Source organism: Pseudophryne corroboree, chromosome 3 (genome assembly GCF_028390025.1).
Source record: "Pseudophryne corroboree isolate aPseCor3 chromosome 3, aPseCor3.hap2, whole genome shotgun sequence".
Lineage (NCBI taxonomy): Eukaryota > Metazoa > Chordata > Amphibia > Anura > Myobatrachidae > Pseudophryne > Pseudophryne corroboree.
In genome coordinates this window covers 264,098,624-264,675,339 of record NC_086446.1, presented here as the reverse complement: position 1 = coordinate 264,675,339, position 576,716 = coordinate 264,098,624, and the positions used below count along the sequence as shown (strand labels likewise).

Here is a 576,716-nt window from a genome sequence, read left to right as displayed (position 1 = left end):
TTAGCAACCTTCTGACATTTAAACTTATCAGGTTTCTTAGACGTAGCAGGGGGCTCAATGTCATCATCAGTTTGGAGAATCAGCTTGATAGCCTCCACAAGGTCAGGAACATCAACCTGGGTTGTAGATTCCTCATCAGAAGCAGCTGTATTAGTGTCTGACGGATCAGTATATTCCCCATCCTCATCGGATGAATTATACGAAATATTAGTGGATTGTGAGGAAGAAATGGTCTGCTTAGATGACCCCTTGGCCCCAGAGTGGTGTGGGGTGGACTTTTGTCTAACCAAAGAATGATTTAATTGCTGTAACTGGGTAGACAGAATATCCGCCCATGGCGGATTAACTACAGGGACAATATGTGGCTGTAATTGCACAGGAGGTCCCACAGGGGGCATAAGATGTGTTACAAGTGTAGTCAGCATATTTGAAAACGCTGCTTAAGGTGGGTCCTGATTGGCCACAGGTGCCACAGGCCGACTGGGAGATGTATGACACCCAGTGCCTGAACCAGCAGCTAACACTTCCCCCACTGGTGAATCCGTGGCGACAGCACTGCATGATGCAGGAGCATCGGCTGATGTCCCGCCCTGTGTAGCAGACATTGTATGCTCTGTGGATTCCCAAGTTATTAACCTCTGCAATCTCTAATTTGACTTTTGTGCTTTATTTGCTTTTGCCATGTTATGAAGGATCACTACTTGGAAATAGATTCTGCATTTAATAAAATCATCACAAACTTCATCATTCCTGTGGAAGGTCATTATGCACTGCGGTGTGAACGGGTCGGAAATGCGCATGTGTGGCGGATGCTTTGCGCACGAACGTTGTTGCCTGGTGATGATCATTGCCGGGCAACGCCGCCGCCAGCGACAAATGTGATCGCAGTGGCGATCGCAAGAAGATGTACAGGTGGGAGGCGTTCCGGATCAGATACTCACCGTTTCCAGCCATTTTCAGGGAGTGGTAAGAAAAACACAGGCATGTCCAGGCGAACGGAGGGCGGATGTCTGACGTCAAAGCCGGGACCTGCATCGCTGGATCCGTCGCACAGGGTAAGTAGGTCTAGGGCTAGTCTTGTTTTGTGTGAAACTTTTTTTTAGCATATCAGGGCTGCACAAGCGATCGCAGCCCTGCTATGCTAAAATACACTCCCCCATGCCCCATAGGCTGAGATTACTCGATCGCACCAGCAGCAAAAAGTTGCTTGGTGTGATCAACTCGGAATGAGGGCCATTATCTTTACTTTTGTGCTGCATTCATATAGATCTGGGCACTATTTCTCCAGCTACAGCCTCCTGTGTTTTTAGTTCTGTGCAGCATTATTGAACTCTCATTACGTCTTTGGTACAGCTACACATTCATAGCCTGTATATCACAATTCTGATTGTTCCCAGCTAGTCTCTGTTCCTGAACCAGGACACTCAGTATCCAGTGTCTGTTCGGGTGTGGTTTATTAGGTCAACATGAGTTAGGTCGATATACATTGGGTTGACCACGTTTGGTGGACATGCATTAGGTTGACATGTACTAGGTCGACATGGAAAAGGGTCGACGTGAGTTTTTTTTACTTTTTTTGGTGTCATTTTCTTCGTAAAGTGACTGGGAACCCCAAGCAGTGTACTGTGTCCCCTCGCTTCGCTCACCATGCTTCCGGCAAGGTGCCTCGCTTCACTGCACTCGGCACAGGTTACCGTTCCCAATTGTAGTCCACGTGGATTGTTAAGTATGAAAAAGGTCAAAAAATTGTGAAAAACTCATGTCGACCTAATGACCGCCATCCATTTGTTCTGTTAACTACTCCCTTTCTAGATTGCCTTACCTGCAGTAATTACTCCAGCATTTAACCCTGTCTTACAGTTCACCCGCCAACCATTATGGCAGGTGAATCCTAACACCTACCTGGAGGATTATTGCAAATAAATAAAATGTGACTAGTTAATTTTCAAACTCCATGCAAGTCATCCATGAATGGGGCATACACAAGCAATACTTAACACAGGGTGTGGGTAGAAGTGCAAATGGTTGCAAGAAAAATACAAAGTCATTGGGGTAAATTTACTAAGATTCGTATTTTCCCGTTTGAGGTCAAAGTTCAATCACGAATGACATCGAAAGTGTAAATATGCAACTTTTTGAATTGATTACGACTAATTTACTAAGCTGCCGTATTCTGCATTTCGGGTTTTCCGATGTCGATGTCATTCGTTTTTTTTGGCAGTGTTTTACGTGAGTGACTTGTAAAACACTGCCGACTTTCATAGGCGTGCACACGGGGGGTGCCTGGTGCGCACAGGCACCCCCTAATGTCCGGCACCCCCGCGCCTGCGATGATCGCGATAAGCCGCCGCAGTGCCAGCGCTGCTCATTGCAGTCTGACACTGACAAACCGTGTTGCTGCGCCTGCCGCTCGCCGCCGTGGACAATATAATTCTAGAGGCTCATGCTGGTGTCACGAACGGCTGCCCAGCGCAGCAGCCGCACAGGGGGTGACTGATGTCAAGCTCCGCCTCCCGCCCGCGCTCTCCAGTCTCCTCCAGCGTCTATGCACATGCAGGGGGATGAGTGAGAGCTGCTCCTCAGGCATTTTTCTTCTCATGGGGGTGGACTGGCCTAGTCAGATGCAGCGTCTCCTGTCTGTAGGTATGAGACCCATGTTAGGGGGTAACTGCGGTAGTGGCGGGTCCGGTGGGGGATGGCTACGCGGGCGTCTTTGATTAAAGATGTTGGCCGGGCGGGCTCTCGCTGACCCGGCAGGGGCTGGCAGCGTCTATATGCAATTATGGTGGCTGTGTTTTACTTTTTTGTGAAAAAGATATGTGTGTACACTACAGTATGTATACTATGGTGTCAGCTGAGCTGTGTCTGCTGTGTATATCTATGCTACTGTGTGTGTGTGTGTGTGTGTGTGTGTGTGTGTGTGTGTCTACTCTACTGTATATATGCATGTTGTATACTACTGCTATATGTGATGTATGTATGTATGTATGTATGTATGTTATCTATGTGTATGTTCACTATTAATTGAGTTTACTGTGTCAATGTATGCTGTGTGTTTATGTGTACTACGTGTTTGGTGACATGCTGTGATGTAGTTTAATTATTAACATCTCCTAGGAGTGCCGGCCATTGTTTTTGCTGAATATATATATATATATATATATATGGAACACCCCCCCCCCCATAAAAATCCTGCATTTGCCTCTGTGCCGTGTCCTCACTGTCCTGTAACTGCCACCGCCAGCCACGCCAACATCACAGGCCCAGCCCAGGTAGCGTTCCTCTCAGGATGAATCGGATCCGCCACCAGAGCGGAGGACACAGCTGAGCGAGCCTGAGACAGTTCAGCACTCAGCAGATAGTGTAAAGGTGCATACACACTGGGCAAAAATCACCCAGTGTGTATGGGCCTTAAGACACATGCTATCTGTCAGTGTGTCACTGAGACAGCTCTGTTTAATATGTTAAATTAGATTTTTTTTATTACTATGGATTATTTGTATCCCTCAAAATATTTATTATTAATAATGTGTTATACTATTGTAATAACGGTGAGCACTACGGGGGTATTATGTGTATCTGGCACTGCTGGTGGCATATTGTTTGCCATAATGTGAATTCCGGCTCATACTGTGTGACATAACGTGTGTTTTGGATCATACTGTGTGGCGTCACGTTAATTTCAGTTCATACTGTATGTCAAAGGGTGAAATTTCGACTCATACTGTGTGGCGTAATGTGGCTTTCGTCTCATACTGTGTGGCGTAATGTGAATTTCGGCTCATACAGTGTGGCGTATTGTGAAGTTTGGCTCATACTGTGTGGCGTAATGTGAATTTTGGCTCATACTGTGTGGCGTAATGTGAATTTCAGCTCATACAGTGTGGTATAATCTGAATTTTGGCTCATACTGTGTGGTGTAATGTGAATTTCAGCTCATACTGTGTGGGGTAATGTGAATTTCAGCTCATACTGTGGGGCGTAATGTTAATTTTGTCTCATACTGTGTGGCATAATGTGAATTCGGCTCATACTGTGTGGGGTCATGTGAATTTCAGCTCATACTGTGAGGCGTAATGTTAATTTTGTCTCATACTGTGTGGCGTAATGTGAATTCGGCTCATTCTGTGCGGGGTCATGTGAATTTCGGCTCATACTCTGTGGCATAATGTGAATTTTGTCTCATAATGTGAATAAGGGGCACTACTGTCAGTAGCTGGTGAGCATGGGGACATGTGTGACATATGCTGGTGTATTGCATAGGAGGGGTCTGTTGGCATAGAAAGAGGCAAATGAGGCTCTGATGGGACATGTGTAAATTATAACCTTACTTGTCTTATATTAAAATGGAAATGTGATTTTACTGAGAGAATGTAAAATAGTTCTAGACATGTCTATGGGTGGTGCTAGACACGCCCAAAAGGCGGTGCTTGTTACGCCCAAAAGGCGGTTCTAGACATGCCCCTCCGGGGGGTGCACCCCCTAATAAAATGAGCTGCGCACGCCTATGCCGACTTTAATACAATGAATCTCGGCCGGATCTGAGAGATCCGTGCTGGGCTTCATTGTGCACCTTGTAAAAAAATAAAATAAAGGTTTAAATGTAAAAAAAAAATTGCGTGGGGTCCCCCCTCCTAAGGCAAACCAGCCTCGGGCTCTTTGAGCCGATCCTGGTTGCAGAAATATGGGGAAAAAATAAACAGGGGTTCCCCCATATTTAAACAACCAGCATCGGGCTCTGCGCCTGGTCCTGGTTCCAAAAATAGGGGGGACAAAAAGCGTAGGGGTCCCCCGTATTTTTGAAACCAGCACCGGGCTCCACTAGCTGGACAGATAATGCCACAGCCGGGGGTCACTTTTGTACAGTGCCTTGCGGCCGTGGCATCAAATATCCAACTAGTCACCCCTGGCCGGGGTACCCTGGGGGAGTGGAGACCCCTTCAATCAAGGGGTCCCCCCCCCAGCCACCCAAGGGCCAGGGGTGAAGCCCGAGGCTGTCCCCCCATCCAATGGGCTGCGGATGGGGGGCTGATAGCCTTTGTTCAAAGTGATTGATATTGTTTTTAGTTGCAGTACTACAAGGCCCAGCAAGCCTCCCCCGCAAGCTGGTACTTGGAGAACCACAAGTACCAGCATGCGGCGGAAAAATGGGCCCGCTGGTACCTGTAGTACTACTACTAAAAAAATACCCCAAAAAAGACAACACACACACACCTTGAAAGTATAACTTTAATACATCCATCCACACCTCCATATACACATACTTACCTTATGTTCCCACGCAGGTCGGTCCTCTTCTCCAGTAGAATCCATGGTGTACCTGTTGAAAAAATTATACTCACATAATCCAGTGTTTTAGGCTCCTCGGTAAATCCTTTTGTAATCCACGTACTTGTAAAAATAAAAAAACGGATACCCGACCTCGCACTGAAAGGGGCCCCATGTTTTCACATGGGTCCCCTTTCCCCGAATGCCTGGAACCCCCTCTAACTTAAGTCCAAGAAGGTTCCATCAGCCAATCAGGGAGCGCCACGTTTGGCACCCTCCTGATTGGCTGTGTGCTCCTGTACTGTATGACAGGCGGCACACGGCAGTGTTACAATGTAGCGCCTATGCGCTCCATTGTAACCAATGGTGGGAACTTTCAGGTCAGCGGTGAGGTCACTTTCGGTCAACCGCTGACCTGAAAGTTCCCACCATTGGTTACAATGGAGCGCATAGGCGCTACATTGTAACACTGCCGTGTGCCGCCTGTCAGACAGTACAGGAGCACACAGCCGATCAGGAGGGTGCCACAACGTGGCGCTCCCTGATTGGCTGAAGAAACCCACTTAGACATCAGTCAGAGGGGGTTTCTGGCATTCGGGGAAAGGGGTCCCATGTGAAAACATAAGTCCCCTTTCAGTTCGTGGTCGGGTGTCCCGTTTTTTTATTTTTACAAGTACGTGGATTACAAATGGATTATCCGAGGAGCCCTCTACACTGGATTTGGTGAGTAGGATTTTTTCAACAGGTACACCATGGATTCTACTGGAGAAGAGGACCGACCCTCGTGTGAACATAAGGTAAGTATGTGTATATGGTGGTGTGTATGTATGTATTAAAGTTATACTTTCAAGGTGTGTGTGTATTGTCTTTCTTGGGGTATTTTTTTAGTAGTAGTACTACTACAGGTACCAGCGGGCCCGGTTTTCCGCCGCATGCTGGTACTTGTGGTTCTCCAAGTACCAGCTTGCGGGGGAGGCTTGCTGGGACTTGTAGTACTGCTACTAAAAACAATATTCATTACTTTGAACAAAGGCTATCAGCCCCCCATCCGCAGCCCATTGGATGGGGGGGACAGCCTCGGGCTTCACCCCTGGCCCTTGGGTGGCTGGGGGGGGGACCCCTTGATTGAAGGGGTCCCCACTCCCCCAGGGTACCCCGGCCAGGGGTGACTAGTTGGATATTTGATGCCACGGCCGCAAGGCACTGTATAAAAGTGACCCCCGGCTGTGGCATTATCTGTCCAGCTAGTGGAGCCCGGTGCTGGTTTCAAAAATACGGGAGACCCCTACGCTTTTTGTCCCCCGTATTTTTGGAACCAGGACCAGGCGCAGAGCCCGGTGCTGGTTGCTTAAATATGGGGGAACCCCTGTCAATTTTTTTCCCATATTTTTGCAACCAGGGCCGGCTCAAAGAGCCCGAGGCTGGTTTGGTTAAGGAGGGGGGACCCCACGCAATTTTTTTTTTTTAAATTATAACATTTCCCACCCCTTCCCACTGATAAACATGCACGGATCTCATGGATCCGTGCATGCCTATACAAACACGGGATAAAAAAGCAGGTCTGGTTTTTTTTAGCACTTTTTCACGATTTGTATTTTAGCACGGCAGTGTTTGGCTATTGTCGGCAGTGTTTGTGTTTTGCACTTTTTAGTAAATGACCGATTTCTACCAAATTGCAGGCGTATTTGACCGATGGTGTATTGATTCGTGATTTTTTCCAAGGACTTCCAAAATATTACGAATGCCCTCATCACTGCCGTGATTTTTGCTTAGTAAATTACCGAGATGACACTTTGAAGAAAAAACGGCATCTCGGTCAAAATCGGGACCTTAGTAAATATACCCCAAAGTTTAAAGCATATACCTTCGAAAGTGAGAATCTGCAGATCTCACATCCAGAAAATAATGGCTGAAAAAGACATTATGCCACAGAGAATATAATATTTATTTATTTTTAACTAAACACAGTCTCCTGGCCAACCATATAGATGGGGGTGGGCAGCGAGGAAAGGCCCCCAGGCGCATGCAACAAGACTTACTAGGGCCTGTCCTGGCCAGGGCCAGCAACAGAAATCTCGGGGCCCCGTACAGTGATATCTGTGGGGCCCCATCTAACTATCTATCCACACACAAAGGCTCCAGCAGGGGCTATGCTGCAGACAAGACCAGCACTCCATTCATAGCATAAAGTGATTTAATGTCATCCAAGACACGACTAGTGCAAAGTCAGCATATGGCATATTGGAATATTCTCACAAATAACGTCCATGCTGGGGACATGTGTCCAACCCAGCTGTGGCTCCCTCAGTCTGTCTGTCCCCAATGACTACATGCTGCATTCCTAGCTCCCCTACCCTATGCCAAAGCAATATATACCTTCACCAATCCACTCTTACCCAGGGGAGAGATTCACCTGCGCTGCACTTTCCACTATCCAGACCCGCACACCACACAGCAGATACCATGCGGCCCTCACACCCCACCAGAAGAGGCCAGCACAGGGCACAGGAATCCTGCCCAGCGGAGCTGCTGCCATGTCCCATAACTGCTTGCAACAGATAGGGACCCGGAATAGCAGGTGCACACTTGCGCCGCATAATGACTGTGTGTAAGAGGCTCCTGTCACTCTGAGGCTCCATTGTAGAGAGAGCACACCCCCTTTTTCATTTTGTACTTTTGTACTGAGCCCTTAGGGAGCCCTGGCACTCTCCACATGGCCAGCTGTCTCAGTCCTATACAGCGCAGACTTGCTACCCCCGCCCTCCTGATTACTCTGAGGCTGCGCCCACACCACCTATTTGGACAAGACGGCTCACATCCCTGACGGTCACTAAGTGGCATATCCTTGGGGCCCCTCTGACCCTTGGGGCCCGGTACAGTTGTCCCCTTTGACCCCCCCTGTCGCCGGCCCTGGTCCTGGCCAGGAACAATACCTTTAGTGTAAGCCATGAGGGGAACATTATATAGACATTCCAGGGACTCATAAGTTAGAGCTTCTGATACTAGGCTAAGGTCCAATCCTGTCTGATTCACTTTACTGCCTGAAAGTGTTGTATAATAATCTGCTACCAAACTGGAGTCCAGAAAAAAACACACTGTAGAGTCACCTAAACCTTCATAGTGAAAGCAAGACCTTGTCTAATCCAGCCCATTGAAAATCCAGATTTTGTCGAATGGCAGCAGAATCAGGATCAAACAATTTACTTTTACACCACAGAACAGAGGTTCCCAACCTTGGTCAAGGCACCCTAACTGTCCAGGCTTTAAAGATAACCATGGCTGCGCATAGGTGAATTAATTAGTACCTCAGTCAATTCGATTTAACCATTTGTGCTCAGCCATGGATATCCTTAAACCATGTTAGGGTGCCTTGAGGACCAAGTTTCACTTTTATAGTAAAAACCCCCCAAAAAACTGGAGTATGACAGATGAGGCTCTGCCTACCCTGACCACACATCACTGCTGCCATAAAATCTTCTATATCCTATGGTTAAAAGGGGAAGTATTTTGCTTCTAGCTTTGAGCAGCACAATTACATTATCAAAGACCGCTCAATCTCCATGTCCTCAAAGACCGAGTATATGGACAGGGATAATCAGTACCTGATGTAAAATTAGGGAGTTGATCGTTCCCCGAGACACTGCAAACCATGCGACGTGGCCAACACTGGGGACACTGCTGTGACTTCTGCTGCTTCTCTTTTGATCTTCTGCGGAGTATAGATGAGGAGAGGAAAAGTAGGGAACACATACTCCATGAGGAAGTTCCATGGAACTGTAAGAGCTTCTTGGCCCTTTGTTCTGGTTTCTCTGTGACAGGAATATAACTGAGATACTTTGGTGTTTGAAGATGTCTCCAAAAAATTTATTTGAGAAAGTCCAAACTTTTGTACTAGGGTGGTCATTCCGAGTTGATCGCAGCCAGCAACTTTTTGCTGCTGCTGCGATCAACTAGTACATGCCTATGGGGGAGGGTATTTTAGCTTAGCAGGGCTGCGATCGCTTGTGCAGCCCTGCTAAGCTAAAACAATTTAAAGCAAAAGAAGACTAGGCCTGGACATACTTACCCTGTGTGATGATCCCTGCGATGCTGGAGCCGGCTTTGACGTCAGAAATCCGCCCTCCATTCTCCTGGACACGCCTGTGTTTTACTCACCACTCCCCGAAAACGGTTCCAAATGGTCCGGATCCACCCTGGAATGCCTTCTTCCTGTCAATCTTCTTTGTGGTCTGCTCTGCGACCACTTCCACCGGTAGCCGCGCCGTAACCCGGCGACCCCTGTCACCGGAAAACGTTGCGCACTGTGGCCGCCGCCCCCTTTCGCACCGCAGCGATAAACCGCTGCATGCGAATGGGTCGGAATGACCCCCTAGGACTTAAAATTCTGTTTTACTTGTCAGGGTTTAAAAACTGATGGTACCTATCACAGGATCATAGTGAAACCCACTGAAGTTATGAAAGGTCATTTCAACTTTCTAACCTGAACCTGCCACCAATCCCCATACATTCTTAAATTCCACTTCTACCACAATCCCGTTGAAAAAAAACAATGCAGTTTAGTAGATCCCAGGATCTGTGCAGTGTTCTATACATTATGTTGCTAAAACAAAACAAACAAAACAATAGGTGAGGATTGCCTCTGCAAACTGATGACCAGTACTAGGCATTTCAGCTTAGATTACATAGTAACATGGTTTCTGAGGTTGAAAAAAGACAATTTGTCCATCGAGTTCAACCTATTTGTGGTCTCATATGCTGTATTATTATCAGGACTAATTCTAACTTGTGCTAAATTCGGCCGTTATGTTTATTACTCTTTTTTTTATAACTGTAGTGTGTGATCTATGCACCATAACCCTGTATATCCTTATCCATTAGGAATGTATCCAGCTCATTCTTAAAAATGTTGACAGAGTCCGCCATTACTACTCTCTCAGGCAGGGAATTCCAAACTCACATTTTCCTTACTGTGAAACATACGTTACGGTAAGAACTTACCGTTGATAACTGTATTTCTCCTAAGTCCACAGGATAACAATGGGATATGATGAACCGACAGCGTATTTGCACCAATCGGTCAAAGCTTTTCCGTCCTCCCAGCATGCAACGGGCCCGTCCATATATCCCCGCCTCCTTGCTTAGGCAAATCAGTTGTATTCCAAAGCTCAAGGCAGGAGCATCATAGATAGCCCTAATCAGGCGATAAGAACACACAGGCACATCCTTCCGTACAAGTAGGAAGAGGTTAGTGAGTAAAAGGATCCTCAAATCAGGTGCATCAGGGTGGAATCCCTGTGGATCCTGTGGACTTAGGAGAAATACCGTTATCAACGGTAAGTTCTTACCATAACGTATATTTCTCCGGCAGGTTCCACAGGTTACCCACAGGATAACAGTAGGATTTCCCAAAGCAATTTAGTGGTGGGGACGCTCCTGATTGGACAGGAGAATCCTTCGCCCGAATTCTGCGCCATGAGAGGCAAAGGTATCCAAGGCCGGGACTACAATTTCTTCATTAAGGTGGAATTTAGACACCACCTTCCGAAGATACCCAGATCTAGATCTGAGAACTGCTTTAACTGGATAAAAAATCAGAAATGGGGAATGACATGATAATGCACCTAAATCTGATACTCTTCTAGCTGACGCCATAGCCAGTAGAAAGAAAACTTTATCTGTCAACCATTTAAGATCCACTTCATTCAAACGGGGCAACTTGAGGGGCTTTCAGGACTAGATTTAAGTACCAAGGCACTGTAGGAGGAACAAAAGGATGTAGAATGCGCAGCATTCCCTGGAAAAAAAAGTATGCACATCCTGTAAATTGGCAATTTTTTTTGGGAACCATACAGTCAATGCTGATACTTGTACTCTCAAGGAAGCCACATTCAAACATTTATCCATTCCTGCCTGAAGGAATGCTAAGACCCTGGAAACTCTGAAAGACTTTTGGTCCATTTTCCGTTCACTGCGCCAATGAATATAGGTTTGCCATTTTCGGTGATAAATGCAAGCTGAGGAACGTTTCCTTGCTCTGAGCATCGTTTGAATTACCTGTTGTGAGAATCCTCTTGACTTCAGGATAGAGGTTTCAAGAGCCACGCCGTCAAAGACAGTCGATCCAGAGATCTGTGATAACAAGGAGCCTGCATCAGTATATCTGGACGTTGAGGGAGCAGAAGTGGAAGATCCAGCGCCATCCTCTGCAGATCTGTGTACCAATGTCTTCTGGACCAAGCCGGAGCTATTAGTATCACGGCACCTTTTCCTTGCTTTATGTTTCTCACCACCCTGGGTAATAGGGTGATTGGAGGAAACACATAAACCAGATGAAAATCCCATCTCACCAACAGGGCATCCACAAAGATCGCTCTGGGATGCTTTGTTATTGACCCGTATGCTAGCAATTTGTTGTTCAGATGGGACGCCATGAGATCTATCTCTGACAACCCCCATTTGTCTACTAGAGTCTGGAAGACCTCCGGGTGTAGAGCCCATTCGCTTGCCTGAATGGCGTGTCGACTGAGAAAGTCCACTTCCCAGTTTAGGACTCCCGGAATGAACACTGAGGACAAGGCTGGATGATGAAGTTCTGCCCACTTTAGTATGTGACTTACCTCCTTAATCACTTTTCAGCTGCGAGTTCCTCCTTGATGGTTGAGGTACGCTACTGCCGTTGCATTGTCTGAGTGGATCTGGACTGTTTTTTCCCAATGATTGTCCATTGCCTGAATCAGTGCCATGTATATGGCCCGAAGTTCCAATATGTTTATTGGCAGGCAACTTTCTTCCATGGTCCATTGCCCCTGAAAACACAACCTTCCTGACACTGCTCCCAAGCCCTGGAGACTGGCATCTGTCGTCAGAATTTCCCAATCTGATATCCAAAAGGGTCTTCCCTTGTCCAGATGGGATGTCTGTAGCCACCAGGCTAATGACCTTCTTACTTCTATCGTAAGAAACAGTCTGTGTTTTTATCGTCTGATGCAACCCATTCCATTTGGCAAGAATAAGACGCTGCAGAGGCCTCGAGTGGAATTGTGAATACTCCACCATGTCGAATGTTGACACCATCAAACCCATCACGTGCATTGCTGTGTGAATGGATGCCTTTTGACTGTACAACAAGTCCTGAATCCTTGACTGAACTTTGGATATCTTGTTCAGAGGTAAAATTACTCTCTGAAGACTTGAATCTAGTACAGCCCCCAAGTGAGTCATCCATTGTGACAGAACCAGAGACGATTTTGCCCAATTTATAGGTCATCCGTGGTTCTGAAGACACGTTATTGTCTGTTGCAGATGACATAAGAGCAATTCCTGCATATGTGCCAGGATTAAAAGATCGTCGAGGTATGGAAATATTCTTATCCCCTGCTGGCGGAGATAAGCTGCCATTACCACCATAATCTTGGTAAATACTCTGGGAGCTGTGGCTAACCCAAAAGGTAGGTCCTGGAACTGAAAATGCTGTTGGAGGATAGCGAACCTGAGATGGCACTGATGGGACAGTGCTATAGGAACATGTAGGTAAGCATCCTGTATATCCAGGGATACCATATAATCCCCTGGCTCCATGGGCAAAATGATGGAACGTCTCCATGTGAAACCGAGGTACCCAAATGTATTTGTTCAGAACTTTGAGATTGAGAATGGTCCGAAAAGACCCATTTGGCTTATGAACTAAAAACAGGTTGGAGTAAAACCCCTGTCCTCGTTGTGCAAGAGGAACTGGAATGACTACTGAAGCAATTTCTGAACTGCCTCTAACAAAGCCCTGAACTGCCTCTAACAAAGCCCTGGCCTTCGTCTCTACCCGAGATGGGCTGGTACAAAAAGACCGTCGAAGAGGGTGCTTCTTGAAGGCAAAAGCATAACCTAGAGATACCGCTTCCTGCACCCAGGCATCTGTTGTAGTCTGCTGCCAGGTCTGTGCAAACTGAAGAAGTCTGCCCCCCACCCTGGGGTCCCCCAGGTGGAGGCCCGCATCATTATTTATTTATTTATTTATTAACAGTTTCTTATATAGCGCAGCATATTCCGTTGCGCTTTACAATTAGAACAACAGTAATAGAACAAAACTGGGTAAAAACAGACAGACATAGAGGTAGGAAGGCCCTGCTCGCAAGCTTACAATCTATAGGGAAATAGGCATAGATACATAAGGATAGATGCTATCTATTGAATAATGGTCCACCAGATTGCTAGGTTCTTAATGGGTTGTATGATGATACCCTGCAAAGTTGGCCAAGTGTCAGGAGGGTGTGAGACTAAAGAAAGACAAGATATGTGACGTTATGAATACTGTACAGAGAGGATGTAATTAGAAGCACTAAAGGTTATGTGGATGGGTCTGGAATTTGATAGGCTTGTCTGAAGAGGTGAGTTTTCAGGGACCGTTTAAAGGTTTGGAGACTAGAGGCGAGTCTTACTGTGCATGGGAGGGCATTCCACAGAGTGGGTGAAGCCCGGATAAAGTCCTGTAATTTTGAATGTGAACAAGTAATGTGTGTGGATGAGATGGCTTATTATCTGTTTTCCCAACCGGTCCTCTGGTAGCCCAATGCTTTTTAGTCTTACCAGACTTGTTGTATTGGGACTGCTTGCCATAAGTTTTTTTTATAGCTTTTCCTTGAGACCGAAAGGGCCGAAAAGCCAGAACTTTAGGTTTGAAATTGTATGTAGAAGGAAACTTGACATTCTTTGAGTCTGCTTCTGACTCCAGAATATCTGTCAATTCTTTACCAAAAAGAATATCTCCTGAAAAGGGCAAGATTCCAAAACCATCTTAGATTCTGAATCAGCTTTCCACGTACATAGCCAAACTGCTCTGCGAGCAACTATTGTTGTAGCTGATGCCCTGGAGGCAATAGTACCCATATTCAATGCTGGTTCTTCCAAGAACATTGCAGCCTGTTTTATATAGCATATATAGCAGTATAGCATCGGACGCTAGGCCTATTAGGACGCTGCAGTGGCTAGTGTATGAAGTGGCTAGTTATTAAGTGGCAGCTAATATCAATAGCAGTGTTATACCTGTGTTTCATTGGTTGCATCTTCAACTGATATTTGGAATTGACTCCTGTCTCTCCTTTTTGCCAACAGGTAATTACAGCAGAGTGCTGACCACTGTTTCTTTCTTGCTAAAAGATATATTTGGTAAATTGTTTAAGTGGATTAATATCTGTAGTCAGCAAAAACTTTGTGATTGACTGGGGTTTAGTGATCTCACATTTGGTAGTTGATTAACACCTTTTGGTGGAGGGTTGCTGTGTGGGGGAGGGGGTTGTATTCACAAAGAACATGTGTTTGTAGACTTACTTAGTCAGTATAGCATAGGACGCTAGGCCTATTAGGACGCTGCAGTGGCTAGTGTATGAAGTAGCTAGTTATTAAGTGGCAGCTAATATCAATAGCAGTGTTATACCTGTGTTTCATTGGTTGCATCTTCAACTGATATTTGGAATTGACTCCTGTCTCTCCTTTTTGCCAACAGGTAATTACAGCAGAGTGCTGACCACTGTTTCTTTCTTGCTAAAAGATATATTTGGTAAATTGTTTAAGTGGATTAATATCTGTAGTCAGCAAAAACTTTGTGATTGACTGGGGTTTAGTGATCTCACATTTGGTAGTTGATTAACACCTTTTGGTGGAGGGTTGCTGTGTGGGGGAGGGGGTTGTATTCACAAAGAACATGTGTTTGTAGACTTACTTAGTCAGTATAGCATAGGACGCTAGGCCTATTAGGACGCTGCAGTGGCTAGTGTATGAAGTAGCTAGTTATTAAGTGGCAGCTAATATCAATAGCAGTGTTATACCTGTGTTTCATTGGTTGAATCTTCAGCTGATATTTGAATTGACTCCTGTCTCTCCTTTTTGCCAACAGGTAATTACAGCAGAGTGCTGACCACTGTTTCTTTCTTGCTAAAAGATATATTTGGTAATTACAGCGGAGTGCTGACCACTGTTTCTTTCTTACTAAAAGATATATTTGGTAATTACAGCAGAGTGCTGACCACTGTTTCTTTCTTGCTAAAAGATATATTTGGTAATTACAGCAGAGTGCTGACCACTGTTTCTTTCTTGCTAAAAGATATATTTGGTAATTACAGCAGAGTGCTGACCACTGTTTCTTTCTTGCTAAAAGATATATTTGGTAATTACAGCAGAGTGCTGACCACTGTTTCTTTCTTGCTAAAAGATATATTTGGTAAATTGTTTAAGTGGATTAATATCTGTAGTCAGCAAAAACTTTGTGATTGACTGGGGTTTAGTGATCTCACATTTGGTAGTTGATTAACACCTTTTGGTGGAGGGTTGCTGTGTGGGGGAGGGGGTTGTAATCACAAAGAACATGTGTTTGTAGACTTACTTAGTCAGTATAGCATAGGACGCTAGGCCTATTAGGACGCTGCAGTGGCTAGTGTATGAAGTGGCTAGTTATTAAGTGGCAGCTAATATCAATAGCAGTGTTATACCTGTGTTTCATTGGTTGAATCTTCAGCTGATATTTGGAATTGACTCCTGTCTCTCCTTTTTGCCAACGGGTAATTACAGCAGAGTGCTGACCACTGTTTCTTTCTTGCTAAAAGATATATTTGGTAATTACAGCAAAGTGCTGACCACTGTTTCTTTCTTGCTAAAAGATATATTTGGTAATTACAGCAGAGTGCTGACCACTGTTTCTTTCTTACTAAAAGATATATTTGGTAATTACAGCAGAGTGCCGACCACTGTTTCTTTCTTGCTAAAAGATATATTTGGTAATTACAGCAGAGTGCTGACCACTGTTTCTTTCTTGCTAAAAGATATATTTGGTAATTACAGCAGAGTGCTGACCACTGTTTCTTTCTTGCTAAAAGATATATTTGGTAATTACAGCAGAGTGCTGACCACTGTTTCTTTCTTGCTAAAAGATATATTTGGTAATTACAGCAGAGTGCTGACCACTGTTTCTTTCTTGCTAAAAGATATATTTGGTAATTACAGCAGAGTGCTGACCACTGTTTCTTTCTTGCTAAAAGATATATTTGGTAATTACAGCAGAGTGCTGACCACTGTTTCTTTCTTGCTAAAAGATATATTTGGTAAATTGTTTAAGTGGATTAATATCTGTAGTCAGCAAAAACTTTGTGATTGACTGGGGTTTAGTGATCTCACATTTGGTAGTTGATTAACACCTTTTGGTGGAGGGTTGCTGTGTGGGGGAGGGGGTTGTAATCACAAAGAACATGTGTTTGTAGACTTACTTAGTCAGTATAGCATAGGACGCTAGGCCTATTAGGACGCTGCAGTGGCTAGTGTATGAAGTGGCTAGTTATTAAGTGGCAGCTAATATCAATAGCAGTGCTATACCTGTGTTTAACCGAAGGAAAACAGAAGGTAAACAAACTAATAAGATAACAAACGGACTGCATTACAACCTAAAAACTCTGGAACTTTATGTGGCCTCTCCTCGCCTCAAACATGAGAACACCAAGACCAGGCTTACCACCTCTCTGGCTGAGAACATCAAGTCTGCCCCCGGGCCTAACCATCAAGATGAACAGGAAACTGTGGGGGAAGAGCACCAGGACCAGGATCAGCAGGGACATCCCCATTGCTTCTGAGTATGCCCCCCACATTCTCCTTCCCACCCGTACTAAGATCTGATCAAAATGTTATCCCAATCCTACTTCTGCCGCTAATTACCTGCTATTGTGTGTTTGTTTTTTTTCCTTCAATAGCTCGCTTCCACCCGACCATGTGTTTTTCCTGTAATGTTTACCTCCACTGATTGCACACCTTTCCATTATGCCCTACATGCAGGGTACATCATACTACTACATAAGCGTCAGTTTTTCCCATATATGAACTTGGCCCTTGTATGGCTCACCTCCCACAGTGTAACCTTCAAAGTGCGCCCAACATGGCTGCCCCATATGGTACACTTGTGGATGGGATGAAAAATACATAGGCCTGATGGTTTTGATGGAACCCTACTCTAAACTGTAGGACTCTGAAATCACCCCCATTTTGTGTCATCTCTTCGAGGGGTAGACTATTCCACCCTGGGTAATCCTACGCTGAGCGCCCAAGATGGCTGCCGCACTTGGTACCTGCGAGGGTGGAATACACAACCCTTGGAAGTTATTACCCAAAATGCCTACACCAATCCTGCATTATGCTTTCTGTGTGCTTAAGGTTTTCTTTTATGTCTGTGTGGCTTATCTATTGTTGTATTACTTAAATCCTCTGTATCATGTGAATTGTTTTTGATGTCTGTAAAGCGCCTTGAGTCCTATTGGAGAAAGAGCACTATATAAATAAAATTATTATTATTATTATTATTATTATTATAATATGTGCCATATGGGATTTTTGCTCTCTAGAAGCTATAGAAAAATCCCCCTCCAATGCATCAGCCCAGACAGCCACTGCCTTTGCCATCCAAGCTGAAGCTGTGGCTGGCATTATGACTGCCTCAGACAGGGATAAAATGTTTTTTTTGAAAACCATCCACTCTCCTATCCATTACATCATTTAATGATGTTGAAGGCAAAGGTCATGTAGATTTTCGCACTAATCAAATTACATGCGTATCTACTTTAGGAGCCACCTCCCTTTTTAAACAATCCCAAGCTGGTAGAGGATAATTGGAATTCCATTTCTTAGGAATTCTAAACTTCTTATTGGACGTAGCCCAAGCCTCTTCCATAATTTCCGTCAGCTGATCTGACCCTGGAAACTCAGTTTTAACTGTTTTGGGACGTTTAAACATGCATGCCTTGGTTTTTAACACAGGCTCTGCTGAATCCTCAAAGGATAGAATAGCTTTCATTGCTTTAATCAACTCCGCTATATCCACTGAACTGAGATCTTCCTCATCCTCTTCGTATGCCAAAGTAGAATTAATTGAGCTTTTATCTTCTGATGAATCCTCATCTGAATCATGTGTAGCCTGTGAGGGTGAAATTTACTTACCACTGGTTTATCAGCTTGTTTCTTTTGAGAAGTTGCTGCTGGAAGTGATACACCATAGCTGCATGTAAGGGTTAATAGTGTAACCCATACCTGGTACAGGAGTTGGAGGAATTATCCGTTCAGCTATACTGGATAAAGTCTGCGCAAACATAGCCCAAGGTGGATCCATCTGCACCTGAATCTGCCTTGTATTTTTCATTAACCCCTGGTGAAAGCTAAAACAATTTGCACACAAACCATCCTGAACCAGATCCTGAGAGGATAACACAGCTTTGCAAGACAAACATGATATGAGTGTTGGTGTTGCTGTGAGTGTCCCTTCCTTACTTTTGCCGCTCTTAGACATGATAAATTATCAACACTTCCACAGTGTACTACACAATTTGTGACTGTAATCACTTAAAACTTCTTAAAGTGAGATACAATCCGACCCTACCCATGCACCAGCATTGAGGATCGGAATAAAACTTACTGACAGAAATATAGTAAAGTCAGCAATCACATGTTATACATTAGTATAATAAGCAATATGAGCACATCATCAACTACAACTACATTTTAAGAATGTAGGAGAACATATTTACTGCATCATGTTTAAACAGATCTAACGTATTCAGATGCAATGCAAAATAAACAACAGTAATTGTATACAGACTCGTATGCAATAGGCACTTATCTAACTATTCATACTCAAAGGGTAGATGGAGACTTAGTGCTGTATAACCCGTACTCAGTAGAGTGGGATACAGGGAGACTTGCCTTGCTTCCAGGACCGATCAATACGTTAGCAAACGCTGAGTGTATCCAGATGCTACTAGTGTACATGGACCTATAGTGAACACAGACGCTCAGTGAACACTGATGCACCCATCACACAGCTGCCTATGCTGCGACTGGGTCTGTACAACGTCTGAGACTGAAGCGGGAAACAGTTCATGGTGGGAGATTAAGAGGAAACTGGTTATGAACCGGGGGGAGGGGCGACCAGGAGGGTGTCTGACTCCACACTGCTGACATCAACCCTAGGGATCGCGGCCTCTACTATTCCTGGAGCCTCTGATCCCTCAGGTCTAGTGCTGGTGCACCCGGGGTGACAGCCGCATCAGCGACTGTTTAGTAGTCTCCTCCCAAAACAGTGCGGCTGTGTCCGCATTCTCCTTCTAAGCAGAACCAATGCCTTACCTTCTCCCCGTGCTCTGGCCACAGCCTGGTAATATCTGCTGGACCTGCTAGTATATCCGACACAGACTCACGCCGAAACAGCACTGTACTCGTGGGTAAGCATTGTCGCGACCCGGTGGAAAGTTGTTGGAGCGACTCTTTCTAAGGTATGTATAAGACACTGTTAAGAAAGATCACGCAAAATGTAGTAAGATCACGCAAAAAAATAGTTAGACTATAAAAATAAAATAAGAAAGCTTTAGGGCTGCTAAAAACAGCAGCCCTCTGACCATGGTCCGGCTCCTGCCGAACCAAACAAAAAACTGATTTGCCTGAGCAAGGAGGCGGGGATATATGGACGCTGCATGCTGGGAGGCCGGAAAAGCTTTGACCCGATTGGTGCAAATCCGCTGTCACTTCATCATATTCCATTGTTATTCTATGGATAACCTGTGGACCCTGCCGGAGAAAAAACCTTTTCACCTTAGTGTGCGGAACCTCCTCTCCTCTAACCTAAGCGGGTGTCCACGTGTTCTCTGTGTCGATCTTACTAAAAACAGATCCCCCCGCTAGCTCTGTGTATTGACCCCTTATATATTGATAATTGTTGATCATGTCCCCTATTAATCTCTTCATTTCCAGTGTAGATATGCCTAGCCTTGCAAGTCTTTCCTGGTATTCCAGCGTCTCCAGTCCTTTGATTAGTTTAGTTGCCCACCTCTGAACCTTTTCTAGCTCCAGGATATCCTTCTTGTAGTACGGTGCCCGAAATTGTGCACAGTATTCAAGATGTGGCCTCACTAGGGATTTATATAATGGGAGTATAACACTCTCATCCCTTGCATCAATTCCCCGCTTAATGCATGCTAATACCTTGTTTGCCTTCCTTGCTGCAATCCTACTTTGGGTACTGCAGCTCAGTTTGCTATATATATATATATATATATATATATAATAAGATTTTACTCACCGGTAAATCTATTTGTCGTAGTCCGTAGTGGATGCTGGGACTCCATAAGGACCATGGGGAATAGCGGCTCTGCAGGAGACTGGGCACAACTAAAGAAAGCTTTAGGACTACCTGGTGTGCACTGGCTCCTCCCACTATGACCCTCCTCCAGACCTCAGTTAGGATACTGTGCCCGGAAGAGCTGACACAATAAGGAAGGATTTTGAATCCCGGGTAAGACTCATACCAGCCACACCAATCACACCGTATAACTCGTGATACTATACCCAGTTAACAGTATGAAATATAACTGAGCCTCTCAACAGATGGCTCAACAATAACCCTTTAGTTAGGCAATAACTATAAACAAGTATTGCAGACAATCCGCACTTGGGATGGGCGCCCAGCATCCACTACTGACTACGAGAAATAGATTTACCGGTGAGTAAAATCTTATTTTCTCTGACGTCCTAAGTGGATGCTAGGAACTCCGTAAGGACCATGGGGATTATACCAAAGCTCCCAAACGGGTGGGAGAGTGCGGATGACTCTGCAGCACCGAATGAGCAAACTCTAGGTCCTCCTCAGCCAGGGTATCAAACTTGTAGACTCTTACAAAAATGTTTTAACCCGACCAAGTAACAGCTCGGCAAAGTTGTAAAGCCGAGACCCCTCGGGCAGCCGCCCAAGAAGAGCCCCTTTCCTCGTGGAATGGGCTTTTACAGATTTAGGGTGCGGCAGTCCAGCCGCAGAATGTGCAAGTTGAATCGTGCTACAGATCCAGCGAGCAATAGTCTGCTTAGAAGCAGGAGCACCCAGCTTGTTGGGTGCATACAGGATAAATAGCGAGTCAGTTTTCCTGACTCCAGCCGTCCTGGAAACATATACTTTTCAGGGCCCTGACTACGTCCAGTAACTTGGAATCCTCCAAGTCCCAAGTAGCCGCAGGCACCACAATAGGTTGGTTCACATGAAAACTGATACCACCTTAGGAAGGAATTGGGAACGAGTCCTCAATTCCGCCTTATCCATATAAAATACAGATAAGGGCTTTTGTATGACAAAGCCGCCAATTCTGATACACGCCTGGCCGACGCCAAGGCCCACAGCATGACCACTTTCCACGTGAGGTATTATAGCTCCACGGATTTAAGTGGCTCAACCCAATGCGACTTCAGGAAATCCAACACCACGTTGAGATCCCACGGTGCCACTGGAGGCACAAACGGGGGCTGACTATGCAGCACTCCCTTAACAAAAGTCTGATTTTCAGGCAGTGAAGCCAGTTCTATTTTGGAAGAAAATCGATAGAGCCGAAATCTGGACCTTAATGGAACCCAATTTTAGGCCCATAGTCACCTCTGACTGTAGGAAGTGCAGAAATCGACCTAGCTGAAATTTCTCCTTTGGGGCCTTCCTGGCCTCACAGCACGCAACATATTTCCGCCATATGCGGTGATAATGGTTTGCGTTCACTTCTTTCCTAGCTTTAAATAGCGTAGGGATAACGTCCTCCGGAATGCCCTTTTCCTTCAGGATCCGGCGTTCAACCGCCATGCCGTCAAACGCAGCCGCGGTACGTCTTGGAACAGACAGGCCCCCTGCTGCAGCAGGTCCTGTCTGAGCGGCAGAGGCCATGGGTCCTCTGAGATCATTTCTTGGAGTTCTGGTTACCAAGCTCTTCTTGGCCAACCCGGAACAATGAGTATAGTCCTTACTCCTCTCCTTCTTATTATTCTCATTACCCTGGGTAAGAGAGGCAGAGAAGGGAACACATACACCGACTGGTACACCCACGGTGTTACCAGAGCGTCCACAGCTATCGCCTGAGGGTCCCTTGACCTGGCGCAATATCTTTGTAGCTTTTTGTTGAGGCGGGACGCCATCATGTCCACCTGTGGCCTTTCCCAACGGTGTACAACCATTTGGAAGACTTCTGGATGAAGTCCCCACTCTCCCGGGTGGAGGTCGTGTCTTCTGAGAAAATCTGCTTCTCAGTTGTCCACTCCGGGAATGAACACTGCTGACAGTGCTAACATATGATTTTCCGCCCATCGGAGAATCCTTGTGGCTTCTGCCATCGCCATCCTGCTTCTTGTGCCGCCCTGTCGGTTTACATGAGCGACCGCCGTGATGTTGTCTGACTGGATCAGCACCGGCCGGTGTTGAAGCAGGGGTCTAGCCTAACTTAGGGCATTGTAAATGGCCCTTAGTTCCAGAATATTTATGTGTAGGGAAGTCTCCTGACTTTTCCATAGCCTTGGAAGTTTCTTCCCTGTGTGACTGCCCCCCAGCCTCGAAGGCTGGCATCCGTGGTCACCAGGACCCAGTCCTGTATGCCGAATCTGCGGCCCCCTAGAAGATGAGCACTCTGCAGCCACCACAACAGCGACACCCTGGCCCTTGGAGACAGGGTTATCCGCCGATGCATCTGAAGATGCGACCCGGACCACTTGTCCAACAGATCCCACTGGAAAATCCTTGCATGGGACCTGGCGAATGGAATTTCTTCGTAAGAAGCTACCATCATTCCCAGGGCTCGCGTGCATTGATGCACCGACACCTGTATTTGTATTAGGAGGTCTCTGTCTAGAGACGACAACTCCTTGGACTTCTCCTCCGGGAGAAACCCTTTTTATCCTGTTCTGTGTCCAGAACCATACCCAGGAACAGCAGACGCGTCGTAGGAACCAGCTGCGACTTTGGAATATTCAGAATCCAGCCGTGCTGTTGTAGCACTTCCCGAGATAGTGCTACTCCGACGAACAACTGCTCCCTGGACCTCGCCTTTATAAGGAGATCGTCCAAGTACGGGATAATTATTTCGGCCATTACCTTGGTAAATACCTCGGTGCCGGGGACAGACCAACGGCAACGTCTGGAATTGGTAATGACAATCCTGTACCACAATTTTAAGGTACTCCTGGTGAAGAGGGTAAATAGGGACATGCAGGTAAGCATCCTTGATGTCCAGTGATACCATGAAATTCTCCAGGCTTGCAATAATCGCCCTGAGCGATTCCATTTTGAACTTGAACCTTCGTATATAAGTGTTCAAGGCTTTCAATTTTTGAATGGGTCTCACCGAACCGTCTGGTTTCGGTACCACAACATTTTGGAATAGTAACCCCGGCCTTGTTGAAGGAGGGGTACCTTGATTTCACCTGCTGGAAGTACAGCTTGTGAATTGCCGCCAGTACTACCTTTCTCCGAGGGCAGCAGGCAAGGCTGATGTGAGGTAACGGCGAGGGGGAGTCGCCTCGAACTCCAGCCTGTATCCCTGTGATACTATTTGCAGAACCTAGGGATCCACCTGTGAGCAAGCCCACTGATCCCAGAAATTCCCGAGACGCGCCCCTACCGCACCTGTCTCCACCTGTGGAGCCCCAGCGTCATGCGGTGGACTCAGAGGAAGCGGGGGAAGATTTTTGATCCTGGGAACTGGCTGCTGGTGCACCTTTTTCCTTCTTCCCTTGTCTCTGTGCAGAAAGGAAGCGCCTTTGACCCGCTTGCTTTTCTGAAGCCGAAAGGACTGTACCTGAAAATACTGTGCTTTCTTAGGCTGTGAGGAAACCTGAGGTAAAAATTTTTCTTCCCAGCTGTTGCTGTGGATACGAGGTCCCAGAGACCATCCCCAAAAAATTCCTCACCCTTATAAGGCAGAATCTCCATGTGCCTTTTACAGGCAGCATCACCTGTCCACTGCCGGGTTTCTAATACCCTCCTGGCAGAATGGACATTGCATTAATTCTGGATACCAGCCGGCAAATATCCCTCTGTGCATCCTTCATATATAAGACGACGTCTTTAATATGCTCTATGTTAGCAAAATATTATCCCTGTCTAGGGTATTAATATTATCTGACAGGGTATCAGACCACGCTGCAGCAGCACTATTTATGCTGAGGCAATTGCAGGTCTCAGTATAGAACCTGAGTGTGTATATACAGACTTCAGGATAGCCTCCTGCTTTTTATCAGCAGGCTCCTTCAAGGTGGCCGTATCCTAAGACGGCAGTGCCACCTTTTTTGACAAACGTGTGAGCGCCTTATCCACCCTAGGGGATATCTCCTAACGTGACCTATCCTCTGGCGGGAAAGGGTACGCCATCAGTAACTTTTTAGAAATTACCAGTTTTTTATCGGGGGAACCCACGCTTCTTCACACACTTCATTCACTCATCTGATGGGGGAACAAAACCCTGGCTGCTTTTTCTCCCCAAAAATAAAACCCCTTTATGTGGTACTTGGGTTCATGTCAGAAATGTGTAACACATTTTTCATTGCCGAGATCATGTAACGGATGTTCCTAGTGGATTGTGTATATATCTCAACCTCGTCGACACTGGAGTCAGACTCCGTGTCGACATCTGTGTCTGCCATCTGAGGTAACGGGCATTTTTTTGAGCCCCTGATGGCCTTTGAGACGCCTGGGCAGGCGCGGGCTGAGAAGCCGGCTGTCCCACAGCTGTTACGTCATTCAGTCTTTTATGTAAGGAGTTGACATTGTCGGTTAATACCTTCCACCTATCCATCCACTCTGGTGTCGGCCCCACAGGGGGCGACATCCCATTTATCGGCCTCTGCTCCGCCTCCACGTAACCTTCCTCATCCAACATGTCGACACAGCCGAACCGACACACCGCACACACACAGGGAATGCTCTGACTGAGGACAGGACCCCACAAAGTCCTTTGGGGAGACAGAGAGAGAGTATGCCAGCACACACCAGAGCGCTATATAATGCAGGGATTAACACTATAACTGAGTGATTTTTCCCCCAATAGCTGCTTGTATACATATATTGCGCCTAAATTTAGTGCCCCCCCCTCTCTTTTTAACCCTTTGAGCCTGAAAACTACAGGGGAGAACCTGGGGAGCTGTCTTCCAGCTGCACTGTGAAGGAAAAATGGCGCCAGTGTGCTGAGGGAGATAGCCCCGCCCCTTTTTCGGCTGACTTTTCTCCCGCTTTTTTATGGATTCTGGCAGTGGTAATTTATCACATATATAGCCCTGGGACTATATATTGTGATGATTTGCCAGCGAAGGTGTCTTATATTGCCCTCAGGGCGCCCCCCCCCCCCAGCGCCCTGCACCCATCAGTGACCGGAGTGTGAGGTGTGCATGAGGAGCAATGGCGCACAGCTGCAGTGCTGTGCGCTACCTTGTTGAAGACAGAAGTCTTCTGCCACCGATTTTCCGGAACACTTCTTGCTTCTGGCTCTGTAAGGGGGGCGGCGGCGCGGCTCCGGGAACGAACACCAAGGTCGGGTCCTGCGGTCGATCCCTCTGGAGCTAATGGTGTCCAGTAGCCTAAGAAGCCCAAACTACCACCAGTTAGGTAGGTTCGCTTCTTCTCCCCTTAGTCCCTCGCTGCAGTGAGTCTGTTGCCAGCAGATCTCACTGTAAAATAAAAAACCTAAATATACTTTCTTTCTAGGAGCTCAGGAGAGCCCCTAGTGTGCATCCAGCTCAGCCGGGCACAAGAATCTAACTGAGGTCTGGAGGAGGGTCATAGTGGGAGGAGCCAGTGCACACCAGGTAGTCCTAAAGCTTTCTTTAGTTGTGCCCAGTCTCCTGCGGAGCCGCTATTCCCCATGGTCCTTACGGAGTCCCAGCATCTACTTAGGACGTCAGAGAAATATATATATGAACACCTAAGTCTTTTTCCAGTACAGAATCCCCTAAATTCACCCCATTTAGTAAGTAGAGAAACTCAACATCACCCTCCGAATTTATAACTTTACACAGTTTGGTATCATCTGCAAAAATTGATACCATGCTCTCTAGACCTACTGCTAGATCGTTAATAAAATGTTGAACAATAGTGGTCCAAGTGCAGACCCTTGTGGCACACCACTTAGTACTTTTCTCCAATTTAAATAAAGTTCCATTTAGCACAACGCGCTGCTCCCTATTATCTAACCAATTTCTAACCCAAGTGCATATTGTGCTCCCTAGCTCCAGTCTTGTAATTTATAGATTAGGCTCATATGCGGTACTGTGTCAAACGCTTTAGCAAAGTCTAAAAAGATTACATCCACCTCCTTACCCCGATCAAGGTTTGCACTATTTCATAAAAGCTTAGTAAGTTTGTTTGACATGATCTATCCTTCACAAATCCATGTTGGTTCCTATTGATAACCTTATTGGTTTCAAGGAACTTCTGTATACTATCCCTTAGAATACTTTCCAGTAGTTTCCCCACTCTAGACGTAAGACTAACTGGTCTAAAGGTTATTCCGGTTCAGCTTTACTCCCCTTTTTGAATATCGGCACTACCTCTGCTATACGCCAGTCTTTGGGAACCATGCCTGATGTAAGTAAGTCATTTAAATAGTGGTCTTGCTAGTTCGGAGTGAAGCTCCATGAGAACCCTTGGGTGAATTCCGTCGGGACCAGGTGACTTATTAATCTTAGTTTTTTTTTTAATAGGTCACACACTTCCTCCTCGCTTAAATAAGCACTTAGCAGTGGGACATTATATTTATTGAGGTTGTTTGTTACTTCCTGCATCTGGTCCTCTCTTGAGAATACCGATGAGAAACTCATTTAATTTATCCACTATGTCATTATTGTTTTTGATTAAGACTCCCAGCCTGTCTTTTAATGGGCCTATAATCTCCTTCTTTAATCGTTTGCTGTTGATATATTTTAAAACAATTTGGGGGTTCGATTTACTTTCCCTGACTACTAGCTTTTCAGTTTCAACTTTAGCAGCTCTTATTTAATTTTTGCATATTTTGTTACAAGCCTTATAGTGCTAGAATGACTCTGCCTTCCCATCTAATTTGTATTTTTTTTAACGCTCGCTTTTGTTTTTCCTGCCTATTAGTTCTTTAGGGGTATATTCAATTGGTGGCGAATCCCGGCATGGATTTGTAATTTTTCTGATTCTTCACTATTCGACAGCCAAAACCCTCCACCCGGGACACTGAATTCGACATATTCAATTAAAAACGGATTCGACATGCCCCCCGGTTGAAAACGGACCAAACATCGAATAGTGGGCAGCCTGGATTAGACTTCCCACCGTTTGGAATCATATACAGGGGTTGTTTGCTGTGTGCTCAGCAGCCATTTTGGGAACCTGCAGAGCGGAGTGAGGAGCTGCAGAGTGATCCATTTGGTTTTGCTTGCTGTGGTACCGTTCACATACCCAGCAGATTTTCATCCAGGACGGACAGAAGACCTTCAGTCACCTCGGAGGAGAGTTGTTTTTGGAGCGAATTCGACATTTTTAGGTAAGTACCACATGTGGTTTGGCGTTGCATGTAGGTGTTTGTGTAGTGTATGGGTATTGTTCTGAGTGCTTGGCTACTGCTTTGTATGAGGTATGAGTGCAGCATGTAATGTTTGGGTGGTGGGGGCAGTAGCGGATCTTGCCACGGGCAAGCAGGACTTTTGCCCGGGGCGCCGCCTTCCGGAGGGCGCAGGGCGCCATCAGGAGGGCGCAGCACCAGGGCAAGATCCGCTGCTGCTGTGTGCCCCCTGCTGGCCCCCTGCTGCCGCTGGCCTCTGCCCCCCCGCTGCCGCTGTGAAGGGAAACTAGACACGTATGCGTCTAGTTTTCCTTCGTGGAGAGGTCCTTTACTGTGCAGTGCGCGATGATGTCATCGCGCACCGCACAGCATTTCAGTCTGTACAGGGGCGTAAATGACCACGCCCCCTGTACGAAGCCACACCCCCTATTGCCGCCCGAGGCGCACAAAGCGCCAGAACCAGCCCTGGGTGGGGGGTGACATGAGGTGTACATATGGTGCTTCTTGGGTGTGTGTATGTATATGTGTACAGGTGTGTATTTTTTATTATTATTTTTATTCTCTTTATTTTGAAATAAAAAGTGGTAAACAATACAACAGGACATAGAAATATACAGAGCAATATACATGCAGAAGTGCAAATTAGCAACTATGCCAAGATAAAATTATGTATATCTAAATAAAAGATGTTCATGATTACCACTCTGTTTTTGTATATTTTTTAAACAGATTACATATAAGATGATATTACAATAGTAAATAATTTTGAAGGGAGGGGAAAGGAGAGAAGAGAGAAGAAAAAGATAAAGAAAGAAAAAAAAAGGAGAGGGGAACAGAGGTGGAAGGAACCATGGATGGGGAGTAGTCGGTCGTTGGCGGAATCATGGAGAGGTAAAATTTATCAAGTAGTAAAGTAGAAACTCACCCCAACACAGGGTTGGAAGGAATTGTCTACGTCACACCAGGCGTTTGTCTCTGAAAATAAGAATACCAGGGGTTCCATGTAACTGAAAATTTCCCAACAGAGTCATAAAGTAAAGCTGTGATGTATTCCATTGAAGCTGCGAACCAAACTTTATTAATAACAGCCTGAATGGACGGAGCAGCTGGTTGTTTCCAATTTGCGGCAAGCAACAACTTAGCAGAGCCAAGTATATGATTGCTCAATTTGCCTTTAGGGATTGAAGGCCTGTCCACCGGTTTACAAAGTAAGGCTTGTAAAGGACATTTGGGAATGGTGGAGTTGTAAATTTTACCCAAAAGGGAGAAAATGGCATACCAATAGCAGCTGATCATGGGGCAATCATACCATATATGCATGAAGGAGCCCTGGTTACCGCAATTCCGCCAACATCTGAACTGGAACGGAAAATACGATGGATGACCGTGGGAACCCTGTACCACCTCGCATAAACCTTGAAAGCATTCTCCTTGAAGTTTGAGTTTATAGATGTTTTTGCTACTGATTCCTTTATGTCTGACCAATCCTCCTCAGTTAACGTTATGTTTAGGTCTCGTTCCCAAGCTAATTCAAATGATTCTTTGGCGGGTGGTGAGCCAGCTAAAAGAGAGTACAGGATCGATATAACCCCTCTACAGTCAGGATCATATATACACATTCGTTCAAAGGGGAGAGGTTTTCTAGATTTAACGGGCTTGTTGAGAGAGTGCACACAACTAAGTATCTGTAGGTAATCAAAGTGTTTAAGGTTCTGGGTATCGTATTTCTCACATAACGCCTTGAAAGTTGGCGGAGAAAAATCCCCAGAAACATGCAATAATCTAGTAATACCCAGCAAGGCCCATGGCTTTAGATAGAGTGTCATACACCCCAGAGGGAAATCAGGGTGGCGCCATAGAGGGGTCAGTGGAGATGGATAAGGAGCTAGAGGAAGTCTCTTATTCAGAAAGTCCCAGGTTTTAAGTACTGAAGAAACACAAGGGGTAACTGCTACCGAGGCTGGTCTCATTTTTGGTGGTAACCATGAGAGAAAACTAACCGATTGATAGTTGATCAATTCGCTTTCCAGAGACACCCATTTCCTAGCACCTTCTTTTGCCTGCCAGGCTACTATATGGCTCAATTGCGTAGCTTGGAGGTAACGTTCGAAAATAGGGAGGCCTAAACCGCCGTTATTAGAAGATTTGGCCAAACATGATCTACTGAGTCTAGGGGTCTTATTTGCCCATATAAATTTACCACATAATTATTGTACGGTGCGGAAAAATGAGGCTGTGACAATTATGGGAATAGCTTGAAACAAGTAAAGCAGCCGTGGTAGAATATTCATTTTAATCAAATTTATTTTTCCTGTCCAGGAGATGTACAGAGGGGCCCAATTGGTTAAATCTTTAGTAATAGTATGCAAGATCAGAGTGTAGTTGGCTTTAAACAATTGATCATAGTGATTTGTAATCTAGATGCCCAAATATGCAATAGACTTAGGCCTCCAGATGTAATCAAAATTTGATTCTAGGAGCCTTACAGAGGCACTGGGGAGGTGAAAAGCTAACGCTTCTGATTTAGTGTTATTCACTTTGTGACCTGATAGAGTGCCATACAATGAGAGTTCTGACTTTCAGTTCGGAAGTGAGGTCAAAGGAGAGGAAAGTGAAAGCAGGACGTCATCGGCAAAAAGTGATATTTTGTATTGAGATCCTTGGACCTTAATCCCTTTTATATTAGGGTTACCCCTAATATGAGTGGCCAGGGGTTCAATGCTAAGTGCATACAGTAAGGGAGATAAGGGACAACCCTGTCTAGTGCCATTGCCCAGGCTTTAAGAGGGGGAAGAAATGTCATTAGGGGAAACATTGCAAATGGGTTATGATACAGAGCTTGAACTGCAGACATAAGGTTCCCACAAAAGCCATAGGCTCTCAACGTCTGAAACGTAAAAGGCCAAGACAAGCAGTCAAAGGCCTTTTCTGCATCCAATGATAGCATAATCGCTTGGGTTTAGGTCCTGTTTGTTATGAGCCACGGCTGTGGCTCATTCCTGTTTTGCATTTTGGTTATGTATTTTATGTTATACTTCTGTTTATGTTCCCCGTGGGTGTCATGGGGTGTTCGGAGTTCACCCTTAAAGAGAGGGTACTGTTATGAACCACAGGTAGTGGTTCATTCCTATTTTATGTTTATAGTTGTCTAGCAGGCCAGGATTTCCCGTTGCTCTGGTTTAAGAATACTCTTGTTTGCTGCCGGTGGTGAGTCTGTGTAATTGCAGCTTGTTCCCATGTGTTCAGCCTCATCTGTCTGTTGATTGCACCTCTCAGTTGTGCAGCAGGGCAGCTGCACGACATAATTAATTAAGACTCTCTGTTATATTCTGGCTCAGTGCTATTCACAGACGCTGGTGATATTTCCAGATTTCCAAGGTTCCAGAGTTCTTGAGTTCTGAGCTAGTCTCTGCCAGTTCCTGAGCTCCTGTCTAGCAGTGTCTGTCTAGCTGCTTCCTGAGTGTCGGTTCCTGAGTGTCGGTTCCTGAGTGTCGGTTCCTGAGTGTTGGTTCCTGAGTGTCAGTTCCTGAGTGTCGGTTCCTGTGTCGATTCCAGTGTCTGGTCCCGTGTCCTGCCGTGAAGCGTTCCTGTCCAGAAGTCCTGTGGCTTTGTCTGTGCCTGGTCGAATATCTGGCTTCTTGGTGTCCACCAGTCTGTCGTTTGGGATTCTGCCTGTCCTCCAGTTCTGAGAGTCTGTGTCGGCTACATTGGGGGTTCCTGTCCGTTTGCCAGTATTTGTACCGGTTCCGTGAGTAGCGGCTTTGCCGCGTCCGTCGGCTCAGGCCGCAGTATTCTTTGGTTATAATTTGTTTCTGGTGTTTTGCAGAGGGTTCTGCTTGTGCTGTCACCGCCGGTACACAACGGTATTGTGTCGGCGAGTGGACAGCATTTCCTTTGTTCTTTTCCTTTGGCGGCGTGCCACACATATATTTAGGTTTAGGGTTGTTAGTAGCCCCTAGCCTTCTGTTTGTTTTAGCTAGAGGTCCCCTTGTGATTATCCTGTCTCGGTTCACTCCTTGTCTCAATCTAAGACCTGGGGGCATCGGAGTTGGGCAGACCTAATCCGCCCTTCAAACACGGCTGCCGTGGGCCCAAGAAACCATAGTCACTCAGGCATGAACGGACCACACGGGTGAAACAACGGAGGTAGGGTGCTAGGGGCTATTTCCACACCACACCTTATTTCAGTGTCACGTTCTGGTGCTCGGGGCTCACTACGCAACTTCTCCCTTGTTCTGAGCACCAGGAACATAACATTATCACCAGCCATACAACAAAAAAGAAATAAAGCTTTTTCTTTTTTGGCCCAGTCCAGTGTCTTGTCTAGAATCCAGTCCTGTCAAGAATCCAGTCCTGTCTAGAATTCAGTGTGCAGAATCCAGTCCTGTCAAGAATCCAGTCCTGTCTAGAACTCAATGTGCAGAATCCAGTCCGGTGTTTAGAATCCAGTCCTGTCTAGAATTCAGTGTGCAGAATCCAGTCCTGTCAAGAATCCAGTCCTGTCTAGAACTCAGTGTGCAGAATCCAGTCCGGTGTTTAAAAATCCAGTCCAGTCTTGTCTTGTCTAGTTTAAAAATCCAGTCCAGTCTTTTCTTGTCTAAGAATCTTGTCTAGAATCTTATCTTAGAATCTTGTCTTAGAATCATGTCTGGAATCATGTCTAGAATCTTGTCTAAGAATCTTGTCTAAGAATCTTGTCTAGAATCTTGTCTTAGAATCTTGTCTAGAATCGTGTCTAGTCTAGTCTTGTCTAGTTTGAAATCCTCCTATGCCTACTATGCAAGCCCTGCAAGCATCTCTCTCAGCCCTGAACTCTGCTTTCAGTGCTTTGAAACCTGAGCGGCTGGAAGTTTTGCAGCAATCCTTAAAGCAACTGCAAAATCTTCTGACCAAAATTTTGCTTATTTTGCCAGAAGTTGTTGAGAGTTCATCCTATAAAGAGACTCTTGCTCACAGTATGGTGACAAGTGAATCCTCAGGTTTAATAAAAGAGAAAAGGTTTAAAAGTTTTCCGCGGCCCAGGCTCTCAGAAGAGGAGCGTCTGCGTCGCAGAAACTCAAATTTATGCCTTTATTGTGGGGGTTTAGGCCACTATGTGCAGACCTGTGAGTTGCGCAAGCCAAAGTGTGGCGACAAGTCCTGCCCTCTGGCCAAGTTGAGTCAGGATACAAGTCCAACTCCTGTCTCTACTGTGGCAGAGGTACTTGTCACACAACCCACACTAAAAAGCACTCTGTCCTATAATTGGGGTCCTTGGGCTAGGGAGCCCCATTATAGATTCAGGAACCAAAGGAGAATGTTTCTCTCCTCTCTTGATTTTCCTGTTGAAGCAGAGTTGCAAACCCCTGGAGCGGTGCACGATGCCCGGGGTCCTGGAGTGGTTCCCGATGCCCACGGTCCTGGAGTGGTGCCCGATGCCCAGGGTCCTGGAGTGGTGCCCAATGCCCAGGGTCCTGGAGCGGTGCCCGATGCCCAGGGTCCTGGAGCGGTGCCCGATGCCCAGGGTCCTGGAGCGGTGCCCGATGCCCAGAGTCCTGGAGCGGTACCCGATGCCCAGAGTCCTTGAGCGGTACCCGATGCCCAGAGTCCTGGAGCGGTACCCGATGCCCAGAGTCCTGGAGCGGTACCCGATGCCCAGAGTCCTGGAGCGGTACCCGATGCCCAGAGTCCTGGAGCGGTACCCGATGCCCAGAGTCCTGGAGCGGTACCCGATGCCCAGAGTCTTGGAGCGGTACCCGATGCTCTAGGTTATAGAGGGACATCGAATATTATAGGTCAGGTGTCAATACCAGAAGGGGTCTCAGAAGCTGTTACCCAGGTAGAGACTTGAAAAGCGCAACTCCAGAGAAGGTGTTTAAAACCATAGTTCTAGAAGGGAACCCGAGAAGCAAAACCCCAGAAGGGATCTTTGAAGTAATATCCCCAAGTGGGGTCTCGAGAGACGCAGCCCCAAAGAAGGGTCTAGAGGTCGCTTCCCCAGGAAAGAACTTAAGAGGCATAGCGTTAGTGGAGGTTCTGAAGGTTAAAGCTTCAGCAAAAGTACCGGAAGTCATAGTCCCGGGAGAAGTTTCGATAATTATCGACTCGGAGAGGGAGGCCGACGGCCCGGCCCCAGAAAGGGAGGCCGACGGCCCGGTCCCAGTAAAAGAATCCGAGGTGCTGACCCCAGCGGGGTTCCCGAAGGCCACTGCCCCAGCGGGGTTCCCGAAGGCCACTGCCCCAGCGGGGTTCCCGAAGGCCACTGCCCCGGGTGGGGTTCAGAAAGTCACTGCCCCGGGTGGGGTTCAGAAAGTCACTGCCCCGGGTGGGGATCAGAAAGTCACTGCCCCGGGTGGGGTTCAGAAAGTCACTGCCCCAGGTGGGGTTCCGAGGGCCACTGCCCCTGGTGGGGTTCAGAAAGTCACTGCCTCAGGTGGGGTTCAGAAAGTCTCAGCCTCGAGTAAGGTCAATAGTGACCAGGTCCTAGCAAAGCACTCTAGTCAGTCAGATGGGAAGGAAGCAGATCCTGACTCTGTTGATATCTCAACATCTATAATCTTTGATGGGGACTTAGTCCAATTTCTGGCGCTTTACAAACACTATTACACCATTTTGTTGTCTAGACCATTTCTGGGCATCACTTCAGAGAACCTTGTGCTCTATCTGATATATTCCTTTAGAGGAGAGCCTTTTGAGTGGGCGACCAGTCTAATGAAAGCTGAAGATCCCATTCTTCAGGATCCCCCGGCATTCAGTGATGCAGTTTTTAAGAGATATGGTTCCAAAGAAATTGGTTCAGGTTCCTCTAGGTCACCCGTCTTATATGCTGGGAGTCCACCGTATACTGTAAACTCGGCACAAAGATCACAGCCTATTACCATTGCTACTGGATGTGCTTTCCTGTCTTCTCCCTACAGGAAATCTTCTAAAGTTTCGGTACCTAGGGGAATGGAACCAATCTATGGTCTGTTCTCAGATTCCGAAACTGATGAGGTTTCTTATATGCCGGGGCACTCTGGTAGGAGACGGAAGAAGCATCTGATTGCTCGACCTATATGTTTTGAAGAATTTTTTGAGCCAGAGGTTTCTTCCTTTCCTGGTGTCGCCAAGCAAGCACAGGGTAAAAAGAAGAAAAAGAAATATTATTGACTCTTGCCTTGATATAAAAAAAAAAGTTTTTTTTTCTTCCTTGTCTTGGGTCCTGTGGCCACTGTCAAGGGGGGGGGGCACTGTTACAAGCTGTTGCCACAGCTTGTTTCTGTTACTTGTCTTTGTCTGTTTATTCCAGTGTCAGGTTTATTAATGTATACCTTGTTTTGGATAACCTGAATTTTGGGGTCCTTTGACCCCTCCTCAAGGGGGGGGGTAATGTTATGAGCCACGGCTGTGGCTCATTCCTGTTTTGCATTTTGGTTATGTATTTTATGTTATACTTCTGTTTATGTTCCCCGTGGGTGTCATGGGGTGTTCGGAGCTCACCCTTAAAGAGAGGGTACTGTTATGAACCACAGGTAGTGGTTCATTCCTATTTTATGTTTATAGTTGTCTTGCAGGCCAGGATTTCCCATTGCTCTGGTTTAAGAATACTCTTGTTTGCTGCCGGGGGTGAGTCTGTGTAATTGCAGCTTGTTTACATGTGTTCAGCATCACCTGTCTGTTGATTGCACCTCTCAGTTGTGCAGCAGGGCAGCTGCACAACATAATTAATTAAGACTCTCTGTTATATTCTGGCTCAGTGCTATTCACAGACGCTGGGGATATTTCCAGATTTCCAAGGTTCCAGAGTTCTTGAGTTCTGAGCTAGTCTCTGCGAGTTCCTGAGCTCCTGTCTAGCAGTGTCTGTCTAGCTGCTTCCTGAGTGTCGGTTCCTGAGTGTCGGTTCCTGAGTGTCGGTTCCTCAGTGTCGGTTCCTCAGTGTCAGTTCCTGAGTGTCGGTTCCTGTGTCGATTCCTGTGTCTGGTCCCGTGTCCTGCCGTGAAGCGTTCCTGTCCAGAAGTCCTGTGGCTTTGTCTGTGCCTGGTCGAATATCTGGCTTCTTGGTGTCCACCGGTTGAGATTCTGCCTGTCCTCCAGTTCTGAGAGTCTGTGTCGGCAACATTGGGTGTTCCTGTCCGTTTGCCAGTATTTGTACCGGTTCCGTGAGTAGCGGCTTTGCCGCGTCCGTCGGCTTAGGCCGCAGTATTCTTTGGTTATAATTTGTTTCTGGTGTTTTGCAGGGGGTTCTGCTTGTGCTGTCACCGCCGGTACACAACGGTATTGTGTCGGCGAGTGGACAGCATTTCCTTTGTTCTTTTCCTTTGGCGGCGTGCCGCACATATATTTATGTTTAGGGTTGTTAGTAGCCCCTAGCCTTCTGTTTGTTTTAGCTAGAGGTCCCCTTGTTATTATCCTGACTCGGTTCACTCCTTGTCTCAATCTAAGACCTGGGGGCATCGGAGTTGGGCAGACCTAATCCGCCCTTTAAACGCGGCTGCCGTGGGCCCAAGAAACCATAGTCACTCAGGCGTGAACGGACCACACGGGTGAAACAACGGAGGTAGGGTGCTAGGGGCTATTTCCACACCACACCTTATTTCAGTGTCACGTTCTGGTGCTCGGGACTCACTACGCAACATCTCCTTTGTTCTGAGCACCAGGAACATAACACTGTTGATGTGTGAGGTCAGGTTGATTGTTCATCTCTTATTGTCAAGGCCTTGCCTTGTCGAGACAAAGCCCACCTGATCTGCGTCAATCAACTGTGTTAGATACAAATTCAGTCTCATTGCCAGAACCTTTGCGAATAGCTTTAAGTCCGCATTAATGAGTGAAATTGGCCTGTAACTTGTGTAATTTGTGGGATCCTTCCCCGGTTTTGGGAGTACAATTATTGTAGATTTCAACGACTCAGCGTGAAATCTATCCCCGAGCATGACTCTATTAAAGACTTCGACCAAGTGAGGAACCAAAATCACTGATGGATTTATAATAAGACATGGGAAACCCGTCGGGGCCCGGAGCTTTAGACGGTTTTTGCGATTTTATTGCCTTGGTTAGTTCCTAGGGGGTAATGGGGGAGTTTAGTGTAGTGATAGCTGAGGTTGAGAGTTTGGGAAGATGGCAAGTGTCTAAATATTCTTGTGCTAATGCTGATGGCATGGCGGGAACAGCTTCAGGTTCAGTAAGATTATAAAGGGATTTGCAATATTAGTAGAAAGATGTATTAATATGGCCTGGGTCATAAGTAAGGTCATTCCGACCATTGCAGATGGCAAAAATGGATTGGGAAGCTCTCTTCGCACTAAGTTTAGAGGCTAAAAGAGAGTCTGATTTGTTGCTTTTTTCATAAATTTTTTGGTTTAAATATCTAAGAGACTTTTCTGTGTGTTCAGCGAGGATGGATTGAAGTTCTCCCCTGACACTCTGTATCTGGGAGAGAACGTGTGAAGAACGAGAGTGTTTGTGTGTGCATTCCAGCTGTGCAAGTTGGGATGTGAGAGAAGTGATTCTCTCGTTTTGCAGTTTTTTTTATATGTGTGGCATATTTAATAGGGATGTGCACTTGAAATTTTTCGGGTTTTGTGTTTTGGTTTTGGGTTCGGTTCCGCGGCCGTGTTTTGGGTTCGACCGCGTTTTGGCAAAACCTCACCGAATTTTTTTTGTCGGATTCGGGTGTGTTTTGGATTCGGGTGTTTTTTTCAAAAAACCCTAAAAAACAGCTTAAATCATAGAATTTGGGGGTCATTTTGATCCCAAAGTATTATTAACCTCAAAAACCATAATTTCCACTAATTTTCAGTCTATTCTGAATACCTCACACCTCACAATATTATTTTTAGTCCTAAAATTTGCACCGAGGTCGCTGGATGACTAAGCTAAGCGACCCTAGTGGCCGACACAAACACCTGGCCCATCTAGGAGTGGCACTGCAGTGTCACGCAGGATGGCCCTTCCAAAAAACACTCCCCAAACAGCACATGACGCAAAGAAAAAAAGAGGCGCAATGAGGTAGCTGTGTGAGTAAGCTAAGCGACCCTAGTGGCCGACACAAACACCTGGCCCATCTAGGAGTGGCACTGCAGTGTCACGCAGGATGGCCCTTCCAAAAAACACTCCCCAAACAGCACATGACGCAAAGAAGAAAAAAAGAGGCGCAATGAGGTAGCTGTGTGAGTAAGATAAGCGACCCTAGTGGCCGACACAAACACCTGGCCCATCTAGGAGTGGCACTGCAGTGTCACGCAGGATGGCCCTTCCAAAAAACACTCCCCAAACAGCACATGACGCAAAGAAGAAAAAAAGAGGCGCAATGAGGTAGCTGTGTGAGTAAGATAAGCGACCCTAGTGGCCGACACAAACACCTGGCCCATCTAGGAGTGGCACTGCAGTGTCACGCAGGATGGCCCTTCCAAAAAACACTCCCCAAACAGCACATGACGCAAAGAAGAAAAAAAGAGGCGCAATGAGGTAGCTGTGTGAGTAAGCTAAGCGACCCTAGTGGCCGACACAAACACCTGGCCCATCTAGGAGTGGCACTGCAGTGTCACGCAGGATGGCCCTTCCAAAAAACACTCCCCAAACAACACATGACGCAAAGAAGAAAAAAAGAGGCGCAATGAGGTAGCTGTGTGAGTAAGATAAGCGACCCTAGTGGCCGACACAAACACCTGGCCCATCTAGGAGTGGCACTGCAGTGTCACGCAGGATGGCCCTTCCAAAAAACACTCCCCAAACAGCACATGACGCAAAGAAAAATGAAAGAAAAAAGAGGTGCAAGATGGAATTGTCCTTGGGCCCTCCCACCCACCCTTATGTTGTATAAACAGGACATGCACACTTTAACCAACCCATCATTTCAGTGACAGGGTCTGCCACACGACTGAGACTGAAATGACGGGTTGGTTTGGACCCCCACCGAAAAAGAAGCAATTAATCTCTCCTTGCACAAACTGGCTCTACAGAGGCAAGATGTCCACCTCATCATCATCCTCCGATATATCACCGTGTACATCCCGCTCCTCACAGATTATCAATTCGTCCCCACTGGAATCCACCATCTCAGCTCCCTGTGTACTTTGTGGAGGCAATTGCTGCTGGTCAATGTCTCCACGGAGGAATTGATTATAATTCATTTTAATGAACATCATCTTCTCCACATTTTCTGGAAGTAACCTCGTACGCCGATTGCTGACAAGGTGAGCGGCGGCACTAAACACTCTTTCGGAGTACACACTTGTGGGAGGGCAACTTAGGTAGAATAAAGCCAGTTTGTGCAAGGGCCTCCAAATTGCCTCTTTTTCCTGCCAGTATAAGTACGGACTGTCTGACGTGCCTACTTGGATGCGGTCACTCATATAATCCTCAACCATTCTTTCAATGGTGAGAGAATCATATGCAGTGACAGTAGACGACATGTCCGTAATCGTTGTCAGGTCCTTCAGTCCGGACCAGATGTCAGCATCAGCAGTCGCTCCAGACTGCCCTGCATCACCGCCAGCGGGTGGGCTCGGAATTCTGAGCCTTTTCCTCGCACCCCCAGTTGCGGGAGAATGTGAAGGAGGAGATGTTGACAGGTCGCGTTCCGCTTGACTTGACAATTTTGTCACCAGCAGGTCTTTGAACCCCAGCAGACTTGTGTCTGCCGGAAAGAGAGATCCAAGGTAGGTTTTAAATCTAGGATCGAGCACGGTGGCCAAAATGTAGTGCTCTGATTTCAACAGATTGACCACCCGTGAATCCTTGTTAAGCGAATTAAGGGCTCCATCCACAAGTCCCACATGCCTAGCGGAATCGCTCCCTTTTAGCTCCTCCTTTAATGCCTCCAGCTTCTTCTGCAAAAGCCTGATGAGGGGAATGACCTGACTCAGGCTGGCAGTGTCTGAACTGACTTCACGTGTGGCAAGTTCAAAAGGTTGCAGAACCTTGCACAACGTTGAAATCATTCTCCACTGCGCTTGAGACAGGTACATTCCACCTCCTAAATCGTGCTCAATTGTATAGGCTTGAATGGCCTTTTGCTGCTCCTCCAACCTCTGAAGCATATAGAGGGTTGAATTCCACCTCGTTACCACTTCTTGCTTCAGATGATGGCAGGGCAGGTTCAGGCGTTTTTGGTGGTGCTCCAGTCTTCTGTACGTGGTGCCTGTACGCCGAAAGTGTCCCGCAATTCTTCTGGCCACCGACAGCATCTCTTGCACGCCCCTGTCGTTTTTTTAAAAATTCTGCACCACCAAATTCAAGGTATGTGCAAAACATGGGACGTGCTGGAATTTGCCCATATTTAATGCACACACAATATTGCTGGCGTTGTCCGATGCCACAAATCCACAGGAGAGTCCAATTGGGGTAAGCCATTCCGCGATGATCTTCCTCAGTTGCCGTAAGAGGTTTTCAGCTGTGTGCGTATTCTGGAAACCGGTGATACAAAGCGTAGCCTGCCTAGGAAAGAGTTGGCGTTTGCGAGATGCTGCTACTGGTGCCGCCGCTGCTGTTCTTGCGGCGGGAGTCCATACATCTACCCAGTGGGCTGTCACAGTCATATAGTCCTGACCCTGCCCTGCTCCACTTGTCCACATGTCCGTGGTTAAGTGGACATTGGGTACAACTGCATTTTTTAGGACACTGGTGAGTCTTTTTCTGACGTCCGTGTACATTCTCGGTATCGCCTGCCTAGAGAAGTGGAACCTAGATGGTATTTGGTAACGGGGGCACACTACCTCAAGAAATTGTCTAGTTCCCTGTGAACTAACGGCGGATACCGGACGCACGTCTAACACCAACATAGTTGTCAAGGCCTCAGTTATCCGCTTTGCAACAGGATGACTGCTGTGATATTTCATCTTCCTCGCAAAGGACTGTTGGACAGTCAATTGCTTGGTGGAAGTAGTAAAAGTGGGCTTACGACTTCCCCTCTGGGATGACCATCGACTCCCAGCAGCAACAACAGCAGCGCCAGCAGCAGTAGGCGTTACACGCAAGGATGCATCGGAGGAATCCCAGGCAGGAGAGGACTCGTCAGAATTGCCAGTGACATGGCCTGCAGGACTATTGGCATTCCTGGGGAAGGAGGAAATTGACACTGAGGGAGTTGGTGGGGTGGTTTGCGTGAGCTTGGTTACAAGAGGAAGGGATTTACTGGTCAGTGGACTGCTTCCGCTGTCGCCCAAAGTTTTTGAACTTGTCACTGACTTATTATGAATGCGCTGCAGGTGACGTATAAGGGAGGATGTTCCGAGGTGGTTAACGTCCTTACCCCTACTTATTACAGCTTGACAAAGGCAACACACGGCTTGACAAATGTTGTCCGCATTTCTGGTGAAATACTTCCACACCGAAGAGCTGATTTTTTTGGTATTTTCACCAGGCATGTCAACGGCCCTATTCCTCCCACGGACAACAGGTGTCTCCCCGGGTGCCTGACTTAAACAAACCACCTCACCATCAGAATCCTCCTTGTCAATTTCCTCCCCAGCGCCAGCAACACCCATATCCTCCTCATCCTGGTGTACTTCAACACTGACATCTTCAATCTGACTATCAGGAACTGGACTGCGGGTGCTCCTTCCAGCACTTGCAGGGGGCGTGCAAATGGTGGAAGGCGCATGCTCTTCACGTCCAGTGTTGGGAAGGTCAGGCATCGCAACCGACACAATTGGACTCTCCTTGTGGATTTGGGATTTCGAAGAACGCACAGTTCTTTGCGGTGCTTTTGCCAGCTTGAGTCTTTTCAGTTTTCTAGCGAGAGGCTGAGTGCTTCCATCCTCATGTGAAGCTGAACCACTAGCCATGAACATAGGCCAGGGCCTCAGCCGTTCCTTGCCACTCCGTGTGGTAAATGGCATATTGGCAAGTTTACGCTTCTCCTCCGACAATTTTATTTTAGATTTTGGAGTCCTTTTTTTACTGATATTTGGTGTTTTGGATTTTACATGCTCTGTACTATGACATTGGGCATCGGCCTTGGCAGACGACGTTGCTGGCATTTCATCGTCTCGGCCATGACTAGTGGCAGCAGCTTCAGCACGAGGTGGAAGTGGATCTTGATCTTTCCCTAATTTTGGAACCTCAACATTTTTGATCTCCATATTTTAATAGGCACAACTAAAAGACACAGAGGTAGCTACAGCCGTGGACTACCGTACTGTGTCTGCTGCTAATATAGACTGGATGATAATGAGATGAAATCAATATATATTATATCACACTAGTACTGCAGCCGGACAGGTAGATATATTTATTATGTAATGACTGATGACGGACCTGCTGGACACTGTCAGCTCAGCAGCACCGCAGACTGCTACAGTAAGCTACTATAGTAGTATGTATAAAGAAGAAAGGAAAAAAAAAAAACCACGGGTAGGTGGTATACAATTATGGATGGACGAGCGACTGCCGACACAGAGGTAGCTACAGCCGTGGACTACCGTACTGTGTCTGCTGCTAATATAGACTGGATGATAATGAGATGAAATCAATATATATTATATCACACTAGTACTGCAGCCGGACAGGTAGATATATTTATTATGTAATGACTGATGACGGACCTGCTGGACACTGTCAGCTCAGCAGCACCGCAGACTGCTACAGTAAGCTACTATAGTAGTATGTATAAAGAAGAAAGAAAAAAAAAAAACCACGGGTAGGTGGTATACAATTATGGATGGACGAGCGACTGCCGACACAGAGGTAGCTACAGCCGTGGACTACCGTACTGTGTCTGCTGCTAATATAGACTGGATGATAATGAGATGAAATCAATATATATTATATCACACTAGTACTGCAGCCGGACAGGTAGATATATTTATTATGTAATGACTGATGACGGACCTGCTGGACACTGTCAGCTCAGCAGCACCGCAGACTGCTACAGTAAGCTACTATAGTAGTATGTATAAAGAAGAAAGAAAAAAAAAAAACACGGGTAGGTGGTATACAATTATGGATGGACGAGCGACTGCCGACACAGAGGTAGCTACAGCCGTGGACTACCGTACTGTGTCTGCTGCTAATATAGACTGGATGATAATGAGATGAAATCAATATATATTATATCACACTAGTACTGCAGCCGGACAGGTAGATATATTTATTATGTAATGACTGATGACGGACCTGCTGGACACTGTCAGCTCAGCAGCACCGCAGACTGCTACAGTAAGCTACTATAGTAGTATGTATAAAGAAGAAAGAAAAAAAAAAACACGGGTAGGTGGTATACAATTATGGATGGACGAGCGACTGCCGACACAGAGGTAGCTACAGCCGTGGACTACCGTACTGTGTCTGCTGCTAGAATAGACTGGATGATAATGAGATGAAATCAATATATATATATATATATATAATATCACTAGTACTGCAGCCGGACAGGTAGATATATTTATTATGTAATGACTGATGACGGACCTGCTGGACACTGTCAGCTCAGCAGCACCGCAGACTGCTACAGTAAGCTACTATAGTAGTATGTATAAAGAAGAAAGAAAAAAAAAAAACCAAGGGTAGGTGGTATACAATTATGGATGGACGAGCGACTGCCGACACAGAGGTAGCTACAGCCGTGGACTACCGTACTGTGTCTGCTGCTAATATAGACTGGATGATAATGAGATGAAATCAATATATATTATATCACACTAGTACTGCAGCCGGACAGGTAGATATATTTATTATGTAATGACTGATGACGGACCTGCTGGACACTGTCAGCTCAGCAGCACCGCAGACTGCTACAGTAAGCTACTATAGTAGTATGTATAAAGAAGAAAGAAAAAAAAAAACCACGGGTAGGTGGTATACAATTATGGATGGACGAGCGACTGCCGACACAGAGGTAGCTACAGCCGTGGACTACCGTACTGTGTCTGCTGCTAATATAGACTGGATGATAATGAGATGAAATCAATATATATATATATATAATATCACTAGTACTGCAGCCGGACAGGTAGATATATTTATTATGTAATGACTGATGACGGACCTGCTGGACACTGTCAGCTCAGCAGCACCGCAGACTGCTACAGTAAGCTACTATAGTAGTATGTATAAAGAAGAAAGAGAAAAAAAAACCACGGGTAGGTGGTATACAATATTATATATATATTATATACAATTATATATATATATATATATATATATATATATATATATATTAAACTCACTGGTGGTGATTATTAAACTGGTGGTCAGGTCACTGGTCACACTATCAGCAACTTGCAAGTAGTACTCCTAAGCAGACAATCACAATATATATTATACTGGTGGTCAGTGTGGTCACAATGGCAGTGTGGCACTCTGGCAGCAAAAGTGTGCACTGTACGTTATATGTACTCCTGAGTCCTGCTCTCAGACTCTAACTGCTCCCCACTGTCAGTGTCTCCCCCACAAGTCAGATAATACAGTCACACTATCTATCACTTCAGCAAGTAACTACTAGTACTCCTCCTAATGCTCCCCAAAATTACTACTGTGTCTCTCTCTACTGTCTCACTCTCTTCTCTATAAACGGAGAGGACGCCAGCCACGTCCTCTCCCTATGAATCTCAATGCACGTGTGAAAATGGCGGCGACGCGCGGCTCCTTATATAGAATCCGAGTCTCGCGATAGAATCCGAGCCTCGCGAGAATCCGACAGCGGGATGATGACGTTCGGGCGTGCTCGGGTTAACCGAGCAAGGCGGGAAGATCCGAGTCGCTCGGCCCCGTGTAAAAAAAACTGAAGTTCGGGCGGGTTCGGATTCCGAGGAACCGAACCCGCTCATCTCTAATATTTAATCACCGCACCCCTAATTACTGCCTTGTGTGCTTCCCACACAGTGGGCAAGGGGACGTCCTCTGTGATTTTGGAATCAAAATAATCTTGGATCTGGGTAGCAACACTTTCTTTGAATTGTGGGATATGGAGAAGTGTTTCATTCAATCTCCAGGAGTGGCAGCCAGTTTGATTACCTAATGGGTCAATAGTAGCCAGGATGCTTGAGTGATCCGACCAAGCGGTGATAATATCCACTTTTAACAGCAATCCCAATATACCGCTATAACCAAGAATCATGTCGATCGTGAATAGGTTCCGTGGGGATTTGAAAAGAAAGTGTAGTCTTTGGACGTCGGTTAGTGTGCTCTCCATGTATCAAGGAGACCAGCTTCGGTCATGTGCTTCTTAAGATTACCCGGAGGATGGCAATGTTGGTGTGGGCGCGTGTGACCACTTTTATCTAGATCCAGGGATATAACAGAATTAAAATCACCCTCCACCAACAGTGTACCTCTGCGAAGGGTTTGGATTTCCTTAAATAGTAACTGGGCACATGTATTTCTTTTTCATTTCATGTTTAACTATAAGCTGTATAAGAGGTGACAGGAACTCAAGGAGAAGCTAGAAATCAATATTTAAATCGACCTTATATTTAAATCAATTGTTAATTTTGAATACCCGTGCACTCTGTCCCCAAATCTTCTTACTACCAATAACATTCATGTGCATAGTGCTGGCATATTCCGTAGTGTCGTCCAGTAGGATGTGTTGTATAAAAAACAGAGATTCCGCCGTTTTTCTCACATGCATAGGACAGCAGAACAAAGCAAAGTCTCACTGGGTGGTCTCACAGAGACCCCAAATTGCACTGAGCGTGGCCAGGCAGCACAGACAGGTAGGGCCTGAAATATGGTCTATGGTTATATTTGGGATGGAGCAAAACTCGTGGGGTTCCTGGGGAGCCATTGGTCTTGCCAGGCATAGTACACATATTCAGGAACCATTTGGGTGGTGCAGCACAGAGGGGTATGGATGCCTGAGGCCCAGGTCTGAGTAAGCTTTGTCCCACTCTGTGACCAAGTTCCAGGGTCTGCTCCCACATGGGGAAATTCCCAGATGAGACAGGGGGTACCAGTACTCTCACAGCAGTTCCAAGGCCAACCCAACTCATGTTATTTACCAATCTGCGGGACTTGCAAGTTGCATTGATAAGTAGGGTGCAAGCTGTATTATTTCCCCACCAGACTTCCATCATGAAGCCTTTCTCCCACACCACCAGCACCTGCTAGGGCACAGAGACAGCCAGACAAAAACTTACAGGCTCCAAGGGAGGGGTAGTCACATCACAGGCATCCACATGATCCAGTCCTGTTCCTCCCAGCTTGCTGGAGACACTGAGTAATCTGCAATACAAACAGGATAGGTGTAAGAACAGCAGAAATGTGCAGGCAAACTGTGCCCCTTGTCCTGTCTTTCCTGCCCCCCACATCTTCTAGAGGACAGGGATAGGAGTGGGAGGGGGAAGGAAAGGGGAGGAGGAGTAAGAAGGAGGGTATATCCATCAATGAAAAAAGCTCCCATGGCCAGAGTCAGGAGCATAGATATTCACCAGAGTCCTTATTTGAGGACCCATTTGGCATACCAATATTATGTAACGCCCTTCTCTATCTGTTTTAGTGGAAATGAGTTGGAATGGTGTCCTGGAGCGTATCATGATGGCTACCCCATTTTTTTTCAAAGAATCAGGAGAATATAGTTGTCACAACTGAGGGTCTGGGCTGACAGAAGGAAGCCTCAGTTGTAGGGGCTGGGATAAACTTAAACTTAGAAGGTTTAATCAGACCCCTGGACATGTAAGTGTAGTGGAGAAGGATCACCCGAAGGTGTGACCATGACAACCAGGGTTTAAAAGTCAATAAAAGTTTTATTAACAAACTCCGTATTTTGCACAGCAGTAAATAAAGAACAAGCAGTGATAAAAATGGTACAGTTCCTGGATCACTAAGATCTTGGCTGGAGCCACAGAGCACTGGTAGGATATGGATCAGATGTTAAAGTCCCATAGATGGATTGTCCTTACCAGGCCTGTCTGTAGTAGTGAGGATAGCCGAGGAACACGTCAGCAGATGTAATTCTTGGAGCTGGATCACTGTAGCTGAAAGGACTGCTGTGAATGCTGGATGGAACCAGCCAGATGATGAAAACACGGAGTGGATGCTGGATGGAACCAGCCAGGTGATATGATGAAGCTAGGGAGCGTGGATACTGGTAAGATGAAAGGTGGTTACCGATGGTTTGTGGATACTGCTGGTATGGAGGTATCCGTTGGAACAACACCAGCACTTTAAGGAAGCTGGATACTGCTGGAAGCTGATCGCTGGAAGCAGATGGTTTGTAGCTGGAAGCTGTAGTAGTCACGGAGGACTGCAGAGTCAGGCTGCACCGCAAGATGGAAAGCAGGTGCGGGTCTCTTAGTAGCTGCTGGTAACAGGAGCTGGAAACCTGGAGAAACAATCACAGGAGAGAGAGAGACTGGAACAAGGTTTGACAACCAAAGCACTGACCACTTCCTGGCCCAGGCACAGGATATTTATACCTGCAGCAAGGCAGGCATTGGCTGGGCAATTATGCAGATTCCAGAAGCAGCGGATTGGTGGAAACTGAGGCATGTGATTGAAACCAACATGGCTGCGCCCATGTTAGCACTTGGAGGGAAAGTTAGTTTGAGAAACCATGTGGAGATTCGGCAGTAATGGCGGCGCAGACCGCGGAGGGCAGGAGACGTCACACTGGCAACCTGCACACTGGAACCACATGGATGACAGCGGGGATCGCGGCAGACATGAAACGCCACACTGACAATCAGTAATCCGGAAACACAGGAGCGGCGGCGGAGGCCGCAGAGGCTGGAAACGCCAAACGTGATGCCGCTGTGACAGCGTCTCAGAGTGACAGGAGAGAGATGTAGAGCATGGACATCAGTAACACAGGTGAGATCTGGCCCTGGAACGCTGAGCCAGCCTCAGGAGACATCTAAATGGCAAATAATGGCGTTCAGATACCCGGATCGTGACAGCACCCCCCCCTTTAGGAGTGGCCCCAGGACACTTCTTAGGCTTCTGAGGAAATTTAGAGTGGAAATTCCGGATCAAGGCAGGAGCATGGAGATCCGAAGCATTGGTCCAAGAGCGTTCTTCAGGACCATAGTCCTTCCAGTCGATAAGATATTGCAACTGACCATAACGGAAACGTGAATCCAGAATCTTGGCAACTTCATACTCAACTCCCCGTTGAGTCTGGACTTTAGGAGCCGGAGGTAGTGCAGAATGAAAGCGATTCAGAATCAGTGGTTTCAGAAGGGAAACATGGAATGTCCTAGGTATTTTCAGGAAGGGGGGTAACTGGAGTCTGTAAGCAACAGGATTGACGACTTGTTCATCTCGAAAAGGACCGATGTAACGAGGTGCAAACTTCATGCTGGGAACTCTTAACCTCAGATTCTTCGTAGACACCACACACGATCACCCACCTTGAGAGCAGGAACTGCCCTACGCTTCCTATCCGCAAACTTCTGTATCTAAATGATGCTTTGAGCAGAGCCGCTCGCACATTTTTCCAGTTATTTGAAAACTGGCGTAAGGTGATATCCACTGCTGGTACCGAAGTTGCTGGAAGCGGCTGGAATTCTGGAACTTTAGGGTGGAATCCATAGTTAATGAAGAATGGTGTTGAAGAAGATGAGGAATGATATTGGTTGTTATGGCTGAACTCGGCCCAGGGAAGGAGTTGAACCCAGTCGTCTTGAGAGGAAGATACATAGATGTGGAGGAAGGCCTCCAAGTCCTGATTCACCCTCTCAGTTTGACCATTGGTCTGAGGATGGTAAGCTGTAGAAAACTTTAATTTGACTTGGAGGGCTTGACACAAACTTCGCCAGAACTTGGCTACAAATTGTACTCCTCTATCAGAGATGTTCTCTTCAGGAAGACCGTGAAGTCGGAAGATTTCTTGAATAAATACTTGAGCCAACTTGGAAGCTGACGGAAGACCGGTGAGAGGAATGAAATGTGCCATCTTGGTGAATCGGTCAACTACCACCCAGATGGTATTAAACTTGTTGCACATAGGCAGGTCTGTAACAAAGTCCATCGACAAATGGGTCCATGGTCGACGGGGAACGGATAATGGAACCAGTTGCCCCGCAGGTGACTGGCGGGATACTTTGTGTTGGGCACATTTTGGGCAAGATGCAATAAACTCCATGACGTCCTTCTTCAGAGTTGGCCACCAATAAGACCTAGAGATAAACTCAAGGGTTTTCTGAATGCCTGTATGTCCGGCGAAACGGGAAGCATGGGCCCAATGCATGAGCTTCTTCCTTAATACCGGTTTCACAAAACTTTTCCCTGGTGGGGGCGTAGAGTCCATCCTTACCGTGGAGAATGCCAACGGATTAATAATAGGATGCTTGTCAGAAGACTCCGACTCATTTTCTTGCTCCCAAGAGCGGGAAAGGGCATCGGCCTTGCGATTCTGAGAGCCCGGACAGAACTGGAGTTTAAAGTCGAACCTGGAAAAGAAAAGTGCCCATCTGGCCTGACGAGGGTTAAGACATTGTGCGCCTTTCAGATATAAAAGATTCTTGTGGTCGGTGAGTATGGTAACTGAATGAGAAGCTCCCTCCAACAGATATCTCCACTCCTCTAGAGCGAGTTTGATTGCCAGCAACTCCTGATCGCCAATGGCATAGTTGCGCTCAGCTGGGGAGAACTTCCGGGAGAAGAAACTGCAAGGATGTAGATGACCATCTTTAGCTCTCTGGGATAACACCGCTCCTACTCCAACGGAGGAGGCATCCACCTCTAGGATGAAAGGAGAGTCGATGTAAGGCTGTTTCAAAACCGGAGCAGAGATGAATCGTTGCTTTAAAAGATGAAAAGCTTGCGTAGCTTCTTCAGACCACTGGGACGGATTAGCACCCTTCTTAGTCAACGCAGTGATAGGCGCCACAATGGTGGAAAAGTCTCGTATAAACTTTCTGTAGTAATTGGCGAATCCTAAAAACCTCTGGACCCCTTTGAGGGTTAAGGGTATCGGCCAATTCTGGATTGCTTGTAGTTTCTCAGGATCCATCTCTAGTCCGGAACCGGACACAATGTAGCCTAGAAACGGAATGGATTGGACTTCAAAAACACACTTCTCTAATTTGCAATAGAGATGATTGACTCGGAGACGGGACAGAACCTCCTTTACCCAGAAACAATGTTCCTCTAGATTATTGGCAAAGATGAGTATATCATCTAGATAAACCACGACATGGCGATATAAGATGTCTCTGAAGATCTCATTCACGAAATGCTGGAAGACAGCTGGAGCATTACTTAATCTGAAGGGCATGACAAGGTACTCATAATGTCCATCACGGGTGTTAAAGGCGGTCTTCCACTCGTCACCCTCTCGGATCCGGATGAGATTGTAGGCACCCCTCAAATCCAACTTTGTAAAGATGGTTGCTCCGCTAACTCTATCGAAGAGTTCTGTAATCAAGGGCAAAGGATATCGGTTCTTAACGGTAATGTCGTTCAAGCCTCTGTAGTCGATGCACGGCCGCAGGCCACCGTCTTTCTTCTTCACGAAGAAGAAACCTGCACCTGCTGGGGAAGAAGAAGGTCGGATGAAACCCTTCGCCAGATTCTCCTTAATGTATTCTTCCATAGAATGCGTCTCTGGTATGGACAACGGGTAAGTTCGGCCTCGAGGTGGAACCTTCCCTGGGATGAGATCAATTGGGCAGTCCCATTCCCTATGAGGAGAAAGGATGTCAGCAGAAGCTTTACTGAACACGTCCGTGTAGTCTTGATATGGAGGAGGTGGAACATCAGACGACCTAGAGGAGGAAGAACAAACAGGAAGCACTTTGGACAAACGGGTCTCAGCACAGGAGGGACCCCATGCTAGTATTTGCGTAGTCTTCCAGTCAATCGATGGATTGTGCAGACAAAGCCATGAAAGGCCCAAAACCACTGGATGTGTGGCTCTTGGAATCACTAAAAAAGAAACAAATTCTGAATGAAGAACTCCTACTTTCAGACGAACTGGTAGAGTCCTTAGAGAAATAACTGCATCAAAAATCTTACTGCCATCCACGGCAGTCAAGGAAATGGATGAGGAAAGTCTCTCGGTGGGTAGGGACCACCGTTTAACATATGCTTCAGTTATGAAATTCCCAGCTGCTCCGGAATCTAGGAGGTCAATGACGTTCCTATAACGTTGAGCAATTTGAAGCGAGACTGGGAGATTACAATCATGAGGAGATGGAGAGGAGAGCATTACTCCTAGCCGGCCCTCTCCTTGGCGAGTTAGGACTTGAAGTTTCCCGGACGTTTGGGACAAGCACTGATTGCATGAGACGGAGCTGCACAGTAAAGACAGAGGGACTGTTAGGGTCTCCTGCTCTGTGCTGCCACGTCGTCATGGCAACCGGGAGACAAGTGCTAGCGGAGTAACCTGAGCGTAGCTGATACTCCGGTTCGGGTCTTTTGCTGGGCAGTGGTTACAGGCTCTGTGCACGGCAGGGGATCCGGTGCTGGTTTTTGTGCTCACAGTCTGTGAGGTCTGAGTGGGGCGTGGACAGCACCTGCTATATAAACCCTCTTCTCAGGTTAGGCAGATGCTGCTGAATCTTTGTTGGTTAGTCAGTTCCTGAAAGCTAGCTAGTACTGTGTAAACTTTGTATTTGTTTGTTGCTTACTGCAAATAGGCCTTGGGATTTGGTATTACACTCTGCCAATCCAGACTTAGCAGTAAGACTGGAGTCAGTCGTTTAACCTGCTGGGGTTCTTTTGCTACTCTGTGAACCTAGCAAGTTTGCGGCTGTATTCTCAGACTTGCCTGCCAAAATCCTTTCTCACTGTGCAAGGTGTTCAGGTGTCAGTTTAGTGGCAGTAAGCTGAACCAGTGCACTGCAAGTGAGGACTAGGATTGTGGAGACTCTCCTTGTGTCTATTATTCCATCTCTGACCAAGGAGTTTACTGCCACACCCATTGGTAACCCTTTAGGGTTTTGCTGTTGCCCTTAGCAACAGCATTTCGGGTTCTCTACGTATTAAATCACAACATCTCGCTTCTTTCCATCTGATCATTCCTAATACTAGGGAGACACCCAGTTTCTTAGCCTTTGGGCTTCTCTGTTCACTTTGTGTTTATTTTGTTACCCTATCACCTTCTGTGTATGTAATGTCATATTCCCCAGTCTGTCTGTGAGTTCATTTGTTTTGCATCCCTCTCCGTTCAGACACCAGTACATTCCTGCTGGCACTGGTGTGCATAACATATTCAGCAGCCTAATACTCCTGTTGAAATTTTGTGGGAATATGGAGCATACCCCTCAAAATACTTTGCAACAGGTGGTCGATCAGGTGCAGGTCCTGACTCGACAATTTAATGATTTGTCCATTAAAATGCACACCTCGCAGGCCGCTGGCGGAGCTCCCGCAGCAGCAGTGCCTTCAGGGGTTAAGGAGCCGAAAGTAAATCTCCCGGATCGTTTTTCTGGAGATCGCTTGCAGTTCTTTTGTTTCAAGGAGAGCAGCAAGCTATATTTCCAGCTTAGGCCTCAGTCTTCTGGGTCGGAGATTCAGCGGGTGGGCATAGTGATTTCCTTGCTACAAGGAGACCCACAGGTCTGGGCATATGGGTTGCAGCCTGACTGTCCGTCGCTTAAAAGTGTTGATGCTTTTTTTACGGCACTGGGCATGTTGTATGATGACCCTGACAAGACGGCCTCAGCCGAGGCTCAGATTTCGATCCTTAAGCAAGGGCGAAGGCCAGTTGAGGTTTATTGTACGGAGTTTCGGAGGTTGGCCCATGATACCCAGTGGAATGACCCAGCCCTGAGACATCAGTACCGAAGAGGTCTTTCTAACCAGTTAAAAGACCAACTGGTACAATATCCCTTGCTTGATAGCTTGGATCAGCTCATGCAGTTATCCATTCGGGTGGATGGACGGCTGAGAGAGCGCATGCTTGAAAGGGAGACCGAGGTTTCCTTCTTTCCCAAGGGAACCTCAGACTCTGAGGAATTTTCCGAGGAGCCTATGCAAATTGGGGCTACCCGCCTCTCCTCGCGTGAGAAGACGCGGAGGAGACAGCAGGGGTTATGTTTGTACTGTGGGAATAAAGGTCATGTGGTAGTATCATACCCAGAAAAGCCGGAAAAATTCAGGGCCTGAGGGTGATGGGAAATATCCTGTCAGGCCAGAAGTCAGAATTTCCCAAGAAGACTTTTATCATTCCGGTGACCTTGAAGATCCTCGGTCAAACTGTCAAGACTGAGGCCTTTGTGGACAGTGGGGCCGACGGGGTTTTTATGGACCGCCAATTCGCCCTGAAACACTCTGTTCCCTTAGTACCCTTGGCATCGGAAATTGAGATTTGTGGGTTAAACGAGGAACCATTATCCCAGGGTAAAATTACCTCTTGCACTAGCCAGATTTCTTTGTTTATTGGAGCCACACACTCTGAAAAATTGTCCTTTTATGTGACTGTCTGTACTTTTGCCCCATTGGTGTTGGGGTTACCCTGGTTAAGGGCCCACAATCCTCAATTTGACTGGGTCTCTGGGGAGATTCTTAGTTGGGGTATTGATTGTTTCAGGAGTTGCTTGAGCCTTCCAGTAAGGCTTTCGCAGCTAAGTTTGCCAGGATTGCCAGGATGTTATGCAGATTTTGCGGACGTGTTCTCCAAAAGAGTTGCAGAGGTACTACCTCCCCATCGCCCCTATGACCGTGCCATTGATTTGTTGCCGAATGCTAAGCTACCCAAGAGCAGGTTGTACTCCCTGTCACGTCCTGAGACTCAGGCTATGGCAGAGTACATTCAGGAGAACTTGGCTAAGGGATTTATCAGACCTTCACAGTCTCCAGTTGGGTCGGGGTTCTTCTTTGTGGGTAAAAAGGACGGTTCGTTGCGACCCTGCATCGACTTCAGGGAATTGAACCGTATCACGATTAAAAACTCATACCCACTGCCTCTCATTTCGGTCTTGTTTGACCAGCTTCGTACTGCCACCATTTTTTCTAAGATTGACCTACGCGGTGCGTACAATCTAATCCGAATAAGAGAGGGGGATGAATGGAAGACTGCCTTTAATACCCACTCAGGGCATTATGAATATTTGGTGATGCCTTTTGGGCTCTGTAATGCCCCGGCAGTCTTCCAGGACTTCATGAACGATGTGCTCAGGGAATATTTGGATAGATTGTTAGTTGTATACTTAGATGACATCCTAATCTTCTCCCATTCCCTGGAGGAACATCGGAAGCATGTACGCTTAGTCCTCCAGAAACTCAGAGACCACCGGCTTGGGGCGAAGCTGGAGAAGTGCGAATTTGAAGTTCAGCAAATCGCATTTCTAGGATATATTATCTCCCCAGAAGGTTTCCAAATGGAGGGTTCCAAGGTACAGGCAGTCCTGGATTGGGTGCAGCCCACTAGTTTGAAGGCGCTTCAGCGTTTTCTGGGCTTTGCGAATTTTTATAGATGATTTATCGCTGGATTTTCGTCTATAGTGGCGCCCTTGGTGGCACTCACTAAGAAAGGGGCGGATGTTGCTCACTGGTCTTGTGAGGCCAAAGCGGCTTTTGCCCGTCTCAAAAGGGCATTTGTCTCGGCCAAGGTGCTGCGACACCCAGATCCAGAGCGTCCTTTTGTGGTGGAGGTGGATGCCTCTGAGATGGGTATTGGGGCAGTGCTCTCTCAGATGGGGGTGTCTGATAATCGCCTTCATCCCTGTGCTTACTTTTCCCGTAAATTTTCGCCTGCCGAGATGAATTATGACGTGGGTAACCGGAAATTGTTGGCTATTAAGGATGCACTCGAGGAGTGGAGACACTGGCTTGAGGGGGCTAAGTTTGTGGTCTCAATTCTCACCGACCATAAGAATTTGGCATATTTAGAGTCAGCGAAGCGCCTCAATGTCAGGCAGGCACGATGGGCTTTGTTTTTTGCTCGCTTTAATTTTTTGATAACATATCGCCCTGGGTCAAAAAACATCAAGGCTGATGCGCTCTCGCGGAGTTTTGCTCCAATCCAGGAGACCACCGAGGAGCCATTGCCCATTGTGTCCCCATCATGTATTAAAGTGGGCATTACCCAGGACCTCTTGTCATTAGTCCTTAGAGCACAGGAGCAGGCTCCTCCAGACCTTCCGGTAGGTCTTTTGTTTGTGCCTCCTAGGTTAAGACAGCGAGTGTTCCTGGAATTCCATGCCAAGAAGTCGGCAGGTCACCCGGGTATTGCCAGAACTCGGGAGTTGCTATCTAGGGCGGTGTGGTGGCCCTCGGTGGCTAGGGATGTGGATCAGTGGGTTCGGGCATGTGACATCTGTGCCCGAAATAAGACTCCTAGAGGGGTTCCTGTTGGCCCATTACATCCACTCTCTATTCCATCTAAGCCATGGACCCACATTTCAATGGATTTTGTGGTGGACTTGCCCAAATCCTCGGGGATGACAGCCATCTGGGTTGTCGTTGACAGGTTTTCGAAGATGGCGCACTTCGTTCCATTGGTTGGGCTGCCATCGGCCAGACGCCTGTCTGAATTATTTATGCTGCATGTTGTGCGCCTCCACGGGTTGCCACTTGATGTGGTCTCTGACCGCGGATCCCAGTTTGTGGCCAAATTCTGGAGGGCATTTTGTTCCGATCTCCAGATTTCTGTCAGCTTGTCGTCAGGCTACCATCCGCAGTCTAATGGGCAGACTGAAAGGGGGAACCAGTCCTTGGAGCAGTTCCTCAGGTGTTATGTCTCCAAGTGTCAGACTGACTGGGTTGCTCATCTGTCCATGGCGGAGTTTGCCTATAACAACGCGGCTCACTCTGCTACAGGGATCTCTCCCTTCCTTTGTGTGTATGGGCATCATCCTAAGGCCAATTCTTTTGACCCCCAGGACTCCACGCCTGGTGGTTCCTCTGTGGTTTCGGTCCTTAGAGGTATTTGGAGGAAAGTGAAGAAAGCCCTTGTGTCTGTGTCATTAGTGACCAAAAGGGTTTTTGATAAACGGAAAAGACCCTGCAGCTTCAAATTAGGAGACTTCGTCTGGTTGTCTACCAAGAATTTGAAGTTGAGACAGCCATCTCATAAGTTAGGCCCCCGGTTCATCGGTCCTTATAAGATCACTAGGGTTATCAATCCGGTGGCATTTCAGTTCGATCTACCCCGTTCTTTGGGTATCAATAAAACATTTCATTGTTCCCTTTTAAAACAGGCGATTAGTAATCCTTCTTCCAGTGGAAGACCTTCCCCTCTTCTGATACGTGGCCATAGGGAGTTTGTTGTTGAAAGGATTCTTGACTCCAAGATGGTTCGGGGTCGGCTGTCATTTTTGGTGCACTGGAAGGGGTATGGCCCGGAGGAGCGGTCGTGGGTGCGCAGTTGTGATCTTCATGCCCCAGACTGTTACGCTCTTTCTTCTCGCAGTTCCCCGATAAACCCGGTGGTAGGGGTTCTTTGACCCTTCGTCAGAGGGGGGGTACTGTTAGGGTCTCCTGCTCTGTGCTGCCACGTCGTCATGGCAACCGGGAGACAAGTGCTAGCGGAGTAACCTGAGCGTAGCTGATACTCCGGTTCGGGTCTTTTGCTGGGCAGTGGTTACAGGCTCTGTGCACGGCAGGGGATCCGGTGCTGGTTTTTGTGCTCACAGTCTGTGAGGTCTGAGTGGGGCGTGGACAGCACCTGCTATATAAACCCTCTTCTCAGGTTAGGCAGATGCTGCTGAATCTTTGTTGGTTAGTCAGTTCCTGAAAGCTAGCTAGTACTGTGTAAACTTTGTATTTGTTTGTTGCTTACTGCAAATAGGCCTTGGGATTTGGTATTACACTCTGCCAATCCAGACTTAGCCGTAAGACTGGAGTCAGTCGTTTAACCTGCTGGGGTTCTTTTGCTACTCTGTGAACCTAGCAAGTTTGCGGCTGTATTCTCAGACTTGCCTGCCAAAATTCTTTCTCACTGTGCAAGGTGTTCAGGTGTCAGTTTAGTGGCAGTAAGCTGAACCAGTGCACTGCAAGTGAGGACTAGGATTGTGGAGACTCTCCTTGTGTCTATTATTCCATCTCTGACCAAGGAGTTTACTGCCACACCCGTTGGTAACCCTTTAGGGTTTTGCTGTTGCCCTTAGCAACAGCATTTCGGGTTCTCTACGTATTAAATCACAACATCTCGCTTCTTTCCATCTGATCATTCCTAATACTAGGGAGACACCCAGTTTCTTAGCCTTTGGGCTTCTCTGTTCACTTTGTGTTTATTTTGTTACCCTATCACCTTCTATGTATGTAATGTCATATTCCCCAGTCTGTCTGTGAGTTCATTTGTTTTGCATCCCTCTCCGTTCAGACACCAGTACATTCCTGCTGGCACTGGTGTGCATAACAGGGACTCGGAAAGACGTCTTCGGCGCTCAGCAGGAGATAGACGGGAATGACCAATTTGCATGGGTTCATCTTTGGATGGAGACGGTTGACGAGGAGGAGCAGAAGATTTTGGAGTAGAAGACCTTCCCCGCTCAGTTGCTCTTTCTCTGAACCGTAGATCAACTTTTGTACATAAAGAGATTAGCTCATCCAACTTAGAGGGCAAGTCTCTGGTAGCTAACTCATCCTTGATGCGTTCTGATAAGCCATGCCAGAATGCAGCATACAGGGCTTCGTCGTTCCATGCCAGTTCAGATGCCAGGATCTTGAACTGTATAAGATACTGTCCCACAGTACGCGCTCCTTGGCGTAAGCGGAGAATCTCAGAAAAAGCTGAAGTTATTCGGCCTGGCTCGTCATAAAGGTGATGCCCAGTCAAGGGCTGAGCCACTAAGAAGGGAAATAATATAGGCAATTTTAGTACGGTCACTGGGAAAACTGCCGGGTTGTAGCTCAAAGTGAATTTCACATTGATTGAGAAATCCTCTGCAGAATCTTGGAGATCCATCAAATTTTGCTGGCGTTGGAAGATGAAGACGTGGAGCAGAAATGGGTAAGGTGGGTGGGGTTACAGCTAGTGTTACTGTGGTGGACGCACCGGATGCGCCAGATCCACGGAGGGTCGTTTGGATCCCATCCAGCCGAGTAGAGAGATCCTGGAGACAGCGGATAATGTGGCCTTGTGCAGCCTCCTGATGTTCGAGTCTGGCTGCCAGTTCTTGCATCGGCCTGGCCGCTTGATCCTGGTCTCCGGCTGGATTCATATGGTCAGTGCTTACTGTCACAACTGAGGGTCTGGGCTGACAGGAGGAAGCCTCAGTTGTAGGGGCTGGGATAAACTTAAACTTAGAAGGTTTAATCAGACCCGTGGACATGTAAGTGTAGTGGAGAAGGATCACCCGAAGGTGTGACCATGACAACCAGGGTTTAAAAGTCAATAAAAGTTTTATTAACAAACTCCGTATTTTGCACAGCAGTAAATAGAGAATAAGCAGTGATAAAAATGGTACAGTTCCTGGATCACTAAGATCTTGGCTGGAGCCACAGAGCACTGGTAGGATATGGATCAGATATTAAAGTCCCATAGATGGATTGTCCTTACCAGGCCTGTCTGTAGTAGTGAGGATAGCCGAGGAACACGTCAGCAGATGTAATTCTTGGAGCTGGATCACTGTAGCTGAAAGGACTGCTGTGAATGCTGGATGGAACCAGCTAGATGATGAAAACACGGAGTGGATGCTGGATGGAACCAGCCAGGTGATATGATGAAGCTAGGGAGCGTGGATACTGGTAAGATGAAAGGTGGTTACCGATGGTTTGTGGATACTGCTGGTATGGAGGTATCCGTTGGAACAACACCGGCACTTTAAGGAAGCTGGATACTGCTGGAAGCTGATCGCTGGAAGCAGATGGTTTGTAGCTGGAAGCTGGAGTAGTCACGGAGGACTGCAGAGTCAGGCTGCACCGCAAGATGGAAAGCAGGTGCGGGTCTCTTAGTGGCTGATGGTAACATGAGCTGGAAACCTGGAGAAACAATCACAGGAGAGAGAGAGACTGGAACAAGGTTTGACAACCAAAGCACTGACCACTTCCTGCCCCAGGCACAGGATATTTATACCTGCAGCAAGGCAGGCATTGGCTGGGCAATTATGCAGATTCCAGAAGAAGCGGATTGGTGGAAACTGAGGCATGTGATTGAAACCAACATGGCTGTGCCCATGTTAGCACTTGGAGGGAAAGTTAGTTTGAGAAACCATGTGGAGATTCGGCAGTAATGGCGGCGCAGACCGCGGAGGGCAGGAGACGTCACACTGGCAACCTGCACACTGGAACCACATGTATGACAGCGGGGATTGCGGCAGACATGAAACGCCACACTGACAATCAGTAATCCGGAAACACAGGAGCGGCGGCGAGGCCGCAGAGACTGGAAACGCCAAACGTGATGCCGCTGTGACAGCGTCTCAGAGTGACAGGAGAGAGATGTAGAGCATGGACATCAGTAACACAGGTGAGAGCCGGCCCTGGAATGCTGAGCCAGCCTCAGGAGACATCTAAATGGCAAATAATGGCGTCCAGATACCCGGATCGTGACAATAGTACTGTGGGGAATCGTCTAGACTCCAACATTGGGTGAGAACCTTTTTTAAAATGTGTTTCTTGTAGAAACACAATGTCACCATGAAGGGCGTCCAGTGTTCTATATAATATATATTCTATATAATAAAGACCGTTTATGAGGGATATTTAAACCCTTAACATTCTGGGAAACTACATTGAGAGGCATGTCTGTAAATTAAAGACAACTGTCAAACTACCCAATTAATTGGAACGGGGGGGGGAGAGGGAAGAGAAAAAAAAAAAAAAAAGGCGGAAGAGGTTAAGTGGGCCCCAGCGGGGGAGAAAGGTCCAGGAGGGTGTAGTACAAACAGCGGACCTTGGGGACCCAACTGTTGGGAGCACGTAATATAATAAACTACGAAAATGCTATGAGAGCAAGGAGAGATGTCCCTGCCCTCAGATTAATCCCTACTTATAACAGGGGCGGAGTAGCGTGGGGTGAGGAGTAAGCTGAGGGCTGTCCACCTGGAGCCAAGAAGTGCGATAACCTGTACATAACAAGAAACAAGTACCTGAAAAAGTAACACAATTAGCAATAGAGCAAATTCAAAACGATGCAGCATATGAAACAGTATAACAAAAGTGCAGAGCAACAAGAACATAGAGGATGTAGGAGGCACCGAGAGCACACTCCACCCCATTGACAATACAATGTGTTAATCTTGATTATAAACAATAGAAAGGGAATAGCCCCATGGAGAACAACTGGAGGCTATAGCATATAGGGACATTTTAAGTGAGAACAAGAAGAGGTATATGAGTGTGGCACGGCTCAACAGGACCCCCCACAAACCCCTGAAGATGCCACCTCAGGGCTGTGGTGGGCTGCAGGAAGTCAAATCGGGAGTGGTCAGAGATAGTTCCCTCTCCTCCACAGGATTTCACACCGACACTTGGCGACCATTCACCTCGACTATCAGGCAAAACGGGAACCCCCACTTATGTTTGTATCCATGGCCTCGGAGAACTGTGGTGATGTCCCGCATTTCCCTCCTCTTGAGAATTGTTGAATGGACCAGATCCTCAAAAATCTGCAACTGAGAGTCTTCAAACAAAATGCGCGGTAACGATCTACTGGAGACGGAAATCTGATCTTTAGTTTTGAAGGAAAGGAATTTCAGCACTATGTCTCTAGGGGGTTTCTCCTCCATGGATTTCGGACAGAGACCTCTATGAGCCCGTTCAATGTGTAGGGGTTGATCCTGGAGAGTGGGAACCAACTTGTAGAATAAACGAGTCAGGTATGGCTCTAGGTCTCGAGGTGCTGGAATGTTCCGTATTCAAAGGTTACATCTCCTTTCCCTGTTCTCCAGATCTTCGTTCTTATCATGTAGAAATTCCACCTCTTGAAACAGATAGTCAATGTCCTGAGAATTCTTGAAGACCTTTAGTATTGGATTCCATTTTGGATTCTAAGTTGGTAGTGCGGGCAGATAAAGTTGACAGATCCTGCTTTAAATCAGCAAATAGTTGTTGAAAGCTATTAGTGGGGGTCCTGCTGAGGTCCGTCATCATTGTCTGGATATCGTGTTCAGTAGCAAAGGAATCATCAGTGTGCCCTATAGAATCCGCCGGCAATGCCGGAGGAGAATCCGATGTTCAGTGTTGAGCGGGAATGGTGTTGCATGATACCTTGTTGCGAGTTTTTCTTTGCTTTGTTGTTGTATTTAGACATGGCTAGGAGTAGGTTATAAACAGTTGATGTACTGATAATTTTCCATAGAGGCTCAGGGTGAACATACAAAGAGGGTATTCGAAACATGTATTTCATTACGTCTCCGGGAGAAATTGTCATCATAAAAAATAGATTTGGGTAGTTATAGCATAAAAAGGACACTAGATGGCGTTGGAGGCACAGTAATGCTAAAGGAATACTCTCAGAAATTATGGAGATAATTCCCCAGTATGCGAAGAAGGAAAGAAAGCTTGATCCTATTTCTGTTCCCTTGTCGGATAGGGGAATCTATCTAATAGATAGGCCACTAGGTAATTTACAAAGAGGCAGGACCATAGGGACTGAGGAGTATACAGTAAATTAAATAAAACTGCCCCTGGGAGTCAGAACTTGGTCCGTCTGTAATAGACAGTTATAACATCTGCAGGGGAGTCCTTATATAGGGATGCTGGGTGCAGAAGAACCTGATATGGGGATCCAAGCGTGAGTGAGGGTCACTCCTGGTACCCCACTGTTCAGGAGGCTGTGTCTGAGCTCCCCAGCAATAAGTGCTGAGCCAGGGCTGGAGCCTAACCCCAAGGTAGGATGCAATGAAACAGGGGCCTTACCCGACCAAGGAGCGGATGCTGGGAAACTCCTGGAGGACAGCGCTCCCCCGCTATGTGCCGCAGGTTCCCATGGCTCCGTCCTCTGATTTCAAAGATGGCCTCCGCTCACCCGAGGCTCCGGAGCTGTCACTACGGGGCTGCTGTCTCCACAGATCTCCGCAGCCGTGTTCAATCTCTGCTGGCTGGACGGAGTCCCGCAGCGCAGATGGGGATGACAAATCTCCCCGGCGGCACCCGCGAGAGCGGTACTTCCGGTCGCGGGGAGGATGGGGAAACTGAGGTCCCGGCGTGATGCTGGGGAGTTGGCCGCAACCCGCAGGAGCCAGTAGACCGGCTCCCCGATTCCGCAGCCTAAACCCACCAGCTCCTGAAGTCTCCTACAACTGTGGGCCAAATAAGGAGGTACTCAGGACAGGGGCAGTAAGTGCTAAAAGATTAATTCTTAGCCCGGTCCACAGGAGCTCACTAACAAAGCTTCCTGCCCGCTCAGCCACCAGGCCACGCCCCCCACAGGTGTGTATTTTTAAGGTCCTGCTTGTATTGCTGCATGATTTTAGTGGAGTTGAGTGTTTGGGGATGGTTTTTCATGTTTTTTTTTATTTGCTAAAATATGTTTTTGGTCATGCTTCAACACTGGTGTACTACCAGCATGACATGTTGGGGTGCAGGGATGCATTTACTGGCCTTTTGGGTTGTTTGGGCGTGGTTTTTCATGTTATTTTTTATGTGCTAATGTGTGTTTGGTCATGCTTGAGCACTGGTGTACCAGCAGCATGACATGTTGGGTGGCTTTACTGGCTTTTTGGGTGTTTTTTCATGTTTTTTTTATGTGTTTGGTCATGCTTGAGCACTGGTGCACCCCAACGTGTCATGCTGCTGGCACATTTACTGGCTTTTTGGGTTGTTTGGGCGTGGTTTTTCATGGCTTTTTTAATGTGCTAATGTGTTTGGTCATGCTTGAGTAATGGTGTACCAGCAGCATGACATGTTGGGGTGGCTTTACTGGCTGTTTGGGTGGTTTTTCATGTTTTTTTATGTTTTTGGTCATGCTTGAGCACTGGTGCACCCCAACATGTCATGCTGCTGACACATTTACTGGTCTTTTGGGCTGTTTGGGCGTGTTTTTTTAAATGTGCTAATGTGTTTGGTCATGCTTGAGCACTAGTGCACCCCAACATGTCATGCTGCTGGCACATTTACTGGCTTGTTGGGTTGTTTGAGTGTGGTTTTTCATGTTTTTTTTAATGTGCTAATGTGTTAGCTCATGCTTGAGCACTGGTGCACCCCAACATGTCATGCTGCTGGCACATTTACTGACTTTTTGGGTTGTTTGGGCGTGGTTTTTTTAATGTGCTATTATGTTTGGTCATGCTTGAGCACTGGTGCACCCCAACATGTCATGCTGGTGTCACATTTACTGGCCTTTCAGGTTGTTTGGGCGTGGGTTTTCATGGTTTTTTTAATGTGCTAATGTGTTTGGTTATGCTTGAGCACTGGTGTACCAGCAGCATGACATGTTGTGGTGCAGGGGCGGCTTTCTTTTTTTAAATTTTTTTTTTATAGAATGAATTATGTAATGTGGGGTGCGCGTCTGTGTTTTATTTTTGATGTGTTTTGTTGTGTTTTTTGGGGTACATACGTAAAAATATTTTTCTTTTTCTTTTTACACCAGGGATGTCCAGGGACCAGCGCCCCCGACCCTCCTCCCCCTGCCCCCACTCAGAAGAATTGCTGGACAGCAACGAGGAGTGGGCGCTGACCCAGGTGGAGGAGATGGCCGAACAGGCATCCAGCGATCAGCGGCGGTCATCAAGGGACCAACAAGAAAGCAGAAAGAAAAAGAAAAGGCAAAGACAGGTAATTACTTTCAGCACCTGCAGCCACAATAGCCTCCAACTTGACACACCCATGGGCTAGTTTGCACACTGCCAGGCACACCGACACACCACAAGGCACACCTACAGGTATCTTTGCGCACTGCCAGGGACTCTGACACACTCCCAATAACACCTATAGATCATTGTGATAGTATTAATTGCATGTTTTATTTCCCTAAAAGGCAAGAAGCCAGTCAGAGGATCAGTCAGATGAGGAAGCCTCTGAAGAAGACACAGGACGGAAGATTCTGCGTGGACCCTGGTACACCGAGGCGGAAAACTGTGCCCTTGTGGATGGCGTCGACAGGTCCTACGATGTTCTGTATGGACCAAGGGCACAGACAACAGCAGCAAAGACACAGAGAAAGATCTGGGACACCATTGCGGGTCAAGTCACTGCAGTATCTGGAAACCGCCGGAGCACCAGAAACTGCATGAACTGGTACAGTGATTGCCGTAGACAGACAAAAAAAAAAGATGGGGATTCAGCGCCGACATGAGACAGGAACCGGAGGTGGTCCGCCTCTCAATTTCAAGTGGCTGCCCTGGGAGGAAGTTATAAAAAGGTGCACGAACCCTGTCATGGTCCAAGGAGTTCACGGAGGTGTAGACTCCACCCATTCTGCTGGCTTTCCCGAGGAGGAAGAACCGCTCAGAAGACGGAAGACGGCGGGAGCACAGCAGTCCAAAAGGAGGCGTGATGGTAAGAATACATTCAGATGAGCTGTACTAAACTAGTATTTTTTTTCTTTGCTAATGTGATTTAGTGTTTTACCCTAGACACGCCTGCCCAGAGAACATCACCTGCGCGCAGGACATCACCAGTGCGCAGAACATCACCTGCGTGATGGACATCACCAGCACGCAGAGCATCACCTGCGCACTGGACATCACCAGTGCACAGAACATCACCTGCGCACCAGACATCATCAGCGCGCAGACCATCACCTGCGTGCCGGACATCATCAGCACCCAGACCAGCACCTGGGCGCCAAACTTCAACAGTACGCAGTACATCACCTGTGCACAGGGCATCCCCAGCTCGTGGTCTACCCACCAGGAGCTCAGAGACTGTGACCCAAGAGCCTCAAGAAGACATTACCCTTGTGGACCCATCACCTGAGCTGTTTGAGTTGACAGGGTTAACCGATGAGACATTTCTAGGGTTTGATGACAGCCGTGCAGATGCATCCAGCCATACCCTAGAAAAGTCTCCAGATTTGAGGCCAGAGAAGCTCCTGGAGCAGCGGCACCACAGGATGCAGAAGGTTAATATATCAATCCATTGATTTTTTTTTAGTTCACCATTTTGTATAGTTTACTAACTTATTTTTTTTGGTGTACTTTTGCAAACAGAGGTGCCACGGACCAGCAGCGGATTCGCTTCAGGGATTGGTCCCTACTTCAGGCCGGATCTGTTACAGGAAGAGTCGGACAACGAGGTGGAATTGCAGCAGCCCGCAGTTTCTACATCCCTGTGTAATTAGATAAAACAAATTAAAAAAAAAAAATCTTTGTGAACTTTCAAATATATGTAGGAATGCGTCTTCTAATTTATTTCTAATTTTCTTTGCAGCTGCACAAATGCAATTGGTGCCTCTGGACTGGCTGAGCTGGATGGCCTTAGTGTGGCATACCTTTACATTCTATTAACACTTTTCACTTATTAATTTTTTAACACTATTTCTCTATTTTAATTGCATTTCATTTTTGTTTCACTTTCTCTATAGCTTCGGCTTCCTAAATACTAATTTATTTACACTATAGTTTTTTCACTGGTATGCTACGCTGGGCTTTCTGGCTTATGCTGGTGTTTTGGGGTGCCACACCCTGCACCTAGATATAGCGCTAGGGACCCCAAATATACAGAGACGCCTTGATGCGGCTTTGGGGCTTATTCACACATTTGCGCAAATATGTGTAACGAAGATCTCTGAATTCTATTATTATGTGGAATTTATATCTGGTTACGGTTATCATTCAGGGTGCTGGGGGAAACAAATGCCTTTTTTTCTTGCTTAGAAATACCCCTCCCTTTCGAGCACCTGAATGATATCACTAAGCTAATTGAGCATCTACCAATATATAGGGTGGCAGACATTCAGCAAGGGCAGGATCCCTCAAAGATTCAGAGGGTAAATACCCTGGCAACAGAGATGCAGGACCGCCAGGAGAGTTTTTGGGATGTCGTTGACACCAGACTGGACACCAATGAGAAGTCAATGGAGAAGATGGCAACCAGTATGGTTGAAATGCAAAAGGCCTTGCCGACAGCACGGCAGAAACGCGAAAGAGCAGGCAGGCAGATCACAGGGAAACTATGGACATCCTTCACATTCTGGTCCCATCCATCAACTGGCTGGTGGACAACACGGCATGCCAGTTACACAGCGTTCACAACATGTCGGAGAGCCAGCGTCATTCCGCAGCCACCCAACAGATCATCGCAACAACGTTACAGATGAACTATGACAAACTCCCAGAGCCAGCTCATCAACATGCTGGTCAACCACCACATCCGCCACTACAAGCCACACTGATGCCTCCTGCCCTTGCTCCACCACAATCCTGGTATGGTTAGTCACGCAGTACCAAGGATATACAGGGATGTACCCCACTTACCAGAGGCCTCCACCACCAACACCGGCCTCAACATCTACACCAACACGCCACCAAGGTCAATCCAATGCACTCAACAGCTGCCAAGGACACCGTCGCCACCACCGGAGGAAGAGGATCAGGACAGCCCCCACACACGATAGCGCGGTCGTATTATTTCATTATTTATAATGTTATTTTTTTCTGCTTCCCCTTTTCTCCTTCCCATTAGTTGGCTTTTTTCTTTGTATTGTTTCAATGTAATATGTGTTGTCCTCCCCCACCCCCGACCGGGTACTACCAAGGAGCTATGTCTAGACATACATGCGCGGGCATGTATGAGTGTGGTAACCGATGAAAACTCCTTGTGGTTACATATATGATGCGCCAAAGAGCTAATCTGATACCATTTTTTTTTTTTTTTTAATTAAAAAACCCCTTTGGTGAAAAAGTGTGTAAATTATTCATTCACTTTTGTGTTACTTCACCATTCACTATCTTCATAGGGATGGTTGATAAAGAGTCGTGTACAGCGTTGTTCGTGTTGTGCTTACAAACGTGAGTAAAGCCATGTTTCACTATACACACACTTACACAAACCTTGTCCCGCCTGCCCTTGGAACCGGGGCACACAGTGCAGCAAAACCCATTGCTGGACTGTGTGGTTCCACAAGTGCAGGCGTGGCAAAGTGCAGAATACTGACACCACAACTCTTCCACTTTGCCACGCCTGCCCTTGGGGAACCACACAGTCCAGCAAAACCCATTGCTGGACTCTGTGGTTACACAAATGTTCTTGGAAAAGGAATGTGAACACTTTTTTTTGTTTTATTACAATGTATTTTTTCACGATAGAAAATACAACTGTTTAATTTTTTTCAATAAAATTTCAATTTAGAAGTTTTGTGTTTTTTCTTTAAATTAATGGTAAATTAAATTTACAATAGGGCATTTCAGGAATGCGGTGGTATTGAAGGTCTTGTGGTAGGCCGTCCATGGTAGAGGGGGAGTACTGTAGTGTCACTTTACATCCGGAGAGGATACTTTTAACTTTGGGAGGGCTGTCTCCGTAAGACCTGTGTAAGGGAAATAGGATTAAGTTCAAGTATTTGGAATTGTGTCATCCCTCCTGGAAAAGAACAGGTGCCAGCAACAATGCACAAAAAAACAGGTTACAACCGTCATGGTCCAAACTGCAGCCCTCCAGCTGTTGAGAAACTACACAGCCCAGCAAGCCCGGACACAGCTTTAGCATTCTCTGACAGCAAAGCTGTGTCAGGGAATGATGTGATATGTAGTTTCACAACAGCTGGAGGGCCGCAGTTTGGACATGCCTGGGTTCCTCCGACAAGAGGGAGTTTTGGCCAATACATCTCACCTGAAGGGTGTCTTTGTAACATGGCAGAGGGGCAGGTCCACATCACAAGTAGGCCATCCATGGTATAGCTGGGGTACTGTAGTGTCACTTTACATCGGTTTAGGGTACTTTTCACTTTGGAAGGGCTACTCCGTAGGACCTGTGGAAGAGGAAAAGGATTAAGTACAAGGTAATTGGAAGCGTGTTATCCTTCCTGGAAAAGAACAAGAGGTACCAGCAACACTGTACATACACACTGTTACACCGACAAGAGAGAGTTTTGGCCAATACATCTCACCTGAAGGGTGTCTTTGTAACATGGCGGAGGGGCAGGTCCACATAACAAGTAGGCCATCCGTGGTATAGCTGGGATACTGTAGTGTCACTGTACATCCGGCAAGGTTACTTTTCACTTTGGGAGGGCTACTCCGTAGGACCTGTGGAAGAGGAAAAGGATTAAGTACAAGGTAATTGGAAGTGTGTCATCCTTCCTGGAAAAGAACAAGAGGTATCAGCAACACTGCACATACACACAGGTTACTCCGACAAGAGGGAGTTTTGGCCAATACATCTCACCTGAAGGGTGTCTTTGTAACATGGTGGTGGGGCAGGTCCACATCACAAGTAGGCCATCCATTGTAGAGGGGGGCAAACTGGCAGAACTGCGACAACCCATCAACAGGATGCAACTTGTGGAAAACAGGACGTCAACGGGACAACTCTGTGATAAATTTTTAAAAAATCCATTTAATTAAAAATATGACAGATTGATTTTACATGAAAATACAAATATTACAAGTATACTCACAGGCTGAGGAAAAATACGTCTCGATCAAAATTCTTTGAGCTTCATCTCCTTCGTCCATACCCACCGGTGGAGCAGAAGAATGGTTCCCGTTGCGGAAAGGCCTGCGACAAAGAGTCACCGGCAAACGGTTTGCGACACATATGTTGTGTAGAATACAACATGCATTTACTATGCCGCAAACCTTCGATGGTGAGTATAAAAGAGCACTACCGGAAGAGTCTAAACATTGAAACCGGCTTTTAAGTACACCGAAGGCATGCTCAATTACACCCTGCGATGCAATGTGTGTCTCTTGGTATCGTTCTTGGGCTTCACTGACAGGATTAGACCATGGGGTCAAAAGCCAAGGTTTGTTGGGATAACCCGCTTCACCTATGGGAAAAAGAAAAATGGTGGGAAATATAAAAAAAAAATACAACTTACCTAACAGCCAGCAACCCGGCATATTTGCTGTTTCAAAATCCTGAAACAGCGATGACTGGCTTAAGATTAAGGAGTCGTGAGATGACTCAGGAAATCCCATTAAAAGATTGGTAAATTTCATATCGGCATCACAGACCGCCTGAATATTCATGGAATGGAAGCGTTCTCAGTTCCGAAAACATTCTTCCGAATTTCATGGCGGCCTGATGTGCACGTGACTACAGTCAATCGCGCCCAGAACGTTGGGAAATTTAAATTCATTGTAAAAGCCTAATTTGATCTCACGCCATCCACTGTCCGTATCTGGAACTCTGATGAACTGGGTCGTTAATTTGCGGAATGCCTTAATGACCTGGGTTATACAGCACAACAGTGTCGGCTGTGAAAAACCGCACGTCTGAGACAACGTAGGCTGGAATGTGCCTGACGCCAATAAATGTAACATAGCCAGCAGTTTCTGGAAACCACTGACTGCGTGATTGGTTCGTGCCCGAGGATCCAGGTTGGCCTCCAACAAATCGTACAGCGAATATATTTTGCGAGCCTATAAGCGATAATTTTGTATCACCTCGAACTCGGAGAGATCCTCCAGTACACGCCTAGTGCAATACTGGCGTGGACGTGGAGATGAAGCATGCACCCAATGCAGACATTTGCTGACCACGATCCTGATGTTCCACAGCCTGTTCATCCTCCACACTTGCCACCAGCATGAACATCACAATCTGGTCAGAAAAAGGCTCCATTATTGTAGTCAGTGTAAAAAAATAGGATATATATGTTAAAAACGCAGGGATTGTCCTAAAAAACGATTCCACAAGAGAGCTAACTGTAATGGCTGCTCGTCTCCCTGAAGTCTCAAAAACGGTAGTGAGGAGAGAGGGGTGGCTTTGGAGAAGTATAACCTGGGTAAAACTGTGGAATCATGGGTACACTTCCCTCAGCCGAGTACAGGAAAAAATATTCTTTGAAAAAATCGAAATATAATAATATGGGTCATAAATACAAAAACCAAGTAGATAATTACTAGAGATGAGCGGGTTCGGTTCCTCGGAATCCGAACCCCCCCGAACTTCAGCCTTTTTACAAGGGTCCGAGGCAGACTCGGATCTTCCCGCCTTGCTCGGTTAACCCGAGCGCGCCCGAACGTCATCATCCCGCTGTCGGATTCTCGCGAGGCTCGGATTCTATTGCGAGACTCGGATTCTATATAAGGAGCCGCGCGTCGCCGCCATTTTCACACGTGCATTGAGATTGATAGGGAGAGGACGTGGCTGGCGTCCTCTCCGTTAGAATAGATAGAGACACTTGAGTTGATTTACTACTAACTTAGTAATTTTGGGGAGCATTAGGAGTACTCAGAGTGTAGAGTTTTGCTGATAGTTACTAGTGACCACCACCAGTTTTATTTATTATTTAATATAATCCGTTCTCTGCCTGAAAAAAAACGATACACAGTCACATACCATATCTGTGCTCAGCCTCAGTGTGCTGCATGATAATATCATCTATGTATATCTGACTGTGCTGAGTGCTCACTGCTCACACAGCTGAATTGTGGGGGAGACTGGGGTGCAGTTATAGCAGGAGTACAGTGCACACTTTTGCTGCCAGTGTGACTGACCAGTGACCACCAGTATATTGTCTGCCTGAAAAAGTTAAACACTCCTGTGGTGTTTTTTTATTTTATTCTATAAACGCATTCTGCTGACAGTGTCCAGCAGGTCCGTCATTCATTATATTATATAAATATTTACCTGCAGTAGTGTTATATTTTTTTGTTCATCTCTATCATCTCTATATTAGCAGTACGGTAGTCCACGGCTGTGGCTACCTCTGTGTCGTCAGTGCTCGTCCATAATTGTATACCTACCTGTGGTGGGGTTTTTTTTTCTATCTTCTTCATACTAGTAGTTTAGGAGTCTGCTGACAGTGTCCAGCAGGTCTGTCATTATATTATATATACCTGCAGTAGTGATATATATATATTTTTTATATCATTATCATCTCTATACTAGCAGACGCAGTACGGTAGTCCACGGCTGTAGCTACCTCTGTGTCGTCAGTGCTCGTCCATAATTGTATACCTACCTGTGGTGGGTTTTTTTTTTCTATCTTCTTCATACTAGTAGTTTAGGAGTCTGCTGACAGTGTCCAGCAGGTCCGTCATTATATTATATATACCTGCAGTAGTGATATATATATATTTTTTTCTATATCATTATCATCTCTATACTAGCAGACGCAGTACGGTAGTCCACGGTTGTAGCTACCTCTGTGTCGTCAGTGCTCGTCCATAATTGTATACCTACCTGTGGTGGGGGTTTTTTTCTATCTTCTTCATACTAGTAGTAGGAGTCTGCTGACAGTGTCCAGCAGGTCCGTCATTATATTATATATACCTGCAGTAGTGATATATATATATTTTTTATATCATTATCATCTCTATACTAGCAGACGCAGTACGGTAGTCCACGGCTGTAGCTACCTCTGTGTCGTCAGTCACTCGTCATCCATAAGTATACTAGTATCCATCCATCTCCATTGTTTACCTGAGGTGCCTTTTAGTTGTGCCTATTAAAATATGGAGAACAAAAATGTTGAGGTTCCAAAAATAGGGAAAGATCAAGATCCACTTCCACCTCGTGCTGAAGCTGCTGCCACTAGTCATGGCCGAGACGATGAAATTCCATCAACGTCGTCTGCCAAGGCCGATGCCCAATGTCATAGTACAGAGCATGTACAATCCAAAACACAAAATATCAGTAAAAAAAGGACTCAAAAATCTAAAATAAAATCGTCGGAGGAGAAGCGTAAACTTGCCAATATGCCATTTACCACACGGAGTGGCAAGGAACGGCTGAGGCCCTGGCCTATGTTCATGGCTAGTGGTTCAGCTTCACATGAGGATGGAAGCACTCAGCCTCTCGCTAGAAAAATGAAAAGACTTAAGCTGGCAAAAGCACAGCAAAGAACTGTGCGTTCTTCGAAATCACAAATCCACAAGGAGAGTCCAATTGTGTCGGTTGCGATGCCTGACCTTCCCAACACTGGACGTGAAGAGCATGCGCCTTCCACCATTTGCACGCCCCCTGCAAGTGCTGGAAGGAGCACCCGCAGTCCAGTTCCTGATAGTCAGATTGAAGATGTCAGTGTTGAAGTACACCAGGATGAGGAGGATATGGGTGTTGCTGGCGCTGGGGAGGAAATTGACAAGGAGGATTCTGATGGTGAGGTGGTTTGTTTAAGTCAGGCACCCGGGGAGACACCTGTTGTCCGTGGGAGGAATATGGCCATTGACATGCCTGGTGAAAATACCCAAAAAATCAGCTCTTCGGTGTGGAAGTATTTCAACAGAAATGCGGACAACAGGTGTCAAGCCGTGTGTTGCCTTTGTCAAGCTGTAATAAGTAGGGGTAAGGACGTTAACTACCTCGGAACATCCTCCCTTATACGTCACCTGCAGCGCATTCATCATAAGTCAGTGACAAGTTCAAAAACGTTGGGCGACAGCGGAAGCAGTCCACTGACCAGTAAATCCCTTCCTCTTGTAACCAAGCTCACGCAAACCACCCCACCAACTCCCTCAGTGCCAATTTCCTCCTTCCCCAGGAATGCCAATAGTCCTGCAGGCCATGTCACTGGCAATTCTGACGAGTCCTCTCCTGCCTGGGATTCCTCCGATGCATCCTTGCGTGTAACGCCTACTGCTGCTGGCACTGCTGTTGTTGCTGCTGGGAGTCGATGGTCATCCCAGAGGGGAAGTCGTAAGACGACTTTTACTACTTCCACCAAGCAATTGACTGTCCAACAGTCCTTTGCGAGGAAGATGAAATATCACAGCAGTCATCCTGCTGCAAAGCGGATAACTGAGGCCTTGGCATCCTGGGCGGTGAGAAACGTGGTTCCGGTATCCATCATTACTGCAGAGCCAACTATAGACTTGTTTGAGGTACTGTGTCCCCGGTACCAAATACCATCTAGGTTCCATTTCTCTAGGCAGGCGATACCGAAAATGTACACAGACCTCAGAAAAAGACTCACCAGTGTCCTAAAAAATGCAGTTGTACCCAATGTCCACTTAACCACGGACATGTGGACAAGTGGAGCAGGGCAGACTCAGGACTATATGACTGTGACAGCCCACTGGGTAGATGTATTGACTCCCGCCGCAAGAACAGCAGCGGCGGCACCAGTAGCAGCATCTCGCAAACGCCAACTCTTTCCTAGGCAGGCTACGCTTTGTATCACCGCTTTCCAGAATACGCACACAGCTGAAAACCTCTTACGGCAACTGAGGAAGATCATCGCGGAATGGCTTACCCCAATTGGACTCTCCTGTGGATTTGTGGCATCGGACAACGCCAGCAATATTGTGTGTGCATTAAATCTGGGCAAATTCCAGCACGTCCCATGTTTTGCACATACCTTGAATTTGGTGGTGCAGAATTATTTAAAAAACGACAGGGGCGTGCAAGAGATGCTGTCGGTGGCCAGAAGAATTGCGGGACACTTTCGGCGTACAGGCACCACGTACAGAAGACTGGAGCAACACCAAAAACGCCTGAACCTGCCCTGCCATCATCTGAAGCAAGAAGTGGTAACGAGGTGGAATTCAACCCTCTATATGCTTCAGAGGTTGGAGGAGCAGCAAAAGGCCATTTAAGCCCATACAACTGACCACGATATAGGAGGTGGAATGCACCTGTCTCAAGCGCAGTGGAGAATGATTTCAACGTTGTGCAAGGTTCTGCAACCTTTTGAACTTGCCACACGTGAAGTCAGTTCAGACACTGCCAGCCTGAGTCAGGTCATTCCCCTCATCAGGCTTTTGCAGAAGAAGCTGGAGACATTGAAGGAGGAGCTAACACAGAGCGATTCCGCTAGGCATGTGGGACTTGTGGATGGAGCCCTTAATTCGCTTAACAAGGATTCACGGGTGGTCAATCTGTTGAAATCAGAGCACTACATTTTGGCCACCGTGCTCGATCCTAGATTTAAAACCTACGTTGTATCTCTCTTTCCGGCAGGCACAAGTCTGCAGGGGTTCAAAGAACTGCTGGTGACAAAATTGTCAAGTCAAGCGGAACGCGACCTGTCAACATCTCCTCCTTCACATTCTCCCGCAACTGGGGGTGCGAGGAAAAGGCTCAGAATTCCGAGCCCACCCGCTGGCGGTGATGCAGGGCAGTCTGGAGCGACTGCTGATGCTGACATCTGGTCCGGACTGAAGGACCTGCCAACGATTACGGACATGTCGTCTACTGTCACTGCATATGATTCTCTCACCATTGAAAGAATGGTGGAGGATTATATGAGTGACCGCATCCAAGTAGGCACGTCAGACAGTCCGTACGTATACTGGCAGGAAAAAGAGGCAATTTGGAGGCCCTTGCACAAACTGGCTTTATTCTACCTAAGTTGCCCTCCCACAAGTGGCCCAAGGACAATTCCATCTTGCACCTCTTTTTTCTTTCATTTTTCTTTGCGTCATGTGCTGTTTGGGGAGTGTTTTTTGGAAGGGCCATCCTGCGTGACACTGCAGTGCCACTCCTAGATGGGCCAGGTGTTTGTGTCGGCCACTAGGGTCGCTTATCTTAGTCACACAGCTTCCTCATTGCGCCTCTTTTTTTTCTTCTTTGCGTCATGTGCTGTTTGGGGAGTATTTTTTGGAAGGGCCATCCGGCCTGACACTGCAGTGCCACTCCTAGATGGGCCAGGTGTTTGTGTCGGCCACTTGGGTCGCTTATCTTACTCACACAGCTACCTCATTGCGCCTCTTTTTTTCTTTGCGTCATGTGCTGTTTGGGGGGTGTTTTTTGGAAGGGCCATCCTGCGTGACACTGCAGTGCCACTCCTAGATGGGCCAGGTGTTTGTGTCGGCCACTTGGGTCGCTGAGCTTAGTCATCCAGCGACCTCGGTGCAAATTTTAGGACTAAAAATAATATTGTGAGGTGTGAGGTGGAAAATGAGTGGAAATTATGGTTATTGAGGTTAATAATACTTTGGGATCAAAATGACCCCCAAATTCTATGATTTAAGCTGTTTTTTAGGGTTTTTTGAAAAAAACACCCGAATCCAAAACACACCCGAATCCGACAAAAAAAATTCGGTGAGGTTTTGCCAAAACGCGTTCGAACCCAAAACACGGCCACGGAACCGAACCCAAAACCAAAACACAAAACCCGAAAAATTTCCGGTGCACATCTCTAATAATTACTTCAAATATAAATAGATATGCTATTAGAAATCAAAAAAGCACCAAAAAATAAAAGTATTTAAGATTTCTTGTCAGCTAACGCCAGAAAAACTTGGCGCAATGAAACTGACGAAGGTAATGTCGAAAAGCACTGATACCGATTCAACATTATTCAATTGAATATACTTTTGTCGAAATGCCGCCTTTTTAACATTACAGACATTCAGCTGTTGAATAGTTAAAAGTCGAAACTGAAACAACAGGTTTTTTGACGATAAGTGCCGTATTGAATTGTCGAATCTGATTAAACATGATTTTTTTTTTTACGAAAAAGCCCTGTTTTTTGACAAATTAAGTAATTCAACATCATTTAATCTTTTTATTAATACACATTGGTTTGGGATTTTTAGCCCTTTGTTTGCTGCCCAAGGTAATAAATTTATGAGTAATCTCATCCAGCAGCTTCCCTCATCATGTCAAAGTTGGCTTTGCTAAAGTTTGAAGTCCTAGTTGAGCCTATATAGGACTGCTTCTGAAAACTGATATTGAAGGTGACCATATTGTGGTCGTTGTTTCTTATGGGCTCCCCTACTATAACATTTGATATCAAATCTCCATTCTCCAGGTCTAAGATTGCATTGTTTGTAGTTGGTTCCTCGATTAGTTGTTGTAAGTAGTTATCATTTAACATGTTTAAAAACGTATTACCCCTAGCAGTCTCACATGAATCATTTGTCCAATTTATCTCCGGATAGTTAAAGTGTCCCATCACAATTACGTCTCCTGCTCCTGCCACTTTTTCAATTTGCTTCTGCAACAATTCCTCGTCAGACACAATAATACTAGGCGGCTTGTAGCATAACCCCAATACTATCTTCATTGTTCTCTTTCCCCGGCATGCAATTTCTACCCACAACGTCCCAACAGTATTTACAGTCCCCTCATGAATATCTTCACGTATAACAGGTTTTAAAAATGGCCTTACATGAAGACAAACCCTCCACCCCATTTATTTAATATGTCTCTCCTAAACAGCGTATACCCCTCTAGATTGCCCGACCAGTCATGAGATTCGTCCCACCAAGTTTCAGTAATGCCTATAATATCGTACAGTTTGCTTGCTGCAAGGATTTCTAGTTCCCCCTTTTTACCTGTAAGGCTTCTAGCATTTACATACATACAATTGAGATAAGTATTTCCCCTTGTGTTGGGTACTTCATTTTCTATATATAGTAACGATGACCCATAATCATCATTAGTTAATGTTTTAGCAATACTCTTGGTAATGCCCTTAATAGTACCCATGTTAGGGTCCTTGCCAGCTGCTCTTACCCTCCCTCCTTCTCCACCCCCATTTAGTTCATTACCTCCATCCGTACTATTCTCACTGCATGACCCGTAGTTTCTAGCTAAGCCCGCCCCCAAGGAACCTAGTTCAAAAACTCCTCCAACCCTCCTTCCCCTCCCCCCCCTGGCCCCTCCTCATTCAGGTGCAACCCATTGTGACAAAAAAGATGGCACCTGACTGAGAAGTCTGCCCAGTGTTCCATGAACACAAACCCTTCTTTCGAGGGAGGCTAGCACGTGGCACAGGTAATAATTCAAAGAATATTAACTTAGATGTCCTTGCCTTAAGTTTACTGGACTAAGTCCCTATAATCTTTCTTAAGGACATCCCACATATCACTAACTTTGTTGTTTGTGCCAACGTGCACCAAGACCGCCGGATCATTCCCAGCCCCTCCCAACAATCTATCTACCCAGTCCGCGATGTGCCATACCCTATCACCCGGGAGACAACAGACCGTTCGGTGATCACGATCCCGGTAGCAGATTGCCCTATCTGTCTTCATAGTTACATAGTTGTTGAGGTTGAAAAAAGACAAATGTCCATCGAGTTCAACCTGTCGTAATCATTTTTTGAATCTAACTAAATGCTATATCATTGGATATTTTTTTTTCCGCTAGGAATTTATCTAATCCATTTTTAAACTTATTGATTCCACCATTACTATAATCTCTGGCAAAGAATTCCAAATCTTTACTGTTCTTACTGTGAAGAACCCTTTTCTCCGTTGTGTATGGATTTTTTTTCCTTCTAACCTCAGGGGGTGTCCTCATGTCCTATGTAGTGCTTTTTTGATGAACAAATCGTTTGATAAATCCTTGTATTGTCCCTTAATGTATTTAAAAATATTAATAATGTCTCCTCTCAGTCGCCTCTTTTCCAGTGTAAACAAATCTAACCTTTTTTAAGTCTTTCCTCATAATCCAGTGACTCTAACCCCTTAACCAGTTTGGTGGCTCGCCTCTGAACCTTGTCGAATTCCAAGATATATTTTTTATAGTGAGGTGCCCAGAACTGTACACAATATTCTAGGTGTGGCCGCACCAATGATTTATACAGTGGCAGGATTACACTCTCATCCCTTGCCTCCATTCCCTGTTTTAATGCATGCTAACACCTTATTTGCTTTTGTTGCTGCATTTTGACATTGTGTACTGCTACTAAGTTTATTGTCGATGAGCACTCCCAAATTTTTTTCAATTACTGTTATCCCTACATTTTCCCCACTTGGTTTATAGGCTGCCTGGTTGTTCTTAGTACCAAAGTGCATAACTTTACATTTGTCTGTATTGAACCTCATTCTCCATTTATCCGCCCAGACCTCAAGTCTAGATAAGTCCTTCTGCAGAGACTCAACATCCTTGTCTGAATTAATTGCTCTACATAGCTTAGTATCATCTGCGAAAATTGACACTGTGCTTTCCAGTCCCTCTCCTAGGTCATTAATGAATATGGTAAACAACAATGGTCTGAGTACTGAACCCTGTTGAATTCCACTGAGCACTGAAGCCCATTCAGAGTACATCCCATTAATCCCCACTCACTGTTCCCTATTGAACAGCCAATTATTCAACCAAGTACAAATAGTGTCCCCTACCCCAAGCTTCCTTAATTTGAGAATTAGTCTCTTATGTGGAACTTTGTCAAAGGCCTCAGAGAAGTCCAAAAAGATCACATCCACTGCATGACCCTGATCAATATTATCGCTCACTTTCTCATAGAAGCTTATTAAGTTAGTTTGACAGGATCTGTCCTTCACAAAACCAAGCTGATTCTTAGTAATGACCTTGGAGGTATCCAAGTACTCAAGTATGCTGTCCCTTAATATACCTTCTAGTAATTTCTCCACTATAGATGTCAAACTTACCGGTCTATAGTTACCAGGGTGAGTTTTACTACCCTTTTTAAATATTGGGACAACCTCTGCTATATGCCAGTCCTTTGGTATCGTTCCTGATCTAATTGACTCTCTGAAAATCAAATATAGGGGTCTTGATATCTCTACATTAAGTTCCATAAGAACCCTGGGGTGGAGTCCATCCAGCCCAGGAGATTTATTTATCTTAATTTTACTTAGTCTCTCCCAGACTACTTTCTCGTACCTAGCATTGGGTCGTTATCATAGCTAATGTTATGCTCTACTCTCGACAACCTGTCCTCAATTGTTAATACAGGTTGAGTATCCCATATCCAAATATTCCGAAATACGGAATATTCCGAAATACAGACTTTTTTGAGTGAGAGTGAGATAGTGAAACCTTTGTTTTTTGATGGCTCAATGTACACAAACTTTGTTTAATACACAAAGTTATTAAAAATATTGTATTAAATGACTTTCAGGCTGGGTGTATAAGGTGTATATGAAACATAAATGAATTGTGTGAATGTAGACACACTTTGTTTAATGTACAAAGTTATAAAAAATATTGGCTTAAATGAGCTTCAGGCTGTGTGTATAAGGTGTATATGAAACATAAATGCATTCTGTGCTTAGATTTAGATCCTATCACCATATCATCTCATTACGGTATGCAATTATTCCAAAATACGGAAAAATCCGATATCCAAAATAACTCTGGTCCCAAGCATTTTGGATAAGGGATACTCAACCTGTACTGATGAAAATATTTTATTAACTAAATCCGCTTTATCCTTATCATCATTAATCAAGACATCATACTTGCCCTTTAAAGGCCCAATATTCTCCCTTTTTAACCTTTTTCTGTTTATATACTTAAAGAACTTTTGGGGGTTTATAATACTCTTTTTTGCAATTTGTTTTTCGTTTTCTATTTTTGCTGCTCTGATTTCTTTTTTGTATTTTTTTTGTTTCATTCCTTGTAGAACTGGAATGATACCACCATTCCGTCAGACTTAAATGCTTTGAAAGCACGCCTTTTTTTTATCCATTCATTCCTTGACCCTTTTATTAAGCCACATCGGTTTTAATTTCCTACTCCTGTTTTTGTTGACTTTGGCAATATACAAATGAGTGTACTTATTGAGCGTAGTTGTAAAAACATCCCACATTTCAGCAGTATTTTTACCATGTAATACAATTTCCCAATTGCTTTCTTAAAGTTAAAAGTTTTAGTTAAACCCTTATATTGTTGTTTTTGGAAGCTGAAATCGAATGTGATCATATTGTGATCGCTATTTCCTAGGGTCTCCCCTACTTTAGTATTTGATATTATTTCCTCATTATTAGTTAGTACTAGGTCCAGTATAGCCCTATGCCAAGTTGGTTCCCCGATTACCTTGGACAAGTAGTGATCTTTTAGCATGTTTAAGAACCTATTACCCCTAGTTGTGTTTACTATTTCGGTGTTCCAGTTTATGTTTGGGTAATTAAAGTCCACAACAATAATGACGTCTCCCATACCTGCCGATTTTTCGATTTGCTGCCAGAGTAGTAATTTGACAGACACACTGATATCTGGCGGTTTATAGCATGTCCCTATTAGAAGTTTTTTTTGTATCTTTACCCCCACTCGAAATCTCAACCCACAATGACTCCACGTTATCTCCAGTCCCCTCGTAAATGACTTCCTTTAAATACGGTTTTAAGAAAGGTTTAACATAGACAAACACCCCCCTCCATTTTTATTAGTCCTATTTCTCCTGAAGAGGGTGTACCCCTCCATGTTTGCCACCCAGTCATGTGAATCGTCCCACAATGTCTCTGTAATGCCTATTATATCATATTGGTCATTAAGTGCAATTGTTTCTAACTCCCCCATTTTTCTTGTTAGGCTTCTTGCATTTATAATCATACACTTAAGCTTGGTAATTCCCTGATCCGTACGTTTCCCTTAAATTACCATCGCTGACTATTTTTCTCCTCCCCCACCCCTCTCCACCCTCATACTTTATACATCCCATTTTTCTTCGCTCTCTAATTGTCCCACTTTTTATTTCTAATCCCTCCTCCCAGGCACCTAGTTTAAAATATCCTCCATTCTTCTAACCATTCTCTCCCCCCCAGCACCGCTGCACCCTCCTCATTAAGGTGCAATCCATCACGACAACAAAGATGGTGCCTGACTGAGAAGTCTGCCCAGTGTTCTAAGAACACAAACCCCTCTTTACTGCACCAGTCCCTGAGCCACACATTTACCTCCCTAATCTCCCTCTGTCTCCCTGGACTAGTGCATGGCACAGGTAATATTTGAGAGAATATTACCTTAGATGCCCTTGCCTTTAATTTTTGGCCTAGGTCCCTATAATCTTTCTTAAGGACATCCCACCTACCACTAACTTTGTCGTTGGTGCCAACGTGCACCAAGACCGATGGGTCGTTCCCAGCCCCTCCCAACAATCTTTTTACCCGGTCCGGTGAAATCCACTTGTCTAATTCCGGATCAAATGAAGCCTCCCCTACAAAAGGGATCACCTCCACTGCCTTCTTTGAATGTGAGTCCACTTGCCATTCTCTGAGCCACAGAATCCGTCTGGCCGATATATCCGAAGCCGAGATGCGTGACCCTATCCTGCTAGCATCTTTTGTAGGTTGGCAAATATACGTTGCCGACTCCCTGATATACTCCGCTAGTCTCTTGCTGGCTATTATCTTCCGCCACTGCTTAAACTATTTGACCGGCCCATGCGACAATAGCCTTGTTAACCCAAGCACTGATAATCGTAGGCCTCTGTGATGCTCCTGCAGCCACAAAGATGGATTTAAGCACCGTATCTAACTTACAATCTGACACATCCTTTAGTGTAGTCACGTTTGGTATTGGTAATATTGTCTTCTTTGACAGTCTAGCCAAGGAGGCGTTCACAATCTGTGGAACCCCCATTTGGATATGACTCCCTTGGGCAGTGGTTAATTAGCCGTGAGTGAACTTTTTGGGAATTTGGAAGCATCTATCCGGCTGCTACCAAGCTTCACCCATTTGATCTTGGAGAGTCTGAGGAATCTGACAAATTGCTGCTTGCGGTATCAGACTCAAATAGATCAAAGACTTCGGCCTCCTTAACCTCTTCTTCTTCTTCTTCTAAGTTAAGAACCTGTTTTACTGCTTCAATAAGGGATTCTAACCCCTTGACCTCAGCATCTTCTTCCTGGGGACTGACATCAATTATCGCCTCAACTGACTCCCCCTCATCTTCAAGGAGACCTTCCGACTTGTCCTGCAGGAGAGGGAGGGGTCTCTTAACCACTTTACGCACACTCTTTTCTACCTGTGCTGGCGGAATAATTCAAATTAGGAATTCCTCCATAGTTTTGGAAAAACCCACAGCCCACTCTAAATGTTGCTTGCGGGATTCCGCCATTTCCTTAGAAATATCTGCCAGGGCATTTTCCCATGACCTTGACTGACCACTGCTCCCAGGTTGAGCGTCCACTCCCAGACATGTCGCACACCCCGGAGCTGCCAACATTAATGCTCTTTTTCTCACATTTAGAACATACATAACAAGTCTTTGTGGTCTTGGTTGGTGCTTTAGACGCCATGTTAAAACACACACACACCAATCGGAAGAACTTTCACCCTATTAGAATAGGAGGAGAAAGACCATAGGGAAATGGGGAGCAATAATAAATTTGGAGTCACACAGTTAGAACTATATTAAAAAATAAAAAATAATTTATTTTTTTAACCAGTCTGACGTTTACAACCCCCACACCACCAACTGTTGATACAGCTTGAGTTGACCGAGTTGAGAATTCTGGTGCTCCCCCCTCCGCAGGACCTGTCGGCAGTGTCCTTTGGAAGACAAAAATAGGATTTTAATTACCTAACGGTAAATCCTTTCCTTGTAGTCCATAAGTGGGGAGACTTAGTACGATGGGTATAGATGGGGTCCAAAGGAGCTGGTGCACTTTAAATTTCTTTACTGGGTGTGCTGGCTCCTCCCCTCTATGCCCCCTCCCACAGGCAGTTATAGGTAAACAGTGCCCGAAGGAGAAAGGACATATATGAGAGAAGGAACATGACAACAAAGAGTGGTGAGATTTAACACCAGCACACAACGAACATATAACAACCAGCAACGGCTGGTAACAATAACAGCAACAGCTGAACAGGTAACCACATAACAGAGAACATGCAGAAAAGTCAATGCACTGAGACGGGCACCCAATATCCCTTATGGACTACGAGAAAAGGATTTACCAGTAGGTAATTAAAATCCTATTTTCTCTAGCATCCATAAGGGATATTGGGGAGACTTAGTACGATGGGGACATCCCAAAGCTTCCAGAACGGGCGGGACTGTTTCCAAACTGGGTATTCTCTTTGGCCAGGATATCAAACTTGTAGAACTTCACAAAGGTGTTCTTCCCCTACCAGTTAGTAGCTCGGCATAGTTGCAAGGCAGAGATTCCTCAGGCAGCCGCAGAGGAAGAGCCCACAGATCTTGTAGAGTGGGCTTTCAGAGACTTAGGAACAAGTAAGGCTGCCGACACATAGGCCTGTTGGATAGTAAGCCTATGCCAACGAGCAATGGACTGCTTCGAAGCAGGACAACACTTTTTCTGCGCATCATAGAGCGCGAACAAGGAATCGGTCTTTTTGATCCGAGCCGTCCGCTTCTCAGATCTTCAAGGCTCTCACTGCATGTAATGCCTCCGGAGGAGCAGAAGTGTCAGCACTGTGTCAGCGTCCAGAGTCTTACCGGTACGCTGGGGCCGCGGGGCTGGCTTCCTTGGCGATGTGTGGGCAGCGGCGGAGGTGGGCTGCTGCGCCGGATCCGTGGGCAGCAGTAGCGGCGGTGAGGGGGTCCGCTCGTGGCGGCGGGACGCCGCTACAGCAGGTCGCTCTTGCTGAGCCGTTTCTAGGAGACCAGGGGCAGTGAGCATTGTGGCTTTGCAAAAAGGTCTGCATTACTGGGTGCCGCCATGTTGGAGACCAAGTTTTAAGCATAGTTCCTGTTTCCTGTTTCTTCCAGACAATCCAGGGGAAGCTCTCCCTATAAAAGGGAGCTGGTTTAGGACAGGGATGCCAGTGCTTCAAGTTACAACCCTGTTGTAGGTGCTTTAGCCTGTGCTCCCAGGATTCCTGCTGTATTCTGGTTCCTCCTGATCCTGCTTGGTCGGTTCTCTGTTGCTGCTGCAGCCCTGCCGTTTCTAGCCTGTTACTGCCTGTGGAAGCGCTCCTGGAAAACCCGGTCCAGTAAGACTCTTTGGGCACAGTCGGCCCCGGGTCTTCTGCCTGGTCTTTCAAGCCACACTCCACAGATATCCTTCACCAGCCACGCCTTTGTACCACCGACCACAGCCTGCAGATTATTATCTTCAGCCTCGTTTAACAAACCACAGTCCACAGTCCTTGTCTCCAGCCACGTCTTCAACCACCATCCACAGCTCCACAGTTCACCATCTACAGTCTCGTCTTTCAAATCACAGTCCACAGTTCTTCGCCCCCTGCCACATCTTTAACCATCGTGCTCCAGCTTCGGTCATCTACCTCAGCCCTGTACATAATACTTTCTATTGACTCTCAAACCCCGCCTACGTTCTTCATTGCTCCATGTCCCATGCGAAGGAACTATATCCAGCACCCTGATCTGGTTCATTGACAGCCTGCTACCTCCTCGGGCAAATCTCAGCTGCCCGATCCTCAAACTTTGCTAGACGTGACAGTAAGCACTGGCCCAATGGATTCGACGGGTGATCAGGCCTCAGGAGCGGATTCAACTGCAGATATCTGGTCTTGCTTAAGTAAGCAGGAGGCCACACAATCTCAAATCGTGCAGTTCATGCAGAGTATGTCCGAACGTCTCGATTCTCTCTGTGTTGCCATGACGGCCCCTCAAGTATCTACAGCTGCTCCCACATTAGCACCTCCGGTCCCGCTTCCTCCTGTACCAGTACCACTTCCACAGTTGCATTTGCCACCTCTCAGTAAATTCGATGGGAATCCAAAACAATGCCGCGGGTTTCTTAACCAGTGCGAAATCCAGTTCGAACTACAGTCGGCCAACTTCCCATCAGCACGAACCAAAGTAGCCTATATAATTTCTTTACTTACCGGCAAGCGTTGGAATGGGCTTCACCATTGTGGGAGAGGATGGATCCCATCTTATCTAACTATCCAGAATTCGTGGCCACCTTTCGAAGAATCTTCGACAAACTGCGCAGGACTTCTGCTGCCTCATTGGAGATCCTGTGCCTGCATCAGGGCACGCGTACAGTCAGTCAGTACGTGATCCAGTTTCCTCAGAACTGAACTGGAACGATGAGGCTCTCATTGCAGCTTTCTGGAGCGGTCTCTCCGAAAAGATAAAAGATGACCTTGCAACTCAGGACGTACCTGATAAGTTGGATAAACTAATTTCTTTATGCAGTAAGTTAGGCCTAAGGAACAGAGAACGCTGTATGGAGAGGTTGCGGTCAGATCGCCGTAAGCCTAGAGTTGTTCTTCCACCAACACCATCATCACCAACTGCGGAAGAACCCATGCAGATTAATCGCTCCCGCCTCTCCAATGAAGAACGTCAGAAACGGCGACAAGGGAACCTCTGCCTGTATTGTGGTGCATCTGATCACTTTGTTAAAACTTGCAATCTACGTCCGGGAAACGCCCGCTCCTAGTTTGTGCTGGAGAGGTCAAGCTAGGAGAATTCTCAGAATTACATACCAAGAAAGAGTCTGTCCTGTTAACCCAATTGGAGCTCCCTTCTTCTTCTCTTCTCATCCCTGCACTACTCGACTCCGGAGCCGCCGAAAGCTTCATTACGTCAGCTCTGGTCAAACGATCTGGAATACAAACGGTTCCTTTGGATCGTACCTTTTCCGTTATCGCAGTGGATGGAAGTTATATCCCTGAGGGTATTATATCCTTTCGTATTATTCCTCTCAAGATGAAGGTCGGAGTTCTCCATTCAGAAAAAATCTCTTTCCTTGTAATTCCTAAAGCCTCTCATGAACTAATCCTAGGGTTTCCATGGTTAATCAGACACAATCCCCACATAGATTGGCAAACAATGGATGTTCTCTCTTGGGGACAAGACTGCTTTCAGAACTGTTTACCTTCAGTTAGACCTCTCTGTTCTTCCAGCCCTTCCAGCCTTCCTGTAGAGTACCAAGCTTTTCAAGATGTTTTCAGTAAGCATGGGGCGGACACCTTGCCTCCGCATCGTACTTGGGATTGTCCCATTGAGCTAGTACCCGGTAAGACTCCTCCCCGAGGTCAAATTTACCCTCTCTCACTTCCCGAGACACAGGCCATGTCGGAGTATATCCGGGAGAACTTGGAGAAAGGGTTCTTCAGGTCTTCTACATCTCCGGCTGGAGCAGGATTTTTCTTTGTCAAAAAGAAGGATGGTGGGTTGCGGCTCTGTATTGACTATAGAGGTCTCAATGACATAACAGTTAAGAACAGATATCCGTTACCTCTGATTCCAGAACTGTTCGACCGTGTTAAAGGAGCTACTGTATTTACTAAGTTGGACTTACGGGGGGCCTACAATCTTATACATATTCGCCCAGGGGACGAATGGAAGACGGCATTTAATAAATGCAACAAAGCAATGAAAAAGGCAAGTCAGATGCTTGGTTGCATAGGGAGAGGAATCAGTAGCAGGAAAAAAGAAGTGATAATGCCACTGTATAGGTCATTGGTGCGGCCCCATCTGGAATACTGTGTCCAGTTCTGGAGACCATATCTCCAGAAGGATATAAATACATTAGAGAGTGTACAAAGAAGGGCAACTAAAATGATGCATGGCCTACATCACAAAACGTACCCAGAAAGGCTAAAAGATCTTAACATGTATAGTTTGGAGGAGAGAAGGGAAAGGGGAGACATGATAGAAACTTTCAAATATATCAAGGGTCTTAACAAAGTTCAGGAGGGAAACATTCTTCAAAGGAAGAGAAGTATTAGAACTTGAGGACATACACTGAGACTGGAGGGGGGGAGGTTCAGGGGAAATTTTAGGAAAAATTACTTCACAGAAAGGGTAGTGGATAAGTGGAATAGTCTCCCATCAGAGGTGGTAGAGGCTAAGACTGTAGAGCAATTTAAACATGCTTGGGATAGGCATATGAATATCCTTACAAGAATTAAGGTTCAAAAAGGGTTGAGATTACCTAAAGGATAAAAAAAAGGGGCAGACTAGATGGGCCAAGTGGTTCTTATCTGCCGTCAAATTCTATGTTTCTATGTAATACCCGCGACGGCCATTACGAATACCTAGTAATGCCTTTTGGCCTATGTAACGCCCCAGCCGTCTTTCAAGAGTTCGTTAACGAAATCTTCAGAGATCTCCTCTACGACTGCTTGGTAGTGTATCTGGATGACATCCTCATTTTTTCTAGGGATCTGAAGACCCATCGGGAACAAGTCAAAGAAGTTTTAACTCGTTTACGAAGGAATCAGTTATTCTGTAAGTTAGAGAAGTGCACCTTTGAAGTACCCACGATTACATTCCTCGGATACATTCTTTCAGGGCAGAGGTTACAGATGGACCCCGCTAAAGTCCAGGCGATTCAGGATTGGGCGCTTCCAGCTACCCTTAAAGGAATTCAACGTTTCCTGGGGTTTGCTAACTTCTACCGAAGATTCATTCAAAATTATTCTTCTATCATAGCTCCTATAACCGCATTAACTAGCAAGGGAGCCGATCCTGCCAAGTGGTCTCCTGAGGCTTTGGAAGCTTTTTCATCTTTAAAGGAGGCCTTCACGACTGCTCCAGTTCTTCGACAACCCGATCTCAGCCGTCCATTCTTGGTGGAGGTTGATGCCTCTACTGTGGGAGTGGGAGCAGTATTATCCCAGCTTTTCGAGGACAAGAAGGTCCATCCTTGTGCGTTCTTCTCACGAAGATTCTCCCCCGCTGAACAGAATTATGCTATTGGGGAACAGGAATTACTGGCAATTAAGTTGGTCTTTGAGGAGTGGAGGTATTTGTTGGAGGGAGCTCAGCATCCAATTTCGGTGACCACGGATCACAAGAACCTCCTGTATCTACAGTCAGCCCGATGTCTGAACCCACGCCAAGCAAGATGGGCACTCTTCTTTACCCGTTTTAATTTTAAACTCAGTTACCGACCAGGTTCCCTCAACAAAAAGGCAGATGCATTATCTCGCTCCCTAAGTTCAGAAATACCCTCTGACCGTTCAAAAGAGCAATTTATCCTGGAATCCACTTCTTTTTCTGCAACTAATACCTCTCCACTTTCTCCTCCAGGGAAGATCTTCGTTGCACCAAATCTTCGCAAAAAACTTCTTACATGGGCTCACTCCTCCTCTTTCATGGGCCATGCGGGCGGTCATAAGACACTTAAATTCATTCAGCGCTCCTACTGGTAGCCTCATCTCAGGACTGACGTTCAGGAATTCGTAGCTGCCTGTCCAAAATGTGCTCAGCATAAAAGTCCCAAGGGTCCACCAGCTGGGTTACTCCATCCTTTGCCGGTACCACTAAGACCATGGACGCATATTTCTATGGACTTTATTACAGATTTACCTACGTCTGGTGGGCGGAACACTGTATGGGTCATAGTTGACCGATTCTCTAAAATGGCACACTTTGTTCCTCTGGCTAATCTTCCATCTGCATCCCAGTTGGCAAAATTATTTATAGCAGAGATCTTTCGACTCCATGCTCTACCACAGGAAATCGTGTCTGATAGAGGTCCTCAATTTGTGGCCAAGTTTTGGAGATCCCTATGTTCTGCTCTTGGCGTGAAATTAAACTTCTCAGGATATCATCCCCAAACGGATGGTCAAACTGAGAGAGTGAACCAGGATCTGGAGACTTTTCTGCATTTATTCATGTCCTCCTCACAGGACGACTGGCTGGACTTCCTCCCATTCGCAGAATTTGTCCATAACAATCTTTATCACTCTGCCACAAAATCTTCTCCATTCTTCATTAATTATGGTTACCATCCAAGAGTTCCTGACTTCCAACTTCTGCCTACGCTCGAGGTTCCTGCCGCAGAGTCAACACTTCGACAATTTACTGAAGCCTGGAAACAAGTTCACAAGACTTTGCTCAAGACATCCAAGAGATATAAGACCTATGCAGATCTGAAACGAAAAGCTGTACCAAGCCTTAAGGCAGGAGATCGGGTTTGGGTTTCCACACGTAACCTAAGATTAAAGGTTCCTACAAAAAAGTTTGCTCCCAGATTTATTGGGCCTTACCCAATCGAAAAAGTGTTGAATCCTGTGGCTTACAAAGTGAAATTACCTCCGCAGTTAAGAATTCCTAATGCATTTCATATTTCTTTCTTAAAACCATTGGTACTTAATCGGTTCAGAGCCGCTGTGCCTAAATCACCCAAGATCCAATCAGCACATGGAGACAAATTTGAGATTCACAAGATCCTCGATTCTCGCAGACGTTATGGTCGCATCCAGTACCTTGTTGATTGGAAGGGGTATGGGCCAGAGGAGAGATCTTGGGTAGATGCAGAGGATGTCCATGCTCCAAGACTTCTTCGGACATTTCATGCCAAGTTTCCAACTAAACCACATAGGTGTCCGGAGTCCACCCGCAAAGGGGGGGGGGGTACTGTCAGCGTCCGGAGTCTTATCGGTACGCTGGGCCGCGGGGCCGCGGGGCTGGCTTCCTTGGCGATGTGCGGGCAGCGGCAGAGGTGGGCTGCTGCGCCGGATCAGTGGGCAGCAGTAACGGCGGTGAGGGGGTCCGCTCGTGGCTGCGGGACGCCGCTACAGCAGGTCGCCCTTGCTGAGCCGTTTCTAGGAGACCAGGGGCAGTGAGCATTGTGGCTTTGCAAAAAGGTCTGCATTACTGGGCGCCGCCATGTTGGAGACCAAGTTTTAAGCATAGTTCCTGTTTCCTGTTTCTTCCAGACAATCCAGGGGAAGCTCTCCCTATAAAAGGGGGCTGGTTTAGGACAGGGATGCCAGTGCTTCAAGTTACAAACCTGTTGTAGGTGCTTTAGCCTGTGCTCCCAGGATTCCTGCTGTAATGTGGTTCCTCCTGATCCTGCTTGGTCGGTTCTCTGTTGCTGCTGCAGCCCTGCCGTTTCTAGCCTGTTACTGCCTGTGGAAGCGCTCCTGGAAAACCCGGTCCAGTAAGACTCATTGGGCACAGTCGGCCCCGGGTCTTCTGCCTGGTCTTTCAAGCCACACTCCACAGATCTCCTTCACCAGCCACGCCTTTGTACCACCGACCACAGCCTGCAGATTATTATCTTCAGCCTCGTTTAACAAACCACAGTCCACAGTCCTTGTCTCCACCCACGTCTTCAACCACCATCTACAGTTCCACAGTTCATCATCTACAGTCTCGTCTTTCAAATCACAGTCCACAGTTCTTCTCCCCTTGCCACGTCTTTAACCATCGTGCTCCAGCTTCGGTCATCTACCTCAGCCCTGTACATAATAAATACTTTCCATTGACTCTCAAACCCCGCCTACGTTCTTCATTGCTCCGTGTCCCATGCGAAGGAACTATATCCAGCCCCCTCATCTGGTTCATTCACAGCCTGCTACCTCCTCAGGCAAATCTCAGCTGCCGGATCCTCAAACTTTGCTAGACGTGACAAACTGGATGGAACCACAATAGGTTGATTCAGGTGAAACGCAGAGAAAACCTTCGGCAAGAACTGCTGCCTAGTCCTGTGCTCTGCTCTGTCCTTGTAAAAGACCAAGGGGTATATTTACTAAGCTCCCGATTTTGACCAATTTTGAGTTTTTTCTTTAAAGTGTCATCTCGGGAATTTACTAAACTAAAATCTCGTCAGTGATGAGGGCATTCGTATTTTATTTGAAGGCAAAGAAAAAAAATACAAATGAATACACCATCGGTCAAACATGCCTGTTATTTTATACAACTCGGTACTTTACTAAATATTCGTATTCACAATTACTGCCGGCAATAGCCAAACACTGCTGTGAAAAAGTACAAATCGTAAAAAAAGCCGTTTTTAAATAGACCTTCTTTTTTTAACCTTATTCTGATAGGCATGCACGGACCAGTGAGATCAGTCGGGAGGGGTGTGAAAGTAAAAAATCTGCAAAAAAATCTGTGTGGGGTCCCCCCTCCTAAGCATAAGCAGCCTCGGGCTCTTTGAGCCAGTCCTGGTTGTAAAAATACGGGGGGGAAATTTACTGGAGTCCCCCCATATTTAAACAACCAGCACCGTGCTCTGCGCCTGGTCCTGGTGCAAAAAAAAATATGGGGGACAAAAAAACGTAGGGGTCCCCCGTATTTTTAACACCAGCACCGGGCTCCACTAGTCAGAGAGATAATGCCACAGCCGGGGGACACTTTTATATTGGTCCCTGCGGCCCTGGCATTAAATCCCCAACTAGTCACCCCTGGCCGGGGTACCCTGGAGGAGTGGGGACCCCTTAAATCAAGGGGTCACCCCCCTCCAGCCACCCAAGGACCAGGGGTGAAGCCCGAGGCTGCCCCCCATATGTGAGCGGTGGATGGGAGGCTGATAGCCTTTTGTGTAAAAAAAATATTGTTTTTTGTAGCAGAACTACAAGTCCCAGCAAGCCTCCCCCTCAAGCTGGTACTTGGAGAACCACAAGTACCAGCATGTGGGGGGAAAGTCCGGGTAGATGAACAGTCCTTGTTGAAGAAGATCTCTTCTTAGTGGTAGAGGCCAAGGGTCTTCGACGGACATGTCCATGATTTCCGATTCGCTTGAGCATCCTTGGGAGCAACGGAATTGGAGGAAACAGGTAGACCAACCGTAAGGCCAAGGCGACGTCAGTGCATCCACTGCCCTCGCCTGAGGGTCCATGGTTTGTGAGCAATACCAGTGAAGCTTCTTGTTGAGACGAGAAGCCATCATGTCTATCTGTGGGCAGCCCCACCGGTGAATGATCTGTTGGAACACCTGTTGGTGGAGACCCCACTCTCCTGGGTGTAGATCGTGACGACTCAGGAATTCCACTTCCCAGTTGTCTACTCCCGGAATGAAGATTGTGGACATTGCTCTTGAATTTCTTTCTGCCTAGAGGAGTATCCTTTACACTTCTTGCATGCAGGCTCTGCTTTTCGTCCCCCCTTGCCGATTGATGTATGCCACTACTGTGGCGTTGTCCGACTGTACTTGGATCGCGCGATCCTTAAGCAGAGAAGAGGCCCGAAGCAGAGCATTGTAGATCGCCCAAAGTTCCAGAATGTTGATCGGAAAGAGGCTTTCGTGGGCTGACCACCTGCACTGGAGCTGCTCCCCTTGGGTGACAGCTCCCCATCCTCGTAAACTCGCATCCGTCATGAGGAGGGTCCAATCCTGGATCCCAAAACTCCGGCCCTCCAGAGGACTGCAGCCACCATAGGAGGGAAATCCTGGCCTGAGGTGACAGCCGAATCATCCGGTGCATCTGTGTATGTGATCCGGACCACTTACTCAGGAGATCCAATTGAAATGTTCTGGCATGGAACCTCCCATATTGGATCGCCTCGTATGAGGTGACCATCTTTCCCAACAATCTTATGCAAAGATGGATGGACACTCGAGTAGGTCGGATCACTATGCGGACCATCTCCTGAAGTGTTCTCACCTTGTCCTCTGGTAGAAACACTTTCTCAGCCACAGTATCCAGCAACATCCCTAGGAACAGGAGCTGCTGAGTTGGCTCCAGGTGGCACTTCTGTAAGTTGAGGATCCACCCATGGTGTGACAGAAGGTGAATAGTGCGGTTAATATGGAGCAATAAAAGCTCCCTAGATCTTGCTTTTATTAGAAGATCGTCCAGGTAAGGGACAACACTGACCCCCTGGACCCGCAGCTGGAACATCATCTCCGCCATCACCTTCGAGAATACCCTCGGAGCTGCGGACAGGCCGTAGGGCAGTGCCTGGAACTGGTAGTGATCATCCAGCAGGGCAAACCTCAGGTACGCCTGATGAGGCATCCAAATCGGAATATGAAGGTAGGTGTCCTTGATATCCAAGGAAACCATGAATTCCTGGTCTTCCAGGCCAGCAATCACTGCTCACAAGGATTCCATTTTGAACTTGAACACCTTCAAGTAAGGTTTCAAAGACTTCAGATTCAAAATGGGTCTTACTGAACCATCCGGCTTCGGTAACACAAACAGGTTTGAGTAGTAACCTTTGCCTCGTTATAGTATTGGTACTGGAACAATGACGTGGAACTGGACCAACTTTTGGATGGCCCGTCGCAACATAACCTGCGTATCCTCCAAAGCTGGTAAGCTTGATTTGAAAAATCGTTGGGGAGGAGCACCGTCGAACTCCAGCTTGTAGCCCTGAGAAATTAGATTCTTGACCCAGGTATCCAGGCAGGAAACCTGCGAGACGCGGCTGAAGTGACGCAGTTGAGCTCCCACCTCGAGATCTTGTCTTACCGCTGGTGCCTCTAGCCGCATTGGAGGCACCTCTGGCCCTAGATCGAAATCTGTTAGACCGAAAGAACTGAATAGACGGCCCCGGGTAGGAGCGGCTCTCCGGCGGGGTCCCAGAGGGGAAAAACGTGGATTTCCCAGCAGTTACCTTGGAAATCCAAGTATCCAACTCAACCCCAAAAAGCAATTCCGCAGAGAAGGGGAGGGATTCTACTACACTGCGCTTGGATTCTGCATCTGCTATCCACTGACGCAACATCAAGGCACTGCGCGCCGATACTGCCATGGCAGAAGTCCTAGCATCAATATTCCCCATCTCCTTGAGCAAATCACACAGGACGCGTGTAGTGTCCTGAATGTGCCTTAGGTGGATTACCATAGTGACCAGAGGCATAGCCCCGGAGAAGTCCTCCTGAATTCAAGAGGCCCATGAATGAATAGAATGGGTCACCCAGCAACCCGCTATGACCGGCCTTTGTGATACACTGGCTGCCATGTAAATAGATTTAAGTGTAGCCTCTATTTTTCTGTCCCCAGGATCCTTTATAGTAAAGGAGCCTGGGGCAGGCAGCACTGCCTTTTTGGACAGTCGAGAGACTGATACATCAACCCCCAGGCGTTCTTCCTAAAATTTCCTACCTTCAGGAGCAAATGGGAAAGTGCGCAAAAATTGTTTTGACACTTGGAATCTTTTGTCTGGATTTTTCCAGGCTAATTTGACTAAGTCATCTAACTCTGTAGAATCAGGAAAAGTGACATTAGGCTTGGTTTGTGTAAAGAAAAACGACTGCTGTGACGCAGCGTCCTCTAGAGGGAGCTTTAAAACATCCCGTATAGCCAGAATGAGGGGTTCAATACCCTGAGCAGAATCGGAATCCCCACTAATGGGATCAAAGTCCACCACATCCTCCTGTATATCCTCATCTGAATCAGAGAGTAGAGCAGACAAACCATGCTTCTGTGGTGCTGCATGAGAGAGAGGGGAGGTGCTGTGTAACATCTGCCCTAGCAGCTAAAGGAGGATACTCACGGAGCGATCCCAGCCTAAAATCTAAGCAATTGGACTAGATTGCTTAGATTTTAAGCATGATCTCTCCGTGTGTACCCCTCACAGCGATAGCAATGCACAGCCCCACGCATAGCTATTGCTGGTGCTAGATTGGCCTGCATGCAGGCTCAATCTAGCAGGTCACTCATTTCACCCGCTGGGTGAAATGAGTGGCCCACCAGTCCCACCAGCACGCTCAGCACACATCGCACTGTGCTGAGCAGGGGGAGAGATGTGTGCTGAGCGGTTCGCTCAGCATACATCTCTCCCCACATCTGCCCGTGAATACGGGCCTTTAGTCTGCAACAGCCTGTTGTAGTAGCTGAGTTTTCTGTACATTAGCAGTGAGCTGGGATGACATATCAGACATCATAGTTTTAAGAGACCCTAGCCAGGAGGGCTCTAGATCCTATCCCCCAGCCCCTTCACTGATTTGTGAAGATTGGCTGCATTGTTCACAAGAAACAGAATCAGATAATACTGGAGAGAATCTAATGTGACATACACTGCACAGCTTGTGTTTACCCATGTTTCACACTAAGCACGAGAACATACACACAGTGTTAGGCGCCGGGGTCCGCTTGATGGTCTGCGCGGCCCAGCGCCTAGCAACTAGAGACGCCGTGCACGTACAGCCGCCGGCTCCCTAGCAACGCTAGACGCCGGGCGTGCTGAGCCGCACGGACCCTAGCAACGGGGACGCCACTGGCGGACCGCGTTCCCCGTTGCTAGGCTTTAGGAAATTAAGATATTCACCTGCTCTCTGGCCGTGCAGCAAGGCAGCTGCACGGCATTTATTCTAATCAGCCTTTAGCAGCTGATTGGAGGACTCCTTGTTAAATACACTCCCAGGGCTTCTCACAGACGCCGGTAATAGCTTCCTGCATGCTGCCTTTGTTTGCTGAGAGTCTGTTTCCAGTCCTGCTGTATCCGGTCATTCCAGTCCTCAGAAGTCCGGTATTCGGGAGTTGTCATCTCATCCCAAGAGGTCGTTTGGTTCCCTGGAGTCCTGACTGATCACCGTTTTATATCCAGTGGTGTTCGTGAGTTGCGGCTCTGCCGTGTGTTGCGGCTCAGCCGCTTTACCTTTATATTTTGTGTTTGGAGCATTTGCGGAGGGTTCCGCTTCCACAAGTCCTCTCTGGTACTCGGCGGTGCCGGGTAGGAGAATTGGACAAGTGGATATTTTGGTTGTCCTTTTCCCTGGCGGTTTCTCCGCACATATTATAGTTTTGAGTTTGCTTAGCCCCTGGCCTGGTTGTTTAGTTAGAGGGCCTCTTGTTATCACCCTGTCTCGGGTTTCCCTTTGTCTCTCATTAAGACCGGGGGGCATCGAAGTTGGGCAGACATAATCCGCCCTTCAAACGCGGCTGCCAAGGGCTCAAGAAACCATAGTCTCACAGGGGATTTCAGACAACACGGGTGAGACAACAGAGTTAGGGCGCCAGGGGCTATTTTCCTGTCCTGCTCCCTTCCCCAGCATTCCGTTCCAGTGCTCCGGTCCTTGCCATAAGATCTCCTCTGACCAGAGTGCTGGAATCATAACACACAGATAGTAATACCTTTCAAGCCTGTCCTTACTTTATGTGAGAGGATACACAGAGAGAGAGAGAGAGAGAGAGAGAGAGAGAGAGACCAGCACACCCCTAGCTGCACAGTCCCAGTGAGGCTGACCGCTAATTAAATTACAGTAACACTAATAATTTCTGATCTGTAGAGGACCCAGATAGTGTATAATAGCGGCTCTCCCCCTTTGCTACACCCTGTACCAGTTTTCCAGCGTGTCTTGTGAGGCAGGAGGCGCTGTCTGTGGCTGCATTAAGCAGAGGATGGCACCAAAATGCCTCTGGTCCCGCTCTGAGGTAGCTCCACCCCTTCCAATGGCGCCGTAGCTACAGTGATTTTTTTTATACTGGCAAAGACTCCTCTTTGCTTAAAAACATCACACAAGTGCTACTTCAAGCTATCTGAAGCCAGTCTACACGGGGGGCTCTAGCAGGTGCCCCCCAGGAGGGTCCCGTATGCCAAGCCCATGTTCAGCCGCAACTTGAACTGGGGGACCCCCTTTGTGGGGCCTCCGGTTTGTACTCACCACAGTCGTACAGGCATATGTTAGGGGTGTGAGGCCTGCTGCGGTTGTGAAAGCCAAGGCGCAGTGCCCCGCTGAACAACAACCCCCCGGGAAAGCGACTCTGCACCTCGCAAGGCCGGTGACCGCCCCCCCCCCCCCCCCCAACTCCCACGGTGCAGATATGCTGTTGCCCAAACAGCATACCGAAAACAACAAACGTTTAAAAGAAATTGAAGAAAACTCTCTGGAACTGCAGAGATGTGCATCCTCTCCTAAACTGTCTGTGGGAGGGGGCATAGAGGGGAGGAGCCAGCACACCCAGTGAAGAAATTTAAAGTGCACCGGCTCCTTTGGACCCAGTCTATACCCATCGTACTAAGGGGTCATTCCGAGTTGATCGCTAGATGCCATTGTTCGCAGCGCAGCGATCAGGCAAAAAATCTGCATTTCTGCGCATGCGTTTGCACCGCAATGTGCAGGCGCGTTGTACGGGTACAGTGAGCAACGTGGGTTTGCACAGAGTGTAACGAACATTCCAGTCGCACGGCCGAACGCAGGAAGATTGACATGAAGTGGGCGTTTCTGGGTGGCAACTGACTGTTTTCAGGGAGTGGTTAGAAAAACGCAGACGTGGCAACAAAAACACAGTCGTGGCTGGTCAGGTGTGTGACGTCAAAAGCCATCCCTCCGTCATTAGAATCAACGCACATGAAGAGTAACTACAGGGCTGGTCTTGTTTTGCACAAAATGATTTTGCAGGCGCTCTGCTGCACAAGCGTTCGCACTTCTGCAAAGTGAAATTACACTCCCCAGTGGGCGGCGACAATGAGTTTGCAAGGCTGCTAAAAACTGCTAGCGAGCGATCAACTCGGAATGACCCCCTAAGTCTCCCCAATATCCCTTATGGATGCTAGAGAAACATATACTTTTAGATAAATTAATTTCAGAAAGATCTCAGCAGTAGAGCCTTTATCAATCTCTTTTCTCCAAACCAACGCCAGTAGGGGATAACCTGTCAGCAGACAATCGCAGCCCCTATCCACTGCACATGAGGTAAAATATTAATATACATTATAAGCCTCTATGTTCCCCCTCTGTGGCAGGACTCTTAACATGTCCGCTAATCTCAGAGAGGATTGCCCGCTCTTTCTGCGCGTCTGACAGGGAAAAACAAAATGGCCACAATTTGATTTTTTCCTAGTCCCCACAGGGAGCCCTCCAAAACAATTACCTCAGCGGCTCTCTGTACTACTCTCCTCCCGCTGGATGCGCCATGACCGCCACTCCAGAGCCTTCCATCCTGGCTGCCTGCACCGCTCTGCCGCCGGGGCTGCGGCTGCTACAGCGGTGACCTCAGTGGCTCTCTGCTAAAACACACGCTGTGCGGAGGGAGATCAACACCTGAGGCTGCTAGGGGGATATGGCCACCTTGCTGCCCGCTATGCCTGCCCAGTTACTCACTGCTCTGCTTGCCGATCTTCTGAGTGAGATGCTGATCCCTTCCACAGGGATCTTTGTCTCACTTATACTGATAAGTATAGTTGTGGGAGCCTTCACCCTCCTTTCAGACAGGTTGGATCGGACCACTTGTAATATTAGAAGAAAAAATCTCTCATAGAGCAAGAGCTACATTCCTGTGCTGCTACCTCCAAGCAGAATTTTTCAAACTGGAGGGGTGGGGGGACATGAAGGGGGAGGAGCCACCTCTGCATTGGGGGTAATTCCAAGTTGACCGCAGCAGGAATTTTGTTAGCAGTTGGGCAAAACCATATGCACTGCAGGGGAGGCAGATATAACATGTGCAGAAAGAGTTAGATTTGGGTGGGTTATTTTGTTTCTGTGCAGGGTAAATACTGGCTGCTTTATTTTTACACTGCAAATTAGATTGAACACACCACACCCAAATCTAACTCTCTCTGCACATGTTATATCTGCCCCCCTGCAGTGCACATGGTTTTGCCCAACTGCTAACAAAATTCCTGCTGCGATCAACTTGGAATTACTCCCAGAGTTTTTATTTTTATTATTACATTGTGCTACCTCCGGTCAGCATCCTTTACACCCCAGCTCTCTAGGGCCCTCATTCCGAGTTGTTCGCTCGCTAGCTGCTTTTAGCAGCATTGCAAACGCTAAGCCACCGCCCTCTGGGAGTGTATCTTAGCTTAGCAGAATAGCGAACGAAAGGTTAGCAGAACTGCTACTAAATAATTCCCTGCAGTTTCTGAGTAGCTCCAGACCTACTCCTAGATTGCGATCAGCTCGGTCCGTTTAGTTCCTGGTTTGACGTCACAATCACGCCCTGCGTTCGGCCAGCCACTCCCCCGTTTCTCCAACCACTCCTGCGTTTTTACCTGGCACGCCTGCGTTTTTTAGCACACTCCCTGAAAACGCCATGTTGCCGCCCAGAAACACCCACTTCCTGTCAATCACACTACGATCACTCGAGCGTTGAATAAACATTGCTCAAGCATGTGTAAATCTAAGTTTTGTGTTAAATAACTAAGCGCATGCGCGCTGCGTACCATGCGCATTTTCTACCTAATCGCTCCGTTGCGAAAAACTGCAACAAGCGAACAACTCGGAATGACCACCAAGATCTCCAGTGTCCCCTAGAGGATGATAGAGAAAATGGCTTGGGCATCTAGCAAATCCATTACAGCTCGAAAAAGAAAGGAAGTAGCCAATTTGCGTTGCCACATCACCTAAATCTCTTCTCAAGTTTCTTTTATGGCATAAAATAAGAATTTACTTACCGATAATTCTATTTCTCATAGTCCGTAGTGGATGCTGGGGACTCCGTAAGGACCATGGGGAATAGCGGCTCCGCAGGAGACTGGGCACATCTAAAGAAAGCTTTAGGACTATCTGGTGTGCACTGGCTCCTCCCCCTATGACCCTCCTCCAAGCCACAGTTAGGATACTGTGCCCGGACGAGCGTACACAATAAGGAAGGATTTTGAATCCCGGGTAAGACTCTTACCAGCCACACCAATCACACCGTATAACCTGTGATCTGAACCCAGTTAACAGCATGATAACAGAGGAGCCTCTGAAAGATGGCTCACAACAATAATAACCCGATTTTTGTAACAATAACTATGTACAAGTATTGCAGACAATCCGCACTTGGGATGGGCGCCCAGCATCCACTACGGACTATGAGAAATAGAGAAAATAAGAATTTACTTACCGATAATTCTAACGTCCTAAGTGGATGCTGGGGACTCCGTAAGGACCATGGGGATTATACCAAAGCTCCCAAACGGGCGGGAGAGTGCGGATGACTCTGCAGCACCAAATGAGAGAACTCCAGGTCCTCCTCAGCCAGGATATCAATTTTGTAGAATTTTACAAACGTATTTGCTCCTGACCAAGTAGCTGCTCGGCAAAGTTGTAAAGCCGAGACCCCTCGGGCAGCCGCCCAAGATGAGCCCACCTTCCTTGTGGAGTGGGCATTTACAGATTTTTGGCTGTGGCAGGCCTGCCACAGAATGTGCAAGCTGAATTGTACTACAAATCCAACGAGCAATAGTCTGCTTAGAAGCAGGAGCACCCAGCTTGTTGGGTGCACACAGGATAAACAGCGAGTCAGATTTCCTGACTCCAGCCGTCCTGGAAACATATATTTTCAGGGCACTGACAACGTCTAGCAACTTGGAGGCCTCCAAGTCCCTAGTAGCCGCAGGCACCACCAATAGGTTGGTTCAGGTGAGACGCTGAAACCACCTTGGGGAGAAACTGAGGACGAGTCCTCAATTCCGCCCTGTCCGAATGGAAAATCAGATAAGGGCTTTTTCAGGATAAAGCCGCCAATTCTGACACGCGCCTGGCCCAGGCCAGGGCCAACAGCATGACCACTTTCCATGTGAGATATTTTAACTCCACAGATTTAAGTGGTTCAAACCAATGTGACTTTTGGAACCCAAAACTACATTGAGATCCCAAAGTGCCACTGGAGGCACAAAAGGAGGCTGTATATGCAGTACCCCTTTTACAAACGTCTAAACTTCAGGGACTGAAACTAGTTCTTTTTGGAAGAAAATTGACAGGGCCGAAATTTTGAACCTTAATGGACCCCAATTTCAGGCCCATAGACACTCCTGTTTGCAGGAAATGTAGGAATCGACCCAGTTGAATTTCCTCCGTCGGGCCTTACTGGCCTCGCACCACGCAACATATTTTCGCCAAATGCGGTGATAATGTTTTTGCAGTTACATCCTTCCTGGCTTTGATCAGGATAGGGATGACTTCATCCGGAATGCCTTTTTTCCTTCAGGATCCGGCGTTCAACCGCCATGCCGTCAAACGCAGCCGCGGTAAGTCTTGGAACAGACAGGGTCCTTGCTGGAGCAGGTCCTTTCTTAGAGGTAGAGGCCACGGATCCTCCGTGAGCATCTCTTGAAGTTCCGGTTACCAAGTCCTTCTTGGCCAATCCGGAACCACGAATATAGTGCTTACTCCTCTCCATCTTATCAATCTCAGTACCTTGGGTATGAGAGGCAGAGGAGGGAACACATACCCTGACTGGTACACCCACGGTGTTACCAGAGCGTCTACAGCTTATTGCCTGAGGGTCCCTGGACCTGGCGCAATACCTGTCGAGTTTTTAATCATGTGGAAGACTTCTGGGTGAAGTCCCCACTCTCCCGGGTGGAGGTCGTGCTGAGGAAGTCTGCTTCCCAGTTGTCCACTCCCGGAATGAATACTGCTGACAGTGCTATCACATGATTTTCCGCCCAGCGAAGAATCCTTGCAGCTTCTGCCATTGCCCTCCTGCTTCTTGTGCCACCCTGTCTGTTTACGTGGGTGACTGCCGTGATGTTGTCCGACTGGATCAACACCGGCTGACCTTGAAGCAGAGGTCTTGCTAAGCTTACAGCATTGTAAATGTCCCTTAGCTTCAGGATATTTATGTGAAGTGATGTCTCCAGGCTTGACCATAAGCCCTGGATATTCCTTCCCTGTGTGACTGCTCCCCAGCCTCGCAGGCTGGCATCAGTGGTCACCAGGACCCAGTCCTGAATGCCTAATCTGCGGCCCTCTAGAAGATGAGCACTCTGCAACCACCACAGGAGGGACACCCTTGTCCTTGGTGACAGGGTTATCCGCTGATGCATCTGAAGATGCGATCCGGACCATTTGTCCAGCAGGTCCCACTGGAAAGTTCTTGCGTGGAATCTGCCGAATGGGATTGCTTCGTAGGAAGCCACCATTTTACCCAGAACCCTTGTGCATTGATGCACTGAGACGGCTCGGTTTTAGGAGGTTCCTGACTAGCTCGGATAACTCCCTGGCTTTCTCCTCCGGGAGAAACACCTTTTTCTGGACTGTGTCCAGGATCATCCCTAGGAACAGAAGACACGTCGTCGGAACCAGGTGCGATTTTGGAATATTGAGAATCCAATCGTGCTGCCGCAACACTACCTGAGATAGTGCTACACCGACCTCCAACTGTTCCCTGGATCTTACCCTTATCAGGGAATTGTCCAAGGAAGGGATAACTAAAATTCACTTCCTTCGAAGGAATATCATCATTTCGGCCATTACCTTGGTAAAGACCCGGGGTGCCGTGTACCATCCATAAGGCAGCGTCTGAACTGATAGTGACAGTTCTGTACCATAAACCTGAGGTACCCTTGGTGAGAAGGGTAAATTTTGACATGAAGGTAAGCATCCTTGATGTCCCGAGACATCATGTAGTCCCCTTCTTCCAGGTTCGCAATCACTGCTCTGAGTGACTCAATCTTGAATTTGAACCTCTGTACGTAAGTGTTCAAAGATTTTAGATTTAGAATCGGTCTCACCGAGCCGCCCGGCTTCGGTACCACAACAGTGTGGAATAATACCCCGTTCCCTGTTGCAGGAGGGGTATCTTGATTATCACCTGCTGGGAATACAGCTTGTGAATGGCTTCCAAAACTGTCTCCCTGTCAGAAGGAGACATCGGTAAAGCCGACTTTAGGAAACGGCTAGGGGGAGACGTCTCGAATTCTAATTTGTACCCCTGAGATATCACCTGAAGGATCCAGGGGTCTACTTGCGAGTGAGCCCACTGCGCGCTGAAATTCATTGAGACGGGCCCCCCACCGTGCCTGATTCTGCTTGTAAAGCCCCAGCGTATACTGAGGGCTTGGCAGAGGCGGGAGAGGGTTTCTGTTCCTGGGAACTGGCTGATTTCTGCAGCCTTTTTCCTCTCCCTCTGTCACGGGGCAGAAATGAGGAACCTTTTGTCCGCTTGTCCATGAAAAGACTGCGCCTAATAATACGGCGTCTTCTCATGTTGAGAGGCGACCTGGGGTACAAACGTGGAATTCCCAGCTGTTGCCGTGGCCACGAGGTCTGAAAGACCGACCCCAAATAACTCCTCCCTTAATAAAGCAATACTTCCAAATGCCGTTTGGAATGCGCATCACCTGACCACTGACGTGTCCATAACGCTCTACTGGTAGAAATGGACAACGCGCTTAGACTTGATGCCAGTCGGCAAATATTCCGCTGTGCATCACGCATATATAAAAATGCATCTTTTAAATGCTCTATAGGCAAAAATATACTGTCCCTATCTAGGGTATCAATATTTTCAGTCAGGGAATCCGACCACGCCAACCCAGCACTGCACATCCAGGCTGAGGCGATTGCTGGTCGCAGTATAACACCAGTATGTGTGTAAATACCTTTTAGGATACCCTCCTGCTTTCTATCAGCAGGATCCTTAAGGGCGGCCATCTCAGGCGAAGGTAGAGCCCTTACAAGCGTGTGAGCGCTTTATCCCCCCTAGGGGGTGTTTCCCAACGCACCCTAACCTCTGGCGGGAAAGGATATAATGCCAATAACATTTTAGAAATTATCCGTTGTTATCGGGGGAAACCCACGCATCATCACACACCTCATTTAATTTCTCAGATTCAGGAAAACTACAGGTAGTTTTTCCTCACCGAACATAATACCCCTTTTTTGGTGGTACTCGTATTATCAGAAATGTGTAAAACATTTTTCATTGCCTCAATCATGTAACGTGTGGCCCTACTGGAAGTCACATTCGTCTCTTCACCGTCGACACTGGAGTCAGTATCCGTGTCGGCGTCTATATCTGCCATCTGAGGTAACGGGCGCTTTAGAGCCCCTGACGGCCTATGAGACGTCTGGACAGGCACAAGCTGAGTAGCCGGCTGTCTCATGTCAACCACTGTCTTTTATACAGAGCTGACACTGTCACGTAATTCCTTCCAACAGTTCATCCACTCAGGTGTCGACCCCCTAGGGGGTGACATCACTATTACAGGCAATCTGCTCCGTCTCCACATCATTTTTCTCCTCATACATGTCGACACAAACGTACCGACATACAGCACACACACAGGGAATGCTCTGATAGAGGACAGGACCCCACTAGCCCTTTGGGGAGACAGAGGGAGAGTTTGCCAGCACACACCAGAGCGCCATATATATATATATACAGGGATAACCTTATATAAGTGTTTTTCCCCTTATAGCTGCTGTATAGTTAATACTGCGCCTAATTAGTGCCCCCCTCTCTTTTTTTAACCCTTTCTGTAGTGTAGTGACTGCAGGGGAGAGACAGGGAGCTTCCCTCCAACGGAGCTGTGAGGGAAAATGGCGCCAGTGTGCTGAGGAGATAGGCTCCGCCCCTTTTTCGCAGACTTTTCTCCTGCTTTTTTATGGATTCTGGCAGGGGTTAAATGCATCCATATAGCCCAGGAGCTATATGTGATGCATTTTTTTGCCATCCAAGGTGTTTTTATTGCGTCTCAGGGCGCCCCCCCCCAGCGCCCTGCACCCTCAGTGACCGAAGTGTGAAGTGTGCTGAGAGCAATGGCGCACAGCTGCAGTGCTGTGCGCTACCTTGTTGAAGACAGGACCTCTTCTGCCTTCTGGCTCTGTAAGGGGGCCGGCGGCGCGGCTCTGGGACCCATCCAAGCTGGGCCTGTGATCGTCCCTCTGGAGCTAATGTCCAGTAGCCTAAGAAGCCCAATCCACTCTGCACGCAGGTGAGTTCGCTTCTTCTCCCCTTAGTCCCTCGATGCAGTGAGCCTGTTGCCAGCAGGTCTCACTGAAAATAAAAAACCTAATCTAAAACTTTCACTAAGAAGCTCAGGAGAGCCCCTAGTGTGCACCCTTCTCGTTCGGGCACAGAGATCTAACTGAGGCTTGGAGGAGGGTCATAGGGGGAGGAGCCAGTGCACACCAGATAGTCCTAAAGCTTTCTTTAGATGTGCCCAGTCTCCTGCGGAGCCGCTATTCCCCATGGTCCTTACGGAGTCCCCAGCATCCACTTAGGACGTTAGAGAAAATCAGTTTTCTTGAAAGCAAAACTAAAACTGAAGTAGTAAAGCCAAACAATACAAACGTTTTTGAGCTCATTTTCCTCCCTTTTATCCACTGCTTCCTTAAGAGCAGTAATATCCTCAAAAGGCAATCTGAGAAGTAGACTTGTCCGCTGCTCGGGTGGCCCCTGATCAAGAGAGTGTAGTCATGAAGGGAAAGAGCCTTGCAAACCTGAATCTTTCTGAGTCTATATCAAATGAAAGCAGGAGCTTCTTAATTTGATCAAAAGAAAGAACTGCGCATCTGCGTCACTGGGTCCTTTTGAAGTTTCTTCGATTCAGAGAGCTTGTTGCTGATCCTATTAAATGAACAACCAGATCGGGGTCAATGACTGTTTGCTTCTCAACCTCTGGGAAGTCTAGACTCTCCGGATGACTTCTGTAAATATGAATCAGAGGACACAGCAGGAACATTTTCCAGACTAGTGTCTGACGGTTTTTTGCCCCAAGATGACCGCTTTCACATAAAATTGTAGTCACCTCTGCTTGTAGTTCAGCATTTACAGTTCTATTTAGAACATATTTTCAGTTTATTCCTTAACCCAGTGGTTCTCAAACTGGGTGCCTCAGGACCCTTACAGGGGTACCCTGGAATGGTGGTCCAGGATCAATTAAACATTTTTACGGTCAATGTAGTAGGCAAAGCCAGTGCTAGTGGCTGTCAATCATAAAATATGTGGACAAACAGAATCAAATCTTGTCCCTCATCACACAATTGAACCTAAGAATGACATCTAAAACACAATTTACTTAATTTAATATTTCTTTCTAAATATCTCAGTAAGAAACTTTTGGCCTATGGGTGCCATGTAAACAATTCTGATACTCCAGGCCACTGTGATTCAAAAATGTTTAGGACCAACTGCCTTAACCAATAAACAATCTAACACCATGGGAGGTATTGTTAGGGGGGGATCAGTACGTAATCCCGCTGGACGGGATCCCGGCGGTCGAAATACCGATTACGGAATCCCGACAGGGGTGGCGAGCGGAACGCAGCCCCTTGCGGGCTCGCTTCGCTCGCCACGCTGCGGGCACGGTGCCTCGCTACGCTCTGCACACTATTATATTCTCCCTCTATGGGTGTCGTGGACACCCACGGAGGGAGAATATGTCGGGATTGTGGCGGTCGGGATTCCGGCATCGGTATTTCGACTGCCGGGATCCCGTCCAGCGGGATGTTGACCGCATCCCTGTTAGGGGTTGTCTCACACATGTTAATCACGTTACTGGCTAATAAGTTTTTCCAAAAATGTCCGCAAAAGGTCCTACCCCACATAAGAGCTGATGTAGCACAAACTGCTTAAAAAGTGAATGCTGGTTATGACAGAAAAGTAGAACGAAGATGCGGTCTCCAAACATTACTAATCTGCAGTCTACCCCCTCCCCCCCTTCTATTTATTCTATATTGTGTACATGTATGTACATTTTAAAGGAGACACCTTCAGTCTGGATTGGCACCTCTTCCACCTGCCCCTTATTGTTTTTAATTAGGAACGGTTTCAATTTCTGACTACACATTGAATAATGGACTATTAAAGACCTGTATAAATGTATATAGCATGTTAGTAATGAGGAGAGTTTGGGGCGTGGGACCCCCTGAGTTGGTTTGGCTGGGCTGCTTCAGGGCACCACAATCTAAAACTTATTTTAGCACTTTACAGCACCCTATTTGATTGTTTATCAATGTAACACATTTATTATATCTCACCTGTGTAACACAACACATAGCAGCTGCTTTCACTTGCTGTCTCTCACTAGTGTGGTGCCTTGGGGTGGTTTTCTTGGACCAATCTCGGTGTGTCCCACCCCTTGGACTTGAACCTCTCAAATGTTATAGACCTACCCGATGAGGAGGTTACCTGGATGCAGTGGGTAGGCCCATACCTTTGGCCAAAATTATGCAAAGAACCTTTTACTTAATGTTAAATTACAGAATGTAGGACAATTCTGATTAGTAATATTTGGAGAGTGCATCTGCATTCTCTATTTTTCTGTGTACGGTACTACAAGTCTCAGTATAGTAGCACCTCCCATTACATTTAGTTACGGTGTACAGTTCTGGGAAACCCCCCTATATGTGATAGAAAGGTATCAGAATACAGCTTGAGGCATAAGAGGCAGATTGCCAGAGCCTATGGATCAGAGTGCATTCCCACAACATATGCCACAATGATACTGTTTCATTTCCACATCTTGTACAGTTCAAATTATTTCTGTTTTCCATTATAAATAATCTAAGTGAAGTGAGATACACCCTATGTAGGATGTATTTGCTGGCATTTCACACACTATGTAACATTCTCGGTGCATCCCTCCCAACATGACACCCCACTCTTCGCCTATTATTTCCCCTAGGTCTTTTCCCCATTCCTATTCTCGCATACAATATTGAAGTTAATTGTGGTAATTTATACAGTGCAGAATATTACTAAATGGTGTGTAAAAGAATAAAGGCACACTGCCATTGCTCCTAAAGCATAGTCTAGTCGTGGATATCTGTAAAACATCAAATATGGGACATCAAATTCTAATCTAAATTTCTCCAAATATATCAGGACCTAATAATTAGGTTATTACTGATATACAACTGAGATGATCCCTAACTTGTAGTCCTTCTCTTAATAACCTGTAGCAACACTCCTCAAAGTGACTGTAGAGAGAGTGAGACAGACGTAACAGTAGGTTCTTCTAAGAATGGGTCTCCGGATAGGAATAGAGATGCCTGTAACTGATCAGGACAAATATTGATCACTGATACCCCTTTCACACCAGAAATGCAGGGACAAAACCCGGGAATTCTGCCACGGGCTCATGCAGGGACATTCCCGGGTTGGCACCTTTCACACCAGCATTTTTTGCCGAGACATCCCAGGTCTGCACCTTTCATACTGAACCCGGGATGGCCCTGCATTTTCTGAAAATGGGCGTCTCAGAAAAACCACAAGACCAGGAAGTGCCCTGAATAGCCAATCAGCATCAGCAGAGGCAACCCGGGAAGGTGGGACATGTCCCTGCACCATTCACACTGTCCAGGGATCATCCCGGGACCAACCCTGGTCGATTGCAGGGTTGAAATGCAGGGACAGAAATCCCGGGACCAACCCTGGTCGATTGCAGGGTTGAAATGCAGGGACAGAAATCCCGGGTTTTTGTCCCTGTACCCTTTCACACCAAGAAATTTCCCGGGTTGATGCGCGTTCACGTGTTTTAACCCGGGAAATTTATGGCTGTGTGAAAGGGGTATGAGTGAATAGCCTCTACTGTGCTCTACACTCCTCAGTCAAGAATAATACCAACTGGATCCGGATTTACTCACTTGTAATAGAACATATTTATATAGAACACTGCCTGCGGAAAATAGGATTTTAATTACCTACCGGTAAATACTTTTCTCGCAGTCCGTAGAGGATACTGGGGTTCCATTTAGTACCATGGGGTATAGACATGTCCACTAGGTGCCATGGGCACTTTAAGAATATGATAGTGTGGGCTGACTCCTCCCTCTATACCCCTCCTACCAGACTCAGTCTAGGAAACTGTGCCAGAGGAGACGGACATACTTTGAGAGGAGGATAGATAAGGATAGTCGTGAGATTCCGAACCAGCACACACAAACAAGAGGAAAGCTACTCTAACGCAACAGGAAACAGGAACAGCAACAGCTGAACCAACCATACTTAACCAAGTAACAGTGCAGGAAGAACAAAGCAGGGTCCACAGGATAACAATGGGATATGATGAAGCGACAGCGGATTGGCACCAAACGATCACAAGCTTTCAGGCCTCCCAGGATGCCCGTCCATATATCCCCGCCCACTGGCTCAGGCAAATCAGTTTTTTGTTTGGTGCGGCAGGAGCAGGACCATGGTCAGAGGGCTGCTGTTCTAGGGCAGCCCTAAGCTTTATTTTATTTTTATAGCCTTACTATGTTTTTGAGCGATCTTTCTTAACAGCGTCTTATACACATATTGGAAAGAGTCGCTCCAACAACTCTCCACCGCGTCACAACACTTACCCATGTGTACAGTGCTGTCTCGGCGGGCGTCTGTATTGGATATACTAGCAGGTCCAGCAGACGTGACCAGGCTGTGGCCGAAGCACGGGGAGAAGGTAAGGCATCAGTTCCCCATAGTCGGGGAATACAGACACAGCCGTACTGTATTGGAAGGAGACTACCAAACAGTAGCTGACGCGCCGCCACCACGCGTGCTCCAGCGCTAGGTCTTAGGGATCATAAGGCACCAGGAATAGTATGAGGCTGCGATCCCTAGGATTGAGGTCAGCGGTGGGGAGTTAGACGCTCTCCTGGTTGCCCCTTCCCCCAGTTCATGACCAGTTTCCACGAGTCTCCAGCCATGAACTGTTGCCTCACTTCCGTCTCAGACGCTACCACAAGGGGTCTCGGTCGCAGCATAGGCCGGTGTCTGTGTTCACTAAGCGCTACCGCGAGGAGACCCGGTCACCATACAGGCGTCTGTATGGCCGGTGTGTCTCTATGCAGTGCGTCTGTGTTCACTTAAAGTTCCCAGAGCGGCGGTGTACACTAGTAGCGTCTGGATCCACTCAGCGTTCGCTAACGTATTGATCGATCTTGGAAGTGAGGGGAGTCTCCCTATATCCCACTCTACCGAGTACGGGTTATACAGCAGTAAATTTTTATCTACTTTTGTCAGTATGAATAGTTAAGTTTAAGTGCCTATTGCATATGAGTCTCTGTACATTACTGTGGTTTTCTTCACAATGCGTCTGAATACATTAAGATCTGTTTAAAACAGAATTCAGTAATATGTACTCCTACATACTTTAAAATGTGTTTGTAATTGATTATGTGCTCATATGACTAATATATAACATGTGACTGCTAGTGTGATTGCTGACTTTAATATATGTTTGTCAGTTGGTCTTCTGATCCTCAATGCTGGTGCATGGGTAGGGGTCAGATTGATATCACTTTAGAATAATAAAGTGGTTACAGTCACAAATTGTGTAGTACACTGCGAAAGTGCTGAATATTTATGATGTCTAAGAGCGGCAACGGTGACGAGAGTACACTTAAAGTAACACCAACACTAATATGTTGTCTTGCAATAACTGTATTATCCTCTCTGATCTGGTACAGGATGGTTCATGTGCAAAATGGTTTGCTTATCAGCATAATAGATAAATCCCCTTTGGGCGATGTTTGCACAGACCTTGTCCAGTATAGCTGAAAGGTTAATTCCTACAGCTTCAATACCACGAATAGGGTTCATTATTAACCCATACAGGCAGCTCTCTACCTACGGTATCCGCAACAGCTTTTCTAATAAAACAAGCTGAGAAACCGAGTGTAAATAAATCATCAACTGCACAGGCTACGCAGGATGATTCATCAGACGATGAAACCTCTATATACTCTACTTCGGCATACAAAGAACAGGTAAATGAGAGCAGTAAAGGCTTTTGTGTCCTTAGAGGATTCAGCAGAGCCTTAAAAATAAGGTGCCTATGTTTAAAAGTCCCCACAAAATAGGGCCTCCTCATGGGGGACCACAGCAGCTGATGAAATTCAGGGAAAAGGTTTGGGCTATACCCAATAAAGAATATAGGTTCCCAGTAAATGGGATTCCAAATATCCTTTTCCAGCTGAGGACTGTTTAAAAATGGGAAATGCCTCCTAAAGAGATACGCATATCATTTGATAGTACGAAAATATATATGGCCTTTGCCGTCCACGTCAAAAGACGGATGGTTTTCTGAAAAACCATATTGTCTCTGTCTGGGGCAGTCATAAGGCCAGCCATGACTTCACCTTGCAATCTACAGCACACCACACTGGATGGGCCCAATCTCACTAAATCTTGGAAGCTAAACAGTGTTGGGCCTGGTTAGTTCTTTCATGGCAGACCACCTTGGAATACCAGGTGCTGTAGGTACACTGGGCTGAGGTACTGGAAGACAGGTTTTTCAGCACCTGCAAGGGAGCAAGAATCCCATATAGCTCATATGGACACTAATGTTCTAGGGCATCAGCATTAACAATAGTTGCTCGCAGAGCAGTGTTGCTTACATACATGAAAAGCTGATTCAGAATCGAAGACAGTTCTGAGAAATTTGCCTTTGGCTGGAAGTTTCTGTTTGGTAAGGAGTTAACAGATATTCTAGAGTCAAAATCAGACTCCAAGAAGGTCACATTTCCTTCCACATATAACCCCAAACATAGGGGTCCGGTTTTCGGCCTCGTCAGTCATAAAGGAACATAACAGCCCCAATACAATAAGTTTGGTAAGGCAAAGACAACCAGAGGGCCAGCTTCCAAACCAGAGGATAAGCTATCAGCATGATGGTGTGGGCCTCTTTCTGGGGGACCCCAGGATAGGGGGCCAACTTATTCAGTTTGCACAGATCCGGTACCAGTTTACAAACAGATACCTGGGTGCAAGAAGCGGTATCTCGAGGTTATGTTTCTCTTCAAGAAGCATCCTCCTCGAAGTTTCTGTTCTAGTCCGTCTCGGGTAGAGGCGAAGGACAAGGGTTAGCCACAGCCTCCAGAGTATTTACCAAAATTATGATTATGGCAGCTTATCTCCGCAAGAAGGGGATAAGAAAATTGTCATACCTCGACCACCTTTTTTTTAATCTTGGCACAGGAAAGGCTTCGGTGCCATCTCCAACAGACAATGACTTGTCTGCAGAAGCACTGGTGGTTCATAAATTGGGCAGTCATCTCGGGTTCCATCACTGTGGGGCTGTACTGAATTCCAGTCTGCAGAAAATGAATTACCTCGAAACAAGATATCCAAGGTACAGTCAAGTACTCAGGAGTTGTTACACAGTCAAACGATATCAATCTAGGCAGCTATGCGACTGATGGGTTTGATGGTGTCAACATTCAACATGGTGGAGTATGCACAATTCCACTCAAGACCTCGGCAGCGTCTGATTCTAGCCAGATGGAATGGAATACATCAGACAGTAAAGAAACAGACTATGGTACTTCACACAAGGTAAGAAAGTCATCAGCCTGGTGGCTACAGACATCCCATCTAGACAAAGGGAGAATCTTTTGGATATCAGATGGGAGATCCTGACAACAAATGCCAGTCTCCAGGGCTGGGGAGCAGTGTCTAGAAGATTATGTTTCCAGGGACAATGGACCATAGAAGAGATTTGCCTGCCAATAAATCTGTTAGAACTTCGGGCCATATACATGGCAATGATTCAGGCAAAACACTCTTCAAGGAACACCAGTCCAGATCCGCTCGGACAGTTTAACGGCGGGGGCGTACCTCAACCATCAGGGAGGAATGCGCAGCCATATAGCAATGAAGGAGGTAAGTCACATACTACAGTGGGCAAAACTCCATCTTCCAGCATTGTCCGCAGTATTCGTTCCAGGAGTCCTAAACTGGGAAACGGATTTTCTCAGTCGACACGCCATTCAAGTAAGCGAATGGGCTCTACACCCGGAAGTCTTTCAGACTCAGGTAGGCAAGTGGGGTTTGCCAGAGATTGATCTCATGGCGTCCCGTCTGAACAACTAAATACCCACATACGGGGCAAGAACAAAGGATCCCGGAGCGATCTTTGTGGACGCCTTGTCAGTGAAATGGGAGTTTCATCTTGCGTATCTATTTCCTCAGATCATCCTGCTACCAGGGTGGTAAGGAAGATAAAAGAAGCAAAGGGTGCCGTGAGTCTAATAGCTCCGGCTTGGCCCAGAAGGCAATGGTGGTACACAGATCTACAGAGAATGTCGATTGATGCTCCACGTCTGCTCCCTCAACGTTCAGATCTACAAATGCAGGGTCCTTGTTATCACAGGTATCTGGATCGACTATCGTTGACGGCGTGGCTCTTGAAACCTCTATCCTGAAGTCAAGAGGATTCTCGCTAAAGGTAAATTCTAACATTGCACAGACCAAGAAAACCCTCCTCAGCTCGCATTTATCACCGAATATGGCAGGCCTATATTCATGGTGCAGTGAAAGAAATATGGACCCGAAATTTTTCCAAGTTTCCTGGGCCTTAGATTTCCTTCAGGCAGGAATGGATAAGGGTTTGAAGGTGGCTTCCTTGAGAGTACAAGTATCAGCGTTGACTGTAGGGTTCCAAAAGAAAAATTGCCAATGTACAGGATGTGCGTACTTTTTCCAGGGAATGCTGCGCATTCAACCTCCTTTTGTTCCTCCTACAGTGCCTTGGGACTTAGGTCTAGTCCTCAAAGCCCTTCAAGTTGCTCCGTTTAAACCACTTAATAAAGTGGATCTTAAATGGTTGACAGCTAAAGTTCTCTTTCTACTGGCTATGGCGTCAGCTAGAAGAGTATCAGATTTAGGAGCGCTGTAATGTTGTTCTCCTTTTCTGTTTTTTTATCCAGATAAAGCAGTTCTCAGAACTAGGTCTGGGTATCTTCCTAAGGTGGTGTCTAAATTCCACCTTAATGAAAAAAATGTAGTCCCTGTTTTTCAGGTATCGGGACTTTCTGCGGGAGATGCGTTGCGGGACGTAGTCCGAGCATTAAAGATCTACGTGGATCGCACAAGTGCCATCAGAAAGACAGATTCTCTCTTCATTTTCTACGAAATTCACAAGAGAGGATGGCCTGCTACTAAATAGACGCTGGCTAGAGGGCTTGGAATGACGAGTTCGGAAGCATACTCTCAAGCGGATCTCCCTGTTCCGGCTAATGTCTCTGTTCACTCTACTCGTAAGGTAGGTCCTTCATAGGCAGCACAACATGGTGCTTCAGCAGAACAGATATGTAAGGCAGCCACATGGTCTTCCATTAACACATTCATTAGACATTATGCCTTGGATTCTTTTGCCTCTCATGACGCTGAATTCGGGCAAAAGGTTCTCCTGTCCAATCAGGAGCGTCCCCACCACTAAAATTGCTTTGGAAAATCCCAGTTATCCTGTGGATAACCTGTAGACCCTGCCGGAGAAATATACGTTATGGTAAGAACTTACTGTTGATAACGGTATTTCTCCTAAGTCCACAGGTTCCACATGGATCCCACCCCGACGCACCTGATTTGAGGATCTTGCTACTCACTAACCTCTTCCTTCTTGTACGGAAGGGTGTGCATGTGTGTTGTTCTCGCCTGATTAAGGCTCTACATGATGCTCCTGCCTAGATGCTTTGGAATCTAACTGATTTGCCAGTGGGCAGGGATATATGTACAGGCCCGTTGCATCCTGGGAGGACTGAAAGCTTGTGATCGTTTGGTGCCAATCCGCTGTCGCTCCATCATATCCCACTGTTATCCTGTGGACTTAGGAGAAATACTGTTATCAACTGTAAGTTCTTACCATAAAAGTATATAGAACACTGCCTGCAGAAAATAGGATTTTCATTACCTACCGGTAAATCCTTTTCTCGTAGTCCGTAGAGGATACTGGGGTTCCATGGGGTATAGACTGGTCCACTATGTACCATGCGCACTAAGAATTTGATAGTGTGGGTGGACTCCTCCCTCTATGCCCCTCCTACCAGACTCAGTCTAGGAAACTGTGCCAGAGGAGACGGACATACTTTGAGAGAATAGATAAGGATAGTTGTGAGATTCCGAACCAGCACACACAAACAGAGGAAAGCTACGCTAACCCAACTGGAAACAGGAACAGCAACAGCTGAACAAACCATACTTAACCAAGTAACAGTGCAGGAAGAACAAAGCACCGGACTACGAGAAAAGGATTTACTGGTAGGTAATTAAAATCCTATTTTCTCTTACGTCCTAGAGGATACTGGGGTTCTATTTAGTACCGTGGGGAAGTACCAAAACTCCCAAACTGGGTGGGAGAGTGCTGAGGTTCCTGCAGAACTGATTGGCCTCTGAGGACTTTCAGTTTGGTCAAAGTATCGAACTTGTAGAACTTAGCAAACGTGTTCAAACCCGACCAAGTAGCTGCTCGGCAGGGCTGTAAAGCTGAGACATCGCGGGCAGCCGCCCAAAAAGAACCCACCGACCTAGTAGCCTGATGTGGAAAAAGCATGCTGGATAGCGAGACTGATCAAGCGTGCAAGTGACTGCTTAGAAGCAGGACACCCAATCTTATTGAGATCATAAAGAACAAACAGTGCGTCCGATTTTCTGTGACGAGCTGTACTCTTTACAGACACCTTCAAAGCCCTTTCAAAGACTTTGAAGTAGCAGAGGTGTCGGTAACCAATGGAACCACAATAGGTTGGTTGTTTTGAAACACCGACACCACTTTAGGAAGAAATGGCTGACGAGTTCTGAGTTCAGCTCTATCCTCATGGAAAATTGAATAGGGGCTCTTGCGAGACAACGACCCCTGCTCCGATACACACCTCGCAGAGGCCAAGGCCAACAGTGTGACGGTTTTCCACGTAAGATATTTTATGTCTACCTTCGGTAATGGTTCAAAGCAGTCCGATTGGAGGAATTGCAGCACTAAATTGAGATCCCAAAGTGCCGTGGGAGGCACCAAGGGAGGTTGGATGTGCAGAACACCTTTCAAGAACGTCTGGACCTCAGGGATAGAAGCCAATTGTTTCTGAAAGAAAATGGATAAGGCCGAAATCTGGACTTTTATGGAACCCAACGGAAGCCCACATCCACACCTGCCTGCAGAAAAGCAGGAAACGTCCCAGATGAAATTCCACCGCAGAATGTGTGTTCTCACACTAAGAGACATAAGTCTTCCAAATACGGTGATAATGTTTAGACGTTACCCCCTTCCTGGCTTGGATCATAGTCGGAATAACCTTGTCAGGGATCCCTCTGCGGGCTAGAATCAGCCGTTCAACTTCCATGCCGTCAAACGCAGCCGTGGTAAGTCTTGATAGACGAACGGGCCATGTTGCAGAAGATCCTCGCGAAGAGGTAGCGGCCACGGATCTTCAAGAAGCATCTCCAGAAAGTCCACGTACCAGGCCTTTCTTGGCAAAGTCCGGAGCAATGAGTATTGCTGGAACCTTTTCCTTTTTTATTCTTTTGAGAATTCTTGGGATCAGAGGAAGTGGAGGAAACACGTACACCATCTGATAGAGCCATGGAGTCGTCACGAGTCTACCGCCACTGCCTGTGGGTCTCTCGACCTGGAACAATACCACTTGAGCTTCTTGTTGAGACGAGAGGCCATCATGTCGATTTCTGGATATCCCCATCGACGTGTCAAGCACCTGAACACTTCCGGGTGGAGGCCCCACTACATCGGGTGCAGGACGTGTCTGCTGAGGAAGTCTGCTTCCTAGTTGTCTAGTCCCGGAATGAAGACCGCTGGCAACGCCACGGCACAGAGGAGAATTTTTGACACCTCTGACATTGCTGCTCTGCTTTTCGTTCCGCCCTGACGGTTTATGTACGGTACTGCCGTCACATTATCGGACTGAACCTGAATGGCCTGAACTTGAAGAAATGAGGCCTGCAGAAGGGTTGTATATGGCCCTGAGTTTCAGAATGTTAATTGGAAGGACGACTTGCTGACTTGACTCTCTTCCTTGAAACTGCACCTCCTGGGTGACTGCTCCCCAACCTCTGAGGCTTGCGTCTGTGGTTAACATTCTGAATACCGATCCTCCGACCCTCGACGAGGGGAGAAGTCTGTAGCCACCACAGAAGGGAGATCCTGGCTTTTGGCGACAGATGGATCCTCTGATGCATGCGAAGATATGATCCGGACCATTTGTCCAACAGATCGAGTTGGAAGGGTCTTGCGTGAAACCTTCCGTATTGAAGTGCCTCGAAATAGGCCACCATTTTCCCCAGAAGGCAATGCATAGATGCACAGATATCCGGGTGGGCATCAGGACATCCCGAACCACTGACTGGATTACTAATGCCTTTTCCAACGGAAGGAACACCTTCTGCGACTCCGTGTCCAGTATCATTCCCTGGAATGGAAGCCGCCGTGTCGGCTCTAGGTGAGATTTCGAAAGGTTCAGAATCCACCCGTGATCCTGGTCAGAAGATCGTCCAGGTACGGAATTATGTCCACTCCCTGTTTGCGGAGTAGAAACATCATCTCTGCCATCACCTTGGTAAACACCCTCGGTGCGGTGGAGAGACCAAATGGCAGGGCCTGGAACTGGTAGTGACAGTCCTGTAGTGCAAACCGTAGATAAGCCTGATGAGGTAGCCAGATTGGAATGTGAAGGTACACATCCTTGATAGCAAGAGACACAAGGAATTCCTCCTCCTCCAGACCTGAGATCACCGCTCTCAGAGACTCCATCTTGAATTTGAACAACCTTAAGTACGGGTTTAACGACTTGAGGTTCAGGATTGGCCTTACCGAACCGTCCAGTTTCGGTAATACAAACAAGTTGGAATAGTACCCCTTGATTTGCTGATGAGGTGGAACTGGGCAATGCCCTGAGTCAGTACCAGTTGTTGAATGGCGTCCTGTAAAGTTATACTTGCCTCTTGTGAAACTGGTAAGCCTGATTTGAAGAATCTGTGAGGTGGGAGCTCCTGGAACTCTAGTCTGTAGCCCTGTGAAATAAGATCTATGACCCAGGGATCCTGGCATGAACTTGTCCAGATGTGACCGAAGAATTTTACCCGGGCTCCAACCTGCCAGACTTCCAGGCATCGCGGTCCACAGTCATGCTGAAGGCTTTGAGGAAGCAGAGCCTGAGCTCTGTTTATGAGAACCGCCAGTTACTGGTTTGCGTGGTTTACCGCTTGGGCCTTAAAATTGGCCGTCCAAAAGGACTGAAATTTTAAAGCTAAGCTTTCCTGGCTGGGGGAGCTGCGGAAGGAAGATATGTAGATTTACCCGCAGTAGCTTTGGAGATCCATTTGTCTAGTTCAGGGGTAGCCAACCCTGGTCCTTGAGAACTACCAACAGTTCACGTTTTCCAGGTCTCCTCACATAATTACAAGTGAAGTAATTAGCTCCAACTGTGGAACTTTTAAAATGTGTCAGTAATGACTACACCTGTGCACCTGCTAGGTGATCTGGAAAACGTGAACTGTTGGTAGCTCTCGAGGACCAGGGTGGGCTACCACTGGTCTAGTTTGTCTCCAAATAAGGCCTCTCCTGTGAATAGTAGACCTTCCACACCCTTCCTGGAGTCCGCATAAGCAGTCCACTGGCGTAGCCTCAAGCCCCAGAGTGCTGACACTGCCATAGCAGCGGTGCGTGCATTAAGCAACCTAAATTCTTTATCGCTTCCACCATGAAGTTCAGAGTCCTGTATATATTGCAGGAGTAAAATAAATCTTCCCCCTAGGTAAGGAATCTAACCCCTCAATGGCTTTTGTAAACCACGCATATGTAATAGTGGGTCTCTGGGTCACCCCAGCAGCTGTGTACAAGGATTTGAGTGTAGTCTCAATGTTACGATCAGCCGTGACTTTTAGGGAGGCTGCACCAGGGACAGGCAATACTACTTTCCGTGACAGCCTAGACCCTGATGCATCCACGATCAGTGGATGGTCCCATTTTTTCCTATCCTCAGGAGGAAAAGATTAGAGTAACCTTTTAGGGATTTGAAATTTCCTATCAGGATTAACCCATGGTTTTTCAAACAGGGTATTCAATTCCTTTGACACAGGAAAAGTGACTGAGGACTTCTTTTTTACATTAAAATAAGGATTCCTCACACTCCGTCATCTTATCATGAATTTCTATAACAGCTGGTATTCCCTGTGATAGAGCAGCATCCCCCCCTTCTGTATCCAACTCCCCCTCCTCCATGCCTGACCCTTCAGCGTCCGAGTCAGACTGCAGGACATGGGCCAGAGTTTGCTTTTGTGGACAAATGGTAGGGGACTGAGATGCTGGCTTGGGGACTGAGTCTCTGTTCCTAATTCATCCACAGACGGTCTTAAGTATTGCGTCTATTTCTCATTGCGGGACAATTTATTAGAAATATTAGAAAGGATTCCTTTAAATGTAATCCAGCCACGCTGGTTCAGCCCCGCTAGCCTGGGAAGGTGCACTACACAGAGTACATAGAAGTGAGCTCCCTGGGGAAGAGGAACACTCCACCGTACATGAAAGCCACACTTTGCCTGCCATATTGTAAATGTGACCGCACACACACACACACACACAGGAAAGGTTAAAAGCACAATTAACCCACAAAGAGCCCTTCCAGGGACACAGAGTATTTTGGAGCCAGCGCACAGCGCCCTTATCGCTAATGCCAAGCTTAGCCGGGTCGCAGACTAAGTACCCAGATTGGGGACTTCGTACACTAATATCACCCCCCCCCCCCCCTGCTATGACGCCCTGGTACTGCCGATGTAATCTGGAGTCACACCGGAGGAGCTGTGCGTCCCTGTCCGTCAGCGTCTGTGTCCACTTCAGAAGAAAAATGGCGCTGGTGAGCTGCTGGATCCTCTCATAGTGAAGCCCGGCCCCTTCAGTGGCGTGCGGTCTACTGCTTTTTTATACTGGCTAAGGAAATTTGTGTGCTTAAAATGGAGAACCGTTTTAAGGATGTGTTTGCCATTTCGGGTACTGTGTACTGAGACGCAGTTGTGTACGGTGTCTGTAGACGCAATCCGCCCCGGTTAGAAGTCGTGCATCTCCATACCATCGTGCCGCGATAATAGCCGGCAACCCGCTAGCCGGGACGCCGGCTTAGTACTCACTACTCTTCTTTCTTCTGGCACTGTTAGGGGTGGCGGCGTGCTGCGGGAATGTAAGCTCGCCGTGGTGGGGCTTGCGAATAATTCCCTCAGGAGCTAGTGTCCTGTCAGCGGAGAACGGGACGTTTAACCCTTTAGGAGGTTGGGCCGTCCCCTTTCCTAAGTCCCATGAAGTAGGCAGGCTGGTGTCAACCAGTCCTGCCTGAAAAATGACAAACAGAAAAATAAATGCAGAAAACTCTTCAGGAGCTTCCATAAGCGTGACCGGCTCCTCAGGGCCCATTTTCTAAACGGAGTCTGGTAGGGAGGCAAACTATCAAATTCTTAAAGTTCCCATGGCTCCTAGTGGACCAGTCTATATCCCATGGTACTATATGGAACCCCAGTATCCTCTAGGACGTAAGAGAAATAACCTTATAGCCATTTTATACTATGATAAGTCTACAGAGAATGAAAAAAAAACGACAGTTTGTTGAGAATTTTTTTATTATATTAAACCAAAAGCACGTTAAATCAACTGGAGCCTGGTACACACAGGCAAGAATAATTAACAGACTGAAGCATGATGTAAAAAAACAAAAAAAAAAACAAAGCAAAAGACATCTTGAAGAGTTCAGGAAATTCTGTATATACAATGTATAAATGTAACATATTGCAAACAGTTATGACCTTCTGCAAAAATTACATTTTATTCAAATATGAAATAAAAACCAATGCCTTGTTAATTAGTTTTCATTCTGCATACGTGGATATGTTTAAGGCTGTTTATCTGCATGCTGAGTCCACATCATCGCACAACAGTCAATCACTGCTCGGGGGAATAGAGTCTAGAGACATGAGAACACTGTGCAGGCGATCACTGGTTTCCTTACTTACAAACTCGTCTGTACATGGGGTAAACAGATATTTCATGTTCACAGCCACCAACACTAAAAGGTTAGCTTTGAGGCATGTTTGCTTTCCAGTACCAAACTGCATATTGCAGCACTTGGTAGGTACAAGCCTTGGCTGTGCAGGCAACGTATGGACAGAGGTCTTCTCTTCCATTATCCACCTGGAAGAAAAAGAAAAAGCAGTTACGTCTAGGGTATGAATACAGTCCAATGCCGACCATACATTATAGTCAGATCGCGCCGATAATAATATACATAGTAACACAGTAACTAAGGTTGAAAAAAGACAATTGTCCATCGAGTTCAACCTATTTGTGGTCTCCTATGCAGTCTTATCATAGGACTAGTTATTTTTATGTTAAGACTAGTTATATTAAGTATAATGCGTGCCTACGCACCATAACCCTGAATCTTTATCCAATAGGAATTTATCTAACCCATTCTTAAAAGGTGTTGACAGAGTCCGCCATTACTACTCTCTCAGGCAGGGAATTCCAAACACGTATTGTCCTCACTGTGAAAAAACCTTTTTCGCCTCAATGTGCGGAAACTTCTCTCCTCTAATTAAGCGAGTGACCACGTGTCCTCTGTGCTGATCTTATAGAAAACAGGTCCTTCCCAAGCTGTGTATTGACCCCTCTTGTCCAATGTAAACATGCCTAGCCTTGCAAGCCTTTCCTCGTATTCCAGCGTCTCCATGCCCTTGATTAGTTTGGTCGCCCGCCTCTGAACCTTTTCTAGCTCCAGGATATCCTTTTGTAATATGGTGCCCAAAATTGCACACAGTATTCAAGATGTGGCCTCACTAGTGATTTATATAATGGGAGTATAATACTCTCGTCCCTTGCATCAATTCCCCGTTTTATGCATGCTAATATCTTATTAGCCTTCTTTGCTGCACTCCTACTTTGGGTACTGCTGCTTAATTTGTTATCTATGTGAACCCCTAAGTTTTTTTCCAGTACAGAATCCCCTAATATTACCCCATTTAGTATGTAGGTGTTATTTTTGGTCTTGCCCCCACAGTGCATTACCTTACACTTGTCTGTGTTGAATCTCATTCTCCATTTTGCTGCCCATGCTTCCAGTTTAGTTAAGTCGTTTTGAAGAGACTCAGCATCCGCCTCCGTATTTATAACCTTACACAATTTGGTATCGTCTGCGAAAATTTACACCATGCTCTCTAGACCTACTGTTAGGTCGTTGATGAAAATGTTGAACAAAAGTGGTCCAAGTACAGACCCTTGTGGCACACCACTTAGTACTTTAGTCCAATTTAAAAATGATCCATTGACCACAACGCGCTGCTCCCCATTATCTAACCAATTACTGACCCAAGTGCATATTGTGCTCCCTAGCCCTATTTCTTGTAGCTTATAGATAAGATGCATGTGTGGTACAGTGTCGAAAGCTTTGGCAAAGTCTACAAAGATTACAACCACATTCTTACCCTGATCAAGGTTTGCACTTTGTTTCATAAAAGCCAAGTAAGTTGGTCTGACATGATCTGTCCTTCACAAATCCATGTTGGTTCCTTTTAATGACCTTATTTGCTTCAAGGAACTTTTGAATACTGTCCCTTAAAATACCTTCCAATACTTTCCCCACTATAGATGTAAGACTAACTGGTCTATACTTACCTGGTTCAGCTTTGCTCCCCTTTTTGAATATCAGCACTACCTCCACTATACACCAATCTTTGGGAACCATACCCGATTTAACCGAATCCATGAAGATCAAAAATAGAGGTCTTGCTAGTTCAGCATGCAGCTCCATAAGAACCCTCGGGTGAATTCCATCGGGACCAGTGACTTATACCCCTTTCACACCAGAAATGCAGGGGCAAAACCCGGGAATTCTGCCACGGGATTATGCAGGGACATTCCCGGGTTGGGCCCGTTTATACCAGCATTTGGAGCCGGGACATCCCGGGTCGGCACCTTTCATACTGAACCCGGGATGGCCCTGCAATTTCTGAGAATGGGCGTCCCAGAAAAAACACAAGACCAGGAACTGCCTTGAATAGCCAATCAGCAGAGGCAACCCGGGAAGGTGGGACATGTCCCTGCACCATTCACACTGTCCAGGTTCCAGGGAAGATCCCAGGACCAACCCTGGTCGATTGCAGGGTAGAAATGCGGGGACAGAAATCCCGGGATTTTGTCCCTGTACCCTTTCACACTGAGAAATTTCCCTGGTTGATGCGCGTTCATGTGTTTTAACCCGGGAAATTTTGGTCTGTGTGAAAATAAGAATTTACTTACCGATAATTCTATTTCTCATAGTCCGTAGTGGATGCTGGGACTCCGTCAGGACCATGGGGAATAGCGGGCTCCGCAGGAGACAGGGCACATCTAAATAAAGCTTTTAGGATCACATGGTGCGTACTGGCTCCTCCCCCTATGACCCTCCTCCAAGCCTCAGCTAGGTACTGTGCCCGGACGAGCGTACACAATAAGGAAGGATCTTGAATCCCGGGTAAGACTCATACCAGCCACACCAATCACACCGTACAACTTGTGATCTGAACCCAGTTAACAGTATGATAACAAAAAACGAAGTAGCCTCTGAAAAGATGGCTCACAACAATAGTAATAACCCGATCTTTGTAACAATAACTATGTACAAGTATTGCAGACAATCCGCACTTGGGATGGGCGCCCAGCATCCACTACGGACTATGAGAAATAGAATTATCGGTAAGTAAATTCTTATTTTCTCTAACGTCCTAGTGGATGCTGGGACTCCGTCAGGACCATGGGGATTATACCAAAGCTCCCAAACGGGCGGGAGAGTGCGGATGACTCTGCAGCACCGAATGAGAGAACTCCAGGTCCTCCTTAGCCAGAGTATCAAATTTGTAAAATTTTACAAACGTGTTCTCCCCTGACCACGTAGCTGCTCGGCAAAGTTGTAATGCCGAGACCCCTCGGGCAGCCGCCCAAGATGAGCCCACTTTCCTTGTGGAGTGGGCCTTTACAGATTTAGGCTGTGGCAGGCCTGCCACAGAATGTGCAAGTTGGATTGTGCTACAGATCCAACGTGCAATCGTCTGTTTAGACGCAGGAGCACCCATCTTGTTGGGTGCATACAATATAAACAACGAGTCAGATTTTCTGACTCCAGCTGTCCTTGAAATATATATTTTTAATGCTCTGACAACGTCCAGTAACTTGGAGTCCTCCAAGTCGCTAGTAGCCGCAGGCACCACAATAGGCTGGTTCAAGTGAAAAGCCGAAACCACCTTAGGGAGAAAATGAGGACGTGTCCGCAGTTCTGCCCTGTCCGAATGGAAAATCAGATATGGGCTTTTGTATGATAAAGCCGCCAACTCTGAAACTCTCCTGGCTGAAGCCAGGGCCAATAGCATGGTTACCTTCCATGTAAGGTATTTTAAATCTACCGATTTTAGAGGCTCAAACCAATGAGATTTGAGAAAATTCAAAACTACGTTCAAATCCCACGGTGCCACTGGAGGCACTATTGGGGGTTGTATATGTAGTACACCTTTGACAAAAGTTTGTACTTCAGGCACTGATGCCAATTCCTTCTGGAAGAAGATTGATTAGGCCGAAATTTGAACTTTAATGGACCCCAATTTTAGGCCCATAGACAATCCTGCTTGCAGGAAATGTAAGAATCGACCCAATTGAAATTCTTCCGTTGGAGCCTTCTTGGCCTCACACCACGCAACATATTTTCGCCAAATGCGGTGATAATGTTGTACAGTCACTTCCTTTCTAGCCTTAATCAAGGTAGGAATAACTTCCTCTGGAATGCCCTTTTCTTTTAGAATCCGGCGTTCAACCGCCATGCCGTCAAACGCAGACGCGGTAAGTCTTGGAACATACAAGGTCCCTGCTGAAGCAGATCCCTTCTTAGAGGTAGAGGCCATGGATCCTCCGTGAGCATCTCTTGAAGTTCCGGATACCAAGTTCTTCTTGGCCAGTCCGGAGCCACCAGTATTGTTCTTACTCCTCTTTTCCGTATAATTCTCAGTACCTTTGGTATGAGAGGCAGAGGAGGGAACACATACACTGACTGGTACACCCACGGTGTTACCAGAGCGTCCACAGCTATTGCCTGAGGGTCTCTTGACCTGGCGCAATATCTGTCCAATTTTTTGTTGAGGCGAGACGCCATCATGTCCACCTTTGGTCTTTCCCAACGGTTCACAATCATGTGGAAGACTTCTGGATGAAGTCCCCACTCTCCCGGGTGAAGGTCGTGTCTGCTGAGGAAGTCTGCTTCCCAGTTGTCCACTCCCGGGATGAACACTGCTGACAGTGCTATGACATGATTCTCCGCCCAGCGCAGAATCCTTGCAGCTTCTGTCATTGCTCTTCTGCTTCTCGTGCCGCCTTGTCGGTTTACGTGGGCGACTGCCGTGATGTTGTCCGACTGGATCAACACCGGCTGACCCTGAAGCAGCGATTTTGCCAGGCTTAGAGCATTGTAGATCGCTCTTAGCTCCAGTATATTTATGTGAAGGGACGTCTCCAGGTTTGACCACACGCCCTGGAAGTTTCTTCCCTGTGTGACTGCTCCCCAGCCTCGTAGGCTGGCATCCGTAGTCACCAGGACCCAGCCCTGTATGCCGAATCTGCGGCCCTCTAACAGATGAGCACTCTGCAACCACCACAGGAGAGACAACCTTGTTCTTGGTGACAGTGTTATCCGCTGATGCATGTGCAGATGCGATCCGGACCATTTGTCCAGCAGATCCCACTGAAATGTCCGTGCATGGAATCTGCCGAATGGAATCGCTTCGTAAGAAGCCACCATCTTTCCCAGGACTCTTGTGCATTGATGTACTGACACAGTTCCTGGTTTTAGGAGGTTCCTGACAAGTTCGGATATCAGGATTTTGGTACTTACCGATAAATCCCTTTCTCCGATTCCACAGGGGCCACTGGAGTGTAGTTACAATGGGGAGATAGTAGGTGGTATTGGTAGCTGGCACTTTAAAAATTCTCACACTGTGGCTAGCTCCTCCCCTACTATCTCCCCTCCAAGCCAGTCTACGTTAAACTGTGCCCGAGGAGAGCTGTAATAAACAAACCGTAAGGTAGAGGAGGTTAACGACGCCCTGTAAACCAGGCGAACACAAACTAAACCTGGAACAGAACCTGACAAAAAACCAGGCTAGCCTGAACCCAACAAGCAGTCATATGGTGATCTGCAATCGTTAATCAAACAAAAATCAGGAGAAACAGCGCTGGGCGGGCGTCCAGTGGCCCCTGTGGAATCGGAGAAAGGGATTTATCGGTAAGTACCAAAATCCTGATTTCTCCTTCATCCACTAGGGGCCACTGGAGTGTAGTTACAATGGGGACGTCCCAGAGCTCCCAAAAACGGGTGGGAAAGCGCTGAGAGTCCTGTAAAAACTGCTCGGCCAAACAGTGATGCAGAGGCCGTAAAAGTGTCAAACTTGTAGAATTTGACAAAACGAATGTCGGTTTGACCAAGTAGCCGCCCGACAAAATATTCATGGAGACCCCGCGGGCGGCTGCCCACGAAGGTCTTACAATGCGCGTAAAACGCGCTGAAATGGAAAACGGAGGCTCCCTAGTAACCGCCAAGAAGACTGTCTGATGATCAGATGTATCCAACTGTCCAGCATATGCTGGGACCCCGGCTATTTAGTACGGGAGCATCGTCCAGAGCAAAGAAGAAAAAACACTTCATCGAATAGCCTGAGACCTCTGTAGAGAGAGTTGACGAGCCCTGACAACATTCAGAGAGGATTGAAAACCACTAGTGTCAGATTTATATGAAAAATGGACCTCCCCTCTGGAAGAAACGACCGCTGAGGCCGAAGCCGAGCCCGGGGAGTTGCCAATAGAGTACTCCCTGAACAAGAGGCCGAACTTACGGCCGCTAGGCTAATCTCATTTGGAAGAAAAGCGAAAAAGGCAGAGACCTAAAATTCCGGTCACTGTGGTTTGAAGCGCAGCGGAGCAAAAAACCTCCCAGAGAAACCAAAGATGAATGGTAACTGGAAGAAGGGGGAAAAACCCCTTTTATCTTCATTATGTTCCATAAAGTTTTCCCAAAGTGGCAAAAGCGAGAAGAGGTAATAGACTTCTGAAATCGGAGCCCAGTAGGCCTAACCGAACTAGGGAACTCCTCCCTTCTGAGGTCTCGTGAACAGTCACACGGGTAACCGAAACCAGTGTAAAATTGAACAAGGAGAAAAAAGGAGCCTGTTGAAGTAGACAGTCCAGTCGAGGTAGGAGCCAAGGCTCCTCTACTGACAACAGGCGTATCTGTATCTTCAAGTCATGCGTGGCCCAACCAGCGCCACCGAGAGGACTAGCACGCATAATCCCCTCCTGTGTTACTGAACCTGAAGTAGAAATAGAAAAGGAGGCAGGATAGAATAACCAGAAAACTCCCCGGAGCCCTGAGGGCCTCCACGGCTACTGCCGTCCGAGAGTAATAAAGGGTTAAAGAGTCAGTCAGAACGCCCTGAGGTCGATCCGAAATCTCCGCCCACAGCGGACCAGCTGACAAAACTCCGGGGCATGTTCCCTCACCCAGGAGTCTGACCTGGTGGCTTGATCTGGAAACAAGATTGTTGTCCCCCGCTCCGAGAGGAATGGAGGCGACCACTCATTACGTCGCAACTTGACTGAAGAAATAGAGTCTCTGGTGCCGAGGAATGAAAAAACCTCTGACGGACCCTGTTGAGAAACGTCTATGCGGAGCATAAATTGGATCTGTGTCGAATCAGAAGCTCGTGGATCCTCCGGATATTCAGAAGCCACCTAATGTACAGAGTGGGATAGTAGCAGTAAATTGTCCCATTAGGGAACCAACGTCACCCACTGCCCTTGAAAAAGAGTTATTCTGTTATCTTCCTAAACTCTGTGGGAGCGGAAGAGAGAGGAGTAAAGGACTTACAGTGAAAATGAGAATCCTGTTAAGGGGGAATCTGAGAAAAAGCCTGTCCAACGGAAATCAGTAAACAGGCATCTCTGAAGACAAGGGACACGTAAAACTCCCTTTCTTGTTTAAACTAGCAATCACAGACTAAAAGGATTGTAAGGCCAGAATAGGCCTGTCCGAGCCACTTGGCTTCGGAACGTGAAAAGAAAACAAAGGCCTGAGAACTGTCCTAATTCAAATGATATGTGAAAAACAGGGATCAACACCCTTTGCGGTTAGAAACCTATGGAGCGCAGCCTGCAGTATGACTCTCTTGTCATCGTAAATCAGCCGACCCATGCCGAGGGACTCCTGAGACGGTTGTAACCGCCCAAGCCTTCTCCCATCGACCTGCGCCTACCCTGGGACCCTGCAGGTGTAATGGGTGTATAGGATGACATAAAATCAGACTGGACTGAGGATGTTGAACCTCTGCTTCAGCCTTTTTACCCTGAGAACCCCTGGCGACGAAGATATCACCCGTGTGGAGTCAAAAACCTGAAAGGGCACGAAAAAATCTAAAGGGAAGACCAGTAAAGGTCTGTCTTGGAGCTGGGGCAGTAGTAGGAGAAATCAAAGTGGACCTACCTCCATTGGTTCAAGAAATCCTGCAGAAAGTTCCTTCCCCAGAACCATCTGCCCCGTAGGATTTCATGTTTACTTGTCACTGTCGCAGCCCCAGAGGTCGTCGGGTTAAGACAGCCCAAGCGAAGATGCAGGGTCCGAGTCTGTAGACATGGAGACCTCCAAGGAACATAAAGCAGAATCGTGATTCTGACCTGTATCAAAGTATCAATTGATCCTGATGCGAAGCATCCTGTAACCTAGAGGACAATTGTTCCCCAACCTACCTGCTCCGGACACGGTAGAACCATGCTGCCGCATATGTCGATGGATCCCTGAGCAAGGTTGCCTCAGGAAAACGGCGGCTTGATGGACCGGCGATACACCGAGGTGTATACCCTAGAGAGGTTCTGATACCATCTCCTGCCATCTGCGGGGAAAAGATAGGAAAACAAACCTTGTTTGATACCTGATATTGTGTATTCGGGTGTCTGTCGGCCGCCTACCGGAGCCTGCCCAGCTCATCCGAAACTGAACCAGTCGCTGTCATTTTCGTCAATGGCGTGGAACCCTGATGGACTTGACGTGTCCTCCTCCTTTACCTGCAGTATCAGATGAACTGCTGTATTATGTACCTGTATATTCTGAGACACTGGTTCAGATCCACAGAAAACAGACATCAGTAATGCATGGAATGTTAGCAAAGTTTCGTTTTGGAAAGGTGTGTTTGGTCCCGCTGTGATTTGATCCTGTGACCTTGGAAACCAAAGTCCAAGGGCTTACCTGATGAGCTATTGTCTGGTTAATAGTGACATTACCTGCATCATTGATCAAACAGGGGTGTGCAGGTGCGTGGAGGGCGAAGCAGATGGCTCTGCCGCATACTTCACACCTAAGAGGGAATTCTTCGACTATCCCAGGAGAGACAAACGAAAGGAGAAAAGGTGGGTTAAATAAACAGAGCCCTACGTAAGGTCTGCACTATAATGTGTAGTGACCGATACGATTAAAATAAACTTTCTGGAGCAGCGGAGACCTGAACCAGCAACGCTGCGCTGTGGGACAGGAGTCTTAGCCCTAGGCTATAGGAGTTCTCCTTAAAGTTTTGTTTGGATTCAAACCCCTGTTCAGATAGCCGCTACTAGCGTACTGAGCCGCAGCGCTATTTGTCTGATGCCTTACACGCATTCCACAATTACAAATAGCATTAGTAACTAGTGACACCAAGGAATAATAAAGGGAAGGCAACACCCCGCCCTGTATTTAGTGTACCGCTAATTAAGGTGCACCAGATGTTTCTCGGAGGTTCCGCTGGCTTTTCAAAATGGTGACCAGCCTGTGAGAAAGATGGGGGAAAATGTTATGTGCAAGATGTTATTAGAAAACATTGCAGAAGTTTTGTTTTATCCCCTATATCTGGTATTTTATGGATTTATCTATATACATACCTACACGCACTTAAATATATATATCTATATATATATATACACATGCACAAACATAACTATATATGTATATATACACACACACCGTAGGTAAATAAATACTGCACAGTAGATTCTTTTAATTATTATTGAGCTGAGTCCCAGCTACTGTAATAGAGCAGGTTCCCTGATTTGCAAGTAAGGAAATGCTGGGTAGAGGACTCTACTGCAGGAGGAATGTATCTATATTTCAGCAGCCTGAAGTATCGAAAAGTTACAAATCCCAGAGCTGTTGCCTAGCGATGGGGAGACCTGGGAGCCCACTGAGTAAAGCGGGTTAACTGTTAATATACCTGGGACTTTATTTGTATTTGTCTCTGAGTATGCAAGATTAGCCCACTGGGCTATAGGAGACACTGCAAATATGAAGCCAGGTCTGTGCAGGGAGGAAATGGCCGCCAGAGTGAAACTCCTCTGGGCTATGCGATAAAATCTATATAGTGGATAACTGGATTAGTGCTGAGCCACTCTGACTATATCACATTCTCCTCAGCACCATGTGCATTAAACTCACATAAATGCCTATTACACTATAACAGTGGCCGGGGAGCGGAGAATGCTGAGCCCGCTGTACAGAGCGGGAGTTAGCTCCGCCCCCCGGCTATGGCGCCTTATTGCAAAACTAAGCGGGAAGCGAGCTGTACCCTCCGCTGGGCCTGCGAGTCACCGCCGGGGAGCGCTGAGCCCGCTATACAGCGCTAGTAGAGCCCTGTATCTGCTAGCCGCCGCCGGGGAGTGTTGCGCTGAACAGAGCGCGAGTCACCGCCGGGGAGCGGGGAGCGCTGAGCCCGCTATACAGCGCTAGTAGAGCCCTGTATCTGCTAGCCGCCGCCGGGGAGTGTTGCGCTGAACAGAGCGCGAGTCGCCGCCGGGGAGCAGGGAGCGCTGAGCCCGCTCTACAGAGCGGGACTTAGCTCCGCCCCCTCCGTACAAGGCGCCAAATTTAAACATTGCTTTGCGCTCGAGCGGGATCCCTGTGCCGGCTCTGTGAGTCGCGCTGAGTGGGGATCTGTGCGGGGGGTGCGGGGAGCTGGGGGAGCGGAGGGTTATCAGAATGACACACACCCGTTTTTCAGTCAGGGTTGTATAAACACATACTCAGCCTCCCCCAATCATCCTGTCTGTTTCTCCATGAGGAGGACAGGTAAGGATACAATAAAGTACATTACAGCCCCAGAGAGCCCTTCTGGAGTGGGTTGTACAACAATAAACAGTGCATTGCTCTAAAAACATACATAGCCACCACAAATAAAGTATACTTCACTCACCACTGTGTTCTTGGTGGATCGGCCCCGACACACGCCGCACGCAGCGGCGTCCAGCCGGAATCTTCTGTGGTGGGGTGGTCCCGACACAAGCCGCACGCAGCGGTGTCCGACCATTTTTGATACTCACCGCTGCCATGCTGCCGGAATCTTCTGCTGGATGGAGTGGCCGCGACACGCGCCGCACGCAGCGGTGTCCGCCAACTCAGGAGAGCTCAGTGTCTCCCTCAGCCGGGGCTCATCCCTAGCCGCACGCAGCTGCGATGGGACCCCGCCGGCAGCTCCCACGGTGCAGACTGGCAGTGGCAGAGCTGCCAGTCTGTGAGTGTGTGTAAGAAAAATAAAATAATAAAGAAAAAAGAAGAAAATTCTTCAGCTAAACCCAAGTGAACCAGCTACCTCGGGCACTTAACTAAGACTGGCTTGGAGGGGAGATAGTAGGGGAGGAGCTAGCCACAGTGTGAGAATTTTTAAAGTGCCAGCTACCAATACCACCTACTATCTCCCCATTGTAACTACACTCCAGTGGCCCCTAGTGGATGAAGGAGAAAACTCCCTTGCTTTCTCCTCCGGGAGAAACACCTTTTTCTGAACCGTGTCCAGAATCATTCCCAGGAACAGCAGACGAGTTGTCGGGGTCAATTGAGATTTTGGAAGATTCAGAATCCACCCGTGTTGCTGAAGCACTACCTGGGATAGTGCTACACCGACTTCCAGCTGTTCTCTGGACTTTGCCCTTATCAGGAGATCGTCCAAGTAAGGGATAATTAATACGCCTTTTCTTCGTAGAAGAACCATCATTTCGGTCATTACCTTGGTAAAGACCCGAGGGGCCGTGGACAAACCAAACGGCAGCGTTTGAAACTGATAATGACAGTCTTGTATCACGAACCTGAGATACCCTTGGTGTGAGGGGTAAATTGGGACATGCAGATAAGCATCTTTTATGTCCAGGGACACCATGAAGTCCCCTTCTTCCAGATTCACTATCACTGCTCTGAGTGACTCCATCTTGAACTTGAATTTCTGTATGTACAGGTTCAAGGATTTCAGGTTTAGAATAGGTCTTACCGAACCGTCCGGCTTCGGTACCACAAATAGTGTGGAATAATACCCCTTTCCCTGTTGTAGGAGGGGTACCTTGACTATCACCTGCTGAGAATACAGCTTGTGAATGGCTTCCAAAACCGACGTCCTTTCTGAGGGAGACGTTGGTAAAGCAGACTTTAGGAACCGGCGAGGGGGAGACCTTTCGAACTCCAACATGTAACCCTGAGATATTATCTGCAGGATCCACGGGTCCACTTGTGAGCGAGCCCACTGATTGCTGAAAATCTTGAGTCGACCCCCCACCGCTCCTGAGTCCGCTTGTAAAGCCCCAGCGTCATGCTGATGGCTTTGTAGAACCCGGGGCGGGCTTCTGGTCCTGGGCAGGGGCTGCTTGCTGCCCTCTCTTACCCTTTCCTCTGCCTCGCGGCAGATAAGACTGTCCTTTTGGTCGCTTGTTTTTATAGGAGCGAAAGGACTGCGGCTGAAAAGACGGTGTCTTTTTCTGTTGGGAGGGGGTCTGAGGTAAAAAAGTGGATTTGCCGGCAGTTGCCGTGGCCACCAGGTCCGAAAGACCGACCCCAAATAATTCCTCTCCTTTATATGGCAATACTTCCATATGCCTTTTGGAATCCGCATCACCTGACCACTGTCGCGTCCATAAACTTCTTCTGGCAGATATGGACATCGCGCTTACTCTTGATGCTAGAGTACAAATATCCCTCTGAGCATCTCGCATATAAAGAAAAGCATCCTTTAATTGCTCTAGAGTCAATAAAATACTGTCCCTATCCAGGGTATCAATATTTTCAGTCAGAGAATCCAACCACACTACCCCAGCACTGCACATCCAGGCTGAGGCTACTGCCGGTCGCAGTATAACACCAGTATGTGTGTATATACTCTTCAGTGTAGTTTCCAGCCTCCTATCTGCTGGATCCTTGAGGGCGGCCGTATCAGGAGACGGCAACGCCACTTGCTTTGATAAACGTGTGAGCGCCTTATCCACCCTAGGGGGTGTTTCCCAGCGCGCCCTAACCTCTGGTGGGAAAGGGTATAATGCCAATAACTTCTTGGAAATTAGCAGTTTTCTATCTGGGTTAACCCACGCTTCGTCACACACGTCATTCAATTCCTCTGATTCTGGAAAAGCTACAGGTAGTTTTTTCACCCCCCACATAATACCCCTCTTTGAGGTACCAGCAGTATCAGAGATCTGCAAAGCCTCCTTCATTGCCGTGATCATATAACGTGTGGCCCTATTGGAAAATACGTTTGTTTCTTCACCGTCGACACTAGATTCATCTGTGTCGGTACCCGTGTCGACTGACTGAGGTAAGGGACGTTTTACAGCCCCTGACGGTGTCTGAGACGCCTGAGCCGGTACTAACTGGTTTTCCGGCCGTCTCATTTCGTCAACTGACTTTTGTAATGTGCTAACATTATCACGTAATTCCATAACTAAAGCCATCCATTCCGGTGTCGACTCCCTAGGGGGTGACATCACCATTACCGGCAATTGCTCTGCCTCCACACCAACATCGTCCTCATACATGTCGACACACACGTACCGACACACAGCAGCCACACAGGGAATGCTCTAATCGAAGACAGGACCCTCTTAGCCCTTTGGGGAGACAGAGGGAGAGTTTGCCAGCACACACCAAAAGCGCTATAAATGTATATAAACAACCCTAGAAGGTGTTGTTTTTGATATAAGCGCTTTTAATATATCAATATCGCCAAATTATGCCCCCCTTCTCTTTGTTACCCTGTTTCTGTAGTGCAGTGCAGGGGAGAGTCCTGGGAGCCTTCCTCACCAGCGGAGCTGAGCAGGAAAATGGCGCTGAGGAGAATAAGCTCCGCCCCTTTTTCGGCAGGCTTTTCTCCCGGGTTTTAAGAAAACTGGCCTGGGTTAAATACATACATATAGCCTTAATGGCTATATGTGATGTATTTATTTTGCCACTAAAGGTATTTAATATTGCTGCCCAGGGCGCCCCCAGCAGCGCCCTGCACCCTCCGTGACTGAATCAGTGAGACGTGTAGCAACAATGGCGCACAGCTGCAGTGCTGTGCGCTACCTTCATGAAGACTGAGGAGTCTTCTGCCGCCTGCTTTCCGGACCTCCGTCTTCAGCGTCTGTAAGGGGGATCGGCGGCGCGGCTCCGGGACGAACCCCAGGAGGACCTGTGTTCCGACTCCCTCTGGAGCTAAGTGTCCAGTAGCCTAAGACTCCAATCCATCCTGCACGCAGGTGAGTTGGAAATCTCTCCCCTAAGTCCCTCGATGCAGTGATCCTGTTGCCAGCAGGATTCACTGAGATTTAAACCTAAAAAAACTTTTTCTAAGCAGCTCTTTAGGAGAGCCACCTAGATTGCACCCTTCTCGGACGGGCACAAAAACCTAACTGAGGCTTGGAGGAGGGTCATAGGGGGAGGAGCCAGTACGCACCATGTGATCCTAAAAGCTTTATTTAGATGTGCCCTGTCTCCTGCGGAGCCCGCTATTCCCCATGGTCCTGACGGAGTCCCAGCATCCACTAGGACGTTAGAGAAAGGGGTATTATTAATCTTTAACTTTTTTAATCGGTCACAGACTACCTCCTCACATAAATAAGCATTTAGCAGTGGGCCATTATCTTTGTTGAGATTTTGTGTTAGACCCAGCATTTGGCCCTCTCTGGTAAATACTGTTGAAAAAAAACTTGTTTAGTTTGTTTGCTATGTCATTATCATTTTTGATTAAGACTCAAATAGTACTTGGCCGCAACAGACCATTAATGATTGGACGGATGAAATCTTCTAACACGTCTGACTGATCTGATCATCGGTGGGCTCCATCTGGGAGCGTATACACTGCAACAGCAGACAGCACAATATTTCCACTGTTCGGAAGGAAGGAAGGAAGGAAGGAAGGAAGGAAAAGTTTCCTCCCCAGGGAAGTGACACAGATGATATTGTCCTGCACTGTGACATATCTAAGGAAAATAGCCAAATGACTTGTCTGACCTAATTTGCTCAAGTTCAGCAAACTGCCTTCTGGTGGGTAGGCACAATAAATGGGAGTAAACGTGCACATGTTACTTATCACCTAGACACGGCGAACAGACCAATGCGGGCATCGTCAGATTTCCCACTTTGGCAGGTAAATCCTAATCCAATTTTGAGAGTATAAATACAATGATCTCACAGACCAGAAATGAGGCACCTGTATTCCATAGTGAGATGTACCAGACAAAGGGACAGTTGCCATTCACTGCTCAAAGTATACAAAATGCAATTACACGGGTTCTGCTGACATATTAGAATTCATCCTTTTTCAAATGCATGCAGCACCTATTGGTGCTTTTTCTGTATTAACAGAATGTCAGTCATATACTGTACCACAGTCAGCAATTTACAATAAAAAATACTACGTACTACTTTTTATTCCGTGGTTTTAATTCTTCTGCTGCATTACGTAGGAATATATAATTCTTCTTCTGTGGGTTGTAGAACTCATGGCCCTGGAAGGAGAGATTCTGTTGGTATGACACTTAGACCAAATATTGCTTTCTGAAGAAACACTGCATGGATGGAAACGCAATACTCACCTTGGACCAATCATAACTGGAGGAATAGGCAAAAATGTTTCCATTGTGGTTGAAGCTACAGGCGGAGATCGGCTGGTCTAGCTGTTCTGATGTTTTTAGTTTGGTTCGTGCATCCTTGTCCCAGAAGCTGAAGCGTCCATCAGAGCCAACAGTTGCCAGAGTGCCGTGTACCGGATGAAAAGCAATACCATTTACCTGGGCGGGCAGACATACATGTTCTATAAATCTATAAGCCTACATATAAAACTATACCTACTTTTATTTACGGTGCTGCTCTCAACAAATCATTTATTTTTTTGTGGAGATACCCATAAATAACATTTCATCAGCTGAAATAACTGAGGAATTACAATATCAGCTTAATCAAATCAAAATTGCTCTGCGATACTCACAGACTATTTTCCTCTACCTTAAAATCGGCATCTGTCGGGCACTGTAATCGGTCTCACCACAACAGAAGACTGAGGGTAATCTCAGATCATACCCAATAGCAGAGGGCAGCCAACTGCTCACTAACATTCCACCTGCCGCTGAGCCACAGCACGGTACAGATGGAACTTTACTACTGATGACACAGGCACCCATTTTGCGGACTAGAGAACAATTATCTCCAGAAAACACTTTCCAGAAATAGCCAAGCCCAGATACTAATACATGCCAATTATACTGCAGTCAACCACTTATTACTGAATCAATGGTCTAGAAAACCCAATAAAAATTTTATTAACAGGCCTTTTACCACTAGTTCACACCAGACAAATATTTGGCTGCACCATTTGCAAGTTATTTGGAGTCACAAACCATACTTTCAATAAGGCATAAGTGTCCTATAATGTCTGACATTTTGAGCGTACCGCATAGATGTCCTGTGGAGCCGCAGTATTTGTTCCGTTGGATCGGTGACATTTAAATGTGAAGTTGTCTTTGGCTCTGGAACAGAGAGACTCATTTTACAATTCCCTAGAGGGTTTGGGGAATAAAGAGAGATTGAGACCAGTAAAGCAGTACGCTTGCATGAATTACTCACGGATTTGAAGGGTTGATGTAGTGGATGGCAACTCTACCTTCAATGCTGCCCAATGCAAAACCGGTTGGCTTGTTTTGTTTATCTTTAAAAATAGCTACACACCGGTGCTGCAATGGAAACGAGAACACCTGATAAATATGAATTTGATGGTAATGCACACCATTACCTACACACAAATGGTCAACAAACTAAATAATGCTGCATTACAGGGGCAAACCTATACAATAAGCACTGATAGGAGTGTTCACTGCAATTAAGTCAGGGGATCTGCCTGATTTAGGGGGTTACACAGCTTTGTTAGCAAACCAAAAAAAAAATAAGATTTTACTTACCGATAAATCTATTTCTCGTAGTCCGTAGTGGATGCTGGGACTCCGTCAGGACCATGGGGATTAGCGGCTCCGCAGGAGACAGGGCACAAAAATAAAGCTTTAGGATCAGGTGGTGTGCACTGGCTCCTCCCCCTATGACCCTCCTCCAAGCCTCAGTTAGGATACTGTGCCCGGACGAGCGTACACAATAAGGAAGGATTTTGAATCCCGGGTAAGACTCATACCAGCCACACCAATCACACCGTACAACTTGTGATCTGAACCCAGTTAACAGTATGATAAACGTAGGAGCCTCTGAACAGACGGCTCACAACAATAACAACCCGATTTTTTTGTAACAATAACTATGTACAAGTATTGCAGACAATCCGCACTTGGGATGGGCGCCCAGCATCCACTACGGACTACGAGAAATAGATTTATCGGTAAGTAAAATCTTATTTTCTGACGTCCTAGTGGATGCTGGGACTCCGTCAGGACCATGGGGATTATACCAAAGCTCCCAAACGGGCGGGAGAGTGCGGATGACTCTGCAGCACCGAATGAGAGAACTCCAGGTCCTCTTTAGCCAGGGTATCAAATTTGTAAAATTTTACAAACGTGTTCTCCCCCGACCACGTAGCTGCTCGGCAGATTTGTAATGCCGAGACCCCTCGGGCAGCCGCCCAGGATGAGCCCACCTTCCTTGTGGAATGGGCCTTGACAGATTTAGGCTGTGGCAGGCCTGCCACAGAATGTGCAAGTTGAATTGTGCTACAAATCCAACGAGCAATCGTCTGCTTAGAAGCAGGAGCACCCAGCTTGTTGGGTGCATACAGTATAAACAGCGAGTCAGATTTTCTGACTCCAGCCGTCCTTGAAATATATATTCTCAATGCCCGGACAACGTCCAGCAACTTGGAATCCTCCAAATCGCTAGTAGCCGCAGGCACCACAATAGGCTGGTTCAGATGAAACGCTGACACCACCTTAGGCAGAAACTGAGGACGCGTCCGCAGTTCTGCCCTGTCCGAATGGAAAATCAGATATGGGCTTTTATACGATAAAGCCGCCAATTCTGATACTCTCCTGGCTGAAGCCAGGGCCAGTAGCATGGTTACTTTCCACGTAAGATATTTCAAATCCACCGATTTGAGTGGCTCAAACCAATGGGATTTGAGAAAATCCAAAACTACATTAAGGTCCCACGGAGCCACTGGGGGCACAACCGGGGGCTGTATATGTAGTACTCCTTTAACAAAAGTCTGGACTTCAGGAACTGAAGCCAATTCTTTCTGGAAGAAAATCGACAGGGCTGAAATTTGAACCTTAATGGACCCCAATTTGAGGCCCATAGACAATCCTGTTTGCAGGAAATGTAGGAATCGACCCAGTTGAAATTCCTCCGTGGGGGCCTTCCTGGCCTCACACCACGAAACATATTTTCTCCTAATGCGGTGATAATGTTGTGCAGTCACCTCCTTCCTGGCTTTAACCAGTGTAGGAATGACCTCTTCCGGAATGCCTTTTTCCCTTAGAATTCGGCGTTCAACCGCCACGCCGTCAAACGCAGCCGCGGTAAGTCTTGGAATAGACACGGTCCCTGCTGAATCAGGTCCCGTCTTAGAGGTAGAGGCCACGGATTTTCCGTGAGCATCTCCTGAAGTTCCGGGTACCAAGTTCTTCTTGGCCAATCCGGAGCCACGAGTATCGTTCTTACTCCCCTTTGCCGTATAATTCTCAGTACTTTTGGTATGAGAGGCAGAGGAGGGAACACATACACTGACTGGAACACCCACGGTGTTACCAGAGCGTCCACAGCTATTGCCTGAGGGTCTCTTGACCTGGCGCAATACCTGTCCAGTTTTTTGTTGAGGCGAGACGCCATCATATCCACCTTTGGTTTTTCCCAACGGTTCATTTACGTGGGCGACTGCCGTGATGTTGTCCGACTGGATCAACACCGGCTGACCCTGAAGCAGGGGTTTTGCCAGGCTTAGAGCATTGTAAATCGCTCTTAGCTCCAGTATATTTATGTGAAGAGACATCTCCAGGCTTGACCATACTCCCTGGAAGTTTCTTCCCTGTGTGACCGCTCCCCAGCCTCTCAGACTGGCATCCGTGGTCACCAGGACCCAGTCCTGTATGCCGAATCTGCGGCCCTCTAACAGATGAGCACTCTGCAACCACCACAGAAGAGACACCCTTGTCCGTGGCGATAAGGTTATCCGCTGATGCATCTGCAGATGCGATCCGGACCATTTGTCCAGCAGATCCCACTGAAAAGTTCGTGCGTGGAATCTGCCGAATGGGATTGCTTCGTAAGAAGCCACCATCTTTCCCAGGACTCTTGTGCATTGATGCACAGACACTTTTCCTGGTTTTAGGAGGTTCCTGACAGGTTCGGATAACTCCTTGGCTTTCTCCTCCGGAAGAAACACCTTTTTCTGAACCGTGTCCAGAATCATTCCCAGGAACAGCAGACGTGTTGTCGGGGTCAACTGAGATTTTGGAAAATTCAGAATCCACCCGTGTTGTTGCAGCACTACTTGGGTTAGTGCTACTCCGTTCTCCAGCTGTTCTCTGGACCTTGCCCTTATCAGGAGATCGTCCAAGTAAGGGATAATTAATACGCCTCTTCTTCGCAGAAGAATCATCATTTCGGGCATTACCTTGGTAAAGACCCGAGGTGCCGTGGACAATCCAAACGGCAGCGTCTGAAACTGATCATGACAGTTTTGCACCACGAACCTGAGGTACCCTTGATGTGAAGGGCAAATTGGGACATGCAGGTAAGCATCTTTTATGTCCAGGGACACCATAAAGTCCCCTTCTTCCAGATTCGCTATCACTGCTCTGAGTGATTCCATCTTGAACTTGAATTTTTGTATGTACAGGTTCAAAGATTTCAGATTTAGAATAGGTCTTACCGAGCAGTCCGGCTTCGGTACCACAAATAGCGTGGAGTAATACCCCTTTCCCTGTTGTAGGAGGGGTACCTTGACTATCACCTGCTGAGAAAACAGCTTGTGAATGGCTTCCAATACCGTCACCCTGTCTGAGGGAGACGTTGGCAAAGCAGACTTTAGGAACCGGCGAGGGGGAGACTTCTCGAATTCCAACCTGTAACCCTGAGATACTACCTGCAGGATCCAGGGGTCCACCTGTGAGCAAGCCCACTGCGCGCTGAAATTCTTGAGTCGACCCCCCACCGCTCCTGAGTCCGCTTGTAAAGTCCCAGCGTCATGCTGAGGGTTTTGCAGAACCCGGGGAGGGCTTCTGTTCCTGGGAAGGAGCTGCTTGCTGCCCTCTCTTACCCTTTCCTCTGCCTCGGGGCAGATATGACTGTCCTTTTGCCCGCTTGTTCTTATAGGACCGAAAGGACTGCGGCTGAAAAGACGGTGTCTTTTTCTGTTGGGAGGGGGTCTGAGGTAAAAAAAGGTGGATTTCCCGGCAGTTGCCGTGGCCACCAGATCCGATAGACCGACGCCAAATAATTCCTCCCCTTTATACGGCAATACTTCCATATGCCGTTTGGAATCCGCATCACCTGACCACTGTCGTGTCCATAAACTTCTTCTGGCAGATATGGACATCGCACTTACTCTCGATGCCAGAGTGCAAATATCCCTCTGAGCATCTCGCATATAAAGAAAAGCATCCTTTAATTGCTCTAAAGTCAGTAAAATACTGTCCCTATCCAGGGTATCAATATTTTCAGTCAGGGAATCCGACCAGACCACCCCAGCACTGCACATCCAGGCTGAGGCGATGGCTGGTCGCAGTATAACACCAGTATGTGTGTATATACTTTTTAGGGTAGTTTCCAGCCTCCTATCAGCTGGATCCTTGAGGGCGGCCGTATCAGGAGACGGTAACGCCACTTGTTTTGATAAGCGTGTGAGCGCCTTATCCACCCTAGGGGGTGTTTCCCAGCGCGCCCTAACCTCTGGCGGGAAAGGGTATAATGCCAATAACTTTTTTGAAATTAGCACTTTTCTATCTGGGTTAACCCACGCTTCATCACATACATCATTCAATTCCTCTGATTCAGGAAAAACTACAGGTAGTTTTTTCACCCCCCACATAATACCCCTTTTTGTGGTACTTGTAGTATCAGAGATATGCAAAGCCTCCTTCATTGCCGTGATCATATAACGTGTGGCCCTACTGGAAAATACGTTTGTTTCTTCACCGTCGACACTAGATTCAGTGTCCGTGTCTGGGTCTGTGTCGACCGACTGAGGTAAAGGGCGTTTTACAGCCCCTGACGGTGTCTGAGACGCCTGGGCAGGTACTAACTGGTTTGCCGGCCGTCTCATGTCGTCAACTGATTTTTGTAATGTGCTGACATTATCACGTAATTCCATAAACAAAGCCATCCATTCCGGTGTCGACTCCCTGGGGGGTGACAACACCATTACCGGCAATTGCTCTGCCTCCACACCAACATCGTCCTCATACATGTCGACACACACGTACCGACACACAGCAGACACACGGGGAATGCTCTATTGAAGACAGGACCCCACTAGCCCTTTGGGGAGACAGAAGGAGAGTTTGCCAGCACACACCCAAGCGCTATAATATATATGGGAACAACCCTATATAAGTGTTGTATCCTTATAGCAGCTTAAATATAGTAATATCGCCAAAAAAGGTGCCCCCCCTCTCTGTTTTACCCTGTTTCTGTAGTGCAGTGCAGGGGAGAGTCCTGGGAGCCTTCCTCACAGCGGAGCCGAGCAGGAAAATGGCGCTGTGTGCTGAGGAGAATAAGCCCCGCCCCCTATTTCGGCGGGCTCTTCTCCGGAGTTTGTGAGATCTGGCAGGGGTTAAATACATCCATATAGCCTCAAGGGCTATATGTGATGTATTTTTAGCCATAAAAATAAGATTTTACTTACCGATAAATCTATTTCTCGGAGTCCGTAGTGGATGCTGGGGTTCCTGAAAGGACCATGGGGAATAGCGGCTCCGCAGGAGACAGGGCACAAAAAGTAAAGCTTTTCCAGATCAGGTGGTGTGCACTGGCTCCTCCCCCTATGACCCTCCTCCAGACTCCAGTTAGGTACTGTGCCCGGACGAGCGTACACAATAAGGGAGGATTTTGAATCCCGGGTAAGACTCATACCAGCCACACCAATCACACCGTACAACTTGTGATCTAAACCCAGTTAACAGTATGATAACAGCGGAGCCTCTGAAAGATGGCTTCCTTCAACAATAACCCGAATTAGTTAATAATAACTATGTACAATTATTGCAGATAATCCGCACTTGGGATGGGCGCCCAGCATCCACTACGGACTCCGAGAAATAGATTTATCGGTAAGTAAAATCTTATTTTCTCTATCGTCCTAGTGGATGCTGGGGTTCCTGAAAGGACCATGGGGATTATACCAAAGCTCCCAAACGGGCGGGAGAGTGCGGATGACTCTGCAGCACCGAATGAGAGAACTCCAGGTCCTCCTTAGCCAGAGTATCAAATTTGTAAAATTTTACAAACGTGTTCTCCCCTGACCACGTAGCTGCTCGGCAAAGTTGTAATGCCGAGACCCCTCGGGCAGCCGCCCAAGATGAGCCCACCTTCCTTGTGGAGTGGGCCTTTACAGATTTAGGCTGTGGCAGGCCTGCCACAGAATGTGCAAGTTGGATTGTGCTACAGATCCAACGAGCAATCGTCTGCTTAGACGCAGGAGCACCCATCTTGTTGGGTGCATACAATATAAACAACGAGTCAGATTTTCTGACTCCAGCTGTCCTTGCAATATATATTTTTAATGCTCTGACAACGTCCAGTAACTTGGAGTCCTCCAAGTCACTTGTAGCCGCAGGCACTACAATAGGCTGGTTCAGATGAAATGCTGACACCACCTTAGGGAGAAAATGCGGACGAGTCCGCAGTTCTGCCCTGTCCGATTGGAAAATCAGATATGGGCTTTTGTAAGATAAAGCTGCCAGTTCTGACACTCTCCTGGCCGAAGCCAGGGCTAGAAGCATGGTCACTTTCCATGTGAGATATTTCAAATCCACCTTCTTTAGTGGTTCAAACCAATGAGATTTTAGAAAGTCCAAAACCACATTGAGATCCCACGGTGCCACTGGAGGCACCACAGGAGGCTGTATATGTAGCACTCCCTTAACAAAGGTCTGGACTTCAGGGACTGAAGCCAATTCTTTTTGAAAGAAAATCGACAGGGCCGAAATTTGAACCTTAATAGATCCCAATTTGAGACCCATAGACAATCCTGATTGCAGGAAATGTAGGAATCGACCCAGTTGAAATTCCTCCGTCGGAGCACTCCGATCTTCGCACCACGCAACATATTTTCGCCAAATTCGGTGATAATGTTGCACGGTTACTTCCTTCCTTGCTTTAATCAAAGTAGGAATGACTTCTTCCGGCATGCCTTTTTCCTTTAGGATCCGGCGTTCAACCGCCATGCCGTCAAACGCAGCCGCGGTAAGTCTTGAAACAGACAGGGACCCTGCTGAAGCAAGTCCCTCCTTAGAGGTAGAGGCCACGGATCTTCCGTGATCATCTCTTGAAGTTCCGGGTACCAAGTCCTTCTTGGCCAATCCGGAACCACTAGTATCGTTCTTACGCCTCTTTGCCGTATAATTCTCAATACTTTTGGTATGAGAGGCAGAGGAGGAAACACATACACCGACTGGTACACCCAAGGCGTTACCAGCGCGTCCACAGCTATTGCCTGCGGATCTCTTGACCTGGCGCAATACCTGTCCAGTTTTTTGTTGAGGCGAGACGCCATCATGTCCACCATTGGTCTTTCCCAACGGGTTACCAGCATGTGGAAGACTTCTGGATGAAGTCCCCACTCTCCCGGGTGAAGATCGTGTCTGCTGAGGAAGTCTGCTTCCCAGTTGTCCACTCCCGGGATGAACACTGCTGACAGTGCTATCACATGATTCTCTGCCCAGCGAAGAATCCTTGCAGCTTCTGCCATTGCACTCCTGCTTCTTGTGCCGCCCTGTCTGTTCACATGGGCGACTGCCGTGATGTTGTCCGACTGGATCAACACCGGTTTTCCCTGAAGCAGAGGTTCTGCCTGGCTTAGAGCATTGTATATTGCTCTTAGTTCCAGAATGTTTATGTGAAGAGACGTTTCCAGGCTCGTCCATACTCCCTGGAAGTTTCTTCCTTGTGTGACTGCTCCCCAGCCTCTCAGGCTGGCGTCCGTGGTCACCAGGATCCAATCCTGTATGCCGAATCTGCGGCCCTCCAATAGATGAGCACTCTGCAACCACCACAGAAGAGACACCCTTGTCCTTGGAGACAGGGTTATCCGCAGGTGCATCTGAAGATGCGACCCTGACCATTTGTCCAACAGATCCCTTTGGAAAATTCTTGCGTGGAATCTGCCGAATGGAATTGCTTCGTAAGAAGCCACCATTTTTCCCAGGACTCTTGTCGGCATTAACTGGGATTTTGGAATATTCAGAATCCACCCGTGCTGTTTTAGCACTTCTTGAGACAGTGCTAATCCCATCTCTAGCTGTTCTCTGGACCTTGCCCTTATTAGGAGATCGTCCAAGTATGGGATAATTAATATGCCTTTTCTTCGAAGAAGAATCATCATCTCGGCCATTACCTTTGTAAAGACCCGAGGTGCCGTGGACAATCCGAACGGCAGCGTCTGAAACTGATAGTGACAGTTTTGTACAACGAACCTGAGGTACCCCTGGTGTGAGGGGTAAATTGGAACGTGGAGATACGCATCCTTGATGTCCAAGGATACCATAAAGTCCCCCTCTTCCAGGTTCGCTATCACTGCTCTGAGTGACTCCATCTTGAACTTGAACTTCTTTATGTACAGGTTCAAGGACTTCAGATTTAGAATAGGCCTTACCGAGCCATCCGGCTTCGGTACCACAAAAAGAGTGGAATAATACCCCTTCCCTTGTTGTAGAAGAGGTACCTTGACTATCACCTGCTGAGAGTACAGCTTGTGAATGGCTTCCAAAACCGTCTCCCTTTCAGAGGGGGACGTTGGTAAAGCAGACTTCAGGAAACGGCGAGGTGGATCTGTCTCTAATTCCAACCTGTACCCCTGAGATATTATCTGCAGGATCCAGGGATCTACCTGCGAGTGAGCCCACTGCGCGCTGTAATTTTTGAGACGACCACCCACCGTCCCCGAGTCCGCTTGAGAAGCCCCAGCGTCATGCTGAGGCTTTTGTAGAAGCCGGGGAGGGCTTCTGTTCCTGGGAAGGAGCTGCCTGTTGCTGTCTCTTCCCTCGACCTCTGCCTCGTGGCAGATATGAATAGCCCTTTGCTCTCTTATTTTTAAAGGAACGAAAGGGCTGCGGTTGAAAAGTCGGTGCCTTTTTCTGTTGGGGAGTGACTTGAGGTAGAAAGGTGGATTTCCCGGCTGTAGCCGTGGCCACCAAATCTGATAGACCGATTCCAAATAACTCCTCCCCTTTATACGGCAAAACTTCCATATGCCGTTTTGAATCCGCATCGCCTGTCCACTGTCGCGTCCATAAAGCTCTTCTGGCCGAAATGGACATAGCACTTACCCGTGATGCCAGTGTGCAGATATCCCTCTGTGCATCACGCATATAAAGAAATGCATCCTTTATTTGTTCTAACGACAGTAAAATATTGTCCCTGTCCAGGGTATCAATATTTTCAATCAGGGACTCTGACCAAACTACCCCAGCACTGCACATCCAGGCAGTCGCTATAGCTGGTCGTAGTATAACACCTGCATGTGTGTATATACTTTTTTGGATATTTTCCATCCTCCTATCTGATGGATCTTTAAGTGCGGCCGTCTCAGGAGAGGGTAACGCCACTTGTTTAGATAAGCGTGTTAGCGCCTTGTCCACCCTAGGAGGTGTTTCCCAGCGCTCCCTAACCTCTGGCGGGAAAGGGCGCACAGCTGCAGTGCTGTGCGCTACCTTTAGAAGACTGCATGAGTCTTCAGCCGCCGATTCTGGACCTCTTCTGACTTCAGCATCTGCAAGGGGGCCGGCGGCGCGGCTCCGGTGACCATCCAGGCTGTACCTGTGATCGTCCCTCTGGAGCTGATGTCCAGTAGCCAAGAAGCCAATCCATCCTGCACGCAGGTGAGTTGACTTCTCTCCCCTAAGTCCCTCGATGCAGTGAGCCTGTTGCCAGCAGGACTCACTGAAAATAAGAATTTACTTACCGATAATTCTATTTCTCGGAGTCTGTAGTGGATGCTGGGGTTCCTGAAAGGACCATGGGGAATAGCGGCTCCGCAGGAGACAGGGCACAAAAAGTAAAGCTTTACGATCAGGTGGTGTGTACTGGCTCCTCCCCCCATGACCCTCCTCCAAGCCTCAGTTAGGATACTGTGCCGGACGAGCGTACACAATAAGGAAGGATTTATGAATCCCGGGTAAGACTCATACCAGCCACACCAATCACACCGTACAACCTGTGATCTAAACCCAGTTAACAGTATGATAACAGAGGAGCCTCTGAAAGATGGCTCCCTACAACAATAACCCGATTTAGGTAACAATAACTATGTACAATTATTGCAGATAATCCGCACTTGGGATGGGCGCCCAGCATCCACTACGGACTCCGAGAAATAGAATTATCGGTAAGTAAATTCTTATTTTCTCTATCGTCCTAGTGGATGCTGGGGTTCCTGAAAGGACCATGGGGATTATACCAAAGCTCCCAAACGGGCGGGAGAGTGCGGATGACTCTGCATCACCGAATGAGAGAACTCCAGGTCCTCCTTAGCCAGGGTATCAAATTTGTAGAATTTTACAAACGTGTTCTCCCCCGACCACGTAGCCGCTCGGCAGAGTTGTAATGCCGAGACCCCTCGGGCAGCCGCCCAAGAAGAACCCACCTTCCTTGTGGAGTGGGCTTTTACCGATTTTGGCTGTGGCAGGCCTGCCACAGAATGTGCAAGCTGAATCGTACTACAAATCCAGCGAGCAATAGTCTGCTTAGACGCAGGAGCGCCCAACTTGTTGGGAGCATATAGTATAAACAGTGAGTCAGATTTCCTGACTCCAGCTGTCCTTGAAATGTATATTTTTAAAGCTCTGACAACGTCCAACAACTTGGAGTCCTCCAAGTCGCTTGTAGCCGCAGGCACTACAATAGGCTGGTTCAGATGAAATGCTGACACCACCTTAGGGAGAAAATGTGGACGAGTCCGCAGTTCTGCCCTGTCCGAATGGAAAATCAGATATGGGCTTTTGTAAGATAAAGCTGCCAGTTCTGACACTCTCCTGGCCGAAGCCAGGGCTAGTAGCATGGTCACTTTCCATGTGAGATATTTCAAATCCACATTTTTTAGTGGTTCAAACCAATGAGATTTGAGAAAGTCCAAAACAACATTGAGATCCCACGGTGCCACTGGAGGCACCACAGGGGGCTGTATATGCAGTACTCCCTTAACAAAGGTCTGGACTTCAGGAACTGAAGCCAATTCTTTCTGGAAGAAAATCGACAGGGCCGAAATTTGAACCTTAATAGATCCCAATTTGAGACCCATAGACAATCCTGATTGCAGGAAATGTAGGAATCGACCCAGTTGAAATTCCTCCGTCGGAGCACTCCGATCCTCGCACCACGCAACATATTTTCGCCAAATGCGGTGATAATGTTGCGCGGTTACTTCCTTCCTTGCTTTAATCAAGGTAGGAATGACTTCTTCCGGCATGCCTTTTTCCTTTAGGATCCGGCGTTCAACCGCCATGCCGTCAAACGCAGCCGCGGTAAGTCTTGAAACAGACAGGGACCCTGCTGAAGCAAGTCCCTTCTCAGAGGTAGAGGCCACGGATCCTCCGTGATCATCTCTTGAAGTTCCGGGTACCAAGTCCTTCTTGGCCAATCCGGAACCACTAGTATCGTTCTTACGCCTCTTTGCCGTATAATTCTCAATACTTTTGGTATGAGAGGCAGAGGAGGAAACACATACACCGACTGGTACACCCAAGGCGTTACCAGCGCGTCCACAGCTATTGCCTGCGGGTCTCTTGACCTGGCGCAATACCTGTCCAGTTTTTTGTTGAGGCGAGACGCCATCATGTCCACCATTGGTCTTTCCCAACGGGTTACAAGCATGTGGAAAACTTCTGGATGAAGTCCCCACTCTCCCGGGTGAAGGTCGTGTCTGCTGAGGAAGTCTGCTTCCCAGTTGTCCACTCCCGGGATGAACACTGCTGACAGTGCTATCACATGATTCTCTGCCCAGCGAAGAATCCTTGCAGCTTCTGCCATTGCACTCCTGCTTCTTGTGCCGCCCTGTCTGTTTACATGGGCGACTGCCGTGATGTTGTCCGACTGGATCAACACCGGTTTTCCTTGAATCAGAGGTTCTGCCTGGCTTAGAGCATTGTAGATTGCTCTTAGTTCCAGAATGTTTATGTGAAGAGACGTTTCCAGGCTCGACCACACGCCCTGGAAGTTTCTTCCTTGTGTGACTGCTCCCCAGCCTCTCAGGCTGGCGTCCGTGGTCACCAGGATCCAATCCTGTATGCCGAATCTGCGGCCCTCCAATAGATGAGCACTCTGCAACCACCACAGAAGAGATACCCTTGTCCTTGGAGACAGGGTTATCCGCTGGTGCATCTGAAGATGCGACCCTGACCATTTGTCCAGCAGATCCCTCTGGAAAATTCTTGCGTGGAATCTGCCGAATGGAATTGCTTCGTAAGAAGCCACCATTTTTCCCAGGACTCTTGTGCATTGATGTACAGACACCTTTCCTGGTTTTAGGAGGTTCCTGACAAGTTCGGATAACTCCTTGGCTTTTTCCTCCGGGAGAAAAACCTTTTTCTGAACCGTGTCCAGAATCATCCCTAGGAACAGCAGACGTGTTGTCGGAATTAACTGGGATTTTGGAATATTCAGAATCCACCCGTGCTGCTTTAGCACTTCTTGAGACAGTGCTAATCCCATCTCTAGCTGTTCTCTGGACCTTGCCCTTATTAGGAGATCGTCCAAGTATGGGATAATTAATACGCCTTTTCTTCGAAGAAGAATCATCATCTCGGCCATTACCTTGGTAAAGACCCGAGGTGCCGTGGACAATCCAAACGGCAGCGTCTGAAACTGATAGTGACAGTTCTGTACGACGAACCTGAGGTACCCCTGGTGTGAGGGGTAAATTGGAACGTGGAGATACGCATCCTTGATGTCCAAGGATACCATAAAGTCCCCTTCTTCCAGGTTCGCTATCACTGCTCTGAGTGACTCCATCTTGAACTTGAACTTTTTTATGTACAGGTTCAAGGATTTCAGATTTAGAATAGGTCTTACCGAGCCATCCGGCTTCGGTACCACAAATAGAGTGGAATAATACCCCTTTCCTTGTTGTAAAAGAGGTACCTTGACAATCACCTGCTGAGAGTACAGCTTGTGAATGGCTTCCAAGACCGTCACCCTGTCGGAGCGGGACGTTGGTAAAGCAGACTTCAGGAAACGGCGAGGTGGATCCGTCTCTAGTTCCAACCTGTACCCCTGAGATATTATCTGCAGGATCCAGGGATCTACCTGCGAGTGAGCCCACTGCGCGCTGAAATTCTTGAGACGACCGCCCACCGCCCCCGAGTCCGCTTGAGAAGCCCCAGCGTCATGCTGAGGCTTTTGTAGAAGCGGGGGAGGGCTTCTGTTCCTGGGAAGGAGCTGCCTGTTGCAGTCTCTTCCCCCTTCCTCTGCCTCGTGGCAGATATGAATATCCCTTTGCTCTCTTGTTTTTAAAGGAACGAAAGGGCTGCGGTTGAAAAGTCGGTGTCTTTTTCTGTTGGGGAGTGACTTGAGGTAAAAAGGTGGATTTCCCGGCTGTAGCCGTGGCCACCAAATCCGATAGACCAACACCAAATAACTCCTCCCCTTTATACGGCAAAACTTCCATATGCCGTTTTGAGTCCGCATCACCTGACCACTGTCGCGTCCATAAACTTCTTCTGACCGAAATGGACATAGCACTTACCCGTGATGCCAGTGTGCAAATATCCCTCTGTGCATCACGCATATAAAGAAATGCATCCTTTATTTGCTCTAAAGACAGTAAAACATTGTCCCTATCCAGGGTATCAATATTTTCAATCAGGGACTCTGACCAAGCTACCCCAGCACTGCACATCCAGGCTGTCGCTATAGCTGGTCGTAGTATAACACCTGTATGTGTGTATATACTTTTTTGGATATTTTCCATCCTCCTATCTGCTGGATCTTTAAGTGCGGCCGTCTCAGGAGAGGGTAACGCCACTTGTTTTGATAAGCGTGTGAGCGCCTTGTCCACCCTAGGAGGTGTTTCCCAGCGCGCCCTAACCTCTGGCGGGAAAGGGTATAAAGCCAATAACTTCTTTGAAATTAGCAGTTTATCGGGGGCAACCCACGCTTCATCACACACCTCATTTAATTCATCTGATTCAGGAAAAACTATAGGTAGTTTTTTCACACCCCACATAATACCCTGTTTTGTGGTACCTGTAGTATCAGCAATATGTAACGCCTCCTTCATTGCCAAAATCATATAACGTGTGGCCCTACTGGAAAATACGGTTGATTCGTCACCGTCGCCACTGGAATCAGTGCCTGTGTCCGTGTCGACCGACTGAGGTAACGGGCGTTTTACAGCCCCTGACGGTGTTTGAGGCGCCTGGACAGGTGCTAATTGATTGTCCGGCCGTCTCATGTCGTCAAACGACTGCTTTAGCGTGTTGACACTATCCCGTAATTCCATAAATAAAGCCATCCATTCTGGTGTCGACTCCCTAGGGGGTGACACCCCCATATTTGGCAATTGCTCCGCCTCCACACCAATATCGTCCTCATACATGTCGACACACACGTACCGACACACAGCAGACACACAGGGAATGCTCTTAAAGAAGACAGGACCCCACTAGCCCTTTGGGGAGACAGAGGGAGAGTTTGCCAGCACACACCAAAAGCGCTATATATGACAGGGATAGCCTTATAATAAGTGCTCCCTGTATAGCTGCTTTAATATATATATTTTTGCCACAATTTTGCCCCCCCTCTCTTGTTTTACCCTGTTTCTGTAGTGCAGTGCAGGGGAGAGCCTGGGAGCCTTCCTGACCAGCGGAGCTGTGTGAGGAAAATGTCGCTGTGTGCTGAGGAGATAGGCCCCGCCCCTTTTTCGGCGGGCTCGTCTCCCGCTCTTTAACGGATTCTGGCAGGGGTTAAATATCTCCATATAGCCCCCGGAGGCTATATGTGAGGTATTTTTTGCCAAAAAATAGGTTTACATTGCCTCCCAGGGCGCCCCCCTCCCAGCGCCCTGCACCCTCAGTGACTGCCGTGTGAAGTGTGCTGAGAGGAAATGGCGCACAGCTGCAGTGCTGTGCGCTACCTTAAGAAGACTGAGGAGTCTTCTGCCGCCGATTCTGGACCTTCTTCTCGTTTCAGCATCTGCAAGGGGGCCGGCGGCGAGGCTCCGGTGACCATCCAGGCTGTACCTGTGATCGTCCCTCTGGAGCTAATGTCCAGTAGCCAAAGAAGCCAATCCATCCTGCACGCAGGTGAGTTCACTTCTTCTCCCCTAAGTCCCTCGTTGCAGTGATCCTGTTGCCAGCAGGACTCACTGTAAAAATAGGATTTTGGTACTTACCAGGTAAATCCTTTTCTTTGAATCCATAGGGGGCACTGGAGTACTCTTGGGATATGGACGGCTTAGCAGAAACAAAGGCACTGAATATTTAAATTTAGAACTCTCCACCCCTCCATATCCCAGAGTACCTCAGTGTACTACCTCAGTGTTTTTTACTGAGCCGAACAGGAACTATAGAGAGGTTGACAATGGAGAATTCTTATAACATAACGGACAACAACAAAGTTGACACATAACGTTACTGCCAACGAAACAGTTGACACCATAACCGATAGAACTTTATAATTTGAACCAGTCGGTGAAAATGTGTTACCATAAGATCCCCTGAGCTTAATACAACCCAGGTAAAACTGCTCTGGGTGGGCGTCCAGTGCCCCCTATGGATTCAAAGAAAAGGATTTACCTGGTAAGTACCAAAATCCTATTTTCTTTTTCATCCACTAGGGGTCACTGGAGTACTCTTGGGACGTACCAAAGCTTCCCTCGTGGGCGGGAGAGCTGTTTGACACCTGTAACACTAGGCGGCCAAAGCTAGATGCTGATGCCGCAAACGTATCAAACTTGTAAAAGCGCACAAACGTGTGCACTGAAGACCATGTAGCCGCACGGTCAAGCTGTGTTGTAGAAGCTCCACGACCAGCTGGCCATGACGTTCCCACAGAACCTGTGGGATGAGCTATTACTGATGTAGGCGACTGTAACTTAGCCTTAAGGTAAGCCTGACGTATAGTCAGTTTTATCCATCTGGATAAGGTCTGCTGAGAAGCTGGCCAACCCCACTTGGCAGCATCATAGAGTACAAACAACGTATCCGTATTACGAACTGTAGACGTTCGGGACATATAAACGCGGAATGCGCGTACCACATTCAGAATTCTAGAATGTACTGTCAACACAGGAACCACTATTGGTTGATGTGAAAAGATGACACTAGCTTTGGTAAGAAATCGGAAATCGTCCGAAGTTAAGCTCTGTCATCAGGAAACACCAAATACGGTGGCTTGCAAGACAAGGCACCCAAATTTGAAAAACGCCTTGCCGAAGCTAAGGCTAGAAGAAAAAACGTTTTCCAAGTCAGAAACTTAATATCCACTTGCTGTAAGGGTTCAAAATATGAAGACTGTAAGAAATCTGAACCCAAATTCAAGTCCCATGGCGCTGTAAGTGGGATAAATGGAGGCTGTACTCTGAGGACACCCTGCAGAAAAATGTGTACCGACGGCAATGGAGCCAATCGTCTTTGAAAATAAATTGACAACACAGATATCTGCACCTTCAGTGTAGATAAACGCAGTCCTCCATCCAACCCCGTCTGTAAAAATAACAGAATACGGGTACTTGAAAAATGATGTCGGAAACTTCCGAGCTTCACACCAACCTATATAGGCACGCCAAATTCTGTAATAATGAGCTGCCGTAACCGCTTCCTAGCTCGTAACATGGTTGGTATAACCGATACTGTAATGCCCTCTCTTTCTTCTGAAGAGAGCGGTCTCAACAACCACCTAGTCAACCGCAGCCGCGCTAAAAAGGGGTAAAAGAACGGCCCCTGTTGTAACGGGTTGGACGTAGTATGAGCGGCCAAGGATCGTCTGCGAGTAGTCCTCGGAGATTCAAGAACCAAGCTCTCCGAGACCCATGAGATATCACTAGTATGACTGTGATGGACTCTCTTATGATCCGTTTTAGCAACGGAGAAAACAGCGGAAAACGGTGGAAACAGATACACGAGGCTGTACGGCCATGCGATTGTGAGAGCATCCACCGCCACTGCCCTTGGGAACTGTCGTTCTGGACACATACTGGGCGTTTGTAATTGTGGCGAGATGCCATCATGTCCACCTGAGGGTAACCCCACCTGTGGACCAACCTGTGAAACACCTCTGGATTTAATGCCCAGTCTCCTGGATGAAAATCCCGACGGCTGAGATCATCTGTCTAACAGATGTCCACTCCCGGAATGAACCCAGTCTACAATATCACCTTGTGGTATTCTGGGCAATTGAGGATTCGAGCTACTTCCCGCAATGCCATGCGGCTTCTCGTTCCTCCCTGGTTGTTGTGTATGCGACTGCCGTCGCGTTGTGTGACTGGCCTTGGACAGTCTGAGAGCGAAGCATGTAGTGCATAGTAAATTGCACGGAGTTCCAGGACCTTTATAGACAGCAATCTGTCGTGATCCGTTTAGAACCCCTGTCGCTGACCATTTTAACTACAACTCCCCAACCTCTGAGATTCTCGCCCAGAGTAGAGACACCCTCGCCCCCCTGTGGGATACGCGAGTGAAAACCTCCGAACTGAAGCGCTTCGAAAGCCCATCATTGCCGATAGTGTGCGTGGCTTGAGCACTAATTGTACCAGATGGCATATAATCTGTTCTTTCTGGTGTAGTAGGTAAATTCTTTGATTTACCGTATCTGGAATCATACCTAGGAATTAAAGTCGTTGAGACGGAATTAGATGCGATTGTTTTTGAACTTGACACTGCAACCGTGGTGTACGTTAGCAGCGCAAGTCGGAGGAGCATCTGTTGAGACGGAGCTCTTATGAGCAGATCGTCTAAGTATGGAACGATTGTCACTGCCAGGGATCTGAGATGAGCTATCATCACAAACATCACTTTGGTGAATACCCGAGGCGCTGAGAAGAGGCCAAACGGTAGAACCTGAAACGGTTAATGGTTGTGGCGTATTGCAAAACGCAAGAACCTGTGATGAGGTGACCAAACCGGAATGTGTAAGTACGCATCCTGGAGATCAAACACAATCATGCAATCTTGTGGCTCCAAAAATGCAAATACTAACCGCAGAAAATCCATCTTCAATCTGTAGTAAGTGACTTGCTGATTGAGACTGCGACGGAGCCCTCCGGCTTCGGTACCACAAACAGACGGAAATAATAACCCTGACTTTGTTGGTGTACCAGGCTTGGAAATAAAAACTGCTGAAACCAGCAGAGACTGAATGGCAACCTGCCAAAACGCCTTATTTCGTCCGACAGAGGCAGTCCTGTCTTTTACCCTAAATAGCGGATACATCCATGAGTGGATGGCTGGAAACCCGGCAAATGTAACGTGTAAAGGCGCACTCCCACAATTGGAAATTCGAGATGGGCTGAGAGCCCGTCAAGCCACTGGCTTGTTGTGACTTTAGCGCCCTGGCGTTACAAGGCGTGACTGTTTTTGTACCACAGCCTTGAAAAGACTGAAGTCTAAAAGCTTTAAACGCCGGACCAGAGTATTTCCGGCTTGATACCGGAGGAGGCCATTTTGTCCAATTTAGGACCAAACAACTTCTGGCCTTGTCGTGCTGAAACTAGCGACGATGAAAAACGAGAAGCAAGATAACAGGCGGCAGCAGACGCTGTACCGAGATACTCAGCAGCTTCTCATTAACGATAAGTATAACGTGATCGTCATTGTTTCCATACACAGAGCGCCCTAGTGACCCAAATGTATCTTGGGTCTTTATAAGGTTTGACACAGACGAATTCACCAATGGCGGATTCTAGAATTTAGATGTCACTGTGTGGAAACGGGTAAATAGCCTTAAATCTTAGTAAGATATCCTAAATAAGAAACCCAGTGAAGATCTGTCGTTTAGTAAATACAACGGATTAGATGTTAGAGGCTTCTTATTCTCTGTAAATTTGGATGTTAGAGCCTCCTTATTCTCTGTAAATTTCAGAGACTGACTCACTGGTCATTAGCAATGTATGGTTGTCAAAACCAGCACTATCTGACTGTCTAATGTGCCCTCCTCACTCGTATTTTGCGCTGTGAGGTTTGACATAGAATTGTCAGGACTGCAACATAGAAGAAATGTTTAAATTATAAAACCAGTTAAATTAACACCCTGGTATCCAAAGTTAAATTGGACTGAGACTCCTCCGTTAAAGCTGGCGGAGTAACTTCTGAGACTCCGATGTTACCGTTGAGCGGAGTCAATTTGAATTGCCAATGCTTAACATAGGATCTGGGAATGAACCGGCTTCCGGAGTGGAAACCTACAAAACATACTGAACATGTGGTAGATTTATGTCCAGACTTTTGTTTAAAAGTATTTTTAGTCTGTGCTGGAGCCTTACTCCTTATGCCGACAGACAACACAATAGGCAAAGTACAGACACTTGCACGACTTAGTAAAATTATTACTTAAGGTGTGTAATATATATCTATGTATTTATGGCCGAAATGCAGTTCACATGGTCAGCCTATGTGAAACCTGAACCAAACTTCCCACTAACACCCCTGCGCCTCCGGTGGAGTAGTGATGTAGGGCAGGAATGTTCTGGAATTACAAACTGGAAGAAACAGGAAGCATGGTTAAAATGGCCCCCATGCCATGCTTACACTGATAATCACAGTTACAATTGCTACAGTGTTAACATAGGCTGAATAGCCTATTATACAGTGAAAATCACAAGCAGGTTACAATACATGCTGTAGTGTTAATATAGGCTCAATAGCCTATTATACAGTGATTTAATATAGGCTCAATAGCCTATTATACAGCGATAATCACAGGCAGACCACAATACATGCTGTAGTGTTAATATAGGCTCAATAGTCTATTACACAGTGAAAATCACATCTACAATACATGGATCCAGTATTAATATAGGCTCACTAGCCTATCACCCATTAACTCTGCCTGCTGTTTATAAAGATATGGCAGCCCTTTACATTCTCTTGCCGCTGTAATCAGCCAGATTCCCCCCCCCCCCTTCCCCCTGTACTCCCTGTAGCGCTGTGTCTCAGCGGGGAGCGCCGGGAAGTTGCAGGGAGGCGAGGGACACTTCTTGCCGAGCAGCGGAGGTCGGCTGGCCGGAGCGGCGCGTAGCGGCTTCCGGCGTCGCTAGCCGAGCTGCGGCGGTTCTCCCCCTCTCAGCGCTGGCACCATGACGGAGCGTCTGGGTGGGCGGACGGTGCTGGGGCGGCCGGACGGAGCGGCTGGGCGGCCGGACGGAGCGGAGCGGCTGGGGCGGGCGGCTGTATGAGCGGCGGCGGCATTACAACAGTGACCCCACACAGCGGGGCGGCAGCCTGCGCTGACCGCCCCGTCTTCCCAGCATACCTTGTAGGGAGGCCTGCGACGGGCTTCTAAGCTCCTCTTCCGGTCATGGCTGCGACGGGGCTTCTATTTGTAAGCTCCGTCCAGCCCTTCAGGTCATGGCTGCGACGGGGCTTCTATCTGTGAGCCCCGTCCAGCTGTTGCAGGAGACAGTAGGCTGCCTGTGGCTGTGAGGGTGCTCTTTCTTTGTGAGGACCGACACGCCATGCGCTGCCCGTGCAGCGGCACAATCCCGGACCCATGTTTTTCCAGAAACTGGGAAGGGATGTGCTAAGTGAAAAAAGTAAAAAGTAAAAGTAAAAATGAAAAATTAATAAAATCTTCCACCAAGTGTGGGATCTCCCCACAAGCCTTGTTAGTGCTGTGAGCACAGAAAAAACACTGAGGTAGTACACTGAGGTACTCTGGGATATGGAGGGGTGGAGAGTTCTAAATTTAAATATTCAGTGCCTTTGTTTCTGCTAAGCCGTCCATATCCCAAGAGTACTCCAGTGACCCCTAGTGGATGAAAAAGAAATAAAAAACCTAAGCTAAACTTTTCTAAGCAGCTCTTTAGGAGAGCCACCTAGATTGCACCCTTCTTGGCAGGGCACAAAAATCTAACTGAGGCTTGGAGGAGGGTCATGGGGGGAGGAGCCAGTACACACCACCTGATCGTAAAGCTTTACTTTTTGTGCCCTGTCTCCTGCGGAGCCGCTATTCCCCATGGTCCTTTCAGGAACCCCAGCATCCACTAGGACGATAGAGAAAATAAAAAACCTAAAAACTTTTTCTAAGCAGCTCTTTAGGAGAGCCACCTAGATTGCACCCTGCTCGGACGGGCACAAAAACCTAACTGAGGCTTGGAGGAGGGTCATAGGGGGAGGAGCCAGTGCACACCACCTGATCCTAAAGCTTTATTTTTGTGCCCTGTCTCCTGCGGAGCCGCTAATCCCCATGGTCCTGACGGAGTCCCAGCATCCACTAGGACGTCAGAGAAATTGCAATTGGGCAAAACCATGATGCACTGTTGGTGGGGCAGATGTAACATTTGCAGGGAGAGTGAGATTTGGGTGGGTTATATTGTTTCTGTGCAGGGTGAATACTGGCTGCTTTACTTTTACACTGCGACTTAGAGTTCAGTTTCAGCACACCCCACCCAAATCTAAAGGGGCATACACACGAGAAAATAAAAGTGGACGATATGCACGATAAAGATGTGCATATTGTCCAGTGTGTATGCATGATAAAATGCGCGCTCCCGTGGGTCTTTATCAACGAACATGCTGTCCAGTTTAGGCTACATCTTTCATTACTGCATGTTCAGGGATGGGAGGGGTGACATCACTAAACAATATCTTTCATGATATTGGTCACTGTGTATGCTCTATATTATTCTTTCTGCAGTTGGAGACATTTCAAGGGAAATCTATCTTTAATGAGGAAAAAAATATTGTTGCTCCTGTACACACTAGAGCAATCACTGGCTAATTTAAGTAATAGGAATATCATCAGGATGTCTGCTTGGCAGTACAAACTACAAACTGTATTTGGCAGTACACACTGCATGATAGGCTGCAAATCACTAGGTTTAATGTGCAGCACAATAAACTGGACATGGATGCGACCGTGGTAGTGCGCATTTTGAGCGTACACAGGGCGATGTAGGCGATACGTCAGTCCGAAACACCCGATAAGACGAAATATCATCCAGTGTGTACCCTGCTTTAAACAACGGTCCACATTATCTATGTGATGCACAAAAAAACTCTTAAGAGACTTCAACAATATCCGAGTACCAGAGCATTCTGGACTAGTAGAGGGAAAACTGGGCAGTACATAGACTACATTTTGAAAAATTGTTATAGTATAAAATATGTAGGGTTTGCTATAACTGGCTCCACCTAAACAGATTGTTAGCTGCAGCAAGAGGATCCCCTTTTTCACATGACTCTGAGCTGCATTCAGTACCACAGAATATTTGTATACACATTGTACTTATATGTATATAAAACATTACCTGGTGTTTTAATGGAGAATCAATCCTACGGAACTCAGAGGGCTGGTTTTCTAGCTGATAAACTATTAACCCTCTCTCTGCTGTAGCTACAACAGCCATTGGATAGACCTGAGCAGAAGAAATAAAAGTTAAAAGGACATAGACAATGTAAAATTACCTATATACTTTCGGGTAACACTGAATGAAAGGTAATGGAACACAATAGTCTCAAATTCTATCTGACACAAACACAAAAGCTTTAGCTGGCAGATAATGTTCAGAATAATTGTACTATACAGAGCACGCTCTACACTGATTTAGTCTGGAACATTATTTCCTCATAACCCACATACATACACACACACTAAAGTATATATGTATATACACACACACACACACACACACACACACACACAATAAAGTGGGAGCACTCACCAGTCTTCTTAATGCAGGCTTTAATTAGACCACCATACCAGAAAAATATAAAAACATACAAGTATAATTTTCTGGTATGGTGGTCTAATTAAAAGCCTGCATTAAGAAGACTGGTGAGTGCTCCCACTTTACTGTATTGTTTAGGGTGTGTGTGTGTGTGTGTGTGTGTGTGTGTGTGTGTGTGTGTGTGTGTGTGTGTGTGTGTGTGTGTGTGTGTGTGTGTATGTAATAAGATTTTACTCACCGGTAAATCTATTTCTCGTAGTCCGTAGTGGATGCTGGGAACTCCGTAAGGACCATGGGGAATAGACGGGCTCCGCAGGAGACTGGGCACTCTAAAAGAAAGATTAGGTACTATCTGGTGTGCACTGGCTCCTCCCACTATGACCCTCCTCCAGACCTCAGTTAGGATACTGTGCCCGGAAGAGCTGACACAATAAGGAAGGATTTTGAATCCCGGGTAAGACTCATACCAGCCACACCAATCACACCGTATAACTCGTGATACTATACCCAGTTAACAGTATGAAATATAACTGAGCCTCTCAACAGATGGCTCAACAATAACCCTTAGTTAGGCAATAACTACATACAAGTATTGCAGACAATCCGCACTTGGGATGGGCGCCCAGCATCCACTACGGACTACGAGAAATAGATTTACCGGTGAGTAAAATCTTATTTTCTCTGACGTCCTAGTGGATGCTGGGAACTCCGTAAGGACCATGGGGATTATACCAAAGCTCCCAAACGGGCGGGAGAGTGCGGATGACTCTGCAGCACCGAATGAGAGAACTCAAGGTCCTCCTCAGCCAGGGTATCAAACCTGTAGAATTCAGCAAACGTGCTTGCCCCTGACCAAGTTGCAGCTCGGCAAAGTTGTAAAGCCGAGACCCCTCGAGCAGCCGCCCAAGAATAGCCCACTTTCCTTGTGGAATGGGCTTTTACTGATTTAGGATGCGGCAATCCAGCCGCAGAATGCTCCAGCTGAATTGTGCTACAAATTCAGCGAGCAATAGTCTGCTTAGAAGCAGGAGCACCTATTTTGTTGGGTGCATACAGGATAAAAAGCGAGTCAGTTTTCCTGACTCCAGCCGTCCTGGAAATATAAATTTTTAAGGCCCTGACTACGTCCAGTAACTTGGAATCTTCCAAAAGTCCCTAGTAGCCGCAGGCACTACAATAGGTTGGTTCAAGTGAAAAGCTGATACCACCTTAGGAAGAAACTGGGGACGAGTCCTCAATTCTGCCCTATCCATATGGAAAATAAGATAAGGGCTTTTACATGACAAAGTCGCCAATTCTGACACACGCCTGGCCGAAGCCAAGGCCAATAACATGACCACTTTCCACGTGAGATATTTCAAATCCACAGTATTAAGTGGCTCAAACCAATGTGATTTTAAGAAACTCAACACCACGTTGAGATCCCAAGGTACCACAGGAGGCACAAAAGGGGGCTGAATATGTAGCACTCCCTTTACAAATGTCTGAACTCCAGGCAGTGAAGCCAGTTCTTTCTGGAAGAAAATCGACAGAGCCGAAATCTGGACCTTAATGGAACCCAAGTTTAGGCCCATAGTCACTCCTGACTGTAGGAAGTGCAGAAAACGACCCAGCTGAAATTCCTCTGTTGGGGCCTTCCTGGCCTCACACCACGCAACATATTTTCGCCAAATACGGTGATAATGGTTTGCGGTTACTTCTTTCCTGGCTTTGATCAGCGTAGGAATGACTTCCTCCGGAATGCCCTTTTCCTTTAGGATCCGGAATTCAACCGCCATGCCGTCAAACGCAGCCGCGGTAAGTCTTGGAACAGACAGGGCCCCTGCTGTAGCAGATCCTGTCTGAGCGGTAGAGGCCATGGGTCCTCTGATATCATTTCTTGAAGTTCTGGGTACCAAGCTCTTCTTAGCCCATCCGGAACCACGAGTATCGTTCTTACTCCTCGTTTTCTTATTATTCTCAGTACCTTTGGTATGAGAGGCAGAGGAGGGAATACATAAACCGACCGGTACACCCACGGTGTCACTAGAGCGTCCACAGCTATTGCCTGAGGGTCCCTTGACCTGGCGCAATATCTAATTTTTTGTTTAGGCGGGACGCCATCATGTCCACCTGTGGCCTTTCCCAACGGTTTACCAACAGTTGGAAGACTTCTGGATGAAGTCCCCACTCTCCCGGGTGTAGGTCGTGTCTGCTGAGGAAGTCTGCTTCCCAGTTGTCCACTCCCGGAATGAACACTGCTGACAGTGCTAAGACGTGATTTTCCGCCCATCGGAGAATCCTTGTGGCTTCTGCCATCGCCATCCTGCTTCTTGTGCCGCCCTGTCGGTTTACATGGGCGACTACCGTGATGTTGTCTGATTGGATCAGTACCGGCTGGTTTTGAAGCAGAGGCCTTGCCAGACTTGGGGCATTGTAAATGGCCCTCAGTTCCAGAATATTTATGTGTAGGGACGACTCCTGACTTGACCAAAGTCCTTGGAAATTTCTTCCCTGTGTGACTGCCCCCCAGCCTCGAAGGCTGGCATCCGTGGTTACCAGGACCCAGTCCTGTATGCCGAATCTGCGGCCCTCTTGAAGATGAGCACTCTGCAGCCACCACAGTAGAGATACCCTGGTCCTTGGAGACAGGGTTATCAGCCGATGCATCTGAAGATGCGATCCCGACCACTTGTCCAAGAGGTCCCACTGAAAGGTTCTTGCATGGAACCTGCCGAATGGAATTTTGCTTCGTAAGAAGCTACCATTTTTCCCAGGACTCGTGTGCAGTGGTGTACCGATACCTGTTTTGGTTTCAGGAGGTCTCTGACTAGAGATGACAGCTCCTTGGCTTTTTCCTGGGGGAGAAACACTTTTTTTTTTTTCTTTTTTTTTTTCTGTTCTGTGTCCAGAACCATCCCCAGGAACAGTAGGCGTGTGGTAGGAACCAGCTGTGACTTTGGAATGTATAGAATCCATCAGTGCTGTTGTAGCACTTCCCGAGATAGTGCTACTCCGACCAACAACTGCTCCTTGGACCTCGCCTTTATAAGGAGATCGTCCAAGTACGGGATAATTAAAAACTCCCTTTTTTCGAAGGAGTATCATCATTTCTGCCATTACCTTGGTAAAGACCCTCGGTGCCGTGGACAGTCCAAACGGCAGTGCCAGCAGGTCTCACTGTAAAATAAAAAACCTAAAATAAACTTTCTTTCTAGGAGCTCAGGAGAGCCCCTAGTGTGCATCCAGCTCGGCCGGGCACGAAATCTAACTGAGGTCTGGAGGAGGGTCATAGTGGGAGGAGCCAGTGCACACCAGATAGTACCTAATCTTTCTTTTAGAGTGCCCAGTCTCCTGCGGAGCCCGTCTATTCCCCATGGTCCTTACGGAGTTCCCAGCATCCACTAGGACGTCAGAGAAATATATATAAATATAATTTTACTTACCGGTAAATCTATATCTCGTAGTCCGTAGAGGATGCTGGGAGATAGGGCACTTTAAGAAAGCTTTGGACTCTGGTTGTGCACTGGCTCCTCCCTCTATGCCCCTCCTCCAGACCTCAGTTAGGGAAACTGTGCCCAGAGGAGATGGACAGTACGAGGAAGGATTTTTGTAAATCTAAGGGCGAGATCCATACCAGCCACACCAATCACACCGTATAACTTGTGATAAACTTACCCAGTTAACAGTATGAACAACATAGCCACGGTTCAACCGAAAAACTATAACATAACCCTTATGTAAGCAATAACTATATACAAGTCTTGCAGAAGAAGTCCGCACTTGGGACGGGCGCCCAGCATCCTCTACGGACTACGAGAAATAGATTTACCGGTAAGTAAAATCTTATGTTCTCTAACGTCCTTGAGGATGCTGGGACTCCGTAAGGACCATGAGGATTATACCAAAGCTCCCAAACGGGCGGGAGAGTGAGGATGACTCTGCAGCACCGATTGAGCAAACAGGAGGTCCTCCTCAGCCAGGGTATCAAACTTCTAGAACTTTGCAAAGGTGTTTGTTCCCGACCAAGTAGCTGCTCGGCACAACTGCAATGCCGAGACCCCTCGGGCAGCCGCCCAAGACTAGCCCACTTTCCTAGTGAAGTGGGCCTTAACCGATTTCAGTAACGGCAATCCAGCCGTAGAATGCGCCTGCTGAATCGTGTTACAGATCCAGCGAGCAATAGTCTGCTTTGAAGCAGGAGCGCCAACCTTGTTGGCCGCATACAGAACGAACAAAGCTTCAGTCTTCCTGATTCTAGCCACATAAATCTTCAAAGCCCTGACTACATCCAGGGACTCGGAATCCTCCAAGTCCCGTGTAGCCACAGGCACGACAATAGGTTGGTTCACATGAAAAGATGAGACCACTTTTGGCAGAAAGTGAGGGCGAGTCCTCAACTCTGTCCCTATCCACGTGAAAAACCAAGTATGGGCTTTTATGTGATAAAGCCGCCAATTCGGAAACACGTCTTGCCGAAGCTAACGCCAACAACATGACCACTTTCCACGTGAGGTATTTCAACTCCACAGTTTTGAGTGGTTCAAACCAAGGTGACTTGAGGAAACGTAACACCACGTTAAGATCCCAAGGCATCACCGGAGGCACAAAGGGAGGCTGAATATGCAGCACCCCCTTCACAAAGGTCTGTACTTCAGGAATAGAGGCCAATTCTCTTTGAAAGAAAATGGATAAGGCCGAAATCTGGACCTTTATGGACCCCAATTTTAGGCCCAAAGTCACTCCTGTTTGAAGGAAGTGAAGTAGACGGCCCAAATGGAACTCCTCCGTAGGAGCAGCTCTGGCCTCACACCAAGAAACATATTTCCGCCATATACGGTGATAATGTTTTAACGCCACGTCTTTCCTAGCCTTGATCAGGGTAGGAATGACTTCCTCCGGAATCCCTTTTTCCGCTAGGATCCGGCGTTCAACCGCCATGCCGTCAAACGCAGCCACGGTAAGTCTTGGAACAGAAAGGGCCCCTGCCGCAGCAGGTCCTGCCTTAGAGGAAGAGGCCACGGATCCCCTGCGAGCAACTCTTGCAGCTCCGGATACCAAGTCCTCCGTGGCCAATCCGGAACAATGAGTATTGTTCTGACCCCGCTGACCTTGGGTATGAGAGGAAGAGGAGGAAACACATAGACCGATCTGAACACCCAAGGTGTCATCAGAGCATCTACCGCTACCGCCTGAGGGTCCCTTGACCTGGCGCAATACCGCTTTAGCTTTTTGTTGAGACGGGATGCCATCATGTCGATTTGAGGCAGTCCCCAACGATCCGTGCGAAGACTTCTTGATGAAGTCCCCACTCTCCCGGATGCAGGTCGTGCCTGCTGAGGAAGTCCGCCTCCCAGTTGTCTACTCCCGGGATGAACACCGCTGATAGCGCGCTTACATGGCCTTCCGCCCACCGTAGAATCCTGGTCGCTTCTGCCATGGCCATTCTGCTCCTTGTTCCGCCTTGGCGGTTTATATGAGCCACTGCCGTGACATTGTCTGACTGAATCAGAACCGGTTTTCTCCGAAGCAATTCCTCCGCTTGACGCAGGGCGTTGTATATGGCCCTCAACTCCAGGACGTTGATGTGGAGACAAGACTCTAGGCTTGACCATAGACCTTGGAAATTTCTTCCCAGTGTCACTGCTCCCCAGCCTCGGAGGCTTGCGTCCGTGGTCACCAGGACCCAGTCCTGAATGCCGAACCTGCGACCTTCTAGTAGGTGAGCACTCTTCAGCCACCACAGGAGAGATACCCTGGTCCTGGGAGACAGGGTGATCCTTTGATGCATTTGTAAATGGGACCCGGACCACTTGTCCAAGAGGTCCCATTGAAACGTCCTCGCATGGAACCTGCCGAAAGGGATGGCCTCGTAGGAAGCCACCATCTTCCCCAGGACCCGCGTGCAATGATGCACTGAAACCTTTTTTGGTTTTAATAGGTTCCTGACCATGGCTATGAGTTCCTGAACCTTTTCGATCTGAAGAAAAATCTTTTTCTGGTCTGTGTCTAGAATCAGCCCCAAAAAGGTCAGACGCGTTGTAGGGACTAGCTGGGACTTCGGTATATTGAGAATCCAGCCGTGTATCTGCAACGTCTTCATGGACAGAGACACACTGTCCAGCAACCTCTCCCGAGATCTCGCCTTTATGAGGAGATCGTCCAAGTATGGGATAATTGTGACCCCCTGCCTGCGCAGGAGCACCATCATTTCCGCCATTACCTTGGTGAAAATTCTCGGGGCCGTGGAAAGCCCAAACGGCAACGGCTGAAATTGGTAGTGACAGTCCTGCACTGCAAATCTCAGGAACGCCTGATGCGGGGGAATATCGGAACATGAAGGTAAGCATCCTTTATGTCAAGGGACACCATCCAATCCCCCCCCTCCAGGCTGGCGATGACCGCCCTGAGTGATTCCATTTTGAACTTGAACCTCTTCAAGTACAGATTCAGAGATTTCAGGTTTAAAATGAGTCTGACCGAACCGTCCGTTTTCGGGACCACAAACAGGGTTGAGTAATATCCCTCTCCTTGCTGGAGATGAGGAACTGTGACAATCACCTGTTGAATATACAATTTTTGGATTGCTGCCAACACTAGCTCCCTCTCGGACGGGGAAGCCGGCAGAGCAGATTTGAAAAATCGGCTAGGAGGCAAGTCTTCGAATTCCAGCCTGTATCCCTGAGAAACAATCTCTAATGCCCAGGGATCCACCTGCGAGTGAACCCAGACGTGGCTGAAAAACCGAAGACGAGCCCCCACCAGATCTGCCTCCCCTCGGGAAGCCCCAGCGTCATGCGGTGGACTTTGCAGACGCAGGGGAGGACTTCTGCTCTTGGGAACTAGCTGTGTGCAGCTTTTTTCCCCTGCCTTTCCCTCTGGCAACAAAGGATGATCCACGTACCTTCTTGTTTTTATTGGAACGAAAGGACTGCATTTGATAATGAGGTGCCTTTTTTGTATGCTGCGGGGGGACTTAAGGTAAGAAATTTGACTTACCAGCCGTAGCGACAAGAGCCGAGAGGCCGTCTCCAAACAACTCCACCCCTTTGTAAGGCAAGGACTCCATATGCCCTTTGAATCGTCATCTCCCGTCCACTGTCGGGTCCACAAGAGCCGCCTAGCAGAGATAGACATAGCATTTATTCTGGAGCCTAATAAACAAATGTCTCTCTGAGCATCCCTCATATACAAGGCAGCATCTCTGATATGCTTTATGGTTATTTGAATGGCGTCCCTATCTAAATTTCCGTAGATAAGGAATCTGCCCATGCCACAACCGCACTACAAACCCAGGCCGACGCCATATCTGGTCGGGCAATAGTACCGGAATGATTGTAAATGTGCTTTAAGGTAATTTCCTGCCTGCGATCAGCAGGTTCCTTGAGGGAAGCCGTATCCTGAGAAGGCAGTGCCACCTTTTTGGACAAACGTGTCAGCGCCTTGTCAACTTTTGGCGAAGATTCCCAGCGTATCCTATCAGTTTGCGGAAAAGGATACGCCATGAGAATCCTTTTGGGAACTTGTGGTCTCCTATCCGGAGATTCCCAAGCCTTTTCGCACAAGTCACTTAATTCAAATGAGGATGGAAAAGTGACTTCAGGCTTTTTCCCTTTATACATGTGTACCCTCGTGTCAGGGACAGGGGGTTCCTCAGTAATATGCAAAACCTCTTTAATGGCAATAATCATGTACCGTATACCCTTAGCCACCTTCGGCTGTAATTTTGCATCTTCATAGTCGACACTAGAGTCAGTATCTGTGTCATCGATCTGGGATATGGTGCGCTTCTGAGACCCCGAAGGACCTGGCGCCCCAGGGACAGGCATGGACTGGCTACCTGAGTGATCCCTAGCTTCTGCCTTGTCTAACCTTTTATGCAATAGATTGACATTTGCATTCAAGACATTCAGCATATCCACCCATTCCGGTGTCGGCGTTGCCGACGGCGACCTGACATTCAAGCACTCCCCCTCCACATTAAGCGAGCCTTCCTCGTCAAACATGTCGACACACGCGTACCGACACTTCACACACACACAGGGAACCCCTTTCCTGAAGACAGTATCCCTGTCAAGGCCCTTTGGAGAGACAGAGAGAGAGAGTATGCCAGCACACACCCCAGCGCAATAACCCTGGAGACCAACACAAAATGTTTTTCCCCAGCAGCGCTGTATAATATGTAAACCGCCAATTATGTGCCCCCTCTTGTAAGCACCCTTTCACCGTGTGTAAGCAGGGGAGAGTCCGGGGAGCTTCCTCTCAGCAGTGCTGTGGAGAGAAAATGGTGCTGGTGAGTGCTGAGGGAGAAGCCCCGCCCCCTCGGCGGCGGGCTTCTGTCCCGCTCAAACTTAGTAAAATATGGCGGGGGCTCTTTTATATACATGTACAGAGCACACCTGTACATGTATATAGTCTTTTTGCCATGCAGAGATTTATATTGCTGCCCAGGGCGCCCCCCCCTGCGCCCTGCACCCTTACAGTGACCAGAGTATGTGAGGTGTATGGGAGCAATGACGCACAGCTGCAGTGCTGTGCGTTACCTCAGTGAAGCTGAAGGATTCTGCCGCCTGATGACTTCTGTCTTCTGTACTTCTAGCTCTGTGAGGAGAACAGCGGCGCGGCTCCGGGGGTGGACGCCCAGTAAGAACCTGCGTTCACCCCCTCTGGAGCTAATGGTGTCCAGTAGACGAGGAAGCAGAGCCTATCTTTGATAAGAAGGTCTGCTCCTCTCTCCTCAGTCCCTCGATGCAGGGAGCCTGTTGCCAGCAGTGCTCCCTGTGAAAAAGTAGTAAAAAGGTAGAAAAAAATCCAAACAAAAATGCTTCTAGGCAGAGAACTCTGGAGAGCTCTCTGCAGTGCATCCATCTTGCTCTGGGCACAGTGTAAAACTGAGGTCTGGAGGAGGGACATAGAGGGAGAAGCCAGTGCACACCCAGAGTCCAAAGCTTTCTTAAAGTGCCCTATCTCCTGCGGAGCCAGTCTATTCCCCATGGTCCTTACGGAGTCCCAGCATCCTCAAGGACGATATATCGAGATAGATAGATAGATAGAGATATAGATATATATATATATATATATATATATATATATATATATATATATATAGATAGGATACAGGTATTCAGAGGGCGCACAAATAGAACTATACAATTAAAATTCATTAAAATCCAACCAGCATAAAATAAATATATATATATATATATATACACATACATATACATATACATACACGTATATACGTACGTACGTACATACACATATATATATACACACACACACACACGTATACATATATACATACACACACTTTTTTTCTTATTATAACCAGGTAGCAGTTAAAAATACTGAGGGGTATATTTATTGCAGTGCAGGTTTATAGAAGTGGAGATGTTGCCCATAGCAACCAGATTCTATTTATTTAACTAGAAGATAATAGCTAGGATATGACTGGTTGCGATGTGCAACATCTCCACTTCTATAAACCCAGTTTAGTAAATATATCACCTAAATCTATAGAATTTCTTTACAATAAAATTAATACTTGCGTATTATAAAGGCGAAATGCATCAGAAATAAAAAGCTAAAATCACATTGGTGTCCATGACATTGCTAGCTCACAAAATGACTGACCCTCATATTTTACATCCTTTGCCTAGGGGAGAATCGGCAGCAGATTACTTACCACATCTGCACAATAACATCTCTCAGGAAGCTGTAGTGTCATCAAAGGATTAGGGGAACGCGTGTCCCAAAACTAGGGATTTAAAACATTCAGTAATGTCTCAGGCTTCAGAATTAAGCATGGTAATTCACAAGAACAAGGACTAATTCACGGTTAGAGTACGCATACTATGCTACCAGTATAACTAATGTGCACGTTTTCTTTACATTTAAAGAAGTGACAGCTGTAAATACTGTATTATTCCTCAAAAGGAAACAGCACAAAGGTCTCACTTTCAATTTCATGCAATGCAACAGGGTTGCAAGGAAGGAGCATCCCTAGCTGGATCCCTTGGCTGTCACTGACAATAGGGACTAGTGACATCAGCACACTCAGGGGCAGATTCAGTTAGCTGCGGGATTTACTCTGAGCTATTCAACTGAGTGGCAGATTCCTGCGAGTAAAGCACCCCGGGATGCACTTAACACTTTTTTTCACAGCCTCAGGAGCTGCAAGATAAAAACCTGCATTAAAAGCACCCTCTGGGTTTTACAGAGCGGGTAACCCATAGATTATGAGCACTTAACCTGGAATCTATGGATTCACTTGCGTTACCATGGTGAACACTGCAGCTAATCAAATCTGCCCCCACAGAATAGGGCAGACAGTGGCTTTACAACCTCCCGAAGGTTTCCCACCCCACGGTCTCCCCCACGCTTAAATTGTGGAACACGCTTAGGCTGAGGGGCCACATATCCTCCAAATGGTCACCCTTAACTTCCTTTCTCTTTAATCCTGAATTTATTCCTGGTCTCCATGGAACGGCCTTCACCTTGTGGGCTGGGGTTGGGTTGGGTTTTTCTGGGTCGGTCAGCTGGTGAGTTCGGGTAGGGTGCGATCATTTTCAGATATCCAATCTCTTTGGAATATATCAAATCCCAATTTTTGGAAATTTCTCCAAGTTCACCATTTCTTAACATCTTCCAAGAATCTCTCTGACATAACTAGAGCTCTTACCGCTTTTGAAAGAATGTGTCTCCCCTCGATCTCACACACACTATCTCCCAAATCTATGCGCTTATCATTGAAGACCTTTTCCCACAAACCCCTACTTTTATGAGTTCTTGGGAAAAGGACACGCCGAGATTAGCAGTACAATCTAATTGGGACTCTATATTCCGTAAAACCCAGGCGAGCTCTTTATGTTTATCAACGATGGAAACTCTTTATAAACTCATATATAGATGGTACAGGACCTCCCCTTGTCCTTAACAAGATGTTTCCTACTCTCTCGAATCTTTGCTGGCGGTGTAAGGGAGCTCCAGGGAGCTTTTTGCATATATGGTGGGAATGCCCTCTTATAATTCCCTTTTGGATGGAAGTTTTTAAATGCTCAGAACTAATAATGGGGGATGTGGTCCCCAAAGACCCGGAGTTTTGGCTTCTCAACCTCACCTCGGCAGGTGCATACTCCTACAAGTGCTCACTACTGAGACATCTTAGCAACGCAGCTAAGGCCGTTATACCGACTCTTTGGAGGTCTGCCTCACCTCCCTTGATCAAACAATGGTTTAACAGTATTGATTACTTTTTAGATATGGAGGACCTGATCTCCTTTACATTGGGAAGACCCATTAACTTTACAGCCACCTGGTTTCCCTGGTACGACTTGAAGGAGTCACCTGTATATCGGTCTTATGTAACTATCTAGATTTTCTCCCACTACTTATCCTGATAATTTCTCAGCATATTTCAGACCACCTAACAGATATATCCCACCTTTAGCCCTATTGTGAGGCCCATCCGCTCATCTAGGATAAGGTCACCTACCCCTAATTTTTGCGTCTCTACCTTCTCTCCCCCCTCTTTTCTTTCCTCCCCTTTTTCTTTCTCTTCTCTCGACTTTTTCTCAGCTGTTTTATCATAATGTTTCTCTATATATTTGCTTAAGATCAAAAAATAGACAACTCTTTTATATTTTAGGAGATCAAGTTATAATTCATTGCTATGTTTGACCTGCAACGATTTTGTCTCCTATTGTCAAAAATAAAAAAAAATAGGGCAGACCGCATTCTTAAAAATAATAGATTGTAAGCTCCACTGGGGCAGGGACTGATGTGAATGACCAACAGACTGTGAAATGCCACAGCCGGAATACCGGCAACACCCGTAGAGGGAGAACATAACCTGTGGCGAGCGCAGCGAGCCACTGCACCCGCAGTGAGCCTGCAGGAGGCCTTCTAGCACTCACCCTGCTGCCGGCATCCTGGTGGCCGGGATGCTACTGTCGGTATACTGATGGCCGCCGGCAATTCATACTGAACTCATGAGCGCTATATAAATAACTAGTAATAAATAATTAGGTCAGAATAAAGGCCTCTGCTCTGCCATTTTCAGTAGTAGCATGTAGGAAGACAGCAAATGGTGAACCCAATACAGAAGGAAAGGTCTACCTTCAGGCTCTTGTCCCAGCTTCCAGTCATAATGCAGCTGTAGTTTGGTGCCTTTATCCAGTGAACAGTTTTTATAGGTGCATCATGCTGATAGGATTTAAAGCATCAATATGTTATTTGTCAGTGTATACTGAGGTAATAATAGTAAGTTCTCGTCACACAAACATATACTAGTTATTTATAGCAGTGTACAAATGAATCTCAGTATCCGGACTCCAGATCGACAGCAAAAAGGTCGACAAACCTTAGGCCGACGCCAATTGGTCGACAAACCTTAGGTCGACATGGACAAAAGGTCGACATGAGTTTTTCACGATTTTTTTCTTTTTTGGAACCTTTTCATACTTAACGATCCACGAGGACTACGACTGGAACGGTAATCTGTGCCGAGCGAAGGCACCATGCCCGAAGCATGGCGAGCGAAGCGAGCCATGCGAGGGGACGCGGTGCACTAATTGGGTTTCCCGGTCACTCTATGAAGAAAACGACACAAAACCCCCCCAAAAAACAACAACCTCATGTCGACCCTTTTCCATGTCTACCTTGTTCCTGTCGACCTTTTGTCCATGTCGACATTTTGTCCATGTCGACCTAAGGAGTGTCGACCAATTGGCGTCGACCTAATGTTTGTCGACCTTTTTGCTGTCGATCCTGAGTCCCAGACCCATGAATCTCTTACCTGAGCAATCTGTATGGACTGGTTACTGTTCAGGTCCCACATTTTGGCAGTTTTATCACCAGATGCTGTGAACACTTTACTGCCATCCTGCGTATAGTGAAGACAGGTATGGAGAAATAATTGTATTGATGATCCAGATATCTAGGAATGGGGTCTGTTTTGCCTTGCCTGAGGTATGCATTTTATCATGGAACACAAAAGGATGGGAACTACTAATAAAGTATGCAGAAAAGGCACATAGATCTCGCAAGTGCAAAAATGCAGATTTTCCTTTGGTAAAGCATTGAAGAACAGTATTCTAACAGCACAACAATACAGAATAAACTAGCACTCTTCAGTTCCCATTTAGATCAGCAGTTTCTCATCTTTCTGCTCTCCCCAGAAACATCTAGGAACCTAGTGAAATACATACATCGCTCCAGCAAACATCCAGCACCGGTCCTGTGTGCATCTGCTGGGCTTTGGGAATGGTTTGGCCATTATCCTGTACTTCCCAACAGCGAACCTGCATAGAGGAAAAGAAGGTACGATCTGAAAAAGCAGTAATGTCCAGCAAAGGTTCAAAGTCTTCCTTCGTACAAACATATCTATAGGATTAAATATGTTGTTCATTTTGATTTACAGCCATTCATTTGATGACTAGAATTACAAACGCTCAGTATTTCCTAAAATCAGTTATTACTTGGGCCTCCAAAGTGCAGGACTTTCAGCGACATGAGGAAAAGAATTACATAAGAAAACAGAAAGTAATTAAGAACTAGATAACCAATGCAACGGTTTAATTGTACCCTTGCGTATACACAGTGGAAGCAGGCAAACTATGGGGTAGGGTATGCGTGACCAGCGGTCGAGAGACTGGTCTGGTCACATAACTACATCCCAAAATATGTATGCCTCAGGGATGCCACATGTTTCCTAGTTCCTGGAATAACTGCATTCACATTCATTGTGGAGCAGCCTAGAAATGGCCACATCAGTTACACTTTCATAGTAGTAGGGACTGCAACCTTCTTCAAGTAATTATATCTAGCCAGTGATCGCGAAAACGCGCTATAACGCGTATTTTACGCGTTATAGGCAGTGGGGGGACTCGGTTATGTAAAATGAGGGGGATCTGCGGGATGCGCTGCGACTCCCCTACCATTCACTGTGGGCAGCATCACCCGTCTCGCCAACCAATCATAGCTGGCAGTGACCCCAACCAATCACTACTGGCAGCATTTCCGGTCATCCAATCGCCGCCACAGCCTCCGTCCAAACTTCTCTTCCCGCTCTGCAGTTTGAATCCTCCTTGGGCTCCGGGTGACAGGAATCGGATCCTCGGGCGGAGGCTCAGGCATTTAGCAGCGCTCTGTACCGGCTGCAGGGCGGATTCCAGGGATTACAGGGTTGAATTTAAAGCGGAGGACAGGCTGCACTGCAATGGACTGAGCGCTCGAGACGTTCCCGGTGGGCGCAGTCAGTGTGTGACCCGTCGTCCTCCCCCGTCTGGGCGCTGCAGCGGAATCCAGTGCAGACGCTGCAAGTGAAGGAGGAGAGGCGCCGACTACACAGCCTGGGAGACGGGACAGTGAGTGAGGCAGCGGGAGGGTGATGCAGTGCCGGTAAGATGCGGCTGCTGGAGGCAATACTACAGGCTGTAATAAGTTAATATCGATATGGTGCTGTGAGAATTAGCCACAGGCAGGACCTAAGATGGCAGGACACCCCCTCCACTAACACCTGCGATGACTGTGGGCACCCCCTTCCGGCACAATCTCCCCCCTTCCCGCACAATCACTGGACACCACCCTCCCTCGCTGACACCGATGATCACTGTGGATACCCCCTCCACTGACACCCGAGATCGCTGTGTCTGGGGAGGGGGTCTGTGGTGGTGACTGCAAAGTGTAACGTGCTCTGCCTGGTGCAAAGTGTATAAGCAGCAATACTGTGTTGTGTAATGTGAATTGGCACTATTATGTGGCCATGCCCCTAAATGTTTGCTGCGCGCCGAAGGCCGTGCTTTACAATGTAGGAGGGGTAGCACCAATTCACTTTCTGCCACAAGGGCAAAAAAATGTCTAGTTACAGCTCTGGTGCAGAGTGTCCTGTATGCTACACAACCCAGCAGCATTGTCACTTCCCCCCTCCTGCTACACTTTTGTAGCGTCCAATTTAAGTCTGTGTTTTTATATTTGAATCGGTAATAAGATTAATAGGAACCTTGATTCCAGTGGGACCCAGAAAAGGAATGGTAGGACCCACTTTTTTTTTCCGGCTCAGTGCGATCACTGCTAGCACAGAGGAATGCAGTGATCGCAGAAACGCAACATAGCGCGTATTTTACCCAATATTGAGGCCCAGGGACTCACTTTTTCTGAATGGGTGGGTCCCCGGGGACGCACTCCACTGGGATTGGCTGGAGGTGTAATGATTGATGTCTCCCTTGTCCGGCTGCAGAGAGAGAGCCTCTTGATCAAGGTAGACATCAATCATTACACCTCCAGACAATCTGAGTGGAGCGCGTCCCCAGGGACACACCCATTCAGAAAAAGTGTATATGACGCTTCCCGGGAGCTCTGGCCGCGACAGTGACCGTCTGTGCATTCATAACACAGCAGCTACCAGCCTGTTCAGTGCTGGCGCTGCTGCAGTTCTGATCGGCTGACGCGCTCCTTTAGATTTAAACCACATGGGGAGGGGGAACAACGCACCTCTGATGTCCCGCATGCTTCACTAAGCGCAGCAGCAGCGGGGATGGGGAGTATGTTCCAGGCGCACACCGCACAGGAGGATCTGGCAGTGAAGGAGGGAAAGGGCCGCTACACTACCGCACGTCATTGCTAGTGTTCGCATCCCCTAGCAAAGTCCGTCCTTGATCCTCTCTATGCAGTCCATCACGAAGCAGGTTAAGTTCTCACTGTACACACCCCCTTACCACCCGTGATCTACGGAGATCAGCAGCAGCCTCTTTGCTTGATTTATTAGGCTGTGCTGTGAACGGAGCTCGGAGGTGGTGGGGGAGGGCTGCAGTGTCCATACAGTTATTACTGTGTGCAGCCAGCTCCCAGCATAGGACAGAGCTAGGCACAAGCCAGGGGCGAGGGCTGCTCTGAACGTTCAGCTCATGGAGCCGAAGAGGCTGAGCTGCAGTTTGCACTGCAGGGAGACATGTAATAGCAGCCACTAGCAACAGCAGGTTGGATCCTGTCCCCTCTCTCTCTCCCTGGCCATATTACACCATCTCTAGCCTGCACATCAAGTAGTATGTACTCCCTGCCATGCTTAACGCAGGTAAGTAGCTGCAGATTTGGGCACCCAACCATGGCAGGCACGTGGCTGTTTGCGCCTTCCTGTGGCTACTTTGAGCAGTGTCTGCTGTTTGTCCTGGGCATGGTGCATGGGGAACTTCCTGCATGTATCTGCACCCTGCATGGGTGTGTGTGTGTGTGTGTGGGGGGGGGGGGGGGGCGACACTATTGGGCCCTACACATCAGGCGATAACACTGAACGATATGAACCTTCTTGTTCCATTAATGAACGAGAACTCATTCATATCATTCAGTGTGTAGGCACCAACGATGAATGATGCGCAGCCCCGCGCACGTACATTGTTGAGATGCCAGCGGTAGGTGGCGGGACAGCAGGTGGCTGGGGGCACTGGCACACACAGGGGAAGTGGGGGTGTGCTGCTGCCGAGCCAATAGTTTTTCTTCAGATGCAGCCGCAGCGCTGCACTCAGGGCTTTAAACTCAGGGATTGTGGCAGGGGGTAACCACGGAGGTTCCGGGAAGCTGCTGCAGCGCACTCCTCAGCTCTGCTCCGGACACAAGGGAAGCGGGTGGTGGCTGGGCTTGCTGTGGTGGGTTCCCGTGGCATCAGGGGGAAGGGGGCGCTTGGGGAAGACGACAACTCGTGGTCTGATGTGGTGGCTGCAATGTGTAAGTGATCCTCTACCTGGCGCACTGTCTATAACGTGCTCTACCTGGCGCACTGTCTATAACGTGCTCTACCTGGCGCACTGTCTTCAAGCGGCACTACTGTGTGGTGTAATGTGAATTGGCACTTTAATGTGGTCACGCCCCTTCCCCATGAAGCCACACCCCTTAATTTTTGCGGCGCGCACTGCCTATAGTCTGCGGTCTTGAAGGTGGAGCAGCAATTCACTTTCTGCCAAAGGGCACCAAAATGTCTAGTTACAGCTCTGATGCAGGGTGTCCTGCATTCTACACAGCCCAGCAGCACTGTCACCCCATCCCCCCACCGTGCAATTTTTTTTAAGATTAATAACCTTTAATCCGATGAGACCCAGAAAAGGACCGGTAGGACCCCGATTTTTTAAAAGTGAGGGGTCCCTGGGACCCACTTTTTTTTGGGGCTTAGCGCGATCACTGGGAATGTATGTCAGTTATCATTCAAACTATAGAAAACTCAGCAGGTTGTCTCTATCAGCTTGCATGCTTACTACCTTATTTTATATCTTTGGAAACTAGCCATGCCCCAAGTGGTGTCATACCCCACTCCAATGATATCACACATATACACTGCTACTAGGCAATGCCCCAGAGCTATTGCACTGCAAGAGGAGTATTACACATATCATACTGAGTCGGAAGCCAAAGGGATTATGGGAAGGAGAAATGATGCATGTAAATAGTGATCTGAAGAACACTTACTAGGACTTCATAGCAACTAGGTAAAACGGTGTAATATGGATATTTTATTCATCACATATTACATGGTACAATTTAAATGACAAAATAAGAATTGACTCACTGGTAATTCTATTTCTCGTAGTCCGTAGTGGATGCTGGGTACTCCGTAAGGACCATGGGGTATAGACGGGCTCCGCAGGAGACTGGGCACTCTTAAAAGAAAGATTAGGTACTATATCTGGTGTGCACTGGCTCCTCCCTCTATGCCCCTCCTCCAGACCTCAGTTAGGGAAACTGTGCCCGGAAGAGCTGACATTACTAGGAAAGGATTTGGAATCCAGGGTAAGACTCATACCAGCCACACCAATCACACCGTACAACTCGTGATAACTATACCCAGTTAACAGTATGAACAATAACTGAGCCTCTCTCAACAGATGGCTCATACAATAACCCTTTAGTTAAGCAATAACTATATACATGTATTGCAGAGAGTCCGCACTTGGGACGGGCTCCCAGCATCCACTACGGACTACGAGAAATAGAATTACCGGTGAGTAAATTCTTATTTTCTCTGACGTCCTAGTGGATGCTGAGTACTCCGTAAGGACCATGGGGATTATACCAAAGCTCCCAAACGGGCGGGAGAGTGCGGATGACTCTGCAGCACCGAATGAGCAAACTCAACGTCCTCCTCAGCCAGGGTATCAAACTTATAGCATTTTGCAAAAGTGTTTGAACCCGACCAAGTAGCAGTTCGGCAAAGTTGTAAAGCAGAGACCCCTCGGGCAGCCGCCCAAGAAGAGCCCACCTTCCTCGTGGAATGGGCTTTTACCAATTTAGGATGCGGCAGTCCAGCCGCAGAATCTGCAAGCTGAATCGTGCTACAGATCCAGCGAGCAAAAGTCTGCTTTGAAGCAGGAGCACCCAGCTTGTTGGGTGCATGCAGGATAAATAGCGAGTCAGTTTCTCTGACTCTAGCCGTCCTGGAAACAAAGTTTCAGGGCCCGGACTACGTCCAGCAACTTGGAATCCTCCAAGTCCCTAGTAGCCGCAGGCACCACAATAGGTTGGTTCAAATGAAACGATGATACCACCTTAGGGAGAAATTGGGGACGAGTCCTCCATTCTGCCCTTTCCATATGGAAGATCAGATATGGGCTTTTACATGACAAAGCCGCCAATTCTGACACACGCCTAGTCCAAGCTAAGGCCAAAAGCATGACCACTTTCCACGTGAGATATTTTAGCTCCACGGTCTTAAGTGGCCCAAACCAGTGGGATTTTAGGAATCCAACACAACGTTAAGATCCCACGGTGCCACTGGAGGCACAAAAGGGGCTGAATATGCAGCACCCCTGTAACAACGTCCGAACTTCAGGCAGTGAAGCCAGTTCTTTTTGAGAGAAAAAAAAAAAGAGATAGGGCCGAAATATTGGCCTTTATGGATCCTAGTTTTAGGCCCATAGTCACTCCTGACTGTAGGAAGTGCAGGAATCGACCCCCCTGGAATTCCTCTGTAGGGCCTTCCCGGCCACACACCAAGCAACCTATTTTCGCCATATACAGTGAAAAAGTCTTGCTGTCACGTCTTTCCTAGCCTTTATCAGCGTAGGAATAACTGCATCCGGAATGCCCTTTTCCGCTAGGATCCGGCGTTCAACCACCATGCCGTCCAACGCAGCCGCGGTAAGTCTTGGATCAGACAGGGTCCCTGTTGCAACATGTCCTGACTGAGAGGCAGAGGCCATGGGTCCTCTGAGATCATTTCTTGCAGTTCCGGGTACCGAGTCCTTCTTGGCCAATCCGGAGCAAAGAATATTGTTCACACTCCTCCGTTTATTACAATTCTCAGCCCTTGGGTCTGAGAGGAAGAGGAGGGAATATATAGACCGACTGGAACACCCACGGTGTTACTAGTGCGACCACAGCTATCGCCTGAGAGTCCCTTGACCCAGCGTAAAACCTTTTTTATCTTTTTATTGAGGTGGGACGCCATGTAGTCCACCTGAGGCAGTTTCCATCAATTTGCAAAACTGCGTGAAGACTTCCTGATGAAGTCACCACTTTCCCGGGTGGAGGTCGTGTCCACTCCCGGAATGAACACTGCTGACAGTGCGCTTACTTGATTCTCCGCCCAGCGAAGAATTCTGGTGGCTTCTACCCTCGCCACCCTGCTCCTTGTGCCGCCCTGGCGGTTTACATGAGCACCTGCGGTCTGACTGGATCAGAACCGGTTGGTCGCGAAGCAGGAACTCCGCTTGACTTAGGGCGTTGTATATGGCCCATAGTTCCAGGATATTGATGTGAAGGCAAGTCTGTTGGCTTGACCACAAACCTTGGAATTTTCTTACCTGTGTAACTGCCCCCCACCCTCGGAGGCTTGCATCCGTGGTCACCAGGACCCAGTCCTGAATGCCGAATCTGCGGCCCTCGAGAAGGTGAGCACTCCGCAGCCACCACAGGAGAGACACCCTGGCCCTGGGGGATAGGGTGATTAACCGATGCATCTGAAGATGTGATCCGGACCACTTGTCCAGTAAGTTCCATTGTCCTTGCATGGAACCAGCCGAAGGGGATGGCCTCGTATGATGCCATCATCCTTCCCAGGACTCGAGTGCAGTGATGCACTGACACCTGTTTTGGTTTTCAATGGATTCCTGATCAGTGTCATGAGCTCCTGAGCTCTCTCTATCGGGAGATAAACCCTCTTCTGGTCTGTGTCTAGGATCATGCCTAGGCGAGGCAGATGAGCTGTAGGAACCAACTGCGACTTCGGAATATATAGAATCCAGTCGTGTTGCCGTTTCACTTCCAGAGAAGGTGATACGCTGTCCAGCAACTGCTCTCTTGATCTCGCTTTTATGAGGAGATCATCCAAGTATGTGATAATAGTGACACTTTGCTTCCGCAGGAGCACCATCATATCCGCCATTACCTTGGTGAAATTGGTAATGACAATCCCGTACCGCAATTCTGAGGTAAGCCTGATGAGGTGGATAAATGGGGACACGAAGGTATGCATCCCTTATGTCCCGATTCATTTCAGGCTTGCAATGACCGCTCTTAGCGATTCCATCTTGAACCTGAACCTTTTCAGGTATATGTTCAGGGATTTTAATACAATATGGGTCTAACCGAACAGTCTGGTTTCGGGATTATAACATGGTCGAATATAACACCCTCTTGTTGAAGGAGGGGACCCTTGACCACCACCTGTTGCAGATACAATTTACGAATTGCAGTTAACACTGGCTCCCTCTCTTGGGGGGAAGCCCGCCGGGTCCTCGGTGAGGGGGCATCTTCTCACAGTCCAGCCTGTATCCCTGCGATACAATTTCTATTGCCCAGGGATCTAACAGGGAGTGAACCCACTTGTGGCTGAACTTACGAAGGCGTGTCCCCACCGGGCCTAGCTCCGCCTGTGGAGCCCCAGCGACATGCAGTGGATTTTGTAGAGGCCGGGGAGGACTTCTGTTCCTGGGGACTAGCTGTGTTGTACAGCTTCTTTCCTCTGCCCCCGGCTCTGACAAGAAAGGAAGCACCTCAGACTTTGTTTCTTTATTCGAAAAGCTGCATTTAATAATGTCGTGCTTTCCTAGGCTGTGCAGGAATATAAGGCAAAATATCAGAATTACCAGCTATAGCTGTGGAGACCAGGCCCGAGAACCTTTCTCCACACAATCCTCAGCCTTCCATATGCCTCTTAAGTCGGCATCATCTGTCCAATGTATATTCTACAGGACACGTCAAGCAGAAATCGACATAGCTTTTGTCTCTAGGACCCAGTATACTCATGTCCCTTTGGGCATGCTTTATAATTATATATCTATCACTTAAGACATTATCTTAAAATATTTATATGCATACTAGGGTCTCAATCTCTGCTGATAAAAGGTACCTGTCCACGCTGCCAAAACGCTATAAACCCATGCCGACACAATCGCCGGTCTGGGTAGTATACTAGAATGTGCACACTATCTGCAGGATCCCTGAGAATAGCTAGTGCAAACAGGACACCCAAGGGGAAGATTCTCAACACATCCTGGCCCTAGTGGGGAAAGGATACAGCCTGAGAATTCTCTTGTGGGAAGCTGCCGTCTCTTGTCTGGAGATTCCCGCTCTTTTTCCTCATGAGAGGAGGGAAATTTACCTCAGCATTCTTCCCCTTAACATGTGTACTCTCGTGTCAGGGACAGATGAGTCATCAGTGATATGCAAATCATCTTTTATTCCAATAATCATATATTGAATATCTTTTAGCCCTCTTGGCTGTAACTTTGCATTATCGTAGTCGACAGTGGAGTTAAACTCCGTGTCGATACTTTGTTATTTTGGATAGTGAACATAGAGAGACTCTGAAGGACTCTGTGACATAGGGACAGACCAGGGTAGATTTCCTTTCTGTTCCCTAACCTTTTGTGCAATCATTTTACCTCAGCACTTACACATATCCAAACAGGTGTCGGCGTTGTCGACGGAGACACCCTCCCACACACATATCCGCTCTATCACCTCCTTAGAGGAGCCTTTTACCTCAGACATGTCGACACACGCGTACCGACACACCACACACACAGGGGATGCTCTATTTGAAGACAGTTCCCCCACCAGGCCCTTTGGAGAGACAGAGAGAGAGTATGCCAGCACACACCACAGCGCTATATAATACAGGGATGTACACTATACTGAGTGATTTTTCCCCTATAGCAGCTTATATACACAGTTTTGCGCCTAAATTTATGTGCCCCCCCTCTCTTTTTTACCCTTTGTGTACCAGGATACTGCAGGGGAGAGCCTGGGGAGCTTCCTTCCAGCTGAGCTGTGAAGAGAAAATGGCGCCGGTGTGCTGAGGAAGAAGGCCCGGCCCCCTCAGCGGCGGGCTTCTGCCCTTTTATGTACTTTAATGGCGGGGGCTAATGCACATATACAGGTTATCAGACTGTATTATGTGCTTTTCGCCAAGTAAGGTAATCTAATTGCTGCCCAGGGCGCCCCCCCCCCCAGCGCCCTGCACCCATCAGTGACCGGAGTGTGTGGTGTGCTAAGGGAGCAATGGCGCACAGCTGCAGTGCTGTGCGCTACCTTAATGAAGACCGGAGTCTTCAGCCGCTGATTTTCAACTTCTCTTCGTTCTTCTGGCTCTGCAAGGGGGACGGCGGCACGGCTCCGGGACCGGACGACCGAGGACTGGGCCTGTGTTCGATCCCTCTGGAGCTAATGGTGTCCAGTAGCCTTAGAAGCCCAAGCTAGCTGCAAGCAGGTAGGTTTGCTTCTCTCCCCTCAGTCCCACGTAGCAGTGAGTCTGTTGCCAGCAGATCTCACTGAAAATAAAAAACCTAACAAATACTTTCTTTTCTAGGAAGCTAAGGAGAGCCCCTAGGGTGCATCCAGCTCTGGCCGGGCACAGATACTAACTGAGGTCTGGAGGAGGGGCATAGAGGGAGGAGCCAGTGCACACCAGATATAGTACCTAATCTTTCTTTTAAGAGTGCCCAGTCTCCTGCGGAGCCCGTCTATACCCCATGGTCCTTACGGAGTACCCAGCATCCACTAGGACGTCAGAGAAAAATAACAAAACATATAGGGGAGATGTACCAAGCCTCCTAAATAGTGCAAGTGGACATAAAATGTACTTGATAAATGTATGTTACAAATGGATTGGTTGCTATGGGCAACTTCTACACCTGAACACGCCTTAGGAAGCTCGGTACCAGCTAAGTATCACTACACAATTAAGCTTACAAACATACTAAACAGATTATGATATAACGTCGACATTATGCAAGAGTGTCTAAAAAGAGATAGACATGTCTAACCAAGGATCCCTGCCAGTGGCAGCTAAACCTGTTCATCATGAAGCTGGCCACACACAGGCAGCTCCGACTTCCTGGCCCTAGTGCTCGGTCTGGCCTAACACTTGCAGAGCACACGGGTGCTGGATCTAGTGAGACCAATAAAACCGCAGTGTGCCAACCTGGAAACTCGCAGCCAGCAGCTTCAGAATCACCTAATAAATCATTCTGAACTGCAGTGCAGCTAGATCATAGTTAACATGAAAGATATGAAAATTCATGATGTTTATACAAACTACAATTATAGGAATATGTTGAATAATTATGCCGAACATAGCGGTCTCTAGGGATTAAGGAAGGATATTCCGTAACCCACAAACACTCGCTTTAAACCTTTCGAATGCAAGAATAAAGTTTGAATGAGTTTGTGTGCGTTTCCATGTGCACCACATCGTGCGCTAGAACTGGACAGTGCATCAGTTACCAGAGAGTTAGATGTACCATCTATTCATTTACTTCCCCAAAGCCAGAAGGATTCTAATTCCACCAGCCAATCGGTTCGTTTGTTTTTTACATATAACAATAATAAATGGGGATGAAACGGATACAGCCATGGCCAAAGTTTTGAGAATGACACAAGTATTGGTTTCTCACTAAGTTTGCTGCTTCAGTGTTTTTAGACCTTTTTGTCAGATGTTACTATGGTATACTAAAGTAAAATGACAAGCATTTCATAAGCGTCAAAGGCTTTTATTGACAACTAGGCGATTCATCGCGCCCTACGGGCGCTCTTCACACCGTCGTTAGGGGCTTCGCCCCGTTAACCTCTGCACGGCTTTGCCGCGGGTGGGGGAGGGGGCAGTTAGCCGGGGTGGTGCGGTTGGGGGTGGGTGGGTGTGAGGGTGCTATGGTTGCAGGGGCGGGTGGGGGAGGGTGTGGAGTGCCACGGGTGGTGGGTGGATGCGGTGGGTGTCGCGGGTGTTGGTGCTGCGGGTGGGGGAGAGGGTGGGAGTGCCACGGGTGGGGTGCGAATGCGGTGCCGCGGGTGTTGGTGCTACGGGCTGGGGGCAGGAGATCCGCGGGTGGATGGCGCGGGTGTTTGTGCTCTGGGTGGGGGAGGGGACGGGAGTGCCGCGGGTGGTGCGCGTGTTGGTGCAGTGGGTGGGGGAGGGGGGGGGGGGGGGGGGTTCCACGGGAGGTGGGTGGATGCGGTGGGTGCCGCGGGTGTTGGTGCTGCGGGTGGGGGAGAGGGTGGGAGTGCCGCGGGTGGGTGGCGAATGCAGTTAGTTACCGCAGGTGTTGGTGCTGTGGGTGGGGGAGGGGGCAGAGTGCCACGGGTGGTGCGGGTGTTGGTGCTGCGGGTGGGGGAGGGGGTGGAGTGCCACGGGTGGTGGGTGGATGCGGTGGGTGCCGCGGGTAGGTGGCGCGGGTGTTGGTGCTGCGGGTGGGGGAGAGGGTGGGTATGGCGGAGGGGCAGGGTTGCAGCGGGTGGGGGAGGGGCGGGGGGTGCTGCAGGTGTGGGAGCTACGGGTGGGAGTGCCGCGGGTGGGAGCGGATGTGGGGGATGCGTTGGGTGCCGCTGGGGGGGGGTGGGGGGGGGGCAGTGGGTGTTGGTGCTGTGGGTGGGGGAGGGGGCAGAGTGCCACGGGTGGTGCGGGTGTTGGTGCTGTGGGTGAGGGAGTGCCACGGGTGGTGGGTGGATGCGGTGGGTGCCGCGGGTGTTGGTGCTGCGGGTGGGGGAGAGGGTGGGAGTGCAGCGGGTGGGGGGCGAATGCGGTTGGTTGCCACGGGTGTTGGTGCTACGGGTTGGGGGAGGGGGCGGGAGTTCCGTGGGTGGGTGGCGCGGGTGTTTGTGCTCTGGGTGGGGGAGGGGACGGGAGTGCCGCGAGTGTTGGTGCTGCGGGTGGGGGAGGGGGGGGGGGGGGGGGGGGGAGTGCCACGGGTGGTGGGTGGATGCGGTGGGTGCCGCGGGTGTTGGTGCTGCGGGTGGGGGTGGAGTGCCACGGGTGGTGGGTGGATGCTGCGGGTAGGTGGTGCGGGTGTTGGTGCTGCGGGTTGGGGAGAGGGTGGGAGTGCAGCGGGTGGGGGGCGAATGCGGTTGGTTACCGTGGGTGTTGGTGCTACTGGTGGGGGAGGGGGCGGGAGTTCTGCGGGTGGGTGGCGCGGGTGTTTGTGCTCTGGGTGGGGGAGGGGACGGGAGTGCCGCGGGTGGTGCGCGTGTTGGTGCAGCGGGTGGGGGAGTGCCACGGGTGGTGGGTGGATGCCGCGGGTGTTGGTGCTACGGGTAGGGGAGGGGGTGGAGTGCCACGGGTGGTGGGTGGATGCTGCGGGTAGGTGGCGCGGGTGTTGGTGCTGCGGGTGGGGGAGAGTGTGGGAGTGCAGCGGGTGGGGGGCGAATGCGGTTGGTTAACGCGGGTGTTGGTGCTACGGGTGGGGGAGGGGGCGGGAGTTCCGCGGGTGGGTTGCATGGGTGTTTGTGCTCTGGGTGGGGGAGGGGACGGGAGTGCTGCGGGTGGTGGGTGGAGACGGTGGGTCTTTGTGCTACGGGTGGGGGAGGGGGCAGGAGCAGTGGCGCCACAACGTGGGTGCGGGGAGTGCGGCCCGCACCCGGGTGTTACCCTCTGAGGGGTGACACCAAAGTGCCGGCTCCTGTCACAGCGCAGAAGCCAGCACTGCAGATTCAGCAGTGTCCCCCGAACCACAACGTGCCGAAAACGGGGGTCGGGACGCGAAGCCACGCCCCTTCATTGAAGCCACGCCCCCTTTTCGTCCGCGCCCGCAGCGGGTGTTAGAAAAGTGAAGACTCTGGGCGGGAGTGCTGCGGATGTTGGTGCTGCGGGAGGGGACGGGAGTGCCGCGGGAGGGGGGCAGATGCGGGTGGTTGCCGCGGGAGGGGGGGGCGAGTCACTGTTCAGCATGTCTCCCTGACTCAGTGGCAGCCGCAAGACTGTGAGGCGGGTAATGTGAGTTCCGCTCACAGTCAGCGGCTGCGGTGTCACCACTCACCAGGGGCAGTACGGGGAGAAGGGAGACAGGGGACTGGGCGGAGAGAGGGAGGGGACTGGGCGGAGAGAGGGAGGGGACTGTTCCTGGCCAGATCTGTGCCTGTGACTCCGCCCAGCGTTACGGCCAGCACAGAGTTGGGCAAATATATAGGAGATTACATTACGTTTATACAAAGTCAATATTTGCAGTGTGGACCCCCCTTTTTTTTTTTTTTTTTTTTTTTTTAAGACCTCTGGAATTCGCCCTGGCATGCTGTCAGCCAACTTCTGGGCCACATACTGACTGACAGCCACCCATTCTTGCCTAATCAATGCTTAAGAGTTTATCGGAATGTGTGGGTTTTTGTTTGTCCACCTGCCTCTTGAGGATTGACCACAAGTTCTCAATTGGATTAAAGTCTGGGGAGTTTCCTAGCAATGGACCCAAAATTTTTATGTTTTGATCCCCGAGACACTTCGTCTTGGGGAACAAAAGGTGATCCATCATGCTGGAAAAGGCATTGTTCATCACCAAACTGTTCTTGGATGGTTGGGAGAAGTTGTTCTTGGAGGATGTTTTGGTACCATTCTTTATTCATGGGTGTGTTCTTAAGCAAAATTGTGAGTGAGGCCACTCCCCTGGCTGAGAAGCAACCCCACACATGAATGGTCTCAGGTTGCTTTACTGTTGGCATGACACAGGACTGATGGTAGCACTCACCTTTCCTTTTCCGGACAAGCATTTTTCCAGATGCCCCAAACAATATGAAAGGGGATTCATCAGCAGTCCAATCCCTGTACCTTTTGCAGAATATCAGTCTTTCCCTGATGTTTTTCCTGGAGAAAAGTGGCTTCTTTGCTGCCCTTCTTGGCACCAGGTCATACTCCAAAAGTCTTCGCCTCACTGTGTGTGCAGATGCACTCATAGCTGCCTGCTGCCATTCCTGAGCAATCTCTGCACTGGTGTTGCCATAATCCTGCAGCTGAATAAACTTTAGGAGACTGTCCTGGTGCATGCCGGACATTCTTGGGTGCCGTGAAGCATTCTTCACAACTATTCAACCTCTCTCCTTGTAGTTCTTGACAATCCGATAAATGGTTGATATAGGTACAATCTTACTAGCAGCAACATCCTTACCTGTGAAGTCCTTTTTGTGCAAAGCAATGATAACTGCACTAGTTTCCTTGCAGGTAACAATGGTCAACAGAGGAAGAACAATGAATTCAAGCACCATCCTCCTTTTAAAGCTACCAGTCTGTTACTCAAATCAATCAGCATGAAAGAGTGATCTCCAGCCTTGACCTCATTAACACACTCACCTGTGTTAACGAGACAATCACTGACGTGATGTCAGCTGTTTTTTTGTGGCAGGACTGAAATGCAGTGGAAATGTTTTTGGGATTAAGTTCATAGCAAAGAGGGACTTTGCAATTAATTGCAATCCATCTGATCACTTTTCATGACATTCTGGAGTATATACAAATTGCCATCATAAAAATTGAGGCAGCAGACTTTGTGAAATTAACCTTTGTGTCATTCTCAAAACTTTTGGCCATGGCTGTAGAAGCAAAGGAAGCTTACAGCACATAGACCAGTTTGCCCCTTTTACGTTTGCTTGAATCAGTCATATATTGCTCCCTCAGTATAAACTTCACAGCCATTTATCACATTTCCCTTCTATATCTTTATTTATTTGCTCCTTCAGTAAAAACAATGTTTACCAAAATATTACATGAAGTTGTCAAACAACCAGTTTACAATAAAATAAAAAAACAAATACATAGGGGGGAGATTCAAATGTTTGAAAAGTCAGTTGGGAGTCTGTTTTTTCCGATCTAATAGACAGGAAAACACAGACACCCAACTGACTTTTCAAACATTTGGATCTCCCCCATAATGTAATTACATAATTTATATCAAGGGAAAGAATGCAACTTACATCATTGGCCCAGGAACCAGCAACAAGGAAATTCCCTGGTAACGTCGGGGGGCTGAAGGAAAGGCATCCGATACTGTCGTCTGGGGACGAAGTGACCTCTATGTCCTGTACACAATGAAAGCAATGTATAGTATATAAGGAAGATCAAAAGGTATAGCCATAATCTAATAAATCAGCATATATTCCAATCCTACCTTCATTGGATTGTGGTTATCGGTGGCTGTGCTGCCAAACATACTTGCTCCTCCAGTACCAAATCCCCCAGTAGAACCGAACAAGCTCATTTTGGTCCTATGAGGGGAAAGAGCTGTCTAGAATATCACTTGGATAACCCTCACATCGGAGAAAGTGAAATACATAAATCACAGTTCCTTCAGGTGCTTAACATTCATTTACATCTATGGTAATGGTACTCGCACAACAATATTCATTTAAATTGAAGGATTTTGTCACAAATTGAACAATTTGTATACAAACAAAACAAACTAAAACTGATACAATGGGGGGGGAATTCAAATGTTTGAAAAGTCAGTTGGGCGTCTATTAGGTTGTTTTTTCCTATCTAATAGACACCCAACTGACTTTTCAAACATTTGAATTCCCCCCAATGTGTGTAAAAGATATTCATTCACATTGTTTAATCCAGTTGCAGACACTGGTAGAACAATTGTGACTTCTTAATTGTATCACTATGTCTGAAATATACTTAATAATACACCTGTCACAAGGCACCTGATTTCCCCCTATTCACTATTGGTTAGCAGGGTTCATAGTAACTACAGGAAAAAAACATGATCAAGTCTATGCATTTGGCTGAATTATGAGGCAGCACAAAATGAATACACACTGCTTGTTTCCAGTACATATTGTGACTGTTATTGTATCAAGTTCAGCGCTTCAATCAAGTTAGAAAAATAAAATAATGATTATGTACACTGATGGTGGTTGCAACCAAGGTAGGGTTGACTAGCCATCTGTTCCACCTAGGGTGGCCAATCCCGGGTAATTTTTTCAATTCCGGGTATCTCACCAAAACTGCAGGGGTGGGAGAGTGGGAAACTACATACAGATGCGCTGCGATGACTGCAGGGGGAGCCGGCGGGTGAAGGCCGCTTTACCATCGGCCTCAGTGACGGGTGACGGACTAAGGACGCTGCCCGGCATTAAAGGGCCGTCTGATGCCGCAATCCCGGGATTGAATCTCGGCCTATTTTTGGCCTAAATCCCAGGATCCCGCCGATCCCGGGATTGGCCACCCTAGTTCCACCCCTTGGTAACTTAAAATAAATAATAATAATAATAATAATAATAATATTTTTTTTTAGTGTGTAGCTCAGATACTGGTGCCTACAATTTCCCGAAAAATCATCTGATTGTCGGGCCGACCAAATAAAATCTGACTGTGCGTACTTAGCTTAAGTGGGGGCACTAGCTCGCTATTTTTGGATTCCTTTATGCTATCATTTAAAAACACGTTTTAACTTGGAAGTTAAGGGTACATAAACACTTTTTGCACTCCGTAACATAAAATCAGACCCAAACTCCTGCTACATGAACCAATTCCATTTTTCACTCACACTACATATCAGTAAAAATGCATAATACTGCCCTTTCTTTAAAGCGGCGTCTCAATCATATAGTAGGGTAAGCTTGTCGGCACTGTGACAGCCAAAGGCAGGGAATCTATAATCAAACACCACTGGGATCGTTTTCGGTGGCTTGCTTGGCATCATCAATAAGTAAAGATATATGTTAAAACATTGCGCATCAAGCTATGATATACTTAGATATAAATGTATTGGTGTGTGTGTATATATATATATATATATATATATATATATACACACACACACACACACACACACACACACACACACTTATTTTAGACTATGTACACATAACAGCAAAAGAATGCAATCTTAAAAGGCAATGGCTAAAATACCCGATTGGGCCTGGTCCCTAAATGTCCCATATATTTAATAAAGGATGGTTGGTACAATCCTTAATATTTCCACAAATTCGTGGATGACGAAACACTATGTGCAGCTGTTACTATTGTGTCCTTTTGAGACCAATTCGAAACAATTGTTGCTGATAGCTGGTTCACTGTATACGACTAAGAACAGTTGTGCTGGTATACCTTAGTGCCGGCGTCCCGGCTGTAGTCATGCACAGTTCATATAGTGAGGGAAAAATGCTGGAATAGTTACACTCAGATTGATGCAAGCTCTCTCGCCATCGTTTCCCTTCCGTTACTCTGTTCCAGGTGGTGAGGCCGTCACCGCCCCGGGTAGTTTTAACGTCAGTGCACGTAGTGCTCCGTAGGAATGGAGCAACGGGTCCCCGCAATGCTCTCACTCACCTTGGCCGTGGGAGTGCTTCCCGTATGGTCCAAGGCCAGGTGATCCACGCTGCCCAGATGTCTCAGCAGCAGGATTGCAGCACAGTGTCTCTGATGGCTGCAGCGGCGGAACCATGGTGGGTATTTTAGGCGGCCGGATCTCAGTGTCGGTGGTACAGTGAAGTTGTTCCCGTGAGTGTGCCATCAACGTGTTTCGTCCCACAATGCCTAGGGACTTCAATCAATATGTAAGTGCAATAGTTGAAGGTTTTGTGCAATCTGCTTTAGCCATGTTTTCTTTGCCACATCACAGTCTATTTTCCATCCAGGCGTGTGTTATTTAGGCACATTCTTTTAGGCTCCTTTCTGCAGACATGCCAGAACCACTAAACGCTGTCTTTTAATACAGGACTCAATTGTGGGCTGATCGTCATAGTTTTGTGGCAATGGAAATGCACTGTTGGTTCCAGAGGCCTTTTTTCAGAAATGCACTGACAGCTGTGGCACAACCTATACAACTTGTGATGTCGCTTGTAGAAGCTATCTGTTGACCATTGATAGTTGAACCCAGGTATTTAAAGGTATCCACTTGTTCAAAGATGTTTCTATCTAGGTTTAGTTTTTAGTTGGCGTAGTTCCAGTTAGAATGTACTTGTTTTTTTCTGCATTTAAATGTAAGCCAAGCTTTGCTGCATTTGTGCAGAGCTTATTTAGGATGTTTTGGGCATCCTGCATGTTTTCGGCTAGGAAGATGATATCATCGGCGTAGCCTAGATCTATGGGCTGTGTGTTTGCCAGTAACGGTGCCCATTTCATTTAGAAAAGCTTTGCTGAGAATCCAGTACATACCTTGTATGTTGAAGAGCATAGGCGATACTATACAACCTTGCTTGACACCAGTTGAGATTGTGAACAGTAGTGAGAGTTGGCCGGGATATTTGACTTTGATTGAGCTGTTGTTGTAGAGAGCTTGAGGGGTGCTTATATGGGCTGTTCTCCACCTTGAGGGCACACCAAACAGATGCTTGGAGCACAATATCAAAGGCACATTTAAAGTCAACAAAATTTTTATTTCTTTTATTGTAGGCGTGATTTGAGTTTTTGCCCGATAGCAAAAATATGGTCACTGCATATAAAACTGCCAAGTTATGCCCAACAGACTAGAATGCAGTCTACACGGAGTACCACGAACCTTCCAAACATATACTTATTTATAACTGAAAACTGTTCACAAGAATCTCAGTACTCTTTCCCTTACTCTCCCCTATCATTCTCAACCTGTCCTAAGCCTACAGTCCTCACAAGCTTCCTTTCCCTACCAGTCGCTGTCCCACCATCCACTGAGTTACTCCGGTCACCATCACTCAGTCTTCTCTTCTCCTGTTACCACATCTCTTCTCCATTACTGCTGTCCTCCACCAATCTCCCCCTTTCCCCCTATTTCACAATCCAACGCAGCCTCCTTTCCCCTCCTGTCACCTCTTTTTTCAACCACCCCCAGCCTCCATATCTCTGCTCCAGTCTCTCTCTCTTCCCCCCAATCTCCACCTCTCTCCTCCAGTCACCCTCTCCCCCGCCTCCACCTCTCTCCTCCAATTGCCCTCTCCCCCCAGCCTCCTCCTCTATCCTTCAGTTGCCCTCCCCCTAGCCTCCACCTCTCTTCCAGTCGCCCCAGCCTCCACCTCCTATTGCCCTCTCCCCCCAGCCTCCTCCTCTATCCTTCAGTTGCCCTCCCCCTAGCCTCCACCTCTCTCTTCCAGTCGCCCCAGCCTCCACCTCCTATTGCCCTCTCCCCCCAGCCTCCTCCTCTATCCTTCAGTTGCCCTCCCCCTAGCCTCCACCTCTCTCTTCCAGTCACCCCAGCCTCCACCTCTCTCCTCCGGTCGCCCTCTACCCCCCACCCATCTGCTCCTGTCAGCCTCCACCTCTCTCCTCCAATCACCCACTTCACCCCAGTACTATCTCCTTCTGTCACCCTCTTCCCCCCCAGTCCTCTCTCATTCAGTTGCCCACTCCCCCCAGTCTTCACGTCTTCCCTCCATCTACTGTCACCTGACAGGAAGGTAAAGAAGTGTTAGAGAACGGACAGGAGGGGAGACTCATGTAACAACCCCCATACACCTCCGCTCTGGTCACCCCCATCCTACACACACCTGTCCCATCCGACACCCGCCTTCAACTTCCACCTCCCTGACCGTACCCTTCAGCTCTCTCACCTCACTTCCTCCCCCTCCAGCCTCCTCTCTCTCCGTGTCAGCGTCAGATCGATAACCGTCACATAACACCAGCATCGTTGTTACTATAACCTCCTCTCCCTCCACACCCAGCTCCCTGGAGCTCAGTATCAACGGCTCTCACCAGCTATAGTCCGGGCGGTGTCTCCGGTACGGGCACTGATATAGGGCGGATCCAAAGCAACCGGCAGCGCCTCCCGCGCTCCACGCTTGCTGGGCAGTGTCGTCACACGGCAGCGCCGGTAAGCTCCGTACTCCTGAGTCTGCGCAGCACAGCGCGATGCCTGCTCTACGAACACGCAGTGCCCCACCTGCTGGGCACAGGCGGAATAGCACAGCTAGGATGACTTGTTTCGGTATAAAGAGCCGTTTGCATCCCAAATAAACAACTCCTTGTATTTCCCGTAATGAACTTAAGACACCTTTGGGGTAGATGTATAAAGCAGTGATTAGAGTGGAGAAGTTGCCCATGGCAACCAATCAGCATTAAAGTAAAATTTATAATTTGCATACTGTAAAATTATACAGAGCAGCTGATTGGTTGCCATAGACAACTTCTCCTCTGGCTCCCTTCTCCATTCTTATAACGCATCATACATAGTGGGCCTTTTAAATGATACTTTGGGCATGTTGCAAATGCAGTTTTTTATAAACTGCAGTCCTGCCCATTTAACAAGGAATTGGAAAGTGAATCAGATGTGCAGTGCCGTAACTAGACATTTTAGTGCTGTGTGCAAGAAACGGCATCGGCGCCCTCCCCACCTATGTAAAATAGGGGCAGTGCGCGCCGTAGGTGTGCGTCAAAAATATAGGGGCATGGGCATAGCCGGACCTAGGCATAGGTATACCTAGGGGCACAAGCAGGATCTGCTGATTAAAATGATATGCAGCATTCTGTGTGTAGCATTTCATGTGCAGATACAGCCACAGTCGCACAAAGTATATGCGGCATATCACAGTATATGCCGCATATCATTTTAATCAGCAGAAGCTGCTTGTGCATCATATCCACATAGCAATGTAAATAAGGTGCATTTTCATCAAAAACACTAGCGGAGCTGCCAGCTGACTCATGCCAGGCATCTTCTGCTGCATGGTGCATTGAGGCAACATTTATGAGGACACATCTATATCCTAACAGACAGAGCCGGCCCTAACCAATATGATGCCTTAGGCAAGATTTTGGCTGGTGCCCCCCAGGAACCCCGGTGGTTCCGCCTCTGACCTTGCACCTCTTTCCCAGCACCATCACCCCTCACCCATAGCAGTCCTTATTTTGGTGTTTGTACCCCCTATATTTACAATAGGAACAGTTCGCACATTTGGCGCACAGCCCAAAAAGGGGTGTGTTTTTGCTGGCAAGGGGCATGGCCACACAATAGTAACCCCAATTCCAATTACGCCACACAGTACTGCAACTTTATTCACATTTGATCATGCGATAGTGTCCATAATTTATATTACATCCCACAGTAGTATTACTTTACCTTATAAACATTACTCCTCACAGTAGAGCCCCTTATTCACATTACATCACACTGAATTGCTCCTTATTCACATTACACCACACCCTATTGCTTTTAATGCATATTAGATGACACCAGGTGCGGATCCAGAAAAAAATTACAGGGGGGGCACCATAAGGGGCGTGGCTTCGTTGAAATGGGCGTGGCTTCGTTGGAATGGGCGTGGTATTGCAGGAAAAGACTACCTTATACCCCAGTTTTGCAACCTGCACGCCCAGGTGTTGGCCACCACAGGAAAGAAAAATAATCCTGATTCATGCCCCTTACATTATTTGTCATTTTTCCTCCTTATAGTAATGCCCAGTATACATTATGCCACATACTGCAATGGCCCTTAGACATTATGCCACACACAATAATGCACATGACACAGTATGCACACACCGTAATGCCCCCGACACATTATGCCACACACCGTAATGCCCCCGACACATTATGCCACACACTATAATGCCTGTGACACATTATGACAGGAATTGCAATGCCCGTTATACATTATGCTACACACTTCACTGCCCCTGATACATTACAGCACATACAATGTCTGTGACACATTATGACACACACTGCAATGACAGTGATACATTATACCACACACTGCAATGCCCGATACATTATAGCACATACAATGCCTGTGACACATTATGCCACACACTGCAATGACCTTGAGACATTATACCACAATGCCCGTGATATAGTATACCATACACCGTAATGCCTGTGACACATACCGCAATGCCCGTTATACCCTATGCCACACACCGCAATGCCCGTTATATATTATGCCACACTGCAATGACCCTGAGACATTATACCACATACCACAATGCCCGTGATATAGTATACCACACACCGTAATGCCTGACACATTATGACACACACCGCAATGTCCGTGATACATTATGCCACACACTGCAATGACCCTGAGACATTATACCACATATCACAATGCCAGCGATATAGTATACCATACACCGTAATGCCTGTGACACATTATGACACACACCGCAATGTCCGTGATACATTATGCCACACACCGTAATGCCCATTACACATTAAGTCCTACAGTAAGGCTTCTAATTACTTTTCAAATACCTGCTCGTTGTCAGGGGTTTCATGCACTGGGTGTCATGCTCCTTGCCAGGGGTTTCATGCTCTTGGTTCCATGCACGGTGCCAGGGGTTTTCATGCTCAGGGTGTCATGCTCGTTGCCAGGGGTTTCATGCACTGGGTGTCATGCTCGTTGCCAGGGGTTTCATGCACTGGGTGTCATGCTCGTTGCTAGGAGGTAGTCCTTGTTGCTAAGGCTGTGCTCCCAGTGCCACATATGTCCCCAGTGCCAGATATTCCCCCACGGTGCCAGGTACTCACATGCCCCCAGTGCCAAATATAGCCCCCCCCCATGTGCCAGGTACACATATACCCCCCCAGTGCCACATATGCCCCCAGTGCCAGATATTCCCCGACAGTGCCACATATGCCCCCAGTGCCAGATATCCCCCCCAGTGCTATATATGCCCCCAGTGCCACATATGCCCCAGTGCCAGATATTCCCCCCCAGTGCCACATATGCCCCCAGTGCCAGATATCCCCCCCCAGTGCCACATATGCCCCCAGTGCCAGATACCCCCCCCCCCCAGTGCCATATATGCCCCCAGTGCCAGATATTCCCCCAGTGCCATATATGTCCTCAGTGCCAGATATTCTCCCCCCCCCTCCCTGCCAAATATGCCCCCAGTGCCAGATATTCCCCCCCAGTGCCAGATATGCCCCTCAGTGCGTCCCCCCCCCGCTTCCTCCGCCGCCGCCGCTCCCCCCGCTCCCCCCGCTCCCCTGCTGTTAGGAGGGACACGGAGGGCACAGTGCACGCCTCTCTGTGTCCCTCCTGTGTCTCCGGCGGCCGCGGGAGACCCAGGAGGGACACAGGGAGGCGTGCACTGTGCCCTCCGTGTCCCTCCTAACAGCAGAGGAGGAAACGAGACCGCAGACTGACATGCGGACGCTCGTCAACTAAAAATGACAGGGGGGGCACGTGCCTTGGTGCCCCCCCCCTAAATCCGCCACTGGATGACACAGTAGTGCCCTTTCTATACGCAACGCCACATAACATAGTAGAGCACCTTATACACATAATGCCACACATTAGTAATGCATTTATACACATAATTCCACACAGTAATGCCCCTTACACATTATTAATGTCCTTATAAACATAATGTGCCTTACACATTATGACAACCTTTATTAATGCCCTTTTACACATAATGTCCCTTACATATATGCCGTACATTATTAATGCCCTTATACACATAATGACACACACAGTGCCCCCTACACATTTGCTGCACATTATTAGTGCCCCTATACACATAATGACACACATACAGTAGTACCCTGTTACACATATGCCGCACGTTATTAATGCCCTTATACACATAATGACACACACAGTGCCCCTTACACATATGTTGCACATTATTAATGCATTTTTACATGACGCACATATTGCTCCTTACACATATTCCAAACACTACTGCACAACCAACCCACTCATATGCACACAGTACTCACACTGCCACTAACACTGTGACCTCTGCCTCTGCTTGGATACAGATGTGTCCTCATAAATCTTGCCTCGATGCTAACGTCGGGCACTTTTTTTAATGAAAATGCATCTTATTTGCATTGCTATGTGGCTAGGATGCACAAGCAGATTCTGTTGATTAAAATTATATGCAGCATGCCTATATATATATTGTGTGAGACTGTGGCTGTATCTGCATAAGAAATTCTACACACAGAATATAGGAAAGCCGCATATCATTTTAATCAGCAGAAGCTGCTGATGCCCCTAGGCATATCACATGCCCTAGGCAATTGCCTAGTTTGCCTATGCCTATGGCCTGCTCTGCTAACAGAGGCAGAGATCACAGTGTTAGCGGCCATGTGAGTGCTGTGTGAGTGGGTTGGTTGTGCAATAGTGCTCGGCATATGTGTAAGGGGCATTATGCGTGTCGTGTTTACATTTTTTAATTGTAGTGCAGCAAATGTGTAAGGGGCACTATGTGTGTCATTATGTGTATAAGGGTATGTGTGACATATGTGTAAGGGGCACTGTGTGTGTCAATGTGTGTATAAGGGCATTAATATTCCGCAGCATGGGGGCGTGGCCTGGCTGCTGTGGAGTGGGGAACGCATTCTCTCAGTGCTCCTGCTCCAACTTCACTAAAAACCCCTGCCCAGCTGCATACTGCCTTGTAGACCGGACCCTGGGCTCCCCTTGCCTCCCTGGAGACTCCCGGAGCTGGAGTCGGAGGACAGCGTGCTCGGTCCCTGCAGGTTGCAGCCTAGACGTGCCGGAGATCCGGGGACTCGGGTGCAGCGTTAACCCGCATCCTGAGCTCCGTGACGCTGAGGACTCGTGATCCCGCGAATCGGAGCCGCAGGCCTCCGTCCAGGCTTTCCCATCAGCCTTACCAACCCCTTGAGGCCTCCATCGATCTCCCCAAAGTCAGAGGGGGACCCCTGCGCAGCTCTGCACAATATCCACGGAAGGGGTGTACCTGGTGAGCCGCGGCGGCCATTTTGGACTCCCTGTCACACGCTGACACATACTGAGAGTGCCTGTTAGCTGCCCCCAGACGTCCCTCTTTCTATCTGGAGCCCCTGATGTGCAGCATATTAGCCTCTGACTGGGCATCCACAAAATCCTGAGGTAGGGGGAGCTTCCATCCTTCCATACACACTATTGGTTGCCCTCTAAACCTGTTACTGCATCCACATCACAGCTATTTTCACCTATCCCTTGGCTGGCCTGGGATTTGTGGAGGTCTGCTGGATAACACGCAGCTACGACATAAGCATACGAGGCTCTAAACTCCCCTGCTTCCGCTGCCACCTGATTTTAGTGGGCTGTCTCCAAGCTATTTTACGCCTCTTTAGATGCTCGGTGAGCCACATGATGTTTCTGTTTCCCTGATCACAGCGCCCGTTCGGTGACAGAGGGTCCTACCGCATACATTGCAAAACACTACTATATTTCTCAGAGAAACCGTAAAAATCTTCAGACGCCTAAACCTAGTATCTTACGCACCCGGGAGAAGGCCGGTTCCTCAGTCCGGAACTTTCCGTTAGCAGATCAGTCATCTGATCTTGAAGACACTACCTTAGCTGCCCCGCTCACTACCCAATATATAGTTGCCATTGTCACAAAAACGAGCCAGTCTGAAATGAGGGCGATGTTAACTGAATTTAGATCTGAACTGGCTGATTTGGGCTCCCGTACTGGCTCCTTGGAGCATAAAGTTGACAAGGTCTGCCACTTTCAAACTGTAGTTGAGCAAGAACTCTCGGACATTCGGGCTGATATGGAAGCGTACAGAGACCACTTGGAGGATATTGACAACCGCAGTCGCCGGAACAATGTCCGTATCCGCAACATCCCTGAGAGTGTGTTATCTGAGTCTCTCCCTGATTATCTTGAGAATCTTTTCTTACAACTGGTTCCCGGTGTCTCCAAGGCCCTCCTTCACCTAGACCGTGCCCATAGGGCCCTCCGACCTAAACCACCTCCAAGCCAACTGCCACGTGACGTTATTATACATTTTCATTATTTACACTACCAAAGAGCAAATTATGCTTGCGGTTAGAGGGGTACCGTTGGTTTCTTACTCTGGCTCCCAGCTACAGCTTTTTCAAGATCTCGCGCCCTCTACTCTTAATAAACGCAGAGACCTCATCAATATAACTAAGGCACTCCACAACTGCAAGTTACTAAGAATGGAACTATGTATGCTGTCAAAACCCCTGCTCAAGGATATGATCTGCTCAAGACCCTTGGCATAATTGATGACTTACCCGAGACGATCCGGAACCAATTGACACCCTCTGCCTGTGGCCCCAAGGCCCCAGCTCCAGACTGGTGTTTAGTGACATCGCCTCTGTAACTATAATTTATACTGTTTCAGTTTCTTATACTGTATTGTATGTTTCCTTTTAACTGATTCTTTCTGATTTCCAGTTCTATATCTCTGTGCTTATTTGTAACCTGGTTGGTGTCGCTTACCAGTCAGACCTCCGCACTCGGCGACACGCTATGGTCACTCTTTTGATCTTGTTGTGTCGACTGACTGTTGACGTTGATCAGATTTCTTGTGCTCTCCCTATTGTCTGTCTCTTCTGAATATAGCCAGCTACACTGTAAGGCACTATATAGACGCCGCACCAACCAGTCCTAATTAGTATATTTATCCTTCTGTGTGACTAGGGACTCCCCGCTACTGGGCTGGCCCCGCCTTTGCTGATACTCCGGTTTATTGCATAGATACTCGCAGATTAGCTCTATGGGGGTCATTCCGAGTTGATCGCTAGATAAAAATGTTTGCAGCGCAGCAATTAAGTGAAAATGTAGCACTTCTGCGCATGCGGCGCAATGCGCACGTGCGCCGTACTTTAACAACAGCCGATGTAGTTTTACACAAGATCTAGCGAGGCTTTTCATTTGCAAAGTCCACCGCAGAGTGATTGACATGTAGTGGGCGTTTCTGGGTGTCAACTGACCGTGTTGTTCTGGGTGTCAACTGTCCGGAGTGTTCGGAAAAACACAGGCATGCCAGGAAAATACAGGCGTGGCTGGGAGAACGCAGAGTGTGTTTGTGACGTCAAATCCGGAACTGAACAGTCTGAAGTGATAGCAAGCGCTGAGTAGGTCTGAAGCTACTCTGAAACTGCACAAAATAATTTTGTAGCCGCTCTGCGATCGTTTCGTTCGCACTTCTGCTAAGCTAAAATACACTCCCAGTGGGAGGCAGCATAGCGTTTGCACGGCTGCTAAAAACTGCTAGCGAGTGATCAACTCAGAATGATCCCCAATGTTTCCTCGATTTGTTCATGTAGTTACGGTAGTATTTACATATGTTTATTTACGATGTCACTAATTGTTTATCCTATTGTCTTACTGTGCCTAGGCTGCTTGACATTTCAAAACTTACTCCACTATTGCAATTCTGTCAGCCTCTTTTATCCCCTTACTACTTGTTCTTTTACTACAGACCCAAGCCCCCCACCGAAGGCGCTTGTCCTTTCCTTCTTAGACCCAGCCCTTATTTAGGAAAGGGTCGCTCCCTTCTGTATAACTATACAGATTCTCTCCCCTTTTTTCTTTCTCTTCCTTTTTCTCCTCCCCGTTTCCTCTTCCCTAGCCGGCCCGATCCCTTGCTGCCTTCCATTCTGCATTATCCACACTTTTTGCCGCCATGACCTTGAACATCTTATCAGTTAATGCTAACAGCCTTAATTCTCCCACCAAACGGGCCATGGCCATCCAACTATTTAATACACAGAAATCTGACATTGTCTCACTTCAGGAAACCCCCTCATCCCTCTCTGTCCTGTAAACAATATCCACACGTTTACTACTCCAATATGCCTGCCAAACGTAGAGGCACTGGTATCATGTTGCGGCATGGTCTTCCCATAGTTGTTCATGATACCATATCGGATGCCCATGGCCGTTTCATAATTCTCTCATGTTCATATAACCAGGTTCCTCCCATTTTGGCCTCCGTATATGCGCCTAATATGCAGCAGGGTTCCCTTTTCACTGCCTTTTTTGACAGCCTCTCTCGACTCCCTACTGGTATGACTATTATTGGTGGAGACTGTAATGTTACTATAGACCCCCTATTGGACAGGTCTCATCCTGGCACCGCTCCTGCTACCCACACCAAATTGTATAGACTTTTGCAATCACATATATCACTTTATAACCTATACGACGGCTGGAGAACTCTATACCCTTCGGCAAGAGGATTTACTCATTACTTCCCACCTTATGATCTCTATACTCATATTGACTATGTCTTTGTTGACCGTGACACGACCCGGAAGCTCCTTGGTGCTCAGACGCTCCCCATCTCCTGGTCAGACCCCTCCGCTGTGATATTTGAGTTGTCAGCTCCATTTTCACCCCCTCCCATCCGCTCCTGGTGCTTTAATGAATACCTTCTTTTCAAAAAATTTACTGTTGCTGATATCACTACTGCACTGACAAATTACTACAATGAAAATGCATCTCCAGGCATCGCTCCTTCCTTGCTATGGGAGGCACACACGGCCACCATTCGTGGCTTCCTCATAAGCCTTTCCTCTACCCAAAAAAAAAATCGAGACACGGCATATCAAACACTTGGAGATGGAACTTGCTGCCTTGACCCACCTACATCAGCGCCGCCCCAAGAAGAAAACATATTCCAAACTCTTAGCGGTTAAGGGCCAACTGACCCAAATTCTCACCAAAAAGGCAGTCAAGGCGCTCTTGTGGGTACGCCAGAGGTTCTATGAGAAGTCTGATAAGGCTGACACCTTGCTGGCTCGGAAGCTGCAAGCAAAGCGCACTGAAAACCGTATTGTCACTTTGCGGTGCGCTAACGGTACCACTACATTTGGCCCGACAGTCATGGCCTCTCAATTTCGGGACTATTATGCATCTTTGTATAACCTTCTGTCTACTGATGACTCTGACTCTCATCGCACCTTCAAACTACAACTTATCCTCCTGTTGTCTCACTAATCTTTCTGAGTCGGATGTGTCGACGCTTAATGCGCCCATCTCTATAGAGGAAATCTCAGCGGCCATTAAACAATTACGCTGTTCGGCGGCTCCTGGCCCTGATGGCTTTACCGCCTTATATTATAAAAAAAATCTCGGCCCCTCTGCTTCCCATGCTTCAATCTCTGTTTAACTCGACCCTAGAGGGCAGTTTGTTCGACGAGGCCACCACCAGGGCCAACATTATTATCATCCCCAAACCAGATAGAGACCCTCTAGAAATGAAAAACTACAGACCTATTTCGCTTTTAAATGTTGACCTAAAGCTTTTTGCAAAAATCCTAGCTAACAGACTTGCCCCCCTCCTACCCTCCCTCATCCATCCTGACCAAGTCGGCTTTGTCCCAAATAGATAGGCTGCAGACAATACTATACGACTCATTGATCTTATCCACCTTGCGCACAACAAATCCCTATCGACCCTGGTGGTGACTCTTGACGCAGAGAAGGCTTTCGATAGGGTGGCTTGGCCTTTTATACAGCAAACACTTGCTAATATGGGCTTACATGGAGCCTTTTATAGAGGTGTCACATTGTCTATCGTAATCCCTCAGCCTCTTAGTCAACAGCTTATCTTCTGATCCCCTTCTTATTAGAAATGGCACTCGCCAGGGTTGCCCCTTTTCCCCCCTGCTCTTTGCCCTAATTATGGAACCATTAGCGGCTAGAATTACATTGAATCACAATATATCGGGTATTGCTGTAGGTAACCAGAATCATAAAATCGCACTATACGCAGATGACATTATTCTAACTCTTACCGATCCCCATGTTTCCCTCCTGAACCTGTTAGAGTAAATCACTATTTACAGCCATCTCTCGAACTATAACATTAACTTTGACAAAATCGAAATATTGGCCCTACATGTCGCGGACCCGGACCTTCGACTTCTCCAGGCCTCCTTCCCATTTAATTGGCAAGCTGACAAGCTCAAATACCTTGGCCTCTACTTAACAAAAACTTATTCTGGTCACTACGCTGCCAACTTTCCCAGATTATTCTCTTCCATTAAAACAGACCTAGCCAGCTGGAATAAATACTTTCTGTCCTGGTTTGGGCGCATGACAGCAGTTAAGATGACCTTATTACCGTGCCTGTTGTACCTGTGGCAAACCCTCCCCATCCATATCCCCACTAAAATCCTCAAAAACCTCAAAATTAACATCACCAATTTTATCTGGGCAGGGAAAAAACCCAGGGTAAAAATGCAAATTTTACAAAAGCACCGCCTAGCGAGAGGTTTGGGAGTCCTTGATCTTCTTAGATATTATAGAGCTACTCACTTAACTGCATGTGTCCTTTGGCACGCCGATCCTGGCCACAGAGTCTGGACACATCTGGAAGCGGCTACACTTCAGAAGTAGTCTTCTTATAGCCTTTTATGGTGTCTACTGAAACACCGCCCACCTGTATCCTCTTTATTACCCACCATACGATTTACTCTGTCCATTTGGCACCTTTGTTCCCGGCTATACCAGCTTCGTTCCTTCCACCCCCTCCTCACTCCCTTATGGAATAACCCTAGCTTCCCAACGGGTGCAAACCATCTTGCGTTTGATTCATGGACCTACAAAAATATTCTATTCCTATTAGATATTGCGCCCCTCCATTCGTTCCCAATATTTGCTGATATACAATCCCGCTTCTCCCTCCCACACTCAGCTGTAAGAATTGATAAAATGCAATGTCACTTTTTTAATTCTCTTCCCAAACCTTCCTCTCTGAGAGGTAAATCTAACTTTGAATCCTTGTGCCAATCTCACCAGTCGACTAAGGGCCTGCTTTCTGCCATATATCAAATTTTACTTGCTCATAATTCACCCCAAAAAGAATCACATGAACTAGCCTGGGGAAGAGAGGTGGGTGAGACCCTGACTACTGAGGAGTGGTCTGATATCAGAATGGAAATCTCCAAAAGTTCCATATCAATTCGGATTAAAGAAAATTCTTACAAAATATACTATCGCTGGTACTTGGTACCTACACGCTTTCGCTCATTCTATCCCTCCTGCTCAGATAGATGCTGGAGGCTATGTGGTCAACGTGGAATGCTGCTGCACATTTGGTGCCGTTGCCCACGGATCAAAGGTTACTGGACTAAAATTCATAAATTAATTTTTGACATTCTTGGACTCTTAGTCCCGACCTCACCTTTCTACACTCTACTTTCTCGTCCAATACCTCACATCTCACGCCAACAACAGAAATTATTTAAGCATATTCTGAACACAGCTGAATGCCAAATTGCGGCTAACTGGAAGTCTATATTGCTTCCTATGGTCACTGCCACTATAAATGCTATTTGGCATACCTATAGACTAGAACGCATCACAGCAGTATTTGCATGACACTTCTGCCCATTTTATTGCAACATGGACTCCCTGGATGGCATATTTTGGAGCTTAACCCCCATTAGCCACTATGTAGTTATAGTTGTAGTTATAAATATAACTATATCAATCCATAATCGTATCCACCCTATGTTACCTTGTCACGTGACACTGGCAGTCGGGACCGGCCAGCTATTCCCCCTTCTCTCTCCTTCCCTCCCCATTCTGCTGTCTCGCATTTCTTCCCCACTTTTTATTGCATATCAATATTTGACTGAGTGTTATTCCTGTGCCCTGTTCTGGTTTCTTTACCCATTAGTACTTTGTCATTGCTGCATATGCTCAGGTATACATTCCTGGTTACTCTATCCAGATAACCCTTTATTCTATGTTACTTATTCACTATTACTGTTATATTTTGAAAGAGTGCAGTTTGTGCACTTATTTGACAATTGTGTTTTCTGTATTTCAAATTTACTGATATACTCTAAAAATGAATAAAACATTTTTCTCAAAAAATAAAATAAAATAATGTGCATTATATGTGTAAGGGACATTATGTGTATAAGGGCATTAATAAAGGTTGGCATAATGTGTAAGGTGCATAATGTTTATAAGGACATTAATAATGTGTGTTATATGTGTAAGGGGCATTACTGTGTGGTATTATGTGTATAAAGGCATTACTAATGTGTGGCATTATGTGTACTAGGTGCTCTACTGTGTGGCGTAACGTATAGAATGGGCACTACTGTGTAGTCTAATGTGAATAAAGAGCAATATAGTGTGGTGTAATGTGAATAAAGGGCAATGCAGTGTGATGTAATGTGAATAAGGGGCACTACTGTGTGGAGTAACGTATATAAGGTAAAGTGGTACTACTGTATGATGTAATGTGAATAAGGGACACTATCGCATGATAAAATGTGAATAAAGATACACTACTTTGTGGTGTAATTTGAATTGGGGGTACTATTGTGTGGCCATGCCCCTTCCCAGCAAGAACATGTCCCTTTTTGGGCTGTGCGCTGAATGTACGTAGTGTTCCTATTTAAAATATAGGGGGTAGGAACACCAAAATAAGGACTACTATGGGTGAGGGGTGATGGTGCTGTGAAAGGGGTGCAGGATCAGAGGCGGACGTAGCGGTGGTGCTAGGGGGCACCAACCAAAATCTTGCCTAGGGTATCATATTTGTTAGGGCCAGCTCTGGGTGTGGCCACAAAATACCAGTTCATATTACGGTGCACAGTAGTCTCCATTATTCAAATTACACCGCACAGTAGCGCCACTACACCAGACAGAGCCCCTTTTACACATTATGGCAGGTAGCGTCCCCTTTTTTACTCATTACGGCAGACAGTGTCCCCTTTTTTCACATTACAGCAGACAGTCCCCCTTTTTACACAGTATGGCAGACAGTGTCCCCTTTTTACACATTACGGCAGAGTCCCCCTTTTTTACACATTACGGCAGACAGTCCCCCTTTTTACACATTACGGCAGACAGAGTCCCCCTTCACATTACATCAGAGTCCCCCTTTTTTACACATTACAGCAGCAGAGTCCCCCTTTTACACATTACAGCAGACAGAGTCCCCGTTTTTTACACATTACAGCAGTAGAGTCCCCCTCTTACACAGTACGGCAGGCAGAGACCACTTTTTACAAATTACGGCAGACAGCGTCCCCTTTTTACACATTACGGCAGGTGAGGGGCGTACATACATAACAGATGCCCGGACATATATACACACAACCACATATATACATACATGCACAGTGCACACAGCCACATATATACACACACACCAGGCCACACACACTCACACACACACACACACACACACACACGCACACACACACACACACACACACACACACACAGCCTCATGTACTCATATACACACCCAGCCACATAACATATATATATATATATATATATATATCAGCCAATATATATATAGCTCTCTCCACTGTCAGTCCCCTCTCTGCACACCTCCTCATGCAGCCACTTCCAGACTTGCCTCTGTGTGTGGGTGCTCGATCCATGCGAGGGAGCCGGGCAGCCTGCCTTTGCGTGCGGGAGCCAGGCAGGGGGGTTAGGAGGCGTGAGCCGGGTAGCCTGCCTCTGCGTGTGGGAGCCGGGCAGCGGGGGTCAGGTGGGGGGAGCCGGGAAGGCTGCCTCTGCATGCGGGAGCCGGGCAGCAGGGGTCAGGAGGGGGGGAGCCGGGCAGCCTGCCTCTGCCCGGCTCCCTCGCATGGATCGAGCACCCACACGCAGTCTGCCTCTGCATGTGGGCACCGGGGGTCAGGAGGGGGGAGCCGGCAGCCTGCCTCTGCATGCGGGAGCCTGGCAGCGGGGGTTAGGAGGCGGGTAGCCTGCCTCTGCGTGTGGGAGGTGTGAGCCGGGCAGCGGGGGTCAAGAGGGGGAAGCTGGGCAGTCTGCCTCTGCATGCGCGAGCCAGGCAGCGGGGGTTAGGAGGCGGGAGCCGGGTAGCCTGCCTCTGCGTGTGGGAGGCGTCAGCTGGGCAGCGGGGGTCAGGAGGGGGGTGCTGGGCAGTCTGCCTCTGCATGCGGGAGCTGGGCAGCGGGGGTCAGGAGGGGGGAGCCGGCAGCCGGAGTGTGGAGGGCGGGAGCTGGGCAGCGGGGATCAGGATCCAAGCACACTCCCATCACACATTACCTCCCCTTTCAATGCTCGCTCCGACGGCAGCACAGAGGCAGCTTGTAATGAGTCAGTCTGACTCATTACAATGCCGCAGGCTTTGGGCCCCCTGAATGGGTATGTGGGCAGTTGCACCCTCAGGGCGACTGTGCTGTGTGCCAGGCACACACGTAGTTACGGCCCTGCAGATATGGTAGGGTGCTGAGCTTGCTTGATAAGCATATTTATGGGACAGGATAAGAAAGCACAACACATACGTTTATATATAACTTAAAAAGAACAAAAGAGTGTGCTAAAAGAATAAACTATTGCTATCAAAATATAGTAATAGCATACAAAGATGTAGTCTTTCTATATCAGAAATAAGTGAGTGTAGGGTGGGTATACCCAGTGTCGGACTGGGGCATGAAGGGCCCTCCGGGGGATGAAGTGGTAGGGGCCCATACTTAGGGGTGTGACCAGTCTCCAGAGGGGATGTGGCCAGTCAACGCAGAGGCTTGGCTAATCATTAGAGAGTGCATGGTCTGGGCCCCTTGATAAATATATACAGTAATTACAGCTAGTGCATGCACAATAATGTACCAGATTAATAGCAGCAATGCACTGTAGAAAATACATCCATAGTCCTGTGCAGTAACATATGCATAATGTATAATTAGTGCACAGTCTGGAACCTGATCTCTAAAGGAGGAGGGGGCACCAGGCAGTGGGGCCCACCTGGGGTTTCCCCTGTACCCCAGTGGGCCAATCCAACCCTTGGTATTCCTAATCAAGGGCATGATTCATGATTGTAAGTAAAGAAAACAAGCAAGCAACTGGGAAAAACTATGCTGCACTGCAGATGGGGCAGATTTAACATGTGCAGAGAGATTTGAGTGGGTTGTGTGAAATCTAATTAGTGGATAAAAGTACAGTTGCCTAACATTTGTGGGATACATTCCAAAGCTAAGTATATATGCTCTGCAATATAAATGTATTTGCTCCCCTCACAGTGCAACATGGTTAGTTCCAGATACAAAGTTACTTGCTTTTTTTGCTTTACTTACAAATCTGAATACAAGTTTCCAAGTGCGCAGAGTCTTTGGGACTCACAGTCGGTGTTGTCCTATTTAATTACAGGAGAAAATGAGACATAGTGATTTCTACAGAAATCACCATGTCTCTTTTCACGCACACTCCCAGAACAGGTTTGATTTTTCCTAAAATGCTTATTTTTAGGAAAAATCACAGAGACTTGATCTGACACACCGGCGGCACCCACCCCTGAGGTTTAATTAAGCAATTGGAAGTTTCCAATTAGCTTAATTAGTAATTACTCACCTTCTGAAGCAGTGCTGGTCATTCCGAGTTGATCGCAGCCAGCAACTTTTTGCTGCTGCTGCGATCAATAGTCCACGCCTATGGGGATGTGTATTTTAGCTTAGCAGGTCTGCGATCGCTTGTGCAGCCCTGCTAAGCTAAAAAAAATTCAAGCAAAACTAGACTAGGCCTATACCTACTTACCCTGTGCGATGGATCCAGCGATGATGGGCCCGGCTTTGACGTCACTCCTCCGCCCTCTTGGACACGCCTGTATTTTCCTTACCACTCCCCGAAAACGTCTCCAAACGGTCTGGATCCGCCCTGGAATGCCTTCTTCTTTGCGGCCCTTCCTGCGACCGCTTTCTTCTCTAGACGCGATGTAACCAGGTGACCCCTGTCGCCGGGCAACGTCGCACACGGGCACTGCGGCCGCCACGCATTTCGCACCCATTCGCACCGCAGTGATAAACCGCTGCGTGTGAACGGGTCGGAATGACCCCCAGTGTCTTGTTATCCAGCGTTAAGAGGCGGTCTCTTGCAGTAGTGGTGAGTATGTGAGTGTATTTAAGTATGTGTGTGTGTGTGTGTGTGTGTGTGTGTGTGTGTGTGTGTGTGTGTGACCTCAGGTGTGAGTATAACCCCCCATCCCCATCCTGTGGTGAGTATCATCCCCCCGGAGGCAGCAGCTGGAAGAACTACATTTCCCAGCAGCCTTCTCCCCAGTGGGAAGATGGGGAACCACTGATAAGTGAGTATCTTTTTTTTTTTTTTCAAGCGACAGAGTTTTAGAGCTGAAAACCCTGCAAACATTTTTAAAAAATTGGATACTGCGGGTATCGGGAGCATTCATACCCTTGGTAATCCAAAATTAGGTGCAAGGTTTTTAATGGTCAAAACACTGCGCCCAGTTGAATTCCCCCGACAGTATCAGAAGTCATAGAGTTTCAAACAACAAAGCGAAGGCCTGAAGGTGCCATTCAAGCCTACACCATTCGACATGATTCTGACATAATACTAAATATGAAAAATTACATAGGAGGATCACATTGGAAATACGCCATAAAATAAAAACAAATACATGGAAAAACCTATGGAAAGGACCAATCATCCCACACTTAAACAAGCATCCAACATCAGGCGATACTGTGAGTAAAAAATCAAAACCCAAAAGAAAAAATACAAGTGTTGTGCCATAAACAAAAGAATAAACAATATACACAATCTGTGGGCGTGCATTGCAGAGAGGACGCATCTTATGTGAGCTCCCAGGCCACGGTGTCTCCGAGTGAGCTTTTCGGGGCTTTCTTGCCATTTCCACGCCCCCGACATCTCCCTCCTGTGCTCGAGATAAGTGCCGGCAAGTGTCCTTACTAAGGACCGGCTCCTCTACCCACACCGGAATCCAGCTTTGAATTGTAGGAGCGAATACAACAGCTGCCATCTTGTCACACACGGCCCACTCTCCATCCTGACCTGCCGCATCAGGACACGCAGCACCACTCTCCATCTAGACATGCAGCATCAAGACCTGCGGCCATGCTCTCCATCCTGACTTGCTGCTTGTCGGGTGCTCTGATAAGACGCCAGCAGCAGCTGCTATAATCTGGCTGAGACGCACTCCGCAGGTGCACAGTGCTTTGAGATCCCTGCCAGCTGGGTGCCTTGTGGGCTCCTGTGCCTCTGTCCCTCTTCTGCCTGCTGTGCTACAAGGAGGTTGTTAACCCACATCCTGGCCCACGATCGTGGCTGCAGCGTGGATCGCGGAGCTACTCAACAAGTTAGTGGGAACTGGTTTCCCTGCAGCAACAGCACTATCTCCTGCTGTGGGGGACCCCTGTGCAATACCTTACACTACCAAAACACCCTTTTCTGCCACGGCATTCCAGGATTTTGGAGCTCCACCACTCCCTAAGCTGTTGATTTTTACTCTGAAATACAGTGCAGTCCTTTAGTTCATGTTTTTGCTTCTATACTGGACTGCTGATATTACTCTGTACTTGTCTACCAGTAGCTGAAATCCTGCCCTACTGCTGACCTTCATTTGTGACTTTGCCTCTCTGCTTATTGATATTCTGATATTTATCTTTTACGGTGACGTCAGCTTTGTGATTTTTGTGTTATGGAGAAATATGGCTAAAACCCCTCGCTACCCTAGGGGCTCCCAAACTGGCAAATCCAAAGATAAATCCTCAGTACCTGAAGCACCTTCTTTTCCTGCATCGTCAGCGGGAGGTGAAACAGCAGATGCCTTGTATTCTTCGCCTGCACAGAGGGCTAAGGAGATTTCTGACATTTTATTTCCCCTGCTGGATACTAAACTGGCTTCACTAACAGAGGCAATTAATAATGCGACCTCACAGCCATCCCAGCATACTAAGAGATTGATTGAAGCGGAAGATAGGATATCTACCTTGGAAGATGACCTTTACGAAGCAATATCTATATTACATTCTCGGGAGGCCACTATTGCGTCACTTCACAACAAGGTCAAGGACCTTAAAAATAGGAAAAGGAGAAATAATGTGCGCCTTATTGGATTACCGAAAAGTGTTAAACCTAAAGAGCTCCTATCGTTGGTTTCTTTCTGGCTTCTAAATACTTTGGGTATTGCGCACAGAGTTGGCCCCGACCGTCAGACCCCTAATCAACGTCCGAGACCGGTCGTCTTCAAATTACTAAATTACCTTGATAAGGTGGAATTGCTAGAGGCCTATTGAAAGTCTACTTCTCTTGGCTATGATTTTGTTGTTCCAAGAATTTTTCTTTGAAGTCTCTTTCAAACTATGGGAATTCTCACCAATATGTAAGGAACTCTTTGTGAAGAATATTAGTTTTGCCTTTCTTTACCCGGCCAAGCTGCGGGTGAATCATGGCGGAAAGCCTTTCTACTTTGATTCTCCGAGTTGTATCACCATTCATCATAGGGGGTGCTGCCATAGACAATAAATTACAGAACAACACAGGACAGAGAAAGATTGTCTCTTTGTTGGCGCACTTAGAAGAAAAAGAAGAAAATGTATTTACATTTGCTATGAGTAACTAGTTTTTTTTAAATAACTTTTATTTTTTTTATTTTTTTTATTCTTTATTTTTCATTTTGCAAATTTAAACAGTTTCCATATAGTGCAGTACATATGTCCAAAAATAAAACGTAGACATTAGTCTCATAGCATGGTGATTGTAGTTACAAGGATGACAACAAAGAGAAAGAAGAAAAAAGAGGTTAACAGACATATATATGTCATCCTACGCTATATATCATGCAACAGAAGACATAATATCTGGAATAAAGAGCGCTTCGTAACAGTATCACTCATTAACATGGTAGCCATATGATATTTGAGGTAGCAAACAGCTGGAAACAATGAACAATTAAAAGGGGGTGGACAAGGGGAAGAAAGGGAAAAAGGGGGAGGGGGGTGGAATAGGTCACATACGTAAATCATTCAGAAACCAGAGAGGAGGCATCAGCAAGTTCCATCCTCAGTGTGTATTCAGGGGTGCGTAATCAGCATAGGTCTTAGTGGTCTTGAACTCTATCCAGCGAAGCCAAGTGGCTAAATAATCGGAGTATTTATCTAAGGCGGCAGAGTAAACATCCTCCATATGCATATAGAAATCAGTGCGCTGGAACCATTCCCATATTGTCGGCGGGTTAACGGACCGCCAATGTACTGGGAGCACCGCTCTCGCCGCGTTATTTAAGTGTTTAAGGAGGGACTTCTTGTAGTGAGACAGGGGGACACTTGAGTGTGAGAGAAGCCAAAAGTCCGGGCCCGTTGGCACTGGGCCTCCCAGAATCTCCGCTGATAGTTTAATAATTGTGCTCCAGAAGGGGGCAATTGACGGGCAGTCCCACCAAATATGGATCAACGTACCAGTATCCCTACCACATCGCCAGCATCAGGGAGAGACTGAAGGGTAAAATTTATGAAGAAGAGAGGGGCACCTGTACCATCTCGTCAATAATTTGTATTGTGTTTCCACAACTTCCAGGCTAGTGGAGCATTGTGCCATAACCTTGCAATGTGTATCCCAATGGATCTTGATTCCCCGATGTAGTAAGTCTTTATCCCAGGCATCACAGAAAGAAGGGACAGCAGGGAAGCAGCCCTGCAGTAAGATTTTGTAAATACCCGACACTACATGTGATGGGGCCAACTCCTGATTGCACATGGATTCAAAGGGAGTAAGAACCTTATAAAGGTCTATTGCTCCTTTCTGCGAGGTAATGAAATGGCGCACCTGGAGGTAGAACCAGTAGTCCTTAGCGAGTATATTGCCCGTTGCCTGTATCTCGGAGAACGTTTTGAGTTTGCCATGTGCAAGTAGGTGAACCACCCTTGTCACACCTGCTCTCTCCCATCTAGAAGCAATCGTATTGGACTCTCCCGGGGGGAACAGCGGGTTATCGAAAATAGGTATTAGGGATGTCCGTCTAGACGAGACTCCCATCTTATAACGAAATGTCCGCCATAAAGCTAAAGTGGGCCCCACGGTAGGATGGAATGAGCCGCTAAATTTAGGAGACCAGGGCACTGCCTGTAAATTAAGATTAGTGGAAGAAGCCTCCAGATCAACCCACTGTTTCCTACATGGACTGGGGCGGGACCAATCGACAATCCTATGCAGTAGTGTGGCATGATAGTATGTAGAAATCATATGCAGTTGTTGTCCGCCCTGAGACTTCAGTCTAGATAAATGGCTATGCTTGAACCTAGGTTTCCGCCCACCCCAAATGAAGTGGCTTATCGCCTTGTGTGCTTCAGCTAAAAATTTAGGGGAGAGTTTCAGAGGGATGGTTTGAAAGAGATATAACAGCCTAGGAAGAATGTTCATCTTCACTATATTTATGCGGCCCAGCCATGAGAACCTCTGCGTGAGCCAGTACGCCATCTCCTGACGCAGTTTGCGGAGGAGAGGGGTGTGGTTAATAGCAACTATGGCATCGAGCGTCGAGGGGATTTGAATCCCTAGGTATGTAATATGGGATTTCTGCCATGTAAATTGAAATGATTGCGCCAAAAGGTAAGCCGTAGCAGGTGGGAGCGTAATATTCATTGCCGTGGACTTAGAATAATTAATTTTAAAATTTGATAGGTTTCCGAATCGCGTAAATTCTTTCATAAGGCTGGGTAGAGAAATCAAGGGGTTCGTTATGACCGCCAATAAGTCGTCTGCGAAGAGGGCCAAACGGTGGTCAATCTTGCCCACCTGCAGGCCCACAATGTTAGGGTTACATCTGATCGCACGGGCCAGGGCCTCCATACATAGGACAAAGATTAAAGGTGAGAGCGGGCAGCCCTGGCGCGTGCCATTGGATATCGGTATTGGTTCGGAAAGAACGCCATTCACCCTAACCCGAGCAGATGGAGCTCTATAAAGTGAGAGAATCCTCTGCAAGAAAACATCCCCCAGACCCAGGCGTCTGAGCACCGCCTCCATAAAGTCCCAGTCCACCCGATCAAAGGCCTTTTCTGCATCTGTGGAGAGGAGCATAAGAGGGACATCATTTGCCTGTGCGTGCGCTATCAGATCAATGACTCTGATAGTATTATCCCTTGCCTCTCTGCCCATAACAAAACCTACCTGGTCAGGGTGTACTATATCTGGTAATAATGGCTTAAGGCGATTAGCCATAAGTTTTGCAAATAATTTGATATCTACATTCAGCAGCGATATCGGCCTATAGCTGGAAGGGAGTGTCGGATCTTTGGATTCTTTCGGAATGACAGTAATATGGGCACTCAGGGACTGGCCCGACAGAGGGGTCGCTGATGATATGGCATTGCAGGCCTGCAGGAGAAGGGGGCGGAGCCTATCCTGAAAGGCCTTATAATATGTGATCGGGAAACCATCTGGTCCTGGGCTTTTACCATTGGGGAAAGACTTTAGGGCGGCCAGCAGTTCTTCCTCAGTGAAAGGATCATCTAGGGCCTGTGCAACGCCTATTGGGATAGTCGGAAAAATATTTTTGTCTAGAAATACCTGTATTTTGCGTTTATGAGCTATGCGTGCAGACGGTGTACGTGTAGAGGTCAGATTATATAGAGCCGAGTAGTAAGTATGAAAAATCCCTGCTATTTCCGCATCAGAGGCATGGGACCGCCCGTCAGCGTCTGTGAGTTTAGATATATACGTCAAGGATCTCTGGGCTCTAAGAGCACGTGCCAGAAGTTTACCAGGTCTGTTTCCCCATCTATGGTATTTGTGGCGACATTTACGAAATGCCCTGCGGGTACCATCGCTGAGCAAAGTATTAAGAGCTTGTCTCGCCGTTTGGAGTTCAGCAAAAGTGTCGGACGCTAATGTGGATTTATGTGCCAATTCCAATTTTTTAATTTACTCTAGAAGGGCGTTTCTACACTCAGCCTTTTGCTTTTTCAGGTGTGTGCCCAGTTGTATGCACTTACCCCTTATCACACATTTATGCGCCTCCCACAATATCACCGGAGAGACATCGCCAGTTGCATTTAAGGAAATGTAATCCTCGATTGCCTTCTCAATCTGGGCTCAGGATACGGGGTCCCGAAGGAGTTGTTCATTGAACCGCCAGCGCCAGTGCTTAGAAGGTGGATGCCGGAGAGAAAGTGTGAGCGTGACTGGGGCGTGGTCGGATAGTGCTATTTGGCCGATGGTTGCATCAGTCAGTAGGTCTAGATGTGCATGGCTCACGCAGAGGTAATCTATTCGGGAATAGGAGTTGTGTGGGGGTGAGTAAAAGGTGAAATCCCTATCTGATGGGTGTAGAAGACGCCAAGCGTCAACCAGTTGAAAGTCATGTAAGACAGCTCTAAACCGTCTGGATTCTCTAAGAGTAGTCCTCGGAGACCCAGAAGAGGAATCCAAGCGGGGTTCAAGGACCCAGTTAAGATCCCCTCCCACCACCAAAGTACCCACCAGCTTTTGTTCAACTAGTTCCAGGGAGTCCCTGAGAAACCGGGTTTGGCCCTGGTTAGGAAGGTATAGATTAACAAAAGTGAATGTCTGATGGGCTATGGTAGCTCTAACCAGAATCCCTCTCCCATCACCTATTTGCATTTCGGAAACATCCGTCAGTCTCAGATGCTTGGCAAAGAGAATGGCGACACCTCTAGCCTTCGCTCCGGAGTAATCGTTAAAGTAACCATTTAGAAAGTGGCGAGAGTGGAGACCCGGAGAGGCCCCCCTCTTGAAATGTGTTTCTTGTAAGAAAACAACCTCCGCTCCGTCAGTATGCAAGGTATGTAGTAGGCCTGACCTCTTTTCTGGGATATTTAATCCTTTCACATTGTAAGAGACGATTTTTAAGCTAGCCATAATGGGAGGGACGTAGAAACTGACTCACTGAACGATATACCATAGCTACAGCTCCAATATAATGTAGCACCAAGAATAACCTGACGTTGGCGGTAGTATGTGAGGGAAGGGGTGGATGGGGAAACACAGGAGGAAAAAAAAGGGGGACACGAATAACTCAACGTAGAGAAAGGAAGGGGAAAAAAAGAAACAAAAACATATAAAACAACATATTATAGCAATCTCTGCATTGAAAGCCATGGGTAAGAACTAGACATCCCATGGTCTAAAAAATATACAGCAGAGAAGGGGGTTCAAAGGGTGACAACGGGTGCAACAATCTTATAATAATTGATTAAATGGGTAATTTAGAGGGTTACGTCATGGCCAGGAAGGAGGCGAGCGAAGAAAACGGAAACAATCGCCACCTCCCTCCCCGTCGCTCAGTCTATGTAACACACACAGAACTCCCGAAGCAAAGTTCGAGTGCAACCTCAACCATTAAAATAGCAGTAAGCATTCCCAAAACAGGTTAAGCCCATACATTAAACAGACAGTAAGAGAATCAATGTGAGCTTTCAGTAAGAAAATGCGAGAGAGAGAAAAAAAAGGATATCACAAATCAAAGTGATGCATACATTCACGAGGCTTCTGAGGCATCATCAGTCTTGCCAACTCGATTGCGTCGTCTGGAGTTGCCCACCTTTCTCCAAGGCTCCCTGCGGGGGAGTGATGCAGTGGGAAGTTGCAAGGGGTCCGTCCAATTAGGTAGTGATATGACCGGTAGTCCCAGTGCAGAGCAGAACGACGGGACGTCTTCATAGTCCTCTAGAACATAACGTGTCCCGTCACGGGTCACTTGGACACTTAAAGGGAACCCCCAGCGGAACCTGATATCCTTCTTCCGAAGAGCTTCCGTAAGGGGGTGGAGAAGACGCCTCTGCTGTAGAGTTGTCCATGAAAGGTCCTGAAAGATCTGTATGTGATGTCCGTTAAAGTCTATATTCGGGGCCTGTCTGGACTTCTGTAGGATAGTCTCTTTCACCTGAAAATAGTGCAGACGGCAGATGACGTCTCTAGGCCTTTCTGTGGGTGCTCCTTTTGGACGGAGAGCCCGATGCGCTCTGTCAAACATTATTTGAGAGCTGGGGTCTGCACCAATAAGGCCGTTGAATATTGTAGATAACGCCGCAGCTAGGCCCTGAGGAGGAACATCTTCCGGTAGACCTTTGACCCTCAGGTTGTTCCGCTTACCCCTGTTATCCATATCATCCAATCTACGTCTCATTTCAGCGGTGGTACGTGAGTATCGGGATACAAGGTCATGTAAGTCAGCGAGCTTAGAGTCCGTCTCATCTCTGTGATCCTCCAGGTCAACCACTCTATTCGCTACTTGCGTGAGATCGGATTGGATGGTAGAGAGACTTGCCTGAAGAGAATCATGAATCCGCTTCTCCATGTCGGATAAATCCTGCTGAATGTCTTGACGAGTCGGAAGAGAGCGTAGCTGTATAAGGACTGCCGCCATGTCGGCGGAATCTTTGCTGGCAGATCCAGATTGGCGTTTTTTGGGAGAAGAGGTCGGGGCCCCAGTATCCTCCATGATATTTGATGACAGGGATTCAGGGAGGAGCGTAGAGGCAAGGGGGTCGGATACGGGAGTGCCAAATAAAGTACGGAAGGCTGCAGCTTGTGAAGTCGCGGATTTAGCTTTTGATGATTTGCCAGAGCGGCGCCGCCTTGTCATTTGTCTGAGTGGAGAGAACAGAATCCAGAACAGTGCCTCGTGAAAGGAAATATCAGGACATATCCCAGCAAGTGTTGCACCACGCTATCCCCTCTGCGCGACCCGGTCACATTATAGCAGATTACACATCAGGCAGGCATTGGTGGGCATTGGGGTCAGCAGCATGACAGCATACAGAGGAAGGTTGATTATGTCCTCCAGCTGGTCGTCATATAGCCCTGGTAAGCAGGCTGTGTTGGTGCCGGAGACCGCTAGAAAGACAACTGCCCTGGGGTAGCGCAGACTCGGCATAAGCCTCCCCCGATTCCGCGGCACCCCCCACTAACGCAGGGGAGCAGGGTGTGAGATCAGGGTATATATGCAGGGGGACGGAAGGCTGAAGTGAGGCTGATTACAGGGCTTGTGATATGTGTGCAGGCAGGAGCTCTGGGGAAATGCAGCCCTCCCAGTTGTCCGCTAAGCCACTGTCCAGATTATTAAGGGGTTTTTGAAGGGTTTATTATCCCTAAAACACCGGAGCCCTCTCGACTTGCTGCTTCCTCCCTCCGTAGCCAGGTCACGCCCCCCTAAATAACTTTTATTAATACCATCTTAAAATATTGCAATTGAGAAACATAAATGTGAAAAAAATGTGTGCAAATTCATGTAAATTCCGTGAATAAATTCACTAGTGCAAATAAATAAAAACTGATTCACAATGCCTAGTTTTTCTGCTCAGTTAATTGCATCAGAGTTTTGTGGATCATGGATATTGCACGGTAACTGTATGTAGGGTTAAATATTGTAAGCTTCCATCAATGTGGTTATCTGGACCTCGTACTGCTGACAGCTGACCCTGTTACACCCTCATATTATCATACATTTATAATAAGAGCACAAATGATTATCATAAACAGCATTCGTATTGGTCCCTGAATATTAGGACTCCAACTGTTGTGTATAAACTAGGTCCCGTCAATTATGCAGGATGGTCCATTTACCCCCTTCCCATATCAAGTGGATAATTATGAATGTAGATATTTAATTATAGGCAATTGCCACAATTCTCCACATCCAGATTCCCTGTAAATACTGTAGGGGTTATTATATCCAAAATGTAATCCAAAATCACAAAGGCTATATTGCCCACCACTAGATATGGTGGGGAACTATATCCCAAAATTATGGGATTTAGAAAGAATATCCCCTATTATGATCCTAAATACAGTAATTTCTAAACCGTGTATAGATGGAAGAAATTCAAATCATAAGCAGTGAACCTGTCTTATCGTCCTTTGTATATGCTTCAGATTTATTAGTAGCCACTTATATCAATTGATTGGTGGGATCCTAATGTATAGATTCAGACTGCAGGCTCTATATCTAACGGTGCTGCCAGCCTGGGACTTGGTAAGTAGGTCTACAGCAGGTATAATGGGATTTCACTGAGAACCCATCCGATTCAAACTAGAGGAGCACCCTACATAATCATAAACATATCTTTATTATAGCGGGTTGCACACTTCTAGCCGATTCATGTAATATTACTGCTGGTCTATGCGTGCCGTTAATTAGGAATCAACGTGTCCCACACCGTATGTGTGCTAGTAGATAGTTTAGGTACAATATTATCCGTGTCAAAAAAGCCGTACCCCAATGATATTAATGGGTAAAGGCTGTATTGAAAGGATTCCTATCTAGCACGTATCGCGGAGATCTCAAAATAGATGCAGAGCGGCCCGGTTGTGCAGGGTATTCTACCTGCAATATCAGTAATTAAATCTTAACAGTCCCTTTGGTATTATTCAATAGGTAAAATAAGATTGATTCGTGCCTCACGCCTGTGTTCTATTCTAAAGATTCCTAATGGTCCGCTATTGCCTAGTCAAATCTAGTCCCTAAAATTACTGGTCCTCATATTAGCTTTATTTCAGTTGATATAGTGATTAATCAGCTGGTCCCCGTATCTGACTCTCAGTGCTCTCTATGCCGTTAATATGGTGGCTACGCTAATCTGGCATTTGCATGGTCCCTACTTAACATTGCCTACATAACATTGCTACATCTCCCACTTCTCATCTATCCACACTATCTTAAAAGTTTATTCGAGCATATTATTTGCAATTGTGGTCAGTACGAGCGGGCTTATCAGCACCGCTCGGAAACACTGACGTGCACGTTTCGCAATTGCTTTGACAAGGCGAACCCGATTGTCCAATCCTGAGTCCATTTACCGGAGCATTCCACCTATCCCAAACCTCAAACGCCATCACATGATCTATTATACGTCATAGGCTCCAGTGAACCGCACTTCTCGTATAAGGGAAGTCCCGGTGGAACGCATGGTTGATAGTTACCGAGTCACATGATGGTTATAAACCAATCCCATGCCGATATGAACGTAGCGCTCACATTCCCATGAGAGCGCACCACCGCCTGCACAGAGACCGGTGGCAATCTACTTCCCCCAGTTAACTTCTATTGATGTTTGCAAAATGTAATAGTAATAATAAGTAAATTATCATTTATTTGTTAAAATATCATTCATATTTAAAGGAGAATAAGAAAATACCCCTTCTACCGTACCCTCCATTGCATGTGCATAAGCGTGTCACATAAAATTGATGAATATATGAAATAATGTGACACAAAATTGCTTGACTATAATCATAATATATATAGCACAAAATATATATGTGTATATGGTGGTGTGAGGTGAAATAATAAGATAATAATAAAGTAGAGGTGAAAAATTAAATGAAATAAAAATAGATTGACAGAAAATAAGTAAAGAATGAGTGAATGAAACTAAAATGAGTGATCAGTCTGTCATGTGATCGCTGTTGCGAATAGTGTGATTAAAGGTAAGTATACCGTTAGTGACAATCCCTAATTATTACAGGATAAGTCGTGGGTCTCGAAAAGGGAGACAGTTTGTTGAATTATTTACAATAATAAAGAAAATAAGTAAAATGGTAATAATAGAAGTGCTCAAAATAAAATGTGCACGGGGCAAATGTGTAAGTACCAATGTGAATAAAAACATGTGAAAATGCAAACTAAATGTGATGGTGAACAAAAATACTTACCTTTAATCACACTATTCGCAACAGCGATCACATGACAGACTGATCACTCATTTTAGTTTCATTCACTCATTCTTTACTTATTTTCTGTCAATCTATTTTTATTTCATTTAATTTTTCACCTCTACTTTATTATTATCTTATTATTTCACCTCACACCACCATATACACATATATATTTTGTGCAATATATTATGATTATAGTCAAGCAATTTTGTGTCACATTATTTCATATATTCATCAATTTTATGTGACACGCTTATGCACATGCAATGGAGGGTACGGTAGAAGGGGTATTCTCTTATTGTCCTTTAAATATGAATGATATTTTAACAAATAAATGATAATTTACTTATTATTACTATTAAATTTTGCAAAGATCAATAGAAGTTAACTGGGGGAAGTAGATTGCCACCGGTCTCTGTGCAGGCGGTGGTGCGCTCTCATGGGAATGTGAGTGCTACGTTCATATCGGCATGGGATTGGTTTATAACCATCACGTGACTCAGTGACTATCAACCATGCGTTCCACCGGGACTTCCCTTATACGAGAAGTGCGGTTCACTGGAGCCTATGACGTATAATAGATCATGTGATGGCGTTTGAGATTTGGGATAGGTGGAATGCTCCGGTAAATGGACTGAGGATTGGACAATCGGGTTCGCCTTGTCAAAGCAATTGCGAAACGTGCACGTCAGCGTTTCCGAGCAGTGCTGATAAGCCCGCTCGTACTGACCACAATTGCAAATAATATGCTCGAATAAACTTTTAAGATAGTGTGGATAGATGAAAAGTGGGAGATGTAGCAATGTTATGTAGGCAATGTTAAGTAGGGACCATGCAAATGCCAGATTAGCGTAGCCACCATATTAATGGCATAGAGAGCACTGAGAGTCAGATACGGGGACAAGCTGTTTAATCACTATATCAACTGAAATAAAGCCAATATGAGGACCAGTAATTTTAGGGACTAGATTTGACTAGGCAATAGCGGACCATTAGGAATCTTTAGAATAGAACACAGGCGTGAGGCACGAATCAATCTTATTTTACCTATTGAATAATACCAAAGGGACTGTTAAGATTTAATTACTGATATTGCAGGTAGAATACCCTGCACAACCGGGCCGCTCTGCCTCTATTATGAGATCTCCGCGATACGTGCTAGATAGGAATCCTTTCAATTCCGCCTTTACCCATTAATATCATTGGGGTACGGCTTTTTTGACACGGATAATATTGTACCTAAACTATCTACTAGCACACATACGGTGTGGGACACATTGATTCCTAATTAACGGCACGCATAGACCAGCAGTAATATTACATGAATCGGCTAGAAGTGTGCAACCCGCTATAATAAAGATATGTTTATGATTATGTAGGGTGCTCCTCTAGTATGAATCGGATGGGTTCTCAGTGAAATCCCATTATACCTGCTGTAGACCTGATTACCAAGTCCCAGGCCGGCAGCACCGTTAGATATAGAGCCCGCAGTCTGAATCTATACATTAGGGTCCCACCAATCAATTGATATAAGCATAAGTGGCTACTAATAAATCTGAAGCATATACATTAGACCAGTGGTTCTCAAACTCGGTCCTCAGGACCCCACACAGTGCATGTTTTGCAGGTAACCCAGCAGGTGCACAGGTGTATTAATTAATCACTGACTCATTTTAAAAGGTCCACAGGTGGAGTTAATTATGTCACTTGTGATTCTGTGAGGAGACCTGCAAAACATGCACCATGTGGGGTCCTGAGGACCCAGTTTGAGAACCTGTGCATTAGACAATAAGACAGGTTCACTGCTTATGATTTGAATTTCTTCCATCTATACACGGTTTAGAAATTACTGTATTTAGGATCATAATAGGGGATATTATTTCTAAATCCCATAATTTGGGGATATAGTTCCCCACTATATCTAGTGGTGGGCAATATAGCCTTTGTGATTTTGGATTACATTTTGGATATAATAACCCCTACAGTATTTACGGGGAATCTGGATGTGGAGAAATGTGGCAATTGCCTATAATTAAATATCTACATTCATAATTATCCACTTGATATGGGAAAGGGGGTAAACGGACCATCCTGCATAATTGACGGGACCTAGTTTACACGCAACAGTTGGAGTCCTAATATTCAGGGACCAATATGAATGCTGTTTATGATAATCATTTGTGCTCTTATTATATATGTATGATAATATGAGGGTGTAACAGGGTCAGCTGTCAGCAGTACGAGGTCCAGATAACCACATTGATGGAAGCTTACAATATTTAACCCTACATACAGTTACCGTGCAATATCCATGATCCACAAAACTCTGATGCAATTAACTAAGCAGAAAAACTAGGCATTATGAATCAGTTTTTATTTATTTGCAGTAGTGAATTTATTCACGGAATTTACACAAATTTGTACACATTTTTTTCACATTTATGTTTCTCAATTGCAATATTTTAAGATGGTATTAATAAAAGTTATTTAAAAAAAAACTAGTTACTCATAGCAAATGTAAATACATTTTCTTCTTTTTCTTTTATGTGCGCCAACAAATAGACAATCTTTCTCTGTCCTGTGTTGTTCTGTAATTTATTGTCTAGAGCAGCACCCCCTATGATGAATGGTGATACAACTTCTTTGTAATCATAAAATTTGGGTAAATTTTCACTTAAACTAAAAATGTCAATATTTTTCTAGTGCAGAAGACATCCTTACCCCCCATTTCCCTTATGCGTACTTTGATTCTCCCAAGGTGGCACAGAACTTCCTCTGCTCCTTAACTTCAGGTTCTCAACACTCTGCAACGGACAGCAACGGTTGATGTTTGTCAGCTGATAAGTATATTGTTGATGCCCTATGTTATTATGCCTTCTAATCTTTACAATTCAAGTCTTTTATTGTTAGATTGAAATTGTGGGGGTGGTTGAGCTCCATTAACATTCTTGTTCCTACTCTGTGGTCGCACACTGGATGTGCTGCCCTGTTTGTTTGCGGTTTTATTTTATTTTTTTCATTTTTACTTTGAGTGCTCTTATCTTTTCAGATACATATTCATATTGGAGCGTCCCGATGGGTTGTCAACTTGGGTTCAGATAAAGGGGGGAATTCAAATGTTTGAAAAGTCAGTTGGGTGTCTGTTTTTTCCTATCTAATAGACAGGAAAAAACAGACACCCAACCGACTTTTCAGACATTTGAATTCCCCCCAAAATGTTTAAACACTGGCAGGTTATTGTATATTGTTGTTTGGTATACTCTATCTGGGACGCATGAATTTATTGTGACAGACATATCATTGTTCTATGTTGTGCCTCCTTCTCTCTTGCCTGCTTACTGGGATGGGTGCGAGTTTCCTAGACTGGGATTTTCTATGATTGGGTATCCTAGTACGGGTATAGGATGACCCTTGACCCATTGTCGCTACTTGAGCAGTCCACTTCCACGAAAGCTACCCGTACTTTAATATCATGAAATGTGAAGGGATTTAACACGCCCATTAAACGGTAAAAAGTATAAAGTCACCTTAACAAATTTCGCTCAGATATTGCCTTCTTACAGGAGACACACTGGTAAGCTTCAGACCCCAACACGTTGAGGGATGTTTGGATACAGGAATTTCGTAGTGCTTCTAACACATCTAAAATGCTTGGGGTACTCATCCTTTTTAATAAATCCCTCAATTACAAGATAACTGCTGAATGGGCGGATCCTGAGGGGAGGTTTCTATTCTTAAAAGTGTTGATTGAAAATTAACCCATCACATTAGCTGGTTTGTATGCCCCGTCCGGACCTAACTCTATATCTTTTTCTGAGACTTTTGATAAATTACATACCTGGGTGGATGGCTCATTGATTTTAGGTGGTGATTTAAATGTTGTCCTTGATGCTTCATTGGAAGTGTCAGGTGGGCCCAGACAGAGAGGTGGTAACCGCAGTACACCAATGACCCTTTCCTTGCTTATTGATTTTCTCAGATCAGTAGATCCGTGGAGGTGTTTAAACCCGGTATCCAGAGAATATAACTTTTTCTCCCACCCTCATAATTCCTTTTTTAGATTGGATTATTGGCTAATGTCTGATTTTTTGCTTCATAGAGTTAAAAAGACAACTATTGCGAATATCTTGATATCCGATCACGCCCCTATTAAATTGCAGCTAAAATTAACTACCCCCAGGCTCAACTCCTTTAATTGCCATTTTCCTGATTACTTAGCTACGTCTGAAGACTTCCAAAAGTATTTGTCCCAATCCTTTCAGAATCATATTACTGATAATGGGGTTCACAGTGACAATATTAATTTGTTTTGACAGGCATCGAAAACAGTATTGCGGGGCCATATGATAGCTTACGCAACCTCTCAGAAGAACAAATTGCGTTCAAAACACCTTCAGGTGGCTAGAGTAGTTTCTGCCTCATACTCACAATTGTTGGCGAACCCGACAGATTTAAACAAGTCTTTATATAAAGATGCCAAAAGTGCTTATGACGCCAATGAAACTGAATGGGGCCCAATCGTCTCTGCCCCATTGGAAAAAAAATGTTTTTTTTTCAATTTGAAATCGCCCTGGCAAACTATTGGCCAACATAATGAAATCTTCCCTGGGGCATAGATATATTTCTTCAATCACTACTGATAGCACTGCCGTCACCACAGATCCTACCCGTATTGCAGATGCCTTTTTGTCTTACTTTGAAACTCTCTATCAGGCTCCTCCAGACTCTCCTTCTGAGAGTATGGCCTTTTTACTAGAGATGTGCACTTGAAATTTTTCGGGTTTTGTGTTTTGGTTTTGGGTTCGGTTCCGCGGCCGTGTTTTGGGTCTGACCGCGTTTTGGCAAAACCTCACCGAATTTTTTTTGTCGGATTCGGGTGTGTTTTGGATTCGGGTGTTTTTTTCCAAAAACACTAAAAAAACAGCATAAATAATAGAATTTGGGGGTCATTTTGATCCCAAAGTATTATTAACCTCAAAAACCATAATTTCCACTCATTTTCAGTATATTCTGAATACCTCACACCTCACAATATTATTTTTAGTCCTAAAATTTGCACCGAGGTCGCTGGATGACTAAGCTAAGCGACCCTAGTGGCCGACACAAACACCTGGCCCATCTAGGAGTGGCACTGCAGTGTCACGCAGGATGGCCCTTCCAAAAAACCCTCCCCAAACAGCACATGACGCAAAGAAAAAAAGAGGCGCAATGAGGTAGCTGTGTGAGTAAGATAAGCGACCCTAGTGGCCGACACAAACACCTGGCCCATCTAGGAGTGGCACTGCAGTGTCACACAGGATGGCCCTTCCAAAAAACCCTCCCCAAACAGCACATGACGCAAAGAAAAAAAGAGGCGCAATGAGGTAGCTGTGTGAGTAAGATAAGCGACCCTAGTGGCCGACACAAACACCTGGCCCATCTAGGAGTGGCACTGCAGTGTCACGCAGGATGTCCCTTCCAAAAAACCCTCCCCAAACAGCACATGACGCAAAGAAAAAAAGAGGCGCAATGAGGTAGCTGTGTGAGTAAGATAAGCGACCCTAGTGGCCGACACAAACACCGGGCCCATCTAGGAGTGGCACTGCAGTGTCACGCAGGATGTCCCTTCCAAAAAACCCTCCCCAAACAGCACATGACGCAAAGAAAAAAAGAGGCGCAATGAGGTAGCTGTGTGAGTAAGATAAGCGACCCTAGTGGCCGACACAAACACCGGGCCCATCTAGGAGTGGCACTGCAGTGTCACGCAGGATGTCCCTTCCAAAAAACCCTCCCCAAACAGCACATGACGCAAAGAAAAAAAGAGGCGCAATGAGGTAGCTGTGTGAGTAAGATAAGCGACCCTAGTGGCCGACACAAACACCGGGCCCATCTAGGAGTGGCACTGCAGTGTCACGCAGGATGTCCCTTCCAAAAAACCCTCCCCAAACAGCACATGACGCATAGAAAAAAAGAGGCGCAATGAGGTAGCTGTGTGAGTAAGATAAGCGACCCTAGTGGCCGACACAAACACCGGGCCTATCTAGGAGTGGCACTGCAGTGTCACGCAGGATGTCCCTTCCAAAAAACCCTCCCCAAACAGCACATGACGCAAAGAAAAAAAGAGGCGCAATGAGGTAGCTGTGTGAGTAAGATAAGCGACCCTAGTGGCCGACACAAACACCGGGCCCATCTAGGAGTGGCACTGCAGTGTCACGCAGGATGGCCCTTCCAAAAAATACTCCCCAAACAGCACATGACGCAAAGAAAAATTAAAGAAAAAAGAGGTGCAAGATGGAATTGTCCTTGGGCCCTCCCACCCACCCTTATGTTGTATAAACAGGACATGCACACTTTAACCAACCCATCATTTCAGTGACAGGGTCTGCCACACGACTGTGACTGAAATGACGGGTTGGTTTGGACCCCCACCAAAAAAGAAGCAATTAATCTCTCCTTGCACAAACTGGCTCTACAGAGGCAAGATGTCCACCTCATCATCATCCTCCGATATATCACCGTGTACATCCCCCTCCTCACAGATTATCAATTCGTCCCCACTGGAATCCACCATCTCAGCTCCCTGTGTACTTTGTGGAGGCAATTGCTGCTGGTCAATGTCTCCACGGAGGAATTGATTATAATTCATTTTAATGAACATCATCTTCTCCACATTTTCTGGATGTAACCTCGTACGCCGATTGCTGACAAGGTGAGCGGCGGCACTAAACACTCTTTCGGAGTACACACTTGTGGGAGGGCAACTTAGGTAGAATAAAGCCAGTTTGTGCAAGGGCCTCCAAATTGCCTTTTTTTCCTGCCAGTATAAGTACGGACTGTGTGACGTGCCTACTTGGATGCGGTCACTCATATAATCCTCCACCATTCTTTCAATGGTGAGAGAATCATATGCAGTGACAGTAGACGACATGTCCGTAATCGTTGTCAGGTCCTTCAGTCCGGACCAGATGTCAGCATCAGCAGTCGCTCCAGACTGCCCTGCATCACCGCCAGCGGGTGGGCTCGGAATTCTGAGCCTTTTCCTCGCACCCCCAGTTGCGGGAGAATGTGAAGGAGGAGATGTTGACAGGTCGCGTTCCGCTTGACTTGACAATTTTCTCACCAGCAGGTCTTTGAACCCCAGCAGACTTGTGTCTGCCGGAAAGAGAGATCCAAGGAAGGCTTTAAATCTAGGATCGAGCATGGTGGCCAAAATGTAGTGCTCTGATTTCAACAGATTGACCACCCGTGAATCCTTGTTAAGCGAATTAAGGGCTCCATCCACAAGTCCCACATGCCTAGCGGAATCGCTCTGTGTTAGCTCCTCCTTCAATGTCTCCAGCTTCTTCTGCAAAAGCCTGATGAGGGGAATGACCTGACTCAGGCTGGCAGTGTCTGAACTGACTTCACGTGTGGCAAGTTCAAAGGGCATCAGAACCTTGCACAATGTTGAAATCATTCTCCACTGCGCTTGAGACAGGTGCATCCCACCTCCTATATCGTGCTGAATTGTATAGGCTTGAATGGCCTTTTGCTGCTCCTCCAACCTCTGAAGCATATAGAGGGTTGATTTCCACCTCGTTACCACTTCTTGCTTCAGATGATGGCAGGGCAGGTTCAGTTGTTTTTGGTGGTGCTCCAGTCTTCTGTACGTGGTGCCTGTACGCCGAAAGTGTCCCGCAATTCTTCTGGCCACCGACAGCATCTCTTGCACACCCCTGTTGTTTTTTAAAAAATTCTGCACCACCAAATTCAAGGTATGTGCAAAACATGGGACGTGCTGGAATTTGCCCAGATTTAATGCACACACAATATTGCTGGCGTTGTCCGATGCCACAAATCCACAGGAGAGTCCAATTGGGGTAAGCCATTCCGCGATGATCTTCCTCAGTTGCCGTAAGAGGTTTTCAGCTGTGTGCGTATTCTGGAAAGCGGTGATACAAAGCGTAGCCTGCCTAGGAAAGAGTTGGCGTTTGCGAGATGCTGCTACTGGTGCCGCCGCTGCTGTTCTTGCGGCGGGAGTCCATACATCTACCCAGTGGGCTGTCACAGTCATATAGTCCTGACCCTGCCCTGCTCCACTTGTCCACATGTCCGTGGTTAAGTGGACATTGGGTACAACTGCATTTTTTAGGACACTGGTGAGTCTTTTTCTGACGTCCGTGTACATTCTCGGTATCGCCTGCCTAGAGAAGTGGAACCTAGATGGTATTTGGTAACGGGGGCACACTACCTCAAGAAATTGTCTAGTTCCCTGTGAACTAACGGCGGATACCGGACGCACGTCTAACACCAACATAGTTGTCAAGGCCTCAGTTATCCGCTTTGCAGCAGGATGACTGCTGTGATATTTCATCTTCCTCGCAAAGGACTGTTGGACAGTCAATTGCTTACTGGAAGTAGTACAAGTGGGCTTACGACTTCCCCTCTGGGATGACGATCGACTCCCAGCAGCAACAACAGCAGCGCCAGCAGCAGTAGGCATTACACTCAAGGATGCATCGGAGGAATCCCAGGCAGGAGAGGACTCGTCAGAATTGCCAGTGACATGGCCTGCAGGACTATTGGCATTCCTGGGTAAGGAGGAAATTGACACTGAGGGAGTTGGTGGGGTGGTTTGCGTGAGCTTGGTTACAAGAGGAAGGGATTTACTGGTCAGTGGACTGCTTCCGCTGTCACCCAAAGTTTTTGAACTTGTCACTGACTTATTATGAGTGCGCTGCAGGTGACGTATAAGGGAGGATGTTCCGAGGTGGTTAACGTCCTTACCCCTACTTATTACAGCTTGACAAAGGCAACACACGGCTTGACACCTGTTGTCTGCATTTCTGTTGAAATACTTCCACACCGAAGAGCTGATTTTTTTTGTATTTTCACCAGGCATGTCAATGGCCATATTCCTCCCACGGACAACAGGTGTCTCCCCGGGTGCCTGACTTAAACAAACCACCTCACCATCAGAATCCTCCTGGTCAATTTCCTCCCCAGCGCCAGCAACACCCATATCCTCCTCATCCTGGTGTACTTCAACACTGACATCTTCAATCTGACTATCAGGAACTGGACTGCGGGTGCTCCTTCCAGCACTTGCAGGGGGCGTGCAAATGGTGGAAGGCGCATGCTCTTCACGTCCAGTGTTGGGAAGGTCAGGCATCGCAACCGACACAATTGGACTCTCCTTGTGGATTTGGGATTTCGAAGAACGCACAGTTCTTTGCGGTGCTTTTGCCAGCTTGAGTCTTTTCATTTTTCTAGCGAGAGGCTGAGTGCTTCCATCCTCATGTGAAGCTGAACCACTAGCCATGAACATAGGCCAGGGCCTCAGCCGTTCCTTGCCACTCCGTGTCGTAAATGGCATATTGGCAAGTTTACGCTTCTCCTCCGACAATTTTATTTTAGGTTTTGGAGTCCTTTTTTTACTGATATTTGGTGTTTTGGATTTTACATGCTCTGTACTATGACATTGGGCATCGGCCTTGGCAGACGACGTTGCTGGCATTTCATCGTCTCGGCCATGACTAGTGGCAGCAGCTTCAGCACGAGGTGGAAGTGGATCTTGATCTTTCCCTAATTTTGGAACCTCAACATTTTTGTTCTCCATATTTTAATAGGCACAACTAAAAGGCACCTCAGGTAAACAATGGAGATGGATGGATACTAGTATACTTATGGATGGACTGCCGAGTGCCGACACAGAGGTAGCTACAGCCGTGGACTACCGTACTGTGTCTGCTGCTAATATAGACTGGATGATAATGAGATGAAATCAATATATATGTATATATAATATCACTAGTACTGCAGCCGGACAGGTATATATATTTATTATGTAATGACTGATGACGGACCTGCTGGACACTGTCAGCTCAGCAGCACCGCAGACTGCTACAGTAAGCTACTATAGTAGTATGTATAAAGAAGAAAGAAAAAAAAAACAACCACGGGTAGGTGGTATACAATTATGGATGGACTGCCGAGTGCCGACACAGAGGTAGCTACAGCCGTGGACTAACGTACTGTGTCTGCTGATAATATAGACTGGATGATAATGAGATGAAATCAATATATATGTATATATAATATCACTAGTACTGCAGCCGGACAGGTATATATATTTATTATGTAATGACTGATGACGGACCTGCTGGACACTGTCAGCTCAGCAGCACCGCAGACTGCTACAGTAAGCTACTATAGTAGTATGTATAAAGAAGAAAGAAAAAAAAAACAACCACGGGTAGGTGGTATACAATTATGGATGGACTGCCGAGTGCCGACACAGAGGTAGCTACAGCCGTGGACTAACGTACTGTGTCTGCTGATAATATAGACTGGATGATAATGAGATGAAATCAATATATATGTATATATAATATCACTAGTACTGCAGCCGGACAGGTATATATATTTATTATGTAATGACTGATGACGGACCTGCTGGACACTGTCAGCTCAGCAGCACCGCAGACTGCTACAGTAAGCTACTATAGTAGTATGTATAAAGAAGAAAGAAAAAAAAAAAAACACGGGTAGGTGCTAGGTGGTATACAATATTATATATATATTATATACAATTATATATATATATATATATATATATATATATATATTAAACTCATAAACTGGTGGTGATTATTAAACTGGTGGTCAGGTCACTGGTCACACTATCAGCAACTTGCAAGTAGTACTCCTGAGTCCTAAGCAGACAATCACAATATATATTATACTGGTGGTCAGTGTGGTCACAAACAATGGCAGTGTGGCTGGCACTCTGGCAGCAAAAGTGTGCACTGTACGTTATATGTACTCCTGAGTCCTGAGTCCTGCTCTCAGACTCTAACTGCTCCCCACTGTCAGTGTCTCCCCCACAAGTCAGATAATACAGTCACACTATCTCTATCACTTCAGCAAGTACTAGTAGTAGTAGTACTCCTCCTAATGCTCCCCAAAATTACTACTGTGTCTCTCTCTGTCTCACTCTCTTCTCGAATCTCTATAAACGGAGAGGACGCCAGCCACGTCCTCTCCCTATGAATCTCAATGCACGTGTGAAAATGGCGGCGACGCGCGGCTCCTTATATAGAATCCGAGTCTCGCGATAGAATCCGAGCCTCGCGAGAATCCGACAGCGTGATGATGACGTCCGGGCGCGCTCGGGTTAACCGAGCAAGGCGGGAAGATCCGAGTCGCTCGGACCCGTGTAAAAAAAACTGAAGTTCGGGCGGGTTCGGATTCCGAGGAACCGAACCCGCTCATCTCTACTTTTTACAACAGGCTGGCTTGCTGATGTTATCTCAATCTGAAAGGGACTCGTTAACTTCCCCGTTTACAGAATTGGAAATTTACATGGTTATTAAGACACTACACTCTGGTAAAACCTCTGGCCCTGATGGGTGTACGGCCTCTTATTATAAATTATTGTCACCTTTACTTACTCCCCACCTTGTTCGATTGTATAACTCTATACTTTCAGGTCATGTAGCTCCTTCAGACTTTAACACGGCAAGGGTAATAGTGTTACCTAAGCTGTTAGCGTCACACCTCCAACTGATTTTGCCCTCCTTATTACAACCAGAACAAACTGGTTTTCTTAAGAACCGACACTCGGTAATAATGTTAGAACAATCCTATCAGTAATGTTACGGACTCACCAAACTACTCATAAAAACACTATTGTGGTCAGTTGTGATGCTGACAAACCATGCGACGAGTCTCTTGGTCACATTTAACTATTTTGTTTCATTTGCAGGGTTTTGGGCCTAAATTCATCCACGTATTTAAGGCCTTATATCACTCACTCACGGCCTTCCTAACCATTAATAATAATAATACACGTTCCTTTGGCCTCTCTCGGGGCACGAGAAAAGGCTGCCCGCTTTCCCCACTGTTATTTAATATCGCCCTAGACCTTCTAGTTAGACATTTTGTAAGTGAGTCCCAATGGAAGGGTGTTCGCATGGCACACTCAGAAATTAAGTTCTCGGCATTTGCCGACGACTTATTTTTATATATGACAAATCCAAAATAGGCGGTCCCAGCCTTACTTTCGATTCTTGATACTTTTGAGAGGTTAGCAGGATTTAAGATAAATTATAACAAAACGGAGGCCGTAGCCTTTTCCCCAGAAGCAAAATTAGGGTGGCACACTCAATTTCCCTTCAAGTGGGCTCCTCCTGACGGGATTACGTATTTAGACATTAGAATACCTCCTCATCCCCGTCAGGTTGTCGAAGTCACAAATATTACATAGAGAGAACATACAGACTCCACACATGAGTCGCTATGCTTGCAAATACGCGAAGCGAGCACAGCAATATACGGTAACATACGCATTTACACAGACATGCCACAGAGATAGATTCGACACATATTTCATACAGCACATAATTATAACATATCAAGCGCCAGACATCATAATGTTTTAAATGTATTTAATGGAGTAACATCATGTATGTGTATTATTGGAACGAAGCAAGATAGACATGTCGTGTTTGGTATTACAGTAACCAGATTAATATGTAGATTCATTTGATGCTTGTTATTAAGTTGTAGCACATTGCTATGAGTAGTTATGATTAAATGTATGAAAGCTAAAGTCACTCTTATTAGAACAATGGATATTCCAAGCATGTGATGGACAGGAAACTCAGGCCAGCCCTTTTGATGTCTTCAAGGCTGAACCATGTTTGCATATGAACCGATCAGTGACTCATCATGAATGAGAAAGTTCCCTCCCCTAGACTAGTCTGTGCACTCCCCCAAACTACACAGTGTATTGCTGCAGAGACACACAGAAGTCTCTGCCCTTTTTCCCATGGGTCCTGAGCGGGATGGAGTGTTGGTAATATTTTGCTTCTGTTAGCTGGAGTTGAGAGCTAAAGATGGAGGAACTGGAGCGTAGAAAGCATTGAGCAAAATATGGTAATTGTATCGCTGTAACTGTATGTATTTGATTTAGTTTGTATTAACTGCTTACTGTATAAATTGTAACCATGTAACTATATATATACTGTACATTGTGATATATTGAATACATATCCTTTTAATAACAAATATATACATCAATGAGCTTTGGAACTCAGACAATGTATGTGTGTATTATTTTCTCTTAAGGGATGTAGTGTTTTTGTGACGTACAGCGCACTTTTATCGTATATGGTAATAAGATGCGCCTGGCATCCACAGTCTATATTAGAGCGGGCATTTTAAATATTTGTTAGAAAGCAATTTGGCATTTACAGATAGGGGCTGTGTCTGCGCTATCACGGTCTTAATGATTCACTGTACATTACAAACGCAACGCTGTGGTCGATCAGCTAACGATGGACGCATCGTGATGCTGACAAATCACATCCGTGTGTTCTGTTGTGTTACCAGTAAGCCACTGATATGAAATTCAAGGGACAGTGTGTTTCTCATAATATTTAAGATGCTAAAGCGTGTTTCAAATAAGTCATATTGTGTTTGATTCAGATTGGATTGTTTATCTGTTAAGTAGAATTTAAAAGTACATTTAAAAGTTGCTGCATATCCATGATATGAATGTGTTAGCATGCTGAGAAATTTTGTATACTTTTTTAAACTCAGGCCTAAAGTAACTTTGGTGCCTGCATAGGGTGTGATTTATTTGTGACAAAGGAAGCCGCATGGTCTGTCCTCCATTTTGGACTAACGACATGGCCTGTCCACCATCTTGTGTAAACCTCATGGATGTGGAGGGGGAGGAGCAGTGGCCATTTTAAGAAGGTCACTTTCTAAATAGCTGATTTTCAGTCTGCTCAGAACAATCAGTTTCCTTTGTCACATTCATAGCACCATTTATGAATTACCAATTAACTTATTTAACCCATGCCATAGTCAATTACAAATAGATTCAATTGGGCCTAGTGAGAGTAAATGGTGAGATAAGTGTTTTTTCCTTCTTGTCTGTGAAAAAAAAAAAAGTTTTGGTTTTTCTTTTCTTTCTTTTCTTCCAAGACTTGTGGAGTATAGCAATTGAAATGCAAATTAACCTGTGTAACTACTTTTTTTAGTAGTGAACAGCAAATATCTTTGATATGTAAATTAGAGGCAGTGAAGAGGTAACGTGTCTCATAGAGGCCAGTGAATGATACATGTATATAATATTATTATAATTATGTGTATATTTATATCAGTGTATGTTCTGCAAGATAGCTATCCAATCTGAATCATAGCATTTAAATGATAGGTTATTAGTCATTTTATATTTGTGTGAAATCAGATACATTTGTTTGCTATATATATAAATTTGAAGTAAATGTATTTAAGGGAGTAATTATAAAAACACAAAACGCAGTTCTGGCCCAGTTGTAAAGGGTTATACAGAACAAGTGTGGGTTACGTTAAGTGAGCGTTTATAGTTAGTATTGCTTACATTTATAGAGACTGTGTGGTTTGTTGAATTGCGGACGTACGTTGTACACGTGGTACAGACAAAGTACAGGGTCACACACGCGCCATAAAAGGCACGCACGGTCAAGTGTTTACGCAAGGTTGCGTAGGATTTCGGGCACAAAGTACAAATCACACGATAGTTTGTTCAATTAAAAGGTGGGATAGTATACCTTAAATACAATAGCACATACTGTAACTATCCGATTTCAAAAGCAGATTAGTGTAAGACTTTTGTCTAAACTGTAAGTGCCTCTGGGGTAAAGCTGCCAATCAGAAAGAGTGGAAATTTTCTGTACAGAAAAATGCTGTGTATTTGTGTGAGCTGAAAGTAAGAGTGAGTGTATTGAACCCCGTGAATTTGGGATCCCGTCGTTGGTACACTGGGTTAGTAGAGGCCCGGTGGCGTAGGGTTCGCTACCTTGCGTGATCAGAACTTGGTGGTCTAGGTGATCTAGGTGTCCCAAATCTAGGTGGACTATAGTGGTCTAGGTGTTCTAGGTGGTCTACAGCAATTGTAAGGCATATAGATAACTAGTATCTATAGGCTGTGTGATTGAATCGCACATCCGTGTGTTCTACACAGCACAATGTGATACCATTGTGTCATAGGCGCTGTGGAAAAGCATACGCAGACGTGATTGTATAAGGCAAAGGGGTTTTTCTTTGATAACGTCGGGAAATCTCCCTGGTGGACTTCCATTGGAAAGGGTGAACAATAGTTATCTAATTTCTCTGTTTTTCACCCTACAAAAAATTCCAGTGGAAAGATACCGAAAAGGAATTTTTCGCTGCCTCTCTCAGGAAAATATTCCAACAGAACCTCCACCAAAAGAAGGCACAGTGCTGTAAGGTCTTATAGGAGCCCTAAGTTGGGTACATTGCGATCCACTATCGACAGTGTATCATAGTACTGGCCAAGGTAGGTGAGAGCAGGTGAAGAGCGCTCAGAGAACTTTCACCGTCTGCTTGCATTGAGCATTTTGGTGTTTGTGGGAACGGCCGAGAGGGCAAGACCCACAAATATGGGACTCAGTTGCTCATGCGAGAGACATTTAGCCAGGGTTCAGGCAGGAGAATTGCGGCCCGAGAAGGTCAGCAAGGTTTATAAGAACTAGGTGTTCAAAGTGAACTAGGTGTTCAAAGTTCAATGAATGGGTACGTATGACTGCGGAAGATAGGGCATCATTCCCCTGGAAGGGCAGCTTTGAACCAGAAGTCCTGCAGAATGTAGGTAGTAGAACATGCCTGATCAAATCTAGAAAACAAAGGGTCAGACATACAAATTGTTTAAACCTGTGGCAGCAAGAGGGGTTGGTGAGTTTGATCCTAAGGTATTGCAGGTGGTATGTCTAACCAGAGTCATATAAGACAAGAATGGAAATATAAGAACTGTTTGAACTTGTAGCAACAATAAACAAGTAGTTAGAAAAAGAGAAAGCAAGTACACCGCCATATGTAGATGTGGAAGCAGTTACGGCCAGCATACAAACTATAGAAAAATAATAAAAATATGACTGTAACCTATATATGTACTAATGAATGTTGAAGTTTTATTTAGGAAAAGGCGACCTGATTGGTTTCAGCCATTTCTCATGCACTCAGAGGAGTATCCAACCGGTAAAAGAAGAGCAGTAGCCTGCGGTGGAAGTGGCTGAGACCAGTGGAACTGGTAAGTATAATATCATTCGTGTACATATATAGTAAAACCCAAAAATAAAATAAAAATCAAGAAAGTGACAAAGCTGAATATATTTGTCCTATTAAAAACACGTTAAAGGTTAAAGAACACAGTACGCAATTGGCGCAAAAAGTACCGCAAGGGTACGCCCTTAACTATACCTTAAGGAATGTACTTATACTGTAAACATTTGTGCAGTGATAATGTGTAGATGTAATGCAGTGTAACCTTGTTAGCTTAAAAGCTGTATGAGCGACTATGACGCTCTGAGAACCTTTATGCATTTATAATAATCAATCAAATACCGGTCTAAGGTTCTAACGCCTTTAGTGAGAGAATGAACGTTCAAAAAGAATAATACAATACAAGCTATACACTACCAAAATAACATAGAATATCTAACCAAGTAACTAATATATAATACAATAAAGACACAAGTACGTTTAAGGGGGAGGGGAGAGAGAGGGGGAGAGAGAGGGCTAACAATAACAATAAGACAATATGGTTATATGGCTGCAGAGAATCTTACACATGTGAGGAACAATCGCTGCGCAGTTAGTCAATGCTGAGAATCTTTGTGGAGAAAATACTTGAGCTTACCCAGGCTGCCTGTCCCTATATACACAACACCCAGCAACACAATTGTCCCTACAATGCCGCATGGGGCAGAAGCTAGACTCCATTTTGGGAAAAACCTCCCATGATTCCAAAGACTGCAACACATGGTTCAAAGGGGGAGGGGAAAACACCCAGCAGCAGCCATCTTCTACACCTGATCACAATGTAACCACACATATCATCCTGCCATTCCTACAAGCACATGACTACAGTAACAAAAGGAAGTATGTTTTGACTGCAAGCCTTCAGCAAGATGCATCATGTAAAACTACTATAATCTGTTATAAATCACCATCCATAAATTATACCAGAGATGCTATGCTACAGATTGTCTACTGTTCCAATTCATTACAGATTTCATAGAGTATTATCACCAACACATAACAATCACACAACTGCACAAGCCTCATTAACCTTAAGCCATTTGTATCTCCAAACCAACCACTCTATACCAATCACTTCACAACTACTCTACCTCAAACACATATTTAAACTATTCTATGCCAATCAGCCATGTGATATTGAGATTATGATACTTAGCCTTTGTAAGGTGCCTGGTGATGATCCAGCCATGCTTCTGAGAGCTTTGTTCTGAGTGTAGCTACAGTACATCTGTTCTCTGAGTTCACAAGCAACTGAACCCTGACCTCTACTCTAGCCAGGAACTACATTCCTGTGTGACTAGTTCCTGGGGGAGGGGTCTCTCTTCCTTTGTATATGCTGATCAGGTTCAGCCCTGAACTGTATCATTCATTGTTCTAACAAAGTGATTTTCAGCTTTTATACATATAATCATATCTATCGGCTGCAATGTCCCACAACTTCACAACAAGTATCAAATTAATCTACACACCAATGTGCTTGTTTCAATAGTAAACATGACAGGTTTATCTGGTTCGGTTCAAATAATACACATTCATGACATTAATTCATTAGCTAATTTTAAATCTCCATGATGTCTGGTGCTTGATATTATTATAATTATGTACTGTATGAAATAAGTGTCGAATCCATCTCTGTGCCATGTCCGTGTAAATGCGTGTGTTACCATATATTGCTGTGCTCGCTGCGCATATTTGCAAGTATAGCGACTTAAATGTGTGCAGTTTGTATGTTCTCTCTATGTAATATTTTTGACTTTGACAAAAGTAACGTCAGAAATGGAGAAAAACCCATCCGCACATTAGTATTTGCCAGTAGGACAGCGGACAGAGACAGGGTAACCCCCGGGTATTTCTTTTAGTTATCATATAAGAAGTTTTCATTCCTAGTAATGCCCCTAATCAAGATGAGCTTGGAAATCTTTGTTGGACCATGTACAGACCCTTAATACGGGATGAGAAGGATTGATTGAATACTTCGCATGACCTAGAAGCTTGTTAAATTTTTTATTTTTTTTGGTCTTTTGCAGTAATAGAAAACTCTCCGTCTGGATAAGATCACTGGTAAACACTAATTCGGCAAATGGGAGGTGGCTGTCTCTGTGCTAATGGACGGGCTCAATAAGGCATTGAGGGTCAGGGTGCAGACTTCTTTGCCAAATTGGAAAGGGGTCACAGTAGCTAATCTTAGAGAGTACGTTATTGAACATCACAAGAATATTGCTAGGCGCAGAGAACAACAGGAGGAGAGGTAGAGGACGGTAAGTATACAGGCACATACAGGAAAGACCCATCAGTCCAAACCCCAGATCCCTAATGGTAAGTCAAGGTCAATAATATGTTACACTTGTAGGAGGAAGGTCATTTTGCCAGAGATTGTAGGAGTAGTAGGACACATAGTCAATATAGACCCCCTAGACAGAAAACACAAGCCACATTATTAAACACATAGATGGGACCAAGGGACATATAGTAAGGAATCACGAGCCATATAGAAAACACAGATTCGGTTAATGGGAAGAACGGAATATATGCAACATTACCCTTTGACAAAACTTGCTGAGGTTAAGATGGGGCCTCTAAACTTTTGCTTCTTTTTCCTAGCAGAAATGGCCCCTGATTAACTTAACAGGAGCTTTGTTAGATGTGATATACATATAATGTGCTCCCGCTCAGGAAGTACAAAGTATGTTAGACACCCACGAAGACTAATGTTACATTTCACTGTTCTAGATGCATGTCTATCACAGGTAGAGGAAATTATCTCACAAATACCAGGTTCCCTATGAACTTAGGATGGACAGGACACTGGATTGATGGCTGGGATAGTCCCAATAGCGATACAACAAATACAGAATTATTTTTTTTACGGGGAGTAGACCAAGTAGAGAATCACTTCCCCGTAGTGCCCAATCCAGTTGTCAAATTTTATAAAATCTTCTCCACCTCTACAAACTCATCTCTCACGTAACCTCTATTCTGTTTCTCCAGTTTCCTCTTCATCTTTTGCGTTCACACAGGGTGGTACAATACATGGACCCGATTACAGTTCAAACACTACATGCCTAATTGGTCCTTCAGAGTTCTACCGGAACCCAGTATATCTCACCAGCACGATAACACCAGTATTACTGCAGTGTGCCTTGTCATGCACAAAGGGTGGAGGAAGGATGAGAATACTGGTGAAGGGAAATTTTGTATAGACACTGATATGCCTGTTGGTAAATGGTAAACCTGAAATTTTTCTTTTTCATTTTCTCCTTCTTTCTCTCCTCTAGAGATGTTTTTTTTTTTGAGTTATGCTCATGATACTCTACATTGCAAACACACAACAGTTTCGTACAGTTAACACCCTTTAGGAATTATTGTTATGTATTGGTGTGCACTGATGTTTTCTCAAACTGGGTAGAGGCATTTCCTGCCACCACGGATGCTGCTGTGTTTACCGCAAAGAAAAATTGCGCAGAAATTTGTGTGTAGATAATGGTACCCCTAGAAGTAGGAGCAAAGCTTGAAATTGTACTAATGTGATCATAGATACTGCCACTAGTATTATGTAGCATCAGAACCACTCCCAGATCTTCACTTAACGAATCACCCTCTTCGAAATTTTTGTTTTGGTTTTGGTATTTGTGTTTTTTTGGTTTTGGAAGCCAACCTCATGTCATGATTGATCCGCACAATGGTCAGAAATACACCAATGAGGTGACAGTACAGTACCTTATTGAGATAAGCCGGCATTTGAGAACTGTTTATTCCTGGTATGCCAAATACTAACTGTCTTGATTGTGAACCAAGAGACTGTGTGATTGTTCTTAAGCTCAGGTTGCCTAATAGACAGGTGGGAAGGACCATACCAAGTTTTGTTGGCAGCACTATCCCAGTGAAAGTAGCCGAGAGAGAGACTTGGGGCCACGATTCCCATTGCAGGAAAGTTGGTAGTCCGGAAGGAACTCGTAAATGGAGTGAGATCGCAAAAGTATCACCAGAGAGTCTGTTCCGTGAAGACTGAGAGGCGGCACTATTGAACACTACCTGAGTGTACTAAAGGATTGCAGAAAGACCAGTCGTTGTAATTGATTTGCTATGAACAAGAGTTGTTTTGTTCTATTTCTCTTTTCTCTCTTTCCCGCTGACAATTATTTTTTTCAGGACATTCTATTTTTGCGAGGTTTTTCATGAGGAGTCGAGTGTGGGACTGGAACTGGTTCTGGAGGAAGGAGTGATTTCCTTATAGGATCCCAGGATTAGCCGATCAGTTTATTAAAGCCAGAGAAAAATCAAAGGTCTAGTAGTTACGGAGTTCGGAGGTAACGTGATAGGCTATTGTCTGAGGAATACTGTATTTTGTAGTTATTGTGACCCCATATTTGAAGATGAGAGCATTTAGAGATGTCAGTCTAGCAATAAGGTTACAGACATCCCTTGAGTGATTACCACTCACTAGTGGGTAAAGGTCTTAAACCAAATGGAATGTTGGATGTGCTCACAGATACCTCTAAGACGAAAACATGCAGTATTAGTGCCATATTTTTTTAGAGTTAGCTGAGGTACTTGAATTACAGGGAAGGGGGAGGGGACCGGTGGACAAAGAATATAATATAACTAGACCCCCTAGCCTTAAGATCCACCAGTACCGTAGATAAATCCTTGGTATGTTTAAATCTCACCAATTTCAGGAAATTGGGAGGTAATCAGGAACAATCAGACAATAGCTATTCACACATAGCAGATAAAGAGCTCATTAATATGTGTGGAAGAAAGGTTTATGAGTGGCTTTCCCCGAACGCCGAAGGTTTATGTTATCTAGGAAGGACACTACTTATAACCCTTGTTCAATGATTAAACAGACCTAGAATACGTTCCAGAAATGGAAACAATGTTCAGAAAATGATAGGAATATGTAGATCATGAAAATGTTATATGTCACTTTCATGATTTGTTTGTGTCTTCTTCATCTACCCAGCAGAACCTCAATCGAATCCGAACATCTGTGTACAAAGATGTAGGTACATGTATGTGTACAATGTTCGTCCAAATCAGACATTATAGGCCAAAGCACTGTCCCAGCATACTCCATAGGTTGAATGTTGTCCCACACCCAACCAGTGGTCCCGTGACTGCCGAGTGCATATAGAGGATGTCTCGTCCTCCTCCCTGTCTTCCCCAAATATAGTCAAATGTCTGATTTGCAAAATGAAGACATACGTGTGTCTAGGTCACCGATTATTGTCTGAAATATTTTTTTCTTATGTTAATAATTGATGGCAGTTATTGTTTACTGCCAAAGGGTGGACTGTCGAAGTCAAAAATATTACATAGAGAGAACATGCAGACTCCACACATATGAGTCGCTATGCTTGCAAATACGCGCAGCGAGCACAGCAATATACGGTAACATATGCATTTACACAGACATGCCACAGAGATAGATTCAACACATATTTCATACAGCACATAATTATAACATATCAAGCACCAGACATCATAATGTTTTAAATGTATTTAATGGAGTAACGTCATGTATGTGTATTATTGGAACGAAGCAAGAGAGACATGTCGTGTTTGGTATTACAGTAACCAGATTAATGTGTAGATTCATTTGATGCTTGTTATTAAGTTGTAGCACATTGCTATGAGTAGTTATGATTAAATGTATGAAAGCTAAAGTCACTCTTATTAGAACAATGGATATTCCAAGCATGTGATGGACAGGAAACTTAGGCCAGCCCTTTTGATGTTTTCAAGGCTGAATCATGTTTGCATATGAACCGATCAGTGACTCATCATGAATGAGAAAGTTCCATCCCCTAGACTAGTCTGTGCACTCCCCCAAACTACACAGTGTATTGCTGAAGAGACACACAGAAGTCTCTGCCCTTTTTCCCATGGGTCCTGAGCGAGATGGAGTGTTGGTAATATTTTGCTTCTGTTAGCTGGAGTTGAGAGCTAAAGATGGAGGAACTGGAGCGTAGAAAGCATTGAGCAAAATATGGTAATTGTATCGCTGTAACTGTATGTATTTGATTTAGTTTGCATTAACTGCTTACTGTATAAATTGTAACCATGTAACTATATATATATACTGTACATTGTGATATATTGAATACATATCTTTTTAATAACAAATATATACATCAATGAGCTTTGGAACTCAGACAATGTGTGTGTGTATTGTTTTCTCTTAAGGGATGTAGTGTTTTGCGACGTACAGCGCACTTTTATTGTATATGGTAATAAGATGCGCCTGGCGTCCGCAGTATATAAAGGAGCGGGCATTTTAAATATTTGTTAGAAAGTAATTTGGCATTTACAAGGTGTATCGATTGAATTTTGATTCTCTGTTCTCCAGAACATTTTTAGAGTTCTCCAAATGGGCCCATTTACCACTGTCTTATTTCATCTGTTTTCTGAGGTTTTTTGTATGTTATACAAATGTTGCCCATAATCCCTCTGAAGTCGGATGTTTCCAAATTTAAAGAATTGAAGACATTTCTCTGGGCTGGTAAACGTCCTAGGGTATCTTTGTATAAGATGCAGCAAAAGAGGGAATTGGGAGGGGCTAATTTACCATGTCTTAAAACTTAAGCTATAGCGGCCAATTATCAGATTGCCATAGACTGGATCAATGGCACTGATGTACTTACTAAAGGACATGTAGAACAGGATTTTATACCTGACAGGAATTTATTGTCATTATTGCATACTGCCCCGCAATCATTACCAGATTCAGTAAAAAAAACTATTTTTTGTTGAACTCTATGTAGTCTGTGTATGGTCTGGAGAATGGTTCATCAAAATTTAAAGGTGTCCAAGTCAATATCTCTTTTCACACCTTTCTGGGGAAACCCAGATTTTCTGCCTGGTTACCCCTCCCCGATATTTTGGGTGGACTTCGCTGTGTAGCTCAATTTTTGCCTGCCTAGACAAACTCTTCCCCACACCCTTTAAAAAAGGGGTTATACAAAACAAGAGAAATACAGAAAGTCTAGGTCCCTGTGCATTAAAATACTGTAATAAATACGTACAAAGTGGGTTATTGAGGTCGCATCACTGCAATTTCCCCTACACTGATGCCAATGCGCACGCACAGGTTCCATCCTGCGCGTGCACCCGGCCAATGCAATTACTGTGAATGCCTCTGCCTGATTGACAGGCAGAAGTGTTCATGGGATGGCAACGTGGCATTGCGGGGGCTGGTTGATAGGAACGGGGACGTGGCGGCGACGTTTTCGGGGCCGCTGCATAAGCAGCCGCTCCAAAGGAAACCATGGCGGTAGTGCGCCTGCCTGTGCAGCCAGGCTGCGAAGGCAGGGGGTCGCCCACAGTTGCAGAAACCGCAACTAATTTGGGGTCACAACCGCTGGTCAGGACATTCAGCATGCTGGGTCGCCTTGTCCCCTGCATGCAAAAGAAAGGATTGCAGACTCTGCTTTTTTAGAAGAATCTGCAATCCAACCTGAATAACCCCCAATAATCGACCACAGAGTAATATATAGCAGAACAAACAGACAGAGCTGTACAGAGCTCTAGATATTATTATCTGTACTGCGGAGATTTTGTTTAAATCATACTTGCCTACCCTCCCGGAATGGCCGGGAGGCTCCCGAAAAACGGGTGACCCTCCCGGCCCCCCCGAAGAGCAGGCAAGTCTCCCGATATCCGCGGGTCACCCCCTGCCCGCCGCCCACTTAACGAGTAAAGTGGGCGGTCCGGGCAGGCGATGATGCGATTCTTGATGAATCGCGTCATCGTAACCACGCCCCCTGCTGTATAATGCCGGTAATCGCTGCATTACACAGCGGGGGGCGTGGCTTAAATGACGTGGTCCCGAAGCCACGCCCCGTTCTGCCTCTGTCCCGCCACCGTTCCGCCTCTAGCCCGCCCCCCTGTCACGTCACCTCACTGCCCGCCCCCCCCTGCTGAGCCGACGGGCTGCTCTCTCCCGGAGAGAGCAGCCCAGAAGTCGGCAACTATGGTTTAAATAGTATAAGGTACACATTGTGCAAACAAACTGCAGTGCTTAGAAAAAGCAATATATAGCCGTAACCAGCAATAAGCAGGGCTACACTAAAACTAATGGGCCCTACACACTTGTAGATTTGAAAGATTTAAAAGATGAAAGATATGATAGATGAAAGATTTCACATCAACGATTATGTGCATCCACACTGACCAATCCATATGAAAGATATGAAAGATCTGCAAGATTTGAAAGATTGAGGTTCATTTAAATACTGGGCATGGTAACCCGTAACTACGTGTGTGCCAGAGCGCAATTGCTCTGAACGCACAAAGGCCAGCGGCATGTAATAAGTCAAATTGACTCATTACATGCCGCTTCTGCTGTAGCAGCGCCGGAGGCAGCGGAGAAGGAGGGAGGGGGACTGGAGCCGCAGCAGCGCTATGTAATTGGTCAAGGTGCCGCTGCAGCAGTCCCTCTCCTTCCGTATTGACTGCCAGGCGCTGCTGTGAATGCTGGGATGCGGTTCCTTCATCCCAGCATTCACAGCGGCGGCGGTCAGCCAATACGGAAGGAGAGGGACTGCTGCAGCGGCGCCTCTACCAAGTACATAGCGCTGGAGACATGGTAAGTATCTTTCTCTCTCTCTCTCTATTTCTCTAACTATTCTGTCTGCCATAATGTGTAAAAACAAGCGCCGTATTGTGTAAAAAGGGGACGCTGTCTGCCGTAATGTGTAAAAAGGGGTACGCTGTCTGACGTAATGTGTAATGCTGCCTACTGACTGCCTGGGCACATCTTTATAAAACATTGGTGGTCAGCGGTAATTTTTAGATACATTGGTGGACAGTGTGTATATGTCCCCAGCCAGTTTACATGCAGTATGTGCTCTCAGTACATATGCTGTGTACTGAAAACACATACAAAATGCATACTGGCTGGGGACATATTTATTTCATTGGTGGCCAGTGGATTTTATAATATACATTGGTGGACAGTGATATATGTCCCCAGCCAGTATACATGCAGCATGTGCTCTCAGTACATATGCTGTGTACTAAAAACACATACAATATGCATACTGGCTGGGGACATATTTATGTCATTGGTGGCCAGTGGGAATATTAAAATACATTGGTGGACAGTGTGATTAATGAAATAATGCTGTGTCCTGTTTTTGTATTATTATTATTAACATTGGTGGACAGTGTGTGCCCCGTGTCATACATTGGTGGTCAGTGGGTAACCGTTTCTACTTACCTATTGGCTCAGCTCCTGGTGCTCCTCTGTGAGGCGCTCCTCTTTGCTACGGCGGCAGGTGTCCTGTGCGGCGGCGTCCGTCGGGGAGTGTCCTGTGCGGCGGTGGGGAGTGTCCTGTGCAGCGGTGGGCGGCAGTGAGGAGTGTCCTGAGCGGCGGGTCCCCGGCGTCTGGCGGATCGTCATCGGCTTTATATACAGACTGAGCGATAACGCATATCGTATAGTGCGTTATCGTTCAGATTGTCCTGCATGTATGGCCGATGATAGACCAACGATGAACGAGCGCGGGGACGCGCATCGTTCATCGTTGGTTCCTACACACTGAAAGACATGAACTATATCTCGTTCATTAATGAACGAGATTGTTCATATCTTTCAGTTTTATCTGCCAGTGTGTAGGGCCTATAAGTCAGTCAGGAGGACCAGTCTGCCTCAGAGACAAATATTCGCTGCGCTCGCCACAGGTTCTATTCTCACTCTATAGGTGTATCCTGACCACCGGGATCCCGACAGCCGCCAATTTGATTGTATCCAGTCTGTACCTCCAGGCAAAATCCCAAAACACATAAACATAAACATTATGATGGTCCAGGGAGCCCTTAATGTGAACCAGTCTAAGAACAGTGTCACAGTCTTGACAGTGGATTGGTCTGGCAAGGAGTGTTCAGAGAAGGACACAGGATCCCAGGGGGTACACGGTAAGCCTATGCAACCGCAAAGTGGGTGGTAAAAACAACACGGCATGATAAATGAACTCTGCAGGGTTGAAACAATCTTCATTTTCAGGCAAGCCAATTAATTTAAAGTATTGCTGCGTGTTGAGCTCACCTCCACATCTAATAACTTTTGCTGTATACTGGATGCCTGGGTCACCAAAGTCTCACTTGGTATGTTAAAATAAGATTTTACTTACCGGTAAATCTATTTCTCGTAGTCCGTAGTGGATGCTGGGGACTCCGTAAGGACCATGGGGATAGACGGGCTCCGCAGGAGACATGGGCACTTTAAGAAAGAATTTAGGTTCTGGTGTGCACTGGCTCCTCCCTCTATGCCCCTCCTCCAGACCTCAGTTAGAGAAACTGTGCCCAGAGGAGCTGACAGTACTAGGAAAGGTAATCTAGGGCAAGATTCATACCAGCCACACCAATCACACCCTACAACATGTGAAAACAACTAGTTAACAGTATGACAAATAACAGAGCATCAGGTCAAACCCTGATGCAACCATAACTTAACCCTTATTGAAGCAATAACTATATACAAGTCTTGCAGAAGAAGTCCGCACTTGGGACGGGCGCCCAGCATCCACTACGGACTACGAGAAATAGATTTACCGGTAAGTAAAATCTTATTTTCTCTAACGTCCTAGTGGATGCTGGGGACTCCGTAAGGACCATGGAGATTATACCAAAGTTCCCAAACGGGCGGGAGAGTGCGGATGACTCTGCAACACCGATTGAGCAAACAAGAGGTCCTCCTCAGCCAGGGTATCAAACTTGTAGAACTTTGCAAAAGTGTTTTAACCTGACCAAGTAGCCGAGACCCCTCGGGCAGCCGCCCAAGAAGAGCCCACCTTCCTAGTGGAATGGGCCTTAACTGATTTTGGCAGCGGCAATCCAGCCGCAGAATGAGCCTGCTGAATCTTGTTACAGATCCAGAGAGCAATAGTTTGCTTTGAAGCAGGAGCACCAAGCTTGTTGGATGCATACAGGATAAACAACGACTCTGTTTTCCTGACCCTAGCCGTTCTGGCTACATAAACCTTCAAAGCCCTGACCACATCAAGCAACTCGGAATCCACCAAGTCACGAGTAGCCACAGGCACCACAATAGGTTGGTTCATATGAAAAGATGAAACCACTTTCGGCAGAAATTGTGGACGGGTCCGCAATTCTGCTCTATCCATATGGAAAACCAGATAGGGGCTTTTACGTGACAAAGCCGCCAACTCTGACACACGCCTAGCCGAAGCCAAGGCTAATAGCATGACCACCTTCCACGTGAGATATTTCAACTCCACCGTTTTAAGTGGTTCAAACCGGTGGGATTTCAGGAAACTTAACACCACGTTAAGATCCCAAGGTGCCACTGGAGGCACAAAAGGAGGCTGAATATGCAGCACTCCCTTTACAAACGTCTGAATTTCTGGTAGAGAAGCCAACTCCTTTTGAAAGAAAATGGATAGGGCCGAAATCTGGACCTTAATGGAGCCCAATTTTAGGCCCAAATTCACTCCGGACTGTAGGAAGTGAATGAAACGGCTCAGCTGGAATTCCTCCGTAGGAGCATTCCTGGCCTCACACCAAGAAACATATTTTCGCCATATACGGTGATAATGTTTAGCTGTCACGTCCTTCCTAGCCTTTATCAGCGTAGGAATTACCTCATCCGGAATGCCATTCTCTGCTAGGATCCGGCGTTCAACCGCCATGCCGTCAAACGCAGCCGCGGTAAGTCTTGGAACAGACAGGGCCCCTGTTGCAACAGGTCCTGTCTTAGAGGAAGAGGCCACGGGTCCTCTGTGAGCATTTCTTGCAGATCTGGATACCAAGTCCTTCGTGGCCAATCTGGAACAATGAGGATTGTTCTCACTCCTCTTTTTCTTATTATCCTCAGCACCTTGGGAAGAGGAGGAAATACATAGACCGTCTGAAACACCCACGGTGTCACCAGGGCGTCCACAGCTACTGCCTGAGGGTCTCTTGACTTGGCGCAATACCTCTGTAGCTTTTTATTGAGGCGGGATGCCATCATGTCCACCTGTGGCAGTTCCCACCGACTTGTAATCTGTGCGAAGACTTCCTGATGAAGTCCCCACTCTCCCGGGTGGAGGTCGTGTCTGCTGAGGAAGTCTGCTTCCCAGTTGTCCACTCCTGGGATGAACACTGCTGACAGTGCGCTTACGTGATTCTCCGCCCAGTGAAGAATTCTGGTGGCTTCCGCCATCGCCACTCTGCTCCTTGTGCCGCCATGGCGGTTTACATGAGCCACTGCGGTGATGTTGTCTGACTGAATCAGAACCGGTTGGTCGCGAAGCAAGTTCTCCGCTTGACGCAGGGCGTTGTATATGGCCCTTAGTTCCAGGATGTTGATGTGAAGGCAAGTCTCTTGACTTGACCACAGACCTTGGAAATTTCTTCCCTGTGTGACTGCTCCCCAACCTCGGAGGCTTGCCTCCGTGGTCACCAGGACCCAGTCCTGAATGCCGAATCTGCGGCCCTCGAGAAGGTGAGCACTCTGCAGCCACCACAGGAGTGACACCCTGGCCCTGGGGGACAGGGTAATTAACCGATGCATCTGAAGATGTGATCCGGACCACTTGTCCAGTAAGTCCCATTGAAAGGTCCTCGCATGGAACCTGCCGAAGGGAATGGCCTCGTATGATGCCACCATCTTTCCCAGGACTCGAGTGCAGTGATGCACTGACACCTGTTTTGGTTTTTATAGGTTCCCGACCAGGGTCATGAGTTCCTGAGCTTTCTCTATCGGGAAATAAACCCTTTTCTGGTCTGTGTCCAGAATTATGCCCAGGAAAGGCAGACGAGTCGTAGGAACCAACTGTGACTTTGGAATATGTAGAATCCAGCCGTGTTGCCGTAACACTTCCAGAGAAAGTTATACGCTGTTCAGCAACTGCTCCCTTGATCTCGCTTTTATGAGGAGATCGTCCAAGTACGGGATAATTGTGACCCCTTGCTTCCGCAGGAGCACCATCATTTCCGCCATTACCTTGGTAAATATTCTCGGTGCCGTGGAGAGACCAAACGGCAACGTCTGAAATTGGTAATGACAATCCTGTACCACAAATCTGAGGTACGCCTGATGAGGTGGATAAATGGGGACATGAAGGTATGCATCCTTTATGTCCAGAGACACCATAAAATCCCCCCCTTCCAGGCTTGCGATGACCGCTCTCAGCGATTCCATCTTGAACTTGAACCTTTTCAGGTATATGTTCAGGGATTTTAAATTCAATATGGGTCTGACCGAACCGTCCGGTTTCGGGACTACAAACATGGTCGAATAATAACCCCTTCCCTGTTGAAGGAGGGGAACCTTGACCACCACCTGTTGAAGATACAATTTGTGAATTGCAGCTAACACTATTTCCCCTCGTGGGGGGAAGCTGGTAGGGCCGATTTGAGGTATCGGTGAGGGGGCATCTCTTCGAATTCCAGCTTGTATCCCTGAGACACAATTTCTATTGCCCAGGGATCCACCTGGGAGTGAACCCACTTGTGTCTGAAATTTCGAAGACGTGCCCCCACCGGGCCTAGCTCCGCCTGTGGAGCCCCAGCGTCATGTGGTGGATTTTGTAGAGGCAGGGGAGGATGTGCAGCTTCTTTCCTCTGCCCCTGCCTCTGGCAAGAAAGGACGCACCTCGGACTTTCTTGTTTCTTTGTGATCGAAAGGATTGCATTTGATAATACGGTGCTCTCTTAGGCTGTGAGGGAATATAAGGCAAAAAATTTGACTTTCCAGCTGTAGCTGTGGAGACCAGGTCCGAGAGACCCATCCCAAACAATTCCTCACCCTTGTAAGGTAACACCTCCATATGCCTTTTTGAGTCGGCATCACCTGTCCATTGCCGACTCTTCTGGCAGAAATCGACATAGCATTTATTCTAGAACCCAGTAGACTAATGTCTTTTTGAGCATCTCTCATATATAGGACAGCGTCTTTAATATTCCCCAGGGTCAACAACATAGTATCCTTGTCTAAGGTATCAATTTCCTCAGATAAGGTATCCGTCCATGCTGCTACAGCACTACACACCCAGGCCGACGCGATTGCCGGCCTTAGTAAGGTACCTGAAAGTGTATAAATGGACTTCAGGGTAACCTCCTGTTTGCGATCCGCAGCATCTTTGAGGGTAGCCGTATCCTGTGACGGCAGGGCTACCTTCTTGGATAAGCGTGTTAAAGCTTTGTCCACCCTAGGGGAGGATTCCCAGCGTAACCTGTCCGTTGGCGGGAAAGGATACGCCATAAGAATCCTTTTGGAAATCTGCAGTTTTTTATCTGGAGAGTCCCAAGCCTTTTAACATAACTCATTCAGCTCGTGTGAGGGGGGAAAGGTTACCTCCGGCTTCTTTCCCTTATACATATGCACCCTCTTGTCAGGGACTGGGGTTTCCTCTGTGATGTGCAACACATCCTTAATTGCTATAATCATATAACGGATGGATTTAGCCAATTTTGGCTGTAACTTTGCATCATCGTAATCGACACTGGAGCCAGAATCCATGTCGGTATCGGTGTCAACAATTTGGGATAGTGGACGCTTCTGAGACCCTGACGGCCTCTGCGACATAGGATCAGGCACGGGTTGAGACACTGACTGTCCCGAGGCTTCAGCTTTGTCTAACCTTGTATGCAAGGAATTAACATTATCATTTAAAACCTTCCACATATCCAATCAGGTGTCGGCGCCGTCGGCGGAGACACCACATTCATTTGCTCCCGCTCTGCTTCCACATAGCCTTCCTCATCAGACATGTCGACACAAGCATACCGACACACCACACACACAGGGAATGCCCTTTCTGAAAACAGTTTCCCCACAAGGCCCTTTGGAGAGACAGAGAGAGAGAGAGAATGCCAGCACACATCCCAGCGCTATAAACCCAGGAATAACACAGTAACTTAATGTTAACCCAGTAGCTGCTGTTTATATTGTTTTTTTGCGCCTAATTATGTGCCCCCCCTCTCTTTTTAACCCTCTTCTACCGTGTATCTGCAGGGGAGAGCCTGGGGAGCTTCCTCTCAGCAGAGCTGTGGAGAAAAAATGGCGCTGGTGAGTGCTGAGGAAGAAGCCCCGCCCCCTCGGCGGCGGGCTTCTGTCCCGCTTAAATATGCAATTCTTGGCGGGGGCTCATACATATATACAGTGTCCAGCTGTATATATGTTTAACTTTGCCAAAGAGGTCCCAAATGCTGCCCAGGGCGCCCCCCCCCCCTGCGCCCTGCACCCTTACAGTGACTGGAGTATGTGTAGGTGTGTGGAGCAATGGCGCACAGCTGCAGTGCTGTGCGTTACCTCAGTGAAGATCACGGAGTCTTCTGCCGCCTGTGAAGTCTTCTTTGCTTCTCATACTCACCCGGCTTCTGTCTTCCGGCTCTGCGAGGGGGACGGCGGCGCGGCTCTGGGACCGGACGGCGAGGGTGAGATCCTGCGTACCGATCCCTCTGGAGCTAATGGTGTCCAGTAGCCTAAGAAGCAGGACCTAGCTTCAGAGAGTAGGGCTGCTTCTCTCCCCTCTGTCCCACGATGCAGGGAGTCTGTTGCCAGCAGATCTCCCTGAAAATAAAAAACCTAAGAAAATACTTTCTCTCAGCAAACTCAGGAGAGCTCACTGAAAAGCACCCAGCTCGTCTGGGCACAGTATCAACTGGAGGAGGGGCATAGAGGGAGGAGCCAGTACACACTAGAACCTAAATTCTTTCTTAAAGTGCCCATGTCTCCTGCGGAGCCCGTCTATCCCCATGGTCCTTACGGAGTCCCCAGCATCCACTAGGACGTTAGAGAAAAGGAGAATAAGACTGCACCTCCCCAATTTTTGCTGTAACCTTTCTCTCACTGCCATTAACTGCACCAAGTACCTTCCAAGTGAATACAGGTGGAGGCTAAGGGTTCACATCATGTACTGCTTGTGTGGAAGAGGAGAGGACCCCTGGAGTCACCGTCCAAAGACGCCAAAGGAGCAAATGTACAAATATAGCATTTTCTAATAAAAGAAAATTGATCAAAGTCGATGTTGTACTTCCAGATCCAAAACACACTCTTATTAATATTTAAAAAATCGCCTGAAACCCAACATCGATTGAGATTAATTTCACTTTAAATCTATTAAAAATAGGATTTTGGTACTTGCCGATTAATCCTTTTTTCCTAGTCCGTAGAGGATGCTGGGGACTCCAAAAGGACCATGGGGTATAGACGGGATCCGCAGGAGCTTGGGCACACTAAAAAGACTTAATATGGGTGTGAACTGGCTCCTCCCTCTATGCCCCTCCTCCAGACCCCAGTTATAAGAACTGTGCCCAGGAGAGACGGACATTTCAAGGAAAGATTTTTGTTTAAACTAGGGGCTACAAAACTACCAGCCCACACCACAAACATACCGTACAACCGGAGTAACTTTAAACCAGATAACAGTATGCATTAACACCAGCAACAAGCTGCAATAAACAATACACAACCCGTGTATAAATCAATTTAACCAGCAAGAAAAACACTGCAAGTAATAGTCCGCACCGGGACGGGCGCCCAGCATCCTCTACGGACTAGGAGAAAAGGATTTATCGGTAAGTACCAAAATCCTATTTTCTCTTACGTCCTAGAGGATGCTGGGGACTCCAAAAGGACCATGGGGATTATACCAAAGCTCCAGAACGGGTGGGAGAGTGCGGACGACTCTGCAGCACCGACTGAGCAAACGCCAGGTCCTCATCAGCCAGGGTATCAAACTTATAGAACTTAGCAAATGTGTTAGACCCCGATCAAGTAGCCGCTCGGCAAAGTTGTAACGCCGAAACGCCTCGGGCAGCCGCCCAAGATGAGCCCACCTTCCTGGTAGAATGGGCTTTTATTGACTTCGGCACCGGTAGTCCGACCGAAGAGTGAGCCTGCTGGATCGTACTACAAATCCAGCGTGCAATAGTCTGTTTTGAAGCGGGATGACCAATCTTGTTGGCAGCATACAAGACAAACAACGCCTCAGTCTTCCTAGCAACAGCTGTCCTAGAAACGTAGATCTTCAACGCTCTTACAACATCCAGAGATTTTGGAATCGCCACCGCTTCCGTAGCCACCGGAACCACAATAGGTTGGTTAATGTGAAATAAAGAAACCACCTTCGGTAGAAATTGTTGACGAGTCCTCAATTCCGCCCTATCCGAATGAAAAATTAAGTACGGGCTCTTATGCGATAAAGCCGCCAACTCTGACACCCCCGCCTGGCAGATTCCAGTGCCAAAAGCATAACTACCTTTAAAGTGAGAAACTTCAACTCAACCTTAAGCAAAGGTTCAAACCAGGAAGACATGAGAAACCGTAAGAACACATCAAGGTCCCATGGAGCTACAGGAGGTACAAACGGAGGATTGATATGCATTACTCCTTTCACAAAGGTCTGAACCTCTGGGAGGGCAGCTAATTCTTTTTGAAAGAAAATATACAAAGCCAAAATCTGCACTTTGATGGAACCCAATTTCAGGCCTGCATCTACGCCCGCCTGTAAAAAGTGGAGAAAGCGACCCAAGTGAAAATCTTCTGCAGGAGCCATTTTAGACTCACACCAGGAAACATACTTCCTCCAAATACGGTGACAATGTTTCGCCATAACCTCCTTCCTAGCCTTAATGAGAGTTGGAATGACCTCCCTGGGAATACCCTTACGAGCTAAGATCTGGCGCTCAACCTACATGCCGTCAAACGCAGCCGCGGTAAGTCTGGAAACACGCATGGACCCTGCAACAACAGATCCTCTCTTAGAGGAAGCGGCCAAGGATCTTCCACCAGTAAGTCCTGAAGATCCGGGTTCCAGGCCCTTCTTGGCCAGTCTGGGACGACGAGAATCGCCTGAACCCTTGCACGGCGAATGATCCCCAGTACCTTTGGAATGAGAGGAAGTGGAGGGAACACATACACCGACTGGAACACCCACGGAGACACCAGGGTGTCCACTGCACTGGCTTGGGGGTCCCTTGACCTGGAACAATACCTCGGGAGCTTCTTGTTGAGACGAGACGCCATCATGTCGATCATCGGAATTCCCCAGCGTTCTGTCACCTCTGCAAATACCTCTTGGTGAAGAGCCCACTCTCCCGGATGGAGATCGTGTCTGCTGAGGAAATCTGCTTCCCAGTTGTCCACCCCCGGTAGGAAGACCGCTGACAGTGCGCTCACGTGTTGTTCCGCCCAGCGAAGGATTTTTGTGACCTCCGCCATTGCCGCTCTGCTCCTTGTTCCGCCTTGACGGTTTATATGTGCCACCGCTGTGATGTTGTCTGACTGTACCAGGACAGGACGACCCTGAAGAAGGCTTCTTGCTTGTAGCAGGCCGTTGTAAATGGCTCTTAACTCGAGAATATTTATGTGGAGACAGGCTTCCTGGAGCGACCATTTTCCCTGGAAGTTTCTTCCTTGGGTGACTGCGCCCCAGCCTCGGAGACTTGCATCTGTTGTCAGAAGTACCCAATCCTGGATACCGAATCAGCGTCCCCCTAGGAGGTGATGACCTTATAGCCACCACAGGAGAGAAATTCTGGCTCTGGGAGATAAACTTATCTTCCAGTGAATGTGCAGGTGAGACCCGGACCATTTGTTCAGCAAGTCCCACTGAAACACCCGGGCGTGAACCTGCCAAATGGTATGGCTTCCTACGCCGCAACCATCTTCCCCAGAACCCGAGTACAATGATGGATCGACACACTCGTCGGCCTCAGAAGTTCCCTGACCATCGTCTGCAGTTCCAGAGCCTTTTCTTCTGGAAGAAATACCTTCTGTAAATCCGTGTCCAGAATCATGCCCAGAAAAGGAAGCCGAGTGGTCGGAATCAACTGGGATTTTGGCAAATTGAGCACCCAATCGTGCTGTCGCAGAACCGACAGTGACAACTCTACACTTCTCAGCAACCGTTCCTTGGACCTCGCCTTTATCAGGAGATCGTCCAAGTACGGGATAATTGAAACCCCTTGTTTGCGAAGAAGAACCATAATTTCCGCCATGACTTTGGGCTTTCCACGGCTCCGAGGATTTTCACCAAACGGCAACGTCTGAAATTGGTAATGAGAATCCTGTATCGCAAACCTGAGAAAAGCCTGATGAGGAGGATATATTGGCACATGTAAGTAGGCATCCTTTATGTCGACTGAAGCCATAAAATCCCCCCCTCCAGGCTGGCAATCACCGCTTGAAGGGATTCCATCTTGAACTTGAACACTTTCAAGTATGGATTGAGGGATTTTAGATTTAGAATTGGTCTGACCGAACCGTCCGGTTTCGGCACCACAAAGAGGCTCGAGTAGAACCCCTCCCGCCGCTGGGACGAGGGAACGGGAATAATGACCCTCTGTAGACACAATTTTTGAATTGCTGCTTGCACCACCTCCCTGTCCGGAAGAACTACTGGTAATGCCGAAATGAAGAACCGGTGAGGGGGCATCTCCTGAAACTCCAGTTTGTATCCTTGAGACACGATCTCTAACACCCAAGGATCCAGGTCTGATTGAATCCAGACCTGACTGAATATCCGAAGACGGCCCCCCACCGGTCCGGACTCCACCAGGGAAGCCCCAGCGTCATGCGGTGGACTTGGTAGCAGCAGGGGAGGACTTTTGGTCCTGTGCGCCTGAGCCTGCAGGAGGTTTCCTTCCCCTTCCTCTACCCTTTGAAGCGAGGAAGGACAAACCTTTTCCACGCCTGTATTTATTGTGACGAAAGGACTGCATTTGCTGATGTGGTGCCTTTTTCTGTTGTGTGGGCACATAAGGAAGAAAAGAGGACTTACCCGCAGTCGCGGTCGAGACCAGGTCCGCCAAGCCGTCCCCAAACAAGACAGTACCTTTGAAGGGTAGTGCTTCCATAGACCTCTTGGAGTCGGCATCAGTGTTCCATTGATGGATCCACAGGGCCCTCCTGGCAGATATCGACATGGCATTGGTTCTTGAACCCAAGAGACAGACATCCCTCGTCGCGTCCTTTAGGTAATCTGCAGCGTCCTTAATATAACTGAGAGTTAAAAGGACATTATCTTTGTCAAGGGTATCCATATCACTAGCTAAATTCTCAGCCCATTTAGCAATAGCACTACTCACCCATACCGACGCCACAGCGGGTCTGAGCAAAGCCCCCGAATTAGCGAAAATGGACTTCAGACACGCCTCCAACTTGCGATCCGCCGGATCTTTGAGAGCTGCCGTGTCAGGAGACGGAAGTGCCACCTTCTTAGACAAACGGGATAGAGCTTTATCAACATTTGGAGATGTCTCCCATTTTTCCCTGTCATCAGAGGGGAACGGATACGCCAATGTAAATCCTCTTGGGAATCTGCCATTTCTTATCCGGCGACTCCTAAGCCTTTTCACAAAGAGTATTCATTTTATGAGAGGGGGGAAACTTCACCTCAGGTTTTTTCTCCTTGAACAAGCAAATCCTTGTTTCCTGTACCGCAGGTTCATCAGAAATGTGTAAAACATCTCTTATAGCCACAATCATGTACTGAATACTCTTAACTAACCGTGGATGTAAAACTGCCTCAGTGAAATCGACCTCGGAATCAGAGTCCGTGTCGGTATCAGTATCTACCACTTGAGTAAATGGCCTCTTATGGGACCCGGATGGGGTCTGTACCTGAGACAAAGCCTCTTCCATGGACTTTTTCCACACCTGCGTCTGTGACTCAGACTTATCTAACCTCTTTGATAAGGAAGCTACATTGGAATTTATCGTATTGAGCAGTGCTAGCAAATCAGGTGACGGCTGCGTCGACAGTCCCAATTCTAGCCCCGCATCCACACCCCCAATAACCTCCTCTGGTGAATAACATTCAGCCTCAGACATGCCGACACGTAGTACCGACACACCCCAACACACAGAAAGTCCCAGCTAGGTGACAGGCCCACAATGAAGCCCAGAGAGAGGACACAGAGGGAGTATGCCAGCCGAGGCACCTACAATCTCTTTATGCCGCCCTCAACTCCAGTAACATGCCGCCCAGGGCGCCCCCCCACCAGCGCCCTGCACCCAGTGAAAAAACATTGGTGATGTGTGTGGGAGCATGGAGCACAGCGTTGCCGCTGTGCTGTACCTTTACTGAAGTCTTCTGCCGTCCTGAAGTCTTCTGTTCTTCTCATACTCACCCGACTTCTGACTTCTGGCTTCTGTGAGGGGGCGACGGCGTGGCTCCGGGAACAAGCAGCTAGGCGCACCAAGTGATCGAACCCTCTGGAGCTAATGGTGTCCAGTAGCCGAGAAGCAGAACCCTTAAACTAAGAAGAAGTAGGTCTGCTTCTCTCCCCTCACTCCCACGCTGCAGAGAGCCTGTAGCCAGCAGGTCTCCCTGAAAATAAAAAACCTAACAAAAGTCAGTAGAGCTCCCCTAGTGTGCATCCAGTCACTCCTGGGCACAAAGTCTAACTGGGGTCTGGAGGAGGGGCATAGAGGGAGGAGCCAGTTCACACCCAGATTAAGTCTTTTTAGTGTGCCCAAGCTTCTGCGGATCCCGTCTATACCCCATGGTCCTTTTGGAGTCCCCAGCATCCTCTAGGACGTAAGAGAAATAGACCTTTAGTCCTGTTCAAAACTGGGTACATCAGTGGCAAGTAGGAGACGAAGACAGAATACAATGAGGTTCTCAGACCTCAGTTAAATGCTCCTAAAAAACGAGACTTATTGACCAGTTCCAAAAAAATATTGCCAGTGGAGTATATGAAAGAAGATCCTCTCCTAGTGTTTACCTGCTTTAGGTAGTTACAGTGGGTAGTATAGGTAATTTACCTATTGGATGGCTCCTTGCACCATTTTTCTCCTAGATTTCTGGTTGATGATATTACTACTTAACACAAAGTTTATTAAACTCTGCCATTACAGTCTAGGGCTTTAAAATATCTATGCTTGTGCACAAGTGACTTAATGAGTACTTAAATCAATTTGATTTAACTATCTGGACTCAAACATGGATATCCTAGACTGTAATGACGGAGTTTGGGAAACTCTGGCTTAGCAAATTCAGAAGTGTAAATGCATTATAGCACAGGTTCCCTGTGATATTGATGATGTTTGGATAACACTGGACATACCCTCAATGGATTTGATCACCTTGCTAAGTACTCTAGTGCCTAAAATTATGTAATGTTTCATGCGCTTGTAATTGATATAGCTGCTCAAATGAATAAATAGATAATGGCAAAAATAATGTGCGCTTGAAAAAGGCTAATGAAAAAACTATGTGGCACCTGTAAAGGAAAAGTTTAGTTAACATATGTTTACAGCCCTTTTTGGAGCTTTGTTTGCGGTATCAGCACAGTCCATAGGAGATCTACCTTTCCCTACCTCACTCTAAGTTCACAATATTCCTCAGCCTGGTGGTGTAAATGGCTGTCCGTGGCTGTATGTTCTTACTTACCACTGCTGCGTCCAGCGGGGGAGCGGAGTGTGGCGTGGTTTGGCGGGTGACATCACTCGGCGGCGTCCGGTCTCCTAGGCGGCAGGATGTCTTGTCTGTAGTACCGCTATCCACCAATGCGTTTCGTGCTGTTCCTAGCACTTTATCAACCTTGATAGACCGGACGCTGCCGAGTGACGTCACCCGCCAAACCCCGCCACACTGCGCTCCCCCGCTGGACGCAGCGGTGGTGAGTAAGAACATACAGCACGGACAGCAATTTACACCACCAGGCTGAGGAATCCCGTGAACTTAGAGTGAGGTAGGGAATGGTAGATCTCCTATGGACTGTGCTGATACCGCAAACAAAGCTCCAAAAAGGGCTGTAAACATATGTTAACGAAACGTTTCCTTTACAGGTGCCACATAGTTTTTTCATTAGCCTTTTTCAAGCTCTCACTATTTTTGCCAAGTACTCTAGTGCATAGCAATCTGACCACTTGTGCAAATATATCCAAATAGGAGAAAACAGACTTCTGAGCACCATGAGCCCTCACTAATCACGGGTATGAAGAGGCAGATTCAAGTTACCATAAGTCAGTGATGGCTAACCTTGACACTCCAGCTGTTGTTGAACTACACATCCCAGCATGCCCTGCATCAGTTTTAGCAAAGCCAAATAGCATAACTGTAGCAGGGCATGATGGTATGTGTAGTTCAACAACAGCTGGAGTGTCAAGGTTAGCCATCACTGCCATAAGTACTGCTCAAGTCATTTGGCCACCATTTATTAATATTTCCTATGGAATGTTGAGTTTTGGTCATAATTCATGTTTGTACGCACATGGCTTCGCAGCAGTGAACTTTTAGGCTACGGAATTGCTGATTATTGCTAGTGAAGCTGTCACTTAGAAAAGAAGAGAGACGCTCACTGGTACCATCGCAGTCTCATTCGCAGCTGTGTACACATACGCAGACTATACGCAATTACGAGGAACATCGACTGATAGGGTAGTCCTATTGCTACGCATACTGGACAAGGCAGTAGTGACGCAGGAGCTATGTTTTTCAATGTACATGATTGCAGTTGATGGCACATACACGCCCTGAAAATGGCCATGCCACAATGTGTTAAAAATCTCAGTGCAAGCGTGTGCTGTGCGATCACGGCACATGCGCAGTCTACCAATATCCGCTGAGTTGCGTGAACATCGGCATTGCGTACAAACATGAATTAGGCCCTTTATCTCTTCCAGGCAATGGCTGTCAGAGTATGCTGAGGAATGTAGCGCTATATTAGTTTGCAGAAGTTCTTGAATAGTGTAAGCGATAAGATTTGAGGAATCAGAGCTGCTCAAAGTTGCCCATAAAACTTTTAGCTTCATGTCCAACTTATCTTTTGTACAAGCCACTTTTGCACGAGGTTGGCAAGCAGGCAATTCCATCACACTGGTTGAAACTTTGGGCATGATAAATTCAGTTTACTGCACAAAAAGTGCTAATTTCATGTGAGCAAGCCTGACTTTCTAGCATCATAATAACCAGTAACAGTTCACTTTGGGGACAAGGTAGACTGTGTCTGAAAACATGCATACTGTCGACAAGTGGAAATGCGACTACGTTGCTTTAAATCTCCCCTGCCTGTAAATCATACCTCCCAACTGTTCAGTGGAACAGTCCCATTTTTCTGGGACTGTCCTGCTGGCCCACCTGCGGGCCACAGTGCCCTGTGGGTTTTGAGGGGCAATCTGACACCACTGCTCTGCATCCGTCATCCACACACACATTGTGTTGCCACGGGAGAGGTTGGAGGCTATCCAGCAGCTCCCGGAGTGCTGGGCAAATCCACAGCTTGATGAAAATGATGTGTGGCTCATGGGCACAGCATTCTCTGAGAGGCCATAACGTTGCCTAGCCACACACCCTAATTTCGGCCACACGCCTTTGTCCCGCCCTCCACTGCACACAAGTTGATTATGCTCAGCATCTGAGCAGGTGCTGGGCGAAATGATGCAAGATCCAGCTGCAAAATGGACTTGTGTTCAGTTCTGCATCAGGTCCTTTCTCTTTCTGTCAAGGTTACTGTATATTTACAATACTAAGCAAAAATGAGCGGGATCTGGGTCCATTTGCAGCCTGGGGCTACTGACCTAAATGCCCTTGTAATAATCTACTACTGCAATATCATACCTCCCAACATGACCCTCTCCAGAAGGGACAGAATGCTCTGCTCCTGGACTTCCCTCTTAATGTGTGATTGCCATCACCTGTGCTGAAACACCTTTCTAATCCATTAACCTATTCAACACAGGTGCAGACAATCATGCATTAAGATAAAAGTCCAGGAGCAGAGCATTGTGTCCCTTCTGGAGAAGGTCATGTTGGGAGGTATGCAATATGGCAGAGACAGCAGTTTTCCATGTGAAAGTAATGTGGAGGACCCAGACCAGGTTTTAGAAGCAGTAGCAGACTCCCAGGTGTTTGATCAGCAGCACCTGGGATTTCCTGATATAAGGGCTTCCAGGACAGAGTCACCTTGCTCTCGACGGTGGAATAGCTACCCGAGTGATAGGACGGGTTGTGTGGGTTAGATTAGGGACCACTGGAGCCTATCAAGAGTCTGCTTTGCTGTGAGTACCTGTATGCTACTACTTGTAATACCAACTGTGTGCAACCAACTTGCTATGTGGTGACCTGCTGTCCAAAATAAACACCGAAAGTGTTCACATAAGTCCCCGTGTGTGTGATCCTTGTCACAAGTGGTGGAGAATGCGAGCAAGGACACAGTGTACAGCAGAAACGGTTGGTAAGCCTACCTGTGTTTAAACTGCAAGTTTTACTTTTTTCCTCCCTGGTTATGCAGTGCATGCAGCAGTCTTAAAAGGGCCATAGCATTATAGGCAGACGGTTTGCTGTTATGTGTTAGATAGCCAGCAAAACAGGCGGGTGTCGGCTTGGACTGTTTGATAAGCCTGGCACTTTATATTAAACGTCCGAGATTTGTCCTTAAAGGGCAATATGGAGGAGTTACTAAACAATTTACTGATCTTGCAGCTGGGCAACAGACCCAGATTCAAATGTTACATGAGGGGCAGCAAGCTCAAATTCAAATGTTACATAAGGGGCAGCAAGCTCAAATTCAAATGTTGTGCGATGAGTTAAAAGCGCTTAAAAAATCTGAGCCAGAGCGGGAAAGGCTACCAAAGCTCACCCCAGTAGATGATATAGAGGCATTCCTTTACACATTTGAGCGCACGGCCACGCGGTTAGGATGGCCTGCGGAGGAATAATCTGACAAGCTGGCTCCCTGTTTAACAGGGAAGGCACATGTGGACATGACCGTGGCTGAGGCACGCTCCTATCCTGGGCTGAAAAAGGCTATACTGGATAGGATTTGAGTGACGGGCCCAGCAAAGCCCAAGAATTCCATGACTGGCGGCTGGAGTATTCTGAGCCTTCCAGGATTCAGCTGGCCAGACTAGCCCAACTGACAAGGGCCTGGTTGCAGCCGGATAAAAACTCTGCAGTACAGATTGTGGAAGTAGTCGTACTGGACCAGGCTATGCGAGTGTTAGACCGCTCGGTGCAGCAGTGGGCCCTTCAGGCTGACCCCCAGCCATTGGAGGAGTTGGCGGAGGTGATTGAGCGGCACCTGACGCTGGAAAAGCTGAATAAGGCCAGGTCAGTATACGGGCGAACACCTAAACCCAGAACTCAAGTCCCAGTAGTTAAACCAAAGGCTCCGCCTCCCTTGGTGTGCTTTGAGTGCGGCAAGCCTGGTCATGTACGGCGGGACTGCCTGAATCAGTGCGAGCCGATGGATTACAGTGCGGGGAAAACGGCTCGGCCGTTTGTCAGCATGGCAGCGGCGGGGGTATCCCAAGCAGAGTCCTCCCTGTTGTGGCTGCAGGTACAGGTGGGAAACTGGGAGATTTGGGCCCTGGTGGATACCGGCAGTGAGCTCACCATTGTCGCGGCCAACGTGCTTCCCCCGGGAGCTGACAAGGTCCAGCCTCCTGTCAGGGTGTTGTGCGGCCATGGTGATGTAGAAGGAGTGCCCACGTGTCTACTTACCCCTGGTCGTTCAAGGTCGGTCGTTAATGGTGGTGGAGGCGGTGACCTCCAGACCCCCGTATCTGCTGATCCTGGGCCGGGACTTTCCATTGCTGCAAGAGCTGGTTACCTGGCATGCTACCCACAAACCGTCAACCACCGAAACAACTCAGAAGCCAGAGACAAGAAACTACCAAAGTTTAGCATCTGGGAGAGAGGCTGCTGGTCCCAGACCACCCCAAGAGACTGAGTCCGAGGCCCATTGGAACCCAGTTGGTGAGAAGATATCACTGCAGGACTTTGGGTGACATCAACACGATGACAGCAATTTGGCACACGCCTTTGAGACTGTTAAAGTAGTTAACGGCAGGGTAGTTGATGCTTTACCATCAGAGGGTGTACCATTTTTTACAGTGGAAAATCTGCTCGGGGCACCAATACATATTGGTGGTAGTTGATTATGCCACCAGGTACCCAGAGGCTATACCCCTGCGCAATATGAAATCTAGCACTATTGCCATAGAACTAAAAACCATGTATACCCGGTTAGGAATAATAATAGAGGTCCTAACGGATTAAGGTACACCTTTCGTGTCTAAACTCATGTCGGTTGCTAAACGTAGATAGGATTACTACCTCGGTGTACCACCCGCAGACAGATGGCCTCATAGAAAGATTTAATAAAACCCTTAAGCAAATGATAAAGAGGGCAGTGTCACAAGAAAAACGAGATTGGGAAGTGCTCCTACCTTACTTGATGTTTGTGGTCAGAGAGGTACCTCAATCGTCTACAGGGTTTAGTCCCTTTGAGCTCCTCTATGGGAGACAGCCCAGAGGAATTCTAGATCTCTTAAAAGTAGGGTGGGAAGAACAACCATGCCAGGACCCTAACGTCGTTCATTTTGTGGCCCAGTTATACGGCCGTCTAAGGCCGATTGCACCACTACTGAACGAACATATGGAAAGGGCCCAACAACGTCAGAAACAGAGGTATGACGTCACCTCAATTAACCGGTCCTTTAATCCGGGAGATAAAGTGTTAGTGCTGGTACCCACCACAGAAAGCAAGATGTATGCACAATGGCGGGGCCCCTATGAGATCATCGAGGCAGTGGGACCGGTCAATTACAGGGTCCGACAGGAGGGTAGAAGCAGGGAGGTACAAGTCTACCATGTAAACCTGTTAAAACCCTGGAAGGAAACTGCCAATCGGCCCACTTTGGTAGCTAAGATTTCAGAATGCCAGGTACCCATGGAAGTCATGCTTACTCCTGAACAGAAACGGGAAGTGGTGAACTTGACGAAGCGCGACCAAGATGTGTTTTCTGCCATTCCGGGAAAGACATGGATCATCCAACATGATGTTGTGACTCCAGCCGGGGTGGTCATTAAACAGAGGCCATATCGCATACCCGAAGCGAAGCGGGCAGCGGTAAAACAGGAGGTGGAAGAGATGTTACGCCTAGGGGTTATCGAGGAATCCATCAGTTAGTAGAATAATCCAATTGTTTTAGTACCGAAGCCTTCAGGTGCCTTACGGTTCTGCAATGACTTCCGTAAATTAAATAAAGTGTCCCGGTTTGATTCCTACCCTATGCCCCGGGTGGATTAGTTAGTAGAAAATTTAGCCAATAGTCAGTATCTCACTACACTTGATTTGACATAAGATTATTGGCAGATTCCGTTAACAGAAACTGCTAAGGCAAAAACAGCCTTCTCTACCCCAGAAGGCTTATTCCAATATAAAATGCTCCCATTTGGTTTACATGGTGCCCCAGAAACCTTCCAGAGAGCTAAGAATAAGTTGTTGCGGCCCCACAGGGAATATGCGGCTGCATATTTAGATGACATCGTTATTTTCAGCTCTGATTGGGAGTCACACCTACCAAAGGTAGAAGCCGTTTTACAGTCTCTACGGGCACACGGGTTTACCGCCAACCCCGAGAAATGTGCCATTGGTATGATTGAGGCCAAGTATTTGGTGTACATTGTGGGCACAGGACAGGTTAAACCTCAGCCTAGTAAGGTAGAAGCAGTCCTCACCTGGTCCAGACCTAAATGTAAATCACAACTTAGAACATTTCTCGGTTTGGTCGGATATTATCGCAGGTTCATTCGAGATTTCGCCGCTAGTGCGGCTTCACCAACCAAATTTCTTAAAAAACAATGCCCAGACAAGATAACGTGATCTGGACCAGTGGAAACTGCTTGGCAAGATTTAAGTCGAGCTTTGTGTACTGAGCCTCTCTTACAAGCTCCTGACTTTAAAATGCAATTTGTGTTACAAACGGATGCCTCTGGGACAGGATTAGGAGCGGTCCTATCCCAAGAGGTAGATGGAGAGGAGAAGCCCATCCTCTATTTTAGCCGTAAATTATTGCCCAGGGAGCGCAGGTACTCAACTGTGGAGCAGGAGTGCTTGGCCATTAAATGGGCAGTTGAGTCATTAAGATATTATTTATTGGGATGAGAGTTTTTGTTGGTCACGGACCATGCACCCTTACAGTGGATGCATACAAACAAAGAGGTGAATGCTCATGTGATCTGTTTGTTTTTGGCTTTGCAGCCATTTAAGTTTGAGGTGAGGCATCATCCGGGGAAACAGCACCTCAATGCCGATTGCCCTTTCCAGGAGGTTTGTAGGTCCTGTTCCTCCAAGCAACCCTATGGTGAAGTTAGGGGAGGAGGAAGAAGGCGAGGTGGGTGACCTCTGGAAGGTGGTGGAAGGCTGTGTACCTGGGCGGATGATACAGATGGGGGTGGGCGAGGCAGAGAGCTCGCCTAAAAATAGTGCAGCTTCACCAGGGTGGTTGAAGCTAAGGGGGGAGGAGAGTAACAGAGACAGCAGTTTCCATGTGAAAGTAGTGTGGAGGATCCAGACCAGGTTTTAGAAGCAGACTCCCAGGTGTTTGATCAGCAGCACCTGAGATTTCCTGATATAAGAGTTTCCAGGACTGAGTCACCTTGCTCTCGACGGTGGAATAGCTACCCGAGTGATGGGCCGGGTTGTGTGGGTTAGACTAGGGACCACTGGAGCCTATCAAGAGTCTGCTATGCTGTGAGTACCTGTATGCTACTGCCTGTAATACCGACTGTATGGAACTAACTTGTTATGTGGTGACCTGCTGTGCAAAATAAACACCGAAAGTGTTCATCTAAGTCCCTGTGTGTGTAATCCTTGTCACAAGATTATATATATATATATATATATATATATATATGTGTGTGTGTGCAGGGGTGTATTTAGGGGTCTGAGCACCCCTGGCAAAGTAAGGAACTGGCGCCCCCCACCTCCCTCACCCAGAGACACATAGGGGGTAGTTACAGATAGGCTGAGGTCAGGGACACTGAGGGAGAATTACAGGGATGGTGCGGGTACAGTAGCAAACGCAGGATTTCTAGACGGGGGGGGGGGGGGGGTTTTCCAAATGCAGTACACAATCTCCCACTTTGCAGAACGTTGGAGCAATTGTGGGAGTCTGGGGGAGCGGTAGAAGAACCTAGTAAAGACCCTGGACATTAATGTACACTGTATGGAATACAGTATTAATATTTAACACTATAGATGGTCTATAGTATAGGCTGTATCACACATTTAAATAATATAAATAAGTGGTCAGGAAAAAGATTAAACATACTATAATAAATAGATATTACAAACATAATAGAACCAGTCCTGCACTTTTTAAGCACACATTCTCCCACCTCATGGTAAGGCTCCTGTCTGTTCTTCCTGGTAGCTATTCACTTGTCCAGTGTACTGATTGAGGATTCACACAGCAAACTTGGTAGAAGAAGATTCTACCACTGGGCATGTGCAGCAGCTCTGCTCTGTCCCTTAAACTGCATTATGTGGTGGTAGCTCTAGTTATCATATTATATACCATTGCTATTGTTTTAAAAATTTGAGCCACTTGCCAAGAGGAGGGGGGTTTCTGGGCAACCGGAAAACCCCCTGCATTTGCCTATATGGTAGGGACAATGAGGTGGAGGACTTACAGGGAGGCTGAGGTCAGGGACACTGAGGGGCAATTACAGGGAGGGTGTGGGCAGGGACACTGAGGGGGAATTACAGGAGTGTGCGGGAAGGGACACTGAGGGGGAATTACGGGAAGGGTATGGGCAGGGACACTGAGGTTGAATTACAGGAGGGTGTGGGCAAGGACACTGAGTGGGGAGTCACAGGGAGGCTGAGGTTAGGAACACTAAGGGAGAATTACAGGGAGGGTGCAGGAAGGGACACTGAGGAGGAATTACAGGAGTGTATGGGCAGGGTCACTGAGGCGGCATTTACAGGGATGGTGCAGGCAAGGACACTGAGGGGGAATTACAGATGTGTCCACATACATCTTTGCTATATCCCGCCATGTATGGCACAGTTTTGCATGCCATAGACTCAGAGATTTAGCCATGCCTTGTGATTTTTCTTAATTTGCTTCTTTAATACGTTACTTTATACATATTCTATTACGGCAAACAAGAATTGTAAAATCCATCCACTCGCTACTTGTGAAAAACAGCTTAGCCGTGTTTTGCATGTTGTGCCAAATTGAGTAAAAAAGCAAAGATATAAGTGGACACATCTCAAGGAGGGTGCGGACAGGTACATCGAGGGGATATATGCACACATACATACAGTTAAAAACTCCTCTCTGGGTGTGGTGGCACTACATGTCCCAGAAAATCCAGTTGACAAGGTGTGCTGGGACTTGTAGTCTCAACACAGCTGGACAGGCAGTCACTGGTCTAGATACCTCTCCATATACAGAGCTCTTTGTAACCTGTGATCTAGACTGCCAGGAAAGACCGCAGAAAATGTACAGGTATGCTCATGCTGCACTGCTGACTGGTGCTGATTGTAGTGGCTGGTGTTTGGTGACAGGCCCCGTGGGACCAATGAGAAGGGGAGTGGATGAGGAAGAGGAGGTGCCTCGCCCCTCCCCATACCTGGAAGTGCCCCGCTTCCCGACTATATTCACCATCATTGTGACTGTAGTGTCAGAGTGCAATACGCTTTTGAGAGTCCAGCAGTGCATGAGCACTGCTAAGGGATGTACTCAGTGAGAACTACTATGTCATTCTACCCCCTGGCGCGTGTGGCACTGCCGGGCGGCGCCCCCCCTTTGGAAGGCGCCCCTGGCAAGTGCCATCCTGGCCAATAGGAAGATACACCCGTGTGTGTGTGTGTGTGTGTGTATGTATATATATATATATATATATTTATTTGTAATTAACTCAACCAGTGTTCAGTGTACAGTTTCCGTAAAGAGTAGATTCCTATCCTGTCTGCTTTCAGTAACTTTATTTTAGTAACAATATATAACAGTGATTGGAATGAAAACTGCCAGGTACAAGTGATAAACTGTATATGACTAATGCAAAACTTTTACAACTACAGATTCTAGTTCCCTCTCAGATCCATCCACCATACTGCAGCTTGTTGGGCAAGTAAACCCTGGTAAGATAATTGGGAGAGAGTGAAGTCAGTGCTTGAATTTCAGCCTTCATGTTCCTTGATGTCATAATCTCCAGCTAAAATGAAAAACATATATATTAAATGTACGGGGAAAATAAAACTAGTTTTGTACCTTGTTTATACAGTGAGACAAATGTTACCATTTAATAAAAAAGACTATCTTTTATTGAAATCATGAAAAATGTTGATCTCAGCAGTAATTTAACAATGAAAGGTAAAAATGGAGAGCAGGTTACTGATCATGCTGTAGTAAGAGCCCTTCCACTCCATGCTTTCTAAAGCATAATAAGGCCCATTCAGGTGCGATTATATACTAATATAGGCAGAAGCTAACCTGAGCATAGGAACTCCCAATGCTGTTGCATCATTTCTGTCCGATGGCGGAACATTGCTGATACATCAGTGCCATCATTGCAAATCAGGTCATATTGCAGAGTCTTAGTGCCACTTAAGATGCGCAGGCTGAGCTGCTCTCCCGGGATGCAAAAGACACTCCAGTATCAAGTAAGATTGCAACTGCTAATTTATGCACGCCCAGAAAACGGCATCTGAACGGCTATGACACGCCTGCATTTTCCCGACCACTCCCCGTTCCCACCCCCAAATGCTGTCTTCCTGTCACTCACTTTGCTACTAATTCTTCAGTGCGACCGCAATAGCAATTCACTCCGTGCATGTGCACAGTGGGGCTTAGACACATTCGCAGTAAGAGAAATAGGATCTTAATTACCTACCGGTAAATCCTTTTATCGTAGTCCATAGAGGATACTGGGGTTCCATTTAGTACCATGGGGTATAGACAGGTCCACTAGGAGCCATGGGCACTTTAAGAATTTGATAGTGTGGACTGGCTCCTCCCTCTATGCCCCTCCTACCAGACTCTAGGAAACTGTGCCCGAGTAGACGGACATACTTTGAGAGAAGGATAGATAAAGACAGGGGTGTAGTGAGGGTGGCTCCGGTGGAGCGCGAGCTCCGGGTGACAAAAAAGTTAGAGGGCGCGTGATGCGTCACCACCTTCCCTTCTCACGCTGCACTGTGTACTGCTGTATAGACAGCTGCAGAGCGGGAGCAGAGAGGGCGCAGAAAATACAGTAGATAGGGAACAGGGCAGGCCAGGGGCAATACAGCAGAAGGCACTGACAGATGGCACATGCTGGAGCTCTGCCCACCCTCTTTATATGTCTCACTGTCTGCTTGTAGCTGTGCAGCAGGGCTACTTCTGTCCCGCAGCACCTGGAGTGCGTTTGTTGTCCAGTTGATACAGCACCTCTCTCTGTCCCAGCTTCTGCATCATCTCTTTCTTTTCTGGAAGCTGCAGCACATGTCTATTTCAGATGCTGCAGCACCTCTTTCTGCCCAGGCTTCTGCAGCACCACTCTATGTCCCATGTATAAGCAGATATACTGTGTTGTAATGTGTATAAGGGGCTCTACTGTGTGGTGCAACGTGTATAGGGGGCTCTACTGTGTGGTGTATTGTGAACAAGGGGCTGTTCTATGTAGCATAACATATATAAGGGGAATTACTGTATGATATAAGGTGAATAATGGACACTACTGTGCTGTTTAATGTGAATTGGTGCTATTTTGTGGCCACCCCATCACCATGTAGCCATACTCCTATATTTTTGATGCACCCTAAGTTCCACAAGGTCTAGAAATGGCCCTATCACCAATTTAGGATTTTTAAATAGGTTTTCTTTTCAAATGTAACATGCCACCACATGCTGGCTAGGCTCTTAATTCAGTACAGTGGAGGGGGGTGCTAAAACATACCCTCGCTCCGAGCACCATGGCACCTAGCTACACCTCTGGATAAAGATAGTGGTGAGATTCCAAACGAGCACACACAGAGGAAAGTTATCAACTATAAACAGGAACAGCAACAGCTGAACCAACAATACTTAACCAAGTAACAGTGCAGGAAGTACGAAGCACTGGGCGGGCGCCCAGTATCCTCTACGGACTACGAGAAAAGGATTTACCGGTAGGTAATTAAAATCCTATTTTCTCTTACGTCCTAGAGGATACTGGGGTTCCATTTAGTACCATGGGGATGTACCAAAGCTCCCAAACCGGGTGGGAGAGTGCTGAGGATCCGGCAGAACTGACTGACCAAACTGAAGGTCCTCAGAGGCCAAAGTATAGAACTTGTAGAACTTAGCAAACGTGTTCAAACCAAACCAAGTAGCCGCTCGGCCGAGACACCCCAGGCAGCCGCCCAGGAAGAACCCATCAACCTAGTAGAGTGGACCTGTACAGATTTTGGAACCGGTAAACCTGCCGTGGAATAAGCATGCTGGATAGTGAGCCTGATTGAACGTGCAATTGTTTGCTTTGAAGCAGGACACCCAATTTTAATGGGATCATAAAAAACGAACAGCGAGTCGGATTTTCTGTGACGAGCTGTCCTTTTTAAGTATATCTTCAAAGCCCTCACAACATCCAAAGACTTTAAAGTCTCTGAAGTGTCGGTGATAACCGGAACCACAAAAGGTTGGTTGATGTGAAATGCAGACACCACTTTCTAACGAGTTCCGAGTTCAGCTCTGTCAAATTGCTGACGAGTTCCGAGTTCAGCTCTGTCTTCATGGAAAATTAAATAGGGGCTCTTGTGAGACAAAGCTCCCAGCTCCGACACACGTCTTGCTGAATCCAAGGCCAACAATGTGACGGTCTTCCATGTAAGATATTTTATGTCCACCTCCTGTAAAGGTTCAAAGCAGTCCGATTGGAGGAACTGCAGCACCAAATTGAGATCCCAAGATGCCATGGGAGGCACAAAGGGAGGTTGGATGCACAGAACACCTTTAAAAAAACTCTGGACCTCAGGTAGAGAAGCCAATTGTTTCTGAAAGAGAATGGACAAGGCCAAAATCTGAACCTTTATAGATCCCAGACGTAGGCCCACATCCACACCGGCCTGCAGAAAAAGCAGGAAATGTTCCAGGTGAAATTCCACTGCAGAATAAGCTCTGCTTTTACCCCAAAAGAAGTATTTCTTCCAAATACAGTGGTAATGTTTAGACGTTACCCCCTTCCTGGCTTGGATCATAGTCGGGATAACTTTTTTAGGAATCCCTCTTCTGGCTAGAATCAGCCGTTCAACTTCCATGCCATCAAACGTAGCCGCGTAAGTCCTGATTGACAAACGGGCCCTGTTGCAGAAGATCCTGGCGAAGAGGTAGAGGCCACGGATCTTCGAGTAGCATCTCCTGAAGGTCCGCATACCAGGCCCTTCTTGGCCAGTCCGGAGCAATGAGTATTGCTTGAACCTTTTCCCTTTTTATTCTTTTGAGAATTCTTGGGATCAGAGGAAGTGGAGGAAACACGTACACCATCTGATTGACCCATGGAGTCGTCAGAGCGTCTACCGCCACTGCCTGTGGGTTTCTCGACCTGGATCAATACCGCTTGAGCTTCTTGTTGAGATGAGAAGCCATCATGTCGATTTGTGGATACCCCCACCGATGTGTCAAGCACCTGAACACTTCCGGGTGAAGTCCCCACTCCCCCAGGTGCAGGTCGTGTCTGCTGAGGAAGTCTGCTTCCCAGTTGTCTACTCCCGGAATGAAGACCGCTGACAACACCACAGCATTTTTTTCTGCCCAGAGGAGAATTCTTGACACCTCTGACATCGCTGCTCTGCTTTTTGTTCCGCCCTGTCGGTTTATGTATGTCTCTGCCGTTACATTGTCTGGCAGGACCTGAATGGCCCGATCCTGTAGAAGATAAAAGGCCTGCAGAAGGGTGTTGTATATGGCCCTAAGTTCCAGAATGTTGATTGGAAGGGTGACTTCCTGACTTGACGATCTTCCTTGAAACTGCACCCCCTGGGTTACTGCTCCCCAACCTCTGAAGCTTGCGTCCGTGGTTAACAGGATCCAGTCCTGAATTCCAAACCTCCTACCCTCGATGAGGTGAGAAATCTGTAGCCACCGCAGAAGGGAGATCCTGGCTTTTGGCAACAGACGGATCCTCTGGTGCATGTGAAGATGCGATCCAGACCATTTGTCCAACAGATCGAGCTGGAAGGATCTTGCGTGACACCTTCCGTATTGAAGCGTCTCGTAAGAGGCCACCATTTTCCCTAGAAGTCGAGTGCATAGATGCACCGATATCCGAGTTGGCTTCAGGACATCCCGAACCATCGACTGGATTACCAATGCCTTTTCCAACGGAAGGAACACTTTCTGCGACTCCGTGTCCAGTATCATTCCCAGGAATGGGAGCCGAGTTGGCTCTAGGTGAGATTTTGGAAGGTTCAGAATTCACCTGTGATTCTGGAGAAGTTTGGTTGAGAGGCCAATGCTGTCCAGCAAAATTTCCCTGGACGGCGCCTTCATCAGAAGATCGTCCAGGTACAGAATTATGTTCACTCCTTGCTTGCGAAGGAGAAACATCATCACTGCCATCACTTTGGTGAATACCCTCGGTGCTGTGGAGAGACCAAATGGCAGGGCCTGGAACTGGTAGTGACAGTCCTGTAGTGCAAACCGTAGATAAGCCTGATGAGGTGGCCAGATTGGAATGTGAAGGTACACATCCTTGATATCCAGAGAAACAAGGCATTTCCCTTCCTCCAGGCCTGAGATCACCACTCTCAGAAATTCCATCTTGAACTTGAACACTTTTAAGAACGGATTCAACGACTTAAGGTTCAGAATTGGTCATACCAAACCGTCTGGTTCCGGTACTAAAAAGAAGTTGGAATAGTATCCCTTGTTGTGCAGATGAGGTGGAACTGGAACAATGACTTGAGTCTGTACCAGTTTTTGGATGGCCTTCTGTAAAGTTATACTTGCCTCTTGTGAAGCTGGTAAGCCTGATTTGAAGAATCTGTGAGGTGGGAGGTCTTGGAACTCCAGTCTTTATCCCTGGGAAATAAGATCTATGACCCATGGATCCCGGCACGAACTTGACCAGATGTGACTGAAGAATTTTAGTCTGGCTCCCACCTGACAGTCCCCCAGGCCTCGCGGCCCACTGTCATGCTGAAGGTTTTGAGGAAGCAGAGCCTGAGCTCTGTTCCTGAGCACCTGCAGTTGCTGGTTTGCGTGGTTTACCACTTGCACCTCTGGAAGACGTAGAAGCGCCTCTGGATTTTCTCTTAAACTTGGCTGTCTGAAAGAACTGTAAATTTGAAGCTGAATAAGCTTTCCTGGCTGTGGGAGCTGCGGAAAGAAGATACGTAGACTTACTCGCAGTAGCTTTGGAGATCCATTTGTCTAGTTCGTCTCCAAACAAGGCCTCTCTTGTGAATGGCAGGCCTTCCACGCCTTTCCTGGAGTCCGCATCAGTCCACTGCCATAGCCACAAGCCCCTGCGTGCTGACACTGCAATATAGTGGTGGTGCGTGCATTAAGCAAAGCAATCTCTTTTATGGCTTCTACCATAAAGTTCGCAGAGTCCTGTATATGCTGCAGGAGTAAAACATCCCCCTTAGACAAGGAATCTAACCCCTCAATTAGGATACCTGACCATTTAGCAATGGCTTTTGTGATTCACGCACATGCAATAGTGGGTCTTTGGGCCACCCCAGCAGCTGTGTACAATGATTTGCGTGTAGTCTCAATTTTACAATCAACCGTATCTTTTAGGGAGGCTGTACCAGGGACAGGTAAGACAATTTTACGTGACAGCCTAGAGACTGATGCGTCCACTATTGGTGGATTTTCCCATTTTTTCCTATCCTCTAGGGGAAAAGGAAAAGAGGAGAGCAACCTTTTAGGTATTTTAAATTTCTTATCAGGATTAACCCACGGTTCTTCAAACAGGGTATTCAATTCCTTTGATGCAAGAAAAGTGACTGAGGACTTCTTTTTTACATTAAAATAAGATTCCTCACACTCCCCTGACATCTTATGGGAATTTGCAGAACATCTCTGATAGCCTCTATAAGAGCCTCTATTCCCTATGACAGAGTAGCATCCCCTCCCTCCAAATCCACCTCACTCTCCTCTATGTCTGACCCATGTCAGCGTCATAGTCAGACTGCAGGATATGGGCCATAGATCATTTTTGCTGACAAATGGGAGGGGATTTAGACGCTGGTTTGGGGACTAAGGGGGACATGTACTAAGCAGTGATAAAAGTGGAGAAGGGAGTAAGTATTGCGTCTCTTTCTCATTGCGGGATAGCTTTGTAGAAATATTTGAGATCATTCCCTTAATAAAAGTAACCCAATCCGATTCAGTCATGCTATTCTGGGAAGGTGCACTGCCCCGAGTACCCAGTAGTGAGCCCCCTGGTGAAGAGGAACACTCCACTGTACAAGAAACACACTCTTTGCCTGACATAATGTAAATGTGACAGAGCGCACACACACACACACACACACACACACACACACACACGCACACACGAAAAGGTTAAGCACAATTAACCCACAAAGAGCCCTTAAGGAAGACACAGAGTTATTTGGAGCCAGCCCCCACCGCGCCCTTATCGCTAATGCCAAGCTTAGCCGGGTCGCAGACTAAAGTACCGTGATAAGGGACTTAGTACACTAAGAATTGCTCCCCCTCTGATATGACCACCTGGTACCGCTGAAGTAATCTGGAGTCTATCCAGAGGAGCTGCGCGTCCCTGTCAGTCAGCGTCTGTGTCCACTGCAGAGGGAAAATGGCGCTGGTGAGCCGCTGGATCCTCTCATAGTGAAGGCCCCGCCCCTTCAATGGCGCGCGGTCTTCCCGCTTTTTTTATACTGGCTGAGGTAATCTGGTGCTTAAAATGGATGTAAAGAAAACCGTTTTAAGGCTATTTTTGCCAGTGTGGGTACTGTGTACAGTGTACTGAGACGCAGCTGTGTTCTGTGTCTGGAGATGCATTCCACCCCGGTTAGAAGCTGTGCGTCTCCCTCATGCCGCCATAATGTCCGGTAACCCGCTAGTCTGGACGCTGGCTTAGTACTCACCACTCTTCTTTCTTCTGGCTCTGTTATGGGTAGTGGCGTGCTGCAGGAATGTACGCTTGCCGTGGTGGGGCTTGAGAATAGTTCCCTCAGGAGCTCAGTGTCCTGTCAGCGGGGAACGGTACCATTAACCCTTCAAGAGGTTGGGCCGTCCCCACCTTCCCCCAAGTCCCACGAAGCAGGCAGACTCGTGCCAACCAGCCCTGCCTGAAAATAACAAACATATAAAATAAGTGCAGAAAACTCTTCAGGAGGTTCCATAAGTGTGACCGGCTCCTTCGGGCACATTTTCTAAACTGAGTCTGGTAGGAAGGGCATAGAGGGAGGAGCCAGCCCACACTTTCAAATTCTTAAAGTGCCCATGGCTCCTAGTGGACCTGTCTATACCCCATGGTACTAAATGGAACCCCAGTATCCTCTAGGACGTAAGAGAAACATTGACCGATGTACATATAATACCCAATTTGCGACAGCACCTGAATGAGCCTCAGTATGTTTGGGCTCATTTCTGAACCAGAAAAAAAGGACTGGTACAACACCTATTTTGTGATACTGCATCTATTTTCCATCATACACAACTACAGTATCAATGCGGCTACTTAGTTAGAAGTAAATGTCATATTTGTACATTACGGGGCTAATTCAGTAAGGATTGCAAATTTTGCTAATTTGCAATCCTTTGGATCGCATGATGGGGACCGCCCAACGCAGGGCAAGGCTGTCCAGCATATTAACCACCCCCCCCCCCCTTCAACAAGCAGAAATTGCAAACGCATCACAAATTCTGCTTGTTAGCAGAACATAAGGATGCCTCCTGCTAGCTCAGCTGCGCCCACAGGAGGCCCGCCGCCATGTTCCCAATTGCGACGGCTGGGTGTGATGTACATCTTTTTCTCAGTTTTTGCGGTTGTATTGCACACTGCGATACAACCTGAATCAGCCTCTTAATGTTTCTAGTATACTGATTTTTGCTATTCTCTGTTGTAACGGCTTGTGGCTGGTGCAAATTGCATCCCATTGGAAGTAATGGTCAATAAAATTACCAAACTGGGAATCTCCTACTCCCTAATTACTATGGGGAAAATGTACTAAAATAATTAATTAAAAAAATAATTATTCAACAGTTTGGAAGGTGATTGTCAAACTGCCGGCAATGTGCAGTGACTTTGTAATGGCGAAACCGCCGACAAGCAGCACATGAGAATGCTCAATATGTTTATATGAGCAATCATTGTGTGTTGAGTAAGGAGACAAAAATAATTGTAAAAAATATTTTATTTACACATTAAGGGGCAACAATAATGTTTAATTGAGTAATATTTATTATAATAAGGGGTCAATATTAATTGAGAACAATAACATTTTTAATTATGACAGGGGTAACAAATATTATTTTATGGCTCTATAAATGCTGCCCACATCATAAAAGAACAATTGAGAAGCCCAGGGCTGTGAAACTAACCATGGGGAAGGGACATGCTGTAATACTTCGCTCCACCTCTAGGGCATAATACAGTTTTAATAAACGTAATCTAGTCTCTTAGATCTCATTTTATTGTGTTACATAATGTTGAATTTTACCAGTGAAAGGAAAAGTGTATGCACAAATTAGATAAACATGATGCGCAGAGCAGTGTAAGCAAACCTCTTTCTTCCATAGTGGCTGGCAGGAGACATAGGGCCTCTTCTGTAAACTCAGTAGCTTCCTTTGGTCCAGAGCTGACAATGGAATTAAGGCTTGGCAAGGGATGTTCAGTCTGAAATAGTAATAGGAGGTATTACACTTACCTGTCCAATGAGACAAGTAACAACTCTACATCTAAGGTATCTCAAATGGCAGTATTTAAACATAACACCTAACATTAGCCAAAAGCTCTAATCTAAACCTAACTACAAATGAACTGTATCTCAAGATCTAGATCTGTCAAAATCCTATCATTACTCTTGTTTTCTTCCCCAAGTAGTATAAAATGCAGGAAACCCTCTGAGAACATAGTATGGACCACTGGAGACAGAATTTACACCTGTTTGTCTTGTACTGTTTTCTCTGGATACAGCTGCAAGGAGCTCCTTGTGAATTAGACAAGGGAGAGTGGCCCACTGGGACCTAATGGTGCACAGAGGCCCCAATCCCATCATAGACAGTTATAACATCTCTCACCTCTCTATGTCGGAAGGCAGCAGACCAAGCCAGGCAATAGATGGTACTGTTAAATTATGAGCCTCAAATGACATTGACTGAAAGAAAAGGCTATAGCTTACAGGTTGAAATGTACTTTTGTCCAACAATTTCAGCAGCTGAAAAATACTAGCTAGAGCCAGGTTACCTTTACAACACTGGTGTTCAAACAAGATACTGTATAATAAAGTTGTAAATAAGGTCTAAAACATGTACAGGGCACAACAAGTTATGCTGCAAATATCTATCTATCTATCTATCTATCTATCTATCTATCTATCTATCTATCTATCTATCTATCTATCTCACACACACACAGGGACGGACTGGGGACTCCGTCCGGCCCTGGCATTCGTGCGCGCGTGTGCCGAAGACACGCGTGCACAAGAAAGGGGGCGCACGCTCCATGTAAAGGGCGCGCGGACACTGCAAATGGGGGCGTGACGCGAGTCAGGGGGCGTGGACCCGCAGCACGCCCCCATATTGCTTAGCAACGGGACACGCCTTGCAGCGACGGCAGCAGCTGGGGACAAACCAGAGAGCCGGTAGCTGCGCTGAACTCAGCCTTCCCAGCTCTCTGTGGACCGGATCGGCCCACTAGACCATCAGCCCTTCTGGCATGTGCCAGAAGTGCCAGATGGCCAGTCCGGCCCTGCACAACCCTAAATCACCTTTCATTATTCTCAAAAAGGCTGTGAGTGCGGTGCTCTATGGATTAAGTTTGTATAAACACATAGATTAACACTGCCCTGCTAGGTTTCCACATGAGCACCCCTGCAGTTGGATATCAATAACTGTGAGTGCAAGTTCATCTCCTTATCCTAAGATCTTCACTGAACTCAATAGTGATTCAACGTTTCGGCAATGTTTTTGCGGTCATCAGTGCCTCCTGATTCTCTCTCTCTCTCTCTCTCTCTCTCTCTCTCTCTCTCTCTCTATATATATATATATATATACTAGCTTTTTGCACGCGGCTTCGCCCGCGTGGAAATCTTAATGCAATAAGACTATTTTCATTGCGCCCATCTTCAAGTTTCACTTCACTACCCAACCCCTAAAAGAATTAGCGTGAAGATACATAGCATATATGTTAACGGACAGTCTAGGGAACATATCAATTTTAAAAATGCATTCAGCAGTTCCCGAGTTTATCTCGTACAAACAAACAAACAAAGAAACAAACGCTCCTTACCCGGCGTTACTTGGGCTTAAATGTCATCGAGACTGTCACCAATCAGCTTAGTGACCCGAAAACTATGGATTTGACACTGATGTCGGTCATTTTGGACATTTTATTTTTCACCCCTTCTCACCCCCCATGCCGATGGGGCTAAACTTGGGTGTCACTATTCATCTCAGCGACCCCAAAAACTATAGTTTTTTACATGTCACACCCTTCCTACCCCCACCCCTAGGGTTGTAAGTCATGTGTACCAAGTTTGGTGTAAATATGCTGGAACATACACACACACACATACATACATTTTTATATATATATAGCTATACTGTATATATTGATCCAGTTTAGTAAAATGGCACAGGTTTCAGTACCACTGGAGACTATAATTAATTTTATTTCATACAGTCCCAATTGACAGGACATCTGCTGTTCACACACAGCAAATTCTGCCCTCAAAATAAGATGCTCATCTTGCACATTTCCGGTTCTGGTGCAGTTACATACTGTAGTTAGGAAGGTTAAAATAGCTAAAAGTATCTAAAAAAACAAACAAAACATTTGTCATTACAGCAAAGGGTAAATAAATATTCAGATTTATTTCTTAAATGAGTCATTCTAATAATGGGATGTAGTCAATATCCTGGCTCTCAGCATGCCAACAGTCAGAATTCCATCAGTGGAAACCCAACGCGCAAAATCTCAGCGGTAAGTATAAGGGTTATGGTTAGGCATTAGGGTTAGGCATTAGGGGAGGTTAGTGTTAGGCTTCCGAAGGGGACGGTTAGGGCTAGGTTGTGGAAGAGGTGGGTTTGGCATAGGGTTAGAATACTCACCGGGATAAATCGGGGTTTTGAAAGTCAGGATTCCGCTCTCAGGATTCTGACTTTTAACTTACTGAGCGCCAGAATATCATACCCAACCTCTAATAATGATATCTAGAAAACAATTTGTTTAAAGAAAGGCATCAATCCACTTTAAATCCAGTTAAAAGAATGTCCACGACCACCCCAACCGGCAGATATTTCCACAGTCTGACTTCCCATTTCGTGAACAACAAACATTCTTACTATTATTTTAACTGATACAGGTTGAGTATCCCTTATCCAAAATGCTTGGGACCAGAGGTATTTTGGATATCGGATTTTCCTGTATTTTGGAATAATTGCATACCATAATGAGATATCATGGTGATGGGACCTAAATCTAAGCACAGAATGCATTTATGTTTCATATACACCTTATACACACAGCCTGAAGGTTATTGTAGCCAATATTTTTTATTACTTTGTGCCTTAAACAAAGTGTGTGTACATTCACACAATTCATTTATGTTTCATATACACATTATACACACAGTCTGAAGGTCATTTAATACAATATTTTTAATAACTTTGTGTATTAAACAAAGTTTGTGTACATTGAGCCATCAGAAAACAAAGGTTTCACTATCTCACTCTCACTCAAAAAGGTCCGTATTTCGGAATATTCCGTATTTCGGAATATTTGGATATGGGATACTCAACCTGTACTATGAATTATTGTATATAATTCCAGCTTTTATTTTAGGTCAGTGTATACTCACCACAGAGCCGTACTTGTAGATGCACATTATCTCAATCCCTATTTACAACATAAAACAGATGTATCATTATATAGCGGGATGGAGCTTTGACATGTACAGAGTGTGCAGTCGTCAACATTTTTTTTAATTATTTTTAGTTACACTTTGCTGCCGAGCAAGTGCATCCAAACACTTCATGTATTGTGCTATTTATTACAGACTGAGCCCTTGACTTATGGGCCCACCCTGCACTCACAGCAGTGCTGGCTTGGAAAAGGGACAGAATGCACAGCCAGTCACAACAGGTTGATGATCCTCTGCAGTAATCCAGCCAGTTCCCTATCTGTTCTTCCCTTCATCTTTGTTCCAGCCCTCCTCTCCTGTTTCTCACTTGTCCCCCTTCGTTTTTCAGTTCCCTGCCGCTCGGCTCCATCAATCCTGCTCAACTCCCGCTTTCCCCTCAACATGGGCTAGTGCCCCTCTCCACCCCTCAGTACATCTGGCTGTGCAGAAGAAGACAGAGGAATCTGCGTCACAGCATTCAAGCTCTGCAGATAAGGTAATTGTTGGGATGAGATAATAATGTAATCTGTGTGGGACAGACTATGAATATTGTTGTGTTGATATAATTTGTGTGGAGTCTATTAATAAAATGCAAGATTTGGTGTGTTGTATTAATGTAAAGTTATAGAGCTATTAGTGTAATATTGGGGGTATTAATGTAATGTGACAGCAGGTAGTAGATATCAATTTAATCTGAGAATTATTCATGCAATGTAACAGTGGGTGTAAAGGAAAAAAATATTGGGCCTTTTTATTAAATGTGTGGCCTTTAATTTAATGAGTAGATTCAGGGTGCTGTTAATATATTATAAGGGCTAATAATAATTTCATGTAGGGTCTCTGGGAGTTATTTTTTTGGGATGTGGAAGGAGGACTATTTATTAAACATTGGTGAAGTGATTTAATGGTGGGGTTGATTGATGGGAGTGAGGCCTGGAGCAATGTCTCCCTACTTGTATTTATTAATGTACAGTCCATCAAAATAAAGATGTGGAAGCATAAGCATGGCGATGAATATTTATGGATACGCAAAGGGCAACCTTTATGTTCCATTATAAACTAATCCCTTTATCTTTGGCACCTTATTGGTGGTTTGGTTTCCAGACCCTGGAGCAATTATTGTTTTGTGTTTTCCTTCTACTTTGCATTTATTATTTTTCCTTATCCCTATATAGAGCATTATACATTTTGGATAAGGGATACTCAACCTGTATCACCATTGTGTTTTCTGAAGAAATGGTGGATGTCATAGGCAAATCACATTAGTAGTTCCCAATGTAGTAGTGTTTCTGTAGGTGGTTTCCAGCTTACATTGGGGAAAATACAGTATTTTACACTTCTTTAATATCTGAATATCATACCATGAGGGTCAGCATCAACCAAGGTGAAAATAGGGATATGGAAAGTGTCCCACAACTTTCGGGTAAAGAGTCTGGTGTTTAGATCAGGGACCCCTTTTCCCTGCCAATAAAAAAGGAGCTGAGGTTACAAACATCTCTGCATGTACTGTCTTGGGGTCAGAGGGTTAGTTCTCACCGTGATTAGGATGCAAGGACCAGACTTCCTGCAAAAGTCATCATCAAGAAGCCTCTGGAATGTTGCATCCTTTTCAATTATGAGTACAAACCGTGCACAGGTTCTCATGTCTTTAGTGTTAAAGAGCAAATGCATTCAATATATAATACATTACTACAGGATATTTGAGGTCTAGCTAGCCAGCAAATCCCCTGGTCTCAGTCTGACCCTGGTAACGAGCAGGTTGTTTCCATTCACAAATAACAAAATCACAGATTGATATGTGTACACGTGCAAGAACCAGGGCTTTTGATGTAAGTGTGAAGGGGTATAACTGAGCTAAATAACACACTTTAACAACTGAAGTTTTTCCGTTTAATGAAATCAGTCCGCCAAGCTGTCTGTTCCATACCTTTAAAAATAAGATTTTAAACCTACCGGTAAATCTTTTTCTCCTAGTCCGTAGAGGATGCTGGGGACTCCGTAAGGACCATGGGGATAGACGGGCTCCACAGGAGACATGGGCACTAAGAAAGAACTTTAGGTATGGGTGTGCACTGGCTCCTCCCTCTATTACCCCTCCTCCAGACCTCAGTTAGAGAAACTGTGCCCAGAGGAGACGGACAGTACGAGGAAAGGATTTTAGTTAATCTAAGGGCAAGATTCATACCAGCCCACACCATCCACACCGTATAACTTGGGATATACGAACCAGTTAACAGTATGAAACAACACAGCATCAGTCCGAGACTGAGGAAAACTGTAACATAACCCTTATGTAAGCAAAAACTATATACAAGTCTTGCAGAAGTAGTCCGCACTTGGGACGGGCGCCCAGCATCCTCTACGGACTAGGAGAAAAAGATTTACCTGTAGGTTTAAAATCTTATTTTCTCTTACGTCCTAGAGGATGCTGGGGACTCCGTAAGGACCATGGGGATTATACCAAAGCTCCCAAACGGGCGGGAGAGTGCGGATGACTCTGCAGCACCGATTGAGCAAACATGAGGTCCTCCTCAGCCAGGGTATCAAACTTGTAGAATTTTGCAAAAGTGTTTGAACCCGACCAAGTAGCAGCTCGGCACAGCTGTAATGCCGAGACCCCTCGGGCAGCCGCCCAAGTAGAGCCCACTTTCCTGGTGGAATGGGCCTTTATTGATCTTAGTAACGGCAATCCAGCCGTAGAATGAGCCTGCTGAATCGTGTTACAGATCCAGCGAGCAATAGTCTGCTTGGAAGCAGGAGCGCCAACCTTGTTGGCTGCATACAGGATAAACAGTGCTTCTGTTTTCCTGACCCTAGCCATTCTGGCCACGTAAATTTTCAAAGCCCTGACCACATCAAGGGACTCGGAATCCTCCAAGTCTCGCGTAGCCACAGGCACCACAATAGGTTGGTTCATATGAAAAGACGAAACCACCTTTGGCAAGAATTAAGGACGGGTCCGCAATTCCGCTCTATCCATATGGAAAACTAAATAGGGGCTTTTATGAGACAAAGCCGCCAACTCTGACACTCGCCTAGCCGAAGCCAAGGCTAACAACATGACCACTTTCCAAGTTAGATATTTTAACTCCACCGTTTTAAGTGGTTCAAACCAGTGCGACTTAAGGAAACTCAACACCACATTCAGGTCCCAAGGTGGACAAAAGGAGGCTGAATATGCAGCACTCCCTTGACAAAAGTCTATACTTCTGGGAAAGAAGCCAATTCCTTCTGAAAGAAAATGGATAGGGCTGAAATCTGAACCTTAATGGAGCCTAATTTTAGGCCCAAATTCACTCCAGTCTGTAGGAAGTGAAGGAAACGGCCCAGATGGAATTCTTCCGTAGGAGCATTCCTGGCCTCACACCAAGAAACATACTTCCTACATATACGGTGATAACGTTTAGCTGTCACGTCCTTCCTAGCCTTTATCAGAGTAGGAATGACCTAATCCGGAATGCCCTTTTCCGCTAGGATCCGGCGTTCAACCGCCATGCCGTCAAACGCAGCCGCGGTAAGTCTTGGAACAGACAGGGCCCCTGTTGTAACAGGTCCTGTCTTAGAGGAAGAGGCCACGGATCTTCTGTGAGCATTTCCTGCAGATCCGGATACCAGGTCCTTCGTGGCCAATCTGGAACAATGAGAATTGTCTGTACTCCTCTTTTTCTTATTATTCTCAACACCTTGGGTATGAGAGGAAGAGGAGGAAACACTGCCACCGCCTGAGGGTCTCTTGACCTGGCGCAATACCTCTGTAGTTTTTTGTTGAGGCGGGACGCCTTCATGTCTATCTGGGGCAGTCCCCACTGACTTGCAATCTGTGCGAAGACTTCCTGATGAAGTCCCCACTCTCCTGGATGTAGATCGTGTCTGCTGAGGAAGTCTGCTTCCCAGTTGTCCACTCCCGGAATGAACACTGCTGACAGTGCGCTTACATGATTTTCTGCCCAGCGAAGAATCCTGGTGGCTTCCTGCCATTGCCACTCTGCTCCTTGTGCCGCCTTGGCGGTTTACATGAGCCACTGCGGTGATGTTGTCTGACTGAATCAGAACCGGTAGGTCGCGAAGCAAAGTCTCCGCTTGACGAAGTGCGTTGTATATGGCCCTCAGCTCCAGCACGTTGATGTGAAGACAAGTCTCCTGGCTTGACCAAAGACCTTGGAAGTTTCTTCCCTGTGTGACTGCTCCCCAACCTCGGAGGCTTGCGTCCGTGGTCACCAGAATCCAGTCCTGAATGGCGAACCTGCAACCCTCTAGAAGGTGAGCACTCTGTAGCCACCACAGGAGAGACACCCTTGACCTGGGGGACAGGGTGATCAACTGATGAATCTGTAGATGTGACCCGGACCACTTGTCCATTAGGTCCCATTGGAAGGTCCTCGCATGGAACCTGCCGAAGGGAATGGCCTCGTAAGATGCCACCATCTTTCCCAGGACTCGAGTGCAGTGATGCACTGACACCTGTTTTGGCTTCAATAGGTCCCTGACCAGAGTCATGAGTTCTTGGGCCTTTTCCATCGGAAGATAAACCCTTTTCTGGTCCGTATCCAGAATCATGCCTAAGAAGGTCAAACGAGTCGTAGGAACTAACTGTGACTTCAGGATATTGAGAATCCAGCCGTGTTGTTGTAACACCTTCAGTGAAAGTGACACGCTGATCAACAACTGCTCTCGCGATCTCGCTTTTATGAGGAGATCGTCCAAGTACGGGATAATTGTGACACCCTGCTTGCGCAGCAGCACCATCATTTCCGTCATTACCTTGGTGAAAATCCTTGGGGCCGTGGAAAGCCCAAACGGCAACGTCTGAAATTGGTAATGACAATCCTGTACCGCAAATCTCAGGTACGCCTGGTGAGGTGGATATATGGGAACATGAAGGTATGCATCCTTTATGTCTAGGTATACCATAAAATCCCCCCCTTGTAGGCTGGCGATGACCGCTCTGAGCGATTCCATCTTGAACTTGAACCTTTTCAAGTATAGGTTCAAGGATTTTAAATTTAAAATGGGTCTGACCGAACCGTCCGGTTTCGGGACTACAAATAGGGTTGAGTAATACCCCCTCCCTTGTTGAAGCAGGGGAACTTTGACCACCACCTGTTGAAGACACAATTTTTGAATTGCATTTAAAACTATCTCCCTTTCTGGGGGAGAAGCTGGTAGGGCCGATTTGAAAAACCGGCGAGGAGGCACCTCTTCGAATTCCAGCTTGTAACCCTGGGAAACAATTTCTATTGCCCAGGGATCCACCTATGAGTGAACCCAGATGTGGCTGAAAAGTCGAAGACGTGCCCCCGCTGGGGCGGACTCCCTCAGCGGAGCCCCAGCGTCATGCGGTGGATTTTGTAGAGGCCGGGGAGGACTTCTGCTCCTGGGAACTAGCTGTGGTTAGCAGCTTTTTTCCTCTACCCTTACCTCTGGCAAGAAAGGATGATCCTCGTACTCTCTTGTTTTTATTTGACCGAAAGGACTGCATTTGATAATGTGGCGCTTTCTTCGGCTGTGAGGGAATATAAGGCAAAAAATTTGATTTACCTACCGTAGCTGTGGAGACCAGGTCCGAGAGACCTTCCCCAAACCAGAGCCGGCGCAAAGCGCTCAGCGAGGTCCGCAATGCAGGGAGGCGCCGAACTACCGAGGCGCTCTCCCCACTCAGCTGTTGTGCTACAGCATCCGCTTCTGCTGCGCCTGTCAAACTGACAGCCTGACATGCAGCAGCAGAGCAACAGCATCAAGGCACCTCAGCGCCGATCACCTACTGCTGTTGCTGCTGCTGTAGATAGGTGTTTTCCTGCTACAGCAGACTCAGACTAGCCGTCAAGTAGTCTAAGCTCTGCCCCTTCCCACAAGCCCCGCCCCCTCCACGGCCCGCGGCTCCCCGTGGATAGGGTAAGTTGAGGAAAGCTGCTTCTTTAATATCCCCTTTTCCGATCTCTGCGCTTTCTTCTCTTTGCTTAACCCCTTTATGATCCACTGCTTCCCACCAGTTTCCTCTGTGCACCAAATCTCCCACTCCTTTCTCCACTGTCAGCTCCACACTGCAGTTTTCTGTTCCTGTCTCCTTAATTCTCCTATTGTGGATACTATGTGTATGGTTATTATGTGTGTAAGGGGCACTACTATTGCACTATGGGGGGTCATTACAACCCGTTCGCACGCAGCGGTTTGTCGCTGCGGTGCAAACGGGTCTGGAATACCGCACTGCGCACGCGCGTCGTTGCGGGTTACGTCGCAGAGAACGAAGAAAGCGGTTGCAGAGGAGACGGCAAGAAGATTGACAGAAAGAAGGCGTTCCTGGGCGTCTCCAGGCCATTTTCGGGGAGTGGTGATGAAAATGCAGGCGTGTCACGGAGGGCGGATGTCTGACGTCAAAGCTGGCACCAGCATCGCAGGGATCGTCGCACTGGGTAAGTAAGTCTAGGGCTAGTCTTGTTTTGCTTTAAATTTTTTAAGCATAGCAGGGCTGCACAAGCGATCGCAGCCCTGCTATGCTAAAATACACTCCCCCATGGGCGTGGACTAGTTGATCGCAGCAGCAGCAAAAAGTTGCTGGCTGCGATCAACTCGGAATGACCACCTATGGGCCTTATTCAGAGTTGGACGCAGCTGTTGCGTTTTGCACGCACAGCCACGTCCAAAAGGTCTGCGCACACACCGCGGCTGTAGTGTGCGTGCGCAACCCTTCACTATGCGATTGCATCCCGGATGGATGCAATTGTGTAGTGATTGACAGGCGACAAGCATCCAGGGACAGCAACAGGGGAGGACAGCAGGAAATGCAGGCGTGTCGTGGCATTTTCGGGGCAGGCTGATGCATCGCGAAAACCTCAAATAGAGTTTGACCTCTGCCTATGCAGCATGGCTGCGTACGCAGGGGTACCGCCGTCATGTTTCCACTCATCAGCAGGCCCTGAAAATGGCAATGAGACGCCTGAGTTTCCTGCGAGTGGAAACATGGTGGCGGTACTCTATTTGAGGTTTTCATGAAGTGATCGCATCACAGGGTGGCGTCATACATGCTGGGTGGCCTTGCCCTGTTCTAGGCAGCCCCCAGCATGTGAGAAGTAATTTTGCTTAAACTGAGATCAACTCTGAATTAGCCCCTATGTGCATAAGAGGCACTACTACTGTGGGGATTGTGTGTGTGTGTGTGTGTGTGTGTGTGTGTGTGTGTACACTGCACTACTATTGTCGGCATTGTGCGTGTGTAAGCGGCACTAATACTGTGGGGATTGTGTGTGTGTGTGTACACCGCACTACTACTGTGGGCATTGTGTGTGTGTGTACACCGCACTACTACTGTGGGCATTGTGCGCCGCACTACTACTGTTGGCATTGTGCGCCGCACTACTACTGTGGGCATTATGTGTGACTGTTGTGTGTCATAACGTGAAAATGAGGCACTACTGTGTGGTGTAATGTGAATCAGGGACACTATGTGCAGTTTTATGTAAATAAGATTGTGCTATGTGATGTAATCTGAACTGGGGGTACTATTGTGTGGCCACTCCCCTTCCTTGAGATACCACACCCCTTTTGTGTGGCGGAGGGAGGGCGCAAATTTATAGTTTGCAGGGGGGCGCCGAACACCCTAGCACCGGCCCTGCCCCAAACAATTCCTCGCCCTTGTAAGGTAAAACCTCCATATGCCTCTTTGAGTCGGCATCACCTGTCCATTGCTGGGTCCATAGGACTCGTCTAGCAGAAATTGACATAGCGTTGACTCTAGAACCCAGTAGGCCAATGTCTCTTTGAGCATCCCTCATATATAAGACAGCATCTTTAATATGACCCAGAGTCAATAAAATGGTATCCTTATCCAGGGTATCCAATTCCGCCGATAAGGTATCTGTTCACGCTGCAACAGCGCTACAAACCCAAGCCGACGCTATCGCCGGTCTGAGTAAGGTACCAGAGTGTGTGTAAATGGACTTTAAGGTAGCCTCCTGCTTGCGATCAGCAGGATCCCTGAGGGTAGCCGTATCTTGTGATGGCAGTGCTACCTTTTTGGATAAGCGTGTCAACGCTTTGTCCACCCTTGGGGAGGATTCCCACCGTATCCTGTCCTTAGCCGGGAAAGGATACGCCATAAGAATCCTTTTGGGAATCTGCAGTTTCCTGTCTGGAGATTCCCACGCCTTTTCAAATAACTCGTTCAGCTCATGAGAAGGGGTAAAGGTTACCTCAGGTTTCTTTTGCTTATACGTATGTACCCTCGTGTCAGGGACAGGGGGTTCCTCTGTGATATGCAAAACATCCTTTATTGCAATAATCATATATTGAATACCTTTAGCCAATTTTGGCTGTAACTTTGCATCATCATAGTCGACACTGGAGTCAGAATCCGTGTCGGTATTAGTGTCTACTATCTGGGATAGTGGGCGCTTTTGAGACCCCGAGGGTCCCTGCGACATAGGGGCAGGCAGGGCCCGACTGTCTGCATAATTCCTGGACTCAGCTTTGTCCAACCTTTTGTGCAATAAATTCACATTAGCACTTTAAACATTTGCTCCACCTCCTCGCTAGGAAAGCCTTCTACCTCAGACATGCCGACACACGCGTACCGACACACCACACACTCAGGGAATCCTCTTATCTGAAGACCGTTCCCCCACAAGGCCCTTTGGAGAGACAGAGAGAGAGTATGCCAGCACACACCCAACGCTAATGACCCAGGAAAAAAAACACAATATGTTTACCCAGATAGCGCTGTTATAATGTATTTGCGCCAAATTATGTGCCCCCTCCCTTCATTTAAAACCCTCTTTCACCGTGGTAAGCAGGGGAGAGTCCGGGGAGCTTCCTCTCAGCGGTGTGCTGTGGAGAAAATGGCGCTGGTGAGTGCTGAGGAACAAGCTCCGCCCCCTCAGCGGCGGGCTTCGGTCCCGCTGAAAAATTAAAAAAACTGGCGTGGGATCTCTTTTATATACAGTGCCCAGCCTGTATATATACTTATTGCCAGATTTGGAGGTCCTTATTGCTGCCCAGGGCGCCCCCCCCTGCGCCCTGCACCCTTACAGGTACTGCCGTGTGTGTGCTGTGTGGGAGCAATGGCGCACAGCGTTACCGCTGTGCGTTACCTCTATGAAGATCTGAAGTCTTCTGCCGCCTCTGAAGTCTTCTTTCTTCACATACTCACCCGGCTTCTATCTTCCGGCTCTGCGAGGACGACGGCGGCGCGAATCTGGGACGAACGGCGAGGGTGAGACCCTCTGGAGCTAATGGTGTCCAGTAGCCTAAGAAACAGAGCCTAACATTAAAGTAGGTCTGTTTCTCTCCCCTCAGTCCCTCGATGCAGGGAGTCTGTTGCCAGCAGGCTCCGTGAAAATAAAAAACCTAACTAAAATACTTTCTTTCCAGGAAACTCAGGAGAGCTCCCTGTAATGCACCCAGTCTCCTCTGGGCACAGTAATCAACTGAGGTCTGGAGGAGGGGCATAGAGGGAGGAGCCAGTGCACACCCATACCTAAAGTTCTTTCTTAGTGCCCATGTCTCCTGCGGAGCCCGTCTATCCCCATGGTCCTTACGGAGTCCCCAGCATCCTCTAGGACGTAACAGAAAACTGGTTATAAGAAGGCTTACCATACTATCCCTTTAAACCGGGACACTAATGAATTACACAAGTTCTGTGGCCAACTTCAAGCCTGCATGTCACGTGGTTTTAATCAGCCAAAGAACCTGTGTAATTCATGAGTGTCCTGGTTTAAAGGGATAGTATACTAAGCCTATGTATCATGAAAATGATGATGGCTGTCAGGGGCAGACTTTCCACTAGGCATATGCCTAGGGACACCACTTGCTGGGCGGCACAGCAGCATCCTCCCCTCGCACATCAGAGCAGCTTCTGATCATTTTTTTTATGTAGCTGCACCAATGGGGAGATGATGGAGGGGTCGTGGGTGGCAAATTGTGTGCGCGGACAGGTTGGGGCTACCTGTTGGGTCCTAGAGGCTTCTCAGCCGTCATTAAGGGGGCAGAGCAACAGCAGCCTGTGTGATGCAGAGCCACCTGTCACAGCTGCTGGGCGGCTCTGTTTAAAGGGTTAGTATAGTAAGCCTAGTTATAAGAGTAGAGAATGTAAAATAGAGATTGGTTTGAAGTCTCTAAGGTGATTGATGGAATAAAATGAAGGGGCGTGACGAGCATAGAAAGAATAAAGTTAAATAACAGGCATGGAAAGAGACAGCCTTTACTAGTCACATTCTGAAACAGTTCTGGAAACCTAAATATCACAGTAGCAGTATGCCAATAGTAAAGAACACATTGGCTCCTAAAATATTAATATATTTTTAGTAAATACTTCAAACATAAGCTTACAATTTATAATAAAATGCAACAAGAAACAGTAGGAACCATATGTAAAGCCAGCGATTTGCGGAAGCTGACTAGATTCCAACGAGATAAATAAATATACAACTTAAAAAGTTAAATGATCATATAGTTTTGTGCTTGATCTCAGTGTACTGTATATGACACTGCCCACTTTCAGAGTGATCATCATGCAGACCCCAGTCGGGGCAGATAATGTAGACTTGAAATCAATATAAAATTCACATATACCATCACATCAATAAATAAATGTCTCTGTAAGACAGCATCCATCTTTTTGTCCACCATGTGTCTTATTGATGTTCGGTAGATATAGGGGTATATTCAATTGAAGTCGAAAGCTGCCGTCTGTCGAAAAGACGTCAGTTTTCGACTTTTTTAAGGTCGAAACGTGATTCGACCTATTCAATATAACCCCAAATTTTTCGACAAGTCGATGAATTCGACTTGTCGAAAAGCACGTGGATCGGCAGCTATGTGTAGAAAATGGTTTTGGCCCCCTTTTCGACCATCTCAATTCGACTTTAAAAAAAGTCGAGTGAGAGGGGGAGAGCAGCGCCGGAGCCGGGGAGAGACGGGGCAGGGACGGGGAGAGCCGAAGCGGGGACGGGGTGAGCAGCGCTGGAGGATGTCACAGCAGCATCCACCCGGCTCCAGCAAGCGAGACCTTGCTTGCTGGAGCCGGGTGGACGCAGCCGTGAGCGGCGGCTGTGAGAGAGGGGGAGACAGGGAGCGGCGGCTGTTAGAGGGGGGACGGGGAGCAGCGGCTGTGAGAGAGGAGGGACTGAGGGGGGGGGGGTGGGGGGGAGAGCAGCGCTACAGCAGTGGCAGCCGCTGCTGTAGCGCTGCTCTCCGCCGTCTGTCCGCGGCTCTCCCCTGTCTCCCCTCCCACATCTCAATTTTACTTTTTTAAAAGTCGAATTGAGATGTCCATTGATTAGCCCAGGTCGGATCCATTCCGACAAATGATTGTCGGAATGGATACGACTTCAATTGAATATACCCCATAATCTCTTATGTTCAGGTATGAGGAGCCGTCAGGAGGGGAAAAAGCACTTCAAAGTCAGTATACAGTACAACTTTGGCTTGGTTAATGGTTTGCAATTGGAAGTTTTACTTTCGTGCCTACTTTTAACAATGACTGTTAAAGGATACTTGTGATTCTTTCAACATTAGATGGCACAAGGACTCCCTAAAGTAAAAAGGAAGAGATTTACGCTTCTGATAAAACATGACTCTTCTCACAAATTATTTACTTACGATATATTGAAAACACTTGTTCCCATTGTAACATGTAACTGTTATTTTTATTGTGTTTTATTTTGTAAGTATATATGTTTTGTGTAAAGTAGAAAGTCATTACTACTCTCACTCTACCTCTTCCCTTCATACCGTGTTGATCGCTCACTAGCTAGTTTTAGCAGCCGTGCAAACGCTATGCCGCCGCCCACTGGGGAGTGTATTGTAGCTTAGCAGAAGTGCGAACGCATGTGCAGCCGAGCTCTGCAAAAAAAGTTTGTGCAGTTTCAGAGTAGCTCTGAACCTACTCAGCGCTTGCAATCACTTCACCCTATACGTGTCCGGATTTGATGTCATACACCCGCCCAGCCACGCCTGCGTTTTTTCAGACATGCCTGCGTTTTTGCAAACACTCCCTGAAAGCGGTCAGTTGACACCCAGAAACGCCCCCTTCCTGTCAATCTTCTTGCTGCCGTCAGTGCGACTGAAAACTTTGCTACAACGGCTTTATACCCGTACAACACGCGTGCGCATTGCGACCCATACGCATGCGCAGAAATGCCGATTTTTTTGCCTGATCGCTGCGCTGCGAACAACGGCAGCTAGCGATCAACTCAGAATGACCCCCCATGTCCCTTCACCTGCATCATCTACTGCAGTGGTTCTCAACCGCAGTCCTCAAGTACCCTCAACAGTTCATGTTTTCCAGGTCTACTCACAGGATTGCAAGTGAAATAATTTGCTCCACCTGTGGGTCTTTTAAAATGTGTCGGTGAGTAATGAATACACCTGTTCAACTGCTAGGTGACCTGGAAAACATGAACTGTTGGGGGTACTTGAGGACCGAGGTTGAGAACCACTGATCTACTGTGTCCTATCCTCCTCTCCCTCCTGTCCTACCCCTACTCTTCTGCCCCCTCTTCCATCTCATCTCCCTTTCACTCCTGCCATTTTAGCTGTATAGTCTCCTCCTCCTCGGGTCACACATAGGGGGTCATTCTGAGTTGTTCGCTCGCTAGCTGATTTTAGCAGCATTGCACACGCTAGGCCGCCGCCCTCTGGGAGTGTATCTTAGCATAGCAGAATTGCGAACGAAAGATTAGCAGAATAGCGAATAAATAATTCTTAGCAGTTTCTGAGTAGCTCGAGACTCACTCCTACACTGCGATCAGCTCAGGCCGTTTCGTTCCTGGTTTGACGTCACAAACACGCCCTGCATTCGGCCAGCCCCCCCCCCCCCCCCTTCCCGTTTCTCCAGACACTCCCGCGTTTTTCCCTGACACGCCTGCGTTTTTTAGCCAACGCCGGGAAAACGCTGAGTTACCACCCAGAAACGCCCCTTTCCTGTCAATCATTTACCAAACACCAGTGCGACTGAAAAGCGCCGCAGACACTACAGCAAAACAGCTACGTTTTTAGTAAAATAACTAAGTGCATGCGCTCTGCGTACCTTGCGCATGTGCAGTAAGCGACTAATCGCAGTATAGCGAAAATCTGCAACGAGCGAACAACTCGGAATGACCCCCATAGACTGCTATGTCCATTATCCCCCTCCCACTAATGTCACTTACCCCTTCTTCCAGAATGTAAGCTTTCATGGGCAGGGTCATCTACCCCATTGTTTCAGGTCTGTCAACTCTCCCTCCTCTTTGTACATCCTGTCTTTGTACATCCTCTCACATATATCGTAACTGTCATGTGCATGTGTGTCTTTCACCCATGCCTTTATCCAAATTCGCCTGTCTACCATTGTATTTGTTTGAAATAACACCCATTTTTTTTCTGTCTATAACTGTCATGTATGTCACTTTGTTGTCTTATATGCCTATTATACCCCTTTCAGGTTATGGAGAATCCCGGGTATCGCGTATGTCTGAAAGGCACCAACCCGGGAACACCTTCCCAGGTCGGTTCCCCTGCTGTTAACCAGGGTTATTCCCCGGGTAAATAGTGCAGGTTAAGTATGAACGGTAGTATTTTACTCCCAGGTCGCACTTACAAGCCTCTGATTGGCTGGTTAGGGTTGCATGGAGGGTGAAGGGGTTGCCTGGAGCAGGGCAGACGTCCAGCTGCAGTGTGAAAAGGTAGCCGGCGCACCCTAGCTACAGGGATGCTGCCTGTTGTGGTGAGGGCTGGAGAATGAGTGTGTATGAGTTTGACATGTGTGTGTATGACACATATACGTGTATATGAGTGTGACGTGTGTGTATGACATGTATGTGTGTGTCGTGTGTGTATGATGTGTGTGTATGACGTGTGTGTATGACGAGAGGCATTTGATATGACGGCTGTCGAGATCCCGGCACTCACCATACCGACGCCGGAATCCCAACAGCCGGCATATCGACAACTATTCTCCCTCTTGGGGTGTCCACGACACCCCTGGAGGGAGAATAAATAGCATGGCACCGTGCCTGCATGGCGTGGTGAGTGCAGAGAGCCCGCAAGGGGCTCTTTTGCGCTCACCACACTGCCTTTCCGGCAGTCGGGATCCTGGCCCCGGTATGCTGGGCACCGGGATTCTAAGCGCCGACATAACATAGTACACCCATGTATGACATTTATGTGTGTGTATAGGAGTGTGAAATGAGAGCAGCTGGCAGCGCTGGCTTTTAGAATGCCAGGGCAGACCGGCTTATGTCTAAAAGGGGACAACCCAGGAATTTCCCAAGTCTCAGGTGCAGTGTGAAAGGGGTCAGCCAGCAAAAATCGGGTCTGAGTAGGGAAATTCCCGGGTCGTATGTCTGAAAGTAAAATAAAATAATAATAAATTGATGTCACATTTTGCGTAACAAATCGAGAATATATTGTGTGTCTTTGGATTATATAACACGAATAAACAGACTACTGGGTATGCACATAAAAGTTTCTTTGGCTGTCTTAGCTGGAAAACACTCTACGTTCGATCGACCAGGTGATAAAGATGATCCAAAAACTTGACAAAGGTCCAAGGACCGAAACGCGTCAACAGACTGCTGTGTGAGTAGCCACCAAACCCTTTTTTAATTGGAATGTTTTATTTGGACTCTTTTTATCATTGTATGTACCAGCTTTTTATTTTTGTAAATAATTTTTTCCTGGTGGAGAACTTTTCTATGTATATGAAATTCTCTCATGGTGGACTTTTTTGTACAGTCCTTTTTGGATAAATAAAGTATTGTTTTTATCTTCTGAGATCAACTACTTATTACTGATTGACCAGTGGAAGTACAGTAAAGAAACTGTGATAGGATTCGCCTGACCCCCATATCTGTGAGTTGGAGTACGCTCATAAATCTTCTAACTATTTGAAAAGATACTGTTATAGGAGTTATCTATTTGATGACTGTGTGAGTCGGGGTACGCTATCATTGTTGGAAGTTATTGGGATACTGAAGTCCTTCTGGGGTGAGATCACCCTGTAAAAAAACCTTGATATACGTGTGATATTCCAATTTTGTGTGAGTGGGGTACGCATGTACTTGTTTAAAGAAATTAGTACTTTTGGTTTGACCTCTGAAAGCAATACCACACATTTGTTGTCCTTCTTTATTTCTGCTTGTTGCACGAGTTGACCAGATGTCTGAGAAGTATATCAAGATCCACATAGGAGACCTCTGAGACAGATAAAAGAAACCTTGATGAGAGTCAACATCACTGAGTGAGTGTGTGAGTTGGGGTACGATACCCAGTTTTTAAATCATCTTTAACACCTGGTCGATCGAACGTAGAGTGTTTTCCAGCTAAGACAGCCAAAGAAACCTTTATGTGCATATCCCACTCCCTGCCTACGTGAGTGGGGGTACGCAATACAGTAAAATCCCTGTCTGTTTAGATTTAATCAGTAAAGGGAAGTAATTAATTCACTTAGTATAAAATTCCTCCTTTCCCTAGCGCCATAGGTGGTTTATTTATTCCATTTTTTTTGTCTCTCTATTCGAACTTTGGATTTTGGCGAATCCAATTGAATAAATTACCCCACAGGCGGCTTTTCCTTGCGCCAAGTTGTGTTTCTTACATACCACAAAATCTTTCTTAGACTACGGGGTATATTTACTAAGGGTCAATTTTACTTGATGTTGGGATTCCCAGGGCTAAAACACACATTTACTAACATTTAAAAATAAATATTAAAAAAAATCACCTGTTAGCAAATGTGTGTTTTGACCCTGGAAACCCAACATTAAGATCGATTCCAATCAATGTGAAAACACTGAAAATCGACTTTTAGTAAATATACCCCTAAGGCTAGCATGTATAAAGTACTTAGGGCAGGGCTTCTCTGGGGGCCAGGAAGTGCAAAAGCGCAAGTGAATCAGCCACGTCCCCTTAAGGCTACGGCCACACATAGCAGCTGGCCGCAAGGAGACTGCACATGGGCGCCTATGCAGGCGCCCACACATGTGCGGCAGTCCCGATGACGACGACTCCAACCGCAGCATGCTGCGGTTGAGGCGGACGGCGGGATTACAATGAGAACACATACATTTCAATGTTTGTGTTCACACAGGGGGTCATTCCAACCCGATTGCACGCCGTTTTTTTTCGCAGCCGCGTGAACAGGTCTGAACTGCGCAGGCGCGAGGGAGGCAGTGCACAGGCGTATCGTTGCCCGCGATGGCCGTCGCCGGGCAGCGACAAGAACAACGAAGGAAGCGGTTGCAGCGGCGATCGCAAGAAGATTGACAGCAGGGAGGCGGATCAGGGTGGCAACTGACCATTTTCTAGGAGTGGTGAGTAAAACGCAGGCGTGTTCAGGCATTTGCAGGGCAGGTGTCTAACGTCAATTCCGGGACCTGACAGGCTGAAGAGATCGCAGCGGCTGAGTAAGTCCAGAGCTACTCAGAAACTGCACAAAACTTTTTAGCCCAGCTCCCCTGCACATGCCTTCGCACACTTGCTATGCTAAAAAACACTCCCCTATAGGGTGTGACTATCTGATCGCACGGGCTGCAAAAAGTTGCACTGAGACATCAACTCGGAATGATCCCTTCAGTGCGGCCGTGTGTCACTGGCCGGATACTGTTCTGCGGGATCCAGCAGAACAGGATCCGTGTGCACACAAACCCCCCCTCCCAGCCAAGCTGGTCCCGCTTGGCCGATATGTGTGGCCGTAGCACATGCTTTACAGGGCCCCTGATGAGCTGTAGCTGCATCCTTGCGAATGCCACACCCTTGTAAGTACCTGGTCCTGGGCAATCTCTTGAAGGGCCTGCATGGACCTTACTATGAAATACTATGAAATTCGTCCATTAATATGGTGCTGTTTACAGGCCGCAATAGTATAGCTTTTATCTATGCACAGCATATGTGTAATACTCAGCATGTTTTATTCATCAGCTTGAGGGAATACCAAACATATGTGTTTTTTACCATCCCAATACCATTATATTACATAAACACAGGTTTAAAGCAACATAAAATCCTCCAAGATGTTAAGATTTTTAAACAAAAAAAAAATCAACATTAAGGGGGAGATGTACTAAGTAGTGAAAAGAGTGGAGAAGTGAGCTAGAAGAGAAGTTGCCAATGACAACCAATTAGCTGCTCTGTATAATTTTTAGTGATGTGCACCGGACATTTTTCGGGTTTTGTGTTTTGGTTTTGGATTCGGTTCCGCGGCCGTGTTTTGGATTCGGACGCGTTTTGGCAAAACCTCACCGAAATTTTTTTGTCGGATTCGGGTGTGTTTTGGATTCGGGTGTTTTTTTCAAAAAACCCTAAAAAACAGCTTAAATCATAGAATTTGGGGGTCATTTTGATCCCATAGTATTATTAACCACAATAACCATAATTTCCACTCATTTCCAGTCTATTCTGAACACCTCACACCTCACAATATTATTTTTAGTCCTAAAATTTGCACCGAGGTCGCTGGATGGCTAAGCTAAGTGACACAAGTGGCCGACACAAACACCTGGCCCATCTAGGAGTGGCACTGCAGTGTCAGGCAGGATGGCACTTCAAAAAAATAGTCCCCAAACAGCACATGATGCAAAGAAAAAAGAGGCGCACCAAGGTCGCTGTGTGACTAAGCTAAGCGACACAAGTGGCCGACACGAACACCTGGCCCATCTAGGAGTGGCACTGCAGTGTCAGACAGGATGGCACTTCAAAAAAATTGTCCCCAAACAGCACATGATGCAAAGAAAAAAGAGGCGCACCAAGGTCGCTGTGTGACTAAGATAAGCGACACAAGTGGCCGACACAAACACCTGGCCCATCTAGGAGTGGCACTGCAGTGTCAGACAGGATGGCACTTCAAAAAAATTGTCCCCAAACAGCACATGATGCAAAGAAAAAAGAGGCGCACCAAGGTCGCTGTGTGACTAAGCTAAGCGACACAAGTGGCCGACACGAACACCTGGCCCATCAAGGAGTGGCACTGCAGTGTCATACAGGATGGCACTTCAAAAAAAATTGTCCCCAAACAGCACATGATGCAAAGAAAAAAAGAGGCGCACCAAGGTCGCTGTGTGACTAAGATAAGCGACACAAGTGGCCGACACGAACACCTGGCCCATCTAGGAGTGGCACTGCAGTGTCATACAGGATGGCACTTCAAAAAAAATTGTCCCCAAACAGCACATGATGCAAAGAAAAAAAGAGGCGCACCAAGGTCGCTGTGTGACTAAGATAAGCGACACAAGTGGCCGACACAAACACCTGGCCCATCTAGGAGTGGCACTGCAGTGTCAGGCAGGATGGCACTTCAAAAAAATTGTCCCCAAACAGCACATGATGCAAAGAAAAAAGAGGCGCACCAAGGTCGCTGTGTGACTAAGCTAAGCGACACAAGTGGCCGACACGAACACCTGGCCCATCTAGGAGTGGTACTGCAGTGTCAGACAGGATGGCACTTCAAAAAAATTGTCCCCAAACAGCACATGATGCAAAGAAAAAAGAGGCGCACCAAGGTCGCTGTGTGACTAAGATAAGCGACACAAGTGGCCGACACAAACACCTGGCCCATCTAGGAGTGGCACTGCAGTGTCAGGCAGGATGGCACTTCAAAAAAATTGTCCCCAAACCGCACATGATGCAAAGAAAAAAATAAGATTTTACTCTCCGGTAAATCTATTTCTCGTAGTCCGTAGTGGATGCTGGGAACTCCGAAAGGACCATGGGGAATAGCGGCTCCGCAGGAGACTGGGCACAACTAAAGAAAGCTTTTAGGTCACCTGGTGTGCACTGGCTCCTCCCACCATGACCCTCCTCCAAGCCTCAGTTAGGACACTGTGCCCGGACGAGCTGACATAATAAGGAAGGATTTTGAATCCCGGGTAAGACTCTTACCAGCCACACCAATCACACCGTATAACTCGTGATATCATACCCAGTTTAACAGTATGAAAACAACTGAGCCTCTCAACAGATGGCTCAACAATAACCCTTTAGTTAACAATAACTATGTACAAGTATTGCAGACAATCCGCACTTGGGACGGGCGCCCAGCATCCACTACGGACTACGAGAAATAGATTTACCGGTGAGTAAAATCTTATTTTCTCTGACGTCCTAGTGGATGCTGGGAACTCCGAAAGGACCATGGGGATTATACCAAAGCTCCCAAACGGGCGGGAGAGTGCGGATGACTCTGCAGCACCGAATGAGAGAACTCAAGGTCCTCCTCAGCCAGGGTATCAAATTTGTAGAATTTTGCAAATGTGTTTGCCCCTGACCAAGTAGCAGCTCGGCAAAGTTGTAAAGCCGAGACCCCTCGGGCAGCCGCCCAAGATGAGCCCACCTTCCTTGTGGAATGGGCTTTTACTGATTTAGGATGCGGCAGTTCAGCCGCAGAATGCGCCAGCTGAATTGTGCTACAAATCCAGCGAGCAATAGTCTGCTTAGAAGCAGGAGCACCCAGCTTGTTGGGTGCATACAGGATAAATAGCGAGTCAGTTTTTCTGACTCTAGCCGTCCTGGAAACATACATTTTCAAGGCCCTGACTACGTCCAGTAACTTGGAATCCTCCAAGTCGCTAGTAGCCGCAGGCACCACAATAGGTTGGTTCAAGTGAAAAGCTGATACCACCTTAGGGAGAAACTGGGGACGAGTCCTCAATTCCACCCTATCCATATGGAAAATCAGATAAGGGCTTTTACATGACAAAGCTGCCAATTCTGACACACGCCTGGCTGAAGCCAAGGCCAGTAACATGACCACTTTCCACGTGAGATATTTTAGATCCACGGTTTTAAGTGGCTCAAACCAATGTGATTTTAAGAAACTCAACACCACGTTGAGATCCCAAGGTGCCACTGGAGGCACAAACGGGGGCTGAATATGCAGCACTCCTTTCACAAACGTCTGAACTTCAGGTAGCGAAGCCAGTTCTGTCTGGAAGAAAATCGACAGAGCCGAGATCTGTACCTTAATGGAGCCTAATTTCAGGCCCATAGTCACTCCTGCTTGTAGGAAATGCAGAAATCGACCTAGTTGAAATTCCTCTGTTGGGGCCTTTTTGGCCTCACACCAAGCAACATATTTCCGCCATATGCGGTGATAATGCTGTACAGTCACATCTTTCCTGGCTTTAATCAGCGTAGGAATGACTTCCTCCGGAATGCCCTTTTCCTTCAGGATCCGGCGTTCAACCGCCATACCGTCAAACGCAGCCGCGGTAAGTCTTGGAACAGACAGGGCCCCTGCTGCAGCAGGTCCTGTCTGAGCGGCAGAGGCCATGGGTCCTCTGAGATCATCTCTTGAAGTTCCGGGTACCACGCTCGTCTTGGCCAATCCGGAACCACGAGTATTGTTCTTACTCCTCGTTTTCTTATTATTCTCAGTACCCTTGGTATGAGAGGCAGAGGAGGGAACACATAAACTGACTGGTACATCCACGGTGTCACTAGAGCGTCCACAGCTATCGCCTGAGGGTCCCTTGACCTGGCGCAATATCTCTCCAGTTTTTTGTTTAGGCGGGACGCCATCATGTCCACCTGTGGCCGTTCCCATCGATTTACAATCAGCGTGAAGACTTCTGGATGAAGTCCCCATTCTCCCGGGTGGAGGTCGTGCCTGCTGAGAAAGTCTGCTTCCCAGTTGTCCACTCCCGGAATGAACACTGCTGACAGTGCTAGTACGTGATTTTCCGCCCATCGGAGAATCCTTGTGGCTTCTGCCATTGCCATCCTGCTTCTTGTGCCGCCCTGTCGATTTACATGGGCGACTGCCGTGATGTTGTCTGACTGGATCAGTACCGGCTGCTGTAGAAGCAGGGATTTTGCCTGACTTAGGGCATTGTAAATGGCCCTTAGTTCCAGAATATTTATGTGTAGGGAAGTCTCCTGACTCGACCATAGTCCTTGGAAGTTTCTTCCCTGTGTGACTGCCCCCCAGCCTCGAAGGCTGGCATCCATGGTCACCAGGACCCAGTCCTGTATGCCGAATCTGCGGCCCTCTAGAAGATGAGCACTCTGCAGCCACCACAGCAGAGACACCCTGGTCCTTGCAGACAGGGTTATTAGGCGATGCATCTGAAGATGCGATCCGGACCATTGGTCCAACAGGTCCCACTGAAAGATTCTGGCATGGAACCTGCCGAAAGGAATTGCTTCGTAAGAAGCCACCATCTTTCCCAGGACCCGCGTGCAGTGATGCACCGATACCTGTTTCGGTTTCAGGAGGTCTCTGACTAGAGATGACAGCTCCTTGGCTTTCTCCTCCGGGAGAAACACTTTTTTCTGGACTGTATCCAGAATCATACCCAGGAACAGTAGACGTGTCGTCGGCAACCAGCTGCGATTTTGGAATATTCAGAATCCAACCGTGCTGATGTAGCACCTCCTGAGATAGTGCTACTCCCACCAACAACTGCTCCTTGGACCTCGCCTTTATTAGGAGATCGTCCAAGTACGGGATAATTAAAACTCCCTTTCTTCGAAGGAGTATCATCATTTCCGCCATTACCTTGGTAAAGACCCTCGGTGCCGTGGAGAGTCCAAACGGCAGCGTCTGGAATTGGTAATGGCAATCCTGTACCACAAATCTGAGGTACTCCTGGTGAGGATAGTAAATGGGGACATGCAGGTAAGCATCCTTGATGTCCAGGGATACCATGTAATCCCCCTCGTCCAGGCTTGCAATAACCGCCCTGAGCGATTCCATCTTGAACTTGAATTTTTTTATGTATGTGTTCAAGGATTTCAAATTTAAAATGGGTCTCACCGAACCGTCCGGTTTCGGTACCACAAACAGTGTGGAATAGTAACCCCGTCCTTGTTGAAGTAGGGGCACCTTGACTATCACCTGCTGGGAAATACAGCTTGTGAATTGCCTCTAGCACAGCCTCCCTGTCTGAGGGAGTTGTCGGCAAGGCAGATTTTAGGAACCGGTGGGGAGGAGACGCCTCGAATTCCAGTTTGTACCCTTGAGATACTATTTGCAGGATCCAGGGATCCACCTGTGAGCGAGCCCACTGATCGCTGAAATTTTTGAGGCGGCCCCCCACCGTACCTGGCTCCGCCTGTGGAGCCCCACCGTCATGCGGCGGACTTGGAAGAAGCGGGGGAGGACTTTTGCTCCTGGGAACCTGCTGTTTGTTGCAGCCTTTTTCCCCTACCTCTGCCTCTGGACAGAAAGGACCCGCCTTTTCCACGCCTGTTTTTCTGAGTCCGAAAGGACTGTACCTGATAAAACGGCGCCTTTTTAGGCTGTGAGGGAACATGGGGTAAAAATGCTGACTTCCCAGCAGTTGCTGTGGAAACTAGGTCCGAGAGACCATCCCCGAATAACTCCTCACCCTTATAAGGCAAAACTTCCATGTGCCTTTTTGAATCTGCATCCCTGTCCACTGGCGAGTCCATAAGCCTCTCCTAGCAGAAATGGACAATGCACTTATTTTAGATGCCAGCCGGCAGATCTCCCTCTGTGCATCTCTCATGTATAAGACTGAGTCTTTTATATGCTCTATGGTTAGCAGAATAGTGTCCCTGTCTAGGGTGTCAATATTTTCTGACAGGGAATCTGACCACGCAGCGGCAGCACTGCACATCCATGCTGACGCAATAGCTGGTCTAAGTATAATGCCTGAGTATGTATATACAGACTTCAGGATCGCCTCCTGCTTTCTATCAGCAGGTTCCTTGAGGGCGGCCGTATCCGGAGACGGTAGTGCCACCTTTTTAGACAAACGTGTGAGCGCTTTATCCACCCTAGGGGGTGTCTCCCAACGTGACCTATCCTCTGGCGGGAAAGGGAACGCCATTAGTAACTTCTTAGAGATTACCAATCTTTTATCAGGGAAAGCCCACGCTTCTTCACACACTTCATTTAATTCTTCTGACGGGGGAAAAACTACGGGTAGTTTTTTCTCCCCAAACATAATACCCTTTTTAGTGGTACCTGGGTTTATATCAGAAATTTGTAACACCTCTTTCATTGCTTCAATCATGCAACGAATGGCCTTAGTGGACATTAGACTAGACTCATCGTCGTCGACACTGGTGTCAGTATCCGTGTCGACATCTGCGTCTGCCATCTGAGGTAGCGGGCGTTTTAGAGCCCCTGATGGCCTTTGAGACGCCTGGACAGGCACGAGCTGAGAAGCTGGCTGTCCTGCATTTGGCATGTCGTCAAATTTTTTGTGTAAGGAGTCAACACGTGCACGCAATTCCTTCCATAAGTCCATCCACTCAGGTGTCTGCCCCGCAGGGGGTGACATCCCTTCTATAGGCATCTGCTCCGCCTCCACATCATTATCCTCATCAAACATGTCGACACAGCCGTACCGACACACCGCACACACACAGGGAATGCTCTAACAGAGGACAGGACCCACCAAAGCCCTTTGGGGAGACAGAGTGAGAGTATGCCAGCACACACCAGAGCGCTATATAATGCAGGGACTAACTGAATTATGTCCCCTATAGCTGCTGTTATATATACTGCGCCTAAATTTAGTGCCCCCCCTCTCTTTTTTACCCTTTTCTGTAGTGTAGACTGCAGGGGAGAGCCAGGGAGCTTCCTTCCAGCGGAGCTGTGAGGGAGAAATGGCGCCAGTGTGCTGAAGGAGATAGCTCCGCCCCTTTTTCGCGGACTATTCTCCTGCTTTTTTATGGATTCTGGCAGGGGTAATTATCACATATATAGCCTCTAGGGCTATATATTGTGGTATTTTTGCCAGCCAAGGTGTTTTTATTGCTGCTCAGGGCGCCCCCCCCTAGCGCCCTGCACCCTCAGTGACCGGAGTGTGAAGTGTGTATGAGGAGCAATGGCGCACAGCTGCAGTGCTGTGCGCTACCTTGGTGAAGACTGATGTCTTCTGCCGCCGATTTTCCGGACCTCTTCTTGCGTCTGGCTCTGTAAGGGGGACGGCGGCGCGGCTCCGGGACCGAACACCAAGGCCAGTTCCATGCGGTCGATCCCTCTGGAGCTAATGGTGTCCAGTAGCCTAAGAAGCCCAAGCTAGCTGCAAGCAGGTAGGTTCACTTCTTCTCCCCTTAGTCCCTCGCTGCAGTGAGCCTGTTGCCAGCAGGTCTCACTGTAAAATAAAAAACCTAATTATATACTTTCTTTCTAGAAGCTCAGGAGAGCCCCTAGTGTGCATCCAACCTCGGCCGGGCACAAAATCTAACTGAGGCTTGGAGGAGGGTCATAGTGGGAGGAGCCAGTGCACACCAGGTGACCTAAAAGCTTTCTTTAGTTGTGCCCAGTCTCCTGCGGAGCCGCTATTCCCCATGGTCCTTTCGGAGTTCCCAGCATCCACTAGGACGTCAGAGAAAAGAGGCGCACCAAGGTCGCTGTGTGACTAAGATAAGCGACACAAGTGGCCGACACAAACACCTGGCCCATCTAGGAGTGGCACAGCAGTGTCAGGCAGGATGGCACTTCAAAAAAATTGTCCCCAAACAGCACATGATGCAAAGAAAAAAAGAGGCGCACCAAGGTCGCTGTGTGACTAAGATAAGCGACACAAGTGGCCGACACAAACACCTGGCCCATCTAGGAATGGCACTGCAGTGTCAGACAGGATGGCACTTCAAAAAAATAGTCCCCAAACAGCACATGATGCAAGGGAAAAAAAGAGGCGCACCAAGGTCGCTGTGTGACTAAGCTAAGCGACACAAGTGGCCGACACGAACACCTGGCCCATCTAGGAGTGGCACTGCAGTGTCATACAGGATGGCACTTCAAAAAAAATTGTCCCCAAACAGCACATGATGCAAAGAAAAAAAGAGGCGCACCAAGGTCGCTGTGTGACTAAGATAAGCGACATAAGTGGCCGACACAAACACCTGGCCCATCTAGGAGTGGCACTGCAGTGTCAGGCAGGTTGGCACTTCAAAAAAATTGTCCCCAAACAGCACATAATGCAAAGAAAAAAAGAGGCGCACCAAGGTCGCTGTGTGACTAAGCTAGTATACTTGACGACACAGAGGTAGGTAGAGCAGTGGCCTACTGTACCGTAATGCTATATATTATATACTGGTGGTCAGCAAACTGTGCAAAACTGAAATGCACCACAGGTATGGATGGATAGTATACTTGACGACACAGAGGTAGGTACAGCAGTGGCCTTCCGTACCGTACTGCTATATATAGTATACTGGTGGTCACTGTGTCAGCAAACTGCAAAACTAAAATGCACCACAGGTATAGAATGTAGATGGATAGTATACTTAATGACGACACAGAGGTAGGTACAGCAGTGGCCTTCCGTACCGTACTGCTATATATAGTATACTGGTGGTCACTGTGTCAGCAAACTGCAAAACTAAAATGCACCACAGGTATAGAATGTAGATGGATAGTATACTTAATGACGACACAGAGGTAGGTACAGCAGTGGCCTTCCGTACCGTACTGCTATATATAGTATACTGGTGGTCACTGTGTCAGCAAACTGCAAAACTAAAATGCACCACAGGTATAGAATGTAGATGGATAGTATACTTAATGACGACACAGAGGTAGGTACAGCAGTGGCCTTCCGTACCGTACTGCTATATATACTGGTGGTCACTGTGTCAGCAAACTGCAAAACTAAAATGCACCACAGGTATAGAATGTAGATGGATAGTATACTTAATGACGACACAGAGGTAGGTACAGCAGTGGCCTTCCGTACCGTACTGCTATATATAGTATACTGGTGGTCACTGTGTCAGCAAACTGCAAAACTAAAATGCACCACAGGTATAGAATGTAGATGGATAGTATACTTAATGACGACACAGAGGTAGGTACAGCAGTGGCCTTCCGTACCGTACTGCTATACATAGTATACTGGTGGTCACTGTGTCAGCAAACTGCAAAACTAAAATGCACCACAGGTATAGAATGAAGATGGATAGTATACTTAATGACGACACAGAGGTAGGTACAGCAGTGGCCTTCCGTACCGTACTGCTATATATACTGGTGGTCACTGTGTCTGCAAACTGCAAAACTAAAATGCACCACAGGTATAGAATGTAGATGGATAGTATACTTAATGATGACACAGAGGTAGGTACAGCAGTGGCCTTCCGTACCGTACTGCTATATATAGTATACTGGTGGTCACTGTGTCCGCAAACTGCAAAACTAAAATGCACCACGGGTATAGAGTGTAGATGGATAGTATACTTAATGACGACACAGAGGTAGGTACAGCAGTGGCCTTCCGTACCGTACTGCTATATATAGTATACTGGTGGTCACTGTGTCAGCAAACTGCAAAACTAAAATGCACCACAGGTATAGAATGTAGATGGATAGTATACTTAATGACGACACAGAGGTAGGTACAGCAGTGGCCTTCCGTACCGTACTGCTATATATACTGGTGGTCACTTTGTCAGCAAACTGCAAAACTAAAATGCACCACAGGTATAGAATGTAGATGGATACTAGTATACTTAATGACGACACAGAGGTAGGTACAGTAGTGGCCTACTGTACCGTAATGCTATATATTATATACTGGTGGTCACTGGTCAGCAAAACTCTGCACTGTACTCCTCCTATATAATATTATACTGGTGGTCCCCAGTCCCCACAATAAAGCAGCACACTGAGCACAGATATGGAGTGTTTTTCAGGCAGACAACGTATACTGGTGGTCACTGTCAGCAAAACTCTGCACTGTACTCCTGCTATATAATACAGCTGCTCCCCAGTGCCCACAATTAAGCAGTGTGAGCACAGATATATGCAGCACACTTAGCACAGATATGGAGTGTTTTTCAGGCAGACAACGTATTACTGGTGGTCACTGATCAGCAAAACTCTGCACTGTACTCCTCCTATATACAGCTGCTCCCCAGTCCCCACAATTAAGTAATAAGCAAGCACAAAATATTTGCAATGCATCAACATAAATGGAGGGGACGCCAGCCACGTCCTCTCCCTAACATTTCCAATGCACGAGTGAAAATGGCGGCGACGCGCGGCTGCTTATATAGAATCCGAATCTCGCGAGAATCCGACAGCGGGATGATGACGTTCGGGCGCGCTCGGGTTACCCGAGCCATACGGGAGAATCAGAGTATGGCTCGGACCCGTGTAAAAAGGGTGAAGTTCGGGGGGTTCGGTTTCCGAGAAACCGAACCCGCTCATCACTAATAATTTTATAATAGGAAAATTATAAATGTTACTTCCATGCTGACTGGATGCCATGGGCAACTTCTCCACTCTTTTCACTGCTTAGTACATATACCCCTAAATCTATATAACTGACTGGGGATCTGCTATAATAAACTAGCTAAGCTACATGGCACACCCATGTAAAATGCTCCTGGTGTCAATATAGAGTGGGGGCAGATATTTTGAGGACTGAACAATGATTCTTAGTGATGCTAAAGGCTCCTAGTGAATTTATAAGCACCAATATTATTTATCATATAGGTTTAATAGTGTCATAACTAAGACAAATGGCACAAAGTGAAATCACTAATACCTAGTTAATTAGTAGGTGAACATTGACTGAAAATTAGAGATGAGCGGGTTCGGTTCCTCGGAATCCGAACCCGCTCGAACTTCAGCTTTTTTCTCACGGGTCCGAGCGACTCGGATCCTCCCGCCTTGCTCGGTTAACCCGAGCGCGCCCGAACGTCATCATCCCGCTGTCGGATTCTCGCGAGGCTCGTATTCTATCGCGAGACTCGGATTCTATATAAGGAGCCGCGCGTCGCCGCCATTTTCACACGTGCATTGAGATTGATAGGGAGAGGACGTGGCTGGCGTCCTCTCCGTTTAAAGAGAAGAGACTAGAGTAGAGAGAGACACAGTATTTAGTAATTTTGGGGAGCATTTTTAGGAGTACTACTACTTGCTGAAGTGTAGTGTGACTGTATATGTATATCTGACTTGTGGGGGAGACAGTGGGGAGCAGTTAGAGTCTGAGAGCAGGAGTACATATTTTAACGTACAGTGCACACTTTTGCTGCCAGAGTGCCAGCCACACTGCCATTGTGACCACACTGACCACCAGTATATTGTGATTGTCTGCTTAGGAGTACTACTTGCAAGTTGCTGATAGTGTGACCAGTGACCTGACCACCAGTTTAATTAATCACCACCAGTTTAATATATATATATAATTGTATATATATATATAATTGTATACCACCTACCCGTGTTTTTTTTTCTTTTCTTTCTTCTTGATACATACTATAGTAGCTTACTGTAGCAGTCTGCGGTGCTGAGCTGACAGTGTCCAGCAGGTCCGTCATCAGTCATTACATAATAAATATATATACCTGTCCGGCTGCAGTACTAGTGATATTATATATATATATATATTAATTTCATCTCATTATCATCCAGTCTATATTAGCAGCAGACACAGTACGGTAGTCCACGGCTGTAGCTACCTCTGTGTCGGCAGTCGCTCGTCCATCCATAATTGTATACCACCTACCAGTGGTTTTTTTTTTTCTTTCTTCTTGATACATACTACTATAGTAGCTTACTGTAGCAGTCTGCGGTGCTGAGCTGACAGTGTCCAGCAGGTCCGTCATCAGTCATTACATAATAAATATATATACCTGTCCGGCTGCAGTACAAGTGATATTATATATATATATATATTAATTTCATCTCATTATCATCCAGTCTATATTAGCAGCAGACACAGTACGGTAGTCCACGGCTGTAGCTACCTCTGTGTCGGCAGTCGCTCGTCCATCCATAATTGTATACCACCTACCCGTGGTTTTTTTTTTTTTCTTTCTTCTTGATACATACTACTATAGTAGCTTACTGTAGCAGTCTGCGGTGCTGAGCTGACAGTGTCCAGCAGGTCCGTCATTACATAATAAATATATATACCTGTCCGGCTGCAGTACTAGTGATATTATATATATATATATATATATTAATTTCATCTCATTATCATCCAGTCTATATTAGCAGCAGACACAGTACGGTAGTCCACGGCTGTAGCTACCTCTGTGTCGGCAGTCGCTCGTCCATCCATAATTGTATACTAGTATCCATCCATCTCCATTGTTTACCTGAGGTGCCTTTTAGTTGTGCCTATTAAAATATGGAGAACAAAAATGTTGAGGTTCCAAAAATAGGGAAAGATCAAGATCCACTTCCACCTCGTGCTGAAGCTGCTGCCACTAGTCATGGCCGAGACGATGAAATGCCATCAACGTCGTCTGCCAAGGCCGATGCCCAATGTCTTAGTACAGAGCATGTAAAATCCAAAACACCAAATATCAGTAAAAAAAGGACTCCAAAATCTAAAATAAAATTGTCGGAGGAGAAGCGTAAACTTGCCAATATGCCATTTACCACACGGAGTGGCAAGGAACGGCTGAGGCCCTGGCCTATGTTCATGGCTAGTGGTTCAGCTTCACGTGAGGATGGAAGCACTCAGCCTCTCGCTAGAAAAATGAAAAGACTCAAGCTGGCAAAAGCACCGCAAAGAACTGTGCGTTCTTCGAAATCCCAAATCCACAAGGAGAGTCCAATTGTGTCGGTTGCGATGCCTGACCTTCCCAACACTGGACGTGAAGAGCATGCGCCTTCCACCATTTGCACGCCCCCTGCAAGTGCTGGAAGGAGCACCCGCAGTCCAGTTCCTGATAGTCAGATTGAAGATGTCAGTGTTGAAGTACACCAGGATGAGGAGGATATGGGTGTTGCTGGCGCTGGGGAGGAAATTGACAAGGAGGATTCTGATGGTGAGGTGGTTTGTTTAAGTCAGGCACCCGGGGAGACACCTGTTGTCCGTGGGAGGAATATGGCCATTGACATGCCTGGTGAAAATACCAAAAAAATCAGCTCTTCGGTGTGGAAGTATTTCAACAGAAATGCGGACAACATTTGTCAAGCCGTGTGTTGCCTTTGTCAAGCTGTAATAAGTAGGGGTAAGGACGTTAACCACCTCGGAACATCCTCCCTTATACGTCACCTGCAGCGCATTCATAATAAGTCAGTGACAAGTTCAAAAACTTTGGGCGACAGCGGAAGCAGTCCACTGACCAGTAAATCCCTTCCTCTTGTAACCAAGCTCACGCAAACCACAACACCAACTCCCTCAGTGTCAATTTCCTCCTTCCCCAGGAATGCCAATAGTCCTGCAGGCCATGTCACTGGCAATTCTGACGAGTCCTCTCCTGCCTGGGATTCCTCCGATGCATCCTTGCGTGTAACGCCTACTGCTGCTGGCGCTGCTGTTGTTGCTGCTGGGAGTCGATGGTCATCCCAGAGGGGAAGTCGTAAGCTCACTTTTACTACTTCCACCAAGCAATTGACTGTCCAACAGTCCTTTGCGAGGAAGATGAAATATCACAGCAGTCATCCTGTTGCAAAGCGGATAACTGAGGCCTTGACAACTATGTTGGTGTTAGACGTGCGTCCGGTATCCGCCGGTAGTTCACAGGGAACTAGACAATTTCTTGAGGTAGTGTGCCCCCGTTACCAAATACCATCTAGGTTCCACTTCTCTAGGCAGGCGATACCGAGAATGTACACGGACGTCAGAAAAAGACTCACCAGTGTCCTAAAAAATGCAGTTGTACCCAATGTCCACTTAACCACGGACATGTGGACAAGTGGAGCAGGGCAGGGTCAGGACTATATGACTGTGACAGCCCACTGGGTAGATGTATGGACTCCCGCCGCAAGAACAGCAGCTGCGGCACCAGTAGCAGCATCTCGCAAACGCCAACTCTTTCCTAGGCAGGCTACGCTTTGTATCACCGGTTTCCAGAATACGCACACAGCTGAAAACCTCTTACGACAACTGAGGAAGATCATCGCGGAATGGCTTACCCCAATTGGACTCTCCTGTGGATTTGTGGCATCGGACAACGCCAGCAATATTGTGTGTGCATTAAATATGGGCAAATTCCAGCACGTCCCATGTTTTGCACATACCTTGAATTTGGTGGTGCAGAATTTTTTCAAAAACGACAGGGGCGTGCAAGAGATGCTGTCGGTGGCCAGAAGAATTGCGGGACACTTTCGGCGTACAGGCACCACGTACAGAAGACTGGAGCACCACCAAAAACGCCTGAACCTGCCCTGCCATCATCTGAAGCAAGAAGTGGTAACGAGGTGGAATTCAACCCTATATATGCTTCAGAGGTTGGAGGAGCAGCAAAAGGCCATTCAAGCCTATACAATTGAGCACGATATAGGAGGTGGAATGTACCTGTCTCAAGCGCAGTGGAGAATGATTTCAACGTTGTGCAAGGTTCTGCAACCTTTTGAACTTGCCACACGTGAAGTCAGTTCAGACACTGCCAGCCTGAGTCAGGTCATTCCCCTCATCAGGCTTTTGCAGAAGAAGCTGGAGGCATTGAAGGAGGAGCTAAAAGGGAGCGATTCCGCTAGGCATGTGGGACTTGTGGATGGAGCCCTTAATTCGCTTAACAAGGATTCACGGGTGGTCAATCTGTTGAAATCAGAGCACTACATTTTGGCCACCGTGCTCGATCCTAGATTTAAAACCTACCTTGGATCTCTCTTTCCGGCAGACACAAGTCTGCTGGGGTTCAAAGACCTGCTGGTGACAAAATTGTCAAGTCAAGCGGAACGCGACCTGTCAACATCTCCTCCTTCACATTCTCCCGCAACTGGGGGTGCGAGGAAAAGGCTCAGAATTCCGAGCCCACCCGCTGGCGGTGATGCAGGGCAGTCTGGAGCGACTGCTGATGCTGACATCTGGTCCGGACTGAAGGACCTGACAACGATTACGGACATGTCGTCTACTGTCACTGCATATGATTCTCTCACCATTGAAAGAATGGTGGAGGATTATATGAGTGACCGCATCCAAGTAGGCACGTCAGACAGTCCGTACTTATACTAGCAGGAAAAAGAGGCAATTTGGAGGCCCTTGCACAAACTGGCTTTATTCTACCTAAGTTGCCCTCCCACAAGTGTGTACTCCGAAAGAGTGTTTAGTGCCGCCGCTCACCTTGTCAGCAATCGGCGTACGAGGTTACTTCCAGAAAATGTGGAGACGATGATGTTCATTAAAATGAATTATAATCAATTCCTCTGTGGAGACATTGACCAGCAGCAATTGCCTCCACAAAGTACACAGGGAGCTGAGATGGTGGATTCCAGTGGGGACGAATTGATAATCTGTGAGGAGCGGGATGTACACGGTGATATATCGGAGGATGATGATGAGGTGGACATCTTGCCTCTGTAGAGCCAGTTTGTGCAAGGAGAGATTAATTGCTTCTTTTTCGGTGGGGGTCCAAACCAACCCGTCATTTCAGTCACAGTCGTGTGGCAGACCCTGTCACTGAAATGATGGGTTGGTTAAAGTGTGCATGTCCTGTTTATACAACATAAGGGTGGGTGGGAGGGCCCAAGGACAATTCCATCTTGCACCTCTTTTTTCTTTCATTTTTCTTTGCGTCATGTGCTGTTTGGGGAGTGTTTTATGGAAGGGCCATCCTGCGTGACACTGCAGTGCCACTCCTAGATGGGCCAGGTGTTTGTGTCGGCCACTAGGGTCGCTTAGCTTACTCACACAGCTACCTCATTGCGCCTCTTTTTTCTTCTTTGCGTCATGTGCTGTTTGGGGAGTGTTTTTTGGAAGGGCCATCCTGCGTGACACTGCAATGCCACTCCTAGATGGGCCAGGTGTTTGTGTCGGCCACTAGGGTCGCTTAGCTTACTCACACAGCTACCTCATTGCGCCTCTTTTTTTCTTTGCGTCATGTGCTGTTTGGGGAGTGTTTTTTGGAAGGGCCATCCTGCGTGACACTGCAGTGCCACTCCTAGATGGGCCAGGTGTTTGTGTCGGCCACTAGGGTCGCTTAGCTTACTCACACAGCTACCTCATTGCGCCTCTTTTTTTCTTTGCGTCATGTGCTGTTTGGGGAGTGTTTTTTGGAAGGGCCATCCTGCGTGACACTGCAGTGCCACTCCTAGATGGGCCAGGTGTTTGTGTCGGCCACTAGGGTCGCTTAGCTTACTCACACAGCTACCTCATTGCGCCTCTTTTTTTCTTTGCGTCATGTGCTGTTTGGGGAGTGTTTTTTGGAAGGGCCATCCTGCGTGACACTGCAGTGCCACTCCTAGATGGGCCAGGTGTTTGTGTCGGCCACTAGGGTCGCTTATCTTACTCACACAGCTACCTCATTGCGCCTCTTTTTTTCTTTGCGTCATGTGCTGTTTGGGGAGTGTTTTTTGGAAGAGCCATCCTGCATGACACTGCAGTGCCACTCCAAGATGGGCCAGGTGTTTGTGTCGGCCACTAGGATCGCTTAGCTTAGTCATCCAGCGACCTCGGTGCAAATTTTAGGACTAAAAATAATATTGTGAGGTGTGAGGTATTCAGAATAGACTGAAAATGAGTGGAAATTATGGTTTTTGAGGTTAATAATACTTTGGGATCAAAATGACCCCCAAATTCTATGATTTAAGCTGTTTTTTAGTGTTTTTTGAAAAAAACACCCGAATCCAAAACACACCCGAATCCGACAAAAAAAATTCGGTGAGGTTTTGCCAAAACGCGGTCGAACCCAAAACACGGCCGCGGAACCGAACCCAAAACCAAAGCACAAAACCCGAAAAATTTCAAGTGCACATCTCTACTGAAAATGTCTGTATATAAGAGATGGGCCTACTTTAATTACCGAACATCAATTTGCAGCATCTTACCGATGAGTTACCACTGCAGTCCACTCTAGTCCCATCTTCTTCCATAAATATCAAGTCACCGGCCAGACAACCCTTGGAAGTAGAGAGCTGAGAGGCAAGTTGAATACTGACATTTTATTGGTACAACAGACACCTGCTTGCACATACATTTGGTAATATATTGGTGGTCATTCCGAGTTGTTCGCTCGCTAGCTGCTTTTAGCTGCATTGCAAACGCTAGGCCGCCGCCCTCTGGGAGTGTATCTTAGCTTAGCAGAATAGCGAACAAAAGATTAGCAGAACTGCTACTAACTAATTCCTTGCAGTTTCTGAGTAGCTCCAGACCTACTCCTAGACTGCGATCACCTCAGTCCGTTTAGTTCCTGGTTTGACGTCACAAACACGCCCTGCGTTCGGCCAGCCACTCCCCCGTTTCTCCAGCCACTCCTGCGTTTTTACCTAGCACGCCTGCGGTTTTTAGCACACTCCCTGAAAACGGGCAGTTTCCGCCCAGAAACACCCACTTCCTGTCAATCACACTACGATCACTCGAGCGATGAAAAAAAGTTGCTTGAGCTTGTGCAAATCTCCAAAGTTTTGTGTTAAATTACTGAACGCATGCATGCTGCGTACCATGCGCATTTCCCCCCTAATCGCTCCGTTGCGAAAAACGGCAACGAGCGAACAACTCGGAATGATCACCCTTATCCTAATCTAATTTAACATACTGGCTTTTTTTTTACATATTTACTGACTATCCCAGAATTTTGGAAAATTCACAAAATAGCGGGTAATCTTCTGGCCTAATCAGATTTTCTGGCAATCAGAAGTGTTATGATTCTAATTGTATCATTAAGTTCCCTTTAGAAGGCCTAAAACAGATCCGGGGCTGCGATGACTGGCATGCTGATGGTGTGTGGGGACGGCAACTGGCAGCATTATAGAAAACAGGCGAAAATCGGCCCCATTTTCGGGGCGTGCTGAAGCCAGTGGTTGTACAGTATGTTTGGCTATCCCAGCCATCCTGAGTAAACTGAGGGATACACAGAGGACCGATGTTCATGCAGATGATCCGATGCGGTGTACTCAGATGTAGCAGCAGATTAAAGAGGCCGGTACACAATACGCCTTCTGCTGCATTAGCATCTTATGGCATAGCTGCTGTGTACAAAGGCGCAACGACTCTGATCTGTGTACGTTTCTGAATCAGGCCCAGTTTACAACTTAAAGCCTGTGGGTAACAGTTTGTGGCAAAGTGCCCCACAGATCAACATATGCACAAATTCACTGTTTTAATAAGGAAGAGCAGTGATATGAAAACAGCTGCTGAATGGATTAGTTTGTAAATTCTGATTTGAGGATCACGTCCACATCCAAAGATGAAATGTAATTTTGCATGATGAAATTATTTGAAAGAGATAAACTGTGAGGAAGGGCGCAGAGCACTTTACTTCACACAAAAGGACTTGATTTTTGCACATCGTGTGCGGTAGCGGAAAGTGAATCTCATGCTGTACTTTTAGGATTTATTTCTAAATTGGGAGCAAAACAATAAAAGCCAGTAAATTTCCACCAGGATGGTAAAACCATGCTGCACTGCAGGTGGGGCAGATTTAACATTTAGCCAATTATAATAAGTTACATATCTATTTGGCATAAATTATACTTTGGTTTCCTTATTGATGTGGAGCCCCTTGTTTTATTGGGATGCATTTAGCATTCCGGCGGACAGGAGGCCGGCAATCATGTGATCAACTCCAGAATCCCGACACCACTCAGGAGACCGGCGTTGGAACATTCCGAATGTAAGTATCAGGGTTCGAGTTTGGGCTCGGGGGGAAGGTCAGGGTTAATCACTAGGGGGGTTAGGGTTAAGCACTGGGGTGGGTGGTTAGCCTAGCCGCCACCACCCACGGGTTAACCATAGCCGCCACCCCCAAAGGGTTATCCCTAGCTGCCCCCCCCCCCCTTCTGGAGGGTTAGGGGAGGGTAGGGTAGACATTCTTACCCCCTCTGATGTCAGGAACTTCAATGTCAGAATGCCGCTGTCAGTCATGTGACCGCCAGCCAGTAATTCATACCGAACACCTTTTATTTGCAGGAACATTTCTGATTGGAATTCTTAGCTGGTGTAAAGAATAAGGTGGGCAGCCCCTGACAAGCTGTCTACTTAACGTGAGCCTCTATATGCGCTTTAAGGGTCTACATCATGGATTTGTAGTGGTAACTGACAGTATGGGGGCTGTGGATTATAAACAGTCAGAGACACAGGGGAATCAGCTGTGTGTTAAGGAATTAGTTAGTCATTGGGTGGAGGCATGTAAGTGTGTTTCATTGTAGGGGTGGGTGTGATTGATACCAGTTACTGTCTGATGACGAGTTTGCTGGACTATAGGCCCGATTCAGACCTGATCGCTGTTGTGCAAATTTGTACAGCGACTGATTATCGAATGACTGTGCATGAGTATGCACCGCAATGCGCAGGCGCAATGCTAAACAGCGACAGGATGGTGCAAAAATTTTGATCGTAAGGCGTTCGCAAGGTGATTCACAGGAAGAGGCATTTGTGGGTGGTAACTGGACGTTTTTAGGGAGTGTCAGGAAAAACACAGGCGTTCCTAAGCGTTTTCGGGGAGGGTGTGTTACGTCAGCTGCAGCCCCGATCAGCCTGTTTGTATCGCACTGTAGGAGTAAATCTTGGGCTACGCACAGATTGAAAAAAGCATTCGATAGTGAGTGAGTTGCGAACAGATTTGCAGCTGTCCGCTGTGTGGCGGAATTTTCACACGGCGTACACATGCATTCACACACTTCCACGGGGTGGGTTTTCACTCTCCCTGGGCAGCGATTATCTGACCGCAGACCTCTGCAAATTTTCATCACAGCGATCAGGTCTGAATTAGGCCCCAAAGTAAGAGACAGGGTCAGAGTTTTGGATATTTTGCAGTTTGGTGCTAGACAAACATGCTGTCTGTTTTGCCATCTTGACAAATATGTTCAGCATATCAGTGTGAGGCAGTGCCGTAACTAGGAATTTTAGCGCTGTGTGCAAGAAACGGCATTGGCGCCCACTCCCGCCCATGCAAGACAGGGGCAGTGCGCGCCGCAGGCGCGTGAAAAATAAATAGGGGTGTGGCTTCATGGGGAAGGGGCGTGGCCACAAAATAATACCAATTCATACTACGGTGCACAGTAGTCTCCATTATTCAAATTACACTGCACAGTAGTGCCACTACACCAGGTAGAGCCCCTTTTTACACATTACGGCAGACAGCGTCCCCCTTTATACACTTTACGGCAGACAGCGTCCCCCTTTTTACACATTACGGTAGACAGCGCCCCCCTTTTTACACATAACGGCAGACAGCGTCCCCCTTTTTACACATTGTGGCATACAGAAGAGAGAGAGAAAGAGAGAGAGAAAGAGAAAGAGAGAGAAAGAAAGAAAGAGAGAGAGACACTTACCATCTCTCCCCGCCAGCAGTCAGGCTCCTCGTGCTGGCAGATCCTGGGCAGCCACAGGGGAGAAGGAGGAGGAGGGAGGGGGACTGGAGCCGCAGCAGCACTATGTCATTGGTAGAGGCGCCGCTGCTGCAGTCCCCTCTCCTTGCGCATTGGCTGCCCGCCGCTGTGAATGCTGGGCATTCGCAGCAGTGTGGGGTGGCAAAAAAATCTGGAACTAAAGAAAACTAAAGCACATGATGTGTAGTGCAGATATCAGGACCCTCCAGTCACAGAAATATCAATACGTTTGTTGGTTCACCCAAACAAATTGCATAGTGTGTACCTAGCTTAAGTTTGCTTCAGAATGTAGTTAATGCAATTTTGCTTAGTATGCTGCATATCTTAGAAATAGTCATTATAAATGAGAGCTTACAATGTGTAACCTTCCCCTTGGGATCTTTAGCATGCAGGAAATATCAGTGACGATGTTGTCCACTACGCTCTGACTCCCATAAAGCTGAACATTTTCATAATAAATATCCCTGTGGCAAAAGATATGTAATTAATATCAATAAATGACTTCTTACTTTTGTCTCTTCCTCCCTGACTCTGTGTTATGCTGCTCACACATGTGCGAATATGGTCACCCAAATTGAGCTGGCCAAACTTCTCAGTTGACCAACAATACTGCAATAGATTTTCTCAGTCTTATCCAAGAAAGTTTGGCAACCGCATGTCCACAATAAATGGGCTGAATTAAATGCAATCGATGGTACTGACAACCAATAACCAAAGCCCTATACAGGTTGAGTATCCCTTATCCAAAATGCTTGGGACCAGAGGTATTTTGGATATGGGATTTTTCCGTATTTTGGAATAATTAAATACCATAAAGAGATATCATGGTGATGGGACCTAAGTCTAAGCACAGAATGCATTTATGTTTCATATACACCTTATACACACAGCCTGAAGGTCATTTTAGCCAATATTTTTTATAACTTTGTGCATTAAACAAAGTGTGTCTACATTCACACAATTAATTTATGTTTCATATACACCTTATACACACAGCCTGAAGGTCATTTAATACAATATTATTAATAACTTTGTGTATTAAACAAAGTTTGTGTACATTGAGCCATCAAAAAACAAAGGTTTTACTATCTCACTCTCACTCAAAAAAGTCCGTATTTCGGAATATTCCGTATTTCGGAATATTTGGATATGGGATACTCAACCTGTAATTGCTTGACCTATCACAGATCTGGTTGTTTGAGGTCCCTGCTGGACAAGGACAACTACATGTGGCTAGCATTAGGAGATTTAGCTAAACCTAGGCCTAGCATGGCATGTAGTGACAGACTTCAAAACAACTTGATTTATTTTTGGTCTGTCCTGCAAAAATAGACAAAAGAGCTGATTATTATAATCAATAGACTGAACGTAGTGTAGGACAGTGCACAGCGAATGGATGTATAATAGCATGGGAGCACAAGACTGCTTCACGTAAACTGCTCTATAATAACACTTACCTCTTGGTGGCATATGAATCAGTCTGCACCAGTTTGTAGATTACAGATAAGATTTTCATTGTCAGGGCTGAGGGTGGAAGTTGTATTTTAGAAATAATTAATTAATGCACTCCTTATAATAATGTTATGTCAGAAGGTCTATAAAGAGGATACATTGTCTGCATAACAAAAGTTATCTGGAAACACTACAAGAGCTGAACATGTTCAGATAAGAAAATAGGGGTCTATGTACTAAGCCTTGGTAAGTGATAAAGTGGACAGAGATAAAGTACCAGCCAATCAGCTCTTAACTGCTATGTTACAGGCTGTGTTTGAAAAATGACAGTCAGGAGCAGGTTGGTTAATTAGTAGTTAATTTTTGGCGGGTGCCAATTAACCTACCAGTATATTTTTGTATTGTTGAAGGAAACCAGAGCACCCTGAGGAAACCCATGAAAGCACGGGGAGAATATACAAACTCCACACAGTTAGGACCATGGTGGGAATAGAGCTGTGACCTCAGTGCCGTCAGGTAGAAACATTCATATAGCAATTTTATATTTTATAGATTTCAGGTACGCATCACATTTATGATTATTTTGAAATATGTAAGTCAAACTTACATATAAACTAAACATTTATGACTTATGTTATTTTCTGTGATTTCCTGCCTTGTAAAAGTAAGTGGTCTTTCATGTAAAGAACATATTTATTGAATCCCTTATATGAAAAACGAGATTAATGGTAAGAAATTACCGTTGTTAAATCTCTTTCTGCGAGGTACACTGGGTTCCACAGGGAATAACATCGGGATGTAGAGTAGGATCTTGATCCGAGGCACCAACAGGCTAAAAGCTTTGACTGTTCCCAGGATGCATAGCGCCGCCTCTATAACCCCGCCTCTGTGCACAGAAGCTCAGTTTTGTTAACCAGTCCAATGCAGTAGCAGGTAAAAGAGACGACAACCGTTATTAGCCACGGACAACCACATTCTCACGACAGGAGAAGGTATCAGCGGCTAATGCCATACAAACCCAAAGAAGCTAAGTGCATCAGGGTGGGCGCCCTGTGGAACCCAGTGTACCTCACAGAAAGAGATTTAACAACTGTAAGTTCTTATCATAAATCTTGTTTTCTGCAGTGGGGTACACTGGGTTCCACAGGGAATAACATCGGGGATGTCCTAAAGCAGTTCCTCAAGGGAGGGGATGCACTGTAGCGGCCACAAGAACCCGGTGTCCAAAGGAAGCATCCTGGGAGGCGGATGTATCGAAGGTATAGAACCTTATGAACGTGTTCACTGAGGACCACGTAGCCGCCTTGCACAATTGTTCAAGGGTCGCACCACGTCGGGCCGCCCAAGAAGGTCCAACAGACTGAGTAGAATGGGCCTTGATAGTAGCAGGAACTGGACGTCCAGCCTGTACATAAGCATGTGCAATCACCATTCTAATCCACCTGGCCAGGGTCTGCTTGTGAGCAGGCTAACCACATTTGTGAAAACCAAACAGTACAAAGAGAGAATCAGACTTCCTAATGGGAGCTGTCCTCTTTACATAGATACGGAGAGCCCATACCACATCCAAAGACCGCTCTCTGGAAGACAATTCAGGAGAGACAAAGGCCGGAACCACCATCTCCTGATTAAGGTGGAAAGAAGACACAACCTTAGGTAGGTACCCGGTACGTGTCCTAAGAACTGCCCGGTCACGGTGAAAAATCAGATAGGGGGACCTACAAGACAAGGCACCCAAATCCGACACCCATCTAGCAGAGGCAATAGCCAGTAGAAACAATACCTTAAGAGAAAGCCACTTAAGGTCTGCTGATTTAAGAGGCTCAAATGGAGACCCTTGTAATGCCTCCAGAACCACAGACAAATCCCAAGGAGCCACAGGCGGGACATAAGGAGGTTGAATCCGTAAAACACCCTGAGTGAATGTATGAACATCAGGTAGAGTCACAATTTTTCTCTGAAACCAAACCGACAAGGCAGAAATATGAACTTTGATGGAGGCCAGACGAAGGCCCAAGTCCAGGCCATGTTGCAGAAAGGCCAAAAGTTTGGCCGTACTAAACTTGTAAGCGTCATGATTGTTAGATGCGCACCAAGCAAAGTAAGAATTCCAGACCCTATGGTAAATCCGGGCAGAAGCCGGTTCCCGGGCCTTCAACATAGTTTGAATGACCGCCTCAGAAAAACCTTTGGCCCTTAGGACCGAAGCTTCAAGAGCCACACCTTCAAAGCCAACCGGGCCAAATCCTAATATACATAAGGGCCCTGAACGAGGAGATATGGGCTCTGCGGAAGTAGAAGGGGACACAGAAGGTCTGAGAACCAATGCCGTCTGGGCCACGCTGGGGCAATCAGAAGCAGGAGTCTTCCTTCTTGCTTGAACTTCCTTAATACCCTGGGCAGAAGTGACACCGGAGGGAACACGTAGGGCAGCCGCAAGTTCCATGGAATTGCCAGTGCGTCCATGAACGCTGCTTGAGGATCCCTTGTTCTTGCTCCGAAGACCGGAACCCTGTGATTGTGTCGAGACGCTATCAGGTCCACATCTGGGAGGCCCCACTTGTCCACTAGGAGTTAAAATACTTCTGGATGGAGGCTCCATTCTCCGGCGTGTATGTCCTGACGACTGAGGAAGTCCGCTTCCCAGTTTAGGACCCCCGGAATGAACACTGCCGGTATGGCCGGTAGATGGCATTCTGCCCACTGAAGAATCCTTGATACTTCCCTCATTGCCATGCGGCTTCGAGTGCCGTCTTGATGATTTATGTACGCCACTGTGGTGGCGTTGTCCGACTGTACTTGAACAGGTCTGTTCTGTACTAAATGCTGGGCCAAGTTCAGTGCATTGAACACTGCCCGCAGTTCCAGAATGTTTATCGGGAGGAGAGACTCCTCCCTGGTCCACTGACCCTGAAGGGAGAGTTGCTCCAACACCGACCCCCAACCTCTCAGACTGGCATCCGTAGTCAGAAGGACCCAGTTGGAGATCCAGAAGGGACAACCCCTGCTCAAACGTTGGTCCTGCAGCCACCAACTCAGTGACAGACGGACCTTCGGAGATCATGTGAGACCTGATCCGGTGAGGCAGGCTGTCCCACTTGGCAAGAATTAGTTTCTGCAGAGGGCGGAAATGGAATTGAGCGTACTCCACCATGTCGAAAGCAGACACCATGAGACTTAGCACTTGCATTGCGGAGTGTATCGACACTTGCGGACGAGATTGGAAGCATCGAATCCTGTCCTGAAGTTTCAGGACCTTCTCCTGAGACAAGAACAACCGCTGGTTGTGAGTGTCCAACAACGCCCCAGGTGCACCATGCTCTGAGCAGGGACCAGGGAAGATTTCTTCCAGTTGATGAGCCACCCGTGGGCTTGCAGAAACTGGAGCGTCAAATCCAGATGACGAAGGAGAATTTCTTGGGAATTTGCCTGGATCAACAAGTCGTCCAGATACGGGAGGATCCTGACCCCTTGACGGCGGAGTACAGCCGTCATTACCGCCATGACCTTCGTGAAGACTCGCGGAGCCGTGGTCAAACCAAAAGGTAAAGCCCGAAATTGATAATGGAGGTTGCCCACAGCAAACCTCAGGTACTGCTGATGCGACATTGCAATAGGAATATGCAGGTAAGCATCCTGTATGTCCAGGGAGACCATATAATTCCTGGGCTCCAAGGCCAGAACAATAGAGTGAAGAGTTTCCATACGAAACTTGGAGACTCTCACAGATTTGTTCAAGGACTTGAGATTGAGAATGGGCCAAGAGGAGCCATTCAGTAGAAGCCTTGGCCGCCAGAATACCGGCATCAGAAGCCGCCTCCTTAATGTAATGAGAGGCTGTAACAATATACGAGAGACATTGTCTAGCACTATCAGAAAAGTTGAAAGTCAGCTCCGCTTCCACCTCCTGAGCCCACACTTCAATAGCTTATGCAGCCCAAGTAACTGCAATAGTGGGCCGATGCACAGCTCCTGCTAGGGTGTAAATCGCCTTTAAGCAACCCTCCACATCCGTCGGCTCTTTCAGATAAGTGACGGTAGTTACAGGTAGAGCTGAGGAAACCACCAGCCGCGCCACTTGCGAATTCACAAGCGGGGTGTTTCCCAATTTTTACTTAGTTCCGCAGCGAGGGGATAGCGAGCCAGCATTTTCTTGTGAGGTGTGAATTTCTTTCCCGGATTTTCCCAGGATTCCTGACGTATGTCAACTAAATGGTCAGAGTGAGGTAAAACTTGTTTAACAACCTTCTGACTTTTAAATCTGTCCGGTTTCTTAGAAGCATCAGGCTCTGGGTCATCAGTAATTTGAAGAATTAGTCTGATAGCCTCCAAAAAGTCAGGAATATCCTCTTGTGAGACAGATTTCCCATCAGAAGTATCTGGATCAGTATCTGTGGGATCAGTATACACGACATCCTCATCAGATGAGGTGTCTGGGACGTGGGTGGATTGTGAGGAAGTAATGGCCTGCTTAGAGGACCCTTTGGTCTTAGGTGGGAGAGAGTTAGATTTCTATTTTGTCAGTGAGTGTTTCAATTGCTGTAACTGAGTTGACACTTGACAGGTGATCTGCCCATGGCGGATTAACCACCGGGACAATATGCGGTTGTACCAGCACGTGAGGTCTCATAGAGGGCGTAAGTCTAGTTACCAGCGTACTTAATAACGTGGAGAAAGTAGCCCAAGGTGGGTCATTATGAACCCCCGTTGCTACGGTCCCACTGGGGGGTAGGGAACCCCCAGAACCTGAACCCCCTGCTGCTATATTGTCCTCTAACGTGTCCACAGCATCTCCACCACGCAATGTGGGATCAGCCACAGCTCCGTCGCCCCTTGTAGCTGACATACCTGTAAGCTCAAATCACGCGCAATTCAGTACAATCTCAGCAGTCTAATAACTTGTCAAGAACCCCCTGTGCAGTGTATTAGCACAAACAGAGAATTCAAAAGGTATATAGTGACTGAAAATCACAGAGAAAAATACTCAACAAGTATATCCTGTGAAACACCTATATTAAATAATAGCCCTGACGCACTTAGCCCCCCAGCAATCTGAGTGAGATACACGGAATGGAAGTCACGCAGCAGCTGTATATGCACACACACACATTCACATGTATAATGCAAAAATTATGACATGAAATAAAACTGGACTGGACTAGCAATACAAAGTAATACTAAGTACAGCTATACAATCAATAGATATATCAATGCACAGTAAATACTGGATGTATATCACAGGGTACTTGTACTACATAACCCTGACTAAATGCACTGTTTCTTAACTAACACTGTCAACAGTGTCCTGTAAAATGCACAGCGCCTGCAGGCTTTGTTTTGCCCAAACAGTCCCAGGATCAGCTCAGCATGTGAAAATGGCGCCCAAACGCTGACAGGGAGTGAGGAAGAGAGAGAGAGATGCAGCTCCAGGGCGGGAACATTTACTCTAAATGGCGCCCAGGGGCTGGGGGAGGGGCTACAGGTCAGAGCCTTATCCCCTTGCTGAACTTCACCACCGGGTACTGTGGGCCATATAAAAACGTTTTTTAGTAAAACCGACCTGTGCCCCTGCCCTGGTGGTCTAGTGCGGTCCCTGTACTCCCACCGGCCGCACCGGATCGCAGTTTCCAGCGGGTCCCACCAGGGGGACCCTCTTACCTCCTCCCTAAGTGCGGCCACGCGATCCAGGAGAGCTGCGGTGGTGTGTGTGCCTGACTGAAGAAAACCGGAGCCTCCGCTGTAAGTACCAGGCAACTAGGACACGGGAGTATACAACGCCGCTGGGGGAGGTGATGGAGCTGCAGCAGGAGATGTCAGAGTGACATATAACACTCACAGTGTCTCTGCTGCAGCCCTAGAAGTCTTCAAAATTCACTTATAAAAGCTCTTCTGAGGTGCCTGTTGTATGCCTGCACTGCATGGCACCAACTACAAAACTGAGCTGCTGTGCACGGAGACGGGGTTATAGAGGAGGCGGCACTATGCATCCTGGGAACAGTCAAAGCTTTTAGCCTGTTGGTGCCTCGGATCAAGATCCTACTCTACACCCCAATGTTATTCCCTGTGGAACCCAGTGTACCCCGCTGCAGAAATGTACAGTAAATTGGATAGGAAGCCTGTCTCCTTTTCTTTGTTACTAGAATCTTGAAAACCGCATCCATCTAACTCATGCTTGTCTTCCCGGAAGAAAATAAAATCCTGCCAGCTGTCCATAACTCTCATTAGGACAGATTCCTCACAGCCCTACTGCAGTGCTATGGGCAGCCCGACAAGCTGCGGTGAAAGCTGTAATGGGAATAGGGAGCTTTCCCACAGTTAGTGAAGGTTCCAATAAAGGTGGAATTTTTATTTAATGAGTGTGTATATACTGTAAATATTCAGGACACTTTAAAAAACAAAATGTGAAGAAGCTGAGATGTTTTACATTGTACATCATACCTCACTGCAAGTATTTAGGATAGTCCTACAAAGTTGGTAAAAATTAAAAAGTCTCTGTTAATAAAAAAAAAAAAAAAAAACAAGGCGCCGAGTCAGACATTTTGGGCTAGATGCATCTTCGCTTGGAAAGTGATAAAATGAAGAGTAAAAAAGTAGCAGCCAATCAGGTCCTAACTACCATGTCACAGGCTGTGTTTGAAAAATGGCATTAGGAGCTGATTGGCTGGTGCTTTTTCACTTCCCATTTTATCACTTTCCAAGCGATGATGCATCTAGCCCTCTGGTTAGAACAAATCAGCTATTCTAAAATGTATCCTGTAAAGATAATAGGGATTATTTGCAAATGTATAAGAATGCATCCTATGGATATATATGTAGAAATGCATACACTGTCAGGACAGCACATACGCAGCAATTTCATGGTGCGCCTGTGCAGACATGTTTTATGCTGCCTTAAATAAGCATGATCAGTTTACACATGTCACAGACTACTATTACATGTGATCATTTATTCTTTTTTTTTTTTTTTTTTTTGGGGGGGGGGGGGGTGAAAACTATTTTTATTAAGAGGAATTAAAGTTAACATGGGGTGAGCAATACATTGCAATATACAGCAAAGTGAAAAATCATTGCTTGAATTATTTTTTATCTTTTTTTTTTTTTTTTCAAATGCTTCTAGTTTTACCCTTATAATTGTATTCAAAGCATGCGATCTATTATACAGACTGCTTGGGACATGGGTTTCCAGGAAACTGGAGCTCCATGTGTAAAGTATCCTAAATTATAAATTACATCTGTGATTTCCTGCGCTAGACCTGGCATCTCCCATAGCCATGTGTAGTATATCAATGCCACTCATGGTAACTGCAGATGTGTTTCTGGAAAGCCAGCATACCATGCAGCATTTTATCCATGCAAATAATACCCCTTTTACACCAAAATCCCTGGTCTGACCCAGGATTTGGAACATGGTTCCAAGCCGGGTCAGACCCGGGACTCCCCCCATTTACACTGCAGTGCCGATTCGGGATATTCCCGGATCGGCACCGTTTACACTACACCCGGGTGCAGTGTTTTGTGGGCCGGCGCTGAGAGATGATGTCATCTCCAAGCGCTGGGAAACACTGCAGAGCGGGACTCCGGAGCGTCTCGCCGGGGGCAAGCATAGCAATCTGGAAGCTGCTGTGCTGCCCCAAGCCTCCGGCGCTTCCAGGCTCCAGACATGGCGCTGCTGTCTGCATAGACGGCATGTGCCATGTCCCCAGCCGCTGCATGGCAGCCGTGAGCCCCAGCCTCCCGACCGCCGGACACCTCGGTACGAGAGGTTTGACCCGGCTTACCCATTTACACCGCCTCCTACCCGGGTCTTACCCGTGTGCAACCCTGCGTATGTGCCGTGTTGGATTCCCGGGAAGTGGACCCGGGGTTTAGGAGAAGGACCCTTTTATACCGCCTGCAGTCCCGGGATTTTGCGCGCTCCCTTGCAAAATCCCGGGATATTTCAGGTGATGTAAAAGGGGTATAAGCCAGACATTAGGCATCCTCAGAAGTCACGTATATCACTTTATGATGTTGTTTTGGCATCATCCCTGAGCAGCTACAGTATTATTATTACTTTTTGTTCTTTCTCGTTTTAAGACATTTCTGGATAACAGCTTTCTGGATAGGAAATCCTGGACCTGTGCATAACTTATGACGGTAAAGGAGACATTTGTAGTTTTGTAACTTTCTAATTTTGATATATTGACTTGCTTCTGAATATTAACATTCTAAAAAGTGTGTCCTCCATGATGTTCCATTTAAGGTCATTGAAAGCTGAAGATAAATAGTGATATTTGTGGCTTCTGAGATCACCTAAATGTCTGGTCTATTTGCACAGTTAAAATTCTGCATGGATTACTGAATCTATAGAAACACCAGGTACATTTTTTCGTAGGCGTGGCCTAATTGCGGTGCTCGTGGTCACAATCCTTATGCAAATGATTATAAAAAACAAATATATTTCAGCGCCTTGCACCACGATTTGGTGGGCGCTATTGTGCCCCTCAGCCAGGGGCAAATCCAGAGGGGCCGCGATCAGTATGATCGTCCCACCCTACACACCCACCCTGCATAGGAAGAAGAGACTTCTGCTAAGCAGCAACAGCCTCCCTGCACCACCACAGCCCAGCCAACACACAAGAGCGTGTGTAGGCTGGAGAAGAAGCTGCTGCTGACAGGTAAAGGGGGCGGGAGGACGGTAGCGGACCAAGGCCCCTCCATTAGGCCGGGGTAATTAGAACCCACTAACACCCCCCTCCCCGTCTCGGCGGCAGTGATCCTTATTCTAAGTCATACTTGCCTACATTGTAAAAATTCTTCCTGGAAGATGTCCAGGGAGGAGCTGCAGCTAGCCAGTGAGAAGGAGGGGGCAGGTGCACATCATTATGCAACATTATGAAAATTCCCATGTTTAGCCCCACCCTCATTTGGCTCTGGGATTTCCCTGTTAGCCTCCTTGTCCTGCCTGCTTCACTAGGAACCATGCAGGATGCGGGAGATGCGGCCACTCTTCCATGGGTGCCGGGGACTGGCAAAAAAAATTGTGAGTCTCCTTGCACTTGCTGCTTTCCATCCCATTTAGCTTCTTTTTATTACTGCCTTCATATTTATTAAATCATTTTTTTCATACATAAGAAAAAAGGGACAGGGCTACAGTAATAAAAAATGGAAGGAAAACACCATATGAAGTCCAAAATTTAGAAATAATCAGCCTGAAACATGTAAAATACAATCATAAATGCCTATATGCACCGAGTACAAGGCAAGATACATATCTGTACATGTACAAGAGGACTAAAAGGCTAAAAAAACAGGAAAAGGCAACCCGCTACTGCTACATCAAAATACTTAAAATAGTGTTATGGATCAATGACATGACAGTCAGAAGGTCAACAATGTTGACACTAAATGGTCGATATGCACAATATCGACATGGTTAAAACTTGTCAACAGGGTCTACAGGTGGACATGGAAATGGTTGACAAATGAAAAGGTCGACATGAGTCTTTTAATGTTTTTTTTTTTGTGTCAAATTGTTCCTTTCAGCATGTGGACCCTGTCAGCGTCCGGAGTCTTACCGGTACGCTGGGGCCGCGGGGCTGGCTTCTCTGGCGGTGTGCGGGCAGCGGCGGAGGTGGACTGCTGCGCCGGGTCTGTGGGCAGCAGTGGCGGCGGTGAGGGGGTCCGCTCGTGGCGGCGGGACGCCGCTACAGCAGATCGCTCTTGCTGAGCCGTTGCTAGGAGACCAGAGGCAGTGAGCAATGTGGCTTTGCAGAAAGGTCTGCATTACTGGGCACCGCCATGTTGGAGACCAAGTTTTAAGCATAGTTCCTGTTTCCTGTTTCTTCCAGCCAATCCAGGGGAAGCTCTCCCTATAAAAGGGGGCTGGTTTAGGACAGGGACGCCAGTGCTTCAAGTTACAACCCTGTTGTAGGTGCTTTAGCCTGTGCTCCCAGAATCCTTGTCGTATTCTGGTTACTCCTGATCCTGCTTGGTCGGTTCTCTATTGCTGCTGCAGTCATGCCCTTCCTAACCTGCTACTGCCTGTGGAAGCGCTCCTGGAAAACCCGGTCCAGTAAGACACTTTGGGCACAGTCAGCCCCGGGTCTTCTGCCTCGTCTTTCAAGCCACACTCCACAGATCTACTTCACCAGCCACGTCTTTGTACCACCGACCACAACCTGCAGATTGTTATCTTCAGCCTCATCCTCCAAACCACAGTCCACAGTCCTTGTCTCCAGCCACGTCTTCAACTACCATCCACAGTTCCACAGTTCATCATCTACAGTCTCGTCTTTCAAATCACAGTCCACAATTCTTTGCCTCCAGCCACGTCTTTTAACCACTATCCACAGTTCCGCAGTTCATTATTCACAACCTCGTCTTTCAAGCCACCGCCTGAAGTTCTTTATCCGCAACTACGTTCTTTAACCATCGTGCTCCAGCCACAGTTCTCTACCTCAGCACTGTACATAATAAATACTATTCATTGACTCTCAACCCCGCCTATGTTCTTCATTGCTCCGTGTCCCATGCGAAGGAACTATATCCAACCCCCTCATCTTGTTCACCCACAGCCAACTACCTCCTCGGGCAAGTCTCAGCTGCCGGATCCTCAAACTTTGCTAGACGTGACAGACCCCCAATTAGTGCACCGTGTCCAATCACATGGGCAAGGTGCCTTGCTTCACTGGGCACAGGTTACTATTTCCGATTGTAGTCCACGTGGATAGTAAAGCATGAAAAAGTCCTGAAAACAGGAAAAATTCCCAAAAACTCATGTCGACCTTTTCATGTGTCGAGTCGACCATCATCATGTCGACCTTTTGTCCATGTTGACCATTTGACTATGTCGACCATATGCATTTCGACCATTTGGTGTCAACCTATTGACTGTTGACCTTTTCACTGTCGACCTTTCATCTGGATATTCAAAATAGAAGCTGCGAAAGAGTAAGTCTGGTCTAGTATTTCAATTTTAGCTCCATCACCTTTAGTGATATATAGATACCAGGAAAGCCATTTCATTACTGAAGAGACTGGCTTCATAGAATATGGAGCTGTTAACGTTTTAATTTTAAAGTTATACTGAATTTTAGTAATAACTTTAGTTAGGGTGGGAGTAATGGGGTATTTCCATAATTGAGCTAATGTAGCTCTGGTGTCAGGGGCGTTTTAACAGAGGAGGGGGCCCCTGTGTAGACCCTGGGTGGGCCCCCTTCCTTACACGGCGCAGTAGTCTCCGGCATTTCCGAACACCAATTTGCAGTGCCCGACGCTGGACTACGGAAAAGTTAGTATTAAAATACGCACACATTGCACCCATTATAGAACCGCCAGTGCCTGGCGTTCAGAGTTAGGGATAGAGGAAGGCCACCAAAGCAGGAGAGCGAGTGCTGGATCAGGCGTAAAAACAGTCCCAAAAATATATATACTGTAGGAGTGCACCTTGCACACCCTGACACCAACAATATTTTGAGCATGATGACCACATTTTATGGAGTTTAACTGGTGTAAGGTAGTGCCAATTAGGTAATTTAAAATGCACAGGCTTGGACTGGGCCACAGGGGTACAGGGGAAACCACCGGTGGGACCTCCTGCCTGGGGGCCCACCTCCTGCTCTAAGGATCAGGTTCTAGACTGTGCACTGGAATTATACATTATACATGTGTTACCTTATACTTATACTTATAATTATACCTTATAATTTTCTACATTGCTGTTATTAATCTGTTATTAATCTGGCACATTATCATGCATGCAGCTGCTTAATTTACTGTATATGTTTATGAAGGGGCCCAATCCTTGCACTCTCTAATGGTTAGTCAAACCAATAAGGTGGCAGGCCACACCCCCTCTGCAGACTGGCCACACCCCTAACATGGGCCCCTACCACTGCATTCCCCCGGTGGGCCCTACATGCCCCAGTCCGACACTGAAAATGCATCTCAATATGGTTAGTACAGTATGAGACGAAGTGTATATGCTTTCCCACTGCAGAGTTGTAAAAGTACGATGTAGATGTGATTCGCTGGTGAGTCATAGATTTAGCAAAAGGTACAATCTTGACATGCTGGTACCAAAAGAAGATATCACCCTGAGTGGAATGGGTGGTCAATTTATTTAAAAGCCGAGGCAGTGGAGAGGAAAGGGCTTGGGCAATTTAGACATGGCACTCAACCAATGTGCAATTTGAGAATATTGAGTAATGGGGAGATAAGAGAAGGATAACAGTGCAATTCCCTGGAGTAGATCCTGCTGGCCACCCAGACCTTTTGAAATCCATATATCAAGGCGCAGAAGGGGTATTATTATTTATTACCAGTTATTTATATAGCGCACACATATTCCGCAGCGCTTTACAGAGAATATTTGCCCATACACATCATTCCCTTCCCCAATGAAGTTTACAATCTATTTTCCCTACCACATATACAAACATTCATGCTATGGTTAATTTTATTTGGAGCCAAATAATCTATCAGTAACTTTTTTGATTATCAGAGGAAACCGGAGTACCCAGAAGAAAAACAACCAAGCGAGGGAGAATATACAAACTCCACACAGTTAGGGCCATGGTCGGAATCGATCCCATGACCTCAGTGCTGTGAGGTAGTAATGCTAACCATTACACCGTCTGTGCTGCCTAATGCTTGGAGGGAAAAATTTCTAGAAAGTCACCCCTAATCAACTTGCAAAAAGGCATGGGAGTCCCATACTTTAAGATGATAGTAAAAAGACAGTGTTTAGGTAAGCAAGTCTACAGCTGGGAGTCCCGCCAGTGTAACCCTTTCAAGGTCAACCCAAGGTTTAATCCCAAGTAGCAAAAAAAATATTTAAATTGTGCCATAATACATACAAATTGGTAAAGAGGGAGATCTGGGAGTTTAAGCCCTCCATGCCTTTTAAGTAATGTCATCTTGTGGGCTGCCAAACTAGGTGGCTTAGGTTTCCAGACATAGCATAAGTTTTTTTAATTTGTGCTAAATAATGGTCCGGAAAAATCTAGGTAATAGTTCTAAACAAGTACATCAATTTGGGGAGAAGCGTCATTTTAAAGGAGGCTGCAGTATATGGCCCAACCATGAAATCACATGTGGGCCCCAAATATCAATAAGGGCAGAAAACTGTTGTTTTTTTTGTTTTTTTTTAAAGGGTTGTGCATTATCCATAAGAGTCATTACTAAAATATTGTAACTCTTAAATTCACCTGAACATCCTTTACCCATTATTCTAAGAAAATCCTGCAAAAAAACAAAATAAAAAAACCCACAAAAAACAAAACAAACAAGATGAAAAAACAATAAACAATCACCATCTTCCCACATACAGTATTTGGTAAGATCTAAAAGTGATTAGAACACTAGCAAATGCATACATGCACCTAATACAGTTGGTAGTTTGTAAGTGCCCATCATTCGCACTGTAGCACTGGTATGAGTGAATGGATATACTTTTTTAGCACTCTTACCAAACCGTTGTGTGGATTTGGGGCAACCACTCCTCACTTTCCGAGTAGGGCAATTTTTTACCATCTGCAGTCCAACCATACTGTTAAATCTGGAAGACAACAATACTCAACTAAATGCCCATCACAGATATAGTATACTGGTAATAGAACTGTAAAGCCACATACCACAATCAGGGAATTCAAGCCCTTTTTTTTTTTTTGCATCAAAGCATAGTTGAAATAAAAATAAGATTTTAAACCTACCGGTAAATCTTTTTCTCGTAGTCCGTAGAGGATGCTGGGGACTCCATAAGGACCATGGGGATAGACGGGCTCCGCAGGAGACCTGGGCACTTTAAGAAAGACTTTAGGTCTGGGTGTGCACTGGCTCCTCCCTCTATGCCCCTCCTCTAGACCTCAGTTAGAGAAACTGTGCCCAGAGGAGATGGACAATACGAGGAAAGGATTTTTGTTAATCCAAAGGCAAGATTCATACCAGCCACACCAATCACACCGTATAACTTGTGTATCTATTAAAGAGTTAACAGTATGAAAAAACAACGTAGCATCAGTCCAACCTGATGAAACTATAACATAACCCTTATGTAAGCAAAACTATATACAAGTCTCGCAGAAGTAGTCCGCACTTGGGACGGGCGCCCAGCATCCTCTACGGACTAAGAGAAAAAGATTTACCGGTAGGTTTAAAATCTTATTTTCTCTATCGTCCTTGAGGATGCTGGGGACTCCGTAAGGACCATGGGGATTATACCAAAGCTTCCAAACGGGCGGGAGAGTGCGGATGACTCTGCAGCACTGAATGAGCAAACCTTAGGTCCTCCTCAGCCAGGGTATCAAACTTATAGAACTTTGCAAAGGTGTTTGAACCCGACCAAGTAGCAGCTCGGCACAGTTGTAGTGCCGAGACCCCTCGGGCAGCCGCCCAAGACGAGCCCACCTTCCTAGTCGAATGGGCCTTGACCGATTTTGGTAACGGCAATCCAGCCGTAGAATGCGCCTGCTGAATCGTATTGCAGATCCAGCGAGCAATAGTCTGCTTCGAAGCACGGGTGCCAACCTTGTTGGCTGCATATAGGACAAACAGTGCTTCTGTTTTCCTGACTCTAGCCGTTCTGGCCACATAAATGATCAAAGCCCTGACTACATCAAGGGACTCGGAATCCTCCAAATCTCGTGTAGCCACAGGCACCACAATAGGTTGGTTCATATGAAAAGATGACACCACCTTAGGCAAGAATTGAGGACGGGTCCGCAATTCCGCCCTATCCATATGGAAAACCAGATAGGGGCTTTTATGAGACAAAGCCGCCAATTCCGACACTCGCCTAGCGGAAGCCAAGGCTAATAACATGACCACCTTCCAAGTGAGATATTTTAACTCCACCGTTTGAAGTGGTTCAAACCAGTGCGACTTAAGGAAACTCAACACCACGTTAAGGTCCCAAGGCGCCACCGGAGGTATAAAAGGAGGCTGAATATGCAGCACTCCCTTCACAAAAGTCTGTACTTCTGGGAGAGAAGCCAATTCTTTTTGAAATAAAATGGATAAGGCCGAAATCTGAACCTTAATGGATCCTAATTTTAGGCCCAAATTCACTCCAGCCTGTAGGAAGTGAAGGAAACGGCCCAGATGGAATTCTTCCGTTGGAGCATTCCTGGCCTCACACCAAGAAACATATTTTCGCCATATAATGTTTCGCTGTCACGTCTTTCCTAGCCTTTATCAGAGTAGGAATGACCTCATCCGGAATGTCCTTTTCCGCTACGATCCGGCGTTCAACCGCCATGCCATCAAACGCAGCCGCGGTAAGTCTTGGAACAGACAGGGCCCCTGTTGCAACAGGTCCTGTCGCAGAGGAAGAGGCCACGGCTCTCCCGTGAGCATTTCCAGCAGATCCGGATACCAGGCCCTTCGTGGCCAATCTGGAACAATGAGAATTGTTCTCTCTCCTCTTTTTCTTATTATTCTCAACACCTTGGGTATGAGAGGAAGAGGAGGAAACACATAGACCGACTGGAACACCCACGGTGTCACTAGGGCGTCTACTGCTACCGCATGAGGGTCTTTTGATCTGGCGCAATACCTCTGTGGCTTTTTGTTGAGGCGGGACGCCATCATATCTATCTGGGGCAGTCCCCACTGACTTGCCATCTGTGCGAAGACTTCCTGATGAAGTCCCCACTCTCCTGGATGCAGGTCGTGTCTGCTGAGGAAGGCTGCTTCCCAGTTGTCCACTCCCGGAATGAACACTGCTGACAGTGCGCTTACATGATTTTCCGCCCAGCGAAGAATCCTGGTGGCTTCCGCCATTGCCACTCTGCTCCTTGTGCCGCCTTGGCGGTTTACATGAGCCACTGCGGTGATGTTGTCTGACTGGATCAGAACTGGTTGGTCGCGAAGTAAGTTCTCCGCTTGACGTAGGGCGTTGTATATGGCTCTCAGTTCCAGGATGTTGATGTGAAGACAAGTCTCTTGACTTGTCCAAAGTCCTTGGAAGTTTCTTCCCTGTGTGACTGCTCCCCACCCTCTGAGGCTCGCGTCCGTGGTCACCAGGATCCAATCCTGAATGCCGAACCTGCGTCCTTCCAAAAGGTGAGCACTCTGCAGCCACCACAGGAGAGATACCCTGGCCCTGGGGGACAGGGTGATCCGCTGATGAATTTGTAGATGTGACCCGGACCACTTGTCCAATAGGTCCCATTGGAAAGTCCTTGCATGGAACCTGCCGAAGGGAATGGCTTCGTATGTTGCCACCATTTTTCCCAGGACTTGAGTGCAATGATGCACAGACACTTGTTTTGGCTTCAATGGGTTCTTGACTAGAGTCATGAGTTCCTGAGCTTTTTCTATCGGGAGAAAAACCCTTTTCTGGTCTGTATCCAGAATCATGCCCAGGAAGGTCAGACGAGTCGTAGGAACCAGCTGTGACTTCGGGATATTGAGAATCCAGCCGTGTTGCTGTAACACCTTCAATGAAAGTGACACGCTGTTCAGTAACTTCTCTCGTGATCTCGCTTTTATGAGGAGATCGTCCAAGTATGGGATAATTGTGACACCCTGCTTGCACAGGAGCACCATCATTTCCGCCATTACCTTGGTGAAAATCCTCGGGGCCGTGGAAAGCCCAAACGGCAACGTCTGAAATTGGTAATGACAATCCTGTACCGCAAATCTCAGGTACGCCTGGTGAGGTGGATAAATGGGGACATGAAGGTATGCATCCTTTATGTCCAGAGATACCATAAAATCCCCCCCTTCCAGGCTGGCGATGACAGCTCTGAGCGATTCCATCTCGAACTTGAACCATTTTAAGTATAGGTTCAGGGGTTTTAAATACAATATGGGTCTGACCGAACCGTCCGGTTTCGGAACTACAAACAGGGTTGAGTAGTATCCCTTCCCTCTCTGAAGCAGGGGAACTTCGACCACCACTTGTTGAAGACACAATTTTTGAATAGCATTTAACACTATCTACCTTTCTAGGGGAGAAGTCGGTAGAGCCGATTTGAAAAACCGGCGAGGGGGCACCTCTTCGAATTCCAGCTTGTATCCCTGAGAAACAATTTCTATTGCCCAGGGATCCATCTGTGAGTGAACCCAGATGTGGCTGAAAAGTCGAAGACGTGCCCCCACTAGGGCGGACTCCCTCAGCGGAGCCCCAGCGTCATGCGGTGGATTTTGCAGAGGTCGGGGAGGACTTCTATTCCTGGGAACTAGCTGTGCTGTGCAGTTTTTTACCTCTGCCCTTACCTCTGGCAAGAAAGGACGATCCACGTACTCTTTTGCTTTTATTTGAACGAAAGGACTGCATTTGATAATGTGGCGCTTTCTTAGGTTGTGAGTGAACAAAAGGCAAAAAATTCGATTTACCTGCCGTAGCTGTGGAGACCAGGTCCGAGAGACCTTCCCCAAACAATTCCTCACCCTTGTAAGGTAAAACCTCCATATGTCTTTTTGAGTCGGCATCACCTGTCCACTGCCGGGTCCAGAGGACTCGTCTAGCAGAGATTGACATAGCGTTTATTCTGGAACCCAGTAAACTAATGTCTCTTTGAGCATCTCTCATATATAAGACAGCATCCTTTATATGGCCTAGGGTCAATAAAATGGTATCCTTATCTAGGTCTCAATCTCCGCCAATAAGGAATCTGTCCATGCTGCTACCGCGCTACAAGCCCAGGCCGACGCAATTGTCGGCCTGAGTAATGTACCAGAATGTGTGTAAATGGATTTCAAGGTAACCTCCTGCTTGCGGTCAGCAGGATCCTTGAGGGTAGCCATATCTTGAGATGGCAGCGCTATCTTTTTTGACAATTGTGTCAATGCCTTGTCCACCTTAGGGGAGGATTCCCACCGTATCCTGTCCATTGGCGGGAAAGGATACGCCATAAGAATCCTTTTGGGAATCTGCTGTTTTTGTCTGGAGATTCCCACGCTTTTTCACATAATTCGTTCAACTCATGTGAGGAGGGAAAAGTTACCTCAGGCTTCTTTCCCTTATACATGTGTACCCTCGTGTCAGGGACAGGGGGTTCCTCTGTGATATGCAACACTTCTTTTATTGCAATAATCATATATCGAATACATTTAGCCACTTTTGGCTGTAACTTTGCATCATCGTAGTCGACACTGGAGTCCGAATCCGTGTCGGTCTCAGTGTCTGCTATTTGGGATAGTGGGCGCTTCTGAGACCCTGAAGGTCCCGGCGACATAGGGACAGACATGGGTTCACTCCCTGACTGTTCCTTAGCTTCAGCTTTGTCTAATCTTTTGTGCAATAAGTTCACACTAGCACTTAAAACATTCCACATATCCATCCAGTCAGGTGTCGGCACCGCCGACGGAGACCTCACATTCATACGCTCCCCCTCCTCCCTAGGTGAGCCTTCTACCTCAGACATGTCGACACACGCGTACCAACACACCACACACACAGGGAACCTCTTATTTGAAGATAGTTTCCCCACAAGGCCCTTTGGAGAGACAGAGAGAGAGTATGCCAGCACACACCCCAGCGCTATATGACCCTGGAAAAAAAACACTAAATGTTTATCCAGTAGCGCTGTTTATACTTTATATACACCAAATTTGTGCCCCCCCCCCTCTTAAAACCCCTCCATCACCGTGTATAAACGGGGGAGAGTCCGGGGAGCTTCCTCGCAGCGCTGTGCTGTGGAGAAAAATGGCGCTGGTGAGTGCTGAGGGAGAAGCCCCGCCCCCTCGGCGGCGGGCTTTTGTCCCGCTCAAAATTCCTGAAAACTGGCGGGGGCTCTGTTATATACATGTACAGTGCCCATCTGTACATGTATATACTTATTTTGCCAATGGAGAGGTTTTATTGCTGCCCAGGGCGCCCCCCCTGCGCCCTGCACCCTTACAGTGACTGCGGTGTGTGAGGTGTATGGGAGCAATGGCGCACAGCTTTACTGCTGTGTGTTACCTCAGTGAAGATCATGAAGTCTTCTGCCGCCTCTGAAGTCTTCTTTTCTTCTCATACTCACCCGGCTTCTATCTTCCGGCTCTGCAAGGAGGACGGCGGCGCGGCTCTGGGACGGACGGCGAGGGTGAGACCTGCGTACCAATCCCTCTGGAGCTAATGGTGTCCAGTAGCCTAAGAAACAGAGCCTTGAAACTCACAGAAGTAGGTCTGTTTCTCTCTCCTCAGTCCCTCGATGCAGGGAGTCTGTTGCCAGCAGGCTCCCTGAAAATAAAAAACCTAACAAATATACTTTCTGACAGGAAGCTCAGGAGAGCTCCCTGTAGTGCACCCATCTCCTCTGGGCACAGTATCAAACTGAGGTCTAGAGGAGGGCCATAGAGGGAGGAGCCAGTGCACACCCAGACCTAAAGTCTTTCTTAAAGTGCCCATGTCTCCTGCGGAGCCCGTCTATCCCCATGGTCCTTACGGAATCCCCAGCATCCTCTAGGACGTTAGAGAAAACATGAATTGTTCATTGGAACAAAGTTTACTTTAAAGGGGATCACCACAGCAGCCAGACAAACCTGTTTATCTATGTTGGAGACTACCATAGATTATACCCCTTTCACATCGCACAAATATCCCGGTATCGACCCGGCATATTGGCGGGTCGATACGGGTCGGCGTGCGGTGTGAAAGCGGCATGTCGGAAATCCCGGGTTGCCTGACCCGGCAATTCAACCCGAGAATAAAGCAGTGTTATACCCGGGTTGAATACCGGGTCAATGGCAGCGTAGACGGGCTCCCGGGTCGATACGACCCGGGACCCGTTTACTACAACAGGGAGAGGTGGCGCGGAGATGATCTCATCTCTCAGTGCCGCCTCCGCTGCAGGCTCCGCCCCCCGCTGCTATGGCAACCCGCCTGGCATATTGCCGGGTTGGGGAAGCCAGCAGCACCGTTCCATGCCGGATCCCACCTGGGAAGGACCCATTTCCAATTCCCGTGTGGGGTCCGGCATTGGCGGTGTGAAAGGGGTATCAGAGATGTGCGGTTTGATTTTCCTGAAATACAAACACATCTGAACTTAGGGGTTCAGAGTGTAATATTGTTCCAGTTTGGAATTTATTTATTATTTATTTATTAACAGTTTCTTATATAGCGCAGCAAATTCCGTTGCGCTTTACAATTTATTAACAGTTTCTTATATAGCGCAGCAAATTCCGTTGCGCTTTACAATTGGAAACAACAATGATATAACAAACTGGGTGATAACAAACAGTCACAGAGGTAGGAAGGCCCTGCTCGCAAGCTTACAATCTATAGGGAAATAGGCTTGTATACACAAGGAAAGATGCTGTCTATTGCATAGTTGTTCGCCAGATTGCAAAGGTTCTTGGTGGGCTGTATGATATGGTCATACAGCAATGATGAACTGGGTTCGAGAGGAAGGGAAAGTGAAGAATGAGAAGACATGTGAGGATATGTGTGGACTGTGCAGAGTGGATGCAATTTGATAGGAAGGTTTATGAAAGTTAAGTGGGCGGTTCTGGAATTTGATATGCTTGCCTAAAGAGGTGAGTTTTCAGGGAACGCTTGAAGGTTTGGAGACTAGAGGAGAGTCTTATTGTGCATGGTAGGGCATTCCACAGAGTGGGTGCAGCATGATGAAAGTCCTGCAATCGTGAGTGGGAGCGAGTAATGAGTGTGGATGAGAGACGCAGGTCTTGTGAAGAGCGAAGAGGTCGGGTTGGGAGATATTTTGAGATAAGTGAAGTGATGCACGTTGGTGTAGTTTGGTTAATGGCCTTGTGTGTGAGTAAACGTAATTTATATTGAATGCGGTAGAGTACAGGTAAGTAACCAATGGAGGGACTGACAGAGTGGATCTGCAGAGGATGAACGTCTAGCGAGGAAGATAAGCTTTGCCGCTGCATTCAGAATGGATTGTAGTGGTGAGAGTCTCGTTTTGGGAAGACCAGTTTGGAGACTCTTGCAATAATCAATGCGGGAGATAATAAGAGCGTGAATTAGAGTTTTAGCAGTGTCTTGTGTAAGGTATGGTCGTATTTTGGATATGTTTCTTAGATGCATGTAACATGATCTTGAGACAGATTGAATGTGGGGAACAAAGGACATATCAGAGTCAAGGATGACACCTAGGCAGCGAGCTTGTGGGGTAGGGTAGATAGTTGAGTTTTCAACAGTGATAGAGATATCAGGTTGGTACCTACTATTGGCTGGTGGAAATATAATTAACTCTGTCTTTGAAATATTCAATTTGAGGTGGCGAAATGTCATCCAGGATGAAATGGCAGAAAGGCATTCAGTGACACGGTCCAGTACAGATAGGGACAAGTCAGGGGAGGATAGGTAGATTTGAGTATCATCTGCGTACAGATGATACTGAAATCCAAAAGAGCTGAATAGTTTACCAAGAGATGAGGTATAGATAGAGAAAAGCAGAGGACCCAAGACTGAGCCTTGCGGTACTCCAACTGAAAGAGGTAGCGAAGAGGAGGTAGATTCAGAGAAGCGAACACTGAAGGAGCGATTAGATAGGTAGCATAGGAACCAAGAAAGGGCTGTGTCTTTAAGACTTAGGGATTGTAGTGTCTGTATGAGTAGAGAGTGGTCTACAGTGTCAAATGCAGCAGATAGATCTAGAAGAATAAGTAGTGAGTAATGGCCTTTAGACTTTGTAGTGACCAAATCATTAACCACTTTAGTCAGTGCTGTCTCTGTGGAATGTTGGGAACGGAAGCCTGACTAAAGTGGGTCCAATAAAGTGTATGAGTTAAGAAAGTGTGTGAGTCGAGTGTAGGCAAGTCTCTCAAGTAGCTTAGAGAGACAAGGGAGCTGAGAGATAGGGCGGTAGTTTGAGAGAGCATTAGGGTCAGAATTTTGTTTTTTTTAAATGGGAGCAATCACTGCATGCATGAAGAGTGAAGGAAAAATACCAGTAGAGAGAGAGATTACAGATGTTAGTTAAGGTAGGGATGAGCACCAGAGACAGAGCTTTACTTAATTGTGAGGGTAAAGGGTCAAGAGGAGAGGTAGTAGAGAAGCAGGATGAGAAGAGTGATGATACTTCCTCTTCATTTGTGGGATCAAATGAAGAGAGAGTGCCAGAGGGTTCAGGTAAAGAACAGAGCAGGTCACTGGGATTCCACTTTAGGATTCCAAGTGGAACCGAGTCCAGGCTCTGGTCTGTTGTCAGTTTGGAACTCGGATTTAAAAATTGAACTCGGTTTTGGATTGCATGAAAACAGGTACTTAAATGTTTTTGACAGGTGGAGTTACTACTTAAAAGAGAAATGATTAGTATGATGAGTAATGCCAATATTTTGAAATACCATTGACAGCTACACCCTAAAAGTGCTTTTTAGAGAAGCTTTTAAGCTGTAAATAAACCACACTTACTCAATGTTGGTCCACTTTGATCTGTTTTCCACAGTGAGAATTGGGGCTTCATTTCTAGACAGGCTCTCCAACACCCCTTGCACAATCTTCTCAATTGCAGCAAGAACCTGAGGACTTAGAGTGTATACAAAATGTTTAGGCAGCCTGTGTCTCTCGTGCTGTTGTGGAACTCCAAGTGCCATGTATACAGTATCAGCTGTAATTTGGGACTTGTAGTTCCACAGCAGTGGGAAAGCCACCCTTTTTTACAAAGTCTGCACATTATATATCTTTTCCTGTTCAAATATTTGGAAATGTCAGACAGCTTCTAGGAACACTAGCAACAGTGAACACTATGTACTAATGATCTGCTTTTCTAGGAAGCCTGTGATTGCTGCACATGAAACGTGTGGGATCAGCAATCCCAGATGACTATACTGACTGCTGTTCCAAACTGTTTATCAAAGCTGGTGCTTACAGTGTAATGAACGTCTTAAAACATCCGCTCAGGCTGAACACAGCAGTACTATAGGAGAAAAATTGAAACAGTGAAAGTAATAAATGTGAAGGTCATAGAGTGGTAGTAACTTTAAGCATGGCTTTGAAGAGACATTTATGCATTTTCCACCATGTGCATTTCCAGATAAATCCACAAGCCCGCCATAGTAAATGCAGAGTGATTTTCCCTGGGCAGGTCCCAAAATTAGAATGTGGGAATTGTACCCAGTAAAGGCATAGTTACCGACTTCCTGGCTGCTCAGCTGAGGGGCAGTGCGGGGGTGTGACGCATCATGAGGGTCATGGTGGTCATGGTGGCCGTCACACTCCACTGCAGCCATGCCCTCCGCTATACAATGCCGAGATTACCGCCATTATACAGCATGGCTTCAAACTGCTCCCGGACAGCCCACTGTACTCGCTAAGTAGGTGGCCAGGTCCGGGGTGCGGCTGGAATTGGGAGATTTGCCCATTCTAACAGGGCGCTAATAGGGACACCAGATTATCATGAGCCTCCTGGCTGTTCCGTGAGAGTAAGCAAGTATAATAAAAAGCCAACAAATTGGGTATTTGCACAAATGGAAAGGCTGTCCTCCTGCATATGCCCAATACCAGGGCCGAAACAAGGATTTCTGTCACCCGGGGCAAGGCAGTACTTAGGCGCCCATACCCCCCTCCTCTTAAATAACACCAACAAGTATCCAAATGATTTTATGAAAATCACATTATGGGGGGAATTCAAAAGTTTGAAAAGTCATTTGGGTGTCTGCTTTTTCCTATCTAATAGACAGGAAAAATAGACACCCAACCGACTTTTCAAACATTTGAATTCCCTCCTATATATAGTAGAGATGTGCACCGGAAATTATTCGGGCTTTGTGTTTTGGTTTTGGATTCGGTTCCGCGGACGTGTTTTGGATTCGGACGCGTTTTGGCAAAACCTCCCTGAAATTTTTTTGTCGGATTCGGGTGTGTTTTGGATTCGGGTGTTTTTTTTCAAAACCCCCTCAAAAACAGCTGAAATCATAGAATTTGGGGGTAATTTTGATCCTATAGTATTATTAACCTCAATAACCACAATTTCCACTCATTTCCAGTCTATTCTTGTTATGCACACCAGTGCCTGCAGGAATGTACTGGTGTCTGAACTGTTATGCACACCAGTGCCTGCAGGAATGTACTGGTGTCTGAACTGTTATGCACACCAGTGCCTGCAGGAATGTACTGGTGTCTGAACAGATAGGGATGCAAAACAAATGAACTCACAGACAGACTGGGGAATATGACATTACGTACACAGAAGGTGATAGGGTAACAAAATAAACACAAAGTGAACAGAGAAGCCCAGAGGATAAGAAACTGGGTGTCTCCCTAGTATTAAGAATGCTCAGATGGAAAAAGCAAGATGTTGTGTTTTAATACGTAGAGAACCCGAAATGCTGTTGCTAAGGGCAACAGCAAAACCCTAAAGGGTTACCAACGGGTGTGGCAGTAAACTCCTTGGTCAGAGATGGAATGATAGACACAAGGAGAGTCTCCACAATCCTAATCCTCACTTGCAGTGCACAGGTTCAGCTTACTGCCACTAAACTGACACCTGAACACCTTGCACATTGAGACAGGATTTAGGCAGGCAAGTCTGAGAATACAGCCGCAAACTTGCTAAGTTCACAGAGTAGCAAAAGAACCCCAGCAAGTTAAACGACTGACTCCAGTCTTACTGCTAGGTCTGGATTGGCAGAGTGTAGTACCAAATCCCAAGGCCTATATGCAGTAAGCAACAACAAATACAAAGCTACACAGTACTGGCTAACTTTCAGGAACTAACTAACCAACAAAGATTCAGCAGCATCTGCTTAACCTGAGAAGAGGCCTTATATAGCAGGTGCTGTCCACGCCCCACTCAGACCTCACAGACTGTGAGCACAAAAACCAGCACCGGATCCCCTGCCGTGCACAGAGCCTGTAACCACTGCACAGCAAAAGACCCGAACCGGAGTATCAGCTGCGCTCAGGTTACTCCGCTAGCACTTGTCTCCCGGTTGCGATGACGACGTTGCAGCACAGGGCAGGAGACCCTAACAATTCTGAACACCTCACACCTCACAATACTATTTTTAGTCCTAAAATTTGCACCGAGGTCGCTGGATGACTAAGCAAAGCGACCCAAGAGGGCGGCACAAACACCTGGCCCATCTAGGAGTGGTACTGCAGTGTCAGACAGGATGGCACTTAAAAAAATTGGCCCCAAACAGCACATGATGCAAAGAAAAGAGAAAAAGAGGTGCACTGTGGTCGCTGGACGGCTAAGCTAAGCGACACAAACACCTCAATATCACAGGAATTATTCGTTCTAATCAATGGTATTATTGGCCCAAATCACTGGAAGAAAAAGACAAAATCACAGGGATTATTCGTTCTAATCAATGGTATTATTGGTCCACATCACTGGAAGAAAATGACAAAATCACTGGAATTATTCATTCTACTCAATGGTATTGTTGGTCCAAATCACTGGAAGTAAATGACAAAATCACTGGAATTATTTGTAAACATCTGTAGAAAGTCGCTGCTTTCTGATTACAGAAATGCTCAGATATTCCTGCGAATCCACAATCCCTTCCCAGAGGTAAAAGAAATTGAGAAACCGTTGTTTGAGAATGTTTGTTCTCTTTCCCTTACAAAGGAACAAACCACTTTCCAAGAAGACTGACGTTTTTGGGATTATGGAGACATAATGTTTTTGAATATAAATCCTAAAGCAGGTGGTGTATTAGAGCAAAAGAGTGCAAGAGACAAGTCATGCAGTTTCTGAAATATTATGACAAAATGTTACTGTATTGCATAAGCACTCATTCCTAACTCTGCTAAGTACTGTTTGGTATACTGTATCGGCTTCCATGAGGTAGTTGTCCATTATTTCAGCTTCCATTGACCTTTTTGAAAGCGGTAGAAGTTATCGATTCTTTTTTTTTTTTTTTTTTTTCCCCTATTTTTAATTTTCTCCCGCATAGCCCAGTAAAATGTTGCAATGTTAAGTATTGACTTGTGCCTTCTGGGGGTCCACTTCTTCACCAAACCCAGCCAAATCTCATCCTAACCCTCTGTTCCACGTTCTCTATGTACCCCATCTGTGTCACCCATGTCTGTCTACCCCTCCCCTTTAGATTGTAAGCTATCACGAGCAGGGCCCTCTTCCCTCATGTGCTTATCTTTTGTCTTACTTTAATAATCTTCAACTGTACCACATCCAGCAGTCTTCTGCCACCTGATACTTATTCCAGTGTCATCTGCTGATGTAACTATGTGTATTTACCCTGTACTTGTCCTATACTGTCATCAACTGTAAGTTGCTGTTTTCCTTTTTGATTATTTATGTACTCTGTAATTGGGCGCTGCAGAACCCTTGTGGCGCCATATAAATAAAGGATAATAATAATATAGGGTGTATAATCCCCAGGTGTATCTCACACATCGCTCAGTACAGATTACAGGATGTATAATCACCAGGTGTATAACACACGTCGCACAGTACAGTATACATACTGGTCACAACAATGCAGCAGATATTGAGCACTGATCAGGATACTAGAAGTGACACAGAGCTGCAAGATACAGCAATGGCCTACTGTACTGAACTATATATGTATACTGCTGGTCACCAAAATGCTGCACTGTCCTACTATATACTGCTCACAAAAATGCTGCACAGATATGGAATGGATACTTGCAGTGACACAGAGCTGCAAGATACAGCAATGGCCTACTGTACACAACTATATACTGTTGGGTCACCAAAATGCTGCACTGTAATACTATATATACTGCTCACAAAAATGCAGCACAGATATGGAATGGATACTTGCAGTGACACAGAGCTGCAAGATACAGCAATGGCCTACTGTACACAACTATATACTGTTGGGTCACCAAAATGCTGCACTGTAATACTATATATACTGCTCACAAAAATGCTGCACAGATATGGAATGGATACTTGCAGTGACACAGAGCTGCAAGATACAGCAATGGCCTACTGTACTGTACTACTATAAGTATAATTATATACTAGTGGTCCCCAGTCCCCACAATAAAGCACACTGAGCACAGATATTTGCAGCACACTGTGCACAGATATGGAGCGTTTTCAGGCAGAGAACGTAGATATTTTCAGCACACTGAGCACAGATATTTGCAGCACACTGAGCACAGATATGGAGCGTTTTCAGGCAGAGAACGTAGATATTTTCAGCACACTGAGCACAGATATTTGCAGCACACTGAGCACAGATATTTGCAGCACACAGTACAGATTACGGAGCTTTTCAGGGAGAGAACGCAGCTACATCCTCTCCGTTCAATCTCCAATGCACGAGTGAAAATGGCGGCGACGTGCAGCTCTTTATATAGAATACGAATCTCGCGAGAATCCGACAGCGGGATGATGACGTTCGGGCGCGTTCGGGTTAACCGAGCAAGGCGGGAAGATCCGAGGCTGCCTCGGAACCGTGTAAAATGGGTGAAGTTCGGGGGGGTTCGGATCTCGACGAACCGAACCCGCTCATCTCTAATATATAGTGGTGATATAACAATTTTACAATCAGAGAGGGCCTCACTGATTGCAATGATTATAACACCACCGTTATACATATACATGGATGCGCATTCAAGCATTTTAGATGGGTTTAGCTGCACCCGAAGCTGACTGGCGCCTTAATCAGTAATGAGTGTCTGATCGGAGCAACAATTGTATAGCTCCAGTAGACGCCAAGCAGGGGGCGCAAACACAATTGAATCGGGCCCATTAACATACACTAAAAAAGTTTAAAAACAAGGAGCTAGTTGCTTAATGTTTATAGCTCTTTTTGTGGGATCAGTAGTATTTACCGACGTCCGGGATGCCTGATGTCAATATACCGACAACGGCATCACGATTGTCAGTATGCTGGCAGCGGGGTGAGCCCAAAGAGTCCCCTTGCGGGCTCGCTGCGCTCGCCACAGGTTCCATTCCCACTCTATGGGTGTCCGGCTGTCAGCATTGTCAGCGGTCGGGATCCTGGCATCTGTATCCTGAACGCCAGGATCCTGACTGCTGGCAACTCAACTGCATACCCTTTTTGCAGAGTGTATTTTGAGGTATCTGGATTGATCACTTTATGCTGGGTTCCTTCAGTGCTACTACTCAGTAGCGGATCTTGCCACGGGCAAGCAGGACTTTTGCCCGGGGCGCCGCCTTACCGGAGGGCGCCGGCGCCATCCGGAGGGTGCCGCAGCACAGCAAGATCTGCTGCTGCTGTGCCCCCCGCTGCTGCTGCCCGCTGTGAAGGGAAACTAGACGCTACGCGTCTAGTTTCCCTTCGTGGGCTGCCCGCTGTGAAGGGAAAGTAGACGCTACACGTCTAGTTTCCGTTCGTCAAGAGGACCTTTTCTGTAATGATGTGCGGTGCGCGCTGACGTCATCGCGCACCGCACATCATTTCAGCGGCGCTACTACTGTACAGGGGGCGTAACTGACCACGCCCCCTGTATGAAGCCACGTCCCCATGGCCGCAAAAAGACCCTGAGCCGGCCCTGCTACTACTGCCAGTAGTAGGGCAAGTTAGCTTAGTACCAGCCGGCCACCCAGCGGGATCCGCTGGAATCCTGACATGTAATGGAATGCCTGCACCGAAATCCTGACAGAGATCATAATCCCGGCGCCGGGAATCCCAACACCCGGGATTCTGATCACTACACTGCCGTCTGCCGGATAAGTAAGTTGCGGGGTGGGCAGAGGTCAGGTTTAGGCTGCGGGGGAAGGGTTAGCCTGCCTCCCAGAGCAGTTAGGGTTAGGCTGCGGGGATGGGGGGGGTTGGCACCCCCGGAGAGGGTTAGGCTGAAAACAGGGAGGGTTAGAGGGTTGTTAGTGTAAGGTAAGTATACTTACCTTCACCTGTTGGGATTTTGATCATCGGCATGCCGCGGTCGGTATTCTGACCTCCGGCATATCGTCAGCCGGGATATCCATCCCAACCTCACCCAGCACCTTCCCTGAAGCAGCACTGGAGGAACCCAGCATAAAGAAATCATTCCAGATACCTCAAAATAAACTGCAAAAAGAGGTATAAACATTAAGTAACTAGCTCACTGTTTTTACACTTTTTTAATTTATGTTATTGCATACCTCAAAACTGTCCCGATTTTGGTGGGGAGTGGGGACAGTCCCGTTTTTCACAGTCTGTCCTGCTGTCCCACCGGTGGGTCACAGTGTCATGCGGTGGGGGCATTTGGGAGATACCCCTGTCACTCGCTGCTCTGAGCAGAGCAGCGGTGAATAGATGTTGTGCGCATGCACACCGCATCTATTCCCTGGCAGAGAGGTACAGGGGGAATGGCCAGCAGCTCATGGAGTGCTGTTCATGCCTCTATAGCACAGGTTCTCAAACTCGGTCCTCAGAACCCCACACAGTGCATGTTTTGCAGGAACCCAGCAGGTGCACAGGTGTATTAATTACTTACTGACACATTTTAAAAAGTCCACAGGTGGAGCTAATTATTTCACTTGTGATTATGCAAGGTGATCTGCAAAACATGCACTGTGGGGTCCTGAGGACCGAGTTTGAGAACCTGTGCTCTATAGTGATGAAAATAGGGGCATGGCTTGCAACTGCGGTGCTTGCAGTGAGGACACACACCCTAACTGCGAGATCACGCCTCCTAATTTTGTGCGCGCCGAAGATATCCCTTCTCGGTGCACACAAAAGGTGGGAGGTATTGTGTGTTATTATTTAATTTATTTTGTATGTTATTTAATCTCTTACTTTAAATCTTAACAGCAGCCTCAGACTCTGGCCTGCATGCACCTCATTTTATTTTTTTGGGGTTTGCCCGCTGGCTGAAGTCGGAAGCTGCCTAATAGTTAACAGCACGCCGAGTGCCGGCACCAAAGACTCCCGACTCCTCTCTCTCTTCGTGTGACATCACACGCACGTCCGGCATCATGATGTCACACGCACAACGCGGCAGAACCCGGAAGCATGAGCCCATGGAGCCGGCTCCCGGCAGCCATTAGATAGTTGCTGCCTTCCAACAGCGTGCAACTGCATATGTTAATTTTGGAGTCCGGAGCTCGTGCTTCAGTGGAACTGGACACTCTGGCACCCCCTCATTTCAGCGCTTGGGGCATGTAACCCCTTAGCCCCATCCTAGTTGCGGCCCTACTAGTACTTTCATAAAACACTGGAGAATTATTTCGTTCATACTGGTTCTCAAACTCGGCCCTCAGGACCCCACACAGTGCATGTTTTCCATGTCTCCTCACAGAATTGCAAGTGAATAATTAGCTTCACCTGTGGACCTTTTCAAATGTGTCTGTGAGTAATGACTACACCTGTGCCCCTGCTGAGTGAGCTGGAAAATGTGAGCTGTTTAGGGTCCTGAGGACTGAGTTTCAGAACCATATGGCCCATACACACGGTGAGATTCGGGTTGTGCCCGATTCTCAATATGCGACAGGGGCTAGGTCGGCACATAGTCAGTAACGCAAGCACACTCATTATGTGCTTGCGATACCGACTATGTGCGATTTTGGCTAAGTGTCAATTTTGACTATCACTTCTATAGAGATAGTCAAAATTAACTTGCCTGCACAGTCTATCTATCCTTGCGATACCGACCGCGCGGGACCGCCCCCTCGGCATCAAATCGGGATCGCAAGGTGACTTTCACTTTGCGATCTGCACTAACTTTTCTTACGATTTTGACTATATAGTCAAAATCGTAAGAAAAAATCTCACCGTGTGTACACGGCATAATATTTAGTTATTATTCTCTATTGATATAGGGCCTACATATTAAGCAGAGCTTTATAAAGTATATTTTTTCACATTGAGCTTTACCTCAGAGGAGCTTGCAATCTACTTATAAGACAAGTCTAGTTAAAGACTGGTCACTGGGGATTCATCTGAAAATGCGCATGGTGGAAACAGTATAAACATTCCTACAAAGTGCCACCCACTAACACTTTTGTACACCCACCTGCTCAGGCACACTATCACATTTTTCTTTCAAAATAAATTTTCTTGGGAGTAACCTGATTAGCCTGTTGTGAATTCCAGATCCTTCTTTTCAAGGTAAATAGGGCATGGCCATTCCTTAGCAGGAAAAGACACTCAGGGGGTCATTCCGAGTTGTTCGCTCGCAAGCTGCTTTTAGCAGCTTTGCACACGCTAAGCCACCGCCTACTGGGAGTGAATCTTAGCTTATCAAAATTGCGAACGAAAGATTAGCAGAATTGCGAATAGACACTTCTTAGCAGTTTCTGAGTAGCTCCAGACTTACTCGGCATCTGCGATCAGTTCAGTCAGTTTCGTTCCTGGTTTGACGTCACAAACACACCCAGCGTTCGCCCAGACACTCCTCCGTTTCTCCAGCCACTCCCGCGTTTTTCCCAGAAACTGTAGCGTTTTTTCGCACACACCCATAAAACGGCCAGTTTCCGCCCAGAAACACCCACTTCCTGTCAATCACATTACGATCACCAGAACGAAGAAAAAACCTCGTAATGCCGTGAGTAAAATACCTAACTGCATAGCAAATTTACTTGGCGCAGTCGCACTGCGGACATTGCGCATGCACATTAGCGACTAATCGCTCCGTTGCGAGAAAAAAATAACGAGCGAACAACTCGGAATGACCCCCTCAGAACGGAGTGATAAAAGTTTTATTGCATTGGTAGAATTGAATTATTCCCAATGTGATGATAATAATGCTTTTGTTTCTCTTACCTGGTAACATTTTCCTGTATAATGCCTTGTGCTCCAGGACTCTGATCCTCCATTTTCCGCATGGTCTTCTGCAAGGTCATCTGGTGTTGTTCTATACAGTGGAAAAAGTTGGGACTCTGCATATATGCCATATGTAAACCTGTGATAGAAGTAAGACCACACGCAAGACACTGAATACAAGAAAATACAACTACTGTTACTATATTAATGCATTATCGGAGCATTACACTATGACATAACCGATTTAAAACATATATGTTTCTGAGAGCTTTCGTTAGTAAATGTGAGTAAGCCTATGTCTGGCCGATGTTTTCATTAAACGTTATTACTTGGGTGATAGTGATCCTCTCCTTATCTGGCCTTCAGACTGTGAAGTCTCTCTGCTTTCCTTCTGTGGCCCAGATACAGTATCTGACCTCTTTATTCAATTTGGTCATTAGGGGTACTGAGAATTAGCTTTCTCTGGAGATCATGCAGCTCCTGCCTTGCCTGTAATCGGTGCACAGCAGGAGGCGACTACCACTATTTTTACTAAGAATGGTCCAGCTGAAGAGAGGGAAAAGAAAGTCATCCTAAATAACAGCAGTGGCTGGAGACTGACACATTTCACACCCTGGCGGGTTTCAGCGAATGCACACACCTCACACCGTCCACCAATTACATTTGCTCCACAAGCCACGTACGTACGTACGTACGTACATAAACTCATACAATCCCTGCACTGTTGTACTAAAGTAAAGCTGCACTGTGGAGTGTGTGGACTCTCACCTCTGCTCTTGTGCAGCAGTGAGATTTTTTTTGTCAACACTTTATTGACAAGCGGTCAAAATGACAAAAGAGCCCTCTTCCAGCTTCTCCAATGATAGACAGATAACGGCAGCTAGAAGTGACACAGCCGATGCTGGAGAAGACAGATGACGGTGACATTACTTCTTAATAATGGCTTGGTCACTTAGCCATGGCAGCACAATATGCTATACTGCTGTTGCCGCTAGCAGGCTGGATGCAGAGAAAACCATATAGTGCACATCAAGATGTACAGGGATTTAACAAAAAAAAAAAAAAAAGAGATTTATGATCGCGCCACTCTTTGTAATGCAGCTCTAGTGATAAAATAGGATTTTAATTACCTACCGGTAAATCCTTTTCTCGTAGTACGTATAGGATACTAGGGATACATTTAGTACCATGGGGTATAGACGGGTCCACTAAGAGCCTTGGGCACTTTAAGAATTTGATAGTGTGGGCTGGCTTCTCCCTATATGCCCCTCCTACCAGACTCAGTCTAGGAAATTGTGCCCAAGGAGACGGACATACTTTGAGAGGATATAAAAGGATAGTGGTGAGATTCCGAACCAGCACACACAAACAAGAGGAAAGCCATGCTAACCAAACTTGGAACAGGAACAGCAACAGCTGAATCAAACAACAATACTTAACCAAGTAACATACCTCCCAACTGTCCCGATTTTCGCGGGACAGTCCCGTTTTTTGGGGACTGTCCCGCTGTCCCACCCGCGGGCAGCTGTGTCCCGCGGTGGGGGGGGCAGTTGGGAGTCTCTGCCCTGCTTTGCAGAGCAGCGGTGAATAGACGCTGTGCGCATGCGCACAGCGTCTATTCACTGGATTCAGAGGGAGAGGGGGCATGCCAGCGGCTCACAGAGCGCTGGGCATGCCCCCTCAGTGATGAAAACGGGGGCGTGGCTCGCGATCGCGGTCCTCCCGCGAAGCCACGCCCCCTTTCTTAGACCACGCCCCCTTTTTCGGGGGGGGGGGGGGGCTGGCTTTGCCGCGCATGTGTCCCTCTTTAGGAATCTATAAAGTTGGGAGGTATGAAGTAACAGTGCAGGACGAACGAAGCACCGGGCGGACGCCGAACTACTAGAAAAGGATTTACCGGTAGGTCATTAAAATCCTATTTTCTCTTACGTCCTAGAGGATACTGGGGATCCATTTAGTAGAACATAAAGGGGAAAAGGGAGATAGGATATGCTCTGCACCAGCTGATTAATTGATAATGGGGGTAATACTGAGTTGATCGCAGCAGGATTTTTGTTAGCAGTTGGGCAAAACCATGTGCACTGCAGGGGAGGCAGATATAACATGTGCAGAGAGAGTTAGATTTGGGTGGGTTATTTTGTTTCTGTGCAGGGTAAATACTGTCTGCTTTATTTTTACACTGCAATTTAGATTGCAGATTGAACACACCACACCCAAATCTAACTCTCTCTCAGAGCCGGATTAAGGGGGGGGGGGGGGGGGCCCAGGGGGTCAGTACCCCGGGCCCCCCGTCATAAGGGGCCCCCCTACCAAAGCTGCTCTGTCCCGCTCTGATACAGGCAGCAATCTCCAGCCTCCACCGCCAGCAGCAGCTCTCCTGGCAGCAGCGGAGGCTAGAGATTGCTGCCTGTATCAGTCCCTGACCCGTGCTGCCCGTGAGGAGGGAGCCGCACGCACAGTCGTGAGCGAGACATTGCACGCCCGCTGGCAGTGCGGAATCCTCCCTCCCCGGCAGCCGGGAGTCTTTCTCCTCCCCGCTGCTTTGTGTGCGTGCGGCGGGGGGTGGGTGGGGGGTCGGGGGGAATTTGGGTCGGGTCGGGGGTGGTCCAAAGTTTTTTTTTCAATGGCCATGGTCCTACGGCCGGAATTCGGAGCCCCGCCCCCTCGTGGCCGTGTGCCGCAATTCACGGGGCACAGCAGAGATAGCGGCGTTGATATGAGAATTTGTGTAGAATTACGTCAGAATGGTGAACTGTGCCCCTGGCTCCCTCCCCAGCAATATGTCCTGCGGCATCCTCACCCCTTTCCTCAGGGCAGGCTTCAGTGAGTGTAAGTGTGCACACAGTTTGTGTTCTTTATGTGTGTGTGTTTGTGTGTATATGTATTTGTGTATATGTATTTGTGTATATGTTCTATTCGTTTATATGTATGTGTGTATATTTTGCTAAATGTGCATATGTGTTTTATGTGTATGTATTTGTGTGTATGTGGGTGTCTGTGTGCATTTGTGTATATGCGTTCTATGTAACGTGTGTGTGTGTGTATATAATAATAATTTACTTACCGATAATTCTATTTCTCGTAGTCCGTAGTGGATGCTGGGAACTCCGTAAGGACCATGGGGAATAGCGGCTCCGCAGGAGACTGGGCACAAATAGAAAGCTTTAGTACTACCTGGTGTGCACTGGCTCCTCCCCCCATGACCCTCCTCCAAGCCTCAGTTAGGATACTGTGCCCGGACGAGCGTACACAATAAGGAAGGATTTTGAATCCCGGGTAAGACTCATACCAGCCACACCAATCACACCGTATAACTTGTGATCTGAACCCAGTTAACAGTATGATAACAGAGGAGCCTCTAGAAAAGATGGCTCACTACAACAATAACCCGATTTAGTTAACAATAACTACGTACAAGTATTGCAGACAATCCGCACTTGGGATGGGCGCCCAGCATCCACTACGGACTACGAGAAATAGAATTATCGGTAAGTAAATTCTTATTTTCTCTGACGTCCTAGTGGATGCTGGGAACTCCGTAAGGACCATGGGGATTATACCAAAGCTCCCAAACGGGCGGGAGAGTGCGGATGACTCTGCAGCACCGAATGAGAGAACTCCAGGTCCTCCTCAGCCAGGGTATCAAATTTGTACAATTTAGCAAACGTGTTTGCCCCTGACCAAGTAGCTGCTCGGCAAAGTTGTAAAGCCGAGACCCCTCGGGCAGCCGCCCAAGATGAGCCCACTTTCCTTGTGGAATGGGCTTTTACTGATTTAGGCTGTGGCAGGCCTGCCACAGAATGAGCAAGCTGAATTGTACTACAAATCCAACGAGCAATAGTCTGCTTAGAAGCAGGAGCACCCAGCTTGTTGGGTGCATACAGGATAAACAGCGAGTCAGATTTTCTGACTCCAGCCGTCCTGGAAACATATATTTTCAGGGCCCTGACTACGTCCAGCAACTTGGAGTCCTCCAAGTCCCTAGTAGCCGCAGGTACCACAATAGGCTGGTTCAGGTGAAACGCTGAAACCACCTTAGGGAGAAATTGAGGACGAGTCCTTAATTCTGCCCTATCCGTATGAAAAATTAGGTAAGGGCTTTTATAGGATAAAGCCGCCAATTCTGACACACGCCTGGCTGACGCCAGGGCCAACAGCATTACCACTTTCCATGTGAGATATTTTAAGTCCACAGTGGTGAGTGGTTCAAACCAATGTGATTTTAGGAACCCCAAAACCACATTGAGATCCCAAGGTGCCACTGGAGGCACAAAAGGAGGCTGTATATGCAGCACCCCTTTGACAAACGTCTGAACTTCAGGAACTGAAGCCAGTTCTTTTTGGAAGAAGATCGACAGGGCCGAAATTTGAACCTTAATGGACCCTAATTTTAGGCCCATAGACAGTCCTGTTTGCAGGAAATGCAGGAACCGACCCAGTTGAAATTCCTCTGTAGGGGCCTTCCTGGCCTCGCACCACGCAACATATTTACGCCAAATACGGTGATAATGCTGCACGGTTACATCCTTCCTGGCTTTGATCAGGGTAGGGATGACTTATTTATTTATTTATTTATTAACAGTTTCTTATATAGCGCAGCATATTCCGTTGCGCTTTACAATTAGAACAACAGTAATAGAACAAAACTGGGTAAAAACAGACAGACATAGAGGTAGGAAGGCCCTGCTCGCAAGCTTACAATCTATATGACTTCATCCGGAATGCCTTTTTCCTTCAGGATCCGGCGTTCAACCGCCATGCCGTCAAACGCAGCCGCGGTAAGTCTTGAAACAGACAGGGTCCCTGCTGGAGCAGGTCCCTTCGTAGAGGTAGAGGCCACGGGTCCTCCGTGAGCATCTCTTGAAGTTCCGGGTACCAAGTCCTTCTTGGCCAATCCGGAGCCACGAGTATAGTCCTTACTCCTCTCCTTCTTATGATTCTCAGTACCTTGGGTATGAGAGGCAGAGGAGGGAACACATACACTGACTGGTACACCCATGGTGTTACCAGAGCGTCCACAGCTATTGCCTGAGGGTCCCGTGACCTGGCGCAATACCTGTCTAGTTTTTTGTTGAGGCGGGACGCCATCATGTCGACCTTTGGTTCTTCCCAACGGTTCACAATCATGTGGAAGACTTCTGGGTGAAGTCCCCACTCTCCCGGGTGGAGGTCGTGCCTGCTGAGGAAGTCTGCTTCCCAGTTGTCCACTCCCGGAATGAACACTGCTGACAGTGCTATCACATGATTTTCCGCCCAGCGAAGAATCCTTGCAACTTCTGCCATTGCCCTCCTGCTTCTTGTGCCGCCCTGTCTGTTTACGTGGGCGACTGCCGTGATGTTGTCTGACTGAATCAGCACCGGCTGACCTTGAAGCAGAGGTCGTGCTAGGCTTAGAGCATTGTAGATGGCCCTTAGCTCCAGGATATTTATGTGAAGTGATGTCTCCAGGTTTGACCACAAGCCCTGGAAATTTCTTCCTTGTGTGACTGCTCCCCAGCCTCTCAGGCTGGCATCCATGGTCACCAGGACCCAGTCCTGAATGCCGAATCTGCGGCCCTCTAGAAGATGAGCACTCTGCAACCACCACAGAAGAGACACCCTTGTCCTTGGGGACAGGGTTATCCGCTGATGCATCTGAAGATGCGATCCGGACCATTTGTGCAGCAGATCCCACTGGAACGTTCTTGCGTGGAATCTGCCGAATGGAATCGCTTCGTAGGAAGCTACCATCTTTCCCAGGACTCTTGTGCATTGATGCACTGAGACTTGCCCTGGTTTCAGGAGGTTTCTGACTAGGTCGGATAACTCCCTGGCTTTTTCCTCCGGAAGGAACACCTTTTTCTGGACTGTGTCCAGAATCATCCCTAGGAACAGAAGATGTGTCGTCGGAATCAGCTGCGATTTTGGGATATTTAGAATCCAGCCGTGCTGCCGTAGCACTACCTGAGATAATGCTACTCCGACTACTAACTGTTCTCTGGATCTTGCCCTTATCAGGAGATCGTCCAAGTAAGGGATAATTAAAACGCCTTTTCTTCGAAGAAGAATCATCATTTCGGCCATTACCTTGGTAAAGACCCGGGGTGCCGTGGATAATCCAAACGGCAGCGTCTGAAACTGATAGTGACAGTTTTGTACCACAAACCTGAGGTACCCTTGATGAGAAGGGTAAATGGGGACATGGAGGTAGGCATCTTTGATGTCCAGAGACACCATAAAGTCCCCCTCTTCCAGGTTCGCGATCACTGCTCTGAGTGACTCCATCTTGAACTTGAACCTTTGTATGTAAGTGTTCAAGGATTTCAGATTTAAAATAGGTCTTACCGAGCCGTCCGGCTTCGGTACCACAAACAGCGTTGAATAATACCCCTTCCCTTGTTGCAGGAGGGGTACCTTGATTATCACCTGCTGGGAATACAGCTTGTGAACTGCCTCCAATACTGCCTCCCTGTCGGAGGGAGACGTTGGTAAAGCAGACTTCAGGAACCGGCGAGGGGGAGACGTCTCGAACTCCAATTTGTACCCCTGAGATACTACTTGAAGGATCCAGGGGTCCACTTGCGAGTGAGCCCACTGCGCGCTGAAATTCTTGAGACGGGCCCCCACCGTGCCTGAGTCCGCTTGTAAGGCCCCAGCGTCATGCTGAGGACTTGGCAGAAGCGGGGGAGGGCTTTTGTTCCTGGGAATTGGCTGTCTGTTGCAGTCTTTTTCCCCTTCCTCTGCCCCGGGGCAAAAAAGAGGAACCTTTTGCCCGCTTGCCCTTATGGGGACGAAAGGACTGAGCCGGATAAGACGGCGTCTTTTTATGTTGAGAGGCGACCTGGGGTAAAAATGTGGATTTCCCAGCAGTTGCCGTGGCCACCAGGTCCGATAGACCGACCCCAAATAACTCCTCCCCTTTATAAGGCAATATTTCCATATGCCGTTTAGAGTCCGCATCACCTGACCACTGTCGCGTCCATAATCCTCTTGGCAGAAATGGACAGCGCACTCACTCTTGATGCCAGAGTGGAAATATCCCTCTGTGCATCTCGCATATATAGAAATGCATCTTTTAAATGCTCTATAGTCAACAATATACTGTCCCTATCCAGGGTATCAATATTTTCAGTCAGGGAATCCGACCAAGCCACCCCAGCGCTGCACATCCAGGCTGAGGCGATTGCTGGTCGCAGTATAACACCAGTATGTGTGTATATACTTTTTAGGATATTTTCCAGTTTTCTGTCACCTGGTTCCTTGAGGGTGGCCGTATCAGGAGACGGTAACGCCACTTGTTTTGATAAGCGTGTGAGCGCTTTATCCACTCTAGGGGGTGTTTCCCAACGCGCCCTAACCTCTGGCGGGAAAGGGTATAATGCCAATAACTTTTTAGAAATTATCAGTTTTTTATCGGGGGAAACCCACGCTTCATCACACACCTCATTTAATTCGTCTGATTCAGGAAAAACTACAGGTAGTTTTTTCACACCCCACATAATACCCTTTTTAGTGGTACTTACAGTATCAGAAATGTTTAACACCTCTCTCATTGCCGTGATCATGTAACGTGTGGCCCTACTGGAAGTCACGTTTGTCTCCTCACCGTCGACACTGGAGTCAGTATCCGTGTCGACGTCTGTATCTACCATCTGAGGTAACGGCCGTTTTAGAGCCCCTGATGGTTTCTGAGACGCCTGGACAGGGACTAGCTGATTAGTCGGCTGTCTCATGTCATCAACTGTCTTTTGTAAGGAGCTGACACTGTCACGTAAATCCTTCCATAAAGCCATCCACTCAGGTGTCGACTCCCTAGGGGGTGACATCTCTATTATAGGCAATTGCTCCGCCTCCACATCATTTTCCTCCTCATACATGTCGACACAAACGTACCGACACACAGCACACGCACAGGGAATGCTCTGATAGAGGACAGGACCCCACTAGCCCTTTGGGGAGACAGAGGGAGAGTATGCCAGCACACACCAGAGCGCTATATATAGATATAGGGACAACCTTATATAAGTGTTTCTCCCTTATAGCTGCTGTATTGTTAATAACCCGCCAATTAGTGCCCCCCTCTCTTTTTTACCCTGTTTCTGTAGTGCAGGACTGCAGGGGAGAGTCAGGGAGACGTCCTTCCAGCGGAGCTGTGAGGGAAAATGGCGCCTGTGTGCTGAGGAGATAGGCTCCGCCCCCTTCTCGGCGGCCTTTCTCCCGCTTTTTGTGAAAATCTGGCAGGGGTTAAAATTCATCCATATAGCCCAGGGGCTATATGTGATGTATTTTTAGCCAGCCAAGGTGTTTCTATTGCTGCTCAGGGCGCCCCCCCCCTAGCGCCCTGCACCCTCAGTGACCGGAGTGTGAAGTGTGCTGAGAAGCAATGGCGCACAGCTGCAGTGCTGTGCGCTACCTTGTGGAAGACAGGATGTCTTCTGCCGCCGATTTGCCGGACCTCTTCTTGCTTCTGGCTCTGTAAGGGGGCCGGCGGCGCGGCTCTGGGACCGAGCTCCAAGGCTGGGCCTGTGATCGGTCCCTCTGGAGCTAATGGTGTCCAGTAGCCTAAGAAGCCCAATCCACTCTGCACGCAGGTGAGTTCGCTTCTTCTTCCCTTAGTCCCTCGATGCAGTGAGCCTGTTGCCAGCAGGTCTCACTGAAAATAAAAAACCTAAACTAAAACTTTCACTAAGAAGCTCAGGAGAGCCCCTAGTGTGCACTCTTCTCGTTCGGGCACAAAAATCTAACTGAGGCTTGGAGGAGGGTCATGGGGGGAGGAGCCAGTGCACACCAGGTAGTACTAAAGCTTTCTATTTGTGCCCAGTCTCCTGCGGAGCCGCTATTCCCCATGGTCCTTACGGAGTTCCCAGCATCCACTAGGACGTCAGAGAAATATATATATATATATATATATATACTGTGTGTGTGTGTGTGTGTGTATATATATATATATATATATATATATACACACACACACACATACGTGCGTGCATCAAAGGAAACCCCCCTTCCCAATCCTGCGTTTGCCCCTGCGGGGGGAGGTTGCTGGTGGGGGCCCCCCTGTCTTTGGTGCCCTGGTCCCCCCGAGGGCTTAATCCGGCCCTGCTCTCTCTGCACATGTTATATCTGCCTCCCCTGCAGTGCACATGGTTTTGCCCAACTGCTAACAAAAATCCTGCTGCGATCAACTCAGAATTACCCCAAATGTCTAGTTGAAAGAGAGGACCCCGATTAATATCCGTCAGTAAATCAATCCCTTGTGGCTGGATGTTCGGGGGTGCAGCCAGAGACAATTAGATTGTACAACAAAAGAGGGAAAGGAAAGAATGTCTCTTTGTTGGCGCACGTGAGAAAATATTAAAATTTAACTTTTAATAGATACATTAAAATTGTCCAAACACGAAATAGAGCACTGTTCTATTTCGTGTTTGGACAATTTTAATGTATCTATTAAAAGTTAAATTTTAATATTTTCTCACGTGCGCCAACAAAGAGACATTCTTTCATTTCCCTCTTTTGGATCCATTTAGTACAATAGGGAAGTACCAAAGCTCCCAAACTGGGTGGGAGAGTGCTGAGGTTCCTGCAGAACTGATCAACCAAACTGAAGGTCCTCAGAGGCCAAAGCGTCAAACTTACAGAACTTTGCAAACGTGTTCAAACCTGACCAAGTAGGTGTTCGGCAGAGCTGTAAGGCCGAGACACCACGGATAGCCGCCCAAAAAGAACCCACTGACCTAGTCGAGTGGGCCTGTACAGATTTAGGAACCAGTAATCCTGCTGTGGAATAAGCATGCTTGATAGTGAGCCTGATCCAGCGTGCATTTGACTGCTTTGAAGCAGGACACCCAATCTTATTGGGATCGTAAAGGACAAACAGCAAGTCCGATTTCCTGTGACGAGCTGTCCTCTTCAGATACACCGTCAAAGCCCACACAACATCCAAAGACTTTGAAGTAACAAAGGTGTCGGTAACACCCGGAACCACAATGGGTTGGTTGATGTGAAACGCAGACACCACCTTAGGAAGAAATTGCTGATGAGTCCTGAGTTCAGCTCTGTCCTCATGGAAAATTAAATAGGGGCTCTTGTGAGACAACGCCCCCAGCTACGACACACGTCTTGCTGAAGCCAAGGCTAACAGTGACGGTCTTCCACGTAAGATATTTTGGTATCCGTTCACATGGTCGACCATGATATGGTCGACAGTCATTAGGTCGACCACTATTGGTCGACATTGACATGGTCGACATTGGCATGGTCGACATGGACACATGGTCGACACGTGAAAATGGTCGACACATGAAAAGGTCGACATGAGTTTTTAAACTTTTTTTTCTTTTGGGGAACTTTTCCATACTTTACGATCCACGTGGACTACGATTGGAACGGTAATCTGTGCCGAGCGAAGCGGTAGCGGAGCGAAGGAACCATGCCCGAAGCATGGCGAGCCATGCGAGGGGATGCGGTGCACTAATTGGGTTTCCCAGTCACTTTACGCAAAAAACGACACCAAAAAATATATAAAAAATCTCATGTCGACCTTTCCATGTGTCGACCTTTCATGAGTCGACCATGTGTCCATGTCGACCATGTCAATGTCGACCAATAGTGGTCGACCTAATGACTGTAGACCATAACATGGTCGACCATTCATACCGGAACCAGATATTTTACGTCTACCTCCTGTAATGGTTCAAACCAGTCCGATTGGAGGAACTGCAGCACCAAATTGAGATCCCAAGGTGCCGTGGGAGGCACAAAGGGAGGCTGGATGTGCAGAACCCCTTTCAAGAACGTCTGGACCTCAGGGAGAGAAGCCAATTGTTTCTGAAAGAAAATGGACAAGGCTGAAATCTGGACTTTTATGGAGCCCAGACGTAGGCCCACATCCACACCCGACTGCAGAAAAAGCAGAACCGTCCCAGACGAAATTCCACCGCAAAATATTTTCTGCTATCACACCAAAAGATTTATTTCTTCCAAATACGGTGGTAAAGTTTAGACGTTACCCCCTTCCTGGCTTGGATCATAGTTGGGATGACCTTGTCAGGAATGCCTCTCCTGGCTAGAATCAGCTGTTCAACTTCCATGCCGTCAAACGTAGCCGTGTTGAGGCGTGATATATGAACGGGCCCTGTTGCAGAAGATCCTCGCGAAGCGGTAGAGGCCACGGATCTTCCAGGAGCATCTTCAGAAGGTCCGCGTACCAGGCCTTTCTTGGCCAGTCCGCAGCAATGAGGATTGCTTGAACTTTTTCCCTTTGTATTATTTTCAGAATTCTTGGGATTAGCGGAAGTGGAGGGAACATGTACACCATCTGTTAGACCCATGGAGTCGTCAGAGCGTCCACTGCCACTGCCTGTGGGTCTCTCGACCTGGAACAGTACTGCTTGAGCTTCTTGTTGAGACAAGATGCCATCATGTCGATTTGTGCACATCCCCATCGACGTGTCAAGCACCTGAACACCTCCGGGTGAAGGCCCCACTCCCTCGTGTGCAGGTCGTGTCTGCTGAGGAAGTCTGCGTCCCAGTTGTCTACTCCCAGAATGCCACAGCGTGTTTTTCTGCCCAGAGGAGATTTCTTAATACCTCTGACATTGCTGCTCTGCTTTTCGTTCCGCCCTGTCGTTTTATGTACGTTACTGCCATCACATTGTCCGACTGAACCTGGATGGCATGATCCTGAAGAAGATATGAGGCCTGCAGAAGGGCGTTGTATACAGCCCTGAGTTCCAGAATGTTGACTGGAAGGACGACTTCCTGACTTGACCATCTTCCTTGAAACTGCACCCCCTGGGTGACCGCTCCCTAACCTCTGAGGCTTGCGTCCGTGGTTAGCAGAATCTAAATCTGAATCCCGAACCGTCGGCCCTCGATTAGGTGAGAAGTCTGGAACCACCACAGATCCTGACCTTTGGCGACAGACGGATTCTCTGGTGCATGTGAAGATGCGATTCGGACCATTTGTCCAACAGATCCAGCTGGAAAGGGCTCGCATGAAACCTTCCATACTGAAGCGCCTCGTAAGAGGCCACCATTTCCCCCAGAAGGCGAATGCATAGATGTACCGATATCCAGGTTGGCTTCAGGACATCCCGAACCATCGACTGGATTACCAATGCCTTTTCCAACGGAAGAAAAACTTTCTGCGACTCTGTGTCCCATATCATTCGCAGAAATGGGAGCCTCCGAGTTGGCGCTAAGTGAGATTTTGGGAGATTTAGAATCCACCCATGATCCAGGAGTAGTTTGGTTGTGAGACCAATGCTGTCCAACAACCTTTCCCTGGACGGTGCCTTTATCAGAAGATCGTCCAGGTACGGAATTATGTTCACTCCCTGCTTGCGAAGGAGAAACATCATCTCTGCGCCATCACCTTGGGGAACACCCTCAGTGCTGTGGAGAGACCAAATGGCAGGGCCTGGAACTGGTAGTGACAGTCCTGTAGTGCAATGTGTAGATTAGCCTGGTGAGGTGGACAGGCTCCAGACCTGAGATCACCGCTCTCAGAGACTCCATCTTGATTTTGAATACAGGGTCAACGATTTTAGATTCAAAATCAGTACCGGTTCAACGATTTTAGATTCAAAATCGGCCTTACCGAACTGTCCGGTTTCGGTAGCACAAACAAGTTGGAATAATATCCCTTGTTTTGGAGATGAGGTGAAACTGGAACAAAAACCTGAGTCTGTACCAGTTTTTGAATTGCATCCTGTAAGGTTATACTTGCCTCTTGTGAAACTGGTGAGCCTGATTTGAAGAATCTGTGAGGTGGAAGCTCCTGAAACTCCAGTCTGTAGCCCTGGGCTATAAGATCTTTGACCCAGGGATCCTGGCATGATGTTGTCCAGATGTGACTGAAAGTTTTTAGTCAGACTCCCATCTGCCAGTCTTCCAGGCCTTGCGGTCCACCGTCATGCAGAAGGCTATGAGGAAGCAGAACTGGAGCTCTGTTCCTGAGAACCGGCAGTTGCTGGTTTGCGTGGTTTACCTCTAGCACCTATGTTGGCAGTAGAAGATCCTCTTACTTTGCCCTTAAACTTGGCAATCTAAAAGGACTGTAGAGTAGGTCCTGAGTAGGTCTTCCTGGTTGGGGGAGCTGCAGAAGGAATATATGTGGACTTACCCGCAGTAGCTTTGGAGTTCCATTTGTCTAGTTCATCTCCAAATAAGGCCTCTCCTGTGAAGGGTAGGCCTTCCACACCTTTCCTGGAGTCCGCCTCCGCAGTCCACTGGCGTAACCATAAACCACTGCGTGCTGACACTGCCATAGCAGTGGTGCGTGCAATAAGCAAACCTACTTCTTTTATGGCTTCTACCATAAAGTTTGCGGAGTCCTGTATATGTTGCAGGAATAACACAATCTCCCCCCTAGACATGGAATCCAACCCTTCAATAAGGTTACCCTTATTGAACGCTTTAGTAATCCATGCACAAGCTATAGTGGGTCTCTGAGCCACCCCAGCAGCTGTGTACAAGGATTTGAGTGTAGTCTCAATCTTACGATCAGCTGTGTCTTTCAAGGAGGCTGCACCGGGGACGGGTAACACAATCTTCCGTGATAACCTGGACACAGATGCATCCACTACTGGTGGGATTTCCCATTTTTTCCTATCCTCAGGAGGAAAAGGAAAAGATGAGATTAACCTTTTAGGGATTTCAAATTTCTTATCAGGATTAACCCACGGTTCTTCAAACAGGGTATTCAGTACCTTTGACACAGGACATTTTTTTTACATTAAAATAAGATTCCGCACACTCCTCTGTCACCTTATCAGGAATTTCTAGCACATCTCTGATAGCCTCTATAAGAGCCTGTATTCCCTGTGACAGAGCAGCATCCCCACCTTCTGAATCCACCTCCCCCTCCTCCATGTCTGGACCCCTCAGCTTCAGACTACAGGATATGGGCCAGAGTTTGTTTTTGTGGACAAATGGAAAGGGACTGAGACGCTTGTTTGGGGACTGAGTCTCTGTTCATAGTCTCATCCACAGACTGTATACTGTAAGTATTGAGTCTCTTTCTCATTGCGGGACAATTTATAAGAGATATTGGAAATCATTCCTTTGATGGAGTCCAGCCACGCTGGTTCAGCCCTGCTAGCCTGAGAAGGTGCACTACACTTGATTACATAGTATTGAGCTCCCTGGGGAAAAGCAACACTCTGCTGTACTTGAAACACACTCTTTGCCTGACATATTGTAATGTGACAGCACACACACATAGGAAAGGTTAAAAATACAATTAACCCACAAAAAGCCCTTCCAGGGAGACACAGAGGTATTTGGAGCCAGCACACTGCGCCCTTATTGCAAATGCCAAGCTTCGCCGGGTCGCAGACTAAATACCCAGATTGGGGACTTAGTACATTAATAATCTCTCCCCCCCTGCTATGACCCCCTGGTACCGCTGAGGTAATCTGGAGTCTCTCCGGAGGAGCTGCGCATCCCTTTCAGTCAGCGTCTGTGCCCACTGCAGAGGGAAAATGGTGCTGGTGAGCTGCTGGATCCGCTCATAGTGAAGCCCCGCCCCTTCAAAGGTGCACGGTCTTCACGCTTTTTTTATTCTGGCTGAGGTAATCTGGTGCTTAAAATGGATGCTTTGTTTGCCAGTGTGGGTACTGTGTACAGTGTACTTGCAGGGACGTGCGGTGAGCTAAAAGGCTAAGGAGGCACTAGCTAGCACCAGAGCCAGATTTACACACAAAATATGAGCCAATGGGTACATCTGGGCGTTATACACAGGTTCAGTAGTATAAACTCCTGGAAATTTGGTGAGTTTTGATCAAAGATGTGCGGAAAAGATACACAGGTGAGGCACTGCCTCACCTGCCATAGACTTTTTACTCCAGAGATTTGGCTATAAAAATTATTAGAATAATGCCAAAAAGATATTTCAAACATATTCTTTGTATTTTTCATATATTTTATACAATCAAAACTCTGGTACAAATGTAAGTATGACAGGAAAGGCTCTGCCTCACCTGCCTGAGACGCAGTTGTGTACCGAGTCTGGAGATGCAATCCGCCCCGGTTAGAAGCCGTGCGTCTCCGTACTCTCATGCCGCCATAATGGGCGGTGACCCGCTAACCCGGGACGCCGGCTCAGTACCCACCACCCTTCACTCTTCTGGCTCTGTTAGGGGTGGCGGCTTACTGCGGGAATGTATGCTCGCCGTGGTGGGGCTTGCGAATAGTTCCCTCAGGAGCTAGTGTCCTGTCAGCGGGGAACAGGACTATTAACCCTTCAAAAGATTGGGCCGTCCCCCCCCCCCCCCCAAGTCCCACGAAGCAGGCAGGCTGGTGCCAACCAGTCCTGCCTGAAAATAACAGAAAGATAAATGCGAAAACTCTTCAGGAGCTTCCATAAGCGTGAACGGCTCCTCCGGGCACATTTTCTAAACTGAGTCTGGTAGGAGGGGCATAGAGGGAGGAGCCAGCCCAAACTATCAAATTCTTAAAGTGCCTATGGCTCCTAGTGGACCCGTCTATACCCCATGGTACTAAATGGATCCCCATTATCCTCTAGGACGTAAGAGAAATAAGACCTTTCACTGGTCTAAGGCAAAGCATATATCATCATGAGATATGTACAGGGATTTGCTCTGCCATTATCGTTTGGTCCCCTTATCTTCCCTTAGTACATGGACTTCGCAGTTCTGCATGCATGGTACACGGCATAAGTTTGTCAAGTTTTCAGTCTTACCTAAATCTTCAGTTAGCACATTCAAGACCTCATAAAATACTGTTAATGCAACACATCTCTCAGATATCTCACAAAGGATACTACCAAATACACATCACTTGCCAGTCTTGACTATTGTAAACCCCCCTCCCCCTATTCATCGGACATTACTGATGAATATCTGATGAATGTCAGCGATCGCAGTCTGAAGCCCATTGGGGAGTGCGCCCGCGCACCTGGGAGACCCAGTGAGATGCTAAAAGTATCTCAGGTCTGCGATTGCCTCTGCCTGATTGACAGGCAGAGGCAGTCGTAGAGCGGGAGGGGGTAGTGGGGTGCGGTCCGGACAACGCTGTGCTGGCAGGGAGCTACTCGGCATGTGCAAAAGCCTCACCGCCGCGCGATGCTTTCGCACCTGGCCTGGGGGAGGGGGTGTTAGGTGGTCTCAACATGCAGGGCGGACTAGCCCTGTGCTGGGCATCCCCCCTCATGTCTGGCTTAGTAAATAAACCTAACCGTACACTAGGGGTCTAATTCATGTTTGTAGGCTATGGCTGATGTCAATGCAGACTGCACATGTGCTGTGATTGCATTGCGTATGCATCAAGGTGCCACTGCGATCTCGCTCACAATGAGTATTTCATGGGAAAGTTATTGACAGGAAGTGACTGTTTGGAGGTGTTAACGGGTAGTGGTTGCATAAACGCAGGCGTGTCATGGACGTTTTCAGGACGTGTATCTGCCTTCAGCTGCGGGCTTGTACTTACAAAAACATGGTGCCAATATATTTATTGAGAAAATTATTTTTTATTATCAATAAAATGAGTTTGGTTTCTATTTAGTAAATGACTGGCAGCTATTCACCAGATAAAGGTCATTCCGTGTTGATCGCTAGCAGAAAATGTTCGCTGCGCAGCGATGATGCAGAAAAAGGCACTTCTGCGCATGCGTATGCGGTGCAATGCGCATGCGCGACGTACTTTCACAACGGCCGATGTAGTTTCACACAAGGTCTAGTGAAGCTTTTCAGGCGCACTGCTGGCCGCAGAGTGATTGACATGAAGTGGGCGTTTCTGGGTGTCAACAAAATGCAGGCGTGCCAGGAAAAACGCAGGTGTGGCTGGGCGAACACAGGGCGTGTTTGTGACGTCAAAACAGGAACTGAACAGTCTGAAGTCATCGCAAGCGCTGAGTAGGTCTGAAGCTACTCTGAAACTGCACAAAAATATTTTGTAGCCGCTCTGCGATCCTTTCATTCGCACTTCTGCTAAGCCAAAATACACTACCAGTGGGAGGCGGCATAGCGTTTGCACGGCTGCTAAAAACAGATAGCGAGCGATCAACTCGGAATAACCCCCAAAGTCCTATAAACTAACAATTTTGGGGAATAGACAGCAGGGGGAGCTCTAAGGATTAAAACAAATTGTTCTGCATTCACAGGCAGAGCACATTCCTAAACCAGCATCAGGCATACCATAGTCACTAATCAGATAGAAAGCAAATTAAAACCGGTGCACTGGAGCTTGGAACACACAGCAACAAATCATAGGCTTTTGTTTTATTTGCAAATCTATTCTAAATAAAGGAAAGTTGGAATCTGATTAGTTTCTGTAGTAATGTCTTATTCCTGTACACCAGGTTTCATAAATATCCCCATAATATGATTTTAGTAGTTCATGTAAATGGTTTGTAACTAATGAATTTGTATTTCATGTCTTTATTAACACATTTTCATATTCCATACTACAACCAACGTCAGCAATAGCATCCTCTATAGCGTGGAAGTGGATTTAAGGAGAGATGATCAAGATAATGAAATTGCTCAAAGCAACCAATCGGTTGGGCAGCAACTCAACCCTATCACTCACCATTCACCAAGGCTTGATACATCGGGCCTGATTCAGACCTGATCGCTGTTGTGGGAATTCGCACATCGGACGATTATCGAATGACTTTGCATGCGTATATGCACCGCAATGCGCAGGTGCTTTGCCAAATAGCGACAGGATGGTGCGAAAATTTCGATCGCACGGGCATTTGCAAGGTGATTGACAGAAAGAACACGTTTGTGGGTGGCCGTTTTCAGGGAGTGGCAGGAAAAACGCAGGCGTTCCCAAGCGTTTTTGTTAGGGTCTCCTGCCCTGTGCTGCCACGTCGTCATGGCAACCGGGAGACAAGTGCTAGAGGAGTAACCTGAACGCAGCTGATACTCCGGTTCGGGTCTTTTGCTGTGCAGTGGTTATAGGCTCTGTGCATGGCAGGGGATCCGGTGCTGGTTTTTGTGCTCACAGTCTGTGAGGTCTGAGTGGGGCGTGGACAGCACCTGCTTTATAAGGCCTCTTTTCAGGGTAAGCAGATGCTGCTGAATCTTTGTTGGTTAGTCAGTTTCTGAAAGTTAGCCAGTACTGTGTAGCTTTGTATTTGTTTGTTGCTTACTGCAAATAGGCCTGGGGATTTGGTATTACACTCTGCCAATCCAGACCTAGCAGTAAGACTGGAGTCAGTCGTTTAGCTTGCTGGGGTTCTGTTACTACTCTGTGAACTTAGCAAGTTTGCGGCTGTATTCTAAGACTTGCCTGTCTAATCCTGTCTCACTGTGCTAGGTGTCAGGGGTCAGTTTAGTGGCAGTAAGCTGAACCTGTGCACTGCAAGTGAGAATTAGGATTGTGGAGACTCTCCTTGTGTCTATCATTCCATCTCTGACCAAGGAGTTTACTGCCACACCCGTTGGTAACCCTTTAGGGCATGGGTCTTCAACCTGTGGCCCTCCAGCTGCTGTGGAACTACACATCCCAGCATGCCCTGCCTCGGTTTTAGCATACCTTAATAGCAAAACTGTGGCAGGGCATGCTGGGACATGTAGTTTCACAGCAGCTGGAGGGCCACAGGTTGAAGACCCATGCTTTAGGGTTTTGCTGTTGCCCTTAGCAACAGCATTTCGGGTTCTCTACGTATTAAAACACAACATCTTGCTTTTCCCATCTGAGCAGTTCTAATACAAGGGAGATACCCAGTTCCTTAGCCTCTGGGCTTCTCTGTTCACTTTGTGTGTATTTTGTTACCCTACCACCTTCTGTGTACGTCATGTCATATTCCCTAGTCTGTCTGTGAGTCCATTTGTTTTGCATAACAGTTCAAACACCAGTACATTCCTGCAGGCACTGGAGTGCATAACAGTCCTGACACCAGTACTTTCCTGCAGGCACTGGTGTGCATAACATATTCAGCAGCCTAATACTCCTGTTGAAATTTTGTGGGAATATGGAGCATACCCCTCAAAATACGTTGCAACAGGTGGTCGATCAGGTGCAGGTCCTGACTCGACAATTTAATGATTTGTCCATTAAAATGCACACCTCCCAGGCTGCTGGCGGAGCTCCCGCAGCAGCAGCACCTGCAGGGGTTAAGGAGCCGAAAGTAAATCTCCCGGATCGTTTTTCTGGAGATCGTTTGCAGTTCTTTTGTTTCAAGGAGAGCTGCAAGCTATACTTCCGGCTTAGGCCTCAGTCTTCTGGGTCGGAGATTCAGCGGGTGGGCATAGTGATTTCCTTGCTACAAGGAGACCCACAGGTCTGGGCATATGGGTTGCAGCCTGACTGTCCGTCGCTTAAAAGTGTTGATGCTTTTTTTACGGCACTGGGCATGTTGTATGATGACCCTGACAAGACGGCCTCAGCCGAGGCTCAGATTTCGATCCTTAAGCAAGGGCGAAGGCCAGTTGAGGTTTACTGTACGGAGTTTCGGAGGTTGGCCCATGATACCCAGTGGAATGACCCAGCCCTGAGACACCAGTACCGAAGAGGTCTTTCTAACCAGATAAAGGACCAACTGGTACAATATCCCTTGCCTGATAACTTGGATCAGCTCATGCAGTTATCCATCCGGGTGGATAGACGGCTGAGAGAGCGTAGGCTTGAAAGGGAGACTGAGATTTCCTTCCTTCCCAAGGGAACCTCAGACTCTGAGGAATTTTCTGAGGAGCCTATGCAGATTGGGGCTACCCGCCTCTCCTCGCGTGAGAAGACGCGGAGGAGACAGCAGGGGTTGTGTTTGTACTGTGGGAGTAAAGGTCATGTGGTAGTATCATGCCCAGAAAAGCCGGAAAACTTCAGGGCCTGAGGGTGATGGGAAATATCCTGTCAGGCCAGAAGTCAGAATTTCCCAAGAAGACTTTTATCATTCCGGTGACCTTGAAGATCCTCGGTCAAACTGTCAAGACTGAGGCCTTTGTGGACAGTGGGGCCGACGGGGTTTTTATGGACCGCCAATTCGCCCTGAAACACTCTGTTCCCTTAGTACCCTTGGCATCGGAAATTGAGATTTGTGGGTTAAACGGGGAACCATTATCCCAAGGTAAAATTACCTCTTGCACTAGCCAGATTTCTTTGTTTATTGGAGCCACACACTCTGAAAAATTGTCCTTTTATGTGACTGTCTGTACTTTTGCCCCATTGGTGTTGGGGTTACCCTGGTTAAGGGCCCACAATCCTCAATTTGACTGGGTCTCTGGGGAGATTCTTAGTTGGGGTACTGATTGTTTCAGGAGTTGCTTGAGCCTTCCAGTCAGGTTCTCGCAGCTAAGTTTGCCAGGATTGCCAGGGTGTTATGCAGATTTTGCGGACGTGTTCTCCAAAAAAGTTGCAGAGGTACTACCTCCCCATCGCCCCTATGACTGTGCCATTGATTTGTTGCCAAATGCTAAGCTTCCCAAGAGCAGGTTGTACTCCCTGTCACGTCCTGAGACTCAGGCTATGGCAGAGTACATTCAGGAGAACTTGGCTAAGGTATTTATCAGACCTTCACAGTCTCCAGTTGGGTCGGGGTTCTTCTTCGTGGGTAAAAAGGACGGTTCGTTGCGACCCTGCATCGACTTCAGGGAATTGAACCGTATCACGATTAAAAACTCATACCCACTGCCTCTCATTTCGGTCTTGTTTGACCAGCTTCGTACTGCCACCATTTTTTCTAAGATTGACCTACGCGGTGCGTACAATCTAATCCGAATAAGAGAGGGGGATGAATGGAAGACTGCCTTTAATACCCACTCAGGGCATTATGAATATTTGGTGATGCCTTTTGGGCTCTGTAATGCCCCGGCAGTCTTCCAGGATTTCATGAATGATGTGCTCAGGGAATATTTGGATAGATTCTTAGTTGTATACTTAGATGACATCCTAATCTTCTCCCATTCCCTGGAGGAACATCGGAAGCATGTACGCTTAGTCCTCCAGAAACTCAGAGACCACCGGCTTGGGGCGAAGCTGGAGAAGTGCGAATTTGAAGTTCAGCAAATCGCATTTCTAGGATATATTATCTTATCTCCCCAGAAGGTTTCCAAATGGAGGGTTCCAAGGTACAGGCAGTCCTGGATTGGGTGCAGCCCACTAGTTTGAAGGCGCTTCAGCGTTTCCTGGGCTTTGCGAATTTTTATAGACGATTTATCGCTGGATTTTCGTCTATAGTGGCGCCCTTGGTGGCACTCAATAAGAAAGGGGCGGATGTTGCTCACTGGTCTTGTGAGGCTAAAGCGGCTTTTGCCCGTCTCAAAAGGGCATTTGTTTCGGCCAAGGTGCTGCGACACCCAGATCCAGAGCGTCCTTTTGTGGTGGAGGTGGATGCCTCTGAGATGGGTATTGGGGCAGTGCTTTCTCAGATGGGAGTGTCTGATAATCGCCTTCATCCCTGTGCTTACTTTTCCCGTAAATTTTCGCCTGCCGAGATGAATTATGACGTGGGTAACCGGGAATTGTTGGCTATTAAGGATGCACTCGAGGAGTGGAGACACTGGCTTGAGGGGGCTAAGTTTGTGGTCTCAATTCTCACTGACCATAAGAATCTGGCATATTTAGAGTCAGCGAAGCGTCTCAATGCCAGGCAGGCACGATGGGCTTTGTTTTTTGCTCGCTTTAATTTTTTGATAACATATCGCCCTGGGTCAAAAAACATCAAGGCTGATGCGCTCTCGCGGAGTTTTGCTCCAATCCAGGAGACCACCGAGGAGCCGTTGCCCATTGTTTCCCCATCATGTATTAAAGTGGGCATTACCCAGGACCTCTTATCATTAGTCCTTAGAGCACAGGAGCAGGCTCCTCCAGACCTTCCGGTAGGTCTTTTGTTTGTGCCTCCTAGGTTAAGACAGCGAGTGTTCCTGGAATTCCATGCCAAGAAGTCTGCAGGTCACCCGGGTATTGCCAGAACTCGGGAGTTGCTATCTAGGGCGGTGTGGTGGCCCTCGGTGGCTAAGGATGTGGATCAGTGGGTTCGAGCATGTGACATCTGTGCCCGAAATAAGACTCCTAGAGGGGTTCCTGTTGGCCCATTACATCCACTCTCTATCCCATCTAAGCCATGGACCCACATTTCAATGGATTTTGTGGTGGACTTGCCCAAATCCTCTGGGATGACAGCCATCTGGGTTGTCGTTGACAGGTTTTCGAAGATGGCGCACTTCGTTCCACTGGTTGGGCTGCCATCGGCCAGACGCCTGTCTGAATTATTTATGCTGCATGTTGTGCGTCTCCACGGGTTGCCACTTGATGTGGTCTCTGACCGCGGATCCCAGTTTGTGGCCAAATTCTGGAGGGCATTTTGTTCCGATCTCCAGATTTCTGTCAGCTTGTCGTCGGGCTACCATCCGCAGTCTAATGGGCAGACTGAAAGGGTGAACCAGCCCTTGGAGCAGTTCCTCAGGTGTTATGTCTCCAAGTGTCAGACTGACTGGGTTGCTCATCTGTCCATGGCGGAGTTTGCCTATAACAACGCGGCTCACTCTGCTACAGGGATCTCTCCCTTCCTTTGTGTGTATGGGCATCATCCTAAGGCCAATTCTTTTGACCCCCTGGACTCCACGCCTGGTGGTTCCTCTGTGGTTTCGGTCCTTAGAGGTATTTGGCGGAAAGTGAAGAAAGCCCTTGTGTCTGTGTCATTAGTGACCAAAAGGGTTTTTGATAAGCGGAAAAGACCCTGCAGCTTCAAATTAGGAGACTTCGTCTGGTTGTCTACCAAGAATTTGAAGTTGAGACAGCCATCTCATAAGTTAGGCCCCCGGTTCATCGGCCCTTATAAGATCACCAGGGTTATCAATCCGGTGGCATTTCAGTTAGATCTGCCCCGTTCTTTGGGTATCAATAAAACATTTCATTGTTCCCTTTTAAAACGGGCGATTAGTAATCCTTCTTCCAGTGGAAGACCTTCCCCTCTTCTGATACGTGGCCAGAGGGAGTTTGTTGTTGAAAGGATTCTTGACTCCAAGGTGGTTCGGGGTCGGCTGTCATTTTTGGTGCACTGGAAGGGGTATGGCCCGGAGGAGCGGTCGTGGGTGCGCAGTTGTGATCTTCATGCCCCCAGACTGATACGCTCTTTCTTCTCGCAGTTCCCCGATAAACCCGGTGGTAGGGGTTCTTTGACCCCTCGTCAGAGGGGGGGGTACTGTTAGGGTCTCCTGCCCTGTGCTGCCACGTCGTCATGGCAACCGGGAGACAAGTGCTAGAGGAGTAACCTGAGCGCAGCTGATACTCCGGTTCGGGTCTTTTGCTGTGCAGTGGTTATAGGCTCTGTGCATGGCAGGGGATCCGGTGCTGGTTTTTGTGCTCACAGTCTGTGAGGTCTGAGTGGGGCGTGGACAGCACCTGCTTTATAAGGCCTCTTTTCAGGGTAAGCAGATGCTGCTGAATCTTTGTTGGTTAGTCAGTTTCTGAAAGTTAGCCAGTACTGTGTAGCTTTGTATTTGTTTGTTGCTTACTGCAAATAGGCCTGGGGATTTGGTATTACACTCTGCCAATCCAGACCTAGCAGTAAGACTGGAGTCAGTCGTTTAGCTTGCTGGGGTTCTGTTACTACTCTGTGAACTTAGCAAGTTTGCGGCTGTATTCTAAGACTTGCCTGTCTAATCCTGTCTCACTGTGCTAGGTGTCAGGGGTCAGTTTAGTGGCAGTAAGCTGAACCTGTGCACTGCAAGTGAGAATTAGGATTGTGGAGACTCTCCTTGTGTCTATCATTCCATCTCTGACCAAGGAGTTTACTGCCACACCCGTTGGTAACCCTTTATGGTTTTGCTGTTGCCCTTAGCAACAGCATTTCGGGTTCTCTACGTATTAAAACACAACATCTTGCTTTTCCCTTCTGAGCAGTTCTAATACAAGGGAGATACCCAGTTCCTTAGCCTCTGGGCTTCTCTGTTCACTTTGTGTGTATTTTGTTACCCTACCACCTTCTGTGTACGTCATGTCATATTCCCTAGTCTGTCTGTGAGTCCATTTGTTTTGCATAACAGTTCAAACACCAGTACATTCCTGCAGGCACTGGAGTGCATAACAGTCCTGACACCAGTACTTTCCTGCAGGCACTGGTGTGCATAACAGTTTTAGAGCGGGTGTGTGACATTAGCTCCGGCCCCGATCATGCAAAACAGAAACAGCGCTTAATCCAGCTCCAATCAGCCTGTTTGTATCGCAGTGTAGCAGTAAGTCTTGGGCCACGCACACACTGCACAGTATGGAAAAATCATTCGATGGTGAGTGATCTGCAAACGGATTTGCAGCTGTCCGCTGTGTGGCGGAATTTTCGCACGGAGTATACAATGCATTCACACACTTGCACGGGGCGGGATTTCACTCTCCCTGGGCAGCAACTATCTGATCACAGACCTCTTGCAGCACAGCGATCAGGTCTGAATTAGGCATATCTTCCATTAGACTGAAATTGTAATGTTGCTTATTACCGCTCACACTGTGGATCTGGATTGGGGAATGGATGGATTTGGGGCCTCACATGCAGGTAAGGATGTCAAATTTGGAAATGCAATACACTTCCATTGCAGGCATGCCTACAAATATATTACAGCCCCTCCTAGGATCCACAATGTCCAAACAATTTCCAGATCCATTTATTTATTAACAGTTTCTTATATAGCGCAGCATATTCCATTGCACTTTCTGCCAACCACACTGACATTCTAACAAGGATCCATGCATTGGGACAGTTACTGTATAGCTAAACTGGGACTGTTGAGAGATGTGGATTATAGAAGGGAATCCGGTAAATTTACCTACAATCAAAATCCCAACGGTCAAAATCTCGACAACAATTGACCGACGTTCAAAATACTGACAAGGTCAAAATCCCGACATAGTCACAATACCGATATTTAAAATACCGACAAGGTCAAAATACTGACATTTAAAATGTCGACAGGTCAAAAAGTTAACATGAGTTTTTCATGATTTTTTCATTAAAACCGACTTGTTCAAACTTTACCATCCCAGTGGACCTGGACGGGGAATATAAAAGTGTGCCGAGCGCAGCGGTACACTTATACGGTGTCCATGTATGTCAATATACACACCCAAAAAAAATATGGAAAACTTGTGTTGACTTTTTGCCCTGTCGACATTTTAAATGTCGGTATTTTGACCTTGTCTGGATTTTGACCGTCGGTCAATTGTTGTCGGTATTTTGACCGTTGGGATTTTGATTGCAGGTATTTCATACTAAACCCTTATGGAAGCCAGCTTGATATGTTAGGTTGCTAGGCCAGGACTGTCTCTTAGTGGGTTCTACTGCACAGTGCTCCACACTTAGCAACTATAGTGATCCCATCAGCTCCAGGTCATTGCTGTTGTTACAGTAACAATATAGACTTAGTATGAGAGCTGCATCCAGTAACAGTGCCACAGAAGAGGAGCTGCTTCAGGTAATAGGGGAGAAGGAGTAAGTTTCCTTTGTGGATGACTGTCTAGATACTGTAGCTAAAATCATGCCCAGGGAGTATGGACTGCCAGTGGCAAACGCAGGATTTGCATGGGGGGGGGGGGGGGGGGGTTCCAGAACTGGGTGGAGCCAAGCACGGGGGTGGGGACTGAGGTGACCCAGTATATGCTGGGTCCATAAAACTACTGTGTGTGTGTATATATTTATATATATATATATATACATACATACATATATACACACATATACATATATATACCGTGTATATATATATATATACATACAGTACACGTATATATAATACACATGTATATATATCATATGTGCATACCTCCCAACTTTTCGTTTCTATAAGGAGGGACACACGCGCGGCGAAGCCGCACTCCCTCCCGGAAAAGGGGTGTGGCCTAAGAAAAGGGGCGTGGCTTCACGGGAGGACCCGCAATCGCGAATCACGCCCCTGATTTCGTCACTGAGGGGGCATGCCCAGCGCTCTGTGAGCCGCTGGCATGCCCCCTCTCCCTCTGACTCCAGTGAATAGACGGTGTGCGCATGCCCCCGCTGCCGGGTCACCCGTCGGCCGTATCCGCCGTCGGGCAGCTCGGCGGTGGATCACCAAATGTGTAGGGTCCTTAAAAATAAAGCAGCCAGTATTTACCCTGCACAGAAACAAAATAACCCACCCAAATCTAACTCTCTCTGCAAATGCGATTCGTGCTGCGACCGCTTTCTTCGTTCCCGGCGTCGTTGCCCAGCGACTGCCGTCACTGAGCAACAACGCGCCTGCGCATTGCGTCCACTGTGCATGCGCAGAACCGACCCATTCGCACCGCTGCGATGAACAGCAGCGGGCGAACGGGTCGGAATGACCCCCCGTGTGTGCACTACTAGGGGGAATAAACTCTATTGCGCCTGCTGAAAACTCTGGAAAGATGGCACGGCTGCCATTTTTCTGGAGTTTCGCGCATGCGCATTCGGAAACTCTTCGGGAAAATGTCCGCCACGCCGTTTTCCCTGAGGTTTGCACATGCACAATAGAGTCTGTGCTCAGACTCTATTTCCACTGCGGAGAAGGATGGCACTGCCAGGGGACTCCAGAGAAGTAAGTATTAAAACCTGTGCATCGGTCAGAGATACAACCAAACAATATTTAGCAGAAAAACGGAAACAGCCAAAAACAATGAAGGGGTGAACTAAGATGGATTTTGGTGATTCTGACGGCCATGGGCACAAGTAGTTAATAGTCGCTCTGTCACATGGTTTAAACAATAAATGAGGTTAATCCGAGACATTTACTTTGAAAGAAAAATGTGAAAGTGTAAATGAGCAGGTGGGAGTAATAAGTTGTAAGTTCGTTGCACTTTGCAGGAATGTTTTTACTCTTTCCACCAGAGCCGGCCATAGGCATAGGCAAACTAGGCAATTGCCTAGGGCATTTGATATGCCTGGGGGCATCAGCAGCTTCTGCTGATTAAAATGATATGCGGCATGCCTATATTCTGTGTGTAGCATTTCATATGCAGATACAGCCACAGTCTCACACAGAATATAGGCATGCTGCATATCATTTTAATCAGTAGAAGCTGCTTGTGCATCCTAGCCACAAAGCAATGCAAATAAGATGCATTTCAATAAAAAAAGGTGCCAGATGTTAGCATTGAGGCAGTATTTATGAGGACACATCTGTATCCAAGCAGAGGCAGAGGTCACAGTGTTAGTGGCAGTGTGATTGCTGTGTTCATGTGAGTGGGTTGGTTGTGCAGTAGTGTTCGGAATATGTGTAAGGAGCATTGTGTGTGTCATGTAAAAATGCATTAATAACGTGCAACATATGTGTAAGGGGCACTATGCGTGTCATGTGTATAAGGGCATTAATAATGTTCTGCATATGTGTAAAAGGGTACTACTGTATGTGTGTCATTATGTGTATAGGGGCACTAATGTGTAGCAAATGTGTAGGGGGCACTTTGTGTGTCATTATGTGTAAAAGGGTATTAATAATGTGCGGCTTATGTGTAAGGGACATTATGTGTAAAAGGGCATTAATAAAGGTTGTCATAATGTGTAAGGCGCATTATGTTTGTAAGGACATTAATAATGTGTCTCATATGTGTAAGGGGCATTACTGTGTGGAATTATGTGCATAAATGCATTACTAATGTGTGGCATTATGTGTATAAGGTGCTCTACTATGTGGCGTTGCATATAGAAAGGGCACTACTGTGTCGTCTAATGTGAATAAAGAGCAATAGGGTATGATGTAATGTGAATAAGGGACTCTACTGTGAGTAGTAACGTTTATAAGGTAAAGTGATACTACTGTGGGATGTAATATGAATTATGAACACTATCGCATGATCAAATGTGAATGAAGTTGCAGTACTGTGTGGCGTTATTGGAATTGGGGTTACTATTGTGTGGCCATGCCCCTTGCCAGCAAAAACACACCCCTTTTTGGGCTGTGCGCCAAATGTGCGAACTGTTCCTATTTAAACTATAGGGGGTACAAACACCAAAATAAGGACTGCTATGGGTGAAGGGTGATGGTGCTGGGAAAGAGGTGCAACGTCAGAGGCGGAACCAGCGGTGGTGCTAGGGGGCACCAGCCAAAATCTTGACTAGGGCATCATATTGGTTAGGGCCGGCTCTGCTTTCCACCATGCACATTTTCATTTGGACCCACAGACTGATTTATGGGAAATTTCCTAAATGTGCCATGTAGTATCATACTTGCCTACCTGACCCTCTCCCTGAGGGAGAAAATGCTCTGTTCCTGGACTTTCCTGGTAATGTATGATTGCCATCACCTGTGGTGAGCTAATTAATTGATAAGAAAGGTGTTTCACCACAGGTGATGGCAATCATACATTACCAGGAAAGTCCAGGAACAGAGCATTTTCTCCCTCAGGGAGAGGGTCAGGTAGGCAAGTATGGCTCAGAGCAGTCCCCAGTCCCTCCTTTTATTTCCTTTGAAACCTCATCAATGTGAGCCAGAAAAGTCCATTTTAAATCACATCACAGTGTTTAACATGGGTGACCCGCATTCAGTGTGAAAGGCACCAACCCGGGAATAAACCGGTCAAAAATGTTAAGGGTCTGAGCCTGGGTGGGACCTGCATACCCTCCAACATTTTAAACATAAAAATCGGTACAAATCAGAGAAGGGGGCGTGTCCACAGGTAAAGGGGGCGTGTCCACGTCCCTTTTCCTATACTTTCAATGGACGTGTGGAGAGCCAAAAATCGGTACAGACCATACAAAAAAGGTACCGTACCTGCCAAAAAGGTACAGTTGGAGGGTATGGACCTGGCCTCAAAAGCAGGGTCCGACCTGGGTTTGCGATCTGAAAGTGGCATAAGTGTCTACCCAGCATTAGTGTTAGTAGTAGCAAATATGTTGGATTTCGGGGGAGGGGTTGCTTTTTTATTTATTTTTACCAAAAGAACACTGCAGCAGGGATCTAAGGGATCCATCCATGCAGGGCCGGATTAACAATGGGGCGGATGGAGCTGCAGCTCCAGGCCCCCCCATCAAAATAGGCCCACAGGATCCCCTGCTGTTGGTAACAGGAAAAAATGTTTTTCCTATTACAGCACATCAGCAGCACTAGACAGCCTGAGAAGTCCTCCCTGCGCCGAAAGATTTCTCTGCTTCTCTCCTGCGCCATGATCTCACACAGGCGCCGCGCCGCACCGCGCCGCGCCTCCCCTCCACTGGGTACAACAGCAGCAGCCAGCGGTGTACTTGCCTGCCAGGTCGCAAGGTGACAGTCCTGTGACCCCTCTGCCGTCCCGGGCCGGCTAGTGGTGCTTGCTAAATGGTAGGGGTGCCAAGAGGGCGTGGTTACGGGTCCGTGATTAGGCCACACCCCCAACTTTTCCTGGTTGGTCTGTCTGCTCCTCATAGCTCAGTCACTGGGGAAAAAGGGGGGGAAAGTGAGAGGGCTGTGGGGAACAGGGTATATGTGTTGGCCCTTCCAGGCAGGTGTGTAGGGAATGGGGTGAACAGGGTGGCTGAGTGTGTGTGTATGGTGACACTGGAGGGGAAATGCTGTGTGGAAGGGTGGGGGGGGGGGGAGAGCTGGGAGAAACAGGCTTTTTGTGTGTATGTATTTGTATGTGTAGGGACTGGGGAACAGTCTGTGTGTGTGTGTACGGGGACTGGGGAACAGGCTTTGTGTGTGTGTGTGTGTGTGTGTGTGTGTGTGTGTGTGTGTGTGTAGGGACTGGGGAACAGGCTTTGTGTGTGTGTGTGTGTGTGTGTGTGTGTGTGTGTGTGTGTGTGTGTGTAGGGACTGGGGAACAGGCTTTGTGTCTAGGGACTGGGGAACAGGCTTTGTGTGTGTGTGTGTGTGTGTGTGTGTGTGTGTAGGGACTGGGGAACAGGCTTTGTGTGTGTGTGTGTGTGTGTGTGTGTGTGTGTGTGTGTGTGTGTGTAGGGACTGGGGAACAGGCTTTGTGTGTGTGTGTAGGGACTGGGGAACAGGCTTTGTGTGTGTGTGTGTGTGTGTGTGTGTGTGTGTGTGTGTGTGTGTAGGGACTGGGGAACAGGCTTTTTGTGTGTATGTATTTGTATGTGTAGGGACTGGGGAACAGTCTGTGTGTGTGTGTACGGGGACTGGGGAACAGGCTTTGTGTGTGTGTGTGTGTGTGTGTGCAGGGACTGGGGAACAGGCTTTGTGTGTGTGTGTGTGTGTGTGTGTGTGTGTGTGTGTGTGTGTGTGTGTGTAGGGACTGGGGAACAGGCTTTGTGTGTGTGTGTAGGGACCGGGGAACAGGCTTCGTGTGTGTGTGTGTAGGGACTGGGGAACAGGCTTTGTGTGTGTGTAGGGACTGGGGAACAGGCTTTGTGTGTGTGTGTGTGTGTGTGTGTGTGTAGGGACTGGGGAACAGGCTTTGTGTGTGTGTGTGTGTGTGTGTGTGTAGGGACTGGGGAACAGGCTTTGTGTGTGTGTGTGTGTGTGTGTGTGTGTGTGTGTAGGGACTGGGGAACAGGCTTTGTGTGTGTGTCTGTGTGTGTGTAGGGACTGGGGAACAGGCTTTGTGTGTGTGTGTGTGTGTGTGTGTGTAGGGACTGGGGAACAGGCTGTGTGTGTGTGTGTGTGTGTGTGTGTGTGTGTGTGTGTGTAGGGACTGGGGAACAGGCTTTGTGTGTGTGTGTGTGTGTGTGTAGGGACTGGGGAACAGGCTTTGTGTGTGTGTGTGTGTGTGTGTGTGTGTGTAGGGACTGGGGAGCAGGCTTTGTGTGTGTGTGTGTGTAGGGACTGGGGAACAGGCTTTGTGTGTGTGTGTGTGTGTGTGTGTGTGTGTGTGTGTGTGTGTAGGGACTGGGGAACAGGCTGTGTGTGTGTGTGTGTGTGTGTGTGTGTGTGTGTGTGTGTGTGTGTGTAGGGACTGGGGAACAGGCTTTGTGTGTGTGTGTGTGTGTGTGTGTGTGTGTGTGTGTGTAGGGACTGGGGAACAGGCTTTGTGTGTGTGTGTGTGTGTGTGTGTGTAGGGACTGGGGAACAGGCTTTGTGTGTGTGTGTGTGTGTGTGTGTGTGTGTGTAGGGACTGGGGAACAGGCTTTGTGTGTTTGTGTGTGTATGTGTGTGTGTGTGTGTGTGTGTGTGTGTGTGTAGGGACTGGGGAACAGGGTGTGTGTGTGTGTGTGTGTGTGTGTGTGTGTGTGTGTGTGTGTGTGTGTGTAGGGACTGGGTAAACAGATTGGGCGTGTGTAGGGAGTGTGGGGGGGGAACAGACTGTGTGTGTGGTGATATGGGCATGTTGGTGGGGTTGGTTGCATGCAGCGACTCTGGGTTGCTCACATTGACGTCCATAGACGTGATCTGCACGTCTATGGACGCTCAGTCCATGTGCATTCGGCTGCACTATGTGCACTGGGAGGGGCAGCGTTGGAGTGTTGGGAGGGTCGTTGCTCGTCCAGCTCAGGGGATCCTGCCAGTGGCGGTTTTAGGTGCGGGCTAGCAGGACGGGCACCCGGGTCACTGTGGCCTGAGGCCCCTGCCAGTGCCATCAGCACCCGTCTGCTGCCTGCACCACAGTGCCCCTCACCGCTTCCTGCTCCGGCCGCCCGCCCCCCATCCTGGCCACTTCACGCTGCCTGCACCCCACCGCGGGAGTATGACAAGAACATAGAGCCGGGGGACCACAGACGCCGAATGGTGAGTGACGGCTAGCTAGCGCAACTTGTATAATGGGCTACCTGTTGCTATGTGTATAAGGCGCTACCTGGTGCAGTTTGTAATGTATAACAGGCTCTACCTGGCGACACGTGTATAAAAGGGGCTCCACCTAGCATAACGTGAATAAAAGAAAGGGGTTCTACCTGGCATAATGTGAATAAAAGGGGCTCTACATGGCGTATTGTGTATAAGGGGCTCTACCCCTAGTCACAACCCCACTGTTGCTGGTCAACCCTCTGCTACGGTACACAGTAGGCCCTTCAGAAATTTCAGCTCCAGGCCCATGTGGTCCTTAATCTGGCACTGCATCCATGCAACCCTTTATGTGGATACAGACTCCAGCTCTTTGCAAATGTAATATGTCTCACCCCCCCCCCCCCCCCCCACCCCCCCCCCAATGCATTTTATATTCCATGGTTGCAACCAACACTGCATGTGTGGCAAAGAGATTTTTTTTTTTTCCTCGGGTACATTTTGGGACTGCTTCTGATTTTGGAGCACAGCAATCGTACACATCGGTACACATACATTGATTTATTTATATTTTCATGCAGGGTAAATGCTGGCTGTCTTACATGTAGCCCACAATAGATGGACAGCTTTATTTAAACACTGAAGTTGAGATTTGACTTTGGCCACACCCCTCTTAATCTAAATCACTCTACACATTTTACATCTGCCCCACCTGTAGTGCCACATAGCACCAGAGCAAAGTGCACAATTACTCTTTTTTGTTTTGCTCCCAACACAGAATCAGCACCATTATGTCTGCATAGGTTTAATAACCCTTTAATGAAGGACCCCTATTCTGTGGCTGATTAAAACCAGGTGAAATGCAGATTTGAATTTAGTCAGCCACAGAACCTGTGTAAATCATAGGTGTCCCGGATTAAAGGGTTATTATCATAAGAATTCATCTGCACATTCAAAGTGCATTTAACCATGTGCTCTACTCTGACCAGGACCCTATCTGTGTGGACTATGCATGTTAGCATCGCATTTGCCAGAGTTTCCACTCACAGTCCAAAAACAAATTGTAGGCATGATTGAGAATTAGGGGGGTATTTAATTAGTGCCGGTCTTTCGCCTAGGTAAAAAAAACGTAACTTTTTGCAATTTTTTTTTAGGGTGAATGGGGATTTACCCTATGCAATAGCAAGAGCGTTTTTTTGCCTAGGGAAAACATTCAGCAGGAGCGAAAAACACGTGGATCGGCAAATACACGTGTTTTCGCACCTGTGCCGGCGAAAATGCGGCATTTTTCGCGCTGATTTTCAGGCATTTTTCGCCAATGCCTTTTCACTAAAAAAAGAAGTGAAAAGCCATTGGCGAAAATGCTTTAAAAATGGGAGAAAACAGCCCACAATTGAATACGCAGGGGAGTACATTTGATAGATCCAAAAATGCCGGAGCTAATTGAATCCCCCCCTTTAGATTGTAATCTACACTGCGAAGGAAGTGATGTGAATCAATAAACATTTGTTGTAATGCTCTGAATAATATGTGATATATTGTTAATAAATATGCAATCATCTTAGATGCAGGGACAGCCTTGTTTAATTAATCCAGAAGTTAAAGGGTTACTCCACTAAAATTCTATCATTGTGATGGGTAGAGTGATGCACTGGAATAACTCCTTATCATAAACAGGATTACTGCATAAGGTTGTCTGTTAAAACCTCTGAAACACACTGTTCCTGCCATTTGACAGAAAATAAGCAGCTAAGAACTATTAAATGTAGAAGAAAAAAACATTTAGTGCTCACTGTGCAATAAATTGGGATAAACTGTGGCGTAATCAGCTGACATGCTATTCATATATCTGTCAAAAACCACTTTACTATTTGGAGCTAGTCAATGAAGGGTGGTCTTGGCCCAGAATGGTGTGAAATACTGTAGCTAAAGAAAGCACTTCTCTGTAAAGAGACTGGAAATCCTCCCTGGGACCATCAATGCAGAGGATAAATAAAAAGATTGCACACTATTGATAAATGCTCCTAAATCTCTTTAGGACAAATGTGGTTACATTCCATTAACATTACACGCCTGTTTCGATTTTATGCTAAATTTATGTGTTAACAGATTGCAAACCCAAGGGCATTAATAAATAATAAAGCTAATTTATAAGCAGGCCAAACAAATGACCACCAGGGCATCGTATATGCCATTTTGTGATGCATTACACCTATTTTTGCGCAAGTACGTGCATGTTCATATAGGAAGCTTACGAATCTGCGAGACAAGATGGTGGCATCTTCAGAAATAGCAACATTCTGTATTTTCTTATGAGGGAAGATGGTTGGATCAGACCATGTCAAGCTAAATGCGGGATATTTATCGCATCTACATACCTCCCAACATGACCCATTCCAGGAGGGACAAAATATTCTGTTCCTGGACTTCCCTATTAATTTATAATTGCCGTCACCTTTGGCATGGCGGCCATTTTCCCTGTGATTTGCACATGCACAATAGATACTGTATGTCTCCTGGAAACAAGACGTGCACGCCATGTTCCCGGAGACCTCCGAATACACAAAGCCAGAGTCTACAGCACTGAAGTCACTGCCAGAGAGGAGGGGGCTCGCACAGAGCCTGCACAGGGGCCCCCTCCTCTCGTAATCCACCCCCGGTGGGGTGCAAATATGTACATTTTTTTATGGGTGCTCAGTAAATGCCAGTAATCTGAAGACATACTATATTTTTAATAAGATGGTTTTTGTACAATTTGGCCACATTTTATGTGAGAGAAAATGCAAACATACAACCCCGATACATACAGTATACTAAAGACAGTCCCACTGTCCCTTCACTCTCATGAGTAATTTAAGTGAGGATCTATTGAGCAGTATTTTACACATGTTTGGGTCAATTTTTATTAGAGATGTGTGCAAATCCTCAAGTGTTTTTTTATTTCTTTTCAGATTGATAAAAACATGTAAAATCCTGTAATGTGGACTTGTCACATGGTGCCTTTACAGTATTATTACTACATCTGGCCTGATTCATTGACGCATGCTGTGGCGACTGCACCTGTGATTGTACACGCTGCGGATGTGTAAAATTATGCAAAAAAACCCAGCAGCCCTGAAAAGAGACGCCCAGCAGAGCAATCACAAAGGCACAGCAACTGTGTACACATTCCCAGCGCACACGCAGATCCATCAATAATCGTCAGCTTAATTAAACCAATGGCCATGCAGCATGGCAGCATGGCAGCCTATAACAGAGACACCAGAGGCATGCTGCTGAGTACGGATTTGCAAGCACACCCAGTGAAAAGTCCCAAAAATGCCAACATCTGCATTTTTGCAACCACTCCCCCCTCAAATGGTGCCTGACCAGTGGCGGGCTGGACTGTAGGGCAGAGTGCCATATTATCCCCTGAGTTAGTACAACAGAGCTGTTTGGTGCCACAGGCACGATGTATCAGTGCACAGATTGCGGCTGCTCTGATAACAGTGACACACACACAGCACAGCATTGTGGCCACAAGGGGGCGGAGGCGGAGCCTAATAGGCCACAGCTAGAAGGTCACTGTGATGAGGCGGCAGCTGTGGCTGGTAATAATAAGATTTTAAACCTACCGGTAAATCTTTTTCTCCTGGTCTGTAGAGGATGCTGGGGACTCCGTAAGGACCATGGGGTATAGACGGGCTCCACAGGAGACATGGGCACTATAAAGAACTTTTAGTATGGGTGTGCACTGGCTCCTCCCTCTATGCCCCTCCTCCAGACCTCAGTTAGAGAAACTGTGCCCAGAGGAGATGGACAATATGAGGAAAGTATTTTGTAATCTAAGGACAAGATGCATACCAGCCCACACCAACCACACCGTATAACCTGGAAAATATGCAACCAGTTAACAGTATGAACAAAAACAGCATCAGTCAACGACCGATCTCAACTGTAACATAACCCTTATGTAAGCAACAACTATATACAAGTCTTGCAGATTTAGTCTGCACTGGGACGGGCGCCCAGCATCCTCTACGGACTAGGAGAAAAAGATTTACCGGTAGGTTTAAAATCTTATTTTCTCTTACGTCCTAGAGGATGCTGGGGACTCCGTAAGGACCATGGAGTTTATACCAAAGCTCCAAACCGGGCGGGAGAGTGCGGATGACTCTGCAGCACCGATTGAGCAAACGCGAGGTCCTCATCAGCCAGGGTATCAAACCTGTAGAATTTTGCAAAAGTGTTTGAACCCGACCAAGTAGCTGCTCGGCACAACTGTAATGCCGAGACGCCTCGGGCAGCCGCCCAAGAAGAACCCACCTTCCTAGTGGAATGGGCCTTTACCGAATTTGGTAACGGCAATCCAGCCGTAGAATGAGCCTGCTGAATCGTGTGACAGATCCAGCGAGCAATAGTCTGCTTAGAAGCAGGCACGCCAACCTTGTTGGCTGCATGCAGGACAAACAGAGGCTCTGTCTTCCTAACCCTAGCCGTCCTGGCTACATAGATTTTTAAGGCCCTGACTACATCCAGGGACTTGGAGTCCTCCAAGTCACTCGTTGCCACAGGTACCACAATAGGTTGGTTCATATGAAATGAAGAAACCACCTTAGGCAAAAATTGAGGACGAGTCCTCAATTCCGCTCTATCTACATGAAAAATCAAGTAGGGGCTCTTGTGAGACAAGGCCGCCAACTCTTACATCCGCCTTGCAGATGCCAAGGCTAATAACATGACCACCTTCCAGGTGAGAAATTTTAATTCAACCGTTTGAAGGGGTTCAAACCAGTGTGATTTAAGGAACTGTAACACCACGTTAAGGTCCCATGGTGCCACTGGTGGCACAGAAGGAGGCTGGATGTGCAGCACTAACTTTACAAAAGTCTGGACTTCTGGGAGAGAAGCTAATTCCTTCTGAAAGAATATAGATAGGGTTGAAATCTGTACCTTAATGGAGCCTAACATTAGGCCCATATCCACTCCTGTCTGTAGGAAGTGGAGAAAACGGCCCAGATGGAAATCTTCCGTAGGAGCATTCTTGGTTTCACACCAAGATACATACTTCCTCCAGATACGGTGATAATAGAAACATAGAATTTGACGGCAGATAAGAACCACTTGGCCCATCTAGTCTGCCCCTTTTTTTTTATCCTTTAGGTAATCTCAACCCTTTTTGAACCTTAATTCTTTGTAAGGATATTCATATGCCTATCCCAAGCATGTTTAAATTGCTCTACAGTCTTAGCCTCTACCACCTCTGGTGGGAGACTATTCCACTTATCCAGTACCCTTTCTGTGAAGTAATTTTTCCTTAAATTTCCCCTGAACCTCTCCCCCTCCAGTTTCAGTGTATGTCCTCGAGTTCTAATATTTCTCTTCCTTTGAACAATGTTTCCCTCCTGAACTTTGTTAAGACCCTTGATATATTTGAAAGTTTCTATCATGTCCCCCCTTTCCCTTCTCTCCTCCAAACTATACATGTTAAGATCTTTTAGCCTTTCCGGGTACGTTTTGTGATGTAGGCCATGCACCATTTTAGTTGCCCTTCTTTGTACACTCTCTAATGTATTTATATCCTTCTGGAGATATGGTCTCCAGAACTGGACACAGTATTCCAGATGGGGCCGCACCAATGACCTATACAGTGGCATTATCACTTCTTTTTTCCTACTACTGATTCCTCTCCTATGCAACCAAGCATCTGACTTGCCTTTCTCATTGCTTTGTTGCATTGCTTTCCTGCCTCCAAGTCACTTGAAATAGTGACTCCTAAATCCCTTTCCTCCTCAGTAGTTCCCATTATAGTACCCTTGGTACTATATTTAGCCTTTGGGTTTTTGAGACCCAAGTGCATGATTTTGCATTTTTTAGCATTAAACTGTAGTTGCCACGTTCTTGACCATTTCTCAAGCCTACTTAGGTCATCAATCATTTGTTTTACCCCTCCCGGTGTGTCTACCCTGTTGCATATCTTTGTATCATCTGCAAAAAGGCATACCTTCCCTTCAATACCATCTGCAATGTCACCAACAAAGATATTAAAGAGAAGTGGACCAAGTACAGATCCCTGGGGTACTCCACTGGTAACATTTCCCTCCATAGATTGCACTCCATTAACTACAACTGTCTGTTTCCTATCCTGCAACCAGGTTCTTATCCATTTAACTGTTTTATAATCCACCCCCACGCTTTCAAGTTTATTTAGCAGTCTGCGATGTGGGACAGTGTCAAATGCCTTACTAAAGTCTAGATATGCTACATCTGCAGCTCCCCCTTGATCTATTATTTTTGTCACAGAGTCAAAAAAGTCAATAAGATTTGTTTGGCATGATCTACCACCAGTAAATCCATGCTGTTTTGGATCCTGTAAGTGGTTTGATTTAAGATATTCCACAACTTTCTTTTAATAGTTTTTCCATTACTTTCCCCACTACTGATGTAAGGCTTACTGGTCTGTAGTTACTTGCTTCTTCCTTGCTTCCACTTTTGTGCAGTGGAACTACATTTGCTCTTTTCCAGTCCTCTGGAATAGCACCTGTATTTAGTGACTAGTTAAATAATTCTGTTAACGGTGTAACCAGCACATCTTTTAGCTCTTTGAGTATCCTTCAGTGTATCCCATCCGGTCCCATTGATTTATCCACTTTTAGTTGTGAAAGTTCTGTTAGGACCTTCTCCTCTGTAAATGTACTTTCAACTACCTTATTTTGATGAATGTCCTTGCAACTTAACTGTGGCCCCATCCCTTCTTCTGTAGTAAATACTGAGCAAAAATAATTATTTAGGTGATCTGCTATTGCCTTGTCACCCTCCACCAAATGCTCACTCTCTGTCTTAAGTCTTATTATTCCTCCATTTGATTTTCTCCTTTCACTTATATACTTAAAAAAAGTTTTGCCCCCTTTATCTACTGACTGGGCCATTTTTTCCTCAGCTTCTGCCTTTGCACGTCTGATCACTTTCTTAGCATCCTTCCGTCTGTCAAGATACACCTCTTTGTCATTATTATTTTGAGTCTGTTTGTATTTCCTAAAAGCCATCTTTTTTGCTTTCACACTAGTTGATACTTCTTTTGTGAACCACACTGGCTTCCTTTTCCTGGTGCTTTTCCTAACCCTTTTGATACAAAGATCAGTTGCACTTAGTATTGCACTTTTCAGTTTTCCCCACCTCTCCTGCACTCCTTCCAAGTTCCACCAGTCCGCCAATGAATCACTTAAACATCTCCCCATTTTTGCAAAATCAGCATTTCTAAAATCCAACACCTTTGTTTTTGTGTGACAGGAGTTGGATCCTGTCTTTATACTAAACCATACTGCTTGATGATCACTGGATCCCAGGTGCTCACCCACATATATGTCGGATATCCTATCACCATTTGTAAGAATTAAATCTAATATTGAATCTTTGCGAGTGGGCTCCATCACCAATTGCTTGAGAGATGCTCCCTGTAAGGAATGTAGAAATTTGGCACTTGTAGCTGAACTTGCAAAAGACCCCTCCCAATTTACATGAGGTAAATTAAAGTCTCCCATGATTATGACTTCTCCCTTTAAAGCCATTTTAGTGATGTCCAACAATAGGTTCCTGTCCAAATCCTGCCCCTGGCCTGGTGGTCTATAGATCACCCCAATGCGAATAACATCCTTCTCCCCGGTTTCTATGGTGACCCAAAGGGCCTCAGTTTTGTCTTCAATATTTTGTATTAAAGTAGCATTTATGCTTTTTTTCACATACATTGCTACCCCTCCTCCTATTCTTCCTATTCTATCCTTCCTAAATAAATTGTATCCTGGTATAGCTATGTCTCAGTCATGATTTTCATTGCACCATGACTCTGTAATTGCCACAAAATCCAGGTTATCCCTTGTCATTATCGCAATTAGCTCTGGAATTTTGTCTCCTAAGCTCCTAGCATTTGCACACATAGCTTTAAGAATTTTGTCTGTGCATTTGTTATTAGTAGCCATGTCCAGACTGTACAAAATAAATGACAAGTTTAAAGTTGAAATTACCTGTTTGGGGATGTTGCTCAGTGTTTGATATATATATATTTTTTTTTACTAATCAGGAATCACACTGTGTCCTTTACACCATGAATACACCTCCCTAAATGTAAAGATATAGTACACCTGACCACAATGACCAAATGATCAAAGGAGGTAAACACCAGAGAGCATGCAATAATAAACTATGTTTCACTGTGCAACTTCCCCACACATGCAATGCCAATTACAAGCCAATCATTACATCAAAAAACATACATGAGTTTGCATAAGAGAGAGCTGTAGTGAGCAGATTGGGGATGTCTTTTCATAGTGTAAAAAGACAGATAACATTGGTACAGGTGAGAATTCAGATGGTTTTGGTAAGCTATAGCCATAAATTTGAGTAGTTGCGGATGAAGTGGAAAGGTCTAGCAGCGTTCCTAACACAGATTTAAGTTATAAGTATGGGTTACTCAGGCTGGAGTAGTTTGATGTGTAGAGGAACTGAACTCACATTTGTTTGAAAGCTGTCCTTCAGTGGTCCAGATTGTGGATTGATTTTTGTCCTTCTGTTTTCCTTCGGTTTAACGTCGGTGTTACGTCGAAATTATTTTTACATTTGTAGTTATCCTTTGAATAATGTCCTTTGAAGTAATGGCCCACAAGCCTACGGCCTAAGCCTTCCTCATGCTCTTTAAGTAATAGACCAAGCATGTGAATACACTGATTACACCCAAACTCCAATGAACCCTCCCCCAGCAATGACTAGTAATTAAAGTTTTAAGAAAACAAGCAAACAAACCATGCTTCGCCGTTACCTCCTTCCTATCCTTTATCAGAGTAGGGATAACTTCCTCCGGAATACCCTTCTCAGCTAGGATTCGGTGTTCAACCGCCATGTCGTCAAACGCAACCGCGGTAAGTCTTGGAACATGCAAGGCCCCTGCTGCAACAGGTCTTCCCTGAGAGGAAGAGGCCACGGATCTTCTGTGAGCATCTCCTGACGATCCGAATACCAGGCCCTTCGAGGCCAATCTGGAACAATGAGTATTGTCTGTATCTTTTTCGTCTTATGATTCTCAACACTTTTGAGATGAGAGGCAGAGGAGGGAACACATAGACCGAATGAAACACCCATGGTGTCACTAGGGCGTCTACCGCTACTGCCTGAGGGTCCCTTGACCTGGCACAATACCTCCGAAGCTTTTTGTTGAGGCGTGACGCCATCATGTCTATTTGAGGAAGTCCCCAAAGACTTGTTATCTCTGCAAAGACCTCTTGATGAAGTCCCCACTCTCCTGGATGGAGATCGTGTCTGCTGAGGAAGTCTGCTTCCCAGTTGTCCACTCCCGGTATGAAGACTGCTGACAGAACGCTTACGTGATTTTCCGCCCAGCGCAGAATCCTAGTGGCTTCCGCCATTGCCACTCTGCTCCTTGTCCCGCCTTGGTGGTTTACATGAGCCACGGCTGTGACGTTGTCTGATTGAATCAGAACCGGTAGGTCGCAAAGAAGATACTCCGCTTGTCGTAGACCCTTGTATATGGCCCTCAATTCCAGCACGTTGATGTGTAGACAAGCCTCCTGGCTTGACCATAGACCCTGAAAATTTCTTCCTTTTGTGACTGCTCCCCATCCTCGGAGGCTCGCGTCCGTGGTCACCAGAACCCAGTCTTGAATGCCGAACCTGCGACCCTCTAGAAGGTGAGCACTCTGCAGCCACCACAGGAGAGACACCCTGGCCCTGGGGGACAGGCTTATCTTTTGATGTAGTTGCAGATGGGACCCTGACCACTTGTCCAGAAGGTCCCACTGAAACGTCCTCGCATGGAACCTGCTGAAGGGTATGGCCTCGTAGGCTGCCACCATTTTTCCCAGAACTCGAGTGCATTGATAAATAGACACTCTTTTTGGTTTTAGCAGGTCCCTGACCATGTTCTGGAGATCCTGGGCTTTTTCCATTGGTAGAAAAACCCTCTTCTGTTCCGTGTCCAGAATCATGCCTAGGAATGATAGTCGTTGGAATCAACTGTGACTTTGGCAGATTGAGAATCCAACCGTGTTGTTGTAACACTCTCAGGGAGAGCGACACGCTTTTCAGCAATTGATCTCTCGATCTCGCCAAGTACGGGATAATTGTGACTCCCTGCCTGCGCAGGAGCACCATCATTTCTGCCATCACTTTGGTGAAAATCCTCGGGGCCGTGGAAAGCCCAACCGCCAACGTTTGAAACTGGTAATGACAGTCCTGTACCGCGAACCTCAGGTACTCCTGATGAGGAAATATGGGGACATGAAGGTAGGCATCATTCACGTCCAGCGACACCATAAAATCCCCTCCTTCCAGACTGGATATCACAGCCCGGAGTGATTCCATCTTGAATTTGAACCTTTTCAAGTACAGGTTTTAGGGATTTTAGATTTAAAATGGGTCTGACCAAACCATCCGGCTTCAGGACCACGAACAGGGTTGAATAGTACCCTTTTCCCTGTTGGACCAGGGGAACCTTGACAATCACTTGCTGTTGACACAGCTTTTGAATTGCATCTAATACTACTTCCCTCTCCGGGGAAGGGGCTGGCAAGGCCGACTTGAAAAATCGGCGAGGGGGCACCTCTTCGAACTCCAGTTTGTAACCTTGGGATACAATTTCCAACGCCCAAGGATCCACGTCTGACCGAGCCCAGACCTGGCTGAAGAGTCGAAGACGTGCCCCCACCGGTGCGGACTCCCTCACTGGAGCCCCAGCGTCATGCGGTGGATTTAACAGAAGCCGGGGAGGACTTCTGCTTCTGGGAACTAGCCGAAGCAGGTGTTCTCTTACCTCTACCCTTACTTCTGGCGAGGAAAGAGGAGCCCCGACCTCTTCTGGACTTATGCGACCGAAAGGACTGCATCTGATATTGTGGAGTTTTCTTTTGCTGTGGGGGAACAAAAGGCAAAAATGTAGATTTACCCGCGGTAGCTGTGAAAACCAGGTCTGCGAGACCATCCCCAAACAAAACTTCACACTTGTAAGGTAAAACCTCCATATGCTTCTTTGAGTCGGCATCACCCGACCATTGGCGGGTCCACAGAGCTCGTCTCGCCGAAACTGCCATGGTGTTGGCTCTGGAACCAAGCAGCCCCACGTCTCTTTGAGCGTCTCTCATATATAAGACTGCATCTTTAATGTGACCTAAAGTCAGTAAAATGGTATCCTTGTCCAGGGTATCAATGTCCGCTAATAAGGTATCTGTCCACGCTGCAACTGCGCTACAAACCCATGCCGATGCTATTGCCGGCCTGAGCAAAGCACCCGTATGTGTATAAATATATTTTAAGGTAGTTTCCTGTCTACGATCCGCAGGATCCTTGAGGGCTGCGGTGTCTGGAGACGGTAGCGCTACTTTCTTGGACAGACGCGTTAAAGCCTTGTCCACCCTGGGCGAGGATTCCCACCGTACCCTGTCCTTTGCAGGGAAAGGATACGCCATAAGGATCCTCTTGGGTATGTGCAGTTTTTTGTCTGGAGTTTCCCAAGCTTTTTCAAATAATTCATTCAGTTCATGAGATGGAGGAAAAGTTACCTCCGGTTTCTTTTCCTTATATATGCGCACCCTCGTGTCAGGGACAGAGGGTTCATCTGTGATATGCAAAACATCTTTTATTGCTATAATCATATAATGAATACTTTTGGCCACCTTTGGGTGTAACCTTGCCTCATCATAGTCGACACTGGAGTCAGAATCTGTGTCGGTATCAGTGTCTGCTATTTGGGATAGGGGACGCTTTTGAGACCCTGACGGGCCCTGTGACCCAGTCCAATCCGTGGATTGACTCCCTGCTGTTTCCCTGGACTCAGCTTTGTCCATTCTCTTATGTAATAAGGTCACATTTGCATTTAAAATATTCCACATATCATACCAATCATGAGTCGGCGTTGCCGACGGAGACACCACAATCATCTGCTCCACCTCCTCCTTGGATGAGCCTTCCGCTTCAGACATGCCGACACACGCGTACCGACACCCCCCCACACACACAGGGATATATCTATAAGGGGACAGTTCCCCAACAAGGCCCTTTGGAGAGACAAAGAGAGAGTATGCCAGCACACACCCAGCGCCAACTGACACTGGAACCAATTTCCAGATAAAGCACATTTATATATATTAACTGTGATATACACTCACTGCGCCTACATATGCCCCCCCCCCCCCCCCCCCCCCTCTTTTTCAGCCCTGTATCACCGTTCAGCAGGGGAGAGTCCGGGGAGCCAGCTTCTCTGCAGATCACTGTGGAGAAAATGGCACTGGTTAGTACTGTGAGACCAAGCTCCGCCCCCTCAGCGGCAGGCTTCGGTCCCCCTCAAATGTACAAATAATGGCGGGGAATGTATATATCTACTGCCTCCGCAGCCCATATATTAAAAATGCCAGTCCAGAGGTTTATATTGCTGCCCAGGGCGCCCCCCCTGCGCCCTGCACCCATCAGTGCCTGTCAGTGTGTGTAATGTGTGGGAGCAATGGCGCGCAGCGGTCTTCTGCCGCCTTTGAAGTCTTCTTTCTTCTTATACTCACCCGGCTTCTATCTTCCGGGTCTGCGAGGAGGACGGCGGCACGGCTCTGGGACGAACGGCGGGGGGAGACCTGCGTTCCGATCCCTCTGGAGCTAATGGTGTCTAGTAGCCTAAGAAGCAGAGCCTATCACTTAAGTAGGTCTGCTTCTCTCTCCTCAGTCCCACGATGCAGGGAGCCTGATGCCAGCAGTTCTCCCTGAAAATAAAAACCTAACCAAACAAAATTCTTTTATCAGAGAAACTCAGTAGAGCTCCCCTGTAGTGCACCCATTCTCCTCTGGGCACAGAATCTAACTGAGGTCTGGAGGAGGGGCATAGAGGGAGGAGCCAGTGCACACCCATACTAAAAGTTCTTTATAGTGCCCATGTCTCCTGTGGAGCCCGTCTATACCCCATGGTCCTTACGGAGTCCCTAGCATCCTCTAGGACGTAAGAGAAATATGGGTTGCAGTGTGCTGCAGCCTCTCACTGCCCAGTGCTGCTCACACTGCTGTACTGTCTATGTTTTTTATGGAGACAATCTAATAGACCCTATTAGCAATACTGTACAGTGGCTGGTCCCTCCTCTGGGACCAACTACCATTGAGCTGAACTGCTCTCTGTCTAGCCCCTCCTCTCCTGTCTCTCATTATCCTCCTTACTCTATCTCCTTCCAGTATTCATCCTGCCTCTGGCCAGGGGCGTTTCTACAGAGGAGGGGGCCCATGTGCACCTCCGGGTGGGCCCCCTCCTCTGCACGGTGCTGTAGACTCCGGCATTGTGCAAGGCGCCCGCCATAATGCGGAGACCAATTTGGCTACCGCGCATGTGAGGCGGCCATTTTGGCTGCGATTTCCGGAGCGATCACAGCTCCCGGCACTGGACTCCGGAAAGGTAAGTATTAAAATGGGTGCAATGGGTTGCGGTGTGGGCCCCGGGATCCGGTCTGAAGATCGACAGTGTCTAGGTCGACAATGTTTAGGTCGACCACTATAGGTCGACAGTCACTAGGTCGACATGGATGGAAGGTCGACAGGGTTTCTAGGTCGACATGTGCTAGGTCGACAGGTCTAAAGGTCGACATGAGTTTTTCACATTTTTTTTGGGGGGGGGATTTTTTCATACTTAACGATCCACGTGGACTACGATTGGAACGGTAAAGTGTGCCAAGCGAAGCGGTAGCGGAGCGAAGGCACCATGCCCGAAGCATGGCGAGCGAAGCGAGCCATGCGAGGGGACGCGGTGCACTAATTTGGGATCCCGGTCACTCTACGAAGAAAACGACACAAAAAAAAAAATTCCTCATGTCGACCTTTAGACCTGTCGACCTAGCACATGTCGACCTAGAAACCCTGTCGACCTTCCATCCATGTCGACCTAGTGACTGTCGACCTATAGTGGTCGACCTAAACATTGTCGACCTAGATACTGTCGATAAAACGAACCACACCCGTGGGCCCCCTCTGGCTTCCTTTTTACCAGTCCCCCTCTCTGCTGCTCTCATGGCTGCCTTTATTTGCTCCAGGTATGTGACATGTGGGGGGTGAGTAGAAAAAGGTTACATGAAAAAAAAGAAAATTAAAAATAGGATTTTAATACCTACCTGTAAATCCTTTTCTCTTAGTCTGTAGAGGATGCTGGGGATGCTTCTTGAACCATGGGGTATAGACGGGATCCGCAGGAGACATGGGCACTTTAAGACTTTAAATGGGCGTGAACTGGCTCCTCCCTCTATGCCCCTCCTCCAGACCTCAGTTATAGGAACTGTGCCCAGTGAGACGGACATTTCGAGGAAAAGGATTTATTGTTAAACTAAGGGTGAGATACATACCAGCTCACTCCACAACACACCGTACAACATGGCATTAAACGAAACTCCAGTTAACGGCATGAACAAGAAAAAATCAGCAACAGGCTGACCTTATCCGAAACACAACGTTTGTGTAACACAAGCAATAACTATTAACAAGTACTGCAAATAGAGTCCGCACTGGGACGGGCGCCCAGTATCCTCTACGGACTAAGAGAAAAGGATTTACAGGTAGGTATTAAAATCCTATTTTCTCATGCGTCCTAGAGGATGCTGGGGATGCTTCTTGAACCATGGGGTTTACGGGCGGGGAGATTGCGGATGACTCTGCAGCACCGATTGACCAAACATGAGGTCCTCATAAGCCAGGGTATCAAACTTGTAGAATTTTGCAAAAGTGTTTGAACCCGACCAAGTAGCTGATCGGCAAAGCTATAACGCCGAGACCCCTCGGGCAGCCGCCCAAGATGAGCCCACTTTTCTAGTAGAATGGGCCTTCACCGACTTTGGTAACGGCAATCCAGCCGTAGAATGAGCATGCTGAATCGTATCACAGATCCAGCGTGCAATAGTCTGCGTAGAAGCAGGAGCCCCAATCTTATTGGGAGCATACAGGACAATCAGAGCCTCCGTTTTCCTAATCTGAGACGTTCTGGCGACATAAATTTTCAAAGCCCTGACCATATCGAGATACTTTGAGTCAGCCAAGGCTTCAGTAGCCACAGGTACTACAATAGGTTGGTTTATGTGAAACGATGAACCCACCTTTGGTAGAAATTGTTGATGAGTTCTCAACTCCGCTCTATCCATATGGAAAACTAAATAGGGGCTCTTGTGAGACAAGGCCGCTAATTCAGACACCCGCCTCGCGGACGCCAAGGCCAATAGCATGACCACTTTCCAAGTGAGAAATTTCAACTCAACCTTCTGTAAAGGTTCAAACCAATGTGACTGAAGGAACTGCAACACCACGTTAAGATCCCATGGGGTCACTGGGGGCACAAAAGGAGGTTGGATGTGCAGTACTCCTTTCACGAAAGTCTGAACTTCTGGAAGGGAGGCCAATTCTTTTTGAAAGAAAATTGATAAGGCAGAAATTTGTACTTTTATTGAGCCTAATTTTAGGCCCGCATCCACACCTGCTTGCCAAAAAAATTGAAAAAACGTCCCAGATGAAATTCTTCCGTAGGAGCCTTCTTGGATTCACACAAAGACACATATTTTCTCCAAATACGGTGGTAATGCTTCGCCGTTACTTCCTTTCTAGCCTTAAGCAGTGTGGGAATGACTTCCCCGGGAATGCCCTTTCGGGCTAGGACTTAGCGTTCAACCACCATGCCATCAAATGCAGCCGCGGTAAGTCTTGAAATACGCACGGCCCTTGCTGCAACAGGTCCTCTCGTAGAGGAAGAGGCCAGGGATCTCCTATGAGTAATTCCTGAAGATCCGGATACCAGGCCCTTCGTGGCCAATCTGGAACAATGAGTATCGTCGGAACCCTTGTTCTTCTTATGATCTTTATCACCTTTGGAATGAGTGGAAGTGGAGGGAACACATAGACCGACTGAAACACCCACGGAGTCACTAGGGCGTCCACCGCTATTGCTTGAGGGTCCCTCGACCTGGAACAATATTTCTGAAGTATCTTGTTGATACGAGGCGCCATCATGTCTATTTGAGGAATTCCCCAATGACTTGTCAATTCGGCAAAAACCTCTTGATGAAGACCCCACTCTCCTGGATGGAGATCGTGTCTGCTGAGGAAGTCTGCTTCCCAGTTGTCCACGCCTGGAATGAAGACCGCTGACAGAGCGCTTACATGTTTTTCCGCCCAGCGGAGAACTTTTGTGGCCTCCGCCATTGCCGCTCTGCTCTTTGTTCCTCCCTGGCGGTTTATGTACGCCACTGCTGTTATGTTGTCCGACTGAATCAAGACGGGCAGAAGAAAATGTTCCGCTTGGAGAAGGCCATTGTAAATGGCCCTTAATTCCAGAATGTTTATGTGCAGACAAGCTTCCTGGCTTGACCATTTTCCCTGGAAATTTTCCCCCTGTGTGACTGCTCCCCAGCCTCGGAGACTTGCATCCGTGGTCACAAGGATCCAATCCTGGATCCCCTAACCTGCGTCCCTCTAGGAGGTGAGAACTGTGCAGCCACCACAGGAGAGAGATTCTGTTCCTGGAAGATATCATTATTTTCCGGTGCATGTGTAGGTGAGACCCGGACCACTTGTCCAACAGGAATGGCCTCGTAGGCCGCCACCATCTTCCCCAGCAACCGAGTGCATTGATGAATCAACACTCTTGCCGGTTTCAGAATCCCTTTGACCATGTTCTGGATTTCCAGCGCTTTTTCCACTGGAAGAAAAACTCTCTGTACTTCTGTGTCCAGAATCATGCCCAAGAATGACAGCCGTGTTGTCGGAACCAACTGTGACTTTGGCAAATTTAGGAGCCAACCATGTTGTTGCAGAATTGTCAGGGAGAGCGTGACGTTTTTTAGTAATTGCTCTCTGGATCTCGCCTTTATCAGGAGATAATCCAAGTATGGGATAATTGTGACCCCCTGCTTGCGCAGGAGAACCATCATTTCCGCCATTACCTTGGTGAAAATCCTCGGAGCCGTGGAGAGACCAAACGGCAACGTCTGAAATTGGTAATGACAATCCTGAACAGCAAACCTCAGGTAAGCCTGATGTGGAGGATATATGGGAACGTGTAAGTGGGCATCTTTTATGTCGACTGACACCATAAAATCCCCCCCTCCAGACTGGAAATCACTGCTCGGAGAGATTCTATCTTGAATTTGAATCTTTTTAGATAGAAATTGAGGGATTTTAGGTTCAGAATCGGTCTGACTGAGCCATCCGGCTTTGGGACCACGAACAGGCTCGAATAAAAGCCTTCCCCCTGTTGTGACGGGGGTACCGTGACAATGACTTGCTGTTGACACAGCTTTTGTATTGCAGCGCACACTACCTCCCTTTCCGGAAGAGAAGCTGGCAAGGCCGATTTGAAAAATCGGTGGGGGGGCACGTCTTGAAACTCCAGTTTGTACCCTTGGGACACTATTTCTAATATCCAAGGATCCAGGGCCGAGCGAGACCAGACCTGACTGAAGAGTTGGAGATGTGCCACCACCGGTGCGGACTCCTGGAAAGGAGCCCCAGCGTCATGCGGTGGATTTGGCAGAAGCCGGGGAGGACTTCTGCTCTTGGGAACCTGCCACAGCAGGTGACCTTTTCCCCTTTCCTCTACCTCTAGAAGCAAGGAAGGATGACCCTCATCCTTTTTTGTATTTATTGGGCCAAAAGTTTTGTTGTGCAGGGACATAAGGTAGAAATGATGACTTACCCGCAGTAGCCGTAGATACCAGGTCAGCGAGGCCGTCACCAAATAAGACACCCCCTTTATACGGCAGAGACTCCATAGCCTTCTTAGAGTCGGCATCAGTATTCCATTGATGAATCCACAATGCCCTCCTAGCCGAGACTGCCATGGCATTGGCCCTTGATCCCAAAAGGCCAATATCCCTCGCAGCTTCCTTTAGGTAGGCTGCAGCGTCCCTGATATAACCCAGTGTCATAAGAATGCTATCCCTATCCAGGGTATCCATCTCAGATGACAAGTTATCTGCCCACTTTTCAATAGCGCTACTCACCCATGCCGATGCAACGGCAGGTCTGAGCAGCGTGCCCGTAGTGACATAAATGGATTTCAAAGTAGTTTCCTGCTTACAATCCGCAGGGTCCTTTAGGGCTGCCGTGTCAGGAGACGGAAGCGCCACCTTTTTGGACAGTAGCGACAGAGCTTTGTCCACATTGGGGGTTGATTCCCACTTGTCCCTATCCCCAGAGGGGAACGGATATGCCACCGGAATTCTTTTGGGAATCTGTAACTTTTTGTCAGGATTTTCCCAAGTTTTTTCAAAAAGAGTATTCAGTTCATGAGAGGGAGGAAACGTTACCTCAGGGTTCTTTCCCTTAAACATGCAGACCCTAGTATCAGGAACAGCAGGGTCATGATTTATTGCCACAATCATGTACTGAATGCTCTTAGCCAATTTAGGATTCAATCTGGCATCACTATAGTCGACACTGGAGTCAGAGTCAGTATCTGTATCTGCTATCTTGGTAAATGAACGCTTCTGTGACCCCGAGGGGGTCTGGACTTGTGACAATACGTCCTCCATGGATTTTCTCCATGTCTGGTTCTGAGATTCAGATTATCCAGCCTTTTAGTTAATAAAGCCACATTTGCATTCAACATACTCAACATATTTACCCAATCAGCAGTCGACGGTGCCGACAGGGTCACTCCCACCTCCTTTTCTGTCCCCACTCCAGCTTCCTCCTGGGAAGAGCACTCAGCCTCAGACATGTCGACACACACGTACCGACACCTACAATCACACTGGGGCTATAGGGGACAGACCCACAGTAAAGCCTGTTAGAGAAACACAGAGGGAGTTTGCCAGCTCACAACCCAGCGCCTATCCCGGTACTGATACCTTATACACAACGCCTCAGACCTGTTAGCGCTTTTATAATACAGATAATAGCACCAAATTTACTGTGCCCCCCCCTCCCCCCGTTTTGCACCCTGGTACTTGTACAGCAGTGTGGAGGTCAGGGCCAGCGTCTCTGCAGCTTCTGTGAAGAGAAAATGGCGCTGGTTAGAGCTGTGAGGTCTAAGCCACGCCCCCTCACTGGCGCGCTTCAGTCCCGCTTAAATCTACATAATTATACCGGCGGGGGTCTATATTTAGTGCCTAGGCACTTTTAATATACTTGTTTGCCAGTCAAAACTTCAGTATTCATGCTGCCCAGGGCGCCCCCTCCCCCCCTGCTAGTGCCGCTGTGTGTGTGGGAGCATGGTGCGCAGCGTGACCACTCCATGGTACCTCAACACTGAAGTCTTCTGCCGTCACTGAAGTCTTCTTTTACTCACCCGGCTTCTTTCTTCTGGCTCTGCAAGGGGGGTGACGGCGCGGCTCCGGGAACGAGCAGCTAGGCGCACCAAGTGATCGGACCCTCTGGAGCTAATGGTGTCCAGTAGCCTAAGAAGCAGAGCCTTTGAACTCACAGAAGTAGGTCTGCTTCTCTCCTCTCAGTCCCACGATGCAGGGAGCCTGTTGCCAGCAGTGCTCCCTGAACATAAAAAACATAACATAAGTCTTTTTTCAGAGAAACTCAGTAGAGCTCCCCTGTGTGTGACCAGTCTCCTTGGGCACAGAATCTAACTGATGTCTGGAGGAGGGGCATAGAGGGAGGAGCTAGTTCACGCCCATTTATAGTCTTAAAGTGCCCATGTCTCCTGCGGATCCCGTCTATACCAAATGGTTCAAGAAGCATCCTCTAGGACGTATGAGAAAAATGTTTATGTACTGCAAAGCAGTGTGTACTAATTTGTGTGTGTGTATACTAGCATATTGATCACCTTAATCATCCCCTTCCCTGAGGGTAGGTGTAGGCATTTTTGTGTAGGGTCAGGGTGTAGTGTAGGGTTAGGGTTAGGCTTGCGGGAGCGTAGGATTAGTGATGACTATGGGATGGGAAGGTTGGGTTTAAGCACTAGGGGGAGGGTTAGGCTACATGTGGGGAGGGTTAGGCTAGTGTGGAGGGGTTTAGGGATACTTACTGCCAGAACTTCTCTGTGACCCCTGGAAGTTGTAATCACATGACTGCTGGACCCAGATGACACCGCGAAGATCCGCTACCAGGTAAGTGAAGCCACTGCACTGGGGACACACTGTTTTGTTGACATTCTAATGATGAATGTCGACATGGCCAATGTCAATACTATGACCATATCAACATTCTGAATGTCGACAAAATATACCAACCATATGCACAGTATTATGCTGCTTGTATGTCCAGTACTTTGCTTGTTAGTCATTTATGTCTCTGTTATATGTTCTACAGGTACATCCTAATTAATAATAATAATAATAATAATAATAATAATCCAATAGGACTCAAGGCGTTTAACAGATACATAGCATAATATAGTACAAAAAATAATGAAGTACATTTTCATAAAATACAAAAGCATGCAGATACTAAAAGGGACATTATGGAAATGCTTGAGTAAACCGGAAAGTCGGAGTCGGAGCCGCATGACTAAAAGCTCGACCCCAGATGAATTACGGGAGATTCTAGGTACTGCTAAAAGTCCTTCATCTACAGATCGCAGTAATCGAGTGGGGCAGTATGGGGTCAGAAGCTGCTTCAGGTACCTTGGGCCCTGGTCATGTAATGCTTTGAAACTCAGTAAGACCAATCTTGAAGATGATTCGCCATCTTACAGGCAGCCAGTGAAGGGAGTAGAGTATGGGTGTTATGTGGCTAGAACGGGGCTGGTCGGTTAACAGCCTGGCAGCTGTGTTTTGCACCAGCTGTAGGCGTTGCAATTCTTTTGCTGGTAGACCAAGGTAGAGGGCATTACAGTAGTCTAATCGAGATGATACAAATGCATGTATGACTTTTGGCATATCATCTGAGGGAATTAAGTGCTTGATTCTGGCTATTTTCCACAGGTGAAAGAATGAGGATTTGATTGTGGCTGATATCTGATGTTTAAGTGTCAAGCCACCATCCAGGACAACGCCAAGATTCCGCACACGATCAGTGGTCTGTAATTCTGAATCCCCGAGTGTAAGTCCAGTTGTTTGGCTATGCTGCAGTCTTGTCCTTTGATGTTGCGGTCGTATCATAAGGACCTCTGTTTTAATTGTATGTTGTTGCAGATTATTGTAGTGTCTTATAAATAATGGATCTTAATAATAATGATAATAATAATATGACAAAATACAATACTGTTTAGTGTTTATTAATATTTATTTATTGTTCAAATATATCACATTTTTATTAATTTGTGGGTTTGTTTTTTTACACATTAGTGTAACTGAAGACTTAGGGGGACATTTACTAAGCAGTGATAAGAGCGGAGAAGTGAGCCAGTGGAAAAGTTGCCCCATCAACCAATCAGCAGCTCTGTACATTTTTCTAGTATGTAAATTATAGATGTTACTTCAGTGCTGATTGGTTGCCATGGGCACTTCTCCACTGACTCACTTCTCCGCTATTATCACTGTTTAGTAAATCTGGATTTCTGGTCCATCTTTGCTTAGCTTTATGGACTCACCTGAAAATAACCACCCAGTGATTATTTCAACTTTTCTCCAAAAATGCTGCTTGTTTTACTCTCATATACAGTATGTCTCACCACAAGGACGGAAACAGTATTTGTGCAGCATATCTGCATTGCTGAACTTTCAGAACTGTGTCTTTGTGTCTGTGTAACCCGTTCCAGTCCCTCAGTATAGTCCCATCCACCTGTTTGGCAATACAACGTGCTTTCAAAGCGAATGCCCATTTCGTTGAGACTACTTGTTCTAAATTCATTCAGGCTTCTGTTTCTTAAACTGCCCCCGGCCTCTGACCTCTTTAATTTCTAATTGGCCTTTTGTTTTTTTTACAAACGAAAGCAGTCACTCTCAGGGATCCAGCTTAATCTTTCCCATCTGAAATGCAAACGCAGTAATTACCAATTCGACATGCATGTTACAAACAATGCAGACTTCCTTTATGGGTCTATACATTTCACTTTCCACTGGTCTTGTAATGTAACGATGCACTGATTCCCTTCCTACAACACAGGGGTGACTGTTTTCCTCCTAAATGTTCCATCAGTGAAAACAGCTCTCCTGTTTTGGAAGGAACTCTTCCTTGGTTGTCCAAATCCCTCCAAATTTTGTCTCTTTGTATATAAGGTCCATTAGCCCCGAAACGTTTATGCTTGAATAATACATTTAATATGATTCTGTATATTAACTTTTGTGCCTTTTTGGTGTTTGTAACTGTATTTTATTATAATTTTCATCCAAAAGTCTATGAACACAGCACAATGATAAAACACGCAATTGCTGGCAGCCAACAAAAATGTCAAAAAATAATCTGAAGCCTGGGAAACAGCAAACAAAATAGTTGAATAGCAATCCAATGTCAGCAAATGGCAACCAGTGTAGTCAAACTGGCAAGGGCCAAAACACTAGCACTGCAGAACAAGACAATATCAGGCTGACGGAACGTTATAACCAGCAGTGTGTGAGTGCTAATGGTCAATGTATCAAGCACATGATCTTCAATCACACAGTCTCACACAGCCCTGCAAATGACTATTGGCAGGAATGACATCATGCAATTAAGTCAGGAAGCAATGTAATTACAGACATTAGTAATTTTCTTGTCTGTGATTTTGACACTTCTCCTGACAGTAAAATGGCCATTGAGGCCATGCAGACAGCAATTTTGCCAAATGCTTGATATAACCAGTTGCCCTTGTGAACATAGAAACATAGAATTTGTCGGCAGATAAGAACCACTTGGCCCATCTAGTCTGCCCCCTTTTTTTTTTATATTATTTTTATCTCTAACCTTATTTGATCCTTATTTCTTTGTAAGGATATCCTTATGTCTATCCCATGCATGTTTAAATTGCTCTACTGTCTTAGCCTCTACCACCTCTGATGGGAGGCTATTCCACTTGTCCACTACCCTTTCTGTGAAATAATTTTTCCGCAAATTTCCCCTGAACCTCCCCCCCTCCAGTCTCAGTGCATGTCCTCATGTCCTATTGCTTCTCTTCATTTGGAGAATGTTTCCCTCCTGGACTTTGTTAAAACCCTTGATATATTTGAAAGTTTCTATCATGTCCCCCCTTTCCCTTCTCTGCTCCAAACTATACATATTGAGATTTCTTAGTCTTTCTGGGTATGTTTTGTGATGTAGGCCATGCACCATTTTAGTTGCCCTCCTTTGTACAGTTTCTAATGTATTAATATCCTTTTGAAGATATGGCCTCCAGAACTGAATACAGTATTCTAGATGAGGCCGTACCAATGACCTATACAGTGGCATTATTACTTATTTATTTCTGCTGCTGATTCCTCTCCCAATGCAGCCAAGCATCTGACTAGCCTTCCTCATTTCCTTGTTACATTGCTTACCTGCCTTTAAGTCATCTGAAATAGTGACTCCTAGATCCCTTTCCTCCTCAGTAGTTTCCAGTATAGTGCCATTAATACTGTATTTAGCTTTAGGATTTTTGAGACCCAAGTGCATGATTTTGCATTTTTTGGCATTAAACTGTAATTGCCAGACTCTTGACCATTCCTCTAGTCTACCTAGATCCTCAATCATTTGTTTTACCCCACCTGGTGTGTCTACCCTGTTGCATACCTTTGTGTCATCTGCAAAAAGGCATACTTTCCCTTTAATGCAATTTGCAATGTCACCAATAAAGATATTAAAAAGCACTGGTCCAAGTACAGATCCCTGGGGTACTCCACTGGTAACATTTCCCTCCTGTGAATGCACTCCATTTACCACAACTCTCTGTTTTCTATCCTTCAACCAAGATCTTATCCATTCAATAATCCTAATATCCAATCCCAAACTTTCAAGTTTATTTAGCAGTCTGCGATGTGGAACTGTGTCAACTACTGAACGAGCCTCTAGTATGCCCCTTTTTTTTACCTCAAACCTTATTAGATCCTTAGTTCTTTGTAAGGATTTCCTTATGTCTATCCCAAGCATGTTTAAATTGCTCTACTGTCTTATTCTACCACCTCTGAGCCTTTGTGAAACTAGTACCCCTTTCAGACTAGCAAAAATATTCCAGGTTATTGCACATGAAGGCGCAGCAACCCGGGATTCAGACAAATTGGTTAAATCAAGGATTTAACCAATTTGTATGAATGACAGTTTTTGTTTTCCTGTGTTCAGGAGCAAATGGGCAATTGTCATTTGCTCTCATCCATTACCAGATTTTCATTCCAACCATCAAGATCTGGCAGATGATGCAATATTGAAGGCAACAGACCTTTGTATCAAAACTGTTAGGAAAAACACAAGGAAAAGGAAGCCAGTGTGGTTTGCAAAAGAAGTAGCAAATATTGTGAGAGCAAAAAAGATGGCTTTTAGGAAATATAAGCAGACACAAAATAATGAAGACAAAAAGATATATCTTGTTAGACAGAAGGAGACAAAGAAGGTAATCAGATATGCAAAGGCACAAGCTGAGGAGAAAATGGCCCAGTCAGTGGGTAAAGGAGGCAAAACTTTTTTTAGGTATATAAGCGAAAAGAGAAAAACAAAAGGCGGAATTATAAAACTAAAGACGGACACTGGGAGTCTTGTTGAAGGAGACAATTTAATAGCAGATCATCTTAATGATTATTTTTGCTCAGTATTTACTACTGAAAGAGAGGGGAAGGGGCCACAGTTAAGTTGCAGGGATATTCAGGAAAATGAAACAAGTACATTTACAGAGGAGAAGGTCCTAACAGAACTCTCAAAGCTGAAAGTGGACAAATCTATGGGGCCAGATGGGATACATCCAAGGATACTAAAAGAACTTAAAGAGGTGCTGGTAGCACCATTGACAGAATTATTCAACCAGTCATTAGCTACAGGAGAAATTCCAGGGGACTGGAAAAGAGCAAACGTAGTCCCACTGCACAAAAGTGGAAGCAAGGAAGAGGCAAACAACTACAGACCAGTGAGTCTTACATCAGTAGTAGGGAAATTGATGGAAACACTCTTAAAAGAAAGAGTTGTAGATTATCTCAAATCCGGCAATTTACTGGATCCCAAACAGCATGGATTCACTGGGGGGAGATCATGTCAAACAAATCTTATTGACTTTTTTGATTGTGTGACTAAAGTGATGGATAAAGGTGGAGCCATGGATATAGCTTATCTAGACTTTAGTAAGGCTTTTGACACAGTTCCACATCGCAGACTGCTAAATAAACTTGAAAGTTTGGGATTGGATATTAGGATTATTGAATGGATAAGATCTTGGTTGAAGGATAGAAAACAGAGAGTTGTGGTAAATGGAGTGCATTCACAGGAGGGAAATGTTACCAGTGGAGTACCCCAGGGATCTGTACTTGGACCAGTGCTTTTTAATATCTTTATTGGTGACATTGCAAATGGCATTAAAGGGAAAGTATGCCTTTTTGCAGATGACACAAAGGTATGCAACAGGGTAGACACACCAGGTGGGGTAAAACAAATGATTGAGGATCTAGGTAGACTAGAGGAATGGTCAAGAGTCTGGCAATTACAGTTTAATGCCAAAAAATGCAAAATCATGCACTTGGGTCTCAAAAATCCTAAAGCTAAATACAGTATTAATGGCACTATACTGGAAACTACTGAGGAGGAAAGGGATCTAGGAGTCACTATTTCAGATGACTTAAAAGCAGGTAAGCAATGTAACAAGGCAATGAGGAAGGCTAGTCAGATGCTTGGCTGCATTGGGAGAGGAATCAGCAGCAGAAAGAAAGAAGTAATAATGCCACTGTATAGGTCATTGGTACGGCCTCATCTAGAATACTGTATTCAGTTCTGGAGGCCATATCTTCAAAAGGATATTAATACATTAGAAACTGTACAAAGGAGGGCAACTAAAATGGTGCATGGCCTACATCACAAAACATACCCAGAAAGACTAAGAAATCTCAATATGTATAGTTTGGAGCAGAGAAGGGAAAGGGGGGACATGATAGAAACTTTCAAATATATCAAGGGTTTTAACAAAGTCCAGGAGGGAAACATTCTCCAAATGAAGAGAAGCAATAGGACACGCACTGAGACTGGAGGGGGGGAGGTTCAGGGGAAATTTGCGGAAAAATTATTTCACAGAAAGGGTAGTGGACAAGTGGAATAGCCTCCCATCAGAGGTGGTAGAGGCTAAGACAGTAGAGCAATTTAAACATGCATGGGATAGACATAAGGATATCCTTACAAAGAAATAAGGATCAAATAAGGTTAGTGATAAAAAATAATATAAAAAAAAAAAAAGGGGCAGACTAGATGGGCCAAGTGGTTCTTATCTGCCGACAAATTCTATGTTTCTATGATCTGCCAGATAATTGTCTAGTGTATGCCCACCTAAAAGAAAACCCGGTTCAAGCGACCCAGCATTTATACCCAGGTGGAACACAGGTCGGTGCGACTTGGAACCCGTTCACAACATAGGAAGAGCCGATGCTTGGAGACGATCTCATCTCCAAGCGCTGACACTGCATCTGTGAGCAATGAAGTCATATTGCTGGGTCCTGCGCAAGTCTGAAAGGAGTCTCTACTGGGTCCCACCCAGGTCTGACCCATGTACAAAACCCTTGCTCTTATAATCTGAAAGGGGTATTAGTAATATCCCCTTTATATCGCATTTCTGGGTCCAGCACGGGTCACTGAATACGGGTTTCAAGCTGTGTCACAGCAGTTTGCAATCCGTTCACACTGACTGGACCCGGGATCTTGCAGGGTCTTTACTCTGCCTGCACTTGGAGATATCATCTCCAAGAGCTTGGACTGTCTCTCTCCGTATGCAGTGAACAGGACCTGGGTCAGACTACCCGAGTTACCCGTATACACTGCCCCAAAACCCGGGTCCTTCCTGGGACCAACCTTGCTAGCTAGCCAGGTTGGATTCCGGGGACACTAGACCCAGGTTAACCCTTTTACACCGAGCCACGACCCAGGTTGAACTTTAGCCTGTTTTATAAAGAGGCATCAGACTGTCAAGTATGCATAACCCCTCTGGAAATGATGCACTGACAGTGAAGACCTTCTATGAGATCTGTATCAACTATATTAATCAATTAATGAATTAATTAATTAAGTTGCATTTATGGAAAAGGACAATAGAGATAAGTTTAACAGAAACTTTTTAAACAGTATACCTTTCTTTGAATGGGGAGTAAAGTATATGAGTACCGTATAGAGATTTTTCCAGAATGATCCTTTAATCAGAGTAAACTGTGGTAACAGAGGGTACGAATTACCATAGACATTAAAGTGGTCACAATCAGGAGCTTTTGTTGAATCAATTCCACAGGCCATACCTTCCAACATCTGGGGGTTCATTAAGGACACTAGGCGTGCTGGAATTGCTTGCCTGAAAAGGAGGTGTAGTGATAAGTAACATGGCATCACAGCACGCCAACATTTTCATCATTTTGGGGGGGTGCCCAGTACTCCTGGCAATGCTGAGGCCAGGCTGCCTGCCCCCTGAGGCTCTCACTCGCACTTGGCTGGTGGCATTCTATGCTGCAGAGTCAAACCCCCTTCCCCCCATAAAATTTCACCCCTCCCCCCATGGGGCACTAAGGCCCACGGGTAGGACTACATGACAGACTAATAGAAGCTGCAGTACATCAGGATAGGCTTCTTCTGCTTCTGGCCTGAAGAGTTCTGCTCCATTAGCACCCTGCAGTACAGTATCTAGCTGTGATTTGAGGCTAGATTTTGGTAAATGAGAGGACACAGCTGGTTTGTGTTTGAGGCTGGATGGTAACATGTAATAAAGAGGTAATAGGAGCTAAAAATAAAATGCTGTCATCTGTTGTTTTTTTTTTTTTTTCTTTCTATCTGGAAAGTCAAGTGTTTGGCTGCCAGACAAAAATGATCAAAAGCTTGTTCTCTCTTAACTAAAAATGAGTGAAACTGACTTTTTCTCTGCACATTTCTGAGCAGGGAACAGAGATTCTCTGCAAGAAACCGTCACTCTGTTATGCACTGTGACTAATACAGCTGCAAGCATGTTATTATGAGACGAGCACAAGATTATTACACAAATATCGATAACTGTAGCAAATGATCATCTTTTTTACTTCCACCAGCAAAGGCTCTATACAGCCTGTCAAAGAGAAACAAGTTCAGATTCTAATATGGGTCATATCATACTTAGGGCTGAAACTAGGGAAGCCAATCCCAGGCCATTTTTTCAATCCCTGGTATCGGGATTGAAAAATGGGCAATCCCGGGATTCCCGGGATTGGCTTTTAGCTATGTTGCCGCCCCCTCGCCCCACCCACATAACTCACCATATACCAGGGGAGGGCGGGTGGGGAACAACCTCTGATCTCTCCTGGCGGCTCCCTGCAGCAGCTGACAGTGTAGCGTGACCTCTCGCTGGGGAGCCGGAAGGAGGAAGCCGGGCAGCGTCTGAGTGTCCTGTGGATGCTCAACGCTGATCCCTCAATCCCCGGGATTGGAGCTTCCAATCCCGGGATTGAATCCCGGCCATTTTTGGCCCTAAATCCCGGGATCCCGCCGATCCCGATCCCGGGATTGGCCACCATAGCTGAAACACACACGCCGGCTCCCGCCGCCCGGCTTTTTACCGCTGCCGTGCTGCAGGGACACATGCAGCGCAATGTGTCTTTTCACACGGCCCGGCTGCCGTGTTGCAGCTGGAAATATCCACTCAAAGGTCCGGCTGCCGGGCCGGGGCCGTGCCATCTTTGTAGGCAGGGAAGGGGAGCTTTCACACACACAACGGGTTTTTTTCAAGCCGTGTCTGCTGCTGCACATGCGCACAGAATTAAACATGGCTCAAAGCCGTTGTGTGAGAAAGACTCTGCCGGATGGCAAAAAGCCGGACAAAGTTTGTCCGGCTTTTTGCTGTCCGGGGAAAAACAGGTAGTGTGTTACAGCCCTAAAGAATTAGACTAGACAACATAAAAGTAATCACAATCAGCAAGCTCATGGTGAACCCATCCCAAGGCTAAGGGGGACATTTACTAAGCAGTGATAAGAGCGGAGAAGTGAGCCAGTGTAGAAGTTGCCCCATCAACCAATCAGCAGCTCTCAGTGGCGCATGGAGGGGGGGTTTCTGAGTACCCAGAAACACCCCCTGATGGACCAATTATTTTTTCCAGAGACGGAGACAGCTATGTCTCCGTCTCAGAATAAATCGCAATCGCGACCGCGGCACAGAGCTTTCTCCAGCAGAGCTCAAGAGAATGCAACGGACGGGAGAGCTGGGGAGTTGCTGCGCGTGCTCATCCCACAGCTGCTCCTTCGTCCGACGGTCTCACACTCTGAAATGCATGGGCCGCCTGCCGCCAGTCTCCTCCTCTCAGCACTAGGTACAGTATGTTTGTGTGTATATATGTACAGTGTGTGTGGTATGATATGTATGACTTTGCAATGGGTATGTGATTGCAGTGCTACTGTGTGTGGTATGATATGTATGTTTGTTTAGTGTACTATGTATGTGTGTGCAATGTTTGTGGTGAGCTATATATGTGTTTGTGGTATGCTGTGTATGGTCATTTTGTACTATGTATGTGTGTGCAATGTGTGAGGTGATCTATGTGTGTATTTGTGTGGGATACTGTGTATATATGTATATGTTTTTTGCACTCAAAAACACTTGAAAGTTCTTAAAGATACTTTTTGCAATTTCTTTCAGACCGCAGATCAGATGGAGATGGGACTGGTAACTCTGGAATAGACCTATTGCAGAATTACCAGTTCCATCTCCAACTGATCTTCGGTCTGAAAGAAATCTTTAAAAGTATCTTGAGGACCTGTCTGGGATTAGCCGCCAACTCCCCCAAGGACTATTGTATTTTAGGTGGCAATTTGGTTATTTTGTCTTGCTATGTTTTGTACTAGTATGTATATGTGCGTGTGGTGTGCTATGTATACTGTGTGTGTGTGTGTGTGTGTGTGTGTGCGCGCAATGTGTGTATTTGTGTGGTGTGCTATGTAATGTATAGGTGTGTGCTATGTATGTGTATGCAATGTGTGTTGTGAGCTACAGTATGTATGTATGTATGTATGTATGTATGTATGTATGTGTGGTGTGCTATGTATACAGTATGTGTGTGTGTGTGTGTGTGTGTGTTATACGATGTATGTGTATGCAATGTGAATGAATGTGTGTGTGTGTGTGTGATGTGCTACTGTATGTATATGTGTACAGTATGGAAACCCCCCTCAGAAAATCCTGCGTGTGCCCCTGGCTCTGTATAATTTTATAGTATGCAAATTATCGATGTTACTTCAGTGCTGATTGGTTGCCATGGGCAACACCTCCACTGGCTCACTTCTCTGCTCTTATCACTGCTTAGTACATCTCCCCCTAAATGTGGGTTGCACTCCCTGTCTTTATGTATACCAGGTTTATTTTTGGTGGGGTTTATTTGTTTGCATTAATGGTCCATTATTAGGTAACCTGTTTCTGAGCTTTTTTAGCAAAAGTCTTTAATATTAATACTATCTTTAAGGTGGTGTCATGAAGGGATCCTGTCATGTGACCGGCACTCGGGATCCTGGCGGTCACCATGCCGACGCCACAAAAAGGTCATTCATAGAGCCTCAGTCAGGGCAAAATCAGATTAAAAAGGAAAATGTATTTGTTGTTGGGAGTCAAGCCTGTGTGATTTCTAATGAATTGAATGGCTGCATACATTTCATCATTGGCACTGGTGAAAGTGGGTACAAACAAAGGAGTAGAGGTCACAATACATGAGAGAATGGTAGCGTCACATTAGGGAGTCCAGCGTCCCCTGAGTGCATGTCTAGCTCTTCTGAAGCGTTATACTGCCTCCTCTAAAAAATATGATTTTAATTACCTACCGGTAAATCCTGTTCTCGTAGTCCGTAGAGGGTGCTGGGGTCCACATTAGTACCATGGGGTATAGACGGGTCCACTAGGAGCCATTGGCACTTTAAGAGTTTGAGAGTGTGGGCTGGCTCCTCCCTCTATGCCCCTCCTACCAGACCCATTCTAGAAACTGTGCCCGAGGAGACGGACATCTTCGAGAGAAGGATTTAACACAGATAGTGGCGAGATTCATACCAGCTCACACACAAGGCAAACCAAGCTAACTAGCTTGAAACATCAGCAACGGCTGAACAATATTACTTACCAAGGCCTGAGCAGTACTGAACCAAGCAACCACTGCAGGATCACGAAGCGCTGGGCGGGCACCCAGCATCCTCTACGGCCAACGAGAAAAGGATTTACTGGTAGGTAATTAAAATCCTATTTTCTCTTACGTCCTAGAGGATGCTGGGGTCCACATTAGTACCATGGGGATGTACCAAAGCTCCCAGAACGGGAGGGAGAGCGCGGAGGCTCCTGCAGAACTGATTGACCAAACTTCAGGTCCTCAGAGGCCAAAGTATCGAACTTGTAGAACTTTGCAAAAGTCTTCGACCCAGACCAAGTAGCCGCTCGGCAAAGCTGTAAAGCCGAGACCCCCCGGGCAGCCGCCCAGGAAGAACCCATCTTACGAGTAGAGAGGGCCTTAACAGACGTAGGACACGGCAATCCTGTCGTAGAATATGCATGCTGGATAATGAACCTGATCCAGCGAGAGATTGTCTGCTTAGAAGCAGGACACCCAAGTTCTTTGGGATCATACAAGACAAACAGAGAGTCCGATTTCCTGTGACGAGCAGTCCTCTTCACATAGATTTTCAAAGCCCTCACAACATCCAAGGACTTTGACAAAATTGAGGAGTCAGTAGCCACTGGCACCACAATAGGTTGGTTGATATGAAATGCCGACACAACCTTTGGAATAAACTGCTGACGTGTCCGGAGCTCAGCTCTATCTTCGTGGAATATCAAGTAAGGGCTTTTACATGGCAAAGCCTCCAATTCTGACACACGTCTAGCAGAAGCTAAGGCCAACAACGTGACAGCCTTCCATGTAAGAAATTTTACCCCAGCCTCCTGTAGAGGCTCAAACCAGACCGACTGGAGAAACTGCAACACCACGTTAAGGTCCCAAGGCGCTGTAGGCAGTACAATGGGAGGTTGAATGTGCAGAACTCCCTTCAAAAAGGTCTGAACCTCAGGGAGGGCAGCCAATTGTTTCTAGAAGAAAATGGACAGGGCCGAAATTTGGACCTTCACAGATCCCAACCTCAGGCCCATGTCCACAACTGCTTGCAGGAAGAGGAGAAAACGTCCCAGTTGAAACTCCACCGCAGGAAACTTCTTGGACTCACACCAGGAGACATATTTCTTCCAAATACGATGGCAATGTTTAGATGTTACCCCTTTCCTAGCTTGTATCAGGGTAGGAATGACCTTCTTCGGAATGCCCTTCAGAGCTAGTATCAGGCGTTTAACCTCCATGCCGTCAAACGTAGCCGTGGTAAGTCTTGATAGGCGAACGGCCCCTGCTGCAGCAGGTCCTCCCGAAGAGGAAGAGGCCTCGGCTCTTCCTGCAAGAGATTCAGAAGGTCCGCATTCCAACCCCGCCTTGGCCAGTCTGGCGCTATGAGGATCGCTTGAACTCTTGTTCTCCTTACGAGCTTTAGAACTCTTGGAATGAGTGGGAGTGGTGGAAACACGTACACCGACTGGTACACCCATGGAGACACCAGGGCGTCCACTGCCACTGCTTGTGGGTCCCTCGATCTGGAACAATAGCATTGAAGCTTCTTGTTGAGATGAGAGGTCATCATGCCTATTTGGGGTAACCCCCAAAGGTCTGTTATTTCCTTGAACACCTCCGGATGGAGACCCCACTCCCCCGGATGGAGATCATGTCTGCTAAGGAAGTCTGCTTCGCAGTTGTCCACTCCCGGAATGAAGATTGCAGAAAGCGCCAACGCGTGATTTTCTGCCCAGAGGATGATTCTTGTCACCTCTGACATCGCAGCTCTGCTCTTCGTTCCGCCCTGTCGGTTTATGTAAGTCACCGTCGTTACATTGTCCGACTGTACTTGAATGGCCCGATTTTGTTGAAGATGAGCCGCCTGAAGACCGCTGTAGACGGCTCTTAGTTCCAGGATGTTGATCGGCAGGCCGGCTTCCAGACTTGACCACCTTCCTTGGAAGGTTTCCTGTTGAGTGACTGCGCCCCAGCCCCGGAGGCTCGCATCCGTGGTTAGAAGGACCAAGTCCTAAATCCCGAACCTGCGGCCCTCCAGAAGGTGAGGTAATTGGAGCCACCAGAGGAGTGAAATCCTGGCCTTTGGCGGCAGACGAATTCTCTGGTGCATGTGTAGATGAGATCCTGACCACTTGTCCAGGAGATCCAGTTGGAAGGCATGAGCATGGAACCTCCCGTACTGGAGAGCCTCGTAAGAGGCCACCATCTTTCCCAAAAGGCGAATGCATTGATGAACCGACACCCCGGCTGGCTTCAGGACATCCCGGACCATTGTTTGTATCACCAACGCCTTTTCCTGTGGAAGAAACACCCTCTGCACATCCATGTCGAGGATCATCCCCAGAAAAGACAACTTCTGGGTTGGTTCCAAATGAGATTTTGGAAGGTTCAGAATCCAACCGTGGACTCTGAGTAGGCGGGTTGTGAGTACAATGGACTGCAACAGCTCCTCCTTGGACGATGCCTTTATCAGTAGATCATCCAGATACGGAATGATGTTTACCCCCTGTTTTCGGAGTAGAACTATCATCTCCGCCATCACCTTGGTGAACACCCTTGGTACTGTAGAGAGGCCGAATCGCAGGGCCTGGAACTGGAAATGACAGTCCAGTAATGCAAAACGGAGATAAGACTGATGCGGTAGCCAAATCGGAATGTGCAGGTACGCATCCTTGATATCCAGGGATACTAGGAATTCCCCCTCTTCTAGACCTGATATCACCGCCCTGATAGACTCCATTTTGAACTTGAACTCCTTCAGAAAAGGGTTTAGTGATTTTAGGTTCAGAATGGGCCTGACCGAACCATCCGGTTTCAGTGCCACGAAAAGGTTCGAGTAGTAACCCGTGGCTTGCAAATGAAGAGGTACTGGTACAATGACCTGTGCCTCCACCAACTTCTGGACCGCTGCTTGTAGGACAGTCTTGTCCGCAAGCAGAACTGGCAAGCCTGATTTGAAAAATCGGTGAGGAGGGAGATTTTGAAATTCCAACCTGTATCCCTGGGACACAATATCTATCACCCAGGGATCCAGGCCAGACGATACCCAGATTGACTGAACTGTCCGAGCCTCACTCCCACTGGCCCCCGCGCGGTCCACCGCCATGCGGAGGACCGCCTCACTTTGCTGGCAGGATCTAATAAAAAAATTTATAAACATGTTTTTTTTGTGTTTTTTTATTGCTAATAGCATATCTATTTATATTAGAAGGGATTAGGTACTTGGTTTGTCTATTAGGAGACACAACTATTATTTATATATTTTTTAAAATAATATATATTTTTTTAACTGACTAAAATAGAGAGAGCATGTTTTTCAGTGGGAAGGGATGGGAATGGGTTAAAATCCAGAAAAAAAATGTGTGGGTCCCCCCTCGTAAGCATAACCAGCCTCGGGCTCTTTGAGCCGGTCCTGGTTGTAAAAATACGGAGGGAAAAATGACAGGGGATCCCCCGTATTTTTAGAACCAGCACCGGGCTCTGCGTCCGGTTCCTGGTGCAAAAAATACGGGGGACAAAAGACGTAGGGGTCTACCGTATTTTTAACACCAGCACCAGGCTCCACTAGTCAGAGAAATAATGCCACAGCCGGGGGACACTTTTATATCGGTCCCTGCGGCCCTGGCATTAAATCACTAACTAGTCACCCCTGGCCGGGGTACCCTGGAGGAGTGGGGACCCCTTAAATCAAGGTGTCCCCCCCCTTCAGCCACCCAAAGGCCAGGGGTGAAGCCCGAGGCTGTCCCCCCCATCCATGGGCTGCGGATGGGGGGCTGATAGCCTTGTGACAAATAAAAGAATATTGTTTTTTGCAGCAGAACTACAAGTCCCAGCAAGCCTCCCCCGCAAGCTGGTTCTTGGAGAACCACAAGTACCAGCATGCAGGAATAAAACGGGCCCGCTGGTACCTGTAGTTCTTCTGCAAAAAAAATACCCAAATAAAAACAGGACACGCACACCGTGAAAGTAAAACTTTATTACATACATGCCGACACACACATACTTACCTATGTTAACACGCCGACCTCTGTCCACTTCTCCAAGTAGAATCCGGGGTACCTGAAAATAAAATTATACTCACCTAAATCCAGTGTGTCCTGTTCTTTTTTTGTAATCCACATACTTGGCAAAAAAACAAACCGCATACCCGATCCACGCACTGAAAGGGGTCCCATGTTTACACATGGGACCCCTTTCCCAGAATGCTGAGACCCCCCGTGACTCCTGTCACAGAGGGTCCCTTCAGCCAATCAGGGAGCGCCACGTCGTGGCACTCTCCTGATTGGCTGTGCGCGTCTGAGCTGTCAGACAGCGCATCGCACAGCTGCTCCATTATCTTCAATGGTGGGAACTTTGCGGTCAGCGGTGAGGTTACAGCGGGACTGTCGAATACGTTTTTTATTGAATATGTCGAATTCCGGCACCCGCCGGCCGAGATTCGACGGTCAAATTGTGTCGAATTTAAAAACGGGCGAAAAAAAGACGCAATTTGTCCGGAATTGCATATACCCCTGAGTCTGGTAGGTGGGGCATAGAGGGCGGAGCCAGCCCATACTCTCAAACTCTTAAAGTGCCAATGGCTCCTGGTGGACCCCGTCTATACCCCATAGTACTAATGTGGACACCAGCATCCTCTAGGACGGAAGAGAAATGGCGATAATTCTAGCGTAAGGAACCAAGTAAATCTTAACCCGCTCATCTCTACTAAAAATACAGCCACTTTGCTATGAGCACTAACTTTATGAGTGGCACTGGCACGCAGTAATGAAAAACACCACTACAATGGTACAGTTAGGACAAAGATAAAAAGACATTTAATAAAGAGCAAAGGTGCATGGCAAAAACACAAGGCAGGAGGTGATCTATGTTAAATAAATGCACCTACTTTTGCCCTTAATCGCCCAAAAAAAGACAAAACCTTTTCTTTGTGATGGGATTATTTAAATAAATTGAAGTGTAAAACATGCTATTAGATCTTCCTGATTTATGGACAGGAAAACTGGCCTGCTAGGCTAGCATGGCTTGCATTCTATAGAAAGGAAAGTGGACATAAAACTGTTGCTGGATCAGAGTCTATAAAAGTGCTGTAACAAAGAAATATAGAATTTGGCGGCAGATAAGAACCACTTGGTCCATCTAGTCTGCCCATGTGCACACATGCATACATACCACGCAAGCATGGAGAGAATATACAAACTACACATAGGGGGTCATTCCGAGTTGTTCGCTCGCTAGTTGCTTTTAGCAGCATTGCACACGCTAGGCCGTCGCCTCTGGGAGTGTATCTTAGCTTAGCCGAATAGCGAACGAAAGATTAGCAGAACTGCTACTAAATATTTTCTTGCAGTTTCTGAGTAGCTCCAGACCTACTCCTAGATTGCGATCAGCTCAGTCCGTTTAGTTCCTGGTTTGACGTCACAAACACGCACTGCGTTCGGCCAGCCACTCCCCTGTTTCTCCAGACACTCCTGCGTTTTTCCCTGACACGCCTGCGTTTTTTAGCACACTCCCGGAAAACGCTCAGTTACCACCCAGAAATGCCCCTTTCCTGTCAATCATTCACCGATCAGCAGTGCGACTGAAAAGCGCCGCACGAACAACAGAAAATCTACTAAGTTTTGTGTTAAATAACTTAGCGCATGCGCTCTGCATACCATGCGCATGCACATTTAGCAACAAATCGCAGCATAGCGAAAATCGGCAACGAGCGAACAACTCGGAATGACCAGCATAGTTAGGGCCATGGTGGGAATCGAACCCAGAACCTCAGTGCTGTGAGGCAGTAATGCTAACCACTACACACAGCTCTTACATTCAGTACAGCCTCCTAGTATGGCCTCCTAGAAGATGTAGCCAGAAAATAAAATGGAAGAGATATTTAAAATGTTTTCAGGGTCTTTTGAATTGACCTCATTCAAATCCTATTTGTGAGTCCAAAGAAAGGAACACTTAATTCTGACAATATGCTTACTGCTCCAGGCAGTGCATCTCTTGGGGAAAGCTCTGAAGTGTTTATAAAACACAACTCCGCTCCATTACCTTCTTAGTGCTGCAACCATCAGCAGATTACAAGGTCCTCGGCTATCTCTCTATTACCGTAATACAAATATGAGCACTAGTAGACAGAGCTAATCTGTGTCAATTAATGTAAAAATTTAATTTTATACAATGGAAAGTGAAGTTATAAGTATATTTCTGCTGCGGGGTACACTGGGCTCCACAAGGAATGGACAATGGGGTGTAGAGTAGGATCTTGATCCGAGGCACCAACAGGCTAAAAGCTTTGACCTTCTTCCCAGAATGCATAGCGCCGCCTCCTATATCACCCCGCCTCCCTGCACAGGAACCCAGTTTTGTAGTTGGTGCTGCAGTAGCAGGCACTTAACAGAGGGGCTGCTCCAGGCAGCCCTAAGAAGAGCTTTTTTTCTGAGAAAAAAGTGAAGACTTCAAGGGCAGCAGCAGTGTTACATGTCAGTGGACATTCACGGCTGCAGCTCCAGGCTCTCCCCAGCGGTGCTGTACACTCCCGAGCCCTGGTTGCCGGGTAACTACAGCAGGAGGCTCCGGTTTTCTTCTTGTCAGGCACACACAATGGGGGCTCTCCGGGATCGCGTGGCCGCGCTTCGGGAGGTGGTAAGTGGGTCCCGCTTGCGGGACCCGGTCTTTATCGCGATCCGGCGCGGTCAGTGGGAGGCGGGCCGCGCGCGCTGGTGGTGGACACTGTGGCAGTACAGGCGATCCCACTAGATCACCAGGGCATGGGACAGGTCAGGTTTTCTCTATAAACCGTTTTATTAGAGCCCGCAGTACCCGGTGGTTTTGCCAGCAGGGGGATAGAGCTTGGACCTGAAGCCCCTCCCCCAGCCCCAGGGCGCCATTTTCTGCATATGTTCCCGCCCTGGAGCTGCATATCTGTCTCTCCCTCACTCCCTGGCAGTGTCTGCGGCGCCATTATCCCTCAGCTCACTGTTCCTGGGAATGCTTGGGCAAATCCTCCTATGTAAAGCCGCCTGGTTGTCAGCGCTGTGCCTTTACATGACACTTAAGTATTCTACCTGCCTTTTTAGACAGTGATAGTTAAGAAAGAGTGCACTTAGTCAGGGTTTCCTAGTACAATTACCCTGTGATATACATCCAGTTCTTACTGTGTTATATAGCTTACTGTGTTATATAGCTTACTATTGTTATATAGCTGTGTAAGCTAGTCCAGTGCAGTTTTATTGTTAGTAATAACCTCTGCATTGTACAGACTGTGACTATTTGTGTGTGCATTTGATAGCTGAGTGGTTTCCATTTTGTGTCTTTCACTCAACCTGCTATCCCTATATTCTATAACCTGAGGGGACTTGGTGCGTCAGGTTTTATCTAATATAGGATTTTCACAAAGATATACTGTATTACGTATTTTTCTCTGTGATTTAGTCACCATATCTCTCCTTTATCTCTGCTGGTGCTGACTACACTGCGCAGGGGTTTGGGCTAGAGGTATTGTGCTGCTGACAAATTGTACTGTGTTACCTGATACTGCAAGTTATATCATGTCTGCTTATGAGGGTAACGGTTCTGGGGCTGAACACACTGCCGCTGTTGTTGAAGCCGCAGATACCTATGAGGAGAATATAGCAGCTTTGGGCTCTGGTTCTGGGGGCTCCTTGCCCCCCAGTGGGACGGTGGCAACGGGGGCAAATAATGACCCGCCGTGGGCCGCTTTTTCCACGCTTCTGCATACGCTAGTTCATAAACTAACTCCCCCTATGGGACCCCCAATGCCGGTGCAACCGTTTGTGGTCCCTGCAGCTAACCCGCCGTGGGCGGACAATTTTTCTGCTCAAATAAAGAAGTTGAACCAGTCCCTGACTACTAAAAAGTCTGACCGTCGCTCGCCTACGTCCAAGGGGTCCTCTAAGCGAGCGCTTGTCTCCTCACAATCCACTGCTGTCACTGACACCTCGTCGGATGAAGACGGCACTTACACTGACCCCACAGGTTCTGACTCAGATACGGCTGATGGGGAGGGTGGTTCACATGTGGATGTTCCTGATCTTTTAGAGGCTATTAAGTTAATTTTACAGATTACGGATGATCCCGAGCCATCCGTTCCTCCTAAGAAACCAGATAGGTTCAAGCGTCAGAAGGTTATTAAACAAGTTTTACAGCACTCTGACCACCTAATTGATATACGTCAGGAACCCTGGGAAAACCCGGGTACGAAGTTTGTGCCTCAAAAGAAGATGCTGGCTCGCTATCCCCTCGCGCCGGAGCTGTCTAAGAATTGAGAAACGCCTCCTCCAGTGGACTCACGTGTGGCTAGGATGGTGGTTTCCTCAGCTCTACCAGTCACCACCGTCACGTCTCTAAAAGAGCCTACGGATAAACGTGTGGAGGGTTGTCTGAAAGCGATTTACACCCTTACGGGTGCTGCACAAAGGCCCACTATTGCAGCTACTTGGGCTGCAGAGGCCATTGAAGCATGGGCCTTGGAGTTAGATGCTGAAATCTCCTCTGACCATGCTAGACAATGCTTGTCTTATATTGTCACAGCTTCTCGTTATATTAAAGAGGCGGCTTCTGATGCCGGTATCCTGGCAGCCAAGGCCTCTACTACGTCAGTCCTGGCTCGCCGGATATTGTGGCTGAGATCCTGGTCTGTGGATCTGGACTCTAGAAATACCCTGGAGGTACTTCCTTTCAAGGGAAATATTCTGTTTTGCGGAGGATTTAAATAAGATTGTGGCTGACTTGGCTACTGCCAAAACTGCCTGTCTGCCAAGTACTGCTCCTTCTGTGTCGAAGGCTAAAGGTACTTCCTTTCGCCCCTTTCGTCCTTCAGGTAAAGCAAAAGGTCAGGCGTACAACAAGCAGGCCCGCACTTCCAAACCTGGTAATCCTAAGCCCAAAAGAGCCTGGGCGGCCCGTTAGCCAGCTTCCAAGACAGATAAGCCTGCCGCATGACGGGGCGGGCCTCCCTCTGGGGGATCCCAGGGTGGGGGGCCAGCTTCTAGAGTATACCCAGGAATGGTTGAAGACCACTTCAGATGCCTGGGTACGGGAAGTAGTCACTCGAGGTTACGCCATAGCCTTCAAAAACCGACCCCCTCATATCGATTTTGCCAGACAGATGTCCCGTTGGACAACACTCTACATTCGGTGGTACAGACCCTCATGGATACAGGAGTCATAGTACAGGTGCCTCTTGCACAGAGGGGCCGGGGGTACTATTCTCCGCTGTTCTAGTCCCGAAACCGAATGGGTCCTCCCGGCCCATTCTCAACCTCAAGGCATTGAACAGGTTTGTGAAGGTTTCCAAGTTCCGGATGGAAACCCTTCGCTCTATAGTTCTGGCCTTGGAACCTGGGGACTTCATGTTCTCCCTGGATATACAGGATGCTTACCTGCATATTCCTATAGCAGTGTCTCATCAGCAATACCTGAGATTTGCGATTGGCAATTGCCATTACCAGTTTCGGGCGTTACCTTTTAGTTTAACAACGGCTCCGCGAGTCTTTACAAAAGTCATGGCGGTGATGACGGTGGTACTCCGCCGTCAAGGGGTCAGGATACTGCCGTATATGGACGACTTGTTAATCCTGGCAAATTCCCCAGAACTTCTCCTGCGTCATCTAGATGTGACGGTCCAGTTTCTGCAAGTACACGGGTGGCTCATCAACTGGAAGAAGTCATCCCTGATCCGTGCTTAGAGCATGGTGCATGTGGGAGCACTATTGGACACTCACAACCAGCGGTTGTTCCTGTCTCGGGAGAAAGTCCTGAAACTTCAGGACAGGATTCGTTGCTTCCTATCTCGTCCGCAAGTGTCGATACATTCGGCGATGCAGGTGCTGGGCCTCATGGTGTTAGCATTCGACATGGTGGACTACGCTCAATTTCACTCCCACCCTCTCCAGAGGCTGATTCTAGCCAAATGGGACGGCCTGCCTCACCGGATCAGGTCTCAAATGATCTCATTGACTCCGGAGGTCCGTCTGTCGCTGCTCTGGTGGCTCCGGGACCAACAACTGTGCAGGGGCCGTCCGATCTGGATATCCGACTGGGTCCTGTTGACGACAGATGCCAGTCTAAGAGGTTGGGGTGCGGTGCTGGAGCAACACTCCCTTCAGGGGTGGTGGACCAAGGAGGAGTCCCTCCTCTCGATCAATATTCTGGAGTTGCGGGCGGTCTTCAATGCCTTGAACCTAGCCCAGCATTTAATTCAGAACCGTCCTGTTCAAGTACAGTCGGACAACGGCAACACAGTGGCTTACATAAATCATGAAGGCGGCACTCGAAGCCGCCTAGCAATGAAGGAAGTCTCACGGATTCTACAGTGGGCAGAACGCCATCTACCGGCCATATCGGCAATATTCATTTCCGGGAGTCCTGAATTGGGAAGCGGACTTTCTCAGTCGTCAGGACGTACATGCAGGCGAGTGGGGCCTCCATCCAGAAGTGTTTCAACTCCTAGTGGAAAGGTGGGGCCTTCCAGACGTAGATCTGATGGCGTCTCGACACAATCACAACGTTCCGGTCTTCGGAGCAAGGACAAGGGATCCTCAAGCAGCATTCGTGGATGCGCTGGCTGTAGCGTGGAGGTTTCGGCTGCCGTACGTGTTCCCTCCGGTGTCACTCCTGCCCAGGGTAATTCGGAAGTTCAAGCAAGAAAAAGGAATTCTGCTTCTACTAGCTCCAGCGTGGCCCAGACGGCACTGGTTCTCAGACCTGCAAGGCCTATCGTCAGAGCGTCCAATTCTACTTCCACAACGCCCAGACCTCCTCGTTCAGGGCCCCTGTGTCTACCAGGACCTAGCCCAGCTGTCTTTGACGGCGTGGCTCTTGAAGCTTCCGTCTTAAGGGCTAAAGGGTTTTCTGAGGCGGTCATTCAAACTATGTTGCGGGCCCGGAAACCAGCTTCGGCTCGGATTTACTATAGGGTCTGGCATTCTTACTTTGTTAGGTGCGCATCTAACGATTATGACGCTTCCAAGTTTAGTATAGCCAAGTTGTTGGCTTTTCTTCAGCAAGGGCCTGGACTTAGGCCTGCGTCTGGCCTCCCTCAAGGTTCAAATATCTGCCTTGTCGGTGTGGTTTCAGAGAAAAATTGCGACCTTACCTGATGTGCATACCTTTACTCAGGGCGTGTTGCGTATCCAACCTCCCTATGTCCCGCCTGTGGCTCCTTGGGACTTGTCGGTGGTTTTGGAGGCGTTACAAGAGTCTCCGTTTGAACCTCTTGGTTCAGCTGACCTTAAGTGGCTTTCCCTTAAGGTGGTGTTTCTGCTGGCTATTGCTTCAGCTAGAAGAGTGTCGGATTTGGGTGCCTTGTCCTGTAGTAGTTCCTCATATCTGATATTTCACCGTGACCGGGCGGTTCTTAGGACTCGTCCCGGATATCTACCTAAGGTGGTTTCTTCGTTCCACCTTAATCAGGAGATTGTAGTTCCGGCACTTGTTTCTCCTGATTTGTCTCCCAAAGAGCGGTCTTTGGATGTGGTACGGGCTCTCCGTGTCTATGTGAAGATAACTGCTCCTATTAGGAAATCTGATTCTCTTTTTGTTGTGTTTGGGATTCACAAACGGGGCTGGCCTGCTCACAAGCAAACTCTGGCCAGATGGATTAGAATGGTGATTGCACATGCTTATGTGAAGGCTGGTCTCTCTGCTCCTGATCACATTAAGGCCCATTCTACTCGGTCTGTTGGACCTTCTTGGGTGGCCCAACGTGGTGCGACCCTTGAATAATTGTGCAAGGCGGCTACGTGGTACTCTGTGAACACGTTCATAAGGTTCTATGCCTTCGATACTGCCGCTTCCCAGGATGCTTCCTTTGGACGCCGGGTTCTTGTGCCCGCTACAGTGCGTCCCCTCCCATAAGGAACTGCTTTAGGACATCCCCATTGTCCATTCCTTGTGGAGCCCAGTGTACCCCGCAGCAGAAAACGAGTTTTATGGTAAGAACTTACCTTTGTTAAAACTCTTTCTGCGAGGTACACTGGGCTCCACAAGGCGCCCACCCTAATGCACTTAGCTTCTTTGGGTTGGTATGGCATTAGCCGCTGACACGTCTCCTGTCGTGAGAATGCGGTGTTGTGGCTACGTTGTCGTCTCTTTTCCTGCTACTGCATTGGACTGGTTAACTAAAAACTGAGATCCTGTGCAGGAAGGCGGGGTGATATAAGAGGTGGCGCTATGCATTCTGGGAAGAAGGTCAAAGCTTTTAGCCTGTTGGTGCCTCGGATCAAGATCCTACTCTACACCCCATTGTCCATTCCTTGTGGAGCCCAGTGTACCTCGCAGAAAGAGTTTTAACAAAGGTAAGTTCTTACCATAAAACTCGTTGTCTGGTAGTACACAAGATAGTCAGTCATTTGCTTATGTGTAGCTTGTCCTTTGCACCCACTGTACGGTGTGCATGAATGTATATAAATCTGCTGCATGAAAGGGATCTATGAACGTGTTGAACACTCGTTTCTGCTTTGAATGTGTTTTAATTGTTTCAATTCTGTAAATATCAGTTGAACAAATGAGATAAGAGATATACAGTCAGTCAGTCTAGAGCAGGCCTGGCCAACCGGTAGCTCTATCTTTGTAGTAAAATTACACATCCCAGTATGCACTGCCACAGTTTTAGAATTCTATAAGAGCAAAATGGTGGCAAGGTATGCTGGGACTTGTAGTTTCATATCAGCAGAAAGCCACAGGTTGGCAAAGCCTGGTCTAGAGGTTTTGCCATTTTTTTTTTAATTTATTAACATGACAACCAATCACGACCCAATATCTGACTGAGAACATGTAGATATGGACTGGCCAAAATGTGACCTCCCAACTACTTGCACCGTGTGCTATTATTATTATCCTTTATTTATATGGGACCATAAGGGATCTGCGGCGCGCATTAGAGTCCATAAACAAATGAGCAAAACAGCACTTACAGTTCAAGACAATATAGGACAAGTACAGAAAACCAAGGGTTAGGTGCCATTAAAGGGACTATCATGTGGCCAACTGATGTAGTTGCGCACATAGTATCTGTTTGGGGCCACAAGTACATGCATGTTCAGGGAAACTTCTATGTAATTTGCTGATGCTACATAATATGCAATTTGTTGGTGTCCAGGGTCTGAGCCAATGCTATGGCACCAGCATTTATGAATGGAAATTTGGGCGTTAGAGGCAAAATAAATATTTTCCAGGAAACTGGAGGAGAAAGCATATGTCTTCCTCAAAGGGCTACAAAAACTAGTCATTATTTAGATCTGGAATTGCTGGGATAATAAGGATTGTACACCAGAAGTGGAAATCAATTTCATCCTCACTGAGTGATAATACAGTATAGCACTCAGATGAGTAGTGCAGAGGAAGAGAGACAATAGGAATAAGAAGAAAAAATAGAAACAAACAAGTATTCAAATGGTGTGTGTGTGTGTGTGTGTGTGTGTGTGTGTGTGTGTGTGTGTGTGACTGAAATGCAGGTATAAAACCTGAAAAAAAAAGTTAAAATGATTGAGGGGGATGACCTGGAGGTCAGAAGGGATAAACCCCCCTGAGAAAACAATTATAAGAAAAAATGCAACTGCTTAACATACCTAGGATAACAAAAGAAAGCCTTAAAACAGCTAGAAAAGATGTTACATGGATGAGCAGCTACACTTCACTGCAGCAAGTCTATTAAACGTTGGTATAAGTGGGGCTGGGGCAATGGAGAAACATCACGGGTCATTGCTTGGAGGTTGTAGACCTTGGATCTGCCATTAAAACATCAGGGCTGTTTTAACAAGGACAAGATTCCCAGGATTTGTAAACTTCTTCTGAGAACTTTAGTTAGACCATTTTATTACTTGTCAAAATACCTGACTCCACTCTGAGACATCTATTGATTTAGTAATAAAACAAGAATATATAGTTATTTGAAATACGAAAAAATCTAGAAAAGGATAAAAATCATTTTAAGAAATTTCAATTTTAGATAGCTATAATATATATATATATATATATATATATATATATATAATTTTTTAATAAAACATAGTATCTGAAGCAATAATTGGTAATTAGCCTGAAGCTTCTGTCGTTCCAAAATGATTGTAATGCTGATACACAACAATTGATCACAACATGATCTGACTTTGCAGCAAAAAGATAAGTGCTATGTAATATATAGAGTTGGACGCATTTTGCGCCAAAGTCGTAAAAAGTGCAATGTACCAAGAAAACAGAGACCCATCTTTCTCAGACTGTGAGGATAGCAAATGTGTCTTTTTTTCATATTGCCAGAAACACGGAGGAGAATGCACCTGGTTTACCCTGCTCTAGGAGATGTGTCTTGACAGTAAGTAGTAGTAAACACTAAAGTTGCAGTACACAAGTATTATTTACATAAGTACCTGGAAAATGCTATTAAAAAACTATATGTTGCATTTACTATGGAAAACAGGATTTTAATACCTACCGGTAAATCCTTTTCTCCTAGTCCATAGAGGATGCTGGGGTCCACTTCAGTACCATGGAGTATAGACGGTTCCGCAGGAGCCATGGGCACTTTAAGACTTTTCAGGGTGTGAACTGGCTCCTCCCTCTATGCCCCTCCTCCAGACCTCAGTATAGGAACTGTGCCCAGGGAGACGGACATTTCGAGGAAAGGATTTACTTTTAAACTAAAGGTGAGATTCATACCAGCTCACACCTCAACCATGCCGCACAACATGGCATTCAACTTAACACACGCCAACGGGCATGAACAATTGCAGCAACATGCTGAAAATAATCGTAACACAACACTCGTTTAACAACAAACTAACAACTGCAGGTAAAGTACGCACTAGGTCGGGTGCCCAGCATCCTCTACGGACTAGGAGAAAAGGATTTACTGGTAGGTATTAAAATCCTGTTTTCTCATACGTCCTAGAGGATGCTGGGGTCCACTTCAGTACCATGGGGTTATACCAAAGCTCCAGTACGGGCGGGAGAGTGCGGATGACCCTGCAGCACCGATTGACCAAACTTGAGGTCCTCATCGGCCAAGGTGTCAAACTTGTAAAACTTTGCAAATGTGTTTGCCCTGACCAAGTAGCTGCTCGGCAAAGTTGTAATGCCGAGACCCCCCCTTCCCGGGCAGCCACCAAGGATGAGCCCACCTTTCTAGTAGAATGGGCATTTACAGAATTCGGTTTCGGCAATCCTGCCGTGGAATGAGCGTGCTGAATCGTCCCTCTGATCCAGCGCGCAATGGTCTGCTTAGAAGCAGGACACCCAATCTTGTTGGGAGCATACAGGACAAACAGAGCCTCTGTTTTCCGTATCCGAGCTGTTCTAGCGACATAAATTTTCAAAGCTCTGACCACATCAAGAGACTGTGACGCAGTGAAGGTGTCAGTAGCCACTGGCACCACAATAGGTTGGTTTATATTGAAAGACGAAACCACCTTCGGAAGAAATTGTTGACGAGTTCATAACTCTGCCCTATGTTCATGGAAGATCAGGTAAGGGCTCTTGTGAGACAAGGCCTCCAACTCAGACACCTGCCTTGCGGATGCCAAGGCCAACAGCATGACCACTTTCCAAGTGAGAAACTTCAAGTCTATCTCCTGTAGAGGTTCAAACCAATCCGATTGAAGGAACTGCAACACCACATTAAGGTCCCATGGTGCCACCGGAGGCACAAATGGAGGTTGGATGTGCAGCACCCCTTTCACGAACGTCTGAACTTCTGGAAAGGAGGGCAATTGTTTTTGAAAGAAAACTGATAAGGCCGAAATCTGAACTTTGATTGAACCCAATCTTAGGCCCGCATCCACACCTGCAAAGAGAAAAGAAAGGAAGGCTGCGCTTGAGAGGAAATGAGCAATATCCACTAAATGTACTCAATTAATAACAATTTATTAAAAACATTATTTGCTTAAAAAACAGTGATATTATGTGCAATTACATTATACCATATGCATGCTATGGAGTTGTAAATTTTACCCAGGTGTTATTCCGGACATGTATCATAAGACTCTGGAGGATCTGTTCCAAATATTGCCCAAGGATGGTTTATAGCCAGTAATTTTCCACTATATAAGTCCCATTCAAATGGTACCAGAAGAGTCCTTTGTAATTTCCATGGACCGCTAGAGGATTTTAAAAGATGTAAATGTCCCAAAGTTTGTGGGTACCTCATGCGATGCGGTGTTTGGATGGTGCCTCTCTGGAGTTCCTCTGGGTAGCTGGAAATTGTTGTGGGCTGGTTCAGATCCGGTTGAAGATAGTCGTGCTCAAAGCATGCAGTATCCAGGTAACCTGACGCGTTTCGCTGCATATGCCTTGCAGCTTTTTCAAAGGTATACAGTAATGCCTGGGTTTGGGCTTTATATACCCTGGACAAAATGGTGGCTTAATTGCCACCTGGATGCACATTTCCTGTTAGTCATACATAACTCTGTTTACAAAAACAGAACCTGTTAAAATAGGTATAGGAGACAGACCTACTTGTAAATAGAAACTTCTGGTGATGTTATCCTTTTGTTTTTAATCCTACTAAAGTTTTATTATACATCTAGCTAGTGCTTAGAGATATATTTTACCCAATCAGTACTTTTGTTTACTAAAGTGTAGTCATGGAAACTGTCGGCTAAAAGGTTTCATAGGTGGAATGGAGGGTCATGTGATCAGTATAGGTCATGTGTTTAATGTCACATGATTCTGTTGGAGACGACCTATTGTTATCTATTCAATATTGTGAAGGTAGTCCGATCATGCTGATCTACTGTTTCAGGGTGGCCATTACTAATACCTTATTCTAAACCTACTATTTCTTATTCATATGTGCCGCTATATGTGTTTTTTTCTCTTTCCTTTACAGAGGTTTTTTATTTTAATCCCGGGCCGTTACTTAGGTAACGGAGACCGGAAATGACGTATCGTTACTAAGTGACCTATGAGGATTCCCTAGCCGTCGTCATAGGGACGAGGCTCGGGTGTAACACTCCCCTTATGGCGCCTCCCCCAGATATGTCAGACGGGAGAGGTGTGTACGGAAATGCCTCCGTCGTTATGGTTACAATCGGACTTCGGCAAGGAGCGTGATTACGTATGCGGAAGTGTACGTGTCGCTCACTGTCCGGTAACCATAACAACTGCATTTAAATAGATCGAGCTGGTTGTTAGCCCCATTTCCACGGGTATGATCTCAATAAGCATTCTTTACTTAGGCAATAGTCTACCAGCAGATTTTTATAATTATTAAAGGAAAAGAAAAGATAAATTTGCTATTGGATTGGTTCATATAAATTTAGGAACCTCATTTCTCTGGGTTTTATCTATTATTACTTTCTGGAAAAAAGCGGATAGAGCTAAATCATTAGAAATGAAGGGATATGGGAAACATATTAATAAGTGTATATATGCTATTTCTCAAATAGTGATTAGAGAAATGATTACAGAACCTATTATAAGTATATATTAGATTTTAATACGTGTGTATATGCTTTTTCTTGAATAGTAATTAGAGGAATGGTTATATATCCTAATATAGGTATATGTTAGATTACTGAAAGGGATCTAATCTATAATTAAATGGTATATCTCTTAAATGACCGCATTCAGCTCTACTGCTTCATTGAGGCCATCTGGATGGATAGACCCCATTCTAAACATCCAATAAACCTCTTGTTGGCATAATTTCTTGAAGCGGTCCCCTCCCCTGTTGGTCATTGGAATATGTTCAATTCCTATTATTCTGAGACTTTTTGGGTCCCCATTATGGAAGTCATTGAAGTGTTGAGAGACACTATGCGTAGATACTCTGTTAATAATGTTTCTACGGTGCTCGAGAAACCGAATTCGAAGTTTTCTAGTGGTGCGGCCCACATAATATAGGCCGCACCCACATTGAAGAATATATATAACGTATGTAGAATTACAATTGATATGGCTTCTGATTTTATATTGTTTTTCCCCCTTATCGGTATTTACATATTGTCTTTTCTCTATATATTTGCACGTGATGCACCTGATATTTCCACATTTATAGAACCCCATTATCGGTGAAAGCCAAGATTCTGAGGTTATGTTGGCTCTCTTCTCAGGTCTTAAATAGCTGGGTGCTAAAGTATTTTTTAGGGATTTCCCCTTCCGAAAGACAAAAACTGGTTTATTGGGGAGAGCATCTCTCAATAGGTGATCTTGTTTTAATATGTGATAATTTTTCTTTATAATCGATTTGATTTTAGAACAATTATCGTTATAAGTGGAGACAAAGGCTAATTGATATTCTTTATCTATCTCAAAATTAGCAATGGTTCTTTTCTTTTTGGACAGCAAAGTCTCTCTATTTATCCCCCTTACTTCCGTCAATGTTTTGTCTAGTAAGGGTGCGGGGTATCCACGTTGTTCTAACGAGTCTACCATAATCCTTGCTTGTACCTCAAAGGATTGGAGATCGGAACAATTTCGTCTGAGTCGTATAAGTGTTATGATTTCCGTACTCCAGACCAGAGGAGATCGTATGGCTGAGGTCAGAGTACTGGGAAGATATGCTGGTTGTGGGAGCAGGAAAGCCTAGTAACCCCTGGCGCCCTAACTCCGTTGTCTCGCCCGTGTTATCAGAAATCCCCTGCGAGACTATGGTTGCTTGAGCCCATGGCAGCCGCGTTCGAAGGGCGGATTATGTCTGCCCAACCCCGATGCCCCCTCAGGTCTTAATGGGAGACAAAGGGAAATCCGAGACAGGGTGATAACAAGGGGCCCTCTGACTAAGCAACCAGGCCAGGGGTTACAAGCTAACTTAACTAAATCAAAAGGTATGTGCGGACTAGCCGCCAGGGAAAAGGACAACCAAAGATCCACTGATCCGTTACTCCTATCCAGCACCGCTGGATACCAGAGTGGATCAGGGAGAGCGGAATCCTCCGCAAAAGCTCCAGGACACAAAAATACTAAATAATAAACAGTAAGCGGACAAGCCGCAACACACGGCTGCGCCGTGACTCACGAACACCACAGGATGTTAAAGGTGCTCAGTCAGACTCCAGGAAAAGATGACAAATCTCTGAGTACAGGACCACTGAGGACAGGAACAACCGGCTTGAGCAGGACTGGATACTTTCTGCAACTGACATAGGCAAACAGGAAGCTGCCGACACCGACTTTCAGAACTGGAGGACAGGCAGAATCCACTGGAACTCAGGGTAGGACACGGGATCAGACACAGGGACTGACACAGGAATCAACACAGGGACTGACACAGGAATCCACACAGGGACTGACACAGGAATCCACACAGGGACTGACAGGAACCAGCTCAAACTTAAAGCAGACTGCAAACCAAGGAATATCATCAGCATCTGCTAACTGCAGTGAGCCAGCATATATCAGAGAGGCCTAATTAATTATCTCTTGCAGCTGGCCTGCTGCACGACTAAGCTGACAAGATGCAATCAGCAGCCAGATGAGGCTGAACACATGGGAACAAGCTGCAATTGCACAGACTCACCAGCGGCAGCAGACAAGAGTAATCCAAAACAGAGCAATGGGAAATCCTGGCATGCAAGACAACTAAATAAACATAAAATAGGAATGAACCACTACCTGTGGTTCATAACAGTATCCCCTCCTTAAGGGTGAGCTCCGAGCACCCCATGACACCCACGGGGAACATAAACAGAAGTATAACATGAAATACAGAACAAAACTGCAAAACAGGAATGAGCCACAGCCGTGGCTCATAACAGTACCCCCCCCTTGAGGAGGGGTCAAAAGACCCCAAAATTCAGACTATCCAGAACAAGGGATACAAAAAAAAAAACCTGACACATTGGTCTAACAGACACGAAAACAGAAACAAGCTGCAACCACAGCTTGTAACAGTGCCCTCCCCTTGATGGTGGCCACTGGACACAAGACAAGGGAAAAAAAATCTTTTTTTTTTTTTTTTTTTTATATCAAGGCAAGAGTCAAAAAATTATTTCTTTTTCTTCTTCTTCTTCTTCTTCTTTTTACAAAGCTCTTTAGGTCTGACCAAGGTAATTCCCCAAACATTGTCTGAACTGATGGTACCACCCAGCAAGGCTGCGTTCAAATCAGAGACAGGTCTCTTACCCTTGGGAGCTGAACTTTCTGGTAAAGTACTATTATTAGAAGTAGTCAGAAAAGCACATCCTGCAGTCACAACAACGGGCTGAGACTCCTGTGCCGAGTTTACAGTATTTTGTGGACTCTCAGCAGACAAGACGGGTGACTTAGAGGAACCTGAACCAATTTCTTTGGAACCATATCTTTTAATAATTGCATCACTGAATGCTGGGGGATCCTGAAGAATGGGATCTTCAGCTTTCATTAGGCTGGTCGCCCACTCAAAAGGCTCTCCTCTAAAAGAATAAATAAGATAGAGCACAAGGTTCTCTGGAGTGATGCCCAGAAATGGTCTAGACAACATAATAATGTAATAGTGTTTGTAAAGCGCCAGAAATTGGGCTAAGTCCCCATCAAAGATTATGGATGTTGAGATATCAGAGTCAGGATCTGTTTCCTTCTCATCTGACTGACTGGAGTGCTTTGCTAGGACCTGGTCACTATTGACCTTACTCGAGGCTGAGACTCTCTGAACCCCACCCGGGGCTGAGACTCTCTGAACCCCACCCGGGGCTGAGACTTTCTGAACCCCACCCGGGGCAGTGACTTTCTGAACCCCACCCGGGGCAGTGACTTTCTGAACCCCACCCGGGGCAGTGACTTTCTGAACCCCACCCGGGGCAGTGACTTTCTGAACCCCACCCGGGGCAGTGACTTTCTGAACCCCACCCGGGGCAGTGGCCTCCGGGAACCCCGCTGGGGCAGTGGCCTCCGGGAACCCCGCTGGGGCAGTGGCCTCCGGGAACCCCGCTGGGGCAGTGGCCTCCGGGAACCCCGCTGGGGCCAGCATCTCGGATTCTTTTACTGGGACCGGGTCGTTGGCCTCCCTGACTGGGATCGGGCCATCGGCCTCCCTCTCTGAGTCGATAATAATCGAAAGTTCTCCCGGGACTATGACTTCCGGGACTTTTGCTGAAGCAATAACGTTCAGATCCTCCACTAATGCTATGCTTCTTAAGTTCTTTCCTGGGGAAGCGACTTCTAGACCCTTCTTTGGGGCTGCGTCTCTCGAGACCCCACTTGGGGATATTACTTCAAAGATCCCTTCTGGGGTTTTGCTTCTCGAGTTCCCTTCAAGAACTATGGTTTTAGATACCCTTTCTGAGGTTGCGCTCCTCAAGTCCCTACCTGGGGTAACAGCCTCTGAGACCCCTTCTGGTATGGAAACCTGAGCTACAATATTTGATGTCCCTCTATAAGCTTGGGCATCGGGTACCGCTCCAGCACTCTGGGCATCGGGTACCGCTCCAGCACTCTGGGCATCGGGCACCGCTCCAGCACTCTGGGCATCGGGCACCGCTCCAGCACTCTGGGCATCGGGCACCGCTCCAGCACTCTGGGCATCGGGCACCGCTCCAGCACTCTGGGCATCGGGCACCGCTCCAGCACTCTGGGCATCGGGCACCGCTCCAGGACCCTGGGCTACGGGCACCACTCCAGGACCCTGGGCTACGGGCACCACTCCAGGACCCTGGGCTACGGGCACCACTCCAGGACCCTGGGCTACGGGCACCACTCCAGGACCCTGGGCTACGGGCACCACTCCAGGACCCTGGGCTACGGGCACCACTCCAGGACCCTGGGCTACGGGCACCACTCCAGGGACTTGCAACTCCGCTTCCACAGGAACCTCAAGAGAGGAGAGAAACATTCTCCTTTGACTCCTGAATCTATAATGGGGCTCCCTTGCCCAAGGACCCCAATTATAGGACAGAGAGCTTTTTTGTGTGGGTTGTGTGACAAGTACCTCTGCCACAGTAGAGACAGGAGTAGGTCTTGTATCATGACTCAACTTGGCCAGAGGGCAAGACTCGTCACCACACTTTGGCTTGCGCAACTCACAGGTCTGCAGATAATGGCCTAAACCCCCACAATATAGGCATAAGTTTAAGTTTCTGCGACGCAGACGCTCCTCTTCTGAGAGCCTGGGCCGCAGAAAACTTTTTAACTTTTTCTCTTCAATTAAACCAGAGGATTCTCTTGTCACCATACTGTGAACAAGAGTCTCTTTAGAGATAGATGTACTCTCAACGACTTCTGGCAAAATAAGCAAGATTTTAGTCAGAAGGTTTTGCAGTTGCTTTAGGGATTGCTGCAAAACTTCTAGTCGCTCTGGTCTCAAAGCACTGAATACAGAGTTCAGGGCTGCGAGAGATGCCTGCAGGGCTTGCATAGTAGACATAGGAGGATTTAAAACTAGACAAGACAAGACAAGGCAAGACAAGGCAAGGCAAGGCAAGGCAAGACAAGGCAAGGCAAGGCAAGGCAAGACAAGGCAAGGCAAGGCAAGACTAAATTTTGCTAAACAAAACAAGACTTTTTTTTTTTTTTTTTAAACACCGGACTGGATTCTAAACACCGGACTGGATACTAAACACCGGACTGGATTCTAAACACTGGACTGGATTGGATTCTAAACACCGGACTGGATTGGATTCTAAACACCGGACTGGATTGGATTCTAAACACCGGACTGGATTCTAAACACCAAATTCTAGACAGGACTGGATTCTTGACACCGGATTGGATTCTGCACACTGAATTCTAGACAAGACTGGATTCTAGACTAGACACTGGACTGGGCCAAAAAAGAAAAAAAAAAGTTTTATTTCTTTTTTGTGGTATGGCTGATGATAATGTTATGATTTCCGTACTCCAGACCAGAGGAGATCGTATGGCTGAGGTCAGAGTACTGGGAAGATATGCTGGTTGTGGGAGCAGGAAAGCCTAGTAACCCCTGGCGCCCTAACTCCGTTGTCTCGCCCGTGTTATCAGAAATCCCCTGCGAGACTATGGTTGCTTGAGCCCATGGCAGCCGCGTTCGAAGGGCGGATTATGTCTGCCCAACCCCGATGCCCCCTCAGGTCTTAATGGGAGACAAAGGGAAATCCGAGACAGGGTGATAACAAGGGGCCCTCTGACTAAGCAACCAGGCCAGGGGTTACAAGCTAACTTAACTAAATCAAAAGGTATGTGCGGACTAGCCGCCAGGGAAAAGGACAACCAAAGATCCACTGATCCGTTACTCCTATCCAGCACCGCTGGATACCAGAGTGGATCAGGGAGAGCGGAATCCTCCGCAAAAGCTCCAGGACACAAAAATACTAAATAATAAACAGTAAGCGGACAAGCCGCAACACACGGCTGCGCCGTGACTCACGAACACCACAGGATGTTAAAGGTGCTCAGTCAGACTCCAGGAAAAGATGACAAATCTCTGAGTACAGGACCACTGAGGACAGGAACAACCGGCTTGAGCAGGACTGGATACTTTCTGCAACTGACATAGGCAAACAGGAAGCTGCCGACACCGACTTTCAGAACTGGAGGACAGGCAGAATCCACTGGAACTCAGGGTAGGACACGGGATCAGACACAGGGACTGACACAGGAATCAACACAGGGACTGACACAGGAATCCACACAGGGACTGACACAGGAATCCACACAGGGACTGACAGGAACCAGCTCAAACTTAAAGCAGACTGCAAACCAAGGAATATCATCAGCATCTGCTAACTGCAGTGAGCCAGCATATATCAGAGAGGCCTAATTAATTATCTCTTGCAGCTGGCCTGCTGCACGACTAAGCTGACAAGATGCAATCAGCAGCCAGATGAGGCTGAACACATGGGAACAAGCTGCAATTGCACAGACTCACCAGCGGCAGCAGACAAGAGTAATCCAAAACAGAGCAATGGGAAATCCTGGCATGCAAGACAACTAAATAAACATAAAATAGGAATGAACCACTACCTGTGGTTCATAACAGTATCCCCTCCTTAAGGGTGAGCTCCGAGCACCCCATGACACCCACGGGGAACATAAACAGAAGTATAACATGAAATACAGAACAAAACTGCAAAACAGGAATGAGCCACAGCCGTGGCTCATAACAATAAGTTGACTACGGGGTATGCTTTTTTTCCAAGGTGGGTAATGTGCACTGGAATAATGGAGGTAGGCATTTGATCCTACCTCCTTGATATGGTTAGTGGTATGGATTCGTCCATTGTGTGCCTCTAAGTTCAAATCCAAAAAGTTAATATGATGGGGGTGATATTGGTGAGTGAATTTTAAATTATACGTGTTGTGATTGAGGGAATCGACAAATGTCTGTGCTGAAAGTGCATCCCCATCCCAAATAATAAATAAATCATCTATATATCTGCCATAGAGGACCAGGGACGCGCCATGTCCGCCTCCCCATACATGTTGGTCCTCAAATTGACCCATGTATAGGTTGGCGTAACTAGGCGCGAACCTGGTCCCCATGGCAGTACCCAGTGTTTGTAGATAATGTGAATCTAGAAATAAAAAATAATTGTGATGTAATATGAATGAAATAGAGTCTATGATGAATTTTTGATGGTTAGCTGTAAGGTCTCCATCTTGCTTTAGACAGTTTGAAATGGCTGAAAGTCCCTTTTGATGGGGGATATTTGAGTATAGACTCTGTACATCCATAGTAAGAAACGCATATGTGTCTTTCCATTCTATAGCTGAAATTAGTGACATAAAGTGAGTAGTGTCCTTCACATGAGATTTTAAACAAGAAACTCGTGGCTGCAAATGTGAATCAACATAAAAGGACAAATTAGAAGTGAGGGAGTGAATACCTGAAATAATCGGACGTCCTGGGGGTGAAGTGAGGGATTTGTGTATTTTAGGGAGGTGATAATAGATGGGAGTGACTGGATACTCAATATAGAGAAACCTAAGTTCCTCTTTGGAGATGACCTCAGAGGCTACCGCACTTTCAAGTAGATCAAGTAGTTCTGATTGAAATCCTTTGGTGGGGTCTTTATGTAATTGGGTATATGTTAAAGGGTCATCTAACTGCCTCTTTGCCTCCATTATATAATCTGATCTATTCTGGATCACAAGACCCCCACCCTTATCCGCCTCCTTGATAATTATAGAAGTGTCTTTGGTTAATTTAGTTATGGCTTTTCTTTCTTGTTTACTGAGATTATGTTTGGGTTTCTGGAACTGAGAATCTGTACAGAGTTTTTTGAAGTCTTCCAGTGTGGTCTTGTAAAACATGTCCACACTGGAGCCCTTGGATTTGATTGGGTAAAATTCCGATTTCTGTTTAAATTGAGTTTTAGATATATCAAATATTTTTTTGGGGGATTTTGATGTACCGGTATTGGTGTCAAGTTCTTCTAAGATCTTAAGAGCTAGGTCATCTCCTTGATCTAGGACGATAGGCATAGCCACTTCTTCGTTCCTTTTTAAATGATTTTTGGCAAAATGTCTTTTGCGGCATAAAGTTCGTATAAATCGGTTTAATTCCACAAAGAGGTTGAATATATTGGGAGAGGATGAGGGGGAGAATTTTAAACCCTTATTCAATAATGTGATTTCCACGTCTGTTAATATTTTGGATGAAAGATTAAATATAGAGGATTTAAATTTATCTTTATTTTTGTTTTTATTGTATCTTAATTTCTTGAGTTTTTCTTTTTTCCCCCCTCTTCTTCCTCTGAGTCTATACTTCCTCTTCCTCGTTTTTGTTTTAGATGATAAGGGGTTCTGTTTTGAAATGATCTGTGGGGTAGTGGTTCTAAAAAAACTTCTGTTTCTCCCTCATGTGGTCTTTGTGTATGATTTATAGTTTTGGGTCTTGCTCCCATATCTTGACCAACAGGGGAGGGGACCGCTTCAAGAAATTATGCCAACAAGAGGTTTATTGGATGTTTAGAATGGGGTCTATCCATCCAGATGGCCTCAATGAAGCAGTAGAGCTGAATGCGGTCATTTAAGAGATATACCATTTAATTATAGATTAGATCCCTTTCAGTAATCTAACATATACCTATATTAGGATATATAACCATTCCTCTAATTACTATTCAAGAAAAAGCATATACACACGTATTAAAATCTAATATATACTTATAATAGGTTCTGTAATCATTTCTCTAATCACTATTTGAGAAATAGCATATATACACTTATTAATATGTTTCCCATATCCCTTCATTTCTAATGATTTAGCTCTATCCGCTTTTTTCCAGAAAGTAATAATAGATAAAACCCAGAGAAATGAGGTTCCTAAATTTATATGAACCAATCCAATAGCAAATTTATCTTTTCTTTTCCTTTAATAATTATAAAAATCTGCTGGTAGACTATTGCCTAAGTAAAGAATGCTTAGTGAGATCATACCCGTGGAAATGGGGCTAACAACCAGCTCGATCTATTTAAATGCAGTTGTTATGGTTACCGGACAGTGAGCGACACGTACACTTCCGCATACGTAATCACGCTCCTTGCCGAAGTCCGATTGTAACCATAACGACGGAGGCATTTCCGTACACACCTCTCCCGTCTGACATATCTGGGGGAGGCGCTATAAGGGGAGTGTTACACCCGAGCCTCGTCCCTATGACGACGGCTAGGGAATCCTCATAGGTCACTTAGTAACGATACGTCATTTCCGGTCTCCGTTACCTAAGTAACGGCCCGGGATTAAAATAAAAAACCTCTGTAAAGGAAAGAGAAAAAAACACATATAGCGGCACATATGAATAAGAAATAGTAGGTTTAGAATAAGGTATTAGTAATGGCCACCCTGAAACAGTAGATCAGCATGATCGGACTACCTTCACAATATTGAATAGATAACAATAGGTCGTCTCCAACAGAATCATGTGACATTAAACACATGACCTATACTGATCACATGACCCTCCATTCCACCTATGAAACCTTTTAGCCGACAGTTTCCATGACTACACTTTAGTAAACAAAAGTACTGATTGGGTAAAATATATCTCTAAGCACTAGCTAGATGTATAATAAAACTTTAGTAGGATTAAAAACAAAAGGATAACATCACCAGAAGTTTCTATTTACAAGTAGGTCTGTCTCCTATACCTATTTTAACAGGTTCTGTTTTTGTAAACAGAGTTATGTATGACTAACAGGAAATGTGCATCCAGGTGGCAATTAAGCCACCATTTTGTCTAGGGTATATAAAGCCCAAACCCAGGCATTACTGTATACCTTTGAAAAAGCTGCAAGGCATATGCAGCGAAACGCGTCAGGTTACCTGGATACTGCATGCTTTGAGCACGACTATCTTCAACCGGATCTGAACCAGCCCACAACAATTTCCAGCTACCCAGAGGAACTCCAGAGAGGCACCATCCAAACACCGCATCGCATGAGGTACCCACAAACTTTGGGACATTTACATCTTTTAAAATCCTCTAGCGGTCCATGGAAATTACAAAGGACTCTTCTGGTACCATTTGAATGGGACTTATATAGTGGAAAATTACTGGCTATAAACCATCCTTGGGCAATATTTGGAACAGATCCTCCAGAGTCTTATGATACATGTCCGGAATAACACCTGGGTAAAATTTACAACTCCATAGCATGCATATGGTATAATGTAATTGCACATAATATCACTGTTTTTTAAGCAAATAATGTTTTTAATAAATTGTTATTAATTGAGTACATTTAGTGGATATTGCTCATTTCCTCTCAAGCGCAGCCTTCCTTTCTTTTCTCTTTGCAATTGTATATAGTGGGAGTGACTTCCCTCTTAACATTGGCTGCCGCTTAGCTAAAGCTTCTCATCTCACAGCGCCCGAATACCCCAGGGTATTTTTACCTTTTTTCTGCCGCATCCACACCTGCCTGCAGAAAATGGAGAAAATGTCCCAATTCAAACACTTCCGTAGGAGCCTTCTTGGATTCACACCAAGATACATATTTTCCCCAACTACGGTGGTAATGTTTTGTCGTTACTCCTTTCCTGACTGCTGTTACATTGTCCGACTGGATCTGCACTGGCCGATCTTGTAGAAGATGCACCGCTTGTAGAAGGCCGTTGTAAATGGCTCTCAATTCCAGAACGTTTATGTGAAGACAGGATTCCTGACTTGACCATTTTCCTTGGAAGCTTCTTCCCTGTGTGACTGCTCCCCAGCCTCGGAGACTTGCATCCATGGTTACTAGGACCCAGTCCTGAATCACGAATCTGCGTCCCTCTAATAGGTGAGAACTGTGCATCCACCACAGGAGTGAAATCCTGGCTTGGGATGACAGGATTATCCTATGGTGCATGTGTAGGTGGGATCCGGACCACTTGTCCAACAGATCTGTCACGTCTGAGGATTCTTGTGGATCCGGATTTGGGGAAGATGATTCTGGTGCACTTGGATCTCTGAATAACAAACGAGCGGGACGGATAAAGGTCTTGCGCATTTATTACTTGGAGTAGTTTAACAGAGTTCGCCAAAGACAGTTGAATAGAGATACTACTGTAGGTTAGCGGGTGGCTGAGGATACCAGAACCATGACCCAGTACTTTAAAGGAGGAATTCCGAAGGCTGGTTTCTGCGGCGTCCAGAACAGGTAGCTGGGTAGGACACGGGAACAGAGTCGGCAGTCTGCGTAAGGCTATATCAGGAGGCTTGGGTAATTTGCTGTAACAAGAACCTGACACTGGAGACGCTGCGGGAGCACAGAGAACTAGCTTCACAGATACTGTGAAAGACGATGCACTGGCAAATTCCCTCCTCCAGGCCTTCCTGTATTATAGCAGCTGCTCAGAGCTAATTGGCCACAGGAAAGTGATAAATTGGTGAAGTGTGGGCAAGACAGGCTTTTTGCCCACATCAAAGATGGCCACCGGGAACACAGCCCAGCCTGTTCACAGAAGCCCTGGCTCCACAGCAGCACTGCTAACCCCTGCCGGAAGGACATGCTGCCAGTCTGCTGAGCTGCCAACCAGTGCCCCTGCCTGTCCTCCCAGCACACCCTGCCCGGCGCCAGCAGCCCGCACCTCTGCCAGCTGGACCTCTCCAAAGGGACCGGACAGGTAAGAGCCGGCTCCCCTGCACAGTCTCCCGCCGGACCGTGACAAGATCCCACTGGAAAACTCTGGCATGGAATCTGCCAAACTGTATGGCCTCGTAGGCCGCTACCATCTTTCCCAACAACCGAATGCATTGGTGTATTGACACTCTTGTCGGTTTCAAAACTTGTTTGACCATTTTCTGGATCTCCAGAGCTTTTTCCACTGGAAGAAATACCCTCTGAACTTCTGTGTCCAGTATCATCCCTAGAAAAGACAATCTTGTCGTTGGTTCCAACTGTGACTTTGGAAAATTCAAAGTCCAACCGTGTTGTTGGAGCATTGACAGGGAGAGTGCAATGTTCTGCACCAACCGTTCCTTGGATCTCGCTTTTATCAGGAGATTGTCCATGTAAGGAATTATATGGACTCCTTGTTGTCGAAGAAGGACCATCATCTCTGCCATCACCTTGGTGAATACCCTCGGTGCCATGGAGAGTCCGAACGGCAACATCTGGAACTGGTAATGGCAATCCTGTATCGCGAACCTCAGATAAGCCTGATGTGGAGGATAAATGGGAACATGTAAGTAGGCATCTTTTATGTCTACCGACACCATGACATCTCCTTCCTCCAGACTGGAAATCACTGCCTTCAGAGATTCCATCTTGAACTTTCACCTTTTCAGGTAGAGATTCAGAGATTTTAGGTTCAGAATTGGTCTGACCGAGCCGTCCGGCTTCGGAACTATGAAGAGGCTTGAATAAAAACCTCCTCCCTGCTGTGACAAGGGTACCAGGACAATGACTTGATCCTGACATAATTTTTGAATTGCAGCCTTTACTACTTCTCTGTCTGGAAGAGAAGCTGGCAAGGTCGATTAGAAAAAATAAGAATTTACTTACCGATAATTCTATTTCTCATAGTCCGTAGTGGATGCTGGGGACTCCGTAAGGACCATGGGGAATAGCGGCTCCGCAGGAGACTGGGCACATCTAAAGAAAGCTTTAGGACTAACTGGTGTGCACTGGCTCCTCCCCCTATGACCCTCCTCCAAGCCTCAGTTAGGATACTGTGCCCGGACGAGCGTACACAATAAGGAAGGATTTTGAATCCCGGGTAAGACTCATACCAGCCACACCAATCACACCGTATAACTTGTGATCTGAACCCAGTTAACAGTATGATAACAGAGGAGCCTCTGAAAAGATGGCTCCCAACAATAATAACCCGATTTTTGTAACAATAACTATGTACAAGTATTGCAGACAATCCGCACTTGGGATGGGCGCCCAGCATCCACTACGGACTATGAGAAATAGAATTATCGGTAAGTAAATTCTTATTTTCTCTAACGTCCTAAGTGGATGCTGGGGACTCCGTAAGGACCATGGGGATTATACCAAAGCTCCCAAACGGGCGGGAGAGTGTGGATGACTCTGCAGCACCGAATGAGAGAACTCCAGGTCCTCCTCAGCCAGGGTATCAAATTTGTAGAATTTAGCAAACGTGTTTGCCCCTGACCAAGTAGCTGCTCGGCAAAGTTGTAAAGCCGAGACCCCTCGGGCAGCCGCCCAAGATGAGCCCACTTTCCTTGTGGAACGGGCTTTTACAGATTTTAGCTGTGGCAGGCCTGCCACAGAATGTGCAAGCTGAATTGTACTACAACTCCAACGAGCAATAGTCTGCTTAGAAGCAGGAGCACCCAGCTTGTTGGGTGCATACAGGATAAACAGCGAGTCAGATTTCCTGACTCCAGCCGTCCTGGAAATATTTTCAGGGCCCTGACAACATCCAGCAACTTGGATTCCTCCAAGTCCCTAGTAGCCGCAGGCACCACAATAGGTTGGTTCAGGTGAAAACGCTGGAACCACCTTAGGGAGAAACTGAGGACGAGTCCTCAATTCCGCCCTGTCCGAATGGAAAATCAGATAAGGGCTTTTACAGGATAAAGCCGCCAATTCTGACACGCGCCTGGCCCAGGCCAGGGCCAACAGCATGACCACTTTCCATGTGAGATATTTTAACTCCACAGATTTAAGTGGTTCAAGCCAATGTGACTTTTGGAACCCAAACTACATTGAGATCCCAAATTGCCACTGGAGGCACAAAAGGAGGCTGTATATGCAGTACCCCTTTTACAAACGTCTAAACTTCAGGGACTGAAGCTAGTTCTTTTTTGGAAGAAAATTGACAGGGCCGAAATCTGAACCTTAATGGACCCCAATTTCAGGCCCATAGACACTCCTGTTTGCAGGAAATGTAGGAATCGACCCAGTTGAATTTCCTCCGTCGGGCCTTACTGGCCTCGCACTACGCAACATATTTTCGCCAATTGCGGTGATAATGTTTTTGCGGTTACATCCTTCCTGGCTTTAGATCAGGATATGGATGACTTCATCCGGAATGCCTTTTTTCCTTCAGGATCCGGTGTTCAACCGGCATGCCGTCAAACGCAGCCGCGGTAAGTCTTGGAACAGACAGGGTCCTTGCTGGAGCAGGTCCTTTCTTAGAGGTAGAGGCCACGGATCCTCCGTGAGCATCTCTTGAAGTTCCGGTTACCAAGTCCTTTTTGGCCAATCCGGAGCCACGAATATAGTGCTTTCTCCTCTCCATCTTATCAATCTCAGTACCTTGGGTATGAGAGGCAGAGGAGGGAACACATACACTGACTGGTACACCCACGGTGTTACCAGAGCGTCTACAACTATTGCCTGAGGGTCTCTTGACCTGGCGCAATGCCTGTCGAGTTTTTTAATCATGTGGACGACTTCTGGGTGAAGTCCCCACTCTCCCGGGTGGAGGTCGTGCTGAGGAAGTCTGCTTCCCAGTTGTCCACTCCCGGAATGAATACTGTTGACAGTGCTATCACATGATTTTCCGCCCAGTGAAGAATCCCTGCAGCTTCTGCCATTGCCCTCCTGCTTCTTGTGCCACCCTGTCTGTTTACGTGGGTGACTGCCATGATGTTGTCCGACTGTATCAACACCGGCTGACCATGAAGCATAGGTCTTGCTAAGCTTAGAGCATTGTAAATGGCCCTTAGCTTCAGGATATTTATGTGAAGTGATGTATCCAGGCTTGACCCTAAGCCCTGGATATTCCTTCCCTGTGTGACTGCTCCCCAGCCTCGCAGGCTGGCATCCGTGGTCACCAGGACCCAGTCCTGAATGCCGAATCTGCGGCCCTCTAGAAGATGAGCACTCTGCAACCACCACAGGATGGATACCCTTGTCCTTGGTGACAGGGTTATCCGCTGATGCATCTGAAAATGCGACCCGGACCATTTGTCCAGTAGGTTCCACTGGAAAGTTCTTGCGTGGAATCTAACGAATGGGATTGCTTCGTAGGAAGCCACCATTTTTACCCAGAACCCTTGTGCATTGATGCACTGAGACTTGGTTCGGTTTTAGGAGGTTCCTGACTAGCTCGGATAACTCCCTGGCTTTCTCTTCCGGGAGAAACACCTTTTTTCTGGACTGTGTCCAGGAACATCCCTAGGAAACAGAAGACAAGTCGTCGGAACCAGCTGCGATTTTGGAATATTGAGAATCCAATCGTGCTGCCGCAACACTACCTGAGATAGTGCTACACCGACTTCCAACTGTTCCCTGGATCTTACCCTTATCAGGGAATCGTCCAAGTAAGGGATAACTAAAATTTCCTTCCTTCGAAGGGATATCATTTCGGCCATTACCTTGGTAAAGACCCGGGGTGCCGTGGACCATCCCTACGGCAGCGTCTGAACTGATAGTGACAGTTCTGTACCATAACCTGAGGTACCCTTGGTGAGAAGGGTAAATTTTGACATGAAGGTAAGCATCCTTGATGTCCCAAGACATCATGTAGTCCCCTTCTTCCAGGTTCGCAATCACTGCTCTGAGTGACTCAATCTTGAATTTGAACCTCTGTATGTAAGTGTTCAAAGATTTTAGATTTTAGATTTAGAATCGGTCTCACCGAGCCGTCTGGCTTCGGTACCACAATAGTGTGGAATAATACCCCGTTCCCTGTTGCAGGAGGGGTACCTTGATTATCACCTGCTGGGAATACAGCTTGTGAATGGCTTCCAAAACTGCCTCCCTGTCAGAGGGAGACGTCGGTAAAGCCGACTTTTGGAAACGGCGAGGGGGAGACGTCTCGAATTCCAATATGTACCCTTGAGATATTACCTGAAGGATCCAGGGGTCTACTTGCGAGTGAGCCCACTGCGCACTGAAATTCATTGAGAACGGGCCCCCACCGTGCCTGAGCTTGTAAGGCCCTAGCGTCATACTGAGGGCTTGGCAGAGGCGGGAAAGGGTTTCTGTTCCTGGGAACTGGCTAATCTCTTCAGCCTTTTTCCTCTCCCTCTGTCACGAGCAGAAAAGAGGAACCTTTTGTCCGCTTGCCAACAAAGGACTGCGCCTGATAATACGGCGTCTTATTTTGAGAGGCGACCTGGGGTACAAACGTGGATTTCCCAGTTGTTGCCGTGGCCACCAGGTCTAAAAGACCGACCCCAAATGTCCCTTTTCAAAGGCAATACTTCCAAATGCCGTTTGGAATCCGCATCACCTGACCATTTTACCGGTAGAATTGGACAACGCACTTATACTTGATGCCAGTCGGCAAATATTCTGCTGTGCATCATGCATATATAGAAATGCATCTTTTAAATGCTCTATAGGCAATAATATACTATCCTTATCTAGGATATCAATATTTCCAGTCAGGGAATCCGACCATGCCAACCCAGCACTGCACCTCCAGGCTGAGGCGATTGCTGGTCGCAGTATAACACCAGTATGTGTGTGAATACATTTTTGGATACCCTCCTGCTTTCTATCAGCAGGATCCTTAAGGGCGGCCATCTCATGAGAGGGTAGAGCCCTTGTTCTTACAAGCGTGTGAGCGCCTTATCCCCCCTAGGGGGTGTTTCCCAACGCACCCTAACCTCTGGCGGGAAAGGGTATACAGCCAATACTTTTTAAGAAATTATCAATTGTTATCGGGGGGAAACCCACGCATCATCACACACCTCATTTTATTTCTCAGATTCAGGAAAACTACAGGTAGTTTTTTCCTCACCGAACATAATACCCCTTTTTGGTGGTACTCGTATTATCAGAAATGTATAAAACATTTTCCATTGTCTCAATCATGTAACGTGTGGCCCTACTGGAAATCACGGTTGTCTCTTCACCGTCGACACAGGAGTCAGTATCCGTGTCGGCGTCTGTATCTGCCATCTGAGGTAACGGGCGCTTTAGAGCCCCTGACGGCCTATGAGACGTCTGGACAGGCACAAGCTGAGTAGCCGGCTGTCTCATGTCAACCACTGTTTTTTTATACAGAGCTGACACTGTCACGTAATTTTCAACAGTTCATCCACTCAGGTGTCGACCCCCTAGGTGGTGACATCACTGTTACAGACACTCTGCTCCGTCTCCACATCATTTTTCTCCTCATACATGTCGACACAAACGTACCGACACACAGCACACACACAGGGAATGCTCTGATAGAGGACAGGACCCCACTAGCCCTTTGGGGAGACAGAGGGAGAGTATGCCAGCACACACCAGAGCGCTATATATATATACAGTATATACAGGGATAACCTTATATAAGTGTTTTTCCCCTTATAGCTGCTGTATGTTTTAATACTGCGCCTAATTAGTGCCCCCCTCTCTTTTTTTTTAACCCTTTCTGTAGTGTAGTGCAGGGAAGAGCCAGGGAGCTTCCCTCCAACTGAGCTGTGAGGGAAAATGGCGCCAGTGTGCTGAGGAGATAGGCTCCGCCCCCTTTTCGGCGGCCTTATCACCCGTTTTTCTGTATATTCTGGCAGGGGTTAAATGCATCCATATAGCCCAGGAGCTATATGTGATGTATTTTTTGCCATGTAAGGTATTTTTATCATGTTTTATTGCGTCTCAGGGCGCCCACCCCAGCGCCCTGCACCCTCAGTGACCGGAGTATGAAGTGTGCTGAGAGCAATGGCGCACAGCTGCAGTGCTGTGCGCTACCTTATTGAAGACAGGAACGTCTTCTGCCGCCGATTTTTCCGGACCTCTTCGCTCTTCTGGCTCTGTAAGGGGGCCGGCGGCGCGGCTCCGGGACCCATCCAGGCTGGGCCTGTGATCGTCCCTCTGGAGCTAATGTCCAGTAGCCAAGAAGCCCAATCCACTCTGCACTCAGGTGAGTTCGCTTCTTCTCCCCTTAGTCCCTCGATGCAGTGAGCCTGTTGCCAGCAGGTCTCACTGAAAATAACAAACCTAAACTAAAACTTTCACTAAGAAGCTCAGGAGAGCCCCTAGTGTGCACCCTTCTCGTCGGGCACAGAAATCTAACTGAGGCTTGGAGGAGGGTCATAGGGGGAGGAGCCAGTGCACACCAGTTAGTCCTAAAGCTTTCTGTAGATGTGCCCAGTCTCCTGCGGAGCCGCTATTCCCCATGGTCCTTACGGAGTCCCCAGCATCCACTTAGGACGTTAGAGAAATCGGCATGGGGGGACATCTTGAAACTACAGCTGGTATCCCTGGGACACTATTTGCAAAACCCAAGAATCCAGGCCAGATTGAGCCCAGATCTGACTGAAAAGTTTCAGACGTGCTCCCACCCGAGCGGACTCCCGCAAGGGAGCCCCAGCGTTATGCTGCAGATTTGGCAGAAGCAGGGGTGGACTTCTGCTCCTGCGATCCGGGAGACGCTGCAGACTTTTTTTCTCGTCCTCTCCCTCTACCTGCAAAGAAGGGGGAACCTTTGGCCTTTTTATATTTGTTGGGCCGAAAGGACTGCATCTGAGAGTGATGTGTCTTTTTTGTCAGTGCTGGAGCATAAGGCAAGAATGTCGACTTACCTGCGGTAGCTGCAGAGACCAACGCATCCAGCCCATCTCCAAACAAGGCCTCACCTTTATACGGGAGAGCTTCCATATTTCTCTTGGAATCTGCGTCAGCATTCCACTGGCGAATCCACAACGCCCTCCTAGCCGAGACTGCCATGGTAGCGGCTTTTGAACTTAAAAGCCCAATATCCTTCATGGTCTCTAGCATGTATGCAGCAGCGTCTTTGCTATGACCTAACTTTAGGAGTATCTCGTCTCTATCTATCGTGTCAATTTCAGATTACAAGTTATCTGACCATTTTTCGATAGCCCTACTCAACCACGCGCAAGCAATGGTGGGCCTGAGCAGCGTACCATTGGCCACATAAATAGATTTTAACGTAGTCTCCAACTTGCGGTCTGCCGGCTCCTTTAGTGAAGCCGTCCCAGGTGAAGGGAGAATCACCTTTTTTGTTAACCGTGACAGGGCACTGTCTAAAACTGGGGGTGACTCCCACCATTTCCTGTCCTCTGCCGGGAAAGGATAAGCAACCTGAATCCTTTTGGGAATCTGAAATTTCTTTTCAGGGTTTGCCCAAACTCCCTCAAAAAGAGTATTTAGCTCGTGAGAAGGAGGGAAAGTTACATTAATTTTCTTTTCTTTATAAAAATAAGCCTTCTCCTGAGGTACCGGAGGGGCTTCCGTAACTTCCAAAACCTCCCTTATAGCAACAATCATGTATTGAATGCTTTTTGCCAATTTAGGATCTATTTCCCTGGAATCACTAGTGTCAACACAGGAATCAGAGTCCGTGGGGTATATTTACAAAGATTCGTGTTTTTGCAGTTTTGAAGGGTGTTTGAACTCGAATGGTATTGGGTGCATTTTACTGCAACTTTTTGAATCCTGATACGATCATTCACTAAGCTGCCAACTTTTCCCAATTCGTATTTTCCGATGTCGATGTGATTCGTAATGTTAGGCAGTGTTTTACGGGAGTGATGAGTAAAACACTGCCTGACAAAACACAAGTAATCCCGGCCAGATCTGTGAGATCCGTGCAGGGCTTCATTGTGTACCTTAAAAAGGTGTTTAAAGTCGTTAAAAATCAGAAAAAAATTGTGTGGGGTCCCCCCTCCTAAGCACAACCAGCCTCGGGCTCTTTGAGCCGGTCCTGGTTGACAAAATATGGGGGGGGGAAATGACAGGGGTTCCCCCATATTTCATAAACCAGCACTAGGCGCTACATTGTATCTCTGCCGTGTGCTGCCTCACAGACACTACAGGAGCACACAGCCAATCAGGAGAGTGCCACGACGTGGCGCTCCCTGATTGGCTGAAGGGACCCTCTTTGACAGGAGTCAGGGGGGGTCCTGGCAGTCGGGGAAAGGGGTCCCATGTGTAAACATGGGACCCCTTTCAGTGCGTGGTCGGGTTTCCGTTTTTTTGTTTTGCCAAGTACGTGGATTATACTCTGGACACAATCTACACTGGATTATGTGAGTATAATTTTTTACACAGGTCCCCCAAGGATTCTACATGGAGAAGAGGACCGAGCCTCGTGGGAACATAGGTAAGTATGTATGTATGGAGGTGTGCATGTATGTAATAAACTTATACTTTCACGGTGTGTGTGTCCTGTTTTTTTGGGGGTATTTTTTTAGTAGTAGTACTACAGGTACCAGCGGGCCAGGTTTTCCACCGCATGCTGGTACTTGTGGTTCTCCAAGTACCAGCTTGCGGGGGAGGCTTGCTGGGACTTGTAGTACTGCTACTAAAAACAATATTCAAATTTTTTACACATGGCTATCAGCCCCCCATCCGCCGCCCTTGGATGGGGGGGACAGCCTCGGGCTTCACCCCTGGCCCTTGGGTGGCTGGAGGAGGGGGACCCCTTGATTTAAGGGGTTCCGACTCCTCCAGGGTACCCCGGCCAGGGGTGACTAGTTGGGTATGTAATGCCAGGGCCGCAGGGACCAGTATAAAAGTGTCCCCCGGCTGTAGCATTATGTACCTGGCTAGTGGAGCCCGGTGCTGGTTTCAAAAATATGGGGGACCCCTACGCTTTTTGTCCCCCGTATTTTTGGAACCAGGACCAGGCGCAGAGCCCGGTGCTGGTTGATGAAATATGGGGGAACCCCCTGTCATTCCCCCCCCCCATATTTTGTCAACCAGGACCGGCTCAAAGAGCCCGAGGCTGGTTATGCTTAGGAGGGGGGACCCCACGCAATTTTTTTTTCCTGTTTTTACACTAAACAGACCCTTTCCCATAGATAACCATGCACAGATCTCACTGATCCGTGCATGGTTATCTAAACTCGACTGGAAAAAGCAGGTCTATTTTTTTACTGCTTTTCTCTGACGTCCTAGTGGATGCTGGGGACTCCGTAAGGACCATGGGGAATAGATGGCTCCGCAGGAGACTGGGCACATCTAAAGAAAGATTTAGGTCTATCTGGTGTGCACTGGCTCCTCCCCCTATGACCCTCCTCCAAGCCTCAGTTAGATTTCTGTGCCCGGCCGAGCTGGATGCACACTAGGGGCTCTCCTGAGCTCCTAGAAAGAAAGTATAGTTTAGGTTTTTTATTTTACAGTGAGACCTGCTGGCAACAGGCTCACTGCAGCGAGGGACTAAGGGGAGAAGAAGCGAACCTACCTAAGTGGTGGTAGCTTGGACTTCTTAGGCTACTGGACACCATTAGCTCCAGAGGGATCGCACACAGGACCCGACCTCGTCGTCCGTTCCCGGAGCCACGCCGCCGTCCCCCTTACAGAGCCAGAAGCAAGAAGGTCCGGAAAATCGGCGGCTGAAGACTTCTGTCTTCTCCAAGGTAGCGCACAGCACTGCAGCTGTGCGCCATTGCTCCTCATGCACACCACACACTTCGGTCACTGATGGGTGCAGGGCGCTGGGGGGGGGGCGCCCTGAGCAGCAATATTAACACCTTGGCTGGCAAAACTGACACCATATATAGCCCCAGAGGCTATATAGGTGTAAATTACCCCTGCCAGAATAACACAAAAAGCGGGAGAAAGCCCGCCGAAAAAGGGGCGGAGCCATCTCCCTCAGCACACTGGCGCCATTTTCCCTCACAGCTCCGCTGGAAGGATCGCTCCCTGGCTCTCCCCTGCAGTCCTGCACTACAGAAAGGGTAAAAAAGAGAGGGGGGGCACAAATTTAGGCGCAGTATAATATATATATGCAGCTATAAGGGAAAACACTCTTTATAGGTGATATCCCTGTGGTATATAGCGCTCTGGTGTGTGCTGGCATACTCTCCCTCTGTCTCCCCAAAGGGCTTTGTGGGGTCCTGTCCTCTGTCAGAGCATTCCCTGTGTGTGTGCTGTGTGTCGGTACCGCTGTGTCGACATGTATGATGAGGAAAATGATGTGGAGGCAGAGCAAATGCCTGTAAATGTGTTGTCACCCCCTGAGGGGTCGACACCTGTGTGGATGGACTTATGGAAGGAATTATGTGACAGTGTCAGCTCCTTACATAAAAGGTTTGACGACATAGGACAGCCGGCTACTCAGCTTGTGACTGTTCCAGCGTCTCAAATGTCATCAGGGGCTTTAAAACGCCCGCTACCTCAGATGGCAGACACAGATGTCGACACGGATACCGACTCCAGTGTCGACGACGATGAGACTAGTGTACCATCCAATAGGTCCACCCGTTACATGATTGAGGCAATGAAAAATGTATTACACATTTCTGATAGTACCCCAGGTACCACAAAAAAGGGTATTATGTTCGGTGAGAAAAAACTACCAGTAGTTTTTCCTGCATCTGAGGAATTAAATGAGGTGTGTGAGGAAGCCTGGACTTCCCCCGATAAGAAATTGATAATTTCTAAACGGTTATTGGCAGCGTACCCTTTCCCGCCAGAGGATAGGTCACGTTGGGAAACGTCCCCTAGGGTAGATAAATCGCTTACACGTTTATCAAAACAGGTGGCACTACCGTCTCCGGATACGGCCGCCCTAAAGGATCCTGCTGATAGAAAGCAGGAGGCTACCCTAAAAGCTATATATACACACAAGGGCATTATATTGCGACCAGCGATTGCATCAGCATGGATGTGCAGTGCTGCTGCTGCGTGGTCAGATTCCCTGTCGGATAATATTGATACCCTGGATAGGGACACTATTTTGCTGACAGTAGAGCATATAAAGGACGCTGTCTTATACATGCGTGATGCACAGAGGGATATTTGCCGGCTGGCATAAAAAATAAGCGCAATGTCCATTGCCGCCAGAACGGGGTTATGGACTCGACAGTGGTCAGGTGATGCCGATTCAAAAAGGCACATGGAAGTTTTGCCTTATAAGGGGGTGGAACTGTTTGGGGATGGTCTTTCAGACCTCGTTTCCACAGCTACGGCTGGGAAATCGACATTTTTGCCACAGGCTACCCCACAGCAAAAGAAGGCACCGTATTATCAAGTACAGTCCTTTCGGCCCCATAAACACAAGAGGGCTCGAGGCGCATCCTTTCTGCCGAGAGGCAAAGGTAGAGGGAAAAAGCTGCAGCATACAGCCAGTTCCCAAGAGCAAAAGTCCTCCCCCGCGTCCGGTAAGTCCACAGCATTACGCTGGGGCTTCACAGGCAGATCCGGGTACGGTGGGGGCCCGTCTCAGAAATTTCAGCACACAGTGGGCTCTCTCACAGGTGGATCCCTGGGCCCTTCAAGTAGTATCTCAGGGGTACAGGCTGGAATTCGAGACGTCCCCCCCCCCCCCCCCCCCGCCGTTTTCTAAAATCTGCTTTACCAGCAACTCCCTCTGCCAGGGAGGCAGTGTTGGTGGCTATCCAAAAACTGTATTCACAGCAAGTGATTGTCAAGGTACCCCTCCTTCAGCAAGGGAAGGGTTACTATTCCACAATGTTTGTGGTACCGAAACCGGACGGTTCGGTGAGACCCATCTTAAATCTAAAATCCTTGAACACTTATATCAAAAGGTTCAAGTTCAAGATGGAATCGCTCAGGGCGGTTATTGCGAGCCTGGACGAGGGGGATTACATGGTCTCCCTGGACATCAAGGATGCGTACCTGCATGTCCCCATTTACCCTCCTCACCAGGAGTACCTCAGATTTGTGGTACAGGACTGTGATTATCAGTTCCAGACGCTGCCGTTTGGGTTATCCACGGCACCGAGGGTCTTTACCAAGGTAATGGCCGAAATGATGATACTCCTTCGCAAGAAGGGAGTTTTAATTATCCCGTACTTGGACGATCTCCTGATAAAGGCGAGGTCCAGGGAACAGTTGGTAGTGGGGGTAGCACTTTCTCGGGAAGTGCTACAACAGCACGGCTGGATTCTCAATATTCCAAAGTCACAGCTGGTCCCGACGACACGTCTTCTGTTCCTGGGAATGATTCTGGACACAGACCAGAAAAAAGTGTTTCTTCCAGTGGAAAAAGCCGAGGAGTTGTCATCTCTAGTCAGAGACCTCCTAAAACCGGGACAGGTGTCGGTACATCAATGCACACGAGTCCTGGGAAAAATGGTAGCTTCGTACGAAGCAATTCCATTCGGAAGGTTCCACGCAAGGACTTTCCAGTGGGACCTGTTGGACAAATGGTCCGGGTCCCATCTCCAGATGCAACAGCGGATAACCCTGTCGGCAAGGACCAGGGTATCGCTGCTGTGGTGGCTGCAGAGGGCTCATCTACTAGAGGGCCGCAGATTCGGAATACAGGACTGGGTCCTGGTGACCACGGATGCCAGCCTTCGGGGCTGGGGCGCAGTCACACAGGGAAGAAATTTCCAAGGACTGTGGTCAAATCAGGAGATTTCGCTTCACATAAATATTCTAGAGCTAAGGGCCATTTACAATGCCCTAAGCCAAGCAAGGCCCCTGCTTCAGAACCAGCCGGTACTGATCCAATCAGACAACATCACGGTGATCGCCCATGTAAACAGACAGGGCGGCAAAAGAAGCAGGAGGGCAATGGCAGAAGCCACAGGGATTCTCCGATGGGCGGAAAATCATGTGTTAGCACTGACAATGATGGCGTCCCGCCTCAACAAAAAGCTAAAAAGATATTGCGCCAGGTCAAGGGACCCTCAGGCGATCGCTGTGGATGCTCTAGTAACACCGTGGGTGTACCAGTCGGTTTATGTGTTTCCTCCTCTGCCTCTCATTCCCAAGGTACTGAGAATAATACGAAGGCGAGGAGTGAAAACTATACTCGTGGTTCCGGATTGGCCAAGAAGAGCTTGGTACCCGGAACTTCAAGAGATGCTTTCAGAGGACCCTTGGCCTCTGCCGCTCAGACAGGACCTGCTGCAGCAGGGGCCCTGTCTGTTCCAAGACTATTGCGGCTACGTTTGACGGCATGGCGGTTGAACACCGGATCCTGAAGGAAAAGGGCATTCCGGAGGAAGTCATCCCTACCCTGATCAAAGCCAGGAAGGATGTCACCGCAAAACATTATCACCGCATTTGGTGGAAATATGTTGCTTGGTGTGAGGCCAGGAAGGCCCCAACGGAGGAATTTCAACTGGGTCGATTCCTGCATTTCCTGCAAGCAGGGGTGACGTTGGGCCTCAAATTGGGGTCCATTAAAGTCCAGATTTCGGCCCTGTCGATTTTCTTCCAGAAAGAACTGGCTTCACTGCCTGAAGTTCAGACTTTTGTCAAAGGAGTTCTGCGTATTCAGCCTCCTTTTGTGCCCCCAGTGGCACCTTGGGATCTCAATGTGGTTTTGGAGTTCCTGAAATCACATTGGTTTGAACCACTTAAGACTGTGGATTTGAAATATCTCACGTGGAAAGTAGTCATGCTGTTGGCTCTGGCTTCGGCCAGGCGTGTGTCAGAATTGGCGCCTTTGTCCTATAAAAGCCCTTATCTGACTTTCCATATGGATAGGGCAGAGTTGAGGACTCGTCCTCAGTTTCTCCCGAAGGTGGTATCAGCGTTTCACTTGAACCAGCCTATTGTGGTGCCTGCGGCTACTAGGAACTTGGAGGATTCCAAGTTACTGGACGTAGTCAGGGCCCTGAAAATTTATGTTTCCAGGACGGCTGGAGTCAGGAAAACTGACTCGCTGTTTATCCTGTATGCACCCAACAAACTGGGTGCTCCTGCTTCTAAGCAGACTATCGCGCGCTGGATTTGTAGCACTATTCAGCTGGCGCATTCTGCGGTGGGACTACCGCAGCCTAAATCTGTAAAAGCCCATTCCACAAGGAAGGTGGGCTCATCTTGGGCGGCTGCCCGAGGGGTCTCGGCTTTACAACTTTGCAGAGCTGCTACTTGGTCAGGGGCAAACACGTTTGCAAAATTCTATAAATTTGATACCCTGGCTGAGGAGGACCTGGAGTTCTCTCATTCGGTGTTGCAGAGTCGTCCGCACTCTTCCGCCCGTTTGGGAGCTTTGGTATAATCCCCATGGTCCTTACGGAGTCCCCAGCATCCACTAGGACGTCAGAGAAAATAAGAATTTACTCACCGGTAATTCTATTTCTCGTAGTCCGTAGTGGATGCTGGGCGCCCATCCCAAGTGCGGATTGTCTGCAATACTTGTAAATAGTTATTGTTACACAAATCGGGTTGTTATTGCGAGCCATAAATTCAGAGGCTCCGTTGTTATCATACTGTTAACCGGGGTTCCTATCACGAGTTATACGGTGTGATTGATGTGGCTGGTATGAGTCTTACCCGGGATTCAAAATCCTTCCTTATTGTGTCAGCTCTTCCGGGCACAGTGTCCTAACTGAGGCTTGGAGGAGGGTCATAGGGGGAGGAGCCAGTGCACACCAGATAGACCTAAATCTTTCTTTAGATGTGCCCAGTCTCCTGCGGAGCCGTCTATTCCCCATGGTCCTTACGGAGTCCCCAGCATCCACTACGGACTACGAGAAATAGAATTACCGGTGAGTAAATTCTTATTTTTTTAACGAATCGAAAAAAAACAGACCCGCACTTGAGCACTCAGAGACTAACACCCAAATACGAATGAATAGTGAATGCCCGTATTGTATGAAATAACAGCCGCGTTTGACCGATGGTCTATTCATTCGTATTTCTGAACTTTGCCAATCAAACCATTACAAATAGACCAGACACTGCCGAGTTTTCTGCTTAGTGAATTCCCGTCAAAACTCGGATTTTTAGTAAATACTGGCCCGTGTCGGTATCAGTTTGTACTATTTGTGCAAATGGTCTTTTATGTGACCCAAAGGTGACGCCTGTGGACAGTGGCGGAACTAGCGGGCGGTGGGCCCAGGTGCGACAAAATGCTTTGGGCCCCCCCCCCCCCCCCCCTCCAAGTCCACCCCCTCACCCCTGGAGAGGATCTGGTGAGGGGGACCTGCTCAGGGCCAGAGAAATGGATACCTAGCAACAGTGCCGTAACTAGACATTTTTGCACTGTGTGCAAGAAACGGCATCGGAGCCCCACCCCTGCATGCAAAACAGGGGCAGTGCGAAATACATAGTGGCGTGGCTTCGTGGGGAAGGGGTGTGGCCACAAAATAATACCAGTTCAGAAAACGGTGCACAGTAGTCTCCATTATTCAAATTACGCCGCACAGTAGCACCACTACACCAGGTAGAGACCCTTTTACACCTTACAGCGGACAGATTCCTCTTTTTACACATTACGGCAGACAGCGTCCCCTTTTTACACATTACGGCAGACAGCGCCCCCCTTTTTACACATTACGGCAGACAGCGTGCAGTTTTTACACATAACGGCAGACAGCGTCCCCTTTTTACACATAACGGCAGACAGCGTGCCCTTGTTACACATAGCGGCAGACAGCGTACACTTTTTACACATAACGGCAGACAGCGTGCCCTTGTTAAACATAGCGGCAGACAGCGTACACTTTTTACACATAACGGCAGACAGTGCCCCCCTTTTTACACATTACGGCAGACAGCGTCCCCTTTTTACACATTACGGCAGACAGCGTACACTTTTTACACATAACGGCAGACAGCGTCCCCTTTTTACACATTACGGTAGACAGAGTACACTTTTTACACATAACGGCAGACAGCGTCCCCTTTTTACACATTATGGCAGACAGCGTGCCCTTGTTACACATTACGGAAGACAGCGTCCCCCTTTTTACACATTACAGCAGGCAGATTCCCCCTTTTTACACATTGCGGCAGGCAGATTCCCCCTTTTTACACATTGCGGCAGGCGGATTCCCCATTTTTACACATAGCGGCAGGCAGATTCCCCATTTTTACACATTGCGGCAGGCAGATTCCCCATTTTTACACATAGCGGCAGGCAGATTCCCCATTTTTACACATTGCGGCAGGCAGATTCCCCATTTTTACACATAGCGGCAGGCAGATTCCCCCTTTCTACACATTGCGGCAGGCAGTCCCAAGAAAGAAAGAAAGAAAGAAAGAAAGAAAGAAAGAAAGAAAGAAAGAAAGAAAGAAAGAAAGAAAGAAGAATTATACTTAACCTCTCCGCTGGCTCAGGCTCCTCAGTGCAGCTTGACGATTCCCGGGCAGTAGAGAAGGAGGAGGAGGGAGCCGCAGCAGCGCTGTGTTATTGGTGGAGGCGCTGCTGCTGCTGCCCCTCTGCTTCAAAATAGGCTGTTCTCGGAAGACAGCCTATAGTGAAACAGAGGGGCAGCAGCGCCTCCACCAGTAACAAAGCGCTGCTGCGGCTCCCTCCTCCACCTCGCTCCTTCCCCCGTACCGCTGCTCCTCTCCTCTCCGGGCGGCTGTGCGCTGCGGGCACCGGTTGCCCGCAGCACACAGCGGCATGTAATGAGTCAGTTTGACTCATTACATGCTTTGGGCCCCTGGACAGAGGCGGGCCCCAGTGCAACGCACTGGTTGCACTGGCGGTGGTTCCGCCTCTGCCTGTGGATGAGAAAGCAGAGCCACTAAAAATCACATCTTCCACTGATTTTCTCCAGCTTTCAGCATGAGACTCAGACTTATCTAATCTCTGATATGATTCACACTATCACGTAATTCTTTCACCCATTCAGGCTCATGGTGTGTCGGCAGTGCCACCACATTACAACTCTGTGTCCCTAAAATGGCTCCCTCAGGGGAAGAGCTCCCTGCCTCAGACATGTCACACACGTGCACAATCACACCACAGACACTCCGGGACTTATAGGGGACAGACCCACAGTAAAGTCTGTCAGAAGGACACAGATAGGATTTGCCAGTTCACAACCCAGCGCCAGTAATAAAATGTCTGTGTAACACAAAATGCCCACAGACCTGTAGCGCTTTTATAATCACACAATATTATATATGTATATATATATATATATATATATATATATATATATATATATATCACTAAATTTTACTGTGCCCCCCTGTTAAGCACCCTGATACTTAGTTCAGCAGTGGAGGAGGACCAGCGTTCTTCTCTGCAGCCTGGAGGGAGAGAAAATGGCGCTGAGCAGTGTGCTGGCTGACTGAGGAGGAAGCCCCGCCCCCCGTAATGGCACGTTTCCCCTCAGATCTTTTGAACTAATATTTATACTGGCGGGGGTAGGACTGTGCCTCAGCATCTTATGCCCCTTATTTTTGCCACTTTTAGTAGGTTTCATGCTGCCCAGGGCGCCGCGCCCTGCACCCTGCAGTGACTGTGTGTGATGGGTAGCATGGCGTGCAGCGTTCCCGCCCGCTGTGAGGTACCTTTCAGCCGTCATGATGTCTGAAGATCCTTTTCTTCTTACACTCACCTGTTTCTGGCTCTGTAAGAGGGGTGACGGCGGGCTGTGGGAGTGAGCACATAGCCGCAGCTAGCGTTCAGTACACTTCAGGAGCTAATGGTGTTCTGTCAGCCAGAAGCAGAGCCATGAAACTATTCAGTCTCCCTGCTAAGTCCCACGAAGCAGGGAGACTGTTGCCAGCAGTCCTCCCTGAAAATAAAAAACCTAACATAAAAGTCTTTCAGAGAAACTCAGTAGTTCTCCCCTGGAGTGCATCCAGTCTGCCTGGGCACATTTTCTAAACTGAGGTCTGGAGGAGGGGCATAGAGGGAGGAGCCAGTTCACACCCTTGAAAAGTCTTAAAGTGCCCATGGCTCCTGCGGAACCGTCTATACCCCATGGTACTGAAGTGGACCCCAGCATCCTCTAGGACGTATGAGAAAATACATTTACAGATACAGTACTGTTCAAATGATGCAGAGTTGGTTGTAACATTACCAAAATGAAAAATGACTTGAGATGCATTTCACGCACTAAATATGCATATGTTCTAAACCACTTGTCACACACTAATATGCTTATGTTCTAAACCACTTGTCACGCACTAATATGCTTATGTTCTAAACCACTGGTCACGCACTAATATGCATATGTTCTAACCACTTGTTTAATGTGCAAAAAAGCTATTAGGCATCAAGTAAACTACAAAATACTCTCTAAATATAACACAAACAATTCCCCATCTCACATGCAAAAACAAAAAAAAATAAGAATTTACTTACCGATAATTCTATTTCTCGTAGTCCGTAGTGGATGCTGGGGACTCCGTCAGGACCATGGGGGTTTAGCGGCTCCGCAGGAGACAGGGCACAATAATAAAAGCTTTAGGATCAGGTGGTGTGCACTGGCTCCTCCCCCTATGACCCTCCTCCAAGCCTCAGTTAGGATACTGTGCCCGGACGAGCGTGCATAATAAGGAAGGATATTGAATCCCGGGTAAGACTCATACCAGCCACACCAATCACACCGTACAACCTGTGATCTAAACCCAGTTAACAGTATGATAACAACGAAGGAGCCTCTGAAAAGATGGCTCACAACAAGAATAACCCGATTTTTGTAACAATAACTATGTACAAGTATTGCAGACAATCCGCACTTGGGATGGGCGCCCAGCATCCACTACGGACTACGAGAAATAGAATTATCGGTAAGTAAATTCTTATTTTCTCTAACGTCCTAAGTGGATGCTGGGGACTCCGTCAGGACCATGGGGATTATACCAAAGCTCCCAAACGGGCGGGAGAGTGCGGATGACTCTGCAGCACCGAATGAGAGAACTCCAGGTCCTCCTCAGTCAGGGTGTGCCCCTGACCAAGTAGCAGCTCGGCAAAGTTGTAAAGCCGAGACCCCTCGGGCAGCCGCCCAAGATGAGCCCACTTCCTTGTGGAATGGGCTTTTACTGATTTTGGCTGTGGCAAGCCTGCCACAGAATGTGCAAGCTGAATTGTACTACAAATCCAGCGAGCAATCGTCTGCTTAGAAGCAGGAACACCCATCTTGTAGGGTGCATACAGGCTAAACAGCGAGTCAGATTTTCTGACTCCAGTCGTCCTGGAAACATATATTTTCAGGGCCCTGACAACGTCAAGTAACTTGGAGTCCTCCAAGTCCCTAGTAGCCGCAGGTACCACAATAGGTTGGTTCATGTGAAAAACAGAAAACACCTTAAGGAGAAATTGAGGACGAGTCCTCAATACTGCCCTGTCAGAATGAAAAATTAAGTAAGGGCTTTTATATGATAAAGCCGCCCATTCTGACACACGCCTGGCTGAAGCCAGGGCTAATAGAATCTTCACCTTCCATGTGAAATATTTTAATTCCACAGTGGTGAGTGGATCACCAATGTGACTTTAGGAAACTCAAAACAACATTGAGATCCCAAGGTGCCACTGGGGGCACAAAAGGAGGCTGTATATGCAGTACCCCTTTTACAAACGTCTGAACTTCAGGCACTGAAGCCAGTTCTTTCTGGAAGAAATTTGACAGGGTCGAAATTTGAACCTTAATGGACCCTAATTTTAGGCCCATAGACAGTCCTGTTTTCAGGAACTGTAGGAAACGACCCAGTTGGAATTCCTCTGTAGGGACCTTCTTGGCCTCACACCACGCAACATATTTTCGCCAAATGCGGTGAAAATGTTTTGCGGTTACATCCTTCCTGGCTTCGACCAGGGTAGGGATGACTTCATCTGGAATGCCCTTTCAGGATCCGGCGTTCAACTGCCATGCCGTCAAACGCAGCCGCAGTAAGCCTTGGAACAGACAAGGCCCCTGCTGGAGCAGGTCCTTTCTTAAAGGTAGAGGCCACGGTTCTTCCGTGAGCATCTCTTGAAGTTCCGGGTACCAAGTCCTTCTTGACCCATCCGGAACCACGAGTATCGTTCTTACTCATCTCCTTCTTATGATTCTCAGTACTTTTGGTATGAGATGCATAGGAGGGAACACATACCCTGACTGGTACACCCACAGTGTTACCAGAGCGTCCACCGCTATTGCCTGAGGGTCCCTTGACCTGGCGCAATATTTGTCTAGTTTTTTGTTCAGGCGGGACGCCATCATGTCCACCTTTGGTTTTTCCCAACGGTTTACAATCATGTGGAAGACTTCCCGCTGAAGTCCCCACTCTCCCGGGTGGAGGTTATGCCTGCTGAGGAAGTTTGCTTCCCAGTTTTCCACTCCCGGAATTAACACTGCTGAGAGTGTTATCACATGATTTTTCGCCCAGCGAAGAATCCTTGCAGTTTCTGCCATTTCCCTCCTGCTTCATGTGCCGCCCTGTCTGTTTACGTGGGCGACTGCCGTGATGTTGTCCCACTGGATCAATACCGGCTGACCTTGAAGCAGAGGTCTTGCTAAGCTTAGAGCCTTGTAAATTGCCCTTAGCTCCAGTATATTTATGTGGAGAGAAGTCTCCAGACTTGATCACACTCCCTGGAAATTTTTTCCTTGTGTGACTGCTCCCCAGCCACTCAGGCTGGCATCCGTGGTCACCAGGACCCAGTCCTGAATGTCGAATCTGCGGCCCTTTCATAGATGAGCACTCTGCAGCCACCGCAGAAGAAAACACCCTTGTCCTTGGAGACAGGGTTGTCCGCTGATGCATCTGAAGATGCGATCCGGACCATTTTCCCAGCAGATTCCACTGAAAGGTTCTTGCGTGAAATCTACCGAATGGGATCGCTTTGTAAGAAACCACCATTTTTCACAGGACCCTTGTGCAATGATGCACTGATACTTTTCCTGGTTTTAGGAGGTTCCTGACTAGCTCGGATAACTCCCTGGTCTTCTTCTCCGGGAGAAAACATCCTTTTCTGGACTGTGTCCAGAATCATTCCTAGGAACATTAGACGTGTCGTCGGAAAAAGCTGCGATTTTGGAATATTTAGAATCCACTCGTGCTGTCGTAGAACTACTTGAGATAGTGCTACTCCGACCGCCAACTGTTCTCTGGACCTTGCCCTTATCAGGAAAGCGTCCATATTTCTTTTAGGAAGAATCATCATTTCGGCCATTACCATGGTAAAGACCCGGGGTGCCGTGGACAATCCAAACGGCAGCGTCTGAACTGATAGTGACAGTTCTGTACCACGAACCTGAGATACCCTTGGTGAGAAGGGCAAAATTTGGACATGTAGGTAAGCGTCCCTGATATCCAGTGACACCATATCGTCCTGGTTCGCTATCACTGCTCTGAGTGACTCCATCTTGATTTGAACCCTTGTATGTAATTGTTCAAATCTTTTAGATCTCACCGAGCCGTTTGGCTTCAGTACCACAATATAGTGTGGAATAATACCCCTTCCCTTGTTGTAGGAGGGGTACTTTGATTATCACCTGCTGGGAATACAGCCTGTGAATTTTTTTCCAATACTGCCTCCCTGTCGGAGGGAGACGTTGGTAAAGCAGACTTCAGGAACTTGTGAGGGGAAGACGTCTCGAATTTCCAATGTACACCTGGGATACTACGTGTAGGATCCAGGAGTCCACTTGCGAGTGAGCCCACTGCGTGCTGAAACTCTTGAGATGACCCCCCACCGCACCTGAGTCCGCTTGTATGGCCCCAGCGTCATGCTGCGGACTTGGCAGAAGCTGTGGAGGACTTCTGTTCCTGGGAATGGGCTGCCTGCTGCAGTCTTCTTCCCTTTCCTCTAACCCTGGGCAGATATGACTGGCCTTTTGCCCGCCTGCCTTTATGGGTACGAAAGGACTGAGACTGAAAAGACTGTGTCCTTTTCTGCTGAGATGTGACTTGGGGTAACAAAAGTGGATTTTCCAGCTGTTGCCATGGCCACCAGGTCCGATGGACCGCCCCTTTATACGGCAATACTTCCATGTGCCGTCTGGAATCTGCATCACCTGACCACTGTCGTGTCTATAAACATCGTCTGGCAGATATGGACATCACATCTACTCTTGATGCCAGAATGCAAATATCCCTCTGCGCATCTCGCATATATAGAAATGCATCCTTAAAATGCTCTATAGTCAATAAAATATTGTTCCTGTCAAGGGTATCAATATTTTCAGTCAGGAAATCCGACCAAGCCCCCCCAGCGCTGCACATCCAGGCTGAGGCGATTGCTGGTCGTAGTATAACACCAGTATGTGTGTATATACTTTTTAGGATATTTTTCAGCTTCCTATCAGCTGGCTCTTTGAGGGCGGCCGTATCTGGAGACGGTAACGCCACTTGTTTTTATAAGCGTGTGAGCGCCTTATCCACCCTAAGGTGTGTTTCCCAACTCGCCCTCACTTCTGGCGGGAAAGGGTATACCTCCAATAATTTTCTATCGGAGGAAACCCACGTATCATCACACACTTTAATTTATCTGATTCAGGAAAAACTACAAGTAGATTATTCCCACCCTACATAATACCCTTATTTGTGGTACTTGTAGTATCAGAAATATGTAACACCTCCTTCATTGCCCTTAACATGTAACGTGTGGCCCTAAAGGAAAATACGTTTGTTTCTTCACCGTCGACACTGAAGTCAGTGTCCGTGTCTGTGTCTGTGTCAACCAACTGAGGTAAATGGGCGTTTTTACAAGCCCCTGACGGTGTCTGAGACGCCTGGACAGGTACTAATTTGTTTGCCGGCCGTCTCATGTCGTCAACCGACCTTGCATCGTGTTGACATTATCACGTCATTCCTAAATAAGCCATCCATTCCGGTGTCGACTCCCTAGAGAGTGACATCACCAATACAGGCAATTTGCTCCGCCTCCTCACCAACATCGTCCTCCTACATGTCGACACACACGTACCGACACACAGCACACACACAGGGAATGCTCTGATAGAGGACAGGACCCCACTAGCCCTTTGGGGAGACAGAGGGAGAGTTTGCCAGCACACACCAAAAACGCTATAATTATACAGGGACAACCCCTTATACAAGTGTTTTCCCTTAAAGCATTTTCACATATGTAATCATATCGCCAAATAAGTGCCCCCCCTCTCTGTTTTAACCCTGTTTCTGTAGTGCAGTGCAGGGGAGAGCCTGGGAGCCTTCCTCACAGCAGAGCTGAGCAGGAAAATGGCGCCGTGTGCTGAGGAGAATAGGCCCCGCCCCCTAAAACGGCGGGCTCTTCTCCCGGAGTTTGTGAGATCTGGCAGGGGTTAAATACATCCATATAGCCTCAAGGGCTATATGTGATGTATTTTAGCCATAAAAAAGGTATAATACATTGCTGCCCAGGGCGCCCCCCCCAGCGCCCTGCACCCTCAGTGACCGCTGGTATGAAGTGTGCTGACAACAATGGCGCACAGCTGCAGTGCTGTGCGCTACCTTATGAAGACTGAAAGTCTTCTGCCGCCTGTTTCTGGACCTCTGCAACTTCGGCATCTGCAAGGGGGGTCGGCGGCACGGCTCCGGGACGAACCCCAGGGTGAGACCTGTGTTCCGACTCCCTCTGGAGCTAATGGTGTCCATTAGCCTAAGAAGCAAATCCATCCTGCACGCAGGTGAGTTTACTTCTCTCCCCTAAGTCCCTCGTAGCAGTGAGCCTGTTGCCAGCAGGACTCACTGAAAATAAAAAACCTAACTTAAACTTTTATTCTAAGCAGCTCAGGAGAGCCACCTAGATTGCACCCTTCTCGGCCGGGCACAAAGATCTAACTGAGGCTTGGAGGAGGGTCATAGGGGGAGGAGCCAGTGCACACCACCTGATCCTAAAGCTTTTATTATTGTGCCCTGTCTCCTGCGGAGCCGCTAAACCCCCATGGTCCTGACGGAGTCCCCAGCATCCACTTAGGACGTTAGAGAAAATTGCTTAAACACGGTCACAAAGGCCCGAGTGATGATCACACTGACTGTAAATGTCAGCTGAGTGTTTGCAAACAACCAATGACTAGTGGCTGCCAATCCTCCTCCGCTAATTGCACCTGACCAGACCACCCACAAATATTATGGCTTTCTCAGGCGTTTGTATCTGTCCTAGTCTGTATGTATTAGCAATAGCTTTACTGGACTTGCTCTATGTTAGAATGCATCCATCATGCCCTGTTCCAGGTGCAGTCAGGCATAATTGTCAGAATCACACTGCACATTGTTCTGCACAATGCAAATTCATACAAGATATGCTATGCCAGCTGGTATAACACGTAGTCTACATCATAGTTGCCTACCCTCCCTCATTCTGCAGGAGACTCCCTGAAATAGTAGTAATCTCCCTCACTCCCTGAACAGTCCCTCAATCTCCCTGAAAAAAAGAGAAATCAGAGATACATACATTCAAATGGGATCATCAGTGCCATTTCCCTGTATTGGTTATAAGACACAATGATCCCTATGGCTACATGCATTGTAAAGGTTTCGTGTGGCCACTTACAGTATATGAAACCTCTTGTAAAGCACAATACTCAAAAAAATCCTGCAAAATATCAGTCTTTTCTTCAACAGGTAGATCTTACTAACTTTGCGGATCATTTACATGTGGATGTAAGTTATTTTCATGACACGCCTCTCAGATGTAGCAGTACGCGCCCGCACTGATAAGTGTTACTTTCACATCTCCCTGAAATGCTTTTTCAAAAGTAGGTAAGTATGGTCTACAATCAGCCTCTATGTGTGTGCAGTCACGGTCCAGCCACATTAACAGACTCCAGTCCGGTGACAACAGAAGAATATAGCTGGTCAGCCGGCTCTTGATCAACTAAGCTACCAATGTATGCTTAAATTGGGCACTGATCATATCGCTTGGTACTTGGGACAAGTGCCAGGACTGGCCTGTAAGTAGCAGACACTGTTGTTATGGATTATGTTAACTCATCCATTGCTGGTCATTTATAGTGTACCAGAGCTTACCCAGTGCAGGCCGCCATTTTAATGAGAATGTAGCTCATCAATTCATTCTCCTATGCTTCAGCAATGGCATTAAAATTCATGATTTCACCAGCATTTAATAGCATCCATAAAAGAATACATACAGGTATGGGACCTATTGCTGCCGATGACCCCATACCCACTTCAACCTATTTCTGCAATCGAAAGCAGTGGCAGCATCAATTGGTAGCTGCATGTTCCTTCTGCACAAGTTCACTGAGCAGATGCATGTTGCTTCAATGCAGTATTCCACCCCCCCCCCCCCAACCCCACAGGTGAACACATAACTACATGCAATTGCATGGGCAGTACGGATGGTGAAATGGATAGCATTACTGCTTCACAGCACTGAGGTTATGGGTTCGATTCCCACCATGGCCCTAACTGTGTGGAGTTTGTATATTCTCCCCGTACTTGCGTGGGTTTCCTCCAGGTACTCCGGTTTCCTCCCACAATTCAAAAAATAAGATTTTAAACCTACTGGTAAATCTTGTTCTCCTAGTCCGTAGAGGATGCTGGGGACTCCGTAAGGACCATGGGGTATAGACGGGCTCCGCAGGAGATATGGGCACTATAAAGAACTTAAGAATCGGTGTGCACTGGCTCCTCCCTCTATGCCCCTCCTCCAGACCTCAGTTAGAGAAACTGTGCCCAGAGGAGATGGACAATATGAGGAAAGGATTTTGTTAATCTAAGGGCAAGATTCATACCAGCCCACACCATCCACACCGTATAACCTGGAATATACGCAACCAGTTAACAGTATGAACAAAAACCAGTATCAGCTAAAGACTGATCTCAACTGTAACATAACCCTTATGTAAGCAACAACTATATACAAGCCTTGCAGATTTCGTCCGCACTGGGACGGGCGCCCAGCATCCTCTACGAACTAGGAGAAAAAGATTTACCGGTAGGTTTAAAATCTTATTTTCTCTTACGTCCTAGAGGATGCTGGGGACTCCGTAAGGACCATGGGGTTTATACCAAAGCTCCAGACCGGGCGGGAGAGTGCGGACGCAAGGTCCTCATCAGCCAGGGTATCAAACTTATAGAACTTCGCAAAAGTGTTTGAACCTGACCAAGTAGCTGCTCGGCAAAGCTGTAAAGCGGAGACGCCTCGGGCAGCCGCCCAAGAAGAGGCCACCTTCCTAGTGGAATGGGCCTTTACTGAATTTGTTAACGGCAATCCCGCCGTAGAATGAGCCTGCTGAATCGTGTTACAGATCCAGCGAGCAATAGTCTGCTTCGAAGCTTTGTTGGCTGCATACAGGACAAACAGTGCTTCTGTTTTCCTAACTCGAGACGTCCTGGCTACATAGATTTTTAAGGCCCTGACTACATCCAGGGACTTGGAATCCTCCAAGTCACCCGTAGCCACAGGCACCACAATAGGTTGGTTCATATGAAATGAAGAAAGCACCTTAGGCAAAAATTTAGGACGAGTCCTCAACTCTGCTCTATCCACATGGAAGATCAAATAGGGGCTCTTGTGAAACAAGGCCACCAATTCGGACACCCACCTTGCAGATGCTAAGGCCAACAACATGACCACCTTCCAAGTGAGAAATTTCAATTCAACCGTTTGAAGAGGTTCAAACCAGTGAGACTTCAGGAACCGTAACACCACGTTAAGGTCCCAGGGTGCCACTGGGGGCACAAAAGGAGGCTGGATGTGCAGCACTCCCTTTACAAAAGTCTGGACTTCTGGGAGAGAAGCGAATTCCTTCTGAAAGAAAATAGATAGGGCCGAAATCTGTACCTTAATGGAGCCTAATTTTAGGCCCATATCCACTCCTGTCTGTAGAAAGTGGAGAAAACGGCCCAGATGGAAATCTTCCGTAGGAGCATTCTTGGCTTCACACCAAGAAACATATTTCCTCCAGATACGGTGATAATGTTTTGCCGTCACCTCCTTCCTAGCCTTTATCAGAGTAGGGATGACCTCCTCCGGAATACCTTTCCCAGCTAGGATTCGGTGTTCAACCACCATGCCGTCAAACGTAACCGCGGTAAGTCTTGGAACATGCAGGGCCCCTGTTGTAACAGGTCCTCCCTGAGAGGAAGAGGCCATGGATCTTCTGTGAGCATCTCCTGAAGATCTGAATACCAGGCCCTTCGAGGCCAATCTGAAAAAATGAGGATTGTTCTCGCTCTTTTTTGTCTTATGATTCTCAATATTTTTGAGATGAGAGGAAGAGGGGGGAACACATAGACCGACTGAAACACCCAAGGTGTCACCAGGGCGTCCACCGCTACTGCCTGAGGGTCCCGGGACCTGGCACAATACCTCCAAAGCTTCTTGTTGAGGCGTGACGCCATCATGTCTATGTGAGGAATTCCCCAAAGACTTATCTCTGTAAAAACGTCTTGATGAAGTCCCCACTCTCCTGGATGGAGATCGTGTCTGCTGAGGAAGTCTGCTTCCCAGTTGTCCACTCCCGAAATGAAGACCGCTGACAGAGCGCTTACGTGGTTTTCCGCCCAGCGCAGAATCCTGGTGGCTTCCGACATTGCCACTCTGCTCCTTGTCCCGCCTTGGCGGTTTACATGAGCCACGGCTGTGACGTTGTCTGATTGAATCAGAACCGGTAGGTCGCGAAGAAGATTCTCCGCTTGTCGTAGGCCGTTGTATATGGCCCTCAATTCCAGTACGTTGATGTGTAGACAAGCCTCCTGGCTTGACCATAGGCCCTGAAAACTTCTTCCTTGTGTGACTGCTCCCCATCCTCGGAGGCTCGCGTCCGTGGTCACCAGAACCCAGTCTTGAATGCCGAACCTGCGACCCTCTAGAAGGTGAGCACTTTGCAGCCACCACAGGAGAGACACCCTGGCCCGGGGGGACAGGCTTATCTTCTGATGTATTAGTAGATGGGACCCTGACCACTTGTCCAGGAGGTCCCACTGAAACGTCCTTGCATGAAACCTGCCGAAGGGGATGGCCTCGTAGGCTGCCACCATTTTCCCCAGAACTCGAGTGCATTGATGAACAGACACTCTTTTTGGTTTTAGCAAGTCTCTGACCATGTTCTGGAGTTCCTGGGCTTTTTCCATCTGGAGAAAAACCCTCTTCTGTTCCGTGTTCAGAATCATGCCTAGGAATGATAGTCGAGTCGTTGGAATCAATTGTGACTTTGGCAGCTTGAGAATCCAACCGTGTTGTTGTAGTACTCTCAGGGAGAGCGACACGCTCTTCTGCAATTGATCTCTCGATCTTGCTTTTATCAAGAGATCGTCCAAGTATGGGATAATTGTGACTCCCTGCCCTCGCATCCTCTCCGCTATCACCTTGGTGAAAATCCTCAGGGCCATGGAAAGCCCAAACGGCAACGTCTGAAACTGGTAATGACAGTCCCGTACAGCGAATCTCAGGTACGCCTGATGAGGAGGATATATGGGGACATGAAGGTATGCATCCTTTATGTCGAGTGACACCATAAAATCTCCCCCTTCCAGACTGGAGATCACAGCCCGGAGCGATTCCATCTTGAATTTGAACTTTTTCAAGTACAGGTTTAGGGATTTTAGATTTAAAATGGGTCTGACCGAACCATCCGGCTTCGGGACCACAAACAGGGTCGAATAGTACCCTTTCCCCTGTTGAACTAGGGGAACCTTGACTATCACTTGCTGTTGATACAGCTTTTGAATTGCAGCTAACACTACTTCCCTCTCTGGGGAAGAAGCTGACAAGGCCGACTTGAAAAATCGGCGAGGGGGCACCTCTTCGAATTCCAGTTTGTAGCCTTGGGATACAATATCCATCGCCCAAGGATCCACGTCTGACAGAACCCAGACCTGGCTGAAGAGTCGAAGACGTGCCCCCACCGGTGTGGACTCCCTCAGTGGAGCCCCAGCGTCATGCGGTGGATTTAGTAGAAGCCGGGGAGGATTTCTGCTCCTGGGAACTAGCTGGGGCAGAAGCTCTCTTTCCTCTACCCTTACCTCTGGCGAGGAAAGATGAGCCCCGACCTCTTCTGGACTTATGCGACCGAAAGGACTGCATCTGATATTGTGGAGTTTTCTTTTGCTGCAAATGAACAAAAGGCAAAAAGGTAGATTTACCCGCGGTAGCTGTGGCAACCAGGTCCGCGAGACCTTCCCCAAATAAAACTTCACCTTTGTATGGCAAAACCTCCATATGCTTCTTTGAGTCGGCATCACCTGTCCATTGGCGGGTCCACAGGGCTCGCCTAGCAGAAAATAAGATTTTACTCACCGGTAAATCTATTTCTCGTAGTCCGTAGTGGATGCTGGGGACTCCGTAAGGACCATGGGGAATAGACGGGCTCCGCAGGAGACTGGGCACTCTAAGAAAGATTTAGTACTACTGGTGTGCACTGGCTCCTCCCTCTATGCCCTTCCTCCAGACCTCAGTTAAGGAAACTGTGCCCGGAAGAGCTGACATTACAAGGAAAGGATTTTGGAATCCAGGGTAAGACTCATACCAGCCACACCAATCACACCGTATAACTTGTGATAAACTTACCCAGTTAACAGTATGAACAAACAACAGAGCATCAACCAATGGATGCCAACATAACATAACCCTTTATTAAGCAATAACAATATACACGTATTGCAGAAAGTCCGCACTTGGGACGGGCGCCCAGCATCCACTACGGACTACGAGAAATAGATTTACCGGTGAGTAAAATCTTATTTTCTCTAACGTCCTAGTGGATGCTGGGGATTCCGTAAGGACCATGGGGATTATACCAAAGCTCCCAAACGGGCGGGAGAGTGCGGATGACTCTGCAGCACCGAATGGGCAAACTCAAGGTCCTCCTCAGCCAGGGTATCAAACTTGTAGAACTTTGCAAATGTGTTTGAACCTGACCAAGTAGCAGCTCGGAAAAGCTGTAATGCCGAGACCCCTCGGGCAGCCGCCCAAGAAGAGCCCATCTTCCTTGTGGAATGGGCTTTCACTGATTTTGGATGCAGCAATCCAGCCGCAGAATGAGCCTGCTGAATCGTGTTACAGATCCAGCGAGCAATAGTTTGCTTTGAAGCAGGAGCACCCAGTTTGTTGGATGCATACAGGATAAACAGCGAGTCAGTCTTCCTGACTCCAGCCGTTCTGGTTACATAAATCTTCAAAGCCCGGACTACGTCAAGCAACTTGGAATCCTCCAAGTCACAAGTAGCCGCAGGCACCACAATAGGTTGGTTCAAATGAAAAGATGACACCACCTTTGGCAGAAATTGCGGACAAGTCCGCAATTTCTAGAGGATGCTGGGGATGCACCGACACCTGTTTTGGTTTTAATAGGTCTCTGACCAGTGTCATGAGCTCCTGAGCCTTCTCCATCGGGAGATAAACCCTCTTCTGGTCTGTGTCCAGAATCATGCCAAGGAAGGGCAGACGAGTCGAAGGAATCAACTGCGACTTTGGAATATTTAGAATCCAGCCGTGTTGTTGTAACACTTCCGAGAGCGTGCTACGCTGATCAGCAACTGCTCTCTGGACCTCGCCTTTATGAGGAGATCGTCCAAGTATGGGATAATTGTGACCCCTTGCTTTCGCAGGAGCACCATCATTTCCGCCATTACCTTGGTAAATATTCTCGGTGCCGTGGAGAGACCAAACGGCAACGTCTGGAATTGGTAATGACAATCTTGTACCACAAATCTGAGGTAGCCTGATGAGGTGGATAAATAGGGGCATGAAGGTATGCATCCTTTATGTCCAGAGACACCATAAAATCCCCCCCTTCCAGGCTTGCGATAACCGCTCTGAGCGATTCCATCTTGAACTTGAACCTTTTCAGGTATATGTTCAGGGATTTTAAATTCAATATGGGTCTGACCGAACCGTCCGGTTTCGGTACCACAAACATGGTCGAATAATAACCCTTTCCTTGTTGAAGGAGGGGAACCTTGACCACCATCTGCTGAAGATACAATTTGTGAATTGCAGCTAACACTATTTCCCTCTCTAAGGGGGAAGCTGGCAGGGCCGATTTGAGGTATCGGTGAGGGGGCATCTCTTCGAATTCCAGCTTGTATCCCTGAGACACAATCTCTAGTGCCCAGAGATCCACCTGGGAGTGAACCCACTTGTGGCTGAAATTTCGGAGACGTGCCCCCACCGGGCCTAGCTCCGCCTGTGGAGCCCCAGCGTCATGCGGTGGATTTAGTGGAAGCCGGGGAGGACTTCTGTTCCTGGGAACTAGCTGTGTTGTGCAGCTTCTTTCCTCTGCCCCTGCCTCTGGCAAGAAAGGACGCACCTCGGACTTCCTTGCCTTTTTGTGATCGAAAGGACTGCATTTGGTAATACGGTACTTTCTTAAGTTGTGAGGGAACATATGGCAAAAAAATTTACTTTCCAGCAGTAGCTGTGGAGACCAGGTCCGAGAGACCCTCCCCAAACAACTCCTCACCCTTGTAAGGTAAAACCTCCATGTGCCTTTTTGAGTCGGCATCGCCTGTCCATTGCCGAGTCCACAGGACCCTTCTGGCAGAAATCGACATTGCATTTATTCTAGAGCCCAGAAGGCTAATGTCTCTTTGAGCATCTCTCATATATAGGACAGCGTTTTTTATATGCCCCAGGGTCATTAATATAGTATCCTTGTCCAAGGTATCAAGTTCCTCAGATAAGGTATCCGTCCATGCTGCTACAGCACTACACACCCAGGCCGACGCAATTGCCGGCCTTAGTAAGGTACCTGAATGTATATAAATGGACTTCAGGGTACCCTCTTGCTTTCTATCCGCAGCATCTTTTAGGGTGGCCGTATCCTGTGACGGCGGGGCTACCCTCTTGGATAAGCGTGTGAGAGCTTTGTTCACCTTAGGGGAGAATTCCCAGCGTAACCTGTCCGTTGGCGGGAAAGGATACGCCATAAGCATCCCTTTGGAAATCTGCAGTTTTTTATCTGGAGATTCCCAAGCCTTTTCACATAACTCATTTAGCTCATGTGAAGGGGGAAAGGTCACCACCTGCCTTTTTTCCCCATACATATGAACCCTTTTGTCAGGGACTGGGGTTTCCTCTGTGATGTGCAACACATCCTTTATTGCTATAATCATATAACGGATGGCTTTAGCCAATTTAGGCTGTAACTTTGCATCATCGCCATCGACACTGGAGTCAGAATCCGTGTCGACATCTGTGTCAACAATTTGGGATAGTGGGCGCTTCTGAGACCCTGACGGCCTCTGCGACATAGGATCAGGCATGGGCTGAGACCCCGACTGTCCTAAGGTTTCAGCTTTATCCAACCTTTTATGCAAGGAATTAACATTATCATTTAAAACCTTCCACATATCCATCCAATCAGGTGTCGGCGCCGTCGGCGCCGACCCCACATTCATTTGCTCCCGCTCTATTTCCACATAGCCTTCCTCGTCAAACATGTCGACACAAGCGTACCGACACACCACACACACACAGGGGATGCTCTTTTTGAAGACAGTTCCCCCACAAGGCCTTTTGGAGAGACAGAGAGAGAGTATGCCAGCACACACCCCAGCGCTATATGTCCCAGGAATCACACAGTAACTTAGTGTTAACCCAGTAGCTGCTCTATATAATGTTTTTGCGCCTAATTTATGTGCCCCCCCTCTCTTTTTACACTCTTCTACCGTGAATCTGCAGGGGAGAGCCTGGGGAGCTTCCTCTCAGCGGAGCTGTGGAGAGAAAATGGCGCTGGTGAGTGCTGAGGAAGAAGCCCCGCCCCCACAGCGGCGGGCTTCTGTCCCGCGTTTCTGTGTAAAATTATGGCGGGGGCTCATGCATACATACAGTGCCAACTGTATATATGCCCAACTTTTGCCAAGAGGTCCTAATTGCTGCCCAGGGCGCCCCCCCTGCGCCCTGCACCCTACAGTGACCGGAGTATGTGGGTTTAATGTGGGAGCAATGGCGCACAGCTGCAGTGCTGTGCGCTACCTCAGTTTGAAGACTGGAGTCTTCTGCCGCCGATTTTGAAGTCTTCTTGCTTCTTTCACCGGCTTCTGTCTTCCGGCTTTGCGAGGGGGACGGCGGCGCGGCTCCGGGATCGGACGACAAAGGGTGAGATCCTGTGTACGATCCCTCTGGAGCTAATGGTGTCCAGTAGCCTAAGAAGCAGGACCTATCTTCAGTGAGTAGGGCTGCTTCTCTCCCCTCAGTCCCACGATGCAGAGTCTGTTGCCAGCAGATCTCTCTGAAAATAAAAAAAACCTAACAAAATACTTTCTTATAGCAAGCTCAGGAGAGCTCACTAAGTAGCACCCAGCTCGTCCGGGCACAGATTCAAACTGAGGTCTGGAGGAGGGACATAGAGGGAGGAGCCAGAGCACACCAGTATCCAAATTCTTTCTTAAAGTGCCCTGTCTCCTGCGGAGCCCGTCTATTCCCCATGGTCCTTACGGAGTCCCCAGCATCCACTAGGACGTTAGAGAAATATTATACATTTGAGATACAGAACAAAGGCTGCATAAGGTGTGCCACTCATAGCATAATTCAAAAATAAATATACATGCTAGGTGATAAAGTTCACTTATGTTGCTTTGTATAGCAAAAAAGTACACCCTATGCATACTGTATAAAACACAGCCAATGCATAAAGCCCAAAGCAGCCTCATGTGCACTACTTGCAGTCCTATTTACTCCATATGGGGTTCAGTTTACTGCACAACATCTTCATCCCCAGTCATACAGTATACCCAGTTTATACACCCTTAAGCCTAATTTAGCTGCCTCAGTTATATAGGGGACAGAGCTGCAATCTATTCTAAACTGCTACTGTTAAAGGGGCAGTGGGTTTTACAGTATCTTGTTTGATCACTTTTATAGGGAGCATGCATTTATATCTGGGAATAACATATATTGTACACACACACACACACACACACACACACACACACACACACACACGTGACCATCCAGGCGGTCAGGTCCGGTCCACCATGCGTTGCCCTCCATACTTATCCAAAACCTGCCAAATGGCCCCCGAGCTGAAATAATTGCCCACCCCTGCTCAAAGGCCATTCAAAGCACTTAATACCTTATATTAATATTTATTATTATTGATTCCTACTATTGTTTTAGATAATGCACTTGTAATACTGTAGCACAGACAGCATAATGGTTAGCAATATTGCCCCACAGAGCTGAGGTCATGGGTTTGATTTTCGCCATGGCCCTAACTGTGTGGAGTTTGTATATTCTCCCCGTACTTGCGTGGGTTTCCTCCGGGTACTCCGGTTTCCTCCAACAATCCAAAATATACTGGTAGGTTAGTTGGCTCCCAACAAAATGAACCCTGGTGTCAATGTGTCTGTGTGTACGTGTTTGGTAATATACATTGTAACTTAAGCTCCACTTATGCAGGTGTGTGTGGTAACAAGTGGTAGAGAATGTAGATTGTGAGCTCCGCTGTGGCAGGGACTGATGTGAATTGTCAAATACAGTATTTTCTCCTATGAATCTCGTATGCAATATTATGCGACAACTGTTCTTTTAATTTTTTATTTTACTTCTTTGTACTTATGACATAATATATGTGTTCCTTTATTAAATATTCATTTATTGCCTAAAGGTTTCTGGATTGTGCCCCTTTTAGATGCACACCTTTTGCCCCTCATACTCAGTGGATACCTGTTGCAGAACATCTAGAAAGATGGCTGAGTGACTGACACATGTCATTGAAATAGTCTGATGTCTATATACAGAGGAGCCGGCATCTAGTGGTTATGCAACTCTTGGTACCATTAAGAACCCCAATATGTATATGGTGACTGATCTGACTTTCTGGGACTTGTAGTTCTGCCGCAGTTAGCTGAAGCCTTGTCTTATTTCTAATATTTTTGAAAATAGTCTTTCTGCAATAAATTCCTAGTTGCCAATAGATACGCCCATAGGTGGAGCTAGACATGTGGAGCATGACACTCCCCCTCAGCTGCGCACTGCGCTTCACTCGGCGCATTCTAACTATAATCTCCCTGAAAGTAGTTTTCAAAAGTAGGCAAGTATGGTTGGGAGGTATGGTATCGGGACCATTAGTGATGATGGATAGGCCCCTTTGTTTCATACAAACACACTTCCACTACATTTCCAATAAAAAAGCCCACAAAAAAACATGTTAAAGGGACCAGGGCCATCACAATGGGCCTAATTCAGCATGGATCACAAAAGCAAAATCTTTCTCCAGTTGGCAAAACCATGTTTTGAGTTGGGTGGGGTGTGTTCAAACTGAAATCTAAATTGCAGTGTAAAAATAAAGCAGCCAGTATTTACCCTGCACCGCACGTCCCTGCCCTGCACAGAAACAAAATAACCCACCCAAATCTAACTCTCTCTGCACATGTTATATCTGCCTCACCTACAATGCAACATGGTTTTGCCCATTAGAGAAAGATTTTGCTTTTGCGATTCATGCTGAATTAGGCCCAATGACTTAATTTATTACTTATATTTGCAAGATCCCAGTCTATGTAAATACATGTCAATATATGTTTTACCTGTTAAAACTGTATCAACAGAAACAAATTGAAAAATTAATTATTCAAATAATAATAAAAAAAAAAATCTCATGGACCTAAAAATATTTGACACATTTTGTTATAGCTCAAACATGCGCTAAACTACAAATAAGGGGAACAAATCATTAGGGTCTCACAATAAAATATGGGATACAACTTGTGGGTTGAATTCTCTGTATGGAAGCAACAAAGCATGGCAATACTGCAATGTAGGCCGAGGTAAGCGGGTTGTGTGAACTGTGTAGAGTGGATGTGACTGGGAACTTGCTTTTAGAGGTTACGTGGGTGGTTCTGGAATTTGGCTGAGAAAAATGACATATAAAATCTCAAATTTGCTTTATTCAAATAGTTAATTCTGGTACAACAGGTACAACAAAAATATTAATACAGTGAAAGGAATTCCTGACATGCTATTTTGGCATAAAAATGTTATGACCTCTGTAAAGAACAAACATTAGACAACATGTCTAAGTTATTCTATCACCTCTTATTTTTCTCAGCATTCCATCTCTTCTTAATGTTTATTACCACTGCCTCTCATAATGATTATGCAATATAAAACTGTGACATAAAAAATAGATCTGGATATAACAATAAGCAAGGAGACATACACACAATAAGGGCTGGTTTATCAGAGGACAAAAATCTGTATTGTTGGCAGAGATGTCATTGGAGTCATCTGAGACTCTGGGGGGAATCCAATTACAGGTATTTAAGCGCCGCCAACGGCACCCTATCTCACACTGTTTGCCCACCCGGCCAAATCTGGAATTCACATAAAAGGGTTCACTACCTTATGGGGCAGCGAACACTTATGTGCGAGGTCCTGTTGCCGTAAAGTACGGCGGCTAGATCATTCGCCGGCAATTAAATTCCCCCTCCATCTCTACTACCTCTCCCTCTCTTCTAGATTTCATTCTTCAGTGTTTTCCCTTTTCAGAGCCGTCCTCAATGAAAGACTTGTTAGGGCTTAGTTGGTGCAACTGTTTACAGAGAGGATCATTAGGAACAGTTTAGCCAGAACAAAAGGCTCCTTGTTTGTATTGTTTGCAGTACTTTGACATATCAACGGGAAAGCTAAGAGTAGACAATGCATTCCTAGGGAATCTGTACCATTGTCACAAAAGCTTCCGGAACCTGGCCGCACCCTTTCATCTCCAATATAAAATAGTGTCTGCGCTATGAAAGAGATATTTGTTCTCATTAACCTCCACTGATGCCCCTAACCAGCTGCATTCCCCTCATTCTCTATGTGCGAGTCTTAGCTGAATTATATATAATCCCTTCAATGCCCTGGCCAACAATGGGCACCACATCTGATTGACCTGCTGAACTTATTATTTATTTAAAATGCAGCAAAGCAACATGCCTACTCTTGCACTGACGTGCGTATAAGACATTCTGAAGGATAGACTTATTCAAATGAGATAAAGGGGTGAAGAGGTACAGTAGCCAAAACATACAGCAGACTTGCCCTGCTTTGCAAAATAGCACACAGGGGCTGATTTTTAGGTCTCATCCCTAAACTTTTAATATAAAAAAAACTATAAACCACTCACTTTGCACCTTCCTGGTGTGTTTCTGCTGGAAGGTACAATGGTTCAAATAATTTAACCCATGTAATAAAATCTTAAATGTGTAAAGAAATTAAGGGGTAGTCCAAAAGTGATAGCAGGTTGAACTTCAATGAGACCATCTTTACAATATTTCTCCAATTTCATATATATTGACCAACTTACAAAACTAGTAGGTTATACTTTTCCACTAGTGTTTTTGTAGACCATGGCTTGGGTATGCGGGAATCAGTATGCAATCCTGGCGGACGGGATGCCGGCTGTTACAATACTGACGCCGGGATCCCACCTCGACCCTGTCTGAATCTTGACCATCGGATGGTCAAGATCCCGACACGGTCGATGTATTTAAACTACCCACCTTACCCTCCCTTACCACAGCTTAACCTTAACCTTCCCCCGTAGTGCCCAAACCTAACTCCCCTCTTTATGCAGCCTAACCTTAACATACACACACACCCTCCCCGCGCCCACAGCCAAACCGTAACCCTCACAGCTACAGTATACTTACCTACAGAATTCCAGCATTGGGATCCTGACCTGTTCTGGATTCCGGCATCGGTATTTCGGCTGCCGGGATCTGGAATGTATACCGGGTATTTATATTGAAATGCACTTTGTGGACAATAAGTGCATTTGCACACAAGGATATGTATCACAGATCCACAGATTTTAGTTCATATATGACTTATTTGGTTTTGTGTATTATATCAGCATTGTGAGTGGTTTATAGGTTTTTTATTGTAAATATGTATGTGTCCAAGCAAACGCAGGGATTAGTGCACCTATTTAATCAAAGTTTAAAAGAACATCTGAAATGATGAGCGGAATGATTTTGTGCATTTGAATCAAATTAGTTTCAGGGACTTCAAACATCTATATAAAAAATAATTTGAAAAAATAAAAAACTGAAACCAATTATTCTCTCAATGGGGTATATTTACTAAGCTCCCGATTTTGACCGATTTGGTGTTTTTTGTTCAAAGTGTCATCTCGGGAATTTACTAAACTCAAATCACAGCAGTGATGAGGGCATTCGTATTTTTTTGGAAGTAAAAAAAAAAAAATACGAATGAATACACCATCGGTCAAACGCGGCTGTTTAGGTATAGAACTCTGTAATTTACTAAAAATTCTATTTCACAAACACTGCTGGCAATAGCCAAGCACTGCCGTGAAAAAATACAATTCGTAAAAAAAGCAGTTTTAAAACAGACCTGCTTTTTTTTACCGTGTTCTGATAGGCATGCACGGATCCATGAGATCCGTGCATGTTTATCAGTGGGAAGGGGTGGGAAAGTGTTTAAAATCTGAAGAAAAAAAAATGCGTGGGGTCCCCTCTCCTAAGCATAACCAGCCTCGGGCTCATTGAGCCGGTCCTGGTTGAAAAAATATGGAGAAAAAATTGACAGGGGTTCCCCCACATTTAAACAACCAGCACCGGGCTCTGCGCCTGGTCCTGGTGCAAAAAATACGGGGGACAAAAAGCGTAGGGGTCCCCCGTATTTTTTGAACCAGCACCGGGCTCCACTAGTCAGAGAGATAATGCCACAGCCGGGGAACACTTTTATCTTGGTCCCTGCGGCCCTGGCTTTTAATCACTAACTAGTCACCCCTGGCATAGGCGCTCCATTGTATCCAATGGTGGGAACTTTGCGGTCAGCGGTTGAGGTTACTCGCGGTCAACCGCTGACCGCAAAGTTCCCACCATTGGATACAATGGAGCGCCTATGCGCTACATTGTATCTCAGTGCGCAGCCTGACTGTCAGACTGATTGGCTGAAGTGACCCTTTTTGATAGGAGTCACAGGGGGTCCCAGCAGTCAGGGAAAGGGGTCCCATGTGTAAACATGGGGCCCCTTTCAGTGCGTGGTTCGGGTTTTTCGGTTTGTTTTTTTGCCAAGTACGTGGATTACAAGTAGAAGAGGACCGATCTACACTGGATTGTTGTGAGTATAATTTTATTGACAGGTAACCCGTGGATTCTACTTGGAGAAGGGGATCGAATGCTTCGTGTCAACATAGGTAAGTATGTGTGTGTCGGTATGCATGTATGTAATAAAGTTTTACTATCACGGTGTGTGTGTACTGTTTTTATTTGGGTATTTTTTTTGCAGTAGAACTACAGGTACCAGCGGGCCCGTTTCTTCCCCCGCATGCTGGTACTTGTGGTTCTCCAAGTACCAGCTTGCGGGGGAGGCTTGCTGGGACTTGTAGTTCTACTACAAAAAAACATTCTTTATTTTTACACTTGGTAATCAGCCCCCCATCCGCCGCCCTTGGATGGGGGGACAGCCTCGGGCTTCACCCCTGGCCCTTGGGTGGCTGGAGGGGGGGGGGACCCCCTTGATTTAAGGGGTTCCCACTCCTCCAGGGTACCCCAGCCAGGGGTGACTAGTTAGTGATTTAATGCCAGGGCCGCAGGGATCAAGATAAAAGTGTCCCCCGGCTGTGGCATTATCTCTCTGACAAGTGGAGCCCGGTGCTGGTTCAAAAAATACGGGGGACCCTGCGCTTTTTGTCCCCCGTATTTTTTGCACCAGGACCAGGTGCAGAGCCCGGTGCTGGTTGTTTAAATATGGGGGAACCCCTGACAATTTTTCCCCCATATTTTTTCAACGAGGACCGGCTCAAAGAGCCAGAGGCTGGTTATGCTTAGGAGGGGGGACCCCACGCATTTATTTTTAAAATTTTTTAACTCTTTAAACACTTTTTTGAGGTACCCAATGAAGCCCTGCACGGATCTCACAGATCCGTCCGGGATTCATTGTGTTAAGTTCGGCAGTGTTTTACTAATCACTCCCGTAAAAACTGTCCGAAATTACGAATGACATCGACATCGGAAAAAACGAAAATGCAGAATACGACAGCATAGTAAATGTGGCGTAAAACATTCAAAAAGTTGCAAATTCACACATTCGATGTCATTCGTGTTTAATCTTCCTCCAAATCGACACAAATACGAATTTAAGTAAATATACCCCAATATGTCAGTCTTTTAAGCTATATACAGTGGAAGCAGCCATGTTGTGACGTGAACCAATTATGAATGAGCATGCATGTGATAGTGAAAACCAGCAGTATTAGGAGTACTATTGCAGCCCACAAAATTAGTACTTTCTGCAGAGGGGTACATTGGTTTCCACAGGGAAACATCGGGGTGTAGAGATGGATTGAACCAGGCACCAACAGGCTAAAGGTTTAGGCTGTCCTAGGATGCATTGGGGACTCCTCTATAACCCCGCCTCCAGGCACTGGAGATCAGTTTCGAGTTGGTGCCTGCAGAAGAAGGTCACTTAACAGGGGAGCTGCACTGGGCAGCCCTGAAAAAGCTTTTAGAAGACTTCAAGGGCCACAGCACTTACATATCATGGTGACATGCTGTGCTGCGGCACCGTCACCTACCCAGTGGCGTTGCATACTCCCGCTGGCTCTGTTCCTGGGTACTTGCGGCGGAAACGCTCCAGCTCTGGGCACACGGTCGCAGACGCTCTCCTGGTTTGCATGGCTGCTACAGACGGAAGGAAGTAGGAGGGTCCCCCAGGCGGGACCTGCCATTAAATCGCGTCCCGATCGCAGTCTAGGAGACAGACTGCGACGCTGGCATGGACACTGTAACAGAGCAGGGACCCCACTATATCCACCAGTGCATAGGAGTACAGGTCAGATATATAAATATCCTCTTTAATAAAACTCCATAGTACCAGGTGGTGAGGACCAGCACAGGGGAGAAGGCGATTGACCTGTAGCAGCTCCCCCGGCTCCGGGCGCCATCTACTGCTGGTGTTCCTGCCCTGGAGCTGCCTCACACTCTCCCTCACTCCCTGACTGAGACACTAGGCGCCATCTTCTCTGATTAGCTGCGACTGGTCTCCGGGACTGCAGGGTAAGGTCTCCTCTGTAAATCCGCCTGTACATCAGCGCCGTGATTTTACAGACACTTAAGTATTCTACATGTCATTAATAAGACAGCGTTAGTTAAGAACAAGTGTACCTGTGCCAGAATATATTGTACAAGTGTTCTATACATCCGGTCTTGGACCGCACATTGTTATATATATACATACTAGGTGTTTCATCGCGCCCTACGGGCGCTCTTCACACCGTCGCAAGGGGCTACGTCCCCTTAATCTTTGCACGCCTTTCTGGGGTTTAATATTTGTATTATATGGAGTATTACCTGCATTCCTTTGTTAGTGGTTAAATATTGCACGATGAAAGGGCGTGCAATGGTGAAGGAGGCGCAGCCCCTTGCGACGGCGTGAACAGCGCCTGCAGAGCACAATGTACAGAATGTAGTGGGTGCGGGGGGGACTGCGGATGGGGGAGGGTGTCTGTAGATGCTGTGGGTGGAGGGGGAGCGGATGCGGGGGGAGGGGGCCCAGATGGGGAACATCTGGGCCCCCATCTGGGCTGGTGCTGCGGGTGGGGTAGGGGCAGAGGAGTGGGGGCTGCAGATGGGGGAGGGGTCCGGAAGCACTGCAGGTGGGGGAGGGGCAGGAGTGCCACGAGTGGAGGAGGGGCAGGTGCGGGGATGTTGCGGATGGGTGAAGGGTTCCGGAGGTGCTGCGGGATGGGAAGGGGCGGGGGGTGCCGGGGGTGGGGTAAGGGGTCCGGAGGCACCGCAGGTGGGGGTGGGGCAGGTGCGGTTGGTGTGGCGGATGGGGAAGGGGGTCCGGAGGCGCTGCAGGTGGTGGAGGGGCGGGTGCGGGGGTGCCGTGAGTGGGGGAGGGGCGGGTGCGCGGGGGGGGACCGCAGATGGGGGAGGTTGCCTGCAGATGCTGCTGGTGGAGGAGGGGCAGGTGTGGGGGGAGACATATATGGGGGGGTGGATGGTGGAGGGGGTCTGGAGGTGCTGTGGGTGGTGGAGGGGCAGGGGAGTGGGAGCCGCGGGTGGTGTAGGGGGTCTGGAGGCACAGCGTGTGGGGGAGGGGTGGGGTGCCGCATGTGGTGGAGGAGAAGGTGCGGTGCATTGGAGAGGGGTCTGGAGGCGCTGCGGGTACTGTACCTGCCAAAAAGGTAGTTGGAGGGTATGCAGTAACAGGGCTAGGACAGGGGTGACAGGGTCAGAACAGGGGTGACGGGGCCAGGACAGGGGTGACGGTGCCAGGACAAGGGCGACGGGGCCAGGACAAGGGCGACGGAGCCAGAACAAAAATGACAGGGACAGGATAGAGGTGACAGGGTCCAGGGTAGGGGTGGCAGGACGAGGACAGGGGTGACAGGGCCAGGATAGGGTTGACAGGGCAAGCACAGGGGTGACAGGGCCAGGATAGGGGTGACAGGGCCAGGATAAGGGTGACTGGGCCAGGATAAGGGTGACAGGGCCAGGATAAGGGTGACAGGGCCAGGATAAGGGTGAAAGGGCAAGGCCAGGTGTGACAGGGCAAGGTCAGGGGTGACAGGGACATGACAGAACACAGGGCACGGGAGAGATTGGTATTAGGGACAAAACAGTGGTGACAGTGACAGACAGATGTGTCTTACCGGAGTCACCGCTGCTGGCTGCTGCTATTCCACTCCAACCTGTTGGGATCTGCTGCTGCTGGAGACTTGGCATGGCTGACTCTCTCAGGCTGGAGTCCTGCTTCCTCTGCCCACCCGCATACCTCCCCCCACTCCTCAGTCACACACCACGGACCTTGCACGGCTGCCAGGCACTGTGGTAAGTGGAGACTGGGAGTGACTGGTTAGCCCCCAGGAGATGCTGTGGCCGGAGGGAGTCATAGCATGCACGCGGCGCGGACCTCGCGGCTGCCGGGCACTGTGGTAAGGGGAGACTGGGAGTCACTGGTTAGCCCCCAGGAGACACTGCGGCTGGAGAGAGGAGGGGGTCGGAGCCTTCAAGCAGTGCGGACTTCTGCAGCGCTGCCTGCTGGCTAAACGTTGGCGACAGCGTCTCCCTGTGTGAGTGGTGACCCAGCAGGAGACAAACATTTCAGTGGCAGCTGCACTGGCTGCCAATCACAGCGCGACCTGCTTGCATCTGTCCAATGGCGGTGTGGAGGGGGCGGGGCCGCGTCAGAGCCTTAACCAATGGCTGGCGAGGGGGGGCGGTGCCGCGATGGTGCCGTAACCTGCAATTCAGCGGCCACTCTGCTATCTAACCTGCTATCTCACATATCTCCTATAGCTATCCATCTCCTTCTCCTATATATATTAGGAAATGCTATCTCACATATCTCCTATGGCTAGGCCAGATCTGTGACTTTGTGCCTCATTTGCTAACTCTGCCCAGCGATGTGACTCCACCCAGCGTTAGCAAATGAGGCACAAAGTCACAGATCTGGGCTAATATATAGAATATACTAGTCCAGTGCAGTTCTATTGTCTTACTAAAATAATTATCTGCAGTCACTGTGACTGTGTGTGCCTGTATCTGCTGTGTGGATCCCAGCTATATCTATCACTGTATTCCGTACCCTAAGGTACTAGGTGCGTCAGGGTCTCATGTAGTGCTGCACAGTATTTACCATCAAGTGTATTCTACTGTGTACTCAGTCAAATAATACCGGATTTATTCGCTGGTGTTGTGTACTGTGTACGCAGTCACATAGTACCGGATTTAGGGGGTAATTCAGAGTTGATCGCAGCAGCAAATTTGTTAGCAGTTGGGCAAAACCATGTGCACTGCAGGTGTGGCAGGTATAACATTTGCATAGAGAGTTAGATTTGGGTGGGTTATTTTGTTTCTGAGCAGGGTAAATACTGTCTGCTATCTCTTTACACTGCAATTTATATTTCAGTTTGAACACACCTCACCCAAATCTAACTCTCTCTGTACATGTTATATCTGCACCCCCCCCTTTCCCGCACATGGTTTTGCCCAACTGCTAACAAACTTGCTGCTGCGATCAACACTGAATTAGGCCCTTACACGCTGGTGTTGTGTACTGTGTACGCTGTCACATACTAGGGGATTTATTTGCAGGTATTGTACTCTGTCTGGCTGTATCGTACTCATACACTCTGCGGTTACATTCACTAAAATGTCTAACACAAAGGGCGGGAAATCCACAGACACTCCTGTATCATGCAGTGCATCCGCAGCTCCTGTAACCAATCAGGAGCCACCTTTGGCGGCGTTCTCATCTATGCTCAATACGCTTGTGACACGCCTTACGTCCCCTATGGGACCTCCTGTGCCATTGCAGCCACACATTGTCCCTATGGTAAATTCGCAAAAAAAGATAAGTATTTGCTAAAAAAGGCGCCACACCAGTTAGATCAAAATAATGTAAGATACATTCCTTTATATGTAGAATGTCCTCATAATCCTCCTGTTCTCTATCCTTAGGTCGTCAGCACATGTGGAGAGAACAAAAATGTACCATGTGTAGTAAAATCAAGATACCACTTTTTAATTACATACACATATACAGATAAGACATGACAATGTAAAAACTGGGACCCCCTTTTAGTCCTTAGATAGAATGGTTTAAAAGCTGTGCAATTACCAGAGTTTCTGAGAACTAATGCTATTAGCTCTCAAAAAAGCATGTGAATTTTTTCACCAAACGAACCACCCGGGTAAGCAGTCTGGGATGAATAATCTGGTCTCCGGACAGCAGTCCACCCTTCGTCCACAGGAATCTGGGGTCCAAAGAAGCCAACGCGTTTCGACCCACCTGCTTTGGGTCTTTCTCAAGGCAGTATGAATTCACTCCTATACCTGGCCGGTCTCCTCCTTGCTACGGCGCTCGACGTCACGGACCCGGAAGTGGAGGGCCGTATGTCCGGACATGACGCGGTCCCGTGGAGGATCCCGAAAGGGTGATGGCCATCCATTGGAACCAATCAAGAAGGGTACCATAAATGGATAGATTTTCGGACTTTGATGGACAAGGATTTTAGCCATAGAAACAAGAGACTAAATAGGTAGATTGGCCTGTGATTGGTTAATTAGTATTTTGGAGTACCTACGGGTGTGATTGGTCAGTAGGGGTTTATTAAGGACCCCAGGTATAGGAGTGAATTCATACTGCCTTGAGAAAGACCGAAAGCAGGTGGGTCGAAACGCGTTGGCTTCTTTGGACCCCAGATTCCTGTGGACGAAGGGTGGACTGCTGTCCGGAGACCAGATTATTCATCCCAGACTGCTTACCCGGGTGGTTCGTTTGGTGAAAAAATTCACATGCTTTTTTGAGAGCTAATAGCATTAGTTCTCAGAAACTCTGGTAATTGCACAGCTTTTAAACCATTCTATCTAAGGACTAAAAGGGGGTCCCAGTTTTTACATTGTCATGTCTTATCTGTATATGTGTATGTAATTAAAAAGTGGTATCTTGATTTTACTACACATGGTACATTTTTGTTCTCTCCACATGTGCTGACGACCTAAGGATAGAGAACAGGAGGATTATGAGGACATTCTACATATAAAGGAATGTATCTTACATTATTTTGATCTAACTGGTGTGGCGCCTTTTTTAGCAAATACTTATCTTTTTTTGCCTATTTATAATTCAAGTGTTTGGGAGGGACACTTTTTTGGTAATTGCAATAAAGGGCAGCCTTTAGAGCGCAGTCATCTACATCATTGAAATTCCTTTTTGCCTATGGTAAATTCACCTTGGGCAGATAATGTGTCTACCCAGTTGCAACAATTGAATAATTCTTTGGTTAGACATAAACCTGCCCCAAGTCACTCTGGTGTCAAGGGGTCATCTAAGCGGTTGGACATAGGTCAAGAACCTTCGCCAGGAAAGAAATTCTCGCCATCTAAAAAGATGGTAGCTCGCTATCCTCTCCTTACAGAGTTGTGTAACAAGTGGGAAAATTCACCACCGGTGGATTCCCATGTCACCTGTCTCGTGGTGTCATCTATTCTACCTGTCACCACTGTCACCTCACTGAAGGAACCGACAGATAAGCGTGTGGAGGGCTGCCTGAAGTCTATTCACTCCCTTACAAGTGCCCACTATAGCAGCCTCCTAGGCTGCAAAAGGAATTGAAGCATGGGTTCAGGCATTAGAGGAAGAGCTGCCTCAGGATATATCTGACACTGCCAGACAATACCTGTCTCATATTACCACCACCGCTTATTACATTCAGGAGGCGTCCTCTGAGGCAGGTGTGTTGGCGGCCAAGGCATCAACTACGTCCATCCTGGCTCGCTGTATTCTGTAGTTGAGGTCATGGAAGGTGGACCTGGACTCCAAAAAGACCTTGGAGGTGCTCCCTTTTAAGGGAGACATCCTATTTGGGGAAGATCTCAATAAGATTGACTTAGTGGCTGCTAAGACTGCATTTCTCCTGAATACTAGTCCCTCTGCACAGAAGGCAAAAGGTACCACTTTTCGCTCCTTTTCGGCCTCACGGGAAAGCAAAAGGTCAGGCATATCTCGTGCTCCCAAATCCACAAAGCCCAAGGCAAAACAATCCTGGGCTACCCGTCAGCCTGCTTCTAAACAAGATAAGCCTGCTGCATGACGGGGTGGGCCTCCCCCTGGGGGACCCCAGGGGGGAGGCCGATTTCTACAATTCACCCAGGTCTGATTAAAGACCACTTCAGACGCATGGGTGTGAGAAGTTGTCTCTCACGGGTACGCTGTCTCTTTCAGGAGACGTCCTCCTCGCCAGTTATGCACAATGGTTATTCCTTCGGATCCGTTGAAGGCACAAGCTCTACAACAAGATTATATGGTATCCCTGGATATACAGGATGCTTACCTGCATATACCTATTGCCATATCGCAACAGCAATTTCTGCGGTTTGCTATTGGAATCATTCACTATCAATTCCAGGCACTGCCGTTTGGACTGGCCACGCCCCCTCGAATCTTCACCAAGGTTATGGCCGTGATGACGGCTCATCTCTGTTGCCAGGTAGTCAGGATCCTGCCGTATCTGGACGACTTGCTGATTCTGGCAAACTCCCACGATGTCCTCCTCAGTCATCTACAACCGACGGTAAACTTCCTACAAGCCCACGGGAGGCTCATCAACTGGATGAAGTCCTCGCTGGTCCCTGCTCGAAGCATGGTTCACCTGGGGGGCACTGCCGGACACACACAGTCAACGGTTGTTTCTGTCTCCAGAGAAGGTCCTGAAACTTCAGGACAGGATAAGATACTTCCTCTCTCGCCCAAGAGTGTCGATACACTCGGCGATGCAAGTACTAGGCCTCATGGTGTCGGCTTTCAACATAGTAAAGTACGCTCAATTTCATTCCTGCCCTCTACAGAGGTTAATCCTTTCCAAGTGGGACGGCCTGCCTTACCGGATCAGGTCTCACATGATCTCCTTGACTCTGGAGGTTCGTCTGTCCCTGACCTACAGAACCAGCAGGGGCCGTCCCTTCTGGATCCCCAACTGGTTCCTACTGACTACGGACGCCAGCCTGAGGGGCTGGGGCACGGTGTTGGAGTAACACTCTTTCCAGAGTCGGTGGAACAAGGAGGAATCTCTCCTCCCGATAAACATTCTGGAATTGTGGGAGGTGTTCAATGCTTTGTATCTTGCCCTGCCTCTGATACAGAACAGGCCTGTTCAAGTACGGTCAGACAACGCCACCACGGTGGCGTACATAAACCATCAAGGCGGCACTCGAAGCCGCATGGCAATGATGGAAGTGTCAAAAATCCTTCGTTGGACGGAACGCCATCTGCCAACAATATCGGCAATGTTCATTCCGGGAATCCTCAACTGGAAAGCGGATGTCCTCAGTCGTCAGGACGTGCACGCCGGAGAGTGTAGTCTTCATCAGGAAGTCTTTTACTCCTAGTGGACAAGTGGGGTCTACCAGATGTAGACCTGATGGTGTCTCGACACAATCACAAAGTTCCGGTTTTCGGAACACGAACCAGGGATCCTCAAGCAGCGTTCATAGACGCACTGGCAATTCCATGAAAATTTTGGCTGCCCTATGTGTTCCCTTCAGTGTCACTCCTGCCCAGGGTATTACGGAAGTTCAAACAAGAAGGAGGAATACTACTTCTAGTCGCTCCAGCGTGGCCCAGACGGCATTGGTTCTCAGACCTGCAGGGTGTATCGATAGAGCGTCCTCTTCTACTTCCTCAACGCCCAGACCTCCTCGTTCAGGGCCCTTGTGTCTACCCGGACCTGGCCAGGTTGGCTTTGACGGCGTGGTTCTTGAAGCTTCACTCCTGAGGGCCAAAGGATTCTCCGAGGCGGTTATCCAAACTATGCTGAAGGCCCGCAAGCCGACTTCTGCGCGGATTTATTATAGGGTCTGGAATTCTTACTTCACCTGGTGTGCTGCTAGGAATTACGATGCTTCCAAATTCAGTACTTCCAGACGTCTGGCTTTTCTGCAACAAGGCCTAGACTTAGGCCTTCATCTGGCCTCCCTCAAGGTTCATGTATCTGCCTTGTTGGTATGGTTTCAGAGGAAAATTGCGTCTTTTCCTGAAGTTCATACCTTCACTCAGGGCGTTTTATGGATTCAGCCTCCCTATGTTCCTCCTGTGGCTCCATGGGATCTGTCTGTTGTCCTGAATGCCCTGCAAGAGTCTCCATTTGAACCTCTTGAGTCAGTGGACCTTAAATGGCTCACGGTCAAAGTCCTGTTCCCACTGGCTATTGTCTTTGCTAGGAGAGTGTCAGACTTAGGCACTCTGGTCTGTCGTCCACCCTTTCTGATATTTCACCGTGACCGGGCTGTTCTTAGAACTCGCCCTGGTTATTTGCCTAAGGTGGTGTCATCTTTTCATATTATCCAAGAGATTGTGGTTCCGGCTTTTATCTCTTTTGGTTTGTCCTCCAAAGAGCGATCTTTGGATGTGGTACGGGCTCTCAGTGTTTACGTAGAGAGGACTGCCTCTATTAGGTGGTCAGATACCCTTTTTTTGATTTTTTGTTTTCACAAATGTGGCTGGCCTACGAACAAGCAAACACTGGCCATATAGATTAGAATGGTGATTGCACAAGCGTATGCACAGGCTGGTCTTCCAGCTCCTGCTGCTGTTAAAGCCAATTCTACTCGGTCTGTTGGACCTTCTTGGGCGGCCCGCCGAGGCGCTTCCGCTGAACAATTGTGCAAGGCGGCTACGTGGTCTTCAGTGAACACGTTCATTAGGTTCTATGCTTTTGATACTTCCGCCTCCCAGGATGCTTCCTTTGGATGCTGGGTTCTCATACCCGCTACGGCGCGTCCCCTCCTAGGAGGAACTGCTTTAGGACATCCCTGATGTTTCCCTGTGCAAACCAATGTACCCCGCTGCAGAAAAATAGGATTTTAATTACCTACCGGTAAATCCTTTTCTTGTAGTCCGTAGAGGATGCTGGGGTTCCATTTAGCGGCATGGGGTATAGACGGGTCCTTTGGGAGCCACTGGCACTTTAAGAGTTTAACAGTGTGGACTGGCTCCTCACTCTATGCCCCTCCTACCAGACTCGGTCTAGAAACTGTGCCCAAGGAGACGGACATACTACGAGAGAAGTAAATACAGATAGTGGTGAGATACACACCAGCATGCAAAATGAAAAACCATGCAAAACCGCATGAAACATGAAGAAACCATGTCAATCAGCAGGTAACATGAAGAAACCATGCTAACCAGCAGGCAACATGAAGAAATCATGCCAACCAGGATGAAACATGAAGAAATCATACCAACCATCCTGCAACAGGAAGAAAACATGTTATCTAGCATGAAACAGGAAGCAACCATGCCAATCAGCAGGTAACCTGAAGAAACCATGCTAACCATGCATGAAAGAGGAAGCTGAACCAATACTTAACCAAGTAGCACCGCAGGAAAACGAAGCTCTGGGCGGGCGCCCAGCATCCTCTACGGACTACGAGAAAAGGATTTACCGGTAGGTAATTAAAATCCTATTTTCTCTTACGTGCTACAGGATGCTGGGGTTCCATTTAGTACCATGGGGATGTACCAAAGCTCCAAGTACGGGAGGGAGAGTGCTGAGGATCCTGCAGAACGGAGTGACCAAACTTTAGTTTTGCCAAAGTATCGAACTTGTAGAACTTCAGCAAACGTGTTCGACCCCGACCAAGCAGCTGGTCGGCAAAGCTGTAAAGCCGAGACACCCCGGGCAGCTGCCCACGAACAACCCACTGTACGAGTAGAGTGGGCCTTAACAGATCTTGGACACGGCAGGCCTGTCGTAGAATAAGCATGCTGGATAGTAAACCCGATCCAGCGAGCAAATGTCTGCTTAGAAGCAGGACACCCAACCATGGTGGGATCATAAAGGACAAACTGAGCGTCCAACTACCTGTGACGAGAAGCCCCCCTTCACAGAAACTTTCAAAGCCCTCACAACAACCATTGAGGAGTCAGTAGCCACCACAATAGGTTGGTGAAGTGAAAAACCGACACAACCTTTGGAAGAAATTGCTGACGAGTTCTGAGCTCAGCTCCATCTTCATGGAAAACCAAGTAGGGGCTCTTGCATGACAATGCCCCCAATTTCGACACCCATCGAGCAGATGCCAATGCCAACAGTGTGACCCCCTTCCAAGTTAGAAACTTGATGTCCACGTCCTGTAAAGGCTCGAACCAATCCGACTGCAGGAACTGCAGTAACAACTTAAGATCCCAAGGTGTCGTAGGAGGCACAAAGGGTGGCTGGATGTGCAGAACCCCTATCCAGAAAGTCTGAACCTCAGGAATTGTTTCTGGAAGAAAATGGACAAGGCCGAAATCTGGACCTTTATGGAGCCCAAGTATAGGCCCACAAATACACCAATACACCTGCTTGCAGAAAGAGAAACCGTCCTAGTTGGCACTCCCCCGAAGGAAACTTCTTGGATTCACACCAAGACATGTACTTTTTCCAAGTGCGATGGTAATGTTTAGACGTTACCCTCTTCCTAGCCTGTATCAGGGTATGAATGACTTTGTTCGGAAAACCCTTCCGAGCTAAGATCTGGCGTTCAACCTCCATGCTGTCAAACGTAGCCGTGGTAAGTCTTGATAAGCGAACGGCCCCTGTTGCAGAAGGTCCTCGCAAAGAGGAAGAGGCCTCGGATCTTCCAGCAGTAACGCCAGAAGATCCGCGTACAAAGCACTTCTTGGCCAGTCTGGAGCAATGAGGATCGCCTGAACTCTTGTTTTTTTTATTAGCTTGAGAATCCATGGGATGAGTGGAAGTGGAGGGAACACATACACTGACTGGAACACCCATGGAGGTACCAGGGCGTCCACCGCCACTGCTTGTGGGTCTCGAGACTTGGAACAGTACCTCTGAAGCTTCTCTTTGAGGCGAGAGGCCATCATGTATATCTGAGGTACACCCCATTGGCATGTTACCTCTGCGAATACCTCCGGATGGAGGCTCCATTCTCCTGGATGGAGATCGTGTCTGCTGAGGAAGCCTGCTTCCCAGTTGTCCACTCCCGGAATGAAGATTGCTGACAGCGCCCGCGCATGCTTCTCTGCCCAGAGGAGGATTATTGTCACCTCTGACATTGCAGCCCTGCTCTTTGTTCCGCCCTGCCTGTTTATGTAGGACACTTCTGTGCCTTTGTCCGACTGAACCTGAACGGCTTGAACTCGCAGAAGATGTGCCGCTTGTAGAAGGTCATTATATACGGCCTTCAGATCCAGAATGTTTATTGGAAAGAGAGAGTCCTGAACTGACCGCTTTCCTGGGAAGTTTTCCCCCTGAGGGACTGCTTTCCAACCCCTGAGACTTGCATCCGTGGTTAGATTAATCCAATTCTTAATCCCGAACCTGTGGCCCTCAAGTAGGTGAGAAGTTTGCAGCCACCAGAGGAGTGAAATTCTGTCTTTCAGCGACAGGCGTATCCGCTGATGCATGTGAAGATGAGATTCTGACCATAAGACCAGGAGATCCAGTGGGAAAGACCGTGCAAGGAAACTTCCGTAATGTCGAGCCTCTTAGGAGGCAATCATCCTCACCAGAAGGCGAATGCACCGATGAACCGATACCCGGGCTGGCATCAGGACATCCCGGACCATTGATTGGATCACCAACACGTTCTTCACCGGTAGAAACACCCTCTGCACTTCCGTGTTGAGAATCATCCCCAGGAAGGAGCGCCTCCTTATCGGCTTCAAATGCGAAATTGGAAGCTTCAGGATCCACTTCCGTGTTGAGAATCATCCCCAGGAAGGAACGCCTCCTTATCGGCTTCAAATGCGAAATTGGAAGCTTCAGGATCCACCCGAGATCCCGGGACAGTTGATTTGAGAGAGCAACACTCCGTAACAACATCTCCCTGGAGGATGTTAAGGTCGCCCAGATATGGAATTATGTCCACTCCTGGTTTGTGGAGCGGGAGAATAAAGGCTGCCAAGACCCTGATGAACACCCCCGGTGTAGCGTAAAAGCCAAGTTCAGTATTTGGAACTGGAAGTGACATAGTTGTAGTGCAACCTTAGATAGGCCTAGGGAGGCGGCCAGATTGGGATGTGGAGTACGCACCCCTGATATCCAGGGATACCAGGAATTCCTCTACATCTCGAGCAGAGATCACCACTCCCAGACACCATCCCGTATTGAACACCCACCAGTAGGGAATCAATGACCCCAGGTTTGAATAGTAACCCCTGTTACGTAAATGAGGTGGAACTGGAATAATGACATTAGTTTGACAAATGTTATGATAGCTTCCAGCAGTAGTGCACCTTCTGCCTGAGAAGCTAGTAAGCCTGATTTGAATAATCTGTGAGGCGGGAATACTAGAAATTCTAGTCTGCACCCCTGGGCAACCCAACTGTTTCCAGGGGTCTAGGCAGGTGTGTTACTGAATCTCTTTAGTCTCGCTCCCACCTGCCTGATCCCCAGGCAGTGAGGTCCACCGACAAACCGAAGGGTTTGAAAAAGGGCGAATTTGAAATCCGTCCCTGGGAACCTGGCGGCGCAGGTTTTCTGGATTTACCCAACGTCCTCTAAAGGAAGTGGAGGAATATGTGGAATCACGTTCGAAGGAATTGCAGTGTAGGTGTAGGATATAATTCCCTGGTCTGTGCAGCTGCGGAAGGAAGACATACCGACTTACCCGCAGTTGACATGGATAATCACGTATCCTGTGCGTCCCAACAGGGTCTTACCTGTGAAGGGCGGATCTGTCATACCATACTCGGATTCTGTATCCGCAGTCCATTGGTGTAGCCACCGTTCCCTGCGTGTTGAAACTGCCAGAGCAGTGGTCCCTGCGTTATGCAGGTCAATCTCCCTCATGGCATCCAGCCGTGAAGCCTGTAGAATCCTGTATGTGACATAGAAACAAGTACAAGTCACTTCTACACATAGGGGTATATTTACTAAGCTCCCGATTTTGACCGAGATGCCGTTTTTTCCTCAAAGTGTCATCTCGGTAATTTACTAAGCAAAAATCACGGCAGTGATGAGGGCATTCGTAATATTTTGGAAGTCCTAGGAAAAAATCACGAATCAATACACCATCGGTCAAATACGCCTGCAATTTGGTAGAAATCGGGAATTTACTAAAAAGTGCAAATCACAAACACTGCCGACAATAGCCAAACACTGCCGTGCTGAAATACAATTCGTGAAAAAGTGCTAAAAAAAAACAGACCTGCTTTTTTTTACCGTGATTGGATAGGCATGCACGGATCCATGAGATCCGTGCATGTTTTTCAGTGGGAAGGGGTGGGAAAAGTTTGAATTTGTTAAAAAAAAAATGCGTGGGGAAAAAATTGACAGGGGTTCCCCCATATTTAAGCAACCAGCACCGGGCTCTGCGCCTGGTCCTGGTTCCAAAAATACGGGGGACAAAAAGCGTAGGGGTCCCCCGTATTTTTGAAACCAGCACCGGGCTCCACTAGCTGGACAGATAATGCCCTGCGGCCGTGGCATTAAATACCCAACTAGTCACCCCTGGCCGGGGTACCCTGGAGGAGTGGGAACCCCTTAAATCAAGGGGTCCCCCCCTCCAGCCACCCAAGGGCCAGGGGTGAAGCCCGAGGCTGTCCCCCCCATCCAAGGGCTGCGGATGGGGGGCTGATAGCCTTTGTTGAAAGTGTTGAATATTGTTTTTAGTAGCAGTACTACAAGTCCCAGCAAGCCTCCCCTGCAAGCTGGTACTTGGAGAACCACAAGTACCAGCATGCGGCGGAAAACCGGGCCCGCTGGTACCTGTAGTACTACTACTAAAAAAATACCCCAATAAAGACATAAGACACACACCTTGAAAGTATAACTTTAATACATACATCCACACCACCATATAGCGGGTGACCGAAAGTAACCTCACCGCTGACCACAAAGTTCCCACCATTGGTTACAATAAAGCGCATAGGCGCTACATTGTAACACTGCCGTGTGCCGCCTGTCAGACAGTACAGGAGCACACAGCCGATCAGGAGGGTGCCACAACGTGGCGCTCCCTGATTGGCTGAAGAAACCCTCTTAGACATAAGTCAGAGGGGGTTTCTGGCATTCGGGGAAAGGGGTCCCATGTGAAAACATGGGGCCCCTTTCAGTTCGAGGTCGGGGTGTCCGTTTTGTTATTTTGACAAGTACGTGAATTACAAATGGATTACAAGCAGAAGAGCCTTCTACACTGGAGTATGTGAGTATAATTTTTTCAACAGGTACACCATGGATTCTACATGGAGAAGAGGACCGACCCTCGTGTGAACATAAGGTAAGTATGTGTATATGGTGGTGTGGATGTATGTATTAAAGTTATACTTTCAAGGTGTGTGTCTTATGTCTTTATTGGGGTATTTTTTTAGTAGTAGTACTACAGGTACCAGCGGGCCCGGTTTTCCTCCGCATGCTGGTACTTGTGGTTCTCCAAGTACCAGCTTGCGGGGGAGGCTTGCTGGGACTTGTAGTACTGCTACTAAAAACAATATTCATTTTTTTACACAATGGCTATCAGCTTCCCATCCGCAGCCCATGGATGGGGGGGACAGCCTCGGGCTTCACCCCTGGTCCTTGGGTGGCTGGAGGGGGGGGACCCCTTGATTTAAGGGGTTCCCACTCCTCCAGGGTAACCCGGCCAGGGGTGACTAGTTGGGTATTTAATGCCACGGCCGCAGGGCGCTGTATAAAAGTGACCCCCGGCTGTGGCATTATCTGTCCAGCTAGTGGAGCCCGGTGCTGGTTTAAAAAATACGGGGGACCCCTACGCTTTTTGTCCCCCGTATTTTTGGAACCAGGACCAGGCGCAGAGCCTGGTGCTGGTTGTTTAAATATGGGGGAACCCCTGTGAATTTTCCCCCCATATTTTTGCAACCAGGACTGGCTCAAAGAGCCCGAGGCTGGTTTGGCTTAGGAGGGGGGACCCCACGCAATTTTTTTTTTAAGTTTAAACATTTTTTATTTTTTTTTACAAGGTGCACAATGAAGCCCAGCACGGATCTCTCAGATCCGGCCGAGATTCATTGTATTAAAGTCGGCAGTGTTTTACAAGTCACTCACGTAAAACACTGCCTAAAAAAACGAATGACATCGACATCGGAAAAACCGAAAATGCAGAATACGGCAGCTTAGTAAATTAGTCGTAATAAATTCAAAAAGTTGCATATTTACACTTTCGATGTCATTCGTGATTGAACTTTGACCTCAAACGGAAAATTACGAATGTTAGTAAATTTACCCCATAGAATCTAAATCATCAAGTAAGGAGCCTGAGCACGTTATAATAGCCCCAGAGATGTACGCAAAAGTGGGTCTCCGAGTCACACCTGCAGCAGTGTACAGTATTAGAGATTAGTCTCAATAGGTGATCAGGCTTTATGGAGGTTGTACCAGGGACAGGTAAGACAACCATATTTGACAATTTAGACACTCTATAGCAGGCCTGGCCAACCTGTGGCTCTCCAGCTGTTGTAAAACTACAAGTCCCATCATGCTTTGCCACAGTTTTGCTATTAAGGAATGCTATAACTGTGTCAGGGCATGCTGGGATGTGTAGTTTCACAACATCTGGAGAGCCACAGGTTGGCCAGGCCTGCTCTATAGGGATGTGGATAATAACTCTGGGTGTACTCAGGTTTTCACAAATAAGGAGTTTAACGCCCTACACAGTGGGAAGGCATTCATTATATACATATAATATTCCTCATCCCTAATAGCTTCAAACATATGTTGGACCCCTCATATATATGCATTACAGGTTGAGTATCCCATATCCAAATATTCCGAAATACGGAATATTCCGAAATACAGAATTTTTTGAGTGAGAGTGAGATAGTGAAACCTTTGTTTTCTGATGGCTCAATTTACACAAACTTTGTTTAATTCATAAAGTTATTAAAAATATTGTATTAAATGACTTTCCGGCTGTGTGTATAAGCTGTATATGCAACATAAATGAATTGTGTGAATGTGCACACACTTTGTTTAATGCACAAAGTTATTAAAAATATTGGCTAAAATTACCTTCAGGCTGTGTGTGTAAGGTGTATATGAAAAATAAATGTATTCTGTGCTTAGACATAGGTCCCATCGCCATGATACTGTATCTCATTATGGTATGCAATTATTCCAAAATACGGAAAAATCCGATATCCAAAATACTTCTGGTCCCAAGCATTTTGGATAAGGATACTCAACCTGTATATGGACAAGTTTGCGCTTTCTAGGGTACGGAGTTGGGGTGAGAGGCACAGCAGTAGGATTTGAAACCCCACACTTCTCAAAACTGCATCTTCTACCCAGTATGGTATATATTTAAAGCTATATATTTTAAAGTACACCTTATGGAGGCCACCCCAGGGGGAACTGCCACTGAAGCCTGAGATGTGTACAGTTTTGAGCATGGTATAGACTCCCCAGAAGATATACATTCTGAAGTACAGGACAAAGGCCCTCATTCCGAGTTGATCGCTCGCTAGCTGCTTTTAGCAGCAGTGCAAGCGCTAAGCCGCCGCCCTCTGGGAGTGTATCTTAGCTTAGCAGAAGTGCGAACAAAAGGATCGCAGAACGGGGCCAACATTTTTTCAAGCAGTTTCAGAGTAACTGCAGACCTACTCCTACCTTGCGATCACTTCAGTCTATTTAGTTCCTGTTTTGACGTCACAAACACGCCCTGTGTTCGGCCAGCCACTCCCTCGTTTCCTCAGGCACGCCTGCGTTTTCATCTGACACGCCTGCGTTTTTCAGCACACTCCCGGAAAATGGTCAGTTACCTCCCAGAAATGCCCCTTTCCTGTCAATCACTCACCGATCAGCAGTGCGACTGAAAAGCGTCGCTAGACCTTGTGTGAAACTGCATCGGCTTTTGCGAAAGTACTTCGCGCGTGCGCACTGCGTACCATACGCATGCGCAGATGTGCCTTTTTTTGCCTGATCGCTACGCTGCGAACAACGGCAGCTAGCAATCAACTCGGAATGACCCTAAAAGTCCCTTAATCACGGTAAAGTGGATTACACATACACAGGAAAATGTCAACAGCCCCCCCACCCCCAGAATATCTTCAGAGTCACAGAGCACAAGAAAGCCAGCCACAGCGCGCCCTTATAGGCATTTATAAAGATAAAAACCCTGCTGACTAGCATAACCTTAACAGGGTAGCTAGTACATAATATTACTCCCCCCTTTCATAACACCTTTTACCTCAGTTTAGTTATGTGGAGGACAGCGTTCCCTGTCAGCGTGTGTCTGCAGGGAGAAAATGGCACTGGTTAGTGATGGATCCGCTCTGAGGAGAAGCTGCGCCCCCTGTAATGGCGCGTCTTCCCACACTTAGAGATTATACTAGCCTGAGGTAATTTTTACAGCAAACAGTGGGTTAGACCCTGAAACCTATGTTTGACCAGTGTAGGGTATCGCGCTGGCCCAGGACGCCCCTCATAGCGCCTTACACAATGTGCCGCTGAGTCTTCCGGAGCGCAGCCTGTCAGAGCTGTGCTCCAACCCTTGTGCCGCCATTCTCACCGGGGATCCGCTTACCGGGACTCCGGCGTCAGATTCACCACTCTTCTTTCTTATGGCTCTGTTAGGGGGTGGCGGCATGCCTCGAGAGTGAGCGGACGCCTCGGGCGGCTAACGATCATCACCCTCAGGAGCTCAGTGTCCTTTCAGCGGTGATAGGGGCCATTAACCTCTCTGGGTTGGACACTACTTCCCCCCAAGTCCCACGAAGCAGGGAGGCTGTTGCCAGCAGCCTGCCTGTAAAATAACAAACTCTAGAAATCAATAAAACTAAGAAAACTCCTAGGAGCTCCCCTAGCTGTGACTGGCTCCTCCGGGCACATTTTCTAAACTGAGTCTGGTAGGAGGGGCATAGAGGGAGGAGCCAGCCCACACTGTTAAGTGCCAGTGGCTCCAAAAGGACCCGTCTATACCCCTTGGTACTAAATGGAACCCCAGCATCCTCTTGGACATAAGAGAAAGGAGATTTATGGTAGACTTACCACTGTAAAATAAGATTTTAAACCTACCGGTAAATCTTTTTCTCGAAGTCCGTAGAGGATGCTGGGACTCCGTAAGGACCATGGGGATAGACGGGCTCCGCAGGAGACATGGGCACTTTAAGAAAGACTTTGACTCTGGGTGTGCACTGGCTCCTCCCTCTATGCCCCTCCTCCAGACCTCAGTTAGAGAAACTGTGCCCAGAGGAGACGGACAGTACAAGGAAAGGATTTTTGTAATCCAAGGGCAAGATTCATACCAGCCACACCAATCACACCGTATAACTTGTGATATACTATCTAGTTAACTGTATGAAGAACAACATATCATCGGCCCAAAACCGATGAAACTATAACATAACCCTTATGTAAGCAATAACTATATACAAGTCTTGCAGAAGTAGTCCGCACTTGGGACGGGCGCCCAGCATCCTCTACGGACTACGAGAAAAAGATTTACCGGCAGGTTTAAAATCTTACTTTCTCTAACGTCCTAGAGGATGCTGGGACTCCGTAAGGACCATGGGGATTATACCAAAGCTCCCAAACGGGCGGGAGAGTGCGGATGACTCTGCAGCACCGATTGAGCAAACAGGAGGTCCTCCTCAGCCAGGGTATCAAACTTATAGAACTTTGCAAAGGTGTTTGACCCCGACCAAGTAGCAGCTCGGCACAGCTGCAGTGCCGAGACCCCTCGGGCAGCCGCCCAAGACGAGCCCACCTTCCTAGTGGAATGGGCCTTAACCGATTTCGGTAACGGCAATCCTGCCGTAGAATGCGCCTGCTGAATCGTGTTACAGATCCAGCGAGCAATAGTCTGCTTTGAAGCAGGGCCGCCAACCTTGTTGGCTGCATACAGGATAAACAGTGCTTCTGTTTTTCTGATCCTAGCCTTTCTGGCCACGTAAATTTTCAAACCACATCAAGAGACTCGGAATCCTCCAAGTCACGTGTAGCCACAGGCACGACAATAGGTTAGTTCATATGAAAGGATGAGACCACCTTAGGTAGGAATTGAGGACGGGTCCGCAACTGCGCTCTATCCATATGAAAAACCAGATAGGGGCTTTTATGTGATAAAGCCGCCAATTCCGAAACTCGCCTAGCCGAAGCCAAGGCTAACAACATGACCACCCTCCAAGTGAGATATTTCAACTCCACTGTTTTAAGTGGTTCAAACCAATGTGACTTAAGGAAACTTAACACCACGTTAAGGTCCCAAGGCGCCACCGGAGGTACAAAAGGAGGCTGAATATGCATTACTCCCTTCACAAAAGTCTGTACTTCAGGTTAAGAGGCCAATTCCTTTTGAAAGAAAATGGATAAGGCCGAAATCTGAACTTTAATAGAGCCTAATTTTAGGCCCAAATTCACTCCAGTTTGTAGGAAGTGAAGAAAACGGCCTAGATGGAATTCTTCCGTAGGAGCATTCCTGGCCTCACACCAAGAAACATATTTTCGCCATATTCGGTGATAATGTTTAGACGTCACGTCCTTCCTAGCCTTTATTAGCGTAGGAATGACCTCAACTGGAATACCTTTTTCCACTAGGATCCGGCGTTTAACCGTCATGCCGTCAACGCAGCCGCGGTAAGTCTTGGAACAGACAGGGACCTTGTTGTAACAGGTCCTGCCTTAGAGGAAGAGGCCACGGATCTTCTGTGAGCATTTCTTGCAGATACGGATACCAGGTCCTTCGTGGCCAATCTGGAACAATGAGAATTGTTCTCACTCCTCTTTTTCTTATTATCCTCAACACCTTGGGTATGAGAGGAAGAGGAGGAAACACATATACCGACTGGAACACCCACGGTGTCACTAGGGCGTCCACAGCTACCGCCTGAGGGTCTCTTGACCTGGCGCAATACCTTTGTAGCTTTTTGTTGAGACGGGATGCCATCATGTCTATTTGGGGTAGTCCCCACTGACTTGCAATCTGCGCGAAGACCTCCTGATGAAGTCCTCACTCTCCCGGATGCAGATCGTGTCTGCTGAGGAAGTCTGCTTCCCAGTTGTCCACTTCCGGAATGAACACTGCTGACAGAGCACTTACATGATTCTCCGCCCAGCGAAGAATTCTGGTGGCTTCCGCCATTGCCACTCTGCTCCTTGTGCCGCCTTGGCGGTTTACATGAGCTACTGCGGTGATGTTGTCTGACTGGATCAGAACTGGTCAATTGCGAAGTAAGATCTCCGCTTGACGTAGGGCGTTGTATATGGCCCTTAATTCCAGGATGTTGATGTGAAGACAAGTCTCTTGACTTGACCAAAGTCCTTGGAAATTTATTCCCTGTGTGACTGCTCCCCAACCTCGGAGGCTCGCGTCCGTGGTCACCAGGATCCAGTCCTGAATGCCGAACCTGCGGCCCTCAAGCAGGTGAGCACTGTTTAGCCACCACAGGAGAGATACTGTGGTCCTGGGGGACAGGGTGATCCGCTGATGCAATTGCAGATGCGACCCGGACCATTTGTCCAATAGGTTTCATTGGAAGGTCCTTGCATGGAATCTGCCGTATGGAATGGCTTCGTATGTTGCCACCATTTTTCCCAGAACTTGAGTGCAATGATGTACTGACACTTGTTTTGGTTTCAACAGGTTCATGACTAGAGTCATGAGTTCCTGCGCTTTTTCCGTCGGAAGAAAAACCCTTTTGTGGTCTGTGTCCAGAATCATGCCCAAGAAGGGCAGACGAGTTGTAGGATTCAGCTGCGACTTTGGAATATTTAGAATCCAGCCGTGTCGCTGTAACACATTCAGTGAAAGTGATACGCTGTTCAGCAACTTCTCCCGTATTCTCGCTTTTATGAGGAGATCGTCCAAGTACGGGATAATTGTGACACCCTGCTTGCGCAGGAGCACCATAATTTCCGCCATTACCTTGGTGAAAATCCTCGAGGCCGTGGAAAGCCCAAACGGCAACGTCTGAAATTGGTAATGACATTACTGTACCGCAAATCTCAGGTACGCCTGATGAGGAGGATATATGGGGACATGCAGGTATGCATCCTTTATGTCCAGAGATACCAAAAAATCTCCCCCTTCTAGGCTGGCGATGACCGCCCTGAGCGATTCCATCTTGAACTTGAACCGTTTTAAGTAAAGGTTCAGGGATTTTAAATTTAAAATGGGTCTGACCGAACCGTCCGGTTTCGGAACCACAGAGTTGAGTAGTACCCCTGCCCTCTTTGAAGCAGGGGAACCTCTACCACCACTTGTTGAAGACACAATTTGTGAATCGCTTGTAACACTATCTCCCTTTCCAGGGGTTGTTTCGGTAGGGCCGATTTGAAAAACCGGCGAGGAGGCACTTCTTCGAATTCCAGCTTGTAACCCTGGGAAACTTTTTCTATTGCCCATGGATCCACCTGTGAGTGGACCCAGACGTGGCTGAACAGTCGAAGACGTGCCCCCACAGGAGCTGACTCCCTCAGGGGAGCCCCAGCGTCATGCGGTGGATTTTGCAGAGGCCGGGGAGGACTTCTGTTCCTGGGAACTAGATGTGTTATGCAGCTTTTTCCCTCTGCCCTTACCTATGGCAAGAAAGGACGATCCACGTGCTCTCTTGCTTTTATTGGAACGAAAGGACTGCATTTGATAATGAGGCGCTTTCTTAGATTGTGAGGGAATATATGGCAAAAAATTTGATTTACCTGCCGTAGCCGTGGAGACGAGGTCCGAGAGTCCCTCTCCAAACAATTCCTCACCCTTGTAAGGCAACAATTCCATATGTCTCTTGGAGTCGGCATCACCAGTCCACTGTCGGGTCCATAAGACACGCCTAGCAGAAATAGACATAGCGTTTATCCTGGAACCCAGTAAACTAATGTCTCTTTGAGCATCCCTCATATACAAGACCGCATCTTTTATATGCCCTAGGGTCAATAAAATGGTATCCTTATCAAGAGTCTCAATATCCGTTGATAAGGAATCTGTCCATGCTGCTACAGCACTACAAACCCAGGCCGACGCAATAGCCGGTCTGAGTAACGTACCAGAATGTGTGTAAATGGACTTCAGGGTAACCTCCTGCTTGCGGTCAGCAGGATCCTTGAGGGTAGCCTTATCTTGGGATGGAAGCGCTATCTTTTTTGATAAGCGCGTCAAGGCCTTGTCCACCCTAGGGGAGGATTCCCACCGTATCCTGTCCTGCGACGGGAAAGGATATGCTGTTAGGATCCTTTTGGGAATCTGCAGTTTTTTGTCTGGAGTTTCCCACGCTTTTTCACATACTTCGTTCAGCTCATGTGAGGAGGGAAAGGAGACCTCAGGTTTCTTTCCTTTATACATGTGTACCCTCGTGTCAGGGACAGGGGGTTCCTCAGTGATATGCAACACATTTTTTTTTTTTTTTTTTTTAAAGAATATTTTATTGGGTGATATGGAATTAGGTTACAGCTTGTGAGAAAAAATACAGCAGGCTTGTTATGAGATCTTAATCAGACATCGTTATACTGTACATAGCGCCTGCAGTCTAGTATACATCATTGGAGCTCGACAGCAGTGTAACGCGTTATAACATTGAAATAGAACTTAACATTTTGTGTATGTGGAGAAGAATATACTAGTCAAAGATCTAAGAGAAAAAGAAAAAAGTGTAGTAGATTGTGGGAGAGAAGGAGGAAGAAGATAGTATAGAACTTTAATGAATATGTATAGAGAGAGATAGGAAGGTAGAAAGGGTGCAGAGAAGGAGAACATGAGAAGAGGGGGAGAGAGAGGGTGATAGAGAGGGTGGGGGGAGGCATGATTAGGGATAGGAATTACAAGATCGGAGATGCAATCATAAGATAAAAGTAGTGGGGGGGGGGGGGGGGGTTGCCAGTCGGGGTGTATCATCATGCTAGGGGAATTCAGATGATTTTAGATGGTTGACAAGGGAGGTTCAGCGTTGTAATAATCGGTCCAAGGTGACCAAACGCGGATAAATTGAATCGGGGTATCATGTAGGACTGAGGAGATTCGTTCCAGTCTGTAAGTCGACCATATGGCGTTGATAGTAGCAGGGACGGGAGGGGGGGCTGTGGATTTCCAGTGCGATGCAATTTGACACTTCGCTGTGTTAAGTATGTGATTGATCAGTTTGAGTGTGGGGCGTGGGAGATTGGGGATCGGTCTAGCTAATAGAGAATAGAAAGGTGAAGAGGGCATATCAAAGTCAGTGATATTTTTAATTAGTTTGTGTATTTCCTTCCAGTATTGACTTATATTAGGACACGTCCACCATACGTGTAATAAGGATCCTCTCTGGCCACATTGTCGCCAGCAAAGGTTCGAGGCATCAGGGAAAATTGCGCGGAGTCGGGTCGGAACCAGATACCATCTAGTATAAAGTTTATAGGCATTTTCTTTAATGCTCACTGAAATTTAGCATTTTGATATGGCCATTTTAATTAGGGACCAGTCTTCGGGGGTGAGAACCTCCCCCGTGTCACTCTCCCATGCCAGTTCGTGGGATTCCTTAGCAGGTTGATTGTGTGATAGCAAAATCTGATAAATTGACGATATAAGACCTTTAGATAAGTGCCGTGAACGACATAGGGATTCAATAGCTGAAGTGGGTGTGAGGGGAGTGCCTGGGGAGGATCGGTGAAGCGAGTGGTAGAAGTGTCGGATTTGTAAAAATTGGTAAAAAACTCTGTGGGGGAGGTTAAAGCGCGATTGTATATTAACAAAGTCCGGGAAGGTGTGTAGGGGAGCTAGGTCCAAGAGAAACAAAATATTGTGGGCAGTCCAATGTGGAAAGTGATAGTGGTCCATACCGGGAGTGAAGATAGGATTGTTTCATAAGGGGACCAGGAGGGGGTGGAATGAGCGGAGTTTGTAGAATCGTGTACAATGATCCCATATGGATAACGTGAATCGTATTGTGGGGAGCATAATTGAGGTTGGTGGGCGTTGCGTGCGCGGGCACCATAAGAGGGTGGAAGGGGAGTATACTGATAATGTGTGGGCTTCTATATGTGTCCATACTTTCAGATTGGGCGGAGCATGCCAGTGAATGCAAGAGGCTAGGTGGCTGGCTCGGTAGTATTTGATTAGGTCAGGTATGCCTATACCTCCTGTGGATTGGTGTTTATGTAGTATTCGCATCTTAACTCTTGGTTTTTTGGTTGCCCATATAAAATTTGAAATGTCTCGCTGCAGGTTCTTAAGGATTGAAGTAGGGATATGGATTGGTAGTGTCTGCCATAAATATAATAAGCGGGGTAGAACGTTCATTTTGACCGCCGCAGTACGTCCGAACCATGAAATATATTGTTTATTCCACGCTAATAGGTCCGTTTTGATAGAGGCAAGCAATCTTGGGAAGTTGGCTGTATATAGCCGGGGGTATGATTTTGTTAGATAGACTCCCAGATATTTGAGCTTCTCAGATTGCCATCGGAAAGGGAAGTCCGTTTGAAGTAGTGTTAGATCTGAGTGTGGAAAGTTGATGTCTAAAAATTCAGTTTTTTCTGTGTTGGTGTTATAGTTTGAGTGTAGGCCATAGATGTGGGTCTCAGCAAATAAGGTTGGGAGGGAGATAGTGGGGTTGGTTAATGTCAATATTACATCGTCCGCATATAGTGCTATCTTATGGTCCGAGTGACCCACCCCTATACCCGTAATATTGTTATTAAGCCTTATTCTGGCTGCAAGAGGCTCCATGATAAGGGCAAACAACAAGGGGGAGAGGGGGCAGCCCTGACGGGTGCCGTTTTTTATTTGGAAGGGCTCGGAAGTGAGGCCATTTACTAGTACGGAAGCGGAAGGGTTATGATAGAGGGAGTTAATACCATTGAGAAAAGCGCCTCGAAATCCCATATGATGTAAGGTTTGAGTCAGAAACGGCCAAGCAACCCTGTCAAAGGCTTTCTCAGCATCGAGCGCCACCACCAGGGTCGACAGCGAACGAGTTGTTGCTATTTGAATAAGATTGATCAGGCGCCTCGTGTTATCGGAAGCCTGTCTATTAGGGATAAAGCCCACCTGGTCCGGATGGACCAAGGACGTCAATATAGGGGTTAGACGCATGGCAAGAATCTTAGCGAAAAGTTTTAAATCGACATTTAAAAGAGAAATAGGCCTATAGTTGCCCATCTCCAGTGGGTCTCTCTGTGGTTTAGGGATAATTATAATGTTGGCCCTGGTGGTGGCGTCATCGAGCGTACCACCCTCCAGTAGTGAATTAAAGAGGGGACGAAGCATAGGGAGCAGCGAGTCTGTAAATTTTTTGTAGTATAGGGCGGTGAAGCCATCAGGACCTGGTGCTGCGGAACGGCGTAACGATTTGATAGCTAATCTAATCTCTTCATCAGTGATCGCTGCATTGAGGCTTTGAAGCTGTGCCACGGATAAAGTGGGTAGAGAGCATGAGTTTAAGTATTGGGTGAGAGAGGTGATATCTGATGGCGAGGTAGAGGGGTTGTGTGAGAGATTGTAAAGTGATTCATAAAATTGGCGGAATTGTCTGGTCATAACTTGAGGGTCATGAGTAATGGTGCCGTCTGGGCATTTTAGCTTAAGAATACGGTTGCGGGTGCGTTTAGCGCGCAGCTTGCGAGCTAAGATGGTGTCTGCTTTATCAGATTTTTCATAAAAAGTTTGTCGAACCCATAAAAGAGTTTGTGCTGCCTTTTTAGATAAGATTTGCGAAAGTTGTCCCTTAACAGCGAGTATCTTTAGATAAGTGCGTCTTTTAGGGTGATTGTGGTGTAGATCTGTCAGGGAAATTAGTGTCTTTTCTAGCTCTAGTATACGTGACATTTCTGATTTCTTAGATGCAGCTGACAAACTGATGAGGGTGCCCCGGAGGGTAGCCTTATGAGCTTCCCACAGGATGGGTGAAGGGATATCAGGGGTAGTGTTGAGGGTAATAAAATCCGTAAGGGCTGTGGCTATAGTCTCAACATTTGATTGTTTCAAGAAGAGGGATTCATTCAGTCGCCATTGGCGAACAGGTCGGGGGCCTATATGAGAGGAAATTTCCAGTTCAATGGCTAGATGATCTGACCATGGTATAGGGAGGGTCTGAGCGCCCACAAGAGATTGGGATGTGGTACGGTCTACAAAGAAGTAGTCAATGCGAGTGTGTAGATCATGGGGGGGAGAATAGTGTGTGAAACCTCTCGCATTGGGGTATTGTACTCTCCATGCGTCGTATAGATCGTGAAGGGCCAATCGTGACATGAGCGCCTTAGTTATCTTGGCGTGCCTGGGGGGAGTGGTAGAGGAGCGAGATCTGTCTAGTTTGGGGTCCGTGATAGTGTTAAAGTCGCCTCCTATGATGGTAAGTCTTTGGGGCAACTGGGTAAGTTGATTAAAGAAGGTGGCATATAGGGAACCTTGTTGGTCATTAGGGGCATAGACTGAAGCCAATATAATTGGGGCATTATTATACGTACCCTTGAGGATAAGAAAACGTCCCAGTGGGTCGGAAATAGAGTCGTGTATAGTGATAGGTGTGTTCTGATGGATGAGAATCGCTGTGCCGCGGCGTTTAGCGTTCATGGAGGAGGGAAAGGCCGTGGGATATTGTTTGGTCATGAGGGAAGAGTGGGGAGTCTTCAGGTGGGTCTCTTGCAGCATGACAATGCTGGGTTTACGCCTGTGAAGGTATTGAATGGCCATAGCCCTTTTGGTTGGGGAATTAAGACCGTTTACATTGAGAGTAAAAACTGTCAACTTCATGGTGGGTCAAAAGAGAATGAGCTCAGCAGCAGATGGGGTTCACACCCCAACTGGCGGGGAGGGCAGGGGGGTAGAACATGGAGAAGATTAAAGATAGTGAGAGAGGGGTTAAGAGTTAAGGGGGAGAGAAGGCGACCTACTCCTTTAGTGGAGCTAGGTCCAATGTAGAAAGAGGGAGTGTCGTCCTGACACATCCATCTGAGTGTGAGGGTGTGTATAAACAACAGAATTCGTAGAACGTGAAACTTGGTGAACATATCAAGTAACAAATAAAAAATAAAAAGAACGGGGTGACCTAAGGGAGAACAAGGGCAAATATTAACGTGTTAACATATTGGCGCCTAAGGCAAGTGGATAAGAAAAGAAGGAAAAGGGCGTCAGGATCGTCTAAAGGACACTTATCAAACTTGTTATAAAAAGAGCATCAAGAAATGAATGAAGAACTAACATTGAGATAATGTGAAACATAGTTTTCCAAACTAGCATGAATAATGTAATTAAGCCGGGGTCCAGTCTTTCGTCGGTGCCATGGGTCTAGAGGGTGAAGCAGGTTGTCGGCATATTTCTGGAACATCCTCTAGGAGACCAAACGACTTCAGTAGGTCATAGCCTTGGTTTGGGGTCTTGACGGCGTGAGTCGTGCCATTTCTGTTGACCAAAAGTTGGAAGGGGAAGCCCCATTTGTATTTAATAGAGTGGGTTCTCAAAGTCTTGGTGACATTCAGCAGATCTCTCCTTTTCTTTAGGGTCGACGGTGCCAGGTCCTGGAAGAGTTGAAGTTGAGACCCAGAGTAGGAGACCGTTGAGAGCCCTCTAACAGCAGTCATAATTTGCTCTTTCGCTTTAAAATAATGAAAGCGGAGGATAACGTCCCGTGGCGGTTGGGTCGAGGGTGGTTTTGGGCGGAGGGCCCTATGGGCCCGGTCCAAATGAAGAAGATCTACTGAGATGTCAGGGTCTATATGGAGAAAAAGGTCCTTTAAGTAGGCTGGAAGTGTGTCGGTAGTTATTGTTTCCGGGATGTTGCGTACGCGGATGTTATTCCGCCTATTTCGATTTTCAATGTCCTCGAGATGGTCTTTGTATGTTTCCATTTCTGCCCGCAGATCCGTGAATTCTTGATCCATGACACTCTGGTATTGGCAGATTTCATCTACTTTCTGTTCGAGAGTGTTCGTTCTGGTACCTAGGTCTTTAAGTTCCGATTTAAAATCTGCTATGGCCGATCTCATCTCTGATTGTATCGTTTTAGTAACTATGGCGATCACATCTTGAGCCGATAAAGGGGGGTCGGTACGAGAGGCATCTGCCATGATCAGAGCGTTCTCTGCTCCAGGTGATTGTTTCGGTAGAGAACCAGCTTTTTCCCACGCCCTGATAATACTGGGTTTGGATGGAGCAGGGGCCTTTCGGCGCTTCTGTGGCATTCCGTGGGAAAAGATAAAAGTGAAAATGGAAAGTTCTGCAATGCGGAATGGGTGTTATGGGGCTTCCCGTGATAAAGTGAGTTACGTTCTCATAGAAGTAGATGCATTAGAGGCATACGGTGTTAATAACCGAAGCGTGCAGTTGAGCCCTTGTTCAGGTCAGGCCACCCCATGACTTAATAGTAAATCTTCATCAGGCGAATTAGAGAGAACACATGTAGTGAGGAACTAGGCACTGTGAATTAGGAATGGGATGGAGGGCACAAATGAGCAGCACCATCCAGGGGGGGGGGGGGGGGGGCGCTCGTAGGTTGTGCTTTTAGATAGTGGCGTATCGTCCGGCGTCTTGAGGGCCAATCAGGTACGTGGGGGTGGGTTGCTCGTGTGCGCTTCCAGTAAAGCAGAGGCACGGGGTCTTAGGGAGCGTCCAGTGGGGACCTCCAGCTAGAGCCTGCAGTGTATGATGAGGGCGGTGTTGGTGGTGTGGGGACTTGTTGCTGCCGTTCGCCACCTCTAAGATGGCCGCCGGACGGGTCCGTTTAATGTGCGGGTATGGGGTGCGGCAAAGGCCGGGCTGTTCGGGCAGGAGAGTCCAATGATGAGCCGGGGGCCGCCCTGTATAGAGCCGCACCGGGCCCGGCTGAGCAGTACAAGCGGCAGAATGGGGCTTGTTATAAGTGGCTGCCACTCTCAATATGGCCGCCGGACGGAGCACTCGTGGCAGGAGCGGCTTTCAGGGCCCGTGGACAGGGTGAGTAACAGTAGCGGCGGAGGGCTAATTACCTTCAGGGAGGTGTCCGACCGCAGACAGGCTCCCACAGCTGCAACACATCTTTTATTGCGATAATCATATATCGAATACCTTTAGCCACCTTTGGCTGTAATTTTGTATCATCGTAATCGACACTGGAGTCTGAATCCGTGTCGGTATCTGTGTCAACTATTTTGGATAGTGGGCGCTTCTGAGACCCCGAAGGTCCCGGCGACATAGGGACAGGCATGGGTTGACTCCCTGACTGTGCCCCAGCTTCGGCTTTGTCTAGCCTTTTGTGCAATAAATTAACATCTGCACTTAAAACATTCCACATATTGATAAAGCTAAATATTTATCTTACTTAAAACCCTTTAAGAGGTCTAAGAACACAGTACGCTATTTACGTATGGTATACCGTAAGGGCACGCACGTTGCGTAACAATCGCTTAACCGTAGTCGAGACGCTTGAGCGTCACGTTCGCTTACGGCCAAGGGATCACAGGCAGGCACGCTATAGGCTGCCGACTAGATAAAGCCAAATATTTATCCTATTTAACACACTATACAGAGGTTAAGAAACACTGTACGCAACCGGCGCACAAGGTACCGTAAGGGTACGCTCTTAGCGTAGCGGACGCTGTATCGGGAGCGAGCCGCTCGAGCGACACAAACGCTCGCGAGAATACGCTGTTGGTATCGGGCACACTATAGGTGAGCGACTACCGTAATGCTACGCTATCAGCGTAGCGGACGCTCGAGACCACGAGGAGATCACGAGCGGCGCAGACGCTCACAAGATAAACAATCAGTAGGCCTTGAATGTAACACACAGAAATGATATTCTTATACTGTAAACCCTTTTGTAGTGATAAGGTGAAAATCCAACACAGTGTAAGCTGGTTTACACTAAAGCTGTTTGAGCGATAGAGACGCTCCTATTACCCACTGCAATAAACACACAATACCGGTCTAAGGGTCTAACGCCTTTTAAGGAAATGAATGAACGTTCAAAAAGAATAATACAATACAAGTCATACACTACCAATATAACATAGACTACCTAACCAGATAACTACACAGGAAATACAATATCAGTACAATAACTATATAAGAGAAACGAGAGAGAAAGAGAAGAGAGAGAGAGAGAGATATGGCTCACAATAACAAGAAAGACAATATGATTGCGGAGAAAACTTACGCACAAGGGGAACGATCGCATGCGCCTCTGGATATCCAGCTCCCGATTATCAGCAATGAGAACCGTTGAAGAGTGAGAGCTGGATATGATCGGCTTGTCTATTTATGCCCCACACACAATACAATTCAATGGTCCCTACAATCTCATTGTTCATTGGACACAGGAATTCGTCTTCGCATTATAACAAAAGGTCATAGGTTGATTCATACAGGTGGGCTGTGTCTACTTCCAACTGCTCAGGTGGGTGGGAAACTAGGTTTCCCGCCGCATGGATAAGTAAGTGCAAATAATAGTAAATGGACATAAACTTCTTATGTCCATAACTATTCGCACGAGCGATTAATCCGCTTCAAACCAACACCGGAATATTGCTAATTAAATACTCTTCCGATGGATACTAAACACCACTGTATAATCCTTGTCTGACCCTTTGTATCAGACAAAGAGGGATCTCTCTGTCCATGAACATGCTACATTAACTAAACTTTCAGAATCTATCAAAGGGACCGTGATCTACAAAATACATTATATGGTTAAAATATATATCGATTGAGTCGCCCGCTAGACGCATACAAACTCTACCGTAAATCCGCATATCGTGCGCCTGCGGGTGCACGCGAAGGCGAGTATGCGCACGCACGGGAGAGCTCTTGCACGCGCAGCGGGAGCTCGCATGAGGTGCAAATATGGCAGTGTGCATAGTGATATTTTTCTGACTTTGACAATATCCATCCAGTCCGGCGTTGGCACCGCCGACGGAGACCTAACATTTATAAACTCCCCCTCCTCCTTAGGTGAGCCCTCAACCTCAGACATGTCGACACACACGTACCGACACACCACACATACACAGGGAAGCTCTTTTCTGAAGACAGGTTCCCCACCAGGCCCCTTTGGAGAGGCAGAGAGAGAGTATGCCAGCACACACCCCAGCGCTATATGACCCAGGAATAACACAGTAAATTAATGTTTACCCAGCAGCGCTGTTTTATATATCTGCGCCAATTATGTGCCCCCCCTCTACTTTAAAACCCTCTGTCACCGTGTGTCAAGCAGGGGAGAGTCCGGGGAGCTTCCTCTCAGCGGTGCTGTGGAGAAAAATGGCGCTGGTGAGTGCTGAGGGAGAAGCCCCGCCCCCTCGGCGGCGGGCTTCTGTCCCGCTAAATTTTTTCAATACATGGCGGGGGCTTTTTTTATACATGTACAGTGCCCAGCTATACATGTATATATACATCTGTGCCATAAGAGAGGCTTATATTGCTGCCCAGGGCGCCCCCCCCCCCCCCCCCTGCGCCCTGCACCCTTACAGTGACCGGAGTGTGTGAGGTGAAGGGGAGCAATGGCGCACAGCTGCAGTGCTGTGCATTACCTAATTGAAGATCCAAGTGTCTTCTGCCACCTCAGATGGTTCTTTTCCTCACATACTCACCCGGCTTCTTTCTTCCGGCTCTGCGAGGACGGCGGCGCGGCTCTGGGACGGACGGCGAGGGTGAGACCTGCATACCAATCCCTCTGGAGCTAATGGTGTCCAGTAGCCTAAGAAACAGAGCCCTGAACTCAGAGAAGTGGGTCTGTTTCTCTCTCCTCAGTCCCTCAATGCAGGGAGTCTGTTGCCAGCAGGCTCCCTGAAAATAAAAAAACTAACAAAAATGCTTTCTTACAGGAAACTCAGGAGAGCTCCTGAAATGCACCCAGTCTCCACTGGGCACAGTATCAAACTGAGGTCTGGAGGAGGGGCATAGAGGGAGGAGCCAGTACACACCCAGAGTCAAAGTCTTTCTTAAAGTGCCCATGTCTCCTGCGGAGCCCGTCTATCCCCATGGTCCTTACGTAGTCCCAGCATCCTCTAGGACGTTAGAGAAATCTCTTTCTGCGAGGTACATTGGTTCCACAGGGCGCCCGCCCTGACGCACCTAGCTTCTATGGGTTTGTATGGCATTAGCTGCTGGTCCTTTCTCCTGTCATGAGAACGTAGTTGTGTGTGACTAAAACCTGCCTTCTCTTTTACCTGCAACTGCATTGGACTAGTTAACGAAACTGAGCTCCAGTGCCTGGTAGCGGGGTTATAGAGGAGGCCCCAATGCATCCTGGGACAGTCTAAAGCTTTAGCCTGTTGGTGCCTGGATCAAGATCCATCTCTACACCCCGATGTTTCCCTGTGGAACCAATGTACCTCACAGAAAGAGATTTAACAATGGTAAGTCTACCATAAATCTCCTTTTTATCATGTGTTTTGCCCAGTCTAGCATGTGACAAATGAATACTGTTAAACTTAGGGGGAGATTTATCAAAGTTTGGAGAGAGATAAAGTGGAGATATAAAGTATCAACCAATCAGCTCCTAACTGCTATTTTACAGGCTGTTTGAAAAATGACAGGAACTGATTGGTTTGTACTTTATCTGTCTCCACTATATCTCACTCCAAACTTTGATAAATCCAGTAAGTTACTATTAACAGCAACTGTCACCATTATCTCCTATTTTCTAACCAATAGGTTCTCAGGGGTTGTTACAGATGTAGCAAGACTCATTGGTGCCGCAATGCATACGCACGGCTGCACCTATTTGAACTCACAAACCATCAATGCAATGCATCTGGATTGTGGGTGCGAATATCCACGCGTGCGCTGGTGTGCGCATGCATTGCAGCATCCTAGTTGCACCCACGATTAGGTGCAGCAACAATTAATGTAGCTACATCTGTATATCAAGCAGTGAAAAGAGAGAAGTGGACCGGTGGAGAAGTTAACCATAGCAGCCTACCAGGTTTGATAACACACTTATCAAGCACATTCTATAAAATTATAGGTAGATGGTGATTTGTTGCTAAGGGCAACATCTCCACTGGTCCTCTTCTCCACTCTTTTCACTGCTTAGTACATCAGCTCTTTAGTCTCCATGCATCAGGCGCTTACAGCTTCATGGCGTCATAATACGGGGCGCAGAACATGAAGGAGCTACTCTCAGCCATGTTGGAGCATCTATGTAGGTGGGTGTACCGTGTTGTGTCTGTTTATTGCACTAAAGCCAGTTTTACTATTCAAAACATCCAGTCTGTCTTTTATGACTTACCTCACCTAATACTTGCATACTTTTGAAAAAGCATTTCAGGAAAATTGTGAAATCAACACCTACAGATGTGTCCCGCTACAGCTTTGCTGCTTACAGCAGTGTACTGTAGTGGGATTGCGATGCATACACATCACAATGCTGCTCCCATTAGAAAGAATGGGTGGTGGGAGCGTGCATACGCAAGCGAGCACCAGCTCCCATTCAATAGATTGCATAGAGGGGAAGGGGGGGGCGACACACAGTTGGGAAACTCTCTCACTTGCTGCTCTGCGTACATGCAGTGCACTCTGTAAATTACCTTATTTGGCAATTGATTTATTTGATTGTGTTTAGACATTTAAATATCTGTGTTAAAATGTGTTTTTTATCATTTCAATGGGAAATGTTAGACCTGCAGGAGTCAATATGGAAATGAATTACAGTATTTGTATCCCTCTCTAAAATGTAGAGTTCCTTTGTGCACTGGAACAATAATCAAATAAAATAACTGTATTAACAATATTGCATTGCTCAGGAATATATCACATTTTAAACATGGGGTTAGGTTTCTGGGTTTTTGGGAACTCAGATCAGGAACCTGAGGGTTGGTTTAGGTATTATTAGAGTGTAGAAAGCTAGGAGGCCTGATGAGGCTTTTCCTTATGTGGAAGGTGACCGCGTACCAGTGGGTTGGCAGTGAATAGTTTCTTAATGAACTGATGGTTGCAAGCGATATGCCAATCTTGAGAGCACTGTGCTGGATAGAGTGCTCCACTCACTATAGTAATAGAGAATTGAGAAGTGGAATGCACCACACTCTGCTTACTACATGAGTGCACAGCATAGAATGGGAACTGGTACTTGCTGAATGGAGTACATAGCATAGAATGGGTACTGATAGTTGCAGACTGAAGTACACTGTGTAGAATGGGTACTGATACTTGCAGACTGTAGTGCACTGCGTATTATGGATACTAGTATTTGCAGACTGTAGTACACTGCGTAGAATGAATACTGCTACTAGCAGACAGGAACACAACTAGGAAGCAGAACACACCAAGAAATAGTAGGCAGGAGCCAGCAACAGATCACAGGAGTGAAGTTGTTCTGGCACTGATCTGCTCACCGGTACAGCCTTAAATGGGAAGCCCTATCCCCTGATAGGCTCCTTGTTTCAGCTGTTCTTACAGCAGCTTCTGGTTGGTGATCAAAAAGTCAGCTGACAGGAGTCAAGATGGTGGCAAACATGCACCACCAATATGAGAGATGATCCTTGAGATATGCCAACCACCCAACTAATTGGTAGATACAAGATTCAGGGATGACTTCAGCGGCCTGCAGGAGCCCCTAAGGCCAGGAAGCAGCAGCACCGTGTATAGTAACAAAATCTGGAAGCCCAATGTGTGACACATGATAATAAAGAATTGTGTGGAAGGCTCTCACGGTGAGAGTGATCAGTTTGATGACTCCTCTGTCTTAAAATTTGCATGATGAGGCTAATAAAAATACGTAGATATCTTGTTCCCAGCATGTTTTTTTTTAAAAGTGACGTATGAACAAGTGAGAGTGTGATCGTTGCTTTGAGAAATGAATGGAATGCTGGATCAGTGAATTGTAACAATCTTTTTATCCCAATCTGCTTTAATCTCTAAAACTTGTTGCATGGCTCTTGATGTAACTTCTCTACGTCAGCATTCCATATGGGCAAAGTAGCAAACGCCATTATGTTTTATAAAATACATCACAACAGATAAACAAGCACTGTGTTCTGTTTTTTAAGAAGACTGACATGGTGAAAAGTTCCAAATTTAAACAAGATGCAAAGCAAATAAAAAGTTGCAACATTTTTCTTAAGGACAATACCAAAGGAAACATACAGCATTATAAAACTAGGTCAGGATCCTTTTTTTTTTTTTTGTACTTATGTCATGGTAAACCGGATTGTTAGCATTGGACAATAAAAATACATTATTGCAGAGGTGGAACTACCATTGGTGCAGCAGGTGCATTGCACTGGGGCCCCTGAGGAATAAGGGGCCCACTGCTGCCCAGACCATAAATTAGTTATCCCCTGGCTTCCCCCGCAGACCATTTTCAGCAAAGTCGGATGAATGTTCCAGTACAGAGGGCAGGGTGGGCCCCACTGCCTCTCGCTGGCACCCTCTGCCTCCCCTTCCTTCCACTGTCACCCTCTGCCTCCTCCTGTCACCCATTGCCAACTTAGGTTGAGGTGGAGGAGGGGGACCCAAATAATTTTTTTGCACCTGGGCCCATCACTCGTGTTCCGCCACTGCATTATTGTGCATGTTTCATACTCTTTCCTTGCTACAGTAATTTAACAAATAAGTTTGTGAAACCAGCCAACCGTGTATATCCAGCCACATCATAGTGCCTCCACTTCATATTGTGCCACGGGTGTGGGTTATTAGATCTACACTAAAAAGGTCTACAGTCAATAGGTCTACCACTAATGGTAGACATACATTAGCTTGACAAGGTCAAAAGGTCGACAGGGTCAAAATGTGGTCACAATAGGTACACAGTGGGAATGGTCGACAGTCAAAAGGTCGACAGGGTAAAAAGTTTGCCATGGGAATGGTCAACACAAAAAAGGTAGAAACTATTTTTGGGGAGGGGTGTTTTTGAGTGTTTTGTCACTTTTCTGCCACAAATAAGCCCCATTAGTGTACTGTGGCCCCTCGCAGGTTACTATGCCCAATCGTAGTCCACGTGGCTGGTAAAGTATGAAAAAGTTGAAAAAAACAAAAAATAACTAAAAAAAACTTGTGTCTACCATATGTGAGTCGACTGTCATGTCGACCTTTTGACCCTGTCGAGCTTTTAACCCTGTCGACCTGTCTACTTTTTACATGTCGACCTTTTGACTATGTCGACACATCTACGTTCACAATATCTGACATGCGTGGGGACGCCCAGCACAGGGCTTTGCCGCCCCACATGCCAAGCCCCACCTCCTAACAGAGCTGCGAAAGCATCGCATGGCGGCGATGATTTCGCACCTGGCGAGTAGCTCCCTGCGGCTACCCGCCGTGTTTTAACATAGAAACATAGAATTTGACGGCAGATAAGAACCACTTGGCCCATCTAGTCTGCCCCCTTTTTTTTTATCCTTTAGGCAATCTCACCCCATGTTCATATACCTTTCCCAAGCATGTTTAAATTGATCTACAGTCTTAGCCTCTACCACCTGATAGGAGGCTATTCCACTTATCCACTACCCTTTCTGTGAAGTAATTTTTCCTTAAATTTCCCCTGAACCTCCCCCCCTCCAGTCTCAGTGTATGTCCTCGAGTTCTAATACTTCTCTTCCTTTGAAGAATGTTTCCCTCCTGAACTTTGTTAAGACCCTTGATGTATTTGAAAGTTTCTATCATGTCCCCCCTTTCCCTTCTCTCCTCCAAACTATTCATGTTAAGATCTTTTAGCCTTTCCGGGTAAGTTTTGTGATGTAGGCCATTTTAGTTGCCCTTCTTTGTACACTCTCTAATGTATTTATATCCTTCTGGAGATATGGTCTCCAGAACTGGACACAGTATTCCAGATGGGGCCGTACCAATGACCTATACAGTGGCATTATCACTTCTTTTTTCCTGCTACTGATTCCTCTCCCTATGCAACCAAGCATCTGACTTGCCTTTCTCATTGATTTGTTGCATTGCTTTCCTGCCTTCAAGTCACTTGAAATAGTGACTCCTAAATCCCTTTATTCCTCAGTAGTTTCCATTATAGTACCCTTGATACTATATTTAGTCTTTGGTTTTTTGAGACCCAAGTGCATGATTTTGCATTTTTTAGCATTAAACTGTAGTTGCCACGTTCTTCACCATTTCTCAAGCCTACCTAGATCATCAATCATTTGTTTTACCCCTCCCGGTGTGTCTACCCTGTTGCATATCTTTGTATCATCTGCAAAAAGGCATACCTTTCCTTCAATACCATTTGTAATGTCACCAACAAAGATATTAAAGAGAACTGGACCAAGTACAGATCCCTGGGGTACTCCACTGGTAACATTTTCCTCCATAGATTGCACTCCATTAACTACAACTGTCTGTTTCCTATCCTGCAACCAGTTTCTTATCCATTTAACTGTTTTATAATCCACCCCCACGCTTTCAAGTTTATTTAGCAGTCTGTATTTTGACTCAATAACTAGGCTGTAAGTGTAGTGTTCTTCAGACAGTTACTCTAGGTATATGTCTACATTAACCAGTACTCACACCAAGAGACTTTATCAGATAGTGTCAACTCAACTTCCGAGACATGTGAGAAGAATCCAGATGAGGGTTTATTTCAAGCTGATATTCTTGTAGTTATGCACAAAACAGCAGTAGGTGAAAAGATGATGATTTACCAGAGCTGGTTAGAATCTAAAATGGCAGACACACACAGGGCTGAGGACAGGATGAGGGCAGGACTAATGACATCAGAACCTGGCTACAGGAAATCAGGAGGGACAAATTTTAACAAAATGCAAAGCTCTGCAATAAAAACATGACAACACATGAAACACATATATCATGGGACATGACACTCCCCGTCTGAAATCTTTAGATTTCACGATAAATCAAACATTATAGTAATGTCCTTAGATGAAGTCCAAAACTAATCTTGCGATCTGTAAGACAAAAGAGAAAACCTGTAACAATAAACAACGATAACAAGAAATAAGTTCAGTCGAAGTCTTGTGGCTGAATTGTCTTGAAGCTTGTAATCCATAACAGTAAGAAAATGTTAAATCAAGTTCCAAGTGATAAACCCATCTTCGGATTGGGGAAGCCGCAACTTGCAAACACTTCCACCAACTCACAGTATGATCCAAATAATAAGGTGTCGATGGTATATCATAGCTGGAAGTTTGAGGTAGAATTCTTCCATCATGAGGTGAATCTAGTAACCATGTCCCTCTTTATGTGATATCTTCCTTTGGAAGAAGTACTAGTTCAGTTATTGGACGGAAGAAAACTTTGGCAGAGCCTCCTTTGGTCACTTTAACCTCTACCTTACGAGTCTTTCCATCGTCGCTGGGAACAACCTTGGTGATAAGTCCCATTGGCCATTCATTGCGATGGGCCTCTTTATCCTTTAAAAGAACAAGGTCACCGATCTGGAGGTTGGGTTTTGACATCTGCCATTTGTGACAACTTTGAAGCATATGTAAATACTCTGTCTTCCAGCGATGCCAAAACACATTGGACAGGTGTTGAACCTGTTTCCACTGACGTCTGTAAATGTTCTTGTGGTCTAAGATTTCAGGAGGAATTAAAGCAGCTCCAATCTTCTGGGTAAGAAGAGTGACTGCAGTAAGAATGGTTGGGGACTCCGGGTCTGAGGATACTGGGACAAGTGGTCTTGCATTGATTATGACAGATACTTCTGCAAGAAAGGTGAATAAAACTTCATGGGTAAGAGATGACTTGTAGTCCAGCAACATCTTGCCATGAATGGTGACTGGAGCTACAAATCCAAGAGGATCATAGATACTGTTTATGACAGATAAAACTCCTCGTTTGGTGAAAGGTTTGTCATAGTCTGATACTTGGAATGTAAATATGTCTTGTTTAATGTCCCAGAGCAAGCCTAGGCAATGCGAATTACTGCTGCCCAGCTTCTCTTTCACCCAGTAATGATGTGGGCATGGCTGAAAACAGGTGCTGCGACCCTTAAGCAAGATGTTTGTCTTGAATGAGGAAATCTTGGTAGGCGTCTTCATCTTGTCTATACAGACATTGCCTATGATAACCCAGCCTAGATCAAGACGTTGGGCAAATTGAGCATCATTTGGTCCATTGATGTGTTGACGTATTTTATGTACCAAGAGAGAATGTCTCTACCAAGCAGAAGATCTTTGCATTTTTGTCAAGGGTTGGTATTTCATTGGATATAGGCCTTAGGTGAGTGTGGTGAAGAGCAGACTCTGGCGTAGGAATCTCCTCTTTGTTGGATGGTATCTCATCACATTCAACAAGTGTGGGTAAGGGTATCTCAAGATTGTCCTTGAGAGAAGCTACAACCAGTCCACTGGCTCTTCTTCCAGATTCCTCTGTAATTCCACTACAGGTACCCAAGGTGTAAGGGTAAGCATCTCCCTTTAAGTTTAACAGATCAAAGAGTTCTGATCTTGCGAGTGATTGGTTGCTCTGGTCGTCCAAGATGGTGTACACCCTTAGAGTCTTTTCTGGCCGTCCCTTGGGGTATACTTTGACTAGACATATCTTTGCACAAGACTTGTCCCGGAGATCTTCCCCACAGACTTTAGTGCATGAAGAAGATACAGTAGTAGGACTTGCTGTTTGATCTACATTCTCCCCGCCATGCCTTGGTGCAGAGGGGAAATGTGCAGGGGGTGTAGTATTGGGTTGAGATGGGTGCAGTGCCTGCACGTGGTCCTCACAGCCGCACACTATGCACTTAATAGCAGTTTTACAGTCCTTAGCAAAATGTTCAGTAGAAGCACAACATCTGAAACATACCCCAAAATTCTTTAGAAGTTCCTTGCGTTCCTGGAGGGGTTTCTTTCTGAAACTGATGCATTTCTTGAGGGGATGTGGCTTCTTATGAATGGGACACATGCGGTTGGGGTTTTCGATCCTATCACCTTGGTTTCTCTTGACAAGAGCTGATGCTGGTGTGGGAAGGATTTCAGTCTTTTTCACTGATACTGGACCTCTGTGGTTCTTGTAGTTAGAGCGTGGGATGTCAAACTTGGGGGTAGGAGAACCAGGATGACTTGACTCACTGTAGGAGAAGCTTGGGTCATTCTTGGATTCCGCAATGTTCTTGACAAACTCACAGAAGTAAGAAAAGGGGGGAAAGGAGACTCGATTTTCTCTTTTATATCTTGACCTAAGTGTAGTCCACCTATCTTGAATACCGTATGGCAGCTTGGAAAATATTGGGTTTACCCCATGAGCTGTGTCCAGGTAACTGAGGCCAGGTAAGTGAGTGTCCATTTTGGCCAGCTGGAGTTCAAAGAGTAGGTCACTGTGCTCTTGGAATTTCTCATTGTCCTTGCCGGATATTTTTGGAAAATCCCGCAGCCGTTTGAACAGAGCATTCTCTATGGCTTCAGGACTTCCAAAGCTTCGTTCTCACCTTTCCCATGCAGCAATGAGGCCTGCCGCAGGATTATCAATGTGGACGGATCTGAGTCTCTTGACACGTTCTGTAGACTGTGGGCCCAGCCACGTGATCAGCAGATCTAGTTCTTCAGCAGCAGTAATACCAAGGTTATTAGTTGTGGATCTGAAGGCACATTTCCAACCTCTGTAGTTCTCAGGCTGGTCATCAAACCAAGTGAGGCTGGTCTTAATAAGTTCACGACGAACCATGAATCTTGCAAAGTCTGACATGTATGTTTTCTCTGACTTTGGGCAAACAATTGCTGGCTGTGTAGTGCTGTTCATATTATTTGTGGTGTTCTGGGTAAGAGACATAGGGAGATAGGGCGGTGCATAGGCATTCAATCTAAGAGCTGGGTTAAAGTCTGTAGGTCTCGCTGCATGTGGAACTGTGTGGTTGCCAGGGATTTGGTGACTTACTGGCATATTGGGTTGTGACCAGGCATTTGTATATTGGGTTTGTTGAGGTGTTGGGCCTTGGTGCACTGTGGTGTGTGAAAATGCGTCAGGATGACCAAGTGATTGTGCATTGTACTGACCTTGGATGTGGCGTGTTGCATAGGGATTGGAGTCTTATTGTTCTGGAAGGATGTCCCCTGGAAGGATGTCCGCACTGTCAGGAATGTTTGCAGCAATCAGGGGTTCACTGTTTAGACTTAGGACGTAGTCTCTTGTGCGCTTAAGAGGATCCTCAACATCCACTTCACTTGAACTGATGCTGTCCCTTTCACTTCCACTGCCAGCTTGTTCCAAAACCTTTAACCGTACCATTGCTGTGGCATACTCACATTGTTTCTCTAGAGCTTCCATTTCTGCTCTTTCACGTGCTGCTTTAGATTCCATTTCTGCTTTCACGTGCTGCTCTAGATTCCATTTCTGCTTTCCGTTGTGCAAAATCGGCTTGTATTTTAGCAGTTTCTGCTTCTGCACGTGCATTTATAAGTCGTTCGCTGAGCATGGAATATTTTGAGCTTCGTGACTTAGATGATCGTTTTGAACGCCTGGTGGACACAGAAATGCGTGATGATGTTTCCAATAATTGTGCAATTCTGGCTGCTGTCTTAGACTTAACTTCACACAATAGACTGTCTCGATCCAAATTAAGACTATTAAAGTTTTGCAGTTCTTCTAAAGAATCCTGGCTATTGAGTTTCTTCAAAATGCTTATATATTCCTTACTTGGCACTTTATAAAGTTCATATACTGAACAAAGCTGTCCTAGTGCGCCCTCTAGCGGTGACACATCACAAACAGGCTGAGAAATGGTGGACATATGACTTTGCAATTTTTGCCATAAGTCTAGGACAGTGGAAGAAAGCTCATGTTTCCTACCTTCAAGATTTTCTTTTACCTTCCATGTAGGCTTATCAGGGCGTTTAGACTGCAGGTTGAGATCCATAACTTCTCCTTGTTCTGATTGTAGACATTGCTCATCCTGAATAGCTGGAACTGTATTTCCTTCAGCCATGATAGTACACAGGAAAATGGATCTGAATAAAGCTAGAGTAAGTTTGTAGCTGGTTATGCTATAATGAGCTGTGCTATAGCTGCAAACACTGATTTCCCGTTACACTTCAGGCAAGCTTGTTATGTATTTGTATCTGCAGAAGCTGCAACTGGCTTACTGGTAGTTTTTATCAACCATCTTTTCACTATTCTGACTCAATAACTAGGCTGTAAGTGTAGTGTTCTTCAGACAGTTACTCTAGGTATATGTCTACATTAACCAGTACTCACACCAAGAGACTTTATCAGATAGTGTCAACTCAACTTCCGAGACATGTGAGAAGAATCCAGATGAGGGTTTATTTCAAGCTGATATTCTTGTAGTTATGCACAAAACAGCAGTAGGTGAAAAGATGATGATTTACCAGAGCTGGTTAGAATCTAAAATGGCAGACACACACAGGGCTGAGGACAGGATGAGGGCAGGACTAATGACATCAGAACCTGGCTACAGGAAATCAGGAGGGACAAATTTTAACAAAATGCAAAGCTCTGCAATAAAAAACATGACAACACATGAAACACATATATCGTGGGACATGACAGTCTGCGATGTGGGACAGTGTCAAATGCCTTACTAAAGTCTAGATATGCTACATCTACAGCTCCGCCTTGATCTATTATTTTTGTCACAGAGTCAAAAAAAGTCAATAAGATTTGTTTGGCATGATCACCCACCAGTAAATCCATGCTGTTTTGGATCCTGTAAGTTGTTTGATTTAATATATTCCACAACTCTTTCTTTTAATAGTTTTTCCATTACTTTCCCTACTACTGATGTAAGGCTTACTGGTCTGTAGTTACTTGCTTCTTCCTTGCTTCCACTTTTGTGCAGTGGAGCTACATTTGCTCTTTTCCAGTCCTCTGGAATGGCACCTATACTTAGAGACTGGTTAAATAATTCTGGGAAATGTGTATCCAGCACATCTATTAGCTCTTTGAGTATCCTTGGGTGTATCCCATCTGGTCCCATTGATTTATCCACTTTTAGTTTTGAAAGTTCTGCTAGGACCTTCTCCTCAGTAAATGTACTTTCGTCTACCATATTTTTATGAATGTCTTGCAACTTAACTGTGGCCCCATCCCTTCTTCTGTAGTAAATACGGAGCAAAAATAATTATTTAGGTGATCTGCTATTGCCTTGTCTACCTCCACCAAATGCTCACTCTCTGTCTTAAGTCTTATTATTCCTCCATTTGATTTTCTCCTTTCACTTATATACTTAAAAAAAAGTTTTGCCCCCTTTATCTACTGACTGGGCCATTTTCTCCTCAGCTTCTGCCTTTGCATGGTTTATCACTTTCTTAGCATCCTTCCGTCTGTCCAGATACACCTCTTTGTCATTATTTTGAGTCTGTTTGTATTTCCTAAAAGCCATCTTTTTTGGTTTCACACTAGTTGATACTTCTTTTGTGAACCACACTGGTTTCCTTTTCCTGGTGCTTTTCCTAACCCTTTTGATACAAACGTCTGCACAATCCTGCCCCTTGGCTGGTGGTCTATAGATCACCCCAATGCGAAGAATGTCCATCTCTGCGGTTTCTATGGTGACCCAAAGGGCCTCAGTTTTGTCTTCAATATTTTGTATTAAAGTAGCATTTATGCTTTTTTTCACATACATTGCTACCCCTCCTCCTATTCTTCCTATTCTATCCTTCCTAAATAAATTGTATCCTGGTATAGCTATGTTCCAGTCATGATTCTCATTGCACCATGACTCTGTAATTGCCACAAAATCCAGGTTATCCCTTGTCATTATTTCAATTAGCTCTGGAATTGTGTCTCCTAAGCTCCTAGCATTTGCACACATAGCTTTAAGAATTTTGTCTGTGCATTTGTTATTAGTAGCCATGTCCAGACAGTACAAAATAAATGACAAGTTTAAAGTTGAAATGACCTGTTTGGGGATGTTGCTCAGTGTTTGATTTTTTTGTGGTTTTTTGTACTAATCAGGAATCACACTCTGTCCTGTACACCACGACTACACCTCAGTAAACGTAAAGATATAGTACCCTGACCAACTACCCTGAAAGAAGTTCATTTGTAGTTGTTGTTGGTGCTTGATGTTTTCTTTTAGTTTAAGTACAGGCTAAGTACAGTAAAGGCTGAAAAAACACTTATATTTCTCCACTTTGATTTCTACACCCTATCTATGTCAGCCTGGCTTGTCAGCCATGTATCCCTTAATATGTAGACCAAATACCAAGTGTTTGCATTTCCCCTGATTAAGGCCACACCTCACTACCCATTATTGTGGGTCACAGCAGCTGTGTGTGACATCATGCAGCCACCGTGGCCCGCCCCAGCAGTGGCCTGGACATGCCTGTGTTGTCCGGACCACTCCCCCCAATGCTGCCGACACGCCCGCGTCCGCCTCGGCCTGTCAATCAGGCAGAAGTGATCGACCAGTGAGATGCTTTTGCAATGCGACTGATGCGTATGCGCAGTCTGCTGATCGACAAACTACGTTGCGAGCCGTATTGGCGGTAGGGTCTGAATGACCCTCTTAGTGGCATCCTGGGTGAGAATGGGTCTAATCCTGGAAAAAAATTTGAGATGAAAATGGCAGGTTTGTCAGGGGTGCAGGAGACAGGTAATGGTAATCCCAGCCCTCCCCCTAACCCTCCCTGCAGTCTAACCCTAACCTCCCTTCCCTGCAGCCTAACGCTAACACTAGCTCCCCACAGCCTAAATCTAAAGCCCCCCCCCCCCCCCCCTGCATCCTAACCCTTCCCCCGCAGTCTAATCTTAACCCTCCAGGTATACTTACATTCGGGATTCCGGCATCTGCATTCTGACAGCTGTTGGACACCGGGATCCCAACTACATCCCCCAGTCAGACTCCGTGTTTTAAGATATCATTATAAAGTCAGAGAACTGTACATTTTAAAGCACTTTTGTGAAGAGTAGATACCTGGCGGTACACAAGGCTGGTGTCCCAAAGATATATATTTTATAGGAGATGAGTTTGTTTTGTTGACAATCATCATGTTGACTTGTGAATGTTGACAAGGAATGTGTCAACGCTGACCATATCGACACATCATATCAGTGTTGATGAAATTACATGAAAAGAATGTTGAGAATACACTTGAAAAAGGATAATTCATCCGAAACGCGTTGTGCCTGGAGTGGGACCTCGATCTTCCTTGGACATCTGCTGGTGTTCTCGCTGTATCCATCTGCGATTGGGCTAAGTGTGTGGTGTGTTGCTGGGTTGCCCAGCTGGAAACCATTTTCTAACATCAAGGTGCACACCACATACCCAAAACGGTATGAGTCGGAAGTCCCACCATAAATAGCGAAATTTGCACATAAAATATCCCTGTGTGTTCACATTGTGTATGTTTACAAACCAAGGGTCTGTGCAATATATCTTTTTATTATATATGTCATTGTTTGTCTTGAGCTATGATTATGTGCACTGTGTCACTTTATAACCATGGATGTCTAAAAATTAAACATATGTCTTTTTTTGTTATAAATTAGACTTTGTTTTATTACTACCATTGCCACCTCCTTGAGGAAAATAGCGCTCAATATAGATATCATCCTTTCCTTTAAAAGGTTGTGACTCTGTCAGTGGGGTCTGTCTGTCATCTGATCTAATCCATCAGTGATTAGTATGCTATCCCTAACCATTATCATCCCCCTAGTGCCTAACTTTCCCCTCCTGTGTGTCAACATTGCGAACATATCAGTATTCTGCAGATGTTTCAAATGTCGACATTGTGGTTTTGAATGTTGGCGTGGTGACTGCATACCGTTATAGGAGAACACAGCATTATATTTCAGACATAAAAGAACAGGTTAATACTGCACTGAATGCCACACGAAGCTGCCTTTTACACAGGAAGAGATGGACACTTCCAGAGCTTTTTATGCACACAGGTGTCTGAGCCTCTGATAGAAGGAGCTTTGATCCAGGCAGATACAAGGGCTGTTTAGTCTGATGACTAATTGTATATTGTGAGATTGCTACTACAGTAAGTAATTAAAGTGCACCTGTCTCCTAGATAGGATGGAGGCAGACTTTTTTGTGAGGTGAACCAGTATTTGTAAGAAAGGAGTCTATTCATTTCCCAGGTACCAATGACTTCACTGAGGCACATAGTGGAGGAAGCCATTTTGTTGGCTGTGCTAACATTAAGTTCACTAGAAACCACCTCAGTGAGATACACTGTGGACATAGCTGTTTTGCGAGCTGACTGAATATTGCTAGTGAACTTGTGCCTCACTGATGCCACTCTTTCTTACTTATAATTTCAAACTATTGCCTACATTTGGAAATATTAAGAAAGAAGATGCAGCATATGTAGAAACAGACTATAAAAAAGGAGATTTATGGTAGACTTACGATTGTTAAATCTCTTTCTGCGAGGTACACTTGGTTCCACAGGAAATAGATTGGGGTGTAGAGATTGATCTTGATCCAGGCACCAACAGGTTAAAGCTTGAGCTGTTCCAAGATACATTGGGGCCTCCTCTATAACCCCGCCTCCAGGCACTGTGAGCTCAGTTTCGTTAACCAGTCCAATGCAGGAGCAGGTAAAAGAGAAGGCAGATGTCAGTCACATAGGACCACATTCTCACGATAGAAGAAGGGACTAGCGACTAATGCCATACAAACCCATAGAAGCTAGGTGCGTCAGGGCGGCCGCCCTGTGGAACCCAGTGTACCTTGCAGAAAGAGATTTAACAATGGTAAGTCTACCATAAATCTCCTTTTTTATAGTCTGTTTCTACATATGCTGCATAAATCTCCTTTTCTGCAGCGGGGTACACTGTGTTCCAAAGGGAATACATTTAGGATGTTCCAAAGCAGTTCCTCAAGGGAGGGGATGTGCCTTAGCGGGTATGATAACCTGGCGTCCAAAGGAAGCATCCTGGGAGGCGGAAGTATCAATGGCATAGAACCTAATAAACGTGTTCACTGAGGACCACATAGCCGCCTTGCACAAATGTTCCGCGGACATGCCACGGCGGGCCACCCAAGAGAGTCCAACAGATTGAGTAGAATGGGCTTTAATAGCAGCAGGAGCTGGAGGTCCAGCCTGTGCATAAGCTTGTGCAATCACCATTCTAATATATCTGCCCAGTGTTTCCTTAGTTGCAGGCCAGGTACGTTTGTGAAAACCAAAAAGTACAAAAACGGAATCTGACCTCCTGATAGAGGCAGTCCTCTCCACGTATATACGGAGAGCCCGTACTGCATCCAAAGACCGCTCTTTGGAGGACAAACCAGAAGAGATGAAGGTCGGAACCACATTCTCTTGGTTAAGGTGAAAAGATAACACCACCTTAGGCAAATAACCAGGGCGAGTTCTAAGAACTGCCCGGTCACGGTGAAATATCAGAAAGAGTGGATGACAGGACAAAGTGCCTAGGTCCGACACCCTCCTAGCAGAGGCAATAGCCAGTAGGAACAGGACCTTGACCGTGAACCATTTAAGGTCCACTGACTCAAGATGTTCAAATATAGACTCAGGCAGGGCATTCAGAACAACAGACAGATGCCATGGAGCCACAGGAGGGACATAGGTAGGCTGAATCCATAAAACACCCTGAGTGAAAGTATGAACGTGAGGAATAATAAGAATTTACTTACCGATAATTCTATTTCTCGGAGTCCGTAGTGGATGCTGGGGTTCCTGAAAGGACCATGGGGAATAGCGGCTCCGCAGGAGACAGGGCACAAAAGTAAAGCTTTACGATCAGGTGGTGTGCACTGGCTCCTCCCCCTATGACCCTCCTCCAAGCCTCAGTTAGGTACTGTGCCCGGACGAGCGTACACAATAAGGAAGGATTTATGAATCCCGGGTAAGACTCATACCAGCCACACCAATCACACCGTACAACCTGTGATATAAACCCAGTTAACAGTATGATAACAGAAGAGCCTCTAAAAGATGGCTCCCTACAACAATAACCCGAATTAGTTAACAATAACTATGTACAATTATTGCAGATAATCCGCACTTGGGATGGGCGCCCAGCATCCACTACGGACTCCGAGAAATAGAATTATCGGTAAGTAAATTCTTATTTTCTCTATCGTCCTAGTGGATGCTGGGGTTCCTGAAAGGACCATGGGGATTATACCAAAGCTCCCAAACGGGCGGGAGAGTGCGGATGACTCTGCAGCACCGAATGAGAGAACTCCAGGTCCTCCTTAGCCAGAGTATCAAATTTGTAAAATTTTACAAACGTGTTCTCCCCTGACCACGTAGCTGCTCGGCAAAGTTGTAATGCCGAGACCCCTCGGGCAGCCGCCCAAGATGAGCCCACCTTCCTTGTGGAGTGGGCCCTTACAGATTTAGGCTGTGGCAGGCCTGCCACAGAATGTGCAAGTTGGATTGTGCTACAGATCCAACGAGCAATCGTCTGCTTAGACGCAGGAGCACCCATCTTGTTGGGTGCATACAATATAAACAACGAGTCAGATTTTCTGACTCCAGCTGTCCTTGCAATATATATTTTCAATGCTCTGACAACATCCAGTAACTTGGAGTCCTCCAAGTCACTTGTAGCCGCAGGCACTACAATAGGCTGGTTCAGATGAAATGCTGACACCACCTTAGGGAGAAAATGCGGACGAGTCCGCAGTTCTGCCCTGTCCGAATGGAAAATCAGATATGGGCTTTTGTAAGATAAAGCTGCCAGTTCTGACACTCTCCTGGCCGAAGCCAGGGCTAGTAGCATGGTCACTTTCCATGTGAGATATTTCAAATCCACATTATTTAGTGGTTCAAACCAATGAGATTTGAGAAAGTCCAAAACAACATTGAGATCCCACGGTGCCACTGGGGGCACCACAGGAGGCTGTATATGCAGCACTCCCTTAACAAAAGTCTGGACTTCAGGAACTGAAGCCAATTCTTTCTGGAAGAAAATCGACAGGGCCGAAATTTGAACCTTAATAGATCCCAATTTGAGACCCATAGACAATCCTGATTGCAGGAAATGTAGGAATCGACCCAGTTGAAATTCCTCCGTCGGAGCACTCCGATCCTCGCACCACGCAACATATTTTCGCCAAATGCGGTGATAATGTTGCGCGGTTACTTCCTTCCGTGCTTTAATCAAAGTAGGAATGACTTCTTCCGGCATGTCTTTTTCCTTTAGGATCCGGCGTTCAACCGCCATGCCGTCAAACGCAGCCGCGGTAAGTCTTGAAACAGACAGGGACCCTGCTGAAGCAAGTCCCTTCTCAGAGGTAGAGGCCACGGATCTTCCGTGATCATCTCTTGAAGTTCCGGGTACCAAGTTCTTCTTGGCCAATCCGGAACCACTAGTATCGTTCTTACGCCTCTTTGCCGTATAATTCTCAATACTTTTGGTATGAGAGGCAGAGGAGGAAACACATATACCGACTGGTACACCCAAGGCGTTACCAGCGCGTCCACAGCTATTGCCTGCGGATCTCTTGACCTGGCGCAATACCTGTCCAGTTTTTTGTTGAGGCGAGACGCCATCATGTCCACCATTGGTCTTTCCCAACGGTTTACCAGCATGTGGAAAACTTCTGGATGAAGTCCCCACTCTCCCGGGTGAAGGTCGTGTCTGCTGAGGAAGTCTGCTTCCCAGTTGTCCACTCCCGGGATGAACACTGCTGACAGTGCTATCACATGATTTTCCGCCCAGCGAAGAATCCTTGCAGCTTCTGCCATTGCACTCCTGCTTCTTGTGCCGCCCTGTCTGTTCACATGGGCGACTGCCGTGATGTTGTCCGACTGGATCAACACCGGCTTTCCCTGAAGCAGAGGTTCTGCCTGGCTTAGAGCATTGTAGATTGCTCTTAGTTCCAGAATGTTTATGTGAAGAGACGTTTCCAGGCTCGTCCACACTCCCTGGAAGTTTCTTCCTTGTGTGACTGCTCCCCAGCCTCTCAGGCTGGCGTCCGTGGTCACCAGGATCCAATCCTGTATGCCGAATCTGCGGCCCTCCAATAGATGAGCACTCTGTAACCACCACAGAAGAGATACCCTTGTCCTTGGAGACAGGGTTATCCGCTGGTGCATCTGAAGATGCGACCCTGACCATTTGTCCAACAGATCCCTCTGGAAAATTCTTGCGTGGAATCTGCCGAATGGAATTTCTTCGTAAGAAGCCACCATTTTTCCCAGGACTCTTGTGCATTGATGTACAGACACCTTTCCTGGTTTTAGGAGGTTCCTGACAAGCTCGGATAACTCCTTGGCTTTTTCCTCCGGGAGAAAAACCTTTTTCTGAACCGTGTCCAGAATCATCCCTAGGAACAACAGACGTGTTGTCGGAATTAACTGGGATTTTGGAATATTCAGAATCCACCCGTGCTGTTTTAGCACTTCTTGAGACAGTGCTAATCCCATCTCTAGCTGTTCTCTGGACCTTGCCCTTATTAGGAGATCGTCCAAGTATGGGATAATTAATACGCCTTTTCTTCGAAGAAGAATCATCATCTCGGCCATTACCTTGGTAAAGACCCGAGGTGCCGTGGACAATCCGAATGGCAGCGTCTGAAACTGATAGTGACAGTTCTGTACGACGAACCTGAGGTACCCCCGGTGTGAGGGGTAAATTGGAACGTGGAGATACGCATCCTTGATGTCCAAGGATACCATAAAGTCCCCTTCTTCCAGGTTCGCTATCACTGCTCTGAGTGACTCCATCTTGAACTTGAACTTCTTTATGTACAGGTCCAAGGACTTCAGATTTAGAATAGGTCTTACCGAGCCATCCGGCTTCGGTACCACAAATAGAGTGGAATAATACCCCTTTCCTTGTTGTAAAAGAGGTACCTTGACTATCACCTGCTGAGAGTACAGCTTGTGAATGGCTTCCAAGACCGTCACCCTGTCGGAGGGGGACGTTGGTAAAGCAGACTTCAGGAAACGGCGAGGTGGATTCGTCTCTAGTTCTAACCTGTACCCCTGAGATATTATCTGCAGGATCCAGGGATCTACCTGCGAGTGAGCCCACTGCGCGCTGAAATTCTTGAGACGACCCCCCACCGCCCCCGAGTCCGCTTGAGAAGCCCCAGCGTCATGCTGAGGCTTTTGTAGAAGCGGGGGAGGGCTTCTGTTCCTGGGAAGGAGCTGCCTGTTGCTGTCTCTTCCCCCTTCCTCTGCCTCGTGGCAGATATGAATATCCCTTTGCTCTCTTGTTTTTAAAGGAACGAAAGGGCTGCGGTTGAAAAGTCGGTGTCTTTTTCTGTTGGGGAGTGACTTGAGGTAAAAAGGTGGATTTCCCGGCTGTAGCCGTGGCCACCAAATCCGATAGACCGACTCCAAATAACTCCTCCCCTTTATACGGCAAAACTTCCATATGCCGTTTTGAGTCCGCATCGCCTGACCACTGTCGCGTCCATAAACTTCTTCTGGCCGAAATGGACATAGCACTTACCCGTGATGCCAGTGTGCAGATATCCCTCTGTGCATCACGCATATAAAGAAATGCATCCTTTATTTGCTCTAAAGACAGTAAAACATTGTCCCTATCCAGGGTATCAATATTTTCAATCAGGGACTCTGACCAAGCTACCCCAGCACTGCACATCCAGGCTGTCGCTATAGCTGGTCGTAGTATAACACCTGTATGTGTGTATATACTTTTTTGGATATTTTCCATCCTCCTATCTGCTGGATCTTTAAGTGCGGCCGTCTCAGGAGAGGGTAACGCCACTTGTTTTGATAAGCGTGTGAGCGCCTTGTCCACCCTAGGAGGTGTTTCCCAGCGCGCCCTAACCTCTGGCGGGAAAGGGTATAAAGCCAATAACTTCTTTGAAATTAGCATTTTTTTTTATTTTTTTTTATCGGGGGCAACCCACGCTTCATCACACACCTCATTTAATTCTTCTGATTCAGGAAAAACTATAGGTAGTTTTTTCACACCCCACATAATACCCTGTTTAGTGGTACCTGTAGTATCAGCTATATGTAACGCCTCCTTCATTGCCAAAATCATATAACGTGTGGCCCTACTGGAAAATACGGTTGATTCGTCACCGTCACCACTAGAATCAGTGCCTGTGTCTGGGTCTGTGTCGACCGACTGAGGCAAAGGGCGTTTTACAGCCCCTGACGGTGTTTGAGGCGCCTGGACAGGCACTAATTGATTGTCCGGCCGTCTCATGTCGTCAAACGACTGCTTTAGCGTGTTGACACTATCCCGTAATTCCATAAATAAAGGCATCCATTCTGGTGTCGACCCCCTAGGAGGTGACATCCCCATATTTGGCAATTGCTCCGCCTCCACACCAATATCGTCCTCATACATGTCGACACACACGTACCGACACACAGCAGACACACAGGGAATGCTCTTAACGAAGACAGGACCCCACTAGCCCTTTGGGGAGACAGAGGGAGAGTTTGCCAGCACACACCAAAAGCGCTATATATGACAGGGATAGCCTTATAATAAGTGCTCCCTGTATAGCTGCTTTAATAATATATTTTTGCCACAATTTTGCCCCCCCCTCTCTTTTTTACCCTGTTTCTGTAGTGCAGTGCAGGGGAGAGCCTGGGAGCCGTCCTGACCAGCGGAGCTGTGTAAGGAAAATGGCGCTGTGTGCTGAGGAGATAGGCCCCGCCCCTTTTTCGGCGGGCTCGTCTCCCGCTCTTTAGTGGATTCTGGCAGGGGTTAAATATCTCCATATAGCCCCCGGAGGCTATATGTGAGGTATTTTTAGCCAAATTAGGTTTTCATTTGCCTCCCAGGGCGCCCCCCTCCCAGCGCCCTGCACCCTCAGTGACTGCCGTGTGAAGTGTGCTGAGAGGAAAATGGCGCACAGCTGCAGTGCTGTGCGCTACCTTTAGAAGACTGAGGAGTCTTCTGCCGCCGATTCTGGACCTCTTCTCGTTTCAGCATCTGCAAGGGGGCCGGCGGCGAGGCTCCGGTGACAATCCAGGCTGTACCTGTGATCGTCCCTCTGGAGCTAATGTCCAGTAGCCAAGAAGCCAATCCATCCTGCACGCAGGTGAGTTCACTTCTTCTCCCCTAAGTCCCTCGTTGCAGTGATCCTGTTGCCAGCAGGACTCACTGTAAAATAAAAAACCTAAGCTAAACTTTTCTAAGCAGCTCTTTAGGAGAGCCACCTAGATTGCACCCTTCTCGGCCGGGCACAAAAATCTAACTGAGGCTTGGAGGAGGGTCATAGGGGGAGGAGCCAGTGCACACCACCTGATCGTAAAGCTTTACTTTTGTGCCCTGTCTCCTGCGGAGCCGCTATTCCCCATGGTCCTTTCAGGAACCCCAGCATCCACTAGGACGATAGAGAAAATAGGATTTTAATTACCTACCGGTAAATCCTTTTCTCGTAGTCCGAAGAGGATGCTGGGGTCCACATTAGTACCATGGGGTATAGACGGGTCCACCAGGAGCCATTGGCACTTTAAGAGTTTGAGAGTGTGGACTGGCTCCTCTCTCTATGCCACTCCTACCAGACTCAGTCTAGAAACTGTGCCCGAGGAGACAGACATCTTCGAGAGAAGGATTTAACACAGATAGTGGCGCGATTCATACCAGCTCACACATACAAGGCACATCAAGTTAACTAGCTTGAAAAACTCAGCAACCGCTGAAACATTACTTACCCAGTAATGACGCAGTACGTAACTAACAACAAAGTTTTACTGAACGAGATAACAACTGCAGGAAAACGAAGCGCTGGGCGGGCGCCCAGCATCCTCTACGGACTACGACAAAAGGATTTACCGGTAGGTAATTAAAATCCTATTTTCTCTTACGTCCTAGAGGATGCTGGGGTCCACATTAATACCATGGGGATGTACCAAAGCTCCCAGAACGGGAGGAAGAGCACGCAGGCTCCTGCAGAACTGATTGACCAAACTTGAGGTCAGAGGCCAAAGTATCGAACTTGTAGAACTTAGCAAATGTGTTCGACCCTGACCAAGTAGCTGCTCGGCAAAGCTGTAAGGCCGAGACCCCCCGGGCAGCCGCCCAGGAAGAACCCACCTTAGGAGTAGAGTGGGCCTTAACAGATTTTGGACACGGCAATCCAGCCATAGAATAAGCATGCTGGATAGTGAACATGATCCAGCGAGAGATCGTCTGCTTAGAAGCAGGACACCCAATTTTCTTGGGATCATACAAGACAAACAGAGCGTCCAATTTTCTTTGACGAGCAGTCTTCTTCACATAGATCTTCAGAGCCCTTACAACATCCAAGGACTTTGAAGAAATTGAGGAGTCAGTAGCAACTGGCACGGGATCCGGTCTGAAGATCGACAGTGTCTAGGTCGACAATGTTTAGGTCGACCACTATAGGTCGGCAGTCACTAGGTCGACATGGATGGAAGGTCGACAGGGTTTCTAGGTCGACATGTGCTAGGTCGACAGGTCTAAAGGTCGACATGAGTTTTTCACATTTTTTTTTTCCATACTTAACGATCCACGTGGACTACGATTGGAACGGTAAAGTGTGCCGAGCGAAGCGGTAGCGGAGCGAAGGCACCATGCCCGAAGCATGGCGAGCGAAGCGAGCCATGCGAGGGGACGCGGTGCACTAATTTGGGATCCCGGTCACTTTACGAAGAAAACGACACAAAAAAAATTAAAAATCCTCATGTCGACCTTTAGACCTGTCGACCTAGCACATGTCGACCTAGAAACCCTGTCGACCTTCCATCCATGTCGACCTAGTGACTGTCGACCTATAGTGGTTGACCTAAACATTGTCGACCTAGATACTGTCGATAAAACGAACCACACCCACTGGCACCACGGTAGGTTGGTTGATATGAAATGCCGACACAAACTTTGGAAGAAACTGCTCCCGTGTCCGAAGCTCAGCTCTATCTTCATGGAAGATCAAGTATGGGCTTTTACATGACAAAGCCCCCAACTCCGACACACGTCTAGCAGAAGCTAAGGCCAACAAAGTGACAGCCTTTCACGTAAGAAACTTGACCTCTACCTCTTGTAGAGGCTCAAACCAGTCAGATTGGAAAAACTGCAACACCATGTTAAGATCCCATGGCGCCGTAGGCGGTACAAAGGGAGGTTGGATGTGCAGGACTCCTCTCAAAAAGGTCTGAACCTCAGGGAGGGCAGCCAATTGTTTCTGGAGGAAAATGGATAGGGTCGAACTCTGGACCTTACGGATCCCAACCTCAGGCCCATATCCACACCTGCTTGCAGGAAGAGGAGAAAACGTCCCAGTTGAAACTCCACCGTAGGAAACTTCTTGGACTCACACCAAGACACATATTTTTTCCAAAAACGATGGTAATGTTTAGACGTTACTCCTTTCCTAGCCTGTATCAGGGTAGGAACAACCTAGTTCACAATGCCCTTCCAAGCTAATATCAGGCGTTCAACCTCCATGCCGTCAAACGTAGCAGTGGTAGGTCTTGATAGGCGAACGGCCCCTGCTGCAGAGGAAGAGGCCTTGGCTCAAAGAGGAAGAGGCCTTGGCTCTTCTCGTAGTAGATCCAGAAGTTCCGCGTACCAAGCACTTCTCGGCCAGTCTGGAGCAATGAGGATTGCTTGAACCCTTGTTCTCCTTATGAGCTTTAGGATTCATGGGATGAGTGGGAGCGGTGGAAACATGTACACTGACTGGAACACCCACGGTGACACCAGGGCATCCACTGCCACTGTCTGTGGGTCCCTCGACCTGGAACAATAACGCCGAAGTTTCTTGTTGAGACGAGAGGCCATCATGTCTATTTAGGGTAATCCCCAAAGGTCTGTTATTTCCTTGAACACCTCCGGATGGAGACCCCACTCCCCTGGATGGAGATCGTGTCTGCTGAGAAAGTCTGCTTCCCATTTGTCCACTCCCGGAATGAAGATTGCTTACAGCGCCAACGCGTGTTTTTCTGCCCAGAGGATTCTTGCCACCTCTAACATTGCAGCTCTGCTCTTCATTCCGCCCTGTCGGTTTATGTAAGCCACTGTTGTTACATTGTCCGACTGCACTTGAATGGCCCGATTTTTTAGAAGATGGGCCGCCTGAAGAAGACCATTGTAAACGGCTCTTAATTCCAGAATGTTGATCGGTAGGCCGACCTCCAGAATTGACCACCTTCCTTGGAAGGTCTCCCCTTGAGTGACTGCACCCCAGCCCCGGAGGCTTGCATCCGTGGTTAGAAGGATCCAGTCCTGAATCCCGAACCTGCGGCCCTCCAGAAGGTGAGTTAATTGGAGCCACCAGAGGAGTGAAATCCTGGCTTTTGGCGACAGACGAATTCTCAGGTGCATGCAGATGAGATCCTGACCACTTGTCCAGGAGATCCAGCAGGAAAAACCTAGCATGAAACCTTCCGTACTGGAGGGCCTTGTAAGAGGCCCCCATCTTCCCCAGAAGGCAAATGCAGTGACGAACCGACACCCGGGCAGTCTTCAGGACATCCCGGACCGATGTTTGAATCACCAACGCCGTTTCTCATGGAAGAAACACCCTCAACACTTCCGTGTCGAGGATCAATCCCAGAAAGGACAACCTCCTGGATGGTTCCAAAGTGATTTTGGAATGTTCAGAATCCAAACGTGGACTCTGAGGAGATGGGTCGTGAGAGTCATGGACCGCAACAGCTTCTCCTTGGACGATGCCTTTATCAGCAGAACGTCCAGTTATGGAATCATGTTCACCCCTTGTGTGCGGAGGAGAACCATCATCCTTGCCATCACCTTGGTGAATACCCTCGGTGCTGTGGAGAGGCCGAATGGCAGGTCCTGGAACTGTAAATGACAGTTCAACAGAGCGAATCGGAGAATTGCTTGACCTCAACCACAGAATACGGCTAACCAGAACAGAAGTATTCGACGCCTTGGCAGCCAACACCCCCGCCTCAGGGGACGCCTCCTGCTGTAGAAAAAGGTGGTGGTGGTATTGTGAGACAGGGAATGTCTAGCATTGTCAGATATATCCTCGGGCAGCTCCTCCTCTAATGCCAGTCATCAATCTATTTTGCAGCCCCAAGAGGTTGCAACCGTGGTCTATGTACAACATCCGTAAGGGAGTAATAGACTTCAGGCATCCCTCCACACGCTTATCTGTCGGTACTTACAGTGAGGGGACAGTGGTGAGAGGGTGACATCTGAGTTCACAAGCAGTGAATTACCTACTTGTTATATAACTCTGCAGGGGGAGGATATCGAGCTAATGATCATTGCAGACAGGGGGAATGTCTTCCCTGGATTAGACCAGGGGTCTTGTCTGATGTACACTCAATGGTCAGATTGTGGTAACAGAGTTTTATTTACCCTCTGACATGTGAACATATCAGTTTGTTTAACCACAGTAGGGGATCCTCTTATCATCAGTGATTTGTAGGATTTGTTTCCCAGTAACCACAAGGGCAGTGATATAATTCAGCAATGAAAAATCCTTGTCAGAAACACCTAATATAGGGACTGACAGGACAGCATGATCCCCCTCTCTTCAGATAAAATATCAGAGAGATTATTGGATAGTGAGGAGGGAGTAGCCCGCTTAGATGACCCAGAGACACAAGAGTGACCTGTAATAGGGTTTTGCCAGACCAAGGAATGAGTCATACGCTACAACCCGTGAGGTAACATTTTCCCGCCCAAAGCGGAGTAACCATTGGGACATCAGTGGCTGTAATGTTAGAGGTGGTCCCATAGGGGGCATAAAGCGTTCAACTAGAGTACTCAGTAGGTTTGAGAATGCAGCCCAGGTTGGTCCCAGATTGATTACACAAGCTGCGGACTGACTGGGAGATGTATGAGTCATAGTAGACAGACCAAGTACCCGGGAACTAAGCCAGCGGGAGTATGCAACGCTGCTTGGGAGATGATGGAGCTGCAGTGCTGAAGTGTCACCCTGACATACAGCGCTGACAGCCTAGCTTTGAAGAAATTTTCTGTCAGAAAAACCTTTTTCAGAGCTGCCCAGTGCAGCCCACCTGTTAAGTGACCTGCTTCTGCAGACACCAACTGAAAACTGAGCTCACAGTGCCTGGAGGCGGGGTTATAGAGGAGGCCCCAATGCATCTTGAGACAGCTTAAGCTTTAACATATTGGTGCCTGGATCAAGATCCATCTCTACACCCCAATGTATTCCCTGTGGAACACAGTGTACCCCGCTGCAGAAATAAATAATAATAATAATAATAATAATAGCCCTTCACAATTGCCTGATACGTAGAACAATTCAAGTGTTGCCCTGTTCGAGTGCACACAGCCGCCGGCGCTGACATTATTATTATGTTGTTCTGTCATTTTGACGGGCTGATAAGATTTTTTTACATACTATGCCAGCTTATTCCACAGCATCTTATAATTGCGAATAAACTCAGCAATGACACAAGACTGTGTATTAATATGCAGACATAAAGGTAAGTACAGATAAAGCGCAAAACTCCTGCGGGGTTAGTGGTCCAGAGTCAATAAAATGATAGTCCCATTGATAATAAGTGTATAGTTACAACACAACATCAAATGGTTCGTGAATGTATTTTACTCTTAAACTCAAGCCCAAAAGAAATTACACCTTGATAAAAGGCTCCATGGAGCCGAAACGCGTTGGTGAAAGACATTAACCTCTGCCTACCCAGGACTCTGAAAGGAGGGTTTCCTGTTTCCAGGGAGCACCAGAAAAGAACCCTAAAAACCACCTGTGAAAATTGGTGTGCATCATACACCTTCACCTGAGGTACGCTGCTAAGGTTATATTTTATTAATCTTCTCCTCAATAAATGGTATTACACCATCCCTGTCTCCTCTGTTTCCCTCCTGAGATACCCATTTCCTAAATGGAACAGAGGGAAGAGAAGTTGCACGGCTAATGGTGTTTTGGAGAATATAGAAGAATTTCTTTTGGGCTTGAGTTTAAGAGTAAAAGACATTCAAAGACCATTTGATGAATACCGGACCTGTGTTGTAACTATACACTTATTATCAATGGGACTATCATTTTATTGACTCTGGACCACTAAACCCGCAGGAGTTTTGCGCTTTATCTATATTTTGTCAATTTATCGATGTACTTTGGCCCTATAGGTGGGCTTTAAGATAGAGCTGCACTCTGCCTTGAAGCACCAAACTTCCTCTATTGTTTACGCATAAAGGTAAGTACGTTTTCTTGCAACTCCCAATTAGGGTTAGCAAGATCCAGACAACTTTTTGTTGGAGCACTTTTGCAGTTATTTGATGCCCTCCATGCACCTTAATTGATTCGTAAAAGAAAAAAACCTTTGAAATATCCATGACCAATTTCGTAGAAAATGTCCTACAGCCGCACTCTTAAGGGGGGTACACACGGGGAGATGTGTGCTGTGCAAACTATCACAGAACGCTCAGCACACATCTCTCCCCCCACTCGGTACACAGTGTGATGTGCTCAGCAAGGTGGTGGTGGTGGGGAAGGGGTATGGGGGACGCTCACTTCACCCAGCGGTGAAGTGAGCGATGTAACTAGATTGTGCCTGCATGCAGGCCAATCTAGAACCGGCAATAGCAGCGCGCGGGGCTGCGCATCGCTAAGTCCAGTATACACATTTCCAGAACATCAGCAAAAGACTCACACTATTGTTTTTTTTACTGGGGTATTTCCAAAAACTAGAAAGTGATGGTACACATTTAATAGCACTAGTTGCATAAGTAGATGCTCTTGTGAAAATGTTCCTGCATGCCCACTAGTAGAGTGTGCACCTGAATTTTCTCTTTTTTTCTGCCCACTAGTAGACAAAATTAAAGTGGGAGGGCTAGACCCAACATGCAACCAATCTGAGGGGGCTTAAGCTACTGAGTAAAGTGCCCAGAGCCATTCAGTTAGCATTCCGCAGTAAGGCTACGACTAGCCCTAACGCATCACTTAACACAGATTTCTGCACTAAATAATAAAAGCAATATAGACTAGGGTTGTGAGACCCCTGTCACTCTTCAGGTCGTTGAGAGCAGTCCCGGGTACTGGGGTGTGTGACCAAATCTGGGGAGGCGTGCCATGTCCCCTAAAAAAAAATGTGTAGAAATACTATGCGTGGCATCGCTTCATGCTGCACAGGGGGCGATGCATGCTGCAAATGGGGACATTTGTCCCTCTCAGCAGCTGGCCCAACCGAGACCTTTCCACAAGTCTGCGTCAATGTAACCACCCGCCCCCAATCTCAGAGCTACTGGTCTCACTGTGACTGGAAATATATACTGTATATGTAGTTACCAAAGTATAACTATAACTACAATCATGGCATTATGGGTCCTAATCTATGTCACATGCTTTTGCAGCTAATGCCATATGATTTGATATTCAGCCCTGTGATGGTGTATATTATTGTATATTGCTTCCTAATACAATATGTTGCTCTTTGGATTTATGTTCCGTTGTTTGACAAGCTGTGCTTTCTTATGCTTTACCACAGCACTATTTACAGCCTCTGATACCACTTATGCTAATTTTGCATCAGAATCTGGAAAATGCGCCAATATGTTCTGTATTTTACTATCAACTTTATTGAGACTTAAAACCAATACATTAACACCATTAGGATCCCAGCATTACACTGTGTTTGACTGTCATATGCTGAAAGTATGGAAGGGGTGTTATTTTCTTCTCATTATCCTGGCCCAGCATGAGGGAAAATCCTGGACATCTTTACATGTATCCATTACTTTGTGTCCAATGCAGTAAAAATCAGAGGTTTTGCTGAGCACATAAAACTACCCTGAGTCCTCACGAATGGCTCACAGGCTGCGCATGGTAACAATTTCTGGATAGGTTTTTTCCTATTATTTCTTTTTATATTATTTATGGAGCTAGTAATGTAAAACCACTTTCTCTCCTTATGCAAACTGATTTTGGAAGCATTTGTTAAATTACTTCCATTGCCGGAGCTGAATTTTACTGTTGAAGTTCATTTTAGTTAAACAGTCATTCAGAGCATATGGTCTCCGATGTTATCAGCCAGTTGGATGAGATCCATTGATTGGTGCATTGCCAGATATGCAAATGAGGTAAGATCCCTCAGAGAGATGCTACAGCCTGTCAGGGTCAGCAGGATGTATACTGGATTCTGAAGCAGTGTGATGTAAACAGACTGCAGAACATGACAGCTAATAACAGGGCTTCAAGAGAAGATATTCCAAGCTTGCAACTAGCATTTACATGCATCTGTCACCTACAAACTGTTGAGGCAGCCATGATCCATCCTTTATATGGAACCAAAATTCCTGAAAATGTCAGTTCCCTAGGAACCAGTGACATTACAGTACATGAGGTCCTTCAGCAAGGTCATGGGCTGAACCAGTATTCTTAAGAATGCAAGCTTTGAATTCACAAGGAGTTGGTGATATTGCTGAGGCATAAAGTAATGATACCTTCCCTGAATTCTCATAACGCTTGTCAAGCACATACAATTGCTATAATTATTGAAAATTGTATCCATTTTTTACATGATTAAATATTCCTTAATCTTAAATAATGGAGATCATGTTTTATGTTTGTATTCTCTAGTCTTCTTATTAGCCAATCATATATTTGTATTATTTCAGCACGCCAGATGGTTATCTGTCAGCTCATATGAGAATTTCATGATCTGACAGAGGCGTTGTATAATGTTATTGTGTACGCGTGTACTTACGATCTCTATTTATCTCAGATAAATCAGTCTGATTTCTTGATTGCATCTTCTGGGGGGGGGAAAGGGGGGGGGGGGGGGGGGGGACACAGCTCTGTGGCTACAGTGTCCAGGAATCAGTCACCTCTGGAGAATACCAGGACCATTGTTATTTATATAAGTGAGATCTGCAGCCTGTCTCGGAGCTGTCGGGATAGCCGGAATGCTGCCCCAGCTGAATTGTAGTCAGATAAGAGAGCCTTGCATCACAGGCCAGAGCTGGACCGTCCCACACCAGCTGTGAAGAGTGGTTGAATGTCTGTGAAAATTCACCCTCCAGTTTTGGATAGCTGTATCACGAGGGTGAGATTATCCCATTGTAAAATAAGCAACATAACTCATCTGACAATGAAAGGCTTATGTATTTTATAAGTTAAAGAGCAACTAGAAAAGAAAACTTAGATATACGGTATATATCTCATTGTGCTCGATTCAATTCGATGACAGCTGAATTAGCTCCCGACGCTATTCAATACAGCGCTGTGGTAAGTCGGAGAATGCCCATTCTCCCAGAAAAAAACAGGGTGGTTTGACAGGAGAACCGGCATTCTCCGACTTAAGTGCCCCTTGCAATGCTGTTTCCGCCATGCTAGGGGAAGAAATCAGCATTGCGCTGGCACATTTGTCAGATTTCTGCTCGCACCCCTTACCGGGGGTGCGAAAAGAAATCCCGTCGTTGGATGTCACAGGGCGCTGTATTGAATAGCGCTGGGAGCTAATTCCCGGTGCCATTCAACTGTCATCGAATTGAATCGAGCCCATAGTGTTAAAGAGCTAAAATAGGATTTTAATACTTACTGGTAAATCCTTTTCTCTTAATCCGTAGAGGATGCTGGGGACTCCAAAAGGACCATGGGGTATAGACGGGATCCGCAGGAGACATGGGCACACTATAAGACTTTGAATGGGTGTGAACTGGCTCCTCCCTCTATGCCCCTCCTCCCTCTATGCCCCTCCTCCAGACCTCAGTTATAGAACTGTGCCCAGGGAGACGGACATTTAGAGGAAAGAATTTATTGTTTAAACACGGTGAGCGTCATACCAGCTCACACCTCAACATGCCGCAGAACGTGGCATTCAATAGAACACCAGCCGACGGCCTGGAAAAAAAAAAATATATATACAGCACTATGTTGACTGAAATTGTAACACAACCTGTGTGTAAACACGACCAAGAATAGCATGCTATGGCATGAATAACGTCAGCAACAGACTGACTGAAAAGGAAATACAACATGTGTAACCATAACCAATAACTGCAGATACAGTACGCACTGGGACGGGCGCCCAGCATCCTCTACGGACTAAGAGAAAAGGATTTACCGGTAGGTATTAAAATCCTATTTTCTCATACGTCCTAGAGAATGCTGGGGACTCCAAAAGGACCATGGGGTCTATACCAAAGCTCTAGAACGGGCGGGAGAGTGCGAATGACTCTGCAGCACCGATTGCCCAAACAAGAGGGCCTGAACAGCCAGGGTATCAAACTTGTAGAATATTTGCCAAATTGTTTGAACCAGACAAAGCAGCTGCTCTGTAAGGCTATAAAGCGAGACCCCTCAGGTAGCCGCCCAAGATGAGCCCACCTTCTTGGTAGATTGGGCCTTCACCAATTTCAGTAACGGCAAACCAGCTGTAAAACAAGCAAGATTAATTGTAATTCAGATCCAGCGTTCAATAGTCTGCTTGGAAGCAGGAACCCCAATCTTGTTGGGAGCATAAAGGATCACAGATCCTCCGTTTTCCTGATCTGAGCCAATCTGGCAACACAAATTTTTACATTTCCGACCACATCGAGATACTCCGATGTCGCCCAGGCGTCAGTAGCCACTGGCACCACAATAGGTTGGTTCCAGTGAAAACGATGAAACCACTTTTGGCAGAAACTGTTGCCGAGTTCACAACTCCGCTCTATCTTCATGGAAGATTAAACAGGGCTCATTTGAGACCAAACCGGCAACTCAGACACCCGCCTTGCAGATGCCAAGGTCAAGCGCATAACCACTTTCCAAGTGAGGAATTTCAATTTAACCATACTGAAAAGTTCAACCAAAGAAATTGGAGGAATTGCAACACCACGTAAAGATCCCATGGTGTCACAGAGGCATAAAGGGAGGATGGATGTGAAAGACTCCTTTTACGAAAGTATTAAACCCTGGAAAGGAGGCCAATTGTTTCTTGGAATACAACTGTTAAGGCTGAATTCCGACCTTAATCGAGCCCAACCAAAGATCGCCTCCACACGATCTTGTAAGAATAGAAGGGAGAAAACGATCCAACTGGAATCCTTCCGTAGGAACCTTCTTGGATTCACACCAAGACACAAAATTATTTTCCCCAACTATGGTGGTAATGTTTTGACGTTACTTCTTTTCTGACTGAAAAAGAGTAGGGAAGACCTCACTGGAAATACCCATCCGTGCTGGAATCCGACGTTCAATCTCCAAGTCGTCAATGGAAACCGCGGTAAGTCTAGGAACCCACACGGCTCCTGCCATAACAGATCCTCTCGCAGAGGAAGAAGACAGGGATCTCCTATGAGTAATTTGCTGAAGATCCAGATACCAGCCCTCCTTGACCAGTCTGGAACAAGGAGAATCATCTGAACTCTTGTTCCTCTTATAATCTTTTAACATTTTTGGAAAAAGTGGAAGTGGAGGGAACACATAGACTGACCGAAACAAGCTAATGCTTGAGGGGACCCCCGACCCGTAATAAAATTTCTGAAATTTCTTGTTAAGGCGAGATGCCATCTTGTCTATTTTCGGAATTCTCCAAAGACTTATCACTTCTGTGAAAAACCACTTGATGAAGACTCAACCCTCCTGAACGGAGAATGTGTCTGCCGAGGAAGTCTGCTTCCCAGTTGTCCACTCTTGGAACGAACATTTCTGATAGAGCGCTTAAATGTTTTCGTCGCCCAGCGGAAAATCTTTCTGGCTTCTGCCATTTCTTCTCCGGTTCTTGTCTATATAAAACCGTTATAAACGTCCCTTAACTGTAGACCGTTAACGGGGCGACAAGTATCCTAACATGACACTTGTCCTCAGTGAGAACTGCGCCACTACCACCGGAGAAACATACTGGTCTTGACCATGATTATCCCAGGTGGGAACCGGACCACTTGTCCAACAGGGCCCGCTAAACACTCAGGACTGAAACCTGGCCCCTGAATGGCCTTGTAGGCCCCAACCATCTTTTTTCAGCAACTGACTGTATCGACGGATTGACACCGTTGCAGGTCTGCCAGACTCTGAATTCTCAGAGCTCCCCCCCCCCCCCTTTTTTTTTTTTAGAAGCAAATAAACTCTTCTCAGTATTGCCTCTAATAATATTGCCCCAAGCCGATCACCACGTCGTTGGGACCAACAGGGATTCTGGCAAGTCCTGTTGTTGAGGAACTGTCAAGGAAAAGCAACGTTTCGCATCATTTGGCTTCTCGATCTCTCCATAATTCGGAGAGCGATCCAGTACAGACTAAATATGACTCCTTACTAACGAAGGAAACCCACCATACCGCCATCACCCTGGTGAAATGGTAACAACAATCCTGAATAGCAAACCTCAGGTAAGCCTAAAGCGGAAAAAAAAAATGACCTCCTTACTCCACGTTCAGAGTGGAGAACCCTGTCATGAGAGATTTCCTCATGAAGTTTAAGTAGGAAAAATTGAGATTTATCTGACCGAGTCGCCCTGCCTCGGGAGCACGAAAAAACTTGAACAACAGCTTCCTTTTTTTTATGACCGGAACAGCAGGACAATGATCTGATCCAGACACAACTCTTGTATTGCGTCACATACTACCTTCCCTGTCATGAGGAGGATCGGTAAGGTTGATTTGAAAAAATCAGTGAGGGGAACTTCTGGAACTCCTGTATGTCCCCCTAGGGATTCTATCTTTAACTCACTGGTCCACGTCGTTTCCAGGACTGACTGAAGAGTTTCTGACGAGGTCCCACGTGTGTGGGCCCCCGCAAGATAGACCCAAAGACCCACTATGGACGTGGCAGAAAGAATGGATGATTTCTGCTCCTGTGATCCTGAAAAGGCAGCTGACCTCTTACCTTTTTTACCTTCCTTTACCTGCAAAGAAAGGGGAATCCTTATCCGTTTGGTCGAAATGACTGCATCCTACAACAATGCGTCACCAACCGTTGCGAGGGAACATAGGGCAAGAAAGGTAAACTTACCCGTGTCACCTGCAAAGAGCATATTAACAAGGCCATCACCAACCAGGCTTCACTTCATGGGGAAGAGACTCCACTTCTTTTCGGATTCAGCATTTGCATCTCTTTGGTGAATCCACAACGCCCTCCTAGCCGAGACCGCCATGGAAGTGGCCCGCGCACCCAAGATGGGACATCCCTTGTAGTCGCACGGTAGTATGTTGCAATGTTCTAGAGATGTACCAACTCAAGGAGTAACACATCTCTCCTCAGGGTAATTATATTGGATGACCAAGTAACCGACCATTCCTGAATACAATCACTCCCCCCTGCGCATGCAATGCAAGTATAATCAAAGTATATAATTAAAATATCACTTAGCTTCCTGTAAATGATCCCGTGCAGAACAGGGGTTGACTCTCACTTTATTCTATCCCTGGCGGGAAAAGAATAAACACTCGGCATCCTCGTGATGATTTGAAACCATCTTGTCACGGCTGACCTAGAGTTATCGAACAGAGCGACCAGCACATGAGAAGGAGAAGTTTACGTCAGCATTCATTATACATGTTTTTGTATAAATATACACATTCAAATACACATATACACACGTATATCCATATATACATAACTCATATATATATATATATATATATATATATATATATATTTATTTATTTATTTTTTGTCAGGAAAAGCAGGGTCCCTAGTGATATTAATACGTTCTTAATGTGTATGAACATGTACTGAATGCCGATGTTGTGGATCTAATCAGGAAACATTATGGTCGACATAAGACATAGTAGTCATGTCGACAACAGGGAGTAGTAACTGGGCAAAATAACATATTTTGCAACCCCGAGGGGTCTGAGGGAAATATATACATAATTTTAATGTTACGCCCCCACTTACCACGTCTGTGCTCGAGCTACAGATCAATGCAACCGTACCATACATATACATATATACAAATATATACAGGTATAGCCTTTTTTTAAAATTGCATCACATTATCATAATAATTTATACCCAGTCATATTAGTTGGTGCCGACAGGATCACTCACGTACGTCTGTGTCTCCCATATCGTTTTTACTTTTGGAAAAGCTTACAACTACTGACATGCTGACACTTAATTTCATGAATCAAGTACCATCCGGAGTCGGCGGTGCCAACAGAGGGATTCCCATAGCCGTTTGTTGTAGAGCACTCACATATGCCGACACACGTGTACTAAACACCCACCGACATTACACTGACTCTAACGGGTAGATCCCAGTAACTGACAGGGAAAACACATAAAACGTTTGTCAACACATCTACCACACGCTCATTATATATATATATATTATATATATTTATACCGGTATAATATATATATAGTGCTTTATTTGTACACTAAACAACTGTGCCCCCCTCCGTTTTACACAGTGAGCTGTGCAACAGAATTTTGCCGGGGCCAGCATCTCTGAGGAGAAAATGGCGCTGGATAGAGTGTTGAGGGCTAAACCACGCCCCCTTATCGGGGCGCTTCAGTCCCGCTAGTTATTTACCGTATTATACTGGCGGGGGTCTGTATACAGTGCCTATGCACTGTATACCACTTTGCCAGGCTCTAAACATGAGGTATATTGCTGCCCAGGGCGCCCCCCTGCGCCCTGCACCCTTGTAGTGCCGCTTGTGTGGGAGCGGTGGCACGCAGCGCGACCGATGCGCGGTACCTCAGACTCTGAAGTCTTCTGCCGTCACTGAAGTCTTCTGTTCTTCCTTTACTCACCCGGCTTCTTTCTTCTGGCTCTGTGAGGGGGTTGACGGCGCGGCTCCGGGAACAAGCAGCTAGGTGCACCAAGTGATCGAACCCTCTAGAGCTAATGGTGTCCAGTAGCCTAAGAAGCAGAGCCCTCGAACTCAGAAGAAGTAGGTCTGCTTCTCTCCCCTCACTCCCACGAAGCAGGGAGCCTGTAGCCAGCAGGTCTCCCTGAAAATAAAAAACCTAACAGAAAGTCTTTTCAGAGAAACTCAGGAGAGCTCCCATAGTGTGTGTCCAGTCTCTCTGGGCACAGAATCTAACTGAGGTCTGGAGGAGGGGCATAGAGGGAGGAGCCAGTTCACACCCATTCAAAGTCTTATAGTGTGCCCATGTCTCCTGCGGATCCCGTCTATACCCTATGGTCCTTTTGGAGTCCCCAGCATCCTCTAGGACGTATGAGAAAAAATGTACCTGGAATAATGTTTGACCCCTCTACAGTAGGTTGTTATGGGGATGTGTCTCCTGGCAACAGAGTGATTTACCAACAAGAACATGTGTCTCTCAGGAATACATATGTTATCCCCGCAGACAGGATGCTGGCGGTCAGTATACCGACAGCTGCATCCCGCCAGCTCGAATCCCGTCAGCGAGTCTCCTCGCGGGCTCGCTGCGCTCGCCACACTTCGGGCCCGGTGGCTTGCTTCACTCGCCACAGGTTATATTCCCACTCAGTTGGTGGCATGGATCCACCAACCAAGTGGGAATACCAGGAGGTGATCAGGATTCCTTGCGTTTGTATTTTACTGCCTATCGGTATTCGGTATCCTGAACGCCGGGATCCCAACAGCCGGTATTTTAACTGCACCTACTTTAATAGTTTCCTCTCCAGGAAAAGCACCGAGAGGAGATGCGGGTGGGCAGCAAAGGTGGGGCGGGGGGGGGGGGGGGGGACTAGTTGTGCCATTAGATCCCAACCAACCCTCACAGTAAAAGTATTGACTTGACCTCTATTTTTAAATCACAGTTATCTTAAAAAGAAATTTGTTTTGTATGTTTTTACCATCCTCCATCAAAGCGAAATGAGAACTTGTTGGAGATGCGGGTGTTTTGCAATTGGTGGATAAGTATGCCGAGTAGTACACAATGCAGACAATCGTGCAGTCTTGTGACTCAAATTGAAATTCATGCACAAGTTCTCCAGACACAAGGCTACCCGTGATCCGACTGGATCCTTTTAAGCTATTTATGTATTAATTTTTTATATAGCATCCAATCTTAGGTTCTGACTTGGGAGCAAAGCAAAAATAGCAAGTAACTTTGTATCTGGAACAAACGATTTTGCAATGCAATGAGTGCAAATATATATTTATTCTTTTGCATGCATGAGTTTGGACATAAACATACTGCCCAACTTTAGAAAGTTGGGAAGAGGGACACAGATGTGCGTCAGGGGCATCTTAAAGTAGGAGGTGTGGCCACATGGGTAGGGGCGTGGCCTCACGGAGAGTGTCACGATCGTGGGTCACCCCCCCATCTTTAGCCGCTGTGGGGGTATGCCCAGCACTCTGTGTGCTGCTTGTCACAACTGAGGGCCTGAGCTGACGGGAGGCAGCCTCAGTTGTAGGGGCTGAGATGTAACGGAACCTGGGAGGTTGTATCAGACCCCTAGACATGTAAGTAACATGTAGAATAACTGCCCGAAGGCGTGACCACGACAACCAGGATAAAAGTCAATGATGTTTATTATGACAAACTCCGTAACACAGCAGCAGTAAAGGAAACATAAAAGTCAACAGAGGATAAATACAATTCCTGGGTACCACAGGGTGGCAAGGGCCACAGGCACTGGTAGGGTGAGACAGTTCTTATAATCTTCTAGTTGGAAAGTCCTTACCAGACCTGACTGTAGCAATGGAGAGAACCCAGGATCGTACCAGCTGGTGTTCCAGGAAAGGCTGGGTTGCTGAAGATAAAACGGCTGCTGTGGATACTGGCTGGAACCAGACTGTTGTTGGTACGGAGTGGATACTGGCTGGAACCAGTTAAATAATAAACGAACTTGAGAGCGATGAAATAATAATGAAGTTTGGAGTTTGAGAGCGGTGAAATAATAATACCGGTGGAGAGTGGTAAACTGCAGAAAGGACACCGGCCCTTTAAGAGAAGCTGTACACTGCTGGAAGCTGGGCTGGAAGCAGGTGATTGATGAAGTTTGGAGTTTGAGAGCGGTGAAATAATAATACCGGTGGAGAGTGGTAAACTGCAGAAAGGACACCGGCCCTTTAAGAGAAGCTGTACACTGCTGGAAGCTGGGCTGGAAGCAGGTGATTGATGAAGTTTGGAGTTTGAGAGCGGTGAAATAATAATACCGGTGGAGACTGGTAAACTGCAGAAAAGGACACCGGCCCTTTAAGAGAAGCTGTACACTGCTGGAAGCTGGGCTGGAAGCAGGTGATTGTTGTAACTGGAAACAGGTGAGTCCAGAATGGATCGGAGAGTCAGGCTACACCGCAGATGGAATGCTGGTGCGGGTCTCTATAGCAGAAGTCTGGAGACAGGAGCTGGAACCTGGAAGACAACCATAGGAGAGAGACAAACTGGAACTAGGTTAGACAACCAAAGCACTGACGCCTTCCTTGCTCAGGCACAGCTTACTTATACCTGCAGCAAGGAAGGGGTTGGCTAGGCAATTATGCAAATCAACAATACAGACAGCAGATTGGTGGAAATGCTCAGATGACAAAATCCAAGATGGCTGCGCCCATGCAGACACTTGGAGGGAAGTTTGGTTTGTAATCCATGTGAGAATTGAAACAGTAATGGCGACGCCGGCCACAGGAGACAGGAGACGCCAGACTGACAAGCGCACATTTAACCACGCGGGCACAGCGGAGGCCGCGGCTGATGAAATCACCACTCTGACATTCTGCATGTGGAAACTCAGGAACAGCGGGATCCGGTCCTGGAACGCTGAGCCAGCCTTAGGAGGCATCTGAAGGGTAAGTAATGGCGTCCAGATACCCGGATCGTGACAGCACCCCCCCCCCCTTTAGGAGTGGCCCCAGGACACTTCTTAGGCTTTAAAGGAAACTTTGCGTGGAAATTTCGGACCAAGGCAGGAGCATGGACGTCTGAGGCATTGGTCCAAGAGCGTTCTTCAGGACCATAGCCCTTCCAGTCAATGAGGTATTGTAACTGACCGTAACGGAAACGTGAGTCCAAAATCTTGGCCACCTCGTACTCGACTCCCCGTTGAGTCTGAACTTTGGGAGCTGGAGGAAGTGCGGAATGAAACCGATTCAGGATCAGCGGTTTCAACAAAGAAACATGAAATGTCCTGGGTATTTTCAAGAAGGATGGTAACTGTAACCTGTAGGCAACAGGATTGATGACTTGTTCAATCTTGAAGGGTCCGATGTAGCGAGGTGCAAATTTCATGCTGGGAACTCTCAACCTCAAATTCTTCGTGGACAGCCACACACGATCACCCACCTTGAGGGCAGGAACCGCTCTACGCTTTCTATCGGAAAACTTCTTATACCTGAATGAGGCTTTAAGCAGGGCTGCGCGGACATTCCTCCAGTTATTTGAAAACTGACGCAAGGTGACATCCACTGCTGGAACAGAAGTTGCGGGAAGCGGTTGGAATTCTGGGACTTTAGGGTGGAATCCATAATTAATGAAGAATGGTGTAGAAGAAGATGAGGAATGGTATTGATTGTTGTGGCTGAACTCGGCCCAAGGAAGGAGTTGAACCCAGTCATCTTGAGAGGAAGACACATATATACGGAGGAAGGCCTCCAAGTCCTGATTCACCCTCTCGGTTTGACCATTGGTCTGAGGATGGTAAGCCGTGGAAAACTTTAACTTGACTTGGAGGGCTTGACACAAACTTCGCCAAAATTTGGCTACAAATTGTACTCCACGATCCGAGATGATCTCTTCAGGAAGACCGTGAAGTCGGAAGATCTCTTGTATAAACACTTGAGCCAACTTGGAAGCTGACGGAAGACCGGTGAGAGGGATGAAATGTGCCATCTTGGTGAACCGGTCAACTACCACCCAGATGGTATTAAACTTGTTGCAGATAGGTAGATCGGAAACAAAGTCCATCGACAAATGGGTCCAAGGTCGACGGGGAACAGATAATGGAACCAGTTGCCCCGCAGGCGACTGGCGGGAGACTTTGTGTTGGGCACACTTTGGGCAGGAGGCAATAAATTCCATAACGTCCTTCTTCAGAGTTGGCCACCAGTAGGACCTAGAAATAAATTCAAGGGTTTTCTGAATGCCTGTATGTCCAGCAAAACGGGAAGCATGGGCCCAATGCATGAGCTTCTTCCTTAGAACTGGCTTAACAAAACTTTTCCCTGGTGGAGGCGTAGAGTCCATCCCTACCGTGGAGAATGCCAACGGATTAATAATAGGATGCTTGTCTGCAGACTCGGACTCATTTTCTTGCTCCCATGAGCGGGAAAGGGCATCGACCTTACGATTCTGAGAACCCGGACAGAACTGGAGTTTAAAGTCAAACCTAGAGAAGAAAAGTGCCCATCTGGCCTGACGAGGATTCAGACATTGTGCGCCTTTGAGATATAAAAGATTTTTGTGGTCGGTAAGAATGGTGATTGAGTGGGAAGCTCCCTCCAACAGGTATCTCCACTCCTCCAGAGCGAGCTTGATGGCTAGCAACTCCTGATCGCCAATGGCATAGTTGCGCTCAGCTGGGGAGAACTTCCGGGAGAAGAAACTGCAAGTATGTAGATGTCCATCTTTGGCCCTCTGGGATAACACTGCTCCTACTCCAACGGAGGAGGCATCTACCTCTAAGATAAAAGGAGAGTCGGTGTCGGGCTGTTTCAGAACTGGTGCAGAGATGAACCGTTGCTTCAGAAGGTGAAAGGCCTGTGTAGCTTCCTCGGACCACTTGGACGGATTAGCACCTTTCTTGGTTAATGCAGTGATAGGCGCCACAATGGTGGAAAAGTCTCGTATAAATTTTCTATAATAATTGGCGAACCCTAAGAACCTCTGGACCCCTTTGAGGCTTAAGGGTATAGGCCAATTCTGGATTGCTTGGAGTTTCTCAGGATCCATCTCTAGTCCGGAACCGGACACAATGTAACCTAGAAACGGAATGGTTTTAACTTCAAACACACACTTCTCCAATTTACAATAGAGGTGATTGACACGGAGACGGGAAAGAACCTCTTTTACCCAGAAACGATGATCTTCGAGATTATTAGCAAAGATGAGGATGTCGTCTAGATAAACCACGACATGGCGGTACAAGATGTCCCTGAAAATCTCATTCACGAAGTGCTGGAAGACTGCTGGAGCATTGCTCAATCCGAAGGGCATGACAAGGTACTCATAATGTCCGTCACGGGTGTTAAAGGCGGTCTTCCACTCGTCACCCTCACGGATTCGGATGAGATTGTAGGCACCCCTCAAGTCCAGCTTTGTGAAAATAGTTGCACCACTAACTCTATCAAAGAGCTCGGTAATCAGGGGTAAAGGGTATCGGTTCTTGACGGTAATGTCGTTCAGACCTCTGTAGTCGATGCACGGACGCAGACCACCGTCTTTCTTCTTAACGAAGAAGAAGCCTGCGCCGGCTGGAGAAGAAGATGGTCGGATGAAACCCTTCGCCAGGTTCTCTTTGATGTACTCTTCCATGGAGTGTGTCTCAGGCAGAGACAACGGATAAGTTCGGCCTCGCGGTGGAACCTTCCCTGGAATGAGGTCGATTGGGCAGTCCCATTCTCTATGAGGAGGAAGGATATCAGCAGAGGCTTTACTGAACACGTCCGTGAAGTCTTGATATGGAGGAGGCGGAACATCAGATGACCTGGGGAAGGAAGAACAAACAGGAAGAACTTTGGCTAAACAAGTCTCAGCACAGGAGGGACCCCATGCCAGTATTTGCGTAGTCGTCCAGTCAATTGATGGGTTGTGGAGACGGAGCCATGGAAGACCTAAAACCACTGGATGTGTGGCTCTTGGAATCACTAAAAAAGAAATATACTCAGAATGAAGAACTCCCACTCTCAGACGAACTGGAAGAGTCCTTAAGGAAATGACTGCGTCAAAAATCTTGCTGCCATCCACGGCAGTCAAAGAGATGGACGAGGACAGTCTCTCGGTGGGTAGGGACCACCGTTTAACATAAGCTTCGGTTATGAAATTCCCAGCTGCTCCAGAATCAAGGAGGGCAATGACGTTCCTGTAACGTTGAGCAATTTGGAGCGACACTGGGAGGTTACAGTCATGAGGAGATGGAGAGGAGATCATTACTCCTAGCCGGCCCTCTCCTTGGCGAGCTAGGATCTGGAGTTTCCCGGACGTTTGGGACAGGCATTGATAGTGTGCGACGGAGCTGCACAGTAGAGACAGAGAGACTCAGAGAGACGTCTTCGGCGCTCAGCGGGAGATAGACGAGAACGACTAATTTGCATAGGCTCATCCTTGGATGGAGATGGTTGACGAGGAGGAGGAGCAGAAGATTTAGGAGTAGATGATCTTCCTCGCTCAGTTGCTCTCTCTCTGAAACGTAGATCAACCTTCGTGCAAAGAGAAATTAGCTCATCCAACTTAGAGGGCAAGTCTCTGGTAGCTAACTCATCCTTGATGCGTTCTGATAAGCCATGCCAGAATGCAGCATACAGGGCCTCGTCGTTCCATGCCAGTTCGGATGCCAGGATTTTAAACTGTATAAGATACTGTCCCACAGTACGTGTTCCCTGGCGTAAACGGAGAATCTCAGATGAAGCAGATGTTATCCGGCCTGGCTCGTCGAAGATGCGCCTGAATGTAGCTACAAAGTCAGTATAGGAGGATAGCAGGGGATCATACTTCTCCCATAAAGGTGATGCCCAGCCAAGGGCTGAGCCACTGAGAAGGGAGATGATATAGGCAATTTTGGTACGGTCACTGAAGAAATTGCCAGGTAGAAGCTCAAAGTGGATTTCACATTGATTGAGAAATCCCCTGCAGAACCTTGGAGATCCATCAAATTTTGCTGGCGTTGGAAGATGAAGATGTGGACTGGAAATGGGTAAGGTGGGTGGGGTTACAGCTGGTGTCACTGTAGTGGACGCACCGGATGTGCCAGGTCCACGGAGGGTCGTTTGAATCCCATCCAGCCGTGTAGAGAGATCCTGGAGACAGCGGATGATGTGGCCCTGTGCAGCCTCCTGATGTTCAAGTCGGGCTGCCAGTTCTTGCATTGGCCTGGCCGCTTGATCCTGGTCTCCGGCTGGATTCATTAGGTCAGTGCTTACTGTCACAACTGAGGGCCTGAGCTGACGGGAGGCAGCCTCAGTTGTAGGGGCTGAGATGTAACGGAACCTGGGAGGTTGTATCAGACCCCTAGACATGTAAGTAACATGTAGAATAACTGCCCGAAGGCGTGACCACGACAACCAGGATAAAAGTCAATGATGTTTATTATGACAAACTCCGTAACACAGCAGCAGTAAAGGAAACATAAAAGTCAACAGAGGATAAATACAATTCCTGGGTACCACAGGGTGGCAAGGGCCACAGGCACTGGTAGGGTGAGACAGTTCTTATAATCTTCTAGTTGGAAAGTCCTTACCAGACCTGACTGTAGCAATGGAGAGAACCCAGGATCGTACCAGCTGGTGTTCCAGGAAAGGCTGGGTTGCTGAAGATAAAACGGCTGCTGTGGATACTGGCTGGAACCAGACTGTTGTTGGTACGGAGTGGATACTGGCTGGAACCAGTTAAATAATAAACGAACTTGAGAGCGATGAAATAATAATGAAGTTTGGAGTTTGAGAGCGGTGAAATAATAATACCGGTGGAGAGTGGTAAACTGCAGAAAGGACACCGGCCCTTTAAGAGAAGCTGTACACTGCTGGAAGCTGGGCTGGAAGCAGGTGATTGATGAAGTTTGGAGTTTGAGAGCGGTGAAATAATAATACCGGTGGAGAGTGGTAAACTGCAGAAAGGACACCGGCCCTTTAAGAGAAGCTGTACACTGCTGGAAGCTGGGCTGGAAGCAGGTGATTGATGAAGTTTGGAGTTTGAGAGCGGTGAAATAATAATACCGGTGGAGAGTGGTAAACTGCAGAAAGGACACCGGCCCTTTAAGAGAAGCTGTACACTGCTGGAAGCTGGGCTGGAAGCAGGTGATTGTTGTAACTGGAAACAGGTGAGTCCAGAATGGATCGGAGAGTCAGGCTACACCGCAGATGGAATGCTGGTGCGGGTCTCTATAGCAGAAGTCTGGAGACAGGAGCTGGAACCTGGAAGACAACCACAGGAGAGAGACAAACTGGAACTAGGTTAGACAACCAAAGCACTGACGCCTTCCTTGCTCAGGCACAGCTTACTTATACCTGCAGCAAGGAAGGGGTTGGCTAGGCAATTATGCAAATCAACAATACAGACAGCAGATTGGTGGAAATGCTCAGATGACAAAATCCAAGATGGCTGCGCCCATGCAGACACTTGGAGGGAAGTTTGGTTTGTAATCCATGTGAGAATTGAAACAGTAATGGCGACGCCGGCCACAGGAGACAGGAGACGCCAGACTGACAAGCGCACATTTAACCACGCGGGCACAGCGGAGGCCGCGGCTGATGAAATCACCACTCTGACATTCTGCATGTGGAAACTCAGGAACAGCGGGATCCGGTCCTGGAACGCTGAGCCAGCCTTAGGAGGCATCTGAAGGGTAAGTAATGGCGTCCAGATACCCGGATCGTGACACTGCTGGCATGCCCTCTGTCCCTCTCTATGCGCATGCGTCTATTCACCGCTGTCCTGCTAAGCAGAGCAGAGAGTGAGAGAGGGTCTCCCAACTGCCTCCCCAGAGCAGAGAGTGAGAGGGTCTCCCAACTGCGACACGCAGGTAGGACAGCAGGACAGTCCCAGAAAAAACGGGACTTTCCCGCCAATCATCGGGACAGTTGGGAGGTATGCATACACCTCCCAAATCTAAGGGGTATATTTGGTATATAAATCGTTCTGAATCAATATTGTGTTTCAGGGGCTGAATATTCTTTTTTTACATCGCTTTTGTTAATGTTAGCAAATGTGCGTTTTAGCCCCTGAAACACAACATCGATTCAGATCAATTTCGAACAATTTAAAATTGATTAAAATCTATCAAAATCGACTTTTAGTAAATATACTCCCAAATCTCTCTGCGCACATTAAATTTGCCCCATCTGCAGTGCCAAAGCACAGAGTACCTGGTGAGTGGGCTTCTAAACAAGATGGTCCTTTATACTTTGTTCCCATCTCAGAATTAGGCCCTTAACCACTTAACTGACAATGGTGGAAATTTACTAAGGTCCCGATTTGATTCTAGATTGCATTTTCAGACGAAAATGCAACTCGGAAATTTACTAAACACATATCTCGGCAGTGTTGGGCCAATTCGTATTGAGATACACTGCCATCCACACAAATACGAATCAACAGACCATCGTTCAAACACAGTTGTTTGTTCACATACACCTCATACAACACAGAAATTTACTAAGAATTTGTATTCTCAATCCCTGCCGACAATAGCCGTACACTGCCGGAAAAGCATGGAATTCGTACACATATAGAACTTTCAAATAGTCCTGCTTCTGGCTGGTGTGTTTGGAGAATCTGTGCATGCTTCGCTATTTAAAAATGTAGTAAAAATAAAAAAATAAATTGCGTGGGGACCCCCCTCCTGAACACAACCAGCCCCGGGCTCTTTGTTCTGGTCCTGGTTGTTAAAATACTGGGGAAAAATTGCGTAGGGTCCCCCAGTATTTTAAAAACCAGCACCAGGCTCTTGGACCGGTTCTGGTTCCAAAAACACAGGGGTAAAAGGACGTATTTTTGAAACCAGCACCGGGCTCCACTAGTCAAGAAGATAATACCACAGCCAGGGAACACAGTTATACAGGACCCTGCGGCTATGGCATTACACCCCCCCCCCCCCCACACCCCCCCCCCCCCCAACTAGTCACCCCTGGCTGGGGTTCCCTGGGGGAGTGGGGACCCCCCAATAAAGAGTCCCCCGATCCAGGCACCCAAGGGCCAGGGATGAAGCCCAGGGCTATGGCCGCCACCCCTGGGCTGTGGGTGGCGACTTCATAGCTTTAGTGTAAAAATATTTAGTACAACAGACTTGTACTCCTATGCCCTGGCGGATATAGTGGGGTCCCTGCTCGGTGACAATGTCCACGCCAGCGTCGCAGTCCGTTTCCCTAGACTGCGATCAGGAACACAATTTAGTGGTGGGTCCTGCCTGGGGGACCCTCTTAACCTCCTCCCCATAGCAACCACGGGAACCAGGAGAGCGTCTGCGACCGTGTGCCTAGAGCCGGAGCGTCTCCGTCGCAAGTACCCGGGAAACTGAGCCGCGGGAGTATGCAACGCTGTTGGGAGGTGATGGAGACGGAGCGCTGAATGTCATCCTGACATGTAACAGCGCTGCGGCCCTTAAAGTCTTCTAGCAAGCTTTTTCAGGGCAGTCCAGTGCAGCCACCCTGTTAGGTGCTGCTACAGGCACCAACTCGAAATTGAGCTCACAGTGCCTGGAGACGGAGTTACAGAGGAGGCCCCAAAGCATCCTCGGACAGCCTAAAGGTTTAGCCTGTTGGTGCCACTGGGTCAAGATCCACTCTACACCCCAATGTTTTCCTGTGGAACACAGTGTACCACGCTGCAGAAATATTGGGGGTAATTCCAAGTTGATCGCAGCAGGAAATTTGTTAGCAGTTGGGCAAAACCATGTGCACTGCAGGGGGGGGGGGGGGGGGGGCAGATATAACATTTGCAGAGAGAGTTAGATTTGGGTGGGTTATTTTGTTTCTGTGCAGGTTAAATACTAGCTGCTTTATTTTTACACTGCAATTTAGACTGCAGATTGAACACACTACACCCAAATCTAACTCTCTCTGCACATGTTATATCTGCCCCCCCTGCAGTGCACATGGGTGGTCTTTCCGAGTTGTTCGCTCTGTAATTTTCTTCGCATCGCAGCGATTTTCCGCTAATTGCGCATGCGCAATGTTCGCACTGCGATTGCGCCAAGTAAATTTGCTAAGAAGTTTGGTAATTTACTCACGGCATTACGAGGTTTTTTCTTCGTTCTGGTGATCGTAATGTGATTGACAGGAAGTGGGTGTTTCTGGGCGGAAACTGGCCATTTTATGAGAGTGTGTGAAAAAACGCTGCCGTTTCTGGGAAAAACGCGGGAGTGGCTGGAGAAACGGGGGAGTGTCTGGGCGAACGCTGGGTGTGTTTGTGACGTCAAACCAGGAACGAAACTGACTGAACTGATCGCAGTGGCAGAGTAAGTCCCGAGCTACTCAGAAACTACTAAGAAATTTCTATTCGCAATTTTGAGAATCTTTCGTTCGCAATTTTGATAAGCTAAGATTCACTCCCAGTAGGCGGCGGCTTAGCGTGTGCAATGCTGCTAAAAGCAGCTTGCGAGCGAACAACTCGGAATGAGGGCCATGGTTTTGCCCAACTGCTAAAAAATTTCCTGCTGCGATCAACTTGGAATTACCCCCATTGTCTTTTGCTGTGGAACTACAAGCCCCAGCTATCCTCCCCCTCAAGCTTGTACTTGGAGAACCGCCATTACCACCATGCAGGGAATTAAAGGGCCTGCTGGTACCTGTAGTTCCACATTAAAAAAACAACAAAAAACACAGCACATACACACCGTGAAAGTAAAATTTTATTTAAACATACACATAATTACCTAGTGTCCCACGGAGCCCCTTGGTCCCCTTGTCAAGAAGAATCCACGGGGGACCTGTAAATAGAAAAATTATACTCACCTTATCCGGTGTAGATCAATCCTCTTTAATCCATGTAGTCATCCAGGGCTTAAAAGAAAAAAAAACAAGAAAAAAACCCGGGACCCGCAACTTAAGGTGATCCATTTGTACACATGGATCCCCTTTCCCCAAATGTCGGGACCCCTCGCGACTCCTGTCACTTGGGGACCCGCCAGCTAATCAGGGAGCGCCACATCACAGTGCTTTCCTGATTGGCTGTGCTCCCGGCCTGCCAATCAAGCGGAACGCATAGGCAGTAATAGGGAATGAAATCCCCATAATCGTCAATGATGGGAACCCGCGATCTACGGTAGACCGCAAGGTTAACTGAGGTCACCCACATCTGGGGCTGGTTGTGTTCAGGAGGGGGGACCCAACGCAATTTTTTTTTTTTTAAATGTCATTATTTAAATAATTTACACACTGAAGCCCTGCACAGATCTCACTGATCCGGCCAGGCTTCATTGTATCATGTCCGGCAGTGTTTTACTAATCTCTCCCTTAAAACACTGCACGACAATGCTAAGGACATTGACATTGGTAAAGTCAAATTGAAAAAACACGGTAGTTTAGTAAATTCCTGTGTTTTTTTTTTTTTAAGTTGCAAACTCAAGCTGCCAATGTCACCCAAGATTAATCTCAGCTGAATTGGACAGAAACACGAATTTTAGTAAATTTACCCAAATGTTTTTTTTTAGAGATGAGCGGGTTCAGTTCCTCGGAATCCGAACCCCCCCGAACTTCAGCCTTTTTACACGGGTCCGAGGCAGACTCGGATCTTCCCGCCTTGCTCGGTTAACCCGAGCGCGCCCGAACGTCATCATCCCGCTGTCGGATTCTCGCGAGGCTCGTATTCTATCGCGAGACTCGGATTCTATATAAGGAGCCGCGCGTCGCCGCCATTTTCACACGTGCATTGAAATTGATAGGGAGAGGACGTGGCTGGCGTCCTCTCCGTTAGAATAGATAGAGACACTTGAGTTGATTTACTACTAACTTAGTAATTTTGGGGAGCATTAGGAGTACTCAGAGTGCAGAGTTTTGCTGATAGTTACTAGTGACCACCACCAGTTTTATTTATTATTTAATATAATCCGTTCTCTGCCTAAAAAAAACGATACACAGTCACATACCATATCTGTGCTCAGCCTCAGTGTGCTGCATGATAATATCATCTATGTATATCTGACTGTGCTGAGTGCTCACTGCTCACACAGCTGAATTGTGGGGGAGACTGGGGTGCAGTTAAAGCAGGAGTACAGTGCACACTTTTGCTGCCAGTGTGACTGACCAGTGACCACCAGTATATTGTCTGCCTGAAAAAGTTAAACACTCCTGTGGTGTTTTTTTTTTTATTCTATAAACGCATTCTGCTGACAGTGTCCAGCAGGTCCGTCATTCATTATATTATATAAATATTTACCTGCAGTAGTGTTATATTTTTTTTGTTCATCTCTATCATCTTTATCATCTCTATATTAGCAGACGCAGTACGGTAGTCCACGGCTGTGGCTACCTCTGTGTCGTCAGTGCTCGTCCATAATTGTATACCTACCTGTGGTGGGGTTTTTTTTTCTATCTTCTTCATACTAGTAGTTTAGGAGTCTGCTGACAGTGTCCAGCAGGTCCGTCATTATATTATATATACCTGCAGTAGTGATATATATATATTTTTTATATCATTATCATCTCTATACTAGCAGACGCAGTACGGTAGTCCACGGCTGTAGCTACCTCTGTGTCGTCAGTGCTCGTCCATAATTGTATACCTACCTGTGGTGGGTTTTTTTTTTTCTATCTTCTTCATACTAGTAGTTTAGGAGTCTGCTGACAGTGTCCAGCAGGTCCGTCATTATATTATATATACCTGCAGTAGTGATATATATATATTTTTTATATCATTATCATCTCTATACTAGCAGACGCAGTACGGTAGTCCACGGCTGTAGCTACCTCTGTGTCGTCAGTGCTCGTCCATAATTGTATACCTACCTGTGGTGGGGTTTTTTTTTCTATCTTCTTCATACTAGTAGTTTAGGAGTCTGCTGACAGTGTCCAGCAGGTCCGTCATTATATTATATATACCTGCAGTAGTGATATATATATATTTTTTATATCATTATCATCTCTATACTAGCAGACGCAGTACGGTAGTCCACGGCTGTAGCTACCTCTGTGTCGTCAGTGCTCGTCCATAATTGTATACCTACCTGTGGTGGGTTTTTTTTTTCTATCTTCTTCATACTAGTAGTTTAGGAGTCTGCTGACAGTGTCCAGCAGGTCCGTCATTATATTATATATACCTGCAGTAGTGATATATATATATTTTTTATATCATTATCATCTCTATACTAGCAGACGCAGTACGGTAGTCCACGGCTGTAGCTACCTCTGTGTCGTCAGTGCTCGTCCATAATTGTATACCTACCTGTGGTGGGTTTTTTTTTTCTATCTTCTTCATACTAGTAGTTTAGGAGTCTGCCGACAGTGTCCAGCAGGTCCGTCATTATATTATATATACCTGCAGTAGTGATATATATATATTTTTTATATCATTATCATCTCTATACTAGCAGACGCAGTACGGTAGTCCACGGCTGTAGCTACCTCTGTGTCGTCAGTGCTCGTCCATAATTGTATACCTACCTGTGGTGGGTTTTTTTTTTCTATCTTCTTTATACTAGTAGTTTAGGAGTCTGCTGACAGTGTCCAGCAGGTCTGTCATTATATTATATATACCTGCAGTAGTGATATATATATATTTTTTATATCATTATCATCTCTATATTAGCAGACGCAGTACGGTAGTCCACGGCTGTAGCTACCTCTGTGTCGTCAGTTCTCGTCCATAATTGTATACCTACCTGTGGTGGGGTTTTTTTTTCTATCTTCTTCATACTAGTAGTTTAGGAGTCTGCTGACAGTGTCCAGCAGGTCCGTCATTATATTATATATACCTGCAGTAGTGATATATATATATTTTTTATATCATTATCATCTCTATACTAGCAGACGCAGTACGGTAGTCCACGGCTGTAGCTACCTCTGTGTCGTCAGTGCTCGTCCATAATTGTATACCTACCTGTGGTGGGGTTTTTTTTTCTATCTTCTTCATACTAGTAGTTTAGGAGTCTGCTGACAGTGTCCAGCAGGTCCGTCATTATATTATATATACCTGCAGTAGTGATATATATATATATTTTTTATATCATTATCATCTCTATACAAGCAGACGCAGTACGGTAGTCCACGGCTGTAGCTACCTCTGTGTCGTCAGTGCTCGTCCATAATTGTATACCTACCTGTGGTGGGGTTTTTTTTTTCTATCTTCTTCATACTAGTAGTTTAGGAGTCTGCTGACAGTGTCCAGCAGGTCCGTCATTATATTATATATACCTGCAGTAGTGATATATATATATTTTTTATATCATTATCATCTCTATACTAGCAGACGCAGTACGGTAGTCCACGGCTGTAGCTACCTCTGTGTCGTCAGTCACTCGTCATCCATAAGTATACTAGTATCCATCCATCTCCATTGTTTACCTGAGGTGCCTTTTAGTTGTGCCTATTGAAATATGGAGAACAAAAATGTTGAGGTTCCAAAAATAGGGAAAGATCAAGATCCACTTCCACCTCGTGCTGAAGCTGCTGCCACTAGTCATGGCCGAGACGATGAAATTCCATCAACGTCGTCTGCCAAGGCCGATGCCCAATGTCATAGTACAGAGCATGTAAAATCCAAAACACAAAATATCAGTAAAAAAAGGACTCAAAAATCTAAAATAAAATCGTCGTCGGAGAAGCGTAAACTTGCCAATATGCCATTTACCACACGGAGTGGCAAGGAACGGCTGAGGCCCTGGCCTATGTTCATGGCTAGTGGTTCAGCTTCACATGAGGATGGAAGCACTCAGCCTCTCGCTAGAAAAATGAAAAGACTTAAGCTGGCAAAAGCACAGCAAAGAACTGTGCGTTCTTCGAAATCACAAATCCACAAGGAGAGTCCAATTGTGTCGGTTGCGATGCCTGACCTTCCCAACACTGGACGTGAAGAGCATGCGCCTTCCACCATTTGCACGCCCCCTGCAAGTGCTGGAAGGAGCACCCGCAGTCCAGTTCCTGATAGTCAGATTGAAGATGTCAGTGTTGAAGTACACCAGGATGAGGAGGATATGGGTGTTGCTGGCGCTGGGGAGGAAATTGACAAGGAGGATTCTGATGGTGAGGTGGTTTGTTTAAGTCAGGCACCCGGGGAGACACCTGTTGTCCGTGGGAGGAATATGGCCATTGACATGCCTGGTGAAAATACCAAAAAAATCAGCTCTTCGGTGTGGAAGTATTTCAACAGAAATGCGGACAACAGGTGTCAAGCCGTGTGTTGCCTTTGTCAAGCTGTAATAAGTAGGGGTAAGGACGTTAACCACCTCGGAACATCCTCCCTTATACGTCACCTGCAGCGCATTCATCATAAGTCAGTGACAAGTTCAAAAACTTTGGGCGACAGCGGAAGCAGTCCACTGACCAGTAAATCCCTTCCTCTTGTAACCAAGCTCACGCAAACCACCCCACCAACTCCCTCAGTGTCAATTTCCTCCTTCCCCAGGAATGCCAATAGTCCTGAAGGCCATGTCACTGGCAATTCTGACGAGTCCCCTCCTGCCTGGGATTCCTCCGATGCATCCTTGAGTGTAACGCCTACTGCTGCTGGCGCTGCTGTTGTTGCTGCTGGGAGTCGATGGTCATCCCAGAGGGGAAGTCGTAAGACCACTTTTACTACTTCCACCAAGCAATTGACTGTCCAACAGTCCTTTGCGAGGAAGATGAAATATCACAGCAGTCATCCTGCTGCAAAGCGGATAACTGAGGCCTTGGCATCCTGGGCGGTGAGAAACGTGGTTCCGGTATCCATCATTACTGCAGAGCCAACTATAGACTTGTTTGAGGTACTGTGTCCCCGGTACCAAATACCATCTAGGTTCCATTTCTCTAGGCAGGCGATACCGAAAATGTACACAGACCTCAGAAAAAGACTCACCAGTGTCCTAAAAAATGCAGTTGTACCCAATGTCCACTTAACCACGGACATGTGGAGCAGGGCAGACTCAGGACTATATGACTGTGACAGCCCACTGGGTAGATGTATTGACTCCCGCCGCAAGAACAGCAGCGGCGGCACCAGTAGCAGCATCTCGCAAACGCCAACTCTTTCCTAGGCAGGCTACGCTTTGTATCACCGCTTTCCAGAATACGCACACAGCTGAAAACCTCTTACGGCAACTGAGGAAGATCATCGCAGAATGGCTTACCCCAATTGGACTCTCCTGTGGATTTGTGGCATCGGACAACGCCAGCAATATTGTGTGTGCATTAAATCTGGGCAAATTCCAGCACGTCCCATGTTTTGCACATACCTTGAATTTGGTGGTGCAGAATTATTTAAAAAACGACAGGGGCGTACAAGAGATGCTGTCGATGGCCAGAAGAATTGCGGGACACTTTCGGCGTACAGGCACCACGTACAGAAGACTGGAGCACCACCAAAGACGCCTGAACCTGCCCTGCCATCATCTGAAGCAAGAAGTGGTAACGAGGTGGAATTCAACCCTCTATATGCTTCAGAGGTTGGAGGAGCAGCAAAAGGCCATTCAAGCCTATACAACTGACCACGATATAGGAGGTGGAATGCACCTGTCTCAAGCGCAGTGGAGAATGATTTCAACGTTGTGCAAGGTTCTGCAACCTTTTGAACTTGCCACACGTGAAGTCAGTTCAGACACTGCCAGCCTGAGTCAGGTCATTCCCCTCATCAGGCTTTTGCAGAAGAAGCTGGAGACATTGAAGGAGGAGCTAACACTGAGCGATTCCGCTAGGCATGTGGGACTTGTGGATGGAGCCCTTAATTCGCTTAACAAGGATTCACGGGTGGTCAATCTGTTGAAATCAGAGCACTACATTTTGGCCACCGTGCTCGATCCTAGATTTAAAACCTACGTTGTATCTCTCTTTCCGGCAGACACAAGTCTGCAGGGGTTCAAAGAACTGCTGGTGAGAAAATTGTCAAGTCAAGCGGAACGCGACCTGTCAACATCTCCTCCTTCACATTCTCCCGCAACTGGGGGTGCGAGGAAAAGGCTCAGAATTCCGAGCCCACCCGCTGGCGGTGATGCAGGGCAGTCTGGAGCGACTGCTGATGCTGACATCTGGTCCGGACTGAAGGACCTGACAACGATTACGGACATGTCGTCTACTGTCACTGCATATGATTCTCTCACCATTGAAAGAATGGTGGAGGATTATATGAGTGACCGCATCCAAGTAGGCACGTCAGACAGTCCGTACGTATACTGGCAGGATAAAGAGGCAATTTGGAGGCCCTTGCACAAACTGGCTTTATTCTACCTAAGTTGCCCTCCCACAAGTGTGTACTCCGAAAGAGTGTTTAGTGCCGCCGCTCACCTTGTCAGCAATCGGCGTACGAGGTTACTTCCAGAAAATGTGGAGAAGATGATGTTCATTAAAATGAATTATAATCAATTCCTCCATGGAGACATTCACCAGCAGCAATTGCCTCCACAAAGTACACAGGGAGCTGTGATGGTGGATTCCAGTGGGGACGAATTGATAATCTGTGAGGAGGGGGATGTACACGGTGATGAATCGGAGGATGATGATGAGGTGGACATCTTGCCTCTGTAGAGCCAGTTTGTGCAAGGAGAGATTAATTGCTTCTTTTTTGGTGGGGGTCCAAACCAACCCGTCATTTCAGTCACAGTCGTGTGGCAGACCCTGTCACTGAAATGATGGGTTGGTTAAAGTGTGCATGTCCTGTTTATACAACATAAGGGTGGGTGGGAGGGCCCAAGGACAATTCCATCTTGCACCTCTTTTTTCTTTCATTTTTCTTTGCGTCATGTGCTGTTTGGGGAGTGTTTTTTGGAAGGGCCATCCTGCGTGACACTGCAGTGCCACTCCTAGATGGGCCAGGTGTTTGTGTCGGCCACTAGGGTCGCTTATCTTAGTCACACAGCTACCTCATTGCGCCTCTTTTTTTTCTTCTTTGCGTCATGTGCTGTTTGGGGAGTATTTTTTGGAAGGGCCATCCTGCGTGACACTGCAGTGCCACTCCTAGATGGGCCAGGTGTTTGTGTCGGCCACTAGGGTCACTTATCTTAGTCACACAGCTACCTCATTGCGCCTCTTTTTTTTCTTCTTTGCGTCATGTGCTGTTTGGGGAGTATTTTTTGGAAGGGTCATCCGGCCTGACACTGCAGTGCCACTCCTAGATGGGCCAGGTGTTTGTGTCGGCCACTAGGGTCGCTTAGCTTACTCACACAGCTACCTCATTGCGCCTCTTTTTTTCTTTGCGTCATGTGCTGTTTGGGGAGTGTTTTTTGGAAGGGCCATTCTGCGTGACACTGCAGTGCCACTCCTAGATGGGCCAGGTGTTTGTGTCGGCCACTTGGGTTGCTGAGCTTAGTCACACAGCTACCTCATTGCGCCTCTTTTTTTCTTTGCGTCATGTGCTGTTTGGGGAGTGTTTTTTGGAAGGGCCATCCTGCGTGACACTGCAGTGCCACTCCTAGATGGGCCAGGTGTTTGTGTCGGCCACTTGGGTCGCTGAGCTTAGTCATCCAGCGACCTCGGTGCAAATTTTAGGACTAAAAATAATATTGTGAGGTGTGAGGTGTTCAGAATAGACTGAAAATGAGTGGAAATTATGGTTATTGAGGTTAATAATACTTTGGGATCAAAATCTACTGCTATTGCCTGAGGGTCCCGGGACCTGGCACAATACCTCCGAAGCTTCTTGTTGAGGCGTGACGCCATCATGTCTATTTGAGGAACTCCCCAGAGACCCGTTATCTCTGCAAAGACTTCTTGATGAAGTCCCCACTCTCCTGGATGGAGATCGTGTCTGCTGAGGAAGTCTGCTTCCCAGTTGTCCACTCCCGGAATGAAGACAGCTGACAGAGCACTTACGTGATTTTCCGCCCAGCGAAGAATCCTGGTGGCCTCCGCCATCGCGACTCTGCTTCTTGTCCCGCCTTGGCGGTTCACATGAGCCACTGCTGTGACATGGGCCCTCATTCCGAGTCGTTCGCTCGGTATTTTTCATCGCATCGCAGTGAAATTACGCATAGTGCGCATGCGCAATATTCGCACTGCGACTGCGCCAAGTATCTTTGCTATGAAGATAGTATTTTTACTCACGGCTTTTTCCTCGCTCCGGCGATCGTAATGTGATTGACAGGAAATGGGTGTTACTGGGCGGAAACACTGCGTTTTATGGGCGTGTGGCTGAAAACGCTACCGTTTCCGGAAAAAACGCAGGAGTGGCCGGAGAAACGGGGGAGTGGTTGGGCGAACGCTGGGTGTGTTTGTGACGTCAAACCAGGAACGACAAGCACTGAACTGATCGCACAGGCAGAGTAAGTGTGGAGCTACTCTAAAACTGCTAAGTAGTTTGTGATCGCAATATTGCGAATACATCGGTCGCAATTTTAAGATGCTAAGATACACTCCCAGTAGGCGGCGGCTTAGCGTGTGTAACTCTGCTAAATTCGCCTTGCGACCGATCAACTCGGAATGAGGGCCATTGTCTGATTGAATCAGAACCGGTAGGTTGCGAAGAAGACTCTCCGCTTGTCGAAGGCCATTGTATATGGCCCTTAATTCCAACACGTTGATGTGTAGACAGGACTCCTGGTCTGACCACAGTCCTTGAAAATTTCTTCCTTGGGTGACTGCTCCCCATCCTCAGAGGCTCGCGTCCGTGGTTACCAGGACCCAGTCCTGAATGCCGAACCTGCGACCCTCTAGAAGGTGAGCACTTTGCAGCCACCATAGAAGAGACACCCTGGCCCTGGGGGACAGTGTTATTTTTTGATGTAATTGTAGATGGGACCCGGACCATTTGTCCAGAAGATCCCATTGAAACGTCCTCGCATGGAACCTGCCGAAGGGAATGGCCTCGTAAGCTGCAACCATTTTCCCCAGAACTCGAGTGCATTGATGAACTGACATTCTTTTTGGCTTTAGCAGGTCTCGGACCATGTTCTGGAGGTCCTGGACTTTTTCCAACGGGAGGAAAACTTTCTTTTGTTCCGTGTCCAGTATCATGCCTAGGAACGCTAGTCGAGTTGTTGGAACCAACTGTGACTTTGGCAGATTGAGAATCCACCCATGTTGCTAAAGCACTCTCTGAGAGAGTGACATGTTCTCCAGTAATTGCTCTTTTGATCTCGCTTTTATCAGGAGATCGTCCAAGTATGGGATAATTGTGACTCCTTGCTTGCGCAGGATCACCATAATTTCCGCCATTATCTTGGTGAAAATCCTCGGGGCTTGTGGAAAGCCCAAACGGCAACGTCTGAAACTGATAATGACAATCCTGTACCGCGAATCTCAGGTACTCCTGATGAGAGGGATATATGGGGACATGAAGGTAAGCATCCTTTATGTCCAGTGACACCATAAAATCCCCCCCTTCCAGGCAGGCTATCACCGCTCGGAGCGATTCCATCTTGAATTTGAATATTTTCAGGTTCAGGTTTAGGGATTTTAGATTTAAAATAGGCCTGACCCAACCATCCGGCTTCGGGACCACAAATAGGGTTGAATAATACCCTTTTCCCTGTTGGCTCAGGGGAACCCTGATAATCACTCGCTGTTGACACAGCGTTTGAATTGCAGCTAGCACTACTTCCCGCTCTGGGGTAGAAGCTGGTAAGGCCGACTTGAAAAATCGGCGGGGGGCACCTCTTCGAATTCCAGCTTGTAGCCCTGGGAGACTATTTCTATCACCCAAGGGTCCACGTCTGACTGAACCCAGACTTGGCTGAATAGTTGAAGGCGTGCCCCCACCTCTGCGGACTCCCGCAGGGGATCCCCAGCGTCATGCGGTAGACTTAGCGGAAGCCGGGGAGGACTTCTGCTCTTGGGAACTAGCCGCAGCAGGTGTCCTCTTGCCTCTACCCTTGCCTCTGGCGAGGAAAGAGGAGCCCCGACCTCTTCTGGATGTATGCGACCGAAAGGACTGCATCTGATATTGTGGAGGTTTCTTTTGCTGTTGGGGAACAAAAGGTAAAAAGGTAGACTTACCCGCGGTAGCTGTGGAAACCAGGTCCGCGAGGGCGTCCCCAAACAATACATCACCTTTGTAAGGTAAAACCTCCATATGCCTTTTTGAGTCTGCATCCCCCGTCCATTGGCGGATCCATAAGGCTCTTCTTGCCGAAATAGCCATAGCATTGGCTCTTGAACCCAGTAATCCAATGTCTCTTTGAGCGTCCCTCATATATAAGACTGCGTCCTTAATATGAGCTAATGTTAACAAAATGGTATCCCTATCTAGGGTATCAAGGTCAGCTGACAGGGTATCTGTCCAAGCTGCTACTGCACTACATACCCATGCCGACGCAATTGCCGGTCTAAGCAAAGTACCAGTATGTGTGTAAATAGACTTTAATGTAGTCCGCAGGGTCCTTGAGGGCCGCTGTGTCAGGGGACGGTAGCGCCACCTTCTTGGAAAGGCGTGTTATGGCTTTGTCCACTGTGGGAGAGGATTCCCAACGTACCCTGTCTTGTGTAGGGAAAGGGTACGCCATAAGAATCCTTTTGGGAATCTGCAGCTTCTTATCTGGAGTTTCCCATGCTTTTTCACATAACTCATTAAGTTCATGGGAAGGAGGAAAGTTTATAACCTGTTTCTTTCCCTTAAACATGTGTATCCTCGTGTCGGGCACCGAGGGCTCATCAGTGATATGTAAAACATCTTTTATTGCAATAATCATGCACTGAATACTTTTTGACACCCTGGGGTGCAATCTTGCTTCATGATAGTCGACACTGGAATCAGAGTCCGTGTCGGTATCTGTGTCCCCTATTTGTGAGAATGGACGTTTTTGAGACCCAGACGGGTCCTGTGAGTCGGCACAATCCGTAGATTGACCACCTGCCGACACCCTGGACTCTGCTTTGTCCAGCCTCTTATGCAGTGAAGCTACACTAGCATTTAACATATGCCACATATCCATCCAATCCTGAGTCGGCATCGCCAACTGGGACCCACCACTCATCTGTTCCACCTCCTCTTTGGATAAGCCTTCCGTTTCAGACATGCCAACACGCACGTACCGACACCCCACACACACAGGGATATAGCTATGAGGGGACAATTCCCTAAAGCAGGCCCTTTGGAGAGACAGAGAGAGAGTATGCCAGCGCACACCAGCGCCAAACTGACCCAGGAAAACACCCAGACAGCGCTTTTATATCATATATATACTGATTTTCCCCACTCACTGCGCCAATTATGTGCCCCCCTCTCTTTGTTTCCAGCCCTCTGATGTTCAGCAGGGGAGAGTCCGGGGAGCCAGCGTTCTCTGCAGCCTCTGTGGAGAAAATGGCGCTGGTTAATGCTGAGGGATCAAGCTCCGCCCCCTCACGCAGCGGGCTTCGGGCCCACTCGTATATTTGAAAAAAATGGTGGGGGATCTGTAGTTTACTGCCTCCGCAGCCTAACTACTTAATTGTATGCCCAAACGAGGATTATTGCTGCCCAGGGCGCCCCCCCTGCGCCCTGCACCCATCAGTGCCCTGTATGTGTGTAAAGTGTGGGAACAATGGCGCGCAGCTTACTGCTGCGCGCTTACCTCAGGAAGATCTGAAGTTTTCTGCCGCCTGACGTCTTCTCTCTTCTTTACTCACCCGGCTTCTTTTTTCCGGCATCTGTGAGGAGGATGGCGACGCGGCTCCGGGACGAACCCCAGGGTGAGACCTGTGTTCCGACTCCCTCTGGAGCTAATGGTGTCCAGTAGCCTAAGATGCAGAGCCCTTAAACTCTTAAGAAGTGGGTCTGCTTCTCTCCCCTCAGTCCCACGATGCAGGGAGTCTGTTGCCAGCAGAGCTCCCTGAAAATAAAAAACCTAACAAAGTTCTTTTACAGAAAACTCAGGAGAGCTCCCTGTAATGCACCCTATCTCCTCTGGGCACAAGATCTAACTGAGGTCTGGAGGAGGGGCATAGAGGGAGGAGCCAGTGCACACCCATACTAAAAGTTCTTTTAGGTGCCCATGTCTCCTGCGGAGCCCGTCTATACCCCATGGTCCTTACGGAGTCCCCAGCATCCTCTAGGACGTAAGAGAAAGACAATTGTCCATCGAGTTCAACCTATTTGTGGTCTCCTATGAAGGATTATTTTGTATAAAATTTTGACTGATGTTGATGACTGCCGTTACGTTTTACCCCTCTTTTTTATAATAACCATAGTGCGTGACTATGCCCCGTAACCCTGGATATCCTTATCCATTAGGAATTTATCTAACCCGTTCTTAAAGGTGTTGACTGAGTCGGCCATTACAACTCCCTCAGGCAGGGAATTCCAAACACGTATCGTCCCTACCGTAAAAAAGCCTTTACGCCGTATTGTGCGGAATCTCCTCTCCTCTAACCTGAGCGAGTGTCCACAAGTTCTCTGTGTTGATCTAACCAAAAACAGGTCCTGCGCAAGATCTGTATATTGTCCCCTTATATATTTGTAGATGTTGATCATGTCCCCTCTTAATCTCCTCTTTTCCAGTGTAAACATGCCTAGTCTTGCAAGCCTTTCCTCGTATTCCAGCGTCTCCATACCCTTAATTAGTTTGGTCGCCCGCCTCTGAAACCTTTTCTAGCTCCAGGATATCCTTTTTGTAGTATGGTGCCCAGAATTGTACACAGTATTCAAGGTGTGGCCTCACAAGTGATTTATATAACGGGAGTATAATACTCTCGTCCCTGCATGCTAATATCTTATTAGCCTTCTTTGCTGCAGTCCTACTTTGGGTACTACTGCTTAGTTTGTTATCTATCTATTGTTAAATGGAAGTCTATTTAACAATAAGCGGTGACAGGCAGCATTTTCAATCAGCAGAGCCGACAATTCTGTCAGCACGTCATAGCAAGCCTATCCCATGGCTCTCCAGTTACACCAACCCTATCGCAAGTGGAGACACTGCCCCTTCCCTTTTTTGTGATTGCCATTCAATCCTGACAACATTTTTGTGACCACCATATACTACGGAGAGCATTTTCTTGACCACCAAATACTGCGGAGATCATTTTTGTGACCGCCATACAATAATGAGAGTATTTTTGTGACCACCAGGCACTGCAGAGAACATTTTTGTGATTGCCATATTCTACAGAGACCATTTTTGTTAATGCCATATAATACAGAGAGCATGTGAATGACTGACATATAATGCATTGAGCACTGGCCACCATATAATACAGAGGTCATGTGAAGGACTGCCATATAATACAGAGTGCATGTTAATGACTGTCATATAATACAGAGCATGTTAATGACTGCCATATAATACAGAGCATGTTAATGACTGCCATATAATACAGAGAGCATGTGAATGACTGCCATATAATACAGAGAGCATGTTAATGACTGCCATATAATACAGAGAGCATGTGAATGATTGACATATAATGCATCGAGCACTGGCCACCATATAATACAGAGGTCATGTGAAGGACTGCCATATAATACAGAGTGCATGTTAATGACTGTCATATAATACATAGCATGTTAATGACTGCCATATAATACAGAGCATGCTAATGACTGCCATATAATACAGAGAGCATGTGAATGACTGACATATAATGCATCGAGCACTGGCCACCATATAATACAGAGGGCATGTGAATGACTGCCATATAATACAGAGTGCATGTTAATGACTGTCATATAATACAGAGCATGTTAATGACTGCCATATAATACAGAGCATGTTAATGACTGCCATATAATACAGAGAGCATGTGAATGACTGACATATAATGCATCGAGCACTGGCCACCATATAATACAGAGGGCATGTGAATGACTGCCATATAATACAGAGCATGTTAATGACTGCCATATAATACAGAGGGCATGTGAATGACTGCCATATAATACAGAGTGCATGTTAATGACTGTCATATAATACAGAGCATGTTAATGACTGCCATATAATACAGAGCATGTTAATGACTGCCATATAATACAGAGAGCATGTGAATGACTGACATATAATGCATCGAGCACTGGCCACCATATAATACAGAGGGCATGTGAATGACTGCCATATAACATAGAACATGTGAATGACCACTATGTATTAGTAATTAGTTAGGCGCTGCAGAACCCTTGTGGCACCATATAAATAAAGGATAATAATACTACGACTAATAATAATAATAATACTAATAATAATAATATTATATCAGAATAGTTTTGAGTCTGACACACAATATTATTCTCTTCATCCCAAAAAATCCCTACTAAACAAACAATTAACTACAGTACTTCAGGATGATCACAGCAGCCCCATTCACCATAACTGACCATTCCTATATAAACATTCCATTATTCACAATAGTAATTGCATTCACAGTCATTAAAGTACCTCCTTCTGGGCAGGATGTACTAAGCATTGCATCCACGATGCGATACATCACTCCACTTATTGAGTACATACCGGCATTAATAACGTCAGTATGTACAGGCAGTTCTCCCGATAAGAGAGGTAATTTGAGACAGAGGGAGTTCCGGGTTTAGGACCTGGGAGTCCTTCTGCACATGCGCAGAGTGACACGTCCGCGACGGGGGGGGGGGGGGGGGGGGGGGGGTGCTGGAAGGGAACCAATTGGATCCCTCTCAGGGGAAAATGCGAAAAAGAGTCCTATAGGTTTCTAATATGGGTAATTGCCACATGAAGACCATGTTACCCACCAGGTCCAAGCTCCGGCATTCCGGAGCTTGGTACATATGGAATGCGGCCGAAACTCATAAAATGGAATTTGCTGAGTTTTGGCTGCATTTTCGGCTTTCATACATCCTGCCCTCTGTCTTGTACAAAAAAAACTTCATGTTTATTAACCCCAAAAAAGCATTAACCAGTTTATCATAACTGACCCTCACAATTTACTTATAAACTTTCCCCAAATACCCCTCCCCTTCCCACCCCCTCCAGCACCACTTACCTGTTGATGTTCTGTTCTCACTGTGTGAATCTCTCAAGAGGCAGCTGATCTCCACACAGGCAAGGGGAGCATGTGATGGGCTCCACCAATCAGAGATCAGCACATGCTCCTCTCACCTCTCTGCACTGGCTGCAGTGTTTCATGGGAATTACCCAGTAATGCAACACCACTCCCACTGTGTCCCCTCCCTTGGAGCCTGGACTGAGAGACTGCCTGTATCACTCACTGACAGTCACAGATTGTGACACAGGCGCTATTCCTGCTGCCCCCTCATTAGTACCCCACTGCATGTGCCTATGCCACCTCCCCCTCTCAAGGTCATCCCCTCCCCCAATCGCAACTGGTCCCCCCACTGGCGGCATACGGGCCCCTAGTTTCTACAGGGCCTTAGGCAGCCGCCTGTATCACCTTGTGCATAATCCAGCTCTGCTGACTGTAATCTAATGTAATTTGGTCTGTATGTAATTGTTCGATTATTTGAATGAATGTACTAGGCCCACCTTGTAAATGTGCTTGCTCAGTGGCGCTCACCTGGATAAACCAACAATCTGATTGGTGAGCATGCTCTTAGCTACTGTAATGCTATCCACATATTGACTGATTTTTGCAGCTCAGCTATACGGTCAGTGTCTCATTTTGGCAACATGCTCAGGGGACCACACTGTGCATAATCAGAATGTTCTGGGCAAAGTATCTGGATCAATGGGGTAATTCAGAGTTGATCGTAGCAGCAAATTTGTTAGCAGATGGGCAAACCCATGGGGGTAATTCTAAGTTGATCGCAGCAGGATTTTTGATATAACATGTGCAGAAAGAGTTAGATTTGGGTGGGTTATTTTATTTCTGTGCAGGGTAAATACTGGCTGCTTTATTTTTACACTGCACAGAAATAAAATAACCCACCCAAATCTAAATCTTTCTGCACATGTTATATCTGCCACCCATGCAGTGCACATGGTTTTGCCCAATTGCTATCAAAAATCCTGCTGCGATCAACTTGGAATTACCCTCTATGTGTACTGCAGGATGGGGGAGGCAGATATAACGTGCAGAGAGAGTTGGATTTGGGTGGGTTATTTTGTTTCTGTGCAGGATAAATACTGTCTGCTTTATTTTTACATTACAGTTTAGATCTCAGTTTGAACTCACCCCACCCAAATCTAACTCTCTGCACATGTTATATCTGGCGCCCCCCATCCCCTGCAGTGCACATGGGTGGTCATTCCGAGTTGATCACTCGCTGACGATTTTCGCAGTGCAGCGATTAAGTAAAAAAATGGCAAAAATGCGCATGGTACGCAGGGCGCATGCGCTAAGTACTTTCACACAAAACTTTGTAGATTTACACAAGCTCAAGCGACGTTTTTCCATCGCTCGAGTGATCGTAGTGTGATTGACAGGAAGTGGGTGTTTCTGGGCGGAAACTGGCCGTTTTCAGGGAGTGTGCTAAAAAACGCAGGCGTGCCAGGTAAAAACGCAGGAGTGGCTGGAGAAACGGGGGAGTGGCTGGCCGAACGCAGGGCGTGTTTGTGACGTCAAACCAGGAACTAAACGGACTGAGGTGATCGCAGTCTAGGAGTAGGTCTAGAGCTACTCAGAAACTGCAGGGAATTATTTAGTAGCAGTTCTGCTAATCTTTCGTTCGCTATTCTGCTAAGCTAAGATACACTCCCAGAGGGCGGCGGCCTAGCGTGTGCAATGCTGCTAAAAGCAGCTAGCGAGCGAACAACTCGGAATGAGGGCCATGGTTTTGACCATCTGCTAACAAATTTGCTGCTACGATCAGGTCTGAATTAAGCCCCATGTCCCATCAGTGCTTTCAGATGGCCATAGAGGCTGATAACAGTCATATTCCGACCAAATTAACCAACATGCCCTTTACCGACATGAGTGCTTTGAAATTCATTGCATTATTAATGCTGCTAGTTTTTGGTACCAGGTACAGTATGTCACGGTAATGGGTCAATTGCATGACTGCAATACTGAAGCTTTATATATGTGATTGGAGAAGTCCTGTAACAAGAACTGTAGTGTCTGGACGGTACATGAGGCAATATAAATAACAAAGAATTCCTAACTTTGCATTTGAATCAGTCTCCAGTATGAGATGTGGCAGATACTCCCTGTTGATTGTGTTTTAGCTTGGGCCACATTTTTAATCACCTACAGGTATGAAGACAATTAGGATAAAGTTAATAAGGATTATTCAACATAAATAAATCAATGTATTTACAATAAGTAAATCTATACACATGGTATACCTTAAATGCAAACTTCAGGTTCTCTTTCTTTGTCTCCCTATGCTAGGCGCAGATTCTCCATCTGAGTATGGCCTTCATTGTGAGCGATGAAGCACCTACAATATGTACTCAGCCACTTTCAGCAACATTCCCATAAAGGGGAGGACACACGGGAATATGTGTGCTGAGCGAGGGGGAGGGAAGGGGGGCTCATTTCACCCAGCGGTGAAGTGAGCGATGTAACTAGATTGTACCTGCATGCAGAACAGTCTAGAACCGGCGATAGCGCCGCGCGGGGCTGCACATCGCTATAGCTGTGGGGCATACATACGGTGAGATCCGTGCTTAATTTCTAAGCAATCTAGTGAGATTTCTTAGAAATTAAGCATACATCTCTCTGTGTGTACCCCCTTAAAACACAGCATCTCTATGTGTCTCATTAGCCATACGCACACGCAGGGGATGTTTCCGAGTACCTAGAAACCCCCCCTGCCTGCCGATCTATCGCAGAGGAGCCGAGTTTTTTTTCTCTTCTGTAACAGGCTCAGCCTCGGCTCGCACAGTCGCTCCGTGCACTTCACGAGGCTGGCTGCTCAGGCTGACACATAGGAGGAGCAGCTAGCTCCTCCTCTGTGAGAGGATAGAGGCGCTAATGCCGGCGGTGCAGGGACATTGTAGCAGCGCTGCTTATAGCTTCACTGTCCTTGCCAGCGGGCAGGCACGTAACACTGTGAAGCAGAACCAGGTGAGACACATGCCGGGGGCAGCGCTGGTGCTCTTAAATGTCTATGGGGGGGGGGGGGGGGGGGGGGCGGGGAGTTGGAGAAGGTTTGATGGTGCTGTCCTGTCTATGGAGGGAGGGGGGAGGGTTGATGGTGCTGTCCTGTCTATGGGGGGAGGGGAGGGTTGATGGTGCTGTCCTGTCTATGGGGGGGGAGGGGAGGGTTGATGGTGCTGTACTGTCTATGGGGGGGGGGGGGGGTGATGATACTATGCTGTCTATCTTTGGGGAGCGGGTGATGGTGCTGCCCTGCATGTCTTTGGGGAAGGGGGGAGGGGCTTATTGTTGGTGCTGCGTCTGCCTATCTGGGAATGGGGGAAGCGATGATGTGCCCGTGCTGTCTCTATATAGGGGGGGGTGATGGTGGCTATGCTGTCTGTTTACACGTGGGTGCTGGGGGGGTAATGATCATGGCTGTTCTCGTATATATAGACACACACTATTAAATAGCAGGCTGTAC

The 576,716-nt window shown here is 47.0% G+C and overlaps 2 protein-coding genes across 14 annotated transcripts; both read right to left on the bottom strand.

The window, feature by feature from the left end:
- Positions 1 to 118,550: 118,550 nt before the first annotated feature.
- RAE1 (ribonucleic acid export 1) lies at positions 118,551 to 190,337 on the bottom strand. Of its 5 annotated transcripts, none has more exons than XM_063959043.1 (14): positions 190,123 to 190,337; positions 188,614 to 188,765; positions 185,618 to 185,714; positions 185,424 to 185,528; positions 170,480 to 170,572; positions 170,068 to 170,154; positions 169,389 to 169,475; positions 166,957 to 167,028; positions 156,873 to 156,980; positions 134,888 to 134,994; positions 134,715 to 134,790; positions 133,861 to 134,055; positions 133,688 to 133,773; positions 118,551 to 119,136 (listed from the first exon to the last, which is right to left on the bottom strand). In XM_063959043.1, coding segments are annotated over exons 3-14 (1,107 nt in total). In that variant the 5' UTR covers positions 185,708 to 185,714; positions 188,614 to 188,765; positions 190,123 to 190,337; the 3' UTR covers positions 118,551 to 119,135. The 5 variants fall into 5 exon arrangements, with proteins under 5 accessions (XP_063815113.1, XP_063815109.1, XP_063815111.1 ...); XM_063959039.1 differs by lacking the exon at positions 190,123 to 190,337 and adding an exon at positions 189,981 to 190,116; XM_063959041.1 differs by lacking the exon at positions 188,614 to 188,765 and having other exon boundaries at positions 190,123 to 190,336.
- Positions 190,338 to 265,268: 74,931 nt separating this feature from the next.
- Positions 265,269 to 573,342, bottom strand: SPO11 (SPO11 initiator of meiotic double strand breaks). Of its 9 annotated transcripts, XM_063963473.1 has the most exons (15): positions 348,101 to 348,233; positions 347,790 to 348,006; positions 347,461 to 347,599; positions 338,219 to 338,332; positions 329,376 to 329,464; positions 315,930 to 315,996; positions 314,828 to 314,936; positions 310,972 to 311,058; positions 288,843 to 288,879; positions 278,892 to 279,001; positions 278,717 to 278,834; positions 277,314 to 277,351; positions 274,534 to 274,610; positions 274,018 to 274,129; positions 265,269 to 265,513 (listed from the first exon to the last, which is right to left on the bottom strand). In XM_063963473.1, the coding sequence occupies exons 3-15, from the start codon at positions 347,589 to 347,591 to the stop codon at positions 265,394 to 265,396; spliced, it is 1,209 nt and encodes a 402-aa protein (XP_063819543.1). In that variant the 5' UTR covers positions 347,592 to 347,599; positions 347,790 to 348,006; positions 348,101 to 348,233; the 3' UTR covers positions 265,269 to 265,393. The 9 variants fall into 9 exon arrangements, with proteins under 9 accessions (XP_063819543.1, XP_063819546.1, XP_063819547.1 ...); XM_063963476.1 differs by lacking the exons at positions 347,790 to 348,006; positions 348,101 to 348,233 and adding an exon at positions 573,236 to 573,342; XM_063963477.1 differs by lacking the exons at positions 347,790 to 348,006; positions 348,101 to 348,233 and adding an exon at positions 422,353 to 422,489.
- Positions 573,343 to 576,716: the final 3,374 nt, after the last annotated feature.

Coding starts and splice junctions, on each gene's coding strand:
- RAE1 (XM_063959039.1), bottom strand. CDS start 190,055: ATGCTGGTGTTATGTGACGGTTATCGATCTGACGCTGACACGGAGAGA. Junction 134,995..156,872: donor ATTCTCCATTAAAACACCAG/GTAATGTTTTAT, acceptor TTTCCATTGCAG/CACCGGTGTGTAGCTATTTT. Junction 134,791..134,887: donor TACATCAACCCTTCAAATCC/GTGAGTAATTCA, acceptor TCTCTGTTCCAG/AGCCAAAGACAACTTCACAT.
- SPO11 (XM_063963470.1), bottom strand. Junction 274,611..277,313: donor TCTACAAGTACGGCTCTGTG/GTGAGTATACAC, acceptor CTTTTCTTTCAG/TCAATGTCATTTGAGGCTCA. Junction 265,514..274,017: donor AGCCACTATGGAAGAAAGAG/GTTTGCTTACAC, acceptor TTTTCATTTTAG/CTGGAGATTATGACATCAAG.